This window comes from Delphinus delphis, chromosome 10 (genome assembly GCF_949987515.2).
Source record: "Delphinus delphis chromosome 10, mDelDel1.2, whole genome shotgun sequence".
Taxonomy (NCBI): Eukaryota; Metazoa; Chordata; class Mammalia; order Artiodactyla; family Delphinidae; genus Delphinus; species Delphinus delphis.
Window position 1 is genome coordinate 60,038,707 of NC_082692.2, and position 551,614 is coordinate 60,590,320.

The window sequence follows — 551,614 nt, forward strand, 5'->3', positions numbered from 1 at the left end:
AAACTGCAAATCGGGAGTTTAGCATGAAAACAATATCTAAAAAAATAGGCATTTGCTGTTAAAAGCATAAATTTGTTGAGGGCATTAACTAGACTGGGGAGAGATGCAATGCAGGCTTTGTGCTTTTCTGGTTGGAAGGGAAATCTAGAATGAAGATAATTGTTCCCCCAGGATTGGAAAGAGAAATGGTAGGCATGGGTACATGAGTCGTGCATATTCAGAGGGTCTGAGGTGGCAGGACTGCAGGTGAGTTTGTCCACTGGTCCTTGGGAGGACTGAGCCATAAGCCCTGCAGTGTGGCAATCTCTGGGGATGGCACAAGGTAATGTGTTTACGAAGTCCTCTGGATCATTTTTTTTTTTTTTTTTTTTTGCAGTACGCGGGCCTCTCACTGTTGTGGCCTCTCCCATTGTGGAGCATAGGCTCCGGATGCGCAGGCTCAGCGGCCGTGGCTCACGGACCTAGCCACTCCGTGGCATGTGGGATCTTCCCAGACCGGGGCACGAACCTGTGTCCCCTGCATCGGCAGGCGGACTCTCAACCACTGCGCCACCAGGGAAGCCCCCTCTGGATCATTTTTAACACGTTCAAGTTTGAGAAGAACTGGTCTATAGTATAATTCCATTGGGGGTTTAAAAAACTGTGAGCAAGTATGTGTATACACACTCATACATACGTACGTATATTAAAAAATCATCAGCTAGAATTACAGCACATTGCCATGCCCTGGCTGGTTAAAAAAAAAAAAAAAAAAAAAAGGGGGTATGGGCCCAGCATGATCAACTTGTACCAAGCAGCATTTACTCCTTGGAGATGCCCCCTGCTACATGTGGCCAGTGGAAGTAGGGAATGCTGAACAAAATCTGGGTAGAAGGAAGAAAGGGATTGGCTGTTTTTAGGCACCCAACAGTAGCTGCCACATATGTTTATACTGCTCTTCACAGAGTTATTAATTTTAGGTAGAATCTGTTGTGTTCTATCTGGTTGTGTTCATTGAGGATGTAATTTTTTACATCTCACTATACTCCCTCATTCTCCCAATATAATTATAACACAAATTTTGGTTATAAAAAACTGTAGTATTTATCATGACTGTAAATATTGTTACTTGATAAGCCAAGGTGTGTTTTATGATTTATGACTACATTTTCTTACTCAAGTTTTTGCTTTTCCTGTACTTCACAGTTGCCTGGATTTTTTTTTCTTTTGTAATTTGCTTTGTTTTGTATTGGCCCTTATTATTTTTTTCCGAATTCTCTCACAGATCTGTGAAACAATATTTTTTCTGAACACTCAAACACTTCAAGTAATCTATTAGCTCCTTTTTTTTTTTTCCTGGCCATGCCATGCCTCATGTGACATCTTAGTTCCCCGAGCACGGAATGAACCCGTGCCCCCTGCAGTGGAAGCACAGAGTCTTAGCCACTAGACTGCCAGGGAAGTCCCTATCAGTTCCTTTTTTGTTTGTTTGTTGTTTGTTTGTTTTTCACCTCTCTCTCCCACAATGCTTTATCCTTCTATTCCAGTCTGAACTGGTTACTGTTGCCTTCTTGGGGCTTCCTTTCTCCTTCTCTTGTGCTGGATTTCCAATTTCCTAGATCTTCTGTACTTTTTCTACATTACTTTCTCATTTTTCTGAAGCACACATATTCTTGTAACATGACGGTTAAATTACTTAGTCCTTGAATATCCAAAAATACATTTATATTACTTTTTTATATTTCAAATTTATAGAATGTTTGTAAGAATAAGAATAGTACATAAAACCTGTTACCTTTTACCTACATTCACCTACTATTAACATTTTGCTCCATTTTCTTTAGTATTTGCTTTTTCTTTCTCTCCCTCCTTCTCTCTCTCTCTCTCTCTCTCGTGGGTGGGTGGGTGGATGGATGGATGGACAGAGATAGATAGATGATCATTTTTTTCTGAAATATTTAAGAGTAATTTGCATACATTATGGCCCTTTATCCATAAATATTTCAGTGGGTATATTTCCTCAGAATATTCTCTTACATAATAACAATACTGTTATCTTTAGTAAATTTAATATTGTTTAAATTAATTAATTTATTTTTGGCTGCGTTGGGTCTTTGTTACTGTGCACAGGCTTTCTCTAGTTGCGGCGAGCGGGCGCTACTCTTCGTTGCGGTGTTGCTGAAAAACGGGATAGACTAATAACCCACAGAGACGAAGAGAGAATTAGAGTACGTGATTGCACACGGCATAACTGTCTCCTGCCTCTCTGGGACAACAGCACAGACGTCAAGTTTTTCAAATGTGAAAAGCAGTGCCATTTACTATTTATAGATTAGCTCCGGAAAAATAATAAAACAGTAAAATAGAACAAAAGGTATAATAGGGGCAGGGTGGGCACATGGCTGTTAGTGCAGGGCTGTTAGCGAGCATCCGTTAGCGGTCCCACTCGTCCATTGGTTGGCATCGCAGGGGCCCCCTCCCCCTCCTCTGTGTAAAAGGAGCCCGAATTCTGACTGAAGGAAGATGGTTCTTTGTCACACTAGTCTGCCATCTTCCCGGTCTGCTAGCTTTCCCATTAAAGCCATTATTCCTTGCATCAACAACTCGTCTCCCGATTTATTGGCCTGTTGTGCAGCAAGCTGGACGAGCTTGGACTCAGTATCAAAGGAACCCTTAATTTATGAGAAATGTTCTATTTCTTTTATTTAAAAAAACTGTAGACATCAGCTAAAAAATAATAAATCATGACTGTGTCAACCATGTATGTACTAGGTGTTCATCAAAGTATTTAAAGCGATTCAAAATGGAAATATCCTAAATGTTCATTAATAAGAGACTGGGTCCATGAAGAAATCCATGCAGTGCAATATTATGTAGCTATTAAACATGACATTATAGATTATTTGTCGACTAGGACATGTGCATGGTATTCTGCTAACTGAAAAAAGGAGTCTATGATACAATATGCATATTACAGAATGCACATTCATTGTGTGTGCGTGTTTGTGTGTTCACCAAAGTATTAAAAGTGGTGAAATTCAGGTCTAGATACTCTTCTAGGCTAGATTTTTGCTCAAAACATGTATTTCTAATTAGAAAAAAAACTTTAAAAAATTTAAAAGCCATTTTATATGATCAAGAGATTAAAAGTGGAAATAATGTAGACACCTCTTCTCAACTGCTTATAAAATAATCAGACATCTTGTTTATGGGAAATGAGAGAGCTGAGAAGGTACTAGAAAACTGCCCTGTCCCAGCACAGCAGTGGCTATAAAGAGAACCTCCTTCTCAGGAACGGACACAATTTGGCTTCACATTTCTGCTACCTAAACATTTGAGACTCAATATTTGCACTTTTGCAATCTAATGGACATCATTCTTTCCATAATTAACCAATTTGCTACTAGTCACTGAAGAACAAATTGCAACTAAGCTGCTAAGACTGCCTGCAAAACAACAGCAAGAAAAAAATAACCTATCCCATGTAAGTAATTACTTGATACACTGAAAACTCCTGCTATACTTGAGACTGTTTTTCTTAGAAAGTTAAAATCAGAGCTGAGAGGGGGCATCGAAATGCTTCAGTTCTGTCTCTAGCCACTGTGTCCCTTAAGCAAGATCATTTACCATCTCTGGAGTTTCTTTTTATACAAACCTGAGATAGAAAATCTAACTTGGGGACTTCCCTGGTGGTGCAGTGGTTCAGAATCCGCCTGCCAATGCAGGGGACATGGGTTCGATCCCTGGTCCAGGAAGATCCCACATGCCGTGGAGCAACTAAGCCCGTGCGTCACAACTACTGAAGTCCGTGCGCCTAGAGTCCGTGCTCTGCAACAAGCCACCGCAATGAGAAGCCTGTGCACCACAATGAAGAGTGGCAACTAGAGAAACACACGCACAGCAACAAAGACCCAACACAGCCAAAAATAAATAAATTTTACAAAAAGAAAATCTAACTTGCAGTGCATTGTGCTTTAATATTGCATGGTAAACAGCAGGGGAAAGTATATATTTTTATCATTAGTAAAATCCAAGGTGTCCTTGAGTAGGTGGCAAAGGTGTAAATTGAAAATTCTGACCAACCGAAATTTCCTATAACACCACAAATCTATTGTAACTAGTAGGTAGATTGGTAGAAATGAAATAACATTCATTACTGATTCATTTATGAGAAATATATGAGCCAGCCTTATAATTGGGCTTCATGTAATAAAAGTTTCAAAATGTTTTCTTTAAGCAATATATTCTTTTCTATATTATCTAGCTTTTAAAACAATGTATTTAGGTTACAGCAAATCACATAATTTCTTTCTGGACAGCCATAAAATATTTGTACTGATCTACTTATACGGGTGTTAAGAGAACACATTTTGTAAAGTACTTTGAGAATCATTAATTCAAGATATTTTAGAAACAAAATATCTACTATTGTTTTCAGCAAACGGGGGGGTGGTGCTGGACCACTGGGGGTCAGCATTTGGGACTGAGTTCCTGGAATCTGGGACAGAATGAGAGAAGCAGTAAGAGGAGAATAGAGGAAGGAGGGGAGAGGAATAGAAGTATATTTTCTCAGCCTGTGCCACTGATGCTTGATCACACTACACTTTATTCCTCTATAATTCTGTATTTTGTATACATGTGTATAATTTTGCATAAAATGTGTTTATTTCTAAACAGTATATTGTTGCTTTAATTCATATAAATCATATTACAGTGTATCTTAGGTTCTGGGGGATTTTGCTTTGTTTTGTTGTTTTGAAGATCAATATATTTAATATCTGGTAGCACAAAATCTCCCACCTTCTTCAAAATTGTCTTAGCTACTGCCCTTTACTCTTCTGTATAAATTTTAGAATCAATTTGTAAGGTTGCATGTGCATGCGCACACACACACACCCCCTAGTAATTTTGATTGGAACTTTTTTTTTTTTGGCAATACTAGGGCCTCTCACTGTTGTAGCCTCTCCCGTTGCGGAGCACAGGCTCCGGACGCGCAGGCCCAGTGGCCATGGCTCACGGGCCCAGCCGCTCCGCAGCATGTGGGATCTTCCCGGACCGGGGCACGAACCCGTGTCCCCTGCATCAGCAGGCAGACTCTCAACCACTGCGCCACCAGGGAAGCCTAGAACTGCTTTTAACGTATAAATTCACTTGGCAAAAATTGTAATCTTGATATTGACCTTCTCTACCCATGAATATAGTGCATTCTTCAGAGATTTCGGTCATTTTCTATGCCTGTGATGACTATCTGCTATTTTATAGCTGCCCAAAATATTTTGAAAATCCTTTCCCCATTTTAGGATTTCCCCACATTATAAATCTCATTTTCCCAGGTAGAATCCAAAAACTATTTCCCAGAAGCCCTTGCTACTTAGATGTACACATACAACCAATTTCCACTGAGCAGGTACAGCTTCTCAGAAGATGGAAATAAAGGTCATGAGACCATACAGTCAGTATCCTACCAAAATGGTTGTGGGTGTACTTGCTTTTTCTCAGAATATGTAGCAAACCTCCTGGAGGTCTAGCCTCTCTTTTCAGTGGGGTGGGGTGGCAGTCTAGTAGCAGGCACCAGCAGCTGCTGGGTTTCCACTGGAGCCTCTTGGTACTGACCCTGGTCATTTTTCTTGGCATCTATGTGGCATCCCAGCTTGTTTCCTTTTTGGAAATTTTGTAAGCTATCTAGTGGTAGGCAGGAAATCCCTTTCTGCTTAAACGTGTTAAAATGGATTCTGGGGAATTCCCTGGTGGTCCAGTGGATAGGACTCCGTGCTTTCACTGCTATGGGGCTGAGTTCAATCCCTGGTCGGGGAAACTAAGATCCCACAAACCACATGGTAAGGCCAAAAAAAAAAAGAAAAAGATTAATGTTGAACAGAGTGACAGCAGGCCACAAGCTAACATCTTCAAGGAACGAGGGCATGTGACCCAGAGGTTCCAGCCTGATGACATAAGATTCAAAGATGGAGGTTTTGGCAAAAAGGGAGAGGTGGAGAATGGCCTGAACCTGGCACAGAGAGAAAGAGGAGGACCCAAGCTATGTGATATTAGGAATGTGGAAGAAATATAACCACCATTTCAGAGGGTGCCTGGGAAGAAACAGCACCCTCAAGGGATGAGGTTTTGATTACAGCGAGAAGGTAAAGGCAATGTTCAGGGATGCTGAGCACGAAGGGACTTTCACTACCAATGGGCCGCCAGCTTCAGAGAGTGGAGTGAAGTTTTCAGGAGTTGGAGAAAGGTAACACACGAAGACGAAAAGGGGAATTGCAGAGATGTAGAGGATTACATTTGCAAGAGGTGGAGGTTACCCTTGAGTTCCGGGTTCCTTGTGGTGACTGAGATAAACACACAGTACGTGCTGAGAATGTTCTGACAGTCTCAGGACTGTTAACAATGGGAAGGCTGAGACTGCAGGATGGTGGTGGGGTCTGGACCCCTAGGGAGCGAGGCTCTTACTTCATTCCTGCCGCCTGAGGCCTGAGGACAGGGTAGTCTTACTCCAATACTTGGGGCCTCCTCTTAATACGGGCTGATGAAGGCACAAAGCCCTAGACTTCGATTCTGGGAAATTTCCTTGAAGTACTGACATTTCTTTTATGACTTCCTCCTCTCCCATGTCTCTATTCCTCTCTTTACTGCCTACTTAACTATTAAGTCACCTATCCTGGACCTCTTTTTACCACTTTCACCTCTTCTTGTTATACTTTCTGGGTGATTCCCTTGACTTTATTTTCCAATGCTGACACTGAGTGTCTCATTTCTGATATCAACTTTGTTTTCAAGAGTTCTTTTTTGTTCTCTGAATTTTCCTTTTTTTCAGCAATCTATTGTCTCAGGGTTAGTTGCAAACATCTTCTGTAACCTTAGGATGCTAAATTTTCTTCTTACTGCATAGTCTGTTTCAATAGGGCTTTTTCCCCCCCTGCTTCAGCCTTTTTCATATCCTTGGCTTTTTTTCTTATATTTAAAAATGGAGCGTCAAAAAGCTGGTGAGAAGTTCTGCGTGCACAGTTGGCACTTCTGTGTGGAGCTATTTTACTGAGGAATCACTGGTCTCTTCACTTGACTTGATCAGATCTCCCAAAGAAAGTTCTGATTTCCAGCCTAGAAGGTGCACAAGTCTATTAGCAGGTTCTGGATAGAACCAGGAGTAGGTGAGGGGGTGACAGAGAAGGACCTAACATTCAGTGTGGTTCCCCAACATTCAAAATTCCTGCTACACTGCTCCAGAGAAGAGAGAGGTGGGGAAGTGACTGGGAATCTAAGTTCTTCTTAAAGACTTTTAGCCAATTTTCCTGTTCTTCACCCCACCAGCATCCCCTTCTTCCAGAGGTTTCTGAATCTTCAGTTCCTAAGCCTTTCTGGGAATTCTGCCACATGGGGGTGCTGCTCAGCTTCCTGCAATGTGGCTTAGGATTTACCTTTCAGAGCTCTGCTAAAAGTCACAACTCTTTCACCTGATTTTGAGCTTCCAAAATGTTGTCATCAGCTTATTTTCATTGTTCTTCTGAGTTTATGCTTTTTAATTTTTAAACTCTTTACTATCTTAGTGGAGTTTCAGGAGGGTGTAAATGCTAACATGTTCAACTGCCATCTTTGCCAAACCCTGGGGACTGCCCTGGTGGTCCAGTGGGAAAGAATCCGCCTTACAACGCAGGGGATGCAGGTTCAATCCCTGGTCAGGGAACTAAGATCCCACATGCCGCGGGGCAACTAGGCCCGTGCGCCACAACTATTGAGCTCGTGCGCCTCAACTAGAGAGCGTGCGTGCTGCAAACTACAGAGCCCACGCGCTCTGGACCCTGCACACCACAACTACAGAGCTCACACGCCCTGGAGCCTGCACACCGCAACTAGAGAAGAGAAAACCCACATGCCACAACTAGAGAGAAGCCCGTGCCACAACGAAAGATCCCGCCTGCCTCAATGAAGATCCTGTATGCCACAACTAAGACCCAATGCAGCCAAAAATAAATTAAGTAAATAAATAAATAAACAAACACCAAACTCTGCTGTGTATCTTATTTCTAAGTTTATTGGGAAGGGGGCTGGTGGTCTGTTTGCTTGGTTTTTAGTTTTTGGTTAATTTTTTTTGTTTCCCACCACCATCCCGCTGCCCACCCCAACATTCTGAATTGCAAGCCTTCAAACTCATTTTCTAAAGAATGCATCCAAGACTGTAAACATTGCTCCAAGTACCACCTTTCGCCACATCCCCTAGACCCTGCTATGATCTATTCTTACTGTTGTTCAGTTCTAAATCATCTGCAGCTTTCACTTTGCGCTCTCTTTAACCCAAGAGCTAGTTTGAAGTGTACTAACTTTATATAAGAAAAAAATTTTCCTCATTCTTTCATCCAACATGCAAATAAAGCACAAAAACAGCAAAAGGTAACCAATGTCAACCCCACGAAACTTCTGGCAGTGGAGACCTCAAGAACTCTTCATAAGCTACATCAGTTCTCTTTGCCCCTTTTTTTTCCCTACAGAACAAATTTCACTTACTTTTCTCTTTTCTTCTAAAACTCTCACCACCTAAACTACTTTTAGAGGTTTCTCTCCTGAAGATCACTGTGAAATAGGGCAAGCCCTTTATCAAGGTACACCCCCCAGGCATATGCTGCTCAAGGTACCACTCTCAAAGTGTGGTCCACACTAAAGGTCTGGGCATCACCATGGATATCCAAAATCAGAATCTCTGAGAGTTTGGCCAGAAAATTACTCTTTTTACACCAGCTTATTCGGACACATGGTAAAGTTTAAGAACCACTAATGTAAAGGTTTTTCTGTTAACTGCAATGGAGACACATGTAGACAGCAAAAGCAACTTTAAAAAAATGTTATGGCCCCTTCCATCAACATTTAAGGATTTACTTTATATTAGTGCTAATACAGGCAGACCTCAGAGATACTTCTGGTTCAGTTCCAGACCACCACAATAAAGCAAATATAGCAAGAAAGCAAGCCACACAAATATTTTGGTTTCCCAGTGCATATAAAAGTTGTTTACACTATAGTCTATGAAATATGTAATAGCATTGTCTAAAAAAAAGAACATACCTTAATTAAAAAATACTTTATTGCTAAAAACTCTTAACCATTATCCAACAATGCAGTTTTGTCACAAACCTTCAATTTGTAAAAAACAAGTTATCTGCGAAATGGATAAAGTGAAGCGCAATAAAACAAGGTGCGCCTGTAATGCATAACTCAAGTTCTTTTTCCAGGAATTACTTCACACAGTCCTTTGCACAGTTATAAAAGGTTCTCACCTAAGGTCAAAAGCAAGAGCAATCCAAAATTCCACTTCACTAACCTGTCACATAAGCTTAACCACTGACCCGTTACATAGCCCTCTTTATTCCTAAAATACAATTCTGCAGGCATATTCAGATTTCCCCCAAATCGGTTGCTCCTATTTCTTTAGTAATTTGCCAAAGTTCATGTTTACAATTTGGAGAAAAGTCAATGTAGAAATCAGTGCTTGCAAACAGGAAACCAGAATGCACACCAAGAAAAATTTATGCAACAGATGGAGCAAAGATGAATGCCTTGGTGTATATTTACTTAGGAAACCAAAGTTACAAGGAAACATCTAGATATCAGAGCAAAACTAAAGATTAAAAAAAAACAACTTCATGTTTAAAGACATGATTGCTATTCATCATATAAATGATTGTTATCACTGTATGCTTTCTTTTTTTTTAAACTGGTTATTTCAAATGATCTTTTGCAGAGACGTACAAGATCCTCAATGAGCTGTGTCAATAGCAACCCAACTTCAACTGCATGAATACACCACACCTTCACCCACTGAACAATCTGCATTCATTTCTAAAGGCTATGGTTGGAAGCTCATTCCAATTCTCAACTCTGACAGGTCTTAAATGCCTCCTCTGTTTCTCCCAGGCTGCTTCTCTCTAATCACAGGGACCTAATACAGGGATGTCCTCTCTCTCAAACGTCCCTAATTCACCAAAGCGTCCTATTAGCACTTCGACCACCAGCAGCCCCACAATGCAGACACAGCCGTTACTGTTCAAGTCTGAAAGGGACCAAAATGAAGGTCAAGTATTTCCATTTTCTACCCAGAAATAAACAGAAAATATCATACAAGCACAGTCTTTAAATATATCTCGATTACAATGGCGCTTATGCCGAAACAGTCGTTAACACACGTACGGTGTAAAAGCCACAAATCAAGCTTAAGTTAGGTTGGAGATCTGCTGTGTGTAACAGCCAGAGAAGTGCCAAGACAGAGCTCATGAGGGGTGAAGAGAAGGGGTCAGAATAACTGGGGAAGGCTTCACAGTGGGAGGAAGACCCTGGAAGACTCGTACTATTTGCACAGGAGAAGAAGGGACTCCAGAGGCGGGCAGCAGCATTAACACGGGCCTGGAGGCAGGAATGAGGACGGCGTGTGGCAAGGCCAGTGAAGGCATGGCCACAGCTGGAGCAGAGCAGGGGCCCTGGAAAGGCATGTTAGCTAAGGCTGAAGAGGGGCCCTGGGGACACAGCAGGGACGGCCCGAGAGCCTTGCCAGGCTTCTTCTCCACAGGGTGCAATTTCTGATGCTGAACAAAGCTGCCGTACCACTTGAAGGCTTTCCCACATGCCTGACACTCATAAGGCTTCTCTCCGGTGTGAACTCTCTGATGTTGAATGGAAGCAATCTTCTGGGTGAACGCCTTGCCACACTCCTTACACTGGTAGGGTTTCTCCCCGGTGTGAATTCTCTGGTGGGCGATAAACAGTGACCTACACCCAAAAGCTTTCCAACATTCCTTACATTTATAGAGTTTCTCCCCAGTGTGTAGCCTGTGATGCTGAAGGTAGGCTGCGCTCCGACGGAAGGCCTTGCCGCACTCCTTACACTCATAGGGCTTCTCGCCCGTGTGGATCCGCTGATGCTGGGTCAAGGCTGTGTTGGAGCTCAGACCTTTGCCACACTCCTTACATTCATAGGGTCCTGCGCCAATGTGATTTTTCTCGTGTACGATACAGTCATAGCTGGACTTGAAAGCTTTGCCACATTCCTTACATTTGAAGGGCTTCTCCCCAGTGTGGCTCATCTGATGCCGAATGAGCTTTGAGTTATATCTGAAGATCTTCCCACATTCTTTACACTCGTAGAACTTCATTCCACCTCGAAGTATTAGATTGGGATTCAGACTGAAAGTCTGCCATGGTGCCTTGCTTTTAAAATCAAAGTGCTGAGACACGTTTCTGAAAAGCCCTCCCACTGGCACGCTGTGCACCTCTGTTTCTTCAGGGGCTTCCTGCTTTACCACTGGCTCTTCTGTCTTAGTCCAGGACTCACCACCTGACCAAAGAAACCACAAGTGTTCCTCGTTACTGAACTGGAAGGGAAACAGGATCCAGTGTTCCTGATTTTCTCTCGTAGGAAGTGATTTTTAAAAAACATACCGATAAGATGGCTACAAGCATCCATAAAGGAGGATGAGAGAGAAAAAGAAAAACAATAACATATAACTGGAGAAGTGATGACACTGGAACCAGTCCAGGAAGTGCCTCTTATAAGGAAGGGCTGGGGAATGAACCAGGGCAGGTGAAATGTGCAGAATGAGAATGGGAAGGGGACTTCCCTGGCTGTCCAGTGGTTAGGACGCCATGCTTCCACTGCAGGGGGCTCAGGTTCAATCTCTGGTTGGGGAACTAAGGTCCCGCAAGCGATGCGGCACAGCCAGTTAAAAAAGGGGATGGGGGTAAGGAAAAGAGGCAGGAGGGGAAAAAAAGAAAAAAGAGTGGGAGAGGTGAGAGGAATCAGCAAGAAATGGAAACAGGTTTTAAAAGAGAGAGAGGGAGATCTCGAAGAAGGGAAAAGACACCCGTCAGATGAGCGGCTGAGCAGTGCGGTAACACACACAGAGAAACAATGGATCCCAATGCCCCACCTGGAAGCCAGGAAACCACCCATATTCCAAATTCTAAATAATGGCCTGATAATTCTACTTTTTTTTTTTTTTTTTTTTTTTTTTGCGGTACGCGGGCCTCTCACTGTTGTGGCCTCTCCCGTTGCAGAGCACAGGCTCCGGATGCGCAGGCTCAGTGGCCATGGCTCACGGGTCCAGCCGCTCCACAGCATGTGGGATCTTCCCGGACCGGGGCACGAACCCATGTCCCCTGCATCGGCAGGCGGACTCTCAACCACTGCGCCACCAGGGAAGCCCTGATAATTCTACTTTTAAATATTCCACATAGGTGTTCCAGTGGTTAGGACTCTGTGTTCTCACTGCTGAGAGCCAAGGTTCAATCCCTGGTCGGGGAACTAAGATCCCACAAGCCACACAGCACGGCCAAAAAAAAAAAAAAAAAAAAAATCCACATAATATTCTGGGATAAAACATTAGTTCTTTCAGAAAGTCAGCCAGAACACAAGTTGATCGAAGAGCCGTAGGCTACTGTGGTATTACTGCTAAAGGAACCACTATTTACAACGTTGCAGTGTGTGTGAGAAATGAGGCCTGGAAACTTTCTTCCTAAAAGAAAGAAAATCCAAGTAAACAAAAGCTCCCAGGACTGGTAAGCAGTCTCTGGGAAATTTTAGGGTGGGTGGGTGTATTGGGTGTGGTATTGGGGGAATATTCTTGCCCTTTCCTCTATAGCCCTATAGAAAACAAATACATCGTAAACCTCACGATTATGACATCAGGAACTTTTAAATACTAAACATGATTTAAACACTAAAGAGACAAATAAAATCATAGCTATGGCACAGATAAATCAGTTTGACCCACAGAATAATATTTTCCTTAAAAGTATGGTTGAAACCCTACTTCTTTGCCATGAAAATTGACATAAAATTAAATATTTTCCCTGGTAAAGTGAGAAAAGAGATGGTTTCCGAGGTAGTGGGTCACAGCTTTCCCGTGGGAGGATAGCCATGTGGATGTGGACAGCGTGCAGCTATGCACTCCTAGGGACTGGTCCTTCCGGGCTCAGCGCGGGAGCTCAACAGAGGTCAGAGAGTGTACTGAGTACTACCTTATAAAAACTATAGGGAGCTTTGTTCTCTGCTGCAGGAGAAATATTTCTAGTAAACCAGAAAGGCAAACCAGAAAGCACTAGGTCCTCTTACTCACCTGGACAGATGCCTCTCAAAATCTCTGCTTCCCAGGGATCTGGGCCCCATGGTGCTTCCCCTCTCTCCAGCTGGGAGATCAGAACAGGTGTAGGGAATGGAAGTGCTTCTCCAGCAAGAAAGAGAGAGAGAAAAGTTGAGGGGAGACATCCAGAGCTGTTCCTGAGATCTCTCGGCCCACCCCATCGTGGGCTAGTTGGGGAGGGGAGAAGTGGACTGCCCAGGGGACCAATGGGCCACCAGGGGTTCTGAGGAAGGGGTCCAAACTGTGCTCCAAGGTATGGCCAGGGAGACAGTGATTCTCCTCAGGGAGAAAGTGCAAGCTCACCCTGACTCAGAAGAAAGGAAATCCCTCCAGGAAGGATGTATGTACTGATATCCTGGGAGGCTCCTCCACACAGGAGAGGGCCCACATCCCACAACACTGGAAGGATGGAGGAACAGAGGTCTCCTGGGGGTACCCGGGAGAATCCTCACCCTCAGGGTCCAGAACCACGCTCTTCCCTGGGAAGTACTGAAGTCCAATTTCAAAGCCAAAGGGAACCTGGGATTTCCCCACTCAGCATCTCCAAAGGCTGATGAGTGCAGAACTCCCCTCTGGAGCCATCAAACCTAAGGACTACTAGAATCCCCAAGATATCTGAGAAGACGTGAAACTATCACAGAGGGCCAATGAGAGAGACCTTACCCAGGGAAGCCACATTTGCATAATTCTCCAGCATCACCTCCCTGTACAGGGCCTTCTGCACAGGCTCCAGGCTGGCCCACTGGTTCTGGGTAAAGTACACGGCCACATCCTCAAAGGTCACTGGCTCCTGAAACAACAGGTTCCTGCTGAAGCCTTGAGCAAGGGCCAGAAGGGGGCAGTCTGAGCTGCAGGGAAGAGACAGACCTGCCAGGGTCTGTGACTCTGAGCCCCGTGGAAGGTTTGCTCTATGGACAAGAGCATTCAGCACCCCAGCCAGATGCCAGCCCTCAGCCAGTGTTCCCACCTCCAAACTCAGAACACCAATGCTCTCCCACCTACTCAGTTCTGGGGCTCCAAACTGTCATCCTAACCTCATAACTTGGCATCTGGGGCTCTCCTGCCTGGTAACTGCATCAACCCCTATGTTCATTTCTCCACGGATCTGTCCCTCTAACACCTGCTGCCCTCATGTACTCTTAACCTGTCACCTAATTTTCTGTACACCAACCACTCTCTCTGTCTCCCCTCAGCCGAAGTACATATGCATGGCCGCATGTACTCCCTGCCCCAGCTTCTCCTGGCCTTCCCCAACAGCTTCCGCTATGCGCAGAGGAGCCACTCCTTAGGAATAGTCCCAGTGCAGCTACATGTAAAAAAGTGAAGTTAGAACATTCTTTAACACCATACACAAAAATAAGCTCAAAATGGATTAAAGACCTAAATGTAAGACCAGATACTATAAAACTCTTAGAGGAAAACATAGGCAGAACACTCTCTGACATAAATCACAGCAAGATCTTTTCTGATCGTCTCCTGAAGTAATGGAAATAAAAACAAAAATAAACAAATGAGACCTAACTAAACTCAAAAGCTTTTGCACAGCAAAGGAAACCATAAACAAAACAAAAAGACAACCCACAGAATGAGAGAAAATATTTGCAAACGATGTGACCAACAAGGGATTAATGTCCAAAATTTACAAAAAGCTCATGAAACTCAATGCTAAAAAAACAAACAACCCAATCCAAAAATGGGCAAAAGACCTAAACAGACATTTCTCCAAAGAAGACATACAGATGGCCAAGAGGCACATGAAAAGATGCTCAGCACCCCTGATTATTAGAGAAACGCAAATCAATACTACAATGAGATTCACCTCATACCAATCAGAATGGCCATTAACAAAAAATCTACTAACAATAAATGCTGAAGAGGGTGTGGACAGAAAGGAACCCACTACACTGCTGGTGGGAATGTAAATTTGTAACAGCCACTATGGAGAACAGTATGGAGGTTCCTTAAAAAACTAAAAATAGAGCTACCATATGATCCAGCAATCCCACTCCTGGGCATATATCTGGAGAAAAACATGGTTCGAAAGGACACATGCACCCCAATGTTCACTGCAGCACTGTTTACAATAGCCAAGACATGGAAGCAACCTAAATGTCCATTGAGAGAAGAATGAATAAAGAAGATGTGGTACATATATACAATGGAATATTACTCAGCCATTAAAAAGAATGAAATAATGCCATTTGCAGCAACATGGATGGACCTGGAGATTATCATACTAAGTGAAGTAAGTTAGACAGAGAAAGCCAAATACCATATGATATTGCTTATATGCAGAATCTAAAAAAAAAAAGATACAAATTAACTTATTTACAAAACAGAAACAGACTCACAGACTTAGAGAATGAACTTATGGTTACCAGGGGACTGGCGGTAGGGGGAAGGGACGGATTGGGAGTTTGGGATTGACATGTACACACTGCTATATTTAAAACAGATATCCAACAAGGACCCAATGTATAGCACAGGGAACTCTGCTCAATATTCTGTAATAACCTAAATGGGAAAAGAATTTGAAAAGGAAAAGATACTTGTATAACAGAATCACTTTGCTGTACACCTGAAACTAACACAACATCATTAATCAACTATACTCCATAATAAAATAAAAATTAGGAAGCATCAGGAAGATGGTGGTGTGGGAAGATGCAGAGTTTGCCTCTCCCCACAACTAGGGCGCCTGCCAGATGCTGGTGGGGGACCCTGATGCCCAAGGAGATGGGAATAAGCCCCAAGTGAACCGGTAGGACGTGGGGGTACTGAGCAGGGAGGAGAGGTGGAGGCTAGATAGGACCAGCAGCCCTGACGGGTGGCTGAGAGGCGGGAGGGGGTCCCATGACTAGTGGGACCCTCAGGGGCTCGGATCATGGGGAGCACACCCAGCGTTTCCCCTGCACAATCTCCAGGACCAGAGGAGCAAGAGAGGGGCGGAGGGCGCCTGCACCACCCACTCGGGCCCACGGAGACTGTTAAGTTCCCAGGCTGATTCCCCAGCCCTCCAAAGCCCACTCCAGGCCGCATCGGTCCTGGGGAGGGAGACCGGGGAGAACAGGAGAGGCAGGCGGGAGGGGCCCTCTGGGACTGGAGGAGCAGGAGAGGAGCGAGGGCGTTTGCCCTGCCCACTCGGGCCCAGGATGCCTGCTGAGCTCCCAAGCGGGGTCACCCACCCTCTGAAACCAGAGGTGGGGGGTACGCCTGGGCCCCTTCTGTTCTGTTGAGCCTAAGCCCCACCCCCCACCCCCGTCAGGGCCTTTTCCAGCCCTCGCCCCTGCTTAGGCCATGCCTTCCAGAGCCAAGGCCTTTTCCATCTTTTTTTTTTTCCTACACCTTGTTTTTACTATTATGGTTCTGTTTTACCTTCTGGTTGTTGTTTCATCTATATTTTTATTTTTATATTTTTTCTAACATATCTGTTAGCTTCCTAGTTTAATTTTATTTTTTACTTTGTTACTGTTCTTTTTCTTTTTTTTTTTTTGCACCACCCTGCACAGCTTGCGGGATCTTGCTTCATGAGCTGGGAGTCAGGCTGAAGCTCCTGCGGTGGGAGCTCCGAGTCTGAACCACTGGGCTAACAGAGAACCTCAGACCCCAGGGAATAGTCATCGCAGTGAGGTCTCCCAGAGGTCCTCATCTTGGCACCAAGACCCAGCTCTACCTAACAGCCTACAAACTCCAGTGTTGGAAGCCTCAGGCCAAACAACCAGTGAGACAGGAACACAATTCCACTCACAAAATAAAAGGAAAATAAAAAAAAGGAGATGGCAGAAAAATATGTCACACATGAAGGAACAAGGTAAAAACCTACAAGACCAAATAAATGAAGAGGAAATAGGCAATCTACCTGAAAAAGAATTCAGAGTAATGATAGTAAAGATGATCCAGAATCTCAGAAATAGAATGGAGGCAAGGACTGAGAAAATACAAGAACTGTTTAACAAAGATCTAGAAGAACTAAGGAACAAACAAACAAAGATGAACAACACAATAACAGAAATTAAAAATACACTAAGAGGAATCAATAACAGAATAACTGAGGCAGAAGAATGAATAAGTGAGCTGGAAGACAAAATGGTGGAAATAAACTGCCAAGGAGCACAATAAAGAAAAAAGAATGAAAAGAATTGAAGACAATCTCAGAGACTTCTAGAACAACACTAAACACACCAACATTCGAATTATAGGGGTCCCAGAAGAAGAAGAGAAAAAGAAAGGGTCTGAGAAAGTATTTGAAGAGATTATAGTCAAAAACTTCCCTAACATGGGAAAGGAAATAGTCACCCAAGTCCAGGAAGCAGAGAGTCCCATACAGGATAAACCCTAGGAAAAATACACCAAGACACATATTAATCAAACTAACAAAAATTAAATTCAAAGAAAAAAATTAAAAGCAGCAAGGGAAAAGCAACAAATAACATACAAGGGAATCACCATAAGGTTATCAACTGATTTTTCAGCAGAAACTCTGCAGACCAGAAGAGAGTGGCACGATAAACTTAAAGTGATGAAAGAGAAAAATCTACAACCAAAATTACTCTACTCAGCAAGGAACTCATTCAGATTCGACAGAGAAATCAAAAGCTTTTCAGACAAGCAAAAGCTAGGAGAATTCAGTACCACCAAACCAACTTTACAACAAATGCTAAAGAAACTTCTCTAGGCGGGAAACACAAGAGAAGAAAAAGACCCACAGGATAGAAAGCCCAGAATTAAGCCCACGCACATATGGTCACTTAATTTATGACAAAGGAGGCAAGAACATACAATGGAGAAAAGACAGCCTCTCCAATAAGTGGTGCTGGAAAACTGGACAGCTACATGTAAAGGAATGAAATTAGGACACTCCCTAACACCATACACAACAATAAACTCCAAATGGATTAAAGACCTAAATGCAAGACCGGACACTATAAAACTCTTAGAGGAAAACATAGGAAAAACACTCTGACATAAACCACAGCAAGATCTTTTTTGACCCACCTCCTAGAGTAATGGAAAGAAAAACAAAAATAAACAAAATGGGACCTAATTAAACTTAAAAGGTTTGGCACAGGGCTTCCCTGGTGGCACAGTGGTTGAGAGTCTGCCTGCCGATGCAGGGGACATGGGTTCGTATCCCGGTCCGGGAAGATCCCACATGCCGCGGAGCGGCTGGGCCCGTGAGCCATGGCCACTGAGCCTGCGCGTCCGGAGCCTGTGCTCCGCAACGGGAGAGGCCACAACAGTGAGAGGCCCGTGTACTGCAAAAAAAAAAAAAGGTTTTGCACAGCAAAGGAACCCATAAACAAGATGAAAAGACAACCCTCCAAATGGGATAAAATATTTGCAAATGAAACAATGGACAAAGGATTAATCTCCAAAATATACAAACAGCTCATGGAGCTCAATATCAAAAAAACAAACAATTCAATTAAAAAATGGGCAGAAGACCTAAGTAGATATTTCACCAAAGAAGACATACAGATGGCCTAGAGACACATGAAAAGATGCTCAACATCACTAATTATTAGAGAAATGCAAATCAAAACTCCAATGAGGTATCACCTCACACTGGTCAGAATGGCCATTATCAAAAACTCTAGAAACAATAAATGCTGGAAAGTGGCTTCTCTTGTTGTGGAGCACAGGCTCTAGGCACATGGGCTTCAGTTGTGGCACGTGGGCTCAGGAGTTGTGGCTTGCAGGCTCTAGAGTGCAGGCTCAGTAGTTGTGGCACATGGGCTTAGGTACTCCGTGGCATGTGGGATCTTCCCGAACCAGGGCTCGAACCCGTGTCCCCTGCACTGGCAGGCGGATTCTTAATCACTGCGCCACCAGGAAGCCCCATTGGGTGGGTACTTTTAAATCTTGTCTTTGGGACTTCCCTGGTGGTCTAGTGGTTAAGACTTCGCCTTCCAACACAGTGAGTGCGGGTTCAATCCCTGGTCAGGGAGCTAAAATCCAACAAGCCTCGTGGCCAAAAAACCAAAAACATAAAACAGAAGCAATATTGTAACAAATTCAATAAAGACTTTAAAAATGGTCCACATCAAAAAAAATCTTGTCTTTCATTTACTCTTTACAACATATATATGAAGTCAGAGTTGTTACTCCCATTTTTTAAAGGATGAAACTAAGATTCAGAAAAATTCATTACTTTGCCCAAGATCACACAGCCAGGAAGTGACACAGCTGGGACTTCAACCCAAACCTGTCAAACAGCAAACCTGGGCTCTTCCCACATAGCATGCTGCCTCCGACACGGGGCTCATGAACTTCTCCGAACACATAGCTAACCCCTGAACCTCATCATAACCTGGTGTTGCCCCATCTTTGGAGAACATCTTTTCAAACCCAACTTCCAAAATTACCATCTTTACTGTGCTCCCTCCAGGCCATGTGGGGCCCCTCCCCCAATCTACACTGAGGGATCAGCTAGCTATTTCAAAACCGCACACACCATCCTAGGAGCCAGAGCCTCTGCATCTTCCATGAGATGTAGGAGCAGTTTCTAACGGTGTCCACTGGCTACCTTCTCTGCTTCTATAGACAGCACAGTGCAGACCACAGAGACTGGGCTCAGCCTGGAGGGGTTTCCTGCCTTCTGCACCTTCTCACCTTCATGACCCCACAGATGATTCCGTCTCCTAGGAGATTCTCACCACCCTATGCAGTCCAATGAAAAGGAAGACATCTACCCACAGGGGCTCAGCTAAGCCCCTTACTCTTTGAGTGTCCCAGTCTCTCCTGGCAGCCTGTGCACTGGAGTCAGCAGAGGGGACAGGGAGAAGGGAATGCTCTCACAACTGCTCCTGGGGGAAGCAGGGAAGAAACATACCCCAAGCATAAATGCTGGCAACTTCAACTGCTCCCAGCCACTCTACTGGCACTACACTCAGGTCTTTCTTAGGGGGTCCTTTTTAAACAAAAACTAAGGAACTCAGTTCAAAAGGAAACGTTGAGAGAAGAACAAATTTAGAAACTTCTCAAAGGGAGAGTTGACCCTTAAGCTGGGCAATGACAAGGCTCAAAGGGCCCCCCAAATAGCTTGAGCCCCAAATCCAAACATCAGACAGAACCATGATGTCCTGTGAGTAATCACTGCTTCAACAACAAGGCATTAAAGGGCTTCTGACGACAGCGACCACAGGCTCACAGGTAAACCAAAGTTCACCTCCGCGTGCAGCAAGTCAAACCTCACTCGCTCACATCTTCAGAGCTGTTCTCACAACTTTCTCCACCCAGTACCATCTTCCTCCCCAAATTGTTCTTCCCATCTGCTGTCAAATAACCCCAGGTATCATGAGTCAAAAAAATGCCTATTATTAAAGGAGAACTTACTTTTTCAAGACAGTTAGGTTGTTGATACATTCTTCTTCCTCCTATGGATGGTCCCTATGTACCTCAACTTATTTTAATTTTCTCCACAGTATTTTTCATCATCTGACAAATTATACTTTTATTGTCTATCTCCCCCCACCAGGTTGTAAGTCATGAGGCAAGGATTCTGTTTTGTTCATTATTGGTTTACTAGCACACAGTACATTTGCCTGGCAGATGCAAGATGATTAATATGAATTTGCTGAAAGAATTAATTTCAAAAATGGTTTGATCACCAATAAAAATTTTTATACTTATGAAGAAGGTCAGAAAACAACAGCAAATACCACCTTAACAGTGAAGTGCCAGAGCACATCCATTAAAGTTGATAATTCACCAGGCACTGAGGTTCAACTTTCTGTGAAAGACTGGAGGAGGAGCATAAATATAGGAAAGAAACATAAACATCTTTGCTTGCAGATGAAATAGCTATCTGCCTAAAAAATATCAAGACGCAGGAGAATAAACAAAAAACATTTAAAACTGACAAAATAATTGATTAAGTTAGCTAGATATAGGATAAGTGAACAAAAAAGATTACCTTTCCTAAATACCACCATAAACAATTAGAAGACAAAAAAAGAGAAAATAAGATGCCATTCATATGAAAATAGCTAAGAACCAACCTAACAAAAACCTGCAAAACCAAGACAAGATAACTAAATGTTTATCAAAATAAATAAAAGAGGAACTGAATAAATTGAAACATACAGTGTTTCTGAATGGGAAGAATCAAACTTGTAAAGAAGTCAATTACCCCAATTTTGCCTAGGAATTCAAAACAATCCACTCCCCCACCAAAAAAATCAATGAGATTTATACAGGGGTAGGGGATCATTTTGAGTAATCTGAAAAAAGTAAGTGTGAAAGACTAGCTGAGAAGGTTTTGAAGGAAATACATTTTTGAAAGAAATGATGAGGGGGAATTAAACCCTACCTTAAAAGGACGATACTTCAAGAAAACGAGACTACAAGCCATAGATAGTGAGAAAATATTTTAAAAGACATAATAAAGGACTATTATCCCAAGTATATAGAAAACTCTTAAAACTCAATAAGAAAATGAACAACCCGATTCAAAAAATGGGCAAAAGACCTGAACAGATACCTCACCAAAGAAGTTATACAGATGGCAAACAGGTATATGAAAAGATGCTATACAACAGCAGTCCCTAACCAGGGACCAGCTTCGAGGAAGACAATTTTTCCACGGACTGGACGGGGGTGTTGGGGGTGGTTCAGGCGGTAATGTGAGCGATGGGGAGCGGCCGATGAAGCTTCGCTTGATCGCCGCTTAACTTCTGCTGTGCAGCCTGGTTCCTAACAGGACCAGTCCAGTACCGGTCCTTGGCCTCAGGGTTGGGGACCCCTGCTCTACAACATATGTCTTCAGGCAAATGCAAATTAAATCAATGAGATACCACTACACATCTATTAGAATGGCCAAAATCCAAGACACTGACAATACCAAATGCTGACAAGGATGTGGAGCAACATAAACGCTCATTCATTGCTGGCAGGAATACAAACTGGTGTGGCCACTCTGGAAGACGTTTAACAGCTTCTTACAAAACTAAACATACTCTTACCATATGATCCAGCAATCATGCTCCTCGGTATCTTCCCAATGAGTTGAAAACTTACGTCCACACAAAAACCTGCACAAGGATGTTTACAGCAGCTTTATTCATAATTGCCAAAACTTGGAAGCAACCAATATGTCCTTCAGTAGGTGAATGGAGAAATAAACTGTGGTACAGTCAATGGAATATTACTCAGCACTAAAACGAAATAAGCTATCAAGCCATGAAAAGTCACACAAGACCTTAAATGAATACTGCTAAATGAATAAAACCAAAATGAAAAGGTATGATACCAACTACACAACATTCTGGAAAAGGCAAAAAGATCAATAGTTGCCAGGAAGGGAGGGCAGAACACAGAGGATTTTTAGAGCCTTTGAAGAGGCTCTGTATGATACTACAATAATAGTAGGGGACATGGGTTCGAGCCCTGGCCAGGAAGATCTCGCATGCCGTGGATCAACTAAGCCCGTGTGCCACAACCACTGAGCCTGCACTCTAGAGCCCACGAGCCACAACTATTGAAGGCCGTGTGCCACAACTACTGAAGCTTGTGCTCCTACAGCCTGTGCTCCAAAACAAGAGAAGCCACTGCAATGAGAAGGCCTCGCAATGCAACAAAGAGTAGCCCCCGCTCGCTGCAACTAGAGAAAGCCCGCGTGCAGCAATGAAGGCCCAACGCAGCCAAAGAATAAATTAAATAAATAAACTAAATCTACTAAAAAAAAGAGTGAACCCTAATGCAAGCTATGGACTTTATGTGACTATGATGTGTCAATGTAGGATCATCAGTTGTAACTAATGTACCACTCTGATAATGATGGAGGCTCTGCATGTGTGGAGCCAGGAAGCATATGGGGACTCTGTGCTTTTTGCTCAATTTTGCTATGAACCTAAAACTTCTCTAAAAAAATAAAGTCTACTAAAAAAGAAAGGGAAAGGGGCAGGGAGAGCAATACTTAATCTCTTACCTGGACTGCAATATCATCCTGACTCACACTCTTCTGCAACCAATGCACCACTACAGGCTGAAAACCTTTTTAATATATAAATCCATCCCTTTCAACTCCCCTGCTTAAAATCCTTTAGTGTCTTCCTACTGAACCCAGAATACAAACCAAAATCTTCACAGTGACCTCCAAGCCATGTGCCTAGCTGTCCCACCTCACAATGAACTACTTCCTCTGACCTCTCCCTGTCTCCAGAGTACACCCAGCTTTCTCTCCCAGCCCAGGGCCTATGCATTTGCTGTCCTCTCTGGAAAGTTCTTCTTTACTTCTTTCTCCAGTAGTTTCCAAGACTATTTCTACCTCATCCTTGAGGTCTCAATGTCATGTGACCACTTCCATGAGGGCTTCCCTGACCACTACCTTCAAAGGTAGCTTCCTTGGGGCTTCTCAAATTTGAGAAGGTGCGTTAAGAATCACCTGGAGAGCTTGTTACAACAGATTCCTGACCCCACTTACCCTACCCTCCTCACCAATCTGACTCCAAGTCTAGAGTGGGACTAACAATTTGCAATTCTAATGAGCACCCAGGTGATCCTGATGCTGCCCACCTATGGACCACACTTTTACGAAGCACTGTACTTTAGCAACAGGTAATTATGGTAACTTATTTGTTTTTGGTAAAAGTACCCTCCATGAGAAAAGGGAACCTGTCTGCATTATTCAGTACTATGCACCTAGCATTTAGAAAGCACATATGGAAAAAACAATGCTGGTCTCTCTGGGATACATCTACTACTTGTGGAGCAATCTATTCAATAAAGAATTTCTCTGGGGCTTCCCTGGTGGCACAGTGGTTAAGAATCCGCCTGCCAATGCAGGGGACACGGGTTCGAGCCCTGGTCCGGGAAGATCCCACATGTCGCGGAGCATCTGAGCCCGTGCGCCACAACTACTGAGCCTGCGCTCTAGAGCCTGTGAGCCACAACTACTGAGCCCACGTGCCACAACTACTGAAGCCCGCGCACTTAGAGCCCACGTTTCGCAACAAGAGAGGCCACCGCAATGAGAAGCCCGCGCACCACAACGAAGAGTAGCCCCCACTCGACGCGACTAAAGAAAGCCCGCACACAGCAACGATGACCCAACGCAGCCAAAAATAAATTATTTATTTATTTATTAAAAAAAAAAAGAATTTCTCTGATCTCGGCAAGCAACCTTTTTTTTTTTTAAATCCCACATTCCTAATTTATCCCCCACCCCAACTCATTTCCCCTTTGGTAAGGCTGTTTCCTATATCTGTGCTAGCAACTTTTATTTGTAGAACATAATCTGGATTTCCACATTCGGGGGAATTTCTTGGCTTGGGTCCCCCTTTTTCCACTTAAACCTATTCATCCAAACTCATCACTCTGTACACACAAGACTCTTATTTCCTCCACCACGTATTTACAACCATAGCCCTTGGGATGGACTCAAGAGGGAAACCATAGCCTGGCCAAGTTAGGCCTTCTTGGCCCTTTCCTGATTACCTGATAGCTAATGTGATTTTTAAAAGACTGAAAAGAAGCTCAGCTCACCTGAGGCCAAGTGGTTTGGAGCATGGCTGATGTTCCCTGGCTCCGTGCACTGTCTTCTGGGTTTGGAAGAGCAAGAACCTTAAAAGCTAAGAGAAGAAGAGCCATGAGTGCAATAGTCCCTGTGCTACGTCACCCACAGCCGCCTACAGTCTTCCGTCTTTTCCTTTCGAGCACTGGCAGGAGGCTCTATCAGCCCTGCTCTGGCTGATCGCCCCAAACCCTCATAAATTGCACTGCCTGGTCCTCGGGACAATCCACCACCTGCCTGCTCTGCCCAAGAGCGTTCCGGGGCCCTTTCACATTGAGCGGACCTAGGGATCCAAGACGAATCCCGTCCCTACAGTGCTGGGTCTGAACAAACAAAAACCTAAAAAAGCGCTTAGAGGAACCATGACATTGACCCCAAAAAGGGTGCCTTTGGAGAAGGGAGACAGGGGTAGCTGGATCTGGTATTTTAGCTGGATTGAGCTAAAATACTCAAGTGTTCCAGTGGGTGATGATGACAGGAGACCCCAACGGGTTCTCCACCCAAGGAAGCAGGAGACCCCAAATATCAGAAACTTCGGTACCGGGCACAGGAGGCAGTTGGGCCAACTTCTTTAGGACAAAAAAGAGGATCACGCCTCGGTGGGCAAGGGACTTGACCAGGGCTCTAGGAGGCCCCGCAGCCACCTCGGCGGCTTCTGCGAGGCCCAGACACCCGAGCACCGGGTCAGAGAGGCGAGTTCAGGGGCGGAGTGCTGACGAATCGCTAAGGAAAGCGAGGAAGCTGGCGCCGGACGAGACTAGCAGGAAGAACTCGCCTGAACCAAGCCTGTTCCCCTCAAAACCCCAAGAGGTGAGTCTCCGAAAGCCGATACGGAACCGAGCACGGGCGTCGAACGCCCCTCTAGGCCTTCCGGAAGCGGCCCATCTCGGTGGTCCCCGCGGCGCGGCCTCACGTGACCTTAGGGGGCGGGAATAAGGGCGGGCTCTTGCCCGTGACGTCGTTTGCGGGCGCCGCACCGCTGTGCTAGCGGCGGGTGCCTCCGCCCCTGTGCTTCAACCTCTGAGCCGACTGAGGGCGGGCTGTGAGGGCGCTGATGCCACCTTGCTCTACTCAGATCTCGGCCTCTAGACCTAGGTGGGGCCCCAGTTAACCGACTGCCCCATCAGCTGTCGGCCGCCTTTATTCCCTGGGTCACCTGGAGCCTGGGCTGTGCAGGTGTGGGGAGAATGGCTTCTGTTGTGTCATCTCCTAGAGGCCCACGCCAGGCATCCTGCTTGGGTTCTAGGCTGGGCAGCCGTTAGGAGAACCATGGTTCCCATCTACCTTTTTTTTTTTTTTTTTTTCCTCGGTACGTGGGCCTCTCACTTTTGTGGCCTTTCCCGTTGCGGAGCACAGGCTCCGGACGCGTAGGCTCACCGGCCATGGCTCACGGGCCTAGCCGCTCCGCGGCATGTGGGATCTTCCCGCACCGGGGCATGAAGCCGTGTCCCCTGCATCGGCAGGCGGACTCTCAACCACTGCGCCACCAGGGAAGCCCCCATCTACCTTTTTAAGGCCCTCTCCCTTCCTAGGACCTAGGCGTGTGTGGGACCTTTTAGGGCAGATTCATTTAACAACCAAAATAACAGTGACTAAGGTTGCCAGGCATCCTGTATATACAAGTCCTATATTAAATGATTTTGTCCTGTATTGACTTTGGCAGGATGCCCTAAATGTCCGGTGTTTAGCTTTTTTCAATAGGGTACAAAAATTCTGTAGTTGACAGCTATTCCGCCTAGTTAACTGGCAAGTAACTTAAATTTCAACACTGGCTAAAAAAACAATCATACCTCCACAAATGAAGATCTGGATAATCCCTCACAGTCTCTCCGGCAGGTTTGTCTGAGGAAAGGGGGGGGTGGGGGAGCGGCGGCTGAGAATTGAAACATTAAAAGGACTGTTTTTCAGATTCAAGAAACGAAAAGACTGTTCTTTGACCAAAGTTCCAAGCCATGAACGAGTAATTGCCCTTAAGACAGCCAATGACAGTGACAGTCTCACTTTGGTGACCCCTGCAACTATGCTTGAGAGTTATCAAATCAATGGCAGCCCCAATCTTCAGAACATGAGCCATTCAGTGACAAATGCCCTTGAAAGCTAGCCAATCAATGACAGTCCTACCCACTGGACAACAGCTAATTAGCAAATACCTCACTACAGTGACGATGCTTCTGAAAATCAATGGGTCAACAGTAGCCTTACTTTAGTGACCACTTCTTGCCAGTGTGGTTGCCAACATGAACAGACTTTTTCTTTGACCACTGATAGGTCTACTGAACACAGTTCCATATATATGGTTCCTACTCACCAAGCACTTCAGAGCTAAAAGGGGAAATTGGCCTCCCACTGCTAGAAGACAGAATGACCCTAGATATCTGTATACATGACTCTATCCCAGGAGTTACTTACTATACAGTAAAAATTACAAGATATTGTTGAAATTAATAAAAATCTAAATAAATGGAGAGATTTACCATGTTCACAAATCAAAAGAGTCTATATAATTAAGATGTCAATTATACCAAAATTGATCTATAGATTCAATACAATCTCAATCAAAATCCCAGGATATATTTTGTAGAAATTGACAAACTGATTCTAACATTCATATGGAAATGCAAAGGACCTGGAAATGCCAAAACAACAGAAAACAAAGTAGGAGGACTAACAATGTATGACTTTGATACTTAGAAAAACTATAGTAATTAATGCAGTGTGTTAATGGCAACAAGATGGACAAACAGATCAACAAACAGGAACAAAACAGAATCTAGAACTAGACCCACACATATATGGACAATGGTGCTGGAAAGGAAGGGAGCGTGAGAGAGAGGGAGGAAGGAACTTGGATCCATACCTCATGCCCTATACAAAGTTTAATTGAAAATAGATGACAGAACTAAATGTAAAATCTAAAACTATAAAACTCCTAGAAGGAAAAATAGGAAAAAGCCTTTGTAAAATTGGGCAAGGCAAAGATTTCTTAAAAATGCCACTAAAAGCACAATCCATAAAGGAACAAACTGATAAATTAGACCTCATCAATATCAAAAGCTTCTGCTCTTCAAAAGATATTGTTAAGAGAATGAAAAGACAGACCACAGGCTGGAAGAAAATGTTTGGAAATCACATATATGAAAAAGGACCTGTATCTATAATATATAAAAACCTCTCAAAGATCAATAAAAAGAAAAGCCAGTAAAAACATAGGCAAAACATATAAACAGAGACTTTACCAAAGAAGACAAAATGGAAGGCAAATAAGCACATGAAAACATGCTCAACATCAATAGTCATTAAGGAAAGCAAATTAAAACCTTAATGAGATAGCATTACACACTTATTATAATAGCTAAAATTAAAAATGCTAACAATCTCAAGTGTAGGCAAAGATGTATTAGAAATGGAACTCTCACACAATGCTGGTAGGAAGGTAAAGTGGCACAACTTCTTGGTAAAACAATCTGAAGATACTTAAAAAGTTAAATATACACATACCTTATGACTCAGCCGTTCCACTTCTGGTGTTTACCTAAGAGAAATAAAAGTGTACATCCTTACAAAGACTTGAACACAAATGTTCACAGCAGCTTTATTTGTAATAGCCCAAAACTGGAAATAACCCAAACGCCCATCAAGAGGTGAACAGACAAATAGATGGTGGTATATCAATAGTAGAATACTACTCAGCAATAGGAAGGAATGAACCACTGATATTATGCAATATGGATGAATCTCAAAATAATTATACTGAGTGGAGTTCCCTTAAGGTCTAGTGGTTAGGATTTGGCAAAAAAAAAAAAAAAAAGTTATGCTGAGAAAGACACCAGACCAAAAAGAATACATACAAGATGTTAACATTTGTATAAAATCCTAGAAAAGGAAAGCTAATCCAAAGTGACAGAAGGAATTCCCTGGATGTCTGGTGGTTAGGACTCCATGCTTTCACTGCCAAGGGCCCAAGTTCAATCCCTGGTCGTGGAACTAAGATCCCACAAGCCGCAAGGCACAGACAAAACAAAAAACAGGAACAAAAAACCCCCACAGTGACAGAAAGCAGATCAGTGTTTGCTTGGGGAGAGCCAAGAGGGAGGAATTACAAACGGGCATAAGAGAAGTTTCGGGTGTTATGGCTATGTTTATTATCTTGATTGTGGTGATTGTTTCACTGGTATATACATAAGTCAAAACTTATCAACAACATTATGATAATAACACTTTTGTTTATTACGCTCCAGTCACTGTTCTAACTACTTCTATGTGTATTAATGCAGTTAATCCTCAGCACGATCCTGTGAGGTAGACGGTCATCCCTATTTTACAGATAAGGAAATTAGCGCAGTTTCCGTAACTTAACCAAGGTCACACGCCTGGGTTCATACCAAAGTTGGCCTGGCTCCGAATGATTAACCACTGCCCTCCGCTTCCTGCAGTGGGCAAAGTCAAGCTGTCTGCACGAGTGGATGCTACAACAGAACATATTTACTTCTCTTGTAACCGCAGGTAACAGAAAATAATGGTGGCTTCTTCCAGATCATAAAAAATAACCAGATGAAATTGCAAGGGAATGTTTGCTGATGGGTGGTCACTTGGAACAGTAATGAGATGGTCAAATTTAAGACAAATAGGGCCTTGAATCTCATTCAAAGGGTACAAACACCCCATTTTTGCAAAGGCATAGACTACAACTGAGTAGCAAAGAGTCACTGCAGAGTCAGAAGTAGTGAGGGTGGGCACTGTACCCAAGGTAGGTCTCTGGAAGTCTGCACCCTATTAGGACTGTCCTTCCAAGATGCAGATGGCTCCACACAGACAGGGCCCCTCTGTTTTTGTGTTTAAGAGACTTCCAATATACAGATTTTAATAGAGGGTCCACATAACTTGCCTTTTCTTAACACTTGTTTAGGGTTGCACATCTGAGAAAGGATGCAGGGGAGATAAAATTTTAAGAGGTACAAGGTCTGAAATGTCTTTATTCTATAACCACACTTGAGGGTATAAAATTCTGGCGGAAATCATTTCCCTTAGAATGTCAAAGGCATACACCATTGTCATCTAACTGTCAAGGTTGCTGTTGAGAAATCCAATGCTATTCTTACTCCTGATCTTTTGTTTTCCCTCTCCAGAAACGTTTTAACATCTTCTCTTTAAACCTGGTGCTTTGATCGTTCACAGTGATGGTCTTTGATGTAGGTTTCCCCCCAATCCATCTTGCTGGGCACTCAGTGTATCCTTTCAATCTGGAAAACTTCCTTTGATGTTTTTAAGTTTGGGGGTTTGTTTCTTGTCTTTTCTAACTGTAAAGAGAGTTCATCTTGGGGAAACAGGGGTTAAGAGAACCTGAGGAAAGTTTCATGATGGAAGCTGAGAGTCTGAATTAAACATCTTAGTTGGACAGGCCAGAGGAGCACGCGTTGCAGTTATGCAGAGAGAAGCAGCAGATGTTTAAGAATTAGCACAGTTAGGGACTTCCCTGGTGGTCCAGTGGTTAGGAATCCACCTTCCAACACAGGGGAAGCGGGTTCGATCCCTGGTCAGGGAACAAAGATCCCACATGCCACAGGGCACCTAAGCCTGTGAGCTACAACTAATGAGCCCGCACACTCTGGAGCCCATGCCACAACTAGAGAGAAGCTGGTGCGACACAACGAAAGATCCTGCATGCTGCAATTAAGACCCCATGCAGCCATAAATATATAAATAAATAAATAAATAAATAGAATTAGCACAGTTCAGAAAATGCAGTGATGACACTGATCAAAAGCATGAAGATGGGGAGAAACAAGAAGAGGCACTGTGAGCCTAGCTGTGGAGAGTGCTACTCTTGGACAGATGTCTTCTGCACGTGGAGTTTCTGATGTAGGATGAACCTTCCACACCAGCTAAAGGTTTTCCCACACACCTTACACTCATAAGGTTTCTCACCAGTGTGGCCATGCTCATGCTGAACCAGGGTGATTTTCTGATTGAACGCCTTCCCACACTCCTTACATTCAAAAGGTTTCTCCCCAGTGTGGATCCGCTGATGCTGAGTCAGGGCTATGTTGGAGCTTAATCATTTCCCACACTCCTTACATTCACAGGGTTTCTCCCCAGTGTGCATTCACTGATGGAGGATGAAACTTGAGCTAACAGCTGGAAGTTTTCCAACATTCGTCGCACTCATGGAGCTTCTCTCCAGTGTGGAGCCTCTGGTGCTGGAGGAAGACGGGGCTGCAGCTGAAGGCCTTGCCGCACTCCCGACACTCATAAGGCTTTTCTCCAGTGTGGATTCTCTGATGCTGAATCAAGGCCATGTCTGAACTGAGACCTTTCCCACATTCTTTGCATTTAAATGGTTTCTCCCCAGTGTGGATTACCTGATGCCGGATAAGTAAGGAATTATATCTGAAGTATTTTCCGCATTCTTTGCATTCAAAAGACTTTTCACCAGTGTGACATCTCTGATGTCTGTGGAAGTCTGCCATCCGAATGAAGCATCTGTCACATTTTCCACACTTATAAGATAGCTGACCGCTAGAAATTGTCTGATTTGTAGTGAGTTGTGTGCTAACACTAATGTATTTTCCCAGTTTCTCACACTTCTCCCCGCTCTCCACAGCACAGGCCTCCTGATGCCTGGTTGACCCATCTGTGAAATCTCTCCTCTTTGACTTTGTCCTCTTCACCATCCCGTGGCTGTGCTGTTCTAGGTGGCTCCTGAAGCCAAGGTGCTGGGGAACATTCCCTGGCAGACCTCCTAATGTCAGTCCGTGGGACTCTGCTTCTTTGGAAATGTGTTCTTTTGGCGTTGATTCTTCCTTGTCATTTCTGGTCTCCCCGCCTGATATCATAAAAAGAAAATACAAGTGTCAGCCCCCAATATCACAAAAAGAAAATACTTATGCTAAAGAGGGAATAGGTTCAAGTGGTTCTGATTTGCCCTGAGTAAGGGGATATTTTCCAATATGTACACCAAATGATCAAAGACCACCACGCAGCAGAGCCCCACAAGTGGAACTCTGTGAAAGAGGCCAGGGAGGCCAGCAAGGCCAGGAGCATTCCCGTAAAGAGCGTGAAGACTGGAAAACAGCAGAGTCTGTTCACTAGGGCAGAAGGACCAATTGCTGTCTCCCAAGTGGATCGGATGGATCAGTGCAGATGTAAAGAAGTGATGAATGGAGAGCCCGAGGTGAGAGACCACTGAGAGTGGAGAAGAAGGGGCAGTCGAACAGCTCAAGTCCCACAAAAGGTCCCATGGGCTGAAATTCCTTAAGAGCTGCTTATTTTTTAAAATGTTATCCATGTCATAATCTTTGAGAGAGACCCAACCTCTGTCATCAAGTTGGCTCTAGTAAAGCAGCAGGCTCCTATGCAGTGGCTGAGGGGACCACGCAGGGCAAACACCACAGAAGGAAGGGGAAGACGTGCAGGCTTGCCTCTAAAAGAAAAGAGCACTGGACATGTGAAGAACCCTTCCAAGGACCCTTCAGTTCTAGAGACAACCACGTAACGATCGTTGTCCTTTTTCCTAAAACTCTATACAGGATGCATATACAGTCTAACACAACAATATGGAATGTGAAACCCTAAACTAAAAAAGAAAAACTAATATAATCATCAGCACTGGGCCAGAGAAAAACCTCATGTGTTTACAAGCAAACTGTTTAGAAAATATTTTTTAACCCAGACAACCTGAAGTCTTGGGGTCATATCCAGAAAACCACACAAGGCTGGAGCGGGGAGGCGGTGGGGAGCGATGTGCATTATTTTTTTTTAATATTTATTTGGCAGCACCGGGTCTTAGTTGTGGCACGTGGGATCTTGGTTGCGGCATGGGAGATCTTTTAGTTGCAGCATGCGGGATGTTTAGTTGTGGCATGCAAACTCTTAGTTGCGGCATGTGGGATCTAGTTCCCTGAGAAGGGATCAAACCCAGGCCCCCTGCATTGGGAGCACGGAGTCTTAGCCACTGGACCACGAGGGAATTATTAATGGACAATAATTGTTGTCCTGCGATGTGCATTATTAATGGACATTTTCTGTAAAGAGTCTGAAGAGCACAGGAAATTTTAACAGGCAGAGAATGGGTGAAGCAGAATAACAAAGGCAAAATATATATATATATATATATACATATATATATATATGTATATATATATATACTATGTTGTTATTTCTAATTCTCATATCAATACCTCTCAAAATGAGGAAGCCATTCACCTTTCATTTACAAGTTTTGCTTCAAAAGTTCATCTATTAAAAAATACATATATATATATATATATTTTTTTTTTAAATATTTATTTATTTAGGCAGCACTGGGTCTTAGTTGCGGCACGGGGAATCTTCATTGCGTCATGCAGACTCCTTAGTTGCGGCATGCGGACTCTTAATTGCGGCATGCATGTGGGATCTAGTTCCCCGACCAGGGGTCTAACCGAGGCCCCCTGCATTGGGAGTGCGGAGTCTTACCCACTGGATCACCAGGGAGGTATCCATATATTTTTAAGTGTCCATGGAGGGAAGATGAAACAAGAACGGCAGGATATAGGTGGACTGTTGAGGTGAGGGGTACACTGGGTGTATTTGGCTGGTGTCTACATATGTGTGAAAATTTCCATTATAAAAATAAATTTTTAATATTTGTTAAGTTAGTGTTTGGGAACACATACTTCAATTTCCCATACAAATAATGTACCCTATGCATACGTAGATTGCCAGACAGGCCCCCAGAAGTCTATTTTCCTCATAAGGTGGCTGACATCCTCATCTTTGCAAAAACAAACTGATGGAAAAATAAAATGTTTCCACATGACAGGGATGATAAGAGCTGCTCAGACAGTGTCCCTTGGCAGTGAGGTGGAGAGGCAAATGTGAACACGCAAAGAAATCTTGCAGCCACACCCTTCTTGGAAGAGAAGGGCCCTTCCTCACTTGAGGGAGGCAACCACTATAAATGCAGAACACCACATGTAACGATTCCAGAGGAATGAAAACAGTCTCACAAGAGAAGAAACACTGTGCATATTGAAATGTGAAAACAAGAAAGCAGGCTACACAAAAAAGGTAGGGTCTCATACTCACCTGGACAGACTCCTCTGAGGGCCTCCCTGCCCACGGGTTCCCAGGGATCGAGGCCCCATGGCAGTTCCCCTCACTCCAGCTGAGAGACCAGAACAGGTCTGGTGAACGAAAAAGCTGCCCAGGGAGAAAGAAACAGGAAAACAAAGGTAGAGGGAATCATGCAGCAAGGTCACCTCTCAGCCCTCTTTTTCTCCAGTGAGCCAGGTGAGGAGAAACAAAGTGAAGTCAGCCTGTGCATCTTAGAGGACAGAAAATTCCCACAAAGCAGGACAGAGTCTTGGAATAATCCTCTACTCAAGTTCCAAATATTCAGAGAACTTGAAGACGGAGGCAAAGGCTCTGGTGAGCTCCTGACAGCTCTTCATTTCCCTCTATGCATGGGGCAGAGTCCCTCCCAGGGTTAGAGGATAGTGATTTCAAAACCTGGGAACCCAGGGCTCTCCCAACCCAGTAGCCTCTGGGGAGCTCAGCCTCCAGAGCAACTGCCCACAAGGGTTATTAGAGACCCCACAAAGTCAAAGGAAGAAAGAAGGCAGGATGCTCAAAGGGCAGAGGCAGAGAAGAGCAGGGAGAAAAGATATCTCACCCAGGGAAGTCACATTTGCATAATTCTCCAGCATCACCTCCCTGTACAAGGCCCTCTGCACAGGATCCAGGATGACCCATTCATTCTGGGTGAAGTACACAGTCACATCCTCAAAGGTCACTGGCTCCTGAAACAAGAGGTTCTTGCTCCAGCCCTGTGTGAGGGCAGAGGAGCCTAAGTAAAGGGCAGAGACTCACTGGGGCTGGTGTTATTGCCGAGGACAGCTGTCCAGTGCTCAAGCCCCCTACACCCCTCTCCGCAGGGGCCAGCCCTCAGCCAGCATTGCCCTCATCAATAGGGGAGCCCTAGACTCACTGCATCCCTTGTGGTCATCCCCAGCGAACAGCCCTTCCTTCACCTGCTGATCTCTGTGTCGACTCTGCTGTGTCCTGCTCCGTGTGCCTATGGGTCCCTCTGGCTCCTCTCCCCTACGTGGGTTTTGTGTGAACATGCACAGGGGAAATCTGTATAAACACAGCCCACAGAACTTTTGTACGGATCTCTACTCCCTCCCTAATCCCGCTAAGGTCACTGGAACACAAAGGCCCAACAGGAGAAGAGTCAAATCAGACTAGAGGTATTAACAGAATTTTGAAAGGCAGAGAAAGGATAAATGGTAACTGACACAGAAGAGAAGGGAAAGCTGAATCTTAACTGCTGGTGCGGGAGGAAGCAAACAAAAAGGAGCCTGATTCACACCACGGAACAAAGGATGAGCTCTGGATATTTTTAAAGTGTGAACTGCTTTTTTGTAACTTGGTAAAATATTCTTTTTTCTTTGAGTTTTTATTTATTTAAAAGGAAGTTTGTTTTTTGTTTTGGGTTTTTTTTTGTTTGTTTTCTGATTGAAGTATAGTTGATTTATAACTTGGTAACACATTCTGTTTCAAAGCACCAGGGAGGAGAGAGGACCCCCAGAGTATATAGGGAATGAATGAAAAATACCTACACAAAAGCACATCACTGAGAAGCCTCAGAAAAAGAGACTTAAAAAAAGATCCTAAAGGCTTTCAGAGAAGGAAAACAACACACACATGAAGACTTGGGAGTCGAGATGGCAAAGTAAAAGGAGTCATGTTTTTTAAATGCTGAGGAAAAACGTGCACTTCTTATCTAGATGGAGTCAAAGGGAACAGATTTATCCTCCTGCCTGAACCAAAATAAGACAAGTTACATAAAACAATGGTTTTCAAGATACTGGGTATGAGGCAATGAAGGACAGCAATTCCTGAGAGATGGGAAGCAGAGAGGTGAGCCCTGGGATTCTACAAAAACACTACTAGAATTGCTTTATCCAAGCAAAGACTTTTTCAATCTTGTGGACAGAAGTGAAAAGGGTCTTCCTTGTATGCTGTGATGCAGATTTCCACTTTTTAGTGCATTTCCATTTTTCAGCCCAAACTGCCAAATCTATCCCAATCAATCCCCCATACTCACTTGTTTTTTCCATCTTGATTATGTCTTAGTTTGGGAATTCTCATTTCTCCACTCCCGTTAACTCCTCCCCTTCCCCCAAACACACCCGACAATGACAGATGCACAACGGAAGCCACAGGCCTGGACCTGGATCTGGGTGCAGAGCTGACACCTGCTCTTTTGACATCAAAAGGGCGAGAGGGCAGGGAAGGGGAGCCACAGAGGCTGAAAGGATGCTCGCTCACTGGTCGCCAGGTGATCTGGAGCATGGCAGGCGTCTCTGCTTCGCACACTGCCCTCCAGGTCCTGAGATGTGACACTGAAAGGAAAATACAGAGGTACGGGTAAGAGTGATGCTGCCTCGCACCCTGCAAATACCTCTGTCCGCCTCGGCCCCTTTCCATTCCGCTACCCCCTCACCACAAAGGCAAAGGGTTTGGAGAACCCGGTACTACACCCGGGGAAAGGGAATCTGTTACCCGGACACCGGCACCCGCATCCCAGGAAGCCACTAACCCCACACAGTGCAAGCGAAGTGAAAGCATGGGACTGCAGCCAGCCTCTGGGAAAGCTTCCAACAGGTTCAGCGGCAAGTGCGGTAACCGTCTCCCCTCCTCTCTAGGAACCTGGGAAGTTTCCCATCTCTGTGGTTCCCTATCGCAGCCGCAGCCGTCCAGCCCCTACTTTGGGAGATGGCAAAGGACAGAGCTGCTGGCCGGAGGCTCGGGTCCCGCAGCGCCCCCATTCGGTAGCTCCTCCGGGGGATGTAGGCCGGCTGGCTCAAGCCACAGAATGGTTTCAATCCTGGGAATTACCCAGGGTTCTCTGGCGTTCACTACTTCTGGTTGCCCTTCCAGGTACTGAGGGGACCATTGCTCCACATATGCCCAAGAGGCCTGGGTTCTGTGGCTACACCAATGTGCGAGGATTGGAAATTGGAAGAGTGGAGCCCATCACTTCAACCGCCAGATGTGTATGGGTTGAGAGCATAGAGCACCTGGTCCAAAAACCTGGCCGCTGTACCACTTACTAGCTGTGGGACCAGCAGCAAGTTGCCTTGCCTGTTTCATTGTTAAATGGGTATGATGGAGGTACCAACCACAAAGGGCTGTTGAAGGATAATAATTAAATGAATTCATGGACTGACAAAGTGTTTACAGTAGTGCCTGGCACGTAATAAGTGCTTACAAGTTTGTGCTGTTTATAGAGATACAAGTGCTGCTTGGGCTCCAATGTGTGACGCAGTGTAGGGAAACAGCTATTAACATTTAGCCTTAGAGCCCTTTCCCACCATATACCCGGATGTGTGTTCCAGGCCCAACCTGGAGAAATTCAGTGCTTCTACCCAGAAAGGTTTTAATTACAAAGGCATCTTCAATTAGTTCAACTACATGACAGAGGGCCTGCCCAGTAAAAGGAATGGCTTCTCTTCTGTGACCACATGTGCTACAGTATCCAGAGACTTTCCTCTGCTGTCTCAAATGCCCAATGATGGGGGCCTTTCACGCACCATGTAACCAGTCTCCTGCACTTAGGCATCTGCTGCACATTGCTCCAGCCCAGTCCCTTTTGTAACTACACATATAAATAGATATTGAAACCAAACAGAATCATCTAGACAGCAACCGCAATCCAAAAGGAAGAACTAATATTTTTTTAAATACATTAAACAAATGTATTACTTTGTTGCAATCAATTCATATTCATTAATTAAACTTCCTTGCACTAGTCACTTAAATAGTCTTTATATAATAGCTAAGATTTATGGGAGCTTAATAGGTGCTAGAAACTGTGCTAAGGCTCTGTAAGCATCATCACTTTTCATTTTCACTTCTGAGACTGGTACTGTTACGTTCCTCATTTTACAACTGAGGAAACTGAAGCCAAAGAGGTTTAGAAGTAATCCGAGGCCACACAGCTAGAAAAGCCCATTAACCAATACCCGTGCAGTTTCTCCTGGGAGCTGGGAAGCATTTTAAACACCATGGAAACATGACACAGAATTCTCTGGCTCCACACCCCACAGCCTCTGCTGCACTACTCAGTCCTCCTTTATTTCCCCAATAATTGTCGGAACTGCCTAATGTCATTGGTTTTGCAGTCCTCCTCCTGCCCCTCCTAGATTCATGCTCTACTCATCTAGCATCCCCAGGGTGTCTTCCAAATTCTTCTAAGTTCCATGGCCTCCAAGGACAGTTGCAAACTACTGGCACAGGAGACCTGCCTCTTGGTAGACTTCATCTGTAGAAACTGATGTGGATTTGTAGCTCCCAGAAAATTTTACTGGCAGTGCTTCCAACGCATGCAATTAAATGGATCTTCTGAAAATCATGTCCTCTCTGTAGACAAAGGTAACTCCCACTGGGGATAATCTCATCTCACCTCAAACCACTTTTCCCCAAACACACCCTCACCCGCATAGACACACGTCCACAGCTGCCTGGCAAAGGGGAACCCAAGTCAGGCCCGAGTCTGGCATAGACTTCTCTGAGAGCTGATCTAAGAAAAGCTGTCAGGAAGCCGGCTCACCTGGGACCACGCTGTCTGAAGCATGGCTGCCGTCCCCTGGCTTCCGGCACTGCTCTCTGATTTGGGAAGAGGAAGAGTCTCAGATCTAAGGAGAAAAGAGCTCCAAGGGAAACTGCCCCTCTCTCGCAGCCCGTACGTGCATTACTCCCCTTCACATCTCTCACCACCATCCCTGGGCTCCCTTAACTCTTAGGACAATGACTGCCCTACCACTCCATGGCAGCCCGGCCCCTCCCCTCACCCACAGAGTTATAACTGCTCCATCCACTTGCTGGCAAGGCACAAGGCTTCTCAAAATATGCCACAACACTACATTATCCAGAACTGAGTCTCGGCTAGAGGAGAATCCTGGCCTCAGTGACTGCTTGGGTTGGAACAGAAAATTTTTACTGAATATGTCCTGTGACCCTGACCAGTGACAAAGATTCTGTCCTTGACCAGACTCTTGGCAGGCTCCCCTGAGCCCCTTCTCCGCTAGGCCTTCAAACCCTGGCCTATGAAGACATGAACAAGACATTAACATCATCTCTAACAGTTCAAGGCCACATCCCTAGGATGACCCTACTCCCTCTTAGAGGGTCTGCTTGAGAAAATTCAAGGTTGTCTAAAGAATATAGTGCTTGTTCCACCCAACTCCTGAAGATAGGGCCTCTGTCTCCCAGTCTCTGTGGGAGGGGGTAGGAGCCTAACTTCCATAAGCGCCAGTTAGCAAACCCAGACGGGTTTCACTTGACTTCCCTGCTTTACTGAGTCTCCACTCGCCCCCTCTCTACTCTCTCATTCTCCCTTTCAAAGACCGGGTCACCTCTGTACAAGTCGAAGCTGAGTTCAGTTCACCCTGGACACTTTGACACGATGACCAAGAGAGGTCTCCTCTGGAAAGAAAGGGGGCGCCTGGACCGAGAGGGGCTACAGCACAAAATGCTGGTGGAGGCTTGGCAGCGGGTCAAAACAGGAAAAAGAGATGCTCAAGTGGACCGGTGGGTGATGCTGGGCGCACGCCCGCTCGGAGCGGCGGGAAGCAGGCGACGCCGACATCTCCAGCCGCCAACGAAGAAGGCGGGCACAGAAAGCCCTTCGGAGGAAGACGAACGAACCCGTCACCGCGGGCAGGGGCGCGGGCCTCTTCGGCCAGGCTCTTTCAGGTCAAGGCTCTCAAGCCAGCCAAGACCACGAATGCGCCGAGCCACCTCGCCTCCGAGGCCGGGATCACCCCGGCGGACGATTAGCACAACGGTCCACCCTCCCGCCGGAGGGCGGGCTCCCCCAGCCAGCGCCGAGCCGGAAGGACGGCGGGAGCCCACCGTCCGCTCTAGGAAGCCCGGAGGTTTCCTCTCGGTGGTGCCGGTCCAGGGCGCTTACGTGACCCTCCCGCTTCGCCGGGCCCTATCTCCGCAAGTTGGAGATGGCCAGTGGCGGCAGCGACGGTCTTGTGGCAACCCTGCCTGCCTAGATCTCAGCGGCTGGCTGCAGATGGGGCCGCAGCAGGGCTGGTGCAACTGTGATCGAAAAGCGGGGATTCTTGGCCTCCAGGATGTGACATCATATATGGAAACAAATGTTTGTATCTCTTCTTAATCCCTCCCTATTCCTGGGACACAGTCCAAGGGTGGACTGGTAAAGATTAACCTAACAGTCTGAAGTTGGCTCAATCGCTGTTCCTTCTAACTTGTTAACAAGGCAAAATTTCACATACTAAGTGCTAACTTTCCCGGAGAAGGCTAGAAAACTAGAGAATTAGCTCGATTTCACACTATAAATGCTGAGGACTGTCAGCGGAGCGCATTACAATTTAAACTGAACCGTAGGAGCAGACAGAAGTTTGCCTCACAGTTTGCCTAATCTCTGTTATGTGTAGGGTACAGGGAGTGCACAGAATGAGATCTCCCTGAAGGTGCTGCTTAGAAGTCTCAGCTTGGCGGGATGAGGGCAGGGGCGGGGGCAGTTAAGGGAGATGCAGGGAATACCCTGCTGGAGGCTTATTCCTTCAGGAGGTGTGGCAGTGGTAGCTAGATTAAGGGAGAAATCACGCAGCCACATTGTTTTTCTGATCAACAACCCAGCTTCCACTTTGGAGTGACTGAACAGAGAAGGAAAAGTGGGAGAACTATAACCAGAAATGAACTAGATGGAGAGCTATAACCAGGGAGCCAGCCTTGCCACTGCTGGGTCAACTACACACATACACCCCAAAGGAAAAGGCCCAAGAGCCACAAAGATTCACCCTCACTCACCTTTCTTTGCCCTCCCTTAGAGACAATTTTATGGTGTTATAATGACAATGTATGTATCCTTTTCTTAGTACTTATCCCCATGTAATTATTTAAAGTACCCTTCCACGTCACTACACTGTCCTAAAGCAGTGATTCTGAGAAAGGTCAGGGCCTCTAACCACTGGATGGACAGTGTGGCCAAGCCAGTGAGATCATAACATCTGGTAAGATTAGCGTCCTTTAAACTCTTCTCTCTGGTGTTACCAAAGTCGTTCATTAGGAAATTAATTCAAAAGCACCACCCCTCACAAATGAATGATAGGGGACGTGGAGTAGGTGTGATAACAGGCTGAGGCACGCATGGTAACTGATCAGGAATGAGCTCTCTTCTAAGGCAGGAGCTACAGCAAGTCACTGTTGGGTTTCTCCTCTCCTTCCCTCTGGTGTTCCCCAGTGTGATGCCAACAGCATCACCCCATGTATAATTTAGGTATACACCCAGGCACCTGCCCTCAATTGCACAAGCCCAAGTCACTTTTTGTACCTACATAGTTGAGTGGACACTAAAAGTAAACAATGATATGGATGGGAACAGCAAAGAAACCCAAACAGAAAAAGCACATCCCTTTTCAATCATATTCTTGTCACTGATTACTTCCTTGCACTATAGCTTAGTTACACAAGATCCTCATAATGGTCATTATCAAGGTAATAGAAAACCCAAGGCTCAGATTCCCCACAATGAAATTTGCTACTGGCCCCACCAAATGGCCCTCCTTAAATACTGAAGGTAATCATTGGATACTTTTTCTGATTACTTCCTCCCACAGACTCTGCGTTTTCCCTACTTGTTGAATTACTATGGCTCATCTCATTGTAATGACATCCCCCTAAAGCCCAAAATGTTCTGCCAACTCTTCCAACTCTAGTAGCCCCAGAAGGCAGGAGCAGACTGATGGTAGGCCAAAACTGGGCATGATAAAGAGCAAATACTACAGGGAGTTCCCTGGTAGGCTAGGGGTTGGGATTCCTGGCTTTCACTGCTGTGGCCCGGGTTCAATCCCTGGTCAGGGAACTGAGATCCTGCAAACTGTGAGGCATGCCGCCCCCCCCCCCCAAATATATACTACCGTTTGCTACCCGGGGGATAGAAGAGGGTAATCAAACACGGTCCTTAAGCATGAAACTTAAATGGAGCTGGGAAAACAATAATGATTTACTTATGGAAGACCAGAAGAGTATCATTAAAGACATGACCAGGAGACCAGAGAAAAGTCTGCTACCCTAGGGACAATGGAGCTGAGAACATGAGGGAGCTCAAGAGGAATGAGATAAAGGGTTCAGGCTATGAGGGGATGACTTCTCAGGAGAAGCAAGATCCTGAAAGAAATGCATGATTTGGACAGGTGAAGACTTGGCCATTTCAGATGAGGGGAGCAGCATGAAGAGAGGCACAGAGGAAGGAAGCAGCACTGCACATGGAGAAGACGGGGGAGACCCTGGCATGGCTGGGGCAGGGCTCGCATGTTGGGGAGGTGGAGGGGAGAGGACTGAAGTGGGGCAGTGGGGCTTAACGAGGGACGGCCCTGTAACTTGGGCAGGTTTCTTCCTAGTATGCAGTTTCTGATGCTGAATGAAACTTGCGCTCCATTTGAAAGATTTCCCGCACACCTTACACTCGTAAGGTTTCTCCCCAGTGTGAACTCGCTGGTGCTGAACCAGGGTGATTTTCTGATTGAACGCCTTCCGACACTCCTGGCATTCATAAGGTTTCTCCCCGGTGTGGATTCTCTGATGTATTATAAAGCGTGAGCTACAACTGAAAGTTTTCCTTCATGACACTTACAGAGTTTTTCCCCAGTGTGGAACCTCTGGTGTTGGAGAAATACCGAACTCTGGCGGAAAGCCTTGCCGCACTCTTTACATTCGTAAGGTTTCTCCCCAGTGTGGATTCTCTGATGCTGAATCAGGACTGAATTCGAGCTGAAGCTTTTCCCACACTCCTTACATTCGTATGGCTTCTCCCCAGTGTGGATTCGCTCATGGATGACGCAGTCATAGCTACACTGAAAGGCCTTCCCACATTCCTTACATTTAAAGGGTTTCTCCCCAGTGTGGATTCGATGATGCCGGATAAATTTTGAGTTGTAGCTGAACGTTTTTCCACAGTCCCTACATTCATAGGGTTTCTCTCCCCCATGGAGTTTCTGATGCTGAAGGAGGTGGGAGTTTTGACTGAAGGCTTGTCCACATTCCTGGCACGGGTACGGTTTCTCCCCAGTGTGGATTTTCTGGTGCCATGACAGTTTTGAGTTATATCTGAAGGCTTTCCCAGATTCTTTGCATTTGTAGGGCTTCTCATTCGTGTGAATTCTCTGATGCTGGTGAAGGTCTGAACGTTGGTTGAAATATCTGCCACACTCACCACATTTATAAAATACCTGTTCTCTAGGGAGGCCCTGCTTTGCAATGAGATGTGTGTGGACACCACATCTTCCTTCCAGTTGTCTGGCTATCTCTTCTCTTTCAACAGTGGAAGATGTATGATCCTGGACTGGCAGATCTGTGAAATCGCCATTCTTTGAGTTTGTTTTCTTCCCCATGTCATACAGCTTCAGCTTCTCTAAGCTGTTCTCAAAGTGAGGGTGCTGGGGAACATCCACCAGCAGTACCTCCATTATTGGTCTGTGTGACTCTGGTCCTTGAGAAATGCTCAGCTCTGGAGTTTGCCCTCCATTCTCAGTCTTGGTTTTACAACCTAGCATGATAAAAAGAAAACATAATATAACTGAATCACATTGCTGTACACCTGAAACTAACACAACATTGTTAATCAACTATACTCCAATATAAAGTAAAAATTAAAATAAATAAATACACACACACACACACAAAGTGAAGGGATGGAAAAAGATATTCCATGCAAATGGAAACAAAAAGAAAGCTGAAGTAGCAATACTCATACCAGCTGGAGTAGCAATACTCATACCAGAGAGAATATAGTTTAAAACAAAGACTGACAAAAAAACAAAGAAGGGCATTACATAAAGATAAAGGTATCAAAGAAAAAACAAAAGAAAAGAAAAAAGAAAACATAACAGTCACTTATTTATGCTAGAAGGAGAAAGGGATTAAGCAGTACTAGCTTGCCCGGGACATATATACTTTTTGGAGGGAGACATAGTCTCCTGATGGTGCCCTGAAGGAACAGTTAAAAATACTGGAGGTGGGGCTTCCCTGGTGGCGCAGTGGTTGAGAGTCCGCCTGCCGATGCAGGGGACACGGGTTCGTGTCCCGGTCCGGGAAGATCCCACATGCCGCGGAGTGGCTAGGCCCGTGAGCCATGGCCACTGAGCCTGCGCGTCTGGAGCCTGTGCTCCGCAACGGGAGAGGCTACAACAGTGAGATGCCCACGTACCGGAAAAAAAAAAAATACTGGAGGTGGAGAAGTAAAGCAATGCCATTAAGACAACAAAACCAGTGCAGACAGCAGAAACTGTTAATGGAGACGAATGGAAGAAGAAAAATGGGAATGGGGTGGAGAAATTGCTGGAATGGAAAGGAATTAAGAAAAGTAGAGGGAGGGAATTCCCTGGTGGTTCAGTAGTTAGAACTCAGCGCTTTCACTGCTGTGGGCCTGGGTTCAATCCCTGGTTGGGGAATTAAGATCCTGCAAGCCACACAGAGCAGCCAAAAAAAAAAGGGAAAGCAGAGGGAGCTGAGGTAGAGGAAGGAGATCTCTGAATTACAGCAAAGAGAGCTGGGTAAGCAGCTCTCATGCCACACAGCATCCAGAGGGCTGGGAGATGCTGTCCACAACAGTGGATCTCAAGGCCCTGTCAAGGCAAGAAAGTCCAAATGCTTTAGAGTATTCTGTAATCTTTAAGGAGATGTGCTCTATAGCAAGTCTGACTGGGGCAAAAACGGTTTGTAACACTGCCGGTTGTGAGGGGTTCATAAAAGGACCGCAATTTCAAAACCTATGTGCTGTCCTCTGGGAGAGAGACTTACCCATGAAAGGAAAAAAGACATGGCTAGTCAAGACCCTTCTAGGACTGGAGAAGGCAACTGGCGGGCAAGGGGGACCCACACTCTCACTGGTGGCACTACAACAGGGAAGCCGTTTTTGCCTTTTCAGGCACCAAAAGTGAAACTTCTAGCTTAGTGTTTCTTGAGTTATTTTGATCATGACTCACTCAGTACACACATGCTTCCACACAAAAACGTATACACTCGTAGAAAACTGAAACACAAACAAAAGTTTCGCAGAATGATACCCTTAAGAGTAATGAACGTATGACAGATTTTATACAAGCTTGGTCTATTTTATTTAAGCCTAGCACAGTCTAGTCTAATTTTTAAATGCTGAGCACAACTCATTGAGGAGTTGCAACCCAGAATTTTAAAAACACAGTTCAAGATTCTCAAGAACAGTGGTCCTCAAAGTGTGGTTCCAGGACCATCATTATCTGGGAGCTTGTTATAAATTCAGATTCTCAGGCCCTACCCCAATCTGCCAAATTAGGCTCTCTGGAGGTGGTGTCCAGCAGTCTGTGTTTTAACAAGCCCTGCAAGTGATTCTGATGCACACTAGGGTTTGAAACCCACTGATCTAGAAACTAAAAGAGGCAGTTGGAGGCTGTTTTTTCATGGTTTTAGGCTGTACTGTCTGATTAGGTGGTCACTAGCCACATGTGGCTACCTAAATTTGAATTAATTAAAATGGAACGAAATTAAAAATTCAGTTCCTCAGCTGCATTAGCCATATTTCAGGTGCTCATGTGGCTAATGGCTACCATATTGGAGAGTGCAGATATGTAACACTTGCATCACTGTAGAAAGCTTTACTGGACAATGCTGGTTTAAAGCTGCTGGCAGGCTAACTAAATAATGTGTAGCTGTGGTAAAGGGAGACACTGACAATTGCAGGTGGGTCCCTGGGAAAGGGTTTCATCAAGGTGACCTGAAGTGCTGGAGTCAACCTAAAGGTACTGATGAAAACAGAGTGTGGGTGAGTAATAAAGGGGCATTTGGTTTACAGAGGTTCTGAATAGCATTAGCGATTGAGAGAGTATAAGAACAGGGCCAATTGAATGAGAAAGGCTATACACCAAATCTCTGGATGGTTCTTTACATTTACTTCAATTCAATATCTTTCAAGAAAGGAAACCACTCATTCCCAATCATGCTTTCTGCAAACCAACCAATACTTCAAATTAATAGAATGAAAGAAGAGAATTGTATGATCATCTCAATAGATATAGAAAAAGCATTTCACAAAATTCAACATCCATACACGATAAAAACTCTTAACAAATTAGGCACAGAAAGAACATATCTCAACATAATAAATGCCATAAATGACATGCCCACAGCTAACATCATATTCAAGGGTGAAACGTTGAAAGCTTTTCCTCTAAGATCAGGAATAAGACAAGGGTGCCCACTCTCACCACTCCTATTCAATACAATACTGGAAATCCTAGCTAGAGAAAACAGGCAAGAAGAAGAAATAAAAGGTACCAGAAATGGAAAGGAAGAAACAAAATTGTCTCTATTTGCAGATAACATGATTTTATATATAGAAAATTCTAAAGCCTCAACAAAAAATTGTTAGATCTAATCAATGAATTCAGTAAAGTTGCAGGATATAAAATTAACATACAAAAATCTGAATAATTTCTATACACTAACAATTAGTTTTCTGAGAAATAACGGAATTGATTCCATTTACAACAGCATCAAAAACAATAAAATACTTAGGAACAAATTTAACCAAGGGAGTGAAAGATATCTACTCGGAAAACTACAAGATATTGAGGGAAAAAAAAATCAAAGAAGACACAAATAAATGGAAAGATATCCTGTGTTCATGAACTGGAAGAACTAATATTGTTAAAATGTCACTACTACCAAAAGTCATCTATAGACTCAATGCAATCCCTATCAAGATGCCAATAGCATTTTTTACAGAAGTAGAAAAAACACTCCCCAAAATAAACAGGCTTTCTTCCAAAAGCTAATTTATAACTTAGTGTTCAGGAATTCATAAACATTCCGTTCTCCTGTACAGTTTCACACACACCCATATAAAATATTCCTACAGAAACAAGTTCTTACTATATTCTGTTTATATTCTTACGTTGACCAATAGAAACCTATTTTCACTACAAAAGGTTTGAAATCCTTTAGTTTTACAAAGAAAAATGACAGAAAATGAAATGTTTGGACTCGTCTTTTCCAGTTTGGGTCTGAAGCTCCAGCAAGGGAACCTTTTTCATGTTAAATCATTAAAAGACCGAAGGAGGCAAAGCTGAAGAGGAACATGGTAGGTTCTCCTGCTTACCTGTGCAGACACCTGTCACCTCTCTCCTGATGGGTGTCCAGGGATCCAGGCCCCCTGGTGCTTCCCCTCGCTCCAGCTGGAATATCAGATCTGGTTTGGGGAACGGAAATGTTGCTGAAGGAGAAAGAAAAGGAACAGGAAGCTGAGGAGAGTCTTCTCTGACCCCTTTCAGCCCACCCTCTGCTTTGCCAGGTGGAAAAAGAAGTGATGTCCTAGGAGATGAAGTGAGGCAAGTATGGAGAGATTCTGGGGTGTAAGGAGGGCTCAAACTGTTTTGCTCAGGAGGAAGTTTATTCTGGCTCTGAGAACAAAGGAAGTTCCCACTGTCATTGGAAGTGTGTATGGGGGAGCCCCAGGAGACTCTCACACAGAGGAGATGGGGTCAGAGTCTCCTCCAGGGAACTGAAAGAGTGAAGGAACAAACATGGAACCTTCTCAGTGCTCTGTGCCCAGAGCAAAGCCCCTCCCAGGAGAGTTCCCACAGGGAAAGAGGGGAAGTCTTTTTTTGGCCACACCTTGCAGCTTGTGGGAATCTTAGTTTCCTGACCAGGGGCTGAACCCGTGCCCTCAGCAGTAAAAGCGTGGAGTCCTAACCACTGGACCGCCAGGGAATTCCCGAGAAGTCTCGTTTAAAACCAAAGTGGCGACTTCCCTGGTGGTCCAGTAGCTAGGACTCCACGCTCCCAATGCAGGGGGCCCGGGTTCGGTCCCTGCTCAGGGAACTAGATCCCACATGCTGCAACTAAGAGTTCACATGTCACAACTAAAGATTTCACATGCAACTAAAGATCACGCATGCTGCAACTAAAGATACTGCATGCCACAACTGAAGATCTCGCATGCCGCAACTAAGACCTGGCACAGACAAATAAATAATAATTAAAAAAAAAAAAAAAAAACCAAAGTAAACCCAGATCTTTCTCCAGCAGCTACTCCTACAACTGGGGATTGGGGAGCTCAGCTCATGGAGCATCAATCCTGGTAGTATTAGAGATCCCAGATCCATTAAGGAGGAAACCAGGAGCCCACATGGCAAAAGCTGAGTTTTAGGAAGGAAGGAGGACTCACCCAAGGAAGTTACATTTGCATAATTCTCCAGCATCACCTCCCTATACAGGGTCCTCTGCACAGAGTCCAGGCTGGCCCATTGGTTCTGGGTGAAGTACACGGCCATGTCCTCAAAGCTCACTGATTCCTGAAACAACAGGTTCCTGCTCAAGCCCTGGATGGGACAGAGGGAGCGGCCTGAACTCCAGGGAAGGGAGGAATCTCCTGGAGTCCATGGCTCTGAGCCCTAGGGAGGGTGTGTACTGGAAAGAAGAGCCACACAGCACCCCAGTAAGGCACAGCCCTCAGCCAGCATCCCCATTTTCAATGTGCTTGCCTCTGGGGTCCCACTACTGTCATCCCAAGCACACAGTGCAGCACCTACTGTTGTCTGCCTGGTGATCACAGCAACCCTGTGTCTGGTTCCATGGGCTGGGTCCATCTTTCTGGCATGTTTTCTAAAATGACCACAGCAGGTATCTTTTGCCCAGGCTCCACCCATTCTGAAGCCCCCATCGGGGCCTCCCACTCAGTTCCTCTCTGGACGGCCCCCTCCATATTTTTTAGTATAGACAGAGGGGCGATTCTTCCTCTTCCCAACATCTTGCCTTATTAGGAAGCTGTTTGTCCTATGAAGGCAATGTCACCTTCTCCTTTCCTAACACATCTGACTCCAGGGACAGAAAGGCAGTCTCCATTCTTCAACGTGGACCTGTCCCTGATCACCTAAGCTCTGTCCGACCTGCCAACACTGTCCTCTTCACCAGGTGTGTCTCTTCCTGCCTCTCACTGGGGACGTTTCCACCTTCCCAAGGGAGAAGGAAAGTCATAGCTCGTTTAGGCCATTGTGCCTTGTCCCGTGCCAGTTACTTTCACATCAATTAGCTCAATCCTTAGAACACATCTGTGAAGTCAGAATTATTATTCCCATTTCTAGATGATGGGGATCAGTGATAGTAAGCACTTTCAAATAGACAAAAGTGAGACCTCTTTATCTGAGTATTTATTACAAGGCTGAATAAGGAAGCAAAAATTTCAAAATGAACTGACCACTTATATAAATTAGTCCTACTATAATATCTCTCCCTGAATCACACTGTCCCCTATCCCAGTCTGTCATGACAACAACTGTCTCTTTGTTCTTAGTCCCTTATGGGTGGAAGAAATAACCAAAGAAGTATCGGAGCCATCTGATACTTTACAAGCCATCATTGTAAAGATTGGTTCAGACAAGAACCATCGCTGGATGCTAAATCTAGGCGGAAATTTTGATGAGAAGCAGGATATGTGCATGCTCTTAAATGTTTCCCAACGGATTTATCAGTTGCAAGGGGAAAATAATAACTGTACAGTGAAGAAATCAGATAACACCTTGACCAGGAAATCTCAACATGGCTAGTGTGACTGATGAACTGGATTTCTCATTTTAATTTAAATAGGCACCTGTAGCTAGTGGCTCCCTTACTGAACAGTGGAGAGAACAGACACTTTGCTGATCCTGAATGTAATATTCTGTCTTTACTTCCTTGAGAGTCAACAGCTGAGACCATGGTCCTGACCTTCTTCCTTCACATTATGGCTTCCACCCTCCTCTCCTCTCTAATTATTGACGCATCCTTCGTTCTTTGTTCTCTGCAACATTCAGCTTCTCAACATCCAGCTCCATCTCTCATCACTCTGCTTTGGTCCTTTGCTAGTACTTCCTCCTTCTCCATTATTAATCAACAGCGTTGCAGATTCCTCTCTGTGGGAAGCAGATAACAGAGCAGCACAGCATAACGGCTAACAGCACAGACTTTAGAGCTGTGGTTCTCAATGGGGGGCGGGGTGGGGGTGATACTGTGCTCAACAGGGAATATGTGGCAATGCCTGGAGATGGTTTTAGTTGTCACAACTGTCGGCTACTGGCACCTAGTGGGTAGAGGCCAGGGACGGATGTTACTGTGGGGGACACAGGAGGGTCCCCCACAGCAAAGGGTTACCTGGCCCAAAATGTCAACAGTGCTGAGGTTGACAAACCCTGCTCTAGAGCCAGACTCCCTAGGTTCAAATCCCATCCCTATAGCCATTAGCTGTATGAACTTGGATGAGACACTTAACTTTTTGTGCCTCAGTTTCTTCATTTGGAAAACTGGGATAATAGCAGTACCTAGCTTATGGGGCTCTTGTAAGGATGGAATGAATTAATATGTGTAAAGCAAACATCACCTGGCACATGATGTTATATAAATCTCAGCACTTATTACAACCACAGATGAGATTAGGGGAACTTCCTAAAAGATTCCAAATAACAAATGTTTCTCATAGAGACTGGAGCAAAGGCTGACAGTTATATCTATCTATATATCTATCTATCTATCTCACCTCTGAGAGGTCCTAAAAGAGAGCAACTCAACTGAGAGGTTTGAGTTTTTAGCATCTCTTCTAGCTGGAATGCACATGACAGCTGGAAATCAAGCGGCCACCTTGGATCATGAAGTAACCTTTGGCATGAGAGCCAGTGCTAGGACAGTGGAGCAGAAAGACGGAAAGAACATGGAGGACTTCCCTGGTGGCACAGTGGTTAAGAATCTGCCTGCCAATGCAGGGGACACAGGTTCGAGCCCTGGTCTGGGAAGATCCCACCTGCTGCCGAGCAACTAAGCCCGTGACCCACAACTACTGAGCCTGCGAGCCAGAACTACTGAGCCTACATGCCACAACTACTGAAGCCTGCGTGCCTAGAGCCCGTGCTCTGCAACAAGAGAAGCCACCGCAATGAGAAGCCCGCGCACCACAACGAAGAATAGTCCCCACTCACTGCAACTAGAGAAAGCCCGCACGCAGCAAGGAGGAACCAGCACAACCGAAAATAAATAATTAATTTTTAAAACGAAAGTAATTTATTAAAAAAAATAAAGGACCTGGATGTGTGATGACAGTGGAGCTGCCACACTAGCCCTAGGCTGCCTCTCCCAGACTTCTTTGCTGTGAGAGAGAAGCTTCTATCTTGTTTAAGCGACTATCGCTTGGGGTTCTCTTAGTGGAACATAATCCCCCATGACTACTATAGTCCAGACAAAGCACTTGGAGAGAACAGACTGTGCCCAAAGATGTTTAAACATTTCCTGACACAGAACTAATGTTGGCTTAAGTGCTGAAACAGAAGTGGATGGTCCAGTGTCCAGAAAAATGAACCAAGTACACATTGCTCTTAAATTTCTGGGATGGACCTTTCTCATTATATGATACATCCATTACATGATATACCCAGCTTTCTCATTACATGATGTAGGACTCTGGAGAAAAATTTACTGAAATTATCCTGTACCACTAAGAAAACTCTGGAGGGAAAACTTCCTCCAATGCTGCATGAATTTGTGCCAACAATGGATACAGCCTCTTACGCAGGTTAAGCTGCAGTCTTTGCAATGGGCTAGAGGCACTGGCTTCAGCTCCAAACTCAGCATTCCTCCAAGAATTCACCTCCTTCATCGATCCACACCCTCCAATGCTCCCTGTTTGGACTTCATTGTACCCTGACTCCGTGGTCTGCAGAGTAAACTCTTATGGGCGTGCCTGTTTAATCCTAGGAGGCAGCCTTCCTCTGTGTATTGTCACGCAGACTGGCACTCCCCAAATTTTAACTTGCCCATTAATTCCCCAGATTGTACAAATGTATCTTCTGATTCTGGAGATCTGAGGTTCTGCCTTTCTAATGAGCCCCCCAGTGAGATCAAAGCTGCTCATCTGTGCACCGTACTTGCAGTTTGCATGGACATAGATTCTCAGTTTCTAGGAGAATTTCTTGGCCGGTGCTCCCCTCTTTCCCAACCTGATCCTCCCAAGTTTATCCTACTCTCCCTCATCAACTCCCCTAACACACTCCTTTGCCATACTCTTTGATGGATGCAAAGCTAAGCACAGGACTGTCCAAGGCAGGCTATGGGTCCTGCAAAGCCCTTTCATATCTGTTTTGAATATGCAAAGCTGGAAGAAAGCTCAGCTCACCTGGGACCATTTCTGGAGCATGGCTGATGACCCCTGGCTTCGTGCAGTGCCCTCTCTGTTTGGAAAAGCAACAACCTGCAGAGCTAAGAGGAGAAAGAACCACAATGAGACTGACCCTGTGTTGTTTCCCACACTTGCCACCTCTTCCTCCCTCAGTCTCCTCGCCACTATCCTTGGAAACATACTCTTAGGACACTGTGGATGGCCTCACTGCACCCTTGCTAGGGATTCATTGTGTGCTGCAACTGCTCCTTTGTACACTCTACAAATTTGCCTGGTGAGGATGTAAATTCCTAGAAAGAATCTCTGAAGCAAGAGTCAAGGACTGCAGTGTATTCATGGTTTTTAAGAAAATCCCTGACCCACTGTGAATGCATTACTAAGTAGTCTGCACTGAATGCTTCTACTGAGCATGAATGGCAGACTCTAAACAAGCTTCTGGAGAGAAAGTAGGGTAAAAGGGGTCCGTGGACCTCTGCACCGGCTGCGGAAAAAAATGCAAGGGGTGTTCTGACCCCGGGAGGAAAAGCTAAGACGCTCAACGTCCCAGTGGGCGATGCGGACCAGAGACCACATCCACATCTGGACACTCCACCCTGGGAAGCAGGCGACCCCAAACGTCACCTGACCCCACCTTGAGTACCGCGAATCAGAGGAGATCCGGCCGGCTCTTCGAGGCAGGAAGGTCTATCGCGCCTCTCCAGCAGAAGGCTGGGACCAGGCTCGTGGCGCCCCGAGGGCCCCTCCGCAGCGAGTGCCAGGCCCTGACGCCCGAGCTCCGGATGCGGAGGGCTGGGCCACTGGGGAGCAGGGTCACGTAATCCCCAGCCGCTCGCTGAGTGCCGGCAGCCCAGCCGAACAGAGCCAAGGCGGAAGCGCTCCCGGCCGGCGCCCTGGGCGCCTCTCTAGGAAGCCGGGAGGCTGGCCCTTCTCCATGGTTCCCCCAAGCCAGACCTCAGCCGCTGCTCCCGCACCGGCTTTTCCCTATGGCTGCTCACCCCAAGTTGACGATCACTTCCTCAAGGACAGTTACCACTTGTGATGACATTATATTTCTTGTGATGCTTCCAGTTCTGGCACTAAGATTTGCTAGCAGCAACTTAACCTAATGAATGTAAAGCCCCATTCTCCCACTTTAGTGGCTGATGGCCTGGACTGTGACCTAAAGTCATGAAGTCAGGGGTCTGACTATCCAGGTTCAAATCCTGTCTCCACCATTTATTCACTGTATGGCCTTGTGCGAATTACTAACCTTTTCCTCAGTTTTTCAGTTGAGAATGGTAATAGTTTCAAACTCATAAATTCAATGGATTAACTGAGTCAATTCATGCAAAGCATAACAACTTCTGGTTCTAAACTATCACACAGATACAGGCTGTAATGCTGTGATTTAAGAAATACATATTTGGGGAATTCCCTGGTGGTCCAGTGGTTACGACTCCTCGCTTCCACTGCAGGGGGCGCAGGTTCATCCCTCATTGGGGAACTAAGATACCACATGCCACGCGGCCGAAAGATTTAAAAATTAAACAAATTAAATTAAAAAAAAAGAAATGTTTGGTCTTCACTTCTTTCTGACACAAGAAGTTTCTAAAATCCTTGGAGTCTCCGGAGTAGTGAGACTGCCTTTGTGTTTCCTGGTAAGTCAGCAGCTGGGGGCTCCTAACTTTGGGGGTGACAGTTAGGGGGTCCTCGTCACCAGAGGAATCCACCAGGGGATTGGGACCACATGGCTTGAACGCTAACCCCCACCGCCTGGAGCAGAGAGGGGCTGGAGATCTAGCTAATCACCAATGGCCAATATTTTAATAAACGTGCCTACCTAATGAACCTCCATAAAAACTCTCAAGGGATGAGGGGCTCAGAGAGCTTCCAGGATGAATACATGAAGGTGCTGGCAGGGCGGTAAGCTAGTGAGAGCAGGGAAGCTGTATGCCCCTTCCCCCCACACCTTGACCCATGCACTTCCACTTGGCTGTTCCCTAGTTTTATCTTTTGTGACAAACTGGTAACGTATTTCCCAGTTCTGCAATGAGCCTTAGCTCTAATAAACTGTTAAACCTAAGGAAGGAGTCATGGGAACTCCAATTTTCAGCTGCACAGTGAGAAGTACAGGAGGCCTGGGACTTGCAATTGAGGCCTGGGACTTGCAATTGACGTCTGAAGTCGGGGCAGACCCCTTAACCTGAGGCTCACCTGGGTAGTTAAGAGTCAGAATTTAACTGAAGTGTGGAGAATTACAAAAATGGTGTGGGGTAAAAAGCAAAACAAAAAAACCCATACACTCGCTATCAGATGTGCTGTAAAAACTCATAAGCACACAATAAAAATACTTTGACAAGCAAGCATTCAAAAGTCTATTACTCATGAATGCTACCTGGAATACTAGAGAATGCAGTTCATGAAACTTAAAAAAAAAAAAAAAATCCAAGAAGAAAAGGTGGGACAGAAGCACTAGTGGTAAACCAAGAAACTAGTAGAAGACATCACTTATTTACATTAACATCGACTACCAAATGGCATCACCATTGCCACTTTATTTTGGACTCTTGTCAAGGTAAGGAATACGGCCAAGCTTGACACCATCTGACCTTCCCACTCTTGTTGCCTGGTTTCATTCAGTTCAACAGCACATGATCTGAATCTCAGGTATCACTCCATTTAAAAACACCCTATGGCTTCTTACACCCCACCTGCCCAACACAGACCCAACAACTGGCTTCCGGGTCCAGTGGTCTCTGGCCAGTCCTCTATGTTCCTGAGGTTCATACCACCCTTCCCCTTACACCATCTTTCTTTTGGGTGGAAGCTGAAGATTCCACTTTAGACAACCCCCTCAGACAAGGACAGGTAACCCAAAATTGCCTGTATTTCCTCTATCACAGAAACTATTACACTGTTTCACCTGCCTATTAATACCACCAAGCAAAAAGGAGCTGTCCTCCTTGTCCCAGTGAGGCTCAGAAGCCAGCTTTTGATTAGAAATGATTGGGAACCAGAATCTTTAAGGAACCAATGTATAATGTATTTGTTTTCCTAGTTTATTTTTATAAGAAAATTTACTAAACTCGAGCATCAAAAGCAGCTGGGATTTTACTTATTTACGGGAAATATATTTGTACAAGGGAAAAAAAAACCAGTGGTCTAATTATCACGATTTCCCATGAGAACATTACTTATGACTTTGTGTGATGACTTTGAGTCTGGGCAGAGTGGGACTAAGGAACTGATTCTCCAATGACAACATTAACAACCCTACCATCAATCTGCCTCATAATCCCGGCCCCAGTAACAGACTTTAATCCATACATTAAACAGATTTGCCAGCATGTCAAAAAGAACCTTTATTCTGTTTATAACAGCCTCTTATGGTTTCTTGCCACATGCCTTTGGAGCAGGTGCTTTCTGGGCTGGAGCTTTCTGACACTTCTGAGCCTTTGGAGGAGGTGCTGCCTTCTGGCCTGCAGCTTTCTGGGCAGTAACCTTCTGGGCTGGAGCCTTCTTACCCGTAGCAGTCATCTTTTTTGCTGGAACCTTTGCAGCAGCTGCTGTAGCTGCCCCCTTAGCAGCAAGTGCTTTCTTGGGAGAAGCCTTCAGGAGAGCTGCCTTTTGAAGTTTCTTAACTTCAAGCTTGATTAGTCTGTTCCTCTGAAAAATTTCAATGGAAATGTTTATCATATATGCATACAAAACACATGTCCATCTTATATGTATGGAATATGTATGTATAGAAGACAACCCTTATGATGTCTAAGACTCCTATAAGTCAACTTTGGTCTATAAGCTTAGGCAAGCAGAATTAACCAGACAAACTAGTTTAGGGTTAGAATACAACAATCCTGAATTAATTAAAAACTTACCATTTTCCTTGCCTTCATGACTTTATAACGATCAAAATCTGTCATCTTGGCTTTCTGTTAAAAAAAAAAAAAATCTCTGTCATACCACCTTCTAATCTTCCCCAGAGAAGGTCCAAATTCAAATGACTCTGAATCATTACCTTTTCTCTGGCTTCAATCTTCTTGGCCCACCTTGTGGCTGCCCACTTTGCATTGATATCTGCCTTCTCCCAGGCTTTTCGGACATACTTCTGGCGGGCACTAGAAAGAGCCAATACCATAGATTAAGAAATCATCTTTGGGACATTCCTGGTGGCCCAGTGGCTAAGACTCCGTGCTCCCAATGCAGGGGGCCCAGGTTCGATTCCTGCTCAGGGAACTAGATCCCACACGCATGCTGCAGCTAACACCTAGTATAGCCAAAAAATAAAATAAATAAACAGATAGATATCATCTTTGAAACCACACAGATCCAAGGACAGCTTTTCGTCCTCTGAAAAAGCACAATTTATACCCCTCAAATTAAAAAAGCATAAGGAAAATGCCAAAAGAACCCTTCTCATTTTTTCTACTTCCAGTTCTAGTTGTCTCCATAGAAAACACACCACCTGGCACAATGTATCAATATCTTTTACTTGTTGGAACGGTGTTCACTAAGCCAGGATATCTTATAATCTCAAACAAAATTTTAATAAAAATATGCAAACCATTCCACTTTCTGGGTTTAAAAATCACCTGATCATGTATATAATACCACTCAAATAGTGGATGTGTAGAAAGCATTTTCCTTTTCATAAAGAATGATGTAAAGTAAATCGTTATGCCTTATGCTTTTATTTTGTACAATAACGCTTATAAAGATTTGTGTTCAAACACCATAAAATGGAATTATAATCATTTTGAAATTCCTTTCAAATATCAAAACCCAGTATGCTTAGAAAATAAACTAGCAATATGTCACAGCACATGTTCCATTGCAAACAACTGTCACTGCACAGCAACACACCATAGTGTTTAACTTCTATAACCTAAATCATGTCAAGAATCACAGAATGCCTTAATCCCTTACAAACAACTGGGAATAGAACCTCTTTGTGGCTGTCATAAGGAGATGATGTATATTAAATACTTAATAGCCGACACATACAAAAAGCTCAACTAATGATAGAGTTGCAAGAGACAATCGGTAGTTTTGTTCTGAAGCTAAAATGGACTAACACACGTTGGGGGAACCACATATACAGGGAGGCTTTTGTTGTGTAAAACCTGAAAGAAAGGGGAACAAGAGAAAAAGGATGGGAAATCTGGATAGAGAGAAAGCCAGAGAACTACCGGACCGCAGGGAATTTTAGAAGTAAATAATGCCTGTCCACTTCTATGATGTAAATTCCTCTTCTAAACTGCTCTCACTTTCACACTGTTTACTATGTTCTCAAGAGAAAAATCAACAAAATAGCAAAAACATTTCTAAATTAAACTAAGCAAGCTTTTGCTAGCATTAACAAAACTAGGGGAGGGGTGACGGTTGGTGGATAGTTACCTGTGTGGGAACTTAAGGATGAAGTCAGTGAGCTGCATGCATTTGAAAGGCATAGCCTGCCTCCTTACTTGAGTGCAAGGTCCATCCACCAAAGCCTAGAAGACGTAAAATCAAGGATCTCAGTGTAAAAAGGTAACAGCATTCAAAATGCAAATATTCTATATATTATTCCTTTCAGAATCATCAAATCCTTATATTTAAATGCTTTTCTTTAAAGGTTAAAAAGACTTAGCAACAGCAGCACAGCATAAAACCCAACTACATATAATTTAAAATCTTTAATCCTTGCATTCCCAACAAATAACTTTATGATTATTCACAGCCTTTGGTTAATCCCTCAGTTGTGGTGCTCTAATAGTGACAATAGCAAATAATGGCTTTCTGTGTGCCTGGCTTTGTTCTAAATTTGCTTTAAACATAATAACTGATTTAAACCTCACCTATGTTTTAGCCCATAATTAGTTAAAAACTCTGCCTAGCTGAAGGAGCATAAGTATTACTCAAACCCAGCAGTACCCACCAATTCAAGTCTGTACTCCTAACCCCTATCTGCGTTGGGTTTCCTAAAATAAAGCTACCACCTGTAGTACTCCTATCCTAAGACGGCTGTTGGGACTATTACCATTATCATCTACACTGCATACCATCCACTGCCATGTGAAGCTGTGACACTCTTCCTTTGCACTTACCCTGTTCTGATCAATAACATCTACAATCGCGACCAGCCTCCCGGCATGAGGCCCAAAGGAGACGTAAGCCACCCGGCCAACCTCCACGAAGCGCCTGAACACCTAAAATTGAGAGGTGGGGGAGAGAAAATGATTAAACATACTCCCTAGTTTGCAAGGCTTTGCAGCTTAAAGGCAGTGTGGCTAACAACAGAGAAAAAGAATGTTGAGGATAACACGCCCAGGTGCCATGGAACTTAAGATAGACGAAATCCGCAAAGGCGGCGGCAAAAGCCAAGTTCTCGCTGGCCTACGGGGCCTGCACGGCCGGATCACCAGCCCCATCCCGGCTTGGCCCCAGCGGCCGGGCCAAGCGACTGGGCACACCAGCGGTCCGACGCAGGCGGCCGAAGCGCGCACGCGTGGCCCAGGCAGCGCCAGGCCTACCGGGCCCCACACGCGCTCGTCGGGCGCGCATCTGGAAAGCTGCCAACCCCATGTCCTGCCCACCCGAGGACCCTCACCGCGCGCTACCTAAGACCCACTGGGCGCCATTCCGCGCCTCCACTCCCCAACCCAAGTAGAGATGGAACAGCATGGCAGGCCGACCCGGAGCCCACGACCGGGACACTCACCATATTGGCGGCGTTAGGCGGAAAGGAAGAAAGCCCACCCTACTGTGCGCATGTGTAGAAGGCCGCCCCGCCCCTGCGATGCACGAGACGCCGACGTGGGCACTGATTGGTTGGGACGTTCGCCCGTACGCGCACGCATGCTCACTGGGAAAACAAGCTGGAGCTCGCCGGAGCGTGCGGAGGCCGCGCTCCTTTTCGCGGACTGGAATTGCTGGATTGGCTTAGTTGATACCGCGGGTAATTGTCCCCAAGTGGTAATATTTTACCATTGCTTTATCTTTTAATCTTTTTTTTTTGAACCATTTGAGAGGAAATTGCAGACATGATGTTCCTTTATCTCTACACACTTAAATGTGATATTTCCTAAAAACAAGGACATTATTCTACATAATCAGTTCAGTGGTCGAACTCATTACATTAATAATAACATAGCGTTTGGAGGTTTTTTTTGGCTACGGCACAGCTTGCGGGATCTTATTCCACGACCAGTGATCGAACCCGGCCCGGCAGTGAAATCCCAGAATCCTCATCAGCCAGGGAATTCCTACATAGTCTATTATTTAATCTGTACTCCTTTTTCAAATATTATCAGTTGTTCCATTTATGTCATTTCCAGCAAATGAAAAAAAATCTTCCTGGTCTATGATCTCATGAAGCGTTACAATTTGTATTTGGTTATCACGTCTAGTCTTAAAATCTGTAGTAAATCTTTCCTTGTCTTTCATAGTACTGACATTTAAAAATACAGGCTAGTTGTTTTGTAGATGGTCTCTCAATGTGGATTTGTTGTAGTTTTCATCATGATTAGATTCAGATTATACATTTTTTGGTAGAAATGCCGTGCCCTTGATGCATCACATCAGAACACCCGCAGGATATATCTTTGTCCCAATATGGCAATGTTAACTTTCATCCTTAAGGTGTTGATCATTGTGCTGACAATTCCCAAATGTATTTCAGTCCTTTCCTCTAAGCTCTCTGCCAGTGTATATTCCCAGGACTGTTCTAGCAGCTTTCTAAGTGACCTGCCTTCTCCATTGGTCCCTTTACTCTGTTCTCTGCTCACCAGTTAGAGGGATCTTTTTAAAAAGTAAATTGGATCACATCACTTTCTTTGTGTGTGTGTGTGTGCGTGTGTGTTTGTTTTAACATCTTTATTGGGGTATAATTGCTTTACAATGGTGTGTTAGTTTCTGCTTTATAACAAAGTGAATCAGTTATACATATACATATGTTTCATATCTCTTTCCTCTTACATCACTTTCTTTTTAAAGTACTTCAGGGAATTCCCTGGTGGTCCAGTGGTTAGGGCTCCACACTTCCACTGCAGGGGGCACAGGTTTGATCCCTGGTGGGGGAACTAAGATCCTGCAAGCCGCGCTGCGCAGCCAAATGAAAAGACAACCCACAGAATAGGAGAAAATATTTGCACATCAAATATCTGATAAGGGACTTGTGTCCAGAATATGTATAAATAAATAAATAAGTAAATACATAAAATATTTTAGTGGCTTTCTACAGTATTTAGAATAAAATCTAAACTCCTTACCCTGGCCTACAAGGCCCTGCATCATGTGTTCCTATATCCCAACACATCTTATGCCATCCCTCCTTCACCATTGTGCTTCTTCAGCCACACTGATCTTGACCAGGCCACCAAGAACTGTCTTGTGCTGTGACTTTTGTACATGGTGTCTCCCCTGCCAGGAATGCCCTTCCCTCTTCATACTCATTGAATAGCAGTAGCAACTTTCGTCTTGTATTTTTTTCTAGATACCGCTTCTGAGACTTAACCTGACTACCTCATAAAAAAATTGCAGTTGTTCTACTTCTCCCTTTTCTAGCTCAGCTTTTTGTTTTCCTTAGAGCTATCATCATAATGGCAATTGTTCGACTGATTTTTCCATTCATTTAGGTTGTAGTTTTGTGCCAATTGACATAAGTTCCATAAAAGCAGAACCTTGAAATCTTTTCTTGGTACAGTACCTGAATAGGGAGGGACTCAGTAATTGGGTAGTCTTTAGGCCTTGGTATCCTGCTTTATAATTTATAAAGCAGAAGGCGTGAATAAAAATATTCATAGCAGCACTTTCTTGGTAACAGCCCCAAACTAGAAACTACCCAAAGGCCATAAACAAGAGAATGGATAAATTGTGGAAGTTTGCAGTGATGGAGTCAACAGCAACTGCATGGGAACAGCATGGATGAATTTATACCCAACACTGGGAAAAATAAACCAGACAGAGTATATACTCTGTGATTTCATTTATAGAAAATTCAAAACAGGCAAACTAATCTATGATATTAGAAGCAGTCACTTTTACCCCTGGTGCAGTCAGCAATGGCTGGAGGGGGAAGGGGGGTTTCTGAGCTGCTGGAGAGTTTCTTCGTCTGGGTGTTAGTTACACAGAGTGTGTTCAGTTTGTGAACTTTCAAATCTCTACCTTTATGATTTGCACATTTCTTTCCCCCAAATGTGTTTCCTGGCTGTACAACCAGAGAATCTTGATTTGCAGGTCTGCGGAGGGTCAAGAATCTGCATGTAATAAACAAGCTCCCCAAGTGGTTCATTGAACACACTTTGGGAAAGACTGGGATTCTCCAGTTACAGAATTATTTTTCTAGAGTTCACTAAATGGTTATGTCACACTGGTTTAAAGTCCTCCAAAAGTCCATTTTTATCACCTAATCTACAGGATAAAGTCCAAACTCCTTAGCCATTCAAGGCCTTGCATAATCTCACCCCAACCCCCCTTCCTAGCTTCTTCTCTTTGGCCGTTCTGCGCCCCTCACCCCTAATCCCGCTATAGCTACGTTTCATGGCTTTTCATGCAGTCAACCCCCCTCTTCCTAGAATGTGGTCCCCATCTTTCTCCCTGAAAAATGACAGTGCATCCTTGAAGAAACATCTTTTTTTTTGAAAGGAATCCAGGATTTTCTTTTCTTTTTTTTTGGTACGCGGGCCTCTCACTGTTGTGGCCTCTCCCGTTGCGGAGTACAGGCTCCGGACGCGCAGGCCCAGCGGCCATGGCTCATGGGCCTAGTCGCTCCGTGGCATGTGGGATCTTCCCGGAGCGGGGCACGAACCCGTGTCCCCTGCATCGGCAGGCGGACTCTCAACCACTGCACCACCGGGGAAGCCCTTCTTTTCTTTTAAAATTTATTTTATTTTTTAATTTTATTTTTGGCTGCATTAGGTCTTTGTTGCTGTGCACAGGCTATCTCCAGTTGTGGTGAGCGGGGATACTCTTCGTTGCAGTGCACGGGCTTCTCATTGGGTGACTTCTCTTTGTTGCGGAGCACAGGCTCTAGGCGCGCAGGCTTCAGTAGTTGTGGCACGCGGGTTCAGTAGTTGTGGGGGGACTCATGTCCCCTGCACTGTGCAGGCCGATTCTTAACCACTGCGCCACCCGGGAAGCCCATCCTTGAAGAAGCATCTTTTTTTTAAAAAAAAAGGGCACACGGGTTCGAGCCCTGGTCCGGGAAGATCCCACATGCCGCGGAGCAACTAAGCCCGTGTGCTACAACTGAGCCTGCGCTCCAGAGGCCGTGAGCCACAACTACGGAAGCCCACGCCCCTAGAGCCCGTGCTCCACAATAAGAGAAGCCACCGCGATGAGAAGCCCGCGCACCGCAACGAAGAGTAGCCCCCCGCTCGTCGCAACTAGAGAAAGCCCTCACACAGCAACAAAGACCCAACATAGCCAAAAACAAAAATAAATAAATTTAAAAATATATATTTATTTATTTGGCTGCACCAGGTCTTAGTTGTGGCATGCGGGATCTTCGTGGCTGCATGCAGGATCTTTAGTTGCAGCATGCTAACTCTTAGTTGCAGCATGTGAGATCTAGATTCCTGACCAGGGATGGAACCCGGGCCCCCTGCATTGGGATTGCGGAGTTTTAGCCACTGGACCACCAGGGAAGTCCCTGAAGAAGCATCTTAAGACACCTTTCAAAGCAGCCCCAGGCGGTTTTCAGAGTTCTTCAAAGCTTCATTATAATGGCAAGATAATTCTCCAAGCAAGCCTTCTCTACCTCGCTACATCGCCGGCGTCCAGTGATAAGCAAAAACATCGTAAGCATCTATACGGTTCAAACGCAAGAGAACCAGACGAAGCACACGCCCAGGTCTGGTTGGCCGGCTACGCCCCTTCCAGGACACCCAACCGGCTTGTCCAATCACCGGGAGGAAGGGCAAGTCGGGGAGGACGCCAGGATCCAAGATGGCGTCCTGGCCCCACCCTTTATTTCGCGGGGCCGCTCCCTGCGGAGCCACGCCCCTGCCGTACGCCGTCCCTGCGTGTCCAATCACTGAGAGGAAAGGCGGGTCAAGGTCCGTGCCTGCTACAAACATGGCGACCGCAGAACGCTCTGGAGCTCCAGTCTTTCGTCAGCTGTTGGCGTGAGCTGTGTTGGAAATTATGTTCCCCTGAAGCCGCGCGCCGCAGCGCCTGTCTGTGGCAAGAAGTGGATATGAAGGGCAGGGCGGACGTCCTGCTTCGGGTTTCAGCGTTGAGGCTCCGAGCAGAGGGGTAGCGCTGATGTCGGCTCCAGGCCGGGCGATGTGGGGGAGGGCAGCAGCTCGCCCCCTTCCCCGCTGTTTCCAGAATCCCTGCGGGTGTCAGCGTGGCCAGAGCTGTCCACCTGTACACACTGGACCCCAGTATACCTGTCAGCTTCAGCTGAGTAGATGTATCTCGGGTTTTGTTTTTTTTTTTCCCTCAGTCATGAGGGATGGAGGCTTCAGTTTAGCAGACAAACTGTCGGGGCCCAAAAGAGAAAAAAGTCTCAGCCTGTTCAAGAAGTGAAGCAAAAGCTACGCAGAACCCTGACATCCTTGTTCCTGTAACCTTTCTGAGTTATGAACCAATCCCGGTTATGATGGAACTGGCATGGCCGTCATATGTATGCCTACCTGGCATGATATATTTAGGAATGAAAAATGCACGTTACTTCTGTGAAGTGAAGAAACTGCACAACCTAAAAGTTGAGAATTATTTTTTATTTGGTGGCTTTTCTGAGCACCTAAGCCAGGAAGACAGCCTCTCAGATCGCTTTGGGGGACTGCTCCAAAGAGGCAAGGGAGGAGCCAGGATATATACGAGTTTTCCAGCAAAAACCAGGTAGTGGAACATCAAAAGATTACTGTTAATAAAACCAAAAACAACTATACCCCAATGGGAAAAAAAAAAAGAAGAACAGACATTGCAAGTTAGTGAATTTAGGGCTTTTCTGTGTATGGGAAGTTGCAAGAGTCTGGGCTCATTGAAATTATTCCTTTGATATGCACCTTAGCTATCTAGGACCAATATACTGTTCTTTTTTCCATCCTGAATCCCCTCAGAGTGCACAGTTGGGATGGCTTTAGTGGTTGATGGGTTGATGGCCGCAATAGCCTTTGTTGACTGATATGTCAGGCAACATTTTTCATTCACACATCTATTTTCAAAATTTTCATCTTAGGAGCCTGGAAGCTGAACATGACAGGGTCCAAGCCCAATCAACCTAAGACCGCTAAGAAGAGAGAGGGTTATAGGATTGTGGGGAGATGTGAAGTTTAGATGAAATTTAAATGAAACACTGTTTTGATAGACTCAAAGGAAAGCAGGACTTTCTAAAGTGGTCAACATCAGCCCTAGACAGCAAAATGAACCCATGGTCCTGTTTCTTTGAAAATGTTGTCCAGAAACCCCTTTTCTGAAGCTTTGCCCCTGGGTTGTAAATTGAAACTTTCATTCATACTGATAAAATGTAAAACATCAAAGTTTCTGAGAATCTTTGATTTTAGAGAACAAAGTTTCTCAATAAGTATGACCCTTCATAGATGTAGCATTCATTGGCAGAAATATTGTTTCCTGTTAACTTTACAGTTGTCTTTATTTATATCTGTTTTTCCTGCCCAATGACTAGCCATGCAGGTTTTACTTTCTCAGTCAGAGCTAACTTTAAAAAAATATTTATTTATTTATTTATTTATTTTGGCTGTGCCGGATATTAGTTGCATCACGTGGACTTAGTTGCAGCATGTGGGATCTAGTTCCCCCACTAGGGGCTGAACCCAGGCCCCCTGCGTTGGGAGCTCAGAGTCTTACCCACTGGACCACCAGGGAAGTCCCAAGAGCTAACTTTTACTTAACAAATGTTGACGATATACCAGGAAGGTACCCTGAGGGTTTCATCAATGGGGAAATTTTAGATCTTTTCTGTTGCAAAGCAGGAGGTAAACTCACCACAGGTGATGACATAAACTTGGATGAGCAAGATGTCCATCGTGAGGAGGACATTGGCCTATTAAATCACAGGAACCTGAGTGAGATCAAATGAAGCTTACTTAGCAAGCCAGTGGTTGCTCACTTCCAACTTCAAGTTCCCAAAGAGGTTGATGGACCCTGAAATGGGTCAGGACTCTTGGGATACAGTGCCCAGTTTCTTTCAGTAGTGCAAGTTTGTCTAATACTCCAAATGCCTGGATGGGGTATTTTGTGGTTTGTCTTTTCTGTTTAATAACAAAGGAGTTAGTGTTGGTTTCTGTGCCAATACAAATTGGTCCAGGGTCAAGAAAAGATTTCAGGAAATATGGTGATAGAACAAGGGGATTAGCAGATGATGCTAACTATTATACATAGAATGGATAAGCAACAAGGTCCTATTGTATAGCACAGGGAACTATCACTTTGCTGTACAGCAGAAGTTAACACAACACTGTAAATCAACTATACTTCAATAAAATAATTTAAAAAAATACTTGGGAAACATATCAGATCTAAGGAACATGGTGAGGCCACAGCAAAGTTGGTGGCTTTTGTTGCCTTTGAGTATTAGAAGCTGTTGACAAACAGTTGTCATGCTCTAAAATAGATCATTAAACTCATTTTCTGTGGAACACAGAATATTCTGTTGCATAGAAGGCTCACTAACACCAAGGTTACATATGCATTCTCACATTATATTACAGAACTGAAGCCAGTTTTGAAAGAGAAAATTAGCTACGTACCACATGGTGCTCGAAATAGCTGAAGAAATGCAGAATGAACTAACAGGCTAACAGGCCTCCAAACCCAGAACAAGTTCCCGGAGCTGGTAAAAGCAGCCGAATTCTTGAGTGTGATCATAGATGGGAACACTGGTATCTCTTCCAAAGAAAATCTCTCCCTCTTTGTGTGCCGTTTTCACCAGACTGAAGAAGGTAAGTGGAGTTTTATTTAATATCTGATTGATTTCGTAGAGGCTGTTGACATGACTGAGAATCTCCCGACAGAATGCTTCTTGCAGAGAATAGCAGTCTGCGGTTTACCAAAGGAATTACTGCAGGGTTTCTGTGATCAGAGGGTGATTCCATGAATGGCCAGCTGGAAGGATTTGTTCTTGGCTTCTAAGATGCAGGAGCTGGACTCAGCTATTATTTGGTCCTGTGCAGTGGAGCCAGTCACCAAACTTCTAGACGCTGTGGGCAAAGTGATGGTACGCTAAAGGCATTCTCAGAGCACTTCACAGCTCAGCTGGGTTTGCTGCAGGCATTCCTGAGTGAAGGGGGTGAACACTGGGAGGAGGAAGAGGAGTGGGATGTCGTGATTTATAAGGAAAATATATATGTGGTCATCCAGATGGCCAGAACCCTTGGAATTTCCTAAATGTTCAGAGTGGTAAAGGTGTCTCTTGTTGTGTTAATGAGGTGACTTTTAGAAGTAGGATGGGGGTGGGTTGCCAGGAAAGAACCAACTCTGTGATTAGAGGGTTGGAACTTTCAGTCCCACCCCCTGATTTTCAGGAAGAGGGGAGAGGAGCCTGAGATTGACTCAGTTGCCATTGGCCAATGATTTAGTCAATTGTAGGTATGTAATGAAGCCTCTATGAAAACCCAGAAGGACAGCTTTTGGTCCCATTTTTGGAGAGCTTCAACGTGGAGAGCGACAGTGCTTCCTCATGCTCATATGAGGACCCCATACTCTAAGAGGCCAGAAGTGCCTTTGTTGGGTACCTCGCCGTATGTCTTTTCATCTGGCTGTTAATTTGTATCCTTTAATATCCTTTTATAATAAATCAGTCATCTGATGAGTACATGGGTTTTCCTGAGTTCTGTGAGTCGTTTTAGCAGGTCATTTGGACCCGAGGAGGATGTCCTGGGAACCTCTGATTTGTAGCCAGTTGGTCAGAAGCACAGGTAAGGACCTGGGCTTGCGACTGGCGTCTGAAGTGAAGGGTGTTCTTGTGAGACTGAGCCCTTTACCTGGGTAGCTAGTGTCAGAACTGAGTTGATTTCTCAGACACCTGCTGGTGTCTAAGAATTTCTTGTTGGTGTGGGGAAGCCTCCACACACACACATGTTGGAATTGATTCTGGGAACCCTTTTCAAGGAGGAACAGAGTAGTATCAGAGAAAATACCAGGTGGACAGCATCTCAATGTCTGTGTCTTTTCAAGGCTAAGTGTACAGTCATCCTCAAAGTTTTGCAGGAAATAGGCACGCACAGGGTGCTGAAAGACCTTTTTCTTATTCCATCACCAAGTTTGACTTCCTAGTGATGATGGTGTGTTGAATAAACCCTTTCACACACCAACTCCTTGCCTCAGGACATGCAGCAGGCTGATACTGACCTCATTGACTTGTTTAATGAAACCACCTTGTAATCCAGAGGTTCCTGAAAATGAAGGACAGTGAGACCCAGGCTTGATGTCCTTGTACAATGAAGTAAAGCATGGGAAGAGAAGAATTTCCTCCTACTCTGCCCATGTTTTGTGGCCAAAAATTTCCCCACAGTGTCTTCACAGCCACAGGCCTCCAGGAGAGCCCCAGAAAGGCCTTGTTCGTTCCCCTTCTGAACCATGTCATTTTTGAAGTGCAGGAACAGCAAAGTTCTTGCTGTGATTAATTTCTTAGTCCCTCATTCCAAGCAATCTGTGTTTGCTGGAGAATGGTGAGGCCGAGGTGTCACTGTATGAGGCTTTCAAGGGAGATATACTCCCTACATGGCCAGGTGTAAAGCACAGCTGGAGAGGTAGATGGCTGGGTAGATGGATGTTCCCAGGCAAGAACCACCAAATAATAGCCTTGCTGCACTGTAACACTTGAACCTCATCTCCTACCCCAGCATTAATGCAGCCCTCTCCATTCTGGCCACTATTTTGGCCACTATACCTGTCTATGTCCTGCCTGGAGGGTGGAGAGTATCAGAATCTGAAAGAAGCACTCTGGAAGGAAGCAAGAGCTTGCCTGGGCTGCCCCTGACATGTATTCCTCTGGACAGCTGATATGCATGAGGTCTTGGATGACTTTGACCCATATTCACACTGACCGTGGTTGGAATGTTTTCTGAGTTGCTGAATATACGGGTACTTGGAACTTGCCCCAGGGCAAACGTGTCAGCTGAACATGTTTTTGGGATTTGCTGTCTGTTTTATAAGATTGTTTTAGGGAATTCCCTGATGGCCTAGTGGTTAGGACTGCATGCTTTCACTGCTGTGGCCGGGGTTCAATCCCTGGTTGGGGAACTAAGATCCCACAAGCTGCGCAGTGCAGTCAAAAGAAAAAAAAGTTTTAAAAAGGCTTTCCAGTAAATGGAGTTTGTACTTGTACTAGGGGAAGTAGTTTTACCAAGGAAATGGCAATTCCTCGGTTCTTGTCCTCCCGAAGAAAAGAATGCAATCGAGAGATGTAGAGCAGTTTTTAAGCAGCACGAGTTTTATTAAGCAAAATGAAAGTACGTTCCCGGGAAAGGAGAGCAGGCTGTCTGGAAACCAGAAGCAGCCTCGCAATGGGAATAGGGTTGGGTTTTTTAGGGTGGTGGTCCCTCCCTGTGTCCTGTTATTTGACAAGTTGATTGACTGACAGCTTTAGCTTATATAACTTTTCTCCTGTGCGCAGGCGCTTACCCAAGTGAAACCCACGGGGTTGGGGGTGTGTGCAAAACTGCAATGTTAATTTATTACAAATATGGCATCATGAACCCCAGGTTACTTTGTGCTACTTTTTAGTTTTTGGTGCACCTGCGTCAGCCTGTGCTGCTCGTTTTATCTTGCTTGATCCTGATGAGGCTGGAAACTTAGTGGTCCTTGACCACAAAATGGAGGATCTCTGGGTGTGTTCTGATCACCAGTGTCCAGGTGGGGGGAGGGAACGATGACCCTGTCCAGGACGGGGTGGGGACCTGCTCATGTCTGACTAACTACTTAACAGTAGATTCTGCAAAACTTTAGTGCAGTTAGGTTGAGAGAAAATAGCATAAGAGGCAGGCAGGGGTGTTCAATACATTTGAAATCCAATCACTGTGGTTCAGTAAAGAAAACAAGTTGTGTGCAGATCTCTTAAATGCAAGTGGCCTTTTAAATTTTCTTTACCTTCTGTTATTAGAACATGAAACTTTGCAGAGAAACCTTGGGTAGAAACTCAGGCACACTTGTTAAAAAGGCAACAGTATCTAGTATAGAATCATTAGTACAGTCAAGGAATCCTTTTTTTGGAACCTGAGACAGGGGAGAGGGAGGAAAAGCGAGACCTTTAGGGAGAAGGGAAGAGATAGAGAAAAAAGAAGGGCATGCCTGTGGCGTGGCAAGGAGTGGGCAGACACATTCAGTCGTTGCTTCTGGTTCTCTGGCAGAAACACAGGCTGTTGAGTCCTCTCTGGGTTCACCCCTGCCCCCTGGCAGTGTGATGTTGGTCTGAGTTACTTAATCTCTTAATCTCCTTTCCTCTGTGAAATGGGGTTTAAAAGCTTTCTCTATTTCCCTAAACATTGTTGGTAGGGTGAATTTAGATAGGGGATGTGAAAAATAATTTGTAATTATAAGACTGTATATGTGTTTAACTACCCTGGTGCTGAAAGGTTTGTAATGAGACCATGTTTTTTGATTAATTTATTTAGCAAACGCTTATGAACACATAACGATCATAGCTCTTATTTGTTGGACATATTTTTTTGTGCCAAACCCTGTGCTAAGTAGGCCCTGTGGGCAATAAGACATGCCCTGCCCTCAAAAAACTCTATCCTGGGACGACTCTTTGCTCTAGCCTCTGATAGCTCAGTGCTGCAGCCTGGGATGAATTCACCTGACTGGACCCTGTATCCTAGCTTGGGACTGCCTTTCCCTCTGGAGAGTTGGATCTGGTTTACTCTTGCCTTTGTGCTCATTTGAGCCTGGGAATGAGGGCTTTTCCTCAGTGTGGGCTGGCAGAACTCTGGCAGAGACGGGCAAGAGTGTCCTTTATGATGGCTGTGTTGAACCAACTGTAGAATGAATTTACCTCAGAAGGTCAGGCTTTCTGCTGGATGAAGGGGTGATAGAGATGTAGGGGGAATTTGTGGGAAGGAGTAGAGTGTTGGTTGGGATCCCAGAACAAGGTTGGTGCTCCTGCACCAGTGGACAGGGTCACTTCTGAAAAAGTAAAGGGACAAAGATACATGGGATGACCTTTAGCTCCAGTGAGAGTACTCATGATATCTTGGCTGGCTCAATACTTAAATACCTTGGAATTCTATGACCTACTGTGTCCTCTCATTGATTCCTTACAAGACAAAGTTCCCATGAGGTGGGGAAATGACTCTAACAGGAGACCATATGTTATTGTCAAAAGACAGTTTTATCATGTTCCCAATACTTAATGTCTGTGAATCTGGGCAAGTCATTTGCCTTCTCTAAACCTCAGTTTCCCTTGTGGTAAAATAAAGGTGAAAAATGTCAACTTCCAAGGGCTGTTAGGACTAAAAGGAATAATCTATATCAGGAATCAGCAAACTTTCCTTGTAAAGGGCGTCATAGTGAATATGTTAGAATTTTTGACCATAGAATCTCAGCCACAACTATTCATCTCATTCGTTTTAGTGCAAAAGCAGCCATAGATAACACAAAAATGAATGGGTGTGGCTCTGCTCCTATAACCTATTTACCAAAACAGGCAGTGGCTGGAATTAACCCATGGGCCATGGTCTGCCAACCCCTGGTCTAGATGAGGTCCTTAACCTATCACAGAATCCATCTTCAATTAGTCTCTGTAATGTATTGAATAATTAAGAGCTCTAATTAAGAGCTTCTTAAAAAAATGTGTTCTAAGAGCTTTTTAAATAATTAATTAATTAATTAATTAATTTTTGGCTGTGTTGGGTCTTCGTTGCTGCGCTCAGGCTTTCTCTAGTTGCAGCAAGCCGGGGCTACTCTTCGTTGTGGTGTGCGGGCTTCTCATTGTGGTGGCTTCTCTTGTTGTGGAGCATGGGCTCTAGGTGCACGGGCTTCAGTAGTTGTGGCACATGGGCTCTAGAGCGCAGGCTCAGTAGTTGTGGCACATAGGCTTAGTTGCTCCGTGGCATGTGGGATCTTTCCAGACCAGGGCTCGAACCCATGTACCCTACATTGGTAGGCGGATTCTTAACCGCTGCACCACCAGGGAAGCCCTGAAGACTGGTTTTAGAATTCTTTTGTCTTTTCGCTCCTTTTCCCCATTCCTTTCTCTCCTCTCCTCTTTTTAAATTGAGGTATAGTTGATTTACAATGTTGTGCTAATTTCTGCTGTACAGCAAAGTGATTCAGTTATACATACATATATATACACATTCTTTTTAAAATATATATATTTATTTATTTGTTTATTTATTTTATTTTTGGCTGCGTTGGGTCTTCATTGATGCTCTCGGGCTTTCTCTAGTTGCGGCAAGCAGGGGCTATTCTTTGTTGCGGTGCACGGGCTTCTCATTGCGGTGGCTTCTCTTGTTGCAGAGCATGGGCTCTAGGTGCGTGGGCTTCACTAGTTACAGCACACGGGCTCAGTAGTTGTGGCTCGCAGGCTCTAGAGCGCAGGCTCAATAGTTGTGGCGCATGGGCTTAGTTGCTCCGCGGCATGTGGGATCTTCCCAGACCAGGGCTTGAACCTGTGTCTCCTGCATTGGCAGGTGGATTCTTAACCACTGTGCCACCAGAGAAGTCCCTATATATACATTCATTTTTTTAATGTTCTTTTCCAGCATTGTTTATCATAGGATACTGAATATAATTTTCTGTGCTATACAGTAGGACTTTGTTGTTTATCTATTCCATATATAATAGCTTACATCTGCTAACCCCAACCTCCGACTCCATTTCCCCCCCAACTCCTCCGCCTTGGCGACCACAAGTCTGTTCTCTACATCCGTGAGTCTGTTTCTGTTTTGTAAATATGTTCCTTTGTGTCATATTTTAGATTCACATATAAGTGGTATCATATGGTATTTGTCTTTCTCTTTCTGACTTACTTCACTTAGTATGATACTCTCTAGTTGCATCCATGTTGTTGCAAATGGCATTATTTCATTCTTTTTAATGGCTGAGTAGTATTCCATCGTATATATGTACCACATCTTCTTTATGCATTCATCTGTCGATGGACATTTAGGTTATTTCCATGTCTTGGCTATTGTGAATAGTGCCGCTATGAACATAGGGGTGCATGTATCTTTTTTTTTTAATAGATCTTTATTGGAGTATAATTGCATCACAATACTGTGTTAGTTTCTGTTGCACAACAAAGCGAATCAGCCATATGCATACACATGTCCCCATATTCCCTCCCCCTTAAGCCTCCCTCCCATCCCCCCATCCCACCCTTCTAGGTCATCACAAAGCACCGAGCCAACCTCCCTGTGCTATGCTGCTGCTTCCCACTAGCCAAATACTTGGCATTCAGTAGTGTATATATGTCAATGCTACTCTCACTTCGCCCCACCTTCACCCTTCCATCCCATGTCCTCAAGTCCATTTTCTATGTCTACCTCTTTATTCCTGCCCTGTGACTAGGTTCATCAGTACCTTTTTTTTTAGATCCCATATATATGTGTTAGGATATGGTATTTGTTTTTCTCTTTCTGACTTACTTCACCCTGTATGACAGACTCTGGGTTCATCCACTTCACTACAAATAACTCAATTTCGATTCTTTTTATGGCTGAGTAATATTCCATTTTATATATGTGCTACATCTTCTTTAGCCATTCATCTGTCTATGGACATTTAGATTGCTGCCATGTCCTGGCTATTGTAAATAGTGCTGCAATGAACATTGTGGTACATGTCTCTTTTTGAATTATGGTTTTCTCAGGGTATATGCCTGGTAGTGGGATTGCTGGGTCATATGGTAGTTATAGTTTTAGTTTTTTAAGGAACCTCCATACTGTTCTCCATAGTGGCTGTATCAATTTACGTTCCCACCAACAGTGCAGGAGGGTTCCCTTTTCACCACACCCTTTCCAGCATTTATTGTTTCTAGATTTTTTGATGATGGCCATTCTGACTGGTGTGAAATGATATCTCATTGTAGTTTTGATTTGCATTTCTCTAATGATTAATGACGTTGAGCATTCTTTCATGTGTTTGTTGGCAGTGTGTATATCTTCTTAGGAGAAATGTCTATTTAGGTCTTCTGCCCATTTTTGGATTGGGTTGTTTGTTTTTTTGTTATTGAGCTGCATGAGCTGCTTGTAAATTTTGGAAAGTAATCCTTTGTCAGTTGCTTGATTTGCAAATATTTTCTCCCATTCTGAGGGTTGTCTTTTGGTCTTGTTTATGGTTTCCTTTGCTGTGCAAAAGCTTTGAAGTTTCATTAGGTTCCATTTGTTTATTTCTGTTTTTATTTTCATTTCTCTAGGAGGTGGGTCAGAAAGGATCTTGCTGTGATTTATGTCATAGAGTGTTCTGCCTATGTTTTACTCTAAGAGTTTGATAGTTTCTGGCCTTACATTTAGGTCTTTCCATTTTGAGCTTATTTTTGTGTATGGTATTAGGGAGTGATCTAATCTCATACTTTTACATGTACCTGTCCTGTTTGCCCAGCATCACTTATTGAAGAGGCTGTCCTTTCTCCACTGTACATTCCTGCCTCCTTTATTAAACATAAGGTGACCATATGTGCGTGGGTTTATCTCTGGGGTTTCTATCCTGTTCCATTGATCTATCTTTCTGTTTTTGTGCCAGTCCCATACTGTCTTGATTACTGTAGCTTTGTAGTATAGTCTGAAATCAGGGAGCCTGATTCCTCCAGCTTCGTTTTTCATTCTCAATATTGCTTTGGCTATTCGGGGTGTTTTGTGTCTCCATACAAATTGTGAAGTTTTTTGTTCTAGTTCTGTGAAAAATGCCAGGGGTAGTTTGATAGGGATTGCATTGAATCCGTAGATTGCTTTGGGTAGTAGAGTCATTTTCACAATGTTGATTCTTCCAATCCAAGAACATGGTATATCTCTCCATCTATTTGTATCATCTTTAATTTCTTTCATCACTGTCTTATAATTTTCTGCATACAGGTCTTTTGTCTCCTTAGGTAGGTTTATTCCTAGATATTTTATTCTTTTTGTTACAATGGTAAATGGGAGTGTTTTCTTGATTTCACTTTCAGATTTTTCATCATTAGTGTGTAGGAATGCCAGAGATTTCTGTGCATTAATTTTGTATCCTGCTACTTTACCAAATTCATTGATTAGCTCTAGTAGTTTTCTGGTAGCATCTTTAGGATTCTCTATGTATAGTATCATGTGATCTGCAAACAGTGACAGCTTTACTTCTTTTCCGATTTGGATTCCTTTTATTTCCTTTTCTTCTCTGATTGCTGCGGCTCAAACTTCCAAAACTATGTTGAATAAGAGTGGTGAGAGTGGGCAACCTTGTCTTGTTCCTGATCTTAGTGGAAATGCTTTCAGTTTTTCACCACTGAGGACGATGTTGGCTGTGGGTTTGTCGTATATGGCCTTTATTATGTTGAGGAAAGTTCCCTCTATGCCTACTTTCTGGAGGGTTTTTATCATAACTGGGTGTTGAATTTTGTCAAAAGTTTTCTCTGCATCTATTGAGATGATCATATGGGTTTTCTCCTTCAATTTGTTAATATGGTGTATCACATTGATTGATTTGCGTATATTGAAGAATCCTTGCATTCTGGAATAAATCCCCCTTGATCATGGTGTATGATCCTTTTAATGTGCTGTTGGATTCTGTTTGCTAGCATTTTGTTGAGGATTTTTGCATCTATGTTCATCAGTGATATTGGCCTGTAGTTTTCTTTCTTTGTGACATCCTTGTTTGGTTTTGGTATCAAGGTGATGGTGGCCTCGTAGAATGAGGTTGGGAGTGTTCCTCCCTCTGCTATATTTAAGAAGAGTTTGAGAAGGATAGTTGTTAGCTCTTTTCTAAATATTTGATAGAATTCGCCTGTGAAGCCATCTGGTCCTGGACTTTTGTTTGTTGGAAGATTTTTAATCACAGTTTCAGTTTCAGTGCTTGTGATTGGTCTGTTCATATTTTCTGTTTCTTCCTGATTCAGTCTTGGCAGGTTGTGCATTTCTAAGAATTTGTCCATTTCTTCCAGGTTGTCCATTTTATTGGCATAGAGTTGCTTGTAGTAATCTCTCATGATCTTTTGTATTTCTGCAGTGTCAGTTGTTACTTCTGCTTTTTCATTTCTAATTCTATTGATTTGAGTCTTCTCCCTTTTTTTCTTGATGAGTCTGGCTAATGGTTTATCAATTTTGTTTATCTTCTCAGAGAACCAGCTTTTAGTTCTATTGATCTTTGCTATCATTTCCTTCATTTCTTTTTCATTTATTTCTGATCTGATTTGTATGATTACTTTTCTTCTGCTAACTTTGGGGTTTTTTTTGTTCTTCTTTCTCTAATTGCTTTAGGTGAAAGGTTAGGTTGTTTATTCGAGATGTTTCCTGTTTCTTACGGTAGGATTGTATTGCTATAAACTTCCCTCTTAGGACTGCTTTTGCTGCATCCCATAGGTTTTGGGTCGTCATGTCTCCATTGTGATTTGTTTCTCGGTATTTTTTTATTTCCTCTTTGATTTCTTCAGTGATCACTTTGTTATTAAGTAGTGTATTGTTTAGCCTCCATGTGTTTGTATTTTTTACAGATCTTTTCCTGTAATTGATATCTAGTTTCATAGCGTTGTGGTCGGAAAAGATACTTGATACAATTTCAATTTTCCTAAATTTACCAAGGCTTGATTTGTGACCCAAGATATGATCTATCCTGGAGAATGTTCCATGAGCACTTGAGAAAAATGTGTATTCTGTAGTTTTTGGATGGAATGTCCTATAAATATCAATTAAGTCCATCTTGTTTAATGTATCATTTAAAGCTTGTGTTTCCTTATTTATTTTCATTTTGGATCACCTGTCCATTGGTGAATGTGGGGTGTTAAAGTCCCCTACTATGAATGTGTTGCTGTCGATTTCCCCTTTTATGGCTGTTAGTATTTGCCTTATGTATTGAGGTGCTCCTATGTTGGGTGCATAAATATTTACAATTGTTATATCTTCTTCTTGGATCGATCCCTTGATCATTATGTAGTGTCCTTCTTTGTCTCTTGTAATAGTCTTTATTTTAAAGTCTATTATGTCTGATATGAGAATTGCTGCTCCAGCTTTCTTTCGGTTTCCATTTGCATGGAATATCTTTTTGCATCCCCTTACTATCAGTCTGTATGTGTCTCTAGGTCTGAAGTGGGTCTCTTGTAGACAGCAAATATATGGGTCTTGTTTTTGTATCCATTCAGCCAACCTGTGTCTTTTGGTGGGAGCATTTAGTCCATTTACATTTAAGGTAATTATCGATATGTATGTTCCTATTCCCATTTTCTTAATTGTTTTGGGTTTGTTATTATAGGTCTTTTCCTTCTCTTGTGTTTCTTGCCTAGAGAAGTTCCTTTAGCAGTTGTTGTAGATCTGGTTTGGTGGTGTTGAACTCTCTCAGCTTTTGCTTGTCTGTAAAGGTTTTAATTTCTCTGTCGAATCTGAATGAGATGCTTGCTGGGTAGAGCAATCTTGGTTGCAGGTTTTTCTCCTTCATCACTTTAGATATGTCCTGCCAGTCCCTTCTGGCTTGCAGAGTTTCTGCTGAAAGATCAGCTGTTAACCTTATGGGGATTCCCTTGTGTGTTATTTGTTGTTTTTCCCTTGCTGCTTTTAATATGTTTTCTTCGTATTTAATTTTTGACAGTTTGATTAATATGTGTCTTGGCGTATTTCTCCTTGGATTTATCCTGTATGGGACTCTCTGTGTTTCCTGGACTTGATTAACTATTTCCTTTCTTATATTAGGGAAGTTTTCAACTATAATCTCTTCAAATATTTTCTCAGTCCCTTTCTTTTTCTCTTCTTCTTCTGGAACCCCTATAATTTGAATGTTGGTGCATTTAATGTTGTCCCAGAGGTCTCTGAGACTGTCCTCAGTTCTTTTCATTCTTTTTTCTTTATTCTGCTCTGCAGTAGTTATTTCCACTATTTTATCTTCCAGGTCACTTATCTGTTCTTCTGCCTCAGTTATTCTGCTATTGATCCCATCTAGAGTATTTTTAATTTCATTTATTGTGTTGTTCATCATTGATTGTTTCATCTTTAGTTCTTCTAGGTCCTTGTTAAATGTTTCTTGCATTTTCTCTATCCTATTTCCAAGATTTTGGATCATCTTTACTATCATTATTCTGAATTCTTTTTCAGGTAGACTGCCTATTTCCTCTTCATTTGTTAGGTCTGGTGGGTTTTTATCTTGCTCCTTCAACTGCTGTGTGTTTTTCTGTCTTCTCATTTTGCTTATCTTACTGTGTTTGGGGTCTCCTTTTTGCAGGCTGCAGGTTCGTAATTCCCGTTGTTTTTGGTGTCTGTCCCCAGTGGCTAAGCTTGGTTCAGTGGGTTGTGTAGGCTTCCTGGTGGAGGGGACTAGGGCCTGTGTTCTGGTGGATGAGGCTGGATCTTGTCTTTCTGGTGGGCAAGTCCACGTCTGTTGGTGTGTTTTGGGGTGTCTGTGGACTTATTATGATTTTAGGCAGCCTCTGTGCTAAGGGGTGGGGTTGTGTTCCTGTCTTGCTAGTTGTTTGGCATAGGGTGTCCAGCACTTTAGCTTGCTGGTCGTTGAGTGAAGCTGGCTGCTGGTGTTGAGATGGAGATCTCTGGGAGAGTTTCACCGTTTGATATTATGTGGAGCTGGGAGGTCTCTTGTGGACCAGTGTCCTGAAGTTGGCTCTCCCACCTCAGAGGTACAGCACTGACTCTTGGCTGCAGCACCAAGAGCCTTTCATCCACACGGCTCAGAATAAAAGGGAGAAAAAGTAGAAAGAAAGAATTAATAGAAGAAGAAAGAAAGAAAGAAAGAAAGAAAAAGAAAGGGAGGGAGGGAGGAAGGAAGGAAGGAGGGAAGGAAGGAAAAAAGAAAGAAAGAAGATAAAGTAAAATAAAATAAAGTAAGATAAAATAAAGTTATTAAAATAAAAAATAATTAAGAAGAAAAATTTAAAAAAAAATAATGGACGGATAGAACCCTAGGACAAATGGTGGAAGCAAAGCTATACAGACAAAATCTCACACAGAAACATATACATACACACTCACGAAAAGAGGAAAAGGGGAAAAAATCATCAATCTTGCTCTCAAAGTCCACCTCCTCAATTTGGGATGATTCGTTGTCTATTCAATGTATTCCATAGATGCAGGGTACATCACGTTGATTGTGGAGCTTTAATCCGCTTCTTCTGAGGCTGCCGGGAGAGATTTCCCTTTCTCTTCTTTGTTCTCACAGCTCCCAGGGACTCAGCTTTGGATTTGGCCCCGCCTCTGCGTGTAGGTCGCCGGAGGGCGTCTGTTCTTAGCGCAGACAGGACGGGCTTAAAGGAGCAGCTGCTTTGGGGACTCTGGCTCACTCAGGCCGGGGGTAGGGAGAGGTACGGAGTGCAGGGCGAGCCTGCGGCGGCAGAGGCCAGCGGGACGTTGCACCAGCCTGAGGTGCGCCATGCGTTCTCCCGGGGAAGTTGTCCCTGGATCCCGGGACCCTGGCAGTGGCGGGCTGTATAGGCTCCCCGCAAGGGGCGTGTGGATAGTGACCTGTGCTGGCACAGAGGCTTCTTGGTGGCGGCAGCAACAGCCTTAGCGTCTCATGCCCGTCTCTGGGGTCCGCGCTTTTAGCCGCGGCTCAAGCCCGTCTCTGGAGCTCCTTTAAGCAGCGCTCTTAATCCCCTCTCCTCGCGCACCAGGAAACAAAGAGGGAAGAAAAAGTCTCTTGTCTCTTCAGCAGGTCCAGACTTTTCCCTGGACTCCCTCCCGGCTAGCCATGGTGCAGTAACCGAAGCACGAGCCTCCAGCTCCCAGACCTGCCCGCGCCGGCGGGTGAGCAGACAAGCCTCTCGGGCTGGTGAGTGCCGGTCGGCACCGATCCTCTGTGCGGGAATCTCTCTGCTTTGCCATCCGCACCCGTTTCTGTGCTCTCCTCCATGTCTCCGAAGCTTTCCCCCTCCGCCACCCGCAGTCTCCGCCCTCCCACTGGTGCAGGTCCCATCCCTATCCTTTTGTCTCTGTTTATTCTTTTGCCCTACCGAGGTACGTGGGGAGTTTCTTGCCTTTTGGGAGGTCTGAGGTTTTCTGCCAGCGTTCAGTAGGTGTTCTGTAGGAGTTGTTCCACGTGTAGATGTATTTCTGGTGTATCTGTGGGGAGGAAGGTGATCTCCGCGTCTTACTCTTCCGCCATCTTAACAACCCCCCACCCCCTCTAGTGGTTTTAAGTGTAGGGTTAGATTGTTTATTTGAGATTTTTCTTGTTTCTTGAGATGAGATTGTATTGCCATAAACTTCCCTTTTAGAACTGCTTTTGCTGCATCCCATAGGTTTTGGGTTGTCGTGTTTTCATTGTCATTTGTTTCTATGTAGTTTTTAATTTCTTCTTTGATTTCTTCAGTGATCTGGTTATTTAGTAGTGCACTGTTTAGCCCCCATGTATTTGTGTTTTTTACAGTTTTTTTTTCCTGTAATTGATTTCCAATCTCATAATGTTGTGGTCAGAAAAGATACTTGATACAATTTCAATTTTCTTAAATTTTCTGAGGCTTTATTTGTAACCCAAGATGTGATCTATCCTGGAGAATGTTCCATGTGCACTTGAGAAGAAAGTGTATTCTGCCACTTTTGGGTGGAATGTTCTATAAATATCAATTAGATCTATCTGGTCTATTGTGTCATTTAAAGCTTGTGTTTCCCTAATTTTTTTTTGTTTGGATGATCTGTCCATTGGTGTGAGTGGGGTGTTAAAAGTTGCCTACCATTATTGTGTTAACTGATGATTTCTACTTTCATGGTTGTTAACATTTGCCTTGTGTATTGAGGTGCTCCTATTTTGGGAGCATAAACATTTATAACTGTTATATCTTCTTCTTGGATTGATTCCCTTGATCATTATGTAGTGTCCTTCCTTATCTCTTGTAACAGTCTTTAAAGTCTATTTCATCTGATATGAGTATTGCTACTCCAGCTTTCTTTTGATTTCCATTTGCATGGAATATATTTTTCCATCCCTTCACTTTCAGTCTATATGTGTTCGTAGGTCTGAAGTGGGTCTCTTGTAGACAGTATATATATGGGTCTTGTTTTTGTATCCATTCAGCTAGTGTGTGTCTTTTGGTTAGGGCATTTAATCCATTTACATTCAAGGTGTTTATCGATATGTATGTTCCTTACCATTTTCTTAATTGCTTTGGGTTTGTTTTTGTGGGTCTTTTTCTTCTCTTTTGTTTCCCGCCTAGAGAAGTTTCTTTAGCATTTGTTGTAAAGCTAGTTTGGTGGTGCTGAATTCTGTTAGCTTTTGCTTGTCTGAAAACCTTTTGACTTCTCTATTGAATCTGAATGAGATCCTTGCGGGGTAGAGTAATCTTGGTTGTAGGTTTTTCTCTTTCATCACATTAAGTATATCCTACCACTCCCTTCTGGCCTGCAGAGTTTCTGATGAAAAATCAGCTGATAACCTTGTGGGGATTCCTTTGTATGTTATTTTTTGTTTTCCTTTGCTGCTTTTAATGTTTTTTCTTTGAATTTAATTCTTGTTAGTTTGATTAATATATGTCTTGGTGTGTTTTTCCTGGGGTTCATCCTGTATGGGACTCTCTGTGCTTCCTGGACTTGGGTGACTATTTCCTTTCTCATGTTAGGCAAGTTTTTGACTATAATCTCTTCAAATATTTTCTTAGACCCTTTCTTTTTCTCTTCTTCTTCTGGGACCCCTATAATTCGAATGTTGGTGCGTTTAGTGTTGTCACAGAGGTCTCTGAGATTGTCTTCAATTCTTTTCATTCTTTTTTCTTTATTCTGTTCCTCGGCAGTTATTTCCACCATTTAAAAAAATTTATTTATTTACTTTTGGCTGCATTGGTTCTTTGTCGCTGTGCACAGGCTTTCTCTAGTTGTGGCGAGCTGGGTCTACTCTTTGTTGTGGTGCAGGGGCTTCTCATTGCGGTGGCTTCTCTTGTTGCGGAGCACGGGCTCTAGGTGCACAGGCTTCAACAGTTGTGATGCATGGGCTCAGTAGTTGTGGCTCGCAGGCTCTAGAGCGCAGGCTCAGTAGTTGTGGCACACGGGCTTAGTTGCTCCATGGCATGTGGGCTTTTCCCAGACCAGGGCCCAAACCCATGTCCCCTGCATTGACAGGCACATTCTTAACCACTGCGCCACCAGGGAAGTCGTAATAAATACGTATATATATATATACATATATATATATATTTTTTTTGTGGTACGTGGGCCTCTCACTGTTGTGGCCTCTCCTGTTGTGGAGCACAGGCTCCGGACGCGCAGGCTCAGTGGCCATGGCTCATGGGTCCAGCCGCTCCATGGCATGTGGGATCTTCCCGGACTGGGGCACGAACCCATGTCCCCTGCATTGGCAGGCGGACTCTCAACCACTGTACCACCAGGGAAGCCCATAAATACATATTTTTAAAAAATTGTTGCTATTTCATAGAAGCAATATCTTCTTTTATTTCTCTGAGGATATTAATCAAAATTTCCTTTTTTGTTTAAAATTTTCTGTTCTATGCATAGTTTATATTTCTTTCAATTCACTTTCTCCTGTTAATTTGTTTTGTTCTTTATCCTTATATTCCAGCTAATAGATGTCAATTGGCAGGCTATTAGATATATAAATCTGGAGTCAGTGGGAGAGGTCAGAGGATACAAATTTTATCAACCTCTTATAGCTGTTGAGAATATTAGCACAGAGCCAGGAATATAATTAGACTACAAATGTTAGATGTTACTTTTATTTTACTATTTAGTGACTGCATACAGCACATAGATGAACATAATTAACTTAACCAGTCCTCTGTCCTCTATTGTTACCAGCACTGAGCCTTTTTTCCTCAGTTTTTACTATAAACAGGAATGAACACCTTTTTGAAAACAGCTTTATTCATATATTTTAAAACTTTTATTATGGAAAATTTCAATCATATACAAAAGTATAGAAAATGATATAATGAACTCCTGTGTACCCATCACCTAGTTTCAATAATTACCCCTTTATGGTCAGTCATCCAAACATGTTCATGTTTAATGGAAAGTTTTGTTTTATTGATAGTATACAGTCATCCCTTGGTATCCATGGGGGATTGGTTCCAGGACCTCCACAGATACCAAAATCTGCAAAGGTTCAAGTACCTTTTAAAAAATGATGTAGTATTTGCATATAACTTACATACACATCTTCCTGTATGTATACTGTAAATTATCCCTAGATTACTTATAATAACCTAACACAATGTAAATGCTATGTAAATGGTTGTAAATACATTTGACCCTTAAACAACATGAGTTTGAACTGCAGGGGTATACTTATATTTGAATATTTTTAAATAGTGAATACTACAGTACCGCACGATTCACAGTTGGTTGAATCCGTAGCTTGGGACGTCAAATTTGCAATAATCATGAATGTGGAGGGCCAACTCTAAGTTACACAGTACTCAGATTTTCCACTGCTCGGAGGGTTGGGACCCCTAAGCCTAGGGTTGTTGAAGGGTCACCTGTTCTATGTAAATCATTAATAGCACATGTCTAATTCAAATTTGCTTTTTGGAACTTTCTGGAATTTTGTTTTTCCTGAATATTTTTGATCTGAGATTGGTGAAATCCGAAGGGTGTTGGAACCTGCAGATATGGAGAGCTGACTGTATATAGATTTTATACCAGTGCTGTCCAATAGAAACATAATGTAAACCACAAATGCAAGCCACAGTTATAATTAAAAATGTTACTTAAATGTGATTTAAAATTTTCTAGTAGCTACATTTGAAAAAAAAAGAAATAGGTGAAATTAATTTTAATGATATATTTTATTTTTCCAGTATATCCAAAATATTATTTCAATATATAACCAGTATGCAAGTTATTAATGACATATTTTACCTTTTCTTTTTGGTATCAAGTCTTCAAAATCTAGTATGTAGGGACTTCCCTGGTGGTTCAGTGGTTAAGACTCTCTGCTCCCAATGCAGGGGGCCAGGGTTCAATCTCCGGTCAGGGAACTAGATCCTGCATGCTACAACAAAGATCCTGTGCGTGGCAGTGAAGGTCCTGCGTACCACAACTAAGACCCGGTGCAACCAAATAAATAAATATTTTTTAAAAAATCCAGTGTGTGTTATACATTTATAGCACATTTAAATGGGACTATGTACTTAGTGGCTTCCATATGAGAAAATGTATACATACCCGCAAAATATTATTTTGAAGCAAGTATTAGACATTGTATCAATATATCCATAAACACTTCAGTATGTATCACTAATAATAATGTTCACATTAAAAAATTTCCTTAGTATAAATTTCTAGAAGTTAGAAATTGTTGGGTTGCTCATTTAAAATCTTGCAGCTTGGGGCTTCCCTAGTGGCACAGTGGTTGAGAGTCCGCCTGCCGATGCAGGGGACATGGGTTCGTGCCCCAGTCTGGGAAGATCCTACATGCTGCAGAGCGCCTAGGCCCGTGAGCCATGGCCGCTGAGCCTGCGCGTCCGGAGCCTGTGCTCCGCAATGGGAGAGGCCACAGCAGTGAGAGGCCCGCGTACCGCAGGAAAAAAAAAAAATCTTGCAGCATATTACCAATAATTTTCCAGAATGTTGACACCAATTTACATCCCATCAGGAGTGCTTGATGGAGCCCACATCACCCCTGACCACACACCAGGAGTGTGTTTTTATCCCTGACCATGGTTCTGAAATCCAGAGAAAAGCAATATGACTTTCCCCCTGAAGAAAGGTCAGTTCTAAGTTCTAAGATGATTCAGAGGTGAGTTTTAGGCAGACAAGAACAAAGGAACAAAATCAGCGGCCTCTTAGAATATCACTTTTTTTTTTTTTTTAAGGAAAGAATAGGGCAAAGGACAAAAGGTAGAGGGATGGTAAGAATAACAACAGACAGACTCTGGGTAAAGATGTATGATAGAACCCAAACATCTAATTGTATTCTTTCCTGACACTCCAGTAAAAGTAAAATAAGGCTCTGCTTAGATACTTGACAGTCCTTGTTTATCATCTCATTTTTAAGTGTGGGTAGGATAAAAAGGTGATGTAAGTTCTGAGTTGTTGACTCAAGCTTCACTATCGGATGACCTGACTGTGGAACTCCAGATGTCAGCACATTTTGTCCTTTCTCCTGGGCTGTTTGGGTTCCCCTTATATAGAAAACTCTTCTAAAGGCCTGTTTGGAGGGAGAGTTAGCCAGAACCTGAGGGTTGATGGGGTTAGTGGGCTTGAGGTCTAAACACTGAATATGCTCTGGTTCTCTAAATCCTACTGTTTTGGGTATGACACCTCCAACCTCAACTGTAACTTGTGCTTTCCAGTCCTCTTCCTGAGTTAGGGAGAGGTAGTCATCCATTAGCAAAGAGTGGGAGAAGGGATTAGGGAGCTACTAATTCTTAAACAACTTTAAAATGTTTTAATCTTTAATCTTTTGATCATCCTTATTTTATACCCACCAACCCAGCTTCCAGCTGTACATGATACCATGAACTCCTGAGCTTTCTGAAGATGCTGCTGTTTAAAATGGTTGATTCTCAATTTCCTCATTGATTTAGGATTAGGCTTTCTTGGTTTGCTAACCCATTAACCCTGGTCCATCAGCTTTTTATGTGTCAAATATGTTGTTGCCATTTTCTTCCCTCCTGTTCTCCCATGCTTGTGGATTTGTGCTGGTAGAAGCAGACTTTTAAAAAGCAGTCTGGATCCTAACCTCCTCCTTATTAAACTCTCTCCCTCTGCTGCATTCACTGCTCAGTTAATGGCAACCCCATATTTCCAGTTGCTCAGGCAAAAATTTTGGAATAATCCTAGACTCCTTCCCTCTCTCACCCCACATACACACATCAGCAAATCCTGTGGGCTCTATTTTCAAATACATGCAGGATCTAACGGTTGCTCAGAGCCTCTAGTATTACCACCCTGGTCTATACTACCAGCATCTTTTGTCTGGGTGATTCTAATAGGCTACCAATTGGTTTTCTTGTTTCTGCCCTTGCCCCTTTCACTTTATTTTTGTCACTGCAGCTAGAGAGTAAACCGTCTAAACCAGAAGCCAGATAGATGTCCCTCCTTTGTTCAAAACCCCCCTAATGACTGTATCTTGCATAGTCTACTTCCTGCTAACTCTCTGACCTCATTTCCCACATCTTCTACTTTTTCATTCAGCTCCAATCACTTTGGCCTCCTCTCTGTACCTTGTGCTCCTACCGCAGGGCCTTTGCATATGCCGTTTCCTTTCCTTAGAATGCTCTTCTAACAAATATTCAAATGGCTGACACCTTCACTTTCTTCAAGTCTTTGTTCAAATGTCACCTTATCAGAAAAGACTTTGCTGACTTATTTGTGTGAAGTAGCAATCCCTGCACTCCCTATCCCCTTTACTATGCTTCATTTTTCTCTGGATTAGTTGTGACCCCCTATACAATATATATTTAGTTTCTTAGTGTCAGTTTCCTCCACAGATGTCAGTTCATGATGGCAAGGACTTTGTCTATTTTGTTCATTAGTGTAGCCACGGCACCAAGAACAGGATCTGGCTCACAGGACGCTCACAATATCAGCTGAATGAATGAATATGTTAAAAGAAACTGAGCAATAGAGAGACTAAGAAGTTTAGACCAAGGTCACTCAGCAACAAATAGCAGAACTGGGATTCAAACCAGGTTTCTGTGATGTCAGAGCCTGAGTTATTAATCATTTTGTTTGATATTTGGGAAGAAGTTTTAATGAGATGTGTAACTGCTAATGGTATAATGCTATGAAAGAAGTAGATATAAAGATATAACTCTAGCATGACCTTAACTATGTGAAAACGTATAGAGAAAAAGATCCAGAAAGAAAGATATTATATATAAAGCAGAGTTTCTGAGTGCTTTTAGAGTATATTTTAAAACCCTCTTATTGTAGAAAATTGTGAAATACACAAAGCAGATAGAAACTGTAGCAAACCTCCATGTACCCATCACCCCAGCCTCAAGGACCATCAAACCATGGACTAGTCCTGTCCCATCTGCATTCTCCCTTCCATGTTATTTTGAATCAATTCACAGATGTGATGGTCAGTTTTATGTTTCACCTTGGCTAGACTACAGTCCTCCATTATTCATTAACCTAATGTGATTAAAACCATAATCAGTCATTTTTAAGTAAGGGAGGTTATCCTACGTAATCTAGGTGAGGCTGCCCTGTGAGTTTCATACTTGCCTCACTAGCCCCAACAATCACATAATCCAATTTCTTTCAAAAACAATTTCTTATGAAATTGAAATTATATATATCAATGTATCTCCTATTGGTTCTATTTCTCGGATTAAATCCTGACTGCTGTACTGCACATACATCATTTCATCTGAAGTAGTTTAGCAAGTTTCTAAACAGTAAGGATTCTTGAAAAAAATCCACAATACCATTATCTTACCTAAACAAAACTTAACAGCAATTCATTGATAATATCAAATGTTTAAATTTCGAATTGTCTCATTATTTTATAAAATTAAAAAAAAACCTTTTTTTTGGCCACACCACATGGCATGTGGGATCTTAGTTCCCTGGACAGAAATCGAACCTGTGCTCCCTGCAGTGGAAGCACAGAGTCTTAACCACTGGACCACCAGGGAAGTCCCTGAAAATGTTTTTGAACTATGAGTTTTTTTCAGCATTTTAGTTATGGAGAGAAAAAAAGTGCACAACCAGGAAGGATTTTCTCCATGGCTCCAGCAGGGGGTGGCAGTGTCTCGTGTTTCAAGAGGAAAGTAACTTGTATCATTTCTCTCCCAGCCTTAGTCTCCCCGCCCAGGGCTTACTTAGCACATGATACACTTTTGGTAAATGTATGATGAGTGAATAAATAAATGGGTGAAGGAAATACTTTTTTATACTTTTATTCATTGGCTATACTCTGTGCCAGGTACTAGCTGAGTGCTAAATTTTCTCTTTTAAAAAAATTTACCATGAGGTACCTATTATCCCCATTATACATGAAAAAATCTAAGGGTCAAAGAGATTGAAAGACTTTGTGAAGATCATAGAGGTAGCAAGTAGCAAATCCTTGAGTTACCCCAGATCTATATTTTATTTGTAAATGCCATATAGGACATACAGAAAGCATATGAATGGTTGAAAAAAGAGAACACCTGTAACTATACCCAGTTATAGAACATCACTGTCACCCCAGAGGTCTTGTTGTTATGGACTGAATGCTTGTATGCCACCAATACTCGTATGCTGAAAGCATACCCCTAGTGTGGTAGTGTTTGGGTATGGGGCCTTTGGGAGGTAATTAGGATTAGATGAGGTTATGAGGGGGGTCCACTGATGATGACGGGATTAGTTCCCTTATAAAAAGAGAGCGCTCACTCTCCCTTTCTGCATAAGCAAAGAGGGAAGGTCAGCGAGAAGGTAGCTGTATACAAACCAGAGAGCTCTCACCAGTACCTGAATTGGCCAGCACCTTGATCCTGGACTTCCCAGTTTCCAGCACAGGGAGAAAATAAATTTCCGTTGTTTAAGCAACCAAGTCTATGGTAGTTTATTATGGCAGCCCTAGCCAACTATGACATCTGTTTATCTCTTTCCAAACACAACCCCTATCTTCCTCCAAATTTAAGAGTAATAATTTCCTTGCTTTTCCTTAGAGTTTACCTTCTTTGTTTAGTTTTACCTGTTTTTGAACTTTATATAAATGGAATTATTCTATCTATCTACCTACCTACTTTATGACTTGCTTTTTAACCTCAACATCATGTTTGTAGGATCCATCCACATTGAGCATATATTTGTAGTTCTTACGTTTTTATGCTGTATGGTATTTTCTAGTACAAATATATTACTATTTATTCTTCCATTTTATGGAATGGGCATCTTGGTTGCTGGTAAGAACATTCTTAGGCATGTATCCTAATGCACATTAGAACACACATCTAAAAGGTATATATACCTTGGCCTGGAATTTCTGGGCTATCTGGTATGCATATCTTCAACATTATTAGACAATAGCACAGGTTCCCAGAGTGGTTGCACTAATTTACATTCCCACCTGCTGTAAGAGAGTTCCATTTTTCTATACTTTCACTAACACTTGGTATTGTCAGGCTTTTATATTTTGCCAGACTAATGGGTATATTGTGCTATCTTGTTATAGTTTTAATTTGCATGACCCTTATCTATTTAATGAGATTGAGCACCTTTTTATATTTATTGGACATTTAGATTTCTTCTTTTGTAAAATGTCTTTTCAAGCCTTTTGCCCACTGAGAAAAACTGGATCATCTGCCTTCTTCTCACTGATTTATAGCTCTTCATACAATCTGGTCCTTTATCCGTTATATATGTTGTAAATACCTTCTTCCACTCTATGGCTTGTCCTTTTACTCTTTTAATGGTGTATTTTGTTGAACAGAAGTTCTTAATCTAATGTAATCAACCATACCCAGTATTCTCTTATGGTTAATGCTTTTTATATAGTGTTTGAGAAACCCTTCCCTTATTCAAGATCTTAAATTTTTTTCCCCCATTCTATCCTAAAACCTTTGTAGGTTTATCTTTCACACTTATGTCTTTCACACTTACTACCTGGGAATGATTTTTGAAAATGTAAGAGGAAGGGGTTGAATTTCCTTTTTTCTCCATATGGAAATCCAATTGTCCCACATTTTTCACTACTGCTGTGATGTGACATCTCTGTCATAAATCATGCAATTGTATGTGAATGGGTATGTTGGACTACAAAATTCTAAAGTCGAACTCCTAAGTGCCACGATACTGCCTTTGTCTGTGAAAGGAAATATGATGGACATAATGCATTTTAGACTTAACTAGAATCTCAACTCACAACCTCCATCTCCAAAAGTGCTTCCAGCTGGTGATGCTGGCATGTTATTTTACCTCTGAGCCCATGTTTTTCTTGCATGGTTATTGTAAGGAAGAGGCACAATTTGTGACACCTAATCATTTTATCATTACTACATATTTCAAATGTAAGCACTTGCTCTGTTTGGAGCCTTGGGGCTTGGAGTTCTGTAGTTTTATTAATTTTCTATGGCTGTGTTACAAGTGGCCACAAACTTAGTGGCCTACAACAGCACCCATTTCTGACCTTGCAACTCTGAAGTTCAGAAGTATGGGTGGGTTCTCTGCTTAGGGGCTCACAGGCTGAAATGAACATGTCAGCTGGGTCAATCTCTTATTTTGAGGCTCTGGGGAGACCTGCTTCCAAGTTCATTTAGGTTGTTGACTGAACCCTGTTCTTTGAAGTTGTAGGACAGAGGTCCCTCTTCCTTGCTGGATGTCAGCCAGGGGTTGCTCTTAGTTCCTAGGGGCTGCTCTCAGGCCCTTTCTACCTAGCTTTCTCCATCTTCAAGTTAGCAATAGTCAAATCCTCCTCATGCTTTGAATATGACTTCCTTTTCTGGAGAAAATACTCTGCCTTTAACGAGCTCATGTGATACGATTAGGCCTACCTGGATAATCTCTCCATTTTAAGGTCAACTGATTAATATCTGCACATCCCTTGTGCCATGTAATGATGTAATCTCAGGAGTAACACCAGAGGGTGTTACTTAGCCTTTTGCCTACCATAGTAGTGCCAGATACATTACTTAGCCTGCAGATCTCGAGATGGTCTGTCTGAAAAGAATTCTTTGGTGTATGTCAGAAAACTCAAAATACTTCATCAGTTCGTTCCAAATTCCCAAATTGGCTAGAAATGTTGACTACAACTCGTCTTCATGGAGCTTTGACCCTCTTTCCTGCACAGACATATCTTTTTATTTGCAAACTCTTGGTGACTTGGATGCTATTTTATCTGATATCTCTAGAGCTTACTGCCCACCCTTCAGTCATTTATGGAACCATCAATCAACAAATATGTTGAGTATATAATACAGTCATAGCACTTACCCAAATCTGAGATCACACTTGGCAAGGTGTCAGGCCCATAGTAGGTATTTCTTAAATATCTGTTGAATGAATGTGTGAGTGATGAATTACCCTTATGTAGCCTACTGTGTATTTTAGAATAAGCTATATGCACACACAAAGATAAGCAACAATATAAGAATTTATGTAGTTAGTTTTTTAAAAGCAGTCCAAGAGATAGATCATCTGTGTGTGTGTGTGTGTGTGTGTGTGCGCGCGCGTGTGCACATTTGTGTTTAAGGAATGCTTTGTGGAAGAAGTAGAGCTAGGATTGGGCCTTTAGAAATATGATTATTTGGATGGGTGGGAGGATGACCCACAGTCTAGGTAGGAAGAACTGTGTGAACAAAGGTGCACTTTGGGATGGGAGCAGCCATTTTGGGTGGGAATCAAGGTATGAGTGGCAGGTTGTAGCCTCACAGAAGCTTTGCAATGTCAAAAAAAGTAAAGAAATGTTTGACTCAGTTATTTCAAGGAAACAAAGATTTATTAAAGTGAAGCACTTTGAACTCTCTGGAATAAAGGTGATATTAATGCATGACTTTCTTAATGCACTAGGAACGTTTCCTTAAGAAATTTTTTTTAGTTTTTAAAGCTTCCTTTCATAAATGCCACCTTGGGCCCTTAGGAGAAAGAGTACCATATGCAAGGTAACAAACACACACACTGCAAGTCACAATAAAATAAGAGTCATTTATTCTGTATTCAGCGAACAAACTATAATCTGAAAGAATGTTTATTTTTAATTTGTAGCCATTGGACTTGCTAGAGTTCTTTCCCATCCCACTTTGGAGTTAAATGTCCCCGTAGCTTTCTTTTCTTTTCCCAAAGTCAAGAACTGTGGCTACTATGCAGAGGCCTACCATCTAGGAAAGTACTGATAATTGGTAAGCAAATCATAGAAGAGGATGTCTTGTGACAACATCAGGTGCACCTGTCGGAATGGTGGGTGAAATGCATATGGTGCTAACGATGGAAAGCCAACCATAAGCAAAAGCCTAGCAAAGGCAGAATGATCTGGAACATGATAGCCTTGCTAGGAATAAACGTTTTACAGGGGGACACAGCAATGGGAAGGGGAGGCAAGGAGGATGGTACACACACAGGTGGCGATCTAACGAGCAGAGCCCTGAGTGGGAATCCCACTTCAGGAACGGCTTGTCGTTTTCTGGTAGACATTGTGCGTGTCTCTGTCCTTCAGGTTCTGCCTACATGACAAGCTTGGCTGGGGCCACTGTCCTTGGGGTAAAGGAGGCTTTTCCCCCAGATACAATGTTCTCCCAGTCTGAGGGAGCTCAATGTTTTGGGGGTTGTTAAGGAAAGTCTTAGTTAAGGACCAATGAGAGGAAGCCATAAAATGAGATATCTGATGGGGCCAGATGCTTTACTAGACACCTGACAGCTTCCAAACTCTCTGGGAGAAATACGGCATTTTTGAAGGAGGGAAAATGCAAACTGAGCCCTGAGGTCAATTCTTCAACGTTAAACTGGCATATTCTTCAACATTAAACTGTCATATTCTCAACTTACTCTTCCTCTGGGGCACTTGGATGAAAGAGCCTGACCTTGATGGCCTGTCTCTCCTCTGTTCCCCAATAGGTCAGCTAGTGGGTGGTGGGGTCTCTAGAGGAGCAATGTACACAGAACAGTTGAGAGACTCCCCAAGAGGTGCTTTGGCATAAATCAGTATCTGAGAGGCACACAGGCATTGGACTTTAGCTGTGTTTCCTGAAGATGGACATTTTGCTTGCATTGTTTGGTGCCCCCCAGGCTGATTATGGGCAGCCCTCAGGCTCCAGGAGCCACATTGTGAGGCTCACTCAGAGTCCACTGTGTTGTCCAAGGCATGCTGGGAGCGCCTCTGGTTCCTGGATGACACACACAGGTACATAAGATATGTCAGACACAGCAAGGCCACTGCTGTGAAGAAGGTGAGGGTGCCCATAAAGGCAGACGGCTTGATGGGCAGGCGAATCAGGGGGCTTTCGGCTGGGATCTGGTTGGTCAGGCTGAGCATGTAGCCAAGAGACCAGGCTATGCTGCTGTTCCCCACCTGTGGAGTAGAGGAGATGGCTCAGTTCTCAGGGCTGGGCTTGAGGCACGGATTACATCCCCAGGGCACACCATGGTCACCCTCCTGAGACACCCCCAGGAAACTGTGGCCTAAGGAGGTCAAAGGACTTGCCTAATTTCAGACACTGCAGAGACTGGGCTAGAACCCAGGTCACTGTGACCACAAAGGCTTGAGGGCCCAATCTCCCACACTGCAGAGAAAACAGCCGGAAGAACTAATCCTCATGGCCTCGTCACAGCCAAGCGTGAAGAGGGCACAGTTAATAACAGTGAAGATTTCTCTGTCATCGGGTACAGAAGTGTCTATAGCTAAAGAAAGAGGGTGATGCATGTTTTACTGAACCCAGGACCAGTTTCTAAGAAAAAATGGTCAGGGGACTTCCCTGGTGGTCCAGTGATTAAGGCTCCACCCTGAATGCAGGCGGCCCTGGTTCAATCCCTGGTCAGGGGACTAGATCCTGCATGCCGCAACTAAGAGCCCGCGTGCCGCAACTAAAAAAAAGATCCCACGTGCCAAAACCAAAAAAAAGATCCCACATGTCGCAACTAAAGATCCCACACACTGCAACTAAGATCCTGCACACAGCAATGAAGGTCCTGCGTGCCGCAATTAAGACCTGGTGCAGCCAAATAAATATCCAAAAAAAAAAAACATAAAAAAGAAGAAAAGGTCAGTTTAAGTGGGAAGCAGACTTCGTCAGTTTCATCTGGTAGTTCCATCAATTTTTGTTTACATGTTTTTCAGCTATTTTATTAGATGTATAAATGTTTCAAATTTGCAATCTTCTATCCTCTCTATCTCAAATGATGCTCTTTATCTTAGACTATTTTGTCAGATATTAAAAAGCTACACCAATTTTTTTTTGTGTAGTATTTGCCTGATAGTTAAAAAATTTTTTTTTAACTTTCAAATTTTCCATGTCCTTTGAAAATGAACAAAACAGAAACAGACTCACAGACATAGAGAAGAGATTTGTGGTTGCCAAGGGAGAGGGAGGTGGGGGAGGGATGGATTGGGAGTTTGGGATTAGCAGATGAAAACTATTATATATAGGATGGCTGAACAACAAGGTCCTACTGTATAGCACAGGGAACTATATTCAATATCCTGTGATAAACCATAATGGAAACAAATACGAAAGAGAATATATATATATGTATAACAATCATTTTGCTGTACAGCAGAAATTAACACAACATTGTAAATCAACTATACTTCAATAAAATTTTTAAAAAACCCAAAAAACGTTTCATGTCCTTAAAGACGGTTTCTCTTATAAACAACATACACTTCATTTAAAAAAATCCAATCTGACAGTGCCTTTTAACTGGTAGGTTTAGTCCATTTATGATTATTGTGATTATTGATATATTTGGACTGCTTTTTAATACCTTAGTTTTAAATTTTCAATAAGTGCTATTTCCCTATGTTTATTTTTTTCATTTATTGCCTTAAAAATGATATAAATATGTTCCACTTTACATGATGAGTGTTTCAGGCCACTCTTATGTCCCTGTATCCTATGACCCTCAACCATACCCCCATCACATTGGATATTAGCTATACTAGAATTCTGGATTGTTATAAATGCATTCTTCTCTTTTACTTTTCTTTGGTGTTAGTTTTCTTTTTTCATTTTTAATATAAATTTTAAGCCACAAAATCATTTATTCTTACTTCCTATATTTTTATACATCTGGATTTATTTCTCTTCTTATTTGATCACTTCCTCCAAAAATATTTTGGATGTAAATCTTTGCATGGCAAATCTTCTGAAGTCTATTTATACCCTCACATTTGAATACTAATTTGACTGAGTATTAAATTCTTTATAAATAAAGGAAAGGAACTTGAAACCTAGAATTCTGTATCTCCCCAAATTGGTATTTAATGGAAAATCATTCCCCATTCTCATAATTTACTTTCCTGATAATTAGATTAATTAGAAACAAAGCTTGGAGAGTACATGCCACCAACAGTCCTTAAACATCTCCAGACATCCTTAATTTTTATAGATGACTCAGTTTTATCTATGTAAAAGTAAACAGTCACAGGCCTAATGCTGGATATTGCTTGCTTTAATCTAATTATTGCCGAAGCTAACATCGAACAGACTGACTCCAGACATACTTCAGGCTTTACATCTGCTATTCTTGAAATGAGAAAACCCTCCCAGAATCTGGGGAACAGAGTGCTGGATGAAAATATCAGCAAGGCTGCGTCATGAAAGCAAGGTACAGAGGCCCCTCACCAAATAGTCACCTCGTAAGAGCTGTCATTCCAGCACTGGACCATTCTGGACACTTGAGAGTGAATACAGTGACCTCAGACTCATTCTAAGATCAAATTCTTATTTAATGCTGCTTATTTAATCCCTATTCTCTGAAGCATAGATCTCACTCTGACATTTGTGTAAAATGGAGAGCAATTAGTTACTATTCTCTTAACAAAATTGTTACATTTGAAGCTTCTTGTCAGGATGAAAAGTCTCTGTTCCTTAACATATTTATGTATTCACTCAACAACATTTACTAAGCACCTTCCATGTTCTCAGCCCTGTGCTGAATGCTCGGAATATGAGGATGATAAAACAAGTGCTGCCACCACGGAGCTCAGAGTCCACGGTTCTTGGCATCCAATCCTTAACTCATGTGGAAGGTTTCTGATGACCACTTCCTCTGAATTCTCCATCATCTCTTCTCATAAGCTCACCAGGGATCAAGTCTCATTGGCTCCATTTAGCAAGTTAAACCCCAAGTCCCACTTACCTTCTACATTTCGTTCACACACATACACACAAGCATCTGTTTTGAGAGAAAGAGGAGGAAACAGTTTGTGCTTTGACTTACCTCTTTTTTAAAATGTATTTGGGGCCAGGTGTTCTCGGTGAATTTGTATCCATTTACAAGCAAGTGGTAGATATAATGGGCTGAGAAGCAGTAGGAGCGAGCGTACTCCTCATCAAACCGGGGGAGCAGCAGTGGGAGCTGAAGGCAGGTTCAAAACAGGGAGGAGGCAGGTTTTAAAACACACATTTCAGGGACTTCCCTGGTGGCGCAGTGGTTAAGAATCTGCCTGCCAATGCAGGGGTCACGGGTTCGACCCCTGGTCCGGGAAGATCCCACATGCCGTGGAGCAACTAAGCCCGTGTGCCACAACTATTGAGCCTGCGCTCTAGAGCCCGTGAGCCACAACTACTGAGTCCGTGCGCCACAGTTACTGAAGCCCACACGCCTAGAGCCCATGCTCGACAACAAGAGAAGCCACTGCAATGAGAAGCCTGCACACTGCAACGAAGAGTAGCCCCCGCTCGCCGCAACTAGAGAAAGCCCGCACGCAGCAATGAAGACCCAACGCAGCCAAAAAAAAAAAAAAAAAACCATTTCAGAACAGCTTAGGTCAGCTGTCATATTTTAAAGAATCTTATCACCCAGAATTTAATAATTAAAATTACTATAAAATAAATACAATGATAAAAATACCCCTGTTTTATGTTCATTTGTTTTATTTATTTTTTATGTTATTCCACATATACGTGATAACGTACAGTATTTGTCTTCCTCCGTCTGACTTATTTCACTAAGCATAATACCCTCCAGGTCCACTCATGTTGTTGCAAATGGCAAAATTTCATTATTCTTTATGGCTGAGTGATATTCCATTGTACATATACACCATATCTCCTATATTCCCCCCCACCAGATCCCTATACAACATCACAGAAGAACAGTCTAAGTTTATAGAGTGCTTATGACGTGCCAAACACTGTTATAACCATTGTGCCCATGGTTAGAACATTAATCCACAACGCAGCTATGAGGTGGGGTCCCTTACTATCCCCATCTTACGGATATGGTGAAAGGAGGACAGCATAAAAGTCAAATTCACATACATACACATGCACACAAATGGAATCTACTCTGCTGTACTGTTTCGTACCAATATGGATCCTTTCTCTTTAAATACTGACCTTACCCCAATTCTGTGAGCAGAAATTCCAGGTGCTTGAGTTGAACGTGTGCAGGGAAAAACTACCCGAAAGGTTGAAAGCACTGGCTGTGTAGTAGAATCCTGCAAAAGCCTGTAAGGAAGTCGTGCAGAAGGAAATAAGTTCTCAGAATGGGATATAATATGGAGGTTTCAGAATGGGATATAATATGGAGGTTTCAGGGTACTGAATAAGAAAGTGGGAAACAGCTCAGCAGAGGAAAAAACAGAAAGGTGAGAAAGAAAAATTCAATGGGGAAAAAAAGGAATCTTTCCATAGTTTTGCCCTTACCAGAAATGACCTTTTAACTTTTGGCTGATATACGCCATTGAAGGAACAGACTTCTCGGTCATGGCAAGCACTGAAGTTAAATAGGGAAGCCACCTTTTCCCTACACAGTGATGGGTCCCCGGTTCCTTCAAAAGTGATGATGTTGTTGGGATCATAACTTTCAGGTCTCAGGTCCTCTGTACACAGGCTGCCAAACACATATGCCTCAGTGAAGGTGGTGTTGTAATTCCGAGGGTAACAGGGGTTGGCAAATGTGGTTTCAGTGGTATAATTCTGTAGGTACAAGAGTGAGGTGTTAGATATCACTGTTTTGTGGAGGCCCAAGTACAAATCCTCAGTGCAAATCCTTACTGTTGTCCCCCACCAATGCCGAGAGAGAAACGGAAAAAAGGCCATTCTGCGTCAATGTAGAAGGGAACTCCCAGGTTGTCTAGATAACTCAAGTCAGGGTGGGGGGATGATCACCCTGCACCAGGCACAACACTAGGCTCTTGCTTACACTGTCTGCTCCAGCCCTTACCACAGCCCTGTGAAGCAGGTTTTATGAACTCCATTTTGATGAGAAAACAAGATATGTTTAGATTCATTGACCATTTTGAAGAGAATGTTATCTATCCACCTAAAAAAATAATTCAAAAGGTACAAATAAATATATTATGAAAATTAAGGCTCCCTCCCATCCACTTTCCCCACCCTTATTCCCTCCCTGGAAGTAACCACTATTGCCAGTTTTGTGTATTCTACCAGAGATTCTGTGTATACTTCTTGTATGCATGTGCAAATATATTTTCTTTTCTCCTCTCTTTCTTTTTAAAATTTAAAAATTAAAAAAAAACTTTTGTTTTTAATAAAGTTATTTATTTATTTTTGGCTGCATTGGGTCTTCGTTGCTGTGTGCAGGCTTTCTCTAGTTGTGGCGAGTGGGGGCTACTCTTCATTGTGGTGCGTGGGCTTCTCATTGCGGTGACTTCACTCTTGTTGCTGAGCACAGGCTCTAGGCACGCAGGCTTCAGTAGTTGTGGCACGAGGGCTCAATAGTTGTGGCTCGCGGGCTCTAGAGCTCAGGCTCAGTAGTTGTGCCTCATGGGCTTAGTTGCTTTGTGGCATGTGGGATCTTCCCGGACCAGGGCTCGAACCCATGTACCCTGTATTGGCAGGCGGATTCTTATCCACTGCACCACCAGGGAAGTCCCTAAAATTTTTAAATCATAAATGGCAGTACTGTATACACACTGTTCTGCCCCTTGCTTTTCTTACTTAAAAATATATCTTTGAGATTTTCCTTTCATTGTAAGTGTAAGAGTGGGTTTTTAGTAGCTGCATAGCACTCTACTGTACAAATAAACTATAATTTATTTAGGGAGTCCCCTCTAGAGGAAAACTTAGGTAGTTTCCAATCATTTGCCTTTACAAAACAATGCTGTAATAAATATCGCATTACACAGAAATCTTCGATCCATTTGTAATTAATTTGGTATTAAGATTGGGATTTGATTTTACTTTTTGCAGATGATTATCCAATTTTTATCTATGGTCAAAAATGTTCCCTTTATCAAATGCTGAATTCCAAAATGTGTTTGGTTCTATTTATGGACTCTCTTTTCCAAGAAATTGGATTCAAACTCTAATTTCAAAGCTACTAAGGCATATTTTACCCCCTACAGTAAAATCTTGACCCAGAAAACACTTAGCCCAACTCTTTCATTTTACTGCTGAGGAAACTGAGGTACATATCAAAATAATGTAATCATTTAACAAAAGGCAGTGGTAGGATTCTACACAGAATCCTACAGAAGTCCAACACTCATCCAGTATAACTGACATGAGTGTTCTGCAGAAAGATCTTCATATGACTCTGTGGAGGCAGCAAACAGGCCCCCTTCTGCCTTAATGGTGTGAAAAAATCTATGGTGTTCAAAAGGTCTTATGTCTAATTTGTAACGTATCATGCCATGGTCACCCTATGGCTGAAATATTCGTTAAAAGAAAAAAATCAAATCAACCAAATGATTATTTAGTTTCTCCCTCCAAATCTGCCTTATACTTTTAAAATAATTAAATCATTTCTGGCTTGGCTTGGAGAAGAAGCAAGATAATATAAATTATTTCTGGCAGAAGAAGCTCAGTAAAGATTATTTCACTTCTCTTTTTGGAGTGTGAATTATTTGTTATGGCATTCCTTAAATATAATTTGCCAGTGTGCCAAGTTGCTTAGGCCCTCAACATTCAATAAATCTTCCCTGAATTTAGTGTTTTCAGGGCACTGGCATGAAAGGGTCATGTACTTTCTTTTATAATAAAATGACCACTATAGTTTTTCTTTTTATATAATGGTATTTGGAGTATTATGCACCTATAAAAGTATTAATTTCAAAAGATGTTTAACAACACAGGAAACTGCTCACAATATATTGTTAGATTAAAAAAAAGCTGGATATAAAATTATATGTAAACCATATGAAGCCAAATTTGTAAATACTATACATATTCCTGCATGAAAAAAAAAAACTGGAAGAAAATGCAATACTGTGTTGATGGTGGCTAATTCCAGGTTTTGTTTATTATTTATATTTTTTATGTCTGTATTTTCTAATTTTTTTTTTCACTGAACATGTGTTACTTTAAAAACAGAAGAGGACTTCCCTGGTGGCACAGTGGTTAAGAATCCACCTGCCAGGGCTTCCCTGGTGGCACAGTGGTTGAGAGTCCACCTGCCGATGCAGGGGACGCGGGTTCGTGCCCCGGTCTGGGATGATCCACATGCCGCGGAGCGGCTGGGCCCGTGAGCCATGGCCGCTGAGCCTGCGTGTCCGGAGCCTGTGCTCCACAATGGGAGAGGCCACAGCAGTGAGGGGCCCGCGTACCGCAAAAAAAAAAAAAAAAAAAAAAAAAAAAAAAGAATCCACCTGCCAATGCAGGGGACACGGGTTCAATCCCTGGTCCAGGAAGATCCCACATGCCGCGGAGCAACTAAGCCCATGAGGCACAAGTACTGAGTCTGAGCTCTAGAGCCCGCGAGCCACAACTACTGAGCCCTCGTGCCACAACTACTGAAGCCCGCGTGCCTAGAGCCCATGCTCCACAACAAAGAGAGGCCACTTCAGTGAGAAGCCCACGCACCATAACGAGGAGTTGCCCCCGCGAGCCACAGCTAGAGAAATCCAGCATGCAGCAATGAAGACTCAACGCAGCCAAAAATAAATAAATACTTAAGTATTACTTTAAGTGTTACTTTAAGTAATACTTACGTCTTACTTAAAGAGGAAGAGAAAGTGAATTCATGTCCCTAACGTCTAACATGCTCTCAGAGTGAGACTTGAGCCCTGGGGTGACTGGAGACTCCTTTTTAAGAAAATAATTTGCAAAGTGTATATCTAGGTGTCACTCTCACCACACTCTGTAGCCCCTTATATTACAGACCGGGAAACGAGTCCTGGACTGGTGGCATTTACTCAGCCAGTTCATGATGCAGTAATCTTTGGGAACCTTCTAAGTTGGGGCTTGGCAACACATCTTTGGGACATGAAAGTATTGGTCAGGCAAGTCGGGACATGCATTTGTGGGTGATCCTCATCACACCTGGATTCTTCCCCTCACCTGAGTCAGAAGGCTTACAGTGCAGAGCCACCCTCTCAGGCATCCAGATGTTATCAGGCAAGTTGTAGACACACCCTGTCCCTGTGACCTGACTATCTGTAGTGAGGGGCTGGGGTCTCCCACCTCTGCCCCCAGTCCTGGGCTCACACCTTGAGACCTGCATTCTCAAACCCAAATGAGACCTCATCCAGGTGGAGTATTCACTTCTCTACTGTAGACTGTTGGGTACATAGACATTCTTTAATAAACATTGTAGGCGTGTGTGCATAAAGACACACACACACACACACACTCTTCCTCAGTGTCAGTCAAATTTAAGAGGTTAGCTTCTCAAACCTCCACTCATTCTGGAAAAAAGGTGATTTCACCTGCTTCCCTTTTCCTGTCTAAAGTTCAGAGGAGCCCCTGCTCCACCCTCCACCCCCACCAGGGCCAGAGCTGGAGGAAGGGGCAATAAGTATTGCTAAAAATAAAAGGAGAGAGAGAAAAGAGGAGCCCCAGTTAACGAGGGTTGGTTAAGCTCCATGTGGGGTTTGGTTTGGCTGAGTGTAGGGTGGATATGAGGGTCTGGAGTGGGCACTGAGTCTTCTGAGCCATGGAAGTGTAGCTCAGGGCTGCCTGCAGGGTCCCCGCTCTGTCCTTCCCAGGAGTGCTCAGGCTCTCCCAACAATACATGTGGCATGCATGTGTAGTGGGGCTCCAGCCTTTCCTGCGAGGCTGAAAGAGAAGTTTTGGGAAGAGGGCCAGACCTGGAGGGTGAATTCTCACCGCCTACCTTGCATGACTACTCAGTAAATATGGGGATCTGAAGATGTGACTTCTGCTGATGACACTTTTGTAAACCAGCCCAATTTTCTACAGGCTAATGGCTGGGGAATACTGCTTCCTTCTTCAGTGACCAAAGTAGGTTGCAGTGGTGGGGCTTAAGCTACTGATGCTGTGTCCACTATGTTCATAGGCTGACCCAGCTCTTGTCTCCTTCCCCTGGGCCCCATCAGAAGCCAGGATCTGTGGCCTCCGGTTGGCCCCATGCCCCTCTAGGTGATCAAGCCTCCTTCCCTTCGTGTTCCCTTCATCTTCATCTTCCCTTCTCAGCCATGGCTGAGATTGATGTCCCCTTAGCACTGGAGTTTGGGATCTCAGGTCGCATCCATGGTGCTAGTGCCCTTGCTGACACATACAGTACTAATGTCAAGTTCGTATTAGTGACAGCCTTCTAGTTGATGCCTGAAGTAGCCATCTGTGTCATGGAACATTTACCATATGAATTACTGACTGATGTGGTGGAATTCGGCTGCTCTAAGACCCCAACATATAAAGGGCATGAAATCTGCCTAATATAGGCTCATGTAAAAGAAGCCTGAGCCTGGGGAGGGCTCTGCCCTCTCCCCTGTCAGCAAGCATTTCCCATATGATCACTTTTATTATTTTGTCTGCACTCAGGGGAGTCTCAACATTCTCAGGTTTATTTAGCTACTGGTTTAAAACAGCTTGTGTCCATAAGGGGATCCCAAGTCCTGAATCATTTATAAAACATCTGGAGCTCTGGAATTTCCCTGGAATTCTGACTCAGATACACTGGAAATGGTCAACACATCAGAGAGAGAGAGAGAGAGAGAGAGAGAGAGAGAGCGCGCTTGGACGCCCACAAGTAAACAGGAAAATGCTGCTGTTTCCATCCATCTTCTAATTGGAGTGGAAAGGACAGACCCCAGAAGGCAAGGCATCTTCCTCTCAGCTAAGACCCCCGAGGGAATACCCGTTGCCCCCTGGCTCAGGTACCTGAAGGAGAATTGCCAGAAACCTCTTCTCAGCCTCATTCCGGCCATAACACTGGAAGCTATGCGTGTAGAGTGTGTACTCATAGCCATACAGGGACACCTTCACGATGTCACTGGTGTTCAGCCCCACGTTCTCTTCTACCGCGAAGGATATTTGGGTGGAGGCACCGCCTAAATCCAGGGCACCTGTGGTCTCCTTTCCGTTCGGATGCACCCACATATGCCACAGGCTCTTCTACACAGTAGGAAAAGGAAACAAGAAAAAAGACCAAAGGTACCATCTCTGATTGGCTAGGGTTCTTCACCCAAGACCCATCTCTTATTGCTAAGAAATATGACATAGGAAGCATTCAGGGCCAGATCTCTCCTTTATTTCAGGGGTGGTGAACTCAAATGCTTACAGGGACTGTACAGGAAACATAAATGAGTGAGTAGACAATAGGGAATGAGGTGTATACAATAGGGAATGAGGTGTATACAGTAGGGAATGGTGGGGCCTAGGGCAAACTCGGGAATGCACGAGCTATACTCTGTTCCAGTTCGTTGTTGCCATGCAGGAATGTGAGTCTGCTGTGACCAGCTCCTCCAACTTTTGGGGAGTGAGGGGGGCAGGAGAAGCTAGAAATGTGGATTTTTATGTGAATTTTCCAAAATATTAACTAATTTAATTTAATTAAAAATGTATTCAAGGGGGAAGAAAATAGGTCTTAGACTGAACATAGTATGGTGTCCTCTGCACCAAAGGAGCAGGGAGTATGGAGACTGGAATGTGAGGAGACCTGAGGACACAGAATGAGTTGGGAAGAAAGCTGCCTGAGGGCTCTGTAAATTCCAGATGGCTGTGTGGGGCTTCTTGGAAGGGTCATTTTCCAGGTGTCCTTCAAAAGACTCATAGCCCACTACTAGATTTAGATCCTTCCCTGCCTCTAATTTCTTATTAGCTAGTAAAATGATGATATTCCCCCTCCCCCATGCATTTGGTCCTGTTTAGGATCCACGGCTTTGTCCTAGCTATACATGTCTTTTCTTAGCTGTTGTATCATAGATGTTTCCCTAATTCATTACATGATAGAAACAATGCAGGACAGGTGGCCCTGTTGGCATGTACCTCAGCTTAAGTTACCAAGCACAGGGGACAGGATAAACAGCAAGATTAAAAACCATGCATTTGTTTTCACACACCTCCAGGAAATTTCCCATTAAATAGTTGGCTGTAATCCATCCATAAATCCCTTCCTCTTGCCCAGAAATGATTTGAGCATCCCTAAAATCAAAGGGCTGAGACTCGAAGTAGTTTTGGATGCTCGCAAGGACTTCATTAGCTGCTGTTTCGTTTTGCAACCTATGCAAGGCACAGAACACAAAAGGCTGAGTGCCCAGACAACGATCTTAAAATAACCCCTCCACCCACTTCAGGCAGGGACAGTTTTCCAGATGTATATAAGACATGGCAACCCCCTGTACAAGTTGAAGCCTCCCAGGCAAGGCAGGATGCACCTGTTACCTGTCAAACTGCCAAGCAGGAAAACAGCTACCAGTAAAAATACCACTTGTTCTCTCCGCCCCTACCTGTTCCTATCCCTCTCTCTAGCAACCAGCTAATGAAAAGAGCCTCCTACTCAGTCACCATTGCTCTGTCTCAGATCAGCAGAGGAAAGGAGATCGGTGAAGGCATAGGAGTGGCATAAGTATCTCTTGGGGCACCATATAAAGAAGCCCTCATCAGGCCAGAAGGAAGGGGAGCTTAGGAGGGAGGGGGAAAGGAAGAGGGATGAGTTTTCAGCTGTCCCAGCTTTGCTCTTTGGGAGGGCTTCATCATGAGGGGATATGATGGCCATCATGACTGTCATTGAATTGAAATTCATTAGTGTGCTGACCCATGGAGGAGTGGTAACATAGTGTTCATATCACCCATGATGTAGAGTAATAATATCGTTCATCTGCTGCCATTTTATGAAAGAAATCTCACTTGGGAGACTCTTTTCCCTTTCATCAGTGGGTTAAGAAAGCCAGGGGCACTGGCTCACTCTTGGCTGAAGAAGAAGAAAGAGAAATGCTACAAGCAGAAGTCCATTCCAGTTCAGTAGCAAATTATCACTGCTTGGAAAATAATTAAGAATTTTCCTAGTTTTATTAATTCCCATCCCAGAGATTCTCAAATTATTGTTTTCTTAATATTTGACTTTTCTAGCAATTAAAATATCAACTAGTTCCTCAGAAGAAATGGATCACCATCAGAAAGTTTCACAAGGAGGCATTAATATTTAATTTATTCAAATGCGACATTCACTTTTTCCCCAACTGGCAAACTTTTGTATTCCATGGTTTTTGTCATGGGCTATAAATTACAGAGCCTTTGAATGATTTCTCGCGGAGAGGACTGGGAGAAAAAAGCAACCAAGAAAGTTGGGTTCTTTGTTTCCATAAGAAAGAAAAGGCAGAAGAAGGGAATTTCTATGACATTTCTATTTCAGGTAAACGCAATTATTTTGAAAACACACTGCAGATTCCAAGAGTAAGCAAAGAAATCTGACTTCTTTCCGCATTCTACTTGGTCAACCAGGACACAGGAATAGAAAAAAGGAGAGGAAAACTACAAGGAAAGGGCTCAGTCCAATTGAGAGTGCTTCATGATTTTTTTTGATGATCATCTTAAAGTGACTCTGTTGTTCCTTTGTATTTTCTTCATGCCCACATGAAGAAAATACATGTAATTTTACATTCCTGGGATCACAGACAAAGTGGCTTTGAAGCAGAATGAGTGTCATCTTTTGGGGAGAAAGCCTTATTTTCAAAGTTTAGGGCAGCATCTACCCTTTAATTTAGGTAGATTTAAGTTTGATGAGTTTTTTAAAAAAACTATTTTTCTTTTAATTCAAGGTCAAGGAAGTATTATCATGGAGGAAAAAAAATGAAGAGAAAGGACATTCAAAAACAACGCAACTGGGCTAAAAGTCATGGCTACAAATTTAGAAGGAACTGCTTAATTGAATGAAATGAGATGTTTGTTTTTATGTAATGCCAAAGGCTTTGGGGTGAGGAGCAGAAATCCCATTATTTGAAAGCAGATCTCAGTGACATTTTGTACATGGGTAGAAGCTACACAGCTTAGTAGTATAGTGGGTTGCATTTAGTGGAGCCGGTTGTCCACAGGTGTTAAAATACCAGGAGTCAGGGCTTCCCTGGTGGCGCAGTGGTTGGGAGTCCGCCTGCCGATGCAAGGGACGCGGGTTCCTGCCTGGTCCGGGAGGATCCCACGTGCCGTGGAGCGGCTGGGCCCGTAAGCCATAGCCGCTGGGCCTGCGCATCCGGAGCCTGTGCTCCGCAACGGGAGAGGCTACAGCAGTGAGAGGGCCGCGTACCTCAAAAAAAATACCAGGAGTCAAAAACAGTTTCTACTTTTCTAGAAAACTAGAGGTACATCCCATGATTAGATTTCATGTCACTTTCCTTTATTTTCCAAGCTCTCAGTAAAATCACCATGGGGAAGGGAATCAAATATAGAACTGTTTCTTTCTGAGTATTAAGATAAAGACTAAAAGTTTCCCAACTTTTAAAGCCTAAATTTATGGCAGAATATGGGCTTCTTTCTTTTGGATTTATTCCCAGAAATAGAGTTACATTCTTGGAAAGAATTCAACACATTCCTGGTTATTTTGGTCCAAAGGGCTCCTCTGTGCCATTCCAGCCCTTACCTCAGCAAGCGCATCCCAGCTGTGGCCCCCAGGTAAATGCAGGTGGATCCATGGAGGTGGGCTGGAATGTGCCCCTTGACTTCTTGCATGCAGTCCTCAAAGGCTTTGGGGGCATCTTGAGGGTTTTCCCCATAGCTGGAGATCCCAGAGCCTGAAGAGCAAGCAGTCAGCACTTCTTAGCCTTCCCAGGAACCAACAAGAGCAGTACAACTTTTAAATATAAGATAAATCAGCTCTGGAAATTAATGGGTTTTTGTAGGGGGCTGAAAATTGTGTATGTGCTAAGTTCCATGTGGTCACACAGATGAGTCAATTCCCAAAATATGGAAGGAAAGAATTATAAAGGTGAAAAAAGTAATGAGCCAAGACCTGCTTTAAAAAAAAAGTTCTCATCATGGAAATTTCAAATATAAATAAAAGTAGGGAGAAGAGTATAACAAACCCATGCACCCATCTTCCAGTTTCAACAATGATCAATCTTGCTCCATCTGCACTCTCACATTCTCTCATCATGAAGCAAACTGCAGACATGGTATCATTACATTCTATAAATATTTCAGTATGTATCATTAAAAGATAAGAATTCTTTTAAAGAAACATAACCATAGTCTCATTATTCTACCTAAAAATCTTAAAAATAATCCCTTAATATAATTAAATATCTAATTAAGTTTCACGTTTCCTTCATATTCATATTTTTTCTCTCCCTCTCTCTCCCTCCACCTCTCTCTTTCTATCTAGTTTGTTTGAACTAGGGCCCAAATAAATTCCATCCATTATAATTGGTTGGCATGTCTCAAGTCTCTTTTAATATATAGATTCTGCCCCCCCTTTCTAATTTTTCTTTGTAATTAAACATTTTTTTCCTTGCAATTTCAGTTGTCTTATAGTTTCCCACAGTCTAGAATTTACTGATTGCAGCCCCATGATTCACTTAACATGTTATTTGGTCCCACTTTTTCTCTATAAATTGATAACTGAATGCAGAGGTTTAATCAGATTCAGGTTTGAACTTTTTCAGAAAGAGTAGTTTATAGGGATGTGCATTTCCAATAAGACGCACAAGCATCTGGTTGTTTCTCTCTTTGTGCTGTTAACAGGCATCAGTGATCATTGCTTAGGTCCATTCATCACTCCATTAGGGTTTATGAAACGCTGATATTTTATTTCCATCATTCTTGCTTCACTTTTTACCTAAAATGCTTTTATAAGAGGAAAACTTCCTCATCGTTAACTATTTGATTACCCTATACAGTTTGTATAGGGAAGGCAGTGGATAAGTGCTTGATTCTTTCCCTTTATTTACCAGCTTAAAAAATATAGATTGCATCTCTAGTATCTACCTAATTTAACCAATAAGGGATTTTGTTCGTTTGTTTGTTTAAGGGCATATGAATCTAAAGATATATTTGATATGTTTCAATTCATTGCAGTTACTATTCTTATTGGTGGCCTATCTTGTCCAGTGGCGCTCTCTTCAATTTGGCAGCTGAATCCTTTTGACATGATCCCAGAAACCTTTAAGAACTTTTCTGCTTTCTGATATGATGAGATGTATCAGTGACCTATAAATTTCCTGCCCCAGGTCTGGAGTCTGCTGTTTTTCCAAGGAATCCTGGTTTCTTTTATTGAGTAATGGTATTTAGCATTCAAAATTTGGAAGCTAGGTTGCTTACTGAAAGGCTTTCCAGAAGACAGACTTAGAGCAAACTTTATTTCAAGAGAAAACACATCATGAATTCTTAGTGGTATTTCTAATTCAAAACTTCAAGTTCTTCCTTGAATTCATTGATCTTGTATCTTTATCTTCCTTTTACTAGCCTGTTTCCCAGCCCCTCCAACTTAATAACTCATTAGCTTTATTTCACAATCCACACACAACAGTCTCAGTATGACAATGACAATACCAGCACTACCACCAATTATAGGATTATTGAAAACAATTTAAGATTTTTTGAAGTTCTTTTTGTCCTTACGGTATATCCTATTAGGCATGTACAAGTGTCCATAAATGAAGCTTTCTTGAAATACATACATGCTAATTTGTCTGCATATTGTCTATGGCTGCTTTCATGCTAAAGTGGGAGAGTTAAATGGTTACAACAGAGATCATATAGCCAACAAATGAAAAATATTTATCCTCTAGCTCTTTACAGGAAAAGATTGCTGTCCATTGACTTAGATGATTTATAGGCATCTCCAGCTTGATATATTTGAAACCAAATTCCTTAATCCCTGCCATGGCTCCAACCTACTTACCCTCAGTGTTGCCCACTCTAAGGAGATGGTACCTTCATCCATGCAGTTACTCAGGTCAGAACTAATGTTCAGGCACCATCAACCAGAATGCTGCATATTGAATCTATCATAAAATCTTTTTGGCTCTACTTTCAAAATACTTCTCAAATCTGAGCACTTCTCACTCCCTTCCCCAGAACTATTCTCAATCAGTGTTTCTCAACCTCAGCACTACTGAAGTTTTGGGCTGGATTATTCTTTGTTTTGTGGGCTGTCCTGTGAGTTATGTAATGGTTAGCAGCATCCTTGTTCTCTACTACTAGATGCCAGCAGCACGGCCAGCCCCAGTTATGAAAACCAAAAAATGTCCCAGACATTGATAAATGTTCCCTGGGGGGCAACATCGCCCCATGTTGAGAAGCACCAGTCTAGGCCAGAACACCAAAACGTCACCTCCCACTTGCACTGCTCTAATAGCCCTGGTTTTCCTGCTTCTAATCTTAAGTCTCTTGACTACGTATTCTACATTGACAGAGTGACCCGTTAAAATTATGTCGTATCGTGTTAGTTCCCTGATCAGAATCTCCTAATGGCTTCCCAATATACTTTGAAGAAAATTCATTTGAGTAAATGTCAAACCCCTTACTGCATCTCAGGGTCCTCTGGGAGCTGGCCTCGGTGACAGCTTTGGCCTCATTTCTCACTTTTGTTTCTCTTACTCGTTCTGCTCCAGCCACATCGGCCCCTTTGCTCTTCCTAGAAAATGCTGAGCAGCTGTCACCCTTGGCATTTTCTTTTGCCACGCCCTCTGCTCAGCACATTCTTCCCTCAAACAGGTGCACGGCTCACTCTCTCATCTCAATTTGGCCTCTGCTTAGCTATCACCTTCTTTGCTCTCCCATGAAATAGAATGATCACTCTCTATCCACCTAGCTGGCTTAGTTTCTCCTCACAGCACTTCTCCCTGATATCATATACCCATTTATTTATTCTGTCTCCTTCATTAGACTGTAAGTTCTGTAACAGCAGAGACTTTGTATATTTTGGTTATTTTAGAATTCCCAGTGTCAAGAACACTTACTGGCAGACAGCAGGCACCCAATAAATATTTATTAAGTACAGGAATCAAGCAATCAATCAATCAATGAGATTTTCACATCAGCTCACAATACTATAGTAAGGGGATTGTGTAGTCCAATCTAGAGCAAACAAAATATATTCTGCCAGAGCTAGTCTCTGGATAGGAACTGGTTAGGAGCCTTGCTAGACTGTGGAAATATGGGGTATTTGAGCATGTCCCTCGGGGGCCTATTTGCATAAGTTTCCTTAAGCCTCCCAGAGGGAAAAGGAGATTGGATTCATAGGTTCATGGGATACTGGGATTCACAACCCCAAGAAAAGAGCTATAACTGCTATTCCAATCTGGGAAGAGAGGGTTGGACAGCTGGCACAAGACTTACTTGAGGTCGGACAAAAGCAAAAGACATGGGCAAGGGATGCTTTCCAACACTCTAGTGGCCTGGTCCCTAGAGCAACTCTTTAAGGTATTTCGGTGGAGGAGATGGTTAAGTTTAGGCTCTAGTGGAGTTTAAAGAATTTTTAACTGCTGGTTTAAAGGGAAAACATGAATGCCGCCTGTGAGAGAAGGCAGCAGGTACCCTGAGCAGTGCCTCCTGCAGAAGAGATGAGGGGCAGGCAAGGAACAAGTGACCCGGAGGGAATGGCTTTAAAACAAGCAGCCAGAGCAATAGGCACCAGCATGGGGACCAGCAGCTAAAGCAGCACCCAGTGAACTCACGGAAAACAGCACCTGAGGACTGGATACTCACCAGGGACCCCCTGAGAAAGAAATTTCTGAGGCCCTGGGCATTCGGGAAACACTGTAGGGCAAAAAAGCATTCACCAACCCCTCAAACTGGCCAAGGCAGGGGAGACCTGGGGAAATTTGCAACTTAGAAACTAGAAACCCAAATTATGCTTGGCGAAGCTGCCTGTCTTTCAGGGGATGACACTTGCCAAACTTTAACTCTGTAATTTGAGCTGTAATTTGTGGTCTTCTGGTCATTGTGAGTATATATGGATCCCTGAGGCTACCGTGATCAAAGGGAAGATCCATTTATGGATGTGGTGTGGGCTCCATGACCCTGCCCCTCCCCTAAATCACATCCAGGGTGGGCCAAGGGCCCCTACCCCTGAGAGACTGCCTGGGTCTCTCCCCATGAAAGTGCCACCTCTTTCTACAGCCCGAGGCCATCAGGACTGACTTGGCTGAATTGCCCTCCCGGGTATAGAGGCAGATCTTACAACTATGTTAGAATAACCTTTTAGCAAGAATATCCACTAGGAACTCTAAAGTGTGGTGCCCCATAATTAATAATAACTAACACTTATTGAATGCCTACTGTATGCCAGGGATTTCTACTTGCTTTATATATATATTATGTCATTTAATCTTCAAATAATACCTGTGGGGTGGGTATTACTATTATTATGCTTTTTAGTTTAGAGATAAGTGAGTCAAGACTCAGGTTAGATAATTTTCTAGAGTTCCCACAGTAGGGATAGGGTGACGTCTTAATCACTGTCGTACATTATCCTCTCCACTTGGAGTGACTGGTCTCTCTTTCCTAAAGAAAGCATCCTCTTTCATGCTTGGGGGTGAAGAAATGGCTCAGAAGTTAGGAGAACAGAGATGGGATCTCTGGCTGAAGTTTGAGCGACGGTGCTGCCGCTTATGAATTGTGGGTAACAATGCAAGCAGTACTCAGAAAACATGGAAGTCCCCTGTTGCGAGGAGCCCAGAGAGGTGCCGTGCAGATGCCTCTTCAAAGAAAGGCTTAGTGTCTCAGCGGTTAGCTCCTTTGGGGTTTGCCTCAGCTGCAGAGAGCTGCCTTGCTCAACATCTTCCCAGGATGGCAACATCCAATGACTGACAGTGATGGGGGGACCACAGCCCAGCCATTTCAGGCCATTCATACCCAATGCAGGACATCTCTAATTGGCTGGAGCTCTGTCAGGCCTGGGCTGCAATCTGACTTCTCTTTCTGTCCAATCCTCCTTCTTCTGCCTTTCTTCAATGGGTGCGGATCGCTAATCACTCCCTTGCATCCCAGACTCTGTCTGGACATCTTAACTGTGACACCTATGTCCCAGGGAAGGCGAGCTCCTGGTGCCCTCCATGGAAGGGCAGATGATCAGAATGCACCCTGGTTATACAGAGAAGACTCTTGGTCTCCCTATGGGAAAGGCTAATTCTGCTTCCCAACTTTTTCCATGCCATCACTTGCAAGAAAGTATTCTATTTGGGCAGCTCATTGAGGGAAATGAAGAAGGTTGCTTGGGTTGGGAGGACTGGTTCAGAGTCTATAACTTGTCCTATAGGCTGAGGGTATCCCTGGAACCCATTCAGGACATACTGGTTGGGAAGATCCAGGCCAAGTCAAAGATCATAATGCTCTAAAGAGGGTGGTGCATACATACACACTCACTAACTGGGCTTGACTATGTGGACTAAAGGCTTAATTGTAAAAGGCAAAATTATAAAACTTTTTTTTTTTTTTTGGCTGCTCCATGCGGCATGTAGGATCTTAGTTCCCTGACCAGGGATTGAACCCGTGCTCCCTGCAGTGGAAGCGTGGAGTCTTAACCACTGGACCACCAGGGAAGTCCAAAACTTTTGATAGAAGAATATCTTTATGACCTCAGGATAGGGAAGGATTTCTTAAATAAAACGTACAAAGTGCATACCAAAAGGGAGAAGATTGATAATTGTACCTACATAAAAATTAAGAACTTCTCAGAAGATATCATGAAGAAATTAAAAAGACAAACCATAAACTGTGAGAGGATATTAGCAACAATATGATAATAATACTAGCAAAGCATTCATATTCAGAATATAGATAAAGAATTCCTAGGACTCAAAAGGAAAAATTCAAGCAATTTGGTAGAAAAATGAGCAAAAGACATGAACAGGCATTTCACAGAAATAGAAAGAGTCATAAATATATAAAAAGATACTTATTAGTTACCAGGGAAACACAAATATTCATCAACAGCTAAAAATGAACCAGATATTGCTACTCATTGCAGCATAGATGAATCTTAAAAACCCAGTGGTAGTGAACAAAGCAAATTACAGAATAAATGTTTGCTTCTAATTAAATAAATATGTGCTTGATTCCATTTTCAAAACCAGGAAAAACTAAATGCATAAGGACAAAACTAAAGAAGAACAAGTAAACCATCAATCTAACATTCAGAATATGTTGTGGAGGAGGCAGGGAGTGCGTGGAGGGTCATTAAAGATGTTGATGCTGTTCTGTGTCAAGGGTCGGGAGCTCACTGGCCATATACAGTTCACCACCTTCTATTATACAGCCTGTGAGCTAAGATATTCTTACATTATTTTTAAATGGTGGGGAAAATCTTTTTTTAATATATTTTGTGGCATTTGAGAATTATTTGAAATTCAAACTTTCAGGGTCCATAAAGAAAGCTTTACTGGAACAGAGCCACAAATGCCTACTGGTTTACAGATTGTCCATCTCTGTCTATCTCTTCCTACCCACCTCCCCATCATATACAGCCAACTGGAATATAATTTTCCTCTTGGAATACAGTTTTCCTTGAGTTTCTCATGTTTATGCATTATGAGCAGAGGCACTGACTGCCTTTGTTCTGGACTATTTTTTCAAGGATATTTGCATAATGAACAGGCTCAGAAGATATAGTGTTTCCCTCCAGAGCAAAAGGCAGGTACCCATTATAAATGTTTCAGATTCCCTAATCTCAGGGTTCCTCTTCTGTAACATAACCCACTGTGTGAGCAGGTACCATCTGGCCCTTTTTACATCATCTTGTGCAAATTGGGGCTCAGAACCAGCACAAGAAAATGCTGATACTCGGGCTACAGCTGTTTCTGTGAGTAATAAACTCTCCTTTGTTTCTGACCCAGGAGTCTTGGGTCTTCCACCAGCATCCATGAAAGTGCGGCAGGGTAGAATCTCACACCATTCACAGTTCTTGACACCCGCCCCCCACCATTTTACAGATGAGAAATCTGAAACCCAGAGAAGGGAAGGGACTGGCCTGAGGTCACTGTACTGATGAGTAGCAGCACCATCTCAAGGTCTCATATTTCCATGACACCCAGCCCAGTGCTCAGTCCTTGCCTCTGGGCAGCATCTCAGGACTCCTGCAGGCCTCTGAAGGACATTAGGACATTCCCTTTCTTCCCTTGGGCCTTACCTTTCACGCTACATTTGAAGGTTTGACTGACTACTCCAGTATTATTCTCCTTCTCTGCTGGCCATTGATACACGTAGACTGTGGTTCTGGAAGACCCGGCATCGAGCACGATTCCATACTGAATAAAAGGCGGGGAGGGAGAGTCAGAGACAGGCATCTGAGGACCCCTTTTCCCAGGGGGCCACCGAGAACCCTGAGTCCTCCCAAGAGCTTAACCCACACTGCTTCATTTAGGTGGGAGCTGACCAAAAAGAAAAAAACTATTTTCTCTAAACCAACTTTGTCTCCATGGACTCTGGATGGAGGGGTTGGGGGGAGATGGGTCCGGTGTTCTAGGCCACAGTTCTCAGCCTTGGCCTCACATTAGAATCACTTGGGGAGCTTTTGAAACTCCCAATGCCAAGGCTGCAGCTGAGACCCATTAAATCAGAATCTCTGTCAGTGGACCCAGGCACCAACAGTTTTTAAAGCTCCTTTGGTGATTCCAGTATGCAGCCAAGGTTGAAGATGAGTACCCCAAAGATCTTGCATGCACAGACAGTCTCCTGATTCCTCCTCATCCAGACTCTGCGGGGGTCGGGGAGGGGGGCGCACGGTCAGAAGCCACCTTGGTCTCAGGAGTACAATGAATAGTCAGTCACCTGCTGCCCTCTATTCTCCAAACTTCCAGGCCTATCAGCCTGGGATAAACAACCAAAAGGAAACCATAGGTAGGAAGTTCTCACAGGGGAGTGACACACTGATATCTGCATTGGCCTTCAGAATGAAAGTATTCCTGCTTAAGGAGGAAAAAACTAAAATACAAACGAATGTTGACATATTATCCCACTTAGGTGACGTGTGTGAACAAATGGACAGGAGGGTATTGCCAGCCATCTCACGCAGCTTGAGGCAGGTACCAGGGAGCTTCAGTTGAAGGTGTGGCCCAGCCCAGGCCCTGGACCAGGCCTGCCTAGGAAGGAGCATTCATTAGCAGCCTAGGGGCATTGGAATGAGTTACGCTGACCTAGGTCACTATCTGGTTGGGCTTGGAATCAGCCCAGGGCATCAGAAGCTTCTGGGTGGCATCTTTTCCCCAATTCCCCCACCATTGAGTTAGCCTAGCCTGTCCCAGAGGGGAAGATGACGTTGGGTTCTGGAGGCAGGTCACATCAGATGGATTCCTACTTTTCTGATATTGCATAAGAGACCTAACCTCTCTGGGTTCCCTCGTCTTCAGGCAACTTCCTTTCAGAAGTAAATAGGAGACCATTTGCCTGATGCTTAGTGGCTGCTCAATAAATACAGGCTATATAGAAAAATGAGTGAAGCAAAATAAATAAAATTGCAAAGCAAGAAAAAGAGGAAAAAAGTGAATAACACCCCTCAAATCCAACTACTGTTTTAACACCTTGTTATATATCTTTTCCAACGGTCTTCTGTGCATACAACTACATATACACATATGTGTTTAGACATATGTTTTTAAATCAACACAGGATTACAGTACACATAATCTTCTCCAATGCTCTTTTCTTACTTAAAAAGTATATCATGGGGGACTTCCCTGGTGGTCCAGTGGTTAAGGCTCCGCGTTTCCACTGCAGGGGGCACGGGTTCGATCCCTGGTCGGGGAACTAAGATCCCGCATGCCGTGCAGCGCGGCCAATAAATAAATAAGTAAATAAATAAATAAAAGTATATCATGAACATCTTTCCCTACCAGTAAAAGTACTGACATGATTTTTAAGCCATTCATCCCATTCACTATGAGATGTACAGTAGTTGATTTAACCAATCCCCTGATTCTAAACTTTCTATCACGAATGCTTGCTTCATTTGAAATAGGAGCAAATAAAAAAATGTTACTCCAGCTTCTCCATTCTATTAAGATAGAACATCCTGTGTACATTGGTATTTGAACTTGAATAGCCTCTTCACCTCAGCTCTTCAATCTGATGTGTGTTGCCTGGGATCCTGACATGACACCCCCCATGGCAAACAGAGGAGGCATTGTTCACAATCTATTCCAGGCAGAGGCTCCCCGTGAGATTAAAGCACAGGTTGAAACTGAAGGAAACCAGGCACTCCAGAGGTCTGAGCCTCTGTATCAGTCTGCTTTCTTTCCTTCCCTCTGCTGCTGACCTGCTCACCAGCCCCTCCATGCCTGGCACTGATAAGAGGAGAGAGAGCATAAGAGGGCAGCTACTCCAGAGGGTGCCTGTCTGTCCCCAAATCTTCTTTATCCCAACCCTTCATGAAGAATGCTCGAGGCTGCTGGGCCAAGATCTGAAAGAATGAAGAATGTCCATCCTCATTTGTAAGTCCGGGAAAATGGGATTCAGTTTTCACCAGAATGGGCAGCAGCCAGAGACTTTGCTCTGAGATTTGCAGGAGAAATGGCGGCCCCTTGGGCGCCTGCTGATGTGGTGACAGGGACAGCCTTGAGGCCCAGTGCTACTTTGCACTAAGACGATCCACCCCCACCCCACCATCGTTCACTGGCATTTTCAAAAGTGAAAAGATTGGTCTTTAATCAGTTTTCAGAGCTCATTTGCCTAGATCAGTGCAACTCACTGCGGTTCCATGGAGGGAGGGGGAAGGGGAGAATGAATTTCATTCAGTTCAGCTAGGTGGGTGATGTTTGGATGAAAAGCGTTAAGTCACCTTCTGTTTAATGCAGTGTCAGAAAAACAAACAAACAAACATGGTCTGAATGTGGAACTGAAGATACAGTCGGTGGGTGAACCAAAAGGAAACATATGAACCCCATTATCCAAAACTCAAGAACTTTGTGAGCTTCTAACAAAAGCAAAAGCAAAGGTCATAAGATCATCTTTCTTAGATGTGTTTATTATTATTTTTATTATCATCATCATCATTATTACTCTTACTATAATAATGAGAATAATGGTAGTAATAAACATTTGGCGAACACTTATAATATGCCAGGCACTGCACAAAGGGCTTTAGTTTTGCATTTATAAGGCAGGTGTTATCATCATCCCCACTTGACAGATAGGGAAACTGAGGCTCACAGGGGTTAAATAATTAGCCAAGGTCACAGACTTGGGATCAAGCCGGGGTCTAACTGACTCTTAAACCTGTACTCATTGCCCCTGTGCTTTCACTGAGTTCCAAGGAAAACAAGTCTTAACAGGGTGACTGATTAATAAGAAGGTGCCTGATATGGTACGGCAGACTTTCTTTGTTCAGACAAAAGACCCTCAGAAGCAAACTCTTGGTTAAGTGGTGTGCAGATCTGGCTGGAGAGGAGAATCACCAATTTGAATAAGGAGCCAGGGCCTTCTGGAAAGGAAAAAACAAATTACGCAACTCTTGTACTCCAAGAGGTAAACCAAGGTGGGCCACAGGGCACCAGATATCCAGGCTGATGACTGAGAATGGATGAGGGTTAGAAGGAAATGGTTTTAACACAGCCTGGCCCAGTTGTTGTGCTTTGGAGAGTCATGTGACCCAAGGTGGGGCTCTGACTGGCAGAAAAGCAGTGTCCCTGAAACCTGGGACCCTGCAGGCCCCTCTTCGACAGTGGCACCATGTGGCTGCGAGCGGCAGTGGCAGTGGGGTATTGATCAGATGGGTCTGAGAAGCTCCAGGGCTTCTAAACAACTGTGATGCAGTTAGGAGGGCGAAACCTCAAGAGGAAGATATTGGACTTAGTGATAATAAAGCAGCGGGGTTGAGGTGGGGGGTAATGAGTGAAACATAAAGGCAACGTCATCATGTTTACTCTTCAAGCTGATAGAGCAGGTCAGACCAGTGACAGTGAAAAAGGGACTGGGGATATTTCCACCATTGGCTAAGTTTTAATAGTTCCGCTTTTACACTCAGATGAACCAAGGTTAGGTAGGCCAACGTTGGATTTAATAGCCAGATATCATGACTTTTCACGTGGGTCTTGAGGAACATTCCAGGGCCCCTCAGATAGGCCACTGTGGAGCTGGCTCCTCAAAACCAACTGTCAGCAGCACACAAAAAGGCAAAACAAGGCTCAAGGTATGAAAACATAAACAATGAAAAAGCCTTTATATTCACTGGTCTCCACCTCCACACTGCCCTTCCTGCCCCTAGCACACACTGCAAAACAAAAGGAAGGGTCTCTGGACAGCCTGAGAAAAGCTGCATGTGGAATGCCCCCTTCCAAGCTGTCATTCTGCTCCTGCTTCAACCGGCCCAGGACATCTGTCTTTTCTTATAACTAACCCACTCAGTGAAGCAGAATGGGCCTTCTGAGCCAATATTCCTGTGTTATACAACTTCCTGTCCCCTACAACTGGGGCCTGACAGCGAGATTCTGAAGAGATTAAAAACCCCCTCTCTGAACCGTCTGCTAATTCGTGAGGGTATGTCTGCTGGCCCTTCCAAACCCTTGCCTAAGGCCAATGTTCTCTGCTCTCTTTTCTTCCTTCTGTGCCAAGTCTGCTATTTCCAATCTGTGTAACTGTGGGAAGCTATTTGCCCTTTCTGTTCCTGTTTTCTCATCTTCAAAATGGGAATAATAATTATCTACAGGGAACGGTCACTGAGGGTTCCCTGCCCACAAGCCCTCAGACCTTACCACTGTGATGTCCAACCATGCACTTTCTACCTGCCTGAAGGCTGTCTCCATTGGCTGAACCTACCCGAGCCCACAATATGCCAGAAATACTAGAGAGCTAATGTTCCCCAGGGAGCAGCCCTCAACCAATGACTAATGGAAGCTGGTGTGTAAATACGCCATTGAGTAGGATGACTGTGAGGCAGATGTTCTATATGCCCATGGCAGAGGACACCCCTGAGGTGAGAGTTCTGCACTGGCTCCCAGAAATCCCTAGCAGAACAGCTCCAGCTGCCCACAGTGGTAACCTGCTGGGTAATAGCCCCTCCATTGGCTGCCTTCCCTTCTGTCTCACTTCCCATCCCCCCACAGTTCTTCCTGGGGTCACCCCCAGATGACCATCTTGCATGGGCATCTTTGACTAGGGGAACCCCTCTGACACAGAACTAAGCATGTGTGGTCTCCTCCTTCAACATTGTCCTCCATACTGCTCAGGGACCTACTTTTCTGTATTCAGTTTACTCTTCAAGTCTTCTAATTCCTCCATATCCCTCCAGTTTGAATTTACCTCTCATCTCCCAAAACAACTGCCTTAACCAGCTCATCCCTCACTTTTTTTTTTTTTTCCCCTGCTGTGGCCTCTCCCGTTGTGGAGTACAGGCTCGGGACGCGCAGGCTCAGCAGCCCTGGCTCACGAGCCCAGCCACCCCGCGGCATGTGGGATCCTCCCGGACTGGGTCACGAACCCGTGTCCCCTGCATCAGCAGGCGGACTCTCAACCACTGCGCCACCAGGGAAGCCCCCTCATCCCTCACTTTTAAAGGGCCTGAGGGAAAATTTTATAAATGAAGACTTCTGCTCTGCCCCACCCCCACCTGTCCTCTTCCCATCCCCAGGCAAATCCATAGAGTAAACAGCCTCATGCACCTGTATGTTGACTGTAGAGGGTGGGCTAGCTCAGACCCCACACCCATGCTCTGTCTACTCTCCCTGCAAGCAGCTGCCCCTTTACCACCCCTCAGACCAGTGGTGAGGTCTGCCCTCAGCAGGAGGCCCACACAGACCCTGGATTCTGGGGTCTCAGGCACCACAACATGTTCTAGAAGGGAAGCATAACTCTTGGTGGGCACATTCCCTTGTCCCACGGAGAGATATACCTGGAACGCAGCTAGAGCTGGTTTGTTTGACTTATGGGATCTAAGGGTGGTACTGGGGTCTAAGAATGGTTACTGGGGTCTAAGAGTGGAACGAGCCTTCCCCTCAATTGGAAGGCACGTCCCTTCTCCAATTCAGCACCTTCCTGTCTCTGCATCCATCCTCCCTCCTTCCCTCCTGTGCAAAGGAGGACGTGTTTTCCCAGCAGAGGCCAATATCTCTTCCTGGGTTCCCTGTTCAGAACTTAGGATCAAGGAACAGCGGGAAGTAAGTGAAGAGAGCCGTGGTAACAAGAGGGTCTGGGTTTCAGTTCTGGTCCTGCCATCCACTGGTCAAACCTATGTTTCCTCACTTGCAAAATGGTGGTGACAGTGCTTGTCCACCTTCCATGGTTGGCAGAAGAGTTCAGTGCGATAATTCAGGGAAAAATGCTCACTCAACCGAATAGCAATTTACAAAGTGTAAGGGGATGGTATTTCCCCTAGTTGCAATCCTGATTTTATATAGTTTATAGGAGAAGGCAGTGTCTGGAACTTGGGAAAACAGATTCTCTAGGCCTTAGCTAATGTCTTTGGACAACCAGATAATTTGTTTTCCTCTCACCATTAGACAGCTGCATAAGGCTTTTTATTTTTCATTTTTATTCATGCTATTCATGGGGGGCTGAGATTCTTAAGTAAAATACCTATAAAAGAACCAAATTCCATTATCTAAAAAAGATTTTAGGGACTTCCCTGGTGGCACAGTGGTTAAGAATCCGCCTGCCAATGCAGGGGACATGGGTTCGATCCCTGGTCCAGGAAGATTCCACATGCCGTGGAGCAACTAAGCCCATGTGCCACAGCTACTGAGACTGTGCCCTAGAGCCTGTGAGCCACAACTACTAAGCCTGAGAGTTGCAACTGCTGAAGCCCACGTGCCTAGAGCCTGTGCTCCACAACAGGGGAAGCCACCGCAATGAGAAGCCCGGCACTGCAATGAAGAGTAGCCCCACTCGCCACAACTAGAGAAAGCCTGCACGCAGCAATGAAGACCCAATGCGGCCAAAAACAATAAATAAACTTAAAAAAATTGTTTTAGGAAATTTCCTGGTGTTCCAGTGATTAGGACTTGGCACTCTCACTGCCTGGGCCCCAGGTTGGATCCCTGGTGAGAGAATTAAGATCCCACAAGCTGCATGGTGAAGGCAAAAAAAACAAAAATAAATAAATAAAAAGATTTTACTTTAATCCTTTAGAAAAGTGAACTCAGGATGGTAGAGCAAACTCACCCACGCAGCCAAGGCAATATTAGTTTCTTTTTTACCTTTTAAAAACCTCTATTTCAGATATAGCCATTGAACACTCCCTAACAGCAGGAAGATGTAGAAAGGACTCTAAGGTCAAGGATAGATACTAAATGAGATTCAAATAACATGGCTCCTATGGCCCTTGTCCAACTAGGAGAGGTTTTCATATTTTTAAAGAGTCATAAGAAGACAAAAACAAAAGAAGATATGCAACAGAAACTATAAACGGCTCTGAAAGCCTAAAATGTGTACTGTTTGGCCCTTTACAGAGAAAGTTTGCTGACTTCTACCCAAAAAGGTTGAAGGACTTACTGACTCTCTTCACCTTTCATTTGACAGTCTCTCATGGGATCACCTCCTACCACCTTTAATAGCCAAGGCAGAAGGGATACACACAATTCTCAGCCTACCAGAGAACATCCATTTGGGGATGGACTTATCAAGAGCTGAGAGAGGCTTCTGGAACTTAGCATAAGGTCCTGAGTAATTTTGGTGGGGGAAGAGTCAGAGGGATCATGGCATACTTCTAGACTCAACAGAGGTAGCACAACACAGCTCAAGAAGTCCTTTCAGGTCCTTGATTTTGTTTACCCAGGCTAGGCCAGAAGAAGAGCCTGGGTCTCCTGGTCTTCACTCATGAGCAAGTTTGTGTCATCTGGAGGAACTGACAAGCTGGTAAATCTTTGGTAGCTATCTATAATTCTTGGCTACAGAGTCTAGCTTTGGTTCTAACAGTCAGGAGTCAAAGCAAGACCTCACAGTCCTAGGAGAAGGTGTCACCACTATCAATCTTTCACCTCAAACATCACAAACCCAGCATGTCCAGTCTTTCTCCCTGGGTTCTTACCCATCCTTTCCCTGGCTCTAGCTAGAGGTAAGGGGCAATAATTTTCTTCTCTTCTAACTCATGAGTTTCGAATCATTGATGTCAGAGCCCATTTCTTCCCTTCAATGCCAACCCCTTCACACCTACCTTCAGTCCTGGAAGGAGAACCTCTTTCTGGTGAATCTGGATGAGTGTGACAGCTACAAGCACCACAATGCTCAAAAGCAAGACCACCAAGGTGATGATGGCTGAAATTCGGGAGAGGGCCTTGAGGCCTAAAATGGGGAGACCCAGAAGACACATGAGGGGGAATTGGGAACAAGGTCCTGGCCTTCTTTGTAGAATCTGTGGACTGGGTGCTTAACCGCATGCATAAGTCACTTCCTCTGGCTTTAGTGAGACCAATACTTTTAGAACAGCAACTGGGCTCAATACCCATTTATCTTTCCTCCAAAGAGTGGACTAAACCAGTGTTTGCAGGGAGGATATGCATGATTTAGTTCTCTGGTATTTCCCAAAGTGTGTTATGCATATTACTGGTCATCCCTGAGATGATTTACAATAACATTTGTTTCAATGTAGATTTGAAAACTATGGGTTTTCTATTAAAGCAGGTGATATAACATTTCATTTGAAAATAATCTCAGATAAATAAAAAGAAATTCATATTGTATTTTAGATGTAATCAATGATTATAAAGTTCAGTACATGATGACTTATTGTCAAGCAAATAGTAACGTGTTTGAATTCCTAAGATATGTGGGTTCCCAGTAAGAATTCAACCTCAGTCATTTTTCCTGTGTCTATAGTAAAGGCATAGGGTCTCCCCTACATCTTCACAAACAAAGAGTAACTAGACCCCAATCCACGTGTTCCCTCCCAAAGTGGTCATATAATCTCTGGTATTTGTATTTTAATCATAACTATATCTATCTATGTAAACTATATCTATACATTTAAAAGCAAAAGAAAAAATGTAGCATATGGTCTTCAACTAAATATATAGCCTCTGAATAAAGGTAATATATAATTATATGCATTATATAGTAATATATAATGTATCATAATGGGCTATTTCTACTTATTAAATTTAAACTAATATTTCTTAACTAGATGATTATGAGCAAATATTTACTTGGGTCTTAAAAAAATCAGTGGGCTAGTGAAAATTTCATAAAGTAGCAAATATACTTATAAAAAAAGAAAAGAAAAGAAAGAAACTTTCTGAAATGATTCCATTTATGTTAAGTTCTAAAACAGGCAGGTGACAGAAATCAGAACAGTGATTGCATGGGGGTTTGGGGCAAGGATCCACTGGGAAGGAACACGTGGGCACTTTCTGGGGTAATGGAAATGCTCTTACATCTTAATAGGATTGTGGGGTATATGGGTGTGTGCGTTTTTCAAAATTTATCAAATTTTCCAAAGTTCTTTGGAAAAAACTGAAAATCAAAGCAAACCAGCTCCTTAGGTACAATTTCCCTTTAAAAAAAAAAAGATTCTTATAAATTGTCCCTGTTCTAAAAACATAATCCTTTCAGAAGGCAAGAATACCTAATTTAGGGACACAAGATCTATCCATTTCACTGTATATAAATTATACCTAATTTTTTAAAAAGATAAAAAGACATTTAATTAAAATATTGACTAAATAATAGTCTTGGTAGAACTATTATAGCATAAATATAAGTGGTGACACTCAAATGGCTGAAATATGATAAACACTAGCATAACAGGAAGATCACTGAATTCAGAGAATCCAAATATTTCTCTCACTAATTGTGTACTTAAATGTAAATTAATTAAAATGAAATAAAATTTAAAAACTCAGTTCCTCAGTTTCACTAGCCACATTCCAAGTGTTTAGTAACCTGAAGTGGCTACCACATTGGGCGGTGTAGCTACAGAACATTTCTACCATCACAGAAAGTTCAACTGAATAGCAATGGGGTAGATCCTGTCCTATTCCAGAACATATACTTTTAGATCATCATAACCTATGCTTTACTACTCCTTCATTATTTCTAGGAGACATTTTCTTGGAAGAAAAAAAGAAAGAGCATGTATATACTACCATATAGAGTTAGATTCAGCCTCAATATCCAATCTCATCACAATGCTCACTACTTGGGGAGGCCAGTCATGCAGTGGGTCTCAATAGCTCAGAACAGCCAACTCTTACCACCTCATCTGATTCCCCTGCAGTATAGATGCTGCCACAGACACTTCCTGATGTCAAAGGTGGTCATGTAACACCTTAATTCTCCTACCTTGTCACTGGGAGTGAACTGGAGGGGGACTTGTCAGTATTTATCAGAATTGCTAATGTGTATACCATCTGCCTCAAAATCCCACTTTTGGGAATTTATTCCACAGAACTAGCCCCGAGTGTGTTAAATGACTTGTACACCAAATTACTCATTGCAGAATCGTTTGTCATAGCACCTGGAGGGAGGCCAGCCACTGTGGAGTTAACCTTAAGAACCCCTAAAGGGGTCCTGGATCACCTTTCTGTGATTCCAGGTCAAAGGATATGACCCAGACAGAAACCGGTTTATCCACAGAGGCAAATTTTTGCATCAACTTTTAAACAATACATATGCCAGTGTCAGTTATAGTTTAAGGGATTTTTTTTTCTTCCCCTAACAAGACAAGGTAGAGGTTTAATCTGCCATGTTAAACTTGTCCTTTGGAAGGAATGTAACAAGTTAGTCTGTATGTGTGACCTTACAGTATATTGTGTTAAAATTTCAAAGTGTTTTGAATACCCAATTTAGGGGCACCACTAAAGAACATCTGTCCATGGGGCGGGAGTAGGGGTGATATATAAGCAGTCTCCCGACCACAGCCAGGAGGCTGGCCTCCTAAGTCCTCTGTGCTTCAGCAGTTTTCAGGTAAAAAGCTATGATTACCTTAAGCAAACCCTTGCCCCAGCAGAAAAGCCTATCACAAAGCAAAATGGACTAGACCAGGTCTCGTTCATTTAGGGAATGCAGCCTAGAGCTGTGCTGTCATTAGGGCTGGACAAACACTGTAATTACCAGGTGCCTCCCGAAAGTGGAGAGGCCAGACCCTTCTGGGTTTCCACATGAGCAACTCCAAAATGTGCTCCAGAGGCAGGCAGGAAGGGCAAGCTTGGAAGTGTGTGTGTGTGAGTGTGTGTGTGAGCATTCTACACATGTGCCTGCAGTATCAGCGGTAACAACGCTGACCCATGACGGGTGGGGGCAGGGGGGATGCTGTAGGCGCCTTGCCAGAAACAACACTTGGATGGAAAGAGAGGCAAGCTCCAAGCGCTTTACAATTCATCACAAAATCAACAATATTCTAAAGCAGACCTTACACACAGCTGGGTAAGGGAAACGACAAGGGCCAAATTAATGGATTATGCAAACCGGAAAAACCATTTACGCGAAACAAGCATGTTAGTCCTTGTTTTGTGTTGCTTTGACGTAAAGAATTACTTTTATCTGTGGAATGCCGGTGGTGAAAGCCCGGTGAGCACTGTCTCACACCAAAGAGGTTAAACCGTCATTTGCTTGGGGACATGGATGAAGAGCTGTGGGCTGAAGCTGGGATTCTCGGGTGATGTGACAAAATCACATTTGCTGCCTGCTGAGCGATACTAACCTGCTTGCTCACAAGGTTGGCGGGTCAGTACCGTGAACATCTCTCCTTCCAGCTGCAGGTGAGAGAACACAGAATGACAGAGCTTTCGTGGCCCCTGACTTACGAAGTTCCAAAAACTTGCACCGTGTTAAAATACCAAGCCACTTCACTTCTACCGAAGGAAAACCTTCCGGGGGACAGATGAACCTAGAACTTCCAAGACAGACCCAAAACTGGGCTTACATTCTAAGGTCAACTCCCCCCACCCCCCACCCACCCCCCATGCAAGGAAAGGAAGAAGAACGGGTTTGCTGAATTTTAAACTCAAAAAGATTTCTAAGAAGTCAAGCTTCTCCTGCAGATTTTCCCACCTGTACACACCTCCCGGGGCAGAACAAATCCTCCACCTATTATGAACATTCATAGTCTGAGGAAGGGCTGTTCTTCAAAGCACACCAGCAAGGGAGGCTTGTGTGTGTGTGTTCGCGGCCCGCGAGCCCGAGGTCGCCCTTTCAAGATCCAGGACGGTTATCTGTGGCTGCTGGCTGGCGACCATTGCAAGAGGATGTCGGGGCCCCCGGCATCCAGCGCCCCAGGATATTGGAGGCCTCACGCTGGGCTGCGTCTCCACACAGCCAAGGCATCCAAACGCCCAGCCCATCTCCGGACCCGAGGAAGCGCTTGGTAAAGACGTGTCCACCTCTCCCGGCACGGCGAGGACCACCTCCCCACCGCCCGAGGATGTGGGGCTCGCGTCCTTCGGTCCCTCCCTCCAGCCCCCTGCGGAATCCGATTCCGTTTCCTTCCCTCCCAGATCTCAGCCTCACGAAGCTTCCCGTTCCTTCCGCGGCGGCTCGGACATGGGGACCTCTGTCCTTACCTGTGCACAGACGACCCGAGGAAGGCGACTGGCGCTGCCGCAGTGCCAGCTGGCGGCCAGAGCGCAGGAGGCTCCTGTGGAGGCGGGGCGAGGCGGGACGGGGGCGGGGCTGCCGCGTCCGGGGCCCGACCCCTGCGCCGGTCCAGGCGAAGCACCTCTTCACCTGACCTCTTCTAGTTCATCACCACCCGAAGTGGGGGTGGGGAGGGGCGGGAGGCGCTGCGAGACCTTGGCTCTCCACCCGCGATCCCGCCCGAGCCTACCTGGGGAAGGTGGGGAGGGGGCGATGTCTTCTGCCTGCCGCCTTCTTCGATGTAGAGGCCAAGAGCCTTTTGATCTGTCTTTTAGTTTCCACCACTGTTACCCCAAGCCTAAGTGGAGGGGAAGTGGGGGAAGGGCAGGGCAGAGACTGGGCACTCCGTCGGTATGCACAGGTGGGCCCTGTGCCCCACCTTTCTGTGAAGTTGAGACCAGTAAATACCTGTAATGTTGGGGGTGAGGCAGGTAAGCAGACTTGTCCCTAGGTCACTTGGACCAGGAGAGCAAAGTAATACAGAGACGTTCCCTCTCAAATAGTTTAGCAGAACCACCTTGGCTATGCCCAGGGACATTCCCACTGGTTACTGAGCAGTGGTCTCCCCCACTGCATTTTATATATGTGTCATTAGGCCAAAATTCAGGGCAAGCACTGCCTGGAAGAGGCCAAATAGGAAAGATGACAAAAATGCAGCCATTCAAATGCCCCAGGAGTCTGTTTTTAATGCAGCAGCAGGTAGCCTTCTGGCCCCTCTGAGTGACCCCCAAGGACTCTTGGAATGATCCCAGCTAGAGGCATAAGCAGGCTTTTTTTTTTTTTTTAAACATTTATTTATTTATTTAGCTGCGCTGGGTCTTAGTTGGGGCATGCAGGATCTTCTTTGTGACCTGCGGGATCTTTTTAGTTGCAGCATGCAGGATCTTTAGTTGCGGCATGCGGGATCTTAGTTGTGGCATGTGGGATCTAGTTCCCTGATCAGGGATCAAACCCAGGCCCCCTGCATTGGGAGCATGGAGTCTTAACTGCTGGACCACCAGGGAAGTCCCATAAGCAGGCTTCTGTTGGATCATCCCTCTTTGTGGTTCCTGACTATCTGGAAGGAATTGCTGAGGCCCCAACTATGTCCTTGGGAGCCAGGCCCTGTGCACCACTAGTTTTCTGTCCTGTGCAGGTAGGGCCAAACCCTTCATGAGGCAAGAGGGCCTTCAGAGAACAATGCCCCTGTTTTGAGACCTCTGAGACCAGAGAGGTCTGGGTGTGTGTATGTGCGTGCACATACTCACACACACAGGCATGCAAGAGCACCAGTCACTTACCCCAAATCTGATGGACATGGACCCTTGCAGGAAATTTGTACAGAGTCTACAGTGGGGCATTCAGTATGTACTTGCTAAATTGTAAGACTTCTTTTCATTGAAAGCTGTGTGTCAGTGAAACACAAGGCATAGGATTGAAAGATGAGGGACTCTCTGCACCCAGGGGACCATAAACCCACAAATAACTGCTGACGCTGCACCTAGGCCTGGGGTCAGTAACACTGGCTCTAAGGGATGAATGGTTGACCTTAACATCCCTACTGGTTTCCCAGGAGCTGAGAAGAGTTTCCTAGGCCTAAAGGGCCTTGAAATTCAGTTGGTACAGTTCATACTTTGAATGCTCTCCTCAATCTACAGGCCCTGGAATTGTGAGCACCCACCTCCTTTGAGACCCCAAATCTACTTTTATTTTTCCAAACTTCTCTGAAACTCTCTGTTCCAGACATTGTCTCACACTTCTTTGCGGCTCCCCAACTAGTCCTAGTCATTCAAAGGCACTTCTCCCTCAACCTTCCATGTGTAAGAACACACACACACACACACACACACACACACACACTTCCCCATCAACCCTCCACATGCAGGAACAAACACAGATACATACGTATACATACATACGCAAATGTTTATGGTTTTTCCTGATTTTAAAATAATACAGATTTGCCTTACCAGGCATCAAACCATACTATAAAGCTATAGTAATTAAAACAGCCTGGTTTGGGCACAGGAATATACCAAGAGAGCTAAAGAACATAAGAGATAGTTCAGTATCAGACTAGTTAATGGGTATGGGATCTAGTATAGCATCAAGAGGAAATTGAGGGCTTCCCTGGTGGCGCAGTGGTTGAGAGTCCGCCTGCCGATGCAGGGGACACGGGTTCGTGCCCCCGTCTGGGAAGATCCCACATGCCGCGGAGCGGCTAAGCCCGTGAGCCATGGCCGCTGAGCCTGAGCGTCCAGAGCCGGTGCTCCGCAACAGGAGAGGCCACAACAGTGAGAGGCCCGTGTACTGCCAAAAAAAAAAAGAGGAAATTGAAAGAACATATTATCCAATAATTAGTTTTGAAACCTCTACTTTTCATATTTTTGAACAAATCCCAGTCACTCATCAGACATAAAAATAGATTTTATGTAGATTAAAATTTTGAATAGAAAAAAGGATTTAATATACTAAGAAAATAGAGGAGGATATTTTTATGATCCTTGGGAAGAAACAGCCTCTTCTAGCATTAGATTAAAGCAAGGAGATAAAGTAAACAAACTTGCATCCATAAAAATGTAAAACAACTGCCTTGAAAAAGACACCACCCCTAAAAAAAGGGATCAACTGTGGGGAAATATTTAAGAATGTGATAGCAAAGAGTAAAAAATCATGATATATAATGAAGTCCTACAAATCTATGGAAATATATGAATATCTAAAGTAGAAAAGTGGACAAATGACAAGCACTGGCCAATTTAAAAAGAATAAATGGCCTATAAACATGGCAAAGATGTTTAATCTCATTACTTACCCAAAAGTTGCCAATTAAAACTTTAATATCTTTAAATAAGATTTTTTGGGGGACTTCCCTGGTAGTCCAGTGGGAAAGACTCTGCACTCCCGATGCAGGGGGCCTGGGTTTGATCCCTGGTCAGGGAACTAGATCCCACATGCATGCCGCAGCTAAGAAGTCCACACACTGCAACTAAAAATCCCGCATGCTGAAACTAAGACCCAGTGCAACCAAAATAAATAAATAAATAAATAATTAAAAATAAATAACTAAATAAATTAGGTTTTTTTTTAACTGATCAGTTTAGCAAAGCTTAAAAATATCTGTGAATGGCTATCATCAAAAAGAACACAAATAACAAATGTTGGCGAGGATGTGGAGAAAGGGGAACCCTCCTACACTGTTGGTGGGAATGAAAATTGGTGCAGCCACTATGGAAAACAGTATGGAGGTTCCTTAAAAAACTAAAAATGGAACTACCATATGACCCAGAAATTCTACCCCTGGGTATATACCTGAAAAAAATAAAAACACATTGGAAAATATACATGCACCCCGATGTTCATAGCAGCACTATTTTTTTTTTTTTTGCGGTACGCGGGCCTCTCACTGTTGTGGCCTCTATCGTTGCGGAGCACAGGCTCCAGACGCACAGGCTCAGCGGCCATGGCTCACGGGCCCAGCTGTTCCACGGCATGTGGGATCTTCACGGACCGGGGCACGAACCCGTGTCCCCTGCATCGGCAGGTGGACTCTCAACCACTGCGCCACCAGGGAAGCCCATAGCAGCACTATTTATAATAGCCAAGATATGGAAGCAACCTAAGTGTCCACCAACAGATGAATGGATAAAGAAACTGTGATACGTGTGTGTGTGTGTGTTTGTGTATATGTCTATATATATATATATAAAAAATAATTTTGCCATTTGCAGCAACATGGATGAACTTGGAGGACATTGTGCTAAGTGAAATAAGTCAGACAGAAAAAGGCAAATACTGTATGATATCACTTCTTTGTGGAATCTAAAAGATACAACAAACTAGTGAATATAACAACCACCACCACAAAGGATCTATGATGCTCCATGCTGGAGAAGGTGTGGGGGAAACAGGCTCTTTTGAAGCTTATGGGATGTGACATGCCCTGGTTTTCTCCCCACCTCGCTAGATGCTTTTTGCTGGTTTGTGCTCCTCTGCCAGGAGTTTCTCAAGATGTAGTCTCGGGCCCTCTTTACTCCTCACTCTGTACTCTCTTCCTAGGTAATCTCATCCATGCCCACAGCTTCTGTTCTATTCACAGAAGCCTCTCCAATGCATGTCTCCTGCTCAGGCTTGCCCCCTTGAGCTGTAGACTTAGAGACTTGCCTGTTTGACTTCTTCGGATGTCTTAGAAGCATCTAAGTTTCTAGGTTTAGAAATCTAAGTTTACTAGGCTTCAAGCTGAGCTCCTTATCCTCCCCCACCGGACCATCACCTCCTCAAACATTTTTAATTTCAGTGGATGGCACCCCCACTCATCCAGGTGGGCAAGCCAGAAACCTGAGGGTTATCTTTGGTAATCTTTCCCTCCTTCCTCATAATCAGTCAATAATTACTGCTGATTTTAACCTCTTAATTATCTCTCCAATATGTACTCCATCTCCACCACCACCACAGTCTGAGCAAGGGTTTCTCGGTCTAGGCCCTAGTTGTATTTCAGGCCAGATAATCCTTTGCTCTGGGGGCAATCCCGTGTATCATGATTAAGGAGCATCCTTGATGGTCAGTCACAAAATGCCAGTAACATCCCTCCACACACAGTGGACCAACCAAAAATGTCTGCAGACATTGCCAAGTGTCTTCTGAGGGGTGAGATTTCCCAGTTTGAGAACCACTGGTCTAAGCTACCATTCTCTCTCTCCTGGATTTGGACAATGGTCTCGACTTCTCCCTTTATGATCCATTTTCCCATTGCTACCAGCCTCCTCTTTTCAAAACACAGATCTCGCTATGTCAACCCCATCCTTAATAGACACTTCTGTGCCATCCATTTCTCAGTGGATACAGACTCAAATCCTTAGTAAGAGGTGAGGGACACAGTGCGGGGGTATGTCCCTAGGAAGGCCCTGCAGGGTCCTGCTTGGTTTCCTATGGACGCCAAAGCACCAGAAGGGAAGTCCAGGCTCCAAGGACAAGCTGCACGAACAGTGCAGTTCCTGGAAGGCAAATGCTGGCTGCTCCAGGAAGCCCACAAAGACATGTCCTGCCTCAGCAGACTCACTGGAACCACTATGGAGAGATGGCAAACACCCCTTCATCCAGGACACCTGCCTCTATGAATGCTTCCTCAACCTGGGGCCCTGGCTCCAGCAGCTGGACCACACTGGGCACAGAGAGCAGATCTGGACCTGCCTCTCTGCAAAGATGACTGTCAGTCCTCGTGTGAAAACTGCTGCACCTACTTTACCTAGAAGTGTGTTGCACAACGTAACCAGTGTCCAGTGGGGCTTCCTGCTACCCCTTCAATTTCTACTTCCCACACCGGCCACTCTGCAATGAAATCAAGGGTTGCTCCTACAGCATGAGCCAACTGCAGCCAAGGGAGTGGTCACTGCACCCAGATGTGGTTCATCCTGGCCCAGGGAGCCCCAAGGAGGAAGTTCTATGCTGTGACATGCACTGGGTCTGTGCCCTGTGGGGCTGGCCTCTCCTGCTCATCCTGCCCCTGATGCTGCTCAGCTGAGCTATTTCTACGTTCTGCTACCTGGACATACCAGCTTGTTCAGCCCCACAGCACCAAGACCCTCAGCTCTTGCTCAGTGGTGGGGTCTCCGTCAGCCAGTTTAAATAAATAGACACCCTTGTTGCTCACACAGAAGTCTCGCAAAAGGATATATGATGGAAAGTAAGCCTCTCTCCAATGACAACTGCATTTTAATTGTTTCTTATAAAAAATGGGAATATTGTTCTGAAAAATTGTTTCTTATAAAAAATGGGAATATTGTTCTGAAAAATACAAAGTTCTTTGTAGAAAGAACTTTGTCTGAAGGAGCCATCTAAAAAGGTTCAGGCTGATTCATTCCATTTCTTATGACCAGAGCCTTTTACGGCTTCATCACAGGAGGTTATAGATGGGTGTTTTGAGGTTCTCCTAGAAACAGTCTGGATTCTAGGAGTATGGCTTATATGATTAATTTGGTGCCTGGTGGTGACTGAAGAGCTCATCAGGCTGAATGTTAAATCTTAAATATGAACCAATAGCCAAGACAGGGCAAAGCCACCAACATGCATTATGTATAGAGAGAAAACAAAAACAACAGCAAAAACAAAAACTGAACAGAAAAAAGGAACTCATAGAACAAATAAGACAATGCAAGTAGCAGAAGAAAATATAAAAAAGAAACCCCAGAATCACTAAACTTCTCAGAGAGACTTGAAGATACCGTATCCATTAAGCAAGAAGGAAACACGATGGAAGGGGAACTATTTAGAGTACATGAAAACTTCTGTTGGGCATTTAAAACATGACAGATGAAGGGAAGAGTCCAGTTGACTGTTTGGAAAATAAGTATGAAGAAATACGTTAGGATCTATTATAAAAAGATAAAGATAAGGAAAGAGAAATTATAAGAAAAAGAGGATCAATTCTGGAAGTACAGCATCCAATAACAAGTTCCAGAAATACAGCAGAGAAAATGGAGGGGGAGAGATTATCAAAGAAGTAATACAAGAAAAACACCCCAGAATTGGAAAAAGATAATGTCCAGATTGAAAGTGCTAAATTGAGTGCCGAGTACAATGGATGAAAAAAAAGGCAAAGAAGACATGTTGTTTTCAAAACATTGATGATGGAGAGAAGATTGGAGAGAGAGATGGAGAGAGAGAAGGAGAAAGAGAACAAACAGTTCACTTACAAAGGAATAGAAATCAGATTGGTATCAGACCTCTTAATAATAACACTGAATACTAGAAGATGGTGAAATTATGCATTAAGATTCCCTTCTGTGACCAAGTAAAATGGTGATGATGGCAAAAAATAATTCCAATATACAAACAATAGCTAATATTTATTGGCTATTTACAAAGTGTCAGGAAGTAAGCTAAATTCTTCACATTGACCTTTCTTGTTTAATGTTCCCAACAAATTTATAAGTTTTATTATTATTTCCCAATTACATATGAAGAAACTGAAGTAAGTGCAACATGATTAACTAAATTGTTAAAGGTCAAGCAGAGAGTAAACTTTGGAGGCAAAATGAGTTTCAAAAACTTATGAAAATACTTGGATCATGCAGTAAGATGTTAACATTGTATCTGTCATACAGGGTAAGAGAGTAAAGAGAAGAAAAGAACAAAAAGAGAATTTGACAAAGATTCCCTATGTTTTAGTTGTAAACGAAATATCAATCAGAGATGGAAAGGGGAAAAAACAGTTTTGTAGCACTTAGGAACTGTTATTTCTGTTTCACAGCTGTGCTAATGAGCCTGACTGCAAAGTCTTTGCCATCAGGGAATGTCTGATACTTTGCATCCACTATGATACTAGGCACCAAAACAAATACTAATCTTCTGGTGAAGCCAGCTGGTTAGGTCAAAATGTGTTCTGCTGTGAATGAAGCATGTTTGCACCTTGAGCCCCACGTATCTTGTGAAGCAGGAGAGGGAGTTCAAGGGGAAAACATTCAGGGTGTTTTGGCAGCCCCTGGAAAGGTGGGTGTGTCTCTTGAGGAAACAATTTAATTTACTTTTCTCCAAGTAGGATTGTGTTGGTAACAGAGTCTCCGTGAAAAGTTAGTGTGAACAAAGGAGGCTCTTAGGAAGAGAGTGAATCACCTTGGGTACTGCAGCTGATAACCAGCGTTGGTAATCTTCAGGATAGGCAGAATAAAAAAAAAAATTCTAGGGGAAATTTGATGTGTTTGGGCATTTGGAAAAATTATTGTTAGACATGTAACAGATCTTTTGGATCACTTGAAAAAATGTAGAAAATTAAGCAAATAAAAACTGGGGAAAAATAGAAAACTGTAAAGGGAAGGAAGCAAATCATAGAACAACTTGGCTCACCAGTGAATAATACTTACATTGGCTGTTTGTTCAACCAAAAAAGCTATGATTTAACCATATTAAGATGAAGAAGAGGAAGCAGGTGGTCATGACATATAAGAGCACGAAACTCTCAAATACCGTAATTGGTAATTAACGGACACGCTCTAAAATGGATAGATCTAAAAGGGGCAATAAGAGCATACTACTTAGAAATGTGAGACTAAGTACGAGAAGAAGCAGCTGAAAGAGCTGAAAGTAGATGCTTCTGAAGAAGGACAGGGCAAGGGTGGGGGTGGAGATAGGTGAGGCAGAGACCTGTCTTTTAACACTATTTATTTTTAACTAATGTGCCTGTTATTCTATTATTAATTTTTTACAATAAAAAGTATTTTCACATGTTTCAAAATTCAAATGGTACAGTAAAAAGTCTGTCTTCTTTCCTGTCCTTTCCGACCTGGCTCCCCTCAGCAAAAGCCTCCAACGTTTTTTCCTTGTGCATTGTTCCAAATACAATTTAATTATATTGTTTTTATTAAAGTGAATATATATTTTTAATTAGACATTTAAAAATTTTTATTTACTTATTTGTATTTTTGGCTGTGTTGGGTCTTACACGTAGGCTTTCTCTAGTTGCGGCGAGCGGGGGCTACTCTTCTTTGCGGTGCGCAGGCTTCTCATTGTGGTGGCTTCTCTTGTTGTGGAGCACAGGCTCTAGGCACACGGGCTTCAGTAGTTGTGGCACTCGGGCTTCAGTAGTTGTGGCTCGCAGGCTCTAGAGCATAGGTTCAGTAGTTGTGGTGCACGGGCTTAGTTGCTCCGCGGCATGTGGGATCTTCCCAGACCAGGGATCTAACCTGTGTCCCCTGCATTGGCAGACGGATTCTTAACCACTGTGCCACCAGGGAAGCCCTAAAATGAATATTAGTTTAAAAGGAGTTTGGGCAAAAAGAAAATCTGCTGAGGTATGTAGTGGACATGGTCCAATAAAATAAATTTTATCTTAATGCAGTGAAATGACTTTTGCATAAAATTAATAGAATGTCCTAATTCCTTGACATTATCAATAGTAATTCATACCATGGCTTTAATAACATTTTTGAAGAAATAATTATGTCATTAAATTAAAAATCAACAAATTTGCAATAATGACAACTTCTCTTTCTTTCTTAGAGGCATGGGCCTCAGATTTTAATTTTCTTATCTCTTACCAATTTTAGAAGGGAAAGATGTTGACTTCAAGCCAAATGTTCTGTCCTTACACTTGATAACAGATTCCTCTCCCAGAGCTAATGGTAAGTTTAGCTGCAGGTTTACCTAAAAGTCAATTACAAATATTGGTAAAGGCAAGTTGCAATTTGGGGGCAGCCTAACTTGTTATTAAGTACAAGGTGTTTCATCCAGTCTTGTTAAACACTTTCCCCAGGGCTCTAAGGATTCATTCCTAAGCATGATGTCCAACAGGTGGAGGAGGCTGAGGGAGAGATGGAGTGGGAAAGAGTAACATCTCAAAGGCCACCCTGTTTAATTGTAAATAGTCCTGTAAACAGGACTGAGAGAAGCCCAGTCCTTTTTTTTTTGTTTTGTTTTTGCTATACATTTTTTTTGAATTTTTATACAGCAGGTTCTTATTAGCTATCTATTTTATACATATTAGTGTATATATGTCAACCCCAATCTTCCAATTCATCCCACCACCATCACCCCCCACCCCCGCGGCCCCCTGCTTTTCTCCCTTGGTGTCCATACATTTGTTCTCTACATCTGTGTCTCTATTTCTGCCTTGCAAACCGGTTCATCTGTACCATTTTTCTAGATTCCACATATATGCGTTAATATACGATATTTGTTTTTCTCTTTCTGACTTACTTCACTCTGTATGACAGTCTCTAGGTCCATCCACGTCTCTACAAATGACCCAATTGCATTCCTTTTTATGGCTGAGTGATATTCCATTGTATATATGTACCACATCTTCTTTATCCATTCATCTGTCGATGGGCATTTAGGTTGCTTCCCTGACCTGGCTACTGTAAATAGTGAGAAGCCGAGTCCTTATAACTCTGTGACCATCGTGTCATTTGCCACATCCATGACAAAACGGGCTCCAGATAGTCTGTTAAAATCTTCTTTGTGTTCATTTATTCATTCATTCAAGCATCAAGTTGTCTTGACTGCTTACCTTGTGTCACCGCTGGGCTATGTTTAGGAACTATACAGAGGAGGAGTGAGGCATACAAGGGCTCACTGGCAAGATGCTCTTTATTTTTTTGTGATGCCAACTAACCAAAGGACTTGATGAAATCATAGATTCTGGAGCGGGAAGTGACCTTAGAAATTATCTTTCCAGCTGGGGCTCAGTGAAATTAAGCAACTGGCCCAGAGCCTCACTGGTATTTGCAGAACTGAGAGGAAAACCAGCCACCAGGACTTCCCTGGTGGTGTAGTGGTTAAGAATCCATCTGCCAATGCAGGGGACATGGGTTTGATCCCTGATCTGGGAAGATCCCACATGCTGTGGAGCAACTAAGCCCGTGCGCCACAACTTCTGAGCCTGCACACTAGAGCCCACGAGCCACAACTGCTTAGCCCGCATGCCACAACTACTGAAGCCCACGTGCCTAGAGCCCCTGCTCCACAACAAGAGAAGCCACCGCAATGACAAGCCTGTGCACCACAACGAAGAGTAGCCCCCACTCGCTGCAACTAGAGAAAGCCCTTGTGCAGCAACGAAGGCCCAACGCAACCAAAAATAAATAAACAAATTATATATATATATATAACCAGTTTCCAACCTACTTGGGTCCATGCAATAGATTATTAAAAGTGTAAAAGAACTGTAGGCAATGACATTCTGTAACTCTTCATAGTGAGGTTCTGGAAACATAACTGAATGGGCTCGACTTTTTACAGACTGAACAACTCACCGAACAGCTATGTGAAGAGGAAGGGAATTGCCCCCAAGGGTCAGAAACCTCCCTGACCCTCCAGGCCAACTGCATGGTCTATCTGAGTAGCCGTGCTGGGGTGGGGAGACCATGGCAGTAAGAGCCTTGGGAAGTGATGGTTGGACAGCAGAAACTATGAGGGGAGAATCAGGAAGTGCAAAAACCAGAAATAAAATAAAAAGTCTCTAGTGACATCCATAGAAGGTGGAAGAAAGAAGGGAAAGTATGTGGGAAGAAGGGATGAGAGGCCTGAAGCTTGCCATGCACTTAGGAGGAACTCCACAGGAACTGCTGCGTTCACAGGTCTCTATGAGAATGGAAAGAATTATCTCCAAGGGAGAAGCGTATCGTTTGATATACTTAAGACAAGGATGGGAAGCTTTCTTCTACCTGTCAAGAGTTTCTGATCCACAGGGAATAAAGCAAGCAGGAATCTTTCAGAAGTAAATGGTAAATGAATTACATTTTTGAAAGAGAGAGAAATAAAGTACATCTCACACAATTTTCGGAAGTAAGATTTGAAAACCTGAAACACTAGCACATGCAATTAACAGTAGAACATAATCATTCATTCAGTATTGTTACTAATTCAGTTGCTGGGATGAAACAAGGGCGGGGGTGGTGTGGGAGGTCAATAGGAAGAGAAGCAAATCTGAAGGGGGAAGGATAGGGTTAAGACAGAAATAAACAGAGAAGGACAAGGGTGGTGGGTAGAGACCCAAAGAGAAAGAAAGGGAAAGATAGAAAAAAGACACTCTCAAGAGAGACAAGTGAGATTTCAAAGGAATAGCATGAAGATTCCTCATCTGCCATTATACTTCCCTCCCCCCATCCCCAATAGCTGTGGAGTCTGAGATTTCAGATTCCACCATCTCCCATTAGGATAAATCAACCTCTCCCACCCCATGTCCACCCCACCACGACCTCCATCCCCAAGAGATTATTAAAAATCTCTATTTTCTTTAGCTGGTGCCCACATCACCAGACTTCTATTGTAGTTTTATTCTAGTTCTTGTGCCTAAAAAGTATTGTAAAACTATGTACCCTTCACACATTTTTAAGTTAACACCTACTCTTTTTCATCTTAAGATTAAGTAACTGCAAGGATGGAATCTCCCAATGTACACATATTATATATGAGCCTTAAATATATTTTTATCAAAACGTTGTTGCAGATTTATCTTATTCAATTTATGGAATTGTCTGCCATACAATCTAATTGGCAATGCCAGTCCTCATGGTTAAACCTATCCACCAAATCAGTCTTACTTTTACTCAGAAGAAGCTGCTTTTTAATTAATTAATTAATTTTAAAATAAATTTATTTATTTACTTATTTTATTTTTGGCTGCATTGGGTCTTGGTTGCGGCAAGCGGGGGCTACTCTTCATTGCAGTGCGTGGGCTTCTCATTGCAGTGGCTTCTCTTGTTGCAGAGCATGGGCTCTAGGCGCGCGGGCTTCAGTAGTTTGGCTTGCGGGCTCTAGAGCACAGGCACAGTAGTTGTGGTGCACGGGCTTAGTTGCTCCGCGGCATGTGGGATCTTCCCGGACCAGGGATCTAACCTGTGTCCCTTGCATTGGCAGGTGGATTCTTAACCACTGCGCCACCAGGGAAGTCCCAAAGCTGCATTTTAGAATTCGAATAAATATGCAATACCTATTCCTTTACAACCACATCACTATACAGAAAAGGCAGGGCCAGGGTCTCCCCTAGGAGCAATTCATTCTTTACTTGTCCAGTTTTTGGATGCCCCAGAGGTGCTTGTGCCCCAGGATAATTCCCTTTGGAAGCTTTGGGATATGTGAGAGATGAGACTTTCTTGGTAAATTAGGAGAAGGATAAATGGAAGATTGAAAGCTTCTTCTCAGACAAATTTATACTAGGAAGGAACACATCAGGAAGTTGAGGATCTGGAATCCTTTCTTCTCTCAGAAGAGATTTATTTATTAAATAAATTATTTATTCATATAAAGTTTCACATCATTGATTCATCCTTTAGAAAACTCTTCCATATTTGCAGTTGTTTCTCTATTGCTGATCCTAATGTGTGTGTGTGTGTGTGTGTGTGTGTGTGTGTGTGTGTGTGTGTGCACGCTCTGGGACTCTTTCTTTTTTTTTAATTTTTATTTTATTATGGAGTATAGTTGATTAACAATGTTATGTTAGTTTCAGGTGTACAGCAAAGTGATTCAGTTATACATATACAAGTATCTATTCTTTTTCAAATTATTTTCCCATTTAGGTTATTACAGAGTATTGAGCAGTGTTCCCTGTGCTATACAGTGGGTCCTTGTTGGAGATCTGTTTTAAATATAGCAATGTGTACATGTCAATCTCAAACTCCCAATCTATCCCTCCCCTGACCAACCCTGGCCCCCTGGTAGCCATAAGTTCATTCTCTAAGTCTGTGAGTCTGTTTCTGTTTTGTAAATAAGTTCATTTGTGTCATTTTTTTAAGATTCCGCATATAAGCGATATCATATGATATTTGACTTTCTCTGTCTGATTTACTTCACTTAGTATGATAATCTCCAGGTCCATCCATGTTGCTGCAAATGGCATTATTTCATTCTTTTTAATGGCTGAGTAATATTCCATTGTATATCTGTACCACATCTTCTTTATCCATTCCTCTGTCGATGGACATTTAGGTTGCTTCCATGTCTTGGTTATTGTAAACAATGCTGCAATGAACTTTGGGGTGCATGTATCTTTTCTTTTAAAATTTATTTATTTAATTTATTTATTTTTGGCTGTGTTGGGTCTTCATTGCTGTGTGCAGGCTTTCTCTAGTTGTGGTGAGCGGGGGCTACTCTTCGTTGCAGTGTGCGGGCTTCTCATTGCAGTGGCTTCTCTTGTTGCGGAGCATGGGCTCTAGGCACGCAGGCTTCAGTAGTTGTAGCACGTGGGCTCAGTAGTTGTGGCTCGTGGGCTCTAGAGCGCAGGTTCAGTAGTTGTGGTGCACGGGCTTAGTTGTTCCGCGGCATGTGGGATCTTCCTGGACCAGGGCTCGAACCCGTGGCTGCATGTATCTTTTTGAATTACGGTTTCCTCTGGGTATATGCCCAGGAGTGGGATTGCTGGATCATATGGCAACTCTAATATATATATATGATCCATACGGATCATATGGCAACTCCCAGGCCCTATGTCCAAATACAGTCACATTGGAGATTAGGGCTTCGAGACATGAATCTTTAGTGGGGGAGGATACAATTCAGTCCATAGCAGAGCTATTCACTTATGATTTATACATTTTTCTGAATGTATGCTTCAATTTTAACAGTGTATTCAGTAAAGTAAAATGAAAGAGAACATGATGAGCATCAGAAGTCCCATGGCCACAACTGCTCTTGGAGACCTATGGACCATATAACCATCTTACACAGAGATGGACCAGTGCTCATAGCCAGTGTGAAAAGCCCAGTCCAGTCTCCAGGTGTGGGCTCTTTGCCTGACTCCCTGCTGCGGGGCACATCATATCTTAGATCAGAACAAAGTACTCACTGTCCCTACGCAGAACACCGTGCCTCACCTCCTCTTCAGTTTTCTCCGTCACTGAGCCAATGATCTAATGAACAAGCTGTGCTCTGTATTAGGGTGTGAGTGGCTGTTGGTAGAACAAAACACGGAGTGTCCCTGGGGAATCACAAGTTTGTTGGGAGGCTACAGGGCAAGTTGAGCTAGGGAGAGAGAAGGGAAGAAGAAAAGAAAGAAGTCAAAATATTTTAAAATATCGAAGTAGAAAGATTTTTAAAGCATTATTTAGTTATTAATTTGAAATTATATTACATTTTGATCATTATAATTTCTGCTTTTTGAAATTTGTCAACATTCCCTTTCTGACCTAATGGTCAAAATTTGCTAATGTTTCATCCTAGCAAGAAAAAAATGCATATTCATTCAACAAATATTTAGTGAGGGCCTACAGTGTGTCAGGCACTGTTCTGGGTTCTTAGGATCCAAGAGTGAACAGAACAAAGATCCTTGCCCATGTGAAATTTTCATTTAAGCAAGAGGAAGCCGGTGATGAGCAGTACTCACAATGAATAAGCAAATTTTAAAGTAATATTACGTGTGCTATGGAAAGTGACAAATGTTTTCCAAGATAGTAGAGTAAGGTAAGTGGGATGGGGGCACAGATTGCAATTTAATGTACGGTGGTCAGGGAAGGCCTACTTGAAATGTGAGGGTCGAGGAGGTATGTGTGTATGTGTGTGTATGCAGGTGTGCACACTTCCTGAAGGGCTTTGTAGGACTTTGCAGAACTTGCACTCTTAGTGAACTGGGTTTGGACAGAGGAATGTCATGATCTCAGTTTTTCAGGACTCACACTGATGACTTTATGAAGATTTGACTGTAGGAAGACAAGAGTGGAGGCTGGGAGATGGTTAGGAGGTTATTATCATTGTTCAGGTGGGAGATGATAGTGGCTTGGATCAGGGTGGCAGCAGTAGAGGTAGACAGAAGTAGTTGGATTGGGGATATCTGTTTTGTAAATAAGTTCATTTATACCATTTTTTAAAAATTAAATTCTACATGTGAGTGATATCATATGATATTTTTCTTTCTCTGTCTTTTGCCTACTCTTAAAATTTATTTATCTCCTTGTTTTCTTCAAGGGAGCTTAGAGTAAAATGGAAAACACCACAATATTAAGGGCAGGGAAAGATATGAGAGTAAGAGACAGAGGATGAGAGAGAAGCAAGAACTAAGATTTATGCCTGAGAAAAGCTACAGCGATTAAACACTGTCAAATGCAAGCTCCCCAAATATCACCAACGCAACCTATTGATAAGACAATGCTAAATTGATTGCTCACCCTGGAAGGGAGAACACCAGCACCACTGCAACAGAACTTTGGCTGTGTCTTCAAGGGGGCAAAGGCAAAGCTGGATATTATTGAGAATTGAAAGTTTTATCAAAGCGGGTCTTTCAGTGTGATGCTTGATCAGGATTGGGTAAAGATCATGACTAGTGGTTTAGAATTGGTGGCAACAGCAAGGTAAGGAATTTGAGGTGAGGGATTCGAAGAATCTTAGGGAGTAAGCTGTCTGTTGTTGCTTCCTATAGAGGCATTGATGTGTCTTTTGGGAGGGTCATGTAATGAACTTTCACATTATTTTCCTGAGCAGGAGTCTCCTGGCATGGCAGTTATACTAATGCATACGATGGAATAGTAAAGTCATGTTAAAGTAGACAGTAAGTTCTGTGTGTGTAGGGTGAAATGGTTGTGTGTTTGTTTCAGTTCCTCAACACGAAAACCAAGCCAGGCCGTTTCTTATAGTAGTGCAGACCTCTAATCCCCGGCTCTGACTACAGTAGGACTGCTCACTCTGAGCTCCCAAGGCTTTGAGTTGGTTTGACATCTCCTTAATGCTTGTAAAATTTTTGCAGTCAGTGAAGCTGCAGTTCCTAATGAGCAAAGTCAATTTAAATTGAAGAAAGCATAAGATTTGGACCAATACTGCTCATTGTTTATCTGCAATGGATGTCCCAATGGACATAATTTTTGTCCATTACTGACAAATTAGATTTGGAGTTTTCAACTCCCATTTTGCTCTCTTACAAGCTTTCAGTTACACATGATTAATGGCCATAATTGTCCTGACTTTCCATTTTTAGGAAGCAAAGATTTCCTGGTAGATGTGGCACTCTCCAGCTACCGAGCACAATTTACAGTATTCAGCCTCATTCCCTTAAGTTTGCTCACTACCCTGGGCATTGCTGAGAAAGACTCAGCTTACAATGTGGACTTAATTTTCTTATTATTTTCCCTAAAAGAATCACCAAGGTCCTACAAAAGGCTTAAAGATAGTTTTAATTCATCTCCCCATCTTATTATTAATATTGATATTATTTTGCTCTTTGGTCATATTATTTAACTAATTGAATAATTAAATAACTAATTGAATAAAAGCTGCTATCCAATGCATAGATAGGCATTACAGTTTACATAATGAAAAAATGTAATCAACATCATCCTCTCTGTAGTGGACGCTGTTGATGTCCCACCCAGATGCCTCCACAAGGCCAGTGGACCCAACCCCAGCCGTTGGGAGTGCTGGTGATTAATTATTCACAACTGCTCGCTTCAGAGAGTTGCTCTGGCAACCAGGAGCCGTCTGGCCTGGAATATTACATCCCCCCAGTCCACCCAGGGCAGCCCACAGTCAATGAGTGACTGACATGGGATATAAAAGGCCAGCCCTCTTGCCTCAGGCTGAGACTAATTCCGCTGTACAATTCATGCTTCATCAGGGCAGGAGAAGCCTCTGGTCTGTAGTGTGATCAGCCTTGGCAGCCCCTAGGACCCCTTGTTCTCAGCAATTCTGCTGGGCTCCATGGTCACACCACCAGCAGCTCCCATCTACTCCTTGCCTTGAGTAACTCCCAACATGGCATCCACTAATTTGTTTCTGAACCCCAGAGCTGTATACTTGAAAAGGTGGTCAACAGAGGTGATGATGACAGTTTGAGGAAAAGAAATGTGAAGTTGCCAGAGGATGGTGACTAAGAATAACACACTGGATGCTTTCACATTCTCTCATACACTACTGGTGGGGATGTAAATTGACTCAATCATTGCTTCCTGGTAAAATGATCATAGCCTTTGACCTAGATATTGCACTTCTTTAAATTTATTCTTAAGGTATAGTTGATTAATTAGGCAAAGAATCAGCTATCTGGAGGCCCATTTCAGTGTTATTTATAATAACAAAAAAATGGAGACAATCTGGAGCCCAAGAAAGGGGAATTATTATATATTCATGCAATGCAACACTGTTTAGTTATCTAACCATATCCTTTATTATCACTCATGGTTTCTGTAGACAGAGTGGAGATGGCTTATCTCTGCTCTGTGTTGTCTGGGGCCTCAGCTGGAGAACTTAAAGGCTGGAATGATCTGAAGGCTTGTTTGCTCTCATATGGGCAGACACTGATAATCAGCTAGAGACCCAACTGGGTGTGTCTGCTGGAACAATCACATGTGGCCTTTCCATGTAGCTTGGACTTCTCACCATGTGGTGGCTTGGTTCCAAGACTGAAAAGAAAGGAGAGCCAGGCAGAAGCCATCTTGCCTTTTATGACCTGCTGTGGAAGTCACACAGCATCACCTATGCCACATTCTACTTATTGTGATAGTTACAAAAGTCTGGCTGGGCTGAAAGGAAGGAAACAAAAATGCCACCTCTCGATGGAGGCGTGTCAATGTCACATTGCAGGAAGAGCATGTGGGATGGGATTATAATATGCTGGTGCTAGCATCTATGGAAAATACAGTGTGACTGTAACTAGTCAAATCAATGTCTAATGGCATGGGAAAATGCTCATGATATATTATGAAGTTAAAAACAATCAGATTACAAGACAATACGTACGGTATAATCCCACTTTTTTTTTTTTTTTTTTTTTTGCGGTATGCGGGCCTCTCACTGTTGTGGCCTCTCCTGTTGCGGAGCACAGGCTCCGGATGCACAGGCTCAGCGGTCATGGCTCACGGGCCCAGCCGCTCCATGGCACGTGGGATCTTCCCGGACCGGGGCACAAACCCATGTCCCCTGCATCGGCAGGCGGACTCTCAACCACTGCGCCACCAGGGAAGCCCCGGTATAATCCCACTTTGAAGGAAAACTGTATAGATGCAAAGTATTAACAGCGGCTGCCACCGGAAATGAGATGAATTTAAATGGATAACTGTATAATCACAATTTGTTCAAGTGTGTGTGTGGTGGTGTGGGGGCGTTTATAAAAGCATCTGTCTTCTTTGCCCATAGGCAGCTCCAGGGGATTCCTTTGACCCCCTGAGTAGATCATTGGATTTAATAGTCAGGAAAAGCTAGTTTTACTCAGTGATGCCTCTGCGTGTTCTCTGAGGCCCTGGCCTGAGTCTAGGTTACTTGGCGCTGATTCCCAGCAGCATGTGGCCCCAGGGACAAGGCATGAATGAATTAAAGTTTAATTAAAGGTGAAACTCTACTGTAGATGGGGCTGCCTGTTTCCTCTTGGGTCGTTAGTGCAGGTGAGCCTTCGAAAGGGCAGCACAAGGACTCCTGGTAACATTGAACCTCCCTCCCGGGCTTGTGTGTAATCAGTTCCCCTGGCAATTTTGTGGGACACCTTTCTTTTTCTCTTGAAAAGGGGATAAAAAGATGTTGAAGGATATGGTAATGAAAACACAGAGAACCAGTGTGGGGAGAGTCTGGGGTAGCAAATGCAGAGTGGTTTCTCAGGTTAATAATCAGATTGGTCCCCAAGCCTTGCAGTCTCCCCATCCTGGGCCCCTCAAGCAGCCATTTTTAAAAGACCAGGTGGAAAAGGTTTCTTGGGGACAGACCTGACTCTGATGGGTGTCAAGGAGCACTTAGCCTGATGACCTGCTGTGGGTGTGGGCGTGGAGTGGAGGGGGTGCACACAGTTCTGCGGCTTTGGATTTCCATCCAGAGCAGAGCCAGGGTGGACTGGTCCATGCTGCCCACACTCTCACAAACCACCTAAAGCCGACTGAATAAGAGGACCAATGGGAGGGGCTACTTACTTGGGAAACAAAATTAAGAAAGAAGTAAAGGCACTTTGATATGTACATGGAACCCAAGCAAGGAAGGTGCCACGGAGATGACTGTCCAAACCGCTGGGTGGTTTTTACAGCCACTGCCAAGCTGACCTAACTGCTCAGAGAGGTCACTGGACGATCAGAAGAAGCACCTTCTATCTAGGTCAAGTGTTGGCCTCATCACACTCTGGCTCTGGAACTTTCTGTGAGGCCCAGAAGCTCCTGGAGCCACAGTCTCCTCACCTGTGAAATGGGGCTTAGGTCACCTGCCTTACCTTGCCAGAGGTGCCAGTGAGATGGTGCCTGCCAGAGTTAGACCTTATCCGCTGCAAGATGGGAGTTTATCACAAGAATACAAGGAGACAGACTTTCATGGAAATTAGCAAAAGAAACCTTAGTTGTGCCAGGCCTTAGAAGTGACTGAAACTGGGTCCACGGAAGCTCCAGGGACCTCAGCAAATGGACGTTGCAGATCTTCGCAGTAACATGGTAACAATGCAAATAATAATAATCATAGTAACAGTGATAATAATAAAGTTTAGCAAGCATTGACTCTGTAGAGCACATGCTCAGACCTTTATACACATCATCTCATTTACTCATTTACTCCCCCACCCCAAGTGCCACCTGGGAGGCACTTTCACCTTCATTGTAGCCCTCCCCACCTACTGAGGCCTCATCATTCCAGCTTAGGCAAAGCTTTGGCTTGCCCACTGCTCCTGCTCCCCTCAGGACCTCTAGCGTGACTCCCTTCAGAAAGCCACAGTGCCTGCTACTCACTACTTGATTATTTCCCAGTTTCCCAACTCAAATTTCTGAGAGCAGGAACATCCCCGATCTGCAGGGACCTGTTGCTTATACAGTTATAGAGACATTCTTTAAGAAAGGAACAATAAAACATATGAATGCAAATCTGGGCTCGGGAACCTGGAGGAGGCCTCTTCAGGTGAGGGCCCTGAAGCTTCAGTGCATGTATTTCAGGGTGAGTCAGCTCTAGTCTAATAATGAGATTTTTTGGTGGTTGGGGTGGAGGGTGACATTCCATGGGAACAAGCATGGCTGGTAAAAGTTGGTGCCTTTGAGCACAGCCTCTCTCTGCAGTGGTCTCCTCTCAACCACTCAGGGAAACCTGGTCTTGGGGGTAACCTGGCCATCTCTCCGTCTCATGTGTCCCTCTGTTCTTCATTCAGAAGCTGGACTTGGGAGAAGGAAACTGGGGCCAGGAACTAAGAGCAAGACTCCCTGAAGACCTGCAGAGCGAGGTGCAGGCACAAGGTGCATAGTGACCAAGCAGTAATTTTGTGTCCTACATATCCCTTGTTCCTTATGTACACGGCTCCCTCAGGGATCTCATGGGTATAAGAAATGGCTAGATCGACAAATTTGGGGTACTTATGGGGCTCATGGGCCCATGGCCAAATCACCTTCTTAAAATTGTCAAAAGGGCAGGAATAAAGACGCAGACTTAGAGAATAGACTTGAGGACACGGGGAGGGGGAAGGGTAAGCTGGGATGAAGTGAGAGAGTGGCATATATACACTACCAAATGTAAAATAGATAGGTAGTGGGAAGCAGCCACATAGCACAGGGAGATCAGCTTGGTGCTTGGTGACCACCTAGAGGGGTGGGAGGGAGACACAAGAGGGAGGGGATATGCGGATATATGTATACATATAGCTGAATCACTTTGTTATACAGCAGAAACTAACACAACATTGTAAAGCAATTATACTCCAATAAGGATGTTAAAAAAGGAAAAACAAAAAACTGTCAAAAGGGACTTCCCTCGTGGTACAGTGGTAAAGAATCTGCCTTCCAATGTAGGGGACGCGGGTTCAATCCCTGGTCAGGGAACAAAGATCCCACATGCCCCGGGGCAACTAAGCCTGTGCGCCACAACAGGGTAGCAAATGCTTCTTCCTCCTGGGGTCCTGGACCTCTGGAATAAGTCCCCAGAGGGACATTTTTCTGCATTTTTTTTAACAGTTGACATTCTTTTAATAATATATCTTATTGACCCAATAAACCAAAATATTATTTCAATATATAATAAGGTAAAATTATTTATTAATCAGATATTTTGTTGTATTGTCTTTAAAAGAGAATCTCTTTTTAAACTCCTTTCATGAGGTATGATTGACATACAAAAAGCTGTACATATTTTATGTATACAACTCGATGAGTTTGGAGATATACATCATGAAACTATCACCACAATCTATTCCATAAACATATTCATCACCAAAATTTCCTCCCACCCTCTTTATTTATTATTATTTGAGGGTGGATTATAAGAACACTTAATATAAAATCTACTCTCTTAACAAATTTTAACTGTACCACACAGTATTATTAACTATAGGTGATGTGCTATGTAGTAGACTCTAGGGTTTATTCATCTTGCATAACTAAAACTTTGTATGTTTTTACTAATACCTCCCCTGGCCCTGGCAATCATCATTCTGTTCTCTGATTCCATAAGTTTGACTATTTCAGATGCCTTATATGGGTAGTGTCATGTAGTAATTGTCATTCTGTGTCTGGCTTATTTCACTTAGGGTGATGTCTCCAGGTTCATCCATGATGTCACAAATGTCATGATTTCCTTCTTTTCTAAGGCTCAATGACATTCCTTTATATGTGTGTACCACTTTTTCTTTTTTTTTTTAACATCTTTATTGGGGTATAATTGCTTTACAATGGTGTGTTAGTTTCTGCTTTATAACAAAGTGAATCAGTTATACATGTACATATGTTCCCATATCTCTTCCCTCTTGCGTCTCCCTCCCTCCCACCCTCCATATCCCACCCCTCCAGGCGGTCACAAAGCACCGAGCTGATCTCCCTGTGCTATGCGGCTGCTTCCCACTAGCTATCTACCTTACGTTTGGTAGTGTATATATGTCCATGCCCCTCTCTCGCTTTGTCACAGCTCACACTTCCCCCTCCCCAAATCCTCAAGTCCGTTCTCTAGTAGGTCTGTGTCTTTATTCCTGTCTTACCCCTAGGTTCTTCATGACATTTTTTCCCTTAAATTCCATATATATGTGTTAGCATACGGTATTTGTCTTTCTCTTTCTGACTTACTTCACTCTGTATGACGGACTCTGGGTCTATCCACCTCATTACAAATAGCTCAATTTCGTTTCTTTTTATGGCTGAGTAATATTCCACTGTATATATGTGCCACACCTTCTTTATCCATTCATCCGATGATGGGCACTTAGGTTGTTTCCATCTCCGGGCTATTGTAAATAGAGCTGCAATGAACATTTTGGTACATGACTCTTTTTGAATTATGGTTTTCTCAGGGTATATGCCCAGTAGTGGGATTGCTGGGTCATATGGTAGTTCTATTTGTAGTTTTTTAAAGAACCTCCATACTGTTCTCCATAGTGGCTGTACCAATTCACATTCCCACCAGCAGTGCAAGAGTGTTCCCTTTTCTCCACACCCTCTCCAGCATTTATTGTTTCTAGATTTTTTGATGATGGCCATTCTGACTGGTGTGAGATGATATCTCATTGTAGTTTTGATTTGCATTTCTCTAATGATTAATGACGTTGAGCATTCTTTCATGTGTTTGTTGGCAGTCTGTATATCTTCTTTGGAGAAATGTCTATTTAGATCTTCTGTCCATTTTTGGATTGGGTTGTTTGTTTTTTTGTTATTGAGCTGCATGAGCTGCTTGTAAATTTTGGAAAGTAATCCTTTGTCAGTTGCTTGATTTGCAAATATTTTCTCCCATTCTGAGGGTTGTCTTTTCATTTTGTTTATGGTTTCCTTTGCTGTGCAAAAGCTTTGAAGTTTCATTAGGTCCCATTTGTTTATTTTTGTTTTTATTTCCATTTCTCTAGGAGGTGGGTCAAAAAGGATCTTGCTGTGATTTATGTCATAGAGTGTTCTGCCTATGTTTTCCTCTAAGAGTTTGATAGTTTCTGGCCTTACATTTAGGTCTTTAATCCATTTTGAGCTTATTTTTGTGTAATGGTGTAAGGGAGTGATCTAATCTCGTACTTTTACATGTACCTGTCCAGTTTTCCCAGCACCACTTATTGAAGAGGCCGTCCTTTCTCCACTGTACATTCCTGCCTCCTTTATCAAAGATAAGGTGACCATATGTGCTTGGGTTTATCTCTGGGCTTTCTATCCTGTTCCATTGATCTATCTTTCTGTTTTTGTGCCAGTACCATACTGTCTTGATTACTGTAGCTTTATAGTATAGTCTGAAGTCAGGGAGCCTGATTCCTCCAGCTCCATTTTTCGTTCTCAAGATTGCTTTGGTTATTTGGGGTCTTTGGTGTTTCCATACAAATTGTGAAATTTTTTGTTCTAGTTCTGTGAAAAATGCCAGTGGTAGTTTGCGTTGTGTTGAATCTGTAGATTGCTTTGGGTAGTAGAGTCATTTTCACAATGTTGATTCTTCCAATCCAAGAACATGGTATATCTCTCCATCTATTTGTATCATCTTTAATTTCTTTCATCAGTGTCTTATAATTTTCTGCATACAGGTCTTTTGTCTCCTTAGGTAGGTTTATTCCTAGATATTTTATTCTTTTTGTTGCAATGGTAAATGGGAGTGTTTTCTTGATTTCACTTTCAGATTTTTCATCATCAGTGTATAGGAATGCCAGAGATTTCTGTGCATTAATTTTGTATCCTGCCACTTTACCAAATTCATTGATTAGCTCTAGTAGTTTTCTGGTAGCATCTTTAGGATTCTCTATGTATAGTTTCATGTCATCTGCAAACAGTGACAGCTTTGCTTCTTCTCTTCCTATTTGGATTCCTTTTATTTCCTTTTCTTCTCTGATTGCTGTGGCTCAAACTTCCAAAACTATGTTGAATAAGAGTGGTGAGAGTGGGCAACCTTGTCTTGTTCCTGATCTTAGTGGAAATGCTTTCAGTTTTTCACCATTGAGGACGATGTTGGCTGTGGGTTTGTCACATATGGCCTTTATTATGTTGAGGAAAGTTCCCTCTATGCCTACTTTCTGCAGGATTTTTATCGTAAATCGGTGTTGAATTTTGTCAAAAGCTTTCTCTGCATCTATTGAGATGATCATATGGTTTTTCTCCTTCAATTTGTTAATATGGTTTATCACATTGATTGTTTTGCATATATTGAAGAATCCTTGCATTCCTGGAATAAACCCCATTTGATCATGGTGTATGATCCTTTTAATGTGCTGTTGGATTCTGTTTGCTAGTATTTTGTTGAGGATTTTTGCATCTATGTTCATCAGTGATATTGGCGTGTAGTTTTCTGTCTTTGTGACATTCTTGTTTGGTTTTGGTATCAAGGTGATGGTGGCCTCGTAGAATGAATTTGGGATTGTTCCTCCCTCTGCTATATTTTGGAAGAGTTTGCGAAGGATAGGTGTTAGCTCTTCTCTAAATGTTTGATAGAATTTGCCTGTGAAGCCATCTGGTCCTGGGCTTTTGTTTGTTGGAAGATTTTTAATCACAGTTTCAATTTCAGTGCTTGTGATTGGTCTGTTCATATTTTCTATTTCTTCCTGATTCAGTCTTGGCAGGTTGTGCATTTCTAAGAATTTGTCCATTTCTTCCAGGTTGTCCATTTTATTGGCATAGAGTTGCTTGTAGTAATCTCTCATGATCTTTTGTATTTCTGCAGTGTCAGTTGTTACTTCTCCTTTTTCATTTCTAATTCTATTGATTTGAGTCTTCTCCCTTTAAACCAAATTTTTTATTATGTTTTTTTCCTGAGTGCCTGGAGCACTTGAGAGTTTAGCCAGTATCGTAGAACCTCTCCATCTCTTCTCATTTTTAGGTCTTTTCTCTAAAACAAACGCAAATGCAAGCCAACAAACTAGACGACTATGTAGGAAATATAAGGGCTGGCTTTAAGCAGGTCAGTAGCATTAGCTATTGGCCATGTGCTGGTACTGCAGCTACTATTTTTTTTTCAACTTAGTAAATTTACAAAAGATATCCCTGCCACACTATAACAAAGAGAAGCAACAAAGAGAATTAGAAAGTGAAAAAGAAGCACTATCTTCAAAGAACTACGTTAACACCTGATATCTCCAAATACACTGGTTGAGGAGAGTGACAGATGCAGTGAAGATGATCCAGCTTGAGGAGGGTGCCATTGTATATATACATATCACCTCTTCTTTATCCATTCATCTATTGATGGACACTTAGGTTGTCCATCAATATGGACAGGATATGGAAATATCTTGGCTGTAGTAAAGTATGTTGCAGTGAACATAGGTATGCATATATCTTTTCAAATTGTGTTTTCATTTTCTTTGGATAAATACCCAGGAGTGGAATTGCTGGATTGTACGGTAGCTCTGTTTTTAATTTTTTTTGAGGAACCTCCATACTGTTTTGCATAGTGGCTGCACCAATTTACATGCCCACCAACAGTGTATGAGGGTTCCCTTTTCTCCACACTCTCTCTATTCTAACAGGTGTGAGGTGATATCTCGTTGTGTTTTTTTTGTTTTTGTTTTGTTTGTTTTTTTTTTGCGGTACGCGGGCCTCTCACTGTTGTGGCCTCTCCCGTTGCGGAGCACAGGCTCCGGACGCGCAGGCGCAGCAGCCATGGCTCACGGGCCTAGCCGCTCCGCTGCATGTGGGATCTTCCCGGACCGGGGCACGAACCCGTGTCCCCTGCATCGGCAGGCGGATGCTCATCCACTGCGCCACCAGGGAAGCCCTGTGGTTTTGATTTGCATTTCCCTGATAATTAGTGATGTTGAACATCTTTGCATGTGCCTGTTGACCATCTCTGTGCCTTTGGAAAAATGTCTCAATACACTGCCCAGTTTTAAAATTGGATTGTTTGTTTGTTTTTGATATTAAGTTGTTTGAATTCTCAATATATTTTGGATATTAACCCTTTATTGGATATAGGATTTGCAAATATCTTCTCCCATTCAGTAGGTTGCCTTTTGATTTTGTAGATGGTTTTCTTTTCTGTGCAGAAGCTTTTTAGTTTAGTGTAGTTCCACTTGTTTATTTTTGCTTTTGTTGCCTTCACTTTTGGGGACAGATCCAAAAATTCCACACCAAGACAAAAGTCAAAGAGCTTACCACCTATGTTTTCTTTTAGGATTTTTTATAATTTCAGGTCTTACATTTAATTCTTTAACTCATTTGAATTTAGTTTTGTGTATGATGTGCAAAAATGGTCTAGTCTGGGCTTCCCTGGTGGCGCAGTTGTTAAGAATCTGCCTGCCAATACAGGGGACACGGGTTTGAGCCCTGGTCCGGGAAGATCCCACATGCCGCGAAGGAGCTAAGCCCATGTGCCACAACTACTGAGCCTGCGCTCTAGAGCCCACAAGTCACAACTACTGAGCCTGCATGCCACAACTACTGAGCCTGTGTGCCTAGAACCCGTGCTCTGCAACAAGAAAAGCCACCCCAATGAGAAGCCTGTGCACTGCAACGAAGAGTAGCCCCTGCTCGATGCAACTAGAGAAAGCCCATGCACAGCAACAAAGACACAACACAGCCAAAAAAAAATTAGAAATAAATAAATAAAATTAAAAAAAAATCTAGTTTCATTCTTTTACTTGTAGCTGTCCAGTTTTCCCAACACCACTTATTGAAGAGACTGTCTTTCCCCCATTGTATATTCTTGCCTCCTTTGTCGTTGACTGACTATATGTGTGGGGGTTTATTTCTGGGCTCTCTATTCTGTTCCCTTGATCGATGTGTCTGTATCTTACTGCTTTGATTAGTATAGCTTTGTAGTATAGTCTGAAATCAGGGATTATGATGCCTCCATTTTTGTTCTTCTTTCTCAGGATTGCTTTGGCTAATCAGTGTCTTTTGTGGTTCTATATAAATTATAGGATAATTTAGTTGAGTTCCTGAAAAATGCCATGGGTATTCTGATAGGAATTGCACTGAATCTGTAGATTGCTTTGGGTAGTATGGACATTTTAACAATATTAATTCTTCTGCTCCATGGGCACAGTATACCTTTCCATTTATTGTGTCATCTTCAATTTCTTTCATCAGTGTCTTACAGTTTTCAGAGCATAGGTCTTTCACCTCCTTGGTTAAATTTATTTTCAGGTATTTTATTCTTTTTGACATGATTGTAAATAGGATTGTTTTCTTGATTTCACTTTCTGATAGTATGTTATTGGTATATAGAAATGTAACAGATTTCCATATATTAATTTTGTATTCTATGACATTACTGAATTCACTTATTAGTTCTAATAGTTTTTTGGTGGCATCTTTAATGTTTTCTATATATAGTATCATGTCATCTGCAAACAGTAGCAGTTTTACTTCTTCCTCTCCAATTTGGATGCCTTTTATTTATTTTTCTCTTGTCTGATTGCTGTGGCTAGGACTTTTAATACTATGTTGAACAGAAGTGGTAAGAGTGGGCATCCTTGTCTTGTTACTAATTCTAAAGGAAAAGATTTCAGCTTTTCACTGTTGAGTATGATGTTAGCTGTGGATTTGCCATGAACGACCTTTGTTGTGTTGAGGTGTGTTCCCTCTGTACTCACTTTGGTGAGAGTCTATTGGAGCTATTTTTCCAACAGCATTTGCTCACTTTGTGTCTCTGTGTCACTGTTTGGTAGTTCTCACAATATTTCAAACTTTTTCATTATTATTATATATGTTATGGTGATCTGTGATCAGTGATTGATGTTACTGTTGGAAAAAGATTATGACTCACTGAAGGCTCAGTTGATGGTTAACACTTTTTAGCAATAAAGTATTTTAAAATAAGGTATATACATAGTTTTTTAGGCATAATACTATTGCACTCTTAATAGACTACAGTATAGTGTAGGTATAACTTTTCTACATATTGGAAAACCAAAGTTCATGGTACTCTCTTTTTTTAAATATTTGTTAAGACTCTAGTGTTTTTTTTAACTTTATTGAAGTATAGTTGATTTACAATGTTGTGTTAATTACTACTGTACAGCAAAGTGATTCAGTTATACATATATATTCTTTTTTATATTCTTTTCCATTATGGTTTATCACAGGATATTGAATATAGTTCCCTGTGCTTTACAGTAGGACCTTGTTGTTTATCCATCCTGTATATAATAGTTTACATCTGCTAATCCCAAACTCCCACTCCATTCCTCCTCCACCTCCCCTCCCTCTTGGCAACCACAAGTCTGTTCTCTATGTCTGTGAGTCTGTTTCTGTTTCATAGATATGTTCATAACATATCTCTGTCATATTTTGTGTCATATTTTAGATTCCACATATAAGTGATATCATATGGTGTTTGTCTTTCTCTTTCTGACTTCACTTGGTATGATAATCTCTAGGTCCATCCACATTGCTGCAGATGGCATTATTTCATTCTTTTTTATGGATGAGTAATATTCCATTGTATATATATAATGCATCTTCTTTATCTATTAATTTGCCGATGGACATTTAGGTTGTTTCCATGTCTTGGCTATTGTAAATAGTGCTGCTATGAACATTGGGGTGCATGCATCTTTTTGAATTAGTTTCGTCTGGATATAGCCCAGGAGTGGGATTGCTGGATCATATGTCAACTCTATTTTTAGTTCTTTCAGGAACCTCCATATTGTTTTTCATAGTGGCTTCATGGTGGTACTCTCTTTATTACAATATTCACTTTACTGTAGTGGGCTGGAAAGAACCACAATGTCTCCGAGGTATGCCTGTATTTGAAAGATGGGAAATATTAGGGGATATTTCTATGTGATGAAAAGGATTCAGTAGGGAGGAAAAAAATTGATGATTCAGAAAAAGGAGGGTAATTACAGTGATAATTCATGGAGAAGAAGGGACCATGCTCAGGATACAAATTGAGGGGTTGGTTTTAATGGGAGCAAGTACCCTTCATCCATTATAAGCAGGAAAGAAGACAGTATGCACAGTTGCCCTAGATGAGAAGATTTAGAGATGGAAAAATGAAGCAATTTCAAATATGTCAATGATGGATGAGGCAAAGGCTTCAGCTGTGTAAGATGGAGGATGGGGGTGAAGGGAGAGGGAAAACAACAATTGTTTTCCTTCAGCAGCCATCAGCTGTCCTGTGCAGGTATTGAGCCAGTGGTTGAGTTTAACAAGGGTTGCGGTTTTGACAAATGAGTATAAAGGAAGGAGGCAAGATCAAAGGAGATGAGGGTATTTGCAAGGAGGTAATTATGATGGTAAGCCAAGGGAGCTGTGCTGGGTCATGAAGTCTTTGAGAACTGCATGAGCCGACATATGTAAGTTATTCAGATCTCTGTGTTACAAATGTTAAAAAGAGGTTAGCCATTTTTACTTTTATTGCAAGGGAAGTGAGAAAATCAGGGACAATGCTTGATAAAAATGTGGAAGGGTCAAAGGATTTATTGTTAGAGATAATACATTTTCTGATGTAATACCTCCCAGTATCTCCCTGAGGGGATTCCCTGGTCAGATGCCCATCTTGTGATGCTGTCCTTGATTCATGTAGAATCAAATCCCTAAAGTACAATTCCCAGGTTGCCACTGAGCTTCCGTTAGGCTTCCCTCACTTGTGAAGGTGAGATCTGCCAGAGGCTCTCCAAGTAAGTATATTACTAATGATTAATCTGCCAAGTGAGTCCTGTTCTGGGTTGTTTAGGCCTAACGCAGTGGCATCATTGTGGACGTTAGGTCTTTAAGGGAGTCCAGTCACTGCTTTTCCCAGGCAAAAGTTGCTAATGTTCAAGTGATCCTCTAAGTGGGTGTGACTCCAGTAGCCAAAAAGGCACACTTACCTGTGTATTGGTCTAAGACAGAGGTTTAAATTGAGAGCGCCATGCATTTACGGTGTGTGTGTGTGTGTGTGTGTGTGTGTGTAAAACTCCAGATTGTGTTCCTCAACAGGTGACAATTTAGCAGGAGCCTTGATTGTTTTCTAACTTAATCATGCATTCTCTGGAGGCCATAAACAGATGTCTCTATTTACACTTGAATTAAATTCCTTCTAATAACACTGTGCTAGATAGTAGGTGAGATGGCTTTATACATCCACAGGGCAAGACCATGAAAGCATTTTCTTCTCTCTCCCAGGTAAAAGCAAACTGCAATAGATTTCTATGGATTGCAGTAATAAGGCATTGGCTAGATCAATTTCTGCATAACTTTGAGGGATGACAAAATTAAACCTGTCAGCTGGTGCTTTAATGATGCCTGCAACAACCTAAACCTCCTGTAATTTACTGAGAACTGCCAAGAGCAATCAAGTTTTTAAAATGGCCACAAGGGGGTGTTAAAGGACTACATACTTGCTCTAATCATCCCCTCCCTCTTCCTAGTCCTTACTTGCCTCTTTCTAGTCCTTACTTGAAGAATCATCCTATATATACCCAATGTTGTTTCATTTCAACAATCTTAGTTTATCAAGTAGGTTGCTACTGATTCTCATAGTTTAATCTGAATATCAGGCTAATGTTTCCTGAGTTTTTAGCAAGTTAATGGCAGTTAGGCACTCATCGTGTGGATGTTTGTGACCAGGTAGTAGATGGGCCTTTTTCCTACTTCAAGGAAGTATACTGCTCTCTAAATCCTTGGTGATGTTTTCCCCATGGAATTTGTCATGATCGACATGGATTAAAGTACTTTCTGATTTTATCTCCGCTCTCCTTTATGTTGTTCCTTGCCCAGTGACTGAGGAGGTGGGCCTGGGGTCCTGATAATGGATGAAAGACACATGGAGACAAACCTGGGGGTTACAGCTAGTTTCCTTCTGGACCATTCTATAGGCTCAGAGACCCTTCAGGATAGAGCAGAGGGCTGCAGCAGTAGCTCAGCTTGGGGGTCAAGATCACTTAAATTCCCATCAGGGGATTTGAACTTTAGTCCCCTTTGTGCATTGAATGAATGGTGCTTATCTCTATCTAATTGCTTTCTGCATGAAAAGTAATTTGTAGGTTGTTCACTGGTTTGAGATGAAGGCACCACGATTCAGATCATGCCCTCAGTTCATGGGCAGATCTATTGTTTCTCCTGCTAGGTTCAAAATCAGACTTATGAGCTAATGGGTGAGCCATCCCCTTCACACTGGCATCCTCACTGCCAATGCTGAGTTTAAATTGCCCTTTAAGTTCCCCATATAGGCCAGAGAATCCCCACAGGCCACATGTCATCTGACACAACAATGGCTGGATTAGGAACATCCAAGGACAGCTTGGTATTCCCTCCTCTACTGGCAGTAGTTCCACCCTGAATGGTTTTCCAGGAGTGAAGAAATAGCCATTCCTCTGGTTTATGACTTTTCTTTTTCCAAGCTTCCACTATCCAGATGAAAAGGGAGTTAAAGGCCCACATAACCTTGTGAAAGGAGCTGTCAATGCTGAAGGCGCCTTACATGGTTTTGTTCCTGCTTAATTCTGGCTGATGCACTTGGCCCCTTGATCCCAGACAAGCACAGCATTGCCTGGCTATCGCCTGTCAAGCGAGGCCAGCTGGTTGCTGTCCACCGCAAGTGAGAATTCTTTGTTTTTAGATACGGCAGGGCCACGCCTGCCTCATTTCCTTCCCACATGGAATTCTGGCGTGGTGTGGGGAAACCTCACAGGCCCAGTGGAACAAGTTTGTGTGGGCAATCTAATGAGCTTGATTTTTCCTGAGTTCTAACTGCCCATTCCTTTAGCTGCAGCCCAGCTGGTGACAGGAGGCACACAGAAGTCTGTTACCATTCTGTTTGTCTCAAGTTATTTTGGTTAACTGCATCCTGATTGGAACTAGAACTATTCCTTCCATAAGATCAGAGCTGCCCCCTTTCTAGGGTGGTTCAGAGAACAGCTCTTACTTGAGCTCCTGAACAGGAAGAGCAGGCTGCACCCCCAGGCTTTCCTCTGCTTTGTGTGGGGCCCAGATCTCGTGGGGACAAGATTGAGGGCAGAGGACATCGTTGCTATAGCAGCAGTTTACTCGGCTGTGCCTCAGTCAACCAAAGGTTAGTTTCCTACTGGCTTCACCAAGGCCTCAGCTGAACCTAGAGGTCTAGGGACAATCTCTACTCGGTAGTTTTTGTTTCGCACCGTCAAAGTACAGACCACTAAAAAAACTGCAGATCACAGTCTCCCCACACAGGAGACACAAGGAGATACCGTTTGGCTGGTTATTTTAACTGCATTTGTAGGGCATATTCTCCCTCCTGTTACACAATGCCATCTAGTCCTTTTTGCAGACAAGAGTGTTGCAGTCCCTGAAGTGGACAAGAACTTTAAGCTATGTCCTTAGATATCTCTGAGGCTCCCAGACAGGGGATTTGACTTTGACTGGTTTCAGTAAAATTGCAATCTGTAGCTATTTCCATTGCACTGCTCAAAGACAAGGGTGCACGATACTGTTCTCGCTCCAAGGATGGGGACTTCCCTACAGGTGACAAGTCCAATCAGGTATCTGGGGCTCACAGATTGAGGGATCAGATGGGGACTGCCCTACAGGTGACAAGTCCAATCAGGTATCTGGGACTCAGATTGAGGGATCAGAAAGAGGTGCTCCTCACAAAATCCAGAGTGAAGTATTATTACTCAAGGCTTTTGATCCTATCTAGTGGGAGTGGCCTGACACATAAAGTGATGGCCAAGAGCTTATCTGTGGGGGCCAAGAGGAGGGGCCTTTTTCTTTCCATCTAACGAGGTTTCCCTTGTCCTGTCCACCTCTTGTTCAATCAATCTCAACAGTCAATTCTTTTCTGGGCATTACCTCAGATCTCCATAGATGAACACTTGAATGTGCGTGTTAATGTAAATTTCTGCTTTATCATTTTCATAACGATTTCCACAGCACCTCTCAATGTGAGGTGGAATCATTACAAAATGTTACAGGTAGAAAGTGAGGATTTCTCAATTAAGTTGGAACAGGAGGAAAGGTTAAGCCGGTACAGAATGCAGTGACATTTTTCACACCATTATCCCACTGCATTAAGCTAAAAAGCACACATCTACACAATAGTTCGCTTCTTATCCAAGATTTCACTTTCTGCAGTTTCAGTTACCCATGGTCCAAAACAAAAATATTAGATGGAAAATTCTAGGGATAATTCATAGGTTTTATATTGGGCACTATTCTGGGTAGCGTGAGGAGATGGAATCTTGCACCATTCTGCTCCATCTGGGCGAGACATGATTCATCCCTTTCTCCAGCGTATCCATACTGTATATGCTATCTGCCGCTTAGTATAGGAAAAAACATAATATATATAGGGTTTGATACTATCTGCAGTTTCAGACATCCATTGGGGGCCTTGGAATGTATCCCCTTTGGATAAAGAGGTGACTACTGTAGATGTATTTCTCTGCCTTGGCTAAATGGTTTTAATGATACAGCTTGTGTAACTGAGCAGATAATCACAGCTCAATAAAAAGCAGAAGTCTGGAACTGAAGAGGATGAGCTGCAGAAATCTCGTAATTAAGAACTGTGAATTCTCTTATTTCTCACCCTACCCTCAACACCCATGCACCACTGCCCTTGGCTCTTACTTCCTCTGGTGAATACCAAACCGTGACTTAGTGAAAGAACATGGCTTTTCTGGCTGGAAGCCCTTGGCTGGCACCCCAACTCTGTCACTTTCTAGCACTCTAGGAAGTTAACCCTAACCCTAACCCCAATGCCTTCCACCCACACTTGCAGGGCACTGCCTGTGACTAAATTTATTTTATGTCAGGAACCTACTTTACTGTCTGTCACTTAGGGATAGACTTGTGTTGGCTCCCCACTAACATAACCAATAAAAATAAATAAAATAATTCTCTGTGCCAATACGTAAGTTTAAACTATGCTTCATTTTCTTTTCAAAAATTTAACAGTACATTCTGGCAAATTCTTAGCTCTGAGTTTATACTGTTTCTACTCATTTTTAAGTAAGTAAAGAACAAAATTACATATATAACAAAGGTTCTCCTCTAGCTCTTCACAGCATCTGAAATCAACTGGAAAGAATACACAGAATGAGACAATTATAAAAAACAAACTATATGTGTATATTACTTGCTTAGATTTGGGAGCCTAACTGCTCACAAAAGGATTCATAGATTTTTTTTTTATTGTTAAGCTGCAACATACATGGTTTAATACAACAAAAAAATTTAATCAAGTGAAAAGTAATAAACTGAACAATAAACAAATAAACACTCAAAACAAAATATTTTCCATTGGAAACATGTTAAGATGAATACGGGGTTTCATTACCATCTTACTGCAATTTTCTTATGTGTTACTAGCCTACATACCCCATGTTTTCTGTAATCATGCAGATGTGAATGAAAGTTTGAATGATTAAATAAATGAAAAGTCCGTTTACTGCAGAGAATCATTTCACAAGGCAGCCAAACTTGGTTTAGAGAACAAAATTATTCAAGAAATTCTCCACGTATTTAGGTTCATTTTAGAATCCATGAACCTTAAGCTGTTCCTCCTTGACAATGCCAACCTGCAAAATAAAATTTAATTTAGCAGAATCACTCTGGGTAACACATAAATTCATTCCTAAGAAGACAGAGCAGTCATTAAAAAGAATCATTGTTAATAGGTTACTGCAACACTGTATTTGTGGCATAAACTGTTAATAACAAAAACTCAACACATATTTGAATATCCTGACATTCCACAAAACATCCTAAATGGACACAGGAATGATCAGGTCATTCTAATGACAAAATAAACTGGTACTCCTGCCCAAATAAGTACAACTAATGTGCTTCATTCACATGATTTTTTTACTAAGTAGGTAATAATTCACATTGCCCTTAAATACAATTTTAGAAGCAATCTCAAGGTTGTACATAAAGCACCCAATCACTCACCTCCAAGAGAAACTGGCAAATGTTTTTTCTTTGGTCACCTTGAAGCTGAATAACCTCTCCGTATTCAGGATGTTCAATCACAGTACCATTACAGGCAAATTTCTGAAGAAGTAGATTCAGCATAACTGAGTCAAATACAATGATATTTTACTTTCACCCTAAGATTATCTGGATGTTAATTAAGAGTATGAACACAGTTTCCTTGGGTCCAATCATTTTAACCCACTTTAACGTGAAGTAAAAGGTGTGAACCGTAATCCTATTTAGACGTGTGTGTCAATAACTATATTTTAATCTCTTCTCCCTAACACCTTTACCTTTTTGAAAGCTTTCACAAGTTTCTTCTTGTCATAATCATCTGCAATGCCCTGAACAGTAGTCAGTGTCTTTCTGCCGTTCCGTTGCTGGATTCTTATATGAATGTAATCCTCAGTCCCTGCCGGGAGTAAGTCGTCACCCTTAGTTGCATCAGCAAAGGGGTCTGCAAAGGGATACAAAAAAATCCAAAGCAGGAAAATATCTTTTAGTCAGTAATTTCCAGATACAGCTACGCTACAATCTAGAAACTCAGCAAAGAAGGTTCTAGTGCTTCTGCTTTCTTTCTGCAGGTGCGGATGTGGGGGAGTGATAAGGGTAGAGTATTAATAAAACCTACAAGGTACTTTCACAAAAAGAGATTTTAAACAGGTATGTCCACTGATACCGGAACAGAAAAACGTTGTTTTAGATGTTATCGTTGAACATAATCCTCTAATGAGAGAAAAGAGATTTTAAGACCTTAATTTTAGAGCCACTATAAAAATGTGCGTCATCTCGATTACATTCTGATGACAACAGAAACATTCACAAATGCCACCCCAATAATTTAACCCTAACTCTGCCTCGAAAAAAGATCTATATATGTATATTAAGAGTAATTTTACGTATTACTCCGCAAGTAGAGAAGACTGGCCCACTGCCCTGTAACAGATCAGAGGCCTGATCCGCAGCATCTTTTACTAAATGCGCCCGAGAGCAGCCACGAACAACCCCGACCGCTAATGGACGCCGATGCCCCAGCCCGAGCCGGCGTCCCCCCTGGCGATCAGCAGGGCAAGTCTGGGGGCGGAACAGGGTCGCAGAGGTGGCAGGGAGCAGAAGCGAGCAGCAGGAGGGTCCAGGAGCGGGCAGGGGGCGGCACAAGGCCCGCGGCCGGGGCTCCGGGGGCCGCCCTCGGAGAGGGGGTCGCCAGGGGCCCGGTCGCCATCTTCCGGGCACCGAGACAAAGCCCCACTCGGGGTGCGGGGAGGGCGGCCGGGGGCCTTTTGGGGCGGGGGTCCGGCGAGCGGCCCCGGCGAGGGCGGGCAGCGGTGGCCTACCGGCCGAGAGGCGCGCAGGGGACGTGGGGGGACGGGAGGGGCGGTGGGGCGACCCGCTCTTACCGAAAGATTGGAGGTTCTGGATAGTGGACATGCGATACTAGTGTGAGGCCGGTGAGGGGATAAAATTCCTGCGGGGCCCGCCCGGATCACCGTGTCAGGAGGCGGTAGTGGCGAGAAAACGGAAATAAATAAGGAGACGCTTCGCCCCGGGGTTGGGAAGCGGCTGGATCGGCGGCGGAAGCCGGGAGGAGGCAGGAAGAGGCGAAGGAGGAGGCGGAGGAAGAGGCGGCAGCAACGGATGCGAGGACGCGACAGAAGAGGCGGCGCTGCGGCTTCTCCGACAAAATGGCCGACGGAGACTATTTAGCCGCGCCCGCCGCCCCTCCCACGTGACCCTCCCGCGCTTGGCGCCCTGGGACTTGTGGTTTTCACGAGGCAAGAGAGCCCGGAAAGCCTGGAGCGGGCGGGCTTCCGAGACCTCAATTCCCAGCAGGGGGTGCGCCCCCCAGCGGCGGGCGGCGGGGCCGGGAAGGGTCCAGAGGGCTGCAGAGACATCTGGCTAGAGCTCGTAGGTCTAGCGCCGTACTGCCCGCGCTCTCGCAGGTTCTCCCTTGACTCGCCTTCTCTCGCGGTACAGTGGCAGCAATGAGTGTTCGGTGCTGGGGGGGATTATCTCCATCAGTCGCCCTCGCTCGAGGCCTTGGGTAATGTAAGTGAAATCGGGGTACAGGAGCAGAACAAGGTCCCTAGTCCCGGCTTTCGACTTAATGGCTGCCCCTCAGCACCTCTCCTCCTCCCCTCCCGCCTTGTCCGGTTGCAGGAACCCTGTTCGTCCCTACCAAGGGTCGAGGTGGGAGCCTCCTGCCCAGGATTGGGCTGCCCTCCGATGCCCTAGCGCGGTGGTTCGCAAACTAACGTGCATCTCCCCTAGGGCTTAATAAAATACAGACTGATAGATCCCAGAGCTTCTGTTTCAGGACGTCTGGGGTGTGACCCGAGAATTTGCAAATCCAACAAGCAGCCAGGAGATGCTGATGCTACTGGTGTGGGACCACAATTCAGAACCACTGCCCACCTTCAGCAGGGGCCTGGCATCCAGTGGGGCCATGTATGTCCCCCAGGTCGACCGAACACACCAGAAAATCAGCCCATCAACTTAAATACAGAACCTTGAACAGGAAGGTTAATTGACAGAAGGTTGATTGATACCAGAACAGTAATATCTTCCTATCAAGCTAAACACAGGAGAACAAACCTGAGACTATGGGAATGGGCTCACCCAGGCAGGTGCTCAATTGTCAAACTTGGTTCGCTTTCTGGAAGCAAAGAGATAGACTAAAAGTTCGGGATTCTTAACCTTGTTTTGTGCCATGGCAGTCTTGTGAAGCCTATAGACCCCTTCTCAGAATAATGCTTTAAGTGCATGAAATAAAACATGTAGGATTACAAAGGAAACCTATTATACTGAAATTAAAAACAGTACATTGATAACATAGTATTGCTTCTTTACTAATGCATTAGTTAACAAGATCTAGCAGCAGGTCTCACAAAGGCTGGAATTTTAAAAAGGTGATAAAAGATATTTTGAGATGTCTGTAGCATCAGAAGTGTAATATGAAAATATCTGTGACTTCTATTGGTGCAAAGTTACAGATCCTTCAGGTACTACTGGGATGTTGCCAGCATTCATAATGGAGGAAAGGCTAAATTTGGGTTAGAGGTTAGTGAAAATGTAGGTGGAGTCTTTTTTCCCTATCCAATTTTAGGAATCCCCCCACCCCCGCAATTTTAGCCATGGACCAAGGATCTGCAGACTCCAGGTTAGGAATACCAGGATTTAATAATCTTTAGTGATTAACTATGATGATAGGTACCATTTATTGAGTGCATACTATTTGCCTGTTGTAAGCTTTATACACAGTATTGTTAATCTTCATAGCCATTCTGTGATGTAGTTATTACTCTGTTTATATTCATGTAGAAATGGAGGCTTTCATGGGTTAAATAATTTCCCTAAAAAAATCAAATTTTCAACTCTCAGGAATTTAACTGCATTTTTGGTCTTTTAGTCCTGATTTAAATGAATAGCACTTTTATTATCCAAACTAAAGTGTAAAGTTTTAGAGCTGGTTCTAAAACAAGGAGAATCAAACATTTTTTGTTGTTCATTAGTTGATTACACCTACAGTGGTTTTCTGGTCTTGTACCTTTATCAGCATGCTTTAAAGTAATTTTTAATACTGCTCTGGATGAAGTTCAGAATCAGCAAAATGCATCTCTATTTCTGTTTTCCTCCTTTGTTACTAGACGCCCCAAACCATTTTATATTATGTTATTTCTTAGAACGAGCCAAGGGTGGTCCAGTCAAGAAAAAAAATAACAAATGAACATAGACAAGTTAAAAAAGATCCAGAAGTCTTTGGGTTGCCATGGTCATTACCCTTGTCAGGAGAGCTTATACTTTCTAAGACCTAGTGTTTGCATCAGAAACCCCCAGGAGCTCAGAAATCTTCAATCAAAGCCAACTATGAATACAGGTCGGATACGTTGTAATTATAATCTGGAAAGCTCTTCTGACCCTGGTCATCATTCATAGCTTTTGTGTTTAGACCTGACCATTGAACACTTGTAGTGTAGCTGGTCCAAACTGTGATGTGCTCTCACTATAAAGTACACACTGACCTTTGGAAGACTTAAATTTTCTCAATTTCACCTGCTTCTTTTTACTTCTTAAAATGTGGCTCCTAGAAAATTCAGTGTTACATATGGCTCACATACTATTTCTATTGACAGCACTGGTTTAGAGTGAAAAGATTTGACCTATATGTAAAGTTATAAAAGGAACAAATTAAAGCACTTAAAATCTAGTATTTTTAGTTCTAAATGGTACCAGCCTAGTTTAAGGTGACTATTTCATGCCTTATTTCCAAAGGGAGTTTAGATCACTTGCAGAGAACAGTAGTATTGACTAAAGGAATCAGGGAAGATTAAAAAAAAAAAGTTAGAATATTTGAGAAATAAAAGCCCCCAAAGCTAGAGATAGACCCCAGATCCGGCTTTTAACTTCCTAACGGTAAGACAACGAGAAAATCAGCTAGGAAGTCCATGTGTCTACAGGATGAAAACATACTAGTTGTGCAGGAGGAATGACTTTGCCTGACCCAGAGCCACAGGAGGTGTTTTTCTTGGGCTATCATAAAGGGGATGCTGTGATGTAGTGAACAGTGTCCCCAGCAGTTTGCTTACCGTGAAGGACAATGGTGGGTTTTATGCAGTTGTTTCTTATATCAGCCAGTCATGAAGACATGCTAACAGGTGAGGACCTTGGGTCCTCATCCATCCAGAGGTTGCTGGTTGCGGCGGCCTTGTGATGATGTGCTGCTCAGGTTTCCTGCTTCAGTGAGCATAACTAACTATCTGCCTCAGCTGCTGCACTCTGAATTCAACACCGCTGAGGTCACGCCTCCCACCAGCTGCTCCTGGTGACTCAACAAGGATCCTAATGCAGGCCGGTTCTTGAGAGATGTGGGACTCCTCATCTAGGAGGACCTAGATCTAGTGTCTAGGTCAGAAAAAGTCACTTAAAAATCTCAACTTACTATCGTGAACACTTGATTGTTATATTAGCAATGCGTGATATAAATGAAATGCTTGAAAACGTTATAGGTTAAGAAGGACTTAATTCTTTTATTTATCACTGAAAATAGCAGAACTGTGTTAGAGCAAAACTCATTATTATGAGTATTTGCAAAAGCCAAAAGTAAAATCATGTTTCTAGAAACCTACTTAACCTGCAGTGGGAACTTGAATGATAGATCATTAAACTTAATAATCAAGGGTTACACTATCATTAAAGAGAAGGGAACAGTAATTGGCTCAAGATGGCTAACTTGGTATCTTCACTATCAAAAGATCCCTAATAATGTCAGAAAAGATATATTTTGGGGAAGACTAAATCCAGCACTAAACAACAAGGATGTACCATCAATGGGTCAGACATTTCTTTCCTCCTAAAGGAAAAACAAAACACCCAGAAATCAGTTGATGGAGGAAACTGCATGCTTAAATACTAGCAACACTGGATTATTAAAGATTATGAAATATCTTTAAAATCGTGAGATTTTGAACCTGAAATCCTGTATTTAGGCAAAATAAAGGCATTTTCAAAATGTTTAAAAACCCAGAAAGTTTACTTCCATGGACAATACTGATGATATACTCCAGAAAAATTAAAAACCCAAGGAAGAGAAAGACATGGGATAAAAGAATATAGGTGCATAAAGAAATCAGCAAAAATGATGGTTATGTCCAAATCATATTGGTATGTAAGGAGGGTGAAATATTTTATGGGTGATTTCTAGAAGAACAGAAATTTCTTGCATTTTTCAATCCAACAAAAGACAGGAAAAGGTATAAAAGAGCAACAAGAAATCAGAGTAAATTTAAAACATTAAGTCATAATAAAGATGTAAAAAGTACATAATTGTCAGTAATCACAGGTGTGAATGTTATATTTTTCTATTAAAAGGTAACCTCTTTAGTTTTGATGAAAAATGGTCACAAAACTTTATATAGCAGCTATTTATGACACATTTAAGGTCAAATGACAAAGATTGAAAAAGTTATTGTAAGCAACTGCTAGTTGAAAAGTAGGGTTGATATAACAATATTATTAGGAAAAACGAATTCAAGAAAAATTACATTAAGTAGGACAAAGAAGGATAGTTCATTTGGATCAAAGTTATATTGGACCAAGAATGTGAATCACAAACTTTTATATTCCTTACAACTTGGCAAAACGTATATAAGGCAGAAAAGGAAAAGAAAAATATGGAGAAATTGAAAAGTTTGCAGTCATAATGGAATACAGTAACATGTTTGTTTCAGAAACAGACATGTAAGGTAAACAAAAATTAAAGATATAGGTATTTTTAATAATATAATTAATATGTTTGGTGCAATAGATATATGTAAAACTTTGTACCCAATGCAAAGCATACCAATTTTCAAACACCCAGGACACCCAAATGTCCATAAACTGATGAATTAATAAACAACATTTGGTATATCCATACAGTGGAATATATTCAGCCATGAAAGGAATGATACATGCTACAACATGGATGAATTTTGAAAACATTATGCTAAATGAAAGAAGCCTGTCACAAAAGACCACATACTGTATGATCCCTCTTAGGTGAATTGTCTAGAATTGGCCAAGCTATAGAGACAGAAAGTAGGTTAGTTGTTGCCTAGGGCTGGGGGTGTGTTTGAGGGGAAATGGGTAGTGGCTGCTATTGAATATGTAGTTTCTTTTTTTTTAAATTAATTTTTATTGGAGTATGGTTGCTTTACAATGTTGTGTTAGCCTCCACTGCACAACAAAATGAACCAGCCATACACATACAGATATCCCCTTCCTTTTGGACTTCCCACCCATTTAGGTTACCACAGTGCATTAGGTAGAGTTCCCTGTGCTACACAGTATGTTCCCATCAGTTGTCTATTTTATACATAGTATCAATATGTCAATCCCAGTGTCCCAATTCCTCCCACCCCACCCCTTTACCCCTTGGTACCTATACATTTGTTCTGTAGTTTCTTTTTTGAGTTATGAGAATGTTCTAAAATTAATTATGGTGATGGATAAATTGTATGTTATGTGAATTATATCTCAATAAAATGGTAATAAAAAGAGGATACAAAAAAGTAAAAAGTAAACAGTTTCTCTTATTCATTGTCAACATATTAAATAAAATATTAGCAAATCAAGTCAGTACTGTATCCAAAAGAATATTATTAACCCAGACATGCCAGGATAACCTTTCAAAAGCAAGTATATTATTAAAATTGCTGTAAATGCTTCAGAATTTAATATACAAAGGTTGAAATACAAAGTTTTGCCATTTTGTAGTAGCACAGAGAAATGTTCACCAGCCAGGGACTGAGGAATCCTCCACACCCCAAGTCTTTAACAAATCACAATGACAGACTTTTACAACTCGAACACAACCAAGACTACTCCCAGGAGTTGCATTTTAATTAGTAGCGTTGGAGGGACCTTGGGACACCGAGAAGGGGAATGGAGACTTGGTGATACTCGAGCAGAGGTGACGGAGACCTTGTATCTCTCAGAGGAGATGAGACCCCTTGACAGCATGGGAAAGAAAAGTGGACATCATAGTTGTAAGTCACCTAGTTTCAGAAAAGCTCTTTGTAAAGGGGTACTGAGAACATACATTTGGAAAGCCACACAGCATCATTTCATTGAGCTTTAACTTGGAAGTACAGAAATGGTGCACTACCACATTGTGAAGAGACTGATCCCTCCCTTCCCCAATACACTGACAAATTTAAGGACACAAGCTGTATGGTCATCTCAATAAGATGCAAAAAAAACAAACAGATTTTAATTGATCAGCTGGCTCTATTCTCCAAGGACACTGCCTCCTCTCCCCACCCAATAAGGGCAGGTCGAGGACCACAGTGTGGGAGTTAAGGCTGCATGTTATAGGACCTCATACATTTTCTGGAAGTGGGATGATGTAGGAGGTTGTTGCTTCTTATTTCAAGGATAGACCAGTGACGTTCCCAAGTCTCAAATTTATGGCGATATTTTCGTTGTAATAATAGCTTGCCTGAATTCTTTTCTTAGCTCACTTTAATATGAGAGCTACTTAATTGATTCTATTACTCTTTTAACTGAGACACCAGTTATTTTTTTTTTTACATTCAATATGCCCATATCATAGTCTGCCTACTATGGTGTGTAATCCCAGAACGATGATGTCCTTATGTCACAGGGCTGGACAAAGCTGTGGTAACAGCCTTATGCTCTTCATGTTTTGTCAGTTTCTTGGGCCGTTGGGTCTACATTTTCAAGACTTTTGAGTTTAATCACCTTTCTTTATTGGAAACATTTTCTTTATTTAATGGGTTTGCAATACTGGTAAAACAATGTAACCGAAGATTCAGTTCCTTCTTTCCTCCCTCCCTTCCTTCCTTCTTTCTTTTGACAGGATTGTATCTCATCTAAGCAAAGAAAAGAAGAAATATTCATGTGTCAAAATAGTAATAGCTTGCATTTATTGGGTGTGCACTATGTACCAGGTCAGGGCTAAGTGCTTTCCAGGCAATATTTCTATTTACCTTGGCCTCATTTAAAATTCTGGACCACAAATCCCAAATGGGCAGTCAGCGCCACACTTCTTACTGCACTTCCTAGGATGTTTTTCTTCTTCTCACTCTGTACAATGATGATTTCATACATCTTCTCTCTTCTCAAACCCAAATTCCATCCCCTGTGTTCCTTCTCAGCTGATGACCTTGTTCATATTTTACTAAGAATATAGAAGCAATCAGATGGAAACAAACATCATCCAGTCACCAAATCTCCAAATCTCACTGTGTTTGTACCTCTGCTCTCTGCCTTGCCAGCTTGTTACCATGGATAAGTATCCCTGCTTTCCTCTTTTGCCCTTTCAGAGATGTTTCTCCTGGAAGTATCCCCCTCTCCCTCTTGCATTTATAATATCTCTATATAGAGAGAATTAGTTCCACCAGGATGCAAATATTCTCTGGAATCTTCCATCTTAAAAGGACAAAAACAAAAATCCCTTTGACTTATATTCTTTTCTTGCCAGGACCCATTTCTCTACTCTTCCAAAGAGTTGTCTATTATCACTCTCTCCACTTGCTCATGACTCATCTCTCCTTAACCCCTCCAAACAGGCTTCCACATCCACTGTTATGCTGAGACCATCTGTGCCCAAGTGTGCTTGACTTCCATATTGCCAACCCAATGCCATCTCACTGTTTCCATCTGACTTGGTCCTCTCTGCAGCATTTGATGAAGTGAACTACTCCTTTCTTCTCTTGGCTTCTATGACATCACCCTGTGTTGGTTTTCTTCCATATCATTGGTCACACTATTTCCAAAGGAGTTGGAAATAGTGACTCCTTCTCTGCTCAAACTGTGCCTATGTGTTTGTTAAGATAAGAGGAAAAATCAGGAGGTGGTGTGTTGGAAGCAAAGGGAAGGAAGTGTGCCTCCCAAAGGCTGGGTTATGAGTGGTGGTCACCAGCAGAGGACAGTTGAGCCCAGTGGACAGGCAACCCCACATCTGCATTCAGTGGCATCATGGTGTCAGGATGAGGGGGATAGCGCTGAAGTAGAGGAGACAGCTATTTCCAAATATCCATGACACCAGGTAGGGTCTCAGATCTCTTCCACTTGGGTTACACTGGTTATCATGAGCTACTGGCAAAAAGGAAATGCATTAGAATTCCCCTTGTGCTAAAGAAAAATAAACATGGAGAGGAAGTTATTCTGCATCAAAAGCATCTTTGAGGAAGGGAAACAAACATGGAGAATTATGTAAATAAAGCCATTCAGCTTTGAGAAATGGGTAGGACATAGAGAGAGAGTGAGAAAACAGATTAAATAAAAGAAAATCTACTCTTGAGTTCAGCTCACCTCAATCCCCTTTGAATATTAGCCATCTTTAATAATAATACTTTTCCACAGAAACATGAAAATTTGCAGAGCTGTCAGTAATAGCAGTGAGTTTGGAGGGCAATGTCATTGCTTCTTGGAGTATAATTCCAAAATAAAGGACCCCAGGCAATATAATGGACAATATCCTCAATAGCATTTTTTACGGTAACTGCAGAAAGGGATTCCATGTGGTTTTTTCTTACAGATGTAAAAGAGTAAAGACCTTCACCCTCTTAGAAACAGTTGTGCATCTGTCAAAACTACCCAGCCACGAAAACCAAATCTGGCTTTTCAAAGTAAACATGTTATTTTCTATATAATTGCTATAATTTAGCTGTGGGGACATCACTGACCCATTAGCAGAAAAAACAGATGGGATGAGATTTGTCTTCATGCATGAGCTAGGATGTTGTGAAAATATTAGAAATTATTAGCCATAAACTCAGTCACCAGGCTGTACAGCCAGAATGCTAAGTTACAAATAGTGGAGGAAATGGTACAAGCAGTCCATGAAGGACCTCTCTTAGTTACTCAGAATGATCATTTTAGATGTGTTTCACAGTAGCTAATTACAAAATGTGGAGATTGCAAAATCAGTTCAAGCGAAAGTTTGAGCAAACTTCAGAGCAAGAGAAAGTACTTCTAATGCGCAAATCTGTTCTCACTGTTTCCGCTAATGGAGCTGCCACTGACCCAGCAGCCTTGGCAGGAAACCTGGGGACCTTGCCACTCCTTTCTTCGCTCCTCTCCACTCTTTCTGCTTGGTCTCTGAGTCACCTTCCAACTCAGGAATACCTACTTTCAGCATCACTAGTGTCTTGGGCAAGGGTGGGGAGGTGATTAGGGAGTAGAATTGTGTGAAATGTTAGGATTTTGTAAGGGGGATGGGGGCTGGCATGTGTATTCCTTAAAAATTTTTTTTAATTGAGGTATAGTTGATTTACAATGTTGTGTTAGTTTCAGGTGTACAGCAAAGTGATTCAGTTATACATATATATATATATATATATACACACACACATATATATATTCTTTTTCAGATTTTTCCCCTTATATATGATTACAAGATATTGAGTATAGTTCCCTGTGCTATACAGTAGGTCCTTGTGGGTTATCTATTTTATATATACAAGGGTGTATCTATTAATCCCATACTCCTAATTTATACCTCCCCCCTTTCCCCTTTGGTAACCATAATTTTGTTTTAAAATAATTAATTAATTAATTAAAAAAATAATTAATTAATTTTTTGGCTGCGTCGGGTCTTTGTTGCTGCGCTGGCTTTCTCTAGTTGTGGTGAGCAGGGGCTAACTCTCCATTGTGGTGTACGGGCTTCTCATTGCGGTGGCTTCTCTTGTTGTGGAGCACGGGCTCTAGGGTGTGAAGCCTACAGTAGTTGTGGCTCGTGGGCTCTAGGCATGTGGGCTTCAGTAGTTGTGGTGCACGGGCTTCGTTGCTCTGCGGCACGTGGGATCTTCCCGGACCAGGGCTCAAACCCGTGTCCCCTTCATTGGCAGGCAGATTCTTAACCACTGCACCACCAGAGAAATCCCCTAATTTTGTTTTCTATGTCTGTGAGTCTCTTTCTGTTTTGTGAGTAAGCTCATTTGTATCATTTTTTTTTTAGATTCCACATGTAAGTGATATCATATGATATTTCTTTCTCTGTCTGACTTACTTCACTTAGTGTGATAATGTCTAGGTCCATCCATGTTGCCACAACTGGCATTATTTCATTCTTTTTTAATGGCTGAGTAATGTTTCATTGTATATACGTACCACATTTTCTTTACTCATTCATCTGTCGATGGACATTTACGTTGCTTCCATGTCTTAGCTATGGTGAATAGCGCTGCTGTGAACATTGGGGTGTGTGTATCTTTTCGAATTAGAGTTTTCTCCAGATATATGGCATGTGTATTCTTTCTTTTTTTTTAAATAAATTTATTTGTTTTTGGCTGCATTGGGTCTTTGTTGCTGCATGCAGGCTTTCTCTAGTTGCAGCAAGCAGGGGCTACTCTTCGTTGTGGTGCGCGGGCTTCTCATTACGGTGGCTTCTCTTGTTGTGGAGCATGGGCTCTAGGAGCGCGGGCTTCAGTAGTTGTGGCACATGGGCTTAGTTGCTCTGCGGCATGTGAGATCTTCCTGGACCAGGGCTCGAACCCGTGTCCCCTGCATTGGCAGGCGGCTTCTTAACCACTGCGCCACCAGGGAAGTCCCGGCATGTGTATTCTTAAAAAGCACCCCAGGGAACTCTAAGTATCCTTTCCACCCACACAGTTCAGAGCCTCAGGGTGTAATACAGATGCTCAAGATCATAGGGAATCCAAGTTCTTTTGCAGCAGGAACACATTTTCCAAATCCCAAATGTGTCATTCAGTCAAAATAACGGAGCAAAAGGCACCATGAAGGAGCCGTGAAGGAACAGGAAAGAACAGAGAACAAGCCAGACTCGTGGATTTGAGATGCTCAACACAGATCTTTGACCCCCGCCCCTCCAACCCACCCAGCCTATCTCGTGCTGGGTACCGGCCTGGCAAAGCCTAGACACTAAGACATGTTGCTGAATTCAGTGAATTCAGTGAGTGAATGTGTGTTTATAATCTTCTTCACGTGGTTATCTCCATCAGGATGTCTCAGAAGCACCGTAAACTCAATGTGACCCAACTTGATCCTTTTATCGAGATTCTGCTCAACGTTGTGCTTCCATTTCTATATTGGTTAGTGCAATCCGGTCATGAAATCAGAGCCCTGATGTCTTCCAGTCTTTATACTACTTGACTGCTCAGTAGCCACTCATTCACTTCCTTTTTAAACTTCCTTGTTTCCTGAGACATCATTCTCTCCTGATTTTCCTTCTACCTTTCTGACTGCTCTTCCCTCTGCCAGTCCAGTTCTACAGGGCCAGGGCCCTCGGTCCTTATCCTATTTTATAAGCTCCATCAGTGATCCCATCCGTAGGCACAGCTTCTAGCTCCATCCAGGTCCTAACAGCTTTCTGATCTTTAACTTCAGCCTGATCTCTACAGTTGTGGACACCCACCTCCCAGACCTCTCCACTTGACCAACATCTCAAATCAAACATATCCAAAAAGGAGTCTTCCTTCCCCAGCCCCCAGCTCAATGAATAGAACCAGCCAGAGGTCTGCGTGCATCCTTCGCACTTCAATCTTTTTCACTATCCATATCCAACCAATTCCCAAATCCCATTTTTGCCTCCAAAATGTCTTCTGGATCCAACAAAATTCTCCTTCCTCACTGTCCTAATCTAAGCTGTCTTGATTTCTTCCTGGACTCTATAGGAAGTCTCCTAATTTGTCTATCTACAGTCTCTTTGCCCTGATACAATATGTTCCTTACACTAAAAATTCAGAGCTATTAAAAAAAATAAACTCACAAATCTGCTCAGGTCACTTCCCTTCTGAACTTTTCAGTGTCTCACCACGAATCATGGATTAGACAAAATGCACCATATCAATCCAGACATGCACATAAATGACATATATCTGTATGAATGGGATGAAGATAGGGAAACACACAAAATGCTCTATATACAAATGAAGGAGTGGATCATGTAACTAGGTGGGGAATGATATCTTAACAGTGAGTCCCAGTGCTCTGAGCAGGTAGAGAACTGTCTCTGGGTAAGTGATTGGGGCAGAAAGTGGGACGCTTATGCCCTGAGTTTTCAGTGGGGTCAGGGCATCAGAGAGGCCCTAGGAGTTGGCCACGCCATTCTGTAGGTCAAAGACGAGGAGTCGGGGCACAGGAGGAGACTGGTGCTGCGGGGGGAGCCCACTATTGTTTGGAAAAAAGACTTTTGAGGAACAGGAAGGTCTAAATTAGATTTTCAGCTACTAGGTGATATGCTATATGCCCCTGCTCCCCGACTTCTCCCCCACTCCCAGCCTCTGCCAATTCCTGCTGCCCATCAACCCTTCAGTGAGGTCTACTACAGGGCTGGTTGATCTCTTAGTTGTTGCTGTTGTTTTAAGTGCAAATGGTGAAAGGGTTAAACTTCCCTTCTGGATTGATGCAATACAAAACAGAGGCTGCAATAAGGACACAAAACCGTTGATCTCCATAAGTACAAATTCACAGGCTTTTGGGAAAGTCTTTGGGCTTTAAGGGAAATAGAATTAGCAGTTTGAAGCAGTGTAGATTTGAACCTAGATTTTTTGTGGCATGGATCCTACTCTTACCTCCAACCATCTGGGCTACACTAGGATTCTCCTGGGCTGGGGAGGGATCAGGAACCATCAGAGAGGACATGACTTTTGAACTGAGCCTTCTTAAAGGATGGGTAGGAGTTTTCAAAGTCAGAGAGGGAAGCATTCCAGAGGACTGAATATAATGTGGGAAAATGCAGAGTTGAGAAAGTTCCTAGTTTTAATGGTTTGTGACCCACAGAGGGTAGATGGGGCCCTACCAGGAGCTATGGTCCAGAATTATCCACCGTTACAGCCCAGCTCTGACGATGCCTGGAACAGACTTTCCAACCACATTTAGATCTGTCTTTTTAGCATTAGCCAGGACGCCCTCTTTCCCCTGCAATCAAAGACAGAGTGGGGGCAAGGGGAACAGAATCCTAACTGCTTCAAGTCAAGGCTGGGTGACTTACTCCTTTGTCATTAGACAGTTCAATGATCAATGGGCACCAAGCTGACAACTGGCCAAGTGGCATCAGCAGAGCTGTTGTACCACAGACAGTCAAAATTTCAACAGACCAGGGTCACTAGGAAGAATGGCTACTGGGCACAGAAAAGACAATAACAGTGTCATTTAAAGACAAAGAAGAACCTCTCTTCTGCCAGACTGAGGACAGCAACTCATTCATCACCAGGATGGTTCTACAAAGACCCAAATTACAAACAGGGTGGAAGCACTGATTCATAGAGTCTGTTTTCGGTGGTAGAGCATTCATGACACATGGTCTGCATTTATCAGGGCAAAGAATACTTGTCCAGCCTTTTCCTTTTAAAGATGAAAATCTTTTTCTGACTTCCCATTGGTTTGTCATGAAATGAATGAAATAGCAGGGAAGAATAAATCAGAAATGACAGTCTTGAAAGTGCAAATTATTGTCATTACTGGGAAGAAAGAAAGGGCATGTTGAAGACAGAAGTGAAATGGGAAACACCACCACCACTGCCGGCAAATAGTCCTTTCATCTTCAATTAAGTAATTACCACATTGTTCAGTGAATGAGGACAGCAATTACATGACTTTTCATCCTGTCACCTTGACACCTAGCACCTCATGGTTGGGGCATATCCCGGCCCTGGGCCAGCACTGCCCCTTGTCGTTTGATATACACAGTACATGGAAGAGAAGGCAGCTCTCACAGTCTGAGGCCCCCAGGCCCCCAGTCCTGTCTCTCGCTGAGCAAGTACAAAGCTGAGAACTCCGTGAACTTGGTGGCACTGTCTGGGAGGTGCCAAAGGCATACTCCCCAGATTTGCTATGATGACAGCAGAGGACAGACTCTCCTGGAGTCATGGAAGATCTTACGAGTTGACAGGAGTGTGGGGGGTGTTTGGTGCACTTTTCCTGCTCAAGTAGACTTCCCAGAGGCTCTTAGGTTGCTGGGTCTGTAAACTGCTGTGCCTGCCTGGCTGGCTCGCTCTGGGCCCTATGATACAAAGGAAGGCAAGGCTGGATAGAGGAGGGGGCTGTTACCTGGTCCACCTGGCTCACAGCCTGGCTCACCTGGCTCTACAAGCAGAGATTTAACTTTATCCACTTCAAAGAGCCACAAGGAAACTTTATTGGAAATCCCCACTCCTCAAGGCTGCCCACTGGGTTGTTTCCAGGCAACAATAACTTGATGTCTCTCAGAAGTTCAGTTAGGATAGCTGGGTAGTAAGTAGACATTTCCTCCCTGTGCTGGGGAGGAGAGCAAGGGAAACAGGCAACACTGACAGAAAGCTTTTCCCTAAAGGGATGGATCAACACTCATTTCAGGGCTCAACCAATAGATTGGGTCTCTCTGGATAACCTCCTCACCTCTGCCCTTCTCGCAGCTGCCCTTTAAGCACTGGGTTTGATCTTGAGAGTTAGCATTGTCCCTGATAGGGGTGACGGTGGGGACTAGCTGGAGGGGGAATTTGAGTCATCAGAAGTTTACGAGGTTTTCTAACTAGTAGGTGGTCTTTAAACTTTTTGGGCCACACATCCCACCAGTAAAAACTGTTTGACAATGCACCCCCAAAATATGCATATTCATTTATAAATTACTTACATGTACTTTCATCTATCCATATATTTAATATTGGTAAATCTTACTTCCAGATAAAAAATAAGTATAAGTGAAAGGACTAATTGTTCTTTCACATGACCTCAGTGGACCATCTTCTGTACCTCTTGTGTAGTCTGTACCCCACTTTGGAAACTGCTCTTCTGACCTTTGAGTACCCCAAGTTCTGGCTTTTCATGGGCAAAGGATGAAGGAGAGAGATCCACACAGAGAAAAAATGGTTCTCGGCTGAACACGTGGGTTTTGTTCAAAGAAGTCAGTGAAAAAAGTGAGCATCTCAGCATCTTCCCTGCCTTATCAGTGATGGCAGGAAGGAGTGATGGCACCCAAGAACTCTGTGTTAGTTCTTGGACAGCTTAGAGACAGTGTTTTAAGAGACTCGCTAAACTAAGCCAAAGTTACTGGTGTCTCACTGGGGCCTGCAGGTCGTGAGTATCTGTGGATACAGGGGCTTGTGCTTTTGGATTCTGGGCAGCAGGTGCCTGGACCGTTCACTGCCACCTGGGGTTGCTCCACTGTCTTTAGAAAAGAGGGGAGGGTGAAGTAGAGGTTTGGGAGAGCCTTTTGCTTCTCCATCTTGGTGTTGAGATCCCTCCTATACACTTTAGTGTTGGGAGGATGCTCACCCCAAACCCCAGGATGGGCATGTGGGTGCCTGTTGGGCACCATCTTCAGTTGAGTCGCTTGGGCATGGTAACCATAGTCTAAAGCTAGGACCACCATGGCCAGCCTAGGTGAACCAAATTTCTTTCAAGCACCTGCTCTGTGCCAGGCTCTGCATGGGATGAATGGAGCCCACTTCCTCAAGAAGCTTTCAGGTCAATGCAGGAGAAAGATAATCAAACATGTACATGCAGTGCAGGGGATGTCTTAGTTTGGGGTTTCCCCAAAGGAGATTCTGTGTTGAGTAGTTCATTTGGGAGGTGACCTCCAGAGTACATGCTGAGGGAGGGAGAATGTGAGAGAATGAAGGGAGAAAAATCACAAAAGAAGCACTAATGAACAGGTTACTGCTGTGGGTACCTGGACCTCAATTCTGCAGGGGACGCTCTGAGGGACTCTATCGAACCATGCTATTCAAAGTATGACCAGCACATCAGCATCATCTGGAAGCATCATGGGCCCCACCAGGCCTGCTGAATCAGAATTTGCACATTAAAGTTTGAGAAGCACTGCCTTTAATCTTTCATCTTTATCAAACATGATAACTTTGATATAAAACATATTTCTATATTTGGGGACTTGATTCTACCCAACTGGATCCTTCTGAATAACTTCTTTGAGGTTTCCAATATTTGAAGTGGATATTAAAGTTTTCCAGTCCCTTGAAAGCTCTTTAAAATGCAACTCCATTTACCTGCACTTTATCATAATTATAACTCAATCGCAGAGACAGAAGGCTCACGCAACCAACTGTTCTGTAAAATGCAAATTTTGTATGGGAAATACTTCCCCTGGGAGAAAATAGAGTGGCTGTCATTTGGAAAGTTATTTTTAAAGGAACGCACCAAATGCCTCCTGTCCTTTAAAGTTTTGTTAAAAATTTCAATGAATACAGGACCCTTTGTGAAAGATCAACACACACACACACACACACACACACACACACACACACACGCAGAGAGAGAGAGAGAGAGAGAGAGAGAGAGAGAGATCCTTCCAAAAAATGTAACAGAAGTTTCATATATCATGGAAGGTCCAAAGCAAGTAGCTCAATAGTTGCTTATACATCTTTTATATTGGCAAGTGATTTTACTTTTTTTTTTTTTTTTTTCGCGGTACTAGGGCCTCTCACTGTTGTGGCCTCTCCCGTTGCGGAGCACAGGCTCCGGGCGCGCAGGCTCAGCGGCCATGGCTCACGGGCCCAGCCGCTCCGCGGCATGTGGGATCTTCCCGGACTGGGGCATGAACTCGTGTCCCCTGCATCGGCAGGCGGACTCTCAACCACTGCGCCACCAGGGAAGCCCATGATTTTACTTTTGATATTCACTCATCTTCATTTCATCACTAACACAAGGATTAATCTAAGGTTATAAAACTAATTTTTCACGTAGTGTATCAGTTAGCTATTACTGCATAATAAACCACTCCCAAACTCAGTGTTTTAAAAGAACAATGATTTATTCTTGCTCTCATGTCTACAGGTTGGCTGGGGTGGCTTTGATGATCTCTGCTGGGCTCAGCTCATCTTGGCTGTAGGTTGGATCTGAGTCTGTTCCTTGGACCAGTGGGCTGCCTGTGGCTTGTGCTCATAGTGAACGGCAAATATAAGTGGACAAACCCAACTCCATAAATATATTTCAAGCCCCTTATGTAGCTCTTTTTCTAACATCTCATTAACCAAAGCAAGTTACATGGTCAGATCCAAACCAAGGGTTGGATAATGCTATGGTCTGAATGTTTGTGTCCCCTCAAAATTCATGCTTTGAAACCTAACCCCTAAAATGATGATATTAGGAGGCAAGGCCTTTGGGAGGTGATTAGGTCAGGAGGGCTCCACCCTTATGACTGGGATTAGTGCACTTTTAAAAGAGGCTCCAGAGAGATCCTTTGCCATGTGGCGACACAGTGAGAAGTCTGCAACAGGCTTCCACCACAACCTGACGGTGCTGGCACTCTGATCTTGGACTCCCAGCCTCCAGAACAGTGAGAAATAAATTTTTGTGGTTTATAAACTTCCCAGTCTTTGATATTTTGTAATAGCAGCCAGAAGACAGAGAAGTGTGCTCCACCAACCATGAGGCAAGTCACATGGCCAAGCCCAACGTCAGTGGGGTGAGGTAGTGCACTCCACCCAGAGTTAGGGGGTTAAGGGAGTGAATATTTGCAGCACAATAATCTCTTCTACTATGAGTACAAAAATTGAGGCACAGCATTCGGCAAAATAAATCATGGTGCTTATATTCGAATGATTTTCTTACTCCAAGAGAAAAAGGAGGAAACCAGTATTGAGGACCCATAGTTATCAAACATTCTGCTGAGAGTTTTCTCATGTGTTACCTCAATGAACGTTTTAACAACACCATGAGGAATATATTTTAACCCCATTTTACAGATGAGGTGATAAGCCACAGAGCTGGTGTGTGGAATATCAAAGAGTAGAGCCTAGTGTTTCCTGGCAGCCTTCAAATGCTGTGAATATTGGGTCACTTTTTTTTTTTTTTTTTTTTGTCATGGCAAATCAAGCACCTATTTCTTAGGGGAAAATACTGTCTTTACTCTGTTCCTATTTACCCCAGAAGCAAGAAGAGCTGTAAACTTTCTATGAGTGTAGCTGCCCATCACTCTTGACACTCAAATTGTTGACCCAAACCAGTTCTCTTGAATACTCGGAGTGTTGATGCAGATTGGCTGCTCAATACAAGGTTTTTGGGCTTCTGGGTTAGGGAGGCTGAATGCTCGGGTAACTGGAGTGTGGCTGGACCCTCTTGGCTGTCTTCCATGTCTTGCTGTCCTATGGGAATACGGTCTGGGGGTTGGGTGGGTAGAGAAGTCAGGAATTCTTGGTCCAGAAATGTTGCCTGAAGAGGATCTCAGAGGGTCTCCTAGTGTTGTTCTCCCAGCCAGCCCCATCTGAAATGCCCCACCAACCTAAGTGTTAGCTTGTTTGTTATGAATGTTTAGCAAACGTTATTGTGCCAGGCACATTAATGGTAGTGTAGACAGAGGTAAACTGAGGACGGAGATGACTGGATTTATCCCATGATCTGTGTTTTTGCAGGGGATTTTGATGCCCACTCAAGCTTGAGTATTACTGCATTAGCCTATCAGGCAGAGGAGGCTCTTGGCTTTTTCTCCTTCTCCTCCTTCTCCTTCTACTTCTTCTCCTTCTCCTTCTCCTTCTTCTTCTTCTTCTTCTTCTTCTTCTTCTTCTTCTCCTTTTCCTTCTCCTTCTCCTTCTTCTTCTTCTTCTCCTTTTCCTTCTCCTTCTCTTTCTCCTTCTTCTTCTTCTTCGTCTTCTTCCTCCTCCTCCTCCTCTTCCTCCCCCTCCTCCCCTTCTTCCCCTTCTTTCCCTTCTTCTCCTCCTTCTTCCTCTTCTTCTTTTTTTAAACTATAGTTGACTTGCAATATTGTGTTACTTTCAGGCGTACAGCTTCAGATCCTTTTCCATTATAGGTTATTACAAGATATTGAATATAGTTCCCTGTATTATACAGTAAATTCTTGTTCTTTATCGATTTTATATATAGTGGTGTGTATCTGTTAATCCCAAACTCCTAATTTATCCCTCCCCACTTTCCCCTTCAGGAGCCATAAATTTGTTTTCTATGTCTGTGAGTCTGTTTCTGTTTTTTAAGTAAGTTAATTTGTATCATTGTTTTAGGTTCCATATATAAGTAATACCTTATGATATTTGTCTTTCTGACTTCACTTAGTATGATAATCTCTAGGTCTGTCCGTGTTGCTGCTCTTGGCTTCTATTTATATTTTTACTCCCTCATTCATTTCAGCTTAGTGGTTGGTTCTTAGTCCCATTTGGGGATGGCAGGGGCCAGTGTCTGGGCAGACCAGCCTCAGAGGACCAACAACTGCCTCTGAGCCTGTGCAAGACTCTGGGAGAGTCGCTGCCTTGCTTGCCACTCAGCTATGTGGTCCCTGCAGAGGTGGGCAGGGGCTTTTCCACTGATGTCCAGGCTTCCCTCCAGGGTCTCACCCAGGGTTCTCAAACTTGGCACCACTGACATTTTGAGTTGGATAACTCTTTTGCTGTGGGGGGCTGTCCTGCTCACTGTAGAATGTTTAACAGCATCCCTGGCCGCTATCCCCTATATGCATGCCCTGCCCCCACCAAGTTGCAACAATGTCCCCTGAGGCACAAAATCACACTGCCCCTCCTCCCTGCTTTGAGAACTGCTAGTGTTACCTGAGTGACCACTTAGTGGAGGTGGCCCTGGGAAATTCTGTTCTCAGTAGAACAAGCAATGGAGAGGCGAGTGGTGTAACCGGAATGAACATGGGGTGTGGGGTAACCATGGCTTTGAATCTTGGCCCCTCCAATGACTACCCCTTCTTCACTCCCACTCTTCTCTAACCAAAAACAAAAACAAACAAAATAAAAACACACACACCCACAGACATTATTTCCGTAAATGACTTTTACTTCTTTATCATTTCTCTTGACAGTAATTCTTGGCAATGTGCATATAACATGAAGGCAAGCATACTTTCAGAAGTCATCAAAGATATGGTCCTATTGGCCTCATTTTCTCAAACCATTAAAATATTTTCATTTATAAAAATTAATCTAAATATAAATATTGACACTGAAGATCAAAGTCACTTGATGACAAAATAATTCATCTGGAACTATAACATATGCTTATGGATTTTAATAGTAAATTAAATCTTTGCACTTATTTGGCACAAGGAAACCTTTATAAAAATTCAAATGCCATAGAGCAGGCTTCTTCCTCTTTTTGTTTTTTTGCAAGGCTTACACAGTACACATTTTTGTCAAAGAAAACTGAGTATTTTAACACTGTAACACAACAATAGTTGCTTTTCATGCCTCTTAAAGAAAACGCTCTATTTGGAACTCAGATCTTTTTGTTGTGTTTTTAAATTTTGTATTTGTTTGCTTTTAGTAACACCAACAGAACAAAAAGCCAAAGATTTACTTTATTTCAAAGGAGTCATTTCTGTTGGATAACACATACACAGCATCAGCAAGGAGTATTACCAGAAGATAGGTAGACCCCCATCAGGAATGGATCATAACACACATTTCAGCCGCAAGTCAGGTCTGGAAATGTGCACAGCAGCAAAAGATAGTAGAAGTGGAAAACAACACAGAATGAGGCTTTGTCAGGCATTCGAGTTATAATTAGCTTAAAGGTCTGACTTTGGCAAATTAATCACTCTGGCCCTCAGTCTCCAAATCTGAAAAGTGGGGATACCTACTGAATAGGGTTGCTATTAGGATTAAAATGAGAATAACATTGCCTCCTTCAGAGCAGTCACTTAATATACGTCAGTCATGCTATTCCCTTGCCTCCCATGTTTTGCCTTCTTCCTCAGATTCAGAATTTATCAGGAGCAAATTTTTTAAAAGTTGCTAATGCTTAATTAATTGAGTGAAATTCCAGTTCCATTTGCTTTTATAAATACACTGTAAATAGTCATGCATGTGCTACCACACACGTGGAGTTAGTGTCAGCTCTTGCGTCTGTTGAATTCAATTTGTCCTTGCTTTATTCAGACATGCAAGTTTTCTCAGGTCTTAACCATTTTTATCTTTAAGGTCATTTTACTACTTCTGCTGAATATTTATTGGGAAATACATTTTGGAGGACGGCGTTTCCTTGTGTGGCTATATCCTGCAATAATCCAGTTACCTAAACCTCATTTAGATGCAGTCAGTGCTAAACCACACCTTATTGATTCTAGACAGAGTGCTAAAGTTAAGCCAGTGGTGGGCTTTTGCAAGCCTCTCCCCCCTTCAGAGCGAGGAAACTCTCAGCGAGTCCAAGGAAGAACCCTGAATTCTCGATGAGACATTGTTTCAGATAGATGTGGGCCAGCATGGGTGAGTCAGAGCTTTCGGTCCTGTGGCTTGTGACTGCAAAGCAATGGGAGGAACTGGTGGTGTGGTGGGCTAGGAGCCAGCAGGAAGGAGGTGGCTGGAGGGACACCTTGAGAGTTGAGGGCTCCCCAAGTTAGACAGCCCCTAGTGCTCACTACAGGGGTTTTCACTTTTCTCCTTAGCATTTGTAGGACAAAGATGCTTGTGAGAGATTAATAAGAACTGATGAGTTAAATGTTAATACCCTTCACTCCACTATCCCCCGACCCCAACAATATATTTTGGGATAAATTGTTGACATGTAATACTAGTTGATTCAAAGGGATTAAAAAAGGAAAAAAAAAAAGGTCTTAAAGACAACACGCAGTAGCAAAGCGAACAGGGAAAAGATGCATCTTTTGAACTGGAGCTCTACTGTTGGAAGCCAGCGTCTTGGTTTTCTGTCTTGGATTCTCCTGGGAGCCTAAGGCAGAGAGTAGGCAAGACCTTGATGCTGAAGTCTGGGTCTGCTTTCTGGCTGAGGTATCAGGACAGCCCTGTGCAGGGGTGCACTGTGGCCTCCCCACGCCCTCTCCTCAGGTGGAAATCCGTACAGTATTCGATGGCTGTTGGGTCAAGGCACTGTCGTGTACGGCCGGAGGCAGTGGGTCACTGGCAGTGGAGTTCCATGGTGCTAATACCTCACAGCAGACTCCAGGGTGGGCTCCTGAGGGGAGAAAATGAGCAGATGCAATCAGCCACTTGGTGAAAGTGAGGAGAGGCCATTAACAACAACGTCTGCTGCTTTTTTTATGTTGTAAAAGGTATTCATGCCCATTGACCGGTGAAATATTTCACAGTATTCAAAAAGTGATGCATTTCTTACATGTACTTCTTAATCCATCTGAAATTCATTTTGGTGTATGGAATAAGGCAAATTGATTCCCTTCCCACTGCATCCCGTTGGCTAATTTCCCAAGCAGAGTTTTTTAAAAAAATAATCTATACCTCCTCTACTGGTTCCTAATGCTTAAAAAGTCATATAACACATTTTCATATGTGCCTGTATCTATTTCTGAGCTTTCTATTCCATTTCATTAATCATCAGTTTCTGTACAACTTTTAATTGGTTTTAAAATCTGGCAGGAAAATCACTTTAATTTTGCAAAATGCTCTTGTCTATTCTTTCTGATTTATTCTTACATGAACTTTAGTTCCAAGAAAATCCCACTGAGAATTTTATGAGAATTGCATTAAACTATAAATTAATTTGGAAAGAAATGAACTGTTGGTCGGATTTATTAATCAGTTTCTCAATATTAAAGGTATTGGTGGATTCCTGTAAAATTTACCTGGTAATTTATTATGTAATGTACTGCTGCATTTAGTTTGCTAATTTTTATTTAGCATGCCTCATCTCTCTGAAGAAGTACTATTGGTTTGTGGTTTGTATGCGTCTGTTTGTGCCTGTGTGTGTAAGATGTGTACATACTTACCAGCCCTGTCAGCCCTTTAGCTGTTGGGGTTTTAACAGTTTTACAACTTGAATCTTTTAGTTTTGAAATTTTTTAATCCTCTGGAATATTTCATATTGCATGAGAATTAGCTCATAAAAATTAATCAGCAAAACCTTTTGGCCAGAGAAGCTTTTTTGAAGTTTTAATAAATTTTAAAATTTTATTTAAGTCAGTTTTTACTGATATTCTGATTTGATTCTGATTTTAATAGAACTAAGACTTTAAAATTTATTAGCATAGATTTACATCACATTGTATATTTAAATAAAAAATTCACATCTCTTATTTTTTTATTTCTTGGGTTTTTTTTCTTGAATTGGCTAACAAAAATTTCTCTATTTTTCCAAAGAATAAGCTCTTGGATTTATGATCATTTCTATAGCTTTTTGGTTTTAATTGGTTTATGCATTTATCTTTGATGTCTGAAATTCAAAGTCTAGTTCACTTGTTTTGCTTCTTCCTTCTTTAATAATGAAGAAAAGATTTAATACTGTGAATTTGACTCAGTGTGGTTCTGTATGTATCCCATTTGTTCTGATATATGTAATGTCTTCATTTTGTAATGCTCTGTGGATTAGCTTTTTTCTTTAATCCAGTAGTTATTTGGAAATATGTGTGAGATGTGCACGTTGTGTGTGTGTATGTGTATACTTGTGTATGTGGGTGCACATGCTTTAAAACTTCTGAGTAGGGTTTCTGACTATTTTAACTTTTGTTCTAATTTTCTAGATTTGCTTTATCCAATATCGTAGACACTAGCCACAAGTGGCTGTTTACATTTAGATTAATTTTTTAAAAATTTATTTATATTTTATTTTTGGCTGCATTGGGTCTTCGTTGCTGCGCGCAGGCTTTCTCTAATTGTGGCGAGCAGGGGCTACTCTTTGTTGGGATGCACAGCCTTCTTATTGCGGTGGCTTCTCTTATTGTGGAGCACGGGCTCTAGGCACGTGGGCTTCAGTAGTTTTGGTACACGGCTCAGTAGTTGTGGCTCGTGGGCTCTAGAGCGCAGGCTCAGTAGTTGTGGCTCACGGGCTTAGTTGCTCCGCAGCATGTGGGATCTTCCCAGACTCGGGCTCGAACCCGTGTCCCCTGCATTGGCAGGCAGATTCTTAACCTCTGCGCTACCAGGGAAGCCCTAGATTAATTAAAATTAAATAAAATTTAAAAATCAGTTCCTCCAAGGCAGTAGCCACATTTCAAAAGCTCAGTAGCCACTTCTGGCTGGTGGCTACCATATTGGGCACTGCAGGTATAGAACATTTCCATTATTTCATAAGGTGGATTCTTTACCAGTGGACCATCAGGGAAGTCCCTCTTAATTAAAGCTTAATAATTACACTATTCAAATTATCTAATTTGTATTTATTTCTGGTGTACCGGGCTTCCAAGGGCTGATAAGGGAATTTTAAAGTCATCAACCATGGCACATTAGATTGCATTGCTCTATTGTTTTGCCAATTCAAGAAAGTCTCATGATTTACTTACTTTATTTTATCAGTATCTAAAACATCCTCCCTCCCTGTTTCTACTGTGTGCTTCTTGCCTTGAATTCTACTTTGTTTGAAAGTAGTATTCTTGCCTTTTCTTTTTTGTTTGCATTTATTTAGCATAGAATGTTGTCTATTCTTGCATTTTTAACCTCTCAGTGCTATTTAAAGTTAATTTATTTAAGAAATAATTTATTGAGGTGAAGTTTACAAAACATAAAATTAACCATTTAAAAATGACCAATTCAGTGGCGTTTAGTACATTCACAATGTTGCGCAACCACCACCTCTATCAAGTTTCAAAACATACCATCACTCTAAAGTAAAACCTCTTACCCATTAAGCATTTCTTCCTATTCTCCCTCCCCAGAGTCCCTGGCAACCACTGATCTATGTTCTACATCTACGGAAGGTAATTTATTTATTATTTTATTTTATTTTTTAAGAGAGGGGTATCTGGAGCTTTATCCTTTAAAATTTTTTTATTTTTAAAATTTTTGTTGACGTATAGTTGATTTACAATGTTGTGTTAGTTTCAGGTGTACAGCAAAGTGATTCAGATACATACACACACACACACACACACACACACACACACACACACACACACATATTCTTTTTCAGATTCTTTTCCCTTATAGGTTGTTAACAAAATATTGAGTATAGTTCCCTGTGCTATATAGTACGTCTTTGTTGGTTATCTATTTTATATATATTAGTTAATCCCAAACTCCTAATTTATCCCTCCCCCCCACCCTCCACTTTCCCTTAAGGTAATTTATTTTTAACTATCTTATTTATAACAGACTCCTTCCCTGGCCCTAGTGGTCTGCCCTTTCAGTGTGATAATGCTTCTTTTTAGCTCTTTGAAGTAACAGCCAGGAGCCAGGTAATTGGACTTTGAAAGGTCAGGGGTAACGGCTGGCCAATGAAGCAAAGGCAGTGGGCAGCACTGTTGCCATATGGTACCTAAGAGATGCAGTAACTTGTAATTCAAAAGGGCATGCCCACCATTATGCCATTATCTGGTGCTTCTGTGCTCGTGACACAAGGACATGAGGGGGAGGAATGGGAAGGGAGTGACAGGTGATGCATAAAAGGCAACAGAATAAGTTTTGCCTTTCGTTGCTTCAATCTTGTCACCCAGCCATTGTCTGCCCCCTCTGCATAACTGGTATCACTGAGGCAGTTTAGCTGGGTCTTCACCTCCCATATAAGCAGCATCAAGCATTTGCAAAATTCTGAAGCATATGTTGGTGTTAGGGTAATAATCCCTTAGCCCTCTTATATGATCTCCAGGTTTATGCAAATTATCCACTGTCCCTTCCTTTGCCGCATTTTTGGACAGCTGCTGACATTTTTTCTGAAACACAAGTAATTAATGGCTTAGAAGAAATTTAAGGAAGAGTGAATATGAATCAAAAACAGAATGAAAACTCTTATACCTCAATCAGACCTTATATTTCTGTCTACATATTTTTATTTCTCTTATATTAAATCTGGTTCATACAAGGAGCTGGAGATATAATTGACAGGATGTATCCACATACCCAAGAGGTTAGCAATATAAGGACCCCCACCACCCAACCAACAGACCATGAGACATGCAGGAAGGATGCTTCTTGGGGCTCTGACTGGGGACCTACAGAAAGCAGGGCTACAGAATGGAGGTGCCATCAACAGTGACAGTAATTGGCATTAAGATAGAGATGACTTACTATCAAATCCTTGGTAGTGCTTTTCCTTTCTTTAGTCCTGTTTGTTGAGTCTTGGAGAATGAAGTTGCGGTTAAATGTTTTAATGGTGGTCGCTGAAGATGCCTCAATTTTTTCAGCTAAAAGGAAACACATAGGAATAAGTATTATCCAGAAGCTGGACTGATGGTCAAGGAAGAAAGACCAGGTGTCCAGATTACCCAGATTTTTGTTCTAGACTGGCATCTCATTCTGGTCCATAGGTCTGACTGTGGAAACTTTTTGTTCTGTTTATTTATTTATTTATTTATTTATTTATTGGTGGACCAAATAAATCAAGGCATCATTGGTGGCTTTCTAGGCAAAGGTAGCTTGGAGATAATCCAATACAGTCTACAAACTCTTATTTGCAATTCTGAAATATAAAAGGCTCTAAAAACAGCAAATCTTTACAACTTTGGAGTCAAAATTGCCTGATGGCAAAACCTGACTTAAACTAATAAGTGGCCATTTCAAGTCCTTGTCCCTCTCATGGAGCATGAACGTTGTCACGCTTTGCTGCAGGGATATTAATGTGTTTATCAGACACTACTCCAGACACCATGGGAGCGGGCTGTCATGAAATACACAGTACATGTACCATATTACCTTTCTAAAGTCCAAATAATTCTGAAACATATATTGACCCAAGGGTTTCAAGTAAGGGATAGTGGATCTGTAATATATTTTAACTGTTTAGGGCTCTGGGGAATACAAAGTAGGCACTGAGTAAACATTTGTTGAACAATGAATGGTGGAACCAGGACTCAAACATGTATCTTCTGACTTTCTACTCTTCTAATTTGCAGGTCTAAATTTCTAGTTTGGCATCATCATTCTGTGGCTTCTGAATCTAGGGAAATTGTTGAAAATGTCCAGTAGATAAGGGTGATAGGATTGGCATTGCTGGAATCCCTCTAGGTTGGGCTCTTTGTTAGATGCTTTTGGTGTCCTTCCCACATCTCCCTGACAGTCACCATTCCAGCCCACTGTGACAGCATCCTACTACAGGCATCACCAGTCTCTCTTGGCCCATGAATGATGGGGTGGGTCAGAAGTACCAGGGAGTTAATGCCCCCACCAGAAATAACCTTCAAGCAAAGACGACAGTTAAAATATCTCATCTTCCTATTCTTTGAGATGGAAACTCTGAGGTGCGGTTGATACCGTCTCCCAGAAGTCCTCAGCAGGGGTTAGCCTCATTTGCCCAAAGCAGCAAACTACTAATTAAAGTACATTATATTGGCTTAATTTCCTTCCCTGAATCTTTTCTTTCTTCCCTTATCAGTGTTTCTTGGAATTACCTCCCAAATCACATCTTTGTCCCAGGGTCTGCCTCTTGGAGGAATTCAAGTCAAGATAGACTCTCCACAAGGGCAATTCTGGGTGAGAACACCCCATTAGATCTGGTCCTCAAACTCAGATCTCTGAGTTACTCTGAGTGAGTGAGTCAGGCTTAATGCTTTGGTGGCTCTGTGGTTTGATTTAAGCATACCTTTCACCGGTGGAGCAGGGAGTTTCCTCCTCTGCTGCCTTGATGTGTCTATGGTTTGTACCTATAAACAGAACACAGGAATCAGTACACCTTCGCAAAGCCGGAGATGTTTTATCTTCTACATTTTCCAGGTCGTGCAATATTCCAGCAGAGGGAGTGAGGGACAAACGCACCTGGTTCCTTTGCTTCTGATCTCGTTTTCTTGTGAGGCGCCCACAGGGTGCTATGTTTAATCCTGCAATGGTCAGGGCTGAAATCCGGCTCTCAATATCAGAAATCTTAATGCAACAGAAAGGCAGAATCAGTAGGGAGAAAGCCCAGGAGGGGGAGAATCTTTGTTAAAAGTATTATGACTCTATAAAGAACAAATCTGCTTTGATATATGCTCATTCATTCATTCACTCATTCAGCTTCCACCAAGCACTTCTCTATTTAGTACTGTAGTGAGAAAATAAACCACAGGCCTTTCTTTGTAAATTTAATTTTCCAGTTGTTAGCTCTAGAGTATGTCACCCCTGTCAGAGGTCCCCTAGGGATAAACGGAAGCCCAGGGCACGATGGGCATGATGGCCTGGGGCCATCTGGCTCAGCATAGGGGTGGGGGTGGGAGTGAGGGAAGGCTTCCCAGGGAGACAACACGATGTGAGCTTTGAAAAGCAAGTATGATTTAGAGGTCCTGCTTCCTTCTTCCGTGACTCCCTGAATCCAAAACCACAGCACCAGGTCTTAGGAGGGAAGCCCAGCAGCCCCTGGTTCAAGTCCATTTCCTCTATTAAGAGGCCAAGTGGCCTTGAGAAACTCCCTCCTCTCTCTGGGCATCAGTTTCCTTTACTATAACATCAGTAGGTCAGAAGGAACTCATATTTTTTTCCAACAATGTCTTAAGGTAGATATAGAGAACAAGAGCCCACTCAGCACCCGGAAAGAACCCCGGTCCATCCATGTCCCCAGGGGTGAAGAAAACACGGTCCCTCCTCTTAGGAAAGGGCATTACTATGTGCCGTTGCCATGCTGAGTGCTTTAAACACATGAACTCACTCATGCTTCATTCATAATCCTGTGACATGGGTACCATTCTCTTGGTTTTACAGATGAGGAAACTGTGGCTTAGAGGGATGAGTGACACACCCAACATCTCACAGCAGAGCTCAGCATTAATGCTACTGCTCATGATCTTGCCACGTTGCCCCCTTCTCAGAGGCCTTGCCAAGGCCTGGCATGGGGGACACTGGAGGAGGCTGGCAGAGTCGAGGGAGGAGGCTGGGATCACAGCCATCCTGCTGAGATGGCACAGCCTGAGTGTTGCTGGGGAATCAGACAGGAAACCTGAAAGTGGGCCCTGCTGCCAATGTGTGTGCCTCCGCCCTGACGTCTCCATTGCCTCCCCTGTCCCTAAGCTATTTTGTGCTGCACAGGACGAATTCTGATTCTGCTGCCATTTACTGAGGGCTTCTTTGGACAAAGCCCATTGGGATAGCTGCTATAGGAAGTGCAGAGAGAAGGTCTGAAAGGTCAGCAAATATGGGAGATGCTTCCCCTATCCCGGAGGAGCGGCAATCTTACTCAGATAAGGAGGAGGAGGCAGATAAAGGCCAAGACTGTGGCAGCTGGTGAAAGAATCCAAGCTGCCCAGCAGCCAGCCCCCAGAAGGGGCCACTGTGCAGCCCCTGTCCCTTCCTAGCCCTCAGATGCCTTCCTATTCTCACTCCTCAAATTTCACACTGAGAACGGCGTTCCTTTGGTTTATAGACCAATAAATTGCATAAACTTTTATCAGTCATTTGCAACTGATGTGGGTTAGATGCCCACATTCTTTCCTGGAAGCAGTTTTGATGGAGGGCTTTGCTCAGAGGGCCCTGGGAGACAGGTCAGTGGGAGAGCAAGTTGCTGACCTCCTGATTTGCTGACTGCTAGGCTCTAGAATAAGAAGGGTTAATTTTTCCAGTTTTAGTCCACAGGGCAAAGGATGCAGAAAGAGGAAAGGAGACTGCTGAGGGCTGATTTTGCCTACATTTTGTTTATCTGTCTCTCTATCTATCCATCCATCCATCTATCACGTTGTATCTGTGTTCCCTTAATTCCTAAGACTGCATATCCAGTGACCCTTACACTTGCTAGAAGGGGATGACCAATTCTGCTCTGGGTTTCCTGGGAGCCAAAGCAAAAAGATCATTTTACGACTCTGTGTCCACAAGATAAAGACCAAGTACTCAGAAGAATAGCTTTTCTTGATATTTAGAGTTAAGAGAGACCTTCCCCAGGAATGCCCACAGAGATGACCCTTCAGGACGCAGTGGACAGCATCCTTAGCACGCTGCCCGTGCATCATCCTGCAGTTGGCTTCAGCACCGGGCAATCCTGTCAGATTAGGTCAGATTCTAGGGTTGCTTTCACATTGGAGTCCCAAAGGTTAACTCCAAGGTGAAAGCAACCCTAGAATCTGACCTAATCTAAGAACACAATTCAGCACATCTACCCTCCAGTGGGACCCTCCTACCATCCTGCAGGATACCCTCTGTGACATCTTCTGTGAGTCTCTGCTTTGGACAAGAACAGATAACAAGGAATTAATCTTCCTTCTCTGGCAGCAACTGTAGGACAAGGAGAGTCTCCACGCTAATAAAGGTTCCCACATTGAAATGAGCCATAAAGATGATGGCAAGGTTGACAACCTCCCATGCAAAGTAAGGACTCTTATGCAAGTGGATATATACCTGAGGGCAGGACAAGCACATTTTTCAGGAAACCACACAGCACAGACTGGTGAAGAATTTGGGCTCTGAGGCCAGAAAGACTTAGGTTTAAAATCCTGGCTTCATCACTTTTTAGCTATTTGACTTCGGTTTAACCATTCTGAGCCTCCTTTTCTCCAGATATAAAAAGGGAAGAATAACGATAGCCACCTCATGGGGATGCTGAAAGGATTAAATACAATAATGAGTTCAAGGGTTAAGCCCAACTCCTGGCCCACAGTAAGACTCACTGAATATTAGGTATTATTAATGACATTATTATAATATTTAACAACGAATGATAAATTAATAGGCACATTCAAACACATGGAAAATGGACATTTTGGACTCCAGGATTTTCTGCCATAAAACATGGCTCCAATAATTTCAGCCTAGAAAAATTTGGAAACATGAATAACTAATTATCCAATAAAACCCTCCCAAACACCCATAAACAATATTACTTCCTGCTAAACCATTCAAGAAGTATTTGCTGCAAAATATACCCCCAGAAAACAAATGATTTGATTCTATTTCATATAACATTAACTATAAATTGATTAAATGTTGAGTGGCATTTGTGGGAAATGATTTTTGAGGAGAGTTGCTCTTCAGCTATGCTTGCTGGTAATAAACAGTCAACAGGGCCATCTGTGATGAGACCATTCCTGGGCCATTCCTAGCACAGAACTGGTTCCCTCCCATTCTCAAGAGTGCTGAATGATATGAGCAGCTGTTGTGATCTTTGATTCTTTAAGATAAAAATATTTATTTAAAAAATAATTATCAGACTTCCCTGGTGGTGCAGTGGTTAGGAATTTGCCTGCCAATGCAGGGGACCCAGGTTCAAGCCCTGGTCCGGGAAGATCCCACATGCCGCGGAGCAACTAAGCCTGTGTGCCACAACTACTGAGCCTGTGCTCTAGAGCCCACGAGCCACAACTACTGAGCCTGTGCACCACAACTACTGAAGCCCACGTGCCTAGAGCCCATACTCCGTGACAAGAGAAGCCACCTCAATGAGAAGCCCACGTACCGCAACAAAGAGTAGCTCCTCGCTGCAACTAGAGGAAGCCCGCGCATAGCAACAAAGGCCCAACACAGCCAAAAATAAATAAATAAACTTATAAAAAAAATTATCTCCCAAAACTGTCATCTTCTCTATCCAGAGATGGTTTCAATTGATCCCCATTCTCCAGAGGATGCAGTTTTAAGATGCAGGGTCTACAGAAATAGCAGTGAACCAGGGGTCTACACTGAGCTTATGCTGCAGAGACCAGCATTTCTCGTGGGTCCCTGAGTATGTATATGTCCATGGACCCCAGTTTGAGAATCAGTTACTTAGTCCACAGTCCATTTTGATCCAGAGTCAGAGGCCAAGAGAATATCCATGAAAACTGCAAACAAGCATCTTCAGAAAGTTATAGATAATATAGTAATTAGTTCTAAAACAGCCATATCTAAATCATGAAAAATATTGGTCTAAGAAATCTACACTTCGTTTTTCATTTATTTATTCATCTCATTTTTATTGAGGCCCAAACCTGTGTGAGGTGTTATGCTAGGCACTGGAGTTACTGTGTTAAGCTAGATAGCTAGAGTCCTGTCCTCAAGGAGCTTTTAGTCTATCGTGGGGAAACCTGGCATTAAATAGGTAATCAACAGTGTGATGGGACTTCCCTGGTGGCGCAGGGGATAAGACTCCGCGCTCCCAATGCAGGGGGCCGGGGTTCGATCCCTGGTCGGGGAACTAGATCCCACATGCATGCCGCAGCTGAGAGTTCGCATGCCATAACTAAGGAGCCCACCTGCGGCAAGTAAGACGTGGCACAACCAAATAAATATTTTTTAAAAAAACAGTGTGATAAAGGTTAGGGAAGGGTGGTCTTGGGATGGAATGGGAACCTCTATAGCAAGGGTCAGAGAATTTGTCAAAGAGGAAAATGGCATAGGTTTTAAAGAGATATATTATCAAGGTCATAATTTGGGGAGAGGAAGCCTGCACTTTAAAAAAGGAGGCTTTGGTGGAATCCACCTGGAAGGACCATGCCCATGAAAAGTCTGCTAGAGGTAGCAGGAACTGATAGATATAAAGGCTTTGAAATGATTCTTTTGTAAGATGGGGTGCCCTTTCCTTTTGCCCGGTAGTTCTCCATCTAGGCAGAGAGGAGAGTTCTTACCTGGATCTCAGCATGGTGGACCCGGGCTGCTGCCGTGGCTACTTGGTCCTCCAGATCTGCCAGTTCAGTCTCATCAGTGCCACTGTGGATGCAGCGGGCAGCATCCTCTAGCTCACTCAGCTGGCCTTCAAGTCCATACACGGTACCTGCCGCCAGGTACACCTATAGAGGAGGCATGGCCTTTGAGCTCAGGTCTGTGGACCCAGGACTGGTGGGGCCCCTTCAGGGGATGCCATAATTCAGGGGAGTGAGAGAGAACTAGACTCAACATTGGGAGAGACAGGGAGCCCCCCATTTATAAACATTCTTCACACCTAAGTGGTGGTAGCATAAGGTCTTGCCACCCCCTCACTGTCAACCACATCTCCTCTTCCCCCAACCTTTCCTGCAAAAAAAAAGCAGTATGTAAATTTTAAAAATATGATAAAATAGTACAAGAATACATGACATCAGCTACATAAATTGTGAATTTGTCCAGGGACTATAACAACCACAATTATCAAGATAGAGGATACAAAGAGAAAAACTCATGATGTAGTTTTGCCAGTAAAAATTTTGGTTGGCATTAGTAATTTGGAAAAATTCAGAAAGCATGAAAGAGGTGAAATTAATTTAAAACGATTACAAATTTTGCGTGAATTATCTCTGATTAAGTACCGTGAAGTTGCTTGAATCAGGTTAAGGGAATGAAAATGAACCTGAAGTGTGTAGTAGGAAAATACCTTCTTTTTTAGAAAATAGTGTGATGTTGAGAAGCATATAAAATCTATGATCAATTAAGACAGTTTTTTGAGAGCTCCTGAAGATTAAAGAGAAAATAAGATAAAGGAAGTAATTTGAGGGAAAATTAAAGGAAGTTACTTTGGCTTACGAGTTTATAAGGTGATTCTCATAAAAGTGGGCAAACAGAAAGTAAAATCGTTGGAATAATTCAGGCTGAGGACAGGGTGAGTGAAACAAATGCTCCTTCAGCCTAATTAATAACATGATGAAACAGTGGACAACACAAGGAACTAAATGTATCTAGAGAAGGTAATTACTTAAACAGGTTCATGAGGTTTAATCAATGTATATAAAGCTCTAAACATGTAATCACAGCCATTTAGAGTTGACTTGAATGATGTGCACGGTCACTCCTTTAACAGTTCCTTTAACTTGAGTTAAAAATATAACAGAGTTAGGCAAGCCAAGAGCAGTGCACACAGATGATGCATGGTCATTTGCACTGAGCAATGCTGAGTGTTGGTGAGGAGGGCAAAGAATCCTGAGATGCTCCAACTCAGTCAATTCCTTGGCATGATTCATGCATCTGCCTGAAAACTGGCAATTTTACCAAACATTTCAGAGTGGAGCAAAGGCAGGTGCAGGTTTGATGAGAGCAAATTTGACTGTGCATCACCAGGCACAATTAGCTGTGGGAGCTTCCAGCAGTGACTGACATAGCGGACATCAAGTTGGGTGATTCATCGGTCATACAGGGGTCATGAGTCAAATGTCTGCTGGTAACTAACTGCCTTATTTCACTTTGCCCTTAGCTTTATATTTCTTTGTCATATGCAAGCATCAGAGAACTTCTGTTTCTAAAAGATCTTCACAGTTTAATATAGCCATTTATTCCTTATCTGCAAAACAAGAAACACTTTATTGTTTGTCACATGAAGGAAATGATGAATATTTCAAAGCCATTTGAGTGGAGAAATCATTAAAAATTTGTCTCCCGAAAGTTGTGAGGTTGAAAAACTTATCTTCAGAGGGGAAGAAAAATTGAAGAGAGAGAGAGAGGAAAATAGAATAAGAGGAGAAGAGGAGGAGGAGGTGGGAAAGGAAAGGGAGGAGGGGGAGGAGGAGGAAGAGGAGAGGAGAGGAGAGAGGAGGAAGAGATCAGAGCGATGGCCACCACAGTCTGAGTTTGGGTATTACACTTTTGGTACCCACACCAAAAAAAGGGAAATTCATTTTGATAAGATAATTAAAAACATAAACTTATAGCTTTGCACAATGAAACTAAATTTGGAATTTAAATGAAATGAATGACTTAAGCGTGGCAATGGTTAAACATGACCTGACATATCTTTGGTCTCAGGACCTTGATATTTCCAGAAACATGCAACACTCAGCATTGTCATACCCTATGGTTGTATGAACTTAATAGCACCTTGTTGTTTTGTCACCGGCATGGTCATCCACTAACGTTCCTTACTTTCTCTGCCAAGACAAAGCAATATGAAATCGCTCCAAGTTCTCAGCAAGGCCAGAATGTTCATCTTTTGCTTTGTGTTCCCTAAAAGCCTGCTTTCCTGGCACTAGGGGGATAGGGAGGTTCAGTGGTTTGGCACTGACACCTGCTCAACAGGAACTTACAAGCAAGGTCATGGCACCTAAAGGATTAGAGGATGATGACAATGGTGATGGTGGTGATGATGATCATGACAGGTATTTACTGAGCCAGAGGGCTGGTGCCAGATTTTATGCCTTTATCCACCCTGCCCTACGATGCTGTGATACTTAATCTCGACTGGAATATTTCGACGATTTATATTTCAAACGTTGGCATAAAGGTGCTAGAGTTACTGTGGTTATAGATGGCCATAATATTGGCTCTGTGGCTGGGCTGAAATAACACAAATTAACATGCCATATAATGAAATTGCTATTCTAGTCTTAAAAATAACCCATTTGAAAAACATAACCTGGAGATGCTTGCTTAATTAAGGTCCACTTTTGGCGAGAGGTATGGTTACCATGTCTGAGTAATCTACGTCCTCTCCAAACTCTAGTCACTGATGCCTATGACCCCATTGACTGGCTCCTGGTTCAACAAGCCTTTCTCAAAGTGGTTCAAGGGATGAGAATAGGTGTTTCAAAGGAAGGACTTTATGGTCAAAGCCCCTAGAATAAAGAACATTAAACAGATTTCTTTATTGCAGGACTTCTCAGGGTCTTTAATGTGCTAAGATGTATCTCAGTTTTCCTAGAAAGAGTATATGGGTTTCTCAAGCTTATTTGTTCTTAGAGCATCTTGTTGGACTTGGCGTCCATGACATATACTTTAGGGGACTAAGGTTAGACAGTAACAGATAGTATTTCTTTTCTTGTTCTCTGAGAGCAGAGAGCCATGACCACTTCTAGAAGTTCTACCTCTCCTGTGCTATGGGGGTTGTACAAGGGCTTTGAGAAGGAAGATCAACATCCCCTGCCTGATCTTGGATTCTGGGCCAGAGCTAGGTCCCCCCTTGGCCATCCCACTGTGCCTGCTGCCACTGGTTGTATACTACAACATATTTGGGGTTGCCGGAGTTATAAGGCAGAAGAAAAAGGGAAGTTGAGACTAGTCCTCCATTGGCTCTGTGGCTGGGAATTATGGGGTACCCCAGGTGGTCTCTGTCATTTAGGAAAGATAAGAACGAGGAAGGTCCTTAGATGGCGGTGGGAGGGTGAGGGAGCCGACTCACCCCTCCCACTCACAACCCTGCATAAATCCACAAGGTGGCCCTGGTGGGACCCTACCATTCACACCACAGGTCTGAAAATGGTCATACTTGTTCTCTGTTGATCCCTAGATCCATTTTCCATTCTGTTCTGCTCTCCTCTGTTCTCTGTGACGCTAACCTATACAAACTTTACCACCAAGGCTCCCTTGCTGGTTGGGATGGGTTTGGCCAATGGGAAGCACCAGCAGGAGATCAAAGGCAGGAGGAGAAAGAAGAGCGAGCCTTTTTTCCCCTGCTTTTTCTCTTCCTGGATTCCACGGTGACAGCTCCCGCTAGGGGGCGCCCTTCCAGGTTCCAGTTCTCCCTGGGCTATACTGCCTGCGGGTGGTGACCACTTCCTCCTACTGCTACTCTGTGGGCACCACAGCACCCCTTATCCTTGCCCACACCTGAGTCAATACTCCCTGAAACTTTCCTCTCCCAGACAGACCCGTAACAGGTACAGTAGAACCCTGTGCTTCAGAGCTCCCCAGGCATTCAGTCCGAGAAACTGAGTCCCCACTGTGCATTCAGGGGAGGCTGGCATTGGTCAGAGGTTTCTCCCACCTTTAGGGGAGACAGAGCTGATTTCACAGCCAGGCAGCAGGTGAGAAGTGTCAAAGCTAAGAGACTAAGGAAATTCTAAAATCCCCATGCCCTACCCTAATTAAGTGGATTAACAAGGCAGTTATGAAAACAGGAGATTAGACATATGAATGTGATATTTTTTGTTTTATCTTATGTAGCTCTGAAATCTTCATAAGACTTCTTAAAGATGAATATTCTCTTGCAAATGAGGATGTTCTCTTTTATCTCAGCGGCTTGGTCTGCAGAAGCCAGTGTTCAGAGGGCAGACTAAGTGTTGCCATTTCTATTTCTGCCATTCCCTGGGCTCCTCAGCACAAAGGAGAGAGGCAGAGGAGCAGGCGCGCTCTTCAGAACATAGACAAAAGCCCTGGTTTAATTAAATCAGCTGCACCCAGAGGCCAGTTTAAGAATCAGCCCTGCCCTTCTCCTGCTGCTCAGCTGAATTCCATCCTGGAAACAGCAGAGCAAGCAACCTGCCCATGGCTCTGTGATCTGGTGAACTAAAGAGATTAAAAAAAAAAAGTCATCCCTTCTGTGACTCAAAGACCCACAGAATTCAAAGGAACAAAGATGGAATCTCTTCGGAGGTGAAATTTGAAAAGCTGGTTGGGGTAGGGAAGGAGGTGGAAGTAGGCAGTTAACTCTATGAGAACAGGAGAGGCATCTTAGAGGGGCTGGACAGGGAGCAGGAAGTTGTAATCCCCAGCTTTTCCACTGCTGGTGTTCCTGACGTCTTGAATCAGTGGCTAAGTAGATGTGTTTCGCACTCAAAGTGTTAATGAACCCACAAAAAGAAACATGATGTACAATAAAAGGATCTTACAAAATGAAAACTCTGCCAAGGCCATTGTATTTTTCATTAAACTCCTTAGAGGGGAAAAAAAGGCATGCTGTCTTTGCTTTCAGTGTGCTGACCTTTGTCATTTAAATCTAGATTATTTCATGCATTGTAAGTTTTTTTGATACCATACTTCGTAAAAAGAAAAAAATGCCTCCCTTTCCTGGTGAACCATATCTTTATTTTAGTCTTTTCAATTCTGTGTGTGCAGGAATAGGGCCATTTTAGGACTATCAGCACCTGAAAGAATTGTATTATAGGCATTTTTAAAGAACAGAGACCTGCACATTAGAAGTAAAACATTTCTTTTAAAAAAGGATTTTATTCATCTGATGTAGTCATATATCAGATAAACATTCCTTGCACACCTCCTCTGTGTCAGGCTCAGGGCCAAGGGTTAGGGCTATAGACAGGAAAGGCAGCAGGTCCTGTTCTATAGGAATTTATATATCCGGTTTCCAACTTGGGCAAGACCGTGCCCTACTCTTCCCCCATGCTCCCGCTAATATTTGGCAATGTCTTGAGACATTTTTGATTGTCAAATCTAGGAGGGTGCAGCTTCTAGCATCTAGTGGGTAGAGACCAGGGATGCTGCTAAACATCCTACAACGTACAGGACAGGCCCTGCAACAAAGAATTATCTAACCCAAAATGTCAGTGGTGCTGATCTAATAGGAGGTATATGAGTGAACAGAAAGGGCAACAAAGTGAGGCAGACATATGCTTAGGTTTTATGGGAATCCAAAGGGAGAGAGTCTTCTACTTTCAAAGTGAAACTAATATTGGCTTTTTTTTTTTTTTTACCTTGAGCCATTTAGATTTGTTGTTGTTTCAACTTCTGGCAAAAAATCTCTCTGATAACATTTCCCGGTTTCTGAGAACACCATTCATTAGACCATCTCCAAATTAGGGTTGATTCTACTGGGTCTGGAAAGATGGAATCACCTGACTGGATTTGACATCGGGACTATACCAACTGGTGATGGTAACGATGGCCTGAGTGGCTAATGTCCAGATTTCTCTGTGTGACCCCTGGTTTGCATTGTTTGAAAATTCTCATCGGACCTTTACCGAAGTCTTAAAAATGATTTTAGGTGTTTATATGTAAGAATCTATTACATTCTTTCTTTCCTCACCAGTTGGAAGGACAGAAAAACCATTACGAGCAGACATATCTGTGAAGCAGGGCAGAGCAATTCTGTAGTAACCTAAGTTCTGTTGGCAACCACTGTTTTTCTCTGTAGTGGCACTGGCAATGCTCCACCTGGATCCCCACAGATCCCTTATATAGTTTCTGCATACTCCCCTCCCCGCTCCCAAGCTGCAGTGTGCCTTTGTTTCCAACAGCTTAGATCTATGCAAAAACGGCATTTGAGCTACTGTAGACACTTCGCCTGCATTCAGAGAGACTGAGGTGCCCACTGGCTGTAGGAAGGGCCAGTTCCTTTGCCTTAGGTCAGGACAACTCTGAGATGCAACTTACACCACAGAGTTGCCTGCAGGATCGGGCTGAAGCTACTTTTTGTCTAAGATCATAGCTTTGCTTGACTTCTTCCCTCTCCCCACTCCCTTACCCGTCTCCCCTGGGAGCATTTCCCTAATAAATCACTTGCACAGAAATCTTCATCTTGGGGTCTGCTTCTGGGACACCCAGTCTAAGACCCTTCTGAGAATATATTTGCTGTGGTGGTAGTATATTTGTGTCCTTGCCCTCTTTGTGAAGAGTTACAACATCATCAGCTTCTCCTTTGGACATGTGTGCCCTAGACAGAGCACATCCACACTGTCTTACATTTTCTTCCAGGGAAGTCAGCTGCTCATCCAGTCTCACTTGGTCTGTTCCAAGAGGAAACGTCCCTTTCTCTCTGTCAGGAGGGACAAGTGGGAACTCCCAGGGCCCTGTAGACTCTGCTATCAACTCCTCCGTGGCGTTGATGACTTTCAGGACTTCTGTGGAGATGTTGCAGAGAGAAACAGCAGAATACTTCTGTTTGGTCCAATAACAGAAGGGGACAGAAGACAAGAACAACATTAACAATGACATGGAAGTTCTACATTATCATGGTGCTCATCATGAGATCGATTCTGTTTCATAACACACACAAACATCAATGTGCCAAAGGAATGAGACACTAAAAAAATCTACCCAGTCTGAGGGGACCGAGAGGAGGCCTGATGTAACTTGGCTTAGCTTCTGTGACTCACAATGAATTATTTCAGATTTTTAGGGAGAGAGGAAGGAGAGCTCCAGTGGAAGCCACTAGGTCCTCTGCCCACTGCTGATAGTTTCATATTCATTACCTCGTTTGCTGGATGATATTCTCTTTCCTCAACAGAGCTTCAGTCACAGACTCTGTCAAACTACATTCACGATGTGGTCCAGTGGGTAGCTTTATGGATGAAGAGTTAGGAGACCTGGGCTCTAGATCTAGCTGTCATTTCATCTAGATATGGGACCTTGGCCAGGCTACTTCCCATTTCTGGAACTCAGTTTTGTCATCTATACATTGAGAGGATTGGAAAGAGTTTCTCTGCAGTCTCTGGTAGCTACTGTGTTGTTAGCTCACCCACATCTATTCTCAAGCCCATTCTTCCTTATCTCCCCCCACCATTAAGGCTGAACAGAAAATACACTGCATTTCCCAGCCTCTCCTGCAGCCAGGGGCAGTCATGTGACATCGTTCTGACCAGTGAGCCTGAAGGGAATGTCTATTGAGGGGCTTCTAGCAAAGCTTTTGTTTTCCTAATCAGGTGAATAGTTGCAGCTGATGCTCTCCTGCCCCCACTTCTCTCTGCCTTGATCACAGGTCTGCGGTTAGGAAGCCAACAAGAGTGAGGATGATACCAAAATGCTGGGTCAGGTGGATCAGAAAGACTGAAAGAGCCTGAGCCCACATAGCACTGGATCAGCTGAACTGCCTCTGAACACCTTGATACATGTATGCAAAATAAGTCCCTACCTGTTGGAGCCCCTACTGGCTGGATTTTCTGTTAGTTGTGGTTGAATATATTTCTGATACAAGTCACTTCTAGTTTTTATATTCATGGCTCAAAATTACAGTCAGTCCAGATCTGGGCCAAGGTCTTTAATGGAGCAGAGGTACTTCAGCCACAAAGAATTATCTGCATCTTTGAGCTCATCTGAACATATAGCACCAAGAAGTAAGCAGGAGATCAATGTTGCTTGGCACCGTTGGTGTCCATCTACAATCAATTTTACTTAGCCCATCACCGGGTTTGTAAACTGGAAGTCAAATATTGCCCATGGGCATTTTTTTAACCAGTAAAGTGTTTCAAGAAAGCCTGGAATTTGAATGCCTTTGGTACCTCCCAAGGTGTCTATCTGATTCATATATTCTGGCCAAAATATATTAATAATAGCTCTGACTTGGTTTGCAAAGTTTGTTTCCTCAAGTAAATTCTACTGCAGGTTTTATCTCACTAGAGGAAGTTTCCAGTGGCCCTGCAACTTCACTGTGGAATCAGAGTGTCTAAGTGACGAGTCCGTGGCTGAGTCCACAGTCTAGAAGCTGGCTCTGGGCTCTGGTACATGGTCTCATCCTAGGGTCTCATCCTGGCACCTGTCAGTCATCCTAGGGTTAGGGCACATGTGCTCAGAGGGCTCCTCTGCAGCCTGTCAGTTTCACAATAGCTCTTGACTCACCCAAGAGTTATGCTTCTTTTGGTTCAAGGGAGTTTGCTACATACCAGAAAAATGGGTCTGGGTTATCAGGAAAATAAGATGGAGGAAGGTGACGCAGACTCACCAGAATAAGGGAAGTGTCCGAGGGAGGGCCAAGCCAACTCTTTACCTTAGGAAAAACTTGCAGAGGCTGTCCGCCATTATCTAGAATCCTGTAACTCGATGTGGCAGGTTTTGGAGATGAATTGGACTCAGAATGTTTTTGGCAAGGAATAGCTGCCACTGTTTGCTTAAGTCCATTTTAGAAAAGGCAACGTTGTATGTATGAAAGCAGGTTTGGTACCCTTCTCCGTAAATAAAGCTTGTATTTAGAAAGCTTGCCCTTTGTTTGATAGAAGAGGTGCCTTTGTACATCATTTGACAAAGGGATTCAGGAAAAACGGTTAGACCACAGCACGATGGAAGGGCAAATGTTAACATTTACACACATCTCCAGTTGGTCCAGGGTCATTAAGGAGCCAATGTTATTAATGGGAAGGACTTCAGAGGTGCTTAAACAGAAAGAGTTATCTGCGTCTTGACTCCAACTGAACATATAATATCAAAGCGATAAGCTGGACATCAATGTTGCTTGGCAGTCATTGTTCCTTTCCGTCCAGAAATAGCCTTGTTTATTCAATCATAGGAGTTGCCAGCTGGAAGCCAAATATTGCCTAGAGGCATGCTTTTTTGACAAGAATGCCTTCTGTGAGATAAGCACTTCCCAGTTCTCTGCAGTCCCCACCAGTCATTCTATTGCATACATATCTTATTGGGGGCCTGTGGTGCGCAGGCTCTGCTCCAGGTGCTGGGATAAGCAGTGAACAGTGGATGAAGTCCCTGCCCTCAGAGTGTGCCTTTAGCTCTACCCCAGCCACTTGACACGGTGACATACTTTCCTGACCCCTGAAGGTATTTGCACTTGTCATTAAGTGAGAGTGAGCAGTCCCCAGCAGCTGGTCTGTGGAGAGCGGCACAGCTTCACTTGGGAGGTCTGTGGTCCCCTTCAGAAGGGAACCAGCTTGCAGCTGGGGAAGTGACTGAAAAAAATTATATGGAAACTGGACAAGATCTCTCTGGTTGGTTGGTGTCCCAGTTCTGCCCTCCATTGTGAAACACAAACTGGAACCCACAAACACTTGCAGGGAATTAATCCCACCTCTAGGAAATCGGGTGGTTCTTGCGTGTTCTACAGGAGTATTGCGGGCTTGCTTGGATGTGAGCGTGGGAGTGGACAGGGCACCTGCTGGAAGTGAAGATAACTGGGATTTAATTAGCTGTGTGACAGGAGCAGGGCACCCAACCTCCTTGTTCCTTAGCTTACTCACTAGGCCAGTAAGCGATTAGAAGGTTTGTCACAGGGTTAACACCAACTTGTTATGTAAATGTCCTGTTCCCTGCCCAGTCTAGATTTAAAAGTAGAAAGTACCTTCTACAATTATGTGAAATAAAGCTATATTTAGCACCAGACAGGGTTTTGTTCAGATAAAAAGCTGGTGAGGATTCAGAGGTGCTGGCAGGGAGCCCTGTGTGTGGGAGAAATGAAAATCTACAGGAGCCTTCCTGCTTTATTGCTTACAGCTCCAGAGACCTGAGCTGAATGGCACAAACAAAGCACGATTCCAGAGCCAGAAAGAGCTCTCTATGACGGCAGCCGACGTTACTCCAGACGTTAATTATAAGATGGGTGAAATGTGACAGGTCCATGGTATCAAATAAGGGAGACGTGAAAGTGTGAAGAAAATCAGCTGACAGAATAGGGGCTGTTGCAGAACAGGAAGGATGGCCTCAAAGACACTCGTGACCAAGGGCCCCATGGATGATGGAATGAAAATGGCCAGTGGACTCACGCAGTAACCAAATTCAACCTTCTAGTGATCAAAGAAACACAAATTAAACAACAAATTTATTAAGTGCCGGGTACATGCATGACTCCCTTTCAAAATGCCCAGCATAGCCAGTATGGCTTCTCCAGGGTGGAAGAGGAGCTTTCAGCTGTTGATACGCCCCGGGGATGTATTTGCTCTGACACACTGATGCTCCTTCACCTCCCGACCACGCATGGTCACCACTGAGAGCCTGAGTGTCCACCTCTAGGGTCCGGTCTGTGTCACATCCCCTTGTGGAACATCAAATCTATTATGTCAACTTTACAATCACCGGGCTGGAACCAAGAGTCCACGCTCAGGGTACAGAAGGTGATGAGAAACCTCCAGTGTTTCCTCCATCGCTCAGCAGTGAGGCAGAGAAACAAGCGTCAACCTCAACAAAGACTCAGCTTCCTGCCAGACTGTGACCAACAACAGGACCAATGCTGACCTTTAAGGAGCTGATGTACCACTCCGAGGTGGGGGCCTGCCACAGTGGCCATGTCAGTGGACCTGAGAAAGAAGACCAGGCCAGGACCCACATCAAAATCCCACCTGTATCTTTTCTCTTCTTTCTAGGGACTGCAGGGCAGAGCAGACTCCTTTACTTTTTGTCTCACTACCCACACACTTGAGCCCGAGCAATCTCTCCATCCTGTAGCCATGCCCCTTCTCGTCCTATAAAAACATGTTGCTAGAAACAAATTCTTCCTCCATTTACTCTTCCTTATAAACTGTTTTCCAAAGACATGCAGCATGCAGAGTGTTGCCAGGGGGAGATTCTGAGTCTCTAGAATTCAAAAGAAGAAAATATTTCCATCCTAAACACTAGATATACCTGCTTATTTGCAGTCCTCGCAAATTCTCCTGATAATTTTCCAGTGTCGTCATTCATTTCAAAGCTTTGTGTTGGACAAAGAAATGCAAACTCATTTCAAGCTGGAATAAGTGGGACTGCTGCTTACCAGAATGGCTCAAGCTTGTGAACATGTGAGTAGCAGGGTCTCATTAGCTGCCTGGCTTAATAGGAAGAGAACACAGTGGAATAACAGAGGCCTGATCCCAGACCCCTCTCTACCCTTGGGCATGTGCGTGCACATGTGTCTGCCAGTCTCAGCAGCGCCAAAACAGATTCAGTATCTGGCTGTGTGTGATGAACTGGGGCTGTGACAGAGGCCTGGGGTATCTATTTATGTGACTTGATATAAGTCTTGATATGACAGAACCTAATACAATGTGGGATAAAAGCTTTGAGGACTAAATGATGTGTCCAGGTTTCTGGGGCAGAAGAGGCAATTTCCCAGTTCCACCTCCGGGGATTGTTCTGACACCTTTAATAAGACCTAAACAGATAGAAGCTGAAAGGACATTGACATTAGGGTTTTTGTGAGATTTAGAAGCAGGCAGTATGCTTTGAGGTCCATGGGTCAACCTATGAAGCAGGGAGGGCAGTGGTGAGGGGACTGCCACGTCAGCAGGGTCTTGCAAAGGGCCTCCTTACCCATTGGGCTCCGCAGGCGTGGATCCTAGGGCCCACCATTCTTTTAGGGGGTCCATGAAAATGTCTTAATTTCTTTTAAAATCATGAGGAAAAATGAACTATTAGTTCCAGGCACATGTTTTAATACACAATATTAATCTTTATACCAACACAATTGTAAAATACGATTTTAGATGGGTTTTTGTAGAGGAAAGGGTCCACAAAGGCAAAAGTGCTTGGGCCCACAGAAGTCATAACTTGGCCCCGATCTTGCTGATCTGGAGCCTCTATGGAGAAGACACCTGGGCAGGGCTGGTTCCTAGGGTGGATCTGGGCAGCAGCAGCAGCCTGGTGAAGGCCCTGAGCAGGCCACTATAAGAGGGCTGGTTGTGAACATGTGGGAGATCTTTCCCCTAGATTCCCCCAAATAATGGAGGGAGACAGTGGGGGTGGGTGGATGCTCCGGTCCTGTGGTTTCCTAGTGGGGACGGATGCTAAGGTGACCTCCTCATTGTACACACCAGATCACGAGGCTTGGGAAATTCAGGTTACTCTGTGTAGATTTTGGGGAAATAACTTAATCTCTCCAAGCCTCAGCTATGAAATGGAGATAACACCATCTAGCTCAAGGGGTTTTTGAGAAGATGAAATTAGTCAGCATATGCCAAGTGTCCACAGTGTTTGGGTCCAGAGCTGTCCACCTGTCCTCAAAACTCTCCCACCTGCCCTACTGGCTCAAGATGGGCACATTACTGGTGATGGCCAGTAGCTTAGACACCTTTTATTGTGTACTGTGTTCTATTTTTTTTTTTCATTTTTGGCTGTGTTGAATCTTTGTTGCTGCATGCAGGCTTTCTCTAGTTACGGCGAGCAGGGGCTACTCTTCGTTGAGGTGCGCAGGCTTCTCATTGCGGTGGCTTCTCTTGTTGCAGAGCATGGGCTCTAGGGGGCACGGGCTTTAGTAGTTGCAGCGTGTGGGCTCCGTAGCTATGGCTAGCATGAGGTCAGTTGCTCCGCGGCATGTGGGATCTTCCTGGACCAGGGATCGAACCTGCGTCCCCTGCGTTGGCAGGTGGATTCTTAACCACTGCACCACCAGGGAAGTCCTGTACTGTGTTCTTGAAACAACTTTCCTTGACTACTTGGTGTTTTAAAGGATGCTTTTTACTATTTTTTAACCAAAAAAACAAAAAAGTTGAACTTTGCTGCTGTTTCCCAGTTTTTTTCTCTTGCTAAGTAAGAATATTAAAAAAAAAAAAATGCCACCATGGTCTACTACTGTCTGGCTTCACCATAATTTCATAAAGAAGGGATACCTTAACACCAAAAATGGAAGACACAGTATCAGAATACAGAATGGTTTGTCCTGAGAAATGACAGTAAACAACCTGACACTGACATTCAAGACATGCACACATGCATGTACGCACGCAGGACCCTCCGTTTCCCAGTAGGGAGCATACTGAACCATACGTACTGATAGGCAATAAAAATAAGGTATGTCATTGCCTAGCTGGGCAACCAAACAAGCCAGGCCCTCAAACATCATCTACTATTTCCCATCATCACTAATTTAATTCAAGCCTTCAGGAAGCATCTGCTCTATGCCCAGCACTGTACTGGGCCCTGCAGGGGATGCAGAGTGAGTAAGCCTGGGTTCTTGTCCTCAGAGAGCAGAGACAGGAGAAGGGAAGGAAGACCCAGGTAGCAGAAAACAGGTCCTACCCTGCACTGGGAGCCACAGCTGTGGACCTGCAGAGGGGCAAGCAGGTTCCGTTAATGTGTGACCTTGGGGTCAGTCTGGAAGCACAGGAAACAGAAAGAACTTTGACATAGTCTTCTAAAAACATGTTGGCTCCCATGCAGGAATTACAGGCAGAGGAGAAAAGTCTTTCAATGTTCAAGTTGCATAGAATGTGTACGTGGCCTCACCTTCTCTCCTGGGACACCTTGCTCCTGAGAGAGCCCTTTAGGGAGGAAGAGAGGAAGGAAGGGAGCCAGCTCAGTGTTAATGTGCGTCCTTCCTGTGCCGGGTCTGACCCCAGGCTTCTCGTGATTTCGTGTAACCCTCATCACAACCTGATGTGGTGGCTGTTTTCATCCTATCTTGAGAGACGAAGAAACTGCGGCTCAAGGAAGAAGATGCACAGCTGAGATTTGAACCCAGAGACTTTGGTCTTCAAGGTCCACACTCCTTCCCACCTGCCACATCACCTCCTCCACCTGCATAATTCCTGGGACCCAATGGACTGCAGAAAGTGATGGAACAACAGAATCTAACTGAATAATCAGATCCATGAACAACAGATCAGCGAGAGAAGGGCCTGTAGCCTCCACCAAGTGACATCAATCGGAACAAGCTCGTTGATTTGTACACCAATGACCAAGCCACACAACAGAGCTTGAGATCTCCCAAGCGACCAGCTCCTGTTCTGAGCCTTACTGAGCCTACCTGAGATGGAGCCACCAAAAACAATCAGAGTGAACAAGAATGTGGCCTCTGAGAAAATCTGATCTAAGTGTGATCCAGACTTCACAGCCCGCTCATTACTTTTCTGTCCCACATTACAGATGCTGCCTTGGCTTTATGAAATGCTTCTATCAAACCGCCAGAGCAAGCAAGGAAATTTGTCCAAATGCCCTGATTTCATGTATTTTTTTCCTTCTCAAAGGTAAGAAAAGAAACTCCATATGTCCTCCTGAATAGTTGACAGAAATCTGCTAGAAAAATTCAATGCAAATATGTTTCAGTTCTCATGAAACATAAGGCGCTCCGGCAAAGCCTCTACAACCCGTCAAAATACATTCTCCATGAACAGACTCACGTCCCCAACGACTGACTTGAAAGAAGGTGGCACAGAATTGTGGAAAGAAATTGGAGTATGAACCTAATAAATTAGCATATGTAATAAACTGAAACATGAAATGTAATGGAGATCAGAGAATGGACCTCTAGGAATGTTTTGGTTCTTAAATCGTTTAGATTTTGATGGTCAAAGCCACCTATGAAACAAATAAGATTTTTAAAAATTGTGATAATTGAAATGAATTTTTAAAAAAATTTATTTCATTTATTTTATTTTTGGCTGAGTTGGGTCTTTGTTGCTGCATGCGGGCTTTCTCTAGTTGCGTCGAGCAGGGGCTACTCTTCGTTGAGGTGCGCAGGCTTCTCATTGCGTTGGTTTCTCTTGTTGCGGAGCATGAGCTCTAGGGGGCACGGGCTTCAGTAGTTGCGGTGCATGGGTTCAGTAGTTGTGGCACACGGGCTCAGTTGCTCCGCGGCATGTGGGATCTTCCCGGACCAGGGATTGAACCCGTGTCCCCTGCATTGGCAGGTGGATTCTTAACCACTGCAACACCAGGGAAGCCCGAAATGAATTTTTTTAAATGTGCTATTTGCACATTTAATTTAGTTCCAGAAATAAACCCACTGGTCTGTATGTTTCCCCATGGTCATTTTCTTTCCCTTCCTTGGTGGAGTCCCTGTTGTTTGATGTGGGCACCTGAGCAAGGCCACTCCAGGACCTGGTGATGGTGAGAGAGGAGGGGAATGCTGGGGCCACTGCCTTTGACCATACCTGCCCGGGCAGGTGTAGGGCAGGCAGGACTTCCTGTCCTGGCAGAGGAGGTGATCATAGTTGTCAATCTCTTTTGCTTAGCATACTGGCTGTTCCTCAGAAAATTATTTCCTGATACTCACTGGACACACTTCCCCACTTGTTGGCGGTAACCAGGGCTCTGCCAGGGCACGTGCTCAGCTCCATAGTAGCCCAATGACACAGGAAACCACCTTCCACGTTCACTTGGAACAGAGGTGGCACATGGCAACCAGGGTGATCTTGATAAATGTAAGGTCCTCCTTGTTATGTCTCTGCTGAAACCTTTCCAGGTGCTTCCTATCTCACACAGAATAGAAGCCAAAGTTCTCCGCATGGCCCACACCGCTGGCTTGCTCTGGCCCCTCCCTCTCTCACTTCTCCAAGTGCTCTCCCCTTGGCCACGTTGCCCCAGCTACCCTAGCTCTTTAAGCCGTTCCTTGAACTTGTCAAGGTCATTTCCACCTTAAGGCCTTGCATGTTTTTCTCTGCCTGGAAAGCCCTTCCTTTAGATCTTTGCCTGACTTTTCCCTTTGTGTCTTTCGGGTTTCAGTGGAAAACAGAGTTGGTCAGAAAAGTCTGGATCATCCATGACTCATACTCCTTCCAACTCCATCCGTGAGCATCCTGCTGAATCTCCTTAGCACTGATCACTAAGGACTTCTTCCCCTGTATGTGTTTACATACTTATCAGCTGTCGCCCCCAACAGTGGGTAAATTCCACAAGAGCAGGGACCTTTTCTCTCTGGTCCCTATTGTATTACAGCTCTTAGAATAGTTCAACAATTATTTGTAACAAGGATTGAACAAGAATTCAAACTCCAGAACTTGTGCCACTACCTCTCATGGGAAGTTGGCATCTTTTCCTTATTGTCTCCTGTACGTATTTCTGGCCCTGCAAACCTGGGGGAGCCATTCATTCCTTTGTTGGAGAGAACATTAAGGACCTTCCTCTCTTGCCACATCCCTTCCCCCAAAAGAACAAGTGCACATACGTCTCAACACACTTATTAAAAAATGATCTCTTCCCAACCAGGGGTGAGAGGTGGGTGGTAATTATGAGATCAGTTGTGAGTTAAATTAAGTATATTCTAGGGCATACTTCTGGACTATTGCATTGCATCCTTTATCAATATCTCACAAATTTAATTACTCTGCCTTTAAAACATGATTTACTATCTTAATAGATAGGTCCTCTTCATTTCTTTTATTTTTTCTAAGCATTTCTAAGTTATTCTTGACTTTATTTTATCAGGTGATTTTTTGAATCCTTTTGAAAAGTTAAAAAAAACTTCTAGTTCAGATTTTGATTTAAATTACAGTAAATATCTACCCTCATTTTGGAAGAATTTTTCTTTACACTGTCTTTCCTACCAGCAAAACTGGTAGGTTTCTGAGAGATCTGCAGTCTTCTTGTTAAGCTTTAATTTCACATTTTTTTGTTCCTGTTGTGGTTGGAATTAATTTCCATTTTATCTCCTCACTCCTCCAGTCTGGTTTGAGATTCATCTATAAATTTTAGTTATGAAGTGGGCAGTTCTAATGTAAATCCCAGAACCTATTGAGCTGTATTGCGTAATTGTGCCGAATGATACAGATTCATGAATAGACTTGCTACTACTAGACCTTTTCTTTGAATAGAATGAATTTTTATTTTGCATTTATTTGCATTCAAAGTTGCTGTATTCTTTTCTTTTTTTTTATTGAAGTTGATTTACGATGTGATGCTAGTTTCAGGTGTACAGCAAAGCAATTCCGTTATATGTACCTATCTATATATTCTTTTCAGATTCTTTTCCCTTATAGGTTATTATAAGGTGTTGAATATAGTGCCTTGTGCTATACCATAGGTCTTTTATCTATTTTATACATAGTAGTGTGCATAGTTGCTGTATTCTTTTACGGGCTCTTTTTATCTCAAGTAAATGTTTGTGATCTCTGACCTTACCCTGGGGATCCTTTATATTTCTCCACACGTTTTTCTCCCATTCTATGCAATAGCTATTTCAAACCCTCTCCACAATCCTGACACTCAAATTTCACTATCCCTCACTTTCAGAAGGCAAACTTGCCTTCTAGTTCAGAAAGCTAGAGATGTAGCCAAGCAGGACCTTATGGGGCCTTCCCAGGACAGACCGTCCCCTGCCCCCATGTCCTCTGCCTGCCTCTTGTTTGTAGAAAGACTTTAGCCTCCTAGGCCATCCCTGAGTTCCAAAGAATAAATTTAATAAATTTAGAAGTGAGAAAATGCAGAAGCAAAGGAAAACAGTCAAGCAAGACAAAATAATGATAGTTTAGCCATTAAACAAAGTCAAATACCTTTAGTTCCTCTCAAGGGCTATAAGATAACATTCTGAGCCATATCCTTTGAGCTGTTTTGCAAATACTGAAACCCCCGCAGGTGGAAAACATTAACTGCATGCTGACCACCAGCATGTAGGCAGGCCCCAGACAGGCTGGAACCAGAAGGTTGATGATGCTGACTCCCCATTACCTCACTACCAGCCAATCAGAAGAATGTACACAAGCTGATCATGTGCCCTGCAACCCTCTCACTCACCCTACCTTTAAAAACCTTTCCGTGAAAGCCATCAGGGGTTCCGGCCTCTTGAGCATTAGCCATCCCCAATCTTGCTTGGTGCCCTGCAATAAACGCTACATTTCCTTTCACCACAACCCAGTGTCAGTAGATTGGCTTTACTGTGCCCAGGCAAGCAGACCCAAGTTTGGCTGGGTAACAGAGGGGCGGAGGGGGGGAAGCATAGAACATAAAACAAACTCTCTTCATCTTCCTAAACATCAAATTTATCCACTTACTTGTATCTGGACTATTCTGTCTTTGCCATTCCAATGCCAGTGCCCCATCTGTTTTCTGGACCTCATCCCCTCCATTTCCCCAAGAGTCCCTTATTGTTGGACACTTAGGTTGTTTCAAAGTTTTCCTAGTATAAAAATATAACACTTGATGAACTGCATTGTGACATACCCTTGGCTGCTTGTCCAGTTATTCCTTAGGATAAATGATTGAAAGCGTATTTGCTGGATCAAAGGGTGTGCACACTTTGATTGCTTAGAGTTACCAAGTCACCAGTGTGCTAATATGTGTTACTTTGTGGGTATTAGACTGCCTATTTCCCCGAACTCTTACCAACATTGATTATCGTTCTTTTTAACCATCCAATTTGTTAGGCAAAGTGGCATTTCATTATTTCAATTTGCATTTTTATTGCTTGTCTGAACAAACGATAAACTTTGCCCTGTTCATGGCTGTCTTCCCAGTGCCTCAAGGCGCTTTTGTTGAATGGAAAAAATGACTGTGCACACCATATGCCAAGTTCTAGGCTAGGTGTTGTATTGAATACAGCTGAGATACAATTAAAGTTGAATATTTTTTCATATGCTTATTGGTCATTTACATTCTTCTTTTTTTGCTTTTATTTTTGGTCAATTGTCTGCTTATGTAGACTGCCTTTTTATCTATTAGCATTATGAGTATATTAATTCTCGAGGGCTCAGTTCATCTTTTGCCTAGAGAAGAAGATGTTCTGTTGAAGCCCTCATAATCCAGGAGAGAACCCAGAACTCTTTTCCCAGCCGTGCAGGCCCCTCCCCCAAACACACAGGACACAAGCGTGGGAATGAGTGACACCAGTGACAACAGGAGTGAAATGAAACCTCACCTGTTCAAGCGCTGTGGATAAGAGCTGTAGCTCTAAGTGGACAGCTAAAGCTTCTCTTTTTTCCTAGCGCAGCAGTTAAATAGAAAGTTAGAAGAGGCAACAGGCATAAGGCCTACTGAGATCAGTGTAGCTTGTAAGGTATAAGTGGGGATTGAACCTTTAGCGCCAACTGAAGATGGAGACATGCTTCTCAAATAAGATACTACCTGGGGTGAAAGACACTGAATCCTCATGTGGATGGTGAGTCATTTTACAAGGGTGAGACACACATGGACAATACTTGATTTTATGTTAACACTGTGATATCGACAAAAAATTTTTCACAAGCACATTAAACTGCAGAAACCCACAGCTCTGGGTTTTCTCAGGCAACAATCAATCTGTCTGCTTATCCATTGACCAGTACTGTGTTTCTATATGACTTGATGCTAGTAAATGGGGAGCAGCTGTGAGAAGATGCACAGATCTGTCTCTTATTTGAGGAGAAAGACATTTATTACTTTAGGGAAGTCTCAGTACTTTGAGGAGAATTATTCCGTGAAACTATGAATATGGGAGTTATCTGCTGGTCTGTGACTCCCTTGTGAAACTAAAACACAATGATTCAGCTACTTGTGATAATTAATAAACAAAGACACTTTGCTTTCAGGACATTGCGTGTACAAATTTGACTATAATGCAAGAATTCACTAATATGGGCCTTCAACAAACACTCATGTTCCAAAAGCTTGACACATAGGACATCTTTTGTCATATAAATAGTGTCATAAATGATACTAATATCAGGAAACAAAAACCTATTTAATGCTTTACATGTCTAGAACCATGGGGAGCAGGGACCTTGGGGATCACTGCTTTAAGCTTGGGGAGATAGGGTTTTGTGGGAGATTCAGCCCCTGCATGTAGTCTCCAAAGTCAGGCCAGGAGTTCTTGACCTTTCTTTGCGTCCTTCTCTCAGGAATGCAGCACCTGCATATCCAGGGGCAGATGGTTCTAGGAACCACTTCAGCCAGGCCTTTTTCCATAACCATTGGCACAGCCACCTGCCCAGCGGCAGAGGGGAAGCAAGTGCTTATTCCCGGGCTTGAAGGATCCCAAGGTTTGGAAGGTTGACCATGAGGTTCAATGAAACCAAGATGACTTCAATTAAAAACATGGCCTCTAGGAATCCAGGTTTCTGGGCTGGCCCCAAGTTTTACAAGCTGGTTCTTCAGGTAGTTAAAATTCAGATGGCAGTGACCATCCTTGAATCATCATTGGGCCCCCAACACCCAGCCAAAGTGAATCAACTGTAGGGACAAGTCTGCCTACAGCGAAGGGCTGACTCCCATCAAGAAACAGCATGTTTCTAAAATGGTTATTCTGCTGCTGGACAAGATTGTGAAGCCCTAATACCTACATGGGTTGTCATACCAAGGACACTGAACTGCCACTGATGTCCCTGTGTCTATGGGAATATGCACATTCCTCTGCTTTGGCTCCCGGAGAGAAGAACCTGCGATAGAGGCAGGAGGAATGGTGAAGTCTGGATAAAACTCTCTGTGTAAGGGATCCTCGTGGTCAGGCAGAGGCCATTAGCAGCCAGTTAGGCATTTGGATTTCTCCACTGCTTAGTCACAGATACTGCAGTGAGTGTTTGTGAACTGGGGACTCTGTGTGTTTTCCTGTTTGGTTACTGTCTTAGTCTGGTTTCCCCAGAAGCAGACCCTGAGACAGGGATTCGAGTGCATGGAGTTTATTTGGGAAGTGATCCCAGGAACCAGTGGAGGAGGGGGTGGGGCAAGGCAGGGAAGAGAAGGCAGCCAGATCCAGCTGGTCCTCACTGCGGGTGCCCAGAGCCAAATCTGCTGGGGAACTCGGGGCATCAGTGGATAGCACACACTCCGTGGGTCACCACCTCAGTGGAGGCAAAGGAGTGGAGTATTTACACTCTTCCCATCAGTCACTGGTTAGGGCTGCTTCTGGGGAGGGGAGTGTTATTCTCTCACTCCCAGCCTGCCTTCTGCACAGGAAGAGGAGCTCCTGCTGTGCCGGGAGCCCCCAGGCAGATGGACCTTGGGCCAGTGTGCAGTAGCACGGTAAAGAGATAAGGCAGGCACGAACAGCTTCTGGAACAGTTTCTTTAGCCCAGATCCACTCCCCGACCATGGCGTGTGTGTGTACATGTGTGAGCGCTGGACAAACTAGTTGTGGTCGGATTACAAGGGAAGTCATAGTTACTCTGATCCCGAAGATGGGAACCTGGGAGGTTCTGATGTGCTATTTTCCCCATTACATTCTTCAGAGCATAATGAAGCACCGAACGTGGCTACAGACCTCTGGCCTGACACTGCACGTGTGGACGGGACATAGGCACTAAGCTGTTCCCTCAGTGCTAACACAGGGGCATTATTTCACGACAGTGAAGTTTCTTTTCCTTGAGGTTGTTAAAGGGGCTGTGAGGTTGTTAATATTTGCTGGGCTCTGGCTGTGTGCTACCTCTATGCTGCATAATTCAGTCCTCCCAGCTCTATAAGGGGGTATGATTATCCCCATTTTACAGACACGGCCAACATGTGTTTGTCCAATCAACAATGAAGACCTGGACTGGTTTTTAGGGATCGATATAAAAACAAGCCAGACTTGGGCTTGTCGACAGGCAAGTTCAAGGGCCGCAGGGCAGCTCCAGCTGCTGAGTAGAGAAAGGATTGGAGGGGCCAAGGAGGGCAGGTAGGGGGCGGGGTATAGGAAGCAGGCAAGAAATGGCCTTGGCTTAGAACCAAAGTCCAAAGTTTGCAAACTGCATGGATGTGTTTCACAGTCAGTCTAATCCTGAAGCCTATCTCTATACCCTTCTGCCTCTAAATAATCTTCCATAGATGAACGTATATTTCTGTTTTCCTTTCATCAGAGTAGCCGATGCCTGATGGAGAGAGATATATTGATTACCTCTTTTTGTTTGCTATCTGGGTTTTTACATACACAAGTGATATCTGGTTGACTATTTAATCCATTGATTCATGGTCGGCAGTGGGAAGGACTTAAACTTTGAGAAACTGACACATTTGGGAGTTTGAATAAAAGCAACTCCCCTAATTTCCTGCTCAGCGAGGGCACAGGGCAGGATGGGGGCAGGATGGAGGGCTTGGCCAGCACCCAGGATTTTCCGCCTTTCCCTGTTCACATTCTGCCCAGAAGAGCACAGTACAGACGGATGGCTGTGCCTCCAGAAGGTGAGGCCTGCAGGCTGATGAGGGGCGTGTGTGCGTGGCTCATCCCAGCCTGGCGTGCTGCGGGTACAGCATGAGCTTTTGGTGCCTTGGGACCACCAGGCAGCAAAGCCAGTAGGATGTGGAGCCACTGTAAGAAATAATGTGATATTCTTCAGTTACCGTCTGGCTCTCAGCTCTAGCAGACAAATGTGATTGTAATGGGCCATCGGTTCAAGTAACAGAGAGGATCAGAGCCCATAACCATTGAAGAGGCAATGGGTCGGAGACCATATCCTGGGGAAGGGCTGCCCGTGAAGGCCAAGATCTGCTCTCCACCCACAGAAATGCTGGGGGAAAGAGATGTGCGCCATCCCTAGGCAAAGGACCCGGCAGGTTTATGAGTGAGGATTCAATGATTATGGAGGCCGGGTTGGGAATGAATGCAAGGCAGAGTCTGAGGTGTTGGAAGGTTCAGGGCCTCAGCCATGGAGGATGGTCCCCACTTCCCTTGGGGCCTGCTCTGGACCACCTGTGGTCATTCCTGGGTTGGCCAGGCTCCTGCACAGTACCCCAGCTTGGCTCTTGAGCAGATGAAGGGGACTCATTCACCATGCACGTGGGTTACCAGCAGCCTGTTAGCTTAGATAGCCTACTCTCAGAATAGGGAAAAAATTGATCCTAAGTACAAAGAAGTCTAGATGTTACCAGATAAGATCTTATCTGAGTTCCAGAAGAGGCAGCTTGTTGTAAAGGAAGGAGCCTGTGATTTGATGCCAAGCAGGTTTGTGATGCAGCCTCAGCTCTGAAACTTACTAGCTGTGGGCCTTGGGTAAGTAGCTTTGTGACTAGACTCAGTTTCCTCATCTGCAACATGGGTCTGTGTCTGCCTCAAAGGTTTTATATTAAATGAACTAACTAACATGTGCAAAGTGCCAGGCATGTAGGAGACATTGAACAAATGCTAGCTTCTTCCCCTTCCACTGGAGGCAGCAGGGATATCCTGACCAGGGGGCCAAGTCTAGTGTGAACGTACTTGGTGGAGCTGTAGTGGGAACCCAGGCATGTGCTGGAGGACGGTGGGCAGAAAGGCTGGTATCCCTTTCTGCCAGTGGCAGGGTCTATTTTCTGTGCCTTCCACACAATGTCCCTTGGAACTCGATGGCCAACTTGGGGGAAGGAAGGGAGGATGGTGGGACTGAAGATCAGGTGGTTGGAGCTTTGGGGACCCTCAGAGCAGCAGTCCTTTTATCTGTTTAAAACACTGGGATTCCATATAAGGTTTGTTTGAGAAAGGCTTCTGGCTAAGTCAAACAAGCCAAAATCTGAAAACTGCAGAGATAAATGATCCAGAAGGCCACTTTCCACACAAAGACTTTATACTATGAAATGACGCATCATCATTGGCTAAAAGAGGATTGGCTAGATGTTCTCAATCCACAGGAAACATTCCTTCCTGGGAGAGGGTGGGGCGGGAAATAACACAGCTCTTTACCAATGAGAGAGATCATGGGTACTACGTTATAGAGTCGAAATGTAAGGGCTGTTTTGATGAAGAATAGGAGATGAGAGGTCTTGGGAGACTTCCAAGGACACGCGGTGCTACTTTCCTGATTGAATAACAGCGTTAATCAAGCAGAGTTTTCTTGGGTTCTCCCAAGTGCATAGGGATGGGCATTTTAGAGAGTGCTCTTTGGGGTCCCAGCACATCTCTGCACAAATGCAGAACCTTCCCCCACACCCCAGCTGCAGAAACCAAGCCGTCTGCAGGTGGTTTCACAGAGCTTACCTTCTTCAGCTCTTCCTGGACACTCTGGCTGTTGTCTTCAGAGGACAGACTTTCCTTCTGGTTCTCAGACTCTGTCTTGGGCTCGGACTCCTGATCCTCCCCAGAGGAAGTTTCCTTCTCACTCATTTTCATTGCCAACTCGTACAGCCTGTTTGTCCGTTTCTCTTCTGCAGCGTCTGTGCCGGCCTGTGGGTGCCGAGCCTCATTGCAGGTGTCAGTCTTTGATAAATCACCAGACACCTAAATGAAAGCCAGAATCATGAGCTGAAGACTCTTCTGCTACAGTCATGTTGCTTGTTGTTCCCAATAATCCCTGAGTAAAGGACAATCAGGAAAATGAAGCTCTTACCTGATCTGCTTTCCCTATGGATGGACTTTTTATTTTTACTTCTTCAAACACATGCATCTTAACACTTTGTTAAAAATTAAGGCAGGTGAGCACCTGTACTCAGAAAAGTGACTTCAGTGTTTTTCATTTGCAAAATACTTACCGAGTGCCCACTAGGGTCAGCACTGTGCTGGTGCTGAGGATGCAAAGCTGAGCAAACCTCCGCCCGCCCCCTAGTGGAGAAGACACTAAAACCCTGACAAGTGCACAGAAGCAGTGCGTGGGGAGGGAGGCTTTGACAGCCCTCTAAGGGGCACCGGATGGCAGGGCTGGGACTCAGGGAAAGCTTGCTTGTGGAGATGGTGTTTGAGTGGAGATTCAAAGTGTAGCAGTTACCCAGCTAAAAGGGAGAAAGGAAAGAATGGTATTCTAGGCAAATCGCAGATTTTGAGATGGTGCAGGGTCCTTGCGCATACATAAGGAATACTGTGTGCCCTTCCCTTGATAATTACACAATTACATCTCCGGCTCCTACTATCTCCGAAGCTCTCTCTATGAGTAGAACCCTGACCAGGCCTGGGGAAGTTCAGGAAGACATGACATTCTAACTCTCTATTTTTCACCTTATATTAGACAGATATGTATGGAATCTTAGCAAGATAACCCTTAAAGTACCATTAGGGTCCACTGGACCCAATATTAGTTTGTGGTTTTTTTTGAATTTTATTTTATTTTTTATACAGTAGGTTTTTTTTTTTTTTAACATCTTTACTGGAGGATAATTGGTTTACAACGGTGTGTTAGTTTCTGCTTTATAACAAAGTGAATCAGCTATACATATACACGTGTTCCCATATCTCCTCCCTCTTGCATCTCCCTCCCACTCTCCCTATCCCACCCCTCTAGGTGGGCACAAAGCACCGAGCTGATCTCCCTGTGCTTAAAGCAGGTTCTTATTAGTTATCTCTTTTATACATATTAGTGTATATATGTCAATCCCAACCTCCCAATTCATCCCACCCCCCACCCCTGGCTTTCCCCCCTTGGTGTCCATACATTTTTCTCTACATCTGTGTCCCTATTTCTGTCCTGTAAACCGGTTGACCTGTACCATTTTTCTAGATTCCACATATATGTGTTAATATACGATATTTGTTTTTCTTTTTCTGACTTACTTCACTCTGTATGACAGTCTCTGGGTCCATCCACGTCTCTACAAATGACCCAATTTCGTCCCTTTTTACGGCTGAGTAATATTCCATTGTATATATGTACCACATCTTCTTTATCCATTCATCTGTCAGGGGGCATTTAGGTTGCTTCCGATTTCTGTGCATTAATTTTGTATCCTGCAACCTTACCAAATTCATTGATTAGTTCTAATAGTTTTCTGGTGGCATCTTTAGGATTTTCTATGTATAGTATCATGTCATCTGCAAACAGTGACACTTTTACTTCTTCTTTTCCAATTTGTATTCCTTTTATTTCTTTTTCTTTTTTGATTGTTATGGCTGGGACGTCCAAAACTATATTGAATAATAGTAGAGAGAGTGGACATCCTTGTCTTGTTCCTGAAATGCTTTCAGTTTTTCACCATTGAGAATGATGTTTTCTGTGGGTTTGTCAAATATGGCCTAGTATGTTGAGGTAGGTTCCCTCTATGCCCACTTTCTGGAGAGTTTTTCTCATAAATGGTGTTGAATTTTGTTAAAAGCTTTTTCTGCATCTATTGAGATGATCATATGGTTTTTATTCTTTAATTTGTTAATTGATTTGCATATATTGAAGAATCGTTGCATCCCTGGGATAAATCCCACTTGATCATGGTGTATGATTCCTTTAATGTGTTGGATTCTTTTTGCTAGTATTTTGTTGAGGATTTTTGCATCTATATTCATCAGTGATATTAGTCTGTAATTTTCTTTTTTTTGTAGTATATTTGTCCGGTTTTGGTATCAGGGTGATGGTGGTCTTGTAGAATGAGTATGGGAGTGTTCCTTCCTCTGCAATTTTTTGGAAGAGTTTGAGAAGGATGGGTGTTAGCTCTTCTCTGAATGTTTGATAGAATTCACCTGTGAAGCCATCTGATCCTGGACTTTTGTTTGTTGGAAGATTTTTAATAAATTTCATTTCTTGTGATTGGTCCGTTCATATTTTCTGTTTCTTCCGGTTCAATCTTGGAAGGTTATACCTTTCTAAGAATTTGTCCATTTCTTCCAGGTTGTCCATTTTATTGGCATAGAGTTGCTTGTGGTAGTCTCTTAGGATGTTTTGTATTTCTGTGGTGTCTGTTGTACTTCTCCTTTTTCATTTCTAATTTCATTGATTTGAGTCCTCTCCCTCTTTTTCTTGATGAGTCTGGCTAATGGTTTATCAATTTTGCTTATCTTCTAAAGATCCAGCTTTTAGATTTATTGATCTTTGCTATTGTTTTCGTTGTTTCTATTTCATTTATTTATGCTCTGATCTTTATGATTTCTTTCCTTCTACTAACTTTGGGTTTTGTTTGTTCTTCTTTCTCTAGTTCCTTTAGGTGTAAGGTTAGATTGTTTATTTGAGACTTTACTTGTTTCTTGAGGTAGGATTGTATTGCTATAAACTTCCCTCTTAGAATGGCTTTTGCTGCATCCCATAGGTTTAGGATCGTCGTGTTTCGTTGTCATTTGTCTCTAGGTATTTTTTGATTTCCTCTTTGATTTCTTCAGTGATCTCTTGGTTATTTAGTAATGTATTGTTTAGCCTCCATGTGTTTGTGTTTTTTACATTTTTTTCCCTGTAATTGATTTCTAATCTCATAACGTTGTGGTCAGAAAAGATGCTTTATATGATTTCAATTTTCTTAAATTTACTGAGGCTTGATTTGTGACCCAAGATGCGATCTATCCTGGAGAATGTGTGCACTTGAGAAAAAAGGGTAATCTGCTGTTTTTGGATGGAATGTCCTATGAATATCAATTAAATCTGTCTGGTCTATTGTGTCATTTAAAGCTTGTGTTTCCTTATTAATTTTCTGTCTGGATGATCTGTCCATTGATGTAAGTGAGGTGTTAAAGTCCCCGACTATTATTGTGTTACTGTTTCTTCTTTTATAGCTGTTAGCATTTGCCTTATGTATTGAGGTGCTCCTGTGTTGGGTGCATATATATTTATAATTGTTATATCTTCTTCTTGGATTGATCCCTTGATCATTATGTAGTGTCCTTCCTTGTCTCATGTAACATTCTTTATTTTAAAGTCTATTTTATCTGATATGAGTATTGCTACTCCAGCTTTGTTATGATTTCCATTTGCATGGAATATCTTTTTCTATCCCTTCACTTTCAGTCTGAATGTGTCCCTAGGTCTGAAGTGGGTCTCTTGTAGACAGCATATATATGGGTCTTGTTTTTGTATCCATTCAGTGAGCCTGTGTCTTTGCTTGGAGCATTTAATCCATTCACATTTAAGGTAATTATTGATATGTATGTTCCTATGACCATTTTCTTAATTGTTGTGGGTTTGTTTTTGTAGGTCCTTTTCTTCTTTTGTTTTTCCCACTTAGAGAAGTTCCTTTAGCATTTGTTGTAGAGCTGGTTTGGTGGTGCTGAATTCTCTTAGCTTTTGCTTGTCTGTAACTGTTTTGATTTCTCCATCAAATCTGAAAGAGATTCTTGCCAGGTGTAGTAAGCTTGGTTGTAGGTTCTTCGCTTTCATCACTTTAAATACATCATGCCACTCCCTTCTGGGTTGTAGAGTGTCTGCTGAGAAATCACCTATTAACTTTATGGGAGTTCCCTTGTATGTTATTTTTCAGTTTTCCCTTGTTGCTTTTAATAATTTTTCTTTGTCTTTAATTTTTGTCAGTTCGATTACTATGTGTCTTGTCGTGTTTCTCTTTGGGTTTATCCTGCTTGGGACTTTCTGTGTTTCCTGGACTTGGGTGGCTATTTCCTTTCCCATGTTAGGGAAGTATTCAACTGTAATCGCTTCAAATATTTTCTTGCATCCATTCTCTCTCTCTTCTCCTTCTGGGACCCCTATAATGCGAATGTTAGTGCATTTAATGTTGTCCCAGAGGTCTCTTAGGCTGCCTTCATTTCTTTTCATTCTTTTTTCTTTATTCTGTTCCACGACAGTGAATTCCACCATTCTGTCTTCCAGGTCACTTATCCGTTCTTCTGCCTCAGTTATTCTTCTATTGATTCCTTCTAGTGTAGTTTTCATTTCAGTTATTGTCCATCTCTGTTGGTTCGTTCTTTAATTCTTCTAGGTCTTTGTTAAACATTTCTTGCATCTTCTTGATCTTTGCCTCCATTCTTTTTTCCGAGGTGTTGGATCATCTTCACTATCATTATTCTGAATTCTTTTTCTGGAAGGTTGCCTATCTCTACTTCATTTAGTTGTTTTTCTGGGGTTTTATCTTGTTCTTTCATCTGGTGCATAGTCCTCTGCCTTTTCATTTTGTCTGTCTTTCTGTGAATGTTGTTTTTGTTCCGCAGGCTGCAAGATTGTAATTCTTGCTTCTTTTGTCTGCCCTCTGGTGGATGAGGCTATCTAAGAGGCTTGTGCAAGCTTCTTGATGGGAGGGACTGGTGGTGGGTAGAGCTGGGTGTTGCTCTGGTGGGCAGAGCTCAGAAAACTTTAATCTGCTTGTCTGCTGATGGGTAGGGCTGACTTCCCTCCTGTTGGTTGTTTGGCCTGAGGCGACCCAGCCCTGGAGCCTGCAGGCTCTTTGGTGGGGATAATGGCCAACTCCAGGAGGGCTTAAGCCAAGGAGTACTTCCCAGAACTTCCACTGCCAGTGTCCCTGTCCCTGTGGTGAGCCACAGCCTCTCCCCAGCTCTGCAGGAGACCCTCCAACACTAGCAGGTAGGTCTGGTTCATTCTCCTGTGGGGTCACTGCTCCTTCCCCCTGGGTCCTGATGCACATACAACTTTGTGTGTGCCCTTCAAGAGTGGAGTCTCTGTTTCCCCCAGTCCTGTCGGAAGTCCTGCAATCAAATCCTACTAGTGTTCAAAGTCTGATTCTCTGGGAATTCCTCCTCCTGTCGTCAGACCTCCAGGTTGGGAAGCCTGACGTGGGGCTCAGAACCTTCACTCCAGTGGGAGGACTTCTGTGGTATAATTGTTCTCTAGTTTGTGAGTCACCCACGCAGCGGTTATGGGATTTGATTTTATTGTGATTGTGCCCCTCCTACCATCTCTTTGTGTCTTCTCCTTTGTCTTTGGATGTGGGGTATCTTTTTTGGTGAGTTCCAGTGTCTTTCTGTCGATAATTGTTCAGCAGTTGTGATTCTGATGCTCTCGCAAGAGGGAGTGAGCACATGTCCTTCTACTCCACCATCCTGAACCAATCTCCCAGTATTAGTTTTTGAGTTTCCTCTTTAAGTTGTTGTATCTATTTATAAGGCTTGGTATTTCATGGCTTTTATTCTTCCTTGAAGAACTCCCAACAAACAAAGTGAAAATGTACTAATTTTGTAAATAAAACTCATTGTATTTTGCAATTACTATCTGGGTTCATTGGACCCTTTTATAAATCTAGATACATGAAGGGATTTCTATGATCTCATTTTCCTTATCTTTTGAAATATTTTGCTGTTTCATCATCCTGGGAATTATCTTTCATCATTACTCATCAAATATTTCCAATTATGCTAAAAAGAGACTAGAATAATAAAACAGAAGAATGGAATTACCTAGAAGGATGATTCAACATCAGAATAAATCATCACTGTTTTGAGTCTGCTTTTAGCTCATTGTATATGGTTGAGAATTCAAAATTTTTCATAATGGCAAAGGAATAAAACAGACAGAGAACATTTCACAATTAGATGACTCAGAAGATGAAGTTAAAGAGAAGAGCAGCTCCCCAGACTCTAACAATGGTGATGGAATTGATTGTATAAGTAAAATCTCAGACTAAGAATCTTCAGATGACAGTGTCCTAGGTGAATTTTCTCAATCCAAGAATCGTTGAGTAAACAACATATTTATCAGGATAAGAGAAAAGATGGTATTTTCATTCAGTTAGTCATTCAACAAGAAGGGCTTCATCACACATATTTTGCAACAAGAATCTAGACCATCCTGTTCTGCTAAAAAGATGTGTTGCAGATTCTTTATGATGTTTGTGCACCAAATTTGCTTGTAATTGGACAAATGCTAAAGGGAGATGTCTATATAAAAGTGATTAGAAGGAGATAGATGACAGAAATGAAAAAAGATCACTGGATTGATAAAAGAAAAAGGGTCCCTGGGAAACGATAATTTTTTTTTTTTTCTGGCCCTGAGTAAGAATCATGATGAGGACCTTGTGAGAGGTGAGTAATGCCCCCATTATGCCTGAGAAGGAGGAGTCCCTTGGTCTGAGGACTTGGGGCAGCTCCATGGGAAGAATGGTCTCTGAGCAGGTTCTTGAGAGGTGAGGAGGGGCTTCCCTGGTGGCGCAGTGGTTGAGAGTCCGCCTGCCGATGCAGGGGACACGGGTTCCTGCCCCGGTCCGGGAAGATCCCACATACCGCGGAGCGGCTGGGCCCGTGAGCCATGGCCGCTGAGCCTGCGCGTCCGGAGCCTGTGCTCCGCAACGGGAGAGGCCACAACAGTGAGAGGCCCGCGTACCGCAGGAAAAAAAAAAAAAAAAAAAAAAAAAAAAAGAGAGGTGAGGAGCATTTTAATATGTAGACATGGGGACAAGCATTCTTGATGAGGAAGCAGCAGGATCACTAAGACCCAGGGTATATGAAACTGCTCAGTATAGTTAGAGGAATAAGGCTCAGAAGTGGAGAGAGTGGGAACTTGGGGGTATGGAGAAAACAGGCCTGGGTCAGACTGCAGAAGGTTAAGCATCCACCTAAGGAACTGAGCTTTATCTGTCAAATATCTCCCTGGCTCCTGGGTGGCCCCAAGGGCATCCAGAAGCTGGCTTATGGAAGATCTTTGGTGTGGCTCGAAGTAGAGCACCCAGGGGCTCCCTACAGTGGAAATGAGGTAGCTGCCCTGTGGCTGGACAGCCGTGTGGGAAGTGGATGAAAGTGAGAGCCGAGCTGGGGCCTGAGGGAGAGATCCTGGGTTCTGACACACAGAACCCTCTGTTGGAGGGTCTCCTGCACTCCCTCTCTGAGCACATAGGAGAGGGAGCCTTAGACACTGGTGGGGAATGCTGGGCGGGGAGCAGGAGGGGGATGACTTAATGAACAGGGGCCCCATCACTGAGAGACCTGCAGGGACCCAGAGGACACTGCTTAGCTCTAAGAGGACACCAGAAGCCCCCCTCCCCACCCCCAAGACAGTGAAGGTAGAGAAAGTGGAGGGGTTGGACGACTGGTTATTTACTTTAAAAAATACAGTTTTAAACAGAAAGTTGATTAAATCGCAAGAGGCTAAGTGTTCCTTGGATTGCCTGGCTTACATTCCTGGCTCTTCAGAATGCGGAGGCTGATGAGGAAATTTAAGGCGGTTATGGAAGATCAAAACGTTGCCTTTTCTTTGCACACTTCCATTTAGTGTGTGGAACATGGAGATTCTGGCTAAATAAAGATGTAAAATTTTAAACACCTGATGACGGAATACTCATTAAGATAAGCTAGTACATTTTCTTAAGCAAGAGACTTCTAATCTATTCTCGGTGGTCTGCAAGTTCTTTATACTAATTTTTAAATTTTGGTTTTCATTTCACTGATAACCTAAAAAAAAAAAAAAAAGGCACATTCTGGATTACCAGGGCAACCACCTTACAGCTGAGTGCTGCCGTGGATCGCCATTCCTTCGTTTGCATTTATGCTTCTGGTGGTGCTAAAGATTTCTTACCTTGACAGTGTTTAAATTTGAATGCAGCTGTTCTCAAACTAGATATCCTCTGAAAAATTCTTGAGTAATCTGTGAATTCTCAAGATTGAGAAACAAAGAGGTGGAAATAAATGGAGGCAATGGGTATGTGAGAACTGGACAGTTCTCGCAGCTGAGCACAGCCATGTGGGTGAGCACTGCCCTCGGCGAGGCACACAATCTCCTTCAGGGGTCTCAGTCGTTCCCTCTGTGTCCACAGAGACACTGAGGTTGAGTAGGCTGTCCAAGGTCAGGTGCCTAGTGTATGGCTGAGCTGAAGACGGCCTGACCCTGAAGGCCAAGCTCTTTGCATTATTCTAAGATGAGGCTAGAAGCTCCAAATTAAACCATGCTCCTTGGAAGGAGAACAGTTAGCAAAGCCACAGTCTCAGAGGACTGTCCTTACCTTCAGTCGCCCTAGTGGTCTGTCTTTATAGACCTTGAAATCCTGCTTGCTTTAATTCAAAGCAGTTTTTCTCCTACTCAGCCTTATCATCATCCTCATCAAAATTCTCCACACATTTGAAGGGAGCAATGTCAATGTCTTCCAGGCTAAACAACCGCAGTCCTAGCAACACTTTTTCCTAGAGCCTGGCTTTCAACTGCCAGGTCATTTGAGGGGGAGGTGGGAGGCTCTGGGTTTTCTCCATCTTTTTAAAAAGAGCCCTGCTAAAGAATTACTCTCAGGTGTTACATGTCAGGCTTCATTGAATATATCCTGGTGTCCTGGTGGCTCTCCCCAGCCCCTGTGGTGAAAGATACTGAACCTGACCTAAAAAATTAGAATTTCTGAAGCTTGCTTTTAGATATCATTTTAGTCAACTTCAGAGAAAAGCCCCAACAGGTTAACTAACCCTAGAGGCACTGTACGTGACAAATGTACATAGCTTTACTTGCAAATCCCTTGGCATATTTATCCCGAATCCAAGAAGAGCAGAATGAGCCTTGGGGCTGGCTGACTCCACTGTTGACCTGTTTCTTCTGAGGACTCGAAAAAGTTCTGTCTCTGGTGCCTTAAGATAGAGGTTTGTCCTCTCCCAGTGTATTGCTGTTAACCTAAAACTAGATTTATTCACATGCTGTACTCTGGTGAATAAAGCATTAAAAAAAATAACTGGTGTGATAAGAACAGTCATATGTACCAAAATATACATCAAATCCTTGGCCAACTTAACAGGGTGGAAATGGGAAGATGGAACCTGGAATTTTATCAAATTTAATATTATAATCTTCCTGCCTCAAGAAGAACTGCTTTACCTGGAAGGGTCTGAGTTGGGTCAGTGGAGCTTCACAGAAGGCAGATATGGGGCCCGGATCTTGGGGATGAATTTGGTGAAGGAGGTTATAGGAACTTAGCACCTGGGTGTCATCTGGAAGCCTTAATTTTAGCTTTTATAATTACAGGTCAGTTGTCCTGGTGTGAATCCCAAGCTGTTCTCTGAGTCCTTCATATTATAAAATTGATTTCAAAATAAACAAAACCTTAATCAAATCTGGGTCGCATCTCCCTCTCCCAGAACCCAAATCCCTCTGATGGATGAGCTCTGCCCCTAGTCTGTTTTCCCTTTATAATCTGGCAGAATTAACTATGCCATTTGTCGAAACAGCAGCCATTTATTCCCTAGAATTATGGCAATCTGTATAAAATATCTGGAAAATCATTAGCCTGGACTTCTCAGGTCAATATTTACATGAGGAACAGGCATTTAAGACACAATTATTTTCACACTGACCACAGTTGGCCTATTACTTTGTGGAAAAATCCTTTAGGAAGGAAGCAGCATTCACAGTGGATTTCATCTTTATTTTTTTCTTTGACTCTGGATTGGCATTGGGTGTAGACTAAGTTACATGATCCTTGGATTTTGATGATGATTCAGAACCTGGACCATAATGCAGGCGTGAGAGTCAGAATCTCAGAAGGGGCAGGAAGAGTCTCCTGAACAATCACATGATGACCTTCAGGGTAGGGGCTGGGGTAGCGGGGCTGAGGGGTGTTCCAGATTCCCTTCTTTTCATTGCAAACGACTTGCTATCTGTTGTGAGTGGGCTGGGTTCGAGTCCCTGCCATATAGAGAGCTCAACATTTGCCTCGTGGAATGAATACGGTTTTACTGCCACAAGTAAGTAAAGGCTTTAACTGACAGGTAGCCCCTCTATTTGATATCTGCCCAAAGTAGGGCTATAAGTTAACTATAGCAAAACAAAAGTCATTATTTTGGGTGGATGATCCTTAATATCCAACAGAGTCCTGTTTAAAAATGTAAAGCTCTGAGCGCTTGTGTTTATGCACATTTCTCCCCCCACTGGCGAGAAGACTTAATAATTCATCAGGTTCTCAAAAGAGCCTATGACACAAGAATGTTTAAGAAACACTGTTATACAGCAAATGTCTCATTGTTTTCTAGACCTGTTCTCTGCAACCGGCTTGTCTTAGAGGGCGCACCCAGCAATTCTCACCAATAAGGGGAATCACTTGACAGATACTTGACTCAAGGTTTTTCTGCTGTCCAGGGGGTATTTGGTCATACTTGCTCTAAACTTTTTGCAGGTTATGATCTGTACTTGCTTAGGCTGCTGTGGAGGTGGGAGTGAGAGGCATGGGGGGACGGCAGACTTGTCTCAGAGAGGCTCTCTAAGTTTTCATTTAAAGGAAGTTTCCACACCTAAAAAGATATGAAAATCAATGGTGAAGAATTGGGGATGGGGAGGTGGGGACTGTCACCCTTTGGTCTGTGTACTGGAGGAAATTCAAACACAATTTGAGAAGATTTAAGGGCTTGCTTGGGAGCGTTCTCTTGACACACCTCCGAGGTGGGTGGACCCGTCAGGTGCCTCTGTTCATGGGCGTGGGGGTGTTGCCATACTACCCCCAACATGCATGGTCTTGCAGGCACTTGTCAGGTGCATGCCTTTGAATTCAGAGCTGCACAGCACTCATGAGCCAGGGCCTGAGGAGGCAGCCATCCACTCCTCTACAGATCCTACAATTTAATCCTGGAGCAACCCGGACCAGCAGAGGTCAGAGTATTTTGGCCCCTCGTAGACCTGACCCAACTGAGTTGTCCCCAGAGCGATGTATTGGTCCACACTGAGGGACACTGTGAGAAGCAGCCTCCAAAGTGTGTGTTCGTTTGAAGCAGTTTATTGTGGAGGGTGCTGTATTCTGCATTCTCTCCACAAGGACCCATGAGATAAATTTCTCTTGGATCTCAGGTCAAGGAGCAGCATCTTTTTTATTTTAATTTTTAAATTTAATTTAATTTATTTTTTTATACAGCAGGTTCTTATTAGTCATCAGTTTTATACACCTCACTGTATACATGTCAATGCCAATCGCCCAATTCATTACACCACCACCACCACCTCCCCATGGCTTTCCCTCCTTGGTGTCCATACGTTTGTTCTCTACATCTGTGTCTCAACTTCTGCCCTGCAAACCGGCTCATCTGTACCATTTTTCTAGGTTCCACATATATGCGTTAATATGCGATATTTGTATTTCTCTTTCTGACTTACTTCACTCTGTATGACAGTCTCCAGATATATCCACGTCTCTACAAATGACCCAATTTTGTTCCTTTTTATGGCTGAGTAATATCCCATTGTATATATGTACCACATCTTCTTTATCCATTCGTCTGTCGATGGGCATTTAGGTTGCTTCCATGACCTGGCTGTTGTAAATAGTGCTGCAGTGAACATTGGGGTGCATGTGTCTTTTTGAATTATGGTTTTCTCTGGGTATATGCTCAGTAGTGGAATTCCTGGATCATATGGTAATTCTATTTTTAGTTTTTTAAGGAATCTCCATACTGTTCTCCATAGTGGCTGTATCAATTTACATTCCCACCAACAGTGCAAGAGGGTTCCCTTTTCTCCGCACCCTCTCCAGCATTTGTTGTTTGTAGATTTTCTGATGATGCCCATTCTAACTGGTGTGAGGTGATACCTCATTGCAGTTTTGATTTGCATTTCTCTAATAATTAGTGATGATGAGCAGCTTTTCATGTGCTTCTTGGCTATCTGTATGTCTTCTTTGGAGAAATGTCTATGTAGGTCTTCTGCCCATTTTTGGATTGGGTTGTTTGTTTTTTTAATATTGAGCTTCATGAGCTGTTTATATATTTTGGAGAGTAATCCTTTGTCCACTGATTCGTTTGCAAATATTTTCTCCCATTCTGAGGGCTGTCTATTCGTCTTGTTTATGGTTTCCTTTGCTGTGCAAAAGCTTTGAAGTTTCATTAGTTCCCATTTGTTTATTTTTGTTTTTATTTCCATTATTCTAGGAGATGGATCAAAAAAGATCTTGCTGTGATTTATGTCAAAGAGTGTTCTTCCTATGTTTTCCTCTAAGAGTTTTATAGTGTCCAGTCTTACATTTAGGTCTTTAATCCATTTTGAGTTTATTTTTGTGTATAGTGTTAGGTAGTGTTCTAATTTCATTCTTTTACATGTACCTGTCCAGTTTTCCCAGAACCACTTATTGAAGGACTGTCTTTTCTCCACTGTATATTCTTGCCTCCTTTCTCATAGATTAGTTGACCATAGGTGCATGGGTTAATCTCTGGGCTTTCTATCCTGTTCCGTTGATCTATGTTTCTGTTTATGTGCCAGTACCATATTGTCTTGATTACTATAGCTTTATAATATAGTCTGAAATCAGGGAGTCTGATTCCTCCAGCTCTGTTTTTTTCCCTCAAGACTGCTTTAGCTATTCGGGGTCTTTTGTGTCTCCAAACAAATTTTAAGATTTTTTGGTCTAGTTCCATAAAAAATGCCATTGGTAATTTGATAGATATTGCATTGAATCTGTAGATTGCTTTGGGTAGTATGGTCATTTTCACAATTTTGATTCTTCTAATCCAAGAACATGGTATATCTCTCCATCTGTTCATATTATCTTTGATTTCTTTCATCAGTGTCTTATAGTTTTCTGCATACAGGTCTTTTGTCTCCCTAGGTAGGTTTATTCCTAGGTATTTTATTCTTTTTGTTGCATTGGTAAATGGGAGTGTTTCCTTAATTTCTCTTTCAGATTTTTCATCATTAGTATACAGGAGTGCAAGAGATTTCTGTGCATTAATTTTGTACTCTGCAACTTTACCAAATTCATTGATTAGCTCTAGTAGTTTTCTGGTGGCATCTTTAGTATTCTCTATGTGTAGTATCATGTCATCTGCAAACAGTGACACTTTTACTTCTTCTTTTCCAATTTGTATTCCTTTTATTTCTTTTTCTTCTCTGATTGCCATGGCTAGGACTTCCAAAACTATGTTGAATAATAGTGGTGAGAGTGGACATCCTTTTCTTGTTCCTGATCTTAGAGGCAGAGCTTTCAGTTTTTCACTATTGAGAATGATGTTTGCTGTGGGTTTGTCGTATATGGCCTTTATTATGTTGAGGTAGGTTCCCTCTGTGCCCACATTCTGGAGAGTTTTTATCATAAATGGGTGTTGAATTTTGTCAAAAGCTTTTTCTGCATCTAATGAGATATCATACGGTTTTTCTTCTTCAATTTGTTAATATGGTTATCACATTGATTGATTTGCATATATTGAAGAATCCTTGCATCCCTGGGATAAATCCCACTTGATTATGGTGTATGATCCTTTTAATGTGTTGTTGGAGTCTGTAATATTTTGTTGTGGATTTTTGCTTCTGTATTCATCAGTGATATTGGTCTGTAATTTTCTTTTTTTGTAGTATCTTTGTCTGGTTTGGGTATCAGGGTGATGGTGGCCTCATAGAATGAGTTTGGGAGTGTTCCTTCCTCTGCAGTTTTTTGGGAGAGTTTGAGAAGGATGGGTGTTAGCTCTTCTCTTAATGTTTGATAGAATTCACCTGTGAAGCCATCTCATCCTGGACTTTTGTTTGTTGGAAGATTTTTGTTTGTTTGTTTCAGTTTTAAATTTATTTATTTACTTATTTATTTTTGGCTGTGTTGGGTCTTCGTTTCTATGCGAGGGCTTTCTCTAGTTGCGGCAAGTGGGGGCCATTCTTCATTGCAATGTGTGGGCCTCTCACTATCGCGGCCTCTCTTGTTGCGGAGCACAGGCTCCAGACACGCAGGCTCAGTAGTTGTGGCTCACAGGCCTAGTTGTGTGGCATGTGGGATCTTCCCAGACCAGGGCTTGAGCCCGTGTCCCCTGCATTGGCAGGCAGATTCTCAACCACTGTGCCACCAGGGAAGACCGGGAAAATTTTTAATCACAGTTTCAATTTCATTACTTGTGATTGGTCTGTACATATTTTCTATTTCTTCGTGGTTCAGTCTTGGAAGGTTATACGTTTCTAAGAATTTGTCTGTTTCTTCCAGGTTGTCCATTTTATTGGCATAGAGTTGCTTGTGGTAGTCTCCTAGGATGCTTTGTATTTCTGTGGTGTCCCTTGTAACTTCTCTTTTTCATGTCTAATTTTATTGATTTGAGTCTTCTCCCTCTTTACTTGATGAGTCTGGCTAATGGTTTATCAATTTTGTTTATCTTCTCAAAGAACCAATTTTAGTTTTATTGATCTTTGCTATTGTTTTCTTTGTTTCTATTTCATTTATTTCTGCTCTTATCTTTATGATTTCTTTCCTTCTGCTAACTTTGGGTTTTGTTTGTTCTTCTTCTCTAGTTCGTTTAGGTGTAAGGTTAGATTGTTTATTTGAGATTTTTCTTGTTTCTTGAGGTAAGCTTGTATAGCTATAAACTTCCCTGTTAGAACTGCTTTTGCTGCATCCCATAGGTTTTGGATCATCGTGTTTTCATTGTCATTTGTCTCTAGGTATTTTTTGATTTTCTGTTTGATTTCTTCAGTGATCTCTTGGTTATTTAGTAACGTATTGTTTAGCCTCCATGTGTTTGTATTTTTAAAGTTTCTTTCCCTTTAATTGATTTCTAATCTCATAGTGTTGTGGTCAGAAAAGATGCTTGATATGATTTCAATTTTCTTAAATTTACTGAGGCTTGATTTGTGACCCAAGATATGATCTATCCTAGAGAATATTCTGTGTGCACTTGAGAAGAAAGTGTAATCTGCTGTTTTTGGATGGAACGTCCTATAAATATCAATTAAATCTGTCTGGTCTATTGTGTCATTTAAAGCTTGTGTTTCCTTATTTATTTTTATTTTGGATGATCTGTCCATTGGTGTAAGTGAGGTGTTAAAGTCCCCCACTATTATTGTGTTACTGTAATTTCCTCTTTTATAGCTCTTAGCATTTGCCTTATGAATTGAGGTGCTCCTATGTTGGGTGCATATATATTTATAATTGTTATATCCTCTTCTTGGATTGATCCCTTGATCATTATGTAGTGTCCTTCCTTGTCTCATGTAACATTCTTTATTTTGAAGTCTATTTTATCTGATATGAGTATTGCTACTCCAGCTTTGTTTTGATTTCCATTTGCATGGAATATCTTTTTTCATCCCCTCACTTTCAGTCTGAATGTGTCCCTAGGTCTGAAGTGGGTCTCTTGTAGACAGCATATATATGGGTCTTGTTTTTGTATCCATTCAGCAAGCCTGTGTCTTTTGGTTGGAGTATTTAATCAATTCATGTTTAAGGTAATTATCGATATGTATGTTCCTATTACCATTTTCTTAATTGTTTTGGGTTTGTTTTTGTAGGTCCTTTTCTTCTCTTGTGTTTCTCACTTAGAGAAGTTCCTTTAGCATTTGTTGTAGAGCTGGTTTGGTGGTGCTGAATTCTCTTAGCTTTTGCTTGTCTGTAACGGTTTTGATTTCTCCATCAAATCTGAATGAGATCCTTGCCGGGTAGAGTAATCTTGGTTGTAGGTTCTTCCCTTTCATCACTTTAAGTATATCATGCCACTCCCTTCTGGCTTGTAGAGTCTCTGCTGAGAAATCCGCTGTTAACCTTATGGGAGTTCCTTTGTATGTTATTTGTCATTTTTCCCTTGCTGCTTTTAATAATTTTTCTTTGTCTTTAATTTTTGTCAATTTCATTGCTATGTGTCTTGGCGTGTTTCTCCTTGGATTTATCCTGTATGGGTCTCTCCGCGCTTCCTGGACTTAGGTGGCTATTTCCTTTCCCATGTTTGGGAAATTTTCGACTGTAATCTCTTCAGATATTTTCTCTGGTCCCTTCTCTCTCTCTTCTCCTTCTGAGACCCCTATAATGTGAATGTTGTTGCGTTTAATGTTGTCCCAGAGGTCTCTTAGGCTGCCTTCATTTCTTTTCATTCTTTTTTCCTTTTTTCTGTTCCGCAGCAGTGAATTCCCACATTCTGTCTTCCAGGTCACTTATCCGTTCTTCTGCCTCAGTTATTCTGCTATTGATTCCTTCTAGTGTAGTTTTCATTTCAGTTATTGTATTGTTCATCTCTGTTTGTTTGTTCTTTAATCCTTCTAAGTCTTTGTTAAACATTTCTTGCATCTTGTCGATCTTTGCCTCCATTCTTTTTCCGAGGTCCTGGATCATCTTCACTATCATTCTGAATTCTTTTTCTGGAAGGTTGCCTATCTCCACTTCATTTAGTTTTTTGGGGGGGTTTTATCTTGTTCCTTCATCTGATATATAGCCCTCTGCCTTTTCATCTTTTCTCTCTTTCTGTGAATGTGGTTTTTGTTCCACAGGCTGCAGGATTGTAGTTCTTCTTGCTTCTCAAGGAGCAGCATCTTTTAAGGAATGGGTTTATGATTCTAATATGGCTTCCGTGACTCAGAAAACTGCTCATAATAGATATAGGATGAATTACTTAATAATGATTTGATGACAGATATTTAATTTGAAAAATAATAAGATTAGATCATATTGTCCCCCAAAGTAAAGTACATTAGACTAAAGAGCTAAATGCAAAATACAAAACTACAAAGTATTAGGAAAAAATAGGAAAATATTCTAATAGCCTTGGAGATTTAAAACCTTCTCAAACAAGGTACAAAATGTAAAGGAAATGAAGAAAATAATTGATAAACTATTAGCAACAAAAATTTTTGCATGTAAAGTATACTTAAATGAAGTTAAGGTGAAAGTGATAGACAATGGGAGAGTATCTTCAGTGTGTAACCTTCAAAGAACTAACATCTACAGTCTAATTAGAAAATAAAACTAATTCCTAAAAATCAAGGAGAAAAAGACAATTGGTCTGACGAAATAATAGAAGAAACATATAAATGTGTCTTTCACGGAAGGAAAAATGCAAATAGCTGTAAATATAGGAAAAAATGCTCAATCTTAGTAGTAACTATGTTAACTAAAAAGAAATATTTGTTTTTCCTCACATAAAGTTGGGAACAGTTTAACAGACTGACAGCACTGAGTATTGTTGACAATATGAGAAAATGTGCTCTACGGTGCATGGCTATGTAGACTGCTGTGAAGTTTTGGGCGTTTAATTTGGCAAGTGCTCATTATAATTAAAGATCCATCTATGCCTCCAGTCTGAAATTCTACTCCTGTACTTGTATAAAGAGCTTTGTGCAATAATATTTTCTGCAGTATTGTTTATAACATCAAACATTGAAAAAGATTTGAATAGCCATCATTATGGGAACTATTGATTGTGGATTCCTCCCCACCTTGGAACAGTGAAGAACCGAGGAGGTTGGGCGCGATATTTGGAGCAACACTGATAAAGTTCTCTTATCATTAGCATTGCTTAGAATTGTCCGTGCCTGGTGCAAGATGATAATTAAAAAGGCTGACTTTGATTGGATTTATTATTGTTTTAAAATTCTCATCAGGCAATGCACCCTCACTGCTTGCACCCTGAACGGCTTGCTCCCACTCCCACACTCCCTGCTGAAGACCACCGCAATGCAATCTTTTGCAGGTACTGTGCAGAGATCTGTGTGCTCTGACTTTTCCATCACATACTGTTAGGAGAAAAAGGTGGAAGAATATGGGGAGTAGGATGCCGATTTTGCTAAAACACAGATACATTTACAGAACTATATTTCTAAATGTGCTATACATATATGATGCACAAATACAAATGTAGTCATTTGGGGAGAGATGGCAGGGATTTAGGGTTGTGCTCAAAGGAGACTATATCTGTATGTTTTAATAATTTTTATATTCACTTATTTATATAAGTATGCAAATAGTATATATATATATATATATATATATATATATATATATATATACACACACACTTTTTTTTGGTGGTGGGGGGGGTTGAGAACTGCCCTAGTAAACTAAATAGAAGGGAGGACGAGGAGGGCCAGGGTTTTGAAGTCCCCAGAAGTGCACCGCCATCGCCACCTAGTGGTGGGGAAAGAACACTGCCGAGGAGGCAGACACAGCAGATGTCCTGGATCCTTTCTGCTGGCCCTTGCCTTCTCCTGTTGACGCCTTGCAAGGATTAACAGCAGAAGACAACTTACAAGCCACCTCAGAATAAATAGGAAGCTTCAGGCACCTAGTTATGGTGGATAGGTGGCATTTTATACCTGCCAGTGAATCATGCAGACAACTCTCAAGAATATCCCTTCAGGCAAGTCACCCAGAGTCCCTGGAAAACAGTCTCCACTTGAGCTAGATGATAATGATTCACAGTTGAACCGAATTTTATATTTCTCATTTATGATCACAACAATCTCACATGGCAGATTTGTAATGATCTTATTTTACAGAGGAGAAAATGAGAGCTTGGACCAAATTTCTAGGCAACATATTAGCAGGTCAGGCAGCACTGATGCTAAGTTCTGTGACCTGAGGACCTCTGAGTGCACGACTGTCTTTTTGTTTTAATTTTTTTTTCACGACTGTCTTAATGGGAGCCCCAGGATCAGGGATCTGGCTGACAATTCATAGAAGGTCACTGTAGCAGAGGCTGGTGATGTCCCAGGCTGTATCCCCCAGACCTACATGAGTTGCCTGCAGCCACAGGGGATGATCTGTGGCTCACTGATAGTTTCCCACCTCAGACCCGGCTCTCTCTCTTCTTCTCCATCTGAGGGATTTCTCAGGCACCAACCATGCAAACCTGGCTGTGTATGGAGTTTATGCCCACCCTGGGTGGGACCTCTCTCTACCAGTGGGAGATGGGAGACTAGGTAACGCTTCCCCGTCTTCTAGTAGGAGAATTCTGAGCTGTGATCCACATGACTTCTCAGTGGGTCCCTGGTGGGATGGAGCCCCAGTTGCCTATATTGTATCTTCATTGGCTTTTCTCATTTCCCCGTTTCACTCTTGGGTTTCCTGGGATCGCCTCTCTCATAAAACTACATCCAAATCCTTAATTCCAGACCTGTTTTTGGTGGAACCCAAACTAAGAATGCAAGGCACGGTAGCTGGGTACTATGGGAGATGCAATGACATCCAGAAAGTGGGTGTGGTTTCTCCAGGAGCCTAAAAAGTCAAGTTGATAGTAATGCAAGTAGCTGTGATGATGTGCCTACAGAAAGCAGAGGCAACATAACTAGATCTTCCATAAGGGTCACAGTTTCAAATAGTGCAATCCATTGCTTTTAGGCATTTAAACTTTCCAGGCTACATGTGTCCTTTTTGAGTTTAGAAAATACTGCTATGGGAAGGCCAGAGTCAGCATCACAAAGTTCAATATTCAGTTCATGGGGATCACAACCAGGAAGAGGTGAGGGCGAGGACACAGCATGATCACAGGCATAGAGCTGGGCATGAGCAGGGTTTATTCACAGAATATAAAATTAATCTGGTTGGGGGTCCATGAACTACCTGAAATTGTAAGCAAAGTGTGTGTGTGTGTGTGTGTGTGTGTGTGCGTGCGTGTGTGTGTGTGTGTTGTATGTACAGGTCTGTTTTTCTAGGGAGAGATTCTATAGCTTTAATCAGATTCTCTAAGGTGGCTCATGAGGTAAACCGTGAGGGAGGCGGCACTGAGGATTCCGAGGAGGCTTGTGATGGGGACTAAAAGTCACAGAATGTTAGTAAACTGTGCCCTGAATTATCACATTGAAACAATACTGACTGTGCCCTTGTGCTGTGTTCTAGGACAGCAATTTATAAAGTTATCTTATTCACTCATCACAACCATTCTTTGAAGCAGGTTCTAATATTAGCCCCATTTGACAGATGAGGAAACTGAGACCTAAAAAGATGCCTTGTCCAAGGTTACACAGCTGGATTTGAACTCGAGGAGGCTGACTCTAAACCCCGTAGCCTTAACCCCACACCAGTGGCCATCAGACTTTAATGCACAGAAGAATCACCAAGAGAGCTTGTTATAAGAGATGCCTGGGCACCATTCCCAGAATTTCTGATTTAGCAGCTCTGGGGCAGGGCCTGAGGATCTGCATTTCTAACAAGTTCCCAGGTGCTGCTGCGGCTGCTGGTCTGGGGGCCACACTTTGCAAACCCACTTTGAACTCTAAGCTTTCATCTCCAGAGAGGAGGGCATGGAGCCTCCAAGAGTTATGACTGAGCAGCAAAACCAAGATGAGAATCCGGTTCTATGGATTCTGAACCCGGGACTCTCCACACCACTCCTGCTTGGAGGAGGGCACAGCCTACTGAAAAATGTGTGTGTGCTTGCACGCACCCAGCTTTATTACCTGATGTGTGTCCAGCTCCGGGGGATGGCCGCTGGGGAAAGACAATTCCTTGCTTGGCTCCTCCGAGCCCACCCGGGCCCTTCTCCACCTCCTGGCCCTCCGATCTGCGGGGTGGGGGGCCTCCTCAGGCTCGCTGCTGTCTGAGGTCTCCCTGCTGGCTGCCTGGGGGTTGAAGTTCACGTCTAGCTCTCCCTGTAGACGCATCTTCTCGGCTGAGGGATTCCTGGGGGCCTTCCTCTGCAACCAGGACAGCCCGGCCCGGTGCCCAGCTTCCCGGGAAGAGCCTGCCGAGGAGGTTTCTGAGTCAGAGCACATGGCCTCGGGGTTGGGGGAGAGCCCAGAGTAGGCGGAGGAGCCTTGGTCTGAGCCCTGGGCTTGCGTGGGCTGAGGCTGGGGGTTCCTGGGCAGGCTCTGGGGCTGTGGGCACAGCGTGCTCAAGGCCTCCTTCCAGTCAAAGTCCTCCTCGCTGTCAGAGCCCATCTCATCGTAGGCGGACGCCACGCTGGAGGCCGCCTCCAGGGCCTGAAACGTGCCACTCTTAGGTTTGGCCAGCAGGCGGGTTGGGGGCAGAGCCCCATCCTTCAGGGCCATCCAGTTCCCGTCAGGGCTCTGCAAAACTGGGGCCACATCTGCAGGCAGGAGGGAGAGAGAAATCAGAGAGGGGCTGGTACCGCCTTAGAACAAGGGGCCCCGCGAAGACCTCCCCTGTGCCCCTCTTCCTAGAGCACTTTCTGGTCTTCCCGCCCATACGTGGCCTCCTCCTTCCCTGAGTTGCTGTGACAGACTGTCTGGTTCATTCCATGATCCAACTTGGGTTCTGGCTGATCACGCACAGGGCTGGGCCCTCCTCCCCGATGACAAGGGCCCTGCGGCAGGGTCTGGGTCTCAGTCATCTCTTTGGCCTGCACTGTCCCAAAGCCAGCTCGTGCAGAGGAAAGAGCAGAGGCTGGGAAGTCAGAGGGCCAGGGCAGAGAGCACGCTCAGCCACTTAGCCGCTGTGTGAGTCTCCGAGCTTGGGTCTCTGGTTGGTGAAAAGGGTACAGCTAATACTTCTCTGGGCTGCTGAGAGGACGAAATGAGGTGAGGCTTATAGAGTGTGTTACACATACCTGCTCAGAGCAAAAGATGAATTCTTAACAGCTCTTTCCCCCTTGCCTATAAATGAGGCCACTGTAGGGCAGGGCAAAGAACAAGAACTTTGAATTCCGGCAGAGCTAGGGCTGAGCCCCAGTCCTGGCCATTACTAGCAGGTGACCTTGGTCAGAGAGCATCTCTGAGCCTGTTTCCTGACCTGTCAGTGGGGACAGTGTGACCCTCCCGGGCTGTCAGAGGATTTTTATGAGACAACATATGTGAAGCATCCATCACAGTGCCTACTACAATGAGGGCCCCCAACTATTTTTATCCTCCATCTATTGAATTGAATTATACCATTATTATTTAACACCTGACTGGATCGGCACCTGTGTACTCCTTGTACATGTGTATAGAAGACAGATATGTTTATACCCTACGTCTGTACTCTATAGTTCCTCTTCTGTACTACAACAACACTGTTTCCACTGACTGTGTGAACATTCAAAAGAGAGGCTAACCAGGGTATTATTACCTTTGACATGTTATGGGCTCTACCTGTGATAATAGTAGGTCTTCTGGGGAAAAGGGCTCTATTTTGTTGGCGTCTTCCCCAGTGCCATGCCCCAAGATCGACAGTCAGGTAGTGCAGAAGGCAGTGACTAAAGGGCCCATCAGGGTTTCTCCAGAAATGCTCAGGCTGTCTCTCAGTTGGAGCTAGTAATGGCCAATGGGCAGCAATCTTGCTTTTCCTAAGGCTTTCTCTGGTTACTAGAGACTGTGCTGGCTGCCCTGAGGCAGGATGGAATCACCACCTCCTGGGAGCAGCCCTGACTAATGACTGGGGAGCTAGGGGATAAGTACCCCAGCTCCCTTGCCCATTGGAACTCTTGGAGTTCCCCAGTGAGGAGGGCTCATCACCCATGGTCGTACCCTGCTTCATAACAAGTCATTTGTTGCCTATTTTCACTTCCCTGTATCATATCCCTACTCTCCTCCCTGTGGTTCCAGGTTCACCTCCAAATAAACTATAGGCCCTCAGATCTTTTTTTTTTTTTATGGCCTTTATTATGTTGAGATAGGTTCCCTCTATGCACACTTTCTGGAGAGTTGTTTTTTTTTTTTATCATAAATGGGTGTTGAATTTTGCCAAAAGCTTTTTCTGCATCTATTGAGATGATCATATGGTTTTTATTCTTCTGTTAATATGGTGTATCACATTGATTGATTTGTGTATATTGAAGAATCCTTGCATTCCTGGGATAAATCCCACTTGATCGTGGTGTATGAGCCTTTTAATGTGCTGTTGGATTCTGATTGCTACTATTTTGTTGAGGATTTTTGCATCTATATTCATCAGTGATATTGGTCTGTAATTTTCTTTTTTTGTAGTATATTTGTCTGGTTTTGGTATCAGGGTGATGGTGGCCTCATAGAATGAGTTTGGGAGTTTTCCTTCCTCTGCAATTTCTTGGAAGAGTTTGAGGATGGGTGTTAGCGCTTCTCTAAATGTTTGATAGAATTCACCTGTGAAGCCATCTGGTCCTGGACTTTCGTTCATTGGAAGATTTTTAATCAGTTTCAATATCATTTCTTGTGATTGGTCTGTTCATATTTTCTATTTCTTCCTGGTTCAGTCTTGGAAGGTTATACGTTTCTAAGAATTTGTCCATTTCTTCCAGGTTGTCCATTTTATTGGCATAGAGTTGCTTGTGGTAGTCTCTTAGGATGTTTTGTATTTCTGTGGTGTCTGTTGTACTTCTCCTTTTTCATTTCTAATTTCATTGATTTGAGTCCTCTCCCTCTTTTTCTTGATGAGTCTGGCTAATGGTTTATCAATTTTGTTTATCTTCTCAAAGAACCAGCTTTTAGTTTTATTGATCTTTGCTATTGTTTTCTTTGTTTCTCTTTCATTTATTTCTGCTCTGATCTTTATGATTTCTTTCCTTCTGCTAACTTTGGGTTTTGTTTGTTCTTCTTTCTCTAGTTCCTTTAGGTGTAAGGTTAGATTGTTTATTTGAGATTTTTCTTGTTTCTTGAATAGGCTTGTATTGCTATAAACTTCCCTGTTAGAACTGCTTTTGCTGCATCCCATAGGTTTTGGATCGTCATGTTTTCATTGTAATTTGTCTCTAGTTATTTTTTTATTTCATCTTTGATTTCTTCAGTGATCTCTTGCTTATTTAATAACATATTGTTTAGCCTCCATGTGTTTGTGTTTTTTACGTTTTTTTTTTCCCTGTAATTGATTTCTAATCTCACAGTGCTGTGGTCAGAAAAGATGCTTGATAGGGGGCTTCCCTGGTGGCACAGTGGTTGAGAGTCCGCCTGTCGATGCAGGGGACACGGGTTCGTACCCCGGTCTGGAAAGATCCCACATGCCGCGGAGCGGCTGGGCCCCTGAGCCATGGCCACTGAGCCTGCACATCCGGAGCCTGTGCTCCGCAACGGGAGAGGCCACAACAGTGAGAGGCCCGCGTACTGCAAAAAAAAAAAGATGCTTGATATCAGTTTTTCTTAAATTTACTGAGGCTTGATTTGTGACCCAAGATGTGATCTATCCTAGAGAATGTTCTGTGTGCACTTGAGAAGAAAGTGTAATCTGCTGTTTTGGGGTGGAATGTCCTATAAATATCAATTAAATCTATCTGGTCTATTGTTTCACTTAAAGCTTATGTTTCCTTATTAATTTTCTGTCTGGATGATATGTCCATTGTTGTAAGTGAGGTGTGAAAATCCCCCACTATTATTGTGTTACTGTCGATTTCCTCTTTTATAGCTGTTAGCAGTTGCCTTATGTATTAAGGTGCTCCTGTGTTGGGTGCATATATATTTATGATTGTTATATCTTCTTCTTGGATTGATCCCTTGATCATTATGTAGTGTCCTTCCTTGTCTCATGTAACATTCTTTATTTTGAAGTCTATTTTATCTGATATGAGTATTGCTACTCCAGCTTTCCTTTGACTTTCATTTGCATAGAATATCTTTTTCCATCCCCTCACTTTCAGTCTGAATGTGTCCCTAGGTCTGAAGTGGGTCTCTTGTAGACAGCATATATATGGGTCTTGTTTTTGTATCCATTCAGCAAGCCTGTGTCTTTGGTTGGAGCACTTAATCCATTCATATTTAAGGTAATTATTGATATGTATGTTCCTATTACCATTTTCTTAATTGTTGTGGGTTTGTTTTTGTAGGTCCTTTTCTTCTCTTGTTTTTCCCACTTAGAGAAGTTTCTTTAGCATTTGTTGTAGAGATGGTTTGGTGGTGCTGAATTCTCTTAGCTTTTGCTTGTCTGTAACGGTTTTGATTTCTCCATCAAATCTGAATGAGATCCTTGCCGGGTAGAGTAATCTTGATTGTAGGTTCTTCTCTTTCATCACTTTAAGTATATCATGCCACTCCCTTCTGGCTTGTAGAGTTTCTGCTGAGAAATCAGCTGTTAACCTTATGGGAGTTCCCTTGTATGTTGTTTGTCATTTTCCCTTGTTGCTTTCAATGAGTTTTCTTTGTCTTTAATTTTTGTCAGTTTGACTACTATGTGTCTCGGCGTGTTTCTCCTGTACGGGACTCTCTGTGCTTCACGGACTTGGGCGGCTATTTCCTTTCCCATGTTAGCGAAGTTTTCAACTATAATCTCTTCAAGTATTTTCTCAGGTCGTTTCTCTCTCTCTTCTCCTTCTGAGACCCCTATAATGTGAATGTTGTTGCGTTTAATGTTGTCCCAGAGGTCTCTTAGGCTGCCTTCATTTCTTTTCATTCTTTTTTCTTTTTTTCTGTTCCGCAGCAGTGAATTCCACCATTCTGTCTTCCAGGTCACGTATCAGTTCTTCTGCCTGTCAGTTATTCTGCTATTGATTCCTTTTAGTGTAGTTTTCATTTCAGTTATTGTATTGTTCATATCTGTTTGTTTGTTCTTTAATTCTTCTAGGTCTTTCTTATATATTTCTTGCATCTTGTCGATCTTTGCCTCCGTTCTTTTTCTGAGGTCCTGGATCATCTTCACTATCATTATTCTGAATTCTTTTTCTGGAAGGTTGCCCATCTCCACTTCATTTAGTTGTTTTTCTGGGGTTTTATCTTGTTCCTTCATGTGGTACATAGCCCTCTGCCTTTTCATTTTGTCTATCTTTCTGTGAATGTGGTTTTTGTTCCACAGGCTGCAGGATTGTAAATGTTCTTGCTTCTGCTGTCTCTCGGATCTTTGTATTAGGGTCCATTTCTGGGGTAAGCCAAACAGACACACACATGATGCAAACGTGCAGACTTGTCCCGTCAGTGGAGCATTCACTCTCAGGGGAAAGGTGTATCCTTGGGGCCTTACAATTAGTCACTAAGTCTGCCCTCAGGACCATCTTTGGGGCTCTGAATCTGATGCTTCTTCTTAGTGGCACACCCTTGGCCTTCTCTCCTTGAGGAGTTGGCTACTCTGTTCTCTGAGCTTTGCCAAAAAGCTTTCTTTTTTTTTTTTAACACTTAAACTATATCTTATTTTTGTGGTTGTCTATCCCGCCCCCCATCCCCCACCCCTGACCATAGCTCCTTGAGAGCAGGGCCACCTCTTCTTCACTGCTGGACCCCCAGCCCCTGGCCAGTTCTGCAACCCATCCTGGGCTGGTAAAGACCACTCGCTTGTGAACACAGGCACCCACAGGCTGCAGGGGAAGATGGGGCACTTAATGTGCGGCTCTACATGAGTCCAGCTGTCTGCAGCCTCTCCTGGGGCAATGGGAGGAAGCCAAAGAGAGAAGGCCCTAGTGATGCTACTCTGTGCCTGCCTCCAGGGTTGGCTGTGTTGTAGATGTGGTCCTGGATTCTCCTCCAACACCCACTACATGGTGGGCTGGGGTCTGCCCATCACCAGCTCCTCTCTTCTTCTGCCTTTTATAATTCCAGATTGCATGTTGCTCTGGGAAAGCTAGAAGTTGGCCAGTTTTTATCTCAGCAGAAGCAGGGATGGCTCCATAAATGCCCAACCCCATGAAAACCTTGGTTGTCAAGCTGCATTGTGGGAAATTCTCAGAGCTCTGCCTGGGCTCCAGTACCATGTTCCCTTTGTGCACTGGGACACCCTCTGGGACCCTGCTCTCCTCCATCCTCTCCTTTCTCCAAATTCTCACTCTTTCATAATTGTGCAGACAACTCACAGTTAGAAACTCAAGATCAGCAACTGTACCCTGATCTTTATTTCCCAGTAATGAGCACATGCTGTGTATATGGCAGATGCTCAGTCAAGGTCTACGAAGTGAAAATGTGTTTGGGGGGGACATGGATTACTTGCTGTAAGCACTGTCAAGACTGAAGACTGAAGGTGGGTTTACTCAGCCCACAGTGTCCCCTACAGCTGACCTCAACCATGGACCAACAGGCTCCAGAGCCAACCTTTCCCCTGAAGCATAAACAGAACTGCTGAAAATAGCCCAGTTGATGTTACCCTTCTAAGATGACCTCTGCCTCTGGCCCTCCTCTGTTCTACATTTGTGCTCTGCTGAGACTGAGAAGTGCCCCCAGGGAATAACCTGCTTCCTGCTAAACGGATCAGACATCTTTCAAGACTTCTGGGGTTGGCCTGGACATTTTAGCATGTCAAGGACCAAGCAGTCCTCGGAAAAACCAGCAGTTTTCCATACAAGTGCTTTATATTTTTTATTTTAAATCTTCATCCTGAGAGATGCATGGATTTTTTTTTTTTTTTTTTTTTTTTTTTGTGGTACGCGGGCCTCTCACTGTTGCGGCCTCTCCCATTGCGGAGCACAGGCTCCGGACATGCAGGCTCAGCAGCCATGGCTCACGGGCCCAGCCGCTCCGTGGCATGTGGGATCTTCCCGGACCGGGGCACGAACCCGTGTCCCCTGCATCGGCAGGCAGACTCTCAACCACTGCGCCACCAGGGAAGCCCCAGAGATGCATGGATTTTTGAGCCAAGTATGAAATCATTTTTCTGTGTGTGATGTTGTTGAACTAAGTTTTTTGTTTCTATGCAACTGATAAATTACACATGGGTGCGTTAGTTTAGAGAAATTTATGCACAAAATCATGTTTTGAAAACCAAGATCCTTTGCAAATTTTTCTGGAATGCTCATAATTCAGCAGGAACGGTTTTGTGAAATGGAGTGTCTTTTACAAGTGCTTATAATACCACCTAAATTTGTTAGTTTCTAAGTCTGAACTTTGAAATGCTCTTTCTTTGTTGTTATTTGTTTACTTTTATGGTGTGGAGACACTTATTACCATGAGTAGTTGAAAAGCCCTGCAAATGTTTGAGGACCACATTAGCTGTGGTATCTTGGATACTGCAGTGAATGCCTGCTAGGTTGGATTGGTGTTCCTGGCCTACATATAATAAGACACCTTCTCCTAGTCCACATAGAACACGTAGCTGAAGGGGTCTGTGTAGCCAAGTAATCTGAACACACTTGCCCACTGTCTCACGGGTCTCAGAAGGAAAACTGCCCATGTGGGAAACATGTCCACATTATATATTGTGTGCTGTGTGAGAGACCTCATGACTTGGTGGCCCAGCTGTCCCAAACGGGCACATCCCACTCAGACTGATGGTAGGAAGGGCTGAGCAACCACACGACAGCCGAGAAGCCTCCCAACAGCATTTTTGAAACCCATAGACCAAGCACATGCTACTTAGAACAGTTACTTGTCTCATCCAGCCTGTCCACGCTCTTCCAGCTGGGCAATGCCTCCTCCTCCCTCAGCTGCTGGTCCCTCGGCTGCCTCGATGCAGCCTCCAGCGAAGAGGTCCTCAGGGCATCTTCTCTGCTGAGTGGGAACGCAGACTGTGACCGCTGTGGAAAGAAAAGAGGGGAAGGGGTGACCTTGTAAGGCACAGTCCCCAGGAGGAGTGCCTTCAGATCTGCAGGCGTCCCACTGCATGGAGAAGACACAGCTGATGGTAATGTCTTTTCTCGTGTTGAGGTTTAGAAGTTGCACATCAGAGCATCATGCCATATAATGGCACAAATGGTTCCTGTTTATTCCATTGCAAGCACGCAGGCCTGCCAGAAAGCATCAGAGATGTGGTAGAATCCGACAGAGCAGGTTCTCACATGGCTCCTGTTTCCCCAGCCATTCTTTCGGCCAAGATTTCTTAGGGCCAACTGTGTGTGATGAAAATGAGAGCATCTTCCCTTCAAAGACCTCCAAACCTGAGCATTTCAGCGGTGTAAGTAGAAAGTTATCGCACAATCTAAGGGCTGCAATAGACAAGTGAACCAAGGATGATCAGTCCACAAGCCCAGAGCCTTTGCAACACATTCCCATTTAGTTAAAAAAAGGAAAATAAACTCTACCCTAAGGGCAAGTGGTAGAAAAGGGATTTCAAATGACTGACAAGAAACATGTTTGAGCTGTATACGTTACAAATGTTATACTGAGAATCTGAAGCTCAAATGTTCTGTGTAGGGAATTTCATCAAACAGAAAGAGACCAATTTTTTCCATTGTCATTTAATGAAAGAATTCCCTTCTATTGGTGATTTACTTTGATCTTTTTTATGGGTGAAACAGGAACAAAAGCGTCTCTGAGCTAGGAAGCAAAGTATCCATCTCTGACTCAGGCCCCAGGCAGTTTGGCGCCACCAGCTGGTCAACCTCAACAACAACACTCCTGCTGCCTTCTCTCCCGGCAGGAACTGGCTCATCTTGGTAACTTGCTTCCTCTCCCGCTACAGGTCCTGAGAGTAGGAGACAAGAGGGGAGCATGTTTGGAGAGCTGTGGGCAGGGCCCTCGGGCGGCTGAGGCTGGACTCAGGACTCAGCTGTATCTGGGCTCCAAGACCACCTCTGCCACAACACCTTGGCTGAGTGACTCAATTTGTTGAGAAGCAGAAACCTTATCTTGCACTGCACACAGTAATTGCATAATAAGTGTGAGCTTTAAAAAGGTGTTTGAGAATAACAAAGGAGAATAGCAAACACCGGATCCAGGATATATAGGTGAGAAAATTGAGCATCATGACCAGGGTTTTGGGAGAGGACAATGCACTCTGTAGCCTTGCCCCGAAGGATGGTTAACCAGTCTGAGAAAAGACTCAGAGAGGGCTGAGGATCGAGCCCCAGCATCACCATCATTGCAGGCTAGGCCAGGGCCCAGCAGCCTGCAGACATAGGGCATCTGGCACACTTTTTTGGAGAGGGTGGTACAGCCAGTTCTGGTCCAGAAAGAGTCATAGGAAACCTCTTCTATTTCCCCTCACAAGACCTTGAGGCCGATCCAGGAGGAAGATGGGTTTGCATAACAAATACGGAACGCTTTAAGCTGTGTACCAAGGGTCACAAACTGCTTCCCACCCCTTTGATTACAGAAGAGAGTATGACGGGTCTCCAGACCTGCCGTTCGATGCAGCGGTCACAGGTTAATGCGGCCCAGGAGTGGAGGAGCTCTCCCCCTCTTATCGATTAGATGAGATTCAGTGTGCCTTCAGTTCAAACAGGCCACGGTCTGTGGAAAACCTCTTCCTCAAGCTGGGCTGAGGGTCTTGGCTGCTTGTATTCTTGCTGTGTTATACGACACTCTATTGCAGCATCTGTATTTTTGCCTGGTGCAAGCAACTGAGGGAGGTTAATGGACTGCTAATGGTGACATCCTCAGCCCCTGGCACAGTAACTGGTACGGAACTGGAAATCAATGAATGTTTACTGTGGAGTGAATGTGATTTGGGCCGGGCTACAGGATAGGTTTTCAGAAGCCTGATTATGATAATGATGATCTTACTAACTTCTTGGATGAGACTGGGGATCAAGAAAAACAAAGAAGAAGCCCACTGTCATCCTCACTTATGTCACGGAGGGCAAGGTCTTGGAGGAGAGAAAAGCTAACACACACGTCAAGTGGCTCTCAGTTGGGTACCAGTTCCATCATTCTGAGGGCACAGCAAGCACTGACCCTGTCTCTAGCGCCCTGAACAGCTCTGATACTTCACAACAACCAAGGTTTTCTTGGGGTTGGGTATTCAGGGAGCCATCTATAATTTTGTGAAATCCTTCACAGATGATGAGCAGCTATCACAGAGGCAGAGATTAAGGGTGACAATCTGTTGGCAAGTGAAGTTATTAAAAATGAATAAAAAAAAATCCTTCCATGGCAAACCCCCATATATTCAGGGGAACGTACCCTTGACATGTCTCCCACCTTGGACTGTCAAGAAAACCCCCCTTCTGTGTGATTGCACAGCTCTTCCTGTCTCTCCTACAGTCCTATTCCAACATATCGACTCCTCCACAGACTGTGAGTTCCTTGAAGACAGGGATGGTCTTTTGGATGTGACCCTCGGTCCCATGTTTGTGACTGAATTTGTAGGATGTAAGACACAAGTGTGGCCCTAAGGAGCTGATGGCCTATTGCCAGGTGCAGTATTACTGCAGCCTCACCTGAGCTGTTTTCTGTACCTTGGTCTTTATTTTTCTATCTTCAAACTTCTCACTGTAGATCACTGAATACATGTTTGAAAGAGAGGAAATGATAGTATTTCATTTTGCAATGGCTCAAACAATATTTTATTTCTGTATGTGTGTGTCTGTAGGAGGTGGCTGGGCTCCATTTCTATAGGACAAAAATGCTCCCTCACCTACGAAAGCCAAGATCAAAAAATGAAAAGTCCTTCTGTGGTCCCAACAGGGAAGATGGGATCTATGTTTTTCATGAGTTGAGGATGCCAGGCTTTTGTAATCTATTTCAGGCAAGCCATTGTTTCAAACTAGGAAAAACAGCTGTACCCTGACAATCACAATGAGCTGACTCCAGCGCGTCTCAGGACACTGCTGGCCTGCTGTCTCCAGCCAGGGTGGAAAAGCCCCAGACCCTAGACCCAGTTTTGCCACAAACTCATTGCAGTAAACGTATTGCCCAGAAGATGGCGCAACCACGACATTTTTACTTGCCAGTTGGTTCAACCTCTGTGGCTCTCGGGAAGTGATGGGATTACTTGATTAATTTATTTGCCTTGTTTCCCTGGCTGGGCCCTCTGTGGCCACCCTTTCGTTCCCACCCACAGCTTTTGTTTTTCTTCCTCTTACCCACCCTAGGGTCCATGGAAGAAACAGGGCTGGTGATGTCAGGTCGGGCGGGCCTGAGTTACAGTGTCTGCATGTCTGTGCTGGGGGGCTGGGCATGGAGGGTGGAGTCCATGGGTTCAGGAATGTTAGCATGCCAGCAAAGCCTTGCAAAGATGGACTGCGAAGTTCAAACAGGCCCCGCCTCTTAACTCTTTGGGCATGAATGGGTAATGTGTTGGGTAGAGGGTCCATGCCAGCTCCTCTTGCTATGTGGGATCTTGGGAGGATCTCTTCTAAGCTTCAGTTTCCTCACAGAAAGGAATCAGTGCCATGTCTAGCACACAGAATGAACTCAGTAAATATCAGTCACAATAATAGCATTTATTAAGCTCTGCCACTGAGCCAGGGCAAGACCTCCATCCCCTCACTCAGTCCTATTGGGTGCACATGAGTGAGTTGCGGCAGCCTGGAATAACTTGCCCAAGCACAAGGTTGGTGCAGGGCTTGACCTTGGGTCTGTCTGGCTCCGAGGTGATGCTCTTCCATGCCCTCTTGCTGCTGTGCCTGACACCCTTTGCTGAAAACCTGGGGACAAGGCACTCCTGGCTAACATGCTCCAACCCAGCAGGACCTGCCATCCAAACCAGCTGGTTCTGAAGCTTTAGGCAAAACTTGCAGTGTGATCATCAGTTACCTTTGTTAAAGCTTCCTCTGCAGCCGCTGGTCCCCCGTGTGGGCAGCAGCGTCCTGTTCTCCCTGTATTTCTTGGAATGTTATATTGTTGCTATGACTGCAATGATTATCATCATTGCCACCAGGGCAGGCTCCCTGGGGCACCGATCATGGCTTCAAAATAAGTCTTTGCTCTCAAGGAGCCCACGTCATAAAACAGGGAGAGAATGTTTTTAGTATCAAGGGTTTATGGGCAAAGGGATCGATAACAGTGTTCATATGAATAACAACTGAGGCATAGCTTTGCTTTGTATTTTTAGGGTTGGGCATAGTCATTAAATTCAATCCAATAATTATAACAATAATGAAAAATACTTTAGGTCTGTACTATAGTCATTTAAAGGAGTGAGCAAATGTGAGGGAGGAAAATGACAAAAGCACAAAGGGAAAAGGCTGAGGAAAATAGGGAAGGATAGAGAAGAGACAGAGTCAGACAGAGATGGACCTTAGTCCCTGGGCATAGCATATGCCTAGCCTCTGCTGTCATCATTATTATCAATAGGATCACCATATTAATACAGAGATGACTTTTTATATACACGCGCCCAAAGAGATAGGCACTAAATGAATTATAACCCCTGCACTGCTGCCTTTCAGGATATTGCATCTTAAGGCTTTGAAAGCTAGATTGCACTGACCCCCCTACTGGCAGAGAACCACACAATAAAGGAGGAAATTAAAAAGTGGACAATCACACTGAACTTTCTTTCAAGAGAGTAGATGAGAAATCCTGTCAGCATGGGGATGGATTAAGTTTGGGTTTAGCAGTTAAGCCCAAGGAGCCCAGTTATAGGGTTCTGCACAGTTACCCCTGGAGGCAGGGTATTCGTGTCCTTGGAGAACTGAGGATAAAAGAGGAAGCACTGCCAGGAGATCTCTGGTTTAGGGCCATCCAGGGTCTGTAGGTCAGAGTGCCCTCCTGAAGATATCACGAAGAGGCCATCCTTAAGCCTGCAGCCTGCCGGCATCCCCTGCCAGCTTTGGGTCAATGTACTGATGCCCAGCTCCGCCCCAGACCCTGTGAGTCAGCGCCCCTGGAGTGGGGCTCAGGCAGATGAGGAAGATGAGCGTCTGAGGCGAGAACAGCTCGTGGAAAGGTGGGAGAGCCACCTTCCTCGAAGTCCCCAAGAACCGAGGCTTGGCCTGCTGGTTCACGTCCAGGCTCTGGCCAGCCTCCAGAAGCATTTCTGCTTTTATGCCCTCTGCTTCTCGCTCCGTCTTTATCTAGCTCCCTAGACCAGAGCTGTGTAAAAAAACTTTTCAGGGAGGCTGGAAATGTTCTGTATCTGCACTGCCCAATAAAGTAGCCACCAGTCCCAGGGGCTGTTGAGGACTTGAAATGTGGCCAGTGTGACTGAAGAACTGGATTTTAAATTTAACTTTAATTAAATTGTCACTTGTGTCTTGTGGTCACCATATGGAACAGTGCAGACTAGAACCTCTGGGATGAAAGGGACCTTAGGGATCGAGTCCATTCATCTCACGTTTTAGAGGAGGAAGCTAGATCAAAAGCTTTGGAACAGGAAAAAGGTACTCAACTCCCGACCCCACTGATTACTACCTGTGGGAGCTTAGGCAAGTTATGCTAAAACTATAGTTTCTTTACCTATAAAATGGGCCCAGTAATACCTGTCCCCACCTTTCGGTGGAGAGTAAAAAAAATAACATGCGATGGGGTGATTTTCCCATGGCTTCCTTTCCAGTTTTTTTTTTTAATTGAAGTATAGTTGATTTACAATATTGTATTAGTTTCAGTTGTACAGCAAAGTGAGTCACTTACATATATGTAGTTTTTCAGATTGTTTCCATTATAGGTTATTATAAGATATTGAATATAGTTCCCTGTGCTTCACTTAGTATGATCATCTCTAGGTCCATCCACATTGCTGCAGATGGCATTAGTTCATTCTTTTTTATTGTGCCTTTCCAGTTTTAAATTGCACCTGTGTGTTGCCCTGTCCCTTGCCCTGTGCTATGACTGTGGGCACCTGCAGCTGATAGAACACCAGCCCTGCTGGCCAGTCCTGCTCTTTCTTGCTGAATTTCCACACCGAGGGCCCAGCCTCTATCCCATTCTCCACACATCGTTGCCGGGGCTGCTTAAACACATACCAAAGGATTTTACGGGCTTGGTGACTCTACCGCAGATGTGGCAGGCCCAGACCCTTGGGGCACAGGAAGGACACTGTGCTGTGTGGTTGGGGATGACGAACAAAAAGGTCTACTCACACCCCGACTTCCTGCCCACATCCAGATGTGACCTCAGAAGGCAGTGGCAATTCTCTCGTTGTCATTTCTCAGTTTCAGTAAAGCAAGTGCTCAAGTTGTAAGAACACACCTGGCCTTCAGAAAGCCATTTTTTCCATGGGACTCAGTACAACTATTTTCAGGATTAATTTTAAAAAGGCTATTGATATCGTTATTTTTCCTAGATTGGTCTCTGTGTAAAAACCCACCTCCATGTGTGTAAGAGCACAGGCCTCCTGGCCCCCACGCAGCGCTCTCTGCATCTCTCCCTGCCCTTCAGGAACCTCAGGCTGTCTGGTGGGCACATGTGCTAACTATAGATGTTAAGCGTGGTGTCCCCATTTCTGTGGGGATAATGGCTCTGACTTGCACACATGCAGGGCACCTGTAGGGCGTGGGCCGGCATGGTGTGGGGACTCACCCAGAAGGTGGTGGAGGCGCGGTGGCCTCCCGGGGAGGCTGTGGTCCCCTCGTCGGCTGCCTTTGCACTGCAACTCTGGGGCTGTGGCCACTCCGGCTCCTCTTCCACGTGCTGCTCACTTTTGCTCTTCTGTTTTCTTATGATCTGGGGAGGAGGCGGGTGACAAAGGGGATACGTTATTGGAGAGGGCTCCAGTGCTATGTGGGGTAACTGGGACCATCTCTGGGAAATTCTTAGCCATGTAAGAACTTAGTTTCAGGGTCTTCCCTGGCAATCCAGTGGTTAAGACTTTGCCTTCCGGTGCAGGGGGTGCAGGTTCAATCCCTGGTTGGGGAGCTAAGATCCCACATGCCTCGTGGCCAAAAAACCAAAACATAAAACAGAAGCAATATTGTAACAAATTCAAAAAAGACTTAAAAAAAAATGGTCCACATCAAAAAAAAAATCTTAAAAAAAAAGTGTTTCGTTTCAACAGAATACCATCTGATTTCAGGTCTTATGATAAAACAGCACAACTAAAGCCTTGAACATTCTACATCACTTTACAGTTTACAAGTAGTCCTTTTACAATGCTGACAACTTCTATTTATTAAGTGCCTACTGTGTGCCAGTCTCTGTGCTTGGCACCATAAATGCTTTACCTCATTTAATTCTCAAAATAATTCTAAGAGCTACGTACTATAACTGTCCCCATTTTACAGATGATGAATGAGGCTCAGAGGTTATCAGTTAAGGACACACAGCTCATAAATAGTGGAAGTGGATCGCAAACCCAGAGTCTCTGGCCGTACATCCTGACTTTAGGAAGTGTCTGAAAGCCCTAAGGAGGGGGCAGATACCAAGCATCACGAGGGAAGGCTCAGCTTGTTTGCACCGCTTGCTAGGTTGGGCATGGCCACTTGGATTTAATGAGTCCATTTGTACGAAGGTCTCTGGGCTGGGTTCCTGGCTCCTCACCCACCAGCTCAATCCCTAAAGGCAACCACATTCACACCGCTTAGTTTTTGCAGGGCAATTCAACCCCTCTGCATTAGCCCCAGAGTACAATGGAGAAAGTGAGAAGAAGAGAAGAAACGGTGCCCAAGACAACAAAGGCGCCTATGGCGGCTCTTCTGCTCACCAAAGGCCCTGGTCCAGGCCAGGGTGGTAAATTGCAGTCATCTGGATGCTAGGGCCCACCTACCTTCTGCAGGATGGTTGTGGCCAGTTCCTCAGTCAGCTCCTCCCTGTGGTCCCGCAGGTAACTGGCCTCATTCTGCTTGTCCTGCAGAGAGAGGAGGAGAATGTCGTGAGCTGTGGGTGTGTTTGGGAGACTTGGCAATCGCTTTCTGAGGAGTCCTGACCACAAATGCAGGGGGAGGATAGGCTCTAGTCAAGGATGGCTATCATGATGATGGTTTCCCCACAACCTGCACTTTCTCTTGGCAGCCAGGACTCCACCCACACCTCCTCCCAGACAGACGTTGTGACGGGGGCCGGGGTGGGCATACCAGGCTATCCCCATAGGCTTCTGCTTTGGAGATCGCTTCTTCGATGGCCTCTTCAGCCACCCGTAGGGCGACAGCCAATGTGTCCATCATGCTATGTCCTAGACAGGAAACAGAACATAGACCGCTTTCTGAAAGGCAAGGACAAGCTCCAAAACATACAAAGTGGCTTAAAGACGACTGGACAAAAGGACTTAATATAAGGAAATAACGGTTCTTCATCCACTTTCTCAGATAAAGATTATGTTTTATTTTGTGCACGTAATGTATCATTATAATGATAGGGAGGAAAATTGTGAAATCTTCTGAGGGCTGTGCTCATGGTTTAATGCAAACACAAAATCCATGGAAGAATTTTTTAGACTCTAAACCCATACTATCGATAACATTGGCCGATCTTGCTGAGCTCAACCACGTGCTGGGCTTCAGACTGAGTGTCTCATACATGATCACAGTGGATCCTTCCAACAACTCATTGAGTAGGCACCATTTTATAGATGAGAGAACTGAAGCACAGAGAGGTCAAATAACTCACCCAACGTTGCGCAGTGAGACAGAGAGCTGAGATTTGAATTCAGGGCTCTCTGTCTCCAAATCCTGTGATTTTAACCACAAAAGTGAGATAAACACAAGCCAACATGATTTTTAAAAATAATGCTATCATATATTTAGTGAACATATTTTTTGCATATGGTGACAAACGGAAGATTTCCCAAGTCAAAGGACTTCTGCAGGTGACAAAATTCTTTTTGAAGTCAAATACTTGGAAGAGTTTTGCTTCCTGGAGGTACTAGATTTTTTGCTTCTTACTTGAAAGTGAGAATCTCTATCATTCGTCTCAGTTCATCCCAGAAGCCCGATTCACATCAGGCACAAGAACAGAGGTCTGCAGGGGCTGCTTGCCTATGTCTCCTTTTCCCCGATTTCAACCTCCTGTTTCCATTTATAATCTCCTAGTCATGCATTATTTAACACATGCATATCTCCTGAAAGCTGCCTCAGATTCTTTGTAGAATGAGACAAGGTGTAAATATATCAATTCATTAATTAATCAATCCATTAATTAAAATACTTATTTCAAGCTTCTTAGGCTCCTAAAGACACACATGTGAACAGAAAGTGGCATTTGGCAAACATAACAAAATCTCCCAAACTAACCCAATTAAAGTCAAAACCATCTAGCCAGGCAGCTGACAAGGACATCACAGGCTGGCTGTGACAGTCCTGACAGAGACACACGGGGGCAACCCAGCTCAGGGCTTGGCACCCCTCAGGTGGCTGAGTGAACACATAATTTCCCCAGTGTTTCTATAAGAAGAGTCTATAAAATTTAAGTTGTCGCTACATTCAGTGCTCCCTGGAGACAGACACTGTATCTCCCATCTCTCTTCTTCAAGATACCAATCAATGTATTCTTCATAGAAGTGGCGCCCCACAAATTCTTGTTGATTCAAAGTGCACCAAGACCTCCCCAGCACTAGGGTCTCTGAGGGTCCCAGTGATGCCTCGACAGACGCGAGCTGAGCCCATGCTCTCATGTGCTTTCCGAGCTATTGGGTGATCAGGTGCATAGCTAACTGCTAAGAGGCATGCTGGAGATCCTATGATGGGGATAGTCACCAGCTTCCACAGAGCCCTGGAGAGGAAGAGCCTAGAGCCATCAAAAAGGGTGGAGGCCACGTCTGTGGTTTTGGCATGAGGTGGAGTGGAGCGCTAAGATGTTTGGGCTGAAAGTGAAGGCTTGAGAGGGTGTTTCAGAGATAAAAACTGGTGGGGTGTGGAGGGAGGATAAGAAAGCAGAGGCAGAGTGACCGAAGTTCAGAGGACCAGTCAGGTGGGGGGGACTGTTAGTTTTATGTGTCAACTTGGTGAAGCTATAGCACCCAGCTGTTTAATCAAACACTAACCCAGGTGTTGCTATGAAGGTGTTTTGTAGGTGTGGTCCACGTTATGGTTACAATAGTTGACTTTAAGTAAAGGAGATTACCCTTGAAACTGTGAGTAGGTCTCATCCAATCAGTTGAAAGGCCTTAAGAGCAAAAACAGAGGTTTCCCAGAGAAGAAATTCTGCCTCAAGACTTAAGCATCAACTCCTACTAGAGTTTCTAGTCAGCTGACCTTGCCAGGCCCTGCAGTTGTGTGAGCCGAGTCCTTGAAACGAACCTCTTTTTGTGTGTGTGTGTGTTATCTGTACATACCCTATTGGTTCTGTTACTCTGGAGAACCCTGGCTGATATAGATGGTTACTGAAATTAATATTAATACAGGAGAGTTGAGGGCAGGGAGGTGCTCAGGCCATAGACCTTGGAACAGAAAGAAAAGGATGGGATTGCAAATAGAACCCATAGGAATTTGGGTGACTGGGTGGAAGCGGGGAGGGGGATTGAGGAAAAGATAAGTCTTGCTGGTGGACTTAAGTGGCTGAGGAGCTTGACTGGGATATGCTGAAGTTAAGATCCCTGGAGGGGCTGCAGGTCTTGGTGACCAAGCATCACAACACTGAGTCTAGAACTCTGGGCTGAAGTAAGGGCTAGGCATTCAGACAGAGGTGCACCAAAGCCATGTGACTTCTCCCAGGGAGAAGTCTCAGGCAGTAAGGATGACAGAGGATGAGACCTTCATGAGAAGGTGCCCAAGGAGAAAACAGAGAGAGTGCAGAAGCACTGTGGGGGGCCACAGGACCAGGGGGACTAGGAGACACCTGTTCCCAACACCCAGTACTTTGGAGAAGGAGCCAGAGTGTTGGAGGAGGTTTTATTTGGAATTGGAAGAAGTTTGTTTTGCTTTTAACCTTTGCTCTAAGGGGATGACTGTACTGGCATAAAAAAGTAAAAGTTGATCAGTAAATGGTACATTATTTATAAGAATATTTTAATATTAATTGCACAAGTGAGTATGTTGATTGTCACATTCCAACTCCAGAAAAACACACACTAGTTGATTGTAAGTATCTAGAGGTTGGTACGGAATGTACTTCTCTAGGCTACTCCTTAGATATATTCACCTATTTTGATGATGGATTCACAAAAATGGCAATAAAAGAAGACCCAGGGAGACTCTCACACACAATAACAGAGTTGCATCAGTGGTTCCAATGCCATGGGGGACCCTGACGGTCTGAAGGTGTTTATAATGCTCTAACCTCCCATTAGGTGTAAACCCTTAAGCAAACTTACCTTCTGACTGCCTATAAAATGTTGAGTCACTGCCTGAAATACTTCCTTCATTCTCCAGGTTTGCGTCAAAAAAGCTTCCTCCTGAGAGAGAGGGAGGGAGAGAGAGAGAGGAGGAGACAGAGAGATATAAGATTATCCAAGGTCTTCAGTGAGCCCAGTGCGCTGTGTCACTGAGTTGGCGGACCACCATTACCCACTTTGATTGTTAGCCTTGCAAATGGGTTTAGGGAATCACTGGGTTCTACAGTAATGCTACAGATTTTGACCAGTCACATTTTTCTTTCTCATACTAATTCCTTGTGTAGCAATGCTTCCACCCCCAACTTTCTTCCAGAGCCTTCCTTGGAGGCAATATAGAATCAAACATGGAATAATAGATTGAAGTCAGAGATATGAGCTCATTTCCTGGACCTGCAAATGACTAGTTGTGTGACCTTGATCAAGTTACTTAACCTCTCGGACACTTGGCTTCCGTACTAGAAAAACTGTGATAATGGTAGAACTCTGCTCATGATGGGTGATGAGACACTGCATGCCTGGTCTTTAGCTGCTGTCCATGGCATCAATCTAAACAGTGGCCTTTAGCCAGTGAGTGAAGTGTCATTAGCAGTTAGTGGAAACAAGCCCAGAGCAAGACAAGGTAAGCCATGGCATTTGATCTTTTAAGGCCCACTGCCTCTTCTCTGGTCTTCTCTCAGTTGAACACACACCCTATCTTGGTTCCAGGCTGGGAAGAGCAGTTGGCTAAACCTTTTTTAAGTTGGGGATTTACCATTTGTGTTCACGTATTAATTCATCAAAAGAGATCTTTGAAGGTGTGGAGGTGTGGATGATGTCTCTTTCCCTTTTAAATTACTGTATTGTATCACCAGTACCCAAGATAGCACTGAGACAGCAGGGGGCTCAAAAAAATTCTTGAATTGGATGCTGGTGGAAAACACTGATAGAACCAAGAAAATAAATGTGGGTCTACAGCTCTTAGCTCAAAATGGGGAAATGCTCTTGATGTCAAGTCAAACTAAGCAGTAGACCTTTGATACACATAATACAGCCCGTGCTTCCTTGGATGGGCTGCGTGGGGCTCCAGTGGGGGAACTCTTAGGGTAACTGCTGTAGGCATCTACAGCGGGGTCAGCAGGCTGCTACCTTTATGAAATAGGTCATTAGTGTGTGACCTGCCACGGGGACTCAGTCTGACCATATACTATTCTCTGTGCTTGTGTTTTTTGACCAGCCTTTCAGAAGACCCATAGTCACTTATTCCAGCTCTGTGACCATAATGAAGTGACTTTACCTTCTTGGGTCTCCATTTCCTCACTTATAAAATAAGGCTTTAGGATAAGTCATCACCTCAGTTCCCAGGCTATGCATCTAAGTGCAGATATTTCACTTTGGCCTGGCTGCATCTGGCAGCCATTCATTCATCCAGCAAATATTTCATGGGCATCTAGTAGATGCCTGGCCCTGGGCTGAGCGTTAGGGTGTACTGGTGAGCAAGGCCAGAAATCCTCGCTGCCCTGACAACCTTGATAGTCTAGTGGGTGAGAATTCATTAACCAAAAATTTATAGAAATAAATATAAAACTATAGATATGTTGAGTGCTGTGACTGGGTGGTTCCTAGAATAGGGCAAGTGTTCAGCAGGGAAGACTGACCTAGACTGTAAGTAACCAGCCAAAAGGGTGTGGGGGTGGGAGGGAGTCCAGGGCAGAGCAAACAGCTTGCACAGGCACAGGCAGTGGGGACAGCAGGGTGCATCTGAAGAGCTAAAACAGAGGCCGGGTGGCTGGGCTGCGAGAGGAGAGGGATCCTGGGGTGAGGTGGGCTGGCAGCAGACCGCACAGGTCACAGTGGCCACATCAGTGTTTTGATCTTTGTCCCACCATGAAGCCACTTGAAGACAGTAAAGTCTCCACAGGGGTGATCTGGTTATGTGTGTGTTTCTAAACACACGTAAAGGTGCACGCCGGCTGCTGTGTGGAGGACAGCTTGGAAGAGGGAGAGGATGGGTGTCTAGAGAGGAAGCTGAGAGTGTGGCCCACCCTCTGGAGTGTCCCTGTGATGGGAAAGAGCATGGCAGGGCAGAAGTGGAGGAAAATCTGTAGTCCAGGAAGGGCTTAGGAAATGGGAGAGACTGGGCATGTTTACAAGTCAATAGGAAGGAACCGCTTAAGAGAGAGGCTGAAAGGCAAGACAGAAGGGCTGCGTGAACTTGAGACCTTCATGGAAGGTGACGGATCAGGTGCAGAGGTGTACGCGGTCTGCCCTGCGAAGGAGGCGGTGAGGCTGTCTCCTGAGACAACGGGGATGGTGGTGGGGAGCTTGATGGGGGTGGGGAAGATCTGAAAACATCTTTGGGGGAACTGCGCTGACCAGGACAGGCTCTGGATTTCCATGATTATAAATCTTCTAGTACAACAACTCTCCCTGTGTCCCTTTAAATTCATAGGTGGGAGCTTCTGTGTCATTTAGGATGATGGGATTTTTCCAAGGGCAGAAAGCAACTGAACTGTTTCGGAAAGCACTGACACAGCAGCCAGACATCAAGTCAGAGCTTCCATGAGCTGCAGGAACCTCCAATTTCAGGCGACTCAGTGCTTTTAAAAGACCATGTTGTTAGTCAAATCCCACATGAAAGATGTCATAGACCTTTCCAAGAATCGTGTCAAAAATAGATATATCACGTTAATAAATAAAAGCAAGATTTATTTTCCCCATTTTATTTATCCAATACTAACTAAATGTATGTATTATTTAACAAATTGTCTAGGGATTAAGTATATCAATAAGGGCTACTTTCATCTTTTCATGTAGTGCTTCTTTTTAGAATAACTGTTAAAAATGTCACACTGAATCTATCAGATAAACCACATGAGTGTTGGACATTATACATTTTTTTATAAATCTATTTACTTATTTCTCTGACTTCACTGCAACGTTGGCTCTGAGGTGGCAGGGTCTTACCCATCTTGTCACTCCCAGGTCTTAAACCAGGCATTCAATAAATGTTTACTGAAGGAATGAGTAAGTCTTAGATTTATCTGACAAAACGAATGGGTCTCCAGTTCTGCCTAATCTGGTCACCTGATATGGGCTGCAGGAGGAGGAAGTGAGCTTGGGACTGATGGCTGTGCAATGGGTACATGTGATGGGTAACCCATAAGATTCTGTGAACTCAATGAATTTTCAATGGACTGAGTGTTTTTTTATGGCAAACTACACTGGTCCATGAAATGGAGATGTTTCGTAGATAAAAGGAGTTTTATACTGAGAGTCCTGGAGCAGAGCACAGGTCTTGCACCCTGTAGATTATGTTCTGACAATCAAAATTCTGAAACTAAGTACCCTCAGATGGAGTTGAAGATGGAACCATCTTATTCAGAACTCTGCCATACGAATTATAGTGAAGTTCTAGCTGAGGTTCTCAGTCTTGGCTGTGTCTTAAAATAACCCAGAGAACTTAAAAAAAATATCCGTTCCGGGGCCACCTCCAGAAATTCGGAAGTAATTGACGGGGTGGAAGACGATTCTGGCACTTTTTCAAAGCTCGTGAGGTGACTCTAACGTGTAGTCGGGCTTGAGGATGGCAGATGACAACCATACCAAGGTGCTGGGTTGTAGGTAGAAGCTAATGCTGATGTCTCCACGGTCATCTGACATAATCAGGACACTACTTACACACAGGAGATTTCTCCATGCTTGAGGTGTAACTCAATTTTCTAGGTGGTATGTAGAATCGCTCTCACTGTTTTATGATCACGACTTTACAGATTTGAGTACCATCTCATAAATTGTCTCCTGCCTGCTTGTCTTCTTGTTGCTCAAAAGGAAATCTTAGTTTAAAATGAGATACAAATCATGCTAAAGCAACTGATTCTAGTACTTCTATGAAGTGTCTTGGTACCCACAAAGTGCTTTTAAGACTGAATTGTGTAATATTGAGGACCTAAGAGTTGCCAGCCACTGGGCCACACTTTGGGAACACAGAGATGAAGAAGCTATTGCTTCTGCCTGGTCCAGCAGGAGAGGAGCTTTGTAAACCACCACCTGGATGCAATGTGATAAGTGCTGTGATTGAGGCCCAGATGAGAGATGTGGTGAATCACAGAGGGCCTGGGACCTAAATCTGCTTCAATAGTGTCAGCGTTATTCCCAGCAAATGATACGCCTTTGAAAATGACACTTGAACATTTCAAAGCCTTTTGCCAGCCCACTTGTAATTCATGTTCCCTTGCTCCACCTGTGGGACCCGAGGGAGAAACAGAAAGAGACCAGAGTTGTGCTGTTTATAGGATTCTCCAAATGAATTTGCTTCTCCCCTTCACTTTGCATGAAGTAGTAGAGAACATCTATGAGATGTGAATGTGGTGACATGTAAAGCGGTACCTGAAGCAGACGCGAGGATGAACAAGAAAGAAAGTATGGGATGCAAATGATGAGACAATTCTATTCTGGAACCTTCTTGAGGTATCTCCTTGGGTTGAAAACCTACTGTTAACATGATTACTTTTAAACTTTATTTCTTTTTTGTCTTTGTTCCTAGAGAAACATTTTTAGAAAAATCAGCAAAGAGCAGTTAAAAATAATATGTGGAGACCTTCAGCCCTGCTCTCTTAGCTACAGGCTTCCTGAGTGTTTCGAAAGACAGAGATTCTAACGACTAACACAAAAGACCCTAATGAGTCTCCGTGTTTAATGCTTCCATCCTATTTCCCCCTTGTCTCAGTGGCTGGCATATTTTTAGATTAGACACAACCAAAGACTTTATTGAGAATACAACAATGGAAAATAATGATGGTGAAAAAGCTCCATGTGAGATTTTCTTTCTTCCCTCTTTCTCAGGGATAAAAGGCATTTACCTGTGTCAGCAAAGTGATGAAAAAATCTTCCTCTACACAGAAAAAAATAGCCTTTTCTGGGAGGACATGCTGTTCATATTCTGACAACCATTTCTCTCCACTGGCTGGTCCAATAGGAATATAGAATATAATTTCTCATTCTAATTACATTGGTTGTCTTAACAGCATAGGTAGAATTCATCCTTTAAACTTCCTGGGAGGAAGCTGAGACTTTTCTAACTCTCCCATTACATTAAACTCTGGGCCTGGTATGTATAGAATTTTGGAGTAGGAAGGAAGAGGAGTGGGGGGCATATCCTCTGAGTGCAGACCTAGTCTACACAACCAAACAAAGATGAATTTCCAATGTTTTAATCATTAGGGAAAGATGGTCAAGAATCTTTCATTTCTAGGGATTTGGAATTAAAATGTCCACAATATCTAGAAACACTTTGGTCCTCCCAGCTGCTAACATATCCAGCCCAGTGGAGATGCGGGAATTAAAGGACTTAAAACTTAGAATCTTTGGTACATGTCCTTCTATTTCTGCTCCTTACTAGAACCAGATTATTTAAGTCACTTTCTCTGTCCCAGGTGAGTGTGCCGCAGTGTACAGGGCCTCCACGCCAGGCCTTCTTCTTTCCCGTCAACCCCCCAAAGACTCCCAGATGGCAGGCAGTCAGCGTACCTAGGATGTCAAAGCACCCTCCGCTTTCCAGCCGGTGTTTCCTGTACAGGTTCTTCAAGACCTTGGCGCTGCCAAAGCGTTTGAAGCGGCTCTTCACATTATTGTAGAACCATTCCAGAGACTGGGTCCTCAGAACCCTGAGGACAACACAGAATTAGAAAACAGAAAATTAGCATTAAAGGACAGAATTATGAAATGGTGGATTGCAAAAGTTGCCACAATACTTCACAGCTCCTTCCATCAAGAGGTGGTCTCTACTCCTTAGATCTGGGCTGGCCTTATGACTTGCTCTGATCACAGAGACTGGTGGAAGTGATGCTGTGTGAGTCCAGAGCCTGGCAGCTTCCTCTCTTGCTATTCGTGGAAGCCCTGCAACCCATCGCCATGTGAACAAGCCCAAGATAGACTTTGGGATGACAAGAGACACTTGGCCCAATCCCCCCTCTTGCCCCAGCCAATAGCCAGCCAATCCCTAGACAGGTGAGTGAGGCCATCGACTGCCGGTTGACTGAAGACGCATGAGTGACCCTAGGTAAGACCAGCAGAAGAACCATGCACCTGCGTCCATCCAAAGAGCAAGCTGATAAATGCTCGCCACTTGAAGCCACTAGCTGACGCATCTGTTTAATAGCAGGCTTTATATTTGACACTCTTACTGCATTAACACCATTTCTAATTCAGCTTGGGAGGATAAAAAGCACAGGTGAGACCCTGGGCTCTATGGCAGAACTCTGCAGCCTCTTTCTTATTCAGCCTGAAGCACTGTGGGAAGGTGGTTTCCTGGTCAGTGCTATAATGCTCGGTACAAATCACTGACACAATGCTTCTTTTTTCTGCCTGACCAGAACATGTTTCTAAACCCCTCCCATTTTAAGAATAGCTTTGGTTGTTATTTTTCTATTATGAATGTAATGATGCATACTCATTTTAAAAGTTCAGAGAAGCAAAATGAATATAAATTCTTCTAAGTCAATGGATGAACAAGCACACGTCCAGCTGCTCTTCCTCCTCAGATGCCAGTGAAATGTGAGACGATATCCAAAGGGAAAGAAATCTATAGAGCTGAGATGGGAATCAGAGATTTTCTAGATATCTGGAAAATTCTAAATAAGTGACAACTTAAAGGTAACAGAACGTTGTTCTACAAAGCAGGCAGAAGGGCTGGGACTCACAGACTGAGAGGTCCACTTTAAAGTTGATTGATGGGGACTTCGCCGGTGGTCCAGTGGTAAAGAATCCGCTTTCCAGTGTAGGGGACATGGGTTCCATTTCTGGTTGGGGAAATAAGATCCCACATGCCCCGGGGCAACTAAATCCGCGTCTGCCACAACTACTGAGCTCACGCACCTCAACGAGAGAGCCTGTGCGCTGCAAACTACAGAGCCCATGGGTCCTGGAGCCCACACACCGCAATTAGAGAGAAGCCTGCACACTGCAACAAAGAGCCAACACAGCCAAAAAAAAAAAGAAAAAAAGAAAAAACAAAAATAAATAAAGTTGATTGATGAGTACTCAGCCATAAAAAAGAATGAAATCTTGCCATTTGCAGCAATACGGATGAACTATATTCATTATGCTAAGTGAAATAAGTCAGAGAGAGAAAGACAAATACTGTATGATATTACTTATAAGTGGAATCTAAAAAATACAACAAACTAGTGAATAAAATGAAAAAGAAGCAGACACATAGAAGAAGACTGTCCTTGGAAATCATAACCTCCAGGCTTACGATTTATTTGAGAGCTTTAAAAGCACAAAAGGACTATGACTCTAGAATAGAAATATTCTGCAGGCTGCCTCTCCTGCACACCACCCTGCTCTCTGAGCAGCTGACCTCCGCGAAGTTGCTGCTGCAGGGCTCTGCGTTGCAGGTGGACAGGTCCACAAGGGTAGGGGGTGGACGATAGTGGTTATTGTGCCCTTCATTCTTCTTTGCCTTTTGGGACACTCCCCCTCCTTCCCAACTGAGTCTATGTTTTTCTGGAAAGGCTGGCCCCTCCTCCTGGCAGCCTTGGGGGTAGTCACATGACTGAGACCTGCCAATCAAGGTCTGAGGTGGGACTTTTACTGTTGTTGGAAAGAGATGCTCCCTTTCTGCTGGGCTGGCTTGGTGGCAGAATGAAAGCCTGGGCTGCTGGGGCCACCTTTGCCATTACTTGGGGGGTTATTTGTGGTCTTCTGAACAAAAGCAGATCTGACAGCGGGAAGGAAAAGGATCCTGTTGATGTACTTTGAACACCTGGATCTACCCAAGCCTGAGGTCAACCCTTGGACTCTTCCATTACATGAGCCAATAAAATTCTCTCTTTTGTTTAAGGCTTCTTGGGTTGGGTTTCTATTATTTGCAATCAAGAATCCTAATGCTTCAAGTACATCACAGGATGAGCTCTCCATTAAGTCCCTGGTTATATCAAAACTCTATGACATTTAGAAACACATTGATGACCTCAAAAATAGAATGCCTTGACTTGCTCAAGTCAGAGAGAGGAATCAGGGCACTGACTGGGCTGCTGGAAGGTGGGAGGACAGCACTGAATCCTTGGAGAATGACCTGCACAACTACAGCCTGATTTGGAGACTAGAAAGCTTTCCCGTAAGAAGTGATATATTTTGGATTATGTTTTGACTTAGAATTAATGTGGAGAGCTTTTCTGGAAGCCCCAGGGAAGACTCAGTCATGATTACCTTCATTTGATATTACTGCTTTTATTTCACTTATTTTAAAATTCATGGCTCAGAGGAAACTCACAGGAAACATGCAGTTCTTGGGGCAGAGGTGTGGGGAGAGGGCCGTGAGGATGCCAGCACCCAGGATGGACTGGCTAAGCGCTGCAGGGTCCCTGGCCCACCCTCACATCTCCAGCTTCCCCCTGAACGGACGCAACTGCAGGCAAGGGTAGATGAGAAGGAAGGAGCCCTGTGTCAGCATCTTGCTGGAACAGAAGGCAGAGTGGAATATGCGTCTGTGCATGAATTCCTTCATCTGTTCATTCATTCATTCTTTTATTCCTCATTATTTATTGAGTGCCCTACATGGCAGGCACGGTGCTAGGGATATGGGGAGTGACAAAACAGATGAAGCTCGTACCCAACAGTGCTGTCGGACTAATCTCAATGAGTGCCAGATGCATCATGAGATGGAACCGAAAGTCAAGCCAAAGGCATCTCCAGAATGGCTGGACAGTCTGTGTCCCACAGGCATTGGGTTCTGGATCATTCCCACAGATGTGTGAAAAACAGAGCCCACCCTGATTTATGGCTCAGGCATTTTTCTTCTAGACTTTTAAAAAAATTGAAGTATAGTTGATTTACAACATGGTGTTAGTTTCAGGTGTACAGCAAAGAGATTCAGATATATATATATACACACACACACACACATATATTCTTTTTCAGATTCTTTTCCATTATGGTTTATTACAAGATATTGAAAATAGTTCCCTGTGCGACACAGTATGTCCTTGTTTTTTTATCTGTTTTATATATAGTAGTGTGTTTCTGTTAATCCCAAATTCCTAATATATCCCTCCCACTCCTTTCCCTTTTGGTAACCATAAGTTTGTTTTCTACGTCTGTGAGTCTGTTTCTCTTTTGTAAATAAGTTCATTTGTATCATATTTTAGATTCCACCTATAAGTGATATATGATATTTGTCTTTGACTTACTTCACTTAGTATGATCATTTCTAGGTCCATCCGTATTGCTGCAAATGGCATTATTCTGTCCTTTTTTATGGCAAATATTCCATTGTATATCTGGACCACATCTTTTTCTTTATCCATTCCTCTGTTGATGAACATTTAGGTTGCTTCCATGTCTTGGCTATTGTGCTGCTATGAACACTGGGGTACCTGTATCTTTTTGAATTAGAGTTTTTGTCTTTTCCAGATATATCAGGCATCTTCTTTAATGATGCCCAAACTGCCGCTTCTCAGCCTCAGACAACACATAGGAGGGGTGCCTTAGGAAGGACAGGGAGCCAAAGTCCTGGTGATGAGACTTGTGGCGAAAAGCTTTCCAACTTGGAACTGTCCAGAGGGACCCTTCTTGATTTCCCTCACTTATTTTTGTAAATGATCCCAAGTTATCCCTAAAAATGCTCACACAAAGGTTCTTAGTTCTGTGCAGTTCAGTTTCACAGTCTTAAGCATGATCATTTCTTTCAACACTAGGGCTTTAAAAAAATCAACAGCAACCCTTCAAAATTCACCAATCACAACATAGTTAGAATTGATTACTTTTAGTCCTTGGAACTACTGTTGGTTCATCTGTAAAATGATGGTCACACAACTGACAAGGATAGGGAATATAGGAGGAGGATCGGGTTTGGGGGGAAGGTGGAAGTTGAGTTAGGACACTTAAATTTGGGGTGCTCATCATATCCCCAGGTGGCAATACCTGGTGGGCACTGGATATACTAGTCTGGGACTTGGATAGAAATCTGGACTAGAAATATGGGTTTGGTAGTCTTTGGTCCACAGGTAGTATTGAAGCCAATAATTGGTGTAACGGAGGTATAAATCATCATTATCTCTATTTTACAAGGAAAATCGAAACAAGTAATTTGCTGGTGTCACTGACTGAACTAAGAGTAAGTCAGGGAACAGACTGTAGACCTCATCCTTGGGTCAGTGCCTTGATGTCCGATCGGGCTATTTTCCTTCCAGAACCCCTAGTTAGTGTTCTTATTGCAAATGATGGCTTTTATTTCAAAGTTTAAGCAAACAGAAAGCACCATGGATCAAGGAATCGGCAGACAATGTAAAATCGTTGTATCATTTCCCTAAAACAGCCTACTTATCACATTGTGAATACTAATCACTTCAAGGCACTTATTTGTATGAGAAGTTTGCTAATTATTTTTATGACATGAATAAACTTGTAAATATGGTACATTCTCATCAGAAGACAGACTGGAATCACGTAACTCATCACAAGAGCAGCACTGAAATTATAACCCCATGAAAGCTTTGCCCAGGAATGCCAGACTGATTTTTGGCTCATTAGACAAAACAACACGATTGTGAGAACGAAGGAACTGCCTACATAAGAACTGCTCATATCCTGGCTGCTGGTGATGAAGCAAGGCCGCCTTGGCCCTCAGCCCTGGCACGGCAGGCGCTGTGCAAACTGAGCTCACTCTGGGGGAGAGTCTAGGAGAGTCTGTGGATCCCACTACTTCCTGTATGGTCCTCGGAGCAGCACTGGGACACTTCTGGAGCCTTGATGGAAATGGCAATCCCAGACCTCTATTCTCACCCTGAGACCTGCTGAATCAAACTGCACTTTAGCAAGGTTCCCAAGTGGTTACTATGTATATCAAAGCTTGATAAGCACTGGCCTAGCAAAATTAGCTGGGTGTTTTCTGAGCCCACATGTGTTTTTTATTTTGTTTTTAATTTTGACTACAATCCACTTAGGTAGGATAAGAGAGGGAACAGCTGACTTGCCTCCCTCCTTCCTGCTTTTCAAGGAAAAAGAACTGAACTGGGTAATAAAAAGTTTGGAAGAGGAATAGAATAATTAAAATGGTACTCCCAAAATCAGATGCCTTCATTCCAAAAAAGTAAAATGCCAAAAATACTGTTGAGCCAAGTTCAAATCATTATATACAGCAAGGTTCCCCAAACAATCTACAACAAACTAAATTGATAATGATGAACTAACCTTACTTTGTTGGTAAAAATTAAGAAGCACAACAATTAAAATCCATGACCAACTCAAGATGACCTTGATGATGTACGGATAATGAAGCATCCCTCCTGAAAACTATAAGCACATCCATGATCTGTGAGCTCTGCTTCACAGAATACAGAATGAGAAGCTTCAGCACCAACAACACACTGAATGGTAATAAAAGAGAAAAAGCTCCAGGTCCTTCAAACAGAGGGACTTTAATATAGGCAATTGGTTATATAGATGATGAAACCACTAAGACTCCAAAGAGAGGATGATTGAGGCATCCCAGAGGCTAGCAATGGGGGAGCTGCCACCACCCCAGGGCCAGAGGGACAAGGGAGGAGGTGGCATTACCAGTACAAGCATCCTGGAGCCAGAAGCTGGGGCCACAGAGGAGATGCAGCTGCTGCAGAGACACTTCTTGAGGCAGAGAGACTGATACCCTGTTTTCTCTTTTCCTCCTGCCCTCCCAGTTCCCTCCAGGGCCTCCCATTGACCAAGCTCAGAAGGGAGCCTGGGCAATGCAGCCTTTGGGGCTCAGCACCCCCAGGAACAGAGTAGAGAAAGGAAAGGCCAGGATGTGGCATCTGGCAGCACATAGCAAATGACTGTTCTAACGTGGGCTTATAAAAACCAGATTCTGGCACCCCTTAATAACTTACTTAATAGATTACTAAGAAGTAGCCCTAGTTTTAAGCAGAAACCTAAGTCTGCAGAATTGTGCCCCATTTGCCTACAAGAAGAGAAGAAAGGAACTGTGTTTGGGAATTGGTTTGCAGCCTATGAGGCGTCTCCATGCCTCCAGAACATGCTTTAGGAACTGCTGGCATGGGCAGATGATGGGCTGGGTATCAGACTGCATTTTAGCACTTACCACCTATGTGAACAAGGGCACATTTACTAACCTCTCTGGGTGCCGTTTTCCTTATTTGCAAAATAGAGATACTAATATTGATCTGGCAGAGTCTCACAAAGCATCATTGACCTAATATGCTTATGCATCTACCATAGAACTTGAACACAGTAAGCACGAAGGGAATGGTAGTTATTTAATCTCAGAAGAAACTAAATATTCATTAAGTTTAAGTCCTATTATAAGGAAACCTTTTTCTCTAAAGAAGTAAAAATCAAAGAGCCCCCCTCTCCCTATACAGACCACAATATAGGATCAGTAGGAAGAACTTGGTTTATCCATTAGGACCAATAACTGACATCAGTGTGGGCCTCAGCTGCTTGTTACATGTCTTCTGAGAGAGCAGTTGTCCAAGGACAGGCTTCCCTGACTGACAGTGTGCACTGTTTCTCCTGCCAGCAGAGGCCTGTGGAGCCCAGAACTTTCTAGTTGAGTCTCTCGCCCTGCTGATGGCAGCTCTCCCAAGTGAGTGTTCGCATTGAGGAAAGGCCCGGGGACAGCCTTGCCACCAGAATCACTCAGTCCTACTCTGCTGAGTGAGACTCAACTCTTAGAATTATGATTTCTAAGTAACTCCTTGGATACAGTGTCCCTAAAATAAACTCAACTTTACTAAAAAAACAAAAAAAACCATCAAACAAACTTTCTTTCTCCCCCAAATCTGATCCTAGGCAATTTATTTAACCTATCAGAGGTGGTTTTTTTTTTTCCTCCCAGATGCAAAAGGAGATAAATATTTCATCAGATTTTTCTAAAAGATTAAATGCTGTAACACATGCGAGGCACTCAGCGCAGTGTCCTGCCCAGTGTAAATCTTCAGAATATGCTATTCCTTATTATCATCAACGTTATTATTTTATCCCAAGCCCTCTACATTCTTTTTTGGCAGGATGTGGGTGTAATCAACAGATAAAGAGTAAAAATAGACTTGTCAGGAAACACATTCAATTCTTACATTTCGTCTTAACCAAAAGGTTAGACTTTAGGGTTAAGGTGGTTCTTAATCTTTAGTATTTAGTTTTTAAACTTAAAACCCAGCTTGCTGGGCCAGCCTCAGAGCTTCTGATTTGTTTGGTCTGGGCGGGGCCCGAGTATGGGCATTTTTGACAGATGTGCAGGTGATGTGATGCTGCTGGTCCAAGGACACACTTTGAGAATCACTGAGTTTGAGGATAGATTTGACATGCTGTAGAATGTAATATCTTCCTGTGTTCTGTAGCCAAGAACACAGGAAGATATTACTGATTCAGAGCTGTGGGGAAAACAACAGAATGACAGGCAGGTGTTTGGAAAATAGGACTCATTCAGCCCTGACAGCATGAAGGCCCTTGAGCACAGAGTCAGAGCAATCAGTCTCAAAAAGTCAAAAGAGACTGAGAGACTAGATGGAAAAGAACAGCCCTCACACTGGGACCCCTGAGTGTGTCCCTGGGAATTTGTAGACAGACATGGCCAGGAGGCTGGAAGTGTCATGTTCAGTTGATACGTGACAATTGCCATTAATGTGAAGTATCTTGCTAAGGGTGGGAAGCTGGAGTTGACAAATAGCAGCAAGGAAAGCCTGGGAGAGAAGTGAGGAAGTGTGTCTGTGTGAGACACCCCCGCAGCTGCTCCTGGGCCCTTTGCACAACTTCTACAATTTGCACAGTGGCTAAAGGGAGATGGATGAGGAAACAGGCTGAAGGAGAGAACAAGGGAGTAGATAATAATATTTGAAAATATTTTTTTCAGTTTTAATATTTTTTATTGGAGTATAGTTGATTTACAATGTTGTGTTAATTTCTGCTGTACAGCAAAGTGATTCAGTTATACATATATATTCTTTTTTAAAATATTCTTTTCCATTATAGTTTATCATAGGATATTGAATATACTTCTTTGTGCTGTACAGTAGGACCTTGTTGTTTATCCATTCTATATGTAATAGCTTACATCTGCGAACCCCAGCCTCCCACTCCATCCTTCCCCCAATCCCCTTCCCCTTGGCAACCACCAGCCTGTTCTCTATGTCCTGTTTTGTAGACAGGTTCATTTGTGTCATATTTTAGATTCCACATATATGTGATATCATATGGTATTTGTCTTTCTCTTTCTGACTTACTTAAGTATGATAAGCCCTAGTTGCATCCATGTTGCTGCAAATGGCATTATTTTGTTCTTTTATACGGCTGAGTAATATTCCATTGTATATATGTACCACATCTTCTTTATCCATTCATCCATTGACGGACATTTAGCTTGTTTCCATGTCTTGGCTATTGTGAATAGAGCTGCTATGAACACAACGGGTGCATGTATCTTTTTGAATTATAGTTTTGTCTGGATATATGCCCAGGAGTGGGATTGCTGGATCATATGGTAATTCTATTTTTAGTTTTCTGAGGAACTTCCATACTGTTTTCCTCAGTGGCTGCACCAACTTACATTCCCACCAACTGTGTAAGAGGGCTCCTTTTCTCCACACCCTCTCCAGCATTTGTAATTTGTAGACTTTTTAAAAAAATTAATTAATTAATTTATTTATTTTTGGCTGAATTGGGTCTTTGTTGCTGTGTGCGGGCCCTCTCTAGTTGTGGCGAGCGGGGGCCACACCTCGCCGAGGTGTGCAGACCTCTCACTGTGGCGGCCTCTCCTGTTGTGGAGCACGGGCTCTAGGTGTGCGGGCTTCAGTAGTTGTGGCTTGCGGGCTCAGTAGTTGTGGCTCACTGGCTCTAGAGCGCAGGCTTAGCAGCTGTGGCGCCCGGACCTAGTTGCTCCACAGCATGTGGGATCTTCGTGGACCAGGGCTCCAACCCATGTCCCCTGCACTGGCAGGCGGATTCTCAACCACTGAGCCACCAGGGAAGCCCAGTGTTATTTGTAGACTTTTTAATAATGGCCATTCTGACCAGTGTGAGGTGGTACCTTGAAAATATTATTGATGAGTGTGCTTCCATTAAGGCCAGGAAAGTAAAATTATAAGAAGTTGTGCTTTTGATTTAAATAAAATATTTAAACTTAAAATAACATTGTGGGGATTCCCTGGTGGTGCAGTGGTTGAGAGTCCGCCTGCCGATGCAGGGGACACGGATTCGTGCCCCGGTCCGGGAAGATCCCATATGCCGCAGAGTGGCTGGGCCCGTAAGCCATGGCCGCTGAGCCTGCGCGTCCGGAGCCTGTGCTCCGCAATGGGAGAGGTCACAACAGTGAGAGGCCCGGGTACCACAAAAAAAATAAAATAAAAAAATAACGTTGTGAGTTTAACATACATGCTTTTCAATTTTTCACTATTTTTTCGGATATTTTAATATGCTAGAAAAATTATCATTAAAAGTACATAAGAATATTATGTAGGGGGATAAATATTTCCTTTTGTCTCAGTCTCCAATCAGAGGCTTTTACTAGATCCTGTCTTTAGTTAAAATTTGTAAATTTTGATAGAAAATACTTTATAATAACTATAAATGGAATATAACCTTTAAAAATTGTGAATCACTATATGGTACATCTGTAACATAATATTATATATCAACTATACTTCAATGAAAATTTTTATATTTTGTTCTTTATGAATTTTTGCATTAATTTTGATTTTTAAACATACTACGTGAAAGTATTTATCTTGATTATTCGATTTTGGTCACTCCCTTAAATTTTACACTGGAGGTGAGTGCCTTGCTTACCTGACCCTAACTCGGCCCTGATAGGGCAGCCCCGTGTGTTGGCACTTTGACACTAGGGTTCCGTGGTGGCAGAGGAGTGCCGGGGGGACACAGTTGTGCTCGTGGAAGGGGGAAAAGTGCCCAGTGAAGCAGATGATCCCAGCAGGAGAGGGTGGCGCCCGGGGAGTACAGTGGTGGTACCCAGGGGAGTATAGTGATGAATGCAGTGCCTATAATACACTGAAGATGAGGAACAGCGGAAAAAAAATGGAAAAAAAAAATCCATGGATGTCATGGGTTAGTTGTTGAAACTTGTGCTCTTAGAGACTCCCAGGAATCCATGGGGTGGGTTGTGGAGAGGAGCTTTGAAGGAGGCTGAGGTCCTGCTTTGGTAGTTAGGGATAAAAACCAATGAAGCACCATCACCCAAGGAAGGTCTAAATAAGAAGACATTTCTGAGATGGTCTGGAGGTGGATGTGTCAGGGAATGCTCTGTCCCTTCCAGGACTTTCCAGCTGTCATTCACAGGACTTGGGCACAGCAGCCTCCTCTTTGCAGTCACTCTGGCCTGGGCAGGATCTGCCCAGCTGTCCCTACCTGTCCCTTAAGAAGCCCTCCCCAGACTTGATGCCACTAGTCCTGACCTGGCCCTGAACTCTCCCATCTCTGAGGCCGTCTCTGTGGCCCTTGGCTCCACACTTACACTTGATTTATTCCTCTCTGTCCGGTTCAGCGAGTCTGACTGATACTCAACCAGGCAATTGTCAGGCCTGGGGGAAGGGGGAGCGAAATGGTTTCTTTTAGTGTCGGCTGTTTGGAGGCAGGGATAAGTGTCATTTGAATATGGCTTTTCTTTTGCTTTCTTATTTGTGAAGTTGATTGGGACTTACTTTGACTTGTCAGAATCAACTTGAAGTAAGAGAATTTAACTGCATTTATTTGAAGAGCTGCTGTCCTGCTATAGCTGCAGCAATTTGCACTCTGAACCAAGCTTGTCCAGAAGGGAAATCTTGCATCCTCCCTGTGCTACTTTGTGTGATCTAGGGACTGAGACAGCAAAGAAAAGGCAGTTAGCACATATGGATTGTTCTCCCAGTCACATCACTCTATGTACGGCCTTGAACACGTTTATCTTTCTGCATCTCACTTCCCGCACCCTCAGAATACAAATGATCACAATTTCCTACAATCAAACTTCCAGGGACACACAGTTAGTTGCATTGGATATTGCCTCACCTCCCATGTCCTGACATATTGAGGTGTGCCAGCTTTGCTGTGATAACATCTTCACATTTGTATTTTTAAAAAGTGTGTAATTTCCTTTTTGGCTTCTTCATCTGTTTGATTAATGGTAACATTATGTTATATAATGAGGTGTCTTCCCTTTAAGTTCCAAGCTGGTTGTTGGAACAAGAAGATGATCTGATTACTGTTTATATTAACCAATTCTGGACTTGGCTATAATAAACACACAGTGTACTACTGTGAACATTAAAAGGCAAGGACTTTGCAAGGACTTTGTGAGTGGTTAAAGATACTGTGAAAACGTCACTGTTTGTTCATAGTAGGTTGGAGCTGCTGGGGCTGCCATGTAATTAATAATACCTGCTGGTTCATGAACGCCTCCTATGTGCCTGCCATGGAGCCAGGTCTTTTTAGTCCTCAAAACTAAATTACGAGACAACTCTTCTTTTACGAAAACAAAAACTACATAGCTCGTCAATGGTGAAGGCAATATCCTCTTTCTTTTTTTGACTGTTAATTTTCTTTAAGTAAAAAAATTTAATAGATGCGTCATGGAGTTTAAAATGTAAGCCTCCTGCTCACCCATGTTTACCATCCATCCAGTTCCCTTCCCCAGAGGCAAACAATGCTGTCACTTTCTTGTGCACCTATGCACACACATGACAATCCTCCCCAAAGTGGTCCCCTTTGCTTTTCTTCTATACAAATGGTAGGACTTCTCTGCACTGGCTGTTCCACAACAACACATCCTAGAGATCATCCTGTATCATAAATATAGAGCCTCCTCATTCCTGTTTAGGGGTGTACTATAATTTGTTTGACCTGTGCCCTATCGGTTGTCATTTAAATTTTTTCCTAATTTGCTTTTACATCAGCGTGGCAGGGAATGGCCTTTACACACACACATCTACACACACACACACACACACACACACACACACAAAGGGAGCAGAACGTTTGTTAGGAAAGAATTGGGGAATCTTCTCTCTAAAGGATCTAGGCAGGATTTTGAAGAATGTGCTATCCCTTTACTGTGAAGTGGTAGGCAGAGTATTCTGCAAATCATCACATTAGCTCCTGTCTGTGTGTGGGTATGAGTGCATGCTTCAGAATATTCATGAGGACGCAGGGCACTCTGCTTACAGTGCACTACTGTTTGTAAAGCACTTAATTAGAAAAGGACCTACAGATAAACCGAGGGCGCTAAGGAGGAAAGGAAGAAATTGGTTCTTTCTTTTTTTAAAAATAATTAATTAATTAATTAATTTTTGGCTGCGTTGGGTCTTCGTTGCTGTGCGGGGGCTTTCTCTAGTTGTGGCGAGCGGGGGCTACTCTTCATTGCGGTGCGTGGGCGTCTCATTGCGGTGGCTTCTTCTGTTACGGAGCACAGGCTCTAGGCGCGCGGGCTTCAGTAATTGTGGCACACGGGCTCAGTAGTTGTGGCACGCGGGCCCTAGAGCGCAGGCTCAATAGATGTGGCGCATGGGCTTAGTTGTTCTGCGGCATGTGGGGTCTTTCTGGACCAGGGCTCGAACCCGAGTCCCCTGCATTGCAGGCAGACTCCTAACCACTGCGCCACCAGGGAAGCCCGAGAAATTGGTTCTTTTTTGCCGACTGCCAAGTAACTGCAGCCTCTGTGGATGGGTCCATTTCTTCCAGACAAATGTATGTGTGCAAAATTCTGCTTACAGTTTCCTGGAATGGATTACATCAGAAATGGGTTCTCTTCACATATGTGGAGCATAAATGCAAACTTTGAAAAGGCACATGCCTTTTCTTTTTTCATGGAAAAATTAGTGGCCACTTCTTACAAAAATGGGAACACATTTATATTCTGCAAATCAAAGAGAAGTTAATGTACTTCTGTTCAAATGTAAATCTCAAAAGAAAAAAAAAAGGCTGATGTTGTCCTTTGGCTTGAAAAGCAAGTTGAAATCCTGGAGTGGTCTCTGACAGGAACTAATGCAAGCCACCTGACCTGCCAAGCTATTAAGACTGGTCATTTTGGGGGTGAAAGTGCTAGGAGCTCTGACTTCAAGGGAGCAGAGTAATGAGCTCAGATCAGAGTCTGCAGGGCTGCTTGGAGAGTGAGAGTGGATGAGGAACAGCGGAATTCTCTAACAGTTCTGGCTGAGCTCCTCTAGCCACATTTCTGTTCTCATTAAGTCATTGAGCTCATCTTGGGCAAGGTCTGTACCACCTCCGTTGTCCACGCAGTCGATAGCGGATCGCGAATCCCCTTTCCAGTGTCCCAGTTTGAGCAGAAGGGACCTCCAAGTGGGTTCTGCCGTGTTCCCAGGCCTCTGCAGATTTCCCCCTACAGAGAAACTCAGGAGGCTCTGGGCGCCACGCTGCAGGACGTGTCCTTCAGGGATGGAAATCGTGCGCATTCGCTACCAATCCCCACCTCCAGAGTGGGATCTTGGCCAAAGATCTTGTGTGTGTAGGTGGTGGTGGTGGGGATTTTATTTTAGCATTATCCAGCATGGTGGACTTCAGATCTCCTCCATCTGTATAGAGCCCAAAATATCTCTCAAGAGAAGCCTTGAATACATTGCGTAAATTGCTTTTAGAGGGGCTTGTAACAAAATTCTCACCAAAATTGAAACCGCTGACCAGGATTCAACTAAGCACCCCAAAACCCAGCCTTTAGAAAGTCTGTTGATTTTTGAGTTCTTGAGAGCATCACAGTGCAGAGGGTAAACTATGGAGCCAGCCTGCCTAGTATAAATCCCAACTCCTCCACTTTCTAGCAAGTTCCTTAACCTTTCTTTTCTTACTTGCCACATCTGTAAAATGGGTGCAATATACTTGCTTTATGGAGTTATGAAGGTATCTGAGTGGTTAGAACAGCAATTCATTACAGAATAAGCTCTCAGTAATGTTAGCTATTGTACCGAAAAATTATTTCCTATTTCTATAAGCTTTTTTTGGTGGCTGTTGGCAGTGGGGTCTATTTGCAAAAAGGCAGTGACTCAAGGCGGAGCCTCTGAAGAAGTTGAAAGCTCCATGGCAACAGATGAGCCTTTTTCCTGGGTGCTGGCAGGGCCACTGATACCAAGCCACAGTGATAGGGAAAGCAAGGAGTTAGGACGATGGCTGGGGTGCTTTGCTTCACCCAAACAGTACACTGGTGGCCTTGCCAAGCAGCACAGATGCCGCCTCTCAGAGTGCCCACATTTTTCTTACAGTTTTCATTTTGCCTGGCAAAGAAAGCTTTTATCCTTTTAAAGATGTTGATGTCTTTTGCCCTATGCTCTCAGCCCTACTGCTCTGAGATGGGGGCCCTGGGAGACTCTGCTGGGCCGAACCCCATTTCCCAGGATGCCCTCCTAGCAGCTCACCTGAGGCTGGTCCGGACATCCCTCTATTCAGTCCTTGGCATGAAATCATGCAGAAATTTTGTACTCGGATGGCCACCCCTGTTGCCAGAGCTGACACAGACCCATTAAAAACAATCTTTGATTTCTTCAGTCACTTAGATGAGGGTTTTGTTGGAGGGGAGTGGAACTTATGTACTCAAAGTCATTTGCAGAGATTCTCCCATTAGTTTATCATGCTGCCTTTGTCATGTGCTCGATGTGATTTCATCCTCACAGGGCCTCCCTTATTCCACAGTGAGGATTCAGTCCTGGGAGATGCACTTTATGTCAGAGGAGAGACATGGAAAGATACTAGCCTAGAGCTTCAGAGAGCTGGGTTCCCTGCCCACCTCTGTCACACAGTGGCTGTGTCCCTAGGCTCAGATCACTTCCCTTCTCTGACATTAGTTTTCTTACCTGAGGTACTCCATGAACCCAACCTTCAAAGTTGGAACATACGTTGAGGGATTGACTGCCATCTGGGGTGTATCCAGAGGTGGAATGACCCCAGATAACCTGTGGAGGCCAGCCTTTGAAGGGTCAGTGGTCACAGATGTTGTCCAGGGTTGGAGTTTGTGTGTGTGTGTGTGTGTGTGTGTGTGTGTGTTGGAGGACTGGGGAAGAGGGAGAGGGGTGAAGTGTTGTGTTGTACAGCCTCTATGTGTGTGAGAGAAATGGGCGAGAGTGTACATGTGAGAGAACCAGAGAGAGACACTGTGGATATCGCTTCTTTGCTTCTATGTGTGAGAGAAGGAAGGTGGGGAGAGAAGAGGGCAGGGGAAAGGGGAGGAGGGACTGTGGAGAATTCGAGCATATTGTGAGTGTGTGAGGGAAAAAGGGAACAGGGAGAGGGAGAGAGCAAGGAAGAGAGGGAGGCAGAGAGGGTATGTGGTGTGTGTGTGTGTGTGCGTGGCAGCTGTGACCAGTGGCTGGACTGTACACACAGCCCCTGCCTACACAGTTCTCAAAAGCCTCCCCAAGTTTCCTGGAGAAGCTCTGCCAGGGGCTTTGGGGAATTCTCTCCTCTCACTGGCTCTAAAGCAAGGCTGGATTCTCTCAGTCTGAGGATGCAGGATCAGGAGGCCCCCCCAAGGTCCTGCCCCTCTGGTCAGGACCTGATTTCTGGCTCTGGGTATCTGAAAGCCTGGCTCTGTGCTGGAGGAAATGATCCCCACTTGGGAGCTGGGGTTCCTCAGAGCAGCACAGCTTGTGTGGGCAGCAGCTGGAAGCTGATTCATCCTCCCTGCTCAGGGAGGGAGGATGCCAGGGTCTGTTTACAGCTCTAGGCCCGAGGAAGTCATCCCAGAAGGGGTGTGAGGGAGGAGGAATCAGGCTCTATCCTTGTGAGGGACGGTGACAGCGCTGGACCACTCCAGTTTGGAGGAGGTGTGAGGTCAGTTTGGGAAATTGTAAAAGGAGCTTGTAGTGGAAATCTTCCTTTCAGAGTCTGGCACCCATTCCTCCTCTTCCTGACAAAACAGTACCCCAAATATTGGGGGAAACACCTCTCCCCACTCCCAGGCTCCAAGAGTGGGTCTGGCTCTAATCAGGTGTCTTCCCCTCCTCCCAGCCACAGTGATTAGATCGGGGACGGACAGATGAACCCAAATCATGCCAGTGCGAGCCATGCCTAGGACTCTGTTCAACCCTTGCAAGTGGGGTGGTTTTTAAGGATGTGTGGTTGAGAGAAGGGAGAGGTTACAGTTCTGGCCGGCATCCTGCTATTGTGAGAAGTTTGAAACTGCAGCCCACCAGCAGAAAGCAATGGAAAGGAAAGAAACTGAGTCCTGAAGGTAAAGTTTAAACTCTGGATCCAGCAGTACCTGAAGCCACACTACTCTTGAACATTTTTGATTACATAGCTAATAGGTTCCCTTTTCTTTAAGTCAAGTTGGGTTGGGTTTTCTATCCCTGGTGATCCATGAAAGCCTGGCTGAAACAGTGGTAAATGGGATTCCCAAACCCCTACTGAGAACCAACAATGTACTGGGCAGGTACAGTGACAGGTGCTGGGGGAGGTGATTAAACACAAGGCTTCTGTCCCTGGGGGGCTCCCAGTCACCAGGGAAGGCAGATATCTGAATGAGGAGCCAACACCCCAGTGACAGACGTCCATGTGCTACAGAGGAGAGGAGCTGACAGTCTTAATCCAGAGCCCAGACGGGAAGGCCAGTGGGGGACGGAGGAGTGAGGACATAGGGTTGTCACTGGGTAACAAACACCAGCTTTAGAGACAGAAGGACCAAGCCTTTGATGCCAACACAACCTCTCCGAGTCTTCGTTTATTCACCTGCAAAAGGGGGAGTCTTATCTCATAGTTTTGTTGTAAGAATTAAACATTTAATCAGCCACTCGAGACATATTTGCTGAGCACCTGTTATGTGCCAGAAACTGTGAACAATACGGTATGTAAAACAGAGAGGGAGCTTATACTCCAGTGGGGTAAGCATCAGAACAAGAGCCTGGACCATGAGTGAGTGGGACAGGGAGGGACAGGGGTGGGAGAGGAGTATCAACAAACACAAACTTGCTTGATGACAATCTGTGACCATGGAGGGGAGGTCTGGAAGCAGAATAAGATTTGAACGTGTGAAGAGGGAGGGAGGGGGCAGGATTCCAGGTGGAGAGAGACCCCCATTATGAAGGCGGGGGGGGGGGGAAAGGAAGGCGGGAGGTGGGAGAGCAGGTGGGACCGACCCTGTGGGCCTTTGTGGGATGTTGAGTTTTGTCTTTATTTTAAGAGCCAAAGAAAACATGGATGGGTTGCCTCTGGATAATTAGGAGTTTGAAGCAAATTGTTGTCACTGGTTTTGCGTTCAACTGCGATGCTGTTATGGCCAAGGTGAGAATAGAAATTAAGAGAGAAGCAAACTCTGATAAGCTCGGGGCATCTCACCTCTGTTGGGGCAATGCCGTGAACAAGGGCGGCAGCAGCGGTGATGGTGCAGGGTTATCCCCATGCTGGGCTGGAGCTGCTGGTGGGGAACCACAGACTTGCTTCCACTGTCCTCTCAGAGGGCCAGAGGGACCAGGCCCAGGCCTCCATTCCAGGGGTGGGCGTGGTCACTGACTACAAAGCTGTGATGCACCAAGGGGCCTGGACCTCCTGAGACATGAAGCCCATTAGCAGACTAAACTTCTGGGGGGTGGGGAGCATCTGAGATAACGTTGTCTCTGGGAGCTGGCGGTGGTGGCCTCTGCTCCCAAGTAAGCGGAATGGGACAGTGGAAAGATGCTGGATTTCAAAATCAACTAAGCTGGGTTCCCAGTCCAGGCTCAGTGCCTTGTCAGCCACATGACTTTGAGCAGGTCTCTGAGCCCATCTCCTACCCTGTAAATCGAGGCTAATTCCTGCCTTGCAGGCTTTCTGGGGATTTGGGGAGTTAACACAGACAACATGCCTCCCTCTCAGGAAGTGGACCGTGACTTTCACTTCACTTTTCCAGTCCTTCTTGGGGTTCTGGATGACTAGTGTGGGCCACATGTGACAAGACAGCCCCAAGGCAGCCCCAGGCACCGCTGAAAGCATCCCAGAGTAGAATACCCTGAGCGGCCATAAGGACTTGCCTGTGTAAATAAAATTCCACTGGGAGAGGGGTTTGGGGAGACATGCCCACCCCATATGGCACATGGTGAATGCCTTTCACAGCCTTTCCTGGCAGCTGGCTGTGATCAAGGGGAAAAAGAGAGAGAGCCCAGGAGGGGTACAGAGCATCTAGGAGGGGAGGACATCTCTGGGGGCTTTGGGGTACTGACCACGGACAGGTAGCAAAGACCCCAGGCAGGGTCTCTGAATCAAGAGTTAGTGGCAGCGACTTCCCTGGCGGTCCAGTGGTTAGGACTTGGTGCTTTCACTACTGAGAGTCGGGCTTCAATCCCTGGTCAGGGAACTAAGATCCTGCAAGCCACATGGTGCAGCCGAAAGAAAAAAGAGTTAGTGGCGGTTTCTAGTTGCAGCAACATGGATGGGATGGACCTAGGGATTATCATACTAAGTGAAGGAAGTCAGACAGAGACAAATATCATTTATCACTTATATGTGGAATCTCAAATCTGATACAAGTGAGCTTATTTATAATACAGAAACAGACTCACAGACATAGAAAACAAATTTATGGTTACCAAAGGGGAAAGAGGGGGGAAGGATAAAATAGGAGTTTGGGATTAGTAGATATACACACTATATACAAAATAGACGAACAACAAGGACTTAATGTATAGCACAGGTAACTCTATTCAGTATCTTGTAATAACCTATAATGGGAAAGAATCTGGAAAAAAGATATATAACTGAATCACTTTGCTGTACACCTGAAACTAACACAATATTGTAAATCAATTATAGTTCAATAAAAATAAACAACAACAACAAAAGAGTTAGTGGCTGTTTCAAAACCCCCCTTTGCAGTCTCACAGTGGTAACAGCCACGTCCTCAGAACAGCACAGACAAGCAGGTCGGGGAATGGGAATCTAAACACACAGGGCACAAAAGACACAGCAAGAACAGAGTCTACTGCAAGGCTTACAGAGCCTCAGATGAGCCATTTATAGCTTCTGAAATGCATCTTAATGTGTCTCTTTGCAATGCCATCTCTTTCCAGGCAAGTTCAATCCTTGGCACCATTACCAGGGTGAGAGTGGAAGGTGCAGACTTCCCTGGACAATGTTAGCATGAAATCTTCCTTTGGGGAGGTTCTGGGAAGAGGAGAAACAATCAACACAGAGCCTTTATCTTGTTTAAACTCCCCTTCCTCTACTAAGTCCTTGATGCCCCTAAGAATCCTGCAGTCTAATTCGTAGATCAAGCATGTTATTAGATGTGAGAATTAGAAGTGACAAGCAAAATGCCCCATGCCATGATGCTAATACTCATTAAACCATCCTTGTCTACTTTAGAGAAAAACAAGCTCACTAAGAATATATTTAGTGATTGTCTGCTAAAATATGCTCCGAGTGATTTAAATCAAACATGGGGAGGTCTGGGTTGTCCTTGATTTGTCACATGGCCATTAAAACCACGGATGCAGAGAAACACTATATTCTTTCATTTTAAAAAGTGGCTGGCACCAGAAGGAAAGGTTTCACGAGGACGGAGCATCTGGATCAGGAAGCCTAAACTCTGGGGTCTCACCCTAACAGCCAGACACTCCTCTAACCTGGTCTCTCCGTTGGTGGCAGCCCCCTTCAGTGGCCCAGTTGGGGAGATCCCAGGGAGACCAGGCCAGAGGGCCTCACCAAGACCTGGATGAAGGCTCCAGAGCCCCAAAGGAGAGGTGAACACAGAGAGAAACTTTGGCTGAATCAGCTCCTGCTAAGAACCACCCGTTCCTTGAGGGAGGGGCAATGTGTACCAGCTTACTTGGGAGCACACTAGCTTACCTGAAGTTCATGCCTGGGAAACCACAACCGAAAGGAAGAAGATGAATCCTCCTCACTGCTTCCTGAAGGCTCACCTCTGCTCCACCCGAGTGTCTGAGCATTTATGTGGCACCTGCTTAAGCCTCCACAGACCCACCACGCTAGAATGCAACTCAACACGGCGCGTCCTCCACAGACATCAGACAGGAAGCCTACACCAATGGAGGTGGAACCCTGCCACTGAGAAATGAAAGTCATAGGTACCTGTGCCACATAAGATGTCACCTTGTGGCCTTTTATTTCTGCAGGACATTTCTGAAATGGCTCTAGGCAGGGAAGTGCATAAGCCAGCAGGTTTGACAGATGATGAGTTAAAAATGAATGAAGCTGGTCAGCTGAGTTAGGTTTTCATTTCCTAAACTTGAAACCTTATCCTGTAATACTTATAGGTGACTTGCTCTTGGAGACTGGAAACCAGCCTTCAGCAGAAATGGTGACAGGACAATTCTGGCTGGTCTACAAGGAGAGCGGGCTCTCTCCACCGCCTTCAGCCTCATGCCCCACACCAGGTGGGGACAGGTCATATGCAGATTCCTCTTTTTCCCAACCATCTTGGGGAATTACACTGCCCTCTAAGTCCAAGATCACGATGCTGTCTGAACACAATCACCGCCCTTCACGACATCAGCAAATTTCAGCACTGAGCATTGGGCCAGCTCCTCACTGGCTAGCCCCTAGGCTCTCTGAGGAATGTGTCACAGGGGTCCCTAATCACTGTCAACTGTCATTCTCTCAGGAGGGGCCCAGAAAGGTCAGGTATTTGGCACAAGTTCTCAAAGCTTACCAAGCAAGAAAACAGTCTGATTAGAAATAAAGCTGAGTATATTGATTTTTCTTGATGAAATTTTGAATGCAACAAGTATTCATGGTGTGTTTTTCAGCATCCAGTAACACCACATGAGGCACCTATTAGTAAACCCTTGAGAAAGAGATTGTCCCAAGGTCAAAAATCAAAGGATGGAGAGAAGCACTTTTACATTATTATTAGAGGTGCACGTGGTCTCAGAAGTGACCTTCCTTGACCTTGTCCCACTGAAACAGACTCACAGGCTCTCACACATCCACATACACCTTGGCCTGAAGATCCTGTATATAATTTTAGAGAAGAAAACAGAAATTGACAGAAAGTGGTTTTTAGCGAAGCAAATACAATTCTGCATAAACATTGCCAAGGCCCTTGTAATACAATAAGCCCAGAAACATCCAACAAAGAGGAGCATGTTCTTTGGAACTAATGTATAAAAGCTTTATGATGATGATGACATTCCTGAGACTCTCATAAAAATTCTAACTTTCATGTTCCCTTTTAGCTTTGTTTATTTGTTTTGGGCCCTTGTTAGGGTTGATTTTTTTGAGCTGCAGACAAATCTAATGGCCACTTCTAGCATTGTGGCATACTCCAAATATATCTAGGACCAAAATCTTCCTGCTACATGAATACACCTCAGTCTCAGGCCCAGGAGCATCTCCGAGTCTTAAGAACCTGCATGGAAAGCTACTAAGCTCAGAGATGGCTTTTGAGGGCTCCCAACGAAAAAGGACAACGTTGTAACAACTTCTGCAAACATCAGTTTTTTCAGCTACAAAATTGGATTATTGGCTCCACGTATCTCATGGGTGGCTGAGAGGTTAAAACAACATAATGCAACCAAAAAATGCTTCTTCAATTTAATAAGGTCTGGCTGCATCCTTCTTAATGACCTAGACTTGAGTGTCAGGCATTAAGATGCTCTCAGACACAGGATGCTTTCAGGTCTGCTGGCTCACCCCTCAGGGCCTTTGCACTGCCTCTCGGTACTCTCCCAGCACTTATACCATCTCCGTATGGTTATGGTTGGGACTTTCCTGTCTTCCATATCAGACTCTGAGCTCTTGCAGGGCAGGGACCTCTTCCTGTTGTTCTTGGAGACACCCTTTTCCACTCAAGCCACTGCTATGCTGGGCAGGCTTGTTCCAGCTGCGGGGAGCTGACTGTGAGCGCCTCTCGCCAACTCAGTGATAATACGTCGATAGCTCAAAAACGTATATGGTGGGAGTATTTACACTATGGAAATTGGCAAATACTACAAATCAAGCTTTCTTTATCCCTGGAGAGCCGGTTGTCAAAAATTCACCAGGACACCACTGACTCCAGGCCAGCTTTCTCACCTCATCCTTTTAACCTGACACATTCACGCTGGACAAATGTTCTCTGCAACAGAACCAAAATCTAGCGTGCCACGGCACCCTCCCTTCTTGAAGCAGATGTTTCAGTTTGTACTCTGAGTTCTATGATCTACTTGTCTGGCTTACTCCCCAGCGATGCCAACAATAACAACCATAATAATAGCTAACATCTATTGGTACTTATTACGGGCCGGCTGCTGGGCTGAGCCCTGGCAGACCCCTTTCAATGAGTCTTGTCCACAACGCTGTGAGGCTGGCACTGTGTTACACTCATCTGGACCAGGAGGAAAGCGAGGCTTTGGATCCTTGCCCACAGGCGGGCAGGGCCAGCATCAGAACCTAAACCAGCTCAGCCACATCACCCCTCTGTCACAGCCACACTGGGTCACTTGCCCTGCTACCCTCCTGTGAACCTTCTCCCCATGGTCATGTCTGTGCATGTCCAGCACTAGTCGCTGTGTTTCTGTTTTCATCCATGTAGCAGTGGTATGAGGGGAGTTCGTTGATTATGCTTTGTGGCACCTTATGAATTCCCTAACAGCCCCCAGTTTTCATCCTGGACTCAGGGTGTGGGCTGGCCCCCGTTGTCCCACCCTAGAGCCCTGAATGCCAACCGGCCTCAGTGCCCACAATGAGATTCCCTTGCTGCTACACTCTTCCTTCTGGATTGAGGCTCCCAGAGGCCACAACTGTCAACATCACTTCTCTGAACCTGGCCTTGAGAACAGTCACTGGAGGTCCACTGCAGTAGGCACAGGGCTGCCTTGGTAATTACTCCCAGCACTACCCTAAACCAGCAGAAGCTCTACTTGATGGAAAGTAGACTTGGGAACAGAGAGCTAGTATGGGGCCAGGCCAGGGTTTCAGCCAGGTGTGTATGATAGCAGGGGCTGGCATTCTTTTCACAACACCAGAGGTCCTGAGTGTAAACTAGGGGACAGGCCTCTGGATGGCCAGGGGAGCCAATTCCCACTGCCGTCTCCCAGCCCCTGGCCCACAAAGCAGCAGGACCTGCCCTGGTGACTCTCTGGACGGGCCCTGCAACTCATTCTCCCGTCCCAGCCCCTGGCAAGCAGGACCCTGCCATGGGTTGAGCTATAGCCCGCTCCTGTGCTGGGGAGGGCCTGCCCAAGCCATGAAATCCCCACGGCCACAAAGGTCTCATCCCTCCAAAGGCAGCCTCCACGCAGTGAAAAGCAAGCTGTTTAACTTGCTTTTCAGCTCACTAGGGAACCATAATCCATTCCTCCTGGGTCGTTGTGGACATCCTGCTTTGATTGCACCCTTTATATTGTTAGTTTTAAGTTTTCTGACCTCCATAGTTTCAGTTGAGAAATCTGTCGTCACCTGAATTGATCTTCCCTTATAAGAAAGATATTGTTTATTTCTGGCTGCTTTCAAGATTTTTAATTTTTTCTTTAGTTTTTAGAAGTTTAATTATTATGTGTCTTGCTATGGATCTGAATGTCTTTGGTTTTCCAAGTTGTGTGTTTATTTTTCCAAGTTGTGTGTTTATTTTGGTTTTCCAAGTTGCGTGTTTATTTTTCAGGGTTTCAAGGACATATTCTGGCATTATTCTCAGAGAATGACCTTTTCTCCTCAAAATCAGCCAGTGAATTTATTTGGTTTTTATTTCCCTGGAGTACAACCCACAAGCCTTATCCAGCAGCTTCTAATTTTCTCCACTCATGCTTAAAAAAATCCTCTACTGCAATAAAAAGTGTAGCTGGAATACTTTTATGAGTGTGATTGGAAATGATGTCCTTGTCACAGGAGGCGCCATCCTCTGGCATACCTGCAGGGACTCGGCATGGCTTCCCAGCTGTGCCATCGGAGCTGGAGCCATCAGAGCCAGGGGCTGTGGGCCGCACGTCGTTATAGTAAAAGACATTAAAGTTCTTACCACCAGAGCCTTCTAACCATGGGACAGACACCATGGTGGGCACAATTCATCCTTCTCTAATCCTTTAGCAACCTTCTAAGCCCAGTGTCATGAATTCGCATTTTTCAGATGAGGAAAATGATGCTCAGAGATGCTTAGCAACTGGCCAGTAGCCACATAGCTGTTAAGTGGCAGAGCCAGTGTAAATGTGCCAGTAAATTTTTAAAAATTATTTTATGGCAGTATTGCTTACCTATAGTAAAGTGCACTCATCTTAAGTGTCACAGTGACTGTTTACATATGTGCACACACGTAAGATCACCACTTAAGTCAATGTGTAGAACATTCTAATCACTCCAGGAGGCTTGCTGGGTCCCCTCCCATTCAGTAGCCCCTTCTACTCCCAAGGACCGTCACTATTCTGGCTTCTCTCATCATAAATCAGTTTGACCATTTCAGAACGCTGCATCAATGGAATCCTACGGTATGTGCCATCTGTATCTGTCTTCTTTGGCTTAACATCCATGGTGTTCACCCATAGCGTTGCGTGTATTGACAGTTTCTTCTTTTTCATTCTATTTGATAACACACAGTGACATGACATAGCCTACCTACTGAATGGTATATTATTTTCCCAAAAGTTAGAGATATAAGCTAAATTGATTAGAAGCAATAAAAAAATTTCAGTGCTTTATGATCGTACCTGAAAGGCACAGCTGACAAAGTTATTCGGCTTATTTGGAATTCATTACACTTCCTGAGTTTACAAGGCCATTCCTAGATGTCTCTTGAAGAATCGCATTTTAGAGGTTAAACAAATCATCTGAAGGACACACAGTCCCAGAAAATTCAGATGTCTTTGTGTGGTTTAATTTGAATGAGGCTCTGGAAGCTACTTGACTGGGGAGTTGGGGGTCCCTGGGTCAATTATATAGAAAAAAATGAAATACTCTTTTCTTAATTATCTCATATCTTCACTTATACTAGTGTAGACTATAAGCCTTTTCAGTTCTTTCCTTACCAACAAATTCATAAATACTCCCCTGACAGGGCTGCCTTTGAATTGCAGAGGCCATAATGTTCTCTGATGCTTTTATGGTGATTCTGAGAGCAATTCACACCTCAGGCAGGATTCCTAGGAATACTTCTGACAGTACAGCTTACACAGCCCAGGCTGAAGTAGCCCACTTATATGGTAAATGCGTTGGCCCTCCCATCAGGTGATGCTGAATCAGTTTGCCTTCTTTAGGCTACTTGTTCCCGCTCTCAAATGAGAACTCAAGAAATTTAGCAGCAGTAGATTTTTTTTTTTAACACCTTATTCTCTCTTTTTTTTAAATTAATTTATTTATTTTTGCTGTGTTGGGTCTTCGTTTCTGTGCGAGGGCTTTCTCTAGCTGTGGCAAGTGGGGGCTACTCTTCATCGCGGTGCGCGGGCCTCTCACTATCGCGGCCTCTCTCGTTGGGGAGCACAGGCTCCAGACATGCAGGCTCAGTACTTGTGGCTCACGGGCCCAGTTGCTCCATGGCATGTGGGATCCTCCCAGACCAGGGCTCGAACCCGTGTCCCCTGCATTGGCAGGCAGATTCTCAACCACTGCGCCACCAGAAAAGCCCAGCAGCAGTAGATTTTGGTCTTGATTTTAAGAGCTATTTGTAGTCTTAAGAAATGAATACAGAAAAAAAAAAAAAAAAGAGAAAGAAATGGATACAGCATCATCTTCTATAATAGTTCCTGCTAAACTTATTTGTCTTCATGCTGAATACTGCCTTTCCAAATTAAGGTTTATTTCTCTAGGACCTTTCTAAGGATTTACATCTTGTAAGGTTTTTATAAAGTGAACTGGATGTTCTTTGCTGGCTATCCCCCTCTTATACTGGGATATCAAATCCTTCTTTTCATTTCTTAAATTGATGTTCTGTGGACCTTTCTGAGGGAACTTCAAATATTTAACCGCAAGGCTTATCCTAGGCTTGTGTATGTACTGTATGTATATCTGTGCTTTATGCATAAAAAGAGCAAGATTCCCTCTTCCCTCCAAAGACCAAGTTTGGCCTGGTTGGGGGGGCATTTAGTCCTGTTGAGAATGCACACCCTGGAGTCTGGAGGCAAACATTTGGGTTTGGATCCTGCTCCCACCCTTACCTGGAACAGTAACATGCCTCAGTGAGCTCAGCGTCTACAACTATAACAGGGGGTGCCATCCACCTTGCAGGACCATAAAGTGGAGAGTGTTGGCATCTAATTAGCATTCTTTTCTGGAAATCTACTCTCTGCCGCCCGCAGCCTAGATTCAGCCCTACCTTGCCCGAGCTTTCCAGTCTGCCCATTGCTCCCCCTTCCTTTGTCCAGCCTGCCTTTGCCTCCTGTCCTCCCCTGCTGAACACCTACCTCATGAAAGCCCAACTCAGGCATCCCTTCCTCTGGGACACCTGTCCTGCTGTTGCTCTAACCACGGGGCCCCCACGGGGACTTCAGAGTCTCCAGCAGAGCACTCTTCACTCACAGCTGCTCACGCACAGACTCATCTCCAGTTACTATGGAAGCTGCCGTGAGCAGTACTGAAATCTGTTTGACTCTTTAACCTTGGCCATTAACGTAGGCCTGGGCACTTGCTAAAGGAGAGAACCAGTGCCTTTGCTTATCAGAGAAATTTCAAAAAGATCAAAATTTCTGGTTAGGCTTTAGCACTTTCACTGCCGTGGCTGGAGTTCAGTTCCTGGTTGGGGCACTGAGATCCTGCAAACTGCTAGGTGCGGCCAAAAAAAAAGAGAAGAATTAAAAAATAAATAAATAAATTTTTAAAAGATCAAAATTTCAGGCTGGCCCCTTCCCCATAGTAACTGTCCTGAAATTTATGCAAGGAGGCTTCAAGGAAGAAAGGAGAAAAGGAACATTACAAACAAAAGGCACACCAAGAACTCGTGTCAAAAAATTATACGATAAACATCGCAAGTGAACACGTGAACAAACAGTTCTCCAGAAAATCAGTGATGGGCAATAAAGAGTTGATTGTTTTAGCACAGGCCTCCTGTGTAGGCTGAACTCAGTAAGCATTTATGGAGGAAACAAGTGAAAAATGTTTAATTTACCATGATGTGTGTCAGTGTGTAGGAACAAGGACACTCTCTTATAGAGCTATGTAAAGTGATCAATTTCAGGAAATTTAAAATTAATACAATACTATTCTACCATTATCCATATTCAAATGGTGTCAGTTGTCCCAATGTCCTTCATAGCTATTTCCCCTCACCTCAAGAGTTGATTAAGGATTAGGCATGTCACTTGGGTATCGTTTCTTGTTAGTCTTCTTTAATCTAAACATTTCCTCAGTCTCTTTTTCTTTAATGACATCAATATTTTGAAGACTTCAAGCCAGTTGGTTTGAATAATATTGCTCGGTGTGTCTTTGATGTTTCCCAAGATGAGATTTATTCTAAAATTTGGAAGGGTAGACTGTCTCTCACAGTACACAAATGAAACTTCCCACCAACATTCCTCAATTTTTTTCCCTTAAATTCTTCAATCTAGTCAAGAGATTTGTCAGTTGTACAGCTTTTTCACTGAACAGCCGTGGGTAAGATGGGATTTTTCCAAGCACACAGTAACTTTCTTTGACTTGTTGCACCATGGTGTGTAAAGAAATCTCAAGAGCTCATTAACCAAAATGAACTACATGAAATTGGCACACAGTGCTGCCAACACAAATAATTCCATTGCCATTCAGGCTCCTTTGCCACATAAATATTCCACAAAGTGTACACCTAGGAAGAATGCTCTCTGTTCAAAAAAGTGAAAACACTTCAAAGAAACCATCGCATACATAATTTTTAATATAAGAATTTACCCATGCTAATACAATATACACATTATTTTAAATGTCTCATCATATTCTGTCAAGTTGAATGTATCCTAACTTACTTCCTCTGTTCTATTGTTGGACATTTAGATTATTTCTGGGTTTTACATTACAAATAATCCAGTATATCTCATTTTTGTATTGAGAATTATTTTTGTATTAAAAATATTCCATCGTCTCTTTAGGTATAGGTTTTCAAAAATGAAATTACTGGGTTAAAGGACTTGAACATGCTAATGGCTCTTGATACACGTTGGTAAAAGGTTATGCCCATTTCAACTTTGCCAGCAATGGATGAGAGTGCCTTTTTCCATCTACCCTTGCCAACACTGAAGAGAATGCTGAAAAAAAAACATTAATTTCATGAGAAAAAAGCTACTTGAAGCATAAATCTCTATTCCCTTGCTTTCTATTGAGGTTCAACATTTCCCCATATACTTGTTAACCTGTGGATGTCCTCATCCCATAGTGATAATTTTTTAATATCATATCTTCTTTAGGGCTATTGCAAACCCATTAGGATATCTCTAAAACATACTGTGGAGTTTATACTAAAAGGGCAGCATCCTAATTTATGAATCCTGTGGACTGTGTGGAACACCAAGCAATAAGTGATCAGGTAGAAGTAAAGGATATTTGACTCCAAGTGAAAAGAAATGAAGGCTTAAGTTGTCTCAGAAAAACCAAAGCCAATGCCACAGGCATAATCAGGAGATATGTTTTGATTTCAGTCCCAGGGATAATTTTTCTCTCTCATTCCCCAAAAACAGTCTCCCAAACTGATCTGTGTTAAAGGTAATAGCACAAAACAACAAAATCAGAGAGAACAATTTTTATAATGAAGCAAAGAACTAAGAAGCCAATTTGTTTCCAAGAAAAGTAGGAACGCCATTCCTGAATCAGTTCGACACCAAATGATGACTGACGTGTGCATCTAGGCTCACTGAGAAAGTTCGGTTTCCTCAGAAGATCTTAAACAACCAGTATAAGTCCTTATTTATAATGTTTGACTGAATCTATGCAATAAATGGTCAAGAAGATAAATTTTTATATAATAAAAAGATGACAAAGGGAATGATCCTATAGTATCCCATTAGCTATATAACTTCTAAAATAAGTAATCCATCATTCATTCTATAATAAATTCACTGAAGTTTGTTAATCTCCCAAAGCTAAAAATTTTAAACTAACACTGACAACAGAAATATGTTTTAATGCAAAACATATGGAGAAAACAAACTGACGAAGCACAAACCATCTGATCATAATTAGAGCAGTGACCATTACAAGGGAATTTTCATTTAAAATTCTTAAAATGCTTTTACTATAATAAATAACCAACCAGAACCCTAGGACAGGTAGACTCTTTTTCACTGTGATGAGAAAGAGGAAAGCTGAAGTTTTGGACTACCACCGTTTTTACAGTGACTTGACATTACCTGTGTCCTCCCCAAGGAAGCCTACATTCTAATCTGAGTCCCTCCTATAGAACCACACCACAGACAGGCCCGGGTGCTTGATATAGTCATTTACTTCTGACACAATTGGTTAATTTTATCACATGGATGTCTACCCTGTATTCCTAATGCCTTAATTTTCTGTGAGCAAGAATTTTTATTATTATAATTATTCATGGCTCCATAGTATCTCAAAAACATATGCATATGGTAGCTACTGGATAAACAGCTAGAAATTAAACCAATGCACCAAAAATGGGATTAATTTACATAGGAAAGGAAAGGTATGTCATAGGCAGTGGGGAGTGAAACATGAGTCTAAAAAGCGGTCATCTCTGCAACTTCACAGAGCTGCTATCCACTATTTTATTGGGATTTCACACAATACATACACAGGTATTCTTCGTGTAATTTGACACATACAGTGTTTTAAAATCCAGTTGCTTGCATATGAATATGCTGAAAGAATATCCCAGAGAGTAATATCCTAAAGTAAATCACTTCTAAACCAAGGTGAATTTCAGACTGCACAAGGAGCAGAGAAGCTGATGGTCAGAGTGGATGGCAGCACAAAGTGACCCCAAACACCATCCCCCAGCCAGACACCAGGTATTTAGTCTAAACCATCTATTGGAAACTAATTTTTTTGTTGGTTTCAAGAAACTGGGCACGTTTTAAAATCTGTTACTTATCTGAAATTTTCCATACTTGATTCAAGTCAAAATATTCCTTAAATGTTTCCCATGATGAATTTGGCAGTACAATGCTGAGAGGTTACACAGCTTGTTCCTACATAAATAAACTCCTCTGAAGCATCCTTCAAAATGTAACAGACTGTCAGCCCACAGGCCATACATCTGAGACACTTTGACCTAGACATACTTCTCTATCAAACGGAGACTTAGAGAAATTTCAAGAAGCAAAACCTGCCCCATGAATCATGGACTTCTTTCCTGGACAGGTTCTTATGATGGACTTGAATAATATGGAAAAACAGGAAATGAGTTCAAACTTTTGCATCTTCTTTGATTTCAGACAATAATAATCCCAAGACTCCTGGCGATGTCCCCACAAGACATCATACAAGATTGAACCAGTGAAATTCCCAGCTTCTCCTCAGCATCCTCTTTCTGCTAACTTTAATTAAACAAGTTTGGGTGTGTTCTATCTGCATTAGACACACTGAATGTAGAAGACAGCTTAGTAAACCTCCCCTTTCTTAAAAAATAATGCCGATCAATCAATCACTGTCGGCCCCACCTGTTTGAAGGAAGATGGTGCCTCCCGTTAGCTGAGACCCTAAGGGTGCACTTGGCCACTCACCTCGCCTGCTGGCAGACGCAGCAGATCCACACCTTCTCGTGCTTCTGGTAGGAGCAGCAGCTCTTGCAGACGTTGAACTTACAGTCCCCACACTGGCGCTTGGTGTTGACAAGGAAGGTGAAGGGTGAGCAGCAGCGCATACAGCAGTGCTCCACGAACTTCTGGTGCTTGGAGAGGATGCTGCACTTGCTGCCTTCCTCATCCAGCTTCTGCTTCATCTCGCTGGGGAGCCAGGTTGGGGAAAGGGTGAGGAGAAGAGAAACAGCACATCAGGTCAGGGGGCTCCCTCCCTAAAGCACGCCACCCTGGCCCTCCCATATGGCAAGCTGCCATGTAGGATCTTCCTGTAAAACACAGAAAGATCAATGGCTTGACATAATATCCAGAGAGGAACCCTAATGGTGGATTAATTTTATGTTCTTCTATATGTCATATTTTCTATAAGAAAGCACAAAACCTTATTACTTATATTTCAGACACTAGATTTAAATACAAATTATTATAAAGCTAAGCACATTAAAAAGAAATCCTTTAGCTTAATTAATGTCTTTTTAAAGGAGCAGGAGATCATTTATGTTAAAATATTAATCCTTATAACAGCCCTGCTGGGAATATGATAAATGCAGTCCTGGCCCTTAATATCCCTGGAAACTGAAGCACCAGGGATTTTAAAAGCTTTCAAATCAATGTAGTCAATAAAGATTCTCTGGGTGATGGGCTAATCCTAAACACTGGTGACTCAGAGTTGGATAAAAGTTAACCCCCTTCTTCCAAAGAGCTTGTGGATGTTCTGGGCACACAACTGGTCATAGTAATGTAAAACACAACACTGCATGCACTTTTCTCTACACTCTGAGGAGGAAAGGAGAAACCCTAAGAGGCAAGGATCTACCCCAAACACACTGAGTTACCCAGGATACAACTGACCGGAAGTAACCAAGTTATTCTACCTTGGCAAATTTGAGTTGTTTTTTCCTGTTCAAAGATGCACACCCACAAAGAATAACAGAAAATAATTTTTGTTTCTGTATCCATTTTGTGATTGTGCAATTCACCCCAGATGAATCTATGATGTATGTGGCAAATATTTTCTTTCATTTTGAACTTGTCTTTTCAACTTTGCTTATTGGTGTCTTTCATCATTTAGAAGCGTTTAATTTTTCTGTCGTTAAATTGGTCAGTCTTTTCTTCTATGGCTTCTGAGTGTTACATCTTGCTTATTACTCCTCCCACCCTCTACCAACCACTAATCTAATTTCTATTTCTTTGAATTTGGACATTTAATATAAATGGAATCATACCATATGTGTTTAAGGTTCATCCATGTGACAGCATGTATCAGAATTTCATTCCTTTTTATGGCCAAGTAATAGTCCATTTACAGATGTACCATATTTTATTTATCCATTCATCGACTGATAGACATCTGGGTTCTTTCTACTTTTTTGGCTATTTTGAATAATGCCGCTATTGACATTCATGTATAAGTTTTTGTGTGGACGTATCTTTTCAATCCCAGGAGTGGAATTACTGGGACATATGGTAATGCTAAATGTTTAAACTTTTAAGAAACTACCAGAGTGTTTTCTAAATCGCTGCTCCATCTTACATCCCACCAGCAACATATGAGGGTTCTGATTTTTCTGCATACTCACCAACACTTGTTATTTTCTGCCTTTTTTATTATAGCCATCCTAGGGGGTTTGAGGTGGTATCTAATTGTGCTTTTGATTTGCATTTCCCTACTAGCCATTTGTACGTAGTCTTTGGAGAAAAGTCTATTCAAATCTTTTACCCATTTTAAAATTAGAATATTTCTCTTTTTCATCATTGTGTTATAAGAGTTCTTTATAATATTCTGGATACAAGTCCCTTATCGGATATATGATTGGCAAATATTTTCTCTTTCTTATATTAAACCTTATATTTTATTAGTATTTTTAGGTGCTTTTAGTACAAAGAAGGGCTGCACTAGCTCATCCCAGCCTGCTACTAGAATGGGAAATCTACATATGGTTTTATAATCTAATTTTTCACTTAACAACAACACATCATAAACATCTTTCCATGAAAATTCAAAGAGTGTTTGTAGCTTTAGCTTTCAGGTCCCCTGAGCTGGCTTACATGGCTGCCAGTATACGCACAGGGCTTTCTGCTCTGCACTGCGGTGCCCGATGCTCATTTGTTTCTTGAGCATTAGAAGGGGAGACTACATCAGGCCAGCTGATAATTCTACAGGGTAAAATATTGTATATGTATACTTGGCTGAACAAAATATATACAGGGAAACAGGACAGAGGTTTTTTTCCTTAAGACATGAAGATGTTGTTATCCAGTCCCTCGGATTTAGAATAGAAGGTGAGCTAAGTTATCAACGGCTCTGACCTCTGTAAACAATATAAGAACAGCCTCAGCAATTGACCTTCTTCTATTGATATTTCAAAGACACTGAATTAAATAGGATAAAACACCCAGGAAGGAAAGTCTTTAGGGATCAAAAAAAGCTCTGTGAACTCAATGCACAAGATCACTTGAGCTTTATGAGTTTTGTTTCCTGATACACAGGACTGCAAATGCCAATGGCATTTAAAAACTCACTGAGAGTCTAGTGATAAAACTGTACCAATTCCTCCAAAGTTTGTTCCAAGCAAATGGAGTGTTTTGAACCACAGGCTCAGTAGAGGGATAGAATGCCCTTCTTGTGAACCATCTCTCACTTCTCAGATTCTACTGCCCTATAGTACCTCATGGGAGAGGTCACTGAATTGTATAGGATAACCTGTAGTGGCTAACTGCAGAATCAAACAAGAATTATGCAAGACCAGGTACCTGCACTGAAATGTCCTGGGAAGGACCAAGCCCCCAAATGGTCAGCCATGTGGGAAAGAGTGATGGGCTTAGAGTCAGTGGCTGGGGTGTAGAGCTGAGCTCAATCACTTCTCAAAGATCCCTCCAACCTTTCTGAGCCTCTGCCTCTGCCTTCTGAGAGGCAACAGTAATTCCTACTTCGCAGAGTTTCCAGAGATTTTAAGTGAGCAAATCAACAATAAGCAAATAGTACTTTTCATTTTGATTAGCAAGAAATCCAGTGGTCTCAGTACCCATAACATTTGATCACACTTGTTTCTATGTCAAGAAAGTTTTGTGATAGTATCTGGGCAAAAAGGCTCAATATGTATTTGTTGCTTGAGCACTGAGTGTTAGTGGGTGTGAAGTGGCATCTCATTGTGGTTTTGACTTGCATTTCCCAGGTGAGTAATGATGTTGAACACGGTTAGTCTGGTCTTTAGCAATGTCATCTAACATCTGGTTTAGCCTCTTCCCGATACATCACTCTGCAACTGACATATGAAAAGCTTATCAACATTTCATGGTTTCTGGGTCCACTGCAATGCCGGTTCTGATTCTCACCATGTGCTGAGAATGTATGCAGGCTCAATGGGGCTAGAGTGTCATAAGTTAGCTGTGTCTGCCATAGGTGTAGCAGGGACAGTGATGGCATATATGTCACTTGTTTGCTATCAAAGAGACAGTAATTCTAGCCCATAGCTGTGAGCCACCACTCCATGGTCACAGGCACTGTTGTCTAGATTGCCAATTATTCACTCAGTTCACACTCACTGAGTACTTACTATTCCAGGTGCTAGGGATAAAAAGAAAACAGGACATGGTCCCTCCTCTTCATGAAACATGTATTAAAGTGGGGATTCAAATGATTACAAACTAAATAAAATATAAAACAATTATAAGTTGTAAGGCATTCTATTACAGAATAATCAGGGCACTTAGACTGAGAATGACATGGCAACCTACTTTAGACTGGGTGGTGACAGAAGTCTTCTTTGGGGAGGTGACATTTAAGTTGAGACTACAGGTTGAGAAGGGGCTAGCCCAATAGGAAAAAAAAAATAGCATAAGAGGCAGAGAGAACAGCAGAGGAAAAGAGCTTAATGTTGGGGAAAGGGGAGGGAAGACAAGACACAGGTCCTGGAAAGGAGTTTGGATCTTATCCTACGTTCAGTGGGAAGTTATTGAGGCCGGTGAGCAGAAACAGAGCAGGATCCAATTTCCGTTGTAATAGCACCTGCTGTTACATTAAGGCCAACTTCTAGGGGGCCATGTGTGGAAGCCTGGAGAGCAGTGCACTCATCTAAGTAGCTGGCTGAGGTTTGGACCAGGGTAGGAGCAGAGGAGATGGAGAGGAGTGGACAGATGCATGGCACACCTGCTGAAGGATCTGACATGGGAGCGGAGGGAAAGAATGAACCAAGAACCATTCTCAGGCTTACAGCTTTTGTGGGGAGTGAAGCGGTTTATGGAGCAAGGGAAGACTGTGATAGTAGAAGCAAGTTTTACTGAAAACTATGAGGCATCTAAAGGGATTTGCCATGTGGACAATTGATAGGTGTTTGTGCATCTCAGAGGAGGGATCTGGGCCAACTGTGTAAGTTTGGGAATTATCTTCAGACACACCTCCATAAATATAGGAATGGATGAGTCACCCTAGGGAAGAGAGGGCAGCAAGGGGAAAATAAGAGAGCATAGAAACAAGCCAGGGAAACCCCAAATGTTTAAACTCAGGCTGAAACTTGAAGAGGCGAAGCCAGACAAAGAGACTGAGAAAGACACCAAAGGAAGAAGGTGTTTCAGAGAGAGAATGGCTGACTGTGTCTGCCGTGAAGGCAGAGAAGTGTCCACTGGATTTGGCAACAGGGAGGTCACAGGTGGCCCTGAAAAAAGCAATTTCACTGTGAGGGGGGTAGGGGGAGTGAGGCAGGAGCTACTGCTGTGGACTGCAGGGTGAGCAGGAGGTGAGGTAGTGGATCAATCACGGAATGACTCTGCCGGTAATGTTATAAATGTTAAGAGCAAGGCTCCAGAGGGTGAACCCAACTGATAGGAATAATAATAGTCATAATAATTTAAAAGTATGTTTTGCTTTTAATCTGTCATGGGTAATATCACTCTCTCACTGTGTAATTTCAGGCAGAATCATTTTGCTGCCCCCTGATGGTGTTATCAAAATTCATTCAAGGTTAATAGAGTTCACTGTGTCACAGTACAGAAAATAAACACTTAAAGATTCCCTCTGGATGGTGAAGTTAATAGACACACACCAAATACAATGTGATTACCAGCTCTGAAAGGAAGCAGACCATTTTAAACCAGAACTTTGGACGGTCCCTTTAGCCCCATAAACCAGAGCATCATGTTTCATATGAGCATTGTCTGTAAGGAGTTATGGGAGCTCCATCAACCTGAATTTCTTCAGACAGCTTAATAAACAATGGATGCTGGGGAGAGGGTGAGGGGCGCTGGCTCTGCTCCTGATGGCTCAAGGGGGTGAGGGTTGGGATGGTTAAAACCTTTCTGTATATTGAAACATTTTTGCTGGTTACCATCACTATGTAAGAAGAATAATGATACTGAAAACTTTGGGGGTCACTAAAGAGAGTCATAGTTTATATTTAACATGTTCAACCTCTAATCTACGAAGGAATTTACCATCACAATTCAGAAAAAAAGGTGGTAAAATGAATGCACATTTACGTAAATCACCTCTATGGAATCCACTGAAGTTTAAGTAAAAAGAATGGAAACAGACAGTAAGCTCCATGTTTCATAAAACGAAGGAATTCCCACAACCTGCCACTTCTAAAATAGACTATGGAAGAAGTTTAGTTATATTTGGGATCTGGAGGGAAGATGGTGAAATCAGACACACATCCATCTTGACCTTGAGCAGAGAGAGGTATCAAAATACAAATGAGGGCACCCTAGAGGCATTATAATTCTTTCCTTGAAAAGAAGAATGGCCAGGTCACCAGAGAAGCTGGGACCTTCACCCTGTGGACTCACATCAATATCACAGTGTATCAGAGTTTCATTACAAGCCCAGGCTGGCCAGGAGCACGTGAAAAAGAAAACCCAAAGGGCATCTAGCCTGCAAGAGGGATCACACCTCCACGGTGGTAGGCTCATCAAATCAGATGGGAAATGTCTGGGCGGGACATCTCCAGCTGTAGCTGATTACCATCCCAGCTCACTTACCTTCCAGCATCGTCCCTCTCACCTGCAAACAGCTAGATCTGCTTTCCCTCCTGGGTTTTCACAAAGCAGTTATTCAATCACTACCTTCACAACTCAGGAAAGTAGGAAGGGCAGTCATATTTCCCACCTCCTCAAATTAGCCATAGTGCATGAAACAGAACAGACCCTCCATTTAACCGCTATGAATGACCTCACTTAAGCAGTAGCCCAAGAGGAATGGAGGTGTGGGAACTGAGAATAAAAGAGGCTGGCCGAGAATGTTCTAGATACAAAATAAATAATACAAAATAAAGCAAGCTTTCCTTTCCACCAACCTTGCCTCTTTATTGACTTTTTAAAAAATTAATTTATTTTATTTTATTTTATTTTTGGCTGTGTTGGGTCTGTGTTGATGTGCGCGGGCTTTCTCTAGTTGCGGCGAGCGGGGGCTACTCTTCATTGTGGTGCGCAGGCTTCTCATCGCGGTGGCTTCTCTTGTTGCGGAGCTCGGGCTCTAGGTGCACGGGCTTCAGTAGTTGTGGCTCGTGGGCTCAGTAGTTGTGGTTTGCGGGCTCTAGAGCGGAGGCTCAGTAGTTGTGGCGCACGGGCTTAGTTGCTCCACGGCATGTGGAATCATCCCGGACCAGGGCTTGAACCCGTGTCCCCTGCATTGGCAGGCGGATTCTTAACCACTGCGCCACCAGGGAAGCCCTTTATTGACTTTTGAGTGGCAAGCACCTAGTCCCACTTTTCGTAACAGATTTTGGCTCCCAACGTGAGGCCATGCTCTCGTTGTATCTGGCTCCCCGGGGTTTTCCTGAGTAGAGCCGCCGGCCATGACGACATGCCGGGATGGTTGTGATGAGCCCCCTGCTTGTGGCTAGCTGATCCTGAGAGGGGACTTGCGGGGATGTTCCTAGTAGGTGCTGAAATCATTTGTTTCGGGGATTCTCCCTGTTTCTTCCATGCTGGGCACTGACTGCCAGCATAGGCTTTTTCCTTGGTGGAACAGAAACGTGCATCAGAAAGAGCTGACGAGCTCCAAGACTAAGGCTACCGGTGTGCACCTGGGCAAACTTCTCTTTTGAGCATGAAGTGCTATTTGGGCATTTGAGAGTTGAGATCAATTGTGAGCATGAGGTGCTATTTGGGCATTTTGCCAGTTGGTTCCGATGTGTGTCTGACGTTGAGGACCCTTTGTGTTGGGGAAATGTTTGTTTGGGACTCCATATCGGTTATCGTCTTGGAGGATTTGTGACAGTTCTGTCTTTTGGTGTGTGAATGTGTATTCCATTTGTGTGATTGGTATTCTCATTGCCTTTTGTAAAATGGGAGATTCAGGTTCAATTCAGTAAGAAAAATTTTAGCTATGAACCTATGACTAAGAAAAAGAAAGATGATTTTTTTTTAACACAGTGTAGCTAACAGTATTCTTCAGAGAAAACTGGTTAAGATGAAACTCTTTTGAAACTCCAAAACTGGTTCTTTTTGCATATGCAGTTAGAGAAAGCTAGCTTGATAAAAATACTGTTTTCAGAATTCTGACCCTGAGAGAACAAAAATATGCCTAGGAGAAAGCTTGAAGTTAACTCTTATCATGTCCTTGAAATGCATACACAACCCATTCTGCCTGACACTTCAGCCTTGGGTTAATTAGTAGAACTCCAAAAGATGTTTGGGTTCATCACTTATTTGCAAAGCAGAAAGAGAGACACAGACATAGAGAACAGACATATGGATACCAAGGGGGTAAGGGAGGGTGGGATGAATTGGGAGACTGGGATTGACATATGTACAGTACTTTGTATAAAACAGATAACTAATGAGAACCTACTGTATAGCACAGGGAACTCTATTCAATGCTCTGTGGTGACCTAAATGGGAAGGAAATCCAAAAAAGAGGGGATATATGTATACGTATAGCTGATTCACTTTGCTGTACAACAGAAACTAACACAACATTGTAAAGCAACTACAATAAAAATTAATTAAAAAAAGATGTTTGGGTTCATTAAACACGCATCTTGTGCCACATTAAAGAGAAACTGTGCTGTGAGAAAAATGTATGTTTTTAGAGGTTATGGAATATGTCCTTAAGTTTGCCAATAAGAAAATGCTGATATAACAAACAGTTCAATGACTTGTTTCTTGGTGTTGTTAAGGTCTTTTAAAGGTTAAAAATTGTAATATGTAAAAATGATAAGGGAAGCATTTCAGTGTGTAAAGCAAGTAGGATATGTGTTGTCGGTGAGAGAAGGTATAGAAAAATGAAAATATTTTTGCTGAGGGATAGAAGGAGGATTAATTTTGTCCTAAAGCTGGTTGTTTCTGGATGGGAAAAAAAGGAGAAAGAAAGTGATAAAAGTTTGTAAAAAAAAAAATGAATTTCGAGAAAAGAATTTTGTACCTTGTTAAGATAAAGATTAGATCGAATTTAATTAGATAAATGAATTTTGTTATTAATAGTAAGCTGATGCAAGACTGAGTTTGGTTTTCTCTCTGTTAAGAGAACAAAATTTTTCTAAACAAATTAGGATTATTTGGTATGTTAAATTATACAGAAAACATTGTCAAATAATAATGATAAACATTCTTAGGTTATATAAATATCATTAATATAAGTGTTCTAGAAGTTATATGAAGTTTCTAAAATTTGAGTATGTTCTGGCATTATGTTTCAGTCATACTTCTAGTTATAAATTGTCTAGTGAAGTTGTCACAGAGTATAACTTAACTACTTATGATGTGTACTTGCTGGCTTTAAGACTTGCTGGCTTTATAGTACATGTGCTTGAAGCACATGTACAATGTTTGTGTGACAACTGGGTATAATTGATAAAATGTATAGGCTATAAAATGTTTCCCCATCAGCATACCTCTGTACTGGTTTGTTATGTCTGATTAGTTTTCCCCCAATGTGAATAACTAGGCCAATATATAAACAAAAAGTAGGCCTAGCACCAAGGGACGTGAATAGACCCAGAGCTGGCAACTGAGCCACTCTGGCGATGTTGGAAAAATACATTGATTATCAATGCTCTCATGGAAAGATTTGCTATTAGAAAGGGAAAATGGTGGAAGAAATTTTCCCATATTGAGGTATGGGGAAGTCATCCTGGCTTATACATGATTAAATTAAACTTTAGGTTAACCAAAACAGCCTGTTTCTGGCCTATTAAACATATATTGTACATCTGCTTTAACCACTAAGGAAAAAAAAACACAATCAGAGAATAATACAAGGATGCATTTTGATTATTATCCTCATTGTAATATGTCTGCTAGTTTTCAAATGTCTGTCCAAGTACTATGACAAAGTAATCAAAGAGAGAGGTAATGTTTACACAATACAAAATATTGATGCTAACCTTGTAACTCAAGATTATTTACAACTCTATGTCCATTCCCCAAATTAGGCAGGACTATGCCCCACTTCAGCAGGAAGTAGCCACGGCGGTTGTTGCCCCATTCCCTCAAAGATTTGGGGAAAATTGGAAGAGAAATGAAACTAAAACCAAGGTCCCCTGCCAAGTTTATGATTAACCTCTCTATCCAAAACTCCCTTTCTGGTTCTGTACCTGTCCCTCCTCAAGATTGAGGAATATCAAAGAAAAGGTGGGTTTGAAATGGAGTGGGACCCTATGGTCCTTCCCCCACATGTTTTCCACCTGCCTTTTGTCTATGGAAAAACTTTAGCCAAAGAATAAGTTTAATCAGAGAAGTGATAAAATGCAGAAGCAAAGGAAAGCGGTCAAACAAGACTCAATAATAACAGTTTTGTCATTAAGCAAAGTCAAGGACATTTATTTCCTCCTCAAGGGCTATAGATAATATTCAAAGCCATATCCTTTGAGCTGTTTTATAGATACTGAAAACTCCACCCGGTGGAAGATGTTAACTACACGATGACCAGACTGTAGCCATGACATAAGCTGCCACATGAGTCCGCACCCCCCACCCCTTTGCCAGCCTCTGAAATAAAGCAAACTTCTTTCCACCAGCTGTGCCTCTTTTTTGGCTTTTGAGCGGTAAGCAGCCAAACCCCACTTTCAGCAACAGTATGTATATATTTTAATATTTTGAAGCCAGCAGTAGGTTAACCTGAGCTGACCAGGGTCACTGACCACTGTGTGCTGGGCAGATTCACAAGAAAGCTGTTGCTGCTGTTTACACTGGACAGAGAAACATAACTAAAGTTGTGAGACAAACCGGAAATAGGGTGACCATGTATAACTACCAATCCATGTGTCTCTAGATCCCCATCATATTACGAAATACGTATGAAAAAATATATACAAAGTAAACTGGATATTAACATTGTTACAAGACCACATCTATAAGTTCTGATTTCAAATAATTTTGCTCATTAATATGGCTTCATTTCATTATTTAACTCATGGGATTTATAAGTAAATAGTTATACATTTGAATGTGAAGTAAATTTATGGAAATTAAAAAGTGCTTTTATGTCTTTACATACTAGGAACTGGCCTGAGGTTTTATTTTTCAGATGGTTCCTTCACTTAGATTAAAAGTCACTGAATGAGGATGCCTTGAGGCTGTAGCTTTTGAGCCTTCTCATTTTATGTATTTAATTGTGGTTTTTTTTGCCTAAAAGAGCTTCTAAAGTTGGACTGGGGATTTTTTATCTTCCATATGCCCCAGGATTTCTACTTTCCTGCTTCTGATTCTGTCAGTAAAGGTTGGTTCGTGAAACCATTAAACAAAAAAGGGAAAGAACTCAGGACAGAAACTGCATCCGCCTTCAGCTGCTGCGGTGCTTTGCCTCGCCTGGGTGTAATCACAAGGCAGGTGTCTGGGTCCACACAGGAGGCTTGGGCAAACACGGTGGGAAGTGACACTGTCCCTGTGAGAAGAAGAATAAGCTCAAAGCCTGGCTATGATCTTGTTGCTATGTTAAGGTCAGACATGTGTTAATTTTCTTCCATTCTCAGGCAGCCTAAGACACTGAACCCAGAAGGAAAACCCAATCCATGATTGATGCCTGGTCATTGCAGAGGAGGAAGGACAGAGGGAGGGGAGGGAAGATACCCATTCTTCTCTCCTTCCTCATTGACAGAACACTGAGTTTGAGCTGAGCCATTGCCTCCCAGCATCAAGACCAGGCTTCCCAGCATCCCTTGCAGCTACATGCAGCCATGTGACTAAGTTCTGGCCCATGAGATAAAAGTGGAAGGGAGGTGTGTTACATAGGGTGCTTACAGGGAGCTCACTCTGCCAGAAGGGGTTCCCTTTTGTCTTTCTGCTTTTCCTCCCCCATCTCATTCTGTGTTCATGATGGCATGAGCTCTAGCTGCTAACCCGATCTATGATTTGACCTTGGGAACTGTGTGGATCAAAAACAAAGGCTCTTGGGTCCTCAGTGATGTGGGGGAGCTGCCACACTAGTCCTGAACCCACCCCCTGAATTTCTTCTATGTGAAAGAGAAATAAATTCTATCCTGTTCCAGCACTGTTTATCTATTGTTATTTTGGGGTTTTCTCTTATACACCGATAGACCTGATTCTGAGAAAGGAGAGCAGGGCAAGTGTCAAGTAGAGTGAGAGCAAAGTAAGGATGGGAAGGGGAGACTGAGTGATGAGGCAGAGAGTGGCAGGGTTCTGAGCAAGATGGAATGGAAAGGAAAGCAGGATGACACAAGCAGTCTATAACGAAGATCATTTATCCCCAAAGTGGTGGCAGGGCCAGGGGAGGGATGTCAACTTGAAGCTGCCACACTGAGCTGGCGAACCAATGCAAAGCACAGCATTGTATATAGAAACACGCTAAACCCACCACAGAGTGGGGCTGGGTGTGAGGATGGTCTAAAACTGACCCAGTTGTAGGGCAACTTTCTTTGCAAGTGCTTCTGATGCCGCCTAGCTCACTAGCTCACTAGGGGCTGCTCTGTCCTTCTCTTGGAACCATGGGAAGCACAGAGGCCTGTCTATCAGGAGCCCTCATTTCACAGGACTGTGAGGTCTATAACTGTCCCCTCTATGTCTACTTGTCCCCTCTATGACTCCCTCCTTCTAGAATTTCTGGGGAGGCCCAGCGTTCCTCTGCCCTTTCTCCTCCCCTCCAGGCACCGGATGCCAGAGAAGCTCTGCTGTCACCTTGGTGGCCACTTCCCAGGGCCAGCTTTCCATGAGTTCCTGGTGGCCAAATGCCTCACGTCTTGGCACTGCTCTTTCTCCTTGGCCTTGCTGTCCAGCAGAATTCCCAGAAATCTCCAGGCTCTGTGCTTCAAAACAGCCAGTACTGTCCCATTCCCACTGGCCTTTCCCTGTCTGGATATATAGCTCCCCTGATTGGCTTGCCCTTGAATGGCTAGCCATCTTCCTAGGACTCTCTCTTTTGCTGTCCTTACTTCCTAGTTCCCAGGACAGCATTCCTTTTCCTACGTTCATCCTCCCTTGGATGGAAAAAGGAAACATCATCTTTATTGAGAAAGTGCTGCATGAAGAGCACAGGTCTAGCATTGGGAAGCCTGGGAGAGAATCCTGACCTGGTATTTCAGTTCTCTGACTTCAGTTTTACTCATCTGTAATATGGGGCCAATAACGTTCACCTCACAGAATTGTTGGAAGGACTAGAAATACACACTCATAGCACCTGTACATCATGGGCATGTGATAAATCACTGTTCTTTTTTTTAAAAAAAAAACATTGTAATGATATTCGTAGCATCAGTATGACCATTTAATGGGACCATTGAGAAATGGTTTTTCTAGGACATGGCATATCCAGTGATTTAAGGGATTTCTGATCCCAGGAGACAGCCCTGTCCATCCAGAAGACCTATGTCCCCTTGAAGCCCATCTCAGATTGCTTCTCAGTGGGGCTGCTCAGGAAGTCCCAAGCCATCGCTCCTCCGTGGTGACCCTGCCTAGGACAGACCCTCAGTAGCAGCAGGGTCTGGCCAGCTCCACATTGGGGCTATGCAGCTCTGAGCTCCCTGTCCGCCTGACATAGCTCTCGACACTGCTGGAAACTTTACTCCAGCAAGGAACCCCTGTGCTGCTACTTCTTCCCCCTCCCTGCCCTTCCATTTGCCTTGGCTTTCCCAACAAGGAGTCCTGCCATCCCACCCCCAGCCCTGCGGCAAGGGCAGGCAGGAGGAGCTTCAAGCAAGGAGAGAGAAAATGCTCAGGAAGCAGACTGACTCAGTGGAGACTCTGCCGGATGCATCCCTAAGGTGGCCTGGTCCTCTCTGGACACAAGGGAATGAGAAGACGAGAGGCAAAACTGACCACAGAGAACCCGAAATTCTGTACACTTCTCATTCCTTTAATAATAACACACTTGGAATAAGTGTGTTTTCTGGCTTTGGAACTGTCAGGCCTCCTGAGGTTGAATATCCACATGGAGACCTGTGATGTCAGGTGTCCCGCAGGGTCCTGCTGTAAGTACCAACATCACTGAAGAGCCCTCTCCCCAGCTCTGCCTTCCAGCACACACTCCTCTGTGTCTGAGACACCTCTTGATTCTGGAGTCACAGTTACAGTCCGTTGCCCCCACCCCGCCACCCCCTTCCTACCACACTATCCTGTTGACCTGGAGAGAAAACTGGGGCCAAAGTGGGGACCTAAAGCCTGGCTAAGCCAGAGAACAGGGTCTGAAGTTGAATACACAAAAGACCATTTGGGAAAGAGAGACAATATTAGGTTAATGGCCTTCAGAGGCTTCAGTTATACATTTTAATTTTAATAATATGTTAAAATGGGTGTCCTGAAGCCTACATCTAAATTCACCCATTGCTTTACAATTTTTACCGAATAAATTCTTCCCTTGTTGAAATTTCTATCTTTTGCTTTCATAAATGAATCCTACATAATTTATGTGGTCCTTTATTAAATAAACATATATGGAAATGCTACCTGGTGCCGTATAATGGTCTAAATGCAAGGTGGTTCAGGCATAAAAAGGGACAGAATCATGGAAGCAAATAACAGGGAGCATGAGAACTCTACCTGAAGGCCCTCCAGAGGGCTAAACTGAGCAGGGAGAGCTGGAGAAGTCTAAAATGGCATTTTTGAAAACCTGTGTGATGGTTAATGTTAGAGGTCAACTTGGCTGGGTCACAGGGTACCCAGATATTTGGTCAAACATGTCTTGATCGTGGACGGATCTAGAGACTGTCATACAGAGTGAAGTAAGTCAGAAAGAGAAAAACAAATATCGTATATTAACGCATGTATTTGGAACCTAGAAAATGGTACAGATGAGCCGGTTTGCAGGGCAGAAGTTGAGACACAGATGGAGAGAACAGACATATGGACACCAAGGGGGGAAAACTGCAGTGGGGTGGGGATGGTGGTGTGCTGAATTGGGCGATTGGGATTGACATGTATACACTGATGTGTATAAAATTGATGACTGATAAGAACCTGCAGTACAAACAAACAAACAAAACTAATACTAATTAGTTATTTGTATAGAAATATGTTAATATAAATGTTTTAGACATTAAACAAAAAAACAAAAACATGTCTTGATGTTGCTGTCAAAGTATTTTTTAGAACATCTGAATCACTAACCTTTGGGTAATGCAGATTACCTTTGGTAATGTGGGTGGGCTTCATCCAGTTAGAGTTTAAAAAATTTTTATTTTATATTGGACTATAGTTGATTTACAATGTTGTGTTAGTTTCAGGTGTACAGCAAAGTGATTCAGTTATACGTATACATTTATCTATGACTTTTCAGATTCTTTTCCCATATAGGTTATTACATAGTATTGAGTAAAGTTCCCTGTGCTATACAGTAGGTCCTTGTTGATTATCTGTTTTATATATAGTAGTATGTATATGTTAATCAGTTTGGATTTTTAACAAAAAGACTGGCCTCCCCCAGAGGGGAGGGAATTCTGCCAGCAAACTGCCTTTGGACTTGAGCTGCAACTCTGGGTCTCCAGGCTGCCAGCCCACCCTGCAGATTTTCGATTTACCAAGCCCCTACAATTATGTGAGTCTCTTCCTTAAAATCTCTCTCCTTCTCCACACACACACACACACACACACACACCCCTACTGGTCCTGTTCCTCTGGAGGACCCTGACTACTCCATCCTGTCATGGGCAATGAGTTACATTAGGTTACCTACATACCTTACCAGCATGTGCAGAAGGTCGCCTTTCCTTATGTAGCATAGTCAACCCAGGTTCTACACTTTCTAGATCCTAAATAGAAAATATCTGGCATTCATCCTACTTGTCTCCATCTTTGCCGTCACCCCCCCCCCACCCCCAGTCCAACCCAGTCTCATCTCCCCTGGGACCAGGGCAATGGCATCTTTCTAAACTGAAGACACTTCTTTGTCTTCCCGGATCTCCATCTCTAAACTACAGCAAAGGAGGACCTTTAAAAAATGAAAATCTGATTGGGTCACCCACCTGCTTAACATACGTTCACAGATTTCAGTTTTTCTCAAGATATAATAGGAGCCCACATGGCCTGTGAGCCTCCAAACACACCCCCTCCCCTGATGCTCTAACCACACCGCCTCTTCAGTTTCTTGCTATTCTTTGAAAATGCCATGTTCTTGCCTTTTCTGAGGCTTTCCCATATCATCTCTCTTCTTGAAAGCTCCTCTTGCCAATATCCACTCAGCCCAAGTCCATTCACTCTCCGCCACTTCACCATGAAAGGCCTTCCCTCATCCTTCAGAGTAGACTAAGTCTCGCTGTGATTCTCTCTCATAGCACTTAAGTTTTCTCCTTGACAAACATTTCACAATTTCTAATTATAAATGTGTGTATGTGCATTATATTTACATTTTAGTATATTTTGTTTAATGTCTGTTTTGCCGCTATAGACTCAATTACAAAGGAGATTTGCAAAGTATTACACGATATTACACATACTGTGCTGCAAAATATAGTCAAGATACTCAGCAGATGAGTATGACATGTGTCCAACACCACTGGCATACTCAAACCTGGGCCATTAGCTGTGAGGAGCCACGCTGCTATGATCCCGTCACGAAATATTTCATTTTGATGCCCATGAAGTCAAATCACATTGTTTCAGATCACCTGCCTATGAAGCCTATTTTCTATGTTTTAATACTCTCATCTGTATCACTTTGAAAACCATGATTGTTCTAGCTTATTAATTTCATGCATCTGCTTTGACATTGGAGCCATGAACAAAGAGAGGGTGTATTGGCCAACGAAGCCAGAGAATGAACATAATTAATTATAGAAATAACACCTGATGGTAAAATGAATTCTGAGACATAAACAAGTGTTATTTCATGCATTGAACAAATATTGACTTGATACTGGCTTTCTCATAGCACTGTGTCAGGTACTATGGGTCACAGAGGTGGATTAATAAGACAGGAGCCTGCAACGTACGGAAGCAGATGAACACGGAACTCCCAAAACAAGGGGGATTAGGAAGAAGCAGGATGTGGATGACCCGGCATGAGCCCAACACAGGGTGGGCCAGATTCCATGGCCTGCAGTGGAACTCTGACCCTACAGCACAGACCACTTTCATCCTGTCCCAGCATCATGGCGGAGGGTGGAAACCCATCCTGGACATTGCAGATTTCTTTCTGAGAAGGCTTCTGCTTTGTGGCTCTAAGTTCTATCAAATATATAGTCTCTAACATTTTGCTGGTTCCTTTGACTAGTGTAAGACCCTCAGGTAAAGGTAAAAAAGTATAATACTTTAAAAGTTTGGAAGAGAAGACATCAGGGTGGTACAGCAGAAAGTTTAGGAACTCAGAGCCAGACATGCCTGCACTGACATCCACTGAATTGAAACATGTTCATGGACACCTAAGGGGTTTCAAGAAGTAGGGCTCTAGAAGAGCTGTATACTCTCTGAAATTGTCTGAAGTTTTTGCATAGTAAAAAAAAATTGTCCAAAAGGAAAGATGGCAGATGGGAATAGTAGGAATTTCATAAACATCACAGTCAGACTTGGGCTGCATCAGCTGTGCAGCACTTACCTGGCCCTGGGCAAATTATTCATGTACACACCCCTCCAAGCTTAGTTTTCAGGTCAGAAAAACAATATGAATTATACCATGTGGCCAGAGGTATGAGCTTGTCAGAAACAGGAATAGGAATACAATAATCCCAATACTAAATGAGTGCGGACCTCACCTGGTTGGGGAGGCATCTTCATTCACATCAGGGTGTGCCAAAAGATGTGAGGAGAAAGAGTAGACAGAGCTAGCCACAAAAGTATAGACTCTTCAAAAATTGTTGGAATGGAGAGAAGTGCACGAAGGGAAGCCAGACCATTGCCTTCTCTTTACTCTACCATGCTTTATCCACAGCGATCATTGTAAGTCAGTGCGTTAAATTTCCAATGCTTTCCAATGCCTCAAGCAGACCAATTTCTTAACTCTGGTCTCCAGCTCTCAAGTTGTTCTGAATCAGCAAACTCCTGAGCCAAGAGATTCAACCCCCACACAAGCAGGTGTTCAGTGTGCCCATCATCTCTGGGGATCCCCCAAAAGGGTCTCACGCATAAGCCTATTTTCTTTCTCTGCTCCCACTGTCACCTGGAGATATCCTCTCTCTGTAAAGTTCTTGAAGATGCCTCACAGGCTGCCACTCAGAGAGAGGTCACCAATTCCCACACAGAGCAAGACAAACATGCTGGTATGGGTTGCTGCCTTATTTCACCCTAATGGGTTGTTCTCAAATGTTACCTTCAACATTGTTTCTTTCTCACCTTCTCTGCCTTGTTCCAGTTTGTCATCCTCTTCCTGATTCTACTCTTCCTGCACATTCTTTAGCTTCCAAATGCCATTTACCTGCCTGAAGTAACTATGTATCAGTTAAGATTCATGTCAGTAAGCCACTTGGATGACTTACATGGATTAATTGGAAAACTGAGGTGACATTTTATCAGCTAGTAAATGCTAGAGTTTAGTTTCATGGTGCTATTGAAAGAAATTACCTATCAACATATATACGCGTGTAGATTTAGATATTTCTTTTAATAGTTTATGGCTATTGATTGACTTTAATATATGGCCTGGAGTGGCTTTAATCTCCCTCTATCCTTCTGCTCACCTGGTCTCAGCTCTGCCTGTTGCCAAGCATATTCTTATGTCCCTGAGGCAGAAGGGTGGGGCTTCTGTCGTGTTTGCTTGTGGGTCTTTATAGTGGTAGGATAATAATGGAGTCCAGTTTCAAAATCATTTACTTAAAATGAAGTTTAAAATGGGGCAGAGGGGACTGCTCTACACCATAAGTCAACCACCCTTGCACTCTCATGCCTCAAGTTCTCATCTAGTCCTTTTGTCAACATTGATCAAATGCCTTTAATGAACTTTGCCTCATGCATAAGAATAAGGTACCACTTGTACCCTTGAGGAGGGACTGACACACTAGCCACAAACTGTAGTACCTCCTAGAGGGTGTAGTACTGAGCCCCTAGCAGTGTGTTCTCTGTGAGCTCTGAAGACCTGGCATCATCTTGCATGGGGCTTCCGAAGGCAAAAACCTAGCATTCTCCCTGACTCTTCTCTTCCTCTTGTCCATGATGTCCAATCAGTCACCATGGCCTATTGGATCTACCCTGAAATACCTCTTGAATATGCTAATTTCTCTCCATTGCCACTGCTACCAGGCTAGTCCAAGCCACCATGTCTTATTACAGTCACCTCTTCTCTGGTCTATCCCAGTTCTGCTGCCTGTCCAGTCACAGGGAGAGCCAGGATGATCTTTCAGAAATGCCGATATGATAAGTCACTCCCAGGCTTAAAACCTTGTGATGTCTGGCCTTCTCACTCCTCTAATCCCAGCACCTGGCCCAGAGCCTGACACACAAAGGTGCTCAGCAGTGTTTGTTGAATGAGTGACTGAAGGAATTTGGTTGTAGTTATTATGTGGTTATTCTCTGACTCTGAAAGTGTAAGAACTCAGTGGTTCCTACCATTTCTTTATGAGGCAAAACCCAATGAGAACAGCAAAATAACCCCCACTCTGCATGGATAATATCACCGGTAGCTGCACTTTCCAGTGGGAGAAACTTGAGTGAGAAGAATATCTCTCCATATGGGCTTATGCCAAGTTATTTATTTATTTATGGAACTGTCTCCAAAAGTTTCCATATCCTTTACCATTTAAGAAACCATGTCTGAAGGCCTCTGCCCATCACTTTCTCATTGTGAGCCTACAGGCAACCACTTTCACAATTTTTGCCAAAAGTGTATATCAATGTTATTACCATTAACTTAAAATTTTTCTTTTAATCATCTCACCTACAAAACCTTAAATATCATCATTTTGACTAATTCTAAGCATTTACGTCCATGAAATATTGGACTAGATATGTTTGTTAAATTTTCTTCTAATACACATTAAAACAAAAACATAACTAGTAATATAAAAAATGTTTAGTCCTGCACCACCTACATTCATCTGGTCTACCAGCCATGGTCCACATGCTACACTTTGGGAAATGCTCCTACAAGAAATTTATGAAAAATATGACTGAATTGCAGAAGCTTCTAATGTTTCCCAGGTATCCAGATCCAGGGTAGGAGAAAGGAGGACGTAACCTGCCATTTCTATTCTCAGAGCATCATTAGGAAAAATGAACAAGCGTGTATAATGTCCATCTGGAAAACCTTGCAGGAGACCCATCATCATAGCTGTGGACTGCCCAGGGATATTATGGGGGTGACCAGCCACACGAGAGAGACTTTATGACAGTCTCATCAGGTTTCTTGGCTTATAATCTGGTCTTTACTTCACAAAATTAAGACTCACAAAAAAATTAAGGAAGGAAAAGAAAGCAACTTAAGACCTTCAAGTTCAAGTCCCACAGGTACCTCCAGGGTGAGGCTGTGTGTAAGGATACACTGAAACTCTCCCCACTGACATGGCCTGGAGACTAGCTTCATGCATGATTGAAGGGACTCCAGGGGCTGTCTGTATGGGGTTTTTACTTGACTCTCTGACTTTTGAACTTAAAACACAAGTCATGGGCTTCCCTGGTGGCGCAGTGGTTGAGAGTCCGCCTGCCAATGCAGGGGACACGGGTTCGTGCCCCGGTCCGAGAAGATCCCACATGCCGCGGAGCAGCTGGGCCCGTGAGCCATGGCCGCTGAGCCTGCGCGTCCGGAGCCTATGCTCCGCCACGGGAGAGACCACAACAGTGAGAGGCCCGCGTACTGCAAAATAACAAACAAACAAACAAAAAAACACAAGTCAGCCATGCCATGGGAAGGAAGGAGCTTTTTCTGGGAAGAGCAGATGCTGTTTGTGGCACAACCTCTACAGTGAAATGTCGACAGCAGTTTACTTGGAAACACTCAGAATTGTCTTCATGATAATATTTCAGATTGCAGTAAGCAAGTGGTATACATTTATTTATGTTATAAGTTTACACTTCTAAGTTCTTTTTGCATTTTTAAGTTCTGTGTCTGAAATTCCACTTTGTTTGACGTGTTTATACTTGAAGTCAAGTTAGTTAAATTTATACTTGAAGTTATAAACACTGTTATAAAAGAAGTGTTTATGCTTTAAGTCATACTCAAAGTCATCTTTTCAATTATTAAGTTTGTTAGGTCCACTTAGTAGGCAAATTAAAAGCAGGTAGACACATGATTCAAAATGATGTCACTATTATTATTATTTAAAAATTTTTTATTTTATATTGGTGCATAGTTGATTAACAATGTTGTATTAGTTTCACGTGTACAGCAAAGTGATTCAGTTATACATATACATGTATCTATTCTTTTTTGAATTCTTTTCCCATTTAGGTTGTTACAGTATATTGAGCAGAGTTCCCCGTGCTATACAGTAGGTCCTTGTTGGTTACCTATTTTAAATATAGTAGTGTGTATATGTTAATCCCAAACTCCCAATTTATCCCCCCCACCCTTTCCCCTTTGGTAACTATAAGTTGGTTTTCTCAGTCTGTGAGTCTGTTTCTGTTTCGTAAATAAGTTCATTTGTTATCATTTTTTTTAGATTCCGCATATAAGTGATATCATATGATATTTGTCTCTGTCTGATTTACTTAGTATGATAATTTCTAGGTTCATCCATGTTGCTGCAAATGGCATTATTTCGTTGTTTTTAATGGCTGAGTAATATCCCAATGTATATATGTACCACATCTTCTTTATCCATTCATCTGTCAATGGACATTTAGGTTGCTTCCATGTCTTGACTATTGTAAATAGTGCTACAATGAACATTGGGGTGCATGTATCCATTTGAAACATGTTTTTCTCTGGATATATGGCCAGAAGTGGATTACTAGATCATATGGTAGCTCTATTTTTAGTTTTTTAAGGAACCTCCATACTGTTCTCCATAGTGACTGTACCAATTTACATTCCCACTAACAGTGTAAGAGAGTTCCCTTTTTTCCACACCCTTTCCAGCATTTATTATACTTTCTGATGATGGCCATTCTGACTGGTGTGAGGTGACACCCCATTGTAATTTTGATTTGCATTTCTCTAATAATCAGCAATGTTGAGCATCTTTTCATGTGCCTCTTGGCCATCTGTTATGTCTTCTTTTGAGAAATGTCTGTTTAGGCCTTCTGCTCATTTTTTGATTGGGTTGTTTGTTTTTTTTGATATTGAGTTGCATGAGCTGTTTGTAAATTTTGGATATTAATCCCTTGTCGGTCTCGTCATTTGCAAATATTTTCTCCTATTCTGTGGGTTGTCTCTTCATTTTGTTTATAGTTTCCTTTGCTGTGCAAAAGCTTTTGAGTTTCATTAGGTCCCATTTGTTTATTTTTGTTTTTATTTCCATTACTCTAGGAGATGGATCAAAAAAGATATTGCTGCAATTTATGTCAAAGAGTGTTCTGCCTATATTTTCTTCTAAGAGTTTTATAGTATCAGGTCTTACATTTAGGTCTTTAATCCATTTTGAGTTTATTTTTGTGTATGGTATTAAAGAAAGTTCTAATTTCATTCCTTTACGTGTAGCTGTCCAGTTTTCCCAGCACCCAAAATGATGTCTGAACTCATGGTAAAGAAAGTAACTGGAAGGTTGACAATCTTGAAGGCTAAGTGGAGTTAGCACTAAGTGGAATAAGTCTTATAACCCAAAGGATCAGGCCTGCTGTGCCCACCCCTCTCATGCCCTGAAATGCTGGGATTACTGCATCTGCCCACACTTAATGTCTAGTCATCTGCTCTTAGAAGGAAGATAGAGCATATTTGGTGGTGGAAAGATGAAGTCGTTTGCTTTCAATTGTTTCTGTTTTCTTACTGAATTAAGAAAAGATTTAATTTTTAAAAACCCTTGGAAAAATAAAGATCAAAATGTTAACAGTGTTTATCTTTGGCTAGAGAGTAGCTCCTACTCTCTTTAGAATGGAAGCTGCTCATCTTCAAAGAGGGGCAAAGATTAGACTAATGTGACTTAAGCCTTAATTTCTCTGTTAAAACACTGAGTAGAGGAGGGGATAAATGAGTGGTGGCTGGCTGACTTTTCTCTTAGGGCCAGTTTACTTCCAGTTGAAATTTCAATTACTGGCTCATTATTATTATTATTATTTTTTTGCGGTACGCGGGCCTCTCACTGTTGTGGCCTTTCCCGATGCGGAGCATAGGCTCTGGACGCACAGACTCAGCGGCCATGGCTCACATGCCCAGCCGCTCCGCAGCATGTGGGATCTTCCCGGACCGGGGCACGAACCCGTGTCCCCTGCATCGGCAGGCGGACTCTCAACCACTGCACCACCAGGGAAGCCCCTGGCTCATTATTATTAATAGGCAACCATGCCTGGGAGGATGGGACTCCTCTATTAATAAAACGTGTAACTTTATTCTTAGTCCGAAATAAATAAATATTGTTTGTCATCTGACCAAAAAAGAAAAGAAAAGGTTTAATTAGCTGAGAATGAGGAGGTGACAGGAGTGAGGAGGGTTGTGGAGTGAGGACAAGGTATGAATAATTGACATCTTGGAGAGTGGAAGACTGACTAGGGAAATGATGGAGGAATGACAGTCAGCACAGTGGTACATGTCGCTCCATCCACACTCAGCTGCTCAGGTGCAAGGGGAGGTTGAGAGGAAGACTGGAGTTTAACCAGGTGAGTATGGCTGAAGAAGCAGAGGCAAAAGGACTGAAGATGAATGCAAAGAAATGGATTAACTCATGCAGCCCAAGCTAAGTAAAGGTGAGGTCAGGACAGGAGGGGGCCTTGACAATAAAAAAGTGGAAGTCACTAGATCCCAGTGATGAAGAATTATTGAAGAGGAGCCATGAGAAGAAGACAGAAAGCAATGGTTGGAGACTAGGATGCTTGCGGTCAAGAATTTGGAGGCTGGGCAATGTTGAGGATGACAAGGGCTAGAGAAGGGCCATGGATAGGAATATTAATGGAAGGCAGAGGATTGAGAGACTAGGATGCTGGGTGGGTCACTGCAGGGATGCTGAAGTCACCAAAAAGGAGTAGAAGGGATCACAGGAATAGTGAGTGAGACTAAGATGGATGTCCAGGTAATAAAATGTTCTGTGAATGAGGGGGGCTGGCTACAAGGTTGACAGATGGCTGGAACAAGGATGGGTGGTGGGTATTATATTCAGATGCAAGTGCTTCAAAGGACCCAAGCTTCTGGTCTGGATCAGGCCCAGGATTACAACAGGGAAGGGAAGAAACAGCCATGATTTGAAAAAGCTTTGTGGTATTGGTGTCTTTGGGGGAGAGGCATACTTCAGAGCAAGAGTACAATGGCAACTTTCAGAGAAGAGGCTGAGGATGGGGGGGCTCTGCTGATGATGGTGGTGAGCCCCAGGGGGCAGAGGGCAGAAGGGTTTGGGGAGCTGGGGTGGTAGAGGTGGAGGCAGAGAAGAGGCTGAACTGCACTGCATGGGGAGAAAGTCCACAGAGGAGGCTTGGCTCGTGGGAATGAGGAGGGTATAGGGCAATAAGAGGCTTGATGGGTCCTGGAGGCCTCTTAGAGGAGAATGGATAAGGAGTTCTAATTTCAGCCTCCTTCTTGAAACTGGTCTCTTGGGCTAATCGTGATGGCAGCACTGGGTGGTGGGCAGAGTTAAGGCAGCAATGGCCTGGTCTTTCATGAAGCATAGGAAATTTGTTCAACTTCCCTCAGGCTTCACAGAGAGTTGAATTTCCCTGCTGGAGCAAGTGGCCCTTCCATTAGGTAACACATTCATTTTGGAAGGTTAATTAATCCAACCCACATTAACTGAGTCCCTGTTGTACTATGTACTATGTACTGTCCTAGGCACATGGAGTATGTCAGTGAGCAAAAGAGACAAAGATCTCTGTGCTCAGGTACTTATATTCATTATATTACATAATGAATATGTAAATTATATTGTATGATAGAAGGTGATAATTACTATGGAAAAAAGAAAAACTTGATCAGGGTAAAGGGAGATCTGTAGTGCTGGTGGTGGGAGCCTGCGTATTAAATAAGGTGGTCAGAGCGAGAAGGTGGCATTTGAGCAAAGACTTGAAGGCAGTGCAGGGAAGAGCATGGTAGGCAGAGGGAACAGCCAGTGCAAAGATCCTAGAGTGGGAGGCCTGCATGATGTTCTGGAGAAACAGAGAACAAAGAGGCTAGGGAAAAGTGAGCAAAGGGGAGAGATGTAGGAAAGTAGTAAAAATAGTTAGTAATAAATGTGATCAAATAAATGAGAGATATTTATAGAGAGAGAACCCATGTTTACAATTTAGTTCTCTTCATTCACCATGGGACAGTGAACAAGTCACTTCACGTCTCTGAATTCTGCTGTCTGAATTCTGAGTATCTTCTCTAAAAATGAGAAGTTGGAGCAGAGATCTTTCTAAGTTTCCATCTGGTTCTAAAACCTAAGCCTCAAGGGAATAGGGACATATATTCTGAGGACAACTGGTTATAGGAGTTTGTCTCTGGAAGTCACCAGAAGCTTGCTGAGACTGAAGCTTAGACAGACCAAGCTTCATACAGTTTGCCATTTGGCTGCAGGTGTTATATTTTGTAACCTATTATCCTCAATTAACATTTATTCAGAGTCCACTAGAGGGCAGCCCTTTACTTAGAAATGGGAAAAGGCCTACCACCTAGCACTCTGTCATCTATTGGGTCATGATGACTAGAACAATCAGAATGAATGACAAGACACTCTGAAAGCTTTCAGTAAGGTTTCAGTTTTTCAACATTTCTTTAGTCACAGAATGTGGCCTTACATCATAGCAATACCAGAAGGTAGCATTTCCTGGCACTTAATTCTAAATTAAATTTCTCATGGGGTGTTTATATTGGGCAATCAAGTGACATAAAGTCTCATGTCCTCAGATATTTTCTAGAGAATATGTCCTCATTAATGTTCATCTTGGAGCTCTATTATTTCTTCCCCAGCCCTTATCACAATCTGTAACAAATGATTCTACATATCTATTCCTGTGTTTACTTGTTAATTGTCTCCTCCACTAGGATGTCACCTCCATGAGGGCAGGGCCTAGTCTGGGTGGCTCACCCCAAGAGGCTCAGCCCTCCCACAGGGTCCAGTAGCAGGCTGTCAGCTATTTATTGAATGAATAAATAATTAGAATAGGTCAAGCATCATGGTGATCATAGCAGGAGAGACCTTGGGAACTAAAATATGTAGAGTCAAAATAGTCTAACATAATAAACTGAATAATTTGTGATGGAGAATATTTCTAATCAGTAACTCATATTATTCAAACTTTAGGATTAAAAATCATGTTATACAGCAAAAAGGTATAAATATATATGCATATACCAAAGGACACAGTTTTGACCAAGGAAACCAATATTACCTTTGGTTTTGTTTTAGATTTTCTTTTCTTTTGCAGGACTATTTCACATTTTCCTGACAGTGTTTAATTTAGTGCCCAATATACTGCATGGGCACTGGCAGGAGTAAAGTAACTGGATCACATAAAGACTGAAATGTAATCCAGGCCCACATTTTCAAATATCAGAAACCTGTATTTCAGGTTTAAACGTAGCAATGGTATTTGTTTATGGATTAAGCCTCATCAAAAGTAAAATTTCAAAAGGATTGCTGAAGAAATAAGTTTCTGTTATTGCTTTAGGTTTTAAATATTTCTAATCTTTGGTTAAACACTTGCTACCCAATTCATCATCACAATAAATGCTTTTCCATATTATTCTAGACAACTCAAACTTATGGAAAAGGGAGCTGACATATTCTCTTATCTATGAGTTTGACATTACTGGGTAAATAATCCTGAGGAGTTTTTGCCAGTACACCATGATATATTTTTGCTTCAGAAAATAGAAAGTATTTTTAAGATTCCATTTTCAGAGGAAACAAGACCTAGTAATTAGGATCAGGATTCAGGCAACAAACAAGTGGAATTGAAGTTATTGAAAAATTGAAAATATTTAGCATCTAGAGCAGATACTAAAAAAGATACCTCCCCTTCTTTAAAGTATTTTTTTTAAGATTAATGATATTTACTGGTTAGATGTCCCTGGTAGATTTTTTTTTTAATAAATTTATTTATTTATTTATGGTTGCGTTGGGTCTTTGTTGCTGCGTGCAGGCTTTCTCTAGTTGCAGCAAGCGGGGGCTACTCTTTGTTGTGGTGCACAGGCTTCTCATTTCAGTGGCTTCTCTTGTTGCAGAGCACAGGCTCTAGGCACAGGCTTCAGTAGTTGTGGCACGTGGGCTCAGTAGTTGTGGCTTGTGGGCTCTAGAACGCAGGCTCAGTAGTTGTGGCCCTCCGCGGCATGTGGGATCTTCCCGGACCAGGGCTTGAACCCGTGTCCCCTGAATTGGCAGGTGGATTCTTAACCGCTGCGCCACCAGGGAAGTCCCCTGGTAGATATTTTATGGTGTTGAAATTACTAAATTTTTAATGAAAATATTTTGTGCCATTCCCAAGAGACTTGGCAGTCCCTGGGCTTCTGAAATACAATGATTAGCAATTACTGTTGTTTAACACAATAAAGACCATTGAGTGTTTGTAAATAACGTTTAACTGCAGCTGTAAGTGGTTCCTTTGATAATTTCCTTTGGTAATAAAACTGACTATTCCATTCCAAAAAATGTCAAGCAATATTAGGGGATCAAACCTATCTATGGTGGTCCAGTTTTTCATCCTACACAAACGTATGTGGTGCTACCAACAGACTTGGGTGTTGCTGCCAACACAGATCGTGAATGGAGGGGACAGACCCACAAAACCTTGTTCAACTCTCAGGACCAACCTATTAAGTTTTCTTGGGTACCCTTGTCCACCCACTACTCTCTACAGAATCACTTTCTCCCTGTGCTGTATATACCTTTACTAAATAGTGCTCTAACATCACTAAGTTCGTCATTCTGTGAAGCACCTGATATGCATCCTTTCATGTAATACTCTCAGAAGATAGGTCTGGCTCCTAGTTTATAGATGAGTTAACTGAGGCATACTACAGTAATTATAATCATGTGTTTATCCTTGTCTTTTCCAACCCAGCCAGTTCACTTCTATTCATCCTACATATATTTCCCAAGCTCCGCCTATGTGCCAAAGTCTCCCCACCCCGGCCCCTGGCTGGCACAGAGCGGACCCTCATACTGGGTCCCACAGTGGAATACATCCATCTGCGGATGTGTTCTAACATCCAGCGTTAAATTAGTCCTTAGATGTATGTCTTATAAAGCAACATGCATTCCTGTGATTGGAGAAATGTTTTCAGATAAAATCGCCTCTTCAGGAGCTTGGCAGTGTTTCAGACCTAGCCTCCAGGCTGTTACTGAAAACAATTCAAAACATCTCAAAGGAAAGATCACAGTGTGCCCTCACGAGAGGGCGTCTCTGCACCCAGACCCCAACAACAGAAACAGTGAGGAGGCAGCATCTCATTTTGACAAAGAACCAGATTCCCATAACCTCCCTTGATTATGGAAACTGAAAATAGAACTCAGAAAGGTGAAGAAGGCAAGGAGGAAAAGATGAATAGATACCAAATAATAAAGTATGAATACTGAAAAAAGTTGTGAAAAGAGCCCAGACAGCAGATATCTAACAGACAAACCTAACTGTGGAAAGAAAGGCAAATGTCAGATAAGGATACAGCCCAGGTAAGGAAGCCCACAGTATCCCGCCATCTTTTTGTGTGAAATTAAAAACAAATTTTGAGGGAACTCCCTGGCGGTCCAGTGGTTAGGACTCGGTGCTTTCACTGCTGAGGGCCTGGGTTCAATCCCTGGTCGGGGAACTAAGATCACACACACGCACACACAAATTTGACCTCAAAGATTTTTCTATTTTTCTATCTTCAACCCTGGGCCAATTTCAAATGGAGACAGTAATTCTGATCATGTTTGGTGAAGGAGAAAGGATTTCTCTGGAGCCAGGAAAGCCATACCATTATGTCAAGTTTTAACTTAAAGCAAAATTCTAGGGCACTTACAGGTCTTTGGAATAAAAATGTATGACCACCAAACTGAGGGCCTCGACACACAGTGATGAAATGCAAAGTAATGCCCAAAATATACATTGCATTTTCAATAGAAAAGATAACTAAAAATCCAGCCAGAGCCAGGTTAACTAGAGAAACAATGAGTATCACATTGAACAATGGGTACTGACCCAAAGACATCCAGGAGATGAGGTCAGAGTGGGCACCAGGTCCCATGGGCCTTGACAGTCCTTGTGAGAGATATTCCTAGTGAGATGGGAGGCCACCAAAGGGTTCAGAACAAAGAAGAACATTGTATCATATGTTCTCTCAGCATCTGTAGTGGCCCCCCATTACTCAATGTACTAATTCTCTTAGTTGCTGCCCTTCTTCTCTGGAACATTTGCCCTTGGCCTTACAGAATCCCCTTGTCCAGGGGCCATACCCATCCAGCCCAGGTCAGACCCTGGTTAATGTCTGACTAGTGTGGGATCAAGGAGACTGCAAGACAACAGCCTCTTGCCTTAAGGTGGGGAAACTCTGGTGCAACTCATGCTCCAGAGCCCCTGTGGGATCAGGCTGACACTCAGTCCAGCTGAGACCTCACCCTTCCCTGCCTCAGCCTGATTTGGACACCCACTTCTCCCAAGAGCACCCTCCCCAACAAATCATGGGCATCTAAATCTCTGCCTCAGGCTCTGCTCCTAGAGAACTGGTCTTAAGCAGCACGATGACCCTTCTCCTCCATAACCTGTGCCAGAGTTGTAATTTTGCACTTCTTTCTGTGATTCTTTGCCTAATTTCTACTTTCACTGGACTGTGAACTCCTGTGTTCGCTTTTGTTTCCTCAGCAACAACCACAGTGATCTGCATTCACCAAAGTCTTTACACAGATCTTGTAAAAATCTTTTCACCATTGACGTTAATTTTCATTATGAAAATATCATGTTGATGCTAACTAGAGGTGACAAAGTATTTTAGTGGTGGCTGTGTTCATTGGAAAATATAATCAATTGCCAATTTACTTGCCATTTAAAAATTACCTATGAAATGCCACAAAATCAAATGTTGCCCGCATCCTCTAGCAGAATGTGTGAAAAAAGGTTGTTCACTGACCATTTTGGGCAAGCTAGTTGCTTAGTATTAATTACTAAACACTGCAAATCCCAAGAGGGACAGACTCATTAAAAACATCTGGGTTGAGTTCTCCACACATGGTATATGAAAAAATTTAGGGCTTAAGTATTATATAGCTATTGAGTTTGTTTACATTCAGCAGTCAGCACTGATGTCTCCAGTGAACCCATGGGCCATTTCTGTAAAGGGCCTCCTCCTCCCCCTGTGTAATTTCCTCCTATTTTACACCTTTTTTCAAAAATGGGGTAATAAGCAACTCCTACATCAAACATCATGTTGAAAGTGGGAAAATGCTACAACTTAGAACATAAAAGAGGCTGGTGATCTAGATGACTTATGTGAGGATTCTGGTAACATTTTAAAAACTCAATACAGAGTTCAATAAAACACAAAGTTATAAAGCATTTTTCTTCCAAATAAATGCCTTTGACAAGATTACAGAGCTACCCACTTGAAGATTACAGCACTAAACTCAAAGAGGATGATGTGATCAGGCTGGAGCTGGAATTGATTTCTTGGTGGTGTCTAAGAAGCCCTGTTCCCAGTCAGCACATGGCCAGGCTTGTGCCAAATTTCTGGGAAGACTGTTTACGTCAACACAAACATATGGCATTGAGGATTCATAAATCCTAGGCAGAACACAGAGTCCATGGTTATTTTAACAACATAAGAGAGACAAGATGCATTTAATCAGGGAGGGGTTGTAGCTCACTTGCAAAGCCCCAAGACCACCTGATGACAGGCAGATAAAACAGCCTGCTGTGCGAGACTTCAGCCAAACGTCGCAGTGCAGATGCCCCCAAAGCCACAGTGCACATCACCCACTTTTAACCTTAATGTCTCAAACTGAGATGCTGCCTGTTCAGTGCCTTTTATATCAGTACCCTTATCCAGGCAAAATCGAACTTAGAGATAATCATTTTCAATATTTAGCAATATTCCCTCCAGAACTTTTAAAATCGATACAAACTCACATATATATATGTATATATATATATATACACATTCTCTATTTATTTACAAAATCCAAGTCTTGCTACATATGTATTTGATTATCTTTACTTTCAAAATATCAAGACAGTCCAATAAACAGAGTCACATTCCTCAAGTTAGTTGAAAGGAGAGATAAAATCAAGATTTACAGGGTGTGAATTTTTTTTCTGGTCCACAGGAGATGTCTCACCAATGGAATCTAGCTCTACTGCTGCTATGAAAGGAAGGGTCCATTCTGCCATTTCAGAAGAAAAAACTGAGGGGAGGACAGAGAAGTGACTGGAAGGTTAGTAGCAAGCCCTGAGGTTTGCACAACACACATCTCTATTTCCCAATCCATTCATGTGAGCTTCATTTTCATCTGTGAAAAGATAATCAGAGCACATGCCTATGTCCAAAAATGAGAGAGAATGTTCAAAACTAAAATATCAAAATAACAAAAATCTGTCTCAGGTTTGATACTTTAAAAAATATATATAATTTCCTTTTTTCCTGCATGATCAGGATGTCATAAAAGGCAATATTCATGATTTTTTAAAGTAACTCAGAATCATCACAGTTAAAGTTTAACTCTATGTTAAAATCATTTTATATTGGTGATACTTGAAAATCATATCCCTCTGCTGATATGGTGCTATTTTCACCCCCCAAAAAAGAAGTTAATATGGGTATAATTACATGCTGGGAAAGACAGCGGTACTAATAATAATCACATCTTCAGTACATTCTGAATAAGAACTAAACTGCCAAAAATTACTACCTCAGAAACTAGTGTTGTTAATAATTATTGTCACTGGAAGAGAAAATTCCAGGGTGAATATCCGATTGCCTTGTGAGTCATTAAGTCTTGCTCATGTGAATATAAGATATTATAAGAAGTAACTGAAGTTTAACATGTTGCTTAGCATTTTGTAGGTAACAGTCCCAGAAATGCAGATCGCTGATATTGTGCTTTGAGGTGATTAATGCTTAGGAAGAGCAGAGACCCGTAACCGTCAGTTATAGTTTTACTGGCATTTTATTGTTCAGGAAGGTTGTAAATGCCAATGCTGCTTTACCCCAGGAAGTAGAAATCATGCATTTATTAGAATTCCTTAACTGGCTTTATGGTCAACAGATGACTCATGAATTATTCATAGGTGTAATATGATAAACTGTCGCTGAACCTCCAACCTAGTTTTATTCACAGCCAGGAGCCTCATCCGTGCAGACAGCACAGAATGCTTGCCATAAGGAATGAGTAAGAATTTCTTTAAAAATCAGCATGCTATTGCTGGTATCCCCGGAACCTTGATGGTACATATTTCTTTGTTGTAAAGACAATGGATGAATTTTTAAGATGTTTCCATGTGGATTTCTATTTGACTTATGATCTAAATCATACTTATATACAAAGCATAGTAACCTATACTATCTATACATGCACTATTATCTGTACTACTATATCTATAAATCCTTTTTTATAATCCTAAATACCATAGAGAAGAGAAATTACATATGTGGGGCACATTTATTATATCCCAATGCTATTATTACCTGCCTAATACGTTTTTTTATGAAATCACATCAAAAGGTAGCAACAGCGAAGTCAGACAACGTGCATTAGTCTCAGTTTTTTCCCACTGATTCCAAATTTGGGGGCCATTTAAATTCTCTACCATGAGGTAGGTAGGAGGGGAATGGAACTCAAATTAGGGTAGTTTACTAATGTTCTTTTTTATTCCCGGCAGATAGGTAGGGAAAAGTGAAAATGTATGGTCATAAGAAGCATCTAGAGGAGATGGGAGTTTTGTCTTATTATCAGAGTTTAGGTTAAAGTATATAGTATATATAAATACATATTCTATGTAAGATATTATAGTCATTCTAAAACGGTTTAAAATGCTTCTTGAATATCTTACCTCTTTCCCTACTGGCATGTGAACCTCATGTCTATGTTATGAGTTAATTGAGATAACAATTATAATAATGGTGTCGATTATAATAATAAACAATAGCAGCTGTTACATTAAATGCCACCTAATGTTAAAGGAAGTTTATATGTACTCTCTGCCCCTAAACTAACTTAGCCAGGTAACTATGATTAACCTATTTTAAAATGAGAAAACTGAGACTCAGAGAAATTACACCACTTGCTCAAGTTCACGTACTTGGAGCTGTTTACAACATTAATGCAGGGCTTGCCCCTCCAGATCCACCCTCCACTGTGCCCACCAGGTGACTAACTTGGAGGGACCACATTAGCAGACATCATGGCTCTCTGATTTTTGGTGGGTTCAGTCAATGGGGAACCCGGGCAGGTGACCAGAGGGAGAGTGAGATATATTTTCAGGGTCAGGGTATTCCTGCCCCCCAGCTCCTTCTCCAGAGGACTGGTTTCATCGCTTAACCAGAGATCTCAGCACCTATGAGGACACCCCTCCATCCCAGGCTTTGTCTTCAGACTTCCAGTACCTCTCCTCCCCTAATCCCAGACTGGGGACCACAATGGTGACTGCGTACTATACAATGTCATTTGGGGTTTCCCTAGAGCCCACTCCTTTATAAATAGGCCCTTTTGTTAACCCTTCCTCAAATTATCCTAATTTGAGCACACTGCTTCCTGCTGGGACCCAGATTGATACCTATGCTATACACATGCTCTGAGGATGTAGAGTCAGTGCCTTCAAGAAGCTTTTTTTCTTAGAGGTAGAGCAGAAGCAAACAAATGCAGTAGTCATTCAATGTTTTCAAAAGCACAGTATCTGTAATCCCCCTTTTCTGGCAACTTCATAGGTATTCTTGCTAAAACTCAGGGTGCCCTCCCCTGGTTTCCAAAGCTTCCGGGTTTAAGCCGGGCTGTTTTAGATAATCATTCAGCAGCAGACACACTGAACAGCAAAGGAAAGCTCTCTATTAGACAGAAAGGCTAATCTGAGGCTAAACTAGCCTTCAGAAAGGCTAGTTCTGAGGAGCTAGAGAGAAGATAGAACATACTGGGGTGAACTTACCTTGAAATCCTGTAATTACCCAACTGCCTGCCTGCCTTGGCTGCAGGGCAGAGAATCTCCGTGACAACCACCTACATCACCCTCTAATGCCCTTCCTTCAGCCAGCACAGGAGGGACTTGAATATTTACTTTCACGATGTGCATTTCATTGCAACACTAAAGGAGCAACTGGATTCAACTGATATCAAACAAATACAACAGCACATAAATCTATATTAATTTTCTTGAATTTGAAATGTTTTTACTTAAATATTGTGATGGTCCATGTTATGTGTCACCTTGGCGAGGCTATAGTCTCCAGTTATTCAAACTTCACAGGTGTCACTGTGGAGGTATTTTGTGGATGTGACTAAGTCCAGTAATCAGTTGACTTTAAGTAAGGGAGAATATTTTAGATGATCCGGGTGGGCTTGATTCAATCCATTGTAAGGCCTTAACAGCAGAACTGAGGCTTCCCTGAGAAAGAAATTCTGCCTGTGGACAGCAGCTTCAGCTTATGCATGAGAGCTCTAGCTTGCCCTTCATGATGATCTGCCATATGGATTTTGGACTTGCCTATCCAGCTCTCATAATCACGTTCTAGGTCTTTGCAATAAATCTCAGTATATATCCCCTATTGGTTCTGTTTCTCCAATTGACCCTGACTGATATAAATATCTACTAGGAAGAGCAAAGAGTTGCGATCCTAAAACTATTCTTTTTTTTTTTAAGATTTTTTTTTGATGTGGACCATTTTTAAAGTCTTTATTGAATTTGTTACAATATTACTTCTGTTGTATGTTTTGGTTTTTTGGCCGCGAGGCATGTGGGATCTTAGCTCCTCAGCCAGGGATTGAACCCACACCCCCTGCATTGGAAGGCGAAGTCTCAACCACTAGACTGCCAGGGAAGTCCCCCTAAAACTATTCTTAATTGCTATAATTAAGTAAACATAAAGCTATACTGATTTGGGGAAGGTGCATGAGGGGACAAAACAGCAAATCATTAAGTAGCTCCAAATGGGAAAAATGCAAAGTTTAAATTAAGAGAAATCACATTTAGTTCTGTAAAATGCTTTTGTTTCTTTAATGCGATTCAGAGTTATGTGGCATCCATAAAAAGGTCTTAAGGAATGTATAAGAATTCATCCAAAATAAGTTCACTTAGAGGCTTCTGGGATCCAAAATCTGTATACAAATAAGGTGAAATCCAACTGGGTCGTAATACTAATCAATTCAGTAAAACAAAATTTAATATGTAACATGTCCACTTGGGGGACTTATGGGAAGACATGAAGGAAAAATTATAAAGAATAATTTCTGCTAAATTCGTACTTGTACATAAAATACTTTATCAAATTGTTACCCTGCATCTCAAAGTAGTTGCAAGTATGAATTTTATTATAAATTATCTAAAGCCTAGAGTGTCTTCAAGGATATGGTATTAAAACATTGTGAGTTTTCAAACTGACTTTTTATTACCATATCTAGCAAGTACACCTGTCTTCTTTTGTTCTCAAAACTAAAAAATGTCTGTATCAAAATGACTCAAGAATATTCATTCTTGACATGATTCTCCAAGCAGTTATAATGATCAGATGGATACAGAGTAAATGAAAACTATAAGAAAAGTTTTACGCTTCTTCAAACACTGTCATCTCCCATAAAAACTATGATGAAATTCTACAGCAGTCTAAAGTGTGCTCCAAAGCAGTGCATAATTCCAAGTTCTTCTTGGACCAGTTTCATGACAATTTTTTGAAAGGGCAAAAGCTCTTCTGGATGATGTTTTACCTGCAGCCTTACCCTGAAGCAAGGGTTTCGTAAGCAGCACCACAGTCAGGCCTCAGAGTGATCTTGTCATTAGTTTAACATCTAAACAAGACTTCGCCATGAGCAAAAATCAACCTGCATCCAGTTTTAAAGAGGGGCACCAAAGACCTTGAACAGATGTTAAGTATTATCCACAACAACTTAATAGTTGTTAACAACAACAGAAAAGACTCGGAGAACAGAGAAGTTGTTTCTTCTCACTTTCAGGCCAGAATAACAAAGTTGTGAGGACTCCCATGCTGCGATGTCTTTATTAAAATGTTCACTGCATAATACCATTGTCTTTCCATTTGGAATTCATGCATTTTTTTAGCTGCTATATTATCATTTATACCACTGAAAAACCCTTCATACTGCTCAAAATACACTGGAAACCGTTTTTAAAACGTTTTTTTCTAAAGTGAAACAAACAGTAGAACCCAAGTTGTTTGTAATGGTAGTTAAGAGCTGAAAATTCATCAGGGAGAAGCAAGCTATAGGAGGATGAAAATAAATATTTTGCCATTTTGAACACACCAGGTGGCACACTCGGGTGAAATGTCAGGCACTGGCACAAGAAAGGAATTTAAACGCACAGCTAAAGAAGAAATCTAGAACAACAGTCTCTCAGCACCACATACTGCCCATAAACTATTTTAATACTGCGTTTTAAACTTAAGAATAGCATGTAATTGCCTAGACATACAATCCTTCTGGACTTAGTCTCAATCTTAAACATAAACCTAAAATAACTGATCTTTGAAGATGTAGATTTCCAGTACATAATATGAATATGAAGATGTAGGTTTCCAGTATAAAATATGAAGATTTATTGGTAAAATTAGCAGTCAACAATGCACAAATGAGATCACATGGGAAAATAGTGCTTTTACTTTTAATATAGATGAGTGATTAACAGAAATATATATACATGTTCACACACACACACACACACACACACACACATATATAAATATTCAGTTCCGGACATCTGTAGAACACGAAACTTCTTCTAAGTTCACAACTAAGCTTTATGTTTTTAATGTTGTCATGTTTTTATATCTAAATACCAACACACAAGAGAGTGCTTAAGGGAAACAAGGTGCCATCTCTGTGTTCATGTTATAGATTTACAAATTCCAAACAAAACCATCTCTGCATCAACAGCACCTTGTACACTGCAAGATACTCGATTTAAAAAAGGGCTGGATGAATAAGTGAATGAATGAATGCACACATATATGAATAAATAAGGTGAAGGATGGATGGGTAGAAAGAGACCAGACACACTTAACTGAAAATGAAGCGAAAATCCTCCCCACAGTTTCCACTCTCATACTTCTAACAGTAGTCTTGATGAACTGTCCAAAGCTCACTCCTCACATCATCAGACGCCCCACTACCCCCGGCTGGAGAGAAGGGATGAAAACTGACTTTGCCAGGCAGTTCACACACATCGTCTCATTTAGTCTGCACAACTGGTGAATCAGGCAAATACCGCCCCTTTGACAGATAAGGAGACTGAAGTTCTGAGAAGTGACGTGCCGGGCACTGGACACTCGGAACGTGCTGAAGCTGAATTCAAATCCAGACCTTTTTTGACACAAAGTATGTGCTTTTTCTGTTTACATTTGTATGGCGTCGAGATGTTATGAGGCATCTTTCTGTAAGGGTTTGTCCAAGTATTTGCACGTAACTGTATTAATTTACCTTTGCTTCATCTTATGCATATGTCCTCTCAGAAGACTGAAGTATGAAAACTTTAAATATGAAACTAAATTGAAAAAATCAATCCTCCATAATTCTCCCACTCTAACACAGAAGTTGTTTCCAAGGCAAGTGATTTTGGCTTCTATGCAGAGCATCTTGGCCAGAAATGGGCTGGCAGACACTCTTCCATCTTCCTACACAGTCAGTCTAAGTCACGGCTGCAGTCAACAACATAAGTGCTTTAAAACGTGAGGCCTGATCCAAGACTTAGGGATGCTTTTGGCCCCTCCTTCCAGGACTGAGACGTCCTGGATTGGGAAGTGCTGTGGGGCAATGTCTCCTGCACCAGAGCCCTTGACCCGCCTCCTTTTGGAGTGCAGTTGAGGCCCTTCTTAGAGAAGATGTGTATCTCTGGACAAGCAAATAGCACCCCTTCACCCACAGAGTATTTTCACAGTAGAATGGACTTTACAGGTGCTTCATTCCCATCCCTTCACTGAACAAGTGAAAAAGCTCTCACTCAGAGAACATGTAGCCGTTAGTGTTCTGGGTTCCTCCCGGCTCCAAATTGTTTTCCAGCAGATTGATAGGCAGTTGTGTTCCTTTTAATAGTCAGTTCCTTAAGCAATGAAAGTGCAGATACAATGTGACGACAACCACAGGTTCAGTAGACACAATAACCATCGGCATTTACCACGGATTACCACATGTCAGTGATGCCTAATGTTTTTATGTGCATAATCCTACTTGACCCTTGTCACAGCCCTGAGATTGGCATTATGATAGCCACCTTGAAGATAGGGAAACTGGGGCTCTGAGAAATGAAGTTACTTGTTTAAGGCCATATAGCTAAAAAATGGTGGATCTGCAGTTTGAACCCCGTTGAATAAGGAGCTTAGACACCATGTGCATACTATATTACCCTGCTCATAACTAGCCACGTGAAATCTTCCAAGAAAGTCTATTTATTCTCTGTTCATGAAACAGAAACACATAGTCATCATTTAAACCCTGATGCTCCATCCAGATACCCTTATGCCTTGGGCCTACCTGAAATGTTCACCTTTAATTCCTTTTAATGCCCCACTTGCTGACCTAATGTTCCTACTGCAAGACACGTGGCTGACTGCTATAAGGAGAATTAGATACCTCTCAGCAGAATAGGAAAATGTGCCTCGCTGAGGGAGCTAATTCCAAAACTAGGCATGATGGAATAGGACTGAAAGATGCAGCTCTGTGGCCCTCTGACATTGCACACCTCTGCTTGAAATAGAAGGATGTGTTCAAAACCCGACTCTGGAATCTTCCAGAGAGTGAGGCCAGGAAATGAGGGCATTGTGGCTGGTCTTGTCCTCCAGTGCCAGTGCCTAACCCTTGAACTCAACCATCCAGACTCAACACTTTCCTTTCCTTCCTGGACTCCGGAAGCCCACAGAAAAATGGGCTGGAGAGGTAAGAATCTCCAATGATTCACTCTAGAGTAATGTCAATTGATTCCCTCTTGTCTCTCCACTGTTATTTCTCTTTGCCATCTCTTCTGGAGGAATTGTGGGGATATCAGTAAGCCACTTCAAATCCTTTCTGAAGTGAGACTGAGGTGTAAATGAACAAAGTAATTATTGTCAGGGAAATGTGTGTGGGTCCCTCTGCTCTCTGGGTCTCCTGCTACCATATCCCCTCCACCTACAAGAACCATTCTAGGCTCTTCAGCAAAAAACAAACAAACAAAACAACCCCAAAAATACTCAAGGCAAACTGCCTGGAAAACAACACGTGTGGGAAATATGGTCCTTGATTTCAACCCTGAACACAATGTTCTAAGATGTTTTTTAAAGCTAGGTTTCCTTCCAGAGCTCAACTTGCACAGGGCTGCCAAATAAACATTTTGGACTCAAACAGTAGTTAGGGAAACATTTGTATGCTTGGATTTGAATGAGAAGAGGAAACTGCTGTGGATGAGAGATTGCAAAGTGCCGTTCCACTTAGCACGACATTAAAAGCACAGCAACAATCAAAGTGACACTTCTCCTCACCAGGAGGTTCCTGACTGCACAGCCTACCCCTCACAAGTGGAACGGCATCACTTTTCAGAAGGAAGATCCAATGCACCACTTGCTTCCTAAGAAATGCAATTGTTTGAAACCAGCACTGACTAATGTGGCTTATGTAAGCTCATATTTAAGGCAACGCCCGCCTCTGTCTTGATTCCCTCGTTAGCAACCTGTTCTGGCTAAACCACCACATGGTGCCCCAGATACCTAATTTTTTAAAGTTGTAATTTTGCCAGGAGAAATACACAAGTGTATGTGGTGCCAATACATACACTGAGACGTAAGCTTATCATATTAGTTTAACTGTAGGTACAATGCTGTCTTTATATAATATTGTTCCTCTGCAAAGCTGTAAGGATTTCTTAAAATTCTGTTTGGTGGATGAGGAAAGGGAAGCAAGTCAACCTGTTCATGATCTACAGATGCTATGATTAGAGAAATAGAGGAAAAAGAACAGTCTTATAATTGTAAGCCAAAACAGTTTACTGCATGCTATTACTAAAGTTTGCCTCCCTAAATAAAATTAAATAATTGCTTTATTAACTGAGCTCATGCTTTTTACAAGAGGGTCTCAGGAATAAGTGCTCAATGAGAATTGATTCCCACTTTTGATGCAATGGCCTTTTGGGAGGAAGATGGGGGTGCAGGAAAGAATGGGGGCAGGAGAAGAACACTAAACAGACTGACCGTCCACCAACCTCCCTCCCCTTCACCCAACCAATTACATGACCATCTTGGGACAGTGTGGTTTTTGAAAAGCTCTGTAGGTGATTCTAATGTTTCACCAGGACCCAGGATCACTGTTCTAGATCATCCATGGAGCTAAGATGAGGGGGCTGAAGTTTTATTTGAATACACTGAAATCACATCAAATTTTTTAAATTAGTAAACAAAACAGCTTTAGAGCAGTGATCTAAATCTAAACCACTGGCAGATTAAATGGGGCTACCTGTGACAAAACTACCTTGTTCTTCTGTCACCTGAAGAGACCCATGTGAACACTGTTCCTCAGTCAGTATTTCCAAAGTACATTAAGTTGATCGCTAATAACCAGTCTCTCTAAGCCAAAGCATTTACAGAAGGAGGGTTTCTGCTAAGAGCACTAAACCTGAAAACAAAAAAAATATATTTGGAAATGGTAATAGAATGGCAAGATTTTGATGATTCCCCTGCTTTTACTCATTTTAGATTTATGTATCATGTAGCCCAATACAATCAACAACTATTGAGAAAATAAGTGAAAACGGGTGACAAACAGCATATGCGGTAAATTAAATATGGCCATACTTTTCTGCATCTACTTTCATCAAGAGTTGGGTCTATTAGAGTTACCATGTGATCTAGCAATCCCACCCCTGGGAATATATCTGGAGAAAAGGTACACGCACCCAATTGTTCAAAGCAGCACTATTCACAATGGCCAAGACATGGAAGTGTCCATTGACAGATGAATGGATAAAGAAAATATGGTATATATACATATATATAATGCAGTACTACTCAGCCATAAAAAAGAATGAAATAACAGCAACATGGATGGACCTAGAGATTATGATACTGAAGTGAATCAGACAAAGACAAATATATGATATCACTTATATGTGAAGTCTAAAAAAAAGATACAAATGAACTTATTTACAAAACAGACTCACAGATTTTGAAAACAAATTTATGGTTACCAAAGGGGAAAGGGGGTGGGGGAGGGATACATTAGCAGTTTGGGATTAACAGATACAAACATAAACAACAAGGTCCTACTGTAGAGCACAGGGAACTATATTCAGTATCCTGTAATAAACCATAATGGAAAAGAATGTATATACACACACATATGTATATAACTGAATCAATTTTCTGTACTAGAAACTAACACAACATTGTAAATCAACTATGTTTCAATTAAAAAATTAAATTAGGGACCTCCCTGGTGGCACAGTGGTTAAGAATCCGCCTGCCGATGCAGGGGACATGGGTTCGAGCCCTGGTCCAGGAAGATCCCACGTGCCATGGAGCAACTAAGCCCGTGAGCCACTACTACTGAGCCCGCATGCTGCAACTACTGAAGCCCATGAGCCTAGAGCCTGTGCTCTGCAACAAGGGAAACCATCGCAATGAGAAACCCATGCACTGCAAGGAGGAGTAGCCCCTGCTCACCAGAACTAGAGAAAGCCCGCGCACAGCAACAAAGACCCAACGCAGTCAAAAATAAATTTTTTTTAAATGTTAAAAAATTAAATTAAATTTAAAAAAGAGTTGTGGTCTATTAGTCTAACCCTGATCCTTTACCTCAAGAGCTCTTGCAGCTTCTACTCATGCTTTTCTTAAAATCCTGAGCCTACCACACTGCAGAGAAGCTCAGGATGAAAGACCAAATGGAAAGAGAGAAACCAGATACCAAAAATTTTGGTCTTTGGAAAGACCAAATGGAAAGAGAGAAACCAGATACCAAAAATTTTAAAGTCATTGTGATACTGAAGTGACAGAAACCTTGAAAGAAAATGATCGTGTCATCTTGGAATTCATAACAGTGAAGAAATGAAAATCTGGACATAATCAAATGCATAAAAGGACCTCAGGAAAGTGCATTTTTCTAAAACATATGAAAAAACGTGTATTATCAAAAGGTCAGGCCCATGATGGAATACAACTCAAAAAGGAACAGAATATAGAAATGAAAACTGATAATTGTGAATAACCTTGATAAAGAAGAAAGGGGAAGAAACCTTAATAACCAATGCAGCTGTATGAAAAATTCTCTGGTTCATTCATTCATCCACTCATTCACACAAACAAACATGGAATATCAGCCATGTGCAAAGTGTTGTGCTCTAATGAGGTCATATTTTTAAAAGCACAAACTAAAGGTGGAAGAACCCATATTTTTGAAAAATATATACTAAAAAAATTATTTTAATGGCTGAGATTTATAAGAATATTTACAGAAAAGCTCTTGAATGAGCTAAGACATTCAAAAGAAATGGTGTCTAAAATTATGTTCCAGGGCAATAGAAATAAGAAACAAAATGTGATATTGCTTGGGGCAGATGGTATAATGCTATTTAACAGATGCTAGTGGGAAATTCAGAACTCTTCAACATCTTTTCTTCTTCCATCTTCTCCACTGAAGATACTGTTTTACAGTTAAAATAAGAAACTGGAACCCAAGACAAGAGATAAAATTAGTTAAAATGAGAAAAAAAACCACACACACACACACACACAGGTGCCTTACTTACACTGACTTCAAGTTGCCCACCTGAGCCAAATCACATCCCAGGGCCCAGAAAAAACTTGCAAATATGATTACCAACCACTGTCAATAGTCTCTGAGGATAAGCACCAAAAGTTCTGAATCAGATTAATGTGACTCCACTTTTCAAATAAGAGAAAAAGGTGGATTCTGGTTATAAAGCTTGAAATCAATGCCTGATAAAATTCTAGAAAAACAGCTAATGAAAACAGGTGGCTAATGAGCATTTGGAAAAAAGGCTGATGCTGAGGAGTTAGGAATCACTAACTAAAATGTGTGGTATTTTATACAGGTAAGGCTTTTTTCCCCCAGATATAGTGTCTCTTTTAGTCCTTACATTAAAAGAGTCCTTTTAGTCCAACTCAGTTGCCATGATTCAGATGCAGAAACTGAGTTTCCTAAACATTGAGTATGTTATGTCCAAGGTCATATAGTAAGTGGCTGAGCTACAACTCAAATTCAATTCATTCCAAACTCACCTCATTGCTGATAGAACAAGGGATCACCATAGATATAGTGTAAGTTGATTTCAGCAAGACATTTGACAGAGTTCTTTGTCATATGTTCTTAGACAAGATAGAAATTGTGAGCTAGATGATGGATGGAAAGGAACCGCATCTTCTTTTGGATGTCTCAAAGCATCTCAAACTCATCTTGTCCAAAAGCAAATTCATGAATGTCTCCCTCAAGCCTGGCTTTCTTTATTCCTTTTCTCAGTGAAGGTATTATGTGCGTTCTAGGAACGTGGTAAGATACTCTTGAAAAGCTTCCTCCATGACCTTATGTTCAATCCACCACCAAAGCCTGCCAATTTTATTCTGAAATAGCTCTCAGAACATGTAAGGTAACATTCCACTGCTGATGACAATCAAGAGTCAGTCTGGGGCTTCCCTGGTGGCGCAGTGGTTGAGAGTCCGCCTGCCGATGCAGGGGACGCGGGTTCGTGCCCCGGTCCGGGAAGATCCCACATGCCGCGGAGCGGCTGGGCCCATGAGCCATGGCCGCTGAGCCTGCGCGTCTGGAGCCTGTGCTCCGCAACGGGAGAGGCCACAACAGTGAGAGGCCCGCGTACCGCAAAAAAAAAAAAGTCAGTCTGGTTGTTACTCTTTTGAAGTATACCTTTTATCTCTGGCTACTTTTGAGATCTTCTGTGTCTTTGTTGTTCTACAGCTTCACTAAGATGAATCTAGATGTAGATTTTTTGTTGTTGTTGTCCTGCTTGGGAATGCTGGGCTTCATGAAAATCTTGATTGGAGCTTTTCACCTCTTCAAATATTGCCTCTAACCCATTCTTTAAACTCAGTAACAACACTGCTTTGTTACTAAATTTATTATCTCAGTTTCTATGGGTTGGGAGTCTGGGTGTTTTAGCTGGGGCCTCTGCTCATGGTCTCATAAGGCTGAAATCAAGGTGCTGGTCAGCTGTATCCTCAAAGTAATTTCACTTAACTTAGATTTTTTATTAAATTTGAGGGTCTTTATGTTTTAATAAACGAGTTTAACAAATTCACATCGATTGGGATAATAAATTCGATCTTCTTGTGTCATTTTATCTTGTGCTTCCGTGCTGCTCCACTGCCCCTCCTACCCCTCCACTCCAACATCTTTTTCTCTAGGGACCAAAGCTTCCTTTGGTCTTTTTTCTCCTTCTTTGATCATCCGGAAGTAATATGTAGTCTCTTAAAACTTTTAAGCAATTACATGCATATTTTAAACCATTTAATACTCCTTTCCCTATCACCATGAAGAATAAAACAGTATCTGAAGATATGTCCGTGTGACTTTCTCTCTTCTTTTTGTCCCCCACCAAGTAAAAGAATTGTAGCCTTTAATTCTTTTTTTTTTAACATCTTTATTGGAGTATAATTGCTTTACAGTGGTGTGTTAGTTTCTGCTGTATAACAAAGTGAATCAGCTATACATATACATATATCCCCATATCTCCTCCCTCTTGCATCTCCCTCCCACCCTCCCTATCCCACCCCTCTAGGTGGTCACAAAGCACCGAGTTGATCTCCCTTGTGCTATGCGCTGCTTCCCACTAGCTATCTATTTTACATCTGGTAGTGTATATATGTCAATGCTACTCTCTCACTTCGTCCCAGCTTACCCTTCCCCCTCCCCGTGTCCTCAAGTGCATTCTCTACGTCTGCGTCTTTATTCCCGACCTGCCCCTAGGTTCTTCAGAACCTTTTTAATTTTTTTAGATTCCATATGCTTATATACTTTTTTCTCACTTAAGAATTATTTTTGATGTCACATTAAGTTGTACAATAAGAACAATTGTTTAACATTAACTCAAATTTTAAAGGTTTAATTACTCACCATTTATTTTATATTTCATTTTCCCTTAATCTGAGGTTTGATGAATTCCTTGAGTGTCTGAACAATTTTAAGTAATTTTGAGTTCTTGAATGTCTGAGAAGTCCTTTGGGTTGAGACTGGAAGGCACTCCCCTGACTGTTTCTGGCTTGTTGATGGAACTCCTATTATTTTGACAGGAATTTGGAATGAGGTTAAATGTACGGGTATAATTGTAATTTTGGGGGGCCAAATACATATTCTTAAGGCAGCCAAAGAAAACATGAAAACCACCAGTGGTCCCTGGCTAGCTGCAGACCTTACACACATCCTTTAATTTCTCTGAGCTCTCCTTCCTTATGGATAGGAAGGCGGCTCATCCAAACCACCTCAGACACTCTTCCAGATGTTTTAGTCAAGACTTTATAAAGCTAATAGAAATACCAATGTTTAATCAACACCGTAAAAGCAGAAGAATTAATTTCCAGCAAAATATCAATGAAGTCTATTATATGTTTAAAGTTTCAGGGTTACACAGTGATGGACAGTAAATACAAAAATAAATATTTCTCTCAGTGCCTTGCTTAGAAGAAACAATAGAAACTCATAAACAATACTTGGTCCAAGTATATATACAACCACATTATTTTCAAGTCTAGGGAAAAGGAAATATACTTTTGATGAATCCTTAGTATTCATTCAACAACATCACACAAGCAATTATGACACTTAAGAATGGTTTTCAGGTTCCATTTAAAAATGTCTCGACTAGGTTTTACAGTGACAGGGTTCAAATTTAGAAAGTATAGAAAAGTTTACTCTTAATTCTGTTTTTTAGCTACCCAATTTCCATCCTCTCAGTTAAATGAAGTTGTGTATCCTTCCAGAGATATTTCATACGTATACAAAATATCTCTCCCTCCCTCGCCCTCCCTTTCCCCTCTTATCCAATTTCTCTCTCTCTGTCTCTGTTTCCTTGTTGTTTTTTTAAAAATTTTTGTCCCTTTTAAATAAAATTGTATCATTCCATTTTCCTGAGGCTTATTTTTCACTTAACGTTTCTTGGTGGTCTTTGTTCATCAGTATAAAGTGCTTCCTCATTCTTTTTTATAACAACCTAGCATTCCGTTGTCTGGATATAGCATGGCTTATTTTCCCAATAACTTATTGGTGTACATTTTAAGCAATGTTACAATTATAACCCCAAACATATGTCATTTCAAAAGTGTGAAGTATATTTCTAGGATAATTCTTAGAAATGAAATCACTAGGTTAGAGGCTATATGCATTTGTAATTATGAGAGTTACAGCCATGTTGCTCTCCATAAGGAAATAACGATTTATGCTCCCATCCAGTAATATATGAGCCTACTAGAGCATGATTTTTCATATTGGATTGGCCAAAAAGTTTGTTCGGTTTTAAGCAAAAATAAAACATATTTTTCATTTTTACGAAGAACTTTATTGAATAACATATTCATTAACCAGACAAACTTTTTGGCCAACCCAATAGTTCCAAAGCATGCTACCTGGTACTTTCAAACTCCTGTCCCCAATTTTTTTTGGTTTGGTTTTGTGGAGCTATTTGGAGTGGACGTGTGAGTCAGATGAGTCCTGGTTTTTGTCCCAAATTATACTGGTTCCTCTGTCTTTTCCCTAAAGCACATGAATACCACAAACACACACTACTGCTATAAAGCTTCACAGATTTAAGACATTCTGAAATGACCAGGGTTCAGAGTCCATTAAGTTTGAGTGTCTCTACAAAGCCCATCTAAATCCTAAACTGCATTGTAACAGCAGGAGAGAGTTGGTGAACTCTTGGCCCTATGAATCAGTGTCTAATGAGAATTGATCTAACAGGCTTCAGGGGACCTTATCTTATTGCTAATAAAAGAAATTCCATCTGGCACTTTCCTACACTGCCTAGATATTAAATAGGGTTTATGATGATTAAGCACCGGAAAAGTTAATTGAGAGGTAATTCCAGGGGAATGTACGGATCTCTGAGGGCAGTGGTCTTCTACTGGGTAACTTAAGGAAAGGAGGCAGGAGACCAGCTACCAAACTTCAAGCACTAGGCAGAAGCACCATAGCACACAGGGTCACGTAGCCCCAAGCCCACCCCCAGGACAGCCATCTTCAACTGACAGCTTCCTCCCAACACAGAAGGGATGCTCACTTCCACTCCAACCCTAAGGACCTGCTCCAAGAACAGGACCGCCACCTGGCAAAAGGGACACGAAACCATGATAAGGTGTTTCCATTTGTTTTTCCTCATTGGATGGGGCCACCATAAAACTTTAATAATATTAAACAGAAGGGTGGGGTTTATAAAAATGTAGACCAAAGGAGAATGTTGTCGTAAATTATGGTCAGCCATCAAAGCAATTATGCCCCAGAGTTTAATGAGCTATGTCTCATCCAAATCTGAATGAAGAAATTTCTAGAGCATTAAGATTGCTTCTTACTTTTGTACACAGTCTCAATCATGGGTGCCCTAGATAAGTCTATAGAACACAAGAGTCAAGGTCATCAGAACTAAAAGTGTGCTTATTCCTGCTCCATCGTCATGTCCACAGCAGGAAATCTGCTCCAGAACAAAGAAGTACCTCATTTACTTTTTAAAAAATGATTTGTCTTTGTGGATTGAATTGATATACCTAAAATACAAGAGAAACGATCTAATTCCTATTTCTATAAAATCCAAACATCTGGCAGGTCAGGCCTAAATGAACAAAGCTAATTCCTAGGAGACATGTAAAACACAAGGCTTTCGGCAGGGGTCAGAGAGCACATTTTTTAAATTTTGGCACCAAGTCTCAAGAGCTTCTTGTTTCTTGGAAGGTTAGTGGTGGTCCTTTCTGCCTTTCGGTCCTGACACACAGTGAGATCAAAGGAAACTCGAGTGGCATGGCTCTCTTCTGTTATTCTGACCTGCACTTTACACACATTTCCTATTCTGAAAGCACGGAGAGGTACTGAGTCTATAGGGCTGCTAACATTGTTATGCCTTACGTGGAACTCAGCTGTCTATTTGCTTAATCGACTGTAAACAGAGATCCCTTGCCAAACAGTACTTGCCATAAAGAACTCAACACGGGGCATGTTCACTTGGATGCTGTCCACAAGCTTCAGGAGCAAACATGAAATGTCTCACCACTGAGCAAACCAAACTGGAGCTACGCTCTGGAAACCAGCTCGGTGGTGTGGCTCAGAGGCCTGGAAAAGTTTTATTTCACACATTTAAGCCGGTTATTCTATTTTTTTTCATCTTTATTGGAGTACAATTGCTTTAAAATGGTGTGTTAATTTCTGCTTTATAACAAAGTGAATCAGTTATACATATGTTCCCATATCTCTTCCCTCTTGCGTCTCCCTCCCTCCCCCCCTGCCTATCCCACCCCTCTAGGTGGTCACAAAGCACCGAGCTGATCTCCCTGTGCTATGTGGCTGCTTCCCACTAGCTATCTATTTTACGTTTGGTAGTGTATATATGTCCATACCACTCTCTCACTTTGTCACAGCTTACCCTTCCCCCTCCCCATATCCTCAAGTCCATTCTCTAGTAGGTCTGTGTCTTTATTCCCATCTTACCCCTAGGTTCTTCATGACATTTTTTTCCCCTTAGATTCCATATATATGTGTTAGCATACAGTATTTGTCTTTCTCTTTCTGACTTACTTCACTCTGTATGACAGACTCTAGGTCCATCCACCTCACTACAAATAACTCAGTTTCGTTTCTTTTTATGGCTGAGTAATATTTTTAGGGATGGGTTTTAAGGAAAAAGATTGGAGATGACAAAATTTCACAAAATACAAGGATGTTCTCATGGCATTCTTTATATTATAAAAATCATAACGCAAATATCCACTAATCAAGCCATGGTTAACCAGATTAAGACACATTCATATGATGCTGTGTGATGTGATATATGAGATGACATGATATTACTATATAATATTATATAAAACAGCCTTATCTAATGACACAGGACATTGCTTAATATAATATTAAGTGGTAGGAAACTATATCCATAGAACGCCAGTTTGCTTTTTAAAAATCTGTCAACTGTATATACACATGCACACACTTTTATAAGACTACATTTCCCTCATAACAGCACTTCTAACACTGAACTGCCAGGGTACTTTTCTGTTTTGCTTTCCACCCCTCCCTCCCCTACTTCTTGTATACCTCCTATTCCTCTGGCAGGCACCAGGTGGCCCACATCACAGAGACAGGCATGACCTGAGGATAAAGAGCAGGAGTGTGTCTGAATCCCAATCCAGAGGCTTCACCCTGGCCTGAAATGCTGTTCAGGGGTTCCCTGGCACAGAGAAGGCACTCTGGGATGTTCACACCCTCTTCCTTCTCTAAAGTTTGGAGACAAAGACGTGAGCAAAATGCGCTGGATCTCTGCCTAGAAACCCTGGTGAAAAGTTGACTTGTAAGAAAAGATTATTTTTCAATAGGAATAATATACCAGTCGTAAGGAACACCCTTGCTGTTGTCCTGGCAAATAAGCATCTTGCCCCAAGAAAGCTGAAGGCAGCTCTGTCCTTGGAAGATTAACACACTAGAGTCAGACAGTTGTTACTAGGGAAGCAGACAGGTTCGTGCACCCGATTTAAACTGTGGCTGAAAAAGGAATCCTCAGCATGAGTGGACCAGAACCTAACCATGGTCAGTCACGCCAAGCAGTGACTGACAAAGGAAAGGGCGGGAACAAAGGACAGTCTGGTCTGCAATGACCTTTTCAGATTATCTGTTGATCCCTTAAGCTACACTGTCCCTTCTTAATGTTGAAAGCCAAGAAAAGAGCAGCACGTTGTGACAGAAGGAACTGCAAGACTAGTTTCTCCTTTACATTTTACTATTTGGCCTTGTGCAAGGCAGAGGCAAAATGCTAACACCTTAATTTTTTCGAATTATGGTTTTCTCTGGATATATGCCTGGGAGTGGGATAGCTGGATCATATTGGTAGTTCTAGTTTTAATTTTTTAAGGACCCTCCATACTGTTCTCCATAATGGCTGTACCAATTTACATTCCCACCCACAGTGTAGGAGGGTTCCCTTTTCTCCACACCCTCTTCAGCATTTATTGTTTGTAGACTTTTTGATGATGGCCATTCTGACCAGTATGAGGCGATACCTCACTGTAGTTTTGATTTACATTTCTCTGATAATTAGCAATATTGAGCATCTTTTCATGTGCTTTTTTTTTTGGCCATCTGAGTGTCTTCTTTGGAGAAATGTCTATTTAGATCTGCCCATTTTTGATTGGGTTGTTTGTTTTTTGGATATTGAGCTGCACAAGCTGTTTATATATTTTGGAGATTCATCCCTTGTCAGTCACTTCATTTACAAACATTTTCTCTCATTCTGTGGGTTGTCTTTTTATTTTGTTTACGGTTTTCTTTGCTGTGCAAAAGCTTTTAAGTTTAATTAGGTCCCATTTGTTTATTTTTGTTTTTATTTTCATTACTCTAGGAGGTGGATCCAAAAAGATATTGCTGCAATTTATGTCAAAGAGTGTTCTGCCTATGTTTTCCTTTAAGAGTTTTATAGTATCTGGTCTTACATTTAGGTCTTTAATCCATTTTGAGTTTATTTTTGTGTAGGGTGTTAGAGAATGTTCTAGTTTCATTCTTTTACATGTAGCTGTCCAGTTTTCCCAGCACCACTTATTGAAGAGACAGTCTTTTCTCCATTGTATATTCTTGCCTCCTTTGTCAGAATAATTGACCACAGGTGCGTGGATTTATTTCTGGGCTTTCTATCCTGTTCCATTATAGGTCTGTTCCAGACCTCTATTTGTTTTTCTTCCAGTACCATACTGTTTTGATTACTATAGCTTTGTAGTATAGACTGAAGCCATAGAGCCTGATTCTTCCAGCTCCGTTTTTCTTTCTCAGGATTGCTTTGGCTATTTGGGGTCTTTCGTGTTTCCATACAAATTGTGAAATTTTTGTTCTAGTTCTGTGAAAAATGCCATTGGTAATTTAATAGGGATTGCGCTGAATCTGTAGATTGCCTTGGGTAGTATAGTCATTTTGACAATATTGATTCTTCCAATCCAAGAACATGGTATACCTTTCCATCTGTTTGTGTCATCTTCAATTTATTTCATCTGTGTCTTATAGTTTTCAGAGTACAAGTCTTTTGTCTCCTTAGGTAGGTTTATTCCTAGGTATTTTATTCTTTCTGATGTGATGGTAAATGGGATAGTTTCCTTAATTTCTCTTTCTGATCTTTTGTTGTTAGTGTATAGAAATGCAAGAGATCTCTGTGTATTAATTTTGTATCCTGCAACTTTACCAAATTCATTGATGAGCTCTAGTAGTTTTCTGGTAGCATCTTTCAAATTTTCTATGTATAGTATCATGTCATCTGGAACAAATTTATTTTAAATGATGATGATTTGCATTTAAACAATACAGTGAGTTTAAATATTCCTGTGAAACTAGTTGTGGAGGAGAGGGGAAGTGTAGATCTCGTGACATTTAACTAAATACCTAGCTACACTGGAAAACAAAAACTAAACAAGAGACACATTGTCACAGTTGAGGAAAGAGGACGAGACTGCCAGTGTTCATTTGCTGTGTTGCTTTATATAACATCCTTAACTCCTGGGGACTTAATGCTTTGTTTATAAAATGAGCAGGTTGTACTCGAATTCAGGACTGATTTTTAAGCTTCACTTTAGCTCTAAAATTCCATCATTTATTCTGGAATATTCTTTCTCTACTTCAAAGTTTGATAATGTCAGTTCTAGGACAGGCTTCCCATAGCTAAAGGGGTGGCATGAAGAACAGATAAAGTCTTTCTGACCAGAGGCATCCTTTGCCATTCTCAGTAATGGCAACAGTTCACCAGAATCTCCTCTGTGTCAGGTGATATTTTGAGCACATCAGCAACACTAAGGCCTTTAATGGCAGACTAGAGCAGAGTGAATGGACTCGGGGATACGGGCTGGCCCATGTGATTCATGAAGAAGCAGCCCAGTAGGGAGGCCCTCCCTAACTGTGGGTCTGTGACATGCAAGACTTTGGAAACCACTTTCAAGGCAGAAACGTGTCTCCAGGAGAAAACAAACACTCTCAGTGGCTGCATCTAAGGCCAGTTAGTCCTGCTGGGGTAGCTGTGTGTATTCAGAACTTCTACTTCCTAGTTAAAAGCTTCCCTTTTGTATTTAAGCTGTCAAAGCAGAAAGTGTGATTTTTCTCAGAAACTCGCTCTTCATTTGCCCACTGACCTGTTTTCTAGTTTGTATAGAAATGTTTTGTTTCTACCATCAGAAAGAAACAGAAGCCACTGAACAGTTCCTATAGAAGGTATGCAGGGAAACAGAAATGAATAGAACCACCACCCTAAATAAAAGGCATCAGAGTTTCTGATTCTAAGGAAAAAAACATCCAGGCAGCCAACTGTCTCCTCTGGCCACAGCAGGTCAGCACACAAGTGAATATACGAAATGAAGAGAGATATTGAAGGTCTAAATAACTAAGCATCGGCTATAAAACAAACACTAGCATTTCTATTCTGCTTGTAGAGAATCATCTAATAGCAAAAAAGGGGAAAGCACCTTGCTTTACGAAAAGCTAAACCATTAAAACCATTTGAACTTACTAAATATATATGAAAATTTAAAGAGAACTCTAATTATTTAATTCATGGACCGGATACACCAGCCTAGAGCAAGGCAGGTACATACCTCACCCTGAGTTCTTATGAGTCCTTACTATGTTCCAGAGGCTGTCCACAGGGCTTCCCATGTACTAATTCATTTAACCTCCCACACTCTAGTCAGGTATCCTCATCATCCTCATTGTACAGTGGAAAAACTGGAGGCTCAAAAAAACGAAGGAACATGCCCAAGGTCACACGTCAGGTGAGGATCCTGGTTAAAAAACAAACCAGCATCAATGAACCTGTAGTTCTTATGTTTTCAGCAAGACAAGTAGTGCCATTGAGCATCTAGCATTAAATACCACTCCCGTGCCTGCTCTGAGATTCATGTAAAATACATAAATACTGTATGAAGGAAGGAAGATTTAAAATACAGTCGACAATGAATTGACTCTGTCTCCTCCCCCCTCCCTCCCTCTCTCTCTCTCACTACACATACCCCTAAGCACGGCAGGCCGTGTAGGATATTACGGGTCTACTTCAGGACCACACAAAGCTGTTTATGCTCTCAGAGAAACAGAAGCTTTTAGGATCTGGTTCAGGATCCACTCAGCTAGATAAAGATGATGGCAGGGGAGGTGACCCAAGAGAGGAAGCAGGGGAAGGTAGGAAGGGAAGGGGGAGTGTCAGAAGGGCAGGGCCACATGGCGAAAGTCCAGGGCCTAGAGAAATGCAGGTCCTTTGGGGTCTCTCAGCTGTAGCGCAGGGAGGGAGACAAGCCATAGCCATGGGTGGTCTGACCTGAGACCTTTACCCAAGCCCTGGTTCAGGGAAGGGTGGGGATCTGGCAGGAGCACTCAGGTAGGCTCCAGCTCTGGTGAGTAGGGCAGTGGGGCAGGGGAACCTGCAGATGGGATTTGGGGAGCAACACAAAACCATTTCCTCCAACCAGGCAGCCTTGGGAAGAGGAAGCCCGGGCTCCAGGCACATTCCTGGCATGGAAAGGGGCAAAGTCACAGCCCAGGCCATCTTATGCTGTGTAGGGAATGGGCCCTGGTAGCTGTGAGATGCTCAGCCTGGAAGATGTAAAAGGCAAGCTGAGCACTGCAAGGTGGGAGCTGACTATGGGCAATCGTCACAGCTACAGGGGCTGACCACACACGAACATTTGGGGGAACATGGCAGAGGCCAAGGACACATCATTCTAGTGCTAACTCCAGAGATTGCTGGAACCACAGACCCTGCCAACCTCCTATGCAGGTCACCTCATCTGGAAACCCAGGATCTGGCTAGACACACAGGAGTCAGGTACTCTAGCTCTAGCCTGAGGCCTGGGGATAAGAATCAGCCAGACTTAGGAGGCTTGGGTCCTAGGCCCACATACATGAATAGCTGATGCAGGATGGGAGCCCGTGAGTCAGGCCAGCAGGGGGTGGTGAACTGCAGAGGGCTGGGACTCACTGGGCACCTGGGGCCCAGCTCTTCTGGGAATTTAAGTCATCAATCAGACATCCACAAGGGAATCTTGAGGCTGGAGCAGAAATCTCTCATCTGAAAGAAGGAACTCATTAAAAGTTATTCCAAGAGTCAGAGAGGTTCATGAATTCACTTCATGATGGTATCAACTTAGAAGCTGATCCAGGAGATGGGCCTATTTTCTTTCTCTCTCTTTTTTTTTTTTCTATCCTCACTGACATTTTTTTTTTTTTTTTTTGCGGTTCGCGGGCCTCTCACTGTTGTGGCCTCTCCCGTTGCAGAGCACAGGCTCTGGACGCGCAGGCTCAGCGGCCATGGCTCACGGGCCCAGCCGCTCCGCGGCGTGTGGGATCTTCCCGGACCGGGGCACGAACCCGTGTCCCCTGCATCGGCAGGCCGACTCCCAACCACTGTGCCACCAGGGAAGCCCTGACATTTTTTTAATTGAAGTATAGTTGATTTACAATGTTGTACAGCAAAGTGGTTCAATTATGCATACACACACATTCTTTTTTAATATTCTTTTCCATTAAGGTTTATCATAGTGAAACTGTGCACCTCAGATTGGGACTTGAACACATGGGGCCAGAACTCGAACCAGGCCTAAATGCAGATTGGGACTTGAACCCACATGGCTGGGACTCGTCCTGGGCCAAAACCCATAGTCTTCCAACTGAGATCACACACCTGGTTTCAGGTCTTAATGAAGTTCAGGTTCCTGATGTCTCATCACAGAAAATTCAGTGGGAGACAAAGTGATAGGTAAGAAGTGGATTTATTTAGAGAGAAACACACTCCACAGACAGAGTGTGGGCCATCTCAGAAGGTGAGAAAAGCACCAGGGTATGGAGTTGTCAGTTTTTATAGGGGTGGGTAATTTCATAGGCTAATGAGTGGGAGGAGTATTCAGCTATTTCGGGAAGGGATGGGGATTCCCAGGAATTGGGCCACTGCCCACTTTTCGATCCTTATGGTGGCCTTGGAACAGTCATGGTGCCTGTAGGTGTGTCATTTAGCTTGCTGATGTGTTACAGTGAGCATATACTGAGGCTCAAGGTCTAGTGGAAGTCGACTTGTCTGCCTCTTGGACCCATTTGGTTCTAATCAGTTTATGTCATGTCCTTGGGCTATGTCATTCTTTCAAAGATTGTGCCCTGCCCCCTTCCCTCCTGTTTTAATAGGACATTGAACATGGCTTTCTGTGCTATACAGCAGGACCCTGTTGTTTATCCATTCTATATATAATAGCTTACATCTGCTAACCCCAACCTCCCACTCCATCCCTCCCCCAACCCCCTTCCCCTTGGCAACCACAAGTCTATTCTCTGTGTCTGAGAGTCTGCTTCTGTTCTGTAGATAGGTTCACTTGTGTCATATTTTAGATTATACATATAAGTGATACCATATGGTATTTGTCTTTCTCTTTCTGACTTCACTTAGTATGATAACCTCTAATTCCATCCATGTTGCTGCAAATGGCATTATTTCATTCTTTTTTATGGCTGAGTAGTATTCCATTGTATATATGTATCACATCTCCTTTATCCATTCATCTTCAATGAACATTTAGGTTGTTTCCATGTCTTGGCTATTGTAAATAGTAATGCTATGAACATAGGGGTGCATGTATCTTTCCAAATTATAGTTTTGTCTGGATACATGCCCAGGAGTGGGATTGCTGGGTCATATGGTAATTCTATTTTTAGTTTTCTGAGGAACCTCCATATTGTTTTACATAGTAGCTGCACCAACTTACATTCCTACCAACAGTACAGGAAGGTTCGAGATGGGCCTGTTTTCTTCAGGAGCTGAGTAAGGAGGTGAAGGCAGGGGCCTGTTTCCAGGAACTGAAGCAGGTCATGGGGACAAGGAAATTGTCATTCCACTAGCACAGCACAGGGTGAAGGTAAAACTCTGATTTCCACAACGTACACCTGTGTTCACCAACTCTGCGTTTCAGACCGTTTCTGGCAAAATGCTTGTGGACGTGCCTGAATTACTGCGGTTGAAGAAAGCTGCTTTCACAATAGCTGCAGAAACTTTCTTCCTTATTCTCTTTCAAGTCCTGAATTCTTTGTGCACCAAATGCCAAATAAATGCTTTCTGGAGCCAGAGATCTGAGGAATGAAAGTCCGGCCAAGAATTAGTACCACAAAAGCTTTATCAGAGCCCAGCAGAACTGAGCCTCTGACACTAGCAGTGGAAAGCAGATAAGATCAGGAACTTAGAGCCACAAAAGCAATCTAGAATATTGTTATTAAAGGATATGGGATTATGGGGAGAAGGTATCCAGAATTTACAAATTAGTAACCATACATCTTTGAAGGGTTACAAATTAAAAAGTAAATAAGAGCATCAGTATGATTCTTTTTCTACATTATAAGTCCATTTGCAGCATCAAACTCTCTTGGCCATTCTTAAAAGCAGATCCCCACAGGTGAATATGTGATATTCATATCACTATATTCATATCGCTATCCATATCACTTTTATGGTACCAGAGACATTATACAAATTATGAATATGAGGACATCCTAAGGCCACTTTCTTATTTCAAAAATCATGACATATACTTGGTCAACCATTAATTTCAAAGAAACATCAAAGGGTTTATTCCATTCCGAGATGGCAAGCTCTCCGTGGTGAATATGGCACGATCACAGTGTGCTTTCCTTTTAAACTGTACAGGAAAGCCAATACCAGGCTATTATTCTGAGATCACCTTCACATAGCAGATATAACAGCTGTTGATAGCAAAGTCCAATGCACAGCTAGGTAGCTAAGGCATTCGCTGGATCTTTCAGGTACCTACAAACCTCAAAGAAAAGGACTAGCCTTAAACAAAATTGGGGAAGAAAGCTTACTTTCTGATCTCATAAATTCCAAATTGCTTAACCTAGCATTCCAAACCAGTGCTGGCCAATAAAAATATAATGTGAGCAATATATATAAAGTCTTCTAGTAGGCACAGTTTTAAAAAGTAAAAAAGAAACAGGTGAAATTAATTTTAATTATACATTTTACTTAAAATGTAATTTTAGATACATTTCAATATGTTTTCAATATAAAATTATTAATGAGATACTTTACATTCTTTTTCATACTAGAGCTGTGAAATCCAGAGTAATTTAGACTACATCTCCGTTTGGATAAGCCATATTTGAAGTGCTCAGTGCTACATGTGGCTAATGACTACTGTAATGTCCCAGTTACCCTTCCCCATATCCTGACTTAAACCCTCCTACTTTCCCATCCCTTGGAATGTTACCCCAGGTTTTAGCAAGCACAGGTACCAGATTTTCTAAGATGGCCCTAATTTCACCCATTCTGTCCCATGACACCTGGGTCCCCTTGTTTTCAGTACCAAGGCAGTGTGATGTCCTGGCTCTGGTGTGACACTGCCTAGGTTTGATTCTACCTTTCACTATGTACAGCCTGGGCCAGTTTTAAACTTCTTTTTAGAGCCTCACTTTCCCCATTTTGGAAAGAATATCTCTCTTCTCATGGTGGCTGGGCATGGGAGGGGATGCTATTCCTGGAACACCACTCTTCCATACGATGAGCAATACCGCAAAAGGGACTGTTGTCAAAGCAGTCACTTCCTCCACTGCCCCACCACAGCTCCTGATTGGGGTTGAGAAAACATGCCCTCTTTTCTATCCATATCACTTCGCTCAGGATGCTCCCTGGTGCACAGACCTTTGTTTTAATCCACTTAAAGAATCCTGTCTACCTTCAGGGATCAAATAAATGCGCCTCTCCTTCAGGAAGTCTTTCCTTCAGGAAGTCTTTCCTTTTTCCTACTTGCCATCTCCAAGATGAAAGTATTCCCATGGGTCTGCCATAATGCTTTTATTTCTCACTCTCTATAGCATCCTAATTTTTCATATCAGACTTAGCTCACCTTCTGGACTTTTTCTCAAGGGTTAGGCACTTATTAACTTTGTGAACCCCTCTCGCCCTCCCCCACTCTTTCATCCCCCTCATGTTTCCCCAGGAGGCTCCTGACATTCAATATAAGATTGTGAAGCAAATGAATGGATATCCAATAGCTTTGATGTAATATATGTGACCTTTTCATTATTAAAAATACCAGTAATAAGTAAAAAGGTGATTTTAAAAAATCTGTGAGGTCCGCTCTAGCTTTGAGATTGATACGCTCTATGGTATGCACGTCCTGCTTCTGAGGTCCTCACACCTGCCCTACACAAGTCTCCAGGGCCATTCCTGGTGTCTCCTAGTTGCTGGGCCTTCCCCCATCACAAAGTGACTCAGACAGAGCTGTGTCCCACTTCCCACTCCATCACACAGTGCACCTGCTTTGGGCTCTGTTATTTCAGAGCCCTGCCGGGTGACTGGCCAGCCAACCTGATCTAGCGGTGCAGAGGAAGGAACTCCTGCCTTGCAGCATCCTCTCTCTGAGAGAGCAGATGCATCACTTGGACAGGTTAGTGCCACACAGTGTTATTGTGGCCTCTCAGGAGCTACAAGGGGCCAGTGAGGAGATGCAGGGCAGATGCACTCTGTGAAGGCATAGGTATTTCATAAACCACAGGGCGTATTTATTCCAACTGAGTAAAGACGAGGCAATCTGACTTCCAGCTTCAAAGAAGTATATGACCAGGAGTGTTTGTTAATTAATTCGATCAATTTAATTGTCCAAACTAAGGACCTTGAGAACAAAGCCATTTTACTTTTTGAAAAAGAAACTTCTTGAAAAATTAAGTTCTCATAATAAAATTTTAATTTGTTTAAAATGAATTTTGAATGAAGATCGCTAACTCATTTCATTAAAAGCACTGTGTTCTTTTTATTTTGTAAAATCGTGATTAAACCTCAGAGGAGTTTCTGTATAACAGACTAGAAACACAAAGCACTTCTAGTTTGGGGGAGATGCTCTGCTTTCCTGCAGTGGTCCTTCCACACCCCCTGGCAGCTCTTAGTTATTTTCTCACTTAGACCGGACTCTTGGGGGATGGACGATTGCCCTCACATCCTGTCACTGAGGTGGCAGAGAGAGCACAGGCCATGTCAGCAAGTGAGTAACAGAAACAGGTCTCCAAGTGCATTAATCCCGCTCTTAACGCAGGCCCAAGGAGGAGGAATTTACACACTGCAGCTGCTGGGCTACAGCCACTGAGCCTCTCAGAGAAAGACTAGATGGGAAGTGCCCTGCCACTCATGCTCTCCGTCCTCCCCTCCCTTCCTTCCCCTGGCCTGGCCTCGCCTGGGCCCCGCAGTCCTTGGCAGGCGGAAGCACACTCTCAGTTCAGCAAACCCTGACAATTAATGGCCTGTCACAGTTACGGGAAACCATTTCATCAAATCTAACCCCTGCTCCCCCACAGACCAAGTCCATTAGAGCACCAGCAAATCTTTGGAAGTTACCCAGATGCTAACTAGCTTCTGGCCAGCACATTTTAAATGAGAAACTTTAAGCCTGTGGCTATCTCATAAACATCTCAATCTGAACACCAGAGTACCATGCAATTAACACTCATTTTAAAAACCAGTTTGCAAATGCACCTGACAATATAAAATCACAGGGTATAAATTATGATTCTACTGTAAGTCTGGAGATACTTCCACAGGTGTCTTCTACTACACGAGGGGCCAGATGGCCCCAGAAACTGTATCAGTCAATGTAATACTAGGCTATGCTGCTATAACAAATAAACCCTGATGCCTCAGTGATTTATCCCAACAAAAGTTTATTTCATTCGGACACAAAGTCCCCTGCTGGTCATCAGAAACTCCCCTCTATCCAGTGTCTTAGGGCTCAGGCTCCCTCCATCTAATGATGTGTTAAGCAGTGGTACAAGGACCTATATCCCCTTCTGTGTGACCCCAGAGCATGCTTTGGGTACACTTTGCACACAGGGAGTACCCTTCATGTCTCTACCTCCCCCAGCCTCCTCCGTGGCCCTGAGCAGCAAGTAAGTTACTGTGGCCAATAGGTTCCAGATGGCAGACTAAACAAGCACTTAGTGTCCTCCCCTCCTTCCCAAGACTCCTTTAAAATGACAGTGAAGAAATAAAAGTGTAATTAATTCATAAAAGTGAAAAGAAAAGGAGGGGACCAATGAGCCACCTGCAGATTTCAATGAAGTTCTGGAAAAGACAGCAGCAAACACTATTTTCAATCATAATAACTTAAGGGCTGCCTATTGATTTTCAACATTAGTGTCAACCTCTGAACAAAGCAAGAAAGACTCAAATTTATGTTTGCAGAACAGCCCTTGAATATGTAAGAGTGAAGGTACAGCAGGGACAGATGTGAGATACGGAAAGTGGCAGGGGTGGTTGATGGGAAGTAGGGATGCCACATGCATACTAGCTATACGAATACGTGTGCTGCCAATCACCAAGATGGTGACTGTGGATGGAACAAGACCCAGAGGTTTCTGTATACGGTTTGTTTGAAAGATGACCAATAGAAAACCAAACCACAAATAATATAACCATCAAGAAACAAAAGGTAAAAGTAGTCTAAGTAAGTGAGCAAAATCCCCACCATTCAGAACAGAGAAATGAAAGACTATCTAAAATTTATACATCGAGAAATAGCAACATAAGCATATTTTTTTAGATTTATGGAGGTAATGCTAGGAGGACTGCAGAACTAAGGACAAATCGATTAAACAAGGAGCGGAGGACTGGTGCTTTTCATTGTAAGGTCTTTACCATTTTGTTTTTTAATGTTTGCATGAAAGCATCTGATAAAAAAGAAAAACAAAAGAATAAAATTAATCAAGTATAGTGTGTATTTTCTACACATTTACCTGATTTGTCTAGACCCCAAGACCCTGGAGGTAGGAGCAGGGGTCAACATGTCTTTTGTTCTCCAACGTGCTCCATCTATAGTTTTAATACTATGGTGTGTCCTGGAAAATGCAATCAACACTCACTCTGTTGAACTTGTTTGTATATAAGTACCCCCTCCTCTGTCTGCGGCGGCATGTCCACTATTCTCAGGCCCACCCAATCCTCTGTCTTCCCCCCAAATAGTCCTACTATGCGTATAGCCTTTAATGGGATTAAATGTTCAATACCCCACATCCCCAGTGCTGGGAATGCACATAATCTTAGTGAAATGGGGTCCACAGAGTCTCTTTATATAGGAAGACCTATGACTATGCATATACATAGCTGATATACCCAGTTGTGGTGTGACTGTGCTCGTTAGGGTGTGAGGTGGGGAGTGGGGGACAGGGCTTTTCTACCTGCACATAAGAGCAGTTTTGAAAAGGCTTAATCCAGTCTGTATAATTCAGAGGCTGCGGGAAACAGAATCCTGGCTCTACCCCAATTAACTGTGTGACTCTGAGAAAGCTTTGTAACCTCTCTGTGTTTGGGTGCTTTCATGTAAATGGGGATCCTCCTTATGGGGACTCCTATGACGAATCAATAATATGAACTGTGCAGAGCACCCAGGGCAGTGTCAGTTCACAGCTTTTATATGTTCTAGTTATCTTTCCATGAATTTATTTCCTCATTGTGCTGAATGCTTCAGCCCCACTCTCTCTGTTTCCCTTACCATCATATGTTCTGAGGACATTTAATTCACATTTTCACCACTATTTACTACATTTTATGTCAACACGGAAGAACAGATCATTAGAAACACTGTGTAACCTCTACACCCAAGACCTACCCTCACAAAACCTAACGAGAGAAACTAGGTAAATAAGGAACAGCTGGCCGGGAGAACAGACACACAATTCAGTTTGAAACCTTAAAATAAAAATCTTCCATTCTGCATGTTATGCTCATTGAAGCAAATATTAAAGAATTCAGAAATACTTTCTGTAACATAGCTTCGAAGACTCTTTCATGTCTCCTAAATCCAAGCAATGCAATGAGGCAAGGAAAGGTTTGACAATTGCAGTGGTTTTGAGTTTGGATTTACCACACGTGGTTTGGGCTTAGGATATTTCTTGGACTTTGTTCTACTACGACACTCCCCCTGGCTCCCTCCCTCCCAGCTCCTCTGGAAACATAAAGGCGCATCCCTGAATCAGAACTTGCCATTTGTTGTTCCCTCCACCTTGCTTGATATTACCCCAAAGAGCACCCCAGCTCCCTCCCTCACCTCCAGCAAGTCTCTGCTCAAGTCTCACCAGAGAAGTCTTCCCCAGCCAGCCCATTCAAAAGAGAGCACCCTGCCCATCCCTGGCCAGTCTCTGTCCCCCTTCCCTGCTTTATTCTTCTTCATGGCTCTCACCACTACCTAATACATATAAATATGTTTGTATTTATTTACTTCCTCTCTTTCTCCTCCCTCTAGGGCAGCACTAGCCAATAGAAATATATGGTGAGACATGTCTAATTTTAAATTTTCTAGTAACCATACGAAAAAAAGTAAAAAGAAACAAAACAGGAAAAATTAATTTTAATGTCTTTTCTTTAAGCTTGTATATCTAAAACATTGGCACTTCAAAATGTAATCAATATAAAAATTATTAATGAGATATCTTACATGTTTTGGTACTAAATTTTTGAGATCTGGTGTGTATGTTACACTTACAGTGCATCTCAGTTCAGACTCACCCCATTACAAGTACACAGAAGCCACACGTGGTTGGTCGCTACAGTATGGGTAGCACAGCTCTAGAATATAAACTCTATGGGGCAAAGACTTATTTTGCTCACTGTTATGAGCAACAGCTAGAACAGTGCCTGGCACGTGGACTTTTTTAAAATTAAAGTACAGTTGATTTACAATGTCATGTTAATTTCTGCTGTACAGCAAAGTGATTCAGTTATACATGTGTATACATTCTTTTTAAAAATATTCTTTTCCATATTTTTTTAATGTTATTTACTTTTTATTTATTTATTTTTGGCTGCATTAGGTCTTTGTTGCTGCACATGGGCTTTCTCTAGTTGCAGTGAGCAGGGGCTACTCTTCGTTGAGGTGTGTGGGCTTCTCATTGCGGTGGCTTCTCTTGTTGCGGAGCACGGGCTCTAGATGCATGGGCTTCAGTAGTTGTGGCATGTAGGCTCAGTAGTTGTGGCTCGCGGGCTCTAGAGTTCAGGCTCAGTAGTTGTGGCGCATGGGCTTAGTTGCTCTGCAGCATGTGGAATCTTTCCGGACCAGGGCTTGAACCTGTGTCCCCTGCCTTGGCAGCTGGATTCTTAACCACTGTGCACCAGGGAAGCCCCTCCATTATGGTTTATCATAGGATATTGAATATAGTTCTCTGTACTATACAGTATGACCCTGTTGTTCATCCATTCTATATATAAAAGCTTACCTCTGCTAACCCCAACCTCCCACTCCGTCCCTCCCCCCAGCCCCCTCCCCCCTGGCAACCACAAATCTGTTCTCTATGTCTGTGAGTCTGTTTCTATTTCACAGATAGGTCCATTTGTGTCATATTTTAGATTCCACATGTAAGTGATATCTTATGGTATTTGTCTTTCTCTTTCTGACTTACTTCACTTAGTATGATAATCTCTAGTTGCATCCATGTTGCTGCAAATGGCATTATTTCATTCTTTTTTATGGCTGAGTAGTATTCCATTGTATATATGTACCACACCTTCTTTATCCATTCATCTGTCAATGGACCTTTAGGTTGTTTCCATGTCTTGGCTATTGTGAATAGTGCTGCTACGAACATAAGCATGCATGTATCCTTTTGGATTATAGTTTTGTCTGGATACATGCCCAGGAGTGGGATTGCTGGATCATATGGTAATTGTATTTTTAGTTTTCTGAGGAACCTCCATACTGTTTTCCATAGTGGCTGTACCAACTTATATTCCCACCAACAGTGTAGGAGGGTTCACATTTCTCCACACCCTCTCTAGCATTCGTTATTTGTAGACTTTTTAATGATGGCCATTCTGCCCGGTGTGAGGTTCTGATTTGCATTTCTCTAATAATTAGCAATGTTGAGCATCTTTTCATGTGCCTATTGGCCATTTATATTTCTTCTTTGAAGAACTGTCTATTTAGGTCTTCTGCCCATTTTACAAGTGGGTTGTTTGGTTTTTGTTGTTGAGTTGTATGAGCTGTTTGTATATTTTGGAAAGTAAGCCCTTGTCAGTCGCATCATTTGCAAATATTTTCTCCCATTCCATAGGTTGTCTTTTCATTTTGTTTAAGGTTTCCTTTGCCATGCAAGAGCTTGTAAGTTTGAGTAGGTCCCATTTATTTATTTTTGTTTTTATTTCTATTGCCTTGGGAGACTGACCTAAGAAAACATTAGTATGATTTATGTCAGAGAATGTTTTGCCTATGATCTCTTCTAGGAGTTTTATGGTATCATGTCTTATGTTTAAGTCTTTAAGCCATTTTGAGTTTATTTTTGTGCATGGCAAGAGGGTGTATTCTTACTTCATTGATTTACATGAGGCTGTCCAACTTTCCCAGCACCACTTACTGAAGAGACTGTCTTTTTCCCATTGTATATTCTTGCCTCCTTTGTTGAAGATTAATTGACCTTCAATTAATGTGTGAAGTTTATTCACACATTAATGTGGGTTCACACATTTAAACCCACATAATGTGTGGGTTTATTTCTGGGCTGTCTATTCTGTTCCACTGATCCATATATCTTTTTTGTGGCACATGGTTTTTAAATCAAATAACAATTAACAGATTTCTTGTCTTCCATCTAATAAGCACATATTAAATATATATGATATGGGAAAAAAACATGGTGGAAATAAAGTAAATTACACTAGAGTACTTACAAGTAAGGGAGGTAAATATCCTACAGAAACAGAATGTCTGAGAAACTCCAAGGGCAAAGGAAAACAACCCATGTCAATTTTAAGCAGAGTGGGAAAGGGCATGGTTACAGCTGAAATGGGGCACCACCCTGGAGGACTGGAGGCAGGAGGATCATACAGAAGGTTACTGCAACGACTGGGATGAAAAGTCATGAAAGCTGGACTGGGATAGGGCTGGGAGAGACGCTGAGGAGGCAGAAACAACAGGGCCTGGCCCTGCCCTGTGTGGGACCCAAGTCAGGGGAGGAATTATAAAGACTGAGATTTTGAGCTCCATGGCTAAGGAAGGAGACAGTGCCATGACAAACCTGTGGAATCCCAAGGGAAAACAGGTTTATGGAGGAGGGGAGCTCATGATGACTTGCCATCAGGTTCTAACACACAAACCCCAACACATGACCGCATTTCCATCACTCTGACTTCTTCCAAATTTAGGCAGCAACAGTACTTCCAAGAACATCCCACGAGGAAATACCAACTGCAGAGGAGTCACAAGGCCCCCCTCTCTGGGTCTCAGCTTTTCCCTCTATAAAATGAGGAGGGTGATGCTGAGCCAGGTAACCCCATCCCAGCCTGGTGGTCACTTTCCTTGTACCAGGTCTTCAGAGATTTCCTCCTGCACCATGGTAGCTGAGAGCTCTAACAGAAGATTGTACAGCTATGAATCTAATTCTCCTATTTATATAACACTTTGGTTATTCTTCAGTAGTACCTGCCGACAAGAAAATTAAAGCCAGGAGCAAGCTTGAAACAGCCACCGTCAGCACGAACTCCATCCATTCTAGAGCTAATAATTTACAGGGTGAGCAGCTGAACACAAACTTGACTGCGAGTGTGAACAGTCTCATTTCTGAGCTGACATTGTGATGCCCAGTGTTGAAGCTGGCCAGCCTGACTACCAAGAGAAGGACATTCTTCTTCTGTGTGTTTACATGACATAAAGACTTTGAGTGTAGGGCTGGCAGCAAGGAACACTCAGGAAGCCTGTTTCACTTGTCCACATATGGTTCACTGTACCCAGGTGGGAAATAGAAGCATCTCACCTGAGCCGCTCTTCCTCTTTTTTTCGGAGATTGAAGTCTCGCTGAACCACCTGGAGAACATGCTCTGTTTCATCATCGGTCAGACCAGACAGGTCCAGCTTCCTCCCCATGACTTAACACCAAACACAGAAAATGGAACGAGACCTGAGAAATCAAAGGAGAGACCACAAATTGAGGGCAAGATAAAAGTCCTCCATGGATAAAATCAACCAATGTTGTTATTAAACAAAATTAGACACAGTGTTTACATAAGATCGTATCCTGCTCTGCTCTCATACTCAGCAAATATTTACAGACAACTTCAGCAAGACTGTGGAGAAAAAGAGAAGGTAACTGGTCATCAACGGTGTCATTTAGCCCAACTCTTAAATTAGAAAAAATAGATAAATTATTCTTTTTGATAGAATGAAGCATACATGAGACCTGGTGTGGATTTCCACAAAACACCAGAAGACAATATCTAAAACTTCTAAAGTTCTATGGTTTCTAAAGTTTCAAATTTTAAATATCACACATAATTGTAAGATAAAATAAATCATACTTTAAAAAAAATCATAGGGGAATTCCCTGGTGGTCCAGTGGTTAAGATTCTGGGCTTTCACTGCTGGGGGCCCGGGTTCAATCCCTGGTCTGGGAACTAAGATCCCACAAACCGCATGGTCAGGCCAAATAAATAAATAAAAATGTAAAAAAAAATCCTATATATACTATATCCCTTGAAGTTTTTATCACATGACTATGAAATATAAACTAGAAATCAGTAAACTCTCCTCTGCAAAAAATATATATATAGTAAAATAATCTTTTTAGACATTTTCTCAGAACTAGAAAAGATGATATTTCAAAGACACACCTCCCAGCAGTGCATACCTAAAAATTATGGGAAACTATTTTTTTTTTTTTTTTTTTTTTTTTTTTTGCGGTACGCGGGCCTCTCACTGTTGTGGCCTCTCCCGTTGTGGAGCACAGGCCCGGACGCGCAGGCTCAGCGGCCATGGCTCATGGGCCCAGCCGCTCCGTGGCATGTGGGATCTTCCCAGACCGGGGCACGAACCCGTGTCCCCTGCATTGACAGGCGGACTCTCAACCACTGCGCCACCAGGGAAGCCCCTAGGTAGGTGTATTAATCGGCTAGGGCTGCTGTAACAGAGCACCACAGACTAGGTGGCTTAAATAACATAAATGTATTTTCTCACAGTCTTGATGGCTAGAAGTCTGAGATCAAGATGTCGGCAGAGTTGACTTCTCCTGAAGCCTCTCTCCGTGGCTTATAGATGGCCATCTTCTCCATGTGTCTTCACATGGTCTTCCCTCTGTGCACACCTATGTCTGAAGTTTTCCTTCTTATAAGGACACCAATTATATTGGATTAGGGTCCACCCTAACACCTTCATTTCAACTGAACTGCCTCTTTAAATGTCCTATCTTCCAAACACAGTCACAATCTGAGTTACTGGGGTTAGGACTCCAACGTATGGATTTGGCAGGGGACACAACTCAACCTGTAACACTTCACCTTGCTCCCCCAGATATCTTGTCCTTCTTACATGTAAATTACGTTCACCCCATCCCAACAGCCACCACAGTCCCAACCTATTGCAGCATCAACTCGAAGTCCAAATTCTCATCTCATTATTATCTAAATTAGGTATAGGTGAGACTTGAGGTATGATTCATCCTGAGGCAAAATTCATTTCCCATTGTGAACCTGTGAAACCAGACAAGTTACCAGTTACCAAAATACAACAGTGAGGCAGGCATGGGATAGGCATTCCATTCTAGCTGGGAGAAATTGGAAAGGAGAAAGAAGTCTTAGGTCTCAAGCAAGTCTGAAAGCAGGGCAAATTCCATTAGAATTTTTTTTATTAAGTTATACTTGACATACAGTACTGTATTAGTTTCAGGTGTACCCCATAGTGATTCGATATTTTTACACATTATGAAATAGTCACCACAATGAGTCCAGTTACCTTCGTCACCATACAAAGTTGTTACAGTATTATTAACCATGTTCTCTATGTGTACTTTTCTCCATGCATAGTCTCTGATTTGTTATTCTTTTAATAATTATTATCCCTGTGTGTACTTTACATCCCCGTGACTAATTTATTTTATAATTGGATGTTTGTACCTCTTCTTCCCTTCACCTATTTCATCTGTTCCCCCGACCCCCTCTTCTCCAGCAACCACCAGTTTGTTCTCTGTATTTATGAGCCTGTTTCTGTTTTGTTTTGTTTGTTTAAGGCTCAAGGATAATCCTCTTGGGCTCCATGCTCTGTCCTCTGAGCCCGCCAGGGTGGCTGTGCCACCCCCTTGGCCCTGGGTGTAGCCACAGCAGCTTGGCCCACCCTTGGTAATTGAGGAGGGACAGCCCCATTCCCCAGGTCATGGTGACAGCGGCACCCCTGCAGACCTCTGATTTGTCTTCAGGATCATTCTTCCCTTGTCCTGAAGGATAATCCATGTTTGTAGGCAAATAGCTCTACTGGCCCATCCTGTAGACTCTCAGAAATCCAGCAGCCTTCCCTCATTTGTCCTGTCTCTGTTTAGTCTAAGCTGGCAATGTTTCTGTTGATATGAATTCTCAAAAACTTTGTCAGCTTCCCATGCAGTTCACAGGGGCCAAGCCATCAGACAAGAGGTTCTCTACAGATCTGTCCTGAATAACTGCGTCTCTATTCCCGGCTTCTGCTGCAATGGTTGACTCGATCCGTGAGCCACACTCTAATCTCTTTAGCAAATGGTTGTCCAGCCACACCCCTGTTGCTCTCTACAGACAGACTTTCTCACTTTTGCAATATGGATAGACAGAATTTTCCAAATCTGCAAGTTCTGGTTCCTTTAGTGTGACAATTCCTTCTTCAATTTACCTTTCTCGTCTCACATCTTATTATAGCAGCAAGGACAAACCAGTCTTTAATACTTATTTTAGAATTCTTCTCAGCTAAATATCCAAGTTCATCATCACTTACAATTCTACTTTCCACAAGACACTAGAACACAATTCAACCAAATTCTCTGCCGCTTTATAACAAGGAACAGCTTTCCTTCAGTTTCCAATAACATCTTCCTCATTTCCGTCTGAGACCAGTACTTCTAACATTCATTTCTACCAACATTCTGTTCATGATGATATATGTGTTCTCTAACATGAGAGAAGCTTTCTCTGCAGCTCTCCTCTTTTCTTTCTTATTTTGTTTTACTTTTTGGCCACACCGCCCCGCATGTGGGATCTTAGTTCCCCCACCAGGGATCGAACCTGTGCCCCCTGCAGTGGAAGTGCAGAGTCTTAACCACTGGACCACCAGGGAAGTCCCTCCACTTTTCTTCCTGAGACCTCACTATAATCACCTTTAACATCCATATTTCTACCAATAGTCTCCTCAAGGCAACCTAGGCTTTTTCTAACATACACCTCAAAACTCTTCCACCCTCTACCCTTAGCCAGTTCCAAAGTCATTTCCACATTTTTATACAGAATAAGAAACAGAGATGGCAAATACACATATAAAAAGATGCTTAATATCATTGGTAGCTAGAGAATTGCAATGAAAACCATATTTCACACCCACCAAAATCATCTTTATCAAGTGTTGACAGGAGGTGGGACAATTTTGATAGAGTGAGTAAAAATTGGTACAATCTCTTTATAACACAATTAGGCATCATTTTCAAAGTTGAAGATACATGTACCTTATGCATTAGCATTTCTGCCACACCTAGGTATATTCCTCAGATATAATCTTGCAAATACGCACCAACAGATAGGAATCGGGTTGAATCATAGGAAATAAATGGGAGCCTATAAAAATGCTTATTTCACATAGTTCAGCCTAACAGAAGAACATTAGTAATAGTCACATTCAAAATAGCAAAAAATAAAATAAAACAAATAAGTAAAACCTGTAAACCACCCCAAACATCCACAAGCGGGAAGAAGGATAAACAAATATTGTATACTTGTTTCATACCAATGGAATACTCCAGTGCAAGGAAAAAGAACATTCTGAAGGTATATTCCACATAGATGAATCTTAAAAACATGCTGTTGAGATAGAGAAGCCACATATATATGCATGTACAGCATACAAACAGTATGACTCCTTTTATATAAAGTTCAAAAACGCAGAAAGTCAAGAATACATATATTTTTAGGAATAAATGTGATAAAACTATACAGAACAAAATGGGACCTCTGTGGAGGAGAGAAAAGATTTGGCTAGGGATAATCACATTATGGGTGGGGAGAGTGCCTAGAGCACCTGCTGGTCTGAGGGAGTGAATTAGAAATAAGGTCCCACCCCTAGGCTGCTCAGGAAAGGGGAAGCTTCATAGCTGCCATCTTCTAGTCTCCCGATGAGCAGGGAGAAACAGATTAGAGGGCACAGGGAAAATGCAGACCGACTTCTTGCTTTCAAACACCCCATTAAAGGTGATAATGGCACTTTGGAGTTTCCCAGAAGGTGACATGTCTGCCCCCTTCATTTCACTTCACTGGCTTTTGGTTCCTGAGAATTCCAAATGAGATTCTAAGATGCCCAGTTAGTACAAGACAGAAGTGACAGCTCTGATCATATCAAATCTAAAAAGAATGATCAGGACTCAAGAGGGGTAAATGTTTCTGTAAAGAAATAAATAAAGTAGCTGTAAATGGATAAGACAGAGAATAATGAGAAACTCTTTTTGGGAAATGGTAAAAGCTTCTTCCCTTTTCTACAGGAAACACAATTAGATTCCCTGCACAAGAGAAAGAGCATCGTTAGGGCTGGAAAAGCCTCAATGTCCATGAGTCAAAGGTCACAAAAGTATGACTCTTTCATTGCCCAAAGGGAAGTGATTCCCCAGACACAAAACCAGTTCAGATGCTCTGACTTCCAGACCCGTGCTCCTGCCCCTGGATTTCTCTGGTTTATACTCAACTGAGATGGTAGCAGAGAGAATACATTTTAAAGTTTAGTAATGAGAAAATTAATAAACTTCAAGATTTAATTATATCACCATTTCCCTAATGTGTGTTTCTCAGGTCACTGTTCCCACAAGCGAGCTGAGAAAGGAGAGCTCTGTGATGAAATAAAGGTGAGAAATGCCTCAAACTGTATTGCCCTCTGAGGGATACACAGTGCATATAAGCTTATCAGAACCTCTAAGAAGTCTGTCACTAAAGAACCAGTCTGATTTTGTTTATCCCTGTAGTTCTCAAATGCATTTGTCTACAGATACCTCTTTCTTTAATAACAGCTACCTCTTAACATCCAAAGAAATGACTATTGGGGAATTATTGCCATAAGTCCATCCCATGATGACAAATTCCAGTAACTACTCTAATATAATTACTGAATTGATTTAGCTGGGGTTTTTATGCGATTATCATAAGAAGCTACAGAGTTATATGAGCTTTAGAAGAAGCTGATGACTTAAAAAGGAAAGCAAATGGAAACAAATTTAAAGATAGAAAACCAAAATAAAGGTAGAATTGTTTATACTATTCTTGGCTAGAACAACTAGAGGAAGGATACAGATACTTCTGTAGGAAACTAGTAAGCACAACCTTGCAAATGAAAAAAAACAGACATTCCAAGAATATGAAATACATACATAATGGGAGGTTCATAATGAAAGGTCAATGTCTACACAAGCGACATTCTAGAAAGGAACCTAGAACAGATGAGTCAAGGACAAATGCATGCATGGGATCTTTACAAATACACAGTGTGTGTGTGTGTGTGTGTGTGTGTGTGTGTGTGTGTGTGTGTGTGTGGTGGTGGTGGTGATGATGATGATGATGATGCACCTAATACAAAGAGAGAAGTACAGAGATTAACTTGGACTGTCCAAAGTCCTAAGAGTAATAAAGGGTAAATACTGCTAGGGCTTCCCTCTTTGACCATGGCTAGATCTTGACTAGAACTGAAAAGAAATTTCTTATTCCTACAAAGGAATCGAAATGTTAGGGCTATCCCATTTAAGGCATTTTTTATCAGGGGGTAAAAAAGGAAAAGAACTTGCCTGGGAAGGAAAGAAAAAAAGCACAAATGGTCCGATATGTACTTTCACTGTGACTTTCTTTGGAGCAAGTGGTGCTTGGGCTGTAAGACTCACTGATCTTCACCTTCAAGGGTGTTATTCCTGCTATGAACAGCCCATTCTCCGAGATTCATCCTTTACCTGAACACAGGAATGGCCCAGAGGAGACATGGTCACACCACCAGGGCACAGCTGATTGGACCAGGGGTGTCACCTGACCCATACTGGATGTTAGATTCTATCTCCTGGGAATGATATTAACAGGAGTGAGAAAAAGGAATTGAAGAATACTGAATAAATTATGGTGGATAACTTCCCAAATTTGATGAAAAGTGTTAATCTGCTCATCCAAGAAGCTCAACAAACTCTAGGTAGGATAAATTCAAAGAATGCACATCTAGACACATCATAGTCAAATGGTCAAAAGCCAAAGAAAATACAGAATCTTGAAAGTAAAACAGAAAATGACTCATCACACATGAGGGATCCTCAATAAGGTCAACTGCTGACTTCTTATCAGGAATCTTGGAGGCCAGAAGGTATTGAGATGATATATTCAAAGAACTGAAAGGAAAGGACTTTATCCAAAAATTCTATATCCAGAAAAGTATCCTTCAAAAATGAAGGATAAATTAAGACAATTAAGGCATTCCAGATAAGCAAAAACAGAGAGACTTTATCACTAGCAGACCTGCCTTACAAGAAATACTAAAGGAAGTCTTTGTAGCAAAGACTGGCAGAATTAAAGGAAGAAATGGACAATTCAGCAATAATCATTAGAGATTTCGATATCAACCTTCAATAATAGATAGAACAACTAGCAAAACATCAGCAAGGATATAGAAGATTTAAGCCATATTATAAGCTACCTAGATCTAACAGACACCTACAGAACACTCTACGTGATGGTACAACATATATTCTTCTCAAGTGTATGTGGAATATTCTCCAGATAGACCATATATTAGGCTGTAAAATAAATCTCAATACATTTAAAGGAGTTGAATAATATAAAATCTGTTCTCTAACTACAATGGAAGAAAATTAGAAATTAATAACAGAAAGAAATCTGGGACATTCACATGTATATGGAAATTAAACAATGTACTCTAAATAACCAAAGGGTCAAGAGAAATAAGAAAATACCTTGAGATAAATAAAAATGAAAACACATGTACTTATGGGATGCCGCTAAACCAGTGCTTGGGGTAAATTTATAGCTATAAACACCTAGATTAAAAAGGAAGCATCACAAATCAATTACCTCACCTTCTACCTTAAGAGACTGGAAAAAAAAAAAAAAAGCAAACTGAACCCAAGTAAGCAGAAGGAAGGAAATAATAAAGACAAATCAATGGAATAGAAAAACAATAGAGAGAAGTCAACAAAACCCAAAGCTAGTTCTTTGAAAAGATCAATAAAATTGACAAACCTTTGGCAAGGCTGACCAAGAAAAAAACAAAAGATTCAAATTACTAAAATCAGGAATGAAAGAGGGCCATCACTATTGACTTTACAGAAATAAAAAGGATTACAAAGGAATGCTGTGAACAGTTGTATGCCAGAAAATTAGATAACCTAGATGAAATGAAAAAAATCCTAGAAAGACACCTACAAAAACTAACTCAAGACAAAATAGACATCCTGAATATATCTATAACTAGTAAAGATTTTGAATTAGTAATCAAAAACTTCCACAAAGAAAAGCGAAGGGTTAGGTGGCTTCACTGGTGAATTTTATCAAACATTTAAAGAAAAATTAACACCAATCCTTCACAAACTCTTCCCCAAAACATAGAATAGGAGGAAACACTTCTTAACCCATTTTAAGAAGCCAGTATTATCCTGATACCAAAAACACAAGGATATCACAATAAAATAAAACTATAAACCAATATCCCTTATGAATATAGATGAAAAAATCCTCAACAAAATATTAGCAAACAAAATCCAGCAACATACAAAAAAGGATTATGTACACCATAACAAAGTGGGATTTATGCCAGGAATGCAAGGTTGGTTGAACATGTGAAAATCAATGAATATGATATAGCATATTAATAGAATAAAGGACAAAGATCACATAATCTTAATACAGAAAAGCATTTGATAGAATCCAATACTCTTTCTGATATAAATACTCAATAAACTAGGAATAGAAGGGAGCTTTCTTGAATTGATTAAGGCTGTCTACAAAAAACTCACAGCCAATATCATACTCAATGTGAATGAATAGATGCTTTCCCCCCAAATGTCGTGAACACAGCAAGATTGTCACTTTTACCATTTCTATTCAGTATTGTACTGGAGGTTCTAGCCAGGGCAACAGGCAGGAAAAAGAACTAAAAAGCATCTAAATTGGGAAGGAAAAATTGGGATTATCTATATTCAGAGAAAACATTAATCTCATATATAGAAAATTCTAAGGAATACACATACACAAAACCAATTAAAACCAAAAAACTGAGATCAGCAAGGTTGCAAGATGCGAGATCAGTATACACAAATCAATCATATTTCTATACACTATAAATGAACACTTCAAAAAACGAAATTAAGAAAACAGTTCTATTTACAATAGCATCAAAAAAATAAAATACTTATGAGTAATTTTATCACAAGAAGTTTAAGACTTATACACTAAACACAGGAAACACATCCCATGGATTGGAAGACAATGTTAAGATAGCAGAACTTTCAAAATTGATTTACAGATTAAACACAATTCTTATCAAAATCCCAGCTTCTTTTTTTGCAAGAACTGACAAGCTGATCCAAAAATTCATATGGAAATGTAAGGGCCGAGAGAATCCAATACAACCTTGATTGCTAAATGAATGAAAAAATTTAAAAAGTAATTCCTTCTGGCCTATGAATGGCTGTCCCCAGGCATACTCTGCAGACTAAAATTCTACAAGGGACCCTTGCAGAAAAGGGGTCAGATCTGCAGAGAAGCCAGATCAGCTCCAAGCCTAGCTGCACAGGGAACCTATGGCTTCCTATAGTCTGGATGCCATCACCCTGAGACTGCCAGGCATCAGCTCTTATAGCCCCTGTGACCTCCATCTGAACCACTGACCCTCCTGATACCTCATGGAGACTCCAAGCTCATGGTATTTGAGGCAAAACTTCCTTCCCCATTAAACAGAAGTGATACTATGATTTTATTTCTAGCAAATGAGAGCAGCTCTAGAAGTTGAAAATTGGTGGGGAGATCTCATTATCCCCATCCATTTGAGAGTTGATGGCATTTTCTACCTATTAGATCCTGGTGGAAACTTCTTCAGAAGTAAGGATGGTAAAAGTGGGGGAGCTGCTGCCACAGCCTCTGCTGGCAACAGGTATTGGGAGATATTTCAAATGGTATTAGATGGGCACACACACCCCCTGAGCACAGAGTGGAAGGAGTTAGCAGGAGGAGGGGGTGGAAGGGAAATAAAACTGGAGACTAAACCAGTCGTTCTCAACTGAGCACCATATTGCCTCCCAGGAGATAATCAGCAATATCTGGAGAAATTTTTAGTTGTTTCTAATAGGGGTGTGTTACTGGCATCGAGCGGGTGGAGGCCAGGGGTTGCTACTGAACATCCTATGATGCACAGGACAGCTCCCCGCAACAAAGAATTATCTGGTCCAAAATGTCAATAATGCCAAGGTTGAGAAAACCTGGTCTAAATTGAAAGCTACATAGCTGTCAGCCTCTTACTATGTGCTTCCCAGTAGCCCCAGGTATGCCCAGCAGAGTTCACAAAGGGGCCTTCACTACTGCTACAGTACAGGCCTTCACACTGAAATTAAACCATTGGTTCTCCTGGTTTTCAGGCTTCCGACTCAGACTGTAACTACATCACTGGCTCTCCTGGGTCTCCAGCTGCATATCTTGGGATTTGTGAGCCTACATGGTCATGTGATCCAATTCCTTATAATAAATCTTTTTTATTTTATACATATACACACACACACATATAGAGAGAGACACACATATCCTATTGGTTCTGTTTTTCTGGAAACTCTGGCTAATACAGACACATATACACATTACACATGACTGGCAAATAAATGACCTGGTTTATAAATCTTGATTGCATTTTTCTGGCCTTATCTGCAATGACCAAACTAACAGGTCTGTAGTAGAGCCCAGTGCATTTCTCTGCCATCTTGAATTAGAGCAATGCCTACAATCCCCTGCTTTTGTTTTCTGAGCCTTTGGTCACAGTGGAAGCCCTGCAGTGCCTCTCCTGCCTTTTGCGCTTTTTCTCTGTCTGCTTCCCATCCTTTGGGTGTTTTCACGTTGATCCCTTGCACAGAGGACAGCTAATGAACACTCGATAAAAATACACAGCTCTTCAGCCCACTGAGAATTTCCTCTTCAGTTTCAACTGGATAATGATGCTCTTTGCTCCCTCTATATATAAAAGTCTGGTACACTTCTTCTGACTGTAATAAAAGTGTGTCAAGATAAGAGTTGACAGCTGGCTGCATTTGGAACTTGACCACGTAAGACTGTGAAAAAATACGCATTAAAACTTCACTAATTCAGACTTCATCAATTCCAAGTTTGTGATCAAACATGGTAGGCTAAAATTTACCATTCCATTTGTTCTCAAAACACAGGGATTAAGACAGTGAATAGTAGATGAGAAAAGGAGAATATTTACCTTCCAAAGAGAGCAAATTATTATCAGGTACTTACTTAGAAGTATCAATTTATATGTAAACAGCACAATTACAGTGTAAGCAAATAACAGCTGCAGAGCCTGGGTTTTTAGTATGCAAACCTCAGAGGGTTCCCCTAGTCACGCACATTGGGACTTAATCTTAGGACCCAGGGTGAGTACTGTTTGTTCACAACTTCAAGGCTGGGACAGCTGGCGATAAAGGATAAAGGATAAATCAGGCCCAAAGTGGTAAGGGCTACCTGAGGAATGGGCTGGGAGTCACTGCCCCTGGATCAGGGGAAAGAGGGAGGGCAGGAGCCAGAGATGGAGAGACTTCTGGGTGTCGGTCCTGCCTCGGCCAGGGCCCTTAGGTGGGGCAAGGGTTGGCAGGTATCCAGGCTGAGGGAGGAGCACAGGCAGGAGCTTCCCTTAGCGATGGGCATATCACTCAGTATGTCTGCTGCAGGATTGCAGAGGGAGTCTGTGAAGCTCTGTTAAAGAGCTTGGACTTCACCCGAGGGCCCTGGGAGCCACTTTAGGGTCCTAAACAGGCGAGCAACCCGAGATAACAGCGTTTGTGATTTCCTGGGGTCACACGGGTCGTGGTGGGAAACCGGGATGGAGGTGAACAGGGACAGAGGCAGTCACCTGGAAGCCACTGCAGTTGTCTAGGTGGGAGCTCGAAGTTGAGAAGAAAGTGGAGAAAATGACTCAAAGCTGCCTATTTACTCCTTGATTAAACTCTTGCCTCTTGGAAAATGTTCAGGCAGGTCAAAGTTCACCTCCCAATGGGCAGCTCCTTCCCTCTCCCTCCTCCTTCCCAAGATGGCATCTGGCAGGAGGGACAGGCTTTACTGCTCTTGGCAATAAAGACCAGTACACACAGAGTCCTTCTAGGCTGGGCTCTGCCATGGGGGCTGGTCTGGTGTCTGGACTATAACTATGTAAAGGGGGAACTGGTCTTCTTTGTCCTTTGTCATGAGTGGCATGCTCAGCTGTTACTTGTGGGTTGGTGACATTTGTTTGTTGATTGATTGATCTGAGAGCAGCCTATCAAAAAGAACTCTTGCCAAATTTCACCAAGTCCTGCCACAGTGCTGTTACTAAGTGTCAACTATTCTGTGCCAAATAAGATCATCCAAAATGCCTACCAAATGTCTAAAATTCAATAAATGACTTTGAAACTCAGAGAGACAGTCTATACATGAGTAGAGAGCAAAATGGCCTCAATAAGCTAAAGGAAGACAAAGAAATAGAGATAACATCTTAAAGAGGAAATGAAATGTATGGAAATAGTAAACTCCCAAATGAGGGGTACTTTTCAAACGTGTGGTAAAAAGTCAGTTTCTAAACCAGCTCCCACTGTAATTCAAGCCCGGTGTGCCAAGACCAGACATCTGTGCCCTAAGCAGCGCCTCCTCCAGGCCCTAGAGTGAGACAGAATCAGCACACTGCCTCTCCAGCAGCAGCCTCAGTCCCAACCACATAGTTTAGCCTGTTGTTTCTCTGATGGGTTGTTCTAGACTGTCTACAGCTGTTGTTTTATTGTTATTGTTATTATTTTAATCATCAGTTAGCCTTTCAGTAAAAACAGAGGCTTGAAGCTTGGCGGGAGTTTTTGCATTTTGGAGACGACACATAGAAACGTACAAGTATGCTGCTGTCAGCCATTTACTATGTAAACTGTAAGCATCCAGTTTTGAGTGGGGCCCAGAGCTAGAGAATATTTACCTTCCAAAGAGAGCAAATTATTATCAGGTACTTACTTAGAAGTATCAATTTATATGTAAGCAGTCCAGGCGGCACTACCCGAGGCTCTGTCCCTTGGTTTATGCAGGACCCAACAGATGCAATGATATCAAAGTGTCCACAGCAAAGAGAGATGCCATACAGGACCTCTGGGCAGCTCTAGGAGAAGCACCGCAAAGGCTTTCAAGGGTGTGTTAAAGCAGAACTACACCCTCCTCTACAGGTAACTATTCTCCTTTTGAGAAATAGCTCATGCTTGCTACCAGGCCCTGGTACTGAATGCCTAACTAGGGGACATCAAGTGACCATGTGACCAGCAGAAGCTAGCTCTGAGCTGCTTGTTAGGCTTGGCGTGCACAGTAGGGACCCAATGTCAAGTGGAAATGCTATATAAGAACTTAGACCCAATCTGTTCCAGAAGGTGTAAGTTGCATGGGCAGGTGACTCAGACTCCCATGTCTCCTATGTCTGCTGCTATGTCTCCTCTCCCTCAATCCACAGCTACGTCCTCATAGAAAGTTCCTGGTGATCAACCAACATAAGAGGAAAAACCTCAGTCTGGATTTGTGGATGATTCTGTAAGAAATCACTGACACCTGCCTGAAGTGGACAGCTGTAGCATTACAGCCCCAGTCAGGGGTGACCCTGAAGGATAGCAGTGAGGGGTCACCCTGCTGGTGGGCAGGATTTCAAGCTGTATACTGATCTTCCACATCGTCTGGACCGAGAGATGTCTGGAAGAATGGAACAGACATCAATTCGTGGACAGTAGCCAACAGAACGGCAGATGGGAAAAGAACAGGTTTGGGAGATCAATGACAAGGAAGTTTGAGGAAGAGGTGTGTGCAGATCTCTCAGAGAAGCAGAGTGTGATGATATTTGAATATCTATGCGGAAGTTCTCAACAATCCGGTGGACAAGAGGACACCCGAGGAGGTGAGGCAGCCTCTTCTCCAGTGCTTATTCAGTGAGCCCTTGTACAAAATTGACATGGCAGGAGGGTCCAACAACGTGGCTACACATGGGTCCAATCTCACAGACTTCCTCTTTGCAGGCCTAATCTGCCTGTCATCACTGCTGAGGACCCATCTTCCCAACACCAGAGACGAGTGCTGAGCTGTGGATGGGGGGAAGCCAGCCAGTCACCTGGTGGCAGAGTGATTGCACTAGATCTTCTGTCATAGAGGGGTTAGTGAGTCCTTCCTGGAATACATATGTATAAATTTTCCATCTATGCCTGCACCTTTATCCATCACTTACAGAATACTTGATTCACTGTCATGGCTCCCCGCAGCATGTTGTGGCTGACCAAGAAACTCATTTACAGCAAACAAAGTTTGGCCATGGACTCACGTCCATGGAATTCACTTATCTCACCGATGTACCACATCACCTGGTGGGATGACCTACTGATGACTTCTGATCCAGCAGTTTTCTACCTCTGGACCAGATGATCTTCAAAACACCTCTGTGACCTGATCTTTTTGAATGCTGTGGTGTCTGCAATGACCCAAGGCCTGAGTGCAATAAATAGGTTTCTTTCTTTCTTTTTTTGAAGCTTCAATATAGTAAAAGTTGAAATAAATGTTTGAACTGGACTGCAGTGTACATTTTTCAAAAGGAAAATAGTTTCAAATGGAAAGGCTTACAGTAAAATATTGTGCTCAGCTAAGCCTTTCAGACTGCGGTTATACTCAAACATATGTAAGCAATAATATTAAAAAAGAGATTTGATCCTAGATAATGTCCTATTGGATAGAGAAAAAAGAGGAGAGCAAGGTTGCTCTAGGCAATAAAAAAGGAAACAGAAATCTACAGTTCAGTACCATGGCAGGAGGGAAATTGTTTAATGATCTTCAACATTAGCCTGCTCCTTGGCGGGTTTCACCAACCCAGCTATACTTCAGTAATACGTCTTCACATCGGCAGGAGGTTCAGAGACACATACTTTAATTAAAGTTAGCTACTTCAAAGATAATTAAAGGTGTGCTATAGAAATCTCTAGACAAGATTATAGAACTCTGAAGCAGAAGCTAACCAAAAAGCTGCAGTTTTATTTTATTTTGTTTTTTTTATTAGCTTGTTCTTTTTTTGTGGGGGGGGGGGCTGTGTTGGGTCTTTGTTGCTGCATGCACTTTCTCTAGCTGCGGCGAGCGGGGGCTGCTCTTCGTTGTGGGGCACGGGCTTCTCATTGCAGTGGCTTCTCTTGTTGCAGAGCATGGGCTCTAGGCGTGCAGGCTTCAGTACTTGCAGCATGTGGGCTCGGTAGTTGCAGCACGCGGGCCCTAGAGCGTGCGGGCTTCAGTAGTTGTGACGCACAGGCTCTAGAGTGCAGGCTCAGTAGTTGTGGCACATGAGCTTAATTGCTCCGCAGCATGTGGAATCTTCCCGGACCAGGGATTGAACCCGTATCCCCCGCATTGGCAGGTAGATTCTTAACCACTGCGCCACCAGGGAAGTCCCTTAAGCTTTCTTTTAAATAAAGTGGTTCAGCACTTGAGAAGGACTACAGAAGGCAGGGAATGTAGTTTAGCACTGAGTAGTAATGACAATGGATATTTAATTCAAATTGGATAGAAATGGAAAACAAATTGTCTTCATTTTTAAAAATTTTAACGAAGTATAGTTGATTTACAATGTTGTATTAATCTCTGCTGTACAGCAAACTGACTCAGTTATACACATATATATATATACATATTCTTTTTCATATTCTTTTCCATTGTGGTTTATCAGAAGATACTGTATATAGTTCCCTGTGCTATATAGTAGGACACTGTTGTTTATCCATCCTATATATCACAGTTTGCATCTGCTAATCCCAAACTCCCAATCCATCTGTCCCCCAGCCCCTTCTCCCCCTTGGCAACCACAAGTCTGTTCTCTATATCTGTGAGTTTGTTTCTGTTTCATAGATAAGTTCATTTGTGTTATATATTATTTTATTATTTTTTTAAACATAACTTTTTTAAACACCTTTATTTGAGTATAATTGCTTTACAATGGTGTGTTAGTTTCTGCTGCATAACAAAGTGAATCAGCTATATGTGTACATATATCCCCATATCTCCTCCCTCTTGCGTCTCCCTCCCACCCTCCCTATCCCACCCCTCTAGGTGGTCACAAAGCACCGAGCTGATCTCCCTGTGCTATGCGGATACTTCCCACTAGCTATCTGTTTTACATCTGGTAGTGTATATATGTCCGTGCTACTCTCTCACTTCGTCCCAGCTTACCCTTCCCCCTCCCCATGTCCTCTAGTCCATTCTCTACGTCTGCGTGTTTATTTCTGTCCTGCCCCTAGGTCCTTCAGAACCTTTTTTTTTTTTTGGATTCCATATATATGTGTTAGCATACAGTATTTGTTTTTCTCTTTCTGACTTACTTCACTCTGTATGACAGACTCTAGGTCCATCCACCTCACTACAAATAACTCAATTTCGTTCCTTTTTATGGCTGAGTAATATTCCATTGTATATATGTGCCATATCTTCTTTATCCATTCATCTGTTGACGGACACTTAGGTTGTTCCCATGTCCTGGTAAATGGAGCTGTAAATGTATTGTATTTGTGTTGTATTTTAGATTCCACATATAAGTGATATCATATGGTAATTGTCTTTCTCTTTCTGACTTGCTTCACTTAGTATGATCATCTCTAGGTCCATCCATGATGCTGCAAATGGCATTAGTTTATTCTTTTTATGGCTGAGTAATATTTCATTGTGTATATATAAATACCACATCTTCTTTATCCATTCATCTGTCGATGAACATTTAGGTTGTTTCCATGTCTTGGGTATTGTAAATAGTGCTGCTACGAACATGCAATGCATGTATCTTTCCGAATTATAGTTTTGTCTGGATATATGCCCAGGAGTGGGATTGCTGGGTCATATGGTAATTCTATTTTTAGTTTTTTGAGGAACCTCCATACTGTTCTCCACAGTGGCTGCACCAATTTACATTCCCACCAACAGTGTAAGAAGTTTCCCTTTTCTCCACACCCTCTCCAGCCAAATTGTCTTGTTTTCCTCAAAATCCAAAGGTAACACACTAAAAGCATAACGTAAATATTCCATAATGTGGCCGATGGAATTTGCTATAGTTTCTCCCCACTGATTCTAAAGTCAGCAAACACTGCTTGGTGCCCACTTGGACCCAGTGATGTGCCAGACAGAGGAGAACCCAGAAAGAAAGCACATGGCCCTGCTCTGAATTTCCACAGACATGGGTGGGAGATGATCCGCTAACAATGTGCACCCCAACCTGGTCTGGCCGGGACCCCTTTCCTGAGCCATCTCTTTGCTATCACTTGCTTCTGGACTCTCAATTCTGCAAAACAGTTATTGAAGGGGAACAATCCAGGCCAGGAGCTCATCAGAAGGAACCTCTAACAGGTCTCTGCCCACCTCATTCTTTTGAGTTTTTCCTTTACAGTTTCTGTGTAGTTTTCAATACCCCCAAGTTCCCATTTATGAAAATTTGAACGATATGATAATATCATAAAAGAAGATTAATCACCTGACAGCATCAAAAATATACAACGAGTGCCAACCCATTGGTTCATTTAAGTCTCATTTCCCCCACTTTTTGTAGGGAACGTTGTTATTTTTGTCCTATTATACACAGAAGTATGCATCTTTTTTCACTAAACTCTTTATCTCCAGCATTTTTTTCATGTTGGTGCAATCACTTTCAAGCATCACTCCTAATGGCTACATGATATTGTATCAAGTGGATATATAATACTTACTGACCTGCTCATAGTGTTGTACCTCTGGGTTGATTCCAATTGTGGACTATTTCATAGAAAATTATGATAAACATCTTTGTGCATAAGGGTTTTCCACGTTAAGAATTTTTTCCCCTTAGGCTAGATTCCCAGAAATAAAATGACTACGTTTAAGGTTAAGAATATTAAGCCCCCTGAGACACATTTTCAGGCATCTAGTTGAAGAACAACATCTAAATAGTGAAGCCACCTGAATGGCACAGATGCCGTCAGGCCTACTGCTGAGTCATCTTATTTGTGCAGGCTCACTGGGGGCACCTCTTTACTCTAAAATTAGGTCTTTGCCTCTACACTGAACCCCAAACAATTTTTTTTTGTTATCTGAATAATTATTTTCTTAACATCTTTAGTGGAGTATAATTGCTTTAAAATGCTGCGTTAGTTTCTGCTGTAAAGCAATCAGCTATATATATACATATATCCCCATATCCCCTCCCTCTTGCATCTCCCTCCCACTCTCCCTATCTTACCCCTGTAGGTGGTCACAAAGCACTGAGCTGATCTCCCTGTGTGACGCAGCTGCTTCCCACTAGCTAGCTATTTTATATTTGGTAGTGTATATATGTCAATGCTACTCTCTCACTTTGTCACAGCTTACCCTTCCCCATCCCCGTGTCCTCAAGTCCATTCTCTACATCTGCGTCTTTATTCCTGTCTTGCCCCTAGGTTCGTCAGAACCATTGTTTTTGTTTCTCTAGATTCCATATATATGTGTTAGCATACGGTATTTGTTTTTCTCTTTCTGACTTACTTCACTCTGTATGACAGACTCTAGGTCCATCCACCTCACTACAAATAACTCAATTTCATTTCTTTGTATGGCTGAGTAACTCCATTGTATATATGTGCCACATCTTCTTTATCCATTCATCTGTCAGTGGACACTTAGGTTGCTTCCATGTCCTGGCTACTGTAAATAGTGCTGCAATGAACATTGTGGTACATGACTTTTCTGAATTATGATTTTCTCAGAGTATATGCCCAGTAGTGGGATTGCTGGGCCATATGGTAGTTCTATTTTTAGTTTTTTTAAGGAAGCTCCATACTGTTCTCCATAATGGCTGTATCAATTTACATTCCCACCAACAGTGCAAGGGGGTTCCCTTTTCTCCACACACTCTCCAGCATTTATCGTTTGTAGATTTTTTGATGATGGCCATTCTGACCGGTGTGAGGTGATACCTCACTATAGTTTTGATTTGTATTTCTCTAATGATTAGTGATCTTAAGCATCCTTTCATGTGTTTGTTGGCAGTCTGTATATCTTCTTTGGAGAAATGGCTATTTAGGTCTTCTGCCCATTTTTGGATTGGATTTTTTTTATATATATATATACTGATCTCCATGAGTCTGGTATATTTTGGAGATTAATCCTTTGTCAGTTGCTTCATTTGCAAATATTTTTTCCCATTCTGAGGGTTGACTTTTGGTCTTGTTTATGGTTTCGTTTGCTGTGCAAAAGCTTTTAAGTTTCATTAGGTCTCATTTGTTTATTTTTGTTTTTATTTCCATTTCTCTAGGAGGTGGGTCAAAAAGGATCTTGCTGTGATTTATGTCATAGAGTGTTCTCCCTGTGTTTTCCTCTAAGAATTTTATAGTGTCTGGCCTTACATTTAGGTCTTTAAACATTTTGAGTTTAGTTTTGTATACGGTGTTAGGGAGTATTCTAATTTCATTCTTTTACCTGTAGCTGTCCTGTTTTCCCAGCACCACCTATTGAAGAGGCTGTCTTTTCTCCATTTTACATTGTTGCCTCCTTTATCACTGATAAGGTGACCATATGAACGTGGGTTTACCTCTAGGCTTTCTATCCTGTTCCATTGATCTATATTTCTGTTTTTGTGCCAGTATCATACTGTCTTGATTACCATAGCTTTGTAGTATAGTCTGAAGTCAGGGAGCCTGATTCCTCCAGCTCCGTTTTTCTTTCTCAAGATTGCTTTGGCTATTCAAGGTCTTTTGTGTTTCCATACAAATTGTGAAATTTTTTGTTCTAGTTCTGTGAAAAATCCCAGTGGTAGTTTGATAGGGATTGTACTGAATCTGTAGATTGCTTTGGGTAGTAGAGTCATTTACACAATGTTGATTCTTCCAATCCAAGAACATGGTATATCTCTCCATCTCTCTGTATCGTCATTAATGTCTTTCATCAGTGTCTTATAGTCTTCTGCATACAGGTCTTTTGTCTCCTTAGGTAGGTTTATTCCTAGGTATTTTATTCTTTTTGTTGCAATGGTAAATGGGAGTGTTTCCTTAATTTCTCTTTCAGATTTTTCGTCATTAGTATAAAGGAATGCCAGAGATTTCTGTGCATTAATTTGGTATCCTGCTACTTTACCAAATTCATTTTTAGCTCTAGTAGTTTTCTGGTAGCATCTTTAGGATTCTCTATGTATAGTATCATGTCATCTGCAAACAGTGACAGTTATATTTCTTCTTTACCTATTTGGATTCCTTTTATTTCTTTTTCTTCTCTGACTGCTGTGGCTAAAACTTCCAAAACTATGTTGAATAATAGTGGTGAGAGAGGGCAACCTTGTCTTGTTCCTGATCTTAGAGGAAATGGTTGCAGTTTTTCACCATTGAGAATGATGTTTGCTGTGGGTTTGTCATATATGGCCTTTATTATGTTGAGGTGGGTTCCCTCTATGCTTATTTTCTGGAGAGTTTTTATCATAAATGGGTGTTGAATTTTGTCAAAAGCTTTCTCTGCATCTATTGAGATTATCTTATGGTTTTTATCCTTCACTTTGTTAATATGGTGTATCACATTGATTGATGTGCGTATATTGATGAATCCTTGCATTCCTAGGATAAACCCCACTTGATCATGGTGTATGATCCTTTTAATGTGCTGTTGGATTCTGTTTGCTAGTATTTTGTTGAGGATTTTTGCATGTATATTCATCAGTGATATTGGCCTATATTTTTCTTTTTTTTGTAGAATCTCTGTCTGGTTTTGGTATCAGGGTGATGGTGGCCTCGTAGAATGAGTTTGAGAGTGTTCCTCCCTCTGCTACATCTTGGAAGAGTTTGAGCAGGATAGGTGTTATCTCTTCTCTAAATGTTTGATAGAATTTGCCTGTGAACCCATGTGATCCTGGGCTTTTGTTTGTTGGAAGAGTTTTACTCACAGTTTCAATTTCAGTGCTTGTGATTGGTCTGTTTATATTTTCTATTTCTTCCTGGTCTAGTCTTGGAAGGTTGTGCTTTTCTAAGAATTTCTCCAGTTCTTCCAGGTTGTCCATTTTATTGGCATATAGTTCCTTTTAGTAATCTCTCATGATTGTTTGTATTTCTACAGTGTCAGTTGTTACTTCTCCTTTTTCATTTCTAATTCTGTTGATTTGGGTCTTCTGCATTTTTTTCTTGATGAGTCTGGCTAATGGTTTATCAATTTTGTTTATCTTCTCAAAGAACCTCCTTTTAGTTTTATTGATCTCTGCTATTGTTTCCTTCATTTCTTTTTTGTTTATTTCTGATCTGATATTTATGATTTTTTTCCTCTGCTAACTTTGGGGATTATTTTGTTCTTCTTTCCTTAATTTCTTTAGGTGTAAGTTTAGATTGTTTATTTGAGATTTTTCTTTTTTTCTTGATGTAGGATTGTATTGCTATAAACTTCCCTCTTAGAACTGCTTTTGCTGCATCCCGCAGGCTTGGGTCATCATGTTTTCGTTGTCATTTGTTTCCAGGTATTTTTTAATTTCCTCTTTGATTTCTTCAGTGATCTGTTGGTTATTTAGTAGTGTATTTTTTAGCCTCCATGTGTTTGTATTTTTTACAGTTTTCTTTCCTGTAGTTGATATCTAGTCTCATAGTGTTGTGGTCAGAAAAGATACTTGATATGATTTCACTTTTCTTAAATTTACCAAGGCTTGATTTGTGACCCAAAATATGATCTATCCTGGAGAATATTCCACGAGCACTTGAGAAGAAAGTGTATTCTGTTGCTTTTGGATGGAATGTCCTATAAATATCAATTAAATCCATCTTGTTTAATGTATCATTTAAAGCTTGTGCTTGCTTGTTTATATTCATTTTGGATGATCTGTCCATTGGTGAAAGTGGGGTGTTAAAGTCCCCTACTATTATTGTGTTACTGTCGATTTCCCCTTTTATGGCTGTTAGCATTTGTTTTATGTATTGAGGTGCTTCTGTGTTGGGTGCATAAATATTTACCATTGTTATTTCTTCTTCTTGGATTGATACCTTGATCATTATGCAGTGTCCTTCTTTGTCTCTTGCAATAGTCTTTATTTTAAAGTCTATTTTGTCCGATATGAGAATTGCTACTCCAGCTTTCTTTTGATTTCCATTTGCATGGAATATCTTTTTCCATCCCCTCACTTTCAGTCTGTATGTGTCGCTAGGTCTGAAGTGGGTCTCTTATAGACAGCATATATATGGGTCTTGTTTTTGTATCCATTCAGCCAGTCTATGTCTTTTGGTTGGAGCATTTAATCCACTTACATTTAAGGTAGTCATCAATATGTATGTTCCTATTACCATTTTCTTAATTGTTTGGGGTTTGTTTTTGTAGGTCTTTTCCTTCTCCTGTGTTTCCTGCCTACAAAAGTTCCTTTAGCATTTGTTGTAACACTGGTTTGGTGGAGCTGAATTCTCTTAAATTTTGCTTGTCTGTAAAGATTTTAATTTCTCCCTCAAATCTGAATGAGATCCTTGCTGGGTAGAGTAATCTTGGTATAGGTTTTTCCCTTTCATCACTTTCAATATGTTCTGCCACTCCCTTCTGGCTTGCAGAGTTTCTGCTGAAAGATCAGCTGTTAACTTATGGGGATTCCCTTGTATGTTATTTGTTGCTTTTCCCTTGCTGCTTTTAATATGTTTTCTTTGTATTTAATTTTTGAGTTTGATTAATATGTGTCTTGGAGTGTTTCTCCTTGGATTTATTCTGTATGGAACTCTCTGTGCTTCCTGGACTTCATTGACTATTTCCTTTCCCATATTAGGGAAGTTTTCAACTATAATCTCTTCAAATATTTTCTCAGCCCTTTCTTTTTCTCTTCTTCTTCTGGGACACCTATAATTCAAATGTTGGTGCATTTAATGTTGTCCCAGAAGTCTCTGAGGCTGTCCTCAGTTCTTTTCATTCTTTTTTCTTTATTCTGCTCTGCAGTAGTTATTTCCACTATTTTATCTTCCAGGTCACTTATCCGTTCTTCTGCCTCAGTTATTCTGCTATTGATTCCTTCTAGAGAATTTTTAATTTCATTTATTGTGTTGTTCATCATTGTTTGCTTGCTCTTTAGTTCTTCTAGGTCCTTGTTAAACGTTTCTTGTATTTTCTCCATTCTATTTCCAAGATTTTGGATCATCTTTATTATCATTACTCTGAATTCTTTTTCAGGTAGACTGCCTATTTCCTCTTCATTTGGTTGGTGGGTTTTTACCTTGCTCCTTCATCTGCTGCATATTTCTCCATCTTCTCATTTTGTTTAACTTACTGTGTTTGGGGTCTCCTTTTCACAGGCTGCAGGTTCGTAGTTCCTGTTTGTTTTGGTGTCTGCCCTCAGTGGGTGAGGTTGGTTCAGTGGCTTGTGTAGGCTTCCTGGTGGAGGGGACTGGTGCCTGTGTTCTGGTGGGTGGGGCTGGATTTTGTCTTCTGGTGGGCAGGGCCGTGTCCAGTGGTGTGTTTTGGGGTGTCTGTGAACTTAGTATGATTTTAGGCAGCCTCTCTGCTAATGGGTGGGGTTGTGTTCCTATCTTTCTGGTTGTTTGGCATGGGGCATCTAGCACTGGAGCTTACTGGCCGTTGGGTGGAGCTGGGTCTTAGCGTTGAGACAGAGATCTCTGGGAGAGCTCTCTCCAATTGATATTATGTGGGGCTGGGAGGTCTCTGGTGGGCTAGTGTCCTGAACTTGGCTCTCCCACTTCAGAGGCTCAGGCCTGAAACCAGGCTGGAGCACCAAGACCCTGTCAGCCACATGGCTCAGAAGAAAATGGAGAAAAAAAGAAAGAAATTAAAATTAAAAAATAATTTAAAAAAACAAAAGAGAGCAACCAAACCAATAACCAAATCTACCAGTGATTACAAGCGCTAAAAACTAAACTAAGTAAACATAAAAATCAGAAACAAATCAGTCACAGATAGCAAATCCCAAGTCTACAGTTGCTCCCAAAGTCCACGGCCTCGATTTGGGGTTGATTCGTTGTCTATTACGGTATTCCACAGATGCAGGATACATCACGTTGACCGTGGGGATTTAATCTGCTGCTCCTGAGGCTGCACGGAGAAATTTCCCTTTCTCTTGTTCGTTCACACAGCTCCCGGCATCCAGCTTTGGTTTTGGCCCCTCTGCATGTAGGTCGCCCTCAGGCATCTATTCCCACCCAGACAGGATGGGGTTAAAGCAGCGGCTGATTAGGGGACTCTTGCTCACTCAGGCTTGGGGGAGGGAGGGGTACGGTAGTTATAATTGGAATGCGGGGCGAGCCTGTGGCGCAGAGGCCGCGTGTCGTTGCAACAGCCTGAGGCACACCATGCGTTCTCCCGGGGAACTTGTCCCTGGATCACGGGACCCTGGCAGTGGAGGGCTGCACAGACTCCTGGGGTGTGTGTGGATAATGACCTTTGCTTGCACACAGGATTCTTGATGGCTGAAGCAGCAGTGTTAGTGTTTCATGCCCATCTCTGGGGTCCGAGCTGATAGCCGTGGCTCGCGCCCATCTTTGGAGCTCATTTAGGCGGTGCTTTGCCTTCTGTGGGCAGACAGGGAAGGAATCCCCTCTCCTCGCACACCCCGAAACAATGGTCTCTTGCCTCTTAGGCAGGTCCAAACTTTTTCCCGGACTCGCTCCCAGCTAGCTGCAGCGCACTAGCCCCCTTCAGGCTGTGTTCACGCAGCCAACCCCAGTCCTCTCCCTGGGATTTGACCTCCAAAGCCCAAGCCTCAGCTCCCAGCCCCCACCCACCCTGGTGGGTGAGCAGACCAGCATCTCAGGGTGGTGAGTGCTTGTCGGCACTGATCCTCTGTGTGGGAATCTCTCTGCTTTGCCCTCTGCACCCCTGCTGCTGTGCTCTCCTCCATGGCTCCAAAGCTTACCCCCTCCCACCCCCCATCTCCGCCAGTGAAGTGTCTTCCTAGTGTGTGGAAACTTTTCCTCCTTTCCAGCTCCCTCCCAGAGGTGCATATCCTGTCCCTATTCTTTTGTCTCTGTTTTTTCTTTTGCCCTACCCAGGTACGTGGGGGATTTTCTTGCCTTTTGGGAAGTCTGAGATCTTCTGCCATCGTTCAGTAGGTGTTCTGTACGAGTTGTTCCACATGTACATGTATTTTTGATGTATTTGTGGGGAGGAAGGTGATCTCCACGTCTTACTCCTCTGCCATCTTGAAGATCCCCTCCAAACAATTTTATACTCTTTTAAAAACAAAACCTGTTTATGTGCTAACTAGATGATTTTCCGTTAAGTCCCTACCTGAGAAACAAGTGCTATGTACTTCAAACTCCTCATGCTACAGATGGATGGCATTTTCTTAAAATTCTTCACTTTTATCGGGTTTATCTGATGTAAATATTAGGTACTGAATACCGTCCTCCCAAGTCCCAAAACCTTATTTCTGAGACCACTTCAGAATAACGATTCTAAAAGGGGAAAAACACAAGATTCAGCCTTTGTGTCTCGCAATTAAGTGAATTTCTCACGTTTCTAATAGGAAAAACAGAAACACTGTAAGACATCCATTCCCACTGGAAAGATAATTATTTGAGGAGTTTTTCCATGAATCTGGGGGAGAATCATTTGAAGAAAATTAATGCCAGGTAGTCAACTATGTTCTGGGTTGTACCTCAGGAGTCCTCCCTATTCAGAAAGGAGGCGCTGAAACTATTTCTGAAGACAAATAAACAAAAGCCATGCAGTAATGATACAAAGAATGAACACAAGGTGAGAGGGTGTGGGGTGTAGAAGGAACAGTAAGAGACCGCTCTTGGAGATCTGCTTATCTTTTCTACATTCCAGCATTTCTCCCACTTCCAATTTTGCAGAAATGAGAATCTTCCAGACAAAATTCTTGACTTTTGACCAACAGAGTTCTAGATGCTATGCAAAGCAACTCTAACTTTTCCTGTTAAATGATATTCATTTGAGCAATTGGAAAACATTTAAATACATTTATATAACAACATGGGTATGTGGATGTATTTTTTAACTGTTTATTTCATTAAATCTAAACATAAATCAAGTAATTCTGGTGAAAATTTGGCATCCAGATAGAGATGTGCCATGTTTGAAAAATACATATTAGATTTCAAAGATCAGTATAAAAAAAGAAGGTAAAACAAGGCATTAGTAATTTTTATATTGATTATTGATTGGAACCAAGATACCTAAGATGAGAAAAATGCAGGTGGAACAGGTCTAGGGGGAAGATCAGGGGTTCCACTTGCAAAAAGTTGATTTGCAAATGACTATTGCACATCCAGGAAATGTCAAGGAGGTTATTCAAAGAGTTGGGGAGAGAGGTCCAGCCTAGAGATATATGTCTAGGGATCACTGGCATAGATGGTATTTAAAACCATGACAACAGACGAGGTCTGCAGGGAGGGGATATAAACAAAAAGGCAAAGAAGAGAAAAGACTCAGCCGTGGGGCACTCCAGCATTAAAAGGGCAAGCAAAAAATGAAGAACCAGCTAGACAGAGGAGAGAGTACTTCCAAGGAGTTAAAAGGAAAATCAAGAGTGTATCCTCCAGGCATGGTGAAGAAAGTGTACCAATGAGGAGGGACTGATTAACTGAGTCAAATGATGCTAAAAGTTCATGGAGGATGAGGACTGAGAACAGACCGTTGTATTTAGTAGGTGATGGTCAATCTCGACAGTTTCTTGTAAAGTTGATGAAACTTGGCAGGCAACCTGCAAGGGTGGGTTAACAGAGAATGTGAGGAGCGGATTTGCAGACAGCAAGTCTGGACAATTCTTACTAGTTTTTATATACAGGAGAGTAAAGAAATGGAGCCACTGCTAGCAGTGGAAGTGATATGAGGAGGGAGTGTTTTCCAAGAAAGAAGAAATAGCATGTTTATAAGCCAATGAGAATTACCTGGTAGAGAGAGGGAAACTGGTGATACAGAAGACAGAAGGGGGAATTACTAGAGTCATATCCTTGAGTATTCAAGGAAGATGGGCTCCAGTGCCAGGAAGTAGAGGGAATGGCTTTGGATAGAGCATAGAGATTTCATGTTTAGTCACAGAACAAGAGGCAGAGTATATGGCAACAGATGCAGGGCAGGTAGGCAGATGGTGGCGCGAGTCTGTGGAAGCGCCCCTCTGATGGTTCAGTTTTCTCAGTGAGAGTGGAAGCGGGGACATCGTGTAAGAGTGAGAATGAAGAGGAGGTGTGGGCTTCTGCGGAGATGGGAGCGAATATGAAACAATCAGTGAAGAGAATGGGAGAGTCCAGGGACCAGAGAAATATCAGGCACTTTAAGGATCCATCTGATATTCCTGGCCATGTAAGACCCATCAATTGTTTGTGAGCTCTTCTCCAGCCACATTCAGCAGCTCAAATGCAGGCAGGAGGAAGCAGAGATGAGGGTTTAGCCAGTGTGTGGTTCTACCGAGTGCTGCCTGAGAGGAGCAAGTGAACTGGGGGTGCCCAAAGGATTGCCATTGGCTGGAAAAGGCAGAAGGAGAGAACCTCAAGTTTCAGGGGTCACAGACAGGAGGTCAGGAACACCAAGGGACCATTGGAATTGGAGTAAGAGAGGGAAAGGACTGGAAGATGGAGGTTGGTTATGAGAAAGCATGATGCACGAAACACATTATGAAGGGCCAGCCATAACTGGGAATGAAAACATCTATCTATGACTATGGAAGTAAGTGGTAGGGTTGGGTGGAAGTCAGAGAATTGCGGCAAAGAAGGTCAAGGAACTCCAGGATGTTAACAAGATCCTCTACCTGGAGCTAAAGTCATCAAGAGCTGAGGGTAAGTGGTCCTGGAGCCCAGGGCACTGACAAACAGGATAAAGAGCATGATGGGATGAGTGCTGGTCCACACAAGGCAGAGTTGGGTGGGGTCATGAGTGAGGAGGGGCAGGAGGGATAAGTGTTTCAAGTGTCTACTTGACCTGGTCAATGGCGAGCAGAAGGCCAGAGTCAGTATGATCGCCCAGTGTGCGGGGCTCCTACTGATGTTCACTGAGTAGGGGCGGACTTACTCCGAGGGATCGGGACACCCAGTGGTCCTCACTGAGGAGGCTGAGGATGTTCAAGGAAGCTCAGTATCGCTCAGGCCCACAAACATCTCTTGCACCTTATGATGGGGGTGGGTAAAAATTCTGGATGGGGAGGGTCTTAGTTCGAGGGCTTGACCCCCTACCTGGCCCCTTGTTTGTTCTTTCACTTTATTCCACATTAATAAGGAACCCAGAAGTAAACTGCCTGACCAGTCTTTTCCAATTGCTAAGTTCCTATTAATAATAATATTATTTTATATAAAACCTCAAATAAGTACGCTTGTTATGGTTAAGGAAATAAGAGTTTATCAAAGTACAACTAATGAACAAGAAACTATAAAAATTACCACACATATTTGAAAAAGTTAATGGAAACTCAATGGAGAGTTTAAAAGACAGAATAGACACAGCAGAGAAAAGAATTAGTGAATTGGTAGACAGGGCTGAAATAAGAAGCCGAATGCAGTACTGAGAAAGGAAGTAAAACATGGAAGAGAGGTTAAAAACACAGATGATATAGAAGGAAGGTCCCACATATCTGCTCAGAGTTTCAGGAGTAGAGAATAAGGAAAAGCAATATTCAAAGAAATAATGGCTGAGAATTTTCCAGAACACCGATTAGACATCAATTCTCACATTTAAAAAGTCCAGGGAATCCTGAGGGGGATGATTAAAAAGAAGCCCATTTCTACATACATTGTAGTGAAACTCAGAATAACAAATACACAGAAAAGAAACTCAAATCAGCCAGAATGAAAAGACAGATTACTACAAAAGAACAACAATCAGATTGTTAGATAAATTCTTTAAATGAAACAATGGAAATTGGAAGACAGTGGAATCATACTGTCAACAAATTGCTTACTATGTGGAAAAAAATAAATAGATGGGGTTTTAAAAAGTCTGACTAAAACACCAGACAATGTTAACATATAAATTGGGTAGAGGGGTGATCAGAGTTAAGTATAAAGTCCTTGAATTGCTCAGGAGGACAGGAATGATTGATTCAGTTTGGATTTTGTTAAGGTAAATATGTGTGCTAAAATAACCATATAATAAACACAAGAAAATAGAAATGGAGTGTAAGGCTTTTGAATAAGTGGAGGAGGGACATGTAATGTGGGGTAGGAGAGAGAATCTAAATTAATACAAAAAGAAATTAGAGTAAGTATATTAAAAGTGGGACAAAGAAAGAGAAGAAAGTAAAATGATAAAATAAATCCAAATATATTAATAGTAGCACTATAAATGAACATAACTTTCACATTAAAACTTACAGGTTGGAAAAAATAAAGCAAATTTATTCTCTTTACAACAGTTTCACAAGTGGAATAAAAATATACAGAATTGTTGATGGTGAAAGGATAAGAAAATAAGACAGGCAAGTACTAAGCAAAAAAAATTGGTATAGCTCTATCCGAAACAGATCTATTTTTTAACTTATTTATTTTTATTTTTTATTGAAGTATAGTTGATTTACAGTGTTTCAGGTGAACAGCAAAGTGATTCAGTTACACACACATACACACACACACACACATACATTCTTTTTCAGGTTCTGGTTTATTACACGATATTGAATATAGCTCCCTGGGCTGTACAGTAGATCCTTGTTGTTTATCTGTCTATTTTATATATGGTAGTGTGTATCCATTAATCCCAAATTCCTAATTTATCCCCCCTACAACTATCCCCATTGGTAACCATAAGTTTGCTTTCCATGTCTATGAGTCTATTTCTGTTTTGTAAATAAGTTCATTTGTTTCATTTTTTAGATTCCACATATAAGTGATATCATGTGATATTTGTCTTTCTCAGACCTAGAAACAAGGGCAGTGCTACAGATTAAGGGGGTCGTTTCATCATGACATATATTTGACTAACCAGGAAAAAATTAAACTAGAATGCATCTAATAACATACAGCTTCAAAATATACAAAGCAAAAACTGAAAGAAGCACAAGATGAAATTGAAAAATGCACCTGTATATATTTCTCCCTCAATAACTGATTAATTGAACTTCAAAAAAATGAGGAAGGTAGATGGAAGATTTGAATAACACAATTAACTTGTTTAAGCTAATGAACATATATGGATCACTGCAAACCAGTAACTTCAAGGAAGTACAGAACATTTGTGAAAACTATGTACCAGGCCATAAAACAAGTCTCAACAAATTTCAAAGAAATGGAATCATGTAGATCACATTCTCTAATCACTATTAAAATAGAAAATATTTAAAATGGAAAAAAATTTAAAATAGAAAAAATATTTTAAAATAGTAAATAGAAAATTAAAGTAGATATTATTAAAAATATTAAACTAAAATAAAGATAGAATTAAAATAGAAAAATAATTGCTAAAAGGTTCTGGAAATTAAAGAATAAAATAAAAGATTACAAATAATTCATAAGTCAAAGAAGAAATCATCATGAAAATGTTAAAAACTCACATGTGAATAATAACAAAACACTACATATCAAAACATGTGGAATACAAATATGGCTAAGGCAACACTTGGAGGGAAAGTTATTGCACTAAAAGCATACACATGAAAGAAGAAAGGCTGAAATTAAATGAGTAATCATGTAAATTTAAGAGGTGAGAAAAAGAATAAAGCCAAAGAAAGTAGAAGGAAGGAAATAATAAGGATGAAAACAGAGATTAAGTAAAATGAAAAAGAATGACACAACCAAGAAGAGAAAGTGAAAAGTTGTTCTCTGGAAAGTCTAAAAAGAACCTGTAACAACTCTGGTGAGATGGACCAAGAGCTAAGGAGGGAAGCGGTGGCCGCCTCTGCAGGTTTCCTCATCCCACTGGGGCATAGAAGGGACTTGGGTTTTGTACCCCAGGAGAGCTCCTGCCTTCCCAAGAAGTGTTCTTGACAACACGCGGAGCACATCTCCATGCCTCTCCCCGTGCACCGCCACTTGATCTCTCTTCTTCTGGCAGCTCTTCCATCTTTTGAGGAAAACAATTCCAACCATCTCCTAAATTTGCCAGAAATGGTGTTTGGTTTTTTTTGTTTCTCATTCTCTTCGTTGCTTTTGGATAATTTATGGAAGAGAAGGGGAAATATCAGCATTACTTCGGCATCCACCATCAGCACCAGGCTGAGGGGAGGGGAACTGAGGCAGAAAGCAGGGGTGGTGGCAGTGGGAAGAGCAAGCGTAAGGTACCTGGAAGCCGTGGGAGGAAGGATTCAGATCTGGGAGCACAGAGGATGGTTGGGGGATGGCGGGCATTCAAGCACCCGGGCTGCAAGATCTGCAGTCCTGGGAGAGGCACCTGACATTCAGTGGACCGTGGAGCTGAAAGACCCACTGGCAGATTTCTAATAGATTTTAATCAAGGATTCCATTAAAACAGCATTTAAAATTTTTTCTTCTAATTAGCCATAAAAGAAAGAGACTAATCTCGAATATTCTGGTTACATGTCATTCTAGTAAATCAAAGTCCCTACTGATCAATAAATTGTTTTTCAAAGAAAGCAAAACAACAAAACCACATTTATATAACACAAACACAAAAACAGAACCTGCCAGATTTTCAGAGGCTGGAGCTGCACAAATAAAGTGAAATGATGATTGAGACAAAGGTTTTCAAGAGGAGGTTAGGAAGAGGTTTGGGGCTGGAAGCACTGCATATGCAGACTGGACTATCTTCAGAAAAAAGATAACATAAAGGGGCTTGGGTCATTTTCCTTTTCTCCAGTGATATGCAGGCTTTGAAGCCTAGAAAGTGACCCTGTATACTCTGAGGTAGTTACATTTCATACCAAAATGGGAGAACCATATAGGATGAGTTTTCTGAGCCATGAGTCAGTATGGGATTATTTGGGGACTTTGGCAAATAGCCACACTAGATCCTGGGGCCATGAGCACCTCTGTCCTGTAGGCACCCCCGTTCCTCTCTCTCATGTCTTGTGTTCTTTTCCAAAGTGTCTGCTCGGAGAGATTAAACTGTCAGCCCACAGAATGGATTTGTGCATCCCAGCTGCAGATCACATATCTGTCACATCAGTGGCATTACACCGTAAATCATAGCCAAAAAAGGGCTTTCCACAGAATGGTTTTCTTTCCCGAGCTGATAATATATAAATGTACACCAAAAAATTTAACTTAGGAAAGGTAATGGGGGCAAATAACACATGGTTGAATACAATGCTGAAAGCAGTTTTCATACAGCATTTAGGCAGTTTCATAAAGCTCTTCTTACTCTCTTTACACAAATGCAGAATTGATTCTCAGAGTCTGAAGTGAATGAGGTTTCTGTCAGTAACGAATCCAGCCCGTCCCCAAACAAGTCCATCTTTGAGCCTTTTCCCCAATAACCTTCTGGTGGTTTCATGCTGTTCTGGTCTTAACCATCACTAGCAATTGACCACATAAGGTCATTCGCAAGAGGGTGTTAATGGTACATTATTACCTTGGACTTATACCAACCAAGGTCTTCTAAATTGTAAAAGAGAAGATGATAAAAAGGAACAATTGTCTAAGGGTAGAACCCCTGCCCTGGGTCGGGAGGCGCAGAGCTGGGTAGAGGTGCTTTTCTGGTTGTCATATGCTAACCCCGTCTTGAAGGCTGCCCTGAATAAAGGCACTATAAAATCGCTCACCTTTACTTAAACTCTTACCAGTTCTCCTAAGCCAAGTAAATATTTACGTGATGTTTATGATTTATACACTTAATCATTCATATGATGCAAGATTCGAAATGAAAAGGTAAAAAAACCCTGAGCTTTCTAAATGAACTTAAGGATATTTATATATACACAAACACACATATGTACTTTTCACTCTAACACCTTTGTTCCTCCTTCCCTAGTATTATTGTTTCCTTAAAGTGAGAGATACTATGATATACGCTGCTAGGGATGTTTGAGTATAACCACTTTGGGAGAAATTTGGCCTCCCTATCCCAGCCCTCTAGGTGGTCACACACCACCGAGCTGATCTCTCTGTACTATGCGGCTGCTTCCCACTAGCTATCTATATTACATTTGGTAGTGTATATATGTCCATGCCACTCTCTCACTTTGTCCCAGCTTACCCTTCCCCCTCCCCATGTCCTCAAATCCATTCTCTACATCTGCGTCTTTATTCCTGTCCTGGCCCTAGGTTCTTCAGAACCTTTTTTTTTTTAGATTCCATATATATGTGTTAGAATACGGTATTTTTTTTCTTTCTGACTTACTTCACTCTGTATGACAGACTCTAGGTCCATCCACCTCACTACAAATAACTCAATTTCATTTCTTTTTATGGCTGAGTAATATTCCCTTGTACATATGTGCCACATCTTCTTTTTCCATTCATCTGTCGATGGACACTTAGGTTGCTACCATGTCCTGGCTATTGTAAATAGAGCTGCAATGAACACTGTGGTACATGACTCTTTTTGAATTATGGTTTTCTCAGGGTATATGCCCAGTAGTGGGATTTCTGGGTCATATGGTATTTCTATTTTTAGTTTTTTAAGGAACCTCCATACTGTTCTCCATAGTGGCTGTATCAATTTACATTCCCACCAACAGTGCAAGAGGGTTCCCTTTTCTCCACACCCTCTCCAGCATTTATTGTTTGTAGATATTTTGATGATGGCCATTCTGACTGGTGTGAGGTGATACCTCATTGTAGTTTTGGCTTGCATTTCTCTAATGATTAGTGATGTTGAGCATTCTTTCATGTGTTTGTTGGCAATCTGTATATCTTCTTTGGAGAAATGTCTATTTAGGTCTTATGCCCATTTTTGGATTGAGTTGTTTGTTTTTTTGATATTGAATAGCCAAAGCAATCTTGAGATAGAAAAACGGAGCTGGAGGAATCAGGCTCCTGGACTTCAGACTATACTACAAAGCTACAGTAATCAAGACAGTATGGTACTGGCACAAAAACAGAAATATAGATCAACGGAACAGGATAGAAAGCCCAGAGATAAACCCACGCACATATGGTCACCTTATCTTTGATAAAGGAGGCAAGAATATACAATGGAGAAAAGACAGCCTCTTCAATAAGTGGTGCTGGGAAAAGTGGAAAGCTACATGTAAAAGAATGAAATTAGAACATTCCCTAACACCATACACAAAAATAAACTCAAAATGGATTAAAGACCTAAATGTAAGGCCAGACACTAGAACTCTTAGAGGAAAACATAGGCAGAACAGTCTATGATATATATCACAGCAAGATCCTTTTTGACCCACCTCCTAGAGAATGGAAATAAAAACAAATGGGACCTAATGAAACTTAAAAGCTTTTGCACAGCAAAGGAAATCATAAACAAGACCAAAAGACAACCCTCAGAATGGGAGAAAATATTTGCAAATCAAGCAACTGACAAAGGATTAACCTCCAAAATTTACAAACATGAGATGTTGATGCAAGTCCTACTACCCAGTTACTCAACTTCTGGGGATATATACCTTAGACACACTCTTATACATTTCTACAAGATCCTATCAAGGATATTCCTTGCAATATTTTTGTAATAGCAAAAGGTAAAAACGTCATTTTGACCTTCAGTGGGGAATTAACTCTGGAATATTAAACAAACAAAGACTACAGTAAAATGAATCAACTAGATCTACAATTATCAACATATGTCAAAAACCAGTGTTGCGTGAAAAAAGCAAATCACAAAAATCAGTGGCAAGCCTCCATTTACATAACAATTTTTATAATGTATCTGTTTACTGTTTAGTCTTTTACATGTCATTTTATTAAAAGGTGTATACCATTAGCCCTCTATGCATTTCCCCCTTCCACCCTCCAATCTTCCAGGTAAACATAAAGTTCTTCTGAGAGCATCTTCCTTTTTTTATTGAAGTATAGTTGATTTACAATGTTGTATTCATTTCAGATGTACAACAGAGTGATTCTGTTATACATACATATATATATTCTTTTTCAGATTCTTTTCCATTATAGGTTATTACAAGATATTGAATATAGTTCCCTGTGCTATACAGTAGTAGATCCTTGTTGTTTATCTATTTTATATATAGTAGTGTGTATCTGTTGATCCCAAATTCCTAATTTATCTCCCCCTGTGCCCACTTTCTCCTTTGGTAACCATAAGCTTGTGTTCTATGTCTGTGACTCTATTTCCATTTCCATAAAATTTTAAACACAAAATGAGACTACACATTCTGATGGGCATACACTCAGCCCCAATGTTATAGGCTGCATGGACTCAACCCCAAATTCTCATCCTTCACTGTCTGGATTTCCCTCTTGCTCAGCAGAGAATTTTCTATTTATGGCAATCACAGATTTCGATTCAAGTAGCTACTACATGTACTGTGCTATACTAGGTCTCAGGGAGGACAAAAGAATTACGCAAGACTCCTTGCACCCTGCAGAGGGTACAACTCAGCTAGGGAAGCCATCTGAGAGACTGGCTCTCAGTCCTCACTCTGGCTCACATAGTGTGTAAACTTAGAGTGCTTAATTGTCAAGGCCCAGTTCCTTCATCTATAAGATGGGAAAGTCACCCTCCTCCTGTTTAGAACATTAAATGAATATATATATATATATATATATATATATATATATATATAGTGTCCAGCATATGCAAACACTCAACACTCTCAGCAATCAAAGGCATGGCAGCCATAACACAAATAAAAACTTCTAAACAGTGTCTCAGACACACTGACAGTTAAAAGGTGATGGATGGGAGAAGGGATGGGTCTGCTTAGCCCTCTCCACAGCTGGATATAACACTCCCACCCCTGGTGGTTTCCCCTGTGACTTGGCCCCCTCTCTGTGGAACACAGGGCATTTCTTCTAGCAACAGTTTGGCTACACCCAGGTCTATTTATTCTTCCAAGTTCACCATGAACAGTGCTCTGTGAAGAGAGCTACCTGCCTCAGGAAAGAGAATTCCTTCTCTCACACCTTTGGAAGGATTCTGGGGTAAAATGAGACCAAAAGGATCATAACAGACCTAAGCTAGCTTTTCGGTTAACCTCTTTAGAATCCCAAGGACATACCACAGCTCCATATTATTAAAGAGAAGGCAATGGTGTCTCAGCTCCATTCACCTCCAACGTATACCCGCCTCTAACCCGCAAGCCACCCTCCTCAAAAGCTGGGATAGGGTTCTATCCATGGACTTAGTAGCAGGCACCAGAGGGGAGGCCTGCCTCCCAGACACTGGAAAAACCACAGTGTTTGGAAATCACTTTTGGAGATACTGAGCTGTTGAATTTTATTCCTGGGACTCCTTCCCGAGGACTTGGGAAAGGATAGTGGGTATTTCAGTTATCCAGCCAACGTGGCGCCACCATGTGGCAACAGCACAAACAGCTCATAATTCGCTCAACCTTAAAATTCTGTGATTCTCTACCAATTTTTAACTTTGAGGAATTCAAAATACTTCTATTTTTATATGTCAAATGAAGAATTCACTCATGTCTTTTCTTCATTCATATTTTATTATCACACTATTTCAGATTTGCATTATTCAAGTACACTCTATGAATAGACCAGCCTCCAATGTCAGCAATGTTATATCTGGGGTTGGGCTTGTTACATCACGCAAGAACTGATGATCAGATTTTCGGGGGACAACCAGATCTGGACAACTCCGGCCAGATCTTAAGACCAAATTCTTCCTTCTAGCTTTCTGGACTGGCTTCGGTATAACTACCTTTGGTTTGCATATATAAAAAAGTGAAAAACATCAAGCAGTTTCATTTTAGCTTTGAAACTAAAATGATAAATAATAATAGTAACAAAAAATAAAACACACCTGACAAAACTAAACAGGATGTTGGTTACCCTCAGGGGAGGGGGGGGTGTGATAGTGCCTGTAGGGGGTAATTGGGAGGCTGGGAATATTCTAGGTCGTAATCTGGCCACTTGTTACTTGTATGTTCAGTTTGTGAAAATCCATTGAGGGCACACTTCAGATCTGTGCAATTTTCTGGGATGATGTTATAACTCAAAGGTCTGACCAGTCAGTCAACCCTCCTTAACTTGCCTTTGAGACAAACACAATAATAACCAGGAAGGCAAAAAGAGGGGCATGCCTAGTTCTTCTCTACAAGGTATTTCAGTCGGTGTATCAATTGCTCTAAGGGCCATGGCCACAGATGAGCTCTCCTTCTGTCTCTCTAGACAGGGAGGAAGGAGACAGGACACAGTCGATACCACCGTTAGCTTAATTGCTGAAGGTGGTTAACAGTTTACTTTCTCAGATCCTGGAGCAGACAGTTCCCCCTCCTCCTCCACACACAAAACCTAGGCCACAGAGAGAACCTGCCACAAAGAGATACACACCATCTCCACAGAGACAAGCCCCACAAACACAGACACACTGCCCCACCACCAGACACAACCCCCAACTCCACAGAGACAGCCCCCAGCCCCATAAAGACAGCTAGCTTTCAGCCCACAAAGACAAACCACAGATGTGATGGCTGGGGTGGGGGTAATTAGGAGAGATGGGGCTGCCCATGGGCAGGCAAGGAACATCAACAGGAAGATGGAAAATAATATTTTCAAAGTCTTACCAAACTAAATTTGTTTGGAAAGAGGGATTTTTAGACCTGAAAATACAGTCCCAAAGTTGCTGTGAAAATATATTTAAATCACCCCCATTTCCACCCACAGCTCAGGTCCCATCCTCTTGGACCATTGTCCTCTACTTTCACATCTATCACGTACCCTGAACCCCAACTGCCTTCGGAAGACTAAAAGCAGGGATTATTCCATTTTATAGATTTAAAAAGTTGAGGCTCAAAGATGTTTGTCAGACATCACAAAACTATCTAAGTGGTCATCTCATCCCTGAGTTGGGGCGAGGGAGGCTGAGTTGGAGGGGCAGGGTGATAATGCCAAAAGAGGAGGGGCGACCCTCTCCCCAGCCCAAAACTCTGAGAACCGCCCACAGCCCCACAAGAGCTGCCTCAAAGGATCTGGAGTAAATGAGACGTCTGGCGACATTCACACACATTCTGGGACTGGATTCCACCTTCCCCTGGGAAAGTGGGAAACCTCCCGGTCAAGGGGTCGGGAGTGGAGCGGGCAGAAATAAAGCCAGACTTAAGGCATTTTCTAAGATCAGATAGGAGCCAAGCCCAGAGCTTACTGCTTCTCTTAGGAAGTCCCTGGGCCCAAAGTGGTGTGTGCAGTCTGAGTCTCTCGGATACTTACTTATCCTTGGGGACAGGGCTTATTTGGGAGAAGGAAACGGAACAGGACTGATCCAAGAGCAGGCGCCTAGCAAACTCCCCTACCCTGCGGAGACATAAGTAAATTAAGTGACGGGGAATGGAAGGGATGCTGCAAATGTTGCAGGTCCCCGGGTTCCCAATGAGGAACCGCTCCGCTCCGCGCTCCCCGAAGATACCCCGCGGCTACATCCAAACCTCTGAAGGGTACCTTAGAATCGGCTCCCGACCTCACCAAAAAGCAGCGGAGTTGGAGCGGAGGGAGTAGGAAGGGGGAGACCAGGATGAAGCTGAAGTGAGCACCTTACACCCCGCAACAGCCGCTCCTCCCCAGGCAGTCCTAGAACCCGGCCAGAAGCTGCCGACTCCGATTCTTAGTCCTGCGCACCGGCCGTGACCTTGAACGAGTCCCTGATTAGTCCCATTTTACAGAAATTAAGAGTGGGAAAGAATCAAGTCCGTCGCGCTGGGTTGCTCCGGGCGCTTACCTGATGGTTTAAGGCGCCCCGCCGGCGCTCCAGGAGCGTAGTGGGTGCGCGGTGAAGCGCAGCCCAAGATCTACGCGGCCAGTGGAATCGCAAACCGCGAAGGAAACGCAGAGCTGAGCTCGGACCCCGGCAGCGGGAGAAAGGGGCGGTTCCGATTCTGCGACAACCCCCTAGCAAGTTCGATGCCCCCCCAAGACCCTCCGCAGAGGCGGACTGGCAGTGCCCCGGGGCCCTGGCTCAGGACGCGCACGGGGTGTACGGGGACACGAGAGACACCTCCATACACCCACCCCCGAAGTTGCGGCAACGTACGGGCGAGAGTGGCGCAAAGCTGCCGGAGGGGAGGGGACGGTACTCACACGGGCTGGCCGGGCTGGAGCAGGTCCGTGACCGGGGTCATCGATGGCGGCAGGGGTCATCGATGGCGGCCGCTCTCAGGCCACCGCGCCTCGGGAAGCCTGGGGCACCCGCCGCAAAGCGCCGCGTGGATTAGGAAGCAGCGCGCAGCAAGGCAGGGGCACGGGGCGGTAGGCGCGCCAGATCTGAGCTGCAGCGCTGCGGGGGCTCGGCCGCCAGAAGCGTAGCCGCAGCGGGAGCCCAGAGCGGGCGCGGGAGGCGGGAGCGCGACAGCGGCAGCGGCTGCGAGGGAGGCGCCCGCGCCGCAGGCAGCCAGGGCCAGCGTGGACGCAGCCCCTGCAGACACCTGCCGGCCAGGGCGACGACCAATCAGAGGCGCCCGGAGCGGGGGCGAGTGCCGGGCACCCGGTGGGAGGGGGGCGCGCGCTCGCGCCCGTGCTGGGGCCGGGGGCGCCTGCCCGGCGGGCTTCTCAGGCCCTCCCCTCCGCGCGCAGGCGGCCCGCGCGGGAGGGGCGGGGCGCGGCGCGGCAGGGGGCGGGGCTGGGGCTGAGCGCGCCGGGGACGGAGACCCGCGCCCGGCGCTCGGCTCTACCTTGAGGCGCAGTGCGGTGACGAGGCCCCGGCTCCAGGGTAGCCAGATGAGCCCTCAAGTCATTACCAGCTTTGAAGTAAGGGTTTTTCTTCCCTGCCCCTGCGCCCCGGGCGCCCGGACCCTCCCTGACAGCCGAATGCCTGGTAACCCGAATCCGGGGCCGGCCTGGCTTCCGGAGTGTGGGCGCCTTCCCTCCCCAGCCTCACCGAAGCCGGCGTGTCTCCAAAGACAGCTCTTCCTCACTTCATAGTGCGTGGCTATTTAAAGTCACCGTGGTGACCCATCCCCTGGTCTGGGTTCCTTTCGTCCTCTCCTGAATTTACTGTGCTAACGACACTCCTTCGTTCAACACACATTGACTGGTTTCGCTCTTGGCTCAGAGAGCTGGATCTTCCAGGCTACTGCTCTCCCAAGTGTCCCAAAGCCCCCGTCGCTGCCGCACCGCAGGACTAGTGAGCCCGCGCTGTCACAAGGACGCCCAAAGATTGCTGCCAGTGAGGACCGCATTCGGGCTCTTGCCTGGAGTTCCGGGTCCCGGAAGAAGGACTGGGAGTTGAAAGGTTCCCCTTCAGGCCAGCGCTTCATTGCGCGTTTGCATCCGTCAGGACACAGGGCCCAGAATCTTTCTAAAACGGACTGCCTCAGCCCTAACAACTCGGCTGTGGAAGCACATTATCAATTTTCGCTGCAGGACGGAAGTCGCGCCATCGGAATACAGCTACGTGGGTGATTCCTAAAACCCTGGGAACCGTCTCTCAGGACCGTGGATTGAGGCCGTGTAAATTTGCGCAGTAGAAATGGACGGTTCATTTGCTGATCTGTCGGCAAAAGGCAAAACGAAAAAGCAAAAACGAAAAAACATTTACGAAGGGAACTTGGAAGGTAAAGAGTTGATTTCTCTAAAGATCTGGTTTCCTCTCAAAGCGATTTTATTATCCACAAATTGGTTAAAGTGGAAGAAAGTTTGTGTTTTGTTTCTATTTTATTTACATTCAATTTTAACTTTATTTGTCTGTGCTTGATTAACATTGGCAGTGGTACGAAAATTTAAAAGCTCAAATGAATACACGGTTAGCAAGTCTCCCTGCCACCCTTGTCTCCCAGCCTCTCAGTTTCTCTTCTGGAGGCAACCATTGCTTTTCACCTTCGTGTGTACCCTCCTAGAGAGAATCTACAACTAAATGTATTTCTCTAATATTCTTACTTTTACCTTTTGTTATACAAAATGGTAGGTCTAACTTCAGGCACAGATGGATTCAGGGGCTCTCAAGTGACATCAGAAGTATCAATAGAACTGGAATCTCAGCCCCCACCTTGTCTTTCTTCCTCCCTCCCCTTCCCTCCTCTCTCGCTCCTCCTCTCCTCTCTGCTTTCCTCTGTGGGCTTCATTGTTAAGCTGACTTACTCCATGGTGGCTCCTCCACCTTCAGGCTTGTCTTCTCAGTGGTTAGGTTCCAAGAATGAGGCAGTCTTTTCTTTCCCAGCATGCAAATTAAATTGCCCAAGAAGACTTATTTGCCCTCTTTCAGTTATCCTTTACCCCGTGAGCAGTCTGAGACTTGGGTATTCTGATTGTTTGCAAGGTCAGTGAGATCGACACAGTGGTGGAAGTAAGTTTGCCCAAATGTTTGCAGGTAGTTCATGACTGGTCATTGCTAATAAGCCACATGTAAATGCTCGTGTTCGTTCATGTCCAGACACTGTGAAGACCTTTGCTTTTGCAGCTGGATCCCAGGCCATCAGGGTGAAGTTTGGCATGTAGAATGTGAAAGGATTACTCTCCACATGCGGCCTGCCAGTGGCTGCATCATGACAAAAATGGGGACGGGGTTCAAAGGTTATTTGACATCATATAGGTGTTTGCAAAACTGACCTAATATATAAATTTACCTCTTTACAGACTCAGAATTAAGGTCCTAACATCTTCCCGAAGTTATAAACATTTTAAAAGAAAGACAAATAAATACAGAATAGTTCAATGATTTGGGCAAGTTCACAAATAAAACAGGAAGAAAGTACAGATGGAAATCCAGAGACATTATGAGTCAGAAAGAGCCCCAGCTCCCTATCTGTCATCCTTTAGGTCAGAAACAGGCTTTTGTTCTTCACCGGAGTTATTATTCATTTTTTTAAACATTCCCCATGAAAAGTTTTGCACTTGAAGCTGATTTGGGTAACAATGAGCTGACAACAATATGACCTAAAATGTTCCCTCCACGATTACTCCATCCTGAGCTGTCATCCAGCAAAATTTTACTGAGTTCCAGCAATATCTACCCCTTCTTTGGCCCCTCATGACTCACAGACTGTGCTTGCTTTTCCATTTTCTGCGTGATCTTGACCACTGTAAGAGTTTTAATGGATCCTTCCTTTATCAAGAAGAGCTCATTGACTTTTGTGCACCAAGGAAATGTATCGTGTCTTCTTTTATTTTATTTAAATTATTTATTTATTTAGGCTGTGCTGGGTCTTAGTGGTAGAATGCGGGATCTTTAGTTGAGGCATTCGAACTCTTAGTTGCGGCATGCATGCAGGATCTAGTTCCCTGACCAGGGATCAGACCCGGGCCCCATGCATTGGGAGCACAGAATCTTACCAACTGGACCACCAGGGAAGTCCCTTGTGTTTTCTTTTAAAATGTGACTCAGACAGTCTGTTTCTTAGCCATAAGATTGAGGAATTTATACTGGCAGGAAAAGGACATGTCTCAGGAGGATTCTGGGTAGAATTAAAAGAGCATTAATCACAAGACTGGGGTGCCAGTCTGACCTTACCATTTCCTGTCTGTGTGACCTTGGGCAAGTTACTTAACTTTGTTGAATCCCAGATTCCCTACATGTAAAATATGGTGTAATCCTCTCCATTGCCCTTTATTGTTATTAATTGATACAAGATTGTTATTAATTGATACAATGCATGTGCAATTGCTTTGCACATAATGAGATTTAATATATGTTATCTAAAAATTACAATTTTTAACCTGAAAAATGGACTTATAAGGGAAATTTCTATGCCATTTTGTGGCATTCTCTGGCATAGAAGTCGTGAGACCTTCACCCACTACTTCCCTATCAGCTGAAACATAATATCTGATTTTTAAAAAAATGTATCTCTCCCTCTTCCATGCCACTTAGCACTTCTTATGTAATATTTGGGTACATCTCCAGTCTTCCCAGCTAGACTGGAAATGTGTTGAAATTGGGACCACATCACATCCTTGTTTCCTATGGGCACCTGGAACATTATCTTGATAAATTGTAGACAGCCAATAATTATGTGTTAAATGAAAAGTAAATGGGTAAAAGGAAAAATTGAAAAATTGGACCTCATCAAAATTTTTGAAAACATTTGTTCTGTGAATGACCCTATTAAGAGGATGGAAAGACAAATGATATATTGGGTAATATATTTTCAAATAACATCCAATGAAGGACTTGTATCTAGAATATATAAAGAACTCTCAACATTCAACAGTATAACCCCCCAAACAATCCAATTAGAAAATGGACAAAAGACGTCAAGAGATATTTCACCAAAGAGTATATACAGCTGGCAAATAAGCACGGGAAAAGATGCTCAACATTATTAGGAAAATGTAAATTAGAACTATAATGAGATATCACTACATACCTGTCAGAACGGGTAAGATAAAAAACACCAAATGCTGGGGAAAAGACAGAGAAACAGTATCACTTATGCAGTGCTGGTGGGAATGTAAAATGGTGCAACCACTCTGGAAAATAGTTTGGCTAGGTTTTTTTAAACGAAAATCAGACCTACCATACAACCCAGCAATTCCACTTTGGGCATTTATCCTAGAGAAATGAAAACTTACATTCACACAAAAACTTGTACAAGCCAATTCACACACAGCCCTACCATGAGACAGCAGAAGAGGAGAGGACCACGACACACATCTAGTTTGCTTGTTGAATGAGGAAACAAGATGGACCTCACTGGATTAAGTAAACACTCATGTCTTTGGACAACTCAAGGCAGGGGAAAACTTCAACATGGAAATCCTGGATTTTCTGCTCTTCAGCAGTGATGAATTAGAAAAATAAAAGACATATGACCAAATGTGTATCTCAAATTATGAAACAGATCATACTGGACTAAATAGAAATAGAAATGCAGATAAAAGAATTTATTGTTTCTAGTATCTACAGTATTTTTCTATTTTTTAGAACTATTTCCATTTTTTTAGAAGAATTAATATTTTATTATACAGCTATTTGTTTCCTACAAAATAACAGCTTTTAAAAAGCTTTGCTGCTTTCTGCAATAAAGTGGATTCTATCTTGGAAGGACAATGTAGATGTAATAATAGAAACTTTGTCATTACACTGACTAGGGCATCTAATAAGGGATCCTGATGCTGCTGAGAGATGATGATAATAACGGTATTATTTTATAGGGCATATAGGTGACATACTGACTTACAGAGTCTTGATTTGTGACTCTCTCCTGTTACGATTTTTCTTACTATAAATCGGGTTCCTACAATAAAGCCCAGACTTGGTAATAACCTCTATAGCCAAATCAGATACACTGCTTCTCTGAATCCCAAACCAGTTCAAATCCTTGGCAGCCGACTCAGACTGCAGCTGTGCTAAGGATTAATAAAATTAGCAGTAATACCCAGAAACTTAGGCCCTGTGTGTGAGTGTGCATCTCCTTCATAACAATCCTCAAACCTTGGGGCTTGGTTTAATTATCTTGATCTTATTCACTGAGGCTTAGCAATAACGTTGCTATTGACATGGCAAAGTCAGGCATCACCAAGGAAAAGGAAATAGATGAGGCTGCCCTGTTTCCCTCTGCCTGATCCTCCCTACCCTGCTCTGCATTTTCGTTATTCCATAGCATTTGTCACCCTTTAACACACTATTAACTCTCTTATTCTGTTTCCTATTTATTGTTTGTCTTCCCCCACTGGAACATAAGCTATGGGAGGGCAGAGTTCTTTGTTTTGTTCACAGGTATCTCCAAGTGCCTTGGACAGAGCCTAGCACAAAGGAAGTGCTGAATGAATACGTACTGAATGAATGAAGATGCCAGAGAAAATTTACACCACCATTTACAATTCAAAGATGTTCAGAGGCTTTCGCATGTGCTGAATATTCATACTGATATTTTTTCATCAGGTGACCTGAATTTTCATGTATTTTAAAGTTCCTTCAAGAAGTGAAGAATCTCTATGCTCTTTGCAATGATATTACCAGTTCATTGAGGATATTCCTCCACTCAGCAATCCCCCCCTCCACCAGCACCACCACCTTTAAGAAAGAGCCAAGAGGCTTCTGGCTCCAGGAGACAGAAAAGTGGATTTTACGTGGAACATAAAAACCTAAGTAAGGGTGAGGGAAAGGAGGATATAATGTAGGGGAAGTTTCTACTCTGTAGGAAGAGAGGAAAAAAAGGAGCACTCTCTCTTCCAGGAGAGGAAGAGAATAATTTGGAAGCAATGTGAGTACCCTGGAAAGACACTACTTCGTTCTCCCAAGGATCCAGGACTAAATCGTTTCTTGGTCCTTTCAGAAATGTGGAAGGGTGATGAGAAAATGGAAGCAAAAGAGCATTTGAAGTGGACCCTGAATGCAGAAGGGGCTAGTAGAGTTGAGCCCCTGAGAGACTGAATACACAAATGGACAGCAGCCAGACCATATGTGGCAACAGGACTCTGACCCAAGACCTCTCCAGCAACCAGCTCAGGAAGACAGACCACATCTTCTGCAGCAATCAGCCCTCAGTGGACTTGGCCAGTGGCTACCAGCTGCCTTATTTTTTTTGTCCCTGTTTCCAATTAAGACTAAGTAGAGAATGCCAAATATGCTCCCAAACCAATCACATAGGCTGCTCTTCTCCTAGTTAACCTACCTCCAGCTTCCCCCTGCCAACAGCCTCCAATCAGAGCATGAGTGAAGGCTTCCCTCTTTTTCATTATAAAGCTTTCCTAGTCCCCTGCTTGCCTTTGAGTTTCTGCCAAACACAATCTCTAAATAAAAAGCTTCTGTTTGTTCTCATTTGGTGGTCTTCATTTATTTCCATAGTTTTCCTAAAGGTCCCACCAAGACATTCCGCATTGCTTACGACTGCAGACCCCAGCCTTCAACCAGGCTCGATACCCACAGGAGCCACATGTGGCTTGTCAAGTGCTCACCAACACTGCAATTCAGCCCTGGGGCTGGACTCCACCCTCTCTGTGTTGAATTCCTCAGCTATTTGTTCTCGGTTTTGTTATTGGTCCCCATTTGTTTGGCATCCTTGGTGGAATCAGGTCATTCTTTTCCAATCCATTTTGCTCTCTGTTTTGCGTAGTGTCGTCTAAAAGTGTCCTATGAAGGACAATCACAGGGGAGAACACAGGTATAGGACCTATAAGCTTAAATTTGTGGTTCTCACTAAACCAGAGTCCAATTAAACAAATTTTGCCAAGTTACCAATAAAACTAGGTGAGGTTCTCTTTCTATAATATTTGTTTGTTCTGAGAGCTTGGCTCTTATCCCAAGAGGATGTTCTCTTTGGTTTTCCACCTTCTTGGAGGTGCCAATTGTCAGACCTGCGATCAGAGGCAGCCAACCATCAGGCTGGGAGTCCGAGATACAAAGTGCATATGCATCACTTCAGATTCACTGTTGCCTGCTCTCTAGGATCATCTAAGTCTCAGTCCTCTCCCCCTCGTCCAGGAGAAGCTCCTCCTTTCTACCTGAACTCTTGTTAACAATCCTAATTCTTGTACCTATTGCTCTAAATAGCATAACTTCATCAGTGATGATTTGGATCTTCAGTAGCCACTCTGGGAACATTTGACTTGAACAAAATTGTTCATTTGAGAAGCATCTTAGAAAATAAAGGGACTAAGTTTTCTCAGTTTTAATGGGCAGCATTTTTTCATGCAGAAGCCTCCAAATGAAATTCTGATCAAAAAATTGCCTCACTGAAAGATCCTTTGACCAAAGTTAAATAGCAACCTGACAAACTTAAGCAACAACAAACTAGACTCATTTCCTGAATAAATTCTCCCTCTTTGTCCTTCAGTTGCCTCCCTATATCCAGCTCTCCCACTATCCCCCCTTTTTAAAATAAATTTATTTATTTTTGGCTGTGTTGGGTCTTCGTTGCTGCGCATGGGCTTTCAGGGGCTACTCTTCCTCGCGGCGTGCGTGCTTTTCATTGCGGATTGCAGTGTCTTCTCTTGTGGCTGAGTACAGGCTCTAGGCACCCGGGCTTCAGTAGTTGTGTCTCGTGGACTCTAGAGTGCAGGCTCAGTAGTTGTGGCGCACAGGCTTAGTTGCTCCGCAGCATGTGGGATCTTCCCGGACCAGGGATCGAACCCATGTACCCTGCACTGGCAGGTGGATTCTTAACCACTGCGCCACCAGGGAAGTCCCCCACTTCCCCCTTATCCTTCTGATCTCTTTCCTTCTACATTTCTGTCAACTCCTCCCTCTTCGTTCCCTTGTCCAGATCTCCTGCCTTTTCCTACTAACTCTCCTAAAACCCCGTATACCAATTGTTTCTAAAAATCTTTCCCTCCCATGAGTCAGGTATGCCTTGGGCCTGAGCTGAATTAACAGTTATAATTCCGAATTTCTCTAACCCAGACAAGGACAGCTACTATTTGGAGAATTTAGACTTCCTTTGGATATGTATGTCTCAGGGTTACTTGGATTATGTTAACTCGTACACATGTTGGTTAAAATCTCAGATGCTCAATCCTGGATGGCAAAAACTAATTGAACTAACACAGAAAGGAATCTACAGAGTCCCTCTTTTTACAATAAACCCAAGGGTCAAAAGGGGCCTCCCAATTAGGGGAAAAAGCCATACCCAAAAGATTCTCAGTAAAATTTGATTAGATAATTCAATCATGCACGCAGAGAAAAGAGGAAACTGTAGGTGATTACAGCCATACAATCCACTACCTCAGGGGTATATCAGTTATCCCTCCATGATCTGGTAACTGGAAGACCCATGCTTTTAGGAGTTTCACCTCTGATATTCTACCCTGCTGCATGCAGAGATGGCAAAAAATTGCAAGGGACTCACGTACTCGATCTTATCATCAACAGGTTAAAGCTGCCTTCCCGCAACATCTTCCTACACAGCCTCAGCCTCCTCGTGATCTGAAACCAGGAGATTTCATGTATTGGAAGGGACACTGGAGAAAAACTACTCTCGAACTTCATTGGAAGGGACTTCATCAGGTACTGTGACAACAAATACAGCAGTGAAACTCCAGGGAGTCAGTCCTTGGGTCCATGTTTCACGACTGAAGAAACAATTCAGAATTCCACACAGCTGGTAGGCTGTTCCAGTAAGGGACCGCAAATTTAGGATTCTCAGAATTCCTCTACTCATAGCCAACCTTTGGAAGTAAACAGTTGTCCTAGGACCTTTGGAATATACAGATAGTAGACAGCTTCTGCCCCAGACATGGGACTAAAATCCCATTTTGTTATTCATCTACTTGGTTATAACCATTCTTCTCATTTTCTGTAAACCTCTGGTTATTGTCCATCCATCCTGGCCCCTTTTCTCTTCTCTTTCCTCTTTATTACAATTGTTAGATTAAAGCACACTTTCTAACACCCAAACAGTAGCCACTAATCTGAATCTTACTGATTCAGGAATATTTCATCCATCACCATGATCATCACGATAAAAAACTCTGGACAATTCCAGTCTTATCAAGCAAGATCATAGGGAATTACGGCCAATGGCATTTGCATCTACACAAACAAATGAACTTAAATAAATCAACATGCAAATTTGGTAGTGTCCTCTCTCCCAGAAAAAGAACCAGTTATTACAACTGGTTCTACATTTGCATTCAACAGCCTTTATGGGATGATGAGCCAATTACTTGCCACCTGGAAGAGATTAATAACGATCCAAGTATGTAACTCGGCTACTGAAGACCTTTCTTCTGACCTCCCGCTGTCAACAGCTCTTTTTCTCCTGGATTTCCATGTGCCCCCTACTGGATACTATTTCCCTTGCAACCAAGATGCCTGGTCTTGTTTTCCTCAGGCTAATACCTCAAGCACTTTAGGAATAGTATTCCAAGACTTGTCTGTTCAGGAAGACCCTAATTCTATATATCACCAACTTAGAAAATTCCAACTCAGATGCAAGTTCCCAAATGAGCCTACCCTTGATGATTCAAGCACTCCAACTGGGGAAATTACTAATTGTTTATGTGAACAATCGGAGCAGTGTTCCCAATGGTGTGAATCATTCAAGTAGAAAGTACTCTAAGAAGCTTATTAACTTTGGCAGAAGTTATTAGCACTACCATCTCCATTTGGCAGATGAAATACAGACCAGTCTTAACTCATCGGCACAAGTAGTGATGAACAATTGCATTGCTCTAGATTTCTCGTTGGCTAGTCAGGGAGGTGTCTGTGCCATTGCTAACACTTCTTGCTCTACTTAGATTAATGAAACAGGCAAAGTCGAACAGGCAATACGTTGCCTTCTGGAGAAAACTACTTGGCTTTTTAAAGTTGTTCCTCATAGCCCATAGAATTTGTTCACTTGGCCTAGGTTGAGCAATTGGGTTCCTGGTTCTAATGCTTCTTATCTTATAGGGACTGTTAATTATTCTTGTCTTTGTCAGAGATCATGATACTGACCCCTTGCATTTTGTCCAGAATCATGACTCCCCCTGCACAACTGCTCTCTCGCCAGCTAATCACCATGATGCTACAACAACAAAAAGCTCAAGATGATCTTGCAATACAGTTGACCATGAAGACAACTGAACAATTGCCAAACAGTGACGATCTGGATCTGTAGCCTTTCCTGAGTTGGTCTGAACATCATGCAAGTGAAAGGATGACTGAAAGGGGGACTGAGAGACTGAATATACAAATGGATAATGGCCAGCACAATATATAGGGCAGTAGAATATTGACTCAGAACCTCTGCAGCAGCCAATTCAGGGGGTGAAAACACAACCTGTACAGCAATTGGCCTAGAACAATTAGCACTTTGTTAATAGTTGCCAACTTTTCGCCCCAGCTTCCAACTGAGGACCAACCAAAGAAAGCCAAACATGCTTTCCAAACCAACCTCGTAAGATGCCCCACTTCTAGTTAGCCTGCAGCCAGATTTCCTATGCCAACAAAACCTTCAGTCAGCACATACCTAAAGCCTTCCCTTTTTCTTTCAGTATAAAGCTTTTCTACACTCCTGCCTGCCTTGACTCTACCAAACACTAGTGATGGTGGCTTCTCATTTGCATGGTCTCCATTTATGTCCACCGCCCATCTGGAATTCTAGAAGGAGACAGACTCACTTGGATCCCATCTGGCAACACAGAGCAGCTGCTGCCAAATAGGAATGGAATTGTGGCAGATTTAAAGTGAGAAAGAACAGGAGATGGCACCGTGGTACTCCCTTGGCTCCTATCCAGCAAGGAAGGAATTCATAAATCTCTATATACTCCCTGTGAAAGAATGTGGACGGTACTAGGAGTTGAGAGAGCCAGCAAGCTTGTAGGGGCCACTGTTGCGGGGCACTGGGCAATACTGCTGCAGGGGATGTGAGGTGGTTTGCCATTGGAACTGATACAGGATTTGTCTGAAATTCAGAGGCTCTGTGATGACATTAAGAGCCAAAGCGGGGTCAGGTCATCAATAGAAAGACCCCAAATCCTCACCATGCCAAGAACACTATATTAGTTGCTGTGTAACAAACCAACTCAAAACTTAGCAACTTAAAACAGTAAGCATTTATTTAGCTTATCATTCTATGGGTTGGCTGGGTGGTTCCTTGAATTGGGCTGGCTCGACTTTTATTGCTAGGCCCATTCAGGAAGTAGGTTGACTGATGGCTGAATGATCTAGGATGGGCTCACTCACTGAGGTCATCTAACAATTCCTTTTAGTGATTTTCTGTGCTTTTCCTTCACTACTTTTGTTCTCTCTCCACCATTCTGAAAATAAGCCAGAGTTGCACTTTCAAGGCATTTACAAAAACATTTTTGAATATTTATCAGTTAATCAGCAAGCACAGTGATGCTCCTAGGAATAATTTACCTGGCAGTCTCCTTCTAACATGAATTTTCAACTTCTTTCCATGTATGACCTTAAAACTCAAACACACTACAGTCTCTACAGTATTTTTTAAGATAAGCATAGGCAGCAGACAGGGGCTGTCCACACTGACGTTTCAGTTATTTGAAGCTCTCTTATTTCTTTGCCATATGAAAAATGAGAATGTAGCATTATTCCCATGTGATGGCCGTATATCATACAGGAAGTCCTGCAATTCAATGAACCAAGCTCAATTAATATTACTAGAAGGAAACCCTGTTTCACTAACAAAGAGCCTCCCAGGCTTTACTGTACAAGGAGAGACAATTCCTAGAGGACTGGGTGACGTTTTAGGCATCATTCCTATTCCATCACTAAAATTTATTTCCCATAGGTGCTCATGGCTGCATCTATCATGTTGACCTCAGTAGATTGCTACCCTTCCTCCAATAAACATATCCAAACAGGGATACAAATCCTTTCCTTGTGTCTCCAGAGGACACTCGAGATGAGATTTTTTAAAAAGTCATTGAGATCAGGGGGAAATGGAAATAATATAGAGAGTACCATTATTTGAGACCAGTGCTTTCCAAATTTTGTTCCACAGAACATTAACTTGGGGAACTATTAGAAGATGTTCCATGAGAAAGATGTTTTGTGGTTGAACAAAGTTGGGAAATGGTATACGCTATACCTGCTCCATATATACTAAAACATAACATGAGCATAATAAAGGCTCTGAGAAGTCCTGCAACAGACTTCTAGCTTTTCCTAATCCAATGATTTTCAAGTTTATGAAAGCATGGAACCCTTCAGTTTAGCACACAACCAATATTTTATGGACAGCCTGCCTTACGATACCAGTTTAGACACCTGTACTGTACCTCAGCCATTACAAATGGACCCCATAAGGCAGAGATTGTGCTGGAGTCTCTTCTTTCCCACATCCCTCTTCAGCTTCTACATAGTACATGCTGTCCTCAAAGTTCAAGATGAACTCCTCCATGAATAGACAAAGAGAAGGAGGTCAAGGCTTTCTCATGACTACTTGAACTCTGCACTTACAATTCTTCTTTCTCTCTGAGACAACTTTCCTTTTCAAGATGAGTAGTACCTGGAATCCATTCTCACAAGACAGGAGAGAACTGTAGAACAGTTGTCAAGAGCAAAAACTCTGGAGTCTGACTGTACCCCATCTTAACTTAAAATCTCCATGCTTCAATTTTCTCATGTATAACATAACATGGTAATAATAGTAACTACTTCATAGGATGGTGTGAGTATTACATGGGTTAAAGCATGTGAAATACTTAGAACAGGGTCTGGAATATAGGGTGTATTCTGAAGTGTCAGTAATTATTCATTTCGCTTAGATCTGGCAGCCCTCAGAAGAATATCCCCATCAGACTGCAATGCTAATTTCAAATGCATACAAAAGGGACACATCTTGAGGAGGTAGGGAATTGTTTTATCCTGGTTGCAAATATTTTGACAGCATGACTTTCTATGTGGTACTACAATAGTTAATTGATACATTTTGCATTTTCATTTCTGTATTTTATAATTACAAAAGTAACATGTTATAACACTGGGAGCCTATAAAACATAAAGAGGCATTAAAGGGAGAAATGCACTCAAATTATCTGTCTTTAGAAACCCCAGTGGTAATAGTTTGTTATATACATATATATATATATATATGACATAATACACTTCTAGAAATATTTTTCTCTTGACAAAAAATTATGTACACTTTTCCATGTCAATTAATATTCCTTAGAAACACTATTTTAACAGCTGCAGACTAACCCATCCTATGAATATATTATCGTTAATCCCTGAGTGGTTCATTCACTGGGATGACTTGGTGAATTACCCATCACAAAACCAGTGTTTTAACAGGAGGAGCCCACACAGTGTTCATCTGCTGAAAGATTATTAAGCCCTGTCAATTCTTTCCATCGGATTTCCCACTCATACCATGTCCACCTCCTAGTCTTCATCATTTTTGAGGGTAAATGAATTCAAGTCAAGTTCATCCATAAGTCAGCCAGAGAAAATCAAAAGACTCAAAGACAGGGCTTATTAAATAAGATTAAAGGAAATGGTATTCTTTTGTCCATGATCTGTCAATTCTTTCTATACTTATTATTCAAGCATCAACAACATCTCTTGCTTCACATTTTACTTAGCGTCCTTCTACTTTCTATAAAAACAGGAGTATTCCCTAGAATGCATCTCATTCCATAACACGTCAGGGTATAAAACTGGCAACACATCCTTCCTTCATTTTCAGGAGAAAATGAAGAGCTCTGGTATGCTTCAGGAATAAAATATGGTAGAAAATAAGTTATCCAGAGATCCAAATACTGAAGCACGTAAAATACAAAATTTGATCTTAATGGGCTTTTTTTCCTAGTGATCTTCTATGTTTCAAATTATGCAAGTAGAATTAGTAATGAGTGAATTTGCTTTGGTGCCGGTGGTGATGGCAGAATCTACAAAGCAGTGAGCGGTCAACCAGTTGGAAACATCACAGCAGCCGAATTTTCACATTAGAGGCAATGAGATACAGAGTGTACTATGCATTGGGTATCTATTATTTTTTTACCTTTTGGCAATTGTCACTTCTTCACAGTCTATCTCATTGTTCCAGCTTCTAGGAAGGACCCAGGTACAGCCACCACGTGTCTAACCCCCTGAGCTGGGTTATTCAAGTGAGATCACTAATATTCAGTTGAGGGACTTTCACTCCACTATTGAGAAAGAGGGACTATTAATAAAACTGGACTTGACATGAGTAGAATAAGTGCCAGAGCTGATTACAGCCATCTTTCTGAGAACAAAGGTATAAGAAATCATTCTAAATTATTTAGTTCATCATTTTGTGGGCTGCCGGTGTGGGCTGGGCTCAGCTGAGTGGTTTTGCTGGTCTTGGCTGGACTCACTTCGTACATGAGTGGGCAGGCCTGGCTGGGCTAGGAAGGGATGGCTTGTCTCTAGTGCTCTCATGTGGGCTCTCATTATCCATCAGACCAGCTCAGGCTTACTCATATGGCAGAGTCATGGTTCCAAGAAAGTCAGCAGGAGCATGCTAGGCCTCTTGAGGACCAGGCTCTCAACTGGGGTGACCTCACTTGCCCCACATTCTAGTTGTCAAAACAAGTCTCAAGTCCAGGCTGGATTTAAAGCAGTGGAGAAATCGACTCCATCTCCATGTAGAAAGAGCTATCAAGTCACATCGCATGGAGGCCTAGATAAGGGGAAGGAAATCATTATGGTCTTTTTATAAATCTCCATCCATGTGCCCATCTTCTGGCCACAGTTATTTATGTCCTTTCCACGTGCAAAATACACTTACCTCCTCCCAAGACCTCCTTCTATCTGGATTGGAGTCCATGATTTGGGGACCGACATTCTGCCACAGGAGGCCTCCCTTGATTGGAGTCCTGTGAATTAAAAAGACACACCCAACATACAAATGTGAAACATGGACAAGATGACCAAAATAGACTTTCCCATTCAAAATACTCTGTCAAGGACAATTCATGCTGTGAAAAACTTTGTAAATTTCACAGACCAAAGGACCCCATCACTGTTGGAGAAAGTCATTGAGGGACATAACAGTTGACCCTCAAGCTGGACCTGTCCTTGGAATGTTTGTTCTGCCCACTGTTGCCACACTAGGAGCTGTTTCAAGGATCCAGCCTTAAGAGCATAAGGTGTTGTTGAGACCACCTGGACGGTATACGTGACTGAACCTACTTAAGGCCTCTATATAAACTTTTAACATTCTGGCAAGCAGATGAGATCTACTTGTCTTGCAGCCACCCAAGACAAGCCTCCTGTGTAAACTCCCTTGCTCATTAAACCTGCCACCTACTAATCTGGAATTGTCCTCTCTTTTTTCAGTCCCTCCTTGCCCTCTGTGTGCGGGACCCAGTTTGCAAACCAACAGTCACAGAACAGGAGATGCTGCAGATTGCAGGCTGCAGAGAAGGGTCCCAGCAAGAGGCAGTGAAGCATTTTTTAAGTAGCTGTTTTCTTCTTTGGTCTCTGCAGATGCTGACAACACAAATCCTGGTTCTAAGTGACTTGGCCAGATTCCTATCTACAGATCAACCAGGATTTTCTGGTAAATAAAACATTCATGCATTTTTTATGAGTGCATGATGCTTTTTTGAAGTTGTTATTGTCATTTTAGAGTACACCCTAAATCCTGATGTTTAGTACAAGATATGATGAGTGAACTATTTACACTGTGTTTTATCATTAAAATTTAGGGTTTTCTACTTTTTTTTCTCTTTTCTACTAATTCTAGATTTAATTGAGTCCTAGGATGTATTTTTGTTAACTAAAGGTTTTCTAAACCTTAGGTAGCTTTTTAACATTTTTTAAACTTTTTGTTAAGAGACAATATACCTATAGAAAAGTACACCTACCATATGTGTATAACTTGATGAATTTTCCAATTGCACACATTTGTGTAAACAGCATGCAGATCAAGAAACAGAGTGTTGGGCCTCCCTGTTGGCGCAGTGGTTGAGAGTCTGCCTGCTGATGCGGGGGACACGGGTTCGTGCCCTGGTCTGGGAGGATCCCACATGCCGCGGAGCAGCTGGGCCCGTGAGCCATGGCCGCTGAGCCTGCACATCCGGAGCCTGTGCTCCGCAACGGGAGAAGCCACAACAGTGAGAGGGCCGCGTACCACAAAAAAAAAAAAAGAAAAAAAAAGAAACAATGTTACCACTACCCCTTTGATAGATAGGGCTTCTCAACCTCAGCATTGTCGATGTTTTAGGCTGGACAGTTCTTTGCTGCGGGGAGCTGTCCTGCGCATTGTAGGATGTTTAGCAACACCCCTGGTCTCTATCCACTAGCTGCTGGTAGCAACCCTCTTCCTCAGTATGACAACCAAAAGTGTCTCTCCAGACATTGCCCAGTATCCCTTGGGGATCAAATTATACCTGGTTGAGAATCACTGCCTCTAGGGTAACCACTATTATGACCTCTAATAGCATAGATTAATTTAGCCTGTTTTTTACTTTATATAAATACTCCACTTGTATCTGGCTTCATTCTCTGAATATTATATTTGTGACAGTCACTCATATTTTTGTGTGTAGCTGTAGACTGTTCATTCTTGTTACTGTGTAGGACTCTGTTACAAGAATATACCACAATTTATTTATCCATTCAACTATTAAAGGGCATTTTGGTAACTGCTAGTTTTTAACATATATATATATACATACACACATATATATAATTTTTAAACTCATTTATTTCTTATCATACTTTATATCCCCAATTACATACCATACCTTCTAAAAATTTTTTTGAAGTTAAGGTATCTAAATTTTGGAAATTTTGTTAACCTGGATCAAATCACATGCTAGGCATTTGAGTAAAGTACTTTTTTATAAATTTATTTATTAGTTATCATTATTTTTGGCTGTGTTGGGTCTTCGTTGCTGCACGCAGTCTTTCTCTAGTTGCGGCGAGCGGGGGCTACTCTTTGTTGCAGTGCGCAGGCTTCTCATTACAGTGGCTTCTCTTGTTGCGGAGCACGGGCTCTAGGCAGGTGGGCTTCAGTAGTTGTGGCTCGCGGGCTCTAGAGCACAGGCTCAGTAGTTATAGCGCACGGGCTTAGTTGCTCTGCGGTGTGTGGGATCTTCCCGGACCAGGGCTCAAACCTGTGTCCCCTGCACTGGCAGGCAGGTTCTTAACCACTGTGCCACCAGGGAAGCCCTAAGTAAAGTATTTTTTATGGTAGCTTCTTAAAGAAACCCAGAGTGGGCCACTGATCCTGAGGATGAAGTTGGGAGTGGGAAGAGAAGAAGAGTCCAAGTTCAGTGCACCCAGTATTTACTGAACACCTGTGACTGTAAGGCACTATTGGTGGCTCTGGAAATGTGAAGTGAATAAGACAAGTTCTATGCCTTTGAGAAGTTTGTCAGTCCTTTCCTCCTACTGATGGCCAATCTTTCTCTCCCAGACCTGATATGATCTAATGGTACCTCCTGCTTGGAAGGTTGCCTCTGATGGGAAGATCTGGCTAGTGCCAGGAGCTGTATCTCCTTTAGGTCTTTGTCAAGAAGGATAAAAGCAGGGGCCCTGGGGGACTTCCCTCGTGGTCTAGTGGCTAAGACTTCATGCTCCCAATGCTGAGTGACCAGATTTGATCCCTGGTCAGGGAACTAGATCCCGCACGCATAATGCAACTAAGAGTTCGCATGCCGCAGCTAAGAAGCCTGCATACCACAACTAAAAAAAAAAGGGGGGGGGGCAAAAAAGGTCCGCATGCAGCCAAATAAATAAATAAATATTAAAAAAATAAATAAAGCGTACAGTTCAATAGCTTAAAAAAAGGTAAAAAGGCAGGGGCCCTGGGGTTGTAGCCCCATCACCAGGGTAAGGAAACAGGGAGGGGTTTTGAACAGAAACCTAAGAATAGGCAAGGTGCAGTCTACAGAGGCAAAATGTGCCCAGTCTTCCAGAGACCCAGGGGAGTCTGCATGGGGCATGGGGGGAACGGTGGTAGACACAGCCCCCAGGAAATCCAGCTAACAGAGATGATTGAAACGCTAGTGATGCTGCACAAATCACTTTATAAATCTAAAAAATTCATTTACATTCATAACACGCATCCTTCTAGACAAAGGAAATGTGAGCCTAGAGAAAGGATGACTCTGCAGGGCTTCTCTTTTTAAAAAATAGGCGAATTTGGTCTTTAATAGGTTTTAACCAAGATGAGCAACTGCCCTTTTACAAGAAGAGTTTCATCATCAGTATTCTATAAAGCATCTTTTCTCATCTTCACTACCCGAATATTTCCTTAACTATCTACAACTTCAGTACAATGAAAACAAAGGCCAGTGGAACTGGTGTCTTCCTTCTTACTTATTCATCCTGTCAGCGAAAAATTAATCAGTTGATCTAAGAAAGAACTGGAAAATTTTATTCGAGCCAATTTTGAGGATTATAACCCAGGAAGAGCATCTCGGAAAGCTCTGAGAACTGTTCCGCCCGTTAAAAGTCAGGACAGTTTATATAAGTTTTTTGAAACAGAGGGCTGTACAATAAATGACGTATTATTGACAGTTTACATAATCCAGATTTAAGCGCCAAGATCAAGAAGGAATGTTATCTTTTAAGGAGTTGTTTTGTTGGTGCTAGGCGAATGTTGCAGTTTATGGTTGAGCAGGTATTCCTACTGATGGGGTAGGTTTGGTCGATGCATAATGCAGATAAACAATGCACAGAGGGAGGCCAAAGGGTAGAGAAGAATTTTTATATTCTTGTCTTGCCATAAACATGAATTTTGTTTCACAATTCTTCTCAAGTTTCTGAGACTTTCACTTCTCTTCCTCAGTTTATGTTTCTTCATTGTTACTACACACTCTTTAAACCCAGTACCGTTTAATTAAATTGACCAAAAGATTATGTTGTGAGTTTATTTAGGATTAACCTTTCAATTAAGGTCTCATTATAATTATCAAATTGTAAATACAAAAAAATTAAAGAATTTCAATCCAACATTGGAGGGTTTCTAAATTTTCTCTTAAGTAAATCAATAGGAAATAGAGGAATATGTTCATTTTTATTACCATGTGCATACTCATTATTGAATAGATCGTTGCAATAAACTCAGGCCTTATTTCCAAGAAAATTTTAGATGGCATTTGTGAAAATGATATTTCAGCTGCTCTACTGGACAATCCTTTAAGCACCTTGCCTAATTCATTAAAAAAGCAACAGGCAAAGCAAAAGCAAACCAAACTCACGCAAGCTTTTTAATGGTCCTGTTGTGTGCAGGCAGGAACTGCCAGCCTCCCCTACACCACCTCCCATTCCCCTAAGGCCAGTTAGCCAATTAGAAGAACAATGAGTCATTCAATCACTGAACTGCAGCCTTAATATTCAAAAGTCAGACTTTTATTTTTGTTTCTTGTCCAGCAGGAAAATCCCGAAAGAATACATTTTTCAACGAATTTATTCATCACATGCTAAAATGATCCAGAACAAATATACAAGACCTTCCATTGAACTACTTGTGCCTTCCCGTTAATCTGTCTCAAAAAACTTTCACTGCAAGGGATTTGTAATGGGTTATCACATGATAACAGAAGTGTTTTTCTCTTTAAATTTCTTGCTTACTTATTTGTAAATTCCAATATTATAAATTATCGTATAAATAAGTATACTTATTATTTAAAGGAAACTGTGCATATTTTTGTAAAGCAAAGTGTGTATATATGTTCATTAAAACATAATCTACACATATATATAATATGTATATCTGTGTGTGTGTGTACTCACACACAGTAGTACATAGCTACCTATCTAGTATGTTAGACACACATATACTCATGCACAGTGTATGTAACATATGTATATATATGTACACATACATACACACATATATACATATGTATTCACATGCATGCAGTACAAAATAATGGTTAAGAGTATGGACTCTGCAACCAGTCTACTTAGATTTAAACTCCAGATCCATATGGTAACAAAGGCAAGTTAGTTAACATGTCAGTGCCTCAAATTCTTTATCCTAAAATGAGAATAATATTTATATCAATTTCATAGGGTTGTCGTAGGGCTAAATGAGTGAATATATATGCACAGCTCTACACAGAACTTAGAACAGCATCCAGCCCGTGGAGAACTCTATGTAAATATCTGCCTGTAATTAATCTGCATGTATTTGTGTACGTAGTACAGGTGTAAATGATTACGCCCTCCTGTGTCTATTTTGCACATTTGAATTTTTTGCATACTAGACTTTTCTTCATGGGGGATAGATGTATACACTTAAAGATAGTCAGAAATTTTACTTCTACTAACCTTCTTCTACCGACTCTACTTCTCCAGGCTGAATCAATCTAACTTTTGACTTTTGCCTCACATGTTTTATATTCCAAACTCCTCAAATCTTTTCATTCATTCTTTTCTTGAATCTTCCTAGTTTTCCACACCTCTAGGGCCATCATCAAACACCAAAGTGTTCACCGTGTTCTAACTGGGATGTGATCACGCAACTGTGACACCCTCTTCAGGGCTGTGAGTTCTTCAAGGGGGATGGAGATCAGCTCCGGTTCCTGGGTCCCATCCCTGAGTGCCTTGTAATTGGCTCTGCCCAGAATGTGCATTCATTCAGTGTTACCCTGGCACCAGCGGGTTATACACCAGTGGTTAGCCACCTGGCTGCACATAAAAATCACCAAGAAGGCTTTTAACAAATACCAACCCCTAGGTGCACCCAAAGCAATTAAATCAGAATCTCTGGGGGTGTGGTGGCACACTGCTATTTCTTAAAAGCTCCTGTGTGGGTCTCAAATGCAGTCAAGGTTAACAACTAGTGCCATATAGAAAGGACCTCACCATCAAAAAGATGTCTGCATCTTTGCTCCGCTGCAGGTAAGGTGCTAGCATATATATTCCTTATGGAATGAGGGCGGCAACATCTTCCCACCTTCTCAAAGAAGGCCAGTGGACAGCTTCCTGAGGTTGCGCCCCCCATCTTGTCACCAGATGCCTCCAGAAAAAAAAAGTCTGCACAGTGAGCTTGGAAATTGTGTTTTAGAGCAACAGTTCTCAAATTTTTCTTCTATTGCCACACATGTGATGAACAGTATTTACGGGCATGACACTGTCCTGCTGTGACAGGCGAGGGCCAATTCCCAGCTGTAATTCTATTTAAAGATGTATTTAAAAATGCAAGTTAGTGCAGTGACATAATTACAGGAATAATTTGGTCTGTTATTAAACAAACTAAATAATTTGCAAACTTAGGTACTTTAGCTGCTGTTCATTTATTCAATAAATATGTATTGAATGTCTACTCTCTCTAGGCACTGATCTAGATGCTGGGCATGAAAAAAAAATTTCTTGTTCCCCATGGAAATTACATTTTAGGGTAATTACATTTTAGTGAGGAGACAGACAGTAAACAAATAGAATCAACAAATGTGTATGCGGGTGTGGGGGGCGGTTACAGGTAAATGTTATAAAGAAAAGAAAAGGAGAAGATGAGAGAGTGCCTTGGGCAATAGATCAGTCAGGAAAGACCTCTCTGAGGAAATGATACTTGAGTGGAGAGAGATCAGAAGGAAGTGAGAAGGCAAGCCTCTGGTGTCTGGGGGAAAAATGGTCCAAGCAAATTGCAAAGGCCATGGGGAGGTAGCCTGCTGTGTGCTTCAAAGAACATCACATAGACCACAGTGGCTCGGGTGGGAAAGGGATGGGAGAGTGATGGGATTTGAAGTCAGAGTGATAACAGGGATTCCAGAGTCTGTAGGTCTCTGGGTTTAATTCTTAGTGCAGTGGAAACCACTGAAGAGTTTTGAGCTAGGGAATGCTCAGATTTACTCTCTAAAAGGATGGATTGCTCAGGCTGCCACGTAGAGTACTCACCATACTGTAGCAGAGGGATGGAGTTGGAAGCAGAGGTCCGGGTGAGCTGTTGGTGACCTGGTCAGACCTGTAGCAGAGGAGGTGGAGAGAAGTGGTAATATTTTAGAAGTAGAGTTACCAGGATTTGCTGATGAAATGAAGGTCTGGTGTGAGAAAAAGAGAAGATTATGAGGATGGGGATGGCATTTGCTGAGATGTAGGACACTGGAAAAAGAGGGTGTTCCAGTGAAAATCCAGAGTTCAGTTGGGATAAGTTAAATCTGAGATGCATATAGACATCCAAGTGAAGATACTGAGCAGAGAGTTGACTATAAGAGCTGCAGATAAAGGGAGAGGTTGGGACTGGTGATTTCAATTTGATAGTCATTGTTATGATATGAGATTATATATTTTTCTGTTTATCTATTTTTTGTCTCTCTCTCCCCCAAGAATATGAGTTTCATGAGGGCAGAAAATTAATGTTTTGTTCTTTACTGTGTCCCCAACTCCTAGAACATTGGTAAGCACATAAAAAGTGCTCAATAAATATTATTGAATGAAAGAAAATTTCAATTCAGGGCAGTATAACGTAAATGAAAAATAGCAGGACATAACAAGTGCTCAAGGATGACATGGTGTGTGAATTGAGACTGGGGAGTGACCAGTGTGGGCTCTAATGGTCAAGAAAAAAAGTCTTGGCAGAGATTGACCTTTATCAGGTCTTGAAAAATAGGTAGGTTTATAGGTAAGAGGTGTCAGGAAAAGGGGTCAAGTTTGGGGGAAAATGATGACTTTGGTTTAGATTATGTTGAATTTGAAGTATTGGGGGTTGGCCAAAAAGTTCGTTCGGGTTTTTGTAAGCTCTTACAAAAACCCGAACAGAATTTTTGGCCAACCCGATAACAGAGGAACATCTGAATTTGATAGAAAGACATTTAAGTTAGTTCTCTAGGCGGTTTGAGATCTGGACTTGCAAAGGACAGACATGGGCACTCCTCCTTTCTGAAATTAGAACCCACACGACTACATTAGAATACTGAACTGTAAATGTAGTAACAGGAAATTAAGTAGAAAAATTTGACTGAGTCGCCAAGAACGTTGAAAAAGCAACGCTTTTCAAAATTTAATGTGCATACAAATCACCTGGCAATCTTACTAAAATGCAGATTTTGATTTTGTAGGTCTGGGGTGGGGCTTGAGCTTCTGTGTTTCTAACAAGCTCCCAGGTGATGTTGATGCTGCCACGTCCTTGGACCACATTTGAATAGAGAGGTACTAAAGTGACGTGTTACACCAAAAGGAGCATTTTCAAAGGAAATAAGTAGAAACCAGTTACATGGCTCTTCATCTCCTCACCCAACACTGAGAGTATAAAAGGATTGAGTTTCTGGGCATCAGAGGAAGCTTATTTTAGATAGAACTCATTTGCAGGGAGCTGTTACTGAGCTGTGAGCAAGGGTGTAGAGCAGAGGGTACATCCCTCTTAACCTCAAATCAAGAGAAAGGATTTCAGTGGAACTCTCCGTCAGCACTGTGAGTGTCATCTCTGGTTGGAGAGACGAAGTGGACTGAGGTCTGACCCAAAAAAGCAAAGGGTGAGACACAGGCCGGCTAGCTGCTCTCTGACAAGTTGAAGAGGCTGCTTAGTAATCAAGCTGTGAACGCAATTTGTCAGCGCAAAGGAAATGGAATAGGTTGGAAATCAGGTTACTAGGCAGAAGGAGAGATAGGAGGGAAAGATGGCAGAAGGCCCTCCCTAGAAAAGTCCACAAGATTTAACTTTAAATCAAGTTTGGAATCTGGATTATCATACGGGACTAGGATTTTAATTTCTAAGTTGAAATCCTGTGTTTTATTTTTAAATGTTCATAAGATCTTTTATTATCTGTGAGTGACTGGACAGTAATTGTCTGAGTTTTTAACCTCCAGGTGGAGAATTTCTCCCAGTGAGCAAACTTTAAAGAGACATTGGGAAACAAAGTAAAACTGGTTTATGGTTATGCCCATGAGTTCTGCTCCTTCAGTGTTTTCATGATAAATGGGTTCAAGGGAGAGGAGGCAAGTCAACCTTGGATCTTCATATGAGCTACAATATAACCTTTAATCATGTTGCCCATGAGTTCCTTTGTCTGACATCACCATCCATAATGAGATTATTTTCTAAGTGCTGATCCTCTCAGAGATCTTGGACAACCCATTGCTGTTAACACCGCTCCTATAGATCAGCCCCACTGTGTCTGCTCATACTGAGCAGAGTTCAAAGAGCTCCCATTTGTAGAAGAGACTTGCTAATTCCACTTCTCTCTGGATAGACAATGGCAGTGCAAAGAGCATCCACTCCCCCCAATCCCCGCCCCCCATCCTCATCTCCTAGCAGCTACACCACCAACAGGTATTTTCATATCCTGTGCACATTAGAATTAGGACAAAGGTGACTTGGAGCAGTTGTGTGTTTTGTATTGTTATCTATACCCAAGGAAGCTGTCAACATGGACATCTAATGAAACATAGGTCCTTCTTCTTGGCTCAGCAAAGGACTTACACCCCTGACACAATCAGAGATGATTTTTTAGGTACCAAGCTTGAGACCTGAGAGTTATCATGGGAGATGGAGGAGTAGAAGGACGCGTGTACCCTTCTCAATCTGTTCTTCCTGGAATCTTCTCTTTGGGTTCTTAACTCATATCTCATGCACCAGCTACACTAAGTTCCTTGCAGTCCCTAAAAATGAAGACTTCCTTCAAAACTCTACCTCAATCTGTCTTCCTCTCTGAGAGCCTCCCTCATCTTATTTTTTTCACGGAAGGTTGACCAAATGAGACAGCCCTCTGAGCCTCCATGACACTTGGGACAAAACTGTATAAGAGCTTCTCTCTGTCTGTGTGTGGTCATTCTTGGTGCATTAACAGATGTGTGTGAATGGCTTCCTGTTATTGAGTAACTTTTCTTTTATTGGATGTTCAATTCATTATGTAGTTAAGATTCTGTTAGATTGTTCTGATGATTTAAAGGTTAAGAAAACTCTGGATGAAAAGATCCTAGGTGTACAGCAGAGAGTCACGAAAGGGTCATGTTGGCCAACAGCAGACTGGGCAGACGAGTCCTGAGAGGGAGCCAGGAGTACTCTTCCAAGTCGCTCTGTTCCTTTCGATGCTAGACTGGCAGTATCTCAGCCTGTGCAAGCTGGAAGGCCCCGTAACTCCTGCACTGTTTTTGTTCATTGCCCTTCTGTTTTCTCTTGCAATTTAGTAGATTTTAAGGTAACTCTTGGGACTTCCCTGGCGGGCCAGTGGTTAAGACTCTGTGCTTCCAATGCAGGGGGTGTGGGTTCAATCCCTGGTCAGGGAACTAAGATCCCACATGCTGCATGTCTCAGCCTTAAGACAAAAAGAAAAGTAACTCTCTTTTCCTGATTATAAAAATAATACATTTTTATGGTCTTGTAGTACATGCTGGGTTGTTTGGCATCAACCCTGTTGACACCTGTTGTCCTGGTGTATTATTAATAGCACTGACTTTCACTCTCAGAAATTCCCCTGTTTGAACTGTGACTTACATTGCCATCCTCCTGGTTGTACAGGATTTGGAGTGTACACAAATTGTTGTGTGTACATCTGATTACTGTAGCATAATTTCCAAAAGGTAAAACTTCTGAGTCAAAGGTTACGAAGGAATTTCAGGCCTTTGCTACATTATGCCACTTTACTCTCCAGAAAAGTGGCAACCAGTTACACTCCAACTGGCAGTTCATGAGAGCCTATGATATTGCTAGATCAGAGTTCGGTTATTAAAATCAATAACCTCAATACCAACACCAATGGAACAACTTCAGAAACCAAGAGGTTTCTGTTGACTCCCAATTAAGATGGGAAAATTAGCAACTTACACTTTTTCCCACCTCTGTCCCCATTTCTCATTTGCAAGTCTCCTCTGAGCTATGTTTCTGCCTTAAAGATAAATTATTTTTTACATTATTCATCTTTTCATTTAAGAACTATACAAATACATTATGTTTATAATCAATGTTACTATAATTATTTAGAATATGATGTGTATATTTGATTGTATATTAAATGTATTAATATATATTTATATAATATATTAATTATATAGCATACATATATATATATTTATATATAATAATTCATATTTTTAAAATATTTATTTTATTATTTATTTTGTCTGTGCCAGGTCTTAGTTGTGGCACTATAATAATATATTTATTTATTTAAAAAATATTTATTTATTTTTTGGCTGCGTCAGGTCTTAGTTGGGGCATGTGGGATCTATCATTGCAGCGTGTGGGCTCTTCGTTGCAGCACACAGGCTTCTCTCTAGTTGTGGTGCGTAGGCTCCAGAGCGTGCAGGCTCATTAGTTGTGGCACATGGGATCTCTAGTTGTGACACGCGGGCTCCAGGGCGCATGGGATCAGTAGTTGTGGTACGTGGGCTCCATAGTTGCGGGACACAGGCTCTCTAGTTGTGGCACATGGGCTCAATAGTGTGACACGCAGCCTTAGTTGCCCCACAGCATGTGGGACCTTAGTTCCCTGACCAGGGGTTGAACTGGCATCCCCTGAATTGCAAGACTGATTCTTAACCACTGGACCACCAGGGAAGTCCCTATAATAATATATTTAAACGGAGCCAAGGTTTCCTGTGCCCTTTAATGCCACAGCTTCTCGATTTGTGAGTTCTCATCCTTTTGCTCCCTTGCCTTTCTCCCTCTTCCTCTGAGAGGGCTGGGTTATATCCTGAAGTAAATTCTTTAGCTGGGAGCATTAGTTTTAGGTTTCCTGGCATATTTGATCACATCTTCCTCGGGTCTTCTGTAGTGGATGACCTTGGTCAGGGTGGAGTCACAGATTTCCAGTTTTCTTCCCAATCAGCCTTAAATGTATAAAATGGAGCTCTTGGGGAAGCCAGGCTATTGGGGAACCAATACATTTATTGGGATACAAATTACTGGTATCATAATAGAACCTCACCTACTATTTCTTTTCCACTTTTCCTGTTTTTCAACAGGGTACTCCTTTGGATGGAGTTCCACAATCTTGGGGAATTGTGTCTTTTCATATCTGCTCTTGACATGCAGCCGTTGCTGAATCCCATAATTATTCAACTAGGGAGGTGTTGAGGGCTGATTTGGATCTTCAGCTGTGTGTCCTGGAACTATCAGACCACAACGGACTGCAAAGTCCTAACACATTTGAGTTGGAATAGGGGCTTTAAGTCTTTAGTCCTTCCCCTCCAGGTGTCAAAGACACTCACTTAGGTTAGGTCCTTGAATAGCCCATGAGTAGAGATGGAAGATCAGTAGGTAAATCCTGTGACCTAATGCCTTTGGAATTTCTTTGCTCTTCAGATTTGTCTAAGTCAGAGTTTTAGATTATTTTTGACCCACATTCATATACATTCGCATGACTCTCACTTGTGCCTTTTCAGCATAGATCTCTGAATCCATTCACATGCCAGAGGACATGCCAGTATTTGCACAAGGCTGACTAGTGCTAGGCTACAACTCCTAGGTGTGTATCCACAAATATATCATAATTTAACAAATCATACATAAAAGACCAAAAAAATAAGCAAAGAGCGTATGCTCAACACTCCCCATGTCATTTTAAATTCCATTATACCTTCCTGTTGTGTAGCTGACACTTGATGTAGAATTCTTGGCGCACAGTCTTGTCTCTTCTGAATTCTGTTCTCTCTGAGGCTGCTCTAGATCATTTTCCTCTGTAAATGTACCCATGCCAGCATGTAAAGGTTGGTGATGGCTCCAAGGTTACTATCCCTCATTCTCCTGGAATCTATGGATCCCTTCACTTTCCAGGTGCAGGTCATCTTTTTATCTCAGAAAATTTGCTTTATTCATCCTTTCCTTCTGAATGCTCTGTGATTTTTGTCATCAAGCCTGTACTGCACGTCCCTGATACAGTTTCCTGCACTGTCAATTCTACTTCTTGCTGCTTCTACTTTGAATTTTTAGTTTTGAGACAGTTTTAGGTTTCTCTGCCCTCCCTTTATTTTATTCTGCTCATTACTTTTACATCCCATTCTGTTGCTTTATTCATTCTTTGAAGTGTAGTGTCTCTTCTTTAACTTCTATTTTATTGAGTGCCAGTTCTCTTTGACTTCTTTTTCCAATGTGAGTTTATATTAGAAAAGGTTCTGGTTACGACTGATGGAAATCCAACTCAAAGCAGTTTAAGGACAAATGAGAAATGTGTTGGGTCACATAACCACTCTAAGAGAAGCAGGGCTGGAGCTGGGTTTAGGGGCGTCTGGAGTTGAGGACACAATCCATCAGCACCCTCTCTGGCTCTTGCCTGTACTTATCTCACTGTATTAGTTTCCTTCTCTCCCAGTGTATACCTGGTCCCTACAGGCTCTCAGCCAAACACCCCATTATCACGGAATAAAAAACAATTTCCCTCTAGCTAGAGTAAAAAACTTGCTGAGGAAACAGCCTGGTTACATTCATACCCCTACACCAATGAGTGTCACCAAATGATAAAGAACAGATTGGCCCACCCTGGGCCATGGCTCTGCCTCTGTGATCAGGGGTGTGGGGTCTGTTACAATAACCCATATACTTTCTCCATCTTTCTTTTGCAAACTATTTTGCCCTTAGTTTTGTTGTAGATATTCCTGCTTCTCACTCAATTTAGAAGTCAAGTGGACAATTCTAACGGGGCTTGCTTTTGCCCAATAATAATGTGAATGGATTCTTCTTAATCATGTTTTTGCCTACCTTGTCCAAACCTCTTTGTATATTGATATTGATGGTTGGGACTCTCTGTTCAATTGATTGGTTGTATATCAGTTGGTGAGTATAGGGGATTGGAAGAGGGAGTGTGTAAAGGGAAGGATTTCCATGTGGTGAGTGCTTCCATGTGCCCATGGGTGAAGGCCAGCTGCTACTGTTACCTTTGAGACTTTCCAGTGAATGAGTAAGCCATCAAATGAGAAACTCTCATTGGGTGAATACAGATGTAATCTAGTCTTAGGCCTCAGTGAGGTGTTCTGTACTATACAGAACCCAGCAATGTGAATATAGGGCAGTCTGATTGTTCTGTCTTTTCAAGATTGTAGCAATATTTTTAACACCTTTATTGAGGTATAATTTACATACCATCGCATTCATCGATTTTATGTGTACAGTGATTTTTAGTAAATTTACAGAGTTCTGCAAACATCACCACAATCCAGTCTTAGAATATCCCTATCACCACCCAAAATCTCTCCTGCCCATTTGCAAGCAGTCCCTGTTCTCATCCCCTAGCCACGAGCAACACTAATCTGCTTTCTTTCTCCATGGAGTCATTTCTGGACATTTCATGTAAATGGGATCAGAATATGTGGTCTTTTCTATTTGGCTTCTTTCAGTGATAGAATTTTTTTTTAGGTTTATTCATGTGGCAGCCCGTATCAGAAGTTAGGTCCACTTTATGCTGAACAGTATCCCCTCATATGGGTTTTTTTTGTTTTTTGTTTTTTTTAACATCTTTATTGGAGTATAATTGCTTTACAATGGTGTCTTAGTTTCTGCTTTATAACAAAGTGAATCAGTTATACATATACATATGTTCCCATATCTCTTCCCTCTTACATCTCCCTCCCTCCCACCCTCCCTATCCCACCCCTCCAGGCGGTCACAAAGCACTGAGCTTATCTGCCTGTGCTATGCGGCTGCTTCCCACTAGCTATCTACCTTACGTTTGGTAGTGTATATATGTCCATGCCTCTCTCTCGCTTTGTCACAGCTTACCCTTCCCCCTCCCCATATCCTCAAGTCCATTCTCTAGTAGGTCTATGTCTTTATTACTGTCTTACCCGTAGGTTCTTCATGACATTTTTTCCCCTTAAATTCCATATATATGTGTTAGCATACGGTATTTGTCTTTTCCTTTCTGACTGACTTCACTCTGTATGACAGACTCTAGGTCTATCCACCTCATTACAAATAGCTCAATTTCATTTCTTTTTATGGCTGAGTAATATTCCATTGTATATATGTGCCACTTCTTCTTTATCCATTCATCCGATGATGGACACTTAGGTTGTTTCCATCTCCGGGCTACTGTAAATAGAGCTGCAATGAACATTTTGGTACATGCCTCTTTTTGAATTATGGTTTTCTCAGGGTATATGCCCAGTAGTGGGATTGCTGGGTCATATGGTAGTTCTATTTGTAGTTTTTTAAGGAACCTCCATACTGTTCTCCATAGTGGTTGTATCAATTTACATTCCCACCAACAGTGCAAGAGGGTTCCCTTTTCTCCACACCCTCTCCAGCATTTATTGTTTCTAGATATTTTGATGATGGCCATTCTGACTGGTGTGAGATGATATTTCATTGTAGTTTTGATTTGCATTTCTCCAATGATTAATGAAGTTGAGCATTCTTTCATGTGTTTGTTGGCAGTCTGTATATCTTCTTTGGAGAAATGTCTATTTAAGTCTTCTGCCCATTTTTGGATTGGGTTGTTTTTTTTTTGTTATTGAGCTGCATGAGCTGCTTGTAAATTTTGGAAAGTAATCCTTTGTCAGTTGCTTCATTTGCAAATATGTTCTCCCATTCTGAGGGTTCTCTTTTGGTCTTGTTTATGGTTTCCTTTGCTGTGCAAAAGCTTTGAAGTTTCATTAGGTCCCATTTGTTTATTTTTGTTTTTATTTCCATTTCCTGGGAGGTGGGTCAGAAAGGATCTTGCTGTGATTTATGTCATAGAGTGTTCTGCCTATGTTTTCCTCTAAGAGTTTGATAGTTTCTGGCCTTACATTTAGGTCTTTAATCCATTTTGAGCTTATTTTTGTGTATGGTGTTAGGGAGTGATCTAATCTCATACTTTTACATGTACCGGTCCAGTTTTCCCAGCACCACTTATTGAAGAGTCTATCCTATCTCCACTGTACATTCCTGCCTCCTTTATCAAAGATAAGGTGCCCATATGTGCGTGGGTTTATCTCTGGGCTTTGTATCCTGTTCCATTGATCTATCTTTCTGTTTTTGTGCCAGTACCATACTGTCTTGATTACTGTAGCTTTGTAGTATAGTCTGAAGTCAGGGAGCCTGATTCCTCCAGCTCCATTTTTCGTTTTCAAGATTGCTTTGGCTATTCGGGGTTTTTTGTGTTTCCATACAAATTGTGAAATTTTTTGTTCTAGTTCTAGGAAAACTACCAGTTGTAATTTGATAGGGATTGCATTGAATCTGTAGATTGCTTTGGGTAGTAGAGTCATTTTCACAATGTTGATTCTTCTAATCCAAGAACATGGTATATCTCTCCATCTCTCTGTATCGTCATTAATGTCTTTCATCAGTGTCTTATAGTCTTCTGCATACAGGTCTTTTGTCTCCTTAGGTAGGTTTATTCCTAGGTATTTTATTCTTTTTGTTGCAATGGTAAATGGGAGTGTTTCCTTAATTTCTCTTTCAGATTTTTCGTCATTAGTATAAAGGAATGCCAGAGATTTCTGTGCATTAATTTTGTATCCTGCTACTTTACCAAATTCATTGATTAGCTCTAGTAGTTTTCTGGTAGCATCTTTAGGATTCTCTATGTATAGTATCATGTCATCTGCAAACAGTGACAGCTTTACTTCTTCTTTTCCGATTTGGATTCCTTTTATTTCCTTTTCTTCTCTGATTGCTGTGGCTCAAACTTCCAAAACTATGTTGAATAAGAGTGGTGAGAGTGGGCAACCTTGTCTTGTTCCTGATCTTAGTGGAAATGCTTTCAGTTTTTCACCATTGAGGACGATGTTGGCTGTGGGTTTGTCATATATGGCCTTTATTATGTTGAGGAAAGTTCCCTCTATGCCTACTTTCTGCAGGGTTTTTATCATAAATGGGTGTTGAATTTTGTCAAAAGCTTTCTCTGCATCTATTGAGATGATCATATGGTTTTTCTCCTTCAATTTGTTAATATGGTTTATCACATCGAATGTTTTGCATATATTGAAGACTCCTTGCATTCCTGGAATAAACCCCACTTGATCATGTTGTATGATCCTTTTATTGTGCTGTTGGATTCTGTTTGCTAGTATTTTGTTGAGGATTTTTGCATCTATGTTCATCAGTGATATTGGCCTGTAGTTTTCTTTCTTTGTGACATCCTTTTCTGGTTTTGGTATCAAGGTGATGGTGGCCTCGTAGAATGAGTTTGGGAGTGTTCCTCCCTCTGCTATATTTTGGAAGAGTTTGAGAAGGATACGTGTTAGCTCTTTTCTAAATGTTTGATAGAATTCGCCTGTGAAGCCATCTGGTCCTGGGCTTTTGTTTGTTGGAAGATTTTTAATCACAGTTTCAATTTCAGTGCTTGTGATTGGTCTGTTTATATTTTCTATTTCTTCCTGATTCAGTTTTGGCAGGTTATGCATTTGTAAGAATTTGTCCCTTTCTTCCAGGTTGTCCATTTTACTGGCATAGAGTTGCTTGTAGTAATCTTTCATGAACTTTTGTATTTCTGCAGTGTCAGTTGTTATTTCTCCTTTTTCATTTCTAATTCTATTGATTTGAGTCTTCTCCCTTTTCTTCTTGATGAGACTGGCTAATGGTTTATCAATTTTGTTTATCTTCTCAAAGAACCAGCTTTTAGTTCTATTGATCTTTGCTATCGTTTCCTTCATTTCTTTTTCATTTATTTCTGATCTGATTTTTATGATTTCTTTCCTTCTGCTAACTTTGGGGTTTTTTTGTTCTTCTTTCTCTAATTGCTTTAGATGCAAGGTTAGGTTGTTTATTCGAGATGTTTCCTGTTTCTTAAGGTAGGATTGTATTGCTATAAACTTCCCTCTTAGAACTGCTTTTGCTGCATCCCATAGATTTTGGGTCGTCGTGTCACCATTGTCATTTGTTTCTAGGTATTTTTTTAATTTCCTCTTTGATTTCTTCAGTGATCACTTCGTTATTAAGTAGTGTATTGTTTAGCCTCCATGTGTTTGTATTTTTTACAGATCTTTTCCTGTAATTGATATCTAGTCTCACAGCGTTGTGGTCGGAAAAGATACTTGAAACAATTTCAATTTTCTTAAATTTACCAAGGCTTGGCTTGTGACCCAAGATATGATCTATCCTGGAGAATGTTCCATGAGCACTTGAGAAAAATGTGTATTCTGTTGTTTTTGGATGGAATGTCCTATAAATATCAATTAAGTCCATCTTGTTTAATATATCATTTAAAGCTTGTGTTTCTTTATTTATTTTCATTTTGGATGATCTGTCCATCAGTGAAAGTAGGGTGTTAAAGTCCCCTACTATGAATGTGTTACTGTCGATTTCCCCTTTTATGGCTGTTAGTATTTGCCTTATGTATTGAGGTGCTCCTATGTTGGGTGCATAAATATTTATAATTGTTATATCTTCTTCTTGGATCGATCCCTTGATCATTATGTAGTGTCCTTCTTTGTCTCTTCTAATAGTCTTTATTTTAAAGTCTATTTTGTCTGATATGAGAATTGCTACTCCAGCTTTCTTTTGGTTTCCATTTGCATGGAATATCTTTTTCCATCCCCTTACTTTCAGTCTGTATGTGTCTCTAGGTCTGAAGTGGGTCTCTTGTAGACAGCAAATATATGGGTCTTGTTTTTGTATCCATTCAGCCAATATGTGTCTTTTGGTGGGAGCATTTAGTCCATTTACATTTAAGGTAATTATCAATATGTATGTTCCTATTCCCATTTTCTTAATTGTTTTGGGTTCATTATTGTAGGTTTTTTCCTTCTCTTGTGTTTCTTCTCTAGAGAAGTTCCTTTAGCAGTTGTTGTAAAGCTGGTTTGGTGGTGCTGAACTCTCTCAGCTTTTGCTTGTCTGTAAAGGTTTTAATTTCTCCATCAAATCTGAATGAGATCCTTGCTGGGTAGAGTAATCTTGGTTGTAGGTTTTTCTCCTTCATCACTTTAAATATGTCTTGCCACTCCCTTCTGGCTTGCAGAGTTTCTGCTGAAAGATCAGCTGTTTACCTTATGGGGATTCCCTTGTGTGTTACTTGTTGTTTTTCCCTTGCTGCTTTTAATATGTTTTCTTTGTATTTAATTTTTGATAGTTTGATTAATATGTGTCTTGGCGTGTTTCTCCTTGGATTTATCCTGTATGGGACTCTCTGTGCTTCCTGGACTTGATTAACTATTTCCTTTCCCATATTAGGGAAGTTTTCAACTATAATCTCTTCAAATATTTTCTCAGTCCCTTTCTTTTTCTCTTCTTCTTCTGGAACCCCTATAATTCGAATGTTGGTGCGTTTAGTGTTGTCCCAGAGGTCTCTGAGACTGTCCTCAGTTCTTTTCATTCTTTTTTCTTTATTCTGCTCTGCAGTAGTTATTTCCACTATTTTATCTTCCAGGTCACTTATCCGTTCTTCTGCCTCAGTTATTCTGCTATTGATCCCATCTAGAGTATTTTTCATTTCATTTATTGTGTTGTTCATCGTTGTTTGTTTCATCTTTAGTTCTTCTAGGTCCTTGTTAAATGTTTCTTGCACTTTGTCCATTCTATTTCCAAGATTTTGGATCATCTTTATTATCATTATTCTGAATTCTTTTTCAGGTAGACTGCCTATTTCCTCTTCATTTGTTAGGCCTGGTGGGTTTTTACCTTGCTCCTTCATCTGCTGCGTGTTTTTCTGTCTTCTCATTTTGCTTATCTTACTGTGTTTGGGGTCTCCTTTTTGCAGGCTGCAGGTTCGTAGTTCCCCTTATTTTTGGTGTCTGTCCCCAGTGGCTACAGTTGGTTCAGTGGGTTGTGTAGGCTTCCTGGTGGAGGGGACTAGTGCCTGTGTTCTGGTGGATGAGGCTGGATCTTGTCTTTCTGGTGGGCAGGTCCACGTCTGGTGGTGTGTTTTGGGGTGTCTCTGGACTTATTATGATTTTAGGCAGCCTCTCTGCTAATGGTGGGGTTGTGTTCCTGTCTTGCTAGTTGTTTGGCATAGGATGTCCAGCACTGTAGCTTGCTGATCGTTGAGTGAAGCTGGGTGCTGGTGTTGAGATGGAGATCTCTGGGAGATTTTCACTGTTTGATATTATGTGGAGCTGGGAGGTCTCTTGTGGACCAGTGTCCTGAAGTTGGCTCTCCCACCTCAGAGGCACAGCACTGACTCCTGGCTGCAGCACCAAAAGCCTTTCATCCACACGGCTCAGAATAAAAGGGAGAAAAAGTAGAAAGAAAGAATTAGTAGAAGTAGAACAAAGAAACAAAGAAAGGAGGGAGGGAGGGAAGGAGGGAGCAAGGAAGGAAGGAAGGAGGGAAGGAAGGAAAAAAGAAAGAAAGAAGATAAAGTAAAATAAAATACAGTAAGATAAAATATAATAAAGTTATTAAAATAAAAAAGTAATTATTAAGAAAAAAAAACGGACGTATAGAACCCTAGGACAAATGGTGGAAGCAAAGCTATACAGACAAAATCTCACACAGAAGCATACACATACACACTCACAAAAAGAGGAAAAGGGGAAAAAATCATCAGTCTTGCTCTCAAAGGCCACCTCCTCAATTTGGAATGATTCGTTGTCTATTCAAGTATTCCACAGATGCAGGGTATATCAAGTTGATTGTGGAGCTTTAATCCGCTGCTTCTGAGGCTGCTGGGAGAGATTTCCCTTTCTCTTCTTTGTTCTCACAGCTCCTGAGGCTCAGCTTTGGATTTGGCCCCGCCTCTGCATGTAAGTCGCCGCCGGAGGGCGTCTGTTCTTCGCTCAGACAGGACGGGGTTAAAGGAGCCGCTGATTCGGGGGCTCTGGCTCACTCAGGTCGGGGAAAGGGAGGGGCACGGAGTGCGGGGCGAGCCTGCGGCGGCAGAGGCCGGCGTGACGTTGCACCAGCCTGAGGCGCGCCGTGCGTTCTCCCGAGGGAGTTGTCCCTGGATCCCGGGACCCTGGCAGTGGAGGCCTGCACAGGCTCCCCGGAAGCGGGGTGTGGATAGTAACCTGTGCTCACACACAGGCTTCTTGGTGGGGGCAGCAGCAGCCTTAGCGTCTCATGCCCGTCTCTGGGGTCCGCGCTTTTAGCCGCGGCTCGCGCCCGTCTCTGGAGCTCCTTTAAGCAGCGCTCTGAATCCCCTCTCCTCACGCACCAGGAAACAAAGAGGGAAGAAAAAGTCTCTTGCCTCTTCGGCAGGTCCAGACTTTTCCCCGAACTCCCTCCCGGCCAGCCGTGGCGCACTAACCCCCTGCAGGATGTGTTCACGCTGCCAACCCCAGTCCTCTCCCTGCGCTCCGACCGAAGCCCAAGCCTCAGCTCCCAGCCCTGCCTGCCCCGGCGGGTGAGCAGACAAGCCTCTCGGGCTGGTGAGTGCCGGTCGGCCCTGATCCTCTGTGCGGGAATCTTTCCGCTTTCCCCTCCGCACCCCAGTTGCTGTGCTCTCCTCCGCGTCTCCGAAGCTTTCCCCCTCCGCCACCCGCAGCCTCCGCCCGCGAAGGGGCTTCCTAGTGTGTGGAAACCTCCTTCACAGCTCCCTCCCACTGGTGCAGATCACGTCCCTATCCTTTTGTCTCTGTTTTTTCTTTTGCCCTACCCAGGTAGGTGGGGAGTTTCTTGCCTTTTGGGAGGTCTGAGGTCTTCTGCCAGCGTTCACTAGGTGTTCTGTAGGAGTTATTCCACGTATAGATGTATTTCTGGTGTATCTGTGGGGAGGAAGGTGATCTCCGCGTCTTACTCTTCCTCCATCTTCCCGGAAGCCTCCTCATATGGTTTTAACAGCCATCTCTTTTGAACCTTTAAGTGAGATACGTAATCTTACAAAGCTTGTTTTTCGGATTTATAGGGAGAATGAAATATTTTGACCAGGGGCTAGCCTGGATAGTGGCTGTAGGTGTCACCTGAGAACAGTCTTTCTCCTTTGCCCCTGATAGAGTTTGACACATGTCTGCTCAAAACAATCAGTGTTGACATTTGGACAGAACAAATACATTCATATGCCAATGCAGCTGCCATGGGTGGAGAGAGGGGACCAGGAAGAGAAGGATAGCAGGGGATTTGTACAATTCCTGGACTGGTGAGAACCAGCACCTCTTTAAAACACACACAGACGCACAGACACTCATAGACACACACACAAAACACGATACACACACAAAGACACACCCATGAAAAACACCAAAGGACCACACAAAAGCATTGGCTTTCGTCCAGCATTACTCACTCAGAATGCAGAGCATCTTGATTTCATTTAAGGTGAAAATAATAATATATTCTTTCTATTTCAAGATGGTTAAAGACAAGAAGGTACTGGTCTTCCTGGAGTTAACAAAGTTCAGATATTTACAAAGAATTAGATTTATGAACCAAGGATCTCAAAATATAGAAACCTTGGCATATAAGTCAACAGGAAAAAAGTACATTATTTGCATTACTTGTCTCCCTTGGTTGTTGCTTATATTTCTGAAATTACAGGGACAATAATCATGTTAAAGGAAGAGAAGACAGTAAGCATATCCCTCCCTATCTACCTAGCTACCTATCTATCTTCCATCTACCTATCTCTTCCCTACTTTTAAGACTTGTGTGTTAGTTCATATATTCATTCACTTATTTATTTAAAATTTTCCCTTTTTAGACAGATTTCAATTTTCTGAATAATATTTCCCTTTTTGCGGGTATTTGGATTGTTTACCATTTTCTGAACCAAACTTATAATTAGCATCCTTGTACATATACCCTTGTGCATGAGTGAGAGCATTTCTCTAGAATGTATTCCCAATTGTTGAATTGTTCAATAAAGAATATCCCAAGTTAAAATCTTGATAGATGTTGCCACATTGCTGTCTAAAAATGCATCAGTTTACATTCCCATGGTTTCATAGCTCTATAAATTTACTAAAAACCACTGAATTGTGCACTTTAACAGGTAAACTTTATGTTTGTAAATTTCATAGCAATAAAGCAGTTCAAAAATACGTAGGTAATTTTTGCTAATTTTGTCATCTGATAAACTTTAAAAAAACTTAAATACTTTGAGGATTTTGATGAACATTGATTTTGCTTTGCATTGGCTTAAATCATGGATTAATTTGGAAAGAACAGTTAACTTTACATTATTGAGTTGTCCCATCAGGGTCATGATAGTCTGTGTCTTTTGGATAATTGAATAGTTTCCTTCATATGAGTCTTGCACATGTTCTGAGTGTCATTTGTTTTTGTTATAGTTTTTGTGTGTGTGTGTGTGAATCAGTCTTTTTCTCTATTACATTTTCTGATGTATAGAAAATGATAGCATTTTTAGATTGTTGATTATGTTTCTGGCTACCTTACTGAATTCTCTTATTGGTTAAAATAGTTTTTCATTTGATTCTCTTGAAATAAGCACATAGTCATATCATCTACATATAGAGTTTAATCTTTTCAGAAAAACACTTATATCTCTTATCCCTATGTCTTGTATTATCATAGTGACAAAGGTCTATATTATAATTTTGTGTGTTAAATGAGAGAGCAGGCCTCTCTCTCTTGTTCCTTCTCCTTTACATATAATACTTGATCAAGGTACTTTCTTAAGCAAAAGTAGTTTCTGTGTATCCCCCATTGTGAAAATAATTTTTTCCCTTTGCAACTGAGTAGTTTGCAGGGAGACAATTTGAAACCATTTGAATATTCTGTTTCCCAAGAACTTTTCCCTTAATGATGTTCATATCCATTCATAGTTCTTGGCTGAATCAGTTATTACAGTGAGGTTGCAAAATGGTATTTCCACAACCCCCAGCCCCCAATTCTATTTTTCCTTCTACATCTATTAGCCAGTCTTCTTTTGTAAAGAAGAGGTTCCCTCCCATGTCTCTATTTTTGGCTATCACTGTAGACTCACGGATTCTTTTCTAATTCAGTGTGTTCCAATCCATTACGTACTGTCATTATTCTATTTGGTACTCAGATTGTCCCGTATTTGGCCAAGTACGTGCCTTTGAGTTAGCTCTCACGTTATTTTAGCATGGCTATCAGTCTTTGAGCACTTTCTTGCTTTCTGGAACAACATAATGTTCAAAGCTCACCTTGTACTTTCCTAGCCCCAGTCGTGGAATCAGCCAGTTCTCCAAGGAATTCTGGTTTCTTTTATTAGATGTTTAGTTTATTTAGAAACTAAAGTCTGGGCATTGGATGTACTCATTGCTATTGCTGTGTCATAGCTTCTAGACTCCCAGTAGACGGAGCTGGGAAATATATGTTTGTACATGTAAATGTACACACATCTATCACCTATCTATCACTATGTTAGAAACCATGAGTTTATGCTGATATTTTCAATTCCAATCCAGAACCACCAATTTGATTTTAGCTTCCCCATCCTTAATATATTTACTTATTTTCTCAGTCTTAGAATGTATAAACAGTTGTTTTAGAATTGCTGACACACCACACTGTGGGACTGGGTTCTTACTAACTAGAGCTCAGTGTTTGTTTAAAGTTCTTTTTTAGTTTAGTCTGAGGATGTATAGTCAAAATACTGTGTTCAAAGTCACATGGGTCAGTTCTTTTTCTTTTCCCTTTCAGTTTGGTTATGTTGTTTGTTTGAAGTATAGTTAAATACATTTGGTTTTGTTTGTATTTCAATTTAAGGTTTCCCTCCTCACGCTTGTTGAGTTTTAAACTTTTTGTTTATATAAAAACACGACCGTGGTTCCAAAAGTCAAAACTATATAAAACCCAGATACTCAGAGGAGTGTCAATTCATGTCCCCCAACCCTTCCACCCTTTTCCACACACCTCCTTTAGGTAAGCTATCTCATTTGTTTTTGGTTTTTCCTTCTTGTGTTTCCTTTTGCAAAAATAAACAGATGCTTATTTAGTGTCTTATTTCATTATTTCTCTCACACAAAAGAAGCATACTATATGTACACTTTTTGTTTCATTTGCTTTATTCATGTTAATAATATTCTACCACTACATTATTCATAGTAATTCCATTTTAAAAATGTAAAAGCATGGGTTCAGAGAGGTTAAGTAACTCTTCTAGGCTCATGAAGCCAACGAGTGGAGGAACTAGGAAAATTCACTAGCACCCTGATACCTTCCATCTTTCTTATGATCTTTTCTCTTTTGTTTGTAATTAGTTCGTATTTCTCAATATTTGCATTGACTGGCAAAAAGAATATTTTCCTTTTTCTTTTTGGAAATATTACTGCTTCCCAGGAAGCAATCCCAGCTTTGTTCAGACAGGTTGATGATATGTTTAATGGGCATTTGGAATAACTCTAATATTTCCTGTTGTGGCAACGCTTACTTTCAAAAAAAATTTTTTTGAGAGTTGAAGATAGTCTGCATGATTATTTCCTTCCTTTCCATCCCACACTCCTTCTGTTTATTCCTACTTTAGGCTTCCCAGCTGAGACACATATTGCCTTCAAAATCTTTACAGTTTAATGTATTAGGGAGTTGACAGTTATGACTCAAATCACAGCAAAGGAAGCTATTATATGGTTTCTCCTTTTTTTTTTTTCCTCATAGCAGAGAAAATACATTGTTTGCTCTGATTACAGAAAGGGACACAGGTGGCAGCACTGTATTTTACTAATATGCAGATTCATCTAAAATATCCATCAATCACAGAAATAGTTTGCAAAGGGGAGAGTGGCTCAGTTAACCCCAGGCTCCAGGTACCCACCTCTGAACACGGTCACCAGTGTTCCTGCCATGCAGCCCTTTAGCTGAGAGCTCACTGTTGCCTCCACTGTTTAGCTCAGAAGACCCGACTGTAGCAATGAAAAGCCACTGTGACTGTAAAGCTTAAATGAAGGAAATTGAAGGGAAATCTAGATCATAAAGAAAAATGCCTTCAAGGAAAAAATATAATCATTGATTTGTAAAATACAATGGATTCTCTTAAACTTTCCAATATGAAATTATATCATTAACACATAGTAATATTTTTGCCTGTGCCTTTCTGATATCTATACCTCGTGTTCTTTCTCTTGTCTAATTGTATTACATATTAGTTATATTACATGTCTTTGTTATATAACAACAGTGATGATGATTCTTAAATTTTTCCTGCCTGTAATATTTTGCCACTACTTATAAGTGAGATTATAAGTAATTATAAGGTCTACTCCTTCCTCCCTCCCTCCCTCCCTCCCTTCCTTCCTTCCTTCCTTCCTTGCTTGCTTCCTTCCTTGCTTCCTTCCTTCCTTCCTTCTTGCATGTGCTCTTTGTAGGTTTTTCTATCTGAGCTTTGTTGGCTTCAGAAAAAGAGTTTGGAAGTCATCGCTTTTTCTATGCTTCAGAGCGGTTTACTTGGGGACTAATAGTACCTCCCCTGTTTGAGTGAGAGCTGAGAGAAATACCGCATTGTAAAGATCTTAGATGAGTGGCCAGCATGTAGTAAGCATTCAACCAATATTAGCTATGACGGGACATGATTAGATATCAATTCCAGGCAGTTTTGTTTGTTTTTGGCATGAGTGACAAGTGCATCGTTATACAAGTCTCAAGAATCTGAATGACCTAGAGCTACAATTTCCCTTTCACCCCTGCCCCTTACTCTCCTGCCACCCCAGGTTTCCATCATCAAGAACTGCTGTCACAGTTGCAGAACCTCATGTGGCTACTTCACAATCAAGCTCCTCGGAGGAAGAGCAGAGGTGTAGAAAAGACAGGTGAGTCCTGGGAATAGGAGAGAAGAGGGAGGAAAAACAGAGAAAAGGGACTCACATGTTTGATAGAGGTCTCCATACAGACCAGTGTATAGCATTGAGAAAAAGTAAAAAATCTGTTTGTAATTTTCTCTGGGTTCTGTAATGTGCCTGTACTTGTCCACCTTCTTAGATGCTGTGTCCATGGGATCCATGGCTTCTTTCTCCTCTGATATCTTTTTACAGTTCTTTTCACCCATCCTTTAAATATATCTTTCTTCAGGGGACACCCCTAGAGTCTTCTCCTCTCACTTCAAATTATGTATACTCTTCTTTACTCCATTGGCTGTGTATGCTGGTTACTCACAAACTCATCCCCAGAATGGATCACTATACTGGGTAGGACCAGCTACAGAATTTGTGGGGCCCAGTGCAAAATATAAATGTGTGGTCCCTTGCTCTAAAATGATCATGAATTTCAAGATGGTGGCAACAGAACATTATGCCCAGCAAGGGGTTCTTCAGAGCACAGGGCCCTGTGTGACTGTATAGGTTGCACATCCATGAAGCCTGGTCTGCTACTGAGATAAAGACCAGAATATCAACTGTCTCCTGTGCACTTGCACTTGGTTGTCCCACAGGGCACATCTCCACTGAACATGCCCAAAACTCAGCTCCTGTCTATGCCTCCATCACTGCAAAAGCCCTGTTTCTCCTTTGTTTCTGGAAGCAGCAAATGGCACTGCATCCCCTTAAATAGCCAAGTCAGAAATCAAGAGTGTCATTCCTACCGCCTTGTTTTTCTCAGCCTCAGCAGCCCTGCTTTCAGGGGAGATTCGGTCTCCTTCACACTCTACGATTCAGGCTCCTCCTCCCCATCCTCACTGCATCTACCCTGGTTTCAGACACTCCTGACTCTCATGTAGATGACAGCCCCCAGCCGCGCCATCTTCTCAGCTATTCTCCCTGCCTCCAACGCATCTCCTTTGTAAATCTATTGTCCAGCCCATGATAAGAAAGATCATTCTATAACCTAAATTTGATCCTCTTACTTTCTAGTTTATAAACCATCAATGGTTTTCTGTTGCCTTAACATAACATTCAAGTTGTTTGGCTTGACAGATAAGGGTCCTCATGATCCAGTACTGCCCCTGCCCATAGCCAAGGCATGCTGGACCACAGGAAATTCCTTAACCCTTTCAGCAAAGAGCTACATTGCCGCATGAAATGGTTTCAGCCAGAGTACCATGTCTAGTATCCCCTAGAGTAAACCTTACTCTCTCAATCCCCTTTTCTAATTCTTCATGTTCTAAAGGTATACCACAGCCAGGGAATCTCTCTCTGGAGGTGGTAGTTAGCTATTTCTGATTGCTCTCCTTATATGGCTACTATTCCTGTTGAACAGGGAGGTGCTGGCTATAGTTCAACTCAGCTCATGCCCATAGTTAAATTTGATTATGAGAAGAGGCTAGGTTTCTGTAACATGTGGCTTTCGATGTCGGTAATTTTTATTTTTTTTTAAGATTTAAAACATTTTTATTTATTTTTAAAAATTTATTTATCTTTGGCTGCATTGGGTCTTCATTGCTGCCCAGGAGCTTTCTCTAGTTGCCACCAGCGGGGGCTGCTCTTCGTTGCGGTGCGCGGGCTTCTCATTGCAGTGGCTTCTCTTGTTGCGGAGCATGGGCTTTAGGCATGCAGGCTCAGTAGTTGTGGCGCACGTGCTTAGTTGCACCACAGTATGTGGGATCTTCCCAGACCAGGGATCAAACTCGTGTCCCCTGCATTGGCAGGTGGATTCTTAACCACTGCACCACCAGGGAAGTTCAGATGTCAAGTAAGTTTTAAATCACTGTCAATGACACCCATCTTTCTTTTGGAACAAGAAGTGATTTCCATACACCTGTTCTATTATCCAACAATTCCATGCCTAAATATTTACTCAAGAAAAGTAGAAATGCTCATGCTCAAAAGGACAGGAATTTTCGTACAATGGAATACCACCCAGCAATAAAAAGGACGTGCTACTGATACATGCAGAAACAAAGATAAATCTCAGTGAATTATGTTGAATGCAAAAAGCCAGACACAAAAAAGCATCCATTTATATGAAGCTAAGAACAGACCAAAGTAGTCTATGGTGAAAGAAATCAGAATAGTGGTTGCCTCTGGGAGAGGGGGATGTAGGGAATGTGTGGGAGGGGCATGAGGGAACTTCGCAGGTTGATATACACATATGTCAAAACTAATCAGGGACTTCACTGGTGGTGCAGTGGTTAAGAATCCGCCTGCCAATGCAGGGGACACAGGTTCGAGCCCTGATCGGGGAATCCCACATGCCGCGGAGAACCTAAGCCCGCGAGCCATGACTACTGAAGCCTGCGCGCCTAGAGCCTGTGCTTCGCAACAAGAGAAGCCACTGCAATGAGAGCACATGTTGAGGGACGTGTTAGACATACATGCTTTCCTTCCAGGGCCAGTCCTTGGGTTAGAACCCCAGGAATCCTAACAATCAAAAAAACCAGGAATCATCCTTCCATGGCTTGTTGGAGGTGTTCAGAGTTCCTCAACCTCATCTCCATCATATCTGTTAGCAATTCTCTTTATAAATCCCCCCAAACTGCAGCTTCCTCCCCCTACTCACCACCAACCATCAAAAAGGGAATGGAGTCCAGGAAAAGTGGGCAGGAGTGGAGACCTACCAAAAGAGCCCTGATATCCGCAAGTGCTAGGGGGCGTTTTCCTTCTAGTACAGTGCTCTAGCTGCTGAGGTTGCTGTGGTACTGGCCAGGGCAGGACGAGAGGATCTGCCTTTGGTCCAGGGAAACCACCTTCTGATGAAGACCTCCTAGACCACAAAAATGGTACTAGGTTCAGTCACAAAACCCACCTTCCACGTATCTTAGAAGAGAACATCACAATGGCTAAGTGGCTACGTAATGAGAGAATCCCCTCCAGCATTCACATAATCTTTTAATTAGAAACACTGTGTCTAGATGGAGCTTTTCTTGCTCAAAATCAAGAACTTGATTTTGTTGCTTTTTTTTTTTTTGGTAATTTTGGGGGGATTTTAAGCAAAACCACGTATTTAATCTGCCCTCCTGATGCAATCTTTTCTTCTTTTGAAGTAATATTTGCATCACTTTTGTGCAAGTTACTTTTTGCTTATGAATATTGTACCGCAGTGATAATTCTTCATGCTTATGAATGGAAAGGGGAGATCTTTAGTTTAACTAGAGGATGTTGTTTTGTAATATACTTGAAAAAACCAATTTCTACATATCAGAATAATGCCAGGGTGGTGCCTCCTTACAGATTACCAGCTTTGCACAACGAGCTTCTATTCCTAAGTTGTTCTGCTGCTCTTACTCCTTATAGCAAATGCTGTCTCTCCAAATACCAGTTAATACCTTGAAGAATGGTCTGTCCCTTCTTGTTTATATCTGTACAGGTTGTTGCTCTTGCTTTACAGAGCCATTAAGTGGGTCTTTCTTTGGACCAAAATGAGTTCAAGAATGACTAAACCTTCTGTGCATTGTCATCTGTTTACAGAGACCATCTGTCTTTATTTTATTTCTACACAGTTGCAATTACATTAAGCACTTTCCAAGCTCCAGAGATGGGCATTCTTAAGGTCTTGGTTGTTGTCTCTTTCACTGAAAGTGGCCCTGATGGAACTGAACCGAGAGGTGTGAATGAAGAGGAGGGACAGGAAAGCTTTGGGTCATGCTATTAGCAAACTAGGGGGCCCCTGCCTGTGCCTGGTGCTGCCCTCCTTCTCAGGATACAAAATGAGTGGGTCAGGGTTCCAGCTCACAAGGAGCTCCTGCTGTCAGTGTGGAGACGGACACTGACAATAAAACATGTTAACATACCTAAGGACTACAGCAGAGGTATGAATACAGAGAGGGGGAAAGCCACAGCTTTCCCTCCAGCAAGGGCTCCAGCAAGTCCTGAAGAAAGGCGACAGAAGGAAAACATCACCTACTTCCCAGTTGCACTTGCTACACATACACATGAGGAAGAGTCACCTTGATTCTGCAAAGTTCCTATGGTAGATGCCGTTGGTGCCCAGATCCCCTTTATCTGGCAGTTGCACCTGTCACCAGCTTCTGTGAGTGTTAGACAGCTGCCTCTGTATCCTGAGATTTGCCCTTGGTCTGTTGGGAATCACTTTTTGGAAATGCCTGGGATATTATGCCCTTCCCATCAATGACCCACAGCCCATCACTGACTGATGCAAAGTACAAAAGGCTGTCCCCCTTGCTTCAAGGAAGGAATACCCTGATATAACTCATGCTCCAGAGCTCTTTGTGGGATCAGGCTGAGGTTAGACTTCAGCTGAACTCACACTTTGACTCCCACTCTCTTTCCCTCTCCTGCCTGATTTCCTTATTCTTAGGGAAATTGAAAAGAGCCCCTCAATCATTTGCTCAGCAGTCCGTTTCAGGCTCTGCTTTTAGAGAATCTACACAAGACCGTTTCCTGTGTTTATTGTCAGCTTCTTGGTTGTATGGCTCTCAAGAAAAAAAAAAAAATCATGGAGCAAGGACAAAATGGAAGGAAGGAGCAGAGTCAGGGAATACTCTTATCAAGGTATTTCTCAGCTCCATACCCCTTTTCTAAATGAAAAGACCACTATTCTAAGGAGAAAGCCTGTATGGAAGGAGGATATGGGAGGGAGAGCACACAAACAGAAGGCTGGCCTCCTCCAAGAATCTTGGAGGCCCTCAGTCTGTCTTAGAAGTGAAATCGTAAATTGATTAAAGTTGAAAGTGCAATCACTTAGATATCTGAGGTCTTGAAATTCACCTTTATGGCAATAAAAAAATGCTGGAGGAAACCGAATTTGTAATCATTTTGCTTATGGTGCTCTTTGGCTTTACCTTCTAATATTTACAAAGGATTTAAATGGACCCGGGAGACCATCCTGAGTGCCACATAGGCCAAAGCCCTCCGTCACTGTGGCATCTGAGGCTTGCTCCAGGGATTACCTGGAACAGGAGTTATACTTTCTAAGGGACATCCTAGCTGCCTAGGCAGGCAGTACAGAGAGCTGAGTCCATTCAGGAGAGAACATTTATCTGGAAGAGTTTGGTCTCTGAGCACAGGCCCGGGAGGAGGCGCTTGGAAGTTGTCTTGGATGAAGTGTTTTGCATGCATTAGCGGTCCTTCATTAAGAAGACTGGAGCAATTAATGTTATCCTGATTAATGAAGTTAAATTAGCTTCATAATCTCTAATGCTTCTTCCTCACTGCTAGCAGGCAAGAGTTTGGAACTGATTTAATGCAGCAGACTTTTACACAATGCTGGGATTCATCCATAACTGCTCTCTAGTGAAGCATTTGGTAACGTCAGGCCCGATCAACTTGTGTACAAGATGAGACAAACAGAACATAGACTTTTTTTTTTTTTTTTTTTTGCGCTACGCGGGCCTCTCACTGTTGTGGCCTCTCCCGTCGCGGAGCACAGGCTCCGGATGCGCAGGCTCAGCGGCCATGGCTCACGGGCCCAGCCGCTCCGCGGCACGTGGGATCTTCCCGTACCGGGGCACAAACCCGTGTCCCCTGCATCGGCAGGCGGACTCTCAACCACTGCGCCACCAGGGAAGCCCCAGAGCATAGATTTTTAAGGGCATAGATCACAGACCTGAGAGCGAGTTCTGGCTTGGTCATCACCAAGCCTCAGTTGATTAATGTGTAAAGTGGAAATCACTCTAACACCATCCTCAAAGTTGTTCTAAATCAGTGGTTCTTAAAGGGAGGTCCCCAGACCAGCAGAGTCAGTGTCACTTGGAAATTTGTTCAAAATATGAAATTATAGTCCCTACCTCACTGAATCATAAATTCTGAGAGTGAAGCCCAGAAGTCTGTTTAATCGGCCCTCCAGGGCATTCCGATGCATGTTAGAGTCCAGGAACCACTGTTCTAAGCAATAGTTCTTCACCCTGGTTGTTCATCACAAGTATCTGCTGACTTTTAAAATATAGTAATGTTCTGTTCCAACCCCAAGTGAGTCTAATATACAACAGTTTAAGGTGGGGCCCCCTGGTGTTCATATGTTTAAAAGCTCCCCAAGGGGACTTCCCTGGCGGTCCAGTGGTTAAGACTCCAAGCTCCCAAAGCAGGGGGTACAGGTTCGATCCCTGTTCAGGGAACTAAGATCCTACATGCCGCACAGCACGGCCTAAAAAATAAAAAAACAAAAAAATAAAAGCTCCCCAAGTAATTCTTTAATGTGCTGTCAGGCTGTTCTGAAGATTAAGTGGCATGCAGAGTATTATAGCACACAGTAATTTCTCAAATGTTATGTATTACTCAGTTATTGTTTATAATGTGAATGAAGAGGTAGTGAGTAACACTTGGGTAGCTGCATTTATTGGGTTCTCCTCACCTCTGCTAGAGCTGCACCCCATCCAGCTTCCAGCCAAGTATAATGCTTGTGTTGGTGTGCAAAGTGGAACACACATTGGTTTGGGAGTAAGTCAGAGCAGGTTTGAATCTCAGTGTTGCCACTGACTAGCTATGTCACCTTGGGAAAGTCACTTGACCTCCCTGAGCTTCAGGGATGTCATCTCAAAATTAAGATGACACCATCTGACAGACTGCACAGCAGAAAACACTATCGTCCATCACTTCATTCTTTCTTTCTCCCTCTTTTCCTTCCCCTTCTTCCTTCTCTCATACCTCCCTCACCCTCTCTCCTTTGAATTCCATGACAAGTGACACTCCAGTCATAGGCACATTTCATTCTTATTTTGGTCCTTCCCGTGGATCCCTTTATACATTGTTATGCTCTAGAGTGACCCTGGGCCACACAGGAACCTCCAAGACCCTTGGCCCTCCTCCATTAAAGGCTCCACCCGAGCAAGTCCTCAGGTGCCAAAGTCAACCATCGGCTTCCCAGAACCCTGCCCTGGCCTATCTCAACCATGTAGCATGAAAGACCCTCAAAGGCGAAAGGTACTTCCTGCAGGAGAGGAATGTGCAAAGATACTCCTGTAAGCTCTTTGTCCTTTCTATCAAATAGCCAACTCACAGTATGGAGAAGGGAACTAGGGGACCATTTCTCTATGGCGTGCCCTTATGTGCATGATACAGGTTGAGGCGGGCCCTCCTGGAGATCAGAATGTTGTGTGATCAGTTTTCCTAAGAAGCTAAATTCCACACCAAAAGGCCACTTCCAGTATCCTCAGACCTCTTTCCTCTATTTGGTTCAGTGGAACCAAAGGAAGAGGAAACAGGAATGACCATCAAGTCTGACGATGATGTAAAGCCAGGAAGAATAGGAAATAAATAAACTGAGCAAATAAATGGAGTATGTTCCACATTGTTCTAAATTGACCAGAGGAATGTGAGTAGGGAAGACTCCAGTTTGCAAGGCTTAAGATTCAGAGACAGTGCTATCAACCTCTTCCTGAGATTAGAGGCAAGACCCAGGACACACCCTTTTTAATTTTTTGCTGCTCGTCTCTTCTGAGATCTGGTTTCTGTCTGAGTATTGAGTCTTATGCACAAATTCTGGTGTTGCAGGGAGTAATAGATGCTGTCATTGCCTCTTTGCATATGCTCTTGGGCCTCACCATTTTAGTGCACACTGGCCAATGTCCAGCTCCCAGCATCTGTATCTCTGGCAGCTAGGATCTTCTGCCTATGTGCAGAGCAGGTCAGAAGTATATGACAAGAATTCCTCCCCAAGAGTCATCAGCCCCAGTTGGGATAATTCGGTGTGTTCTATACTGGTTTCCAGAGCTCCCCAATGGAATTGAGCTCCAGTTACCCATGTGGTCACTAGCTGGATAACAAATCCTTTATTAGCTGCCTGCCCTGCCCTGCCTCACTTCCCCATGCCTCCCTCAGGGTCTCCTGGCAACATCTCTCAAGTGAACAGCTTGCCTCAAATCCTTATCTCTGGGTCTGCTTCTGGGGAACCTGAACTAAGACACAGGCAATGTCAAGGATGCAGTGTAGTCACCACTTTCAGCTGGGATGTGGAGGCCCTGCTCGGCTGAACTTATCACCCCAGCTCAAATCCGAAACCTGAGGACGCTCACAGGAAAGCCTTCTTCTTTCAGCCTACAAAGAGTTAATTTTCTTCTAGTCTACAATCTTCCAGTGCAGACAAAATAAATTGAGCTCTTGGAACAGGCATAGTAGAGATAAATTTATTAGGACCCTTTGAATTAGGAAGGAAGTTGACTGCTTGTCCTGCTTCTCTCCGCCTCTGTTCTGGGTGATGATTCACGTCCTCAGCTTCCTCCCTGGGGATGAATGTGACTAACAATGGCTTAGACGGCAGTTGCTTCTGAAATTCAGGTCTGAGCAAGGCTAAGGAGAGAGAGAGATTATCAGCATTCAATCACTCAATTAACTATGAGTGTTATGGGATAAGGGGTTGGATTTTTGATAGAAATTTGATGTTACCCAGTTGTGGGAGGAGATGGGGAAGTGCAGTTCTGGAAGAGGGATATGGGGGTAGAGGGTAAGCCCTAACTGACCTCCTGAAGCACTCGTCTGACAGACAAGTCAGAGCTTGCAGGGAACTCTGAGAAGCCAAGTACATCCAGTTAGTTACCCAAAGCAAACTGTCCCAGAAAGTTGTCACTGTGAGGCTTCCACCTCTGCACTTCCATAGTCACATTTCTGGTGGGGAGCTGGGGTTGCTGGTGGTCAGCAGAACCAACTGTTGGGAAGAACTGGACAAGGAGTGGAGGAGAATGAGGATAAGCTGGAGTCAGCAGTGCAACTGTCCATCACTGTAACAGACCCTGAAGTCCTGAGAGTCATGGCCAGTGCTTCACCTGGCTCCCAAATTTTGTACAGGTCCCTCTTTTGACCAGGTTTACCTGGAGCCACTCACGATAGGGCTTCTGGGCAAGCTAGTTCCAGCTTATGACACTGACAACAGGGCAGCGCAGTCAGGTCTCAGGCAGAATTCATCATCCCAAATGACCCACCCAGACTCTGACCAAGGCTCAGGCTGACTGTGTTTTTGTTTTTATATTTTCTCCCATGTCCTCAAAGATGGGGGATTATTTATTACTAATTTATATACTGCAAATGCTATGTAATTCTTTTTTTTCTTTTTCTTTTTTTTTTTTTTTTTTTTTTGCGTTACGAGGGCCTCTCACTGTTGCGGTCTCTCTCGTTGCGGAGCACAGGCTCCGGACACGCAGGCTCAGCGGCCATGGCTCACGGGCCCAGCCGCTCCGCGGCACGTGGGATCTTCCCGTACCGGGGCACGAACCCGTGTCCCCTGCATCGGCAGGCGGACTCTCAACCACTGCGCCACCAGGGAAGCCCCAAATGCTATGTAATTCTAAGATGAATTCACTAGAGCAGCGATTCTCAATTGGGGGTGATTTTGCCCACCAGGGGATATTTGGCAATGTCTGGAGACATTTGGGGATATCATGACTGGGGGTGGTGGGTAGATGCAGGGACGCTGCTAAACATTCTGCAATGCACAGGACAGGTCCCCACAGCAAAGATGTATCCCACCCAAGATGTCAACGGTGCCATTGTTGAGAACCCTGCACCAGACATAAGAACCTCCTTCCAATTTATTCAGTTCCTTTAGTTTGCTTAATCAAGCACGTTTTTTTAGAAACACTAAGAGAATAAGAAAGCGCCTATTGATAGTCACTGTGTCTCACCTGCTTCCTTTACCCCAAACCATACATTCCAGATCTAAATTTTTGCAATCATCTCAAGATGCTTATATTTTGTCTTTTCCTAACTAGATATAATAATGACATCGTTCTTCAATACAGCTTCCCCAAGATGTAAAGCCTCCCGTGGTACCCCCACCAACCCATATCCCTATTAGTCATTCTCTGGTACCTTGAATATTTCCTTTTCATCAGCATCACAAGGACTAAACACTTACCAGTTGAATCATGGTTTGCTGTCTGCTTGCTCCACTAGAAAGTAAACATTATCTAAGTAGCCCTCACAATAATCCTATAAGGAACACATTAGTATCCCATTTTACAGATAAGAAAACTGAAACTTAGAAAGGTTGAATGCCTTGTATAAGATCATCTAGATAATGTGGAGGAATCCTGTGTCTGCTATAGTAAACAGTCTTGAGAACAGATACACTATCACTAACACAAAAAGTGAGGTGGAATAGCTGCTTTTTAAGTGTTTTCCCTTAAGTATTTAAGTGTTAGCGCGGCTGAAATCCCTTCTGCCTGCAGGTCTGTGGATAGAAGCAGACCCAGCTCCCAGAATCATCAGCCAGCATTCTAAAGCTCTTCTCTAAATAGCTGTTAGTAAGAAAAATGCAAATGAGAATATCTAATTGCAAATTGCTCCAGCCTCACTTTGAGACCTTCTGTGGTGACTGAGCCAAAACTCCCTCCCAAGCAGACAGATGTGCTGGCACCTCTGTTCTGGAGCTCAGCTGCTCCCTTGGCAGGGAACCAAGCCTATGGCAGAACGACATCGCCGTGTCCACTTCAGGACATCCAAATATTGTGGTCCCTGCTGAAATCTACCCACCGAGGGCACAGCCGTGAACAGGAGCCCTCCGTGTCTGCTGAGAGGCAGGACCTAGGGCCTTAGCTTTGTTTTTAATTACAAACAAATATGTTCCCATGTTAAAGGTTAGTCAGTGAAAATAAAATAAACAGGTATCAAGACACATGTGTTTATACACACACACACATGCGCAGTCACATGTATGACAATACAGTATGAATGTGACTAGAAAGGTCAGGCTCTGCAAAAATGAAAATACAACACCAGAAAGATAACCTTGCTTCCAAATTTCACCCAGGTACAGTTCCACAGTGTCTGGTGTCTTGGTGTTCATGTAGGACTTTCCTATATTAAGTTAAACCAAATGAAATTGACATTTTTGTAGGTAGCAAATACGGATCATGTGGTTTAACCTAATATGTAATCAGCAACCAGCAGGGGGAGTTAAGAGGCAGGAACCCTTATCCAGGAGGCCCAGCAAAGAAGAGCCCCAAACGCATAGGAAACGGGGAAGCTGGCAGATCCTAGAGACAGGATCTCGTGAATGCGGTAAGGGGACAGGGCCACACAGCTACAAATGAGGCAAAAAATATAAAATGCTGTCTTGTCAGAAAAGCTGGGCTGAGAGCAGGGCAAGCCTCAAGTGTAAGTAGCTGCTTTGTTTCTAAGCTCCTGACCTAGGCTGCTTGGCTAGAACCTACTCTGACCTTCATTAAACTACAGCTAAAAGAAAGCATCCATCCTGCAAGGAGCAGCATCCACAAAGGAGCTACTTGGCAAGAGGGGTCAGAGAAAAGTGGCATTCAGAGGGCTGGGCCTGTCCACAGAGCTTGTGGAACAGAGCCCCTTAGGCAAGGAGCACCTCCACCCCTATAGGCTAAAGGCAGGAGAAATGTCAGCTGAGGATGGGGAAGGGGCTACAAGGAAAGATGGGCCAGATGCTGAATTCTTCCAGGAAGCAGGTGGTGATGGTGTGGATGAAGAGGACCTGGATGAGAGGGGGGTGTGGAGTGACTTCTGGACTGTGAAATGTCCAGAAGAACCAGGACAAACACTCCTCTGTAGTGGGTACCATGGAAATATTAGATAATTAGGAAACATGCAGTCTTCTTTCAGACTTGCTTTCGACTAGCTGTGCTCCTTGGCAGATGGCTCAAGTTCTCTGAGCCTCAGTTTCTTCTCTTTGGTTTTTTGTTGTTGTTTTTTAATTGAGCCTCAGTTTCTCCATCTGTAAAATAGGAGTGCAGTTCAAACAGTTTCTGGGTCAAGATCAGCTAGCAGAGGATCAAATTGCTTATCAGAAAGTGGTTCACTGGGGGAAAGAAACTGACATTCTAGAGCATTTTTATTATCCCACCTAAGGATAGAATTTTAGGGCATAATTCCAGAATTATGCCATAACACTCAGGCATATTTTAAGCAGATTTCTTGGCATCCTAATGTTTGTATTTGTCTGCCATTGGATTTGCTGGGGTTTCCTTTGTTCAGTGCTGGCTGTTACGGATGTAGGGGAACCCCAAAATGTATCTCTTTGGCATGAGGATTATTCTAGGCTGATTATTTTTAGTAAATGGAAAACACAGGAAGTCTTTCTTTTTACCTCCCCCTTAACTGCCTAAAAGAATTTACATAATGGGTCTGGTCCGGGAAAGCACTATAGCCAGAAATATCTCCAGAGAATATGGACCAGGTGTGTTAGGGGCACCTTAGCAGGGTGTAGAGACCAGAGTCCTCTCTGTGTCCTCTCTGCATAGCATAGCAAACATTTGTTTACCAAACATTTACTTTTTTTTTTTACATTTACTTTTGTAAAAGTAAATGTAAAAAAGTAAAACATTTAAAAAAAACATAAAAAATGTAAAAAAGTAAAAAAACATAAAAAATGTAAAAAAGTAAAACATTTACTTTTACTCCATGTGAATTGCCTTCCTCCTCTTTGAAGTCCAAGCCCCTACCCCCTCCTTTTCTCCCAGATGGCATATAAGTCTCAATTGACTGAATTGTCCTTTTTTCATTTTTCTTATGGGAACCCTGTAAGTGTGTAATTAAATTTTATTTTCTCCTGTTAATTTATCTCACATCAGTTTAATTCTTAGACCAGCCAGAAGAACCTAGAAAGGGTAGAGGAAAACTTTTTCCTTCCCCACCTGGTGATTTAAGGAACATGTTTAGGACTCTCTCTTTTTTAAGATCTGTATGGCCATAGATGAAAGTAGAAGTTCCCTTTTCAGGGAACAGGAGAGGTGCCCTGAACAGTGGCTCCCTTCTCCAGCAGAAAGCTGCAGCAGCCCTCTCTCTATGTGGGATTCAGAGCCACCTTCACAGTGGCATTCTGCAGATGCTGTCATTGCTGCTAAAAGTTGATTTCTAAGAGGCATCTATACAACCTTGGATTTATGTGTACTAATAAATTACAGCCTAAAGTGATCTGTGGGAAATCTAAATAAGATTTTCTATGTACAAAAACAAAAAAAAAAACCTCTTCATTTAAGAATTAAATTGATCACAATTTTCAAAATATTGAAACATTGCATATAGTTATATATGCTCATAATTTTCCAATTTACAAAAGTATAAATTTAATGCAGAAATCTTGGGGAAACACACAGGAAAATGCAACTCCCAGCCCCACTCTCCAAAGTTAACCATTATTAAAATTTTGGTATTAATATATAAATTCCTCTTCTTCATTCATTCCACAAATACTTATTGAGTGACTACTATGTGCCAGGCACTGTGCTGTGTGCTAAGGAGAATGAAATGATGCTATTGTTACCGAGTCCTGTTACCTGCAGGACAGACCAATAAATCAAGAGATGAGTTGCTGGGACAAGGAATAGAGACTTTATTCAGAAAGCCAGCCAACCGAGAAGATGGTGGATTAGTGTCCCAAAGAACCATCTTCCCTGAGTTAGAATTCAGGCTTCTTTTATACTGAAAGGGGAAGGGGTGAGGTTGGTTGCTGCAAACTTCTTGGTGTAGGAATCCTTTGCTCTTGCAGCTGGCCACATAAGTCCGGTCACAATGTTCCTATAAACCTCCAACAAGACAAGTGTTATTCTCTGTTCTGCAACCTTTTATCTCTATACGAATGGAAAAGTGACCTTTAGAGGTCAGAGCCTTGAGAATGGGTTATCCTATATATTTCAGGCTATAGGCAACATTCTTAACTAGTAGCAAAAGCGATAGAATACAAAAGTTAAAGAGACAGATCCAATATGGAGTCAGATTTGTTCTTCCCTACTACACTATGGGTTCCCTTTCTCTTTTTTTTTTTTTTTTTTTTTTTTTTGCCTGTTCCACACTACTCTTTCCTACTGAGAGTTTGTAATGAAATAAGAGGCAACAAAGCATTGTGCACAGATGGGTGTTGGCCTTATTCCAGCCTTACAGATTTGTTGCAGGGATTATGATGAATAAATGTAAAGAAGCTGGCACCAAGCCCGGTACTTGGCAGGTGCTCAATCAACAATAGCTATTGTTTGGGATTGACATATATACACTAATATGTATAAAATAGATAACTAATAAGAACCTGCTGTATATAAAATTAAATTAAATTTAAAAAACAATAGCTATTGTTACTTTTTATTACTGATATTTTTGTGTAAAGGGTCTTATTACCAATTGCAGCTAATTTGAATTCTGCTTCTACAGTTGTTCCAAATGCATTTTTAAGCCCTGAATCTCCATCCTTGCTCTTCCTGTGGAAGATTGTATCCTTAAGTGCTGTCTCCAAAGTTCTGGCTGCTGGCTATTGATTTCCCCCAGAAATGGCTTTTCTTGTCATTTTCACGGTTTTTTAGCTCTTAGATTCTGTGTCTCCTGCTCAGCCAGTTGCATGCCCTCTCCCCATGGTGCAGACATTACACTTTACTTCTTTGGGCAGTTAAGCCATAAAGGATCACCCCTGGGAAAGAAACAAAGTCTTTTTGATAGTTCCTGTATCTTCCTGCTCAGCCTTCTCCTCTAGTTTCAACAACTTAGTCGTTTAACCATGCATCAATCAGTCGTGAGGGGATGGGTGCCTATCCCTGGAGAGAGGGCACAGCCTTCCAGGCATTTCCAGAGCAAGGTCCCTTTGGCCAAAAGGACTTCTTCTCCAGAGAGAGGCACAGCTGAGAGCCATGAGCAGCCGACATTCACAGCAGCTGGGAGATGGGTCCACTCCATAAAGGGGATCTGGGACAGGCGACCCCAAAATCAACTACACCAGCCTAATGCATGGCTTTCTTTCTCCTAAGAATGAGCATAAAGAACTCTGAATATTCTTAAATGTCACTTGTTGGAAGTGATATAACTCAGCTGTATAATTTACAACAATTATAACCATAGTTATTTCTGGAATTCCACTTAGGGAACTGGATCGGAAAAGAGGGGAAGACTCAGGGGCTAGGGTTGTGGGCAGGATTGTGCTGTATTAATAAGTGAATAAGTTTGATGTTACTCTAGAAAAGGAGAGAATGAAAGAGAAAATAATGATTTTCATAGACTGTTGCCAGGTACCACAACTCCCTTTCCCAACACTTTGAAGATTATTTGAAACATTGGGCAAGCAGTATTTAAATAACAGAAAATACTTCTCTCTCTCTCTCTCCCTATCTCGATATATGTATTGGTATATGATATCATATATATATATACACATATGCTATATATCGATATATGGCAGAGTATGTGTCTGTGTATATATATGTATATTGTCAATGGAAATAATCAATAAACAATCTATAATAGCAATAGAAAGGAGTTTTATTTGAGGCAGGCTGAGGACTACAGCCCAGAAGGCAGCACATACACAGTGAGTCAGTATGGCTTTGGCACCTGGGAAGGGAGTCTTATCCTTGAAGGAGTACCAGCATTGGTGTCCCAGGAAAGGAGGCATTTAATCTTTTTTTTTTTTCTAAATTAAAAAAAAAATAAATTTATTTATTTTTGTCTGCGTTGGGTCTTCATTGCTGCACGCGGGCTTTCTCTAGTTGCAGTGAGTGGGGGCTACTCTTCATTGTGGCTCGCAGGCTCTAGAGCGCAGGCTCAGTAGTTGTGGTGCATGGGCTTAGTTGCTCCGCAGCATGTGGGATCTTCCCAGACCATGGCTTGAACCCGTGTCTTCTGCATTGGCAGGCGGATTCTTAACCACTAAGCCACCCGTGTCTGACAACCACGCAGTCCTAATCTTTATTTTTAACATGGACATCCTTTACTTCTCGTCAGTGTGCCCTTTTCTTAATAATTAAAGAAGATGTACAATGTATGTTTGATAGTGTTACCGACCAGTGTTCTTGGCCTTCCCCAAGCAATAGAAATTGACTAGAGACCAGACAAGAATTCAGGCAAGGCTTTATTGGGGCGCTTGCTGCAGCAGGGGCAGTGAGAACGAACAACAGGTTCCCTTGCTTGCTTGCTTGCTCCCCAAGGGGGTGTGGGGTGAGGGTAGGGGTGTGTCTAGGGGTTGGGCCAGAGGGGTGGCTTAGGTGGTTGGCCCACCCCTTAGGTGGTACTGAGCGCAGGGGGCATATGCGCAGTACCCTGCTTTTGCTCCTGACACCCCGTTTTTGCTCCAGGATCTTCAAAAGTGGCAGTTGGGTTTTTTGGTCTCTTTGCATCTTTTGGGTCCAGAATTTGCCCCAACTGTGCATGCATGCAGTTATTTTTAGTCCCATACGGTTTCTTTGTATTCTGTTGCTCGAGGAGAGGTGTGTCCAGGTGCAAGCACTGCAGCACTGCAGCAAAGGGGCCCAGGTCCCAGCAAAGGGTCCCAGGTCCCAGCCTGTCTCAACAGGTCACGAACTGGCTGTTTTATTTAGCATAAAATTCAGGTTAACTCATGTATAAGCCTGTATGACTTCCCCATACCTCAATATGTGAAAATCTTTTATCTATATACATATCTATATGTATATGTACCCACTGGAATTTCTGTGTGAAAGCTTTCAAAACACACTCACCTCACACATATGGGACTCCATTCAGATGCTTACCTGCCCATGGGCATAGAATTCTACTGTATCACTCGGTTTGATCCTCCCTGTGACCAGATGCCTTTTTGTCACCATCTTTTCACTCTTAGCCATAGTTGCTGATTTTTCCAATTCTGTGGGTCCTGGCATCATGCAAGCTTTTGATGGTTTTTCTTCTACTTGTGGTCTCATGCCAGTCCCCTTCCTGATTTCTCAATGAGGCTGGAGAGGAACTTAATTCATTTCCCTGCCCCTTTACTTTTTATTGGTTAGGAAGATGCCTTGGATGCTGGAAATACTCATTATGCCACTGGTTTCTTAAAAGAAGAGAGAAAGACCGATACATTTTAGCTAGGATAACTTGATTCTCAGAGTTCCTGGAACCATTCTAATTTAAAATTATGAACTAATGTCTCCCAAGTTATTTATCAAACTCTGTGTCTTTATATTGAAGTTATCATGCTGTTGTTATAGTTCGGGCTGATCTCAAATAAAGTCCCATTTAGCTCATGGATTCTGAGTCTCTTAGAGCTTGCTGTCCCCATTATGGATGTCTTAGGGCATCGAAATAGTATTTGCTGTGTCTGACAACCAATTAATTAAAGAAAACATTAGGCTAGGAGCAATAATGTCAACATTATTAATTTCTTTATCACTGTCACACCTGTAGCTAGACACAGTAGTTGTCTAGCAACTAAAAAATGGAAGTAGAGATGTGTGACTGGGCTGTCAGTGGAAGGATAGACTGGTTATTTCAATCTTGTTAACTGTGGGATGCTATTTGAAATGGAAAACAATGAGATAACAAATGAACACAAACATATGATCCTATATTTAGTGGTTGATCCTATATTTAGATGTGTGACTGGGCTGTCAGTGGAAGGATAGACTGGTTATTTCAATCTTGTTAACCCCAACTGTGGGATGCTATTTGAAATGGAAAACAATGAGATAACAAATGAACACAAACATATGATCCTATATTTAGTGGTTGAGGAGACAATCCATATTACACACTTCTTGGATTCTCTTTGCTGATCGTTATCATTGAGTCAAGCACACCTTAGGAGTCCACTAAAAAAAATCAAATTATTAACTTTTTTCCATTTCATGAGCACTTATGAAGAAATGGTTGGGGAAAGTACAGAAAAGTAAAGGAATTTATTGGAAATTGTTACAAAACTGTTTTTACTCTAAGCTACCTGATCACATGTGGTTGCAGCCCACGGTGATAATGCCGGATGAAACAGGTGGTAAAGCTGCTTGAGTTTCTAACGCTCCCATCTATCTTCACATTCAAAACTGTGCCTTGTTCTTTCAGGCAACAATATTTTTTTTAGCATTCTAGTAGTGCATGTAATTTTAATAGGCATGCTATGCTGTTAAAATTAATTATAGTAACATTTTTATAGTAACATTTTGAGGAGGCTTAAAAACTGGGGTATTCACTTTTGATCAAGTATTAGAGTACAGAAGGATAGTGATAGTCTATTCAGCATCTATCAATACAGATTTACTGAGCACTTACTATGTGGTAGGAATTGTTTATGCATTGGAAACACAATGGTATATAAAGTGAATATTGCTCCTGCCTGCATGGAATTTACAACCTAGTGGGAGAAGGATGCCAAGGAAATGGACATGGAACAACAAGTCATGCTGCGTACAATAAAGAAATAGTATGAGGTGCTAAGAGGAAGTGTAATGGAGAACAATTCCTAGATGGACTGGAATGTGTTCAGGACAAGACATTTAAGCTGACTTGAAGCATGAAGAGGGGTTAACCAGGTGGGGAGTAAGGGGAAGAGCACTTCGAACAGAGGGAACATGTCTGAAGGCATAGGTTTTACAAAGGATTTATGAATTTGAGAAACTGAAATTGTGGCTGGAGCTTAGAGAGCAAGGGGCAGAGCTACAGGAGAAGGAGCTGGAGTTTTAGGTCCCTGTGAACCATAACAACTTTGGATTTCGTTGGAAGCAATGGGTAAATGAGTGGAAAGTATAACTACAATTAGTTTCAAGCCCTTATTATTAGAATGGATCCACTGTGAGCCCTGCTCCAGGTGTTACTAGAAAACACTCTGCTACTGTTGTCTCAAAGGCTAAAGTAAGAGCATGTAGTCCTGAGGCTAGAGGGGAAAACATGCCAAAGAGAAGAGAAGGAATTTCATCAAGGAAAATGTTTAGAACTCATCAGTGCCCTCTCATAACAGTCTTGTAACAGAAGGGAAAGTCTAAAAAAGCATTGTTCAACTTCTCAGCGGAAAGACTTTTATTTAAGTCACAAAATGAGATTCACAAATCTCATTAAAGCATTATCAAAAGAAGTTTGAAGGCCCCTGAGGTATTCCAATTTCCTCCTCTCTTATTTATTTCTTCTAAGACTTGTATCTTTATAAAATGCTGATGTCAAAGTCAGAAATATTTTGTTGAAATGGGCATCTGCCTTCCCACCTTTCCCCCTCCTTGCCTCCATCCTTAACAGAGGGCTCAAGGAGCTTTATTTGGAACGATTATTATCTGGGTGATGTCCTTATACCCATGCAGTATTTATTCCTTAGAACACATAAGCAAGCACAGCTCACCTCTAGCCATGTAAGTATCAACCAGATGACTGGGTCTTTTTGCTCTGAGAAGTACATTGACCTGAGCCCACTGTTAGGTATTATTGAGATGGAAGCATCAAATTCTGTTTCTGCATCTGCTGAAATGATCATATTACTTTTCTCTTTAGTCTGTTAATATGGTAAATTATATTGATTCTTCTTAAAATGTTGAACCAACCTTTCATTCCCATGATAAATTCCACTTGGTTGTGATGTATTATCCTTTTTATATATAGCTGAATTTGATTTGCTAATTTGGGGGGGGTGTATCTATATTCATGAGTGATATTGGTCTGTAGTTTTCTTTCTTATGTCTTTTTTTTTTTAACATCTTTATTGGGGTATAATTGCTTTACAATGGTGTGTTGGTTTCTGCTTTATAACAAAGTGAATCAGTCATACATAAACATATGTTCCCATATGTCTTCCCTCTTGCGTCTCCCTCCCTCCCACCCTCCCTATCCCACCCCTCCAGGCTGTCACAAAGCACCGAGCCAATATCCCTGTGAGAAGTGTTTTCTTTCATTCTGTTTTCTTAAAGTGATTGTGTAGAATCAGTATTATTTCTTCCTTAAATATTTGATAGAATTTACCAGTGAAATCTTCTAGACCTGGAAGATTCTTTATTACTTTAAAACAACAACAACTATGAATTCAATTTCTTTAATAGATATAGCAATATTCAAGTCATCTACACTTCTTCTTGAGTGAATTTTGATAGTTTATGTCTTTCAAGGAATTGATTCATTTCATCTAAGTTGTTAAATTTGTGGACGCTGTTTTTTGTAATATTCCCTTGTTATCTTTTTGGTTCCCTTATCATCTAATTATGTTTATCACAGATGAATTTAGCACCTATTTAGTGTCTGTCAGATCTGTAGTGATGGCCCCTCTTTTTTCCTTCTATTGTTAATTTGTATCTTTTTTTTTCTTTAGTACATCTGATTTACCAATTTTATTAATGCTTATGAAGTAGCAGCCTTTGGTTTTATTGACTTTTCTCTACTGTATTTCTATTTTTAATTTCACTGGTTTCTGCTCTTATCTTTATTAACTCCTTTCTGCTTGCTTTGGATATAATTTTCTCTTTGTTTTCTAGTTTCTTATATTGGCAGGGTAGATTACTGATTTTAGGACTTTCTTTTTCTAGTATAAGCACTTAAGCTATAAAATTTTCTCTAAACACTGCTTAAGCTTCCACTTACAATGTATTGGTGATGACATGGCAGAACTGGAATTCTCATACAATGCTGGTGGAATGTAAAATGGCACAACCTCTTTGGAAAATAGTTTGTCAGCTTCTTAAAACATTAAATATACACCTACCATATGATCTACTCATTCCACTCCTAGATATTCATGCAAAAGAAAAGAAAATCATTATTACATATTACATACTTATTAGAACGTGTGTTCATGCAAAAACTTGTACACAAATGTTCATAGAAGCTTTATTTGTAATAGCCAGAACAACCTAAATGTACATCAATAGCTGAGTGGATAAGTAAACTGTAGTATATCCATATAATTGAAGACCATTCATTAACAAAAAATACTGTTGATGTAAGCAACAACAGACGTGAATTTCAAAGGTATTATGCTGACTGAAAGAAGTCGGACTAAAAAGAGTACATTTATATAAAAGCTGAGGAAATGCAAACTAATGTTTAAGTAGATAGGAATAGAAAGTATTTTCTATAACGTTGTTACTCAGTTCTTTAGAGTCCTGTGTTAGAAGCCAAAAATCACATTCACTAGTATGAAATAATTTTTTAAATGATCCATCAGCTTAACATTCAATTTATTAAAGACAACAGATGCTACTTCCCTTATTTGCAAAAGTGTTTTTTACTAAGTCTTCAGAGTCATGCACTTTCTCAGTCCTGATACTATTATTCTGAATTGTTCCAGAGATATTTACATGAAAAGCAATCCTGTAGAATAGTAATTTTCTGGGTGGGTAATAAGAGGTTGATCTTTCTTTTGTCAAGTAGGAAAGGAGTGATTATTAAATGGTAGTTTAGAAAGAAAAACCAAGTGAACTAGTTTTGATAAACAATACATATGTTCAGGATCTAGGAATTGATTCCTATAAAACCATCTGTGCCCATTTATCTCCTTGAAAAATTTTGTGTATTCCTGAGGTAAGTGTACGTTATATTGAAGACTGCTGGTATGAAATATTTATGTAATATTTCAAGATGATTATAAGAATAAAATGCTTGAAATATTTTTCTGTTGCCTTTAGACCTAAAAGTTTGGCAGGATATAAATTTGGGAGAGGTTACAACTCTTTCTTAAATTCTTTAGATGTTTCCTCATTGTCCTTTAGAATTTAGTATTTCCAGAGAAATCTGAGCCCAGTCTAATTTCCATTCCTAATTTTTTTCCTTTACTCAGTGCTTATAGAACTCTCTTTCTTCCTCCCTTTCTCATTTATTTATCTATCTACTGATCTTTCATTCTTTAAATACAAAAAAAAAAAATTTACCCAAGATGTGTTTAGTGTTGATACACATATCCTGGTGTGATTTCAGAAAAATTTTCTTCAACTACTAAATTGACAAATATTTATTTAGTGACTACTATGTGGCAAATACTCTAATATGTGTTCATGAATAAGGTACAGTCACCTCCATTTCATGCCTTCTCCTTTTGTTCCATAAAGCATGACAGTTGTGGGTTTTTGGTTTTTTGTATTTTTTTTTTTAGCATGACAGTTTTTAAAGTTTTGTTCTGTTGTCTATAGTAAGTCATTTTTTCAAAGACTATTCTGTCTTCTAATCTTCAAGATGATGGTTCTCCTGTTGGCTATAATTTTTAATAGCCACATATTAATTTTTAAAAGTCTTCTCATAAAGGAAAGAGCTGGCAACTTTGTGCAAGAAGAGACACAATTGTTTGATTTATTATTCACAGTACACAAGATAAGTAATAGCATAATTGTGGTGATGGAGAGAAACCTACCATTGTACATATATATGTAGTTTCTTTTTTTTTTTTAATCTTTATTTATTTGGCTGTGCCGGGTCTTAGTTGCGGCACATGGGGTCTTCGTTGCCCTGTGTGGGATCTTTAGTTGTGGCATGCGGGATCTAGTTCCCTGACCAGGGATAGAACCCAGGCTCCCTGCACTGGGAGCATGGAGTCTTAGCCACTGGACCACCAGGGAAGTCCCGTATATATGTAGTTTCAAATGAACTTTAACACTTTTCATGACAGCTGGATCAAACAACTTTTTATGGACATAGGGAAGGAAATTGGAGGTATGGATGATGTGTGTTAAAATATTGTAGAACAAATGCTGAAGTTATACACCTGCACAGTTGCTGCTGCTGGTGTATTGAAGTCAGTAAAATTAGAAAATTGTCTCTGCTTCCAATGCTGAGATGAGATAGACATACATAAAATAAAATTGCACAGAAACAGTCTATAAAAAGATGACGTGTCCAAAGCGGGCATTTATTTTGTAGATGCACCATTCCCTGTAGCTGATTATTTTAATATTGATTGAGTGAATAATAACAGTTTCATTGGAAAATTTTGCCTCCTGTAAAGAAGAAACTTATTATCTCAGATAACTTATTTTTTGGAAGATAATGAAAAATTTTAAAAGATTGAATGGATCATTGAAAATCCACCATTCCTCTCTCTTTCAATTCCATTTCATTGACTACTTAAAGGGATTAGAATTTGACTTTATTGCCTTGAGTATTTTAATTAAAGTTTTATATTTAATCTTGAAGAAAAGGAAGTTTTATATCATTGAAGAGACACATGTACTTATAAGAGCTCTCTGAATAATAAAAGTAGAAATTATTAGTAAGTTACTTGTATGCGAAATTACTTTTGCTGAGATAATGAAAAGATCAGACTGGGTAGGCATGCAAATCTCCTTTGGTTTATTGGCCTAGAACCTGGGTATATTTGTACTGAACTTAAACAGTTAATATCTAGTGATGAAAAATTTTTACTCAGAAGTCAGCAAAACATTAAGAAGCCTACATCCTAGAAAGGTAGGACTTTATAGGTGACTCAGTTTACTTTCTCTAAGTGAATGAATGCATTAGGAAATAAGAAAGGCTGAAGACCAAACGGTCAAGGACATTGTCACAATTAGATACAGTGTCTCATACAGTGGTGTTTGAATCTATGTTGGGGGTGGGAGAGAGAGGTGATAAACGTGTAGCTGATTTTCAACCAGTATTCTCTGCTATAGCTGTACTGGTTGTTTATGGGGGTTGTTCTTTCTGAGCCATGTGCATGGTTAAATATTTTGAATATCACCATTGAGTACATGCATTTGTTCTGTGTGCTGTGCCTTTAGCCTCATTCAACTAAAATTTAGTGAACGCTTAGTATATGTTGGTGAAATCCCATGTCCAATAGGGAGGTGTGATTTAGGACTGACAATAGATGGCCTACTTTTAGGTGAACAGGTCACATGGGAGAAAAGATGAATGACAAATTCAAAAGGCTTATGGACTGTTTGATGAGACTGAAGAAAATTTTACATTTTCCATCACTTTTTTGTTTTGTCTACATGTGTGAAAATGGCTCTTGATAGGTTGTTTACTGAGACTTCTTTCTGCAGATTATTTCATTCCAGGGTAGGAGGCTTTCTCTCACATCTAGAAGCTAGATCAAGCTCCCATTTGGAAACCAAGTCAGAAAAACAGCCTGACCACATTCTTTTCCTTCTGAGCCCTTCTGAATTGATCTATAGCAGGCAAAGGTTATTGCTGACTTTCCTACAGTTCATCCATGTCTTCAGGCTTTAACTTTAAAATCTAAGGGATTATTAGTGAGGTTTGCTGGAATCTCCTCCCATAACACTGAACTTCCTAAGGAGGAGAGTTTTGTGTCAGCTTCTGTCATCTCCTTCAATTTCAAATTAATTTAACTCTATATGGTTGAAACTTAGCAGTGTTGGTGGTATGTAGGTCATTCATTCAGTGATTTCTTCAACATATATTTATCAAGGCCCTGCAAGGGGCCAGTCCCTGTTTTAGGTAATGTGAGCAAAACATAAAAATAAATTCCCTCTTAGCTTGCTTTGTGGGGAGAGAAAAGAGTAATCAAAACCAATAAGTAAGTATGTAATAAAGACTATGGTGATTAATGCTATGGAGAAAAAATATAAGGGAGTGTTGTAATCTTAAGTAGTGTGTCGGGGAAGGAATCATTGAAAAGGTAGCAGTGAGAAAGGAGGACAGGGAGATAGGAGTGCTAATCTCCAGAAGAAGTGCATTCCAGCTAAAATGCATGGTGTGCAAAGGCCCTGAGACACACATGTGCTTGGGAGGTTTGAGGAGCAGCAAAACATTCAGGTGGCTGAAGCAGAAGGCGCAAAGGGAAATCATAATAGGAAATGGTTAGAGAGCTAATAAAGGGAGGCCAATTGCAGGACCTGTAGTTATCGAAAAGACGTTAGCTTTACGCTAAATTAGATGAGTATTTATGGGAAGGTGTGGACCAAAGGAATGACATGATCTGGCTTACATTTTAGTGGGACCTCTTGTCTGACACTTTGGCCAGTGCCCAAGGGTAAAAGCAGCTGATGAATATATCTCTCTGTGATTCCAGCTTCAGGATTCTGCCCCCAGTTTTGGTTGCATTCAGAAGCCTTCAAAAACATGTCTTTAGTGTTTGTCTCTGGCTGTTTTAGCAGTTAATGGCGTCTAGTGAATGGCGTCTGTCTAGTGAAAAGTGTAATAGCATAGATACTTGTTTGCCTATAGGCATTGATGACCACTTTGAGCCCTTCAAGACAGGGGCACTGTCCATCTCCAGGACCTGGTCCATCTCCAGCACCCAGTGAAGGTTGTAGACAGGGGTTGAAGCAGGAGTGGAGCATCATCAGGAAGTGGAATCAAACCTGGGGGATAGCGGGTATTCCTTGCCATTGATCACGCTGAGACTTCGTCCTTCCTCAGCTCTTCCCCCTTCCCTTTCCTAGCTCCTTCCCTTACTTACAGGTTTTTCTTGAAGAACGTACCCTCAATAAATCCCATAACCTTGAGTCTCTCGCAGGCTCTATTCTAGGAAACCCAACTCAAGACAGATGAGCACATATCTGAGCGTTGTTGACCTGCCACAGACATCTTCCATCACCCTCTACCCACTCGTCTTCATGACATACTGCATTTCAACCTGCTTCTTTGTCTTACCGCCCGTATCTCCCAACACGAAGACTGGCCTGGTTTTATTTGTTGCTGTATCCTGTGCCTGTAACAATCGAGACGGCCTTTGCAGTAGCCTCCTAACTGATCTCCCTGCTTCTATACTGACCCCTTACCACAAGAGCCTGAGTGAGATTTTAGTGTCACATCACCCCTCTGCTCACAACCCTCCAATGGCTCTCATCTCACTTGGGGTAAAAGCCAAAGGCCGCCCACCAGACCTGAGGGAGCCAAATGGTCAGGACGCCGTATGACTCCGTATCTCATCACCATCTACTCTCCCTCTCATTCAAACGCCTTTACCATACTAGCCTCCTGGCCACTCCTCAGTCTCACCGGATATGTTCCTGTCTGAGGTCTTTGCCCATGCTGTTCCCACTGCCTGGCATGCTCTTCTCTAAAGTATCTGCAAGATTTGCTACTTCATCACCTTCAGATATTTACCCAATGTCAGCTTCTAAACTAGGACCACCATGTACAGTTGTGCATGTTGTGCCTTGCATAAGCACAGAGGACACCTGTCCCCTGTGTTCTAGAAGCAGCCAGTGACTGAGCCATGACCAGCATCTACGCATGCTTATGGAAGAAACATCCCTTCTTACTCCATTCTGCCAGTCGTCTCCTCATTTTTACAGTCCTATCTCACAGAGTTACTATGAGAATCAAACGCAATTATATCAGTGATAATAACCTTAAAAAATAATATTTATTGAGAATTACTTCAGGCCAGGCACTGTCGTAAACTCTTTTCACAGATTATTGGTCTCATCCTCACAAGAACACTGTAAGATAGGTGCTATTATTATAACTAAGCAAACATTCATCTGCATTCCAGTTACCAGGGGCATCATTGTCCTTACATTCTTCTGTGATTCTTTAGCTTGCATCTATATTAAGATTTCCCTTAGAATGTCTTTCATGAATTCTGAGGAGTCAGTTGGGATGAGGCATCATTCAGTTTCATTCCAGTTTACACAACTCCAGCCAGCTATTTCGAGGGTTAAAGATGTCCCAAGAATACAGAAAAGGGGCTTCTTTGTATGCCCCTGAAAAATAGAACACTAAAGACAATGCCAACAAATACAATAATACTTTTCTCATCCATTTCATTCTGTCTACATAATCAATTCTTGTTTCATCCAACCTTGGATCTGCTGTCTGCTTTCATAATGTCACCTACTTCTGGGTTTCAAGAGTCCTGGAAGCTCTGACTGATGTCCCTGGCACAGTCTGACACAACTTCTCACAGTGGTGAGGTTAGCTTCTCTGGGAAACCTGCAACAGTATCGATAATTGTCAGATTATCACATTTGGTGCAGTCCTTCCTACCGATGCTCCCATGCTGTCCTTTGTTGTTGTTACTTTAGGAAGACCTAGTTTCTGGCCTGTAGCTTATAACAGACCTTCAGGCAAAATGAAAGGAGAGCGGAGAATCCAGTTGTTGACGACAAAACGAAATGACTCTACTTTGTTAGTGACAAACATGATTTTAAAGTGGAGGATGATAGAATCCTTTCATGGATAAAACATATGTATACATGACTAATTTATACAGATCAGAGCAAATTATCCTGAAGGTAGGAAGATATTATGGCCACGGAGAGCCTTAACAAATCTCCAGGGCCTTCCAATCCATCCCATTAAGTAGGCACAACGTTAAAAAGAGTCTTCGCCGGAGATTGGCCACTTGATTATGATAGGAGCATAGGGGCCTGAGGATAAAATATGCTTATAGCCTGGCTCCTTTATTAACCAGAATGATAATAAAAGAGTTTCAAATAGACATAGCAGAAGGTAACCTAGAAGCTCTAGCTCTTTTAGAAGCAAGGAACTTATGTTGTTTGCTTATAAAATAATTCCAAAGCATGACAAATGTCATCACCAAGACACAAAGTTATCCAGCTTTCAAGTGAGGGTTTTTCTGAGGAGATGAGGAACTCTGTTCTCTGGGCAGGTCGCACAAAATGTGGAGAACAACTCTTTATCCCCTGTTAGTAAGAGCCAACGGAATACTCCAAACATCAGTTTTAAGCTCCTAGTTCTCTCTTCTTCATTATTCATAAGCTTCCTTTGTTCATTAATTATATACCTTTATATGTACACTTAAATATACACACTAAACAAATAGTTAGATGACATAATTTAAAGCTTTCAATTTTAATTGTAAAATAAAATTAACTTTACTACCATGTTCTGAATTATGGCATAAACACATTGATTTTATCACCTTAATTGAAGTGAAGTTAACCTTTAGTTACAAATGCACAAACCTCAATATGTTAATCATTTTTAAAACATCAAATTAAAAGAAACTCGCCTAAAAATATAAGTGGGGGCTCCCAAGATGGCGGTTTGCGTAGCGGTGATCGCCAAGGAGAATTACCCTCTTTACATCCGCAGTGTCCCCACGGAGAACGAGCTCAAGTTTCACTACATGGTGCACACGTCCCTGGACGTGGTGGACGAGAAGATCTCAGCAATGGGGAAGGCCCTGGTGGACCAGAGGGAGCTCTACCTGGGCCTGCTGTACCCCACAGAGGACTACAAGGCCCGGCCCCACCAGTCACTGTAAGATCTTGACCAGTCCTTGGGACAAATGGCTCGAAACCTATGGAGTTCAAAGACATTCCCACAAGCAGTAACGAGCTCGCCCAGTGTCACTGCCCGTAGCCACTGTTCCGCAAGATGGAGTGGCCTTTAGAGGCTCTGCACGGTGATGCCGTGCTTGGGGCTGTCACAGAGTCCCCGTGTTAAGAGCGTGTTCCCTAACCAGCTGTGCAGTTACGGCTACGTGACCAACTCCAAGGTGAAGTTTGTCCTGGTGGTGGATTCCTCCAACACGGCGCTCAGAGACAACGAGATTCGCAGTATGTTCCGGAAGCTGCACAACTCCTACACAGACGTGATGTGCAACCCCTTCTATAACCCGGGGGACCGCATTCAGTCCAGGGCCTTTGATGGCATGGTGACGTCCATGATGATACAGGTCTGTTGAGGAGAGCTCTGCAGCCCGTGGCTGGAAGGAATCGTTCTGTGCATAACTGTGTTGTTCAGATGTATCTTTATTTCCACTTGTCTCCTCTTGGGTGTCATGGATGTGCCGCTGGGGGCAGGGCCTCACGCACGGTGCCTGTTGACTAAAGGTCTTGTGAGATCAGGTTTGGCTTTTTCCTTCTGCGTCAGCAGAAGGTTTAACTAAAGACAGTTTAGGGACTTACCTGGCGGTCCAGTGGTTAGGACTCTGCGCTTCCACTGTAGGGGCCGCAGGTTCAATCCCCGGTCAGGGAACTAAGATCCCGCATGCTGCACGGCACGGCCAAAAAACAAAAGGAAGGAGTTTATGTGGACTTTCCAGGGACAGAGCAGATCAGGGACCAGACAGAGCAGGAGCTGTTGTCCCCACTAGGCACGAAGGGGCAGGGGGAGCCAGGTGGCAGGAGCTCTCAGAGCTTGGAGCCCAGAAGAGGCTGCGAAGGGAGGGGCAGAGGACCCGTGGGCCGGCCGCCCCCTCCAGTGGCTCAGCAGGTGGGCTAATCTGGAGGGGTCGGCCTTCTGTGCCCAGAGCCGGATTAGAGGGGCACGTGGGACGGCCTGCATACCTTCCCCCGGCGGGAGGGCCCTTCCTCCTTCTGGTCTGGCCCGGCCCTGGAAGGCCACCCTCCCGAGACCGTGTAACTACAGCGTCTTCATCAGCTGCTGCTGGGCATCGAATGAGCAAAGTGCAAGAGTCCCCTCCTGCCTGTTAGTGCCCTGAGGTTCCTGAGGGCCCGGGGGCCAGGTGGGTGTTGGAGAGCAGCCCCCTTCCCTGCTGACCCCAGGCCCCTGGGCAGGCTGTGGAAGGAGGGGTTGATGTCATCAGATTTCCGCCTTCTGCTGCCCCAGAAGCCTGCTCAGTCAAGGTTGATCACAGTTCTAACTGACCATGATTGAGGCCACGGCCCCTTCTGGGATCAGGTGACCCAGGTTCTAGTGCACTTTGTCATTTGGTGACGGCGTCTCTGAAGTGGAAGAGGCCCTCCTGGGCCTGAGGCACCGACACAGTCTGCTCTGTGTGGTCTCAGTGTGGCTGGCTTCCTTGATCAGGCACCCTAAGACACCACGAGCCCCTCCTGCCCCCTCAGTCACTCTGGAGAGGGTCTCTGACCAGGAGGAAGGTAGGAGGGTGGCTCAGACCCTCCCACTAGGAGGCTGTGAGCTGTGAGCGTCGTCGGCCCAGGGCTGGAATTGGGATGCACTCTGCTCGTCTTTGGGTTTCCTTCCCTTCCTTTGAGCACAGAAGTAAACAAACAAAAAACAGCTCAGAGTGTGTGTTAAAGACACACGTCCCGGGCTCCCCCCACCCTGCCTCGCCTGCCACAGGTGGAATTGCAAGGCCTAGAAGAGGGCTGAGAAGTGCGACCAGCAGGTGTTGGTCTGATGCAGGCCACCCTCACACGGGCTTTCTCCCCACCGTCCATCCTCAACTTTCTGGTTGAGCTTTTACTTAGTAACCTCTCCTGCCTGAGTGATGGCTGAGGCAGGGACTACAGGTTGCCAAGGCAACATCCATTCTCCCTTGCTTGCGTACTAACAGAACCCTAGTGTTACTGGGGACAATTGGCTAGACAAAGTACGCTTCCTGCCCGCACAAGGGTAGGTGGTTATGGCGTTTAAGTGGATGGCGTTGGGAGGCACTTGCAGGAAGGACACTTAAAAGGGGGATTCAGCTGGCAGTACCTTCATCTTTACCCTTCCTCCTTCCTGGAACTTAGATGTGATGGCTGGAGCCCAGGCAGCTATCTTGAGAGCATGCAGGCAACATTCATCCCCTGAGGATGGAGAGCAGAAAGCTAGAAGGAGGCTGGGTCTTTGCTGACATACCAGCCCTGGACTACTTATGTTCAACATTTTTTTAAATGAGGAAATGAAACCCCTGTCTTGTTGAAGCCACTGCTGTTTGGGTTTTCTGCAGATGGGGCCAGAGCAACCCATAATGGTTTTACACTCGAGGTTCTTCACATGCATCGTCAGGTAGCGTTCCCATTTTAGGTCTGAGAAAATCAAGGCTTAGACGTAACCTGCCGGCCTTTGCTTTGCCAGCAGAACGGTCAGATGGCAGTTTCATCCTAACTGTTTGCATCTCTGTACTGTGAGGCTCGCCTCACTGAGGGCCACCTGCCTGCCCATCCCCACGTGCATCCTCCCCACAGGGCTGAGCCCCGTCAGATGCAGCCCCTGCTCAGCCCTTGGCTGCTGCTCCAGGTGCTTCTGCTGAAGTTCTGTCCTCCCTCCCCATCAGCATTCCTTCTCCCTTCTTCCCCGGGCCAGACAGCCAAGAGGATCCTGCGTGTCTTGGCTTTCTCTGGGTATAGCTGAGAAAGTGTGGGTCAGAGCCCTGGACACCCACATGGGCTGCTTGGGCCTGAAATCCACAGGAAAGGAGGGACTCAAGGGCCCACTCTCCTCACAGTGGCCACGCAGAAGGGATTAAGAAGATACATCTGAAAAGGGACCAATTCCTTGGGATAGAAGCCTGTCTGCAGGTCCTTCCACAAAAGCAAAATGCACAATGAATGCATCAAGACCAATGCACAGCCTCGCCAAGGAGGAGACTGGCACAAGGTACGGCGCGGCAGGAGCTGGTGCTTCATAAAGTTCAGCTCCAGGAACTACCTCTGGGAGGCCTCCCTCTCCTGCAGCCCCCAACTGCACATGATCCAGGCCTGGCTCGGCCCTGAGCCACCCAGCAGCCTTGGCAAGGTCCCTGCCACTCAGCCCCTCCTACCCACATTCTCCAGGGGCCAGTGGTGGTGCGTGTGTGCGCGCGCGCGCGTGCACGTGTGCACATGAAAACAGAAATCTATTCTCTCACGTTTCTGGAGGCCAGAGTCAGAAATCAAGGTGATGGCAGGGCCGGTTCGTTCTGCAGGCTCTGAGGGAGGGTCTTTTCAGCCTCCCCAGCTTCTGACGGCTGCCAGCGACTGCTGGAGTTCCTTGGCTTACGGACGCATCACCGCAACCTCTGCCTCTGTCTCCACGTCACGTTCTCCGTGTGCCGGTGTGTCTCGTACCCAGTGTGTGTCACTGGGTTTAGGGCCACCCAGGTGATCCAGGGAGATCTCCAGGTCGTTAGCTTAATCACATGTGCAAAAACCCCTTTTCCAAATAAGATCACATCCACAGGTACTGGAGATTAGGATGTGGACATATTTTGGGGGGGATTTCGTTCACCCCACCACAAGGGCCAGTGCTGACCCCAGATCACAAGCGGAGTGTGAACCTGGCCAGATGGACACGCAGATGGAGAGCACAGGCGCGCCCTCCCGAGAAAACACTGGTGCTGGAGAGGGGACACTGGGGACTGGGGACCTTCCACCTGTGGATAGCTTAAGGACCTGATAATCAAAAAAGTACAAGGTGGGCTTCCCTGGTGGCGCAGTGGTTGAGAGTATGCCTGCCGATGCAGGGGACACGAGTTCGTGCCCCGGTCCGGGAGGATCCCACATGCCGCGGAGCGGCTGGGCCCGTGAGCCATGGCCACTGAGCCTGCGTGTCCGGAGCCTGTGCTCCGCAACGGGAGAGCCCACAACAGTGAGAGGCCTGCGTACCACAAAAATAAATAATAAATAAATAAATAGTAAAAAAAAATATATATATATATAAGTGGATTTTGAAGTGGAAAACAAAATTTGCAGCTCTTTTTATGGAAATAATGACCCATCGTTTTAGCCCAGAACAAAATTTGGGGGGAATGTTATTTCAGAACCATTAGAAAACTAGGTGTGAAATGTATTTGTAAACTGGTGTGCCCAAGAGCAGAGACTGATTGACTAGAAATAATGCACTTCCCGGTACAAGGTATGGAAGTAACATAGAAAAGTGTAATAACATAGATACTTGAAAAGTGATAGTGAAAAGTGTAATAGCATAGATACTTGTTTGCCTGTAGGCATTGATGACCACTTTGAGCCCTTCAAGACAGGGGCACTGTCCATCTCCAGGACCTGGTCCATCTCCAGCACCCAGTGAAGGTTGTAGACAGGGGTTGAAGCAGGAGTGGAGCATCATCAGGAAGTGGAATCAAACCTGGGGGATAGCGGGTATTCCTTGCCATTGATCACGCTGAGACTTCGTCCTTCCTCAGCTCTTCCCCCTTCCCTTTCCTAGCTCCTTCCCTTACTTACAGGTTTTTCTTGAAGAACGTACCCTCAATAAATCCCATAACCTTGAGTCTCTCGCAGGCTCTATTCTAGGAAACCCAACTCAAGACAGATGAGCACATATCTGATAACATGCCCCACTCTATAAATATGGAGAATTTTCTAACACTTCTCATTCCACTGGTGACCAAGAGGTTAAGCCCCCTGGGTTATTATCGCCCTTCCCTTCTCCCTACATCCATCAGTCCTTCATGAATCCTATTAGTAGGGATCAGAGAAGCTTACCTTTGAGTCTAAGATCTTGGGAATGATTGTGCTCAAAGAGCCTGACCTTGTTCCCTAAAGAGAACATGCTATTCCTCTTTCCTGAGGGCAGACCCCACCTAGCAGGGCACCAGCCAGAATGTGCTCCAAAGGGCTGCCTCTCAGAGTCTATTGCAAGATGAAAACCATTCCCCACTTCAGCTTGAAAGGAGGTCATACAAAGTTAACAAGACAGGAGAAAGCCTTGAAACAGATGTTAACCCCTCCTTCCCCACAGCTACCAAGTCTGGTCTGAGTTCTCATTGGGTGTGACCCCAGGAGCCAAGCCACTCAAAGTTCTGACTCAGCTCTACTTCTAAGGAGCACATCAGCTATCTTTGCTGTCTCCTCTCTTCTTCCCAGGGAAAAGGTCTCAGGATTCCCTAGGTGGGGAGCCTCAGTGAGCCTCAGCAAAGCCAAGCACACTCACTCAAGACAGTGTTCTCCATTTCTGGCTATGATTACGGAGCAGGTAGAGGCCAGCTCAAGCCCTGACCTCTGTGCTCTGGCTACAGCTGAGTCCTACTGTCAAGTAGGGATGGAGAGGCTGACAGGTGGGCAGGGAACCTGTAAGGGCCTCGTGGAAGCCCCCTGAGACCCCAGAACAGCTGCAAAGACTACACATAGGTGCAGAAGATAATTAGGAAGCTACCAGTGTGCAGTTTCTACTTAAATGACGCCACCCAGACTGTGTCTGGAAACAAATGGACAGATGTTAATGCAAATGTGTCATCACTAGTCCTTTCAAGGGACTATGAACCAGCTCATCTCAGCAGCTCTGTGTCTAAGGGAAAGAGGGAGACAGGGGGACAGTAACAGACCTTTGCCGGTCTTGCTTTGCAGCCAGCCAAACGTATGTCAACCCAAAACGGAGATTGGGGAGTGGGGACAATGGATAGGAAAGTGCTAGAGGAACCACCAAAATTTGATCATTGAATTTCTCAGCTCTTAAACGGCATCCTAGGCTGCCGAACCACCCTTGGCCCACTCATAACAAACACCACCCCCTCACCCTTCCCAATATATTCTATGATAGCTTCCATCTATAATCTTCCTCTGTATCAGAGTGGTTATCACATTTTAAATTGCATAAAAATTAGCTACTGAAGTTTGTGAGTAATGCAGATTCTCAGGTTCTTATCCTGGGTCAGAGGGAGGAGAGCTAATTCTTGTTTATATAGCACAACCCAAGGATCTTCAGTAGCTGGCAGAAGCAGTTTGTCAACATTTGGACATAGAATGGCTGGAAGCAAATACATTCCTCCATTGTAGTTTCTTCTCCATTACAAACACCACATCTTGAATGACCACAATCCTAGGACTGAGCCTCTTCTATAATTCTCTCAGGCTAGAGAGAAAAGTGGATTGAGGTACTGGGAGTCTAGGAGAGACCATGAAGGGAGACAGCAGGGTGTTAGGAAGCTTACTGTACTCTCTATAGTTCTGTGCAAAGCCTCACAAAAGGTACCCTATTCTTCTCCACATCAGCATGGCAGGAGGCAGTGTTGATAAAGACAAAAAGATACCAGAATGTGTGTCTACATGGATGGAGTTCTTTGACTCTAGTCCACATTATCTTAGTTTTGCCTTGCTGGACAAAATGTCTTAGCTGCTTAAAAACTAGTTTGGAGGGCTTCCCTGGTGGCACAGTTGTTGGGAATCCAACTGCCAATGCAGGGCACACGGGTTTGAGCCCTGGCCTGGGAAGATCCCACATGCTGCAGAGCAACGAAGCCCGTGTACCACAACTGCTGAGCCTGTGCTCTAGAGCCAGTGAGCTACAACTACTGAGCCTGCATGCCACAACTCCTGAAGCCCGTGTGCCTAGAGCCCGTGCTCCGCAACAAGAGAAGCCACAGCAATGAGAAGCCCGTGCACCGCAACGGAGAGTAGCCCCTGCTCGCCGCAACTGGAAAAAGCCCGCATGCAGCAACCAAGAACCAGCGCAGCCAAAAATAAATAAAATAAAGAAATTTATTCAAAAAACCCAAAAAACAAAAACTAGTTTGGAAATAAGTGCAATACTGGCTTTTACACCCAAGTTTGGGCACGCTTGAGCCCTCTCCTGGGGAGGCCTTGACTCTCCCACTATGTCTCTGGGATCGGACACATGAATTTCAGCCCAGTGGTCCCTGTCTTGGCCTCATGAAGATGAATGATTTGTCAAAGAAGATCTTCTCCAGCCTCCTCACTTTTCAGGCGGGGAAGCCTCTCCAGGAACAAATGGTTCCATGAGAACAAAAGGCATATTCATTGTAAAGATTTCAGGAGTGGCTCTTCAGAAAACCTAACCATCTCTCCTCTCATCTCTCCTGCACAAGATGGGTTTCAGGTGGTTCTATTACCTTGCTTCCTTCTACATTAAATATTTACAGTATCTCACTGTCTTTAAATGGTTGGCTATTCATTGATTAAGAATCATTTACTCGGCTCAGTTCAAACAACAGTCCTTATACTCAGAAACAATAGCATTTGATACACTTGACAATATTCTCAATGGTTTTGTGGAGGTATGTAAACTTGGATATGAAAGCAGGGAGAGAGCTAAATTGCTCCACAAATGAACCAAGAAGAGATGGTCAGAAGCCTGGAAGGCAGATGGCTGCAAGTCCAAGAAGAGAGAATTAGAAGATATCCCAGAATTTTTGAATGAAATGCTATCTGTAGTGCAACATAAACTACCTCTTCTGCCTCTCTTACAAAATCTCTAGTCAAATCTACATTTGTGGATGGGATTTGGTATTGGGAATTATACAACCAAAGAAATAAATACTGTTGCAGGATTGGCCTCGGGTAAGACCAGAGGCTGGGTACACATGGCAAATGGAAGTGGGAGCACCAGCACATAAGTTACACTAAGAATTGAAAGTGCAGGGCTCCTGGCATCTTTCTTTTTCTTTTTTTTTTTTTTTGAATTTTATTTTTTTTTTATACAGCAGGTTCTTATTGCTTATCCATTTTATACATATTAGTGTATATATATCAATCCCAATTGCCCAATTCATCACACCACCACCACCACCCCCGCTGCTTTACCCCCTTGGTGTCCATACGTTTGTTCTCTACATCTGTGTCTCAATTTCTGCCCTGCAAACCGGTTCATCTGTACCACTTTTCTAGGTTCCACATATATGCATTAATATACGATATTTGTTTTTCTCTTTCTGACTTACTTCACTCTGTATGACAGACTCTAGGTCCATCCACCTCACTACAAATAACTCAATTTCGTTTCTTTCTATGGCTGATTAATATTCCATTGTGTATATGTGTCACATCTTCTTTATCCATTTATCTGTCGATGGACACTTAGGTTGCTTCCATGTTCTGGCGATTGTAAATAATGTTGCAATGAACATTGTGGTACATGACTCTTTTTGAATTACGGTTTTCTCAGGGTATATGCCCAGTAGTGGGATTGCTGGGTCGTATGGTAGTTCTATTTTTAGTTTTTTATGGAACCTCCATACTGTTCTCCATTGTGGCTGTATCAAATTACATTCCCACCAGCAGTGCAAGAGGGTTCCCTTTTCTCCACACCCTCTCCAGCATTTGTTGTTTGTAGATTTTCTGATGATGCCCATTCTAACTGATGTGAGGTGATACCTCATTGTAGTTTTTTTTTTTTTTTTTTTTTTTGCGGCACGCAGGCCTGTCACTGCTGTGGCCTCTCCCCTTGCAGAGCACAGGCTCTGGACGCGCAGGCTCAGCGGCCACGGCTCACGGGCCCAGCCGCTCCGCGGCATGTGGGTTCCTCCCGGACCGGGGCACGAACCCGTGTCCCCTGCATCGGCAGGCAGACTCTCAACCACTGCGCCACCAGGGAAGCCCCTCATTGTAGTTTTGATTTGCACTTCTCTAATAATTAGTGATTTTGAGAAGCTTTTCATGTGCTTCTTGACCATCTGTATGTCTTCTTTGGAGAAATGTCTATTTAGGTCTTCTTCCCATTTTTGGATTGGGTTGTTTGTTTTTAAATATTGAGCTGCATGAGCTGTTTTTATATTTGGAGATTAATCCTTTGTTGATTCATTTGCATATATTTTCTGCCATTCTGAGGCTTGTTTTTCCGTCTTGTTTATGGCTTCCTTTGCTGTGCAAAAGTTTTTAAGTTTCATTAGGTCCCATTTGTTTATTTTTGTTTTTATTTCCATTATTCTAGGAGGTGGATCAAAAAAGATCTTGCTGTGATTTATGTCCAAGAGTGTTCTTCCTATGTTTTCCTCTAAGAGTTTTATAGTGTCCGGTCTTACATTTAGGTCTCGAATCCATTTTGAGTTTATTTTTGTGTATGGTGTTAGGGAGTGTTCTAATTTCGTTCTTTTACATGTAGCTGTCCAGTTTTCCCAGCACCACTTATTGAAGAGACTGTCCTTTTTCCATTGTATATCCTCGCCTCCTTTGTCATAGATTAGTTGACCATAGGTGCGTGGGTTAATCTCTGGGCTTTCTATCCTGTTCCATTGATCTATATTTCTGTTTCTGTGCCAGTACCATATTGTCTTGATTACTGTAGCTTTGTAGTATAGTCTGAAGTCAGGGAGTCTGATTCCTCCAGCTCCATTTTTTTCTCTCAAGACTGCTTTGGCTATTTGGGGTCTTTTGTGTCTCCATACAAATTTTAAGATTTTTTTGTTCTTGTTCTGTAAAAAATGCCATTGGTAATTTGATAGGGATTGCACTGAATCTGTAGATTGCTTTGGGTAGTATAGTCATTTTCACAATTTGATTCTTCCAATCCAAGAACATGGTATATCTCTCCATCTCTTTGTATCATCTTTAATTCTTTCATCAGTGTCTTATAGTTTTCTGCATACAGGTCTTTTGTCTCCTTAGGTAGGTTTATTCCTAGGTATTTTATTCTTTTTGTTGCAATGGTAAATGGGAGTGATTCCTTAATTTCTCTTTCAGATTGTTCATCCTTAGTGTATAGGAATGCAAGAGATTTCTGTGCATTAATTTTGTATCCTGCAACTTTATCAAATTCATTGATTAGCTCTAGTAGTTTTCTGGTGGCATCTTTAGGATTCTCTATGTATAGTATCATGTCATCTGCAAACAGTGACAGTTTTACTTCTTCTTGTCCAATTTGTATTCCTTTTATTTCTTTTTCTTCTCTTATTGCCGTGGCTAGGACTTCCAATACTATGTTGAATAATAGTGGCAAGAGTGGACATCCTTGTCTGTTTCCTGATCTTAGAGGAAATGCTTTCAGTTTTTCACCAACCACTGAGAATGATGTTTGCTGTGGGTTTGTCATATATGGCCTTTATTATGTTGAGGTGGGTCCCCTCTATGCCCACTTTCTGGAGAGTTTTTATCATAAATGGGTGTTGAATTTTGTCAAAAGCTTTTTCTACATCTATTGAGATGATCATATGGTTTTTATTCTTCACTTTGTAAATATGATGTATCACATTGCTTGATTTGCATATATTAAAGAATCCTTGCATACCTGGGATAAATCCCAGTTGATCATGGTGTATGATCCTTTTAATGTGTTGTTAGATTGTTTGCTAGTATTTTGTTGAGGATCTTTGCATCTATATTCATCAGTAATATTGGTCTGTAATTTTCTTTTTTTGTAGTATCTTTGTCTGGTTTGGGTATCAGGGTGATGGTGGCCTCATAGAATGAGTTTGGGAGTTTTCCTCCCTCTGCAATTTCTTGGAAGAGTCTGAGAAGGATGAGTGTTAGCTCTTCTCTAAATGATTGATAGATTTCACCTGTGAAGCCATCTGGTCCTGGACTTTTGTTTGTTGGAAGATTTTAAATCACAGTTTCAATTCAGTGCTTGTGATTGGTCTATTTTCTGTTTCTTCCTGGTTCAGCCTTGGAAGATTATACCTTTCTAAGAATTTGTCCATTTCTTCCAGGTTGTCCATTTTATTGGCACAGAGTTGCTTGTAGTAGTCTCAGGATGCTTTGTATTTCTGTGGTGTCTGTTGTACTTCTCCTTTTTCATTTCTAATTTTATTGATTTGAGTCCTCTCCCTCTTTTTCTTGATGAGTCTGGCTAATAGTTTATCAATTTTGTTTATATTCTCAAAGAATCAGCTTTTCATTTTATTGATCTTTGCTGTTGTTTTCTTTGTTTCTATTTCATTTATTTCTGCTCTGATCTTTATGGTTTCTTTCCTTCTGCTAACTTTGCATTTTGCTTGTTCTTCTTTCTCTAGTTCCTTAGGTGTAAGGTTAGATTGTTTATTTGAGATTTTTCTTGTTTCTTGAGGTAGGCTTGTATAGCTATAAACTTCCCTCTTAGAACTGCTTTTGCTGCATCCCATAGGTTTTGGCTCATCGCGTTTTCATTGTCATTTGTCCTTAGGTATTTTTTGATTCCTCTTTGATTTCTTCAGTGATCTCTTGGTTATTTAGTAATGTAATGTTTAGCCTCCGTGTGTTTGTGTTTTTTACTTTTTTTCCCCCTGTAATTGATTTCTAATCTCATAGCATTGTGGTCAGAAAAGATGCTTGATATGATTTCAGTTTTCTTAAATTTACTGAGGCTTGATTTGTGACCCAAGATGTGATCTATCCTGGAGAATGTTCCATGTGCACTTGAGAAAAAAGTGTAATCTACTGGTTTTGGATGGAATGTCCTATAAATATCAATTAAATCTATCTGGTCTATTGTGTCATTTAAAGCTTGTGTTTCCTTATTAATTTTCTGTTTCGATGATCTGTCCATCTGGTCATGATCTGTGTGACTGAGGTGTTAAAGCCTCCCACTATTCTTGTGTTACTCTAGATTTCCTCTTTTAGAGCTGTTAGCAGTTGCCTTATGTATTGAGGTGCTCCTATGTTGGGTGCATATATATTTATAATTCTTATATCTTCTTCTTGGATTGATCCCTTGATCATTATGTAGTGTCCTTCCTTGTCTCTTGTAACATTGTTTATTTTAAAATCTATTTTATCTGATATGAGTGTTGCTACTCCAGCTTTCTTTTGATTTCCATTTGCATAGAATATCTTTTTCCATCCCCTCACTTTCAGTCTGTGTGTGTCACTAGGTCTAAAGTGGGTCTCTTGTAGACAGCATATATATGGGTCTTGTTTTTGTATCCATTCAGCAAGCCTGTATCTTTTGGTTGGAGCATTTCATCCATTAACATTTAAGGTAATTATCGATATGTATTTTCCTACTACCATTTTCTTAATTGTTTTTTGGGGTTTTTTTGTAGGTCCTTTTCTTCTCTTGTGTTTCCCACTTAGAGAAGTTCCTTTAACATTTGTTGTAGAGCTGGTCTGGTGGTGCTGAGTTCTCTTAGCTTTTGCTTCTCTGTAAAGCTTTTGATTTCTCCATCGAATCTGAATGAGATACTTGCCAGCTAGAGTAATCTTGGTTGTCAGTTCTTCCCTTTCATCACTTTAAATATGTCATGCCACTCCCTTCTGGCTTGTAGAGTTTCTGCTGAGAAATCAGCTGTTAACCTTATGTGAGTTCCCTTCTATGTTATTTGTCGTTTTTCCCTTGCTGTTTTCAATAATTTTCTTTGTCTTTAATTTTTGCCAATTTGATTACTATGTGTCTCGGCATGTTTCTCCTTGGGTTTATCCTGTACGGGACTCTCTGCGCTTCATGGACTTGGGTGGCTATTCCTTTCCCATGTTAGGGAAGTTTTCCACTATAATCTCTCCAGATATTTTCTTGGGTCCTTTCTCTCTCTCTTCTTCTGGGGCCCCTATAATGCGAATGTTGTTGCGTTTAATGTTGTCCTAGAAGTCTCTTAGGCTGTCTTCATTTCTTTTCATTCTTTTTTCTTTATTTTGTTCTGCAGCAGTGAATTGCACCATTCTGTCTTCCAGGTCACTTATCAGTTCTTCTGCTTCAGTTATTCCTTCCTTCTAGTTATTGATTCCTTCTAGTGTAGTTTTCATTTCAGTTATTGTATTGTTCATCTCTGTTTGTTCTTTAATTCTTCTAAGTCTTTGTTAAACATTTCTTGCATCTTCTCCATCTTTGCCTCCATTTGTTTTCCGATGTCCTGAGTCATCTTCACTATCATTATTCTGAATTCTTTTTCTGGAAGGTTGCCTATCTCCACTTCATTTAGTTGTTTTTCTGGGGTTTTATCTTGTTCCTTCATCTGGTACATAGCCTTCTGCCTTTTCATCTTGTCTATCTTTCTGTGAATGTGGTTTTTGTTCCACAGGCTGCAGGATTGTAGTTCCTCTTGCTTCTGCTGTCTGCCCTCTGGTGGATGAGGCTATCTAAGAGGCTTGTGCAAGTTTCTTGATGGGAGGGACTGGTGGTGGGTAGAGCTGGCTGTTGCTCTGGTGCGCAGAGTTCAGTAAAACTTTAATCCACTTGTCTGCTGATGGGTGGGTCTGAGTTCCCTTGCTGTTGATTGTTTGGCCTGAGGCAACCCAGCACTGGAGTCTGCAGCCTCTTTGGTGGGGCTAATGGCGGACTCTGAGAGGGCTCACGCCAAGGAGTACTTCCCAGAACTCCTGCTGCCAGTGTCCTTATCATCATGGTGAGACACAGCTACCCTCCCCCATGCCTCTGCAGGACACCCTCCAACACTAGCAGGTAGGTAGGTCTGGTTCAGTCTCCTATTGGGTCACTGCTCCTTCCCCCTGGGTCTTGATGTGCACACTACTTTGTGTGTGCCCTCCAATAATGGAGTCTCTGTTTCCCCCAGACTTGTCAAAGTTCTGCAGTCAAATCCCACTAGCCTTCAAAGTCTGATTCTCTAGGAATTCCTCCTTCCATTGCCGGACGCCCAGGTTGGGAAGTCTGACATGGGGCTCAGAACCTTCACTCCAGTGGGTGGACTTCTGTGGTATAATTTTTCTCCAGTTTGTGAGTCACCCACCCAGCAGTTATGGGATTTGATTTTATTGTAATTGTGCCCCTCTACCATCTCATTGTGGCTTCTCCTTTGTCTTTTGATGTGGGGTATCTTTTTTGGTGAGTTTCAGTGTCTTCCTGTCAATGATTGTTCAGCAGTTAGTTGTGATTCCGGTGCTCTCACAAGAGGGAGTGAGACCACGTCCTTCTACTCTGCCATCTTGAACCAATCTCTTCTCCTGGCATCTTTCTTGAGTTATGAGATACACCTGAGATAATTACTGAACCTAGAAGACTAGAAGGGCTTTGGCCCTAGGAATCACTCCTAAAGGAGAAGGATCAAAGAGTGCCATGGACGGCCAGGCTCACTATGAAAACGTGAAGATCTATAAGAAACAAATGCAGTATATTGACCTACTTAGGGCTGGTAATGACAGACTGTTCCTTAGAAGGGAGATCGTTTGAAAGCAGTGGTTAAAGAGTATGGTTCTGATCTCAGACACAGCTGCGTTCAAATCTTGGCTGGATCTAGCTTTCTCTTTGGAAAAGGCAACTTACGTAACCTCATTTTCCTCATGGAGGTTCTGTTATCCCAACTCTGTTGCTTTTGAGGAAGTCCAATAAACTCTCCAGGCTCTTTGCTCTAGGACAGCAGACAGTTTTACTAGAAGTATACAGAAAGTATGAGGCATAGACTATTGCACTGTAAACCATTTTGATGGTACCTGTCCAACCCAAGAATTTGGAATCCCTCCCCACTGCACCTGGAGAGACCTTCCCATGTCCCTTTAAAACAAGCAAACAAACATAGGTATTGGATGAGCTGGTTTAAAAATAAAGATGGTTAAAGGGATGGAGAATCGAGGAGGATGGTAGGAGATGAGGTCTCTTGTGGCAGTTCTGGTTCTCAGTGGCAGATGATAGGAGAAGACAAGAGAACTCCTGCAAATGTATGGTAGAAACTGTTCACAAAGCTGCCCCATCTGGGGCAGATACTTCATTGAGATTGTTAGTCCCTCAGCTCCCTCATGAGTGAACCATGACATGAAAAGGTGGTGTGATGGAGGGCATATCATTCCATGGGGCTATCACACCTGTCTTTTCTTTACTCTGAGTCCATATCTCAACAGTCAGTTCTTATTTGTTACTGCAAGTCATTTCTTCAGCACCATTTCTCTGTGTCTGTGCACATGATATCTCTATTCTCTGGCTCTACCTGCGCAAAAATTTTCCAACCCTTCCTCAGCCATGATAAGTTCAGAAATTAATGGAGAGGTGTGTGACAAGGTAAAAAGGATCTTTGGGTGGCTTTAAGTATTTCCCTTTTTAATTTTGGGGGGCCTTAGATTTTTCCATTTTAAAGAACTGAAATCACAAAAAATTCAGGAAAAATCATCTAATAAGTGGTTTAATCATTTAAACATTATACAATAATGCTTCCTCAAAGCCCTCAACTCCTTCTTCCAAATTATTCTGATAATTTAGCAACTGAATGACAACAAAAATACCTTCACATATTAAAATTGTGTAGCATACTCTCAAGTAGCATTGACATTCTAAGCTTAGAAGTGTGATTAATCTTTTCCTGGAATATATTGATTTAAAGGTGTAATGCTTTTTATAATTGATATATCAAAATGCCAGATGAGAGAAACTCTGTTTAACTTAGTAATGTGACAAAAAAATTCACCTGTGTCTTCCTTTACTTATTTTTTTTTTTTTTTTTTTGGCTGTTTTGAGTCTTAGTTGCGGCACGCGGGATCTTGCGGTGCGTGGGCTCTTCCTTGTGGTGTGCGGGCTTCTCTATAGTTGTGGCGTGTAGGCTCTAGGGCGCGTGGGCTCTGTAGTTGTGGCACGTGGGCTAAGCAGCACGCAGGCTTAGTTGCCCTGCGGGATGTGGGATCTTAGTTCCCCGACCAGGGATTGAACTGGCGTCCCCTGCATTGCAAGATGGTTTCTTAACCAGTGGACCACCAGGGAAGTCCCTTCCTTTACTTTTTTAGTAACTCTTTTTTCATTCTTTTTTAAAATTGAGATATAATTGACATATAATATTAGTTTCACGTGTACAACATAACAATTATATATTTTTATATATTGCAAACTGATCACCACAGTAAGTCTAGTTAACATCCATCACCATACATAGTTACAAATTTTTGTGCTCACCTCCACAGCACATTACATAATTATAAATTTTCTTCTTGTGATGAGAATTTTTAAAATATATTCTTTTAGCAGCTTTCAAATATACAATACAGTATTATTTACTACAGTCACCATGCTGTACATTACACTTCCATGACTTATTTATTTTATGACTGGAAGTCCTTTACTTTTTTTTATAATTAAAAGTATAATTTTATATTATATTATTTTTTTGACATCTTTATTGGAGTATAATTGAGTCCTTTGCTTTTTATGTTATCTATAGAAAGAGTCTTCCTCCCATTGGGAATACGACAACACACCTATCATTCCCTTCCATGCAGAATGCTATTGCAGTAGCAGCACCACCTGATATGATCCCATCATCTGGTTAGTCACAACTCCCTCCTCTATGGATTCTGAACCAATTTAGAGGTTGGAATGGAATCATAGTATCCACTTTATTATCAGCCAGATTGTAGACTATGACTTGAAGACAAACTCAGCTTTCAATGACCTCTTTCCACCTCAACTCAAGTCTAGACCTTGCTACCACACAGTGGGAGAGTTCTGTCTACAGAGGTTACTCCTCCAGTCACATGGATGAAGGATCTGGGTGTATCTCAAGTCCCATCACGTCAGATGGACAAGAGGCCCAACCTAGGTGTATTTACCACCTAGAGGATAGGGAGAGGGAAGAAAATAGCCTGCCTCCATGCTGGTCAGCCAGAAAGAAGAACACTTTTCATCTCATCCATGAGATAAGTTACTTCTCCTGCCATGGAGAGGGGGTAAGGGCAAAAGCTTTTCCCCAACTCTTCCTGATTAGTAGGAATGTTGACAAATCCTATTCCATGGACCAAGTCAGGAATATCTGTAGTAGGAATAGAAAGATATCTCCTATTCTACAAGTACATCATCCATGGGAAAACATAGGACACGAAGCCATAAAGTTCATTCCAAGCTCAATACCACCCAATCAGATAATTATGTACTATCTGAGAGCCTGAACAGTAGAAATTATTTTTCTAACCAGTGCCAAACATTCAGATGAAAAGAGTCTATGCCACTGTTCATTACAAGCTTCAAAATTATCTCAAAGTTCTTGAGCACATAGGCATACTCTTTTTTTCTTTTCATTTCAAATAGAAGGACAGAATCACTGCCATGTTTTTTACAGCTTTATTGAGGTACAACTGATACAAAAAAGGGCATGTATTTAAAATGTACAGTTTGATGACATCCATAAAATAATTGTCACGATCAAGGTAAATGTCCCCAAAGTTCCCTCATGCCCTTTGTAATTCATACTTCTTCCCCCAGCAGCAAGTCATCTGCTTTCTATCAGTATAGTTTATATTTTATAAAAATGCTATCATACAGTGTGTATTCTCTTTTTAAAAAATATTTATTTATTTTTGGCTGCTGTGGGATCATCATCACAGCATGCAGGATCCTCTGCTGCGGGGCGTGGGCTTCTCTCTAGTTGTGGTCCACAGGCTTAGTTGCCCCACAGCATGTAGGCTCTTAGTTCCCCCACAGCATGTAGGCTCTTAGTTCCCTGACCAGGGATTGAACCTGCATCCCCTGCATTGGAAGGCTGATCCTTAACCACTGGACCACCAGGGAAGTCCCGGTATTCTCTTTTTTTCTGACTTCTTTCATTTACCAGAAGGATTTTTTTACTCCATGTCATTGTGTATATCAATTGTTCATCTTTTTTATTGTTGAGTAGCTTTCCATTGTATTATGAACCACAGTTTGCTTATTCATTCACCTGCTGCTGGACATTTGGACTGTTTCCAGTTTGTGGATGTGACAAATAAAGCCGCTGTGAACATTCATCTTCAAGTCCCTGTGTGGACATATGCTTTTGTTAATTTGGGGTAAATATCCAGGATTGGCTGGGTTGCATGGTAAACATATGTTTAACACTTGAAACTGCCAAACTGTTTTTCAAATTGGTTGCAATAAAGACATATTCTCTTTTTTCCTTTTGTTTTGGACAAATGGAAAGAAAGCTTTGCAATTTGACATTTAACAATTGAACCTTCTTTGCATTTTTTTCTCTTATATTCTCTAGGAAATGTCTGTCTTCATTTGTCATAGGTCTTCTCATTTCATGGATTTTTTTTTTCAGTAATTATGTTCTGGCCCTTCTACTGGCCTGCTTCTTATTTGAAAAATGGGGTAAGTCACCAGCCTGGAGAATCTTAGGTTCAGAGATGTTACATTTACCTCAGAGACTCGCTGTGAAGATTAACGGAGATTTCAGGAAGTTTTCAAACAAAATACCTCAATTGTGGTGGACCTAAATGCCCGGCCTACATTTGTGAACAGGTGCAGAACAGTGTTGATTGAAAGTCAGCGACGGGACCCTGGAGTTGGAAAAGAAGAAAAGAAAACAAAAAACCCTATACCTTTCTGTTTCATCAAGATCTCCTTCTCAGCCCACCCACATTTGTTCCAATTACTGTAGATATCAGAAGCAGGAAAATTTACTTTGCTCCTCAGAGCTCTCTCTGACATGCAGGAACAGAAGGGAGAGAGGTTTTTTTTAAGCTTAAAAATATTCTTATGAAATGGAGAAAAGAGCATTAAAGGATGAATTGGGGAACCATGGGGAGCAGAAACTGGCAGGTTGCTACGGGGAGTAAACATCATGGAACCTTGGTTTCCCAGCTTGTACTGTTTGAAAGCAGTCTGGGGACTTCCTAAGAAGTTTAGCTTATTCTGTGGTTTCTGAGAAAATTTAAAACACAGATTCAACAAGAAGATGGATGTCTGAATTACAAGCTTCAAATAAACACGGTCCCTTTGTCCCAGTGCTTTTACTGTTGGGAAGAAAAACTCACTTACCAAACTCTCTGAAGTGTGAAGACAAGCTTCGGGCCCTGCTCCCCCGCTCCCCCTCCAATGGGGGAGGTCTGCTGGGGAAAGCAGGTGAATTGAAGTCTGATGCCTGAAGTGTGAAGGAAGGTTGTCCAAAGCCTGGAAGGATCAGTCAGCAACTAGGACCCGCACCTGGAAGCCAGAGGGGAAGGGAGTTTGGACGGCAGACCCAAGAGAGAAGGGAAGGACTTTGTATTTACTCCAGCTGTCACTCACAATCAGTGACTAAGAAGTGAAGGGAACAGTCAGGGGGAGGCAGAGCCACAGCAGAGGGAGCCCTGGGGAGGTGAGTCCCTCCACCCCTCTGCCCTCCTTGTGGAACGCGGCTCCCCACCAGCCCTGCCTCTGTAAGGCAGCTTCACACAGCCTTGAAATGATCAGGGAGTCTGGCCTCAACTGATGGCATGTGTTTGCCAAGTTCAATCCACTTCCACTCAATTTTGAAAATTTTGCCTCGCATGGGCAGAAACCCCAAAAGTGTAAAGACAGTAGAAGCCCATTTGTTGTTGTTTTTTAATATTTATCTAGCAAATACTTTTTTTTTTTTTTTTTTTTTTTTGCGGTACGCGGGCCTCTCACTGCTGTGGCCTCTCCCGTTGCGGAGCACAGGCTCCGGACGCGCAGGCTCAGCGGCCATGGCTCACGGGCCCAGCCGATCCGCGGCATGTGGGATCTTCCCGGACCGGGGCATGAACCCGTGTCCTCTGCATCGGCAGGAGGACTCTCAACCACTGCACCACCAGGGAAGACCAGGTGACATTTTTGAAGCTGTTAAGTTTGTGATAACTTATTATGCAGCAGTAGAAAATATTTTTTAATTTTAATTATTTCCCTGGGATATAATTCCACAGATAAAGTGATTACGGTTTCTCTTTATTGAACCCACCAACATTGTGATATCTGTTTCTCTAGTTCAATGGGCAGAAGTTGGTATTAATTAAGCAAACTTTTGAGAAAACTCTTAGATTATACAACTACTCATATCCAATTAACTTACAAAATCCCTTCTTGTTAACATGGCCTTTAAGGCCTAGCATAATTGGCTCTGTGAATTTTTCTAACATCTAATACCACCCTTCCTGTAGCAGTAGGATTCAACCAGGGGAGGTTGAGCAGGAGGAGGCTGGAACTCCACTGGTGTGGGCTGAAGCTACTGCCCACAGGCAGAATTTTTTTCCTCTCTAGCTCTCTCTCAGAAACCTCAGTCCTGCTTTTAAGGACTTCCAACTGGTTAAGTCAGGCTGAACCAGACTATCCAGATAATCCTCCTTACTTAAAGACAACTGATTAGGGACTTTAATTGCATCTTCAAGATCCCAAACCTAGATTACTGTTTGTTTGAACAACTGGGGACTAGAGCCTCAAAAAGTTGACACATCAAAAAGCCATCACACTACCTTAGCCCAGTACCTCCAGCCTCTTAATTTTTTTTTTTCTTTTCTTAAAAACATCTTTATCTGGTGTGGTTCTAAGGGTGATGCTGGCCTCAAGCATGAATTGGGAAGTGTCCTCTTCTTTTCTATTTTCTTAAAGAGCTGTTCAATATTGGTATTATTTCTTCCTCAAATGTTTGCTAGGAGTCACTAGGAAAGCCATCTTGGTCTGGAGTTTTCTTTCTGAGAAATTCCTTTTTAATTTTGATTTCAATATCTTTAGTATAGATACAGGGCTATTCAGACTTTTAATTTCTTTTGGTGTCATTATTGGTAATTCTGTCTTTCAAGGAATTATCCTTTTCATCTAAGTAATTTATTGGAATAAAGAAATTCATAGTTTCCTTATTAATGCTTTATTATCTGTAAGTTCTGTTGCAATATCCTCTTTTATTTCTGATACTGGTAATTTGTGTGCTCTCTCTCTCTCTCCCCCTCCCTCCGTCCCTCATTCTTGCTCTTCCTCTCAGCTAGAGGTCCATTTAGATTAGGCTTTATCAATTTTATGGATCTTTCCACTTTTGGTTTCTCTGATCTCCTCTATTGTTTGGCTGTCTTCTATTTCAATGGTTTCTGCTCTATATTATTCATTTTCTTTTGCTTTTTTAAAAATCTAATTGCTCTTATTTTCTACCTTTCTTTAGAAAAGATGAAACTCAACATCCTTGATTTTATAACATTCTTCTCTAATATAAGCGTTTCAAGCTATAAATTCCCATGTGAGGACTTCTTCAGCTGATTTTTTTTTTGAAATATAGTTGATTTACAATATTGTGTCAATTTCAGGTGTACAGCAAAGTGATTCAGTTATACACACACATATATGTATATAAATATGTATATATTTATATTCTTTTTTCTATTCTTTTCCATTATAGTTTATTACAAGATATTGACTACAGTTCCCCATGCTATATAGTAAATCTTTGTTGTTTACCTGATATATTGGATTTTAATTTTCAACTCTTTTGCAATTTCCTTTTTTTTAAAATTTTATTTATTTTTTATTTATTTTATTTTTGGCTGCGTTGGGTTTTCATTGCTGTGCACGGGCTTTCTCTAGTTACAGCAAGTGGGGGCTATTGTTCATTGGGGTGCACGGGCTTCTCATTGCGGTGGCTTCTCTTTTTTTTTTTTTAGCATCTTTGTTGGAGTATAATTGCTTTACAATGGTGTGTTAGTTTCTGCTTTATAACAAAGTGAATAGCTATACATATACATATATCTCCATATCTCTTCCCTCTTGCATCTCCCTCCCTCACACCCTCCCTATCCCACACCTCTAGGTAGTCACAGAGCACCAAGCTGATCTCCCTGTGCTATGTGGCTGCTTCCCACTAGCTATCGATTTTACATTTGTAGTGTATATATGTCCATGCCACTCTCTCACTTTGTCCCAGCTTACCCTTCCCCCCAGCATGTCCTCAAGTTCATTCTCTAGTAGGTCTGCATCCTTATTCCCGTCCTGCCCCTAGGTTCTTCATGACCTTTTTTTTTTTTTTAGATTCCATATATATGTGTTAGCATACGGTATTTCTTTTTCTCTTTCTGACTTACTTCACTCTGTATGACAGACTCTAGGTCCATCCACCTCACCACAAATAACTCAATTTCGTTTCTTTTTATAGCTGATTAATATTCCATTGTGTATATGTGTCACATCTTCTTTATCCATTCATCTGTCGATCGACACTTAGGTTACCTCCATGTCCTGGCAATTGTAAATAATGTTGCAATGAACATTGTGGTACATGACTCTTTTTGAATTATGATTTTCTCAGGGTATATGCCCAGTAGTGGGATTGCTGGGTCGTATGGTAGTTCTATTTGTAGTTTTTTAAGGAACCTCCATAGTGTTCTCCATAGTGGCTGTATCAATTTACATTCCCACCAACAGTGAAAGAGAGCTCCCTTTTCTCCACACCCTCTCCAGCATTTATTGTTTGTAAATTTTTTGATGATGGCCATTCTTACCGGTGTGTGGTGATACCTCATTGTAGTTTTGATTTGCATTCCTCTAATAATTAATGATGTTGAGCATTCTTTCATGTGTTTGATACCAATCTGTATATCGTCTTTGGAAAAATGTCTGTTTAGGTCTTCTGCCCATTTTTGGATTGGGTTTTTTTGTTTTTTTGATATTGAGCTGCATGAGCTGCTTGTAAATTTTGGAGATTAATCCTTTGTCAGTTGCTGCATTTGCAAGTATTTTCTCCCATTCTGAGGGTTGTCTTTTGGTCTTGTTTATGGTTTCCTTTGCTGTGCAAAAGCTTTTGAGTTTCATTAGGTCCCATTTGTTTATTTTTGTTTTTACTTCCATTTCCCTAGGAGGTGGGTCAAAAAGGATCTTGCTATGATTTATGTCATAGAGTGTTCTGCCTGTGTTTTCCTCTAAGGGTTTTATAGTATCTAACCTTACATTTAGGTCTTTAATCCATTTTGAGTTTATTTTTGTGTATGGTGTTAAGGAGTGGTCTAATTTCATTCTTTTACATGTAGCTGTCCAGTTTTCCCAGCACCACTTGTTGAAGAGGCTGTCTTTTCTCCATTGTATATTGTTGCCTCCTTTATCAAAAATAAGGTGACCAGGGCTTCCCTGGTGGCACAGTGGTTGAGAGTCCACCTGCCGATGCAGGGGACACGGGTTTGTGCCCCGGTCCAGGAAGATCCCACATGCCACAGAGCAGCTGGGCCCATGAGCCATGGCGGCTGAGCCTGTGCATCCGGAGCCTATGCTCCGCAATGGGAGAGGCCACAGCAGTGAGAGGCCCGCGTACTGCAAAAAAATAAAAATAAAAAAATAAGGTAACCATATGTGCATGGGTTTATCTCTGGGCTTTCTATCCTGTTCCATTGATCTATATTTCTGTTTTCATGCCAGTACCATACTGTCTTGATTACTGTAGCTTTGTAGTATAGTCTGAAGTCAGGGAGCCAGATTCCTCCAATTCCATTTTATTTTTTCTCAAGATTGCTTTGGCTATTCAGGGTCTTTTGTGTTTTCATACAAATTGTGAATTTTTTTGTTTTAGTTCTGTGAAAAATGCCGTTGGTAGTTTGATAGGGATTGCATTGAATCTGTAGATTGCTTTGGGTAGTATAGTCATTTTCACAATGTTGATTCTTCCAATCCAAGAACATAGTATATCTCTCCATCTGTCTGTATCGTCTTTAATGTCTTTCATCAGTGTCTTATAGTCTTCTGCATACAGGTCTTTTGTCTCCTTAGGTAGGTTTATTCCTAGGTATTTTATTCTTTTTGTTGCAGTGGTAAATGGGAGTGTTTTCTTAATTTCACTTTCAGATTTTTCATCATTAGTGTATAGGAATGCAAGCGATTTCTGTGCATTAATTTTGTATCCTGCAACTTTACCAAATTCATTGATTTGCTCTAGTAGTTTTCTGGTAGCATATTTAGGATACTGTATATATAGTATCATGTCATCTGCAAACAGTGACAGCTTTACTTCTTCTTTTCCCATTTGGATTCCTTTTATTTCCTTTCCCTCTCTGATTGCTCTGGCTAAAACTTCCAAAACAATGTTGACTAATAGTGGTGAGAGTGGGCAACCTTGTCTTGTTCCTGATCTTAGAGGAAATGGTTTCAGTTTTTCACCATTGAGGACAATGCTGGCTGTGAGTTTGTCATATATGGCCTTTATTATGTTGAGGTAAGTTCCCTCTATGCTTACTTTCTGGAGGGTTTTTCTCATAAACGGGTGTTGAATTTTGTCGAAAGCTTTTTCTGCATCTATTGAGATGATCATATGTTTTTTATTCTTCAATTTGTGAATGTGGTTTATCACATTGATTGATTTGCATATATTGAAGAAACCTTGCATTCCTGGGATAAACCCCACTTGGTCATGGGGTATGATCCTTTTAATGTGCTGTTGGATTCTGTTTGCTAGTATTTTGTTGAGGATTTTTGCATCTATGTTCATCAGTGATACTGGCCTGTAGTTTTCTTTCTTTGTGACATCTTTGCCTGGTTTTGGTTTCAGGGTAATGGTGGCCTCGTAGAATGAGTTTGGGAGTGTTCCCTCTGCTGTATTTTGGAAGAGTTTGAGAAGGATCGATGTTAGCTCTTCTTTAAATGTTTGATAGAATTTGCCTGTGAAGCCATCTGGTTCTGGGCTTTTGTTTGTTGGAAGATTTTTTATCATAGTTTCAATTTCAGTGCTTGAGATTGGTCCGCTTATATTTTCTATTTCTTCCAGGTTCAGTCTTGGAAGGTTGTGCTTTTCTAAGAATTTGTCCATTTCTTCCAAGTTGTCCATTTTATTGGCATATAGTTGCTTGTAGTAATCTCTCATGATCCTTTGTATTTCTGCAGTATCAGTTGTTACTTCTCCTTTTTCATTTCTAATTCTGTTGATTTGAGTCTTCTCCCTTTTTTTCTTGATGAGTCTGGCTAATGGTTTATCAATTTTGTTTATCTTCTCAAAGAACCAGCTTTTAGTTTTATTGATCTTTTCTATTGTTTCCTTCATTTCTTTTTCATTTGTTTCTGATCTGATCTTTATGATTTCTTTCCTATTGCTCACTTTGCAGTTTTTTCGTTCTTCTTTCTCTAATTGCTTTAGGTGTAAGGTTAGGTTGTTTATTTGAGATATTTCTTGTTTCTTAAGGTAGGATTGTATTGCTGTAAACTTCCCTTTTAGAGCTGCTTTTGCTGCATCCCATAGGTTTGGGTCATCGTGTTTTCATCATCATTTTTTTCTAGGTATTTTTTTATTTCCTCTTTGATTTCTTCAGTTTTTAAATAATGTATTGTTTAGCCTCCATGTGTTTGTATTTTTTACAGATTTTTTCTTGTAATTGATATCTAGTCTCGTAGCGTTGTGGTCAGGATAGTTACTTGATATGATTTCAATTTTTTTTAATTTACCAAGGCTTGATTTGTGACCCAAGATATGATCTATCCTGGAAAATGTTCCATGAGCACTTGAGAAGAAAGTGTATTCTGTTGATTTTGGATGGAATGTCCTGTAAATATCAATTAAGTCTATCTTGTTTAATGTATCATTTAAAGCTTGTGTTTCCTTATTTATTTTCATTATTATTTGTTATAATAATAACAGACTTAAGTACATTCAAAAACAGGATAGTCTCTCAAAACTGTCACTACCTGTAACTTACATGAAGAATAAAAAACAATAACATTTCATCACCTTTTCTAGATACAGGTCTTTCAACCTATTACCTATATTACCTGTTCACACCCATTGCCTGTCTTTTTCAGGAGTTTTCGGAAAGTTGTTGAGCTATTTTGAATGTAGGTGATTCTTATTTCTCCTCTGAAACTTAAATGCTAGGCAACAAAATATCTCTGAAGTTTAACTGACCAACAAAGCTAAAAATGCTTAGGTTGTAAGGCTTTTGCTATTTATACAGTATTCATTTCCACATTAAAAAATTATCTGTCCATTGGTGAAAGTCGGGTGTTAAAGTCCTCAACTATGATTGTGTTACTTTCGATTTCCCCTTTTATGGCTGTTAGCATTTGCCATATGTATTGAGGTGCTCCTCTGTTGGGTGCATAAATATTTTCAGTTGTTATATCTTCTTGGATCGATCATTATGCAGTGTCCTTGTTTGTCCCTTGTAATAGTCTTTGTTTTAAAGTGTATGTTGTCTGATATGAGAATTGCTATTCCAGCTTTCTTTTGATATCCATTTGCATGGAATATCTTTTTCCATCCCCTCACTTTCAGTCTGTATATGTCCCTAAGTCTGAAGTGGGTCTCTTGTAGACAGCATATATATGGGTCTTGTTTTTGTATCCATTCAGCCAGTCTATGTCTTTTGGTTGGAGCATTTAATCCATTTACATTTAAGGTAATTATCAATATGTATGTTCCTATTACCATTTTCTTAATTGTTTTGGGTTTGTTATTATAGGTCTTTTCCTTCTCTTGTGTTTCCTGCCTAGAGAAGTTCCTTTAGCATTTCTCATAAAGCTGGTTTGGTGGAGCTGAATTCTCTTAAATTTTGCTTGTCTGTAAAGGTTTTAATTTCTCCATCGAATCTGAATGAGATCCTTGCTGGGTAGAGTAATCTTGGTTATAGTTTTTTCCCTTTTATCATTCTAAATATGTCCTGCCACTCCCTTCTGGCTTGCAGAGTTTCTGCTGAAAGATCAGCTGTTAACCTTATGGGGATTCCCTTGTGTGTTACTTGTTGTTTTTCCCTTGCTGCTTTTAATGTTTTCTTTGTATTTAATTTTTGAAAGTTTGATTAATATGTGTCTTGGCATGTTTCTCCTTGGATTTATCCTGTATGGGACTCTCTGTGCTTCCTGGACTTGATTAACTATTTCCTTTCCCATATTAGGGAAGTTTTCAACTATAATCTCTTCAAATATTTTCTCAGTCCCTTTCTTTTTCTCTTCTTCTTCTGGGACCACTTTAATTCGAATGTTGGTGCGTTTAATGTTGTCCCAGAGGTCTCTGAGACTGTCCTCAGTTCTTTTCATTCTTTTTTCTTTATTCTGCTCTGCAGTAGTTATTTCCACTATTTTATCTTCCAGGTCACTTATCCGTTCTTCTGCCTCAGTTATTCTGCTATTAATCCCTTCCAGAGTATTTTAAATTTCATTTATTGTGTTTTTCATCATTGCTTGTTTCATCTTTAGTTCTTGCAGGTCCCTGTTAAATGTTTCTTGCATTTTCTCTATTCTATTTCCAAGACTTTGGATCATCTTTGCTATCATTATTCTGAATTCTTTGTCAGGTAGACTGCCTATTTCCTCTTCATTTGTTAGGTCTGGTGGGTTTTTACCTTGCTCCTTCATCTGCTGTGTGTTTCTCTGTCTTCTCATTTTGCTTAACTTACTGAGTTTGGGGTCTCCTTTTCACAGGCTGCATGTTCGTAGTTCCCCTTGTTTTTGGTGTCTGCCCCCAGTGGCTAAGCTTGGTTCAGTGGCTTGTGTAGGCTTCCTGGTGGAGGGGACTAGTCCTGTGTTCTGGTGGATAAGGCTGGGTCTTGTCTTTCTGGTGGGCAGGTCCGTGTCTGGTCGTGTGTTTTGGGGTGTCTGTGACATTATTATGATTTTAGGCAGCCTCTCTGCTAATGGGTGGGGTTGTGTTCCTGTCTTGCTAGTTGTTTGGCATAGGGTGACCAGCACTGTAGCTTGCTGGTCGTTGAGTGGAGCTGGGTCTTGGCATTGAGATGGAGATCTCTGGGAGATTTTCGCCATTTGATATTACATGGAACTGGGAGGTCTCTGGTGTTCCAATGTCCTGAACTTGGGTCTTCCACCTCAGAAGCACAGGCCTGACACCCAGCTGGAGCACCAAGACCCTGTCATCCACACAGATCAGAATAAAAGGGAGAAAAAAAGAAAGAAAGAAAGCAAAAATAAATAAATGAAATTAAGTTATTAAAATAAAAAATAATTATTAAAAATTTTAAAAATTAAAAAGTAATAAAAAAAGAAAGGAAGCAACCAAACCAAAAAACAAGTCCACCAATGATAACAAACGCTAAAAACTGTACTGAAAAAACAAAACAAACCAAAAAAAATCCAGACAGATGGAACCTTGGGACAAATGGTAAAAGCAAAGCTATACAGACAAAATCACACAGAGAAGCATACACATACACACTCAGAAAAGGAGAAAAAGGAAAAATATATATATATCGTGGCTCCCAAAGTCAACCGCCTCAATTTGGGATGATTCGTTGTCTATTCAGGTATTCCACAGATGCAGGGTACATCAAGTTGATTGTGGAGATTCAATCCGCTGCTCCTGAGGCTGCTGGGAGAGATTTCCCTTTCTCTTCTTTGTTCGCACAGCTCCGGGGGTTCAGCTTTGGACTTGGCCCCACCTCTGCGTGTAGGTCGCCAGAGGGTGTCTGTTCTTTGCTCAGACAAGATGGGCTTAAAAGAGCCGCTGATTCGGGGGCTCTGACTCACTCAGGCCTGAGGGAGGGTGGGGTATGGATGCTGGGCGAGCCTGCAGCGGCGGGAGCCAGCGTGACGTTGCACCAGCCTGAGGCGCCATGTGTTCTCCCGGGGAAGTTGTCCCTGGATCACGGGACCCTGGCAGTGGCGGGCTGTACAGGCTCCCGGGAGGGGCGGTGTGGATAGTGACCTGTGCTTGCACACAGGCTTCTTGGTGGCTGCAGTAGCAGCCTTAGCGTCTCGTGCCCGTCTCTGGGCTCCACGCTGATAGTGCGGCTCGCACCCATCTCTGGAGCTCGTTTAGGCCGTGCTCTTAATCCCCTCTTCTCGCACACCAGGAATCAAAGAGGCAAGAAAAAGTCTCTTGCCTCTTCAGCAGTTCCAGACTTTTTCCCGGACTCCCTCCCGGCTAGCTGTGGCGCACTAGTCCCCTTCAGGCTGTGTTCACGGAGCCAACCCCAGTCCTCTCCCTTAGATCTGACTTCCGAAGCCCAAGCCTCAGCTCCCAGCCCCAGCCACCCTGGCGGGTGAGCAGACAGGCCTCTCAGGCTGGTAAGTGCTGGTCGGCACCGATCCTCTGTGCAGGAATCTCTCCGCTTTGCCCTCCGCACCCCTGTTGCTGTGCTCTCCTCCGTGGCTCTGAAGCTTCGCCCTGGCAACCCCCCGTCTCCGCCAATGAAGGGGCTTCCTAGTGTGTGGAAACTTTTCCTCCTTAACAGCTGTCTCCCACTGGTGCAGGTCCCGTCCCTATTTTTTTGTCTCTGTTTTTTCTTTTTTCTTTTGCCCTACCCATGTATGTGGGGAGTTTCTTGCCTTTTGGGAGGTCTGAGGTCTTCTGCCAGCGTTCAGTAGGTGTTCTGTAGGAGTTGTTCCACACGTAGATGTATTTCTGATGTATTTGTGGGGAGGAAGGTGATCTCTACGTCTTACTCTTCCGCCATCTTGAAGGTTTCCTTCTATGGTATTTCGCGGCGGCTTCTCTTGTTGCGGAGCACAGGCTCTAGGCATGGGGCCTTCAGTAGTTGTTGCACATGGGCTCAGTAGTTGTGGTTCGCGGGCTCTAGAGCGCAGGCTCAGTAGTTGTGGTGCACAGGCTTAGTTGCTCCGTGGCATGTGGGATCTTCCCGGACCAGGGCTCAAACCCGTGCCCCCTGCATTAGCAGGCAAATTCTTGACTACTGTGATACCAGGGAAGCCCCTACAATTTCCTTTTAGATTATTTCTTTGACCTGTGGGTCATATGGAAGTATGTTGTTTAATTTCCAAATACTTGGATATTTTTCATGGATCATTTTATTATTAATTTTTAATTTAATTCCATTGTCATCAGAGAATGTATTCTATATGATTTCAATACCTTTAAATTTATTGAGACTTTTCCTGGGCCTAGTATCTTGGTGAATGTCCCCTGTGCCCTTTAAAGGATGGTGTATTCTTCAGTTGTTAGGTGAAGTTTTCTCTAAATATCAAGTTGGCTAAATTATTTGATAGTATTGCAAGTCCTCTATACATTACTTTTTAACTTAATTGTTCTAACAATAACTACATAGGAGTCATAAAATCTACAACTATCGTTATGGATTTGTCTATTTCTTTTTTTTTTTAGTCCTGTCGGTTTTTGCTTCATGTATATTGAATTACTTTTAATAGATGTATAATGATTGAGGATGGTTATGCCGTTTATGAACTGAAAGATCCCTCTTGTCTTAAAGTCTACTTTAATATTAATATATAGACTTTGCCTTTCTTATGGCTCGTGTTTGCATATCTGTAACTACTCAGAGTATACCTTGCTTTAATATCATAATTCTTCACATCTAATCTAAGAATTTTACAACAAAATGTTTTCATTGACCACCCCCTTCTAGTCACCCATTTTATTTCTACATAAGTTGTATACCCTGCAATACATTATTATTATTATTTGCCTTTTAGTATTATGAATGAGAAAAAATTCTATTTACCCACATATTTATCATTTCTAGTAATCTTTGTTCCTTTGTGTAAATCCAGGTTTATCTCTGGTATTATTTAATTTTTTCCCTTCTGGCTGAAGGACTTCCTTTAGTGCAGATCTGCTGGCAATAAATTCCCTCAGCTTTTGTTGATCTGTAAAGTCTACTTTATTTTTAAAAGATCCTTATGCTAGATATATAGTTTTAAGTTGACCGTTTTATTCTTTCAGCAAGTTAAAGGTGCTGTTACATTGGCTTCTGGTAGCATTGTGTTTGATAAGAAATAAGTAGAGATTCTTATCATTATTCCATGTATATAATGTGTATTTTGCCTCTGCTTCTTTCAAGACTTACTCTTTTTCTTGGTTTTCATCAGTTTGAACACGATGTGTCTGGGTGTGATTTTCTTTGTGTGTAACCTGCTTGGGTTTGTTGAGCTTCTTGAATCTCTGAAATGATTTTTTTTAATCAAAACTAGAAATTTTTCAAACATTTTTTTCTGCCCAATCTCCTTCCTATCCTTCTAGGATTCTAATTAGTTATATATCAGACCATTAAATGTTGTCCCTCAAGTTGCTGAAGATTATTTCTTTTTTAAATATTTTTTCTTTCTGTTCAATTTTCATAGTGTCTATTGATCTTTTTTCAAGTTCACTGATTCTCTTCCAGCGTCCACTCTATGTTAAGCTCATCTAGTGAATTTTTAATTTCAGATATTGTATTTTTCAATTCTAGAATGTCTATTTAGTTCTTTTTAAAAATAGTTTCCATCTCTTCACTGAGATTACCCATCTGTTCGCTCATTCAGTCTGCCTTTTTCTTTTTTTTTATTGAAGTATAGTTGACTTACAATATTGTGTGTCTTTTTCTTTATATCCCTGAATTTATTTATATAAACTTTTAAAGTCCTTGTCAGCTAATTCCAGAATATATATTTTCTATGTGTGTGTTTCTATTGACTTTTTCCCCTCCTGATTATTGCTTACATTTTCCTGCCGCTTTGTGTGTCTCAAAAATTTCTATTGTGTGCTGGATATTGTGGCTGTAATGTTGTTGAGCTTTTGCATTTTGTTGACTTTTTAGCCCTCCATCTAAGACTTTAGTATAACTATGGGAGCATAGGAAAAGAAGAATAACATTGGTAGGAATCAGGAAAATGCAAAGTAAAACCACAGTAAGATACCACTCTGTTCCCTTTGACTACTGAGTAGCATTCCATTGTAGGGCACTACCATGGTTTGTTTAACTGTTTGCCCATTTAAGGACATTTGAGTTGTTTCCAAATGCCCAGAGTGAGCAAGCACTCTGTGCTCACCAGAATGGCTAAAATTAAAGAGGCTGATTATAACCAAGAGGTGTTATGAATGTGCAACAACTGGAACTCTCCTTGCTGCAGTGTGATTGGTGCAATCATGTTGGGTAACTAACTAACTGGCATTATCTAGTCAGGCTAACCAACTGCCTTCCCAGTGACTCAACAAGTCCACTGCTAGGGTATATGTGAGAAAAAGGAGGGCATACATCTACCAAAAGATGATAGATGGGTAATGAAGTTGTGGTCTATTCATACAAAGAAATAATATTGAGTATGAGAACAAATGAATCATTGCTACATGAAACAACATGGGTGAATCTCAGAGGAATAATACTGAGTGAAAGAATCCAGACATAAAAGAGTATATACTGAATTTTTACATTTTAATGAAATTCAAATGGTCATAAAGATTGGAATAATAGTTACCTCAGGGATCATGGGTAGGGGTGGGACCATATAGGAGCATGAAGAGGTCTTCTGTGATGTTTGAGATGTTCTATATCTTGATCTGGATAGTGCCACACAGATATAGACATAACAATACAAAAATTCATCCAACTGCATGCTTGAGATGTATGTTCAGCCTCAATAAAAAAAATTTTCTAAGTAGGTATTATGCAACAATCTTTGAGAATAAAGTCTAGCTCTAATCTTTGGATATATGAATTAAACCATTTTAATTTAACTTTGAATGTGAAATTAAATTTTTTAAAAATTCCTTTTCACATTTGTTAATTAAAGGATGAATCTTTTCATAAAAACAAAGCAAAAACCAATTGCTTCAAACAAAGCAGCCACAAATACTTTTATGCCTCTCCCAAAGTTTTATATTTAGGGCTCTTGCAGACTGCAAGAACCAATTCAATTTCATACTTGAAAATCTTTCCCTGCCAGATGCATGATCTGCCTGTTTGCCACTGATAATTTAAAGGTGCTAAATTCAGATACATTCAAACTGTGTTTCTCTAGAGATCACCCTTCTTTCTATAGATGGGGCAATTAAAAATAAGCTTCAATTCTGCTGCCACTTGTCCTCAGATATCAAAGCTGAGAACGTAAGGGGTTTGGAAATGAGATATTTAGTGGGGTCAGGGAAAGTGCGTCTTTTACCAGAAATTGTGCAAAGTTTCATCTTTGCTAGATGAAAGACTAATTTTTGAGGTTTGCTGGAATCAGTGATATTTGATGACATTTTATCTTGTTATAGTGTACTATATGAGATGATTCCAATGATTTCACAGTATAATTTAAATAGTACCCATTCTTGAAATTTTTGGCCTGTTGCTGTTGAATCAGAAAAAAGGTCAACGTTTTTTCCGTATCAATCATGCCTAAAATAGCTCTGTATCCAAAAGCCAGAATTAATTTCGCAGTAAAAAGGGACAGTGAACTTTGCCACAATGGCTATTTATTGCCTTGTCTTCAGAGCCTGCCCCTTCTTCTGAGAACATGCCCCTGTTTCTGGTAACTGCTCCTCCACCACTGCCATGCGGTTCCCATCCAAGATCTGTCCATAGCTCCACTCCCCTGGTCACATTTGCTGATTCTAGGATTAGCATCTGATTATTTATTTATTTATAGTTATGTTTGCACCGGAACTGAGAAAGTTAATCAGTTTCTTTCCAGTGGTAGAATTAATAAGAGACATTGCCCTATTTCCCACCAAAGCAGATACAAAAATGAGCATATGTCTGGGATCCCAGCACAGCCCTTCCTGGTCAGGCCCAGAGGGCTTCTGGACCATTTGCCATAGGCTAAGACTGTCCTGATCTGTGAACATATGAGATGGTAAATTGTCAACAGGAGAGCAGCATACAGCAATGCCTAGGTCACTCCATTTCCTTGAGATTAATTTTACATTAGGACAAAGGCAGAGAATGAAAGAATGAATGCGAAGTTCTTGCACCACCACATAAAATTTTTGCTCACTTGCTACTTTGAAATACCCCTTTAGAGAGTAGACAAAGCGTCAAATGTAAAAGGAGAACCTGGAAAAGATGTTATCACCATCAGTCATCCTGGACACAAAAGAGGGATGCAGGTTATCTTGGGGGAGAAGCACTGACTAATTTGTGTCCGCGGTGCTTCGTGGTAGATGTACTTTTTGTCTCCTCCTAAGACACCTTCTAGGGTGATCCCTAGATACAATTGCCCCTTGAAACAATTAAAGGATGGTTGTGTCACCAGCGGAGAATGGAGAAAAAATGGAAGGCATCATCAAATTTCTACCCATTGTATCTCGAATAGGGAAAGTATTGAATTTTGTCTAAAACATCTTCTGATTGATGTCTTTAAAGTTCTAAATCTTCTCCTCATGACCTTAAAGGTACCTGTTAGTTCATTTGATACCAGGCTAAGCAAAATGATTCTCTTCTGATCTTTAGCCAAAATTTCTCCTAAAATATTCTGATGTCATCTGCAAAAAGTCTGTGAATGAATTAAGAATTCTTACAGATAAGCAATATGTAAGAGAGAAAGCAAGTTGAATACTCATGAGGCATGCATGAATGCATGTTCGTTGCTGAATCCCCAATGTCTGGTGCAGTGCCTGGTGTGTAGTACGTGCTTAATAAATATTTGTTGAATGAATGAGTAAATAGGTTTCATATTAAAACATGGACTGGTAGTCTATTTATTAGTTTTTCTTTCTTACTCTCTTGGAATTTGGTAATCTGGCAAAAAATATTTACATGTATGGTGGTTTGAAAAGTTTTTCTAAAAATCGTAAGAAAAAGTCCACTTTGCCCATTAAATGAAAAAGGTCTGATTAGCGGCCTTTAGGAGGACCTTACATTAAAATTCTTGCACCCCCTAATGGTTATCCATGGGCTTACACTTCATAATTAGAAAGCAACCAAGTTGGAAATAGGACCGTATTTTCAAGAAAAATTGTAGTCTAGATGCTGGACTTAGGCAAGTTCAGTCAAAGGGTGCTCTTTGGCAGGACTTGTGTGTTTTTTGATGACCACAAAGAAATGACAGATTATCTCTATTTCTGAATAACCTCTCTGTAAGTTTAAAGAGCAAGGACAGTGTTCACAACTCAAATTAACAGAAGCAATCTTTAACAGCTCAGCTTTGAACATAGGAAGGTCTAGGATGGCCGAAAACCCTGCTCTAATGGCTTTTGAAAGAGCCTATTTAAAGTTCAGTTCCTGGGACAGGGAGGTGGGGCGCTGTCAGCCCAAACAATGTTTCTAGAACACCAGAAAAAGATGCTGACTTGGAAATGTGGTAGAAATTAGTTGGCCTCTCCCCACCCCAGACTTTGCCCCTTCTTTCTCCCTGGGTTTTTGTTTGAAAGTAAAAAAATAAAATCATATCTTTTCTGTAATACACCTCAGGCCCTCTGGATATGTATTACAGATTTGAGCAAGAATCTGACAGAGGAAGGCCAACTAATAGACAAAATTCTGAAAAGTCTGCACCAGAAATACAGCAGGCTGCACCCAAGCGTGTATATCTATTCCTTTATGAAACCCATTAAAGTGAGAGTTAAAGAATAAAAAGGCCATGAATTCAGAAGAACAAAGAGAACAGGAGTTCAGCCAAATAAAACCAGAGATTACACAAATTTCTATGAATTTTGAAAGGCTGAACGTGAAATGGTTACCTGTTAACTGGCTTAGCCAACCCGGTAAATCTTAAACCTGGGGCTGCAGGTGGTGAAGGTAACAAGAAATAAGTGATGAACTGCCAGCACAGAACCCAAGGAAGATGCAGGAATTAGAGACACCAGTTACCTCTAATGGGAGAGGAGAGGGTCTGTAGGGTAAAGCTGAAAAGGATTTGCTGATCGTTCGAATGTGAAGCTGCTAGAACCCACTCTCAGATCAGTCTCCCTACCCCAGGCAGCCCAGGGACAGGCTCGCAGGAGAAGGGAGATTAATTAGCCTTCTGGAGATCTGCACAGCTGAGGATGGGGAGAGATGTTGTACAAAGGAGTCAAGCTTGCATTCTGGGTGGTGACGCTTCATAGACCTTGTTCCCTGTCTGATACAGGAACTCTGGTGTCAAACATGTGCATCTCAGGAAGGAGACTGGAAGACTCTTCCCTGAGGACACTGACCTTTAAATCTGTGTAAGTGTATTACTTGGAGTCAAATAAAATTAAACTAAAAGAAGGAGAGTGGAGGAACTGATATATGACTCATCAGGAAGTTCAGCTCAAGTTATGATTTATAGCAAACCTCTGGGATAGTGTATATCACCATGACTGAGAAGGTTATGAGATAAGCATGGGAGGACAGTCAGCTTAGCCTGGGGGCTCCAGAGGCCCTCCATGAGGACAGTCCTCTGAATATGCTTGTGTGAGAAGTAATACTTTGGGTGATAAGAGTAAGGAGTTTATGATAGCCCCAGTTTGGGGGTGATGGGGAACAACTCTGGTCATGGGAAACCCAAGAAGAAAGAATTGGATATTTGCAAGGAAAAGTCTCCAAACACATATCCACCCCAGAGAGGTCAAGGGCAGGGGTCCTGAATGCTTGATTTACTTTTTACTGACATGTAGAAATTGGTTTCCAGTGATTCTTTCAGAGATTCATATCCCACGGTCTGAACAGCTTTTAATGGAGGCAGGTATGGTGGGCTCTGTTGCTGACCCCCTTATTTCCCTTTACCACCTGGCACACCCATCCCCAATGAATGGAGGTGCTGCAGCCAATGGCTTACATGGGTGAGCTCCCCACATTGCCCTTGGCTGGTGGACACTTCCTCACCAGACAGTGGCCTGAGAGATTAAACCCCCACTTCGCAGGGATGGGATCTAGAGAGGCCGTGTACCTTTCCTCTGGGAACATTTGGCCTTTTCCCTAGAACTTTTCCTTTTTTTAGTTCTTTTTTTTTTTTTTTTAACTATTTATTTATTTATTTTCTTATTAGTCATCCATTTTATACACATCAGTGTATACATGTCAATCCCAATCTCCCATTTCATCACACCACCACCCTCACCGCCCCCCCCCCCCCCCCCCCGCCGCTTTCCCCACTTGGTGAACATACGTTTTTTCTCTACTTCTGTGTCTCAATTTCTGCTCTGCAAACCGGTTCATCTGTACCATTTTCTACATTCCATATATATGCATTAATATACAATATTTGTTTTTCTCTTTATGACTTACTTCACTCTGTATGACAGCCTCTAGATCCATCCATGTCTCTACAAATGACCCAGTTTCGTTCCTTTTTATGGCTGAGTAATATTCCATTGTATATATGTACCACATCTTCTTTATCCATTCGTCTGTCGATGGGCATTTAGGTTGCTTTCATGACCTGGCTATTGTAAATAGTGCTGCAATGAACATTGGGGTGCATGTGTCTTTCTGAATTATGGATTTCTCTGGGTATATGCCCAGTAGTGGGATTGCTGGGTCATATGGTAATTCTATTTTTAGTTCTTTAAGGAACCTCCATACTGTTCTCCATAGTGGCTGTATCAATTTACATTCCCACCAGCAGTGCAAGAGGGTTCTCTTTTCTCCACACCCACTCCAGCGTTTGTTGTTTGTAGATTTTCTGATGATGCCCATTCTAACTGGTGTGAGGTGATACCTCATTGTAGTTTTGATTTGCATTTCTCTAATAATTAGCAATGTTGAGCAGCTTTTCATGTGCTTCTTGGCCATCTGTATGTCTTCTTTGGAGAAATGTCTGTTTAGGTCTTCTGCCCATTTTTGGATTGGGTTGTTTGTTTTTTTAATATTGAGCTGCATGAGCTGTTTATATATTTTGGAGATTAATCCTTTGTCCGTTGATTCATTTGCAAATATTTTCTCCCATTCTGACAGTTGTCTTATCGTCTTGTGTATGGTTTCCTTTGCTGTGCAAAAGCTTTTAAGTTTCATTAGGTCCCATTTGTTTATTTTTGTTTTTATTTCCATTATTCTAGGAGGTGGATCAAAAAAGATCTTGCTATGATTTATGTCAAAGAGTGTCCTTCCTATGATTTCCTCTAAGAGTTTTATAGTGCCTTCTCTTACATTTAGGTCTCTAATCCATTTTGGGTTTATTTTTGTGTATGGTGTTAGGGAGTGTTCTAATTTCATTCTTTTACATGTAGCTGTCCAGTTTTCCCAGCACCACTTATTGAAGAGACTGGCCTTTCTCCATTGTATATCCTCGCTTCCTTTGTCATAGATTAGTTGACCATAGGTGCGTGGGTTTATCTCTGGGCTTTCTATCCTGTTCCATTGATCTATATTTCTGTTTCTGTGCCAGTACCATATTGTCTTGATTACTGTAGCTTTGTAGTATAGTCTGAAGTCAAGGAGTCTGATTTCTCCAGCTCCATTTTTTTCCCTCAAGACTGCTTTGGCTATTTGGGGTCTTTTGTGTCTCCATACAAATTTTAAGATTTTTTTGTTCTTGTTCTGTAAGAAATGCCATTGGTAATTTGATAGGGATTGCACTGAATCTGTAGATTGCTTTGGGTAGTATAGTCATTTTCACAATATTGATTCTTCCAATCCAACAACATGGTATATCTCTCCATTTGTTTATATCACCTTTAATTCTTTCATCAGTGTCTTATAGTTTTCTGCATACAGGTCTTTTGTTTCCCTAGGTAGGTTTAATCCTAGGTATTTTATTCTTTTTGTTGCAGTGGTAAATGGAAGTATTTCCTTAATTTCTCTTTCAGGTTGTTCATCATTAGTGTATAGGAATGCAAGAGATTTCCGTGCATTAATTTTGTACTCTGCAACTTTACCAAATTCATTGATTAGCTCTAGTAGTTTTCTGGTGGCATCTTTAGGATTCTCTATGTATAGTATCATGTCATCTGCAAACAGTGACAGTTTTACTTCTTCTTTTCCAATTTGTATTCCTTTTATTTCTTTTTCTTCTCTGATTGCTGTGGCTAGGACTTCCAAAACTATGTTGAATAAGAGTGGTGAGAGTGGACATCCTTTTCTTGTTCCTGATCTTAGAGGAAATGCTTTCAGTTTTTCACCATTGAGAATGATGTTTGCTGTGGGTTTATTGTATATGACCTTTATTATGTTGAAGTAGGTTCCCTCTATGCCAACATTCTGGAGAGTTTTTCTCATAAATAGGTGTTGAATTTTGTCAAAAGCTTTTTCTGCATCTATTGAGAGGATCATATGGTTTTTATTCTTCAATTTGTTAATATGGTGTATCACATTGTTTGATTTGCGTATATTGAAGAACCCTTGCATCTCTGAGATAAATCCCACTTGATCATGGTGTATGATCCTTTTAATGTGTTGCTGGATTCTGTTTGCTAGTATTTTGTTGAGGATTTTTGCATCTATATTCATCAGTGATATTGGTCTGTAATTTTCTTTTTTGTACTATCTTTGTCTGGTTTTGGTATCAGGGTGATGGTGGCCTCATAGAATGAGTTTGGGAGTTTTCCTTCCTCTGCAATTTCTTGGAAGAGTCTGAGAAGGATGGGTGTTAGCTCTTCTTTAAATGTTTGATAGAATTCACCTGTGAAGCCATCTGGTCCTGGACTTTTGTTTGTTGGAAGATTTTTAATCACAGTTTCAATTTCATTACTTGTGATTGGTCTGTTCATATTTTCTGTTTCTTCCTGGTTCAGTCTTGGGAGGTTATACCTTTCTAAGAATTTGTCCATTTCTTCCAGGTTGTTATTTTATTGGCGTAGAGTTGCTTGTAGTAGTCTCTTAGGATTCTTTGTATTTCTGTGGTGTCTGTTGTAACTTCTCCTTTTTCATTTCTAATTTTATTGACTTGAGTCCTCTCCCTCTTTTTCTTGATGAGTCTGGCTAATGATTTATCAATTTTGTTTATCTTCTCCAAGAACCAGCTTTTAGTTTTATTGATCTTTGCTATTGTTTTCTTTGTTTCTATTTCATTTATTTCTGCTCTGATTTTTATGACTTCTTTCCTTCTGCTAACTTTGGGGTTTGCTTGTTCTTCTTTCTCTAGTTCCTTTAGGTGTAAGGTTAGATTGTTTATTTGAGATTTTTCTTGTTTCTTGGGGTAGGCTTGTATTGCTCTGAATTTCCCTCTTAGAACTGGTTTTGCTGCATCCCATAGGTTTTTTTTGTTTTGTTTTGTTTTTTGTTGTACGTGGGCCTCTCACTGCTGTGGCCTCTCCCGTCACGGAGCACAAGCTCCGGACGCACAGGCCCAGCGGCCACGGCTCATGGGCCCAGCCGCTCCGTGGCATGCGAGATCCTCCCAGACCGGGGCACGAAGCCCTGTCCCCTGCATCGGCAGGCGGTCTCAACCACCGTGCCACCAGGGAAGCCCATCCCATAGGTTTTGATTGTCGTGTTTTCATTGTCATTTGTCTCTAGGTATTTTTTGATTTCCTCTTTGATTTCTTCAATGATCTCTTGGTTATTTAGTAATGTACTGTTTAGCCTCCATGTGTTTGTGTTTTTTACTTTTTTTTCCCCTGTAATTGATTTCTAATCTCGAAGCGTTGTGTTCAGAAAAGATGCTTGATATGGTTTCAATTTTCTTAAATTTACTGAGGCTTGATTTGTGACCCAGACCCAAGATGTGATCTATCCTGGAGAATGTTCCATGTGCACTTGAGAAGAAAGTGTAATCTGCTGTTTTTGGATGGAATGTCCAATAAATATCAATTAAATCTATCTGGTCTATTGTGTCATTTAAAGCTTGTGTTTCCTTATTAATTTTCTGTTTCGATGATCTGTCCATTGGTGTAAGTGAGGTGTTAAAAAATTAAAGTCCTCCACTATTCTTGTGTTACTCTCGATTTCCTCTTTTATAGCTGTTAGCAGTTGCCTTATGTATTGAGGTGCTCCTGTGTTGGGTGCATATATATTTATAATTGTTATATCTTCTTCTTGGATTGATCATTTCGTAATGTCCTTCCTTGTCTCCTGTAACATTGTTTATTTTAAAGTCTCTTTTGTCTGATATGAGTGTTGCTACTCCAGCTTTCTTTTGATTTCCATTTGCATGGAATATCTTTTTCCATGTCTTCACTTTCAGTCTGTATGTGTCCCTAGGTCTGAAGTGGGTCTCTTGTAGACAGCATATATATGGGTCTTGTTTTTGTATCCATTCAGCAAGCCTGTGTCTTTTGGTTGGAGCATTTCATACATTCACGTTTGAGGTAATTATTGATATGTATGTTCCTATTACCATTTTCTCAATTGTTTTGGAGTTCTTTTTGTAGGTCCTTTTCTTCTCTTGTGTTTCCCACTTAGGGAAGTTCCTTTAGCATTTGTTGTAGAGCTGGTTTGGTGGTGCTGAATTCTCTTAGCTTTTGCTTGTTGGTAAAGCTTTTGATTTCTCCATTGAATCTGAATGAGATCCTTGCTGGGAAGAGTAATCTTGGTTGTCGGTTCTTCCCTTTCATCACTTTAAATATATCATGCCATTCCCTTCTGGCTTGTAGAATTTCTTCTGAGAAATCAGATGTAAACTTTATGGGGTTCCCTTGTATGTTATTTGTCGTTTTTCCCTTGCTGTTTTCAATAATTTTTCTTTGTCTTTAATTTTTGCCAATTTGATTACTATGTGTGTTGGTGGGTTTCTCCTTTGATTTATCCTGTATGGGACTCTCTGCGCTTCGTGGACTTGGGTGGCTATTTCCTTTCCCGTGTTAAGGAAGTTTTCAACTATAATCTCTTCAGATATTTTCTTGGGTCCTTTCTCTGTCTCTTCTCCTTCTGGGACCCCTATAATGTGAATGTTGTTGCGTTAAATGTTGTCCCAGAGGTCTCTTAGGCTGTCTTCATTTCTTTTCATTCTTTTTTCTTTATTCTGTTCTGCAGCAGTGAATTCCACTATTCTGTCTTCCAGGTCACTTATCTGTTCTTCTGCCTCAGTTATTCTGCTATTGATCCCTTCTAGTGTGTTTTTCATTTCAGTTATTGTATTGTTCATCTCTGTTTGTTCTTTAATTCTTCTAAGTCTTTGTTAAACATTTCTTGCATCTTCTCCATCTTTGCCTCCATTCTTTTTCCAAGGTCCTGGATCATCTTCACTATCATTATTCTGAATTCTTTTTCTGGAAGATTGCCTATCTCCATTTCATTTAGTTGTTTTTCTGGGGTTTTATCTTGTTCTTTCATCTGGTACATAGACCTCTGCCTTTTCATCTTGTCTATCTTTCTGTGAATGTCCCTAGAATTTTTCCATTAAGCCTCTTTCAGTGTAGACTTACTCAAAGGAAGTGCTTTAAAAAACTACTCCTTACTCTTTGGGTAAAGGGAGAACTTCTACCCTAAGATTTATGGACCTTTTATCTAGGTATTCTCTCTTTTGACTTAGTTTCCAGAATTTTTAACTTTCCAAGTTGACAGTATGCCAAGGCTTTTGTCCTGGTTGCAGTGACTTCTGAGAGTTCATCCCTTACCTATGATACATCGATTTCTGTTTAAATGTTGTTAACTAACTAGTAGGTTTATTGCAGATTTGGGGTTTTGGGATTCCAAAACCTGTGAACCCCAATTGGACATTTTGTATGGAATGGGCAATGTCCACACAAATAGTACAGGAAATTGGCTACTGAAGCCTATTTCTCTAGCCAAATCACTGCAGTTTCTTCTGCAGTAGCTGTGTGTCTTAGGTTAGGGTAACTAGAAGCAGAGTCTGAGATAAGAATTTGATGTACATGGTTTCTTGTGGGAGTGTCCTTTTTTTTTTTTAATTGGAGTATAGTTGATTTACAATGTTGTGTTAGTTTCAGGTACACAGCAAAGTGAATCAGTTATACATATACGTATCCACTCTTTTTTTTTAAGATTGTTTTCCCATATAGGTGGGGGAGTGTTCTTAGGAGAAGGCGAAGGAGGGAAGCAAGAAGAGGCAGGGGAAATGGCTGAGCAGGGACGTGGCTCTAGGTAAAGTCCAGCCACAGCCTGATTGCCAGCTCTGGAGCGTGTATTTCACCCCAGCATTGCCCCCACCTCAAGACAAGCAGTGTTTTGTAGCCTCCCGTCAATCTTTGCCCCCCGCCCCCCACAGGGTGGGGAATCAACATCCGGGGCATTTACAGGTGAGGAGGTTCTCAGTCAATGGCAATTCTGAGGAGAAGGTCACAGAGAACAAGGAAAATTCCTGAGAGGGAGTCTGGGGTTAAGGAAGCCTGTGGATCTGAAGCTTGGCAAGGAAAAAAGAGAGACGATGTGGAGCCTTGTAAGTCAGGATGCAATTCTCTGTGAGGTGGGCATCACTGGGTGGTCGTGAGCAGGTGAGGTAAATGATTGGATGTGCATTTCAGAAGGCCCACATCTGGGGGTGGTAGATAAGAAAGTACAGATGCCTGCAGCCCACCTGAAGGCTCTAGGAGAGAAATGCTTATGGTTTATGTAGGTGTGGTAGGGCTGGGAGTCATGAAAGGAGCTGGTACTTTGAAAGAAGCACATTTGGAAAGCAGAGCCAACTTTATTTGCTGTATGTGCAAGAGGCAGAGTAGTCAAGGTTGACTATATGAATTTTACTCTGAGCAAAAAAGTGGGAGGGGCAGGCTTGACAGAGGAGAAGAGGGAATATGGAAAGAAGGGTTTAGTTTTGGGTGTATCAATAGTTCTTCCCTTTATATAGCTGAGTAGTGTTCCGTTGTACAACTTGTCTATTCATTCACCGATCGATGGACACTTTGGTACTTTCCAGTTTGGGAATATTATGAACTGAAGCTTCTAAAAATATTCTTATACATATCTTTGGTGAATACGTGGACAAATTTCTCCTCAGTGTATATTTAGTAGAATTCTTGGGTCATAGGACAATTTCAATAATTTTTAATTCTGGCATTTCTATTTGATTCTTGTTTATATATTCCATTTCTCTTGTGAAATTCTCTTTTCTTGAACATATTATTCATACAAATTTTAATGTTCCTCTCTGATAGCTCCAATGTTATCTCTTCTGGGCATCTGCTTCTAATTTTTGTTTTTCTCTTGGTCCGGTTTCTTAGGAAGACTTTTTAATTTCTTATTGAGTGCTATATATTGTGTGCCAAACTGTAGAAACTCTGAATGGTGTTTTCTTTCCCTAAAAATGCTCAACCACTCCTCTGGTAAGGGAAGAAGAGAGATGATGTGGAGCCTTGTAAGTCAGGATGCGATTCTCTGTGAACTGGGCTTCACTGGGTGGTCGTGAGCAGGTGAGGTAAATGATTGGATGCACATTTCAGAAAGTCATGAGGTGATGAATTACCTTAATCCAGTCAGGGACTGAGGTAATTCAAGGTTGGGTTGCACTTTGGGCACAAGTTAGTCTACCTCTGGTTCCCTCTGCTTCTGCCGTGTGGTCCTTTGGGGTTTCTAATTGAGCTCCTGGATTGTTAATTGGTCCTCTCTCTCATGGCCAGTTCTAACCTCAATTTTTAATTTTCTCAGTACTATGAAAGGGGAGAAAATTCTGCTTTGCCCTTTGTCTTTCTTCCCAGTGTCTTATATTTCTTCCCTGCAGTTTAAAAATTGACAAATGCCTCCAGGAAAACTGACAGCATCAGACTCACTTCGAAGTCCCAGCTTCTCTTTCTGGGGTCTTGTGGCTATTTGGGCAGTCCCAAACTCCACTTTTTGTCCCCAGGTCTCTGAGATTGCTAGAATTTCTACTTGGTTCTCTGCCTGTAAACAGTGGCTCTCTATCTTTCTTTGCCTTCTACCTCAATCAGTGCCAAGAATTGGCAAATTCCCTGAAGGCAGAGTAGTTCTAGAATGTTTGCTCACCAATCTGTAATTCCGTTCCTCCAGAATCCTGACCCTGAGTCCTGTTTGCTCAGCAGTTCTCTGTGGTCTCCAAACAGATGAAATTTTGTATTTTATCCAGCTACACTGGTCAATCTTAGGAGAGCATCAGTCTGTTGCAAGTCGCTGCATCATATCTGGAACTGGCAATCCCCTATCATTTAATTTCAGTAACTGTTCATCATGTAGCACGTCTTCATTTTTAATCTTACTTCACTATTTTTTAAATGCCTGTGTATCTATCACTTTTCATCCTTATTTAAAATACCCTAGTTATTGGGCTTCCCTGGGGGTGCAGTGGTTAAGAATCTACCTGCCCATGCAGGAGACACGGGTTCGAGCCCTGGTCCAGGAATATCCCACATGCTGCGGAGCAATTAAGCCCGTGCACCACAACTACTGAAGCCTGCGCTCTAGAGCCCACGAGCCACAGCTACTGAGACTGTGTGCCACAACTACTGAAACCTGTGCACCTAGAGCCCGTGCTCCTCAACAAGAGAAGCCACCACAATGAGAAGCCTGCATACCACAACGAAGAGTAGCCCCCGCTTGCCACAACTAGAGAAAGCCTGCACACAGCAATGAAGACCCAACGCAGCCAAAAATAAATAAATTTTAAAAAATAATTAAAAAATTAAAATGGTTGTGGAAACATGCACAATTTTCAGAAAGCACTCAACCAATGTGCTATAATTTAAAAAAACCAAAACCAAAAAAAAACCCTAGTTATTAAAAAAAAGTATATAGGATTCAGCCAACAGTGCACCAAGAAGAAACTACAGAAAATGTGTATTTTCATGTTCAAACAAAAGCAAATAAAAATTAAGTTAATAAACATTTGACTCATGAAGTTAGAATAAACAAAACACATCTGAAAAAGAGCAGGAGGATTCCATCAAGGTTAAAGAAGTTATTAAGGAATTTTAAAAAACAAATACACTAAGAGAATGAAAATACAAGCCAGGGGCTTCCCTGGTGGCGCAGTGGTTGAGAATCTGCCTGCCAATGCAGGGAACACGGGTTCGAGCCCTGGTCTGGGAAGATCCCACATGCCACGGAGCAACTAGGCCCGTGAGCCACAACTGCTGAGCCTGCGCGTCTGGAGCCTGTGCTCCGCAACAAGAGAAGGCCGTGACAGTGAGAGGCCCGCGCACCGCGATGAAGAGTGGCCCCTGCTCACCGCAACTAGAGAAAGCCCTCGCACAGAAACGAAGACCCAACACAGCCAAAATTAATAAATAAATTTATAAAAAAAAAAAAAAATACAAGCCAGAAACACATATATATGGAATCCCCCCCCCCGCAAAAAAATGGTTATGAAGAACCTAGGGGCAGGGCAGGAATAAAGACGCAGATGTAGAGAATGGACTTGAGGACACGGGGAGGGGGAAGTGTCAGCTGGGACGAAGTGAGAGAGTGGCATGGACATATATACACTACCAAATGTAAAATAGATAGCTAGTGGGAAGCAGCCGCATAGCACAGGAAGATCAGCTCAGTGCTTTGCGACCACCTAGAGGGATGAGATAGGGAGGGTGGGAGGGAGACGCAAGAGGAGGAGATATGGGGATATATGTATATATATAGCTGATTCACTTTGTTATAAAGCAGAAACTAACACACCATTGTAAAGCAATTATACTCCAATAAAGATGTTAAAAATAAAAAAGAAAAGAAAATACAAGCCAGAGAGGGGTAGAAAAATCTTTGCAAAACACATGTCTAATAAGGGACTGATATCCAAATATATAAAGAATACTTGAAACTCAACAATAAAAAGAATGAACAATCCAATTTAAAAATGGGCAAGAGGTCTGAACAGACACCTCACCAGAGAAGATATACAGATGGCAAATAAGCACATGAAAAGATGTTCAATATCGTATGTCATTAGGGGATTACAAATGAAGACTACAGTTAGATACCACTACACACCTATTAAAATGGCCAAAATTCAAAACACTGACAATACCAAATGCTGGTGAGGATGTGGAGCAACAGGAACTCTCATTCATTGTTAGTGGGAATTCATAATGGCCACTTTGGAAGACAGATTGGTAGTTTCTTGGAAAACTAAACATACTCTTACCATACTATCCAGCAATCATGTTCCTTGGCATTTACCTAAATAAGCTAAAAATATATGTCCACACAATCACTTGCACATGAATGTTTACAGCAGATTTATTCATAATTGCCAAAACTTGGAAGCAACCAAGATATACTTTTTTTAGGTGAATGGACAAACTGGTACATCCAAAAAAAATTGAGTAATATTCAGTGATAAAAGGAAATGAACTATCAAAGTACAAAAAGACATGGAGAAAAGTTAAATAGATATTACTAAGTGAAAGTGAAAGAAGACAATCTGAAAACACTAAGTACTGAATGATTCCAGCTCTATGACATTCTGGAAAAAGCAAAACTCTGGAGGCAGTAAAAAGATCAGTGGTTGCTAGTGGATCAGGAGAGGGAGGGATGAATAGGTGAAGCACGGGAGATTTGTAGGACAGTGAAACTATTCTATATGATATTGTAATCGTGGATATGTGACATTATACATTTGTCAAAACCCAGAGATTATACAGTATTAAAAATGAGCTCTGATATAAACTATGGACTTTATTTAATAATCTATCAGTATTGGCTCATCAGTTATATCAAATGCACCATACTAATGCAAGATGTTAATATTTAAAAGCAAAACTATGTTTGTTTTGGGAGGGGGCAGCAGATGTGGAAACTGTACTTAATGTTAAATTTTTCTGTAAGCCTAAAATGCTATAAAAAGTAAAGTCTATTAATTTTTTTGAAGTGAACATAATAAAATAAAACTGATAAATTAGGTTTCCCTGGGGGCGGGGAAAACAATAATAAACAGGACTAAATTCTGTTATAATTAACAAAGAAAGAAAAATAGTTAACACTCATCATACACCAACACTGCTCTAAGCACTACACAACAGCCCTAAGACATCAGTGCATATTACTATTCCCATTTTGCAGCTGAAGAAACAGCCAGGGCAGGTTTGCATAACTCATTCCAGCTCACACAGCTTGCCCAAGGGTCACATAGCAAGTGATGGGGCTGGGTGTTAACCCAGTTCATGTTGCTCCAGAGTCTGTCCTCTTAGCTACAAAGAAGTACTGCCAGAACATAGTGAGTAGTCAGTACTGCCAGAACCTACGATTGCAGAGAAAGCCCACCTAAATATACAGCATTTCTTAACAGTCGTATAAGAAGTAGACTTTGTTGGGACTTCCCTGGTGGTCCAGTGGTAAAGAATCTGCCTTCTAATGCAGGGAGCGCAGGTTCTATCCCTGGTCAGGGAACTAAGATCCTACATGCCGTGGGGCAACTAACCCCGCGTGCCACAACTATTGAGCTTTTGCGCCTCAGATAGAGAGCCCACTTGTTGCAAACTACAGAGTCCACGCGCTCTGGAGCCCGTGTGCCACAACTAGAGAAGAGAAAACCTGCATGCCAGAACTAGAGAGAAGCCCGTGTGCTGCAGTGAAGAGCCTATGCACGGCAACAAAGACCCGACACAGCCAAATAAATAAAGAAATATTTAAAAAAATAAAAATAGACTTTGTTGGTGACTAAACATAGTAATAAACATAGAAATAAAGTTGAAAATCTGGAAGAAATTGATATGTGACCGTGTGACAGAAACTCTCTTGTCTGGGACCCCTGCCCACCTGTCATCCATATGGATTTCTGGGAACTGCCCTGGTTTTCATTGTGCTGCACCCTCTGGCAGTCACTCCTAATTCTCCCAAACCCTAGTCCCTAACAACCACTAATCTACTTTCTGTCACCATAGATTTGTCTATTCTGGACATATCATATAAATGGAATCCTACAATATTTGGCCTGCTGTGCCTGGCTTCTTCACTGAGCATCATGTTTTCACGGTTCATTCACGTTGTTAGCATGTGTCAGCCCTTCATTCCTATTTTTTGCTGAATAGTATTCCATTACATGGACATACCACATTTCATGTATTCATTCCTCAGTTGATGGACATCGGATTGTTCCCACTTTGTTACTATTGTGAATAATACCGCTATGAACATCCTGGATGAGTCTTTGTGTGGACACATTGTTTTCATTTCTCTTGGGTATAAATCTAGGAGTGGAATTGCTAGGTAATATGATAACTCTGTTGAACTATGTGAGGAACCGCCAAACTGTTTTCTGAAGTTGTTCTGCACCATTTTATGTTCCCACCAACAGTTGAAGATTTCGATTTCTTCACATTGTCACCAACACTTGTTATTATCTGTCTTTTTTTTTTTTTTTTTTTTGCGGTACGCGGGCCTCTCACTGTTGTGGCCTCTCCCATTGCGGAGCACAGGCTCCGGACACACAGGCTCAGTGGCCATGGCTCACAGGCCCAGCCACTCTGCAGCACATAGGATCCTCCCGGACCGGGGCACGAACCCGTGTCCCCTGCATTGGCAGGTGGACTCTCAACCACTGCGCCACCAGGGAAGCCCTATCTGTCTTTTTGATTATAGCCATCCAAGTGTGTGTGAAGTGGCATCTCACTGTGGTTTTGATTTCATTTTCCTGATGGTTAATAGTGTTGAACATCTTTTCATGTACTTATTGGCTATTCTTATAGCTTTTTTGGAGAAATATCTATTCAAATGCTTTGCCCATTTTTTTATTTTATTGAAGTATAGCTGATTTACAATGTCATGTTAATTTCTTCTGTTATGCATATATATATTCAGTTATGCATATACATATTCTTTTTCATATTCTTTTCCATTATGGTTTATCACAGGATATTGAATTTAGTTCCCTGTGCTATACAGTAGGACCTTGTTGTTTATCCATCCTGTATATACTAGCTTGCATCTGCTAATCCCAAACTCCCAATCCATCCCTCCCCCAACCCCCTCTCCCCCTTGGCAACCAAGTCTGTTCTCTGTGTCTGTGAGTCTGTTTCTGTTTCATAGATAAGTTCATTTGTGTTATATTTTAGATTCTACATATAAGTGATATCATATGGTATTTGTCTTTCTCTTTCTGACTTACTTCGCTTAGTATGACAGTTTCTAGGTCCATCAATGTTGCTGCAAACGGCATTATTTCATTCTTTTTATGGCTGAGTAATATTCCATTATATATATACATCACATCTTTATCCATTTATCTGTCAATGGACATTTAGGCTGTTTCCATGTCTTGGCTATTGTAAAGAGTTGCTTTGCCCATTTTTGAAGTGGGTTAATTGTCTTTTTTTACTATTGAGTTGCAAGAGTTCTTTATATGTTCTGGATACAAGTCCCTTATCAGACATATGGTTTGCAGTATATTTCTTTTGAACATTAAAAGTTTAAGATGTTTATAGTTGATTCAATTTATAGGAGTGTGAGTCTTTTAGAGCACAAATATCTTGTTTTCCCAAGATTGCGTTATTGATAGACAAGGAATGTATAAAGTTTGTAAGCTATTTTACTAGATTATAAAGTATAAACTAATCTCCAAAGATCTATGTTTGATAATGAAACTTTCCAATATTTCACTTCAGTAATTTAATTTTAATAAGGAATGATTTCATTTTTCTCTGTGTCTTAAGAATTTCGTTAATAATGCATCGTCCTCAGAGCAGAGTAACTGTGTCAGAATCTTGGAAGAAAAATTAACTGTATACTACATTTTTAAAAAGAATTTGATCAACATTATGCCCTGATTCCCTTTTGTCTAGCCCAGGCCTCCGTTCAACAGAGGCCCATATCAAAAGTCACACAGGGGTGTCCTAGTGCACTGTCCTAGGAAATCAATCAATAAAGGGACTGTAGAAATGACCCCCGCAGCAGATTCTCACACTCAAAACATTACTTTATTCATTCAACAAATATCTATCAATATTTGCTACATGCCAGACACTGTTCTAGACACTAGGATGACAATGGAGAGTGAAAACAAATATTGTCTCCATGTAGTGGGGAAGACAGGTTAATGAAATAACCACACAATGGAATGTAGCATCGCAATTGTGACAGGGCTGTGCCAGAGCACGGTTAGGGGTGATCAAGGAGAGCTACTTGGAGGCAGTGACATCCAGGCTTTTTCTGAAGATAGGGCTGGTGTTAACGAAAGGGAAGCCTGAGAGGCTCTCGGTGCACTGAGCTGACCCTGAGAAGGGGGATCCAGGGATAAGTGAGGAGCAGAGATCGCCAGTGAGTGTTCCCTTGAGAATGTGTTCCAGGTGAGGCTGGAGATGTAAACCCAAGCTTGCAGGTGAAACAGTCTTGGTCCAGATCTCACTCTGTGTACCTCCAGCTGTGTGGCTTTGGGAAAATTGTTTAATCTCTCTGATCCTGATAAATGGGACTCTTCCTACCAAAAGGATTGCTATGAGGATTAAAGGAGATGCAGAGATGAAATGCCCAGAACAGTGTTTTGCCGCTAGTGACCACGCCAAATATTTGGGAGAAAATATAAGCCAGTACGAGAATACAGTGCCCATCCTTGCCTCTGGTTCCCCCACCTCACCTCTGTTGCAGTCATGGGCCCCTGGCTCTTGATGCCAACCTGAGAAGCCCTTGAGCCCCCCACTGCTTCCCCTGCTTAGGTCACAACTTTCTTCCTCCAACGTATGTAGCTTTTACTCCACCGTCCTCTAGTATTTTCTTTACGAGGTATCAGTAGGGAATATTTTAAAGTACTATACTTCATATTTCTGAAGAAGGTTTTAATAATCTTTTCCTTCTGAATAGAAATGCACCATCTCCTTATGGTAGAAAGTTTTGAAAATAAGGAAAAACTTATGTACCCATTTTTTATCAAATATTTATTGAACAGCTACTAGGTACCAGGCCCTGTTCTGAGCACTGGGCACACAATAGCAGGCACGGTCACTGCCTTCATGGAACGTGGGCTCCAGTGTGGGAAGACTGACATTTGTCACCAAGGTTTAAGGTCTTGGTTTTATTGGGGACTGGGCTGCATTTTCTGAAGTTTCTACAACTTGCTTACAGATGTCTTATTGCCCTGGTATTGGCAGAGTTCCCTACAGGGTATCTGAATTATTCTTTTTTTTTTTTTGCGGTACGCGGGCCTCTCACTGTTGTGGCCTCTCCCGTTTAGGAGCACAGGCTCCGGACGCGCAGGCTCAGCGGCCATGGCTCACGGGCCTAGCCGCTCCGCGGCATGTGGGATCTTCCCGGACCGGGGCACGAACCCGTGTCCCCTGCACCGGCGGGCAGACTCACAACCACTGCACCACCAGGGAAGCCCATGAATTATTCTTCTATGTGTAAAGCTCATCAGATTCTCTGTTGTTTCATCACTGTGGGCTTTTTCTTACCACATAGGATTTCCTGATAAAAGAAATGACATCCATGATCTGCTTGATGGCTTTAACCATACTATGATCTGTGGACTTGCTGGCTTTAACATGCATGATTCTTCCTTAACGATGACTCCAGCATTCTGCCAGGCTAGCCATATGAAACTCAGTTTGATCAAATGTTCATACCCACTATATTCCACATATTCAAAGAAGATGTTGATTCTTTATTTCCCATGACTGATCTAATATCGTCCTTAAGTCCCCACCCATTGTTTGCAATGAAAACCAAACAAACAAATAAACAAACCCTAAATCTTCCAGTGGATGGTTTCTCGGTCTCTTCTGGTTTAAACCATTTCCTTTGGATCCCTGAATCTTTGGAGGGTAGATATTCAAGGAATTTGAAGATCCTCTCCTTATCACAGAAGTTCTTCCCTTCTATCTCCTTTTTCTCAAGTTGGCAAATGGGGAAACTTAGGAATCTACCTTCTATGGGAGAGGAGATGCCTCTTTACACCCTATATTCTGGGTCCGTATACACTCCAGTTAAGGTATTGGATCTTGCTTATCTCTGGGCAAGAGCCTCTGGTCTCCCTGGGGCCACTGACCATGTCACTGGTTCTATCCAACCTTTGGGCTGATAAGAAAGTTCTTCAGATTCATCAGAGACCAAGGCTCCTTCAAGTTTTCACTTCTGCTGTCCTAAGGGATAATCCAAGATATCTTTATGTCTGCATTCCAGTCAGCAGAAAGGAGCAAGGGGGAAGGGAAGTGCAGCTGCTCCATTTAAAGATGGCTCCAGGAAGTTTCACATACTACTTCCGTTTATATTCTATTGGCCAGAACTTTGTCACCTGGCTAAACCTGGTGCAAGTCAGGCTGGTCAGGGCTAATGGTTATTCTGGGTGGCCATGAGCCCAGATAATATATAGAGGTTCTACTCAGAGGAAGAAGGCGAGATACCAAGGGTACCAGTAACTCGTTTTCCATCTGTAAAGTAGGACAACCCTGAAACTGTGCTCAAACTGATAAGAACTCAATCCCTAGAATCCCTTCTTGAGGGAATTTTCCTGGGACCACACCTGATACCCAAAACTATACCAGTCAAGGTCCTAAGGAAGCACTCTAAATATTTGAAACAGGAAATTTAATGCAGGAAGTTTTTTTAAATTTTATTATTATTATTTTTGGCTGCATTGGGTCTTCATTGCTGCGCGCGGGCTTTCTCTAGTTGTGGCAATCAGGGGCTACTCTTCATTGTGGTGCACGGGCTTCTCATCGCGATGGCTTCTCTTGTGGAGCAAGGGCTCTAGGTGCACAGGCTTCAGTAGTTGTGGCACGCGGGCTCAGTAGTTGTGGCACACGGGCTCTAGAGGGCAGGCTAGTAGTTGTGGCACACGGTCTTAGTTGCTTCACAGCATGTGGGATCTTCCCAGGCCAGGGATTGAACCTGTGTCCCTGCATTGACAGGCGGATTCTTAACTACTGCACCACCAGGGAAATCCCTAATGCAGGAAATTTTACACAGGTGATAGAAAAGCTGAGAAGCTAAACTGAGATGGTAAGGCAATCCATAAAGTAACCTCATCAGGAAACTACTTCCAGTTTCCTCTAGCTCATCAGAACCAATCACCCCAGACCGTTATCAGCCCTGTTTCAATGACTGTTTTGCCTGTTGTTTCAATGGCATGAGGAACCCAACCTGATCAAGGGATAGCCTGTGTTTCAGATTTAATGGGGCCATTCTGTGTCCCCTGGTGAAAGCATCCCTCCCTTGGGAATGAAGACCTTCAGATCAACAGAACCCAAGGTTCTGGAACGGGAAGCAAAGACTCTGCCAGTGGGTTATTAAGTGTAATGATGAGAGGGATCACTACTACTGTGTTACTTTGTTCTCAAACTCTGTGTGTCAGTTGCAGGTTGAGAAGATATACCACATTCTGGAAGACAGCACCCCAACCATGCAGGTTTCCCAGTTAGCAACACAACCACTTTAAGTGGACAGCTCCTTCTTGGTGATGAAGTAGACGGTGAGTCCAGAGAACTCCAAAGGTGAGAGCAAAGTGTCATAACTTTTATGCTGTGAAACAGGTTGCTCAGACAGAAGCTGTGTTGTGAGGGATATCTGATGGGTTCTGAGGTACTCAGTGAGTCCATGGATGGTGGTGCTGGTGCCAGCAGAGAAGGCAAGTCCATTCTCTAAACAGAAGTTATTCCAGTGAGGACAAGTCACTGCCATTCCCATGATGAAAGTGGTCCAATCTTATCAACTTAGTGTTCCCCAGTCTTTCATCAAGATTTGTATTATTAAGAAAAGAAAACTACAAAAATTTGCATTGTTGATCGCTCTAGAAATAAATTCATATACTGTGTGTATGTGTGTGTGTGCACATGCAACCTTATTTGCATCTTTTTTTGAGGGGAAAATTTTTGAGGAAAAAAACACAATAACCTGGATAATTCAAAAGAAAATAGGAAGTCCTAAAAAGCTGATTTTTTTTTCCAAGAAATACGCCTTGCTCAAATATAGAATTATTCCCTGCTCCCCACCGCCGGCCTGCGTGCCAAATGTACTCAGTAGCCTAGCACTCTCAGAAATAGCAGTCTAGTAGTTTCATAGATTTTCAAGTCTTGAGCCCGATGTTTAACATCCTGCTGAAAGTACTACTTGTTTTTGTAAAGTCTTAGCTATACTTGCATCAGGTGGCTTGCTTGCGATGAGGGCATCAGTCTATTTCAAGTAATTTTGTGTCTGTGGAAAAGTTTTCAGACCATGACAGGAACTTGGGAAGTAAGTTTTTGAGGAGATGATAAAGTTGTAATTTTGCTTTTGCTGTATAAGGTCTTTATGATATATTCAACCGTGTAGGCAGAATCTGATATTTGACATTGCTTGAGATATTCATCCATTTGCTCTTTTTTAAATACAAGTTTTTGAAAAGCTTCGATTACTTCATCTTAATTTACCCTTAGGTTTTATTTTTGTTTTCTTGCTCACACATTTTGCTCTTTCTTGGCACTTCCCTGCTAAAAGGGCTCCTAAATAGCATCATATACTGACTGCTTTGCCGCCAACTTTGTCTAGATTCTGAGTTAGAGCTTAGAGCTGAAAGAACCACATTGAACCAATTATTTAATTAAGAAATAAGAATATTAAATGTTGAGCACTCCCCTCCCTCAAATAGGCATGCTAGCTGAGGATTCCAACTGATGAATTAAGGGCTCATAATGTACATCAGTGATATTGCCCAGTTTTAAGGTCCAACCCCCAGATTTACAGTCCAGAGACTCAGTGTTATCAGTATCCCAAAGATGACCATGGTCTGAAGAACAAGCTCACGCATGTCATACTCTCAGGAGACTGGTAAAAGGAGGACTTCAGACTGTTTTCTTTATATAATTATGACAGCTCTGAGAGTGAACCTGAGCCCTGCAAGCCATTGGATTCAGCAGTGAAGTTGAAGTTCTATGTCTGGCTTTGCTAGTCTTCAAGGAGGAGATCCTGCCATTACCTAGGTATAAGACCTTAGCAAGGCACATTGTGATTGGATTAGAAGACCTGGGGTCCATCTCATGACAATTCTAAAGATCCCAAATATTTACATCCAAATGCATGACTTATAGACTTATTTTTTGTCAACGTCTGATACCAAGAAGTTCGTCGTAGAGAACAAAATAGAGAAGAACTTAAAGGTAGGACAAAAGGTGGTTTCACATTTAATAAAAATTGAGTCGACTTCAGAGAGTTCATACAAGCATGCCTGAATGTCTTTCATCTTAAGCAAAACAAAACAAACACTCCTTTGACTCCTTACTTCCAGATGTGGCCATATTTCTACCTCCTTCAAAGCCAAACCACAAAATAATTGTCTACTCAGTGTTTCCATTTCCTCACTACCTGGTTTCTCTCCTTCCCTCTCCAATCTGGCTTCTCCCCTACTACTTTCCTGAAATTTCTTCTGACAAAAATCACCAACATCCTCCACACTGCCATATATAATGGATACCTTTCAGTTGTCATCCTGACCACTCAGTAGCATCTGGCATAGTTGACCTCCATGGTTTTCACGAAACACTCCCTTCTCCTGGGTTCCATGACACCACCCACTCTTAAGCATATTGGTCACACGTTGGCTGACTGACTTCTTTCCTATTACCCTTCTCCTAGCTACTTCTAAGGGTTGGATTTCAAATTTCAGTTCTCAACCATATTATTTATCTTAATGCTTTTCTCCTGGTGGCATATTGTTTGATTGCCTCCAGTTTGGGCCATACGCCTATCCTACTGGAAGTCATGATTAAAATCCCCACTAGTTGTACATGGAATGGACAGGAAGCTCTCCAAAGGAATCAGAAGGAGACTGAGTGAGAAAGACGTTGGGTGAGCAGCTCTAACCCATTGCACTCAGATCAGCTGAAAAATTACTAACACGCTCTCCTCCCATGAACTAACCCTACGAAAAAGTGGCCCCAAATGCTGGGTTCATTTCTCTGTATTCTGTCCTCCTCCCAGTTCCTGGAGCTACAATTCTTCATTATCTTCTTAATTCTCTGATGCCTCCAAACAGATTCTTTAAAAATGCTTTCTGCTATTTTTCTTGTTGTTCTTGGTGAGAGGTTGGTCTGAACCACATAAGCACTGTTACCAGAAATGAAAATTCTTAGGGTGGAATCTTTGTCTCACAAACACTTATTAGTTGATGGTGCCTTATTCTTTTATCTGACATGCTCTGGTCATAGGCAAAGATACCCTCAGATTCTGCCTTTTGTAACCGTAGTGTTTTTGAACAAAAACTCATTTCTAGAGTTCTTAGACACTCTGACGATGGAAGAAAATGTTCTGTTTCTTGCATTAAAACTCTAAGTAGAATCTGGATTGAATGTCCTAGTTTTCCAAAGGTAGTGTGGCATTTAATGTTAACTAAAGTTCATTCTTGATGAATCATAGCTAGAGAGTCTGGATCACACACCAATGATTTTTATGTTGATGTAAATAATTTGCAGAGGAAAAGCTGTGACTCTCTGTTAGGTGGTCTAGTTTAGTCGCAGGGACTTGCTTGATTTGTTGGATTTTCAGTAAGCACTTAAAACTCAGAGGGAGCATGAGTGTTCTCATTTTGAAATATTTAGTATATCGTCAGGTTGAGTTGCTTCTTAAATTTATCTAAAAATATAGAGGATAAATAGGCTTTGAGTGGGAAGATGACAAACTCAAGAACTTAGACTTAACTTTATGTAAGAGAAACAACAAACGGTGAAGATGATTGGGCACTGGTTGATAGACACAGATGGTTTAAGTTTGGAACAAGACTTAGTGTCCATCTTTCAATAACAATACCCCAAGCTCTCCCAATCACTAAGGCACAATTGGGAGCAGTCAAGTGTCTAGAATCCAACGCAGCAGCCCTGCAATGACTGTTTCCTTTAAATGTTTACTTTTGATAATAAGTGTCAGTAAATATTTAGAGGTTTTCTAGAAAATAAAATGCAGACACATCAGAAGTGGTAGGTGTGGAGGCCAAACTTGGAAATTCAAAAGCATGGAGACACAATAAGAGAATGTCCCAAAAGTTCATTGTGTGGACTACTTGGTTTGTGCTTTAAATTTCAAAGGTAGGTTGGCCTTTTTCTCAGAAGAGCTTTAATAAGATCTTCAGTCTTCTATTCTATGGAAACTTAAAAAAGCCCAACAGCCAATACCCAATTAGATTATTTTAACAGATAGGGCAATGATTTCTTCAGTAGCAGCTGCTTCCTGTGGTAACCATCAAAATAGCTTTGCATTCCAACTGACTCTAGTAACCAGGTCAGTAACCAGGTCAGTTTTCACTGACTTCCACTGCTTCCAAAAATACTTTAGGCTGCTGGAGTACCTGTCATCTATGGCCTGTATGCTTTGAGAATATTTCATCCTTAACATCTGTGAGAATGAGAAGCCTTTCCTCTTGATTAATGAGTTGATAAAATGGTGGCATTAAGACTTGTTCATCCCTAATCATAAGTATTTGGCAGCTTTGAGAAAAAAAAGTCAACAGAAAATACATTTTGGGTTTAATATTTGCTCCACGTCTTTGTTTTTTTCTTTTGACATGCACCACACTCCTTCCCCCAATCTGTTCTATTGCCTGTTCTAACCCCATCACTCCATGTGATACGTTTCCCAAATCTAAGATGCTTTGGATCTGCTTAATGATGTACTTGTGAGTGTACCAGAGACCATATGGGAAGCAGGGTAGGGAGCCTGATAGAGCCCTAGACCAAGTGTTAAGGAGATTCAAAACTCTAGTGCCTGCATGATCTTGGACTGAAGTCTTAGGACTGGGCTTCCTGTCCATGCAGTGAGGTTGGACTATATCAGAAATTCTCTTACTATTTTCCAATCTGCTGTCTAGGTGCTGCTGAGATAAGGAAAGGGAGAAGAGCGGGCAAAACCCCAGCTAACCTCCTTATACTCACACACACTCACACTTGTACACACACTCATACATCTTAAGCAGAGACACTACATTCTATTCTTGTAAAAAAAAATAGAATTCTGCATGGATTGCTTGGAAAATGTTCAACTTATAAATAAATTTTTTTAAATCATGAATCTTGATGATCAAGAGGACCTTGATTAAGGTTTCAGTGATGTTATGAGCTTGCTCCACTTACAGACTAAACTGCTTACCTTGGATGGAGCAGGCTCATTGACTCTTAAGGTTTCCCAAGATGCCTGTCCTAGAGGGAATGAAAATATCCCCCTCACTTTATTTAGGCATTTTCTGATTTTCATGGGGTGGAAGTTTCGAGAGAAGAGAGTCTACTAGGGGGAGTGTCAGCATCCCTGCACCCCTCCCCACATACATTCTCTCCTCACACTAGATGACTATAATCCTTTGCGGCAAGGTAAGGCATGGCTCCTCAAGAAAGTCCTAGATTTCCAGCTTAAGTAACCACTAGCCCCATAGGCCCGTGCCTCTTAACTTTTGGGGATTATCATGTGGGATCCCTTTCATTCCCCTTCAGAGCCACTCTTCACCCCTGCCATTTTCCTCTCTTCACCAGAATGCTGACTTCTGTGGATTACCTTCTAGTTGGGTTTGACTGATGGGAATTCCTGGAGATTGGGAAGAGGAAGATAAGGCAGATGGGCAGGAATCAGATCATGCAAGGCCTTGCAGGTCATGAGAAAGACTTTGGTTTTAGTCCAGTATAATGGTAAGCTGTACTAGGATTTCAAGTCAGGGAGTTAATGATCTCATTTACACACGCAAAGGTCACCCTAGTGCTGCACCTGGCTAGGGGTGGCAGAGTTGATAGTAATGGTGGCGAGCAGATTGGCACGCCTCTAAGCATCCCCTACTCACAGTTCCTTCATCCCTGATCCAGTGGTTGAACCTCTCACAGGAAAGAGTGAAAGCTCCTGGACAGAGGTACCATGAGGGTAACGGTCACCTGAGAAATTTGGGAAAGACACTTGCAAGGGTTAGTTAAACCCAGATTGTAACACCTACTCCTTCCCTCTCCATCCTGAGATGTTCCCACCCCATTTCTTAACTCAGCTAATAACGTTGTTTAAGAGTTGCTCAAGTTAAGGTTTTTAGGCTAATTATATTTTTCTTCCTGGGTCAAGCCAAGTTAATTCATAAAACAAAATAACCCAACATCTAAGGAATATAAGTACTCTTTAAGAAAAGCAGACTGAATGAACTATACTAAGGGAGACCAAATTAGAGGATCATACAGAATAAGAATTTAAAGTATGTTCAGGGCTTCCCTGGTGGCGCAGTGGCTGAGAGTCCGCCTGCCGATGCAGGGGACACGGGTTCATGCCCCGGTCTGGGAAGATCCCACATACCGCGGAGCGGCTGGGCCTGTGAGCCATGGCCTGCGCGTCCGGAGCCTGTGCTCCACAACGGGAGAGGCCACAACAGTGAGAGGCCCGCGTACCGCAAAAAAATAAATAAATAAAGTATGTTCAATTCATATCTTCAAAGTGATAAGAATTTTTGAAACATGAAGCTTGAACAAGCTGTTATAGGAAAGAATCAATTACAAGTATCAAGCATGAGAAAGAAAAATTGTCCCAAATCTGGTTAAGAACTCTTTTGTGTCATGTAATTAAAATTTAATATCAAACAAAAAGACTGTTTTGCTATATATTTTTCTATGATGATACTATGGTGAATTTCCTTTTAATGGACATTTGGGTTGTTGCAAAACTATTGCTATTGTAAAGAATGAAGCTATTGTCATCCTTTAGCCAAATCTTTTCAAATATCCTTAATTATAGCTCATGCTCTTTCTACTGAACCATGTTGCGAATTTGTATCTCACATATATATAGCTCTACAGGAGCTAACAAGGAAATATATCCAAGACACAGTGTTAAGTGATAAAAATATGTTGAGAAACAGTATATATTAAATCCCACATCTGTCCAAATATATTTATATGTCTATATGTGAACATAGAATATTTCTGAAGTAACACAAGAAATGTTTTAGATTGATCACTGATAAGGAATAGTTCTTGGGTATCAAGATATGTAGAAGGGAACTTCATTTTATATGTTTCTGTACAGTTACACTTGCATATATTACAATTATAATACTTTCACTGGAAATTATTTTAGAAGAGCTAGGGGTCATAAATACTAATAGTATTAGAAGCAGAAGTAGTAGCAAAATTATTAGAAGCATCAATGGTAGTAAAAATTACAATAAGAAAAATAAAAAGCAACAAGCCTAGGACAGCTGGTAACTCTCTTCCCCTTTCTCTAAGAGTCTTTAAAATGTCTGTTACTCCTCTAGCCAGAGGTGCTCTGTCTCTTCAAGCATGGGCTGCAAAACTAAATTATCCTGGCCAGAGAATATCCCCCTCCCCTTCACCCTGCTACCCCTGAGTCTGTCTGAGCCCTGAAAAGGCAGAGAATCAAACCATTATTTAAGTCACATATAGGATCTGGGAAATGTACTTCTTCCACTGCTCCATCACTACTTAGGTAGTGTTTCCTATTCCTCAGCCACACGGACTTATTCACTCTAAAAGTTGGGAGAGGAAACGGGGTAGCTGAGAGTAGAGAACGTGGGGTGATTCATGTGAGACCATGACCCCTTAAAGACATGGGATCTTGGGTTCAATTTTTCAGCATTCATTTCCAGTGTCCAGCTATGGATTTTCTTTTGCATTATCAAGATGCTCTTTTATATATAGCTCATCTCTGAAGTTTCCACCCAGATCATCTTTACCGGCTTGGCCTCAAAGGAGGAATCTAAAGTACTTGCTTTCCATACAGCATATTTTTCTGTTTATATACCAAGAAACGAAGCATGCTCTGCCCGCTCTGACCTTTACCTGCGGGTTTTAGGAAACGATTTGATTTTCTGTTCAAGGAGAGCATTGTAACCCTGGCAACCAGACACCATGGTGCAGATGGCAGATCTAACATCCAAAGGCAGTTTGACAGGAACACACGCTAACGCTAGAGGCTGAGGCATCTCTTTTCTGTATTCTGACAGGACTTGAAATTGAGCTCAGTTCTTCAGAGAAGAGCCTTCCCCTTTTCTGGACACAATTGGGCTCTCAGTGGTTTACCAGGTTTACCTCGCCTCCTCTCCACCACTCCCAAATCTAGCTGATGTTCAAGCTTTGATCCCTACCTCGGTCACAGAATCCAGATAGTTAATATTCAGAATGCTAAGAATAACATTCCATGGTTCCATGCACTGTGACCATGAGCTGTGAGTTAGTCAACTGTAGTAACTTCTGGTCCAATATTGAGGAGACTTGGAGTATCGGCATCACACTAGCTGTGTGAATGCGAGCATATTGATACGCCTCTTTTAGCGTTGTCATATGACTGTATGTCATCAAGTCTAAGATGAAGTATTAAAATATGGAAATATATGCATTTTAGGACTGATGAAATATAAGTAGGGCAGGCTAAGTGCTATAACAGCTCAACCTCCAAATCTTAGTAGTGTAATACAGTACAAGATAACTTCTTGCTCATGTAGTTCAGTGATATATTGATTCATGATCTTTCCATCATGTAGCTCCACCCTCAGGCAGATCCTCAGATCCTTCTACATTCAGCCATAACATACATAATTTCTTCTCATCTTCTGTTGGCTAGAACTAGTCATGTGAGCATGCCTAATTGGAGTCTGGGAAATGTAGTTTCTTTGTATACCCTGGGGAAAAAATGAAAGACGTTTTGGTGAACACTTAGTGGTCACTACCACAGTCTGGCAGTCTATCAAATACCCAGTTTATTCTTCTTTTTGCTTAGAGAACATCCAAAACCTCTTCTGCCAGAGAGACAACCTAAAGTCCCATTGTGACCCTACACACAGCTCAAAGTCTAATATCTCAGGGTAATATGAAGCCCTCTCTATTAGTTTCATCCTTTTAGGAATGAGGCACCTGATACGCAGTGCAGCAGAGACATTGGCTTCAAATTCTGTGTGAAACACTCAGATACCTTCCTTAAGAAGACCTAGAATTTCCCCAGGAGAGGGAAGAAGCTGGAAAAGGTCTCTGAGTCCTGGATATGCAATGAGCAGCTCTAAATCATTTACCCATTGGTATGCCCATGACCTCAACTGTAGTCCCGTGTTGGCGAAGACAACATAATCAATAAGGAAGGTGAAGAGAGGGTTGTCATGTGACTTTCCTCAGGTCACATGGCCTGATAAACCCTCCCAGAATGCTTGCAGTCCTCGCATATCTCTTTAGTTTCCATCAAGTGTCATCACTCACCCACTTCAGTGATTTCCTCAAGACCCATATTCTCCTTGCTGAGCAGGGTATACATCTTTTCCGTGGAACCTTCCATGACAAATAGCAATCTGCTGCAACCCCAAGTAATGTAAACATCTATGCACGCATGTGTGCACGTGTGCTTAGTTCCAGCTCCTAATGGCTTGGCAGTTGTGGTTGTGCCATCTTCCAGCTTGTGGTCCCCTCTCCCCATCTTCCTGTCTTCTCCTTCCTGGCATGGCACTGAGAGGTGGGCATATACCTTGCTTCGCCCAGCATCTAGCACAGACCTGTTTGCAGAGGCATTTCAAAGAAGGGCCAGCAGTTTCTCAGAGGATGAGGAGAGCCCTACCTCCCCAGAAAAATGGGACTGGGAATGTTCTAGTCCCATTTTTGCTCCCCACAGGTTGTGTGACTTTGAGAAATTCCTTTATTTCCTCTGAACCTTGGTGTGTTTTGTTGTTGTTGTTTTGCCTGAAAAATGAGAAAATTGGACACAATTAATTTGAAAATATCTTTCAGGACCTCCCTGGCATCCAGTGGTTAAGACTCTGTGCTTCCAGTGCAAGGGGGGCAGGTTCGATTCCTGGTCGGGGGACTAAGATGCTGCATGCCGCTCGGCGCAGCCAAAAATTTTTAAAAAAAGAAAAAAGAAAAAATCTTTCAATTAGAATATATTATGATCCTATAATTAGGTTTGGCCAACCTTTTCAAATGGGTTGACTAATTGTTTCTCTTTCTTCATAACTTTTACACTAGGAGTCTGGAAGCCTCTCTCCCAGGTCTTGTAGGTTTCAGTTTCCACCTCTAATTATATATTCACACCATTGTACATGATTCTTTCTGCCCACTAGTCCTAACACACACAAACAGACACACACACACGGACGCACACACACACACAGACACTCTTATTGTTCTGTCTAGAACAGTTAGCTAGGCTTCCTTATGATTTTCCACAGAACATCCTGGACCTCCATGGAAAAGAAATAACGTTTTATTAAGTGCCTACTACATATCAGGCACTTTTCATTTACCCCCACTTAATCCCCATAATTTTCAAAGATAGGCCTTATCATCTCCCTTGCTACCTATGAGAATATTGGGGCTCAAAGAAGTTAAAAAATTATGTGTTACCACCAATTTGAGGTAGAAGCCAGAGTGACCTCAGATCTATCTGATTTCATAGCCCTGCCACCTCCTGACAGTTTGTTTACGTTACAGTAGTCCTGCAGTCTCTCCCTCATTGGGTCATAAAGCACATATTGACTCAGAGAAAATATCTTTCAAAAATACTCAGGATGTTCTTCTTGTTCAGCTCAAACCATCCTTTAATCCCATAGGTGATGCAGCAGCACTGGGGGCCCCTGTGAGGTTAGACGGGAGAGTTAGGATCCATTTTCCTTCAGGACTAGATGGTGTCAGTGAGGTCTTTGATAATAAGAGGCTGCTTTGTAAGTCTGGTCACAAATAGCTTACTATTGGTCAGTGCTATGGAAACAGAACTGGGCTGGTGGATCTTCGTTTATGGGGCATATTGCTATAGATTTGGTGGGTGAGAGAGTGTGGCTCATATTAACATGTTGCTTAGCTTTACTGTTTTACTGGAAAGCGAAACATGAAACTAGAAAATATTTGATTGAGAATGTGAATTAAATCAGATGTGCAAATGAATGCTTCTGTTTTTACAAACTCCCTTTTCCACCCACTCTGAATTAGCTGTTGTTTGTTTATTTTGCCTTCAAGGGGAGCAGTAGCAAAAATTTCATACGAATTCCTCTCATTCTGCTGAAAAGTAAACTTAAGCCACAAAGAATAGCGCCTTGTTTAATAAACATCTTTTTTAGACCAATATACATATACTCTGAGCACATATTTATATTTGGGAAGGATTATTCTGACTCCCACAAATCCTTTTTCATAAATGTAATCTGTCATTTTCTTTACAGAAAAACAATACATACTTATTACATATAACTTAAAAGCTAGAAAAATCATCCATGGTTCCCCCACCCCAGTCATAAATGACTACTATTGACATGTTGGCTAATTTTTTCTGTCTTTTCATCCCTAATACTTGAGAATTTTTAAATACAAGATTTGTATTTATACTATAACTATGTAATATAATCACTTGATTACCTTATATGCTATTATATCATAAGTATGTTTTCATGTTTTTACATATTTGGCAAATATTTTCAACAAAATGGTAAACAAAAATAAGGGTCCCTTATATTACTTTAGCATGTTTAGTAGTTTTTTAATACTTATCTTTAAAAAAATTTTTTATTGAGAAAAGATTTACAAACAGATAAAGTCACCCTTTTTAGTATAAAATTCTGTGACTTTTGACAAATTCATCCTTGACAAATACATGACAAATGCATGTGACCATCACTGCAATCAACATATAGAACAGTTAAAATTTTAATTCCTTTGTGCCCTTTTGTAGTCAACCTTTCCCCCTACTCCCAGTTCCTGGAAACCACTGATCTGTGTTTTGTCCCTATAGTTTTGCCTGTCCCAGAATGTCATGGAAATGGATTCATACAGTATGTAGCCTTTGAGTCTTGCTGCTTTCACTTAGCCTAATGAATTTCAGATTCGTCCTTGTTGTTGCACATATTAATATTCTCTTATTATTGCCTAATAGTATTCCTGTGCATGGCTGTACCACAGTTTGTTTATTCATTCCTCAGCTGAAGGACATTTGTGTTGTTTCCAGTTTGGGGCAATTAAGAATAAAGCTGAAGGGAATTCCCTGGCTGTCCAGTGGTTAGGGCTCCGCGCTTTCACTGCTGAGGGCCTGAGTTCAGTCCTTGGTCAGGGAACAAGGAGCCTGCAAGTCGTGCAGCGCAGCCAAAAAGAAATAAAGAAAAAAAGGGCCGTTATAAACATTCATGTACAGGTTGTGTGAACATGAGTTGTCATGACTGTCATCCCCCTCAGCCCTAGACAATTGCTAATCTACTTTCTATCTCTATAAACTTACCTATTCTGGGCATTTCATATAAACCTGATTATATAACCTCTAGCCCTTTGTGACTGGCTTCTTTCACTTATTGTAACATTTTCAAGATTTATCCATGTGTAGTATGTATCAGTATTTCATTTCTTTTTATCGCTGTATGATATACCATCGTGTGGATATCACGTTTTACTTATCCATTCATCAGTTGATGGGCATTTGATTGTTCCGGTTTTTTGGCTATTATGAATAATGCCACTATGAACGTTCAGGTACCAGTGTTAATGTGGACATCTGTTTTCAATTCTCTTGGGTAACTATCTAGGCATGGCATTGCTATTTTAACTCTATGTTTAACCATTTGAGGAACTGCCGGACCATTTCCAAGATGACTATACCATTTTACATTCACCCCAGTGATATATAAGCATTCCAGTTTCTCCACATCCTTGTCAATACTTGCTCTTATCTGACTTCTTGATTATAACTAACCATTCTAGTGAGTGTGAAGTAGTATCTCATTGTGATTTTGATTTGAATTCCCCCAATAGCTAATAATAGTGAGCATCTTTCCATGTGCTTATTGGCCACTTATATATAATTTTTGGAGAAATGTATATTGAAATGTTTTGCCCCTTGTAGACCTGCTCCCTTGTTCCATATTCACACATCGAGGGGCCCAGATCTACCTGGCTCCCTTGTTATGCTTACAATCTCCAGTCAGGGCCCAACTGACTCACTGTCCTGCTAAGTCAATGAATCATAAGCCTGGTGACTCAGCCTTTTTTCTTTCGTTAACATAACAAGGAAGTCTCTGCATAGAGCCCTGGCATTCATTTTCGGAAAGAAAATTCACTGAGATTAGTTGACGAACACATTTTTATTCATTACAGAAAAAGGCCACATTAAAATGAAAACTAGAAAATCAGAAATTATTTTATAGGTGATATTGGAGGGAGTAAAATAGACCACCGTGCCCTCTTTGAGTGAAAGAGAATTATTCTCTTCTCCCAAGTGAGAAGTAATGGCTTCAGTAGTGGGTGGATTATTGAACTGAAAATGTGGCTGGATGGTGTGAACATAACAAAAAGCTATTAAGTGTGATTTTAATCTCTGACACACTAAGAGGAATGACACAAAAAATGAATATCTAATAGTTTCACATTTTTATAAAGTAGTCAATCTCCCAGATTTGAATTGCTTATGAACAAACCCTTTGTTTTTTGAATTTCAAGCTTTAATAACCTATCCTAATACATTTTTGGGAGCTTAATATGTGAACACAGCATTGTGTTAAACGTAGGAAGACAAAAATTGGTATCAGCTTTTTTTTTTTCCGCGGTACGCGGGCCTCTCACCGCTGCGGCCTCTCCCGCCGCGGAGCACAGGCTCCGGACGCGCAGGCTCAGCGGCCACGGCTCACGGGCCCAGCCGCTCCGCAGCATGTGGGATCCTCCCGGACCGGGGCACGAACCCGTGTCCCCTGCATCGGCAGGCGGACTCCCAACCACTGCGCCACCAGGGAAGCCCCTGGTACCTGCTTTTTAAGAGCTCACAGTTGGTGGGGCCTGAAATTCATGTATACATTTATTCATTCAATATTTCTTTAGTGTCTACCATGTAGCAGTTATGTTGGGACTAAATCAACACACCCTCTGTGCTCTGGTCTCACAACGGAATTTTCCTCCATTTCAATGTCATGTTATGAAGGTGTTGGCATGGTTGATCATCTTTCAGACACTCTTTTACCTTATCTCATTTTTTACAGAACAGTGTGGGTGGGAGGTTGTGTCATCCTGTTTTACAGATGAGAAAACCAAGATCCAGAGATGTTAAGTCATTTGCCCGAAGTGATATAGCCAGCAAGTGTCAGGGCTGGGATTTGGATCTATGTCATGTCACCATAAATCCAAGCTCTTTTCAGTATGCCATCCTCTATATTGTCCCAAGGAAATGCTAAATCCTAAAATTTCATGTGATAGGGTTCAAGTGGAAGCTGCTTCTTCCCTCTGGCTTCAGTATTTAGTTCCTTGACAATGAAAGGAAATAAGAGTTGATATTTTTGTAGCCAGACTGGTTGGGTGTGTATTATCAGTGTTTCAGAATGTCATAATCACAACAAACATGAATTGTTTGATGTGATGGTTAATTTTATGTGTCACCTTGACTAGGCCGCAGGGTGCCCAGATATTTGGTCAAACATTATTCTGGGTGTTTCTGTGAGGGTGTTTGGATGAGATTAACATTTGAACCGGTAGACTGAATAAAAGCAGATTGCCCTCCTGAATGTGGGTGGACGTCATCCAATCAGCTGAAACCTGAATGGAACAAAAAGGCTGACCATCTCATGAATAAGAGAGAATTCCTCCTACCTGACTGCTTTTGAACTGGGACATCAGTCTTTCTGCCTTTGGACACAAATGGAAACTTCTTCCTGGGCTTCGATCCTACCAGCCCTTGGATGGTCCTCCTGGTTCTCAGGCCTTCAGACTCCTACTGGAACTACATTGGCTGTCCTGGGTCTCCAACTTGATGACTCACCCTGTAGATCTTGGAACTTGTCACTGGCTATAATGGCATGAGCCACTTCCTTACAGTAAATTGCTTTATAGATACAAAGTCACCATATATAGATTAGTTCTGTTTCTCTGGAAAACTCTGGCTGTGAGGACACTGGAGGGCTCTTCTCTCCATCACTCCCAGTGGACATTATCCAGTGGGCAGGTGTTTCTAGCAAACATGCAGAGGGAGGCATCAGGCAAGACCAGCAGGATCAGTCCTCAAAACATGGCCCTGCTGCCACCTTCTACATGTCTGCACTCTGGCTGAGTCACAAGCATTGAAGGTGAGGAGTCGGCATCTAGCATCCTGGGCATTGTATCAGCAAGAGCTGGCAGCAGCCACCTGCCCTCACAAGCTAGAGTAGTGAGTGTGGAAACACAATGCCTGTCTGAAGGGAAAAGACAAGTGAGCCAGAGCTCTGGAATTTCATCCGACTCCCTTGCCTTACCATGAAAAAATATATAAAAAAGAGCCTACACATCTCCCCAAGTCAATTCCAACTATCCCTGTCTTGCGTGATTCTGATTTGCCTGCACTGGCCAGGAATGGACAGGTGATCTGAAGAGATCTTGCAGCGTCCCCAACCTGCTTTCTCCACAAATCCAGGCGTAAAGAGCTGATGCAGTGCCCTGCCCTTGAAGAGAGCTTGAAAGAAGTAGAGCATGTGCTTTGGTCTGTCAACAGAGCCTGGAGGATTTTGCTGGTAAAGGGAAGGAAAAATCAATGTGGCTGTTTAAAATGTAATAGTGGCCACTAAGCAGTGCAGAAAGGGCATTCCAAGGAGAACGTTCAAGGCTTTGGAGGATGCCATGCCCCAGCCTATCGAGGAGAGGACTGTGCAAGGAAGCAACTTTCCAGACAAGATTAGATGCATCTATATTCATCTTTCCCCTACTTCTGAATCACCTTCCTTGGAAGCCTTCTTACCACTCATCCTACACAGCGTCAGCAGTAGCTCCCAGATCTCGAGTACCCACGTGGTGTCAGGCTTATTCAGCATTTTCCCTGTCTTGGGAGATCTGCTACACACTTTGCCCACAAACATAGATGCCAGTATTTTCTCCAGTTTACATTTAAGGAAACTCAGTTCAGCAAGGTTAAGTAACTTGTCCATCTTCACACAGCTAGTGAGTAACAAAGTTCAATTTAAGCCCAGGTGGGGCTGATTTCAAAGCACACGCTCTTTATGTCTTAGCCTGTCACTCCAGCCAAAGTCACCCAAGTGTAGGTTCACCTGCTTCCGTGAGCTGGAGTTGGTTGGTGATTTTGGAGCTTCTCCTAAGTATATCACTTGGGTATTTGGCTGCCATTCAGCCCCTAAGCTGCTCATGGGTCAACTCACTAGTCATCTTGACAAGAATAGTCTCTCATCTGCTTTGGCCATCTCCCTCCAGGACCTTGAGACACCTGGCTCTGGAGGACATGCCCTTCTCCCCAGGGGAGCCCTCCTCTGCCTCTGAGAAACATGGGAAAAGCAGGCAGCTCATTCTCTGCACCATCAGCCCTGTCTGGTGAGGACTTCACGAATTTTACAAATGAGGAAGAAATGTCATAAATGTGTATGTACCTCAAAAAGCTCTAAGGCAGCTCTCCTCAAACTTTAAAGTTCACTCAGACTGCTTGTAAAATGCAGGTGTGATTCAGTTGGTCTAGGGTGGGGCCTGTGAGTCTGCATTTTTACCAGGCAATGCTGATGCTGCTGGTCATGGATTACACTCCAAACGGTTCTCTCTATGTCAAAGCACACAGACTCAAGCTTCCATGCCCAGCAGCTGCCTGTGTCCCCATGAGCCAGCCCCTTCCCACTCTGCCCTCTCCTGCTCACCCCTCCAGAAGGCAAGCTCTGAGGATGGTCCCTTCTCCTCCCAGGCCAGGCCCAACCACCCTTGGCACTGGTGACCATTGGTTCTTCCCTTCCCTGGGCTGTGGGCTGCTCAGGGCCAATTATCCCGAAGAGTAACCCTACAGTAGCCTCTGCAAGACCTCTGCCCAGGAGCACCGGCAGCCAAGCCCTGAGCCCTGCCTCAGTGAGCTGTCCTTTCCCCCTCTGCCCTGGGCACAGAGCAGAGGAGCTGGGCCTCCAGGGAGCAGAGCTTGCTTTCCAATTTTGGAGAGTCCCCTCAACCCCCTGATCTTTTAGCTTTTCAAGCTCTATCACTTACTGACTATGCGACGTTAGACTGTTACCTCCCTTTTCTGAACCTGAGGATCCTCATTTGTAAAATTAGGAATAAAACTACACACCTGTGTTCATAGCAACACTCTCACAATATCCAATAGGTCACCCAAGTGTCCACTGATGGATGAATGAATAAGCAAAATGTAATATATATGTGTGTGTGTGTGTGTGTGTGTGTGTGCGTGTGTGTGTGTGTATAGTTGACCCTTGCACAGGTCATGCACAGGTCCACTTACACACGGATTTTTATCAACAGTGAATAATACAGTACTACATGATCTGTGGTTGGTTGAATCCATGAATGTGGACCTGTGGAGATGGAGGAAACTTGGTTGAGGCCAACTATAAGTTACATGTGTGTTTTCTTACCCTCTCTTCACTCCTTCTGACAGCTTCATGCTCAGAACTTCTTTATAGATCCAGAAAAAAAAAAAAAACCCATAAAAACAGTCAGCTGGAAGGTGCTTGTATATGCTCTTTCAAATTCTGAGTTGGACATGAAATTCCCAGCGTGCACCAGCCCCACGCTTAAATGGGAAGTGGACCACTGACCGTCAGATTCAGTGCCAAAGATTTTAGGAACTTAAATCAGTCACCAAGGACTAAATTTGTCACTACTCTGCAGCCATTTATACAGCCATTTTGTAGACAAGAAGAATGAGATTCAGAGAGGTGAAGTGCTTACCTGGGGTCACTTAGCTAAGTGGCTAGTTCCCCCTGAAGATGGTCCCAAATGTGGCTTTTTCCTTTGCTGCCTACAGTGTCAGGTTTGGTGTTTGGGTCCCAGTGCCAATTCCTTGACCCCATGGTCTTAGGACACTCAGACAAGGGCTACAAGGTCAGCACTCATTCCAGGTCTGGGAGCAAAGGGTGTGTGAATTTAAGGAAGTAGAATAATGAATAAGTGTGCAGTTCAATCAATATCTTAGTTCCAGGCACACATGGGTCACCTAATAAGTACGTATTGAATGAATGAATAGAACAAAGAACAGATATCTGGCCTGTTCTCTGATTCTTGGACCCTTGGAGACACCTGTGAATCTGTTTTCAGCTTCCCCTGTGTTACCTGGAGCTGATGCTGACCAGAAGCAGGTATTTCAGAGGCCAAATGGTCTACTCCCTGCAACACTGGCCACACTGTGGCAGCCCCAGGCTCTCTGGGAAGCTGGCTGCCAGCTCAGAAACCATTGCTGGAAGATAAAAAAAGACAATTCCTAAAAATGGGAAAATTTTTAACCAAAGTTTTAGATATAGTCAGAGAGTCCAAACATTCAATCCAATGCAGTCATCACCCCTCACCTTTTCTTTTTTTTGGTCAGGAAGCAACAAAGAAATTTAATGTTCAATTATAGATTTTATTTTTGTCCTGGTTTATGCTATACCTGTATACCATCTAATCACTTTCTATGCATTCTATAGTTTCCACGCTTCCATACTGCTGCAGGGGGAAAGCCCTGTGTTGTTTTTGTTTTCTCTCTCTCTCTCTCTCCCAGCCCTGGCCCTAGAGAACATCCATCTCCTTAAGCAGGGAGGATGCTGGTTATTTTTCTTCCTCTCTCTTTTCTCTCACTGCTTTGCTCAGAAGGCAGCCCAAGTCACAGGCAGGTCTGTCTCTCGGGCCAGAGGAACTGGAAAAAGGGGGCCCTAGGAGCTGGAAAATGTGCGAGAGATGCTAGGAAGAAGAGGTACTTCTGTGGGATATATATACCTAATAGTGGAATTACTGGGTCAGAGTTTGGATTCTTCTTGTTTTTTTTTTTTTGTTTTTTTTGTTTTTCTTTTTTTGCAGTACACAGGCCTCTCACTGCTGTGGCCTCTCCCATTGCGGAGCACAGGCTCCGGACGCGCAGGCTCAGCGGCCATGGCTCACGGGCCCAGCCGCTCCGCAGCATGTGGGATCTTCCCGGACCGGGGCACGAACCCGTGTCCCCTGCACTGGCAGGCGGACTCTCAACCACTGCGCCACCAGGGAAGCCCTCTTCTTGTGGTTTTAATTTGCATTTCCCCGATGATTAATTTGCATTTCCCTGATGTTGAGCATATTTCATGTATTTTATATCCTTTTATGTAAAGTGCCCATTTTTCTATTGAGTTGCCTTTTTCATTGCTGTGGAAGTTCTTTATGTTATTAACATATGGATTGCAAATATTTTCTCCTGCTCTGTGGGTACTTTTTCACATCCTTAATGGGGTTTTGATGACCAAAATTTTTTAATTTTTATTTCTTTTAAGGAGGAGGGAAGATTAGAGAAGGGCTTTTCTCTAAAAGTTCTTACCTTTAATGAATTCCAACTTACCAACCTTTTCCTTAAGTATTCATGCTTTTTGTGTCCCATTGAAGAAATCTTTGCCTACCCTAAAGTCATGAAGATATTCTCCTATGCTATCTCCTAGAAGCTTTAATGACTTAATATTCACATTTAAATCAGTAATCTATCTGGAATTGGGTTTTGTGAATAGTGTGAAGTAGGGAATTTTATACCATTTATTGAAAAGAACCTCCTCCCGCAACTGCGCAGCAGTGTTATCTTTGTGACAGTCAGATGAAGCATTTGTGTGGATCTCTTTCCAAACTCCCCATTCTGTTCCATTGATCTATTTACCCAAATTTGCATTAATTAATGCAATTGTAAATTAAGTCTCAATATCCTCCAACTTTGTTCTTCAGTATTGGCTTGGCTATTCTTGCCTTTTGCATTTCCTTAAAATCTACCTGTCAGTTTCCCCCAAGAAACATTCTTCTGAGATTTGACTCTGGTTTCATTGAATCTGTACTTCAGTTTGGGGAGAACTGATATTTTCACAATATTGATTGCTCTATTTCATGAACATTGTATATTCCCTCTATTTTTATAGATAGTCTTTAAAGTCTCCTGTCCTGATTTTTAGTTTTCACTGTGGAGGTCTTGAACAACTTTCATTATATTTATTCCCAAATCTCTGATGCATTTTATGCAATTGTACTTGTAAAATAAAATTTAAATTTTATTGTTTATTGTTTGTATAAAGAAATACAGTTGGCACTTATATATTGCCCTTGTAGCTCAAGGACTTTCAAAATTCATATACTAATTCTAAAAATTCACTTATTAATGCTAATAATTCTGTTAATTCTATATCTATGTCCTTGCCTTCTCTTCCTCATCCCTCACCTCTGGCCAACTTGGGGGCAATGCATAGAAGAAAAATGAAGTTCAACTCACCCCATATCCCTTAATATGTCAAAAGAATAGTGAGTGTTTGGGCAAAACATGGTCTAAAATGAGTCTGGGGACTTATGAACAAATTTAATCTGTCTGTCATATCTTATTAGCAACCTGCATTATAAGTGGGTTGAATTTGTGGGGCTGCACTCTCTAATGCTTCCTTATATTCTGCGTGATGTGACATGGGAAATATTTGGTGTGACGGTTGTTATTCCTAGTCAAATTTTAAAAAGGGTTGATGAGGAAGCTGAAATAGACGCTTGGGAGCTTGATGCTGCCACAAATATAAAAGCCAGCAACCTTACCCTGTGGCTACAGACCGTGACACGGACCATCTCTTTAAATTGGCTGCAGATTTCCAGCTTGCATTTGCTTCGTTAGCAGGAGAAGCTCAAGATCATGCAATCTTCACTCTAATTTATCTTGGTTTGTTGTCACCCTGTGACTCAGGCAAGAGGCTGCATTTCTATTTCCAATTAAGGCTTGATGAACTCTGAGGCAAGGAACCAGGGTGGAAAGCTGGTACTAGGGAAGCAGGAAGATTAAACCTGGTAGAGCATAGCTGAGAGCACTTAGCACTTGTCATGTACTTCCTCACATAGTTATTTAGATTTTATTTATGAATCCAGTCTCTCCACCTAGGCTGATTATACAGCTGTCCCATTGTGCCAACACCTAAGTATCTTAAGTGTTCAGTGAGAGTTTGATGCCACTGCTACTACTGTGTTCCATTTGAATAACATTTCTGAAGTAGCCATTTAATCTTCACAATATCTCTTTAAATACTGTGATGAAGTCAACTCTAAGATCCAGATGCTTTAAGATCCAGGTAGGGCAGTAGATTTCTGCAAATGTTCAAAAGTGGTATTTGCAGGATGAGCTGGACCAGAATCCAGGTGTCCTGATTCCCAGCCCAGGTTTAGCTGAGTCTTAACTGGCTCTGGGGGAGGAACAGGTCTTGGAATTTTCCACTTGCCTGCGTGGCCCACTGTCCACAGAGGGAGGAACTTGAGGGTGTAGGTGACAGCAGGAGTCTGTCTGGTTGTTCCCGCTCCTCATTGTCCAGCATTAAAAATACTTGGATTGGGCTTCCCTGGTGGTGCAGTGGTTAGGAGTCCGCCTCCCAGTGCAGGGGACATGGGTTCAAGCCCTGGTCCGGGAAGATCCCACATGCCGTGGAGCAACCAAGCCCATGCACCACAACTACTAAGCCTACGCTCTAGAGCCCGAGAGCCACACTATGGAAGCCCATGCCCATCCTCCGCAACAAGAGAAGCCACCGCAGTGAGAAGCCTGCGCACCGCAAAGAAGAGTAGCCTCCGCTCGCCACAACTAGAGAAAAACCCACGCAGAGCAACGAAGACCCAATGCAGCCAAAAATAAAATAAAACAAAAAACAACAACAAAAAGCTTGGATTTCACAACACATTGTATACCTTAAACTTACACAGTGTTATATGTAAATTATATCTCAGTAAAGCCAGGGCGGGGTGAAGTTAGCTTTAAATAAACACAACACAGGAATTCTGGCTTGTCTAGAAACCTAGAAGGATCCTCTGTTAAAAATCTATACGACTTCCCTGATGGCACAGTGGTTAAGAATCCGCCTGCCAATGCAGGGAACACGGGTTTGAGCCCTGGTCTGGGAAGGTCCCACATGCCGCAGAGCAACTAAGCCCGTGTGCCACAACTACTGAGCCTGTGCTCCAGAGCCCGCGAGCCACAACTGCTGAAGCTGTGTGCCACAACTACTGAAGCCCACGCGCCTAGAGCCCGTGCTCCGCAACAAGAGAAGCCACCGCAATGAGAAGCCCACGCACCGCAACGAACAGTAGCCCCCACTTGCCGCAAATAGAGAAAGCCTACGCGCAGCAACGAAGACCCAACGCAGCCAAAAATAAAATAAAATAAATAAATTTATTTTTTAAAAATCTATAAAAAGAAGAGCTGGTTGGTCCAGCAATACAAAGGTAGAGGGGCTAATGATGAGGTCATTCCTTATTCTGTGTTTTTCTAGAGACCTAGTTGGCCTCCCCGATCACAAAACATTGGTCATCAAGTCACAAACCACTGGACAAAGGCAGTGTGACATCTTAGCATCTGAAAGGGGGATTTGCTGGGCACTAGGGGCTTGAAGTCTGGTCAGGGCACTGCCACTGCCCAGCCATTGTGTCTGTCCACCTTGGTTCCACTAAGGCAAGATATATATAACGTTCAAAGTATTATGTGAGTTCCTCAAATGAATCTATTTTTAGCACAATGACATAATTGATACTTTGCTGATTGCCCCCCATTTGCTTCAGAACACCTAGATCTTAAAGGGAATTTACTTTTGGGATTGCTGTGCTTACAGGAAGTAGGGAAAATCTCCAAGGAACCCTCCTTCCTAAAGAAAGGGTAACAAACTCTGAGTCAGAACCAGAGCTGGGAGCAGAAAGTAGTGAATAAACTGAAGGAACGAAGTTGCCCTGAGGGCAAAGCTGATAGCAGTGCTGTGATGTGCAATTGTCATAGTAAACCTCAGGCCACAGCAAGGAAGCGGAGCTGAACAGAAATCTCTGCATCAAGCGGGCAGCAGCCCTCTGATTCCTGTGCACATTGTGTTAACGTATTTAAATAACTACAAAATATAATCTCCCTGTGTCCCCCATTCTTCCTTGCCAGGATTTTTTTGTCTTTTCTCATAAGCTTATTTTTTAGGTGAATTTTATATTATGGTATCAAGATCCAACATGATTTTACAGATTGTTTTGGGAAAGATATACATTTTTACAATGTCACATCTTCCCATGTATGAACAGGAAGTGTTGAGAGGTACTGTCTTCAGGTGCAAAGGTCTCTCATCACTGATAAAGGTCACCACTGTGCAGCGACAAAGATGCCTTTGGTGAAGTTGAGCAGGCTGGTCAGAGGGAGACTTAGTTCAACATGTTATTGAAACAAAAGGGCATTCCATTTAAAAGCCAATCCCTGTGGTCATCCCTTGGGCCATGCACTGTATCATGTCCTGTTGTGGAGGATTCAAAGATGAGTGAGAATCCTTCAGGATGACTACTTACTATCAAAAAAGCCCCAGAAAATAAAAAGTGTTGGCAAGGATGTGGTGAAATTGGAATGCTTGTGCACTGCTAGTGGGGATGTAAAATATGCAGTGCTATGAAAAACAATGCCTAAAAAAATTAAAAGTACAATTACCATATGATCCAGCAATTCCACTTCTGCTTATCTACCCAAAAGAATTGAAATCAGAGACTTGAAGAGATATTTGTACAGCTGTGTTCACAGCAACATTATGCATGATAGTCAAAAGGTAGAAAGCAACCCTAGTGTCCACTGACAGATAAATGGGTAAACAAAGTGTGGTGTATCCATACAATGGAATATTACTCAGCCTTAAAAAGGAAGGAAATTCTGACTCGTACTACAGCGTGGATGAACCTTGAGGACGTTATGCTGAGTGAAATAAGCCAGTCACGAAAGGACAAACACTGTATGATTCCACTTATATGAGGAACCTAGAGGAGTCAGATTCATAGGGACAGAAAGTAGAGTGGTGGTAGTCAGGGGCTGGAGGGGAGGGGGAAACAGAGCTATTGCCTAATGGGTACAGAGTTTCAGGTTTACAAGATGGAACGAGTTCTGAAGATGGTTGGTGGTGGTGATGGTTGCACAGCAACGTGACTGTATACTTAATGCCACTTAAAAATGGTTAAGATGGTAAATTTTATGTGTATGTATTTTACCACAATTGCAAATAAAAATAATAAAATAGTTTTCTTATATATAAATTTATTTATTTTATGTATTTATTTTTGGCTGCATTGGGTCTTTGTTGCTGCGTGCAGGCTTTCTCTAGTTGTGGCAAGCAGGGGCTACTCGTCGTTGTGGTGCACGGGCTTCTCATTGCGGTGGCTTCTCTTGTTGCGGTGCACGGGCTCTAGGCGCGCAGGCCTCAGTAGTTGTGGCACACAGGCTCAGCAGTTGTGGCTCGCAGGCTAGAGCACAGGCTCAGTAGCTGTGGCGCCCGGGCCTAGTTGCTCCGTGGCATGTGGGATCTTCCCAGACCAGGACTCAAACCCGTGTCCCCTGCACTGGTAGGTGGATTCTTAACCACTGTGCCACCAGGGAAGCCCAATAAAATAGTATTTTAAAAAGATGAGTGAGGAAAAGTGTGTATGCTCAGGGAACTCCGTGGGGGAAGTAGAGTGGCAGGGGGCACAGGACGCAGGCGCCCCAGTCAGGCAGAAGTCAGTGGAGAACAGCTCTGTGGCACAGACCTGCCTCAACGGAAGACTCGTGGAGGCTGGGCGGCTTAGGGAAGGACTCCAGGCTAGCCCAATAATGATCAGAAGAGGCTTCCTCAAAGCATATTCCAAAGACCACCACCGCATTTATTTTGTCATTTGGTATGTTCGCGAGCTTCCTGAAACATAAACATCACTCCTGATTTATGGATTTCCTTGCTTTCTCCTTCTCCTCTTGCATTTGCTCTCACACATTTGCTCTCTTTAGGTGCTCTGACTTTCAGCCTCACTACTGACAGACGCTGCAGCTCAGGCCTGGCTCTGGCCACCATCCACTGAATTCAGGTGAACAATTTTCCTGCTCCAGAAGCTTTTGGTTCCCGTTTCAGAAGGTCACGTTATTAATTACAACGGGCCAAAGCACATTTTGTAGGTAACTCTGTTAGCCTGCAGGAACTGCAGAGTTGACACAATTAATTGGAAGTGTAGATGCTGGCATTGAGCATCCAAAGAAATCCATTAAAATGTATCTAAATATAATCTAAGTGCTGAGAAAAAAGGAGGTCTGAAATGCTTTCAGTCGAATTCCTGCAAAATCACAAACTATTAAAGCCAAACTCTGCATCCTGGCACCAACAGTAGTTCATGAATATAAAAGGGCCTATCTTCTTAGTAAAGTAGTTTTTGTTTTGGAAAATACAGTTATTTATTATAAAAAGATAGCATTTATGTTAACATGTAAGGGGTTATTATTTTTAAATGAATTAATACATATTTATTATGTTTTTTGCTGTTTATTTCTAACATGGTAAATATCAGTGGAAATAGCCCGTATCAACAATCTCTTTTTAGGGTCCTTAATAACTTATAAGAGTATAAAGGGGTCCTGAGACCTAACATTAAAGGAATTACTAAGTGTAGAAGTTTCCCAGAGAAAAGGAGAGATGTTGGTCACCACAGCCCAACGTGCAGGTGGTGATTCCCCAGACTTATAGCACTGTCTGTAAACAAGAGGACAAACAACCCAAGCCAGACATCAGAACTCCCACCTGACAAGCGAGGACCATTTGGGAGATGCTGGGGCTTGTATGCGTGATACTTTGTACTGTCAGTATGGCCAGTCAGCCCTTGTTATTTCACTCCCTCCTGTCCTCCCAGGTCACCTCTGGGTGTAAGAACTGTGGGCTCTGGGTCTTCTCTGCCGCTGTCTTCTGCCCCTGGACAGTCCCCTTGCAATCTGGCCAGGCTCCTCTCCTGGGTGAGTACCCGTGTGACCTTAGTTATTGCACACATGGTCCACATGGAGTGTTGCCCTGGCAAGGCCAGCGTGCTCTGCAGTGCGTGTTAGCCACTCGTCATAATGTCATTATTATCATCGTCGTGGTTACTATTTAGAGATTATATCTGAGTTCACTTTGCCTTTCTGAAAAATAAGGATAATATTCCCTGACTTCCCCGCTTCCCAGGTTTGCTTCAAGAGACAAATTGGTTAATGTGTCAGTCAAATATGTGCTCATGGACCAACCATCGAAGGTGATCAATTCAAGACAGGAGGGAAGGCACAATTTCCCTTTGTGGAGTCAGGCTGGCTGGTTTGACGCCGTCACTGACTAGTGAACTGATCTGGGTAACATTATGTAACTTCCGCCTGCATCTCCATCTGTAAATGGGAGCGGTAGAAGTCCCTAAAGTTCAGTGTTGTAGTGAGGATGAAATAAGATAAGGCATAGAGCACTATGTGCCAGTGCCTTGACTATAGTAAGCTTTCACCAGAGGCTCTTGTTTGTAACATGAAGGGAGACACCTGGTTTTATTACAAAGCTCGTCTAGAAGAGGATATTGTCTCTGTTTCTGGAACTCTTTGCTCAGTGAAGTGGGGTAGAGCATCCGGACAGGAGGCAGGGCCCATTCACGCAGGTCAGAATTCTATGAATGACGGGGATCATGAAACAGCCGACGTAGGGAAGAGGTTTCTTAAAAAGATAAGTCACGTTTCCCGTGCCTGGAGACTGTATTCCGTGGGGACCGTGGACTGTGGCAATGGTACAGCAGAGGAGAAGTAGATAGTTCTAGCAGGCTCTAGGAAGTGGAGGTGATGGGCCTTGGTGACTGGGTGTCTGACATGGGAGGTGAGGAGAGGAAGGGATGTAAGATGACTTCATATTTTGAGCCAGAATAATATTGTTCTCCTTTCCTGACTTGGGCTCTGGGGAAGGTGGGGAGACAAATGTTCAGTTCTGTCCTTGTGGAATTTAAAACTTTTCCAGGCAGCACCTGCCAGCATCCCTTCTTCTCCACCTGGCCCCACTCAAACCTCCCACAAACCCCAGGCTTCCAGCTGCCTGAGAAACTGAGAGCCCTTTGTATAATACTTGTCCCTCTGGAAGCATGCCCCCTTTCCTTATGGGAAGCTGGGCCAGCTCACAGCATGCATGGCCCGCTTCTGCCCCCCTCAGCACACTCCTAGCCCTGAATCTCTTCCGCTCCAGCCAAGGGAATCCTGGGCTCTGCTGCCCATTGAAGACACCTGCCTAGGAAAAAGGGGCCCATCCTCCTCCAGGAAGTCCACCTGTCACCAGCCTCCTTTTCAGAAAGGCCAGGTGACCAGGTCGCACAGCTCATAAGTAACAAAGCTGGAATCCCAAGTCAGGGCAGTTGGACTCTGAACCTTTCCTCCTTCTCACCTTGACTGCAGGATCTTTTCTGAGTCCCTTGGCCCTGAACTGCTAGACAACCTTGGCTGCTGTCTAAATCCTGTCCCATCTTCCCAGTTCTTTGCAGACCCTGTCACACCTCCCAGGGAAAAGCATACATGCTCCCAGGGATGCAGAAATTCCTGTCCACACACAGTGTTCAGTCATTCAGCAAACATTCACTGAGAGCCAGCCCACTGTGTGCTAGGCCCTGTACATGGTAGTGAACCTCACACTCACACACTATACACACAGACACACACACACATGAAGTCGACTCACTTTCCTTCTCCTGTTGATTCGTGCAGCTCAAAATGACCTGGTTTTACTCCTAGCGACAGGAAGAGGCCCTCCTTTACCCATCATCTTTCAAAGAAGAGTGAGCAGGTAGTCTAATTTTAAGCCTACTAAAGATAATTTAAAAGTAGCCCAAGAAGAAGTTTGCCTTAAGGGCAGGGCCACGGCCTTTTTTTTTTTTATATCCCCCTCACCACGGCATCCAGCAAATGCCTTTACATGAAGAAATCGTTTGCTGAGCGCTGGAATAGTGTAAATGAGATTATAGGAAAGCTGTTTAATCTTCTCAACAGAATAATTCCCCCTCAGCATTCTTAAACTAAGCATCTTCTAGGGGAAAAAAAATTAATGTGAATTATAAATCAGCCTTATCTATTTCTTAATGCAGTCCCACCCACTTCTTTAAAGATGTAGGATAATCCAGGCTTTCTCTGCTTCAACCTCTAAGACAGAGCTGGTTCAACTTCTGTGTTTGCACGTACCATTCATCTTCAGAAAAGGGTGTTCAGCCCTAATTCTTCCCTCCATTACCTCCAGAGCTGTCGTGCTGCTTTGTGGAAACTTCCCAGGATCCCATCACCACCAAGTAAATGAAGCAGCTCCGCAGAAAGAGTAGATAATCAGAGAGCTGGCCAAGACACAGGGCAAACTCATCAGATAGATGTTTTCTTCTTTATTACTCTTTTCTTCAGCCACAACTGTCTCCTGAATGAGTGAAAGTGAATTATGAGTACTATTAGATCAGTTTCCAACAAAAACTCTTGCCAGTTCTGTGAACCTGGCTTTCCACGCTCTGCTTCTGAGAACAGTGTATCTTCTCTCTGTGCGGGGAGTTGCCGGGGCGGGCGGGGTGGGGGGGGGGGGGGGCGGGTGCGGTATACAACATCCTCCAGCACCGTGGAGAATTAATGATTTCCTCCCTTATGAATGTCAGTGATTGTAATAGTAATAGTTTATGTTCTTTGAGCACTTACTGTAACAATTGGAGTTCTAAACACCTTTCCTAAACCGGGCCATTGAATCCCCACAGAAATCATAATGGAAGTAATTATGATTATTCCCATTTTTCAGAGGAGGAAACTGAGACTAAAGGAAGTTTGGAAACTTGCCCAAAGTAAGTGAAAGGGCCCTGCCTCCTGCACTCCAGCCATTAACTCTTATGTCACATGGCTTCCCTGGGAGATCCCTTGTCTCTCTCTCCTTCTAGTACCGAGAGGCTAAGTTTCCAATCAACCAGGAGTTTCTGTGTTCAGGATCTTATTCGACTAATTCACTAGGCCTGTGTAAACGAGTTAACACCCGTTAACTTATTTCACTCTAAAGATCGCTATCCTAGGTTTGAGAAGACTGACCAACTGGCTGAGTGTTACGCAGCTAGAAAGTCGCGTTGCTTTATAGAGGTCGGCCTTTACTGGGCCACCTCCACGCCCTCCCCGACCCTGGGACCCCAGGAGCCACAGCCTTGTCGGAGAAGGGACCCCAATGTGCTGCTGCAGAAACCGGGGAGCAGATTAGCTGGGACCAGGCTCCCCCACTTCTCTCCTCACCAGGACCCCTAATAGGATCTGGGCTTCTAGATCGGGGTTAACCCCCTGACCCTGACCCTCATCCTTTTATTCTGAAAGTTTACCTGAGGCAGCTTCCAGCGGGTGGCAGCAGCAGTCTGCTTACCCCTGGGGGAGAAGAGAGGCCAGGAAGTAAGGGGGAAGGGAGAACAACCCAGCCTCAACGCAGAACTGAACTCTGCCCATCCCTGGGGCCGGGGTAGGGAGCATCCGTGTCCTCCCGCAAAGGTGAGGCATTAAATGCCCGTGATTAGCAATTTTTACCAAGTCATCAGAGAAAACACACTGTGCTCTGGTGTTGCCCCATCAGCCTTCACTTTTTTTCTCACTGTCATTTTCCTTTGCTCTGATTTTCTTTTACTTTTATTCTTTCTTTTAAACAATTTTTTCTTTTTATTCTTTTGTGTTGCTCATATTTCTATAACTGCCCTCAAATCTCCTTTCTGAACAAGATGAGGTTTAGAGAAATAAGTGAGGATGAGTGAGGGGCCCCTTAATGCCCCTCACAGCATCCTCTAAGCCGATGCCTCCCCACCTCCTCGGAGGAACATTCTATAGTCAGAAAGGGCCTGACCTGAGAATTCTCCACCACTGGAAGGAGTAGCTGGTGATAAATCCCGTCATTTGCTTCCTTTCATGAGCTCAGCCACTGCCTGATAGAAAACTTGTATCCAGTGGCCCAGCTAGGAGGAATCTGCCCACAGCAGGGGACCCTGTGTCCCTCTGGACCCAGAAACTCACAGCAGGGCTGTTGGAGACATATCTGTGGTTGGCTGTCTCTGCATTTCTGATCACACTGGCCCAGCTGGTGAACATCTGGAAGTTGACTTGGAATGTGGTGTTTCTCTAGAGTGAGCATCTGCAGGAAACCCAGGACTCTCAGGTCTTTTGGGCCAAAGAGAGCCTGCTTGGTTTCTTCTGCCTCTGCCAGCAACAAAATGTACTGTCAGTACCAGAATCTTTGGGCAGAGAATGCCTTGGGCACCGAGGCAGAAATCCTATAATGGGCAAGGCTCTCGGCCAAGCACATTTAAATAGCACTGATAATAGTGTGAGGACCTTCGTTTCCCCAGCACAGCATTCTTTGTAAGCGGGGATCCTGGCAGCTGGGCAAGAAGCCACCATCTCCCCACATTCTATGGAGAGGGGGTTGGAAGTGTGGCCTCAGCCAGGACACTAACCAAGGTCGTAGCGCTGTTCTATGATAGAGGTGACTTCTTGCTGTGAGGCTGGTGTCCTATTTACTCTACCAGGACATCTGCCCTCAGGCAATGCCAGTGCTGGGTGGAAGCTGCAATCAGCCTGTGACAGGACTCACCCTATAAATGTGCTCATTGAAAGAAACCCTGTGATAAATCCTTAAAGAGAAATATTCTGCTGTAAAGTACACCTACCCACCGACATACCCATGTCCATGGAAGAAACCCATGGAAGTACCTCTCCACTCCCCATATGCATCCCACCCTCACTTTGCCACTGTTTATCACTTCTGGGATCACAGAATTCCATATGGAGGCTCTGGCAGGTGGGGTAGGCTGTAACCTTAGATGCCTTTTAGGTTCATAGGGAAAGCATCCATGCTTGATAGGTTTATGTAGGTCTACATTAAACAAGAAGTGGCATCACTGAAAACAGTAATAGAATAAGACCCATGTCCCTTCTTCTCTTCCTTTATCATAGCTTCTCAGCCAGATGTGGCCTGGTCACCACAGTTCAGCTTCTATGGAAGCTGAGTTTTGCCTTGAGATGATTTAACAGAGTACTGAGCTAGGCCCATGCAGCATCTTTCAGGGGTTCTGATGAAAGATTAAAAGCTGCACGAATCCTGTACCAGGTCAGCCAGTTGTTACTTCTCTGCCCACAGCATTTGGTGGTGGGGAGAAGTGACCCCTCCCACAGTTCCTACTGAAGGGATAGCCTGAGGTTGGCCAGAGCTGACCAGAGATGAACATCTGACCCCGTGGTGGGGAAAGATGGTGGGGAGAGCAAATCCATGGGCTGGGCTGAGTCGTAGGTTTCTCTATTGAGAATGTGAATTACAAAGCCCAGACGCTGTGACTAGACCCTGTGTCATGGAGCGTCGGGCCCATGCTGCTGCCATGGTGAGCCAGAGCCACAGTCCTTCAAGCATTTACTGAGTGTCTATTACATGGAGGAATCAGAAGCAGAAATGGGAGAATCTTATGGGCCAAGAGTTAGAGACCTCTGTCCCATGAGCCTGGCTGACTTTATTTTCAGCCCTTG

General features: G+C 42.5%; 8 protein-coding genes and 2 long non-coding RNA genes across 17 annotated transcripts; 3 read left to right on the top strand and 7 right to left on the bottom strand.

Annotated features, from left to right (window-relative positions):
• Positions 1–8,001: 8,001 nt before the first annotated feature.
• On the bottom strand, positions 8,002–26,449 carry ZNF621 (zinc finger protein 621). Of its 6 annotated transcripts, none has more exons than XM_060022298.2 (5): positions 26,412–26,449; positions 24,594–24,679; positions 13,773–13,899; positions 13,086–13,193; positions 8,002–11,305 (listed from the first exon to the last, which is right to left on the bottom strand). In XM_060022298.2, exons 2-5 carry the CDS (start codon positions 24,615–24,617, stop codon positions 10,245–10,247), a joined length of 1,320 nt encoding a protein of 439 aa, XP_059878281.1. In that variant the 5' UTR covers positions 24,618–24,679; positions 26,412–26,449; the 3' UTR covers positions 8,002–10,244. The 6 variants fall into 6 exon arrangements, with proteins under 6 accessions (XP_059878281.1, XP_059878280.1, XP_059878282.1 ...); XM_060022297.1 differs by lacking the exon at positions 26,412–26,449 and adding an exon at positions 25,163–25,468; XM_060022299.1 differs by lacking the exon at positions 26,412–26,449 and adding an exon at positions 25,397–25,464.
• Positions 26,450–28,417: 1,968 nt separating this feature from the next.
• Positions 28,418–39,414, bottom strand: ZNF620 (zinc finger protein 620). The gene is given in 6 exon segments (XM_060022301.1): positions 28,418–30,751; positions 30,753–31,444; positions 33,688–33,801; positions 34,274–34,400; positions 35,935–36,008; positions 39,316–39,414. Coding segments are annotated over 5 exon segments (1,269 nt in total). The 5' UTR covers positions 35,959–36,008; positions 39,316–39,414; the 3' UTR covers positions 28,418–30,439.
• A 2,222-nt stretch (positions 39,415–41,636) lies between these two features.
• Positions 41,637–52,571, bottom strand: ZNF619 (zinc finger protein 619). The gene is given in 6 exon segments (XM_060021393.1): positions 41,637–42,263; positions 42,266–43,189; positions 46,778–46,891; positions 47,846–47,972; positions 51,815–51,897; positions 52,449–52,571. Coding segments are annotated over 5 exon segments (1,701 nt in total). The 5' UTR covers positions 51,836–51,897; positions 52,449–52,571; the 3' UTR covers positions 41,637–41,748.
• A 2,569-nt stretch (positions 52,572–55,140) lies between these two features.
• RPL14 (ribosomal protein L14) lies at positions 55,141–58,550 on the bottom strand. The gene is made up of 6 exons (XM_060022302.1): positions 58,497–58,550; positions 57,883–57,984; positions 57,194–57,288; positions 55,815–55,914; positions 55,675–55,728; positions 55,141–55,462 (listed from the first exon to the last, which is right to left on the bottom strand). The coding sequence occupies exons 1-6, from the start codon at positions 58,497–58,499 to the stop codon at positions 55,181–55,183; spliced, it is 636 nt and encodes a 211-aa protein (XP_059878285.1). The 5' UTR covers positions 58,500–58,550; the 3' UTR covers positions 55,141–55,180.
• Positions 58,551–58,652: 102 nt separating this feature from the next.
• On the top strand, positions 58,653–325,054 carry LOC132432215 (uncharacterized). Of its 2 annotated transcripts, none has more exons than XR_009520864.1 (3): positions 58,653–58,733; positions 65,455–65,685; positions 324,923–325,054. It is a non-coding gene; the product is annotated as an uncharacterized lncRNA (long non-coding RNA). The 2 variants fall into 2 exon arrangements; XR_009520863.1 differs by lacking the exon at positions 58,653–58,733 and adding an exon at positions 62,880–63,622.
• On the bottom strand, positions 90,218–124,925 carry ENTPD3 (ectonucleoside triphosphate diphosphohydrolase 3). The gene is made up of 11 exons (XM_060022303.1): positions 124,910–124,925; positions 124,051–124,102; positions 120,568–120,695; positions 112,615–112,732; positions 105,127–105,277; positions 102,614–102,773; positions 101,433–101,666; positions 96,054–96,326; positions 95,745–95,855; positions 94,624–94,761; positions 90,218–91,753 (listed from the first exon to the last, which is right to left on the bottom strand). The coding sequence occupies exons 2-11, from the start codon at positions 124,088–124,090 to the stop codon at positions 91,517–91,519; spliced, it is 1,590 nt and encodes a 529-aa protein (XP_059878286.1). The 5' UTR covers positions 124,091–124,102; positions 124,910–124,925; the 3' UTR covers positions 90,218–91,516.
• On the bottom strand, positions 159,004–161,765 carry EIF1B (eukaryotic translation initiation factor 1B). Its single transcript, XM_060021394.1, has 4 exons — positions 161,479–161,765; positions 160,375–160,538; positions 160,058–160,159; positions 159,004–159,684 (listed from the first exon to the last, which is right to left on the bottom strand). The coding sequence occupies exons 1-4, from the start codon at positions 161,507–161,509 to the stop codon at positions 159,640–159,642; spliced, it is 342 nt and encodes a 113-aa protein (XP_059877377.1). The 5' UTR covers positions 161,510–161,765; the 3' UTR covers positions 159,004–159,639.
• MYRIP (myosin VIIA and Rab interacting protein) lies at positions 180,942–398,657 on the bottom strand. Of its 2 annotated transcripts, XM_060022306.1 has the most exons (17): positions 398,192–398,657; positions 359,735–359,878; positions 294,240–294,461; positions 263,293–263,429; positions 257,767–257,847; positions 254,594–254,691; positions 254,287–254,367; positions 253,104–253,247; positions 246,349–246,496; positions 238,623–239,251; positions 218,000–218,239; positions 200,509–200,703; positions 193,821–193,982; positions 189,082–189,186; positions 188,909–188,969; positions 187,399–187,514; positions 180,942–183,400 (listed from the first exon to the last, which is right to left on the bottom strand). In XM_060022306.1, exons 2-17 carry the CDS (start codon positions 359,842–359,844, stop codon positions 183,368–183,370), a joined length of 2,562 nt encoding a protein of 853 aa, XP_059878289.1. In that variant the 5' UTR covers positions 359,845–359,878; positions 398,192–398,657; the 3' UTR covers positions 180,942–183,367. The 2 variants fall into 2 exon arrangements, with proteins under 2 accessions (XP_059878289.1, XP_059878290.1); XM_060022307.1 differs by lacking the exon at positions 200,509–200,703.
• Positions 398,658–398,750: 93 nt separating this feature from the next.
• LOC132432214 (uncharacterized) lies at positions 398,751–439,851 on the top strand. The gene is made up of 4 exons (XR_009520862.1): positions 398,751–399,663; positions 406,857–406,991; positions 413,889–413,961; positions 439,722–439,851. It is a non-coding gene; the product is annotated as an uncharacterized lncRNA (long non-coding RNA).
• A 27,522-nt stretch (positions 439,852–467,373) lies between these two features.
• On the top strand, positions 467,374–468,377 carry LOC132431636 (trafficking protein particle complex subunit 2-like protein). The gene is made up of 2 exons (XM_060021395.1): positions 467,374–467,591; positions 467,811–468,377. Exons 1-2 carry the CDS (start codon positions 467,374–467,376, stop codon positions 468,022–468,024), a joined length of 432 nt encoding a protein of 143 aa, XP_059877378.1. The 3' UTR covers positions 468,025–468,377.
• Positions 468,378–551,614: the final 83,237 nt, after the last annotated feature.

Coding starts and splice junctions, on each gene's coding strand:
- ZNF621 (XM_060022295.1), bottom strand. CDS start 24,698: ATGGCTCTTCTTCTCTTAGCTTTTAAGGTTCTTGCTCTTCCAAACCCA. Junction 13,900..24,593: donor TCCAAACCACTTGGCCTCAG/GTGAGCTGAGCT, acceptor CTGTTGTTTCAG/GAGCCAGTGACCTTTGAGGA. Junction 13,194..13,772: donor TGCAAATGTGGCTTCCCTGG/GTAAGGTCTCTC, acceptor TTCTTGCTGGAG/AAGCACTTCCATTCCCTACA.
- RPL14 (XM_060022302.1), bottom strand. Junction 57,289..57,882: donor ATGTTATTGATCAGAACAGG/GTAAGTGCAAAG, acceptor TACGTCTTCTAG/GCTTTGGTGGATGGACCTTG. Junction 55,915..57,193: donor ATCCTTAAGTTCCCACACAG/GTAACTATCCAC, acceptor GGCTCTTTCTAG/TGCCCGCCAGAAGTATGTCC.
- ENTPD3 (XM_060022303.1), bottom strand. CDS start 124,090: ATGTTCACGGTACTGACCCGCCAACCTTGTGAGCAAGCAG. Junction 96,327..101,432: donor TTCTGGCAATTCTCCTTCAG/GTACCTGAGCCA, acceptor TTGTACCTACAG/AATTATACCACTGAAACCAC. Junction 91,754..94,623: donor AAATACATTTTAAAAAAGAG/GTAAGTCAAAGC, acceptor TCTACTCCACAG/GTGGGGAACAGCAGCATAGC.
- EIF1B (XM_060021394.1), bottom strand. CDS start 161,509: ATGTCCACTATCCAGAACCTCCAATCTTTCG. Junction 160,160..160,374: donor TTGTGAAAGCTTTCAAAAAG/GTAAAGGTGTTA, acceptor CTACTTCTTCAG/AAATTTGCCTGTAATGGTAC. Junction 159,685..160,057: donor TTTGCCAGTTTCTCTTGGAG/GTGAGTGATTGG, acceptor TTTATTTTGCAG/GTTGGCATTGTCAAGGAGGA.
- MYRIP (XM_060022306.1), bottom strand. CDS start 359,844: ATGGGGAGGAAGCTGGACCTGTCTGGTCTGACCGATGATGAAACAGAG. Junction 263,430..294,239: donor TGCGTCTGCCAGCAGGCGAG/GTGAGTGGCCAA, acceptor TGTTGTCCTCAG/GGTTCTGAGGACCCAGTCTC. Junction 189,187..193,820: donor TCCACCATGCTGAGATCCAG/GTAAGAACTCTC, acceptor TGTTGCATTAAG/ATTTCTGATATTGAGAGCCG.
- LOC132431636 (XM_060021395.1), top strand. CDS start 467,374: ATGGCGGTTTGCGTAGCGGTGATCGCCAAGGAGAATTACCCTCTTTAC. Junction 467,592..467,810: donor TACAAGGCCCGGCCCCACCA/GTCACTGTAAGA, acceptor CCAGCTGTGCAG/TTACGGCTACGTGACCAACT.